Below are 515338 nucleotides of genomic sequence, written 5' to 3'. Positions count from 1 at the left end.
ATGGTTAAGAATCAGACTACCAAAGCAGGGGACACAGGTTCGATCCTGGCTGGGGAAGATACCATATGCCATGGGGCAACTAAGCCTGTGTTTGGCAAATACTGAAGCTCGCCCACCCATGCTCCACAACAAGAGAAGCCACTGCAATAAGTACCGCACCACAGCAGGAGAGTAGCCTCTGCTCATTTTCTCAACTAGAGCAAACCTCTGTGCAGCCACAAAGACCCAGCATAACCAAAAATAAATAAATTTGTAATATAGACACTGGCAGGTGATAAGGTGTAAATATGTTTTAAGTTGTTTTTTAAGATTTACCTAATAGTCTTATCATATTGTCTGGAGAGTCTTGACAATTCCACCCTAAACTTAAGTTTAAAAAAGTTTTAATAGTTCACTAATTTTTGAGCTCCATGGAGTAAACTTTTCTGAATGGGGATTAAGTTTCAATGCCTTGCTGTCGTTGTTTAGACACTAAGTCATGTCCGACCTTGATGACCCTCTGGACTGCAGACTGACAGGCTGCTCCGTCCATGGGATTTCACAGGTAACAATACGGAAGTGGGTTGCCATTTCCTTCTCCAGGGGATCTTCCCTACTGGGATATCGAACCCATGTCATCTGCATTGGCAGGCGCATTCTTTACCACTGAGCCACCTGGGAAGTCCAAGTTTTAATGCCTGGATGCTTTCAAATGTAAAGATACACATATACTTTGGAAGAACCTTAAATTATTAATACCAATCATGTTATAGATGTGTGAACATTTTGCTGACTTTGTAGACATTTCTCAGTTTCTTCATATATAAATCAGGTGAAATTGCCCTCAGTATGGCTGTATGTAATGTAATACAGTGTATAGGGAAGGATGTTCTAAAATGGAGACAGGCTTTATATCATCTAAACGTGTCCATCCCCATGTCATCAGGGTTTCCAGTGTCCTGAAAGATAGGAGTGATCGGTCTGTGTGTCAGAGCCCACGTGTATGTGACAGTTATGTGAATGTTTCAGAGAGGAGAAGGCTGCCAGTGGAGGATTCACCTCCTGAGAACTCTGGATGGCAAGCTGGAACCACTCACTGTGGACCGAGGCCAGGCCTCTGTGGTCAGCACTGATCCTGAGTGCGGCTGGCAAGAAAGAACCACCCAAACAGACTTCATCTGTTGCCCTGTGGGTCGGTTCCAAGGAACACTTTTGTCTCTGGATGATCCAAGCATGCCCTGATAGGCTGAGAGTGCAATAATTGGTATAATTAGCCAATAATTTTGCAGGGAAAAAAGTTATTAGCGACTACTAGCTAACTACTTTGCATGCTAATGCTTTGAGGGAAAGAAAAGAAAATCTTTTGAGGCTTACTTTTTTTTAATGTATGAGTTATTTCTGGCTTTGGTTGTTGCCAGAATACTGTAAAGGGGGTTGTGTTAGGTTGTGTCATCAAGGAATCTCGTGAGGAGGCTGGTAGGACATTTCTGCAGTTTCTGGCACCTCAGTTCAGGTCACGCAGGGTGACCTTCCCCTTGAGGTTCTGTGGAGGACAAAGGACCAGGAGAGTGGAGTAGCCTGGGATTCGTAGATGCTATTTTGTGCCCACAGTGAAGGAGATTCCAAACACTTGCCACTTCCCATGATTGACAAGCAACACAGCTATTTCTATAAACTCAACCAAACACAATGCATCAATGACACACTTATTGGGAAGGAAATTGAAGGAAGGCCCTGGCGTCAGCCCTTCCCAGGCCCTGAAAACAAACACTGAACATCCCCAAAATGTCAGTCAGTGCCCTTCCTGTTAACACTGGCTACCTGAGAATTCTTTCTTCTTTCATCACGAGGGAAAGAACTTGACTTCTACTTCTTCTTAAATTTGGCTGCACCAAGAGGCATGCAGGACCTTAGTACCTTAACCCAGGGTGGAACACATGCCCTTGCATTGAAGGTGCCATGTCCCAACCACTGGACCACCAGGGAAGTCCCAAGAATTCTTCTTCTTTGGTGGCCCAGAAGGAGAAGAAATTGCTTCCCAAACTGTGAGATCGTGATGGAGGCAGTTTGGGAAATGGAGATATTCCGGCACCTGGTGGCTGGTTGGAATGTCTCTCCCTTAGGGGAGCAGAGTTCTTTGGTGTAGCTCCATGGGGGCTAGTAGTTCTGCAAGGTCTGCTGGAGATCTAAACAGCATATTCAACATTAACATGTTCTTCTAAGCTCCAAGCAAATTCATAAATATCTCCCTCAGGAGTAAAACCAGCAGTTGGTGGATTGAGGACAACTGGATTTGGACGTTTCCCTAGCTCATCCTCTCCTTGGGGAATATTTTCCCAATGTTCCCTACCCCTTCTTTGTAGTTATTTCTTCTTCTTCTTTTTTTAAATGTGGACCAATTTTAAAGTCTCTATTGAATTTGTTACAATATTGCTGCTGTTTTATGTCTTGGTTTGTTTGGCCATGAGGCATGTGGGGTGTTAGCTTCCCAGCCCGGGATCGAACCCACATCCCTTGCACTGGAAGGTGAAGTCGTAGACACTGGACCACCAGGGAAGTCCCTCTAGTTATTTCTTGATCTTGTCTTTCCTGTTATGGTGTTTTAATGGTGCTCATTATTAATCTTCTAAACTCAGAGTCCTAAGTTCTCTAGAGAACGGCTTTATCAGTAATGATCTAAAAGTACACTTAGAATTTTAGTGAAAAGATGTGCTTTGATAATGACAAAAAAAAAAATAGCAAGTTGTATTGGCTTACTGCTTCTACATGTAGGGAGATAAACTATTATTAATAGCTGCACACCATTTCCTATCTTTTCAAGGCCTTTGTTAGCCTCACAATGGTGCTGCCAGGGAAATACTATTAATACAGAGCAAAAGGAGAGAGGGTGGGGGACACTTTTATAATGGAGCACACACCCCATTTGTCTTTTGTGATGAATTTGTACTTTTCCTGAAGCCATACAATGTAATACCTACAGAGGGAAGCCACTGTGTTTAGGAAAAATAAATTTTCTTCTATTATTCAATTTAGCAATCATTCAGGTTCTCTCAACCAAAAAATAAATAAGGAAAATTCCACAATGAGCATTAAATCCAAAACATCACTGTTCGTCGTTGATACCTAAGCATACTTGCTAGTTTAGAAATGAGAAGAAAGGGGCTTCCCCTGTGGTTCAGTGGTAAAGAATCCACCTGCCAACAAGGGAGATAGGGGTTCGATCCCTCATTTGGGAAGATCCCACATGCCTTGGATCAACTAAGCTCATTCGCCACATGTATGAAGCCTTTGCTCTAGAGCTGGGGAGCTGTAACTACTGAGCCCACATGTCCTAGAGCCAGTGCTCTGCAACAAGAGAAGCCACTGCAATGAGAAACTCACGCACCACAATGAGGAGGAGCCCCCTCTTGCCGCAACTAGAGAAAAGCCCGCACAGCAACTAAGACACAGCGCAGCCAAAAACAAATAAATAAATAAAATTATTTTTTAAAAAACCTAGAAGAAAGAAAAGCTCTCCTCTCTTTGCACACCATATTGACATACCCTGCCTCCCAACCCAATCATTTTCCTCCCTGGGAAGCAATCTGGACTAGGAACCTGTCCAAAATATGCCCTAGAGTGTATTGAATTTCAGGAGAGACTTTCTGAAGGCTCTGGGTAATAAAAAGTTCCACAGATTCTGACACATATATGGATGAATCAGAACTCTTCTAGTGCATTCCTTGCCAGCATCACTGAATTCTTCAAAACAACTGGCTTCAAATATCAGAAACATAGCCGGTCGCCAAGTTCTGCCATTGTTTTAATCTGTACCTTGATAAAAAAAATTTCATATAACAGGAACTCCAACTAGTTCAAGCAAAATGAGAATACAATATGTTAGTTCACAGAAGAGGTGAAGCAATTGTTAGAGAGTGTTGGAGGGACCAGGGGCTCAGGGTTTGGAATTGGACACACTGGCCCCAGCAGCCATCTGGCTGTCATCCCAAGTTGTCTCTCCTGTGCCCTGGCCTGCAAAGTCTCTACCTGAGATGAGAGAAGATGGTCAGAAGGCCCCGGGGTTACAGTCATCAGTTCAGGGTCTGAGAAGAGGGAAACCTTGACCCCTAATGTGGGAAGATCTGGTTGAAGAATCACTATGGTCTGGCTTAGGGCAAGGTATTCACACCCTGCCTCCTGGGGGTGATGGCTGCAGACAGGGAGTGGAGAAAGGCCATATATTTTAGGATGTCCACAGAAGAAGAAAACTAACCAGGAGGATGAGGACATTCAAGCTGGGAGGCAGGTGACAATGTTACCTACACAGTCCATTCTATCATTTCTATTAAGGATTTCTATCAATCAAAGGGTCAGGACGAGAAACAAGAAATGCTCGTGTCAGGTAATGTGAAGAGCGCTTAATAAAGAGACTATTTACAAAGGTGTGAGGGGGATGCAGGAGGACCCAGCAATGCACCTCCCTGGGATGGTAAGAGCGAAGGTCTTGCCCGTCTTCAGTCTGGACAAGGCATGTGGTCCAATGCTCCATGCAGTGACCACACTGAGGTGTGTTTCCAGGAATAGACACTCCACACCCTTGCTGCCCCCTCCCTCCCATTTCCTGCCAATACACCCTATTGGCTGAACTTATCGAGAGGCCAATGACTAAGGGAGTCCGAGGATGTCATCCTGACAGGCCAGCCTGATGCGCAGAGGCCAGAGTCAAAAGGAGAGATGATATGGACCCCAGAGAACACATGTTCAACACAACCTTGCATATATACATAGACAGACAGGCACACATACACACACATTTAAGTTTTTTTGATTTTATACTGGGGCTTCCCAGGGGGCACTAGTGGTAAAGAGATGCCAGTCTGCAGGAAATGTAAGAGATCCTAGTTTGATCCCTGGGTGGGGAAGATCCCCTGGAGAAGGGCATGACAACCCACCCCAGTATTCCTGCCTGGAGAACCCCACAGACAGAGGAACCTGGCTGGCTACAGTCCACAGAGTTGCAAAGAGTCGGACACAACTGAATCAATGTATTAGTTTCAGAAGAACGTCTCTGCAGCTCAAACGGTAAAGAATCTGCCTGCAATGCAGGAGACCAGGGTTCCATCCCTGGGTCGGGAAGATCCTCTGGAGAAGGGAATGGCAACCCACTCCAGTATTCTTGCTTGGAGAATTCCATGGACAGAGAAGCCTGGAGGGCTACAGTCCATGGGGTCCCAAAGAGTTGGACACGACTGAGGGACTAACACACATATATTAGTTTCAGATGTACATCAGAAAGATTTACTTATACATTTACTGAATATTTTCAGATTCTTTTCCCTTACAGGTCATTACAGAATATGGAGTAGAGTTCTCTGTGCTCCACAGCAGGTCCTTGTTGATTACATACAAACACGTTTAGTATAATAGTAACAACAATGCAAATGAATATTCAATAAATATTATTCTACACTGTGTGTGTGCATAAGTTCCTTCAGTCATGTCTGACTCTTTCCTATCCATGGATTGTAACCCACCAGACTTCTCTGTCCAAGGGATTCTCCAGGCAAGAATACTGGAGTGGGTGGCCTTTCCCTCCTCCAGGGTATCTTCCCAACCCAGGGATCGAACCTGAGTCTCTTATGTCTCCTGCATTGGCAAGCGGGTTCTTTCCCACTAGTGCCACCTGGGAAGCCCTTATTCTACATTACATATTATGTATTGGGCTAGCCAGAAAGTTCGTTCGGTTTCTTTCTGTAAGGTGGTTTGGGAAAACCTGAATGAATATAATTCCTAGAAGAAATTCAAAAGGATGATGTGTCATAATGAAAGCTTATGGAGGCAGCCTCTTGGATTTGAATCCCATGCTCTAATCTCAGGCACCTCACCTTGGCACACACCTACCATGAGTAGACCAAAGAACTTATATTTGCAGAAGTGGGGAGAGGAGGGGTCAGATGAATTGGGAGATTGGAATTGACATATATACACTACTGATACTGTGTACAAAATAGACAATGAATGAGAATCTACTGTACTGCACAGGGAACCCTATTCAGTGCTCTGTGGTGACCTAAATGGAAAGGAAATCCAAAACAGAGGGAATATATGTATACATAGCTGAATCACTGCTGCATGACAGGAACTAACACAACATTGTAAAGCTACTATACTCCAATACATTTTTTTAAAAGCAAGTATATCTGCAGACAGGATGAATCACAGACCAATGCTCTATAACTTCTACTCTATATAAAACACCAACATTAGAATGATTAGCTCCAATTAAACTAGTGATACCATGACTATCAACCAGAACATAATTTGACTCATGTTTTTGAAAGTTCATTGATATTTTGGAGTGAGTGCTTTGGGCTTTTGATTATGTTCATTCACAGACATTGGATAAAGCTAAAAATTCTGTTTAACTCTTGGTAGCAGGATAAAAGAACTCTGATGAGTGAGACTAATTTTTTTTCTGTAGTCTATCAGTTTTTGTCACTAACTAGGCCTTTAAGCCCGGAGAAGGCAATGGCACCCCACTTCAGTACTCTTGCCTGGAAAACCATGGACGGAGGAGCCTGGTAGGCTGCAGTCCATGGGGTCGCTAAGAGTCGGACACGACTGAGCGACTTCACTTTCATTTTTCATTTTCATGCATTGGAGATGGAAATGGCAACCCACTCCATTATTCTTGCCTGGAGAATCCAAGGGACGGGGGAGCCTGGTGGGCCGCCGTCTATGGGGTGGCACAGAGTTGGACACGACTGAAGTGACTTAGCAGCAGGCCTTTAAGCCAATAGTTGGCTTCTAGTTCCTTTGATGGTAGCATAGGAAGATGATGGTGATGCTAACATCTGTGAGTACTATGTACTGCGTGCTTCATACATGTTAATTAAGATTAAAACTATGACTTAGGTACTGTTATATCTATTTTACAGGTGAATAGCTTGTAGCTCAGAAAGGGTGATTAAAACAATCACATCTGCAGCCACTATGGAGAACAGTATGGAGGTTCCTCAAAAAAACTAAAAATAGAGTTGTTATATACTCATGCAATCCCATTCCTGGGAATATATCCAGAAAAAAACTCTAATTCCAAAAGATATATGTACATGTATGTATATATAAGAGAACACTACTCAACCATAAAAAAAAATGAAATAATGCCATTTGCAGCAACACAGATACAGCTAGAGATTATCTTACTAAATGAAGTAAGTCAGAAAGAGAAAGACAGATATCATATGATATCACTTATATGTGGAACCTAAAATATGAAAAAATGAGTTTATGAAACAGAAACAGACTCACAGACATAGAGAACAAACTTGTAGTTGGCAAGGGGGAGGGGGCAAGGGAGGGATGGAGTGGCAATTTGGGATTAGCAGATGCAAACTATTACATATAGGATGGATAAACGACAAGGTCATACTATATAGCACAGGGAACCATATTCAACGTCTTGTGATAAACCACAGTGGAAAAACTACGAAAAAGAATATATATATCTATGTATAACTGAATCACTTTGCTGGGCAGCAGAAATTAACAAAATATTATAAATCAACTATATTTCAATAAAATAAATAAATAAAAACAAAATTACACTTCTAATAGTGTAAAATCCACTTTCAAATTCTGGTTCCAGTTCTTGCCCTGAGGGCTGTAGAATACTGACTTCCAGTTGATTATTCTTTTGACCTATTGCTTTAATTCTGGGTGAATATGCTTATGTTATTAGTATACAGCATACAGCAACCTATAATTGATTTCACAGTTATTTCAGATTATTTTTGCAATTGTTCTTACTTCTATTAGTTGAAATACACATACAATGTCTTGTCACTAGAATATTAACAGAATAATCATTATATTAAGATAAAAGTTCCCTTTAAAAAAACTTTTTTTAATCCACAAATTGAATATACCTCAGTATTTAAAACAAAAAAGTGGGATTAAATCCAGATGTTCATTTTTTAAAAGATAATATACATATAAATGATAATAATAAACAGCTTTTCTTTTCACGAGTTTTTCTCTTAGGAATAGGTTTTGGTGGGGGAGGGTTCTTCTTTGTTTTTTAACCCAAGGTTTGAAGTTCATAAAAGTTTTTATAAATTAGTCGCATTATTTAATAAGCTGAAATGCTACTTTAACCCAGCTGTATTTGGAATTATAAATGAAGTTTTCTTTTACAGTTTTAAAATTTGTCAAAAAATAATTTCCACCATTAAAACAGACTTCAGAGGACTCAAGTTCACTGCATGAGTCACTTAGACTCTATATTCAAGCATGATGTGAAGAAATCTTTAATTACCTAGACAAAGCCTCTTAAGTAACAGAAAGGTGGTTATTAACATCTGGGAGAAAAAAATAGAAGCAGAAAAAACCCCAAAGCCCAGAGGTTCCAATTTAATGGAACAGAGCATCATCCTCTCAAATGTACTCTTTTTATTTTTTAAAATTAATTAATTTATTTATTTTACTTTACAATACTGTATTGGTTTTGCCATACATTGACATGAATCCGCCACGGGTGTACATGTGTTCCCCATCCTGAACCCCCCTCCCACCTCCCTCCCCATCACATCCCTCTGGGTCATCCCAGTGCACCAGCCCTGAGCACCCTGTCTCATGCATCGAAACTGGACTGGCGATTCATTTCACACATGATAATTTACATGTTTCATTGCCATCAAATGCACTCTTGAAACTGGGATGGGCAAAGTTCTATGTGGTAGCAAGCAAGTGGTACTTTCATCTTCTTATTCATTTTGTCAGAGGAGATGTGATCAGGAATCTTAAGACCATAGGTAAATGACAAAGCAAAAAATTCAAGATATCTCAAAATATTTTCTAAAATATGAGCTAAAGCAGAGGCTTGTGAGACAGATCTTTCCAAGTTAAGTCTAACCTTTGTTTTTAAATTTTGCTTCAAAAATTAAACACAGAGAAGAAAAAGAAAAAAAACAAGAATGAACAGTATACGAAACATTTCTGTGAAGTGAAGTTTTCAGGGTCTTATATGTTTTATTCCATGATTCCTGTGCAGGAATTGGGACCACCAGAGGATGCTCTGAAACCCAAGAACAGTGTCTGCCCTGGAATGGATCCCCAGTACATATTCTTTAGACAGATGAAGTCCTTAGCAACCAACAGTGTCCAGAATGGAACACAACAATCTTGGACTTACATGAACTTTGTGATTTTCAGGGTGATGGGTGTGGGGAATTCCCCTGGCCCTCCAATTGCCCTGCCCCAAATGCAAATAGTGTCCCAGAGGAGAAACTTAGGGGGTTCAGGGCTCTTTTCTTGCTAAATGCAAATACCTGAGGTCATGAGTCATGTTTAGTTGCTCAGTCGTGTCCGACTCTTTGCAACCCCATGGACTGTAGCCTGCCAGGCTCCTTTGTCTGTAGAATTTTCCAGGCAAGAATACTGGAGTGGGTTGTCATTTTCTACTCCAAGGGATCTTCTCGACCCAGGGATCGAACCCACGTCTCCTACATCTCCTGCATTGGCAGGTGGATTCTTTACCACTGAGCCACCTGGGAAACCCATTGCTAAATGCAAATACCTGTAGTGAAGGTATTTATTTAAGCATTTCGGCACTTCCCTGGTGGTCCAGTGGCTAAGACTCCGTGCTCCTAGTGTAAGTGTTTCCATCTCTGGTCAGGGAACTAGTTGCCACATGCTGCAACTAAAGATGGAATACCCTGAGTGCTGCAACTAAGAACCTACACAGCTAAATGAACAAATATGCTGATCATCACTTCATCTTCAGCTGAGTGAATTTTTGAGAACGCTTCCCAAGCCTGGCAGTTTTTAGCTGAGAATGGATGGGAGCAAAGAGGTGAAGGAAGCTTGAGGAATGCATGGGTAGGACGGTAAAAAGACAAACTTCTCACTTCCCCAGCAGAGACAGAGATAGTCATAACACAACAAGACCTGGTCACTAGATCAATATCTCAAGTTGATAAAATTTTTCATCTAAAAACCAACTGAATGCATTGAAACAGGTTGATTTTCAGTCCAGGAGACCTGGGATTTTTGTTGTTGCTGTCTGGTTGGTATACTGGTTGATTTTACCAGCAAGGGCTCTATCCTGCCTTTAAAGCACAATTTTTGGAATGCTAAATTTCATTTTCATCTTTGCTTTAAATTGATGTTCTGTATAAGTAAGCATGGGCTTCCCAGGTGGCACTAGTGGTAAAGACCCTGCCTGCCAATGCAGGAGACATAAGAGATGTGTGTTTGATTCCTGGGTTGGAAGGATCCCCTGGAGGAGAGCGTGGCAACCCACTCCAATATTCTTGCCTGGAGAATCCCATGGACGGTCCATAGGGTGGCACAGATTTGGACATGACTGAAGTGACTCAGCACACACATATACATAAGTAAGCATATGAAAATTTCCCCTACTTCTGTTTCTTTGTCTTATTTATCCCTTTAAAATTTTTGCAGTTCATTGTAAATTTAGGTTTGGAGCCTACTTTTTGATTCTTACTAAATAAAATGTAAGCATATACTCATGTTAGGAAATAATATTGAAGATATGATTTTAATAGCTGCATGTGTGTGCATTTGTGTATGCTAAGTTGCTCAGTCCTGTCCAACTCTTCGCAACCTCATGGACTATAACCCGCCAGGCTCCTCTATCCATGGGATTCTCCAGGCAAGAACCCTGGAGTGGGTTGCCATGCCCTCCTCCGGGGGGGGTCTTCCCGACCCAGAGATCAAAACTGTGTCTCTTTTGTGCCCTATGTTGGCAGGTGGGTTCTTTACCACTAGTGCTATCTGGGAAGTGCTAATAGTTGCATAGCATTCTATTACAGTGCTTTGGCATAATTTATTTAATAAACCCTTTACTACTGAATACTTAGATTGCTATCATTTTTTTTTTTTTTTGCCACACTGTGCAGCTTGTGGAATCCTGGTTCCCAGACGAGGGATTGAACCTGGTTCCCTCCTCCTGCTCCCCCACCCCATACCCCACACTGAGGGCCTGAGTCCTAACCACTGAACTGCCAGAGAATTCCTTGTTATCACTTTTTTTATTACTATTGTAAACAGCACTGCAAATAACTCGATTATCTTCTTCTAGTCAATTTCTGGACATGAAATGATGAGACAAGAGGAGCCTAGGATTCTAAATGTATAAAGTGTTATAATCTTGGGACTTCCCTGGTGGTCCACTGAGTAAGACTCCATGCTTCCAACTCAGGGGACCCAGGTTTGATCCTAGGTTGGGGAACTAGATCCTGATGCTACAACTAAGACCCTGTGTAGCCAAATAAATAAATGAATATTTAAAAAAGAATGTTAGAATCTTTATTTTTCTATCTCCTCCCATCCCTCCTTGTTGAGACACAACACAGGCATGTAGTACAGCTGGCTTACGCGTGTATGCTTTAAAAATTGTGCAGAGAAAATAATCCTAAAGGAAAAAATCAAGCAGAATGTAAGTCTCACCATTCACCTTTCCTCTGTGTGTGTGTTCTGCTTCATTTTGCATTGGGACCTGACTGTGGGTGAGGGGCGGTGGACCAAAAATGAGCCTGGAAAGTATAAAGGGTCTCAAGACTAGGAGTGGGAAGTTAAGAACAGTATTTGAAAAAAAAAAATAGTGTCAAGGAGGATGTGCATTGGTTATACCAAAATACACCGTTTTGCATAAGGAACTTGAGCATGATCAGATTCTGTGATCTGCAGTGAGGCAGGGAAAATTTGAAGGGGCAAATTTTATATGCTTTAGATGAAATTTTTTACAATTATTTTTAAACTGTATGTGTTTTCTACTCTTTGGATTATCTGTTCAATTACTTTTCAATTTATTTTATTTAATGATACATTAATATAATTAATATATATTAATAAATAAAACAACAGAATGGTATTTTGAGGTGCTGAAGTATTACTTCAAATATGTCACATACAAATTTAAGTAAAAAAAAGTTGTCAACTACATTTTCATAATGAAATGAATCTGTTCATAATCAGAACCCTAGGTTTCAGGAGCCATTGTGGCTCTGAATTGGCAGATAAATAATTGATTCATCTTCACAGTTTAAGCACTTACTAGGTACTCTTGCCTGGAAAATTCCATGGACGGAGGAGCCTGGTGGGCTACAGTCCATGGGGTCGCAAAGAGTCGGACACGACTGAGCGACTTCACTTCATTTCACATCACTTCTTCAGGTATGAAATGAAACTTTCAAATCTCCCTAACCCCACCCCCTTCCGTTTGTTTAGTACCTGACAGCCTAAACTGAGATTAAATTCTTGGTTCCTGGTATTTTAACTTGTATTCATATTTCTATCTCAGTGTAGTTTTTGATGGTTTTTAATCATCTGGGAGATAGATTCGAAACAGTACAATTTTCTCCTTTAAATCGCGTGCTTAACTCTTGTCAATGTTGATACATATTATCTGTGCACATCAAAGGAAAGCTATGAATAGGCCATGCCTTGGGAGATAAAATGTTACAGATTTCACAGACACTGTCAGAAACTGCTGTCTTTCTTTCATATTTCGTTAATTCAGCAGAGTTCTCATGTATCCTAAGCATAAATGATGGTGTAAATTTTTGAGGTAAAAATGCTATTCTCCAAGAAATCATCTTTTCTGAAGATTCATTAGACTTTGTTTAAAACCATAGCTTTGAGGAGCAGTCATAGTTTGAAAACCTGTCAGCTTGCCATAGTCATCATCCTTTTCAATTCTGGGAAAACGATGAAAGCTAGGACAAGTTGACTTTAATTAACATTCTCATCAATCTCTCCAGAGTGCATCGTAATTTCCATTACTTTTAAAGCTCTTCTGGAACCACAGGGGATGACATTCCCTAGTCTAACTGCATAGTTACATACAAGTAAGTGCAGTAAATGTTATTTGGTATTTTGACTTAAAAAAAAAAAATTGGTCATAGCACCCGACATGCGGGATCTTAGTTACCTGACCAGGGATTGAACCCGTGAGCCCTGCAGGGGAAGCTCGAAGTATTAAGCACTAGACCACTAGGGAAGTCTGGTATTTTGATTTAAGAAACTCACTGAAGCTACTCAAAGCTGCTTGGTCAAAAAACTAAGGATTAGATCCTATCTATATGTTATGTTTTATGAACAAGTTAGCTATCTACACATTTAAGAATACAAATGAAGACAGATTATCTTTTGTGTGAAATAAAGAGGTATGCTTAAAGGAGAGGTTCAATTATAAAAGTTCATGCACTATTCTATAGAGCATGGAGCAATCATATAGTTTGGATATGTGTAGGGCAAAGACATCGAATGGTTTTTGTGATACAAAGCCTCCTCAAAGAAACCAGAACATTGCTTGACACCTGAGGGTAAACAGGGCTGAAATCTCTCTGCACCTACCTGGAAACAATCTATCATTCATCCTGTTATATAAGAAATTATTACTTTTTTTAAAGTATACATTTGAACTTGGACACTCTTTTGGCTGATATCACTCTCCCATTGTGGTCCTTGAAGAAGCAAAGCTGACTCACACCAGAGTATCACAGTTCCCAGTTAGGTCAGGGGCCCCCAGATCACGCTGGGCTGTCTTTTCATAGTCCCTGGTCACAGATCCTTAGAAATCATAAACACTAGGAATGGATAAAAGAGATGTGGTACATATACACAACGGAATACTACTCAGCCAGAAAAAATGAACTAATGCCATTTGCAGCAATGTGGATGGAGCTACAGATTATCATACTAAGTGAAGCAGCACAGAAAAAGACGAATATCATGTGATATAATCTATATGTGGAATCTAAAAAGATAATACCAATGAGCTTATTTGCAAAACAGAAACAGACTCACAGGCTTCAAATACAGACTTATGGTTACCAAAAATGAAAGGCAGAGAGAAGAGGGATAAATTAGGATTGGGGATTAACAGATATGCACTACTGTATATGAAATAAATAACCAACAGGGACCTACTGCAGAGCATAGGGAACTCCACTCAACATTTCATAATAACTTATATGGGAATACGAACCTGAGAAATAGATGTATGTATACTATATGCTTATGTACACTTGAATTGGACTTCCCAGGTGATGATAGTGGTTAAGAACCTGCCTGCCAATGCAGGAGGTATAAGAGACCCAGGTTCAATCCCTGGGTTGGGAAGATCCCCTGGAGGAGGGCATGGAAACCCACTAAAGTATTCTTGCCTGGAGAATCCCATGAACAGAGGAGCCTGGCGGGCTACAGTCCGTGGGGTCACATAGAGTCAGACACAAGTGAAGCAGTTTAGCACACGTACACATAACTGAATCAGTTTGCTCTACACCTGAAACAACTCAACACTGTAACTCAACAATACTCTAACATAAAATAAAAAGTAAAAGACAAAGAAATCCTAAACATCGAAAAAACCCACAGTACCTCATCTCCACTTGTGATTCTAAACAAAAACAACACCCATTTATAAGGTAGTGTCTAAAAGTGTCTAAAAAGTACTCTGGTGTGAGTAAGCTTTGCTTCTTCAAGGACCACAGAGAGTGATATCAGCCAAAAGAGTGTCCAAGTTCAAATGTATACTTTAAATAAAGTAATAATTTCTTATGTAACAGGATGAATGATAGATTGTTTCCAGGAAGATGCAGAGAGATTTCAGCCCTGTTTACCCTCAGGTGTCAAGCAATGTTCTGGTTTCTCTGAGGAGGCTTTGTATCACAAAAACCATTCGATGTCTTTGCCCTACACATATCCAAACTATACGATCGTTCCAGGCTCTACAGAAATAGTGCATGAACTTTTTGACACTACCTTATAAAACCCACAATACCTCATCTGCACTTGTGATTCTAAACAAAAAACAACACCCATTTATAAGGTAGTGTCTAAAAAGCTTTTCCTTTTGACACTTTTTCTTTTTTCTTTCTTCTCTCCTTTCTCTCTCCCTCCCTTTGGTTTATGTTTTCCTTTCTTTCTATCGAATTCTCTCAAAATATACTTTAAAAAATTCCCCTGCTATGCTAGTGCCCTAAATATGTACTTGTTTAGTCAGTCTATTTGGTTATTCAACACTCCATACAAAGGAACACACCTCAAAATGTCCCTGCTGGAGCCCCTACAAGCCATCTCTAGTATAGATCTCAATAATATGTTAAATGTCTCTGCTCATTCAATTCATGAAATGAGTCCATTGATGCTCTTTTCTTCTTCCTTCAAAAGGGAAAAGAAACCAAATAAAATGCATAAACCTGGTTGGAATCATTGGCAACAATAAAAAGGTATTTTGGGGGTAACTGAGTGACTGATTATAGACCAAAATTTAGATATTGGATTAAATTTCTTAGAAATTATACTGGTATTGTGATCATATAGGAAATGTTCTCATCAGTAGGAAGTGTAGGCTGAAATATTTAGGGGTTTATTGTCACTGTCATGCTATTTGTAACTTGCAAGTTGTTCAGCAAAAAAAGAAAAAGTGTGTGTTATATTTATATATATATGGAAAGAGAGAGAGAGACAGAGAGAGAGAGGAAGGGAAAGACAAAGAGATCGAGAATGCCAAAGTGTGACCAAAATGTGGTAAAATATTTACTTTTCTTTCAACTTTTCTATAGGGGCTGCTGCTGCTGCTAAGTCGCTTGGTCGTGTCCAACTCATAGTGACCCCATGGACGGCAGCCTACCAGGCTCCTCCATCAATGGGATTTTCCAGGCAAGAGTACTGGAGTGGGGGTGCCATTGCCTTCTCCGTTTCTATAGGGGAGAAATCACATAATCACTCAATAGAATGCCAAGTATCAGAAAAGACACAGTTGATATCATGTGGATCTAATATTTTGAGGTTTTCCATAGTCTGTAAGATAGCTGGAGGACTATAGTTCTGATTCATTAGATTCATCAAAGAAATCTGAGACTTACATATCATTTCAGTCATTTTAAGTCATTTAGATAAATGGATTTAAGCACACATGTGTGTATGCTCAGTCATAACAGACTCTTTGCCACCCCTTGGACTGTAGCCCACCAGTCTCCTCTCTCCATGGGATTTCCCAGGCAAGAATACTGGAGGGGAGTGCCATTTCCTACCCCAGAGGAACTTTTGGACCCAAGGATCCAACCCATGTCTCCTGAATTGGCAGGCAGATTTTTTTACCACTGTGACACCTGGAAAACCCACTTAAGCACACACACGAGCACACAATGACTTGAGTTCAAAGCCCTAGAAGTCACTATCCAAATGTCCATTGCTTTCTGAGGAAGTCCAGCTCTTTAAAAGCTAGCTAAATGTTTTTTTTTTTTTTTTTTTTTTTTTTTTTATGAATCTCTTCTACAGCATCAGCTTTCTAGGAGCTCAGAAACTGCTAGGAATCAATAAAGCAATATTTCTTTCACTCTCCCACTCAATAAAATATTGTTGCTTCCTTTATTCATCCAATTATTAAAAATTTAGTGACTGCCTGCTCTGAGCCAAGGCCAGCGTTAGGCTCAGAACACACAAAAAATTCATGAACTCTGCCCTCAAGGGGTTCAGGGTCACCTGGAGAGGCAGCCATATGACACATGATCAGAGAATAATGTAAAAAACACTGTAATTATGGTACATATAAGCTGCTTTCGGACCACAGGGTAAGAAGCCGTCTATTGCCTGGTGGATGGGTAATGGTAGTGAGGAATCAGAGGATAAACATTCAACAATAAACAATAACCGTAACAACTTGTGGTCCTAGACCAGGAAAGTCTATAATAACTGTACTTAAGAAGAGGTAGAGGGGGGCTTCCTTGGTGGCTCAGTGGTAAAGAGTCTGCTTGCCAAAGGAAGAGACATGGGCTCTATCCCTGGTCTGGGAAGACCCAACATTCCTTGGATGAACTCAGCCCATCCATCAGAGCTACTGAGCCTATGCTCTCAGGCCTGTGAGCTGCAAATACTGAAGCCTGTGTGCCTGGAACTTGTGCTATGCAACAAGAGAAGCCACTGCAATGAGAAGCCCGCACACCACAAGTAGAGAGTAGCCCCTATTCTCCACAAAAATACCTGTGCAGCAACATAAATCCATTATAGCCAAAAATAAACAAAATTTTTAAAAAAGGATTGACATTTGTTTAGGAAAAAAGAAGAAAGACAGAGATAGAGAGGCTTCCCTCATGTTCCAGTGGTTAAGAATCTGCCTGCTAAGGCAATGGACACAGGTTCAATCCCTGGTCCAGGAAGATTCGACATGCCTCAGGGAAACTAAGCCCTCAAGCTCTAGAGCCTGTGCCCCACAGAAAAAGAAGCCACTGCAATGAGAGGCTCTTGGACTGCAACAAAGAGTAGCCTCTGCTCATTGCAACTAGAGAAAACTGATGCAACAAAGACCCAGTGCAGACAAAATTAATAAATAAAGGAGTAGAGAAGGGTGGAGTTGGCAGAAGTCAACCCAAATTACCAGTAGGGAAGGTGCCCGGACATATCAATACAAATCCTGGGAAAATTTTTAATAGGTCTGCCAGGCTAAATTATTTTGCTGTGACCATAAACTCCCTTCCCAGGTGCTCCTTCTGTGTTATCTAGATGATACTGTTTCTTTTTCCATTTAAACAGGCCCCAAGGCTGATGAAAGGCATGTGAGTGGCCTCTGGACAAGCAGCTGGTATGTAGCAAGACAGAATCTAGGTTAGGACTCATGTGTCCATCTTGTTATGTAACATCACGTACCCACAGATTTTTGCTCAGGAAGATCTTGAAGGAGGCGTAGGAATTTCATAGGCGAACCTTGTAAGGAAGGAGCTCTAGGCAAGAGGTGAACACACAAGACATTAAGGAGTTAAGAGAGTTTGGCAAATCCTTGTAGACCTGGTTGTTAGGAATGAATGGAATAGAAGTTATCCTCGGGGAGGAGAGAAAACGTGACAGGGCTTTTGAGTAAGATACAAGGGACCTGGGACTTCCCTGGTGGTCTGGTGGTTAAGAACCCTGCCTTGCAATGCAGGGGACATGAGTTCTATCCTTGGCTGGAGAACTAACGGCCCACCAGCTACAGAGCAACTAAGCCCAAGTGCTGCAACTACTGAGGTCACGCGCCACCACCAGAGAGGCCACACACTGCAACGAAAGACCCCCACGTGCCTCAACTTAGACCCAATGAAGCAAAAAAAAAGATACAAGGGGTTTGTATCTCATGGAGGAAATGTTGAAAGATGCTGGTGGGATTCAGCTTTCAACTTTGTGATTACATGATCAATTTGTCTTTTTCAAAGATCCTTCTGTGCAAAGGCCTGGGCAGTTTCTAACAAGAGGGGAGCCCCCTGAGGGGCAGGAGCCAGGCACTGGTCAGGTGCCCACTGGAAGGTGGAGCCTGCACTTTGACGGGAGACAACTGGATAAGGAGGTAAAGAGGATAAAGGGGTCTTATCCTTGCCTGCTGTTTTCTACCCTGTCCTGCTTTCAACATGACTAAGCACAGTATCTTTTCATCATAATCATAAAAAGCATCATGGAAACATTCTTTTAAAAAATGATAACTAGGTATCACTTTTGCAAATGGTGTTTGGGAATCAATAGTTTCCTCTGCTACTTCCATGGGAATATTCTCAAATTCCCATGTTGCTCCTTTGGAGGCATTTTGTGTGAGGGGTGAGAGAAGGAACTAGAGGTTAAGAGATAAGTTTCATGGGGAAGTAGAGGTGTAGGGAGGATTGGATTGCAATTCAACATAACTTAATAAATGATTCAGCATTTTTTTTTTTTTTTTTTTTGCCATACCATGCCTCTTGTGGGATCTTAGTCCCCTGACCAGAGATTAAACCCAAGCCCTCAGCAGTAAAAGCACAGAGTCCTAACCACTGGATCACCAGGGAATTCTCTGATTCAACATAATTTTAAGGATAGAACTCGGGGGCTGCAAGCGAGTCAAAGATGGTTCTTGGTTTTGCCTGAGCAACTGGATGGATAGTAATGTCATTCTCCAAAATACAGGCATGTTTGGAGAGAGATTTTGAAATAAAGATTTTGAGTTCAAATTTGAATGTGTTAATTTGGCCTAAATGGGAAACATGAACATGTTAATATTGTCTTACAATTTATGAACATGGTATTCTTCCCCATTTTCCTTAGACATTTTTTCTTTTTTTTTTAAGTTTTTTTTTTTTTAATTGAAGGATAATTACTTTACAGAATTTTGTTGTTTTCATGATCAAGTTGGGTTTTGTATTCCAGGGGTACAAGGATTCTTCAATACATACAAATCAACCAATATGACACACCATCTTAACAAAATGAAAGATAAAAACCATATGATAATCTCAATAGATGCAGAAAAAGCCTTTGATCTCTTGCAGTAGAGCTTTTATAGTTTTCTGCATCTTGTAGTTTTTCTGCAAGTAATTCATCTGTTTCTCTTGGCTGTGTCTATTTTGAGGAGCCTGTGTACATCTCTGTGGAGATGTCCTGTGGGCAGGCCTGGGGGTCTGGAGTATTACCTGGGCTGGAATTTGGGTTTAATATAATCACATTTGTTGTGACTGTCATATTTCTCAGGGGCAGAAGAAAATAAGATTGAGGATTAAAATTCACCATGATCGCTATCAAATGGTTAATTCTGGTGCTTGTGTTAAGTTTAGGAAATAAGTCGAAGAAGACTTGAGAACACCACAGTGATGACTGAACACATAGGTTTTGGCACCAGAGAGCACATGTTTAGCTCCTGGCGTTGGGACTTTAAGTGTGTTTGGTGACAGTGCCCACCTCACAGGGTCACTGGAAGATTGATCAGGGCAGTGCCCCTAAGGCCTGAGGACACACAACAGTGGTTGTCATAGTGAGTCCTCAATACCTATCAGTAACTGTTATTACTCATATAACTGAATTGCTAGGATCCCATTTGGGGGATGCCTTGGAAAAACCTTAATGGTCTTTGAGAGTACTGGCATTGCTAGGTAGTGACTATTGATCTTCACAAGAAAAGATGACATTCATTGCCTGTGATAATTTTTCTTGCATAAAATATGCCCAGAACTTGGAGACCTCTTTCCAAAGATGAACTGCGTGTAAGAAAGAATATATAACATCTGAAATTTCCTGCTAAAAGCTCTTTGTTTAGAAACCGCACCTGCCTGTGAATTTTGACGTGTGTTTCCAACATTTCCCAAATGAAGTGTGAGAGTTGTGACTGGATAGCACCACGGACTCACAACTCCTTTCTAAAGGAAAACAAGGAAAGTGCTTGGAACTCATATCCTGATTTCTATGCCTCCTCACCACCGGTGGTTGCCTAGCCTTGTTCACAGGGGTAACTTCCCTGGTTTAGTCTATTTCAGGCTTTGCATGAGTTGGCCCAAACTTGGACCCAGAGTTCTTCAAAAGAATCCTACTTCAGGGCAGGACAGAAATTGTGTAGTGACAACTGTATGGTCTGGACATTGCTTTGCACTTTGTTTGACGTGGGGTGGTGGCGGGGGGTGGGAGAGATGATAGAATTGAAACTCTTTCAGAAAGTCTTTATTTTTTTCCAATTCCCATTTCATTGTGTTTAAAAGAAAGGTCAAAGGAATGTCTTAGACAGGGAAAGGAGTATACTCTAGTATTGACAGGCCCCAGCAAAGAGACCCACAGCTAACTCTGCAACTGACATAGTGGCATCGACTGCAACTGCTTTAATCACACAGAGGAACTGAACAGGTGCTCCTCTGAAATCCCTTGTGGTCTTATTGTCAGGAGAAAGCCGATGGGTCTGCAGCAGGTACTTGTGCGTGTGTGTGCTCACTAGCTCAGTTGTGTTCAACTCTGTGTGACCCAGTGGACTACAGCTCTCAGGTTCCTCTGTCCATGGGATTTTAGAATACTGGAGTGGGTAGCCATTTCCTCCTCCAGGGATCTTCCCGACCCAGGGACCGAACCCATGTCTCCTGCAATGCCAGCAGATTCCAGGGAAGCCCCAAAGTCTATGGTGCTTTTGTGTTCACAGACTGCCATAGTTCTTGATGGAAGTTGTCTTAGGTTGCAGAAAACGTGTGTTGAAAGTGTTGTGTTTTTTTTTTTAATTATCATAAAGATAAATGGGGGGGGGGCATGCAGAAATGTTTAAAATTAGTTTGCTCAGATCCTACTCAATTACACAGCCTGTAACCCTGCTATTAACCTTGGGCAGAGACTGTGGAGAGCTCCAGGGTATTGTTCTTTGGCCAGTGATGGGCCAGGTAAGGCACAGATTGTTTTGATTTGAAAATCTATTAAAAACATGGGAGTTGCAACTGTCACAAGCATATCACTGTGGGAATGTAAATTGGTGGAGCCTCTATGGAAACAGTATGGAGATTTCTCAAAAAAATAAAAATATAACTACCATATGATCCTATAATCCCACTCCTGGGCATATATCCAGAGAAAACCATAATTCAAAATGTCACATGTACCCATGTTCATTGCAGCACTAATTACAATAGCCAAGACATGGAAGCAACCAAATGTCCATTGACAGATGAGTGGATGAAGAAGATGTGTTACATTTATACAATGGAATACTACTCAGCCATAAAAAGAATGAAATCATGCTATTGGCCCAACATGATCACAACTAGAGATTAACTAGTAAGTCAGACAGAGAAAAACAAATATCACATGATATCACTTATACATGTAATCTAAAATATGACACAAATGAACTTATCTATGAAATAAAAACAGACTCAGACATAGAGAACAGACTTGTGACTGCCAAGGGGGAGTGGGAGGGTAGAAGTAGGAGTTTGGGATTAGCAGATGCAAGCTATCATATATAGAATGGATAAACAACAAGGTCCTACTGTAGGGCACAGGGAACTATATTCAATATCCTGTTATAAACAATGAAGGAAAAGAATCTGAAAAAGAATGTATATATGTATATAACTGAATCACTTTGTTATACAGCAGAAATTAACACAACACAGTAAATCAACTGTACTTGAATAAAATAAATTAAATAAAACAGAAACATTACTGTAAATATTACCTTAGTCTATAATTAAATTGGATCTCTGGTTCATTTGATCTTACTATACATACTTTTTAGTCTTTTGAATGTGAGGTGCAGATTTATACATATTAATATTTGGAATCAGTAATTGTGACATTTAAAAATGGTATAATAAAAAAGGGATAATAACACACAGACTGTTTGCGTGCTCAATCATACCCAACTCTGCAACTCTATGGACTATAGCCCGCCAGGCTCCTCTGTCCATGGGATTGCCCAGGCAAGACTACCGGAGTGAGCTGCCATTTCCTCCTACAGGGGATCTTTGTGACCCAGGGATCGAACCCATGTCTCCTGCTGCTTCTGCATTGGCAGGCAGATTCTTTACCACTGAGCCACCTGGGAAAACAGTATGCAGGCTAGTAGATGGTAACTATCCCTTGCTTTTTGAAATGGAGATAATCCTGGTAATAGACTCAATACTTGTAAGAGTCAATTGTGGTTTTTCATTTATTTGATAAGAGCAGAGATCCCTCAGACACGAGTTTTGGTGCATCTGACAAGCAGCTCCTATTCTCCCCTGTGGAGCACAGGAGGCTTTCTTTCTAGAGCTGGCATCCCTGCCTAGCTCTGCCAGCATTCTCAGCCTTGTGAAGCTGCTGATCATCCCCAGTTGGAACCTCTGCCCCAGATAGAACATTATTTACATTTGAGGCTCTGGGCTCCTTGCAACAAGTAATTAAAGCTTATTTACTAAAATAGCCTAAATAAAAGAACTACATATAAGTTCAAAATTCTGTATATAAAGTCAACTAGGTCAGTGTATTTTTAACCTTAAATCTTTCTTTCTTGTAATTTAAAGGGCCATATAAAAATTCTTTGACTAAAGCTATTTACTTTCAGGGGAAGGGAGAGATGAGACAGACTATTTACTTTTATAAATCCTGTTTTGAGTCATTGTCATAGTAATCTAGCAAGGAAGAAATTTTTAAACTATCTTATAAAGATAGAAACTAAGACTCAGAGAGGTTAAGCTCTTTCCTCAAGGTCACAGAGTTCCTATCTATCAGAAAAGGCTTTCAAATTTGAGACTGTCTGACATTAGATTCTATTTCCCTTGTAAAGCTGTATTTTATTGACTCCACTGGGGAGTAAATGACATTTTCTTTCTCTGCAGCAACTAAAGTTCTTCTAGTCCAATCACTTCTGTGTTATCTCCTGTGTCAACAATCCTGTCTCTGACGCACCCAGCCAGGTTGGGGTGGAGTGCTGAGGGTTTTCGCCAGTCTTTAACCTGATTTAATCACCTCTAGATTCCTACAGACAGCTATGATGCCACAGGCTCATTCCTGTTAGGTGAGATAAGTGTGAGGCGAAACCAAACTCGGTTTTACATGTCTTACCAGCACTTATCACTGGTCGTACTTATGTGATAAGTACAATGTTCATATAAGAACGTGAAGGATGGCCGGGACCATCATGGTGTGCCCAAGAGCTTGAAGTTTCTCTTCATCTGAGCTGCATGTCTTCTACCATCTCGGCTGCTTCCTCTATCAGATCCCAGACAATGTTCAGAGGCTTTTTTCTTGTTTGTTTGTTTTTGCCATTTACTTGTGCATTCCTCTTTTAAATCTCTAACTTGATATATCCTCATACTGAAGGTTCCTCCTAACTCCCTATAAAGGCAGTGTACCCCACTTCCTTTAAATTTTTGTGTTGCAAAATAATGCACCCTTTGATGTTAGGGGAAACACTAGCTGGAACTACCCACCCTGGCCAGGCACAACAGTAACCTTTGTGTGAGTTATTTTATGACAGGAGGTTTTGGTAAGGAACACGGAACAAACAAGCCACCAGCAACATGAAGAATTTGCGAAAGGTCAAAAGAAGATGTCACATGTCCTACAACCTCCTAGAATCCTCCTTGCTGGAATCCATCTTGTCTGAGCAGTGGATGGGCCACCAGGAAGCACACTGAGTCAGAATAATCGGTCAGAGACAACCAGGAAACGAATCCCATCACCATAAAACTCTAGACTGTGAGCCACATGGCAGAGCAATCCTCCTGGGTTCCCTTATCCTCTGGCTCTCCACCCTTGCACCCTTCCCAGTAAAGTCTCTTGCTTTGTCAGCCAGTAGTTGTGGCTCAGGTGGTAAGACTCTGCCTGCAATGAGGGAGACCTGGGTTCAATCCCTGGGTTGGGAAGATCCCTTAGGGGGAAAAAAAAATGGCAACCCACTCCAGTATTCTTGCCTGGAGAATTCCATGGACCAAGGAGCCTGGTGGGTTACAGTCCATGGGGTCACCAAGAGTCTGACATAACTGAACGACTAACTCTAAAGTGTCTCCTTGGACAGTTTATTTCCAAGTGTTAGACAACAGCCCACTCTCAGGCCCTTGAAGGGGTCCCCCATCCTGCAACACTGGTAGTTAGGACTAAAATCCAGTGCAATGAAATAGCCTCCTTTTCCAAACCAGCCCTAAGTGCATGTTTCCCATGCCCTTGTTTGCCCTTCACTTCCTTTGCCTAATTTAGATTTGTAAGCTCAATGCACAGACTCCCTCCTTTGTTTATGTACATATGGTGCCTAGCACTAGTCTTGGGTTTAGCAAATACTAAATAATCATGACTTCAGAATGATTATTATTAGTATTGGCATTTTAAAAAATCACAGCTGGTTAAGAATATTGAATTTCTTTTTTCTCACATGACCTTGACTGGTTTGGATGCTCCTAAAGCAGACAGCTATATTATAACTCGCTTGCTTGCCCCCTTGCATACTACTTAGAGACCAGGGTTGGGGATAATTGTAGCTGCTTTTCTTTGTTGGAACACATTTACAAATTCTGCACTGCATACCAGTGTTCTGGTGGATGTAATTTTAGTGTATGTAACCACCTTAACATAACTGGAGAAACCCAGATTCAATAAATGACAATGTTCCATTATGACAGAATTATCTTGCGGGATTCATTTTGCATGTTTGAAATGGAAAGGTTTTGGTTTTGTTCCTCTTTGCATTATTAATTTAAGCATTCCTGATAATCAACATGGGCTTTTAAAATCTATGCATTAAACACTCATTGACTGTGTGATGACATTTACATTGTTAGGTTTTAAAATGAAGTCCTTAATTTTACTGATTTTCAGGCTTTAAAACAACTGTTAATCTGCATACTTTACCTAAACGCTCTTAGAGCTCTCCTTGAAATTGGCAGACTGATTTTCGGACTACAATTTCACAGGGCGATTCATAAAAATAAATGCCAAACCCTAGGCAACAATAGAAGGAATTGACAGTGGATCAGAAGTTTAACAACGCATTTCCTTTTAGAAATGTCAGCATCAGCTTTCTCACAATCAGGAAATACAGAAGTCTGTGCTTTCCCACCGGCCCAATAGTTCAAATGCAAACACATCAGCGGAAGAAAGTGGTTTTGTCAGTGTGGGGGATGCAATCATGATAGAACAGTTTTATTTGTTGACCAGACTGTTCTCTGATTTATATTTTTATAAAAAAAATTTGTGGTCAAAGCAGAACCAAGGTCATTATAAATACATTTGGGAAAATGGTTTCTTTCTTTTAGAATCAGTTCTAAAATATCCACACATTAACATGACACCTACGTGAGCCTCTTTCTTAGTCATAAGACAGCATCATTAACTCTGAATTTATTAGGATTTCTAAAAAATCAAACCTAAGAGTCTGAGTCTAATTGTGCTTTTGATACACTTCATCTGACTGGTTCCCTGAGCTCTCTGCTATGTACTCACTGTTTCTCCTTGAGCTTGTAATTGTATTCTCCACCTGGGACCCTCTGGAATGCTATTTGCAGGTAGATACAATACTACCTAGTGGAGTATGCTCATTGAAAGCAATCCAGTGTCTAAACTACAGCCTTCCACTCTTCTGAGATTCAAGGAACTGCAAAACAATGTAAATAAAAATTGTTTGGGAGAAGGGGGATGTATGTGAGGAAGCTCTTTAATAGACTTCAACCTCCTTCAGCTCTCAGCCTTGCTTCCAGAGGGTTGTAATCACTAGACACAATGGTAGCCAGAGGGATCTCTTGTCTTAGAACAGGGAAGCTTCCTGGATCCTAGCATCCTGGTCATTCTCCTAGGTAAGGGGAAGAAATAGGCAAATGTCTAACACAAGGAGCCAGCCCCCAAGAGGTCAGGGAACACACCATGTTTGTCTTACCCACCATGAGCACTCTAAGCACAGACATCAGTGAGTCCTGGAACATCACACACAATGAATACTTATTGACTGATTGAATAGTAAACATTTAATGTGTTATTTTGGAACAAAATGACTCTCCCTAGATAGATTGATACAGATGTATCAATTCTATTCTTATGTCATACCTGGACCAATATGAACTTTAGAAAGTTATTTTACTCACTTTAAACACCTAACTTACATAATGTATTTAGAGATGTATTAGAATTTACTGTTGCAATCATTGAGGCTTTTTGAAGTTATAGGTTGAATGGTATTAAGGCCAGAACTCAAAATGTAATTCTAGAGTTAAAACTCAGTGTTTGTCCATTTATCCCTTAATGGCTTCCTAGATAATGTGACAGAACACGCCTTAAACATGCCTTAAACATGCCTTTAACATGCCTTTATGAGGCGGCCTAATAGATGGCTTACTTGGATTATGGTGACTGACAGTTTGGTTTCGGCTAACTGGCAAACTGGCAAGTTTGTGTCTGATTTTGTCACTTATGGTATACACTGCATACTGTTGGAGCTCAAACGTTAATAAAAAAAGCAGTTCATGCTAAGCATTAGGTGTCCTAGATGCTGAAGGGCAATAAGCATTATTGACATACTTAGATAAGTAGATTCTAAATAGTGGGGAATTAACTTTAATTGAAATTAAATGATAGCTTAGAGGTTGACAGTGGGTTAGTAATTTTGTTGGTGGATAAGACACACTATTAGGCCTCACTTGAGGTCATCGGGGTGATTCTGTATTACAGTAGATCACTCAGAAAAAAACAAAGCAAAACTGGGTTTGCAACTGTAGCTCACAACTTTCTGGGTGTGCAGTCTGGGTGAGTAGGTTCCTGCCCACTGCCTGAGCTTTGGGGCTCTGCTCCGGCTTCACCCTCCCCGTGGGACAAGGAATTCCATGCTCTCGGAACACCCTGAGCCCTGGAACTTACTGCCCTGCCACTTTCAGGCCTGATCATCCAACTCTGGACCACAGCTGGAGAAATCACCAACTGAGGGGTTTGTGAGGGGTATGATGTTGTTTGGATGTATAGGCTGGGATGTTTTTGAGTGCATGAGTCTTTGGGTAGAAGGTAATGGAGCCGAGGTGGGAAGAAAATCAGGTGTGAGTTTCAAGCCAGAAGCCAGGAGTCCATGACATACTGTGTTCCATTTAATTTATAGCTTTAAGAATTTATGATGAGGTCTATATTAGCTTGCCCCTGACCCCTCCAAACTTCAAGGCAGGCCTGGAACTAGGGCAAGTCACTTAGCCTATTTTAGTCTTAGTTTCCTCATCTGTAAACAGGATGATAGTAACTGTTCCACTAACCTCAAAGGGTTGGGAGGATAAGCATGATCTTAAAAATATTATTAACTACTGTGCTGAGCACACAGCATGGTTCAAGCACTCTGCAAGGCACTTTGAATGGATTCTATTGGATCCTTGCAAATCTTCAGGGCATGCAATTTTTATCCCATTTTTAAAGAGCAGAAAACAGGCTCAGAAAGGTTGCTTCTCTCTTAGCCTCTCCTCCTCCATCAGGGGCACAAGTGAGATAATGTATGTAACAGTCTCCTACACATACAAGGTGATACTATAGTTTTTTATTAATTTACCTCATGTTAGGTGAACAAAAGGAACAAATATCATTGATCTTCAGAAGCTTACATCATTATGGAGGGAAACAAACAAGAAATAAATCAAATATATAACATGTCAGATGGTGGTAAGGAAAGCAAGGGAGAGAAAGAGGAGCAGGTGGAGATAGAGGGAAAGTCACATTCGAATAAAGATAGGAAGGAAGAGTGGGGGGAACATCAAAAACAAAAAACAAAGTGGAGGGCTTTGTTTTGTTTTTTGGTGGCCTAGGGAAGCTGGTCACCAATTCAGGTGGCAGAGGAACTGCAAAGGGAAAGGCCATGAGACTGCGAGTTCCAGAAGTGGCATGTAGGCCAGCGTAGTTGGAAAATGAGTAGGGGGTTGAACAGTAGGGGATGAGTCAGAGAGACAAGTAGGGGAGGACCAGTCTGTAGGTCATTTAGGTCATAATAAATATGGATCTTGGCTTTTACTGTAAATGTGATGGATAACTAATGAACTTTTCGTTCTTTTTTAGCAGAAGAGTAGGGCTTCCCTGGTGGGTCAGATCATAAGGAATGTACCTACAATGCAGGAGTTCTGGGTTCAGTCCCTGGGTCCAGAAGATCCCCTGGAGAAGGGAATGGCTACCCACTCCAGTATTCTTGCCTGGAGAATTCCAGGGGCAGAGGAGCATGGCAGAAGAGTAAGTTGAACTGGAATGAACAGATTCACTCTACATGTTGGAGGCAAGGGGCGAAAAGAGAGAGGCCAAGTAGGTGGTTATTGCAAAGTTTAGGCCAAACATGATGCTGGCGTGGACCAAGGTCACGGCAGTCAAGACAGTGGGTACAGTTAGATTCCAGATACAGTGCTTTGAAGGTTGAGCTGACAGGTTTATTGAAATCTGTAGGGTGTAAGAGAAAAAGTAAAGAAAGATGCCAAGGTTTCTCACCTGGGCACTGGGTGATTGGCGTAGATGACCGTTGGCTGGAATGGGGAAGGCTGTGGGTGGGGCATGTTTGGGGCCAAAGATCTGGAGCCTGGTTTGCACATGTTAATTCTTAGACATCTACTGGGCACCAGATGGAGATGTCAGGTAAGTTTTCTCACTTCATTGGACTTGATTTTTCTTCTTTTCTCTCTTCACAGAGTGGTAATGGCACTTATTCAAGGTGGTGGTCTATGTCATAAAGAATCTGATGCTGGCCCTCAAGTGAGGAGTTTGAGAGAAATATGGGGAAGCAGTTGGGGCAGGGGTAATATCTAGAGATACAAAGGTCTAGAGATACAATTTGTAACTCAGATTCAATTTCAGAAGGTTGGCCCAGGATGGTTTCTTCTCTTGGAAGCCACACAATCTGTTTAATGCCACACAGATGACTTCAGAAACGTAAAATGTTTGTTCATAACTTATTCCAACTGTTTAAAATAAACTAGATGTTGAAACAGTATCTTTGAAAATTGGAGGAAAGTCCAGCGTAGTAGGTCGTGCAAATAACAATCCTCCTCTGAATATGGCCTCCATACAGACAGCAAAACATGAACTTATTGAGGGTGAGGGAAAGGGAAGCAGGTAAAAATAAAACCCTAGGACCAGAACTCCAGAGCTGTGGCCGCTGGTTGGCTGACCTTACACTTCTTACACTTGGCCTTGGTGGGGTATGCGGCAGGGCCCGGGGGCGGGGTGGCACGGTGACAATAGGCATGGTGACATCTTAAAGGGCTCTCTGTCCTAGTGCTTCTGCACCAAGTAAGTCCGACTTGGGTCTGGGGTCTGGAGGTTTACTCCTGCCTCATGCCAAGCACACCTGCAAGGTTTCTGCTTATGTCATAGGATTTGCTGTCTCGCGCAAAAGGCTGATCACCTTTAAATCTGGAGCGTTTGCCTGTCTTAGGGCGGTGTTTAGTCCAGTATTGAACTCGCACTTTTCCATCTCTTTAGTTTCGCGGTCACTTAAGTGTCAGGCGCCTGCTGAGCACGGAGGCAGGAGGGAACGCTTTCCCTGAAGCAAGTCACAAATAAACCTAATAACCCCCTAGAGGACTGATTGCCTCTGCAGCGACTCGGAGCCAACCCCTGGGTTCAAAACGACTGCCCAGGGCGGCCCAAGCTGCGGCCGGACTTCTGTTCCAGGTCAACTTTCAGCCCCGGCGGCCGAGACCTGGCGGCAGGGGGAGTATGGACTGGCGAGGGGACGCGGCAGATCCCCTGGGATCCTGAGTGGGATGTGGGCAGGGGGCGCGGCGTAAGCCGAGGAAGGGGTGGGGAGCGGGGAGAGGGGAGTCTGCGCCTTCCGCCCCGGCGCTGAGACTCGTCGCCTCCCCGAGGCCAGGTGGAGCGGGGCCGCCGCCAGCCCCGCCAGGGCGCTGCCACCCCGGGCCGCCGGGACGCTCGGCTCACCTGGGCCGCCGAAGGTGCCGCTCATCAGCGAGGGCGCGGCCGGCGGGCCTACAGGCTGGGGGCCCGGGGGCGGGCCCGGGCGCAGGACGCCCGGCCCCCGCCGACGCGGCGCGAGCCCACTGGCCGCAGACCCGTCACTCACTCTTCACCATGGTTGCAGCACAAAGCGACCGGCCCCGGAGGCCGTTTCCTCCCTAAGGAACCGCGGGGCGGCGCGGAGGCGCAGGAGGAGGAAGAGGCGGGGAAGAGGAGGGGAGTCGCCGCTTCCCAAACACTCTCCGGGGGGCCAGTGCGCGACGCCCGCCGCCGGGAGTCCGGACCCGGCTGCCCGCGGCCCCTTCCCTCCGCGCCCTCAGACCGGGAACAAAGTTGCCGAGAGTCAGGCGACCGAGGGCGCAGCCGGGGGCGCTCTGGCCGCTCCGCGCGCGCCGATGGGGGGAGGCGGCGGCGGCGGAGCGCACGGTGGCGGCCGGGGCGGCGACGGCGGCGGCGGGGCGGCCCGAGGGGATGCAGCAGCAGTCGGGGGGCTCGGCGGAGCGCAGTAGACAGAGCTCCGGCGCGGCGGAGACGGAGACCGAGGCGATTCAGCTCCGGAGAGCCCAGACCTGACTCAGTCCTCAGACGGCGGCCGCGGTGCCGGAGTGCTTTCCGGAGACCCCGAGAGGAGGGGGCGGCCCTGCGCCCGGAGGAGCAGGAGGCCCGCGCGCCCCAGCCTCCTCCCTCACCGCGGCTCGAACTCCCTAAAAATAACTCAGGCCCAAGAGGGCCGGGAGGAGCCGCCGCCGTCCCCGAGAGGAGCCGGGGAGGCGTGTCGAGCCAGGGCCCGGAGGGAGCCTTCCCGACCGCGCGGCGCGGAGGAAGCGAGGAGGCGGAGGAAGCGGGAGCTCCCGGCTGCCGGGCGCCTCGGGGACCCTCGGGCCTCACGCCCCCCGCCCCGCCGCGCGCCCCGGGCCCCGCCGCCCGGGCGCCGCCGCGGTTTGGCTGGTTGGCCCGAGGCGGAGCGCTCAGGGCGGAGGCGGCGGCCGCGGCGGCGCTGGGCCGGGAAGAGGCGGCCGAGGGCGCGGAGCGGCCCCGGCCCGGGCCACGGGGGGAGATGGCGTCCTACGTGGATAACAGCTTCCGCCAGGCGGTGATGAAGAACCCCGCCGAAAGGACCCCCCAGGTGAGACCCGCGTCCGCTGAGCCCTCCCAGCCCCCACCCCTCCCGACGCCGTTTGCCCCGCGCACCCGCGCCTCCCATCAGGTCCCCAACTTCCAGTGGCTTCCCATCTCCAAGCCTTCCCCGGCTCGTCCTGGCATTATTTTCCCCTCTCTTGGGTTTTCTTCTTTTCGCTGCCTTCTCGGTACTGTCCTGCCCTCACGATTGTCCGGCGGGGCTGAGAGGTCTTTCCCGAGCGTCCCGGCTTCCCAGCCGCGCGCTGGGCCTGCGAGTCTGCGGGGGTGACCTCCCCTCGGCCGTCCCTCTTGCCCCACCGGCCGCAGGGCTCCCTTCCTCCCCGAGCCTGTGGTCCCTTTCTGCCTTCACAGTTCAGGGTGTTCGCAGAGGTGTTGAGGAAACTTACAGGGCTCTGCGAAAGACGAATCCGCCGTGGTCTTCTAAAGTGAAACGTTGAGATGTTTGTATATTTACTGTTTTGCTTTTTGGGGGGAAAAAAGGATGCCGCTTTCCAAAGAAGGGAGGAAGAAAGTTGGATAGCTAGGTTACTGCTTGTAGTTTCAATTGCAGACAGAACTGCAGAGCAGGCATGTTCAAATACCAACCGCCCCCGCCCCCGGGAAGGGCACCCTGCGGATTCTTCTGGTGTTGCACAACCTTGTCAAAATTAGGTAAGTTTGTTAACCTTTATACATTTCGTTTACCTTCAGGCTTATTTTTCTCTGGCTTTAAGTGGAGAAATTGCTGATGGTGTTGGATCTGGTCGTCTCTAGTTGGACTGGAAAGGGGGAAATTTATAAAAATGTGGTGGTTTGATTTTTTTTTTTTGGTTGTAGTTGCTGACTGGATAATGACGCATACGTTGGGATGGTGACTCCAGGGGTCCTGCTGCCAACCTTCTTAAGACAAATAAGCCCTCCTGATCCTTGGGGCCATCAGACGTTTAGGATCTAGTGCTTGAAAGAGTGGCTTCACTTGTTAGGTGTTGGATGCCATCTGTTCACATCCAAATGCTCTCCTTCTCTGCCGTTGACGGTTGTTATTTAATGCGGGGAGAAGAGGATAAAATACTCTTCCACCGGCTGCCTTTGGGCAAGGCCCAGGAATGGCACCTGGTACCGTTTTTCATTTTTTTTTCTGATGCAGCCGTCACATCTGGGGAGTGTAGCTAGAGTGCGCATATTTACCAAACATGTGGAAGATGGGTGATAAATTTTACAAGGAAAATTCAGTTCACACGGTCACTGGAAAGTTCCCGTTCTAAAGGTTACTTTACCAAAAACAAGGACTGTCCTGCTCAGGTCTTGCTGCCCTGCTTCTCCTGTGCCTTCTCCTGTTGGTTTTGCGGTTGGCAATCACTCAGTCCTCTGCATCTGAAACTGTAGGTTCTCAGCCACAGTGTGATGGAAAAGCTAATTTCAGTGAAGTGTTTCAATGCCTTTCAGTGTTTGAGGTGCCAAGTGAAATCACACATGCAGAGAATATTAGAACTCAGTAAGGTGGTCAGAAAATGATGTCAGAGGCCTTGGTTGGAAATTAGAGAGGGGGAAGTGGTGTGATTGGCTGATTAGAATAGCAATGACTGAATACCTACTATCAGGTGGGAGGGGGTAGTCGATCACCAAACAAGACTGAAAGAGGCAGAATGTCCACTGTGACAGTGCGTGGATTGTGCCAAAGAAATGAACTGTTAAACTTTCCTGTTTCCGAGCCAGCTGTGGAGAACAGAGTGAAAACCGAGCAACGTACAACTTGGCCTGAGTCAGAAGTGGGCCAGTTGCTACTGACACCAACAATGTGCAAACTTCACTGACAGCCTGAAAGCAGCGTTTTTATCTCCCTCCACCTCCCCCCACCAACACCTTCACAGAACAAGTCACCCTAAAGAAACTTACCAAACATTTTGAACTTGCATAAGTGTCCACCCTATTAACTTTAATGCCCAATGCAAATCTCCATCTGTATCATTTTAAAGAGAAAGTAGTTGGTAAGGTGAATGCTTCCCATCTTTACCTGGCTTGTTAAAAAGAATTACTCTTCTTCTAAGTTCGAAATTTACTCAGAAGTAAAAAACAAAACTTTGGTATCAGGTGCCTTTTCTGTTGAGTGTGTGTGAATGCAAGGACTGGAAGCTTTCCTGCACTCTCTTCTCATGACTACTTGAGAGTTAGAATTTTGTAATATAAAGGCAGAGTTATTAAACCTATGAACAGACACACGTGAATCAGGAAAGTTATGCTGTTGTGCTTCCTTCTGTTTCTCAAGATAGATTTATGAGGAGTTTGTATGATTCTTATGACAAGCAAAAGAAAGGCACTTTAAGAAAAAAGAGGAAAAAAAATATATACATTAAATTCATTTCCTTTTTTTTTAAAAAATCCCACCAACCCAGTCTCCTAAACCCTGAGAGAACATACTTTTGTACCAGGTCAGTCAGTTGCCTAGAAGTAATCATGCTGTCACTTGTATAACCTAAAAAGTTAGCTAAGAAGTTAAAGAGGTTTTGGGGGCAGGGAGAACCTCAGTGCAGACACAGGGACTTTGAAAATTATTATGAAATTGGGAAGCTTTTCATAGCCACCTGGGAAATGGAATTCATTTTTCCCATTTATTTAGGCACTTCACTAGAGGGGAGATGGTAAGGAGAAGCACGCAAAATTGTCACCTGAATTTTTAGCCAGATGTTGCACATTCGGATTTAAGGGGCTGTCACTATTTCACCTGATATTCTGGGAGGAGGAAAAAAAGCTATCTTTAATCCAGTATGTGTCCAGTATTGTGTATCTGGAAAATGGCTAAGTTGTAGTCAATGGGGCACTGTATTCTCACTAACAAACCTCCTTGAAAATAAGGAACACTACACATTCTATTGATATTTTTCAGTGCATCTCTTGTTGAAAAACAGAACTCTTAAGTAATTGCTTTATTAAACTATTTGGGTTTATGTCTTTAATCACTTAAGTGGGAAGCTTGGTCACCTAAGCAATTTAGTGAAGTAAAAGATGTAAATAAATTACAAACAGCTTTGCCCCCAAGGCTTTAAACAATAAAATGAGTTTTCCAAACCATTTTATTAACTTATTGAGTTCAGACCCTTTCAGATTGCTTAGGTAGGGTGTTTAAATGCCTGTTTTTAGTCTTTCAGATGAAACATCTATTGCAGAGTTGTTTATTCTGCTTTAAAGATTTAATATGTGTTTTTAGCTAGTTGTAAAAGTTACTTTTTAAAATGATTTGTGTTTTAAAATGGTTTGTATTTTAAAAAACAGCTCCTGCCTCACCTTTTCCTAGTTAATAATATTACTTTGTTCTTCACTGATTTTTTGGGGTGTGTGTGTGGCTATAAACCTTTTGATTTAGTTGCTAATTCATGAATTTGTCATCAGAGGTCATAACTGTGCAAGATAATTCTTTGCAAAAGTCACTTGGTAGAATACCTCTTGGTCTTAATGAGAGGGTTGAAAAAGTGCCTTTAGCACAGGGAACTTTAAATTGTGAGAATCTGCACAAAAGTTTCTCTGGTGGATGTTTAACTTTCAAATCTAGTGGAAGAATTGTCTATTGACACATAGAAATTTCCATTTCTTTTTATCATTGTTTACTGGCAGTCTTATATTTTCATCTGACAACTTATACTTTGATTATATTTTGGCTCATTTGGGGGCTCTAGTAATAAATAATTTGTCTCAAGTTGTGTTCATAAAACACAACTAAATGATCCGGGTGCAATTTTGAAAAGCATGTCTCACAAAGTAATGCCTGTTTGGCTACAAGCATTTAGCTCTCATAGCAATGATATTTGAATTTGGAGGTTAAAAAAATGCACATTTATTACAAAAAGCTAATATGGCTCTGAACAAGTGAGGACTTAAGTTTGTGGTAAAAATTATTAACATTCTTTTGCATTATTGGTGGAAACTTAGTTGCCTTCAAATAACCTTTTAAGCATTTAGTAATTAACAGTTCCATAATTAGCTTTGCATATCTTGGCTGAGATTCAAAATGAATCTAACTGCAGTGCTGTGTGGAGGCTGGTTTAATATAGTCCTTCCCAGACCCTGGGATTTTCATAGACACTCAGCTCCACCCCCAACCCCCCAAATTAAAAAAAAAATGAAGAGGACTTCCGGGTTGCCCACTTGGTGCAGTTTTCTTCCTCTCAAGAAAGGATGTAAAATAAAATAGCAAACCCAGCTATAACCTCTTAACACTATAATTTTACGTTATGAAAACTCACCAAGGTTTTTGTTTTTGTTTTTAATAGTTGAAGTATAGTTGACTTACAGTGGTCGTTTCTGCTGTACGACGAAGTGATTCAGTTCAGTATGTGTATCATTTTTCTGGCAGCCCTGGGTCTTTGTTGCCGAGGCTTCCTCTAGTTGCGGTGCGTGGGCTTCTCGTGGTGGCGGCTTCTGCTGTGGAGCGCGGGCTCTCGGTGTTGCAGCATTCAGATTTAGCAGTCGTGGTGCACAGGTTTAGTTGCTCCTTGGCATGTGGGCTCTCCCCGGACCAGGGATGGAACCCGTGTCCTTGGCAGGAGGATTCTTAACCACTGGACCACCAAGGAAGTCCCTATAAGATCTTTAAAACCTTTTTTTCCATTTTGGTTTATCACAGGATATTGAATATAGTTCCCTGTGCTTGACAGGACCTTGTTTATCCATTCTATATATATAATGGTTTGCATCTGCTAACCCCGAATGCCCAATCCATTCCCCCAGTCCCCTCCTGTCTGAAACCATAAGTCTGTTCTTTTTTTTTTTCTCTTAATTTTCTGTTGGCCTGAGAAAACTTCATCCAGGTAGATTTGGGGAGGGGGGGTAGTTAAATAAACACAGTAAGTCTGCCTCTGATGTTTGAAATTCAAGTCATATAAAGTTGTATTACGTAAAGTAATAGCAGCATTTGCTTCCGACATAAATGAATTATTTGAAATAAAGATACAGTAACCTTTTCAAAAAACAGAAAGACTGCCTTCTTGACTCTTTTGAAAAAATTGGTGGTTGTTTTTTTAGCTTTGTTACTTTGTAAGTTTGAAAAGGAATTATAGTTCCCTCAAAGAACTTTGGTCTAGACTTGTGTAAAGAGATATGGAAGTGTGAACCCTAGTGATAGTTCCATGATATTGGTATCATATGAGCTGTTCCCTCTCCTCACCCTGGTTTTGGTAACAGTTTTCTAGAGGTTTAGAATTTCTCCAATATTTAATAAGAGCTAGATAAACTGCAATCAGAACTTACATTTCGATCCTGGTAACTGCTGGAAGTTCAGTTGACCAGCCAATACTTTCTGACCCTTGGCAGCTTTCTCTTCTCCAGCTTGTGGTGTGTGTTCACGTAAAAGCTAATCAGAAGAGACGAGACCCTGAAAAAGAATTAACTGTTGGTGGTTTATTCTGGGGAGGGCTGATAGTAACTTTCTTAGAAGCCAGCTAGCAAGCAGTGGAAATGAAGGGATGGACAACGGTGATTCTGATCTCTCCTGAGTATTCATGCTAGAGTTGAAACTCATTCTTTTTAAAAAACAATTTTTGTTTTTAGTTTGAGATAATTGTAGATTCACATGCAGTTGTAAGAAATAATGCAGAGATCTCTGTACCTTTTACCCAGTTTTCCCCATTACAGATATCTTACAAAACTGTAGTGGAATATCACAAGGATACTGACACTGATAAAGCAGAGGGATTCTATTACCACAAGAACTCCTCTCATTGCCTTTTTATAGGCATGATCACGCCAGCCTTACCTCTGGCAAGGACTAATCTCTTCTCCATTGCTATAATTTTGTCATTTCAAGACTGTCATGTAAATGGAATCATACACAGATTGACTTTTTGGATTGGCTTTTTTTCAGTTAGCATAATTAAGGCTTGCTACCTTTTGGCCAAAATGAGTTTAGTTACTATTGTCTCTGAGTGGTTTGGGCTGTGTTCTTGAGATACCAGAAGTATTTGGGGATGGGGGCAGCACAAGGTAAGGTGGATTTAAAACAGTAACAATGAGAAATTGTTAATAATCATATGTATAAAATAAAGACCGAAGATCATTAGATCTTGGATGAGCAAGAGTTGTGAGAGTGCAACACATTTGGGATATTTCAATATATATAGTTTTTTTTTTTCCATAAAAGCATTTTTTTCTGTGTATATTAAAGTGTAAAGGTAGTCTTACCATCCAGCATATGTAACTAAAGTGGTGTTTTACAATTCAGAAGGAAGTCTGATGGATGTATTTATACAAAGGAGTTCCAGAGGGACAATTTGAACAACAAAATATGGAATTATACCTCTAGGGGAAAAAATATTCATGAGCTCATGCCAACATAAGTAAATTATTAAATAAATAAATAGGGGAGAAGAGGCAGCTCTTTGTTACAGTAGGATTCCCCCCTCCACCCCCCAAAAAAGTAGAAGGTATGATGGAAGTGGAAAATCACTAGTAGGCAAACCTTACAGTAATAATGGTTGCAAGCAAAAATCAGTAGATGCCAGAACTAGTGGGTGAGAGTATGATGACAAATATATATATACTTCAGATATCAGAATGTTTGCTTAGTCTCACAGTGTCTTCCCCACAGGATCAATTAGTTAATTACAAAGGGCAAATCAGTACTTTTAAAGGGAAGAAAATTAGCAGATACCAAGTTGATTAGGTGATCAAAGTCATATCACAAGATGTGTTGACATGATGCACCAAGAGCGCATCTGAAGTGGTGTTCTTACTAAAAAGCCCTTCAATTTGAGTGTCAGAGAACACTAGGCAAATTCAAATTTTAGGATGCTCTACAAGACAGCCTGGAGGAGGAAATGGCAACCCAATCTAGTATTCTTGCTTGGAGAATCCAGTGGACAGGGGAGCCTGGCAGGCTATACAGTCCATGGGGTTGCAGAGAGTCTGACACGACTTAGCAACTACACACACAACACCAGAAGTGTTCAGGTTACAAAAGGATGAAGTGCTGAAGAAGAGCCACAGATCGAAGGAGACCAAGGAAGCATTATAACCAAATGAGCTGTGGGATTCTGGGTGAGGTCTTGGACCAGAAAGTAAACACTGGGACAACCGGTGACATTTGAATTGATAGTTTTACTGTGGCAGGCTGGATGAAGAGTGTATAGGATCTCTGAACTATCTTTTATATGAAAAAAAAAGCTTCTTTTAGTGTAAAGCTATGTCAAAATTAAAAGTGAAAGAAAACCAACAACCAGCTTTTGGGGTTGTTGTGACTCTGACAAGAGGCCACCAAATTAAGATATTAAAAAAAATTATCTTTTTTCCTGAGTTAATCTTAATGAAGAGCTCAGTACCTTTTAGCTAAATATTTTGCGTACATTAGGCCATTAGTAACATGGCTGAATCAATATATTAGAGGAAATTAAACACACACACACACACACACACACACACACATCCAAGCTTGCAATAAATGGACAAGAAGAGCTAAAATTGATTCACCTTTTCCCCTAAATTTTGTAGATAATTCCATAAAAATGCAGTGTATTTTACCAGTTGTGAAGGTTTCATGATCCCAAATGTAAGTGAATTAGAATATTTGGTGTATGAAGAAAATGTGCAGGAGATAAAATATTCCATGCACATGAAGCAAGTAGAAAAGACACTGTGGTAGTAGTTTAAGGAAGTCAGTGGAGGTGAAATCAAGTTTGTAGCATCCCCCTCTCTTTCCTTTCCTGTGAACTTAAAGTCTTTAAATTGTTACTTTTGGTAGGAGTGAGGAGGTGGAAGGGAGGGGAAGGGTGGCAGTGGGTGTTGACGATTCAGGTCAGAGGCCTTATTACAGTTGGAGCTGATGAGACCTCTGAGTTGCGTGTGCAGCGTTTCATTAAAATCAGTTCAAGACAGAAATATCTCTACAGATCTTTTTTTCATATATATGTATTTTATGTATATATACTGGAAAATTGAAATGCAAAGGCATTATATATAATAATGCCTTTGCATTTCTGTTACAACCTCCCCTCCTCTGCCAGCCACCCACCTTTCTTTTTTGTGTGTGGTAAATATTGGAGAATACATGCTGTTTTAGTATACTATGGTTTTTTTTTTTTTCCTTTCTATAACTGAAACTAGTGCTGGAAGATTAGATGAAAAAATGTATGTGCTAACATTTGAGATAACTACTAATAAACTATAAGCTGGGAGGTATTTACTATTTTCAATTATAAAGATAAAGCCATTTGTTTTCTATATTTCAATAGGATTTTTTTTCTGTGATGTTTTCAGTAACTGCATTTGAGAGCACAAGTGAAAAAGAAGAGCTGGCCAGCCTTTGAAGTAACTAAAATCTTACATTAATAAAGTAAAAAAAGTGAAAATATATAGATGTTAACTAGCCCTATTTAACACTTGTCCAGTTGTTCTGTATATAAGTTAAGTATTTGAAGTCTTCATTAAAGTTTCTGATTTCTTCTGTAAGTGACATTATGTAGTCTTGCAAACTCCACACTCAAATTAGAATATTTTTGGTCAAATTGTTAGAAATGTTCAGCTAAGTTAAATTAGTTACTGTATTAAGAAAGTGCTTGATCAAATTTATACATTTCCAAACAACTAGAGCTGAGTTTTAAAAACTCACCAGTTAAAAAAAAGATTGAAATGCCAAGAATAGAGGTGAAGAAGAATTTGTTTGCATTTCAGTTTTTTCTCGTCTTCATTTGTGTCAGATTCCCTTACTTTTGTGGGACTGAAATAAACTGAGGGGCGAGCTTTAGGGGCTGGCATTATCAAGCACTGCTCTGCTCCTTCAGTTGGGAAACCACAGACTTCTTTCAGAGGCAGACAGTGTATGCCGAGACCCACAAGTTCTTTAATCCCAGATGTGAATCTCCAAACCTAAAGTCATCTGAGACTTAAGTTGGAATGGGTGAGAATTCCTATCTTGATTCCATTTTCTCTGGTATGGTTTGAATCTACATCAGTTAGAGGAAGCTCTGTGGGGGTCAGCATGGTAAAATCATTTCACTTTAAAAGTCCTTGTTCCCACTTGACATTTGGTGGGATGGCTGCTTTCCTTTGTAGTTGCACATTTGTATCTTTAAGTGCATTCACTGTAGAGTTATTCTGAGTTTATTGAGTATATTCCCTTCATCTAACCTGGAGGCTATGACCCTGAACTTTGGTGTCCAGACCACAACTCATGGGGTCTCAGGCTTTTGGATTTCAAGGACTTTTTAAAAATCATAAAACTCTGGGCTTCTGATATTGATTTGTCACCTGTTTATTTTGACAAGTAAGCTTGTTAAAGTGAATTTAAACTTGCTCTCCACAATTTTCATTTCATAAAAGAAAAGTGAAGTCGATCAAACCCTGGTCTCCCGCATTGTAGGCAGATGCTTTACTGTCTGAGCCACCAGGGAAATCGCGTCATAAAAGAAAGGACATTCTACTATCATAAAGACAGAAAGGTTATAATCTCAGAATAAAGTTAGCTCTGTTTCACCATATTCTGTCTTTGTCAAGGATTGTTAAAATTTTGCCACTGAGGAGTATGGGGCTTCCCAGGTGGTGCTAGTGGTAAGTAGCCTGCCAAAGCAGGAGACACAAGCTATGTGGGTTTGACCCTTGGGTTGGGAAGATCCCCTGGAATAGAAAATGGCAACCCATTCCAATATTCTTGCCTGGAAAATTCCATGGGCAGAGGAGCCTGCTGGTCTACAGTCCATGGGTTCGCAAAGAGTCAGACACGATTGAGCAACTTACATTACCAGCCTTACATGATTTTATAGATTAAATATGCTCACGTGTTTTTTTTTTAAAACAGTCTCTGACTTGAGTGCTTAATATTTGTTATTTTAAAACTTTTTATTTTATTTTGGAGTATAGCTTATTAACAATGTTGTGATTATTTAAGGTGGACAGCGAACTCAGTCATTCACACATATCTATTCTCCCTCAAACTCCCCTCCCATATTACTGTTTTTCAGTTGTTGGTGTTTATTTCTCCCTTAGATAATTTTTCATCATTCATGTATCTTACAGTTAACTCACTGAAGTGATTATAACATAAATCTCATTGGTAGAGTTGATTCATTGCTAGATTGTGTTGGTATTGCATTAGTCTGCAGGTTATCAGAAACCACACACGTGGAAGCTTAGCGATGGGCTTATCTTTCTCAAAAAATAAGAAATCTCAAGTTAGGCCGTTCAGGCCTGATGGAGAAGCTCAAAGATTTCATTAAGGAAACTAGCTCATGCTACTTAGCAAGTGATTTTAGGTTTCAAAGTCCCAAGATGATGTCTGCATCCCAAGCAGGAGAGATGGGAGGAGGTTGAAACTCTTACCTTTTTTGTTGGTAAGAGTTTGTTATTTTGAAGGGAAGTCCTCTCCAGGCATTTGTCATTGACCAGAGGCTGGGTCACATGGCTACTCCTAGTTGCAAAGGAGGCTGGAAATGTGAGCATTTTGCACTTAAGCCTGTATATTGCAGAAAGGCAGGAAAGAAGGAGGTTAAGATGAATGGGTGCTATGAGCTGATAGTATTTGTCCAACTTACTTTGTGTAGGAAACGGATGATTGTAAGAAGTTTACAGAGTGATTCTCAGGAGACCTCGTTGAAAGTCTTATTTCCAGAGGTCTTACAGTAACATATAGAGCTAATGTTACTGTCATTGCAGTTTTGGAGTCACATAGATATATTTAGCTTTTTAGTTCAGTTATTCAATATATGACTATTAATTTTCTGAAGCACAGTCTCTTATTTGAAAATAGAGGTAAAAATACCAGTGTGTGAACATTATATATAAATTTAACATTCTATATAAATATAAATAAAATACTAAATGTGACTTTTAAGTATGTTTTTAAGTGGGAACTACTGATTTATTTACATATTGATTTAAAATAGAACATAGATTTATATTTTCTACATTGTTTTTGCCTCAGTTGCACTGTTTTAAAATTTTATTTCATTCCTGTGTGTTCAGTTTTGTGTTCTGATATTTCTGTGTGTAGCAGTGCTTTGTTATTTTTCTGGGACTTTTAAGTTTTCAATTTGTCATTCCTCATACAAGCTGAATCATCATCATTTGACAAATATGAAATCATATATAAAATACTTGTAAAAGATAGCAGTTTAAATAGTTTTTGATAATTTGTTGAATTCATACTTATATCGTAAACTTATGTCTTTGAGAAAGTGACTTCAGATTGATGTTATATGAGACTAGTGAAAGTGTGTGAAAGTGTTAGTCGCTCACTTGCATCTGACTTTGTGACCCCATGGACTGTAACAAGCAAGGCTCCTCTGTCCATGGACTTCTCCAGGCCAGAATACTGGAGTGGGTTGCCATTCCTTTCTCCAGGGGATCTTCCTGACCCAGCTATTGAACCTGGGTCTCCCATGTTGCAGGCAGATTCTTTTACTGTCTGAGAAGACTGACTTTGATATTAAAATTTTAAGTATGCAGTATGTCTTGCTTTAGAGTAGATGTGTTTAGTTATGGGCTTTTAATGATAACATTCAAGATTTATGTAGATAAACTGCTCTTATGTGTAGTGGGGTCAGTTAAACCATTTGCTATCAGAAGCTGACGGCTAGAAATGTTACTTGAAAGAGTCTGGGGTATTTGTTATTTTAAAACATTCTGTTTTTTTTTTTTTTGTAAATTATTTGTTTTGGGGAGGGGGTCTAAGGTCTAAAATATGCCTGAATCTGGAGTATAAGTTAAGACTTTGATTTCAGTTAAAATGGATTAATGTGTAAGGTGTCTGTTGGCCTCACTGGAGAGATTGCTTGGCTGGAATTTGCTATGCGTCTTTAAAACTCAGATCTTGGCATACCCCATAGCACAGAACTGGAGCTAATAAATGCTGTTTAATGACTTGATTTTTTTTTTTTCCCTGAGAATTTGAGATACAGCGGAAAATGTAATTATATACTTCTACATTAATAGTGAATTGGATAGAAGCTGAATAGGAGCAGTAGTTCAGTTTCTGTAATACAGAAGCCCTCCTTTATAGAAACAATGTAACTTGGTAGAACAAAGTTTTTTTTCTTGAGTATCAGGCAGTTGCCTCTCCATAAGTTTAATCACTTTGGTACTGATATATTGAACTGTCATTTACACTATATTTGATTGTTATTTAATATAGTGTATAAATTCTTCCTCTGAGCTCCTGTGACACCTTTGTTCTACTTTGCAGCACCTTTTTTTTTTTTTTTTTTAAATTACTTTGAGATTTTTGACTATGGTCAGGGACAGTAGTGTAATGACAGACCTAATTTAAAAAATTCAATTCAGGTCTAGTATTGAGAACCAGTTTGCTGATAAACTAAGTGGAAATCTTAGCTTTGATCCATTTTAATAGATATGACTGTATAGATTAACTCCTTGGGCTTCCTAGATTGTTGCATTGGTAAAGAATCCACCTGCCAATGCAGGAGGTGCCGGTTCAATTCCTGGGTCTGAAAGATAGGGAGTAGAGGAAATAACAACCCACTCCAGTATTCTTGCCTGGAAAATCCCATGGTCAGAAGATCCTGGTAGGCTACACTTGCATGAGGTTGCAAAGAGTGACTGAGCACACACATATTAACTTCTTAAGGGGCAGTTTCAGAAATAGATTAAATGCTCTCTGCTTAGATCTTTACTTACTGATTACATATAAAACTTTAGAAAAAAGTAAACTGTACTAAGACTTACTCTGGGTAAAATATTTACACATTTGTAGTAAGAGACATCTTAATTAAACATATGTATTAGTAGAAATTAACTTCATTGATTTCTACTTTTTACCTGTACACTGTAATTTTTAATTTTGTCATGTAATGACCTTTTTTTTTTTTTTTTGGTCACACCGCCTGACTGGTGGGATCTTAGTTCCCCGACTGGGGATCGGACCTGGGTCCTCGGCAGTTGAAAGTGCACACAGTCCTAACCCCTCGACTGCCAGAGAATTCCCACAATGCTCTTCTTAATGGGAAGGGATGGTGTGATTCTGGAGCATGGGAAAGGCATGTAGTCCATAGACTGTTTCCCTTACCTGATGATGCCTGAAGGGACCTTGAGGAAAACAGACTTGTCAATACTGGTTCTTGACCCTGAGTGGAACCTTAGAATCAGCTATCATCGTCCCACACACTTGGAGTCTTCCAGGGGCCTATAGAGAGTCCTGGAAATCTGGCCTAGTCTCCACCTTTAATTTCTATTAGAAAATGGAGACTTACCGCTAAAAAAAAAATGCTGCAAATCCCTGATCTAGTTTGGGACTCTTGAGAAAATAAATACCAAGAGTAGTTGGTGAATTTCCCCATGCCACAGGGACAGAGCCAGCACACTGTTGAAAACTTAATCTCCTAGATCAGGACTGAGTATACTATAGCCCTTGGGCCAAATTCAGCCCATAGCCTGGTTTTGTGTATAAAGTTTTATTGGGACCCAGCCAGGCTCATTCTTCATGTGTTGTCTGTGGCTGCTTTTGTGCTTCAGAGGCTAAGTATGGCCTGCAGAGGCTAAAATACTTAACTGTCTGGCTCTACAGAAATTTGTCCTTTGCCTTACAGACTCTTATTTCTGAGAACTTCCAACTGATTTCAGGGCTCAAGGATTTAATATGTCTTTATAATTGCAGGTCTGTAATCAAAGAAGTATGTTTACTCAAGGGGCTTTCCAAGTGGCCCAGGGTAAAGAATCTCCCTGCCAATGCAGGAGTCATGGGTTCGATCCCTGAATTGGGACAATCCCCTGGAGGAGGGCATGGCAACCCACTCCAGTAATTTTACCTGGGAAATCCCATGGACAGGAGCCTGGCAGGTTGCAGTCCATGAGGTCACAGGGGCTGATGGTGATTGAGCATGCACACTTCTTTATAGAAAGGGGAACGAAGTAGAGTTATCTCAACCCAGCCTAGATGCACTGTTGTTTAAATGCAGCAAAAACAAAACTATGTTGTCAATTTCAGTTATTTTTTTCTTTCGAGATGTAGCCAAAAGAGTATTGGGACTTTTAGTTATTCTAATAAAGTGTCTCCTGGTGTTCTTTACCAATACAGTCTGAAAGGAGAAAAGAAATTTTATTATATAGTAGCATTATTAACATAACTGTTCATAAAATGTCTTAAAGGCACTGGGTGTAATATATGTTATTTATTATTGTTCATCTGCTAATAGTGTTTCCCCAATATTTCCCCCCCCCCCCCGAGTCATACAGTTTTGCTCCCAGGAAGGGCATATTTTTGTATAGGTTAATTCATCAGTTTTCCAGCCTGACTTTATTGAAACTGTGTCTGTTGTCTTTTTCTCAGTTTTCAAGAAGTCTAGAGTTACCTGAGAAGTTTTAAGAAAAATCCTCTTCCTGAATTAGGCTTTCATGAATGAAACAAAACTGAATTATATAAGCCCATCAGATATACCAGCCCCTGTTCTTGGCACCTACTGGGTGCTCTGCTTAATGACTTTGTGTTGTACTCAAAGATGCTTTTATTTCCATTTTGTTTGCAATCGAGAATGATTTTACTACTACCTTTAGCTTTTGAAAAATGATTGTAGGCATATTATCTAAACCTTTAAATTGGATTCAGAGATAAAACTTTTTGCTTTTTATTCTATTGTTTACTATAGAACATTGTTTATTCTATTGTTTCTCTGTCTTGCACCCAAACAGAAACTTGGCTTGAGTTGATCTTTCCTTTTCAAAGTGGCTGCGGAATTGTCCTCAGTAGCTGTTACTTCTTGGCAATCACAAAAATAACTTAATTAGTTAACAGATGATAACTTGTACAGCTATGGTAACTAACTATATTGATGTGAGTAAAGAAAAGAGGCTATTTCAATGAGGCTTCTGGGGTTAGAAATGAAATTACTTTTCTTGAGAAGATGCGCTTTCATCATGGTTTAGAAGAGAGACACCAAGGTCTCTAAAATTGCAACAATCTTGCCAGTGTTCAGTGAAACTTTGTAGAAAATGTTAATGGAAATCTTATTACAATGTATACAGTTTCAGACCTCCTCTCTCCTAGTAGAAACATTGGTAGTATTTAAGCTGCTTCCTTACTTAATCCTTAGAGGATAATCAGTTTTCATACTGTCAGTTGCCTCCTCAGTTGTCTAGGAAAAGTCTTCCAGAAGACTGAAATTAATACAGTCTTCTGGAAAGGATTAAAAACCATTCAGTTTAAAACTTCAGGTATACTGTACGGAATTTTGAACATTTCTGCTGGTAATTTTTTTTTTTAATGAAGGGAGTAAATGTTAAACATTTTGCACCAATTTTTAGGAAGATAGCATTTACCTTCAAATTGGTTGAAGGAAAATACAGACTAGCACAGGGAAAAGAAGAAAGAAACTTGCATCTCCTGGAAATCTTTGGAAGTCTGGTGAAAAGAAAACCATACTTCTCATCAAACTGGATGAAATTTTTTAGAATTAAGAAAGATCTCACCCATAACTTAAAAGTCTAGCCTTTTGTATTTGTTGTTCAGTCACTCAGTCATGCCTGACTCTTTGCCACCCCATGTTGCAGAACACGCCAGGCTTCCCTGTCCTTCACTATCTCCTGGAGTTTGTGCACTCCTGTTTTCTGAGTGGGTGATGCTGTTCAACCATCTCATCCTCTGTCTTCCTCTTTTGTATATCTTACAGTTTTCTTTATATTTGAAATAGGTTCAATGACTTTTTTTTGGGTAAAATATCATTTACTCTCTCTTGTCCAAGGTTTAGACAAGAAAAAAAAAGTGGCCAATCTCTATTATCTCTTTCAGAAGGTTATAAGGATTTCTCAGAATTTTCTTAATTTATTAGGCAAATATTCCCCTCTGCTGATTGTGAAAACGAGCAAGTTAAATATGTTTATGGGAACCCATGCTGGTCCTCCCCCCTCTGCTTTTAGGCTAGGTCGTAATTTACACTTTGCTTCATTTTTGCTCTTCTCAGTTGATTATGAGATCAGTAGTACAAGAAAAGAAACATTGCTGTGGACCTGTTTATTTAGGGTGGTATTTCAGAGAGAAAAATGCTAAGGCCTCATTTCTTGACAAGTAGAAGAAGCCATTCCTGTGGATGGTAATTTCCATGAATGATACTTGTAACCACAAAGAAGAATACTTTTGCATTATCTTCTGGGTAAACTGCTCCTATGTTCAAATTGACTTTGTAAAAAGCTAACCATGGAGTTTGGGAAAGAAAACATCCATTTATTTTCCTTCCTGATTCTTCCTTTCAGTCTCACTGCTGTCGTCCTCAGGTCTTTGTCCGCGTTCCAGAAGCAAAGGGACCCTTTTCCTCCAGGGTCCCTTCATTCCTTGCTGTTCTTCCCCCAGGCCTGTCCTGGGCATCTTAAAAGGACTAACTTAAAGTGTTTCCCCTCTATGAAGCTTTTTCTGGTCACTTGAGCTAGATGTTGAATTTTTTGTTGTGAACATTTTTATTGTTTTTAACTTGCACCTCTCTGTAAGGCATTTATCGTCTGGGAATATTCTGAAGATATTCTATAGTGTATATAATGTGTGCACACACACACTTTATCTGTTCATCCGTTGGAAACACTTAGGTTGTTTGCACATCTTGGCTATTGTAAATAAGGCTAACTGAACATAGGGGTGCACGTTTCTTTTCAGATTACTGTTTTCATATTCTCCGGATAAATGCCCCGTGGAATAGCTGGAACGTATGATAGCTCTGTTCTTAATGTTTCCATGAATCTCTGTACTGTTCTCTACAGTGGCTGCAGCAATCTGCATTCCCGTCCACGGTGCTCAGGGCTCCCTTTTCTCCACACCCTTGTTAATACCTGTTAATTTGTTGTCTTCTTGATAATAGCCATTTTGACCTGTGGGAGGTGATATCTCATTGTGGTTTTGATTTACATTTCTCTAATAATTGGTCATGTTGAGCATCTTTTTACTTACCTGTTGGCCATCTCTGTCTTTTTCGGAAAAATGTCTGTTCAGTCCTTTGCTTATTTTTTAATTGGACCTTGTTTTTTGAAATGTTGAGTTGTATGAGTACTTGATATATTTTGAGTTGTGTATTTTGGATTTTACCAAAATATCTGGATTTTACCAAAATATTTGGATCTGGCCCCTTGTTAGATTTATGATTTCTAAATATTTTTCCCCTTTCAGTAGGTGTTCTTTTCACTTTGTTGATGATTTCCTTCACGGTAGAAGTTATTAGTTTGATGTAGTCCCATTTTAATTTTTAAATTGTGTAGCATGTGGAACTTCCCTGACCTGGGGGGACAAGGGATCAAATCTGGACCCTCTGCAGTGGAAACATGGAGTCTTAAACACTGGCCCACCAGGAAAATCTAAGTCTCATTTTTAATTTTTTGCTTTTGTTTTCCTTGCCTTAGGAGTCAAATCCAAAAACATAGCTAAGACCAGTGTCAGGAAGGTTGTCGCCTATGTTTCCTTCTAGGAATTTATGTTTTTTAGGTCTTAGGTTCCGGTCTTTAATCTATTTTTAGCTAATTTGTGTTCTTGGCTCCTTTGTTGTAAGTTAATTGTCCATGTATATATGGTTTTATTTTTGTGCTCTTACTCTGTTTCATTGATCTGTGTGTCTGTTTCTATTCCAGGGCCATATTATTTTGGTAACTGTAGCTTTGTAATACAGTTTGAAATCAGAGAATGTGATACCTACACATTTGTTTTTCTTTCTGAATATAGCTTTGGCTAGTTGGGCTCTATTGTGGCTCCATATAAATATTTGTTCTAGTTCTATGAAAGATGTCACTGGAATTTTGATAGTGATTGCACTGAGTTCATGGATTGCTTTGGATAGTATGGTTGTTTTAACAATATTTATTCTTTCAATCCATGAGTGTGGAATATGTTTTCATTTTATTTGTGCATTCACTTTCTTTCATCTTACAGTTTTTAGTGTACCTTATCTCTTATTTTAAACTGTAAAAAATTCCTTGAAAGTGAATCTATCTTATAGACATTTGTGTTTCCATGGTGTTTTATAATACCTGAGCGTTTCATAAATACTTAAATGTATGAAGTGTGAGTCAGACATTTCCATGTGATTCAATAAGCAGTACTGACAGGACACAACCCAATTTGGTATAATTTTAAAATTTAACTCCTGGGAGATTACTGAGTATAACATAATTCAGGCTTGTTATTATTTTAAGACAGCCACAATTAACTCTTAGAATTGCTTGGATAGGTGATATGATTCACATTTTACTTAGCCACCATGACTTTGGTCGGTCACATAAGTAAGTCAAAAATAAAAGCCTGAAACTCTAGGCATGATCTTATGAGTTTCTAAGCCCTGGAGTTCAGTTTGTGGCCTTGGATTTTATTCGAGGGGTGTGTACATTTGCTTCTGCTGGATTCTGAACTTTTTGTTTTATACGTCTACTTTGTGAGCTTTTGTAAGTCAGATCGACAGTATTCTAAATTGTGTAACTAATCTCTTGTAAGATCCAAGAGAAACAGAACTTGTAATGCCTTAACTTCTTTTGTATTGATGTTGCTCTAATGCTGTCACTCATTTTGGGGTCTGTAATCTAATGAGGGAAAGTAGGTGAGAGAGAGGGGTGGTGTGGTACTCCCTATTCTCTGAGTGACCTTGGCAGCTGTCCTTGGACCTCAGCTTTCTGGTCTATGAAACAGTACACTGTTTTCCAGGGTATCTGTTAAGGGTTAAATGAACATAACATATGAGAAAGTACTTCTCAAAGGGAAAAGTCTGCAGTAATGTAAGACATTACAGTCACTGACACAATGAAAGTATTAGTGCCAGTAGAAATTGTGAGTCATTTTAAAAGATAAGAGACTATTTGGCTATACAAATAATACCATTTGGCTAGTAGTATTTATGGAAGTATGCCTCTTTTCAGTGTGAGTAAGGCAGTAAGACCGTGTTTTCAAATTATTTCTTTATTTGGTTGTCCAGATTAATACTTATCTGGATCATTTTAGAAGCATAGGCTTCATGTTGAGCTTTCTAAAGAGCTTTCTTTGTTAAAGCATTTTCAGACTTCAAAGAACCATTGTGTAAGAACTCATCTACACCAATATATCTTGAGTAGTTTTGATTATTTTATGTTGAGTAGAAAAGCTGAACTGAAAATTTTTTCACTTTCAAAAGTACTCAAGTGGCAAAGTCTTTCCATATGTGTAACATGTATATGTATTCTCTTATAAGAGTGTTTATTGGAATACATGTTTTTGAAATAGAAGCTTTATAATTGTGTGCTGTGAATAGATACGATTTTCTGTTCTTTTCTGATTATTGAAATCTGTCATCATTCTGTACTTAAATTTGAATGCTCTGTGAACTTAGAGAGATAGCCAAAAACTTGCAGAAGAGTGTTAATAAGTATAAGAATGTGGAATAGAAATTTCATGACTATTTTTGAAGAATTTGAAAAGAAATTGGAATTACTTTCATAATATAAGCATTCACTGTTAAAAGGTACAATAGTAAATGAATATTTATATTATGCTTCTAATTATCTTTTATTGAGTTACTTTTGTAGTGCTTCCCCTTTGAAAATTCAAGTCTCCTTTAGTATAATAATACATAATGCTTAGAGTTGTGTTGTTTGCTCTTCCTTTATACTTAGGGAGAACGCAACTTAGAATAACTGAGGGCGATACGGAAATGCAATCGACATTTATCAAGTCTTCATTATGTGTCAGAAAGTCAGATAGGTTCCCCCCCCCCCAATTTTTTTAGTTTTTACATCAACCCAATTAAGCAGGATATGCTGCTCTTAACTTACCAGTGAAGAAGCAACTGAGATAGAGAGGTTAACTCCTTTGCTTATGGACACGTAAAACTGTCTGATCTCAAAGTCCACACTTTTGCACTCTACCAGGCTCTTTCTGAAGTAAAATTGAGCGTCAGTATCTGGACTGTTGTAGTAAGGACTGTTACAAAGTGAAGTTCTGGTTTGCTTAAGGTCTTTCTCTTTATTTGCCCATTTCTCTTTATATAAAAGGCTTCACCAGGTTACTTGTACTTCAGAGATGAGCTTCAGGTCTAAAATCTCATTTTATTGAAATTTTGGGACTTCCCTGGTGGCCCAGTGGTTAAGACTGTGTGCTTCCACTGCAGGAGGCCTGGGTTTGATCCATGGGTGGAGAACTAAGATTCTGCAAGCCATACAGTGTGGTCAAATAAGTAATTTTATTAAAATTTTCATTTTTAAAATAATTGGAGTTAGTAGAGTACGACTGTAAGGTCTATTTTTAACTTAGGTCAAGGTACTTAGCAAATAGATAAGTCTCGGTAAGTGTTAGATATTGTTATATTAACTCTGTCTTTTAAGTAGCTTGTCTTAGTCATTAGGTTTATCTGAAAAAAATACAGAGCTTTACATGATGGTTTTAGTAGCATCTAATATTTGTTGACAGTTTTGTCACTGGATACTGCTTTAAGGATGTGAAGTGTTAGTTGCTCAGTCACGTCTAACTCTTTGCGACCCCATGGACTGAAACCCGCTGGGCTCCTCTGTCCATGGGATTCTCCAGGCAAGAATACTGCCTCAGGGTTGTCATTTACTTCTCCAGGGGATCTTCCTGACCCAGGGATCAAACCCAGGTCTCCTGCATTGCAGGCAGATTCTTTACCATTTGATCCACCAGGGAAGCCCTAAGGATGTAAATGTATTATTCTTTTTCCTCCTTGTTTTATCCAGTTTATATAACGTGTGGCATAGTAACATGATAAATATATTATCTTGGTATCTTCTTCTGATTAGTTGTTATTGGTTTTTGCTTCCTTTTTTATTTTTAATAGTCAATTACATTATTAAGGGTTTTTGTCAGTTGAAGAGGATGGAAGTGATGATTACAATTAGAATTCTCTGATCTTTGGTGTGGGCTAGCTTGCTGCCTTTCAAGTAGTTCTCTACTGGGGCGGGGGTTCAGGGGAAACGAACCAGTTTTTCTCAGCAGTAGTATACCCAGGCATCTGCTCGTTTGTCAGAAAACACAGATTTGACATACCTCCTATTTCTGTTGTTTATGAAATTTCCACATAGAACTATATTAATAATTCCTTTCTGTCTGGAAACATAGTTGGAAGGCTGGTTTTCTGTGCTGACTGAGAAAGGTGGGGGAAAGGCTCAGGAGCTTGCTCCCAGGGACCAGATTTGAATAGGTTGTAGTGTTCAGAACTAGCAGGTTGGAGAGTAAAACATTCCTGGTGCTTCTGCTTCTCTGATTATTGCCATGAAGATGTCTTAACTCATCAGTGAGTTTTGTTATCTGGCTACAGTACTTAGAAAGGGGTTAATCGAACTGGAATTTGACCAGAATTGAGAAACGTATAGAAATTATTCAGATATGATAAGAATTAATTCATAAGCCTGTATCTTGCAGAGAGATACTGTTTATGTTATCTGACATTATCTGACACTATTTTATGATTGTACTTCTTGATCTCAACTATTTAATGAAAGACAGATGCTAGATTCTGGAATGTGAGATCTTAAGGAGTCTTAAGTGCTTCTGAAATTCTGAATCCAGATGTTCTGGTGGTGCTGGGGATGCGTCTGTGTTTCAGTGATGTGCTCGAGTCGTTTCAGTTGAGGAGACCTGTGTCACAGTGTCTGTGGTAGCAAGTCCAGTTTGTTCCCCTTTGTCCTTACAAGACATAGAAAATGCCCTTACTTAGGGATGGAAGATCACAGTATTCTAGGGCAGAAAGATAAGAGGTTTCCAAAGGGGTAACAAGGTCTTTTTTCTTTTCTTTTAATTCTGACTTTTCTCATTTGTGGCTCCTTTAAAAAACAAAACTATATCATTTCCTTCCAGAACATTCTGTGTTGACCATTCCTCAGGCTCCTGTTTTTGAGGGGCACTGAGATCAGAAGGAAAGGTTGAGTGCAACCTCCTAGGGGGTTGCTTGAAATTCACCCTGCATTGTAAGTGTACATGATAATGTGTTGCTGTCTCTGGAATGTTTGCAGTGTTCCACAGATGTTCATCATTTGTACTTAGACTATATATTTAAAAACTAGTGTTTTAAGTAATTTTAGGTTTTGTTGGGGGGTGTGTGTGTGTGCGCGCGTGCATGCATAGTTCACACATCAAAATTATAAAAAGGTGTACAAGAAGAGATATTCCTTCCTCTTCTGCTCCATATGTGCCTGCTCTCCAGCCCTGAAAGAGAGGGAGTGGTCTTAGTTGCTTGTTTATTCTTCCAAAGATTTTTTTTTTTGAAGATCCATGCATAGACCCATACATAGAATACAAAATGTTTTCCCCAACCCCCAGATTATATCTACTTACCTATCTGTTCCTTGCTCATTTACTTACTGTAAAATATAATTTGGGAATCTTTCTGGAACAGTGAACAAAGAGCTCTCTTGTGGGGTGTGTCTATGAGAGTGTGTTTAGCCAGTATAGCGTATTCCCAGTGCTACAAGGAATATCCCTTACATATGTGATCTGATAAATTTCTGTTGGGCCAAAGGATTCTTTGCATTTCTAATTTCAATAATTATTGTAGTAGCATACTACTGTCAACATTATATTAGGAATTAAAAAAACAAATTGTAATTGGTTGCAACTTTTACAAAAGTTAGATATAATTTTTTAAAAAAGATTATTTATGTGGCTGAGCTGGGTCTTAGTTGTGGCATGCATTATCTTTAGTTGCAACATTCAGACTCTTAGTGGTGGCAAATGGGATCTTGTTCCCTGACCAGGAATAGAACCTGGGTCCCCTGATTGGGAGCATGAAGTCTGAGCAGAAGTCTGCAGATATAATTTATCTATAGTAAGATTTATCCTTTCCCAGTATAAAACTCTGTGAGTACAGGCACACCACCACCAGTCACCACAGTCAAAGATGTTTTCATCATCTGGGAACTCCCTGCCCCTGTCTGCAGTCAAGTCTCCTCTGACCAGCCCTGACTGGCAGCCGTTGGTCTGATGTCTCTTAGTACAGGCTTGCCTTTCTCAGAATGTCCTATATTAATACATGGACTCATATAATGGGCCATCTTCTTGCATCACTTCTTCATCAAACATCAGGCTTTTGAGATTGAGCCATGCTGTGGCATGTATCAGTAGTTTTTTTTGGTTTGTTTTTTTCCTGTTCATTGCTGAGTAGTATTTCATCATATAGATGTACCAAAATTTGTTTATCCCCAATCCATATTTGAGTTGCTTCTAGTTTTTGGCGATTATGAATAAAGCTGCTATAAACCGTATATGTAAGAATTTATGTGAACATGTATTTTTGTTTTTATTGGCAAATACCTAAGTGTGGGATTCCTGGGGCTACATGCTGTTTAACTTCATGAGAAACTGACAAAGTCTTGTTTCCAAAGCAGCTGTGTCACTTGGTATTTCCTTCTGCAGTACATGAAAATTCCAGTTGTCCTGCATCCTAATCAGCACTTGGATGTCAGGTTATATTTTAAGGCATTTTATTAATAAGCCTGTAGTGATATCTTAGTGTTTTTTAAAAAGCAGCTTTAGGAAGTATAATTTGTATACTGTACTATTTACTCATTTAAAGTATATGATCAGTGATTTTTAGTGTATTTACAGGAATGTGAAGCTACCATCACAGTCAATTTTAGAATATTTTTGTCACCTCAGAAAGAAAATCCTTGCACTCTTTAGCTATTACCCATTGTGCACTATGCTTCCTGTCCTAACTAACCAGGAGTTTGCTTTCTGTCTCTATAGAAGTTCCTATTCTGGACATTTTGTATGAATGGAGTAATGTAATATGCAGTTTTTGTGTGTGCCTGGCTTGTTTGATTTAGCATTATGTTTTCAGGGTTAATCCATGTTGTAGTATGTATAAAGCATTCCATTCCTTTTTGGGGCCAAATACTATTTCATCAATGAAATATTATGAGTTACAAGCTGGAATCAAGATAGGTGGGAGAAACATCAACAACCTCAGATATGCAGATGTTACCCCTCTAAAGGCAGAAAGCAAAGAGGAAATAAATAGCCTGTTGATGAGGGTGAAAGAAGAGAGTGAAAGAGCCAGCTTAAAACTAAATATTAAAAAAACAAAGATCATGGCATCATGCCCCATTACTTCATGGCAAATAGAAGGGGAAAAGGTGGAACTAGTGACAGATTTCCTTTTTATGGGCTCTAAAATCACTGCAGATGGTGACTGCAGCCATGAAATCAAAAGACGATTGCTTCTTGGCAGGAAAGCGATGACAAACCAAGACTGTGTTGAAAAGCAGAGACATTACTATGCTGACAATGGTCTGTATAGTCAAGGCTATGGTCTTCCCAGTGGTCACGTACAGTTGTGAGAGCTGGACTGTAAAGAAGACAGAGCGCCGAAGAACTGATGCCTTCAAACTATGGTGCTGGGAAAGATTCTTGAAAGTCCCTTGGAGCAAGGAGATCAATCCAGTCAGTCTTAAGGGAAATCAACCCTGAATACTCATTGGAGTATTCAGCTGAAGCGCCAGTATTTTGGTCACCTAATGTGAACAGCCGACTCATTAGAAAGGTCCCTGATGCTGGAGAAGATTGAGGGCAGTAGGAGAAGAGGGTTGTCGGGATGAGATGGCTGGATGGCATTACTGACTCAATGGACATGAACTTGGGCAAACTTTGGGAGATGGTGAGGGACAGGGAGGCCTGGCATGCGCCGTCCACGGGGTCGCAGAGGGTCAGACAACCCTGGATGACTGAACAACAACAGTATTTCATCATCCCATGATTTGCTAATCTGTTTGTAAGTTGTTGGACATTTGGGGTGTCTGCCTTGAATATTGCTGCTGTAAACATTCATGTACAAGCTTGCAGTTCCTTAACGGTTAATGATGAGGATCTTTTCATTTACTTATTTGCTTTCCACATCTCTTTGGTAAAAAGTCTTTGCAAATATTTTGTCCACCTCCTTTTAACTTTTTGTTTTGAAATAATTTTAGATTTACATAAAAGGTGCCAAAATTGTAGAGAATTTCTGTATACCTGTCACTCATATTCTACTGTTTACACCTTTCAGAACCATGGTATATTTCACAAAACTAAGAAATTAATGTTGGAAAAACATTGGCCACTAAACTATGGACTTTATTTTGCATTTTACCAGTTTTTCCACTAATGTCTTTTTTCTGTTCAGGAGCCAACCTAGATACCATATTGCATTTATCATGTTGAAAAGTTACGTTTTTCCTGAAGTTGTGAGACTTCTATATTCTGGATACAATTCTTTATCAGATTAAATGCCACTTTGTACCTTTGCAAATAATTTTTACTTGTAGCGAAATCATGACTCATTTTACTGTTTTGGCTAAGTGAAAATCTGTATATTTTTAAATGCTGATTTAATTTATGTGATATTAGTGGTCTGTAGTTTCCCCATTTATATTACAAATGGATATGTTGTAGAAATGGTAAGAAACTATTCTTTCCTCCAGATTGCACTGTAGATAGTTGTGTAGATATGTTCTAGGGAGACCATTTTCATGGTGCTGAAATGCTCGCTGTGTAAGGAGAATAATTTTTCTGACAAACGTGGGGAAAGGCCATTTGCAGCACCAGGGTGTGGCAACATGGAAATGTCAGGGGGGTCTGGCCCAGGGACTTTGTACTTTGCAGCAGACTTTTTTTTTTTTAAGTGTAGTTTTTTCCTTTTATAGTGAACCTCACTGCAGAAGTAATTTTAAGTTATTGGTAAAACAGATATTGGTAAACACTCACTACTCCTATGAGTCCTTATAAGTTAATTAATTCAATACATGTTTATCAGGAGTCTGCTGCGTACCACTCACTATCTGAGGCTCTGAGGATGCGGCTGTGAGCAGCTGAGCCCTGCCTGTTAGGGTCACACAGCTCCAGTGCTCGTGAAGGGAATCATGCAAATCATTCAGTGAGCCAAGCGTCACAGGAAAAGCTTACGATGATTAAGGCCACATTTGGAAGGCTTCACTGATAATGAAGCGGTATTTGAAGAGGGCCTGCCTTGTGGGGAAGGGAGGAGAAATCAGAGACTGCCTCAGATGAGGCAAAAGTGGCTCTGTCGTGTCCAGCTTTTTGGGCTTCCCTTTCATGGACTGTGGCCCACCAGGCTCCTCTGTCCATGGGGTTCTCCAGGCAAGAACACTGAAGTGGGTTGCCATGCCCTCCTCCAGGGGAGAGACTGCCTAGAGGGGGTCTTGGCTGGTGAGGGTGGAGGCTTCAGGGCAAGAGCAGTGAGGTAGTGACTTGTGGAAGGTGTTGATATCAGAGGTTGGTGGAGAGCCCTGATTGCATAGACAGTTTGGAATCATTCTGTGTGTGTTGTGGATTGTTCCAAGGCTTTGGGTTGAGGTGTGGTGAGGTCATCATGAATGCTAGGTGCAGGATGGTCAGTGGTGGGGAGAGCATGGAATTACGGAGGCCAGTCTGGAGCTCATGCTGTCCACTTGTGGAAGCAGGTGGTGGGAGAGAGCAATTATCTCTTGTCTTTTATATACAATGAAAGAGAGCGGATGAGGTGTTCCATTTGAGTGGAAACAAAGGGGACTCATGCATGACTTTAGAGTTTATGGAAGGATGGAGGTGATAGTTATTGAAGAAAAGGACTTTGGGAAGATCAAGTTTGATGAAAAAGATAGTGATCAGGAGCTCAGTTTTAGAATGAGGGGACTTTGGAATGCCCTATGTGATCCAAAGAATTGTCATGTACACACTTGCTGTGTTTAAAATGGATAACCAACAAGGATCTATTGTATAGCACAGGGAACGCTGCTCAATGTTATATAACAAACTACTTGGGAAAAGAATTTGAAAAAGAATAGGTATATGTATGTGTATAACTGAGTCACTCTGCAGTCCCCCTGAAACTAACACAAGATTGTTAATCTACTACACTCCAATATAAAATAAAAAGTTGAAAAAAAAAGTTATTTATCATCATTAAGTAGTTTGGAGTTCACTGGGCTGGAGATTTGAAGCTCTGGTGCTCTTGAACTCACATCTGACACCTCTTTATCATCAGAAATTCGTATCTTAGTGACTGACATGAGTGCCCCCCCTGCTGGGGGTAGGGTGGGGGTTGGGGGAGGAAGTGTGCTTATTAAATATTTGTTGAGTAGATTGGAAGTGCAAATTTCCATACTGCTTTCTCTAGTGATATATTTTACTGTAATAGTTTCTGGAGTTTGAAGTATGTATTATTTTCTTTCAAATGAACATGAGTATAACACAGTGTAATTCTGTCACGTTGTGAGGAAGCTTGATGGCTCTTCCTGTGCAGTGATTTCAGGGACTGAGTAGCATTAATTAGAAAGGAGAGCGCGCAACTGAGCTGAGGGCGTCCACACTGCCCCTCACAACCTCGGTTCCTGACCAGCGTCCGTGGTGCCATCCTCAGCTTCAGCTTCTGGTCCCTGATGGCCATTGGGTTTCTAATCTCAGACTATGGAAGAAGCTAAATGTATATGCATCCTAGGTCATTTGCAATTGGAAAAGGTGAGGGTTTTGGTAGTATCTGTGTTTTGGTTCTGTTCTATTTGAATATTTTATTTCATGTGCTTTTGAAACTTACTTTGGTTTAACTTTGCTGGATTTAAGAAACTTACTATGTTAGTCAGCCCAGGCTGCCATACCAAGATAGCATAGACTGGGTGGCTTAGACAACGGCAGTTCATTTTCTCATAGTTCTGCAGGCTAACAGTTTAAGATCAAGGGCCTGGCTGACTTGCTTTCTGATGAGGGCTGTCTTCTTTTCCTCACGTGGACTTTTCTGTGTGAATGTAGGAGTGGGGGGAAGAGGGGGAGAAAGAGAAAGCTGTGGTGTGGCTCCCTTACTGATAAGGACACCTGGGCCATTGGACCACGGTTCCACCCTCAAGACCTGATCTCACCCTGATTACCTCCTGAAGACCCATCTCCAGATAGCATCACACCGGGGGTCAGGGCAAATCACTTCAGTTCGTAACACTCACTGTGGCTACATCTCAATACTGGAGTTAGGAGTTACTTTGCATTTCCTTTGTGTGTGGGGGGGAAACAACAACAGCAACAACAAAACCCACACACTGTAAAGGTGTTTATACCTGAGGCATCGTTCTAGGAAAGGAGAATGAGTTTGTGAAAAGCAAATGCAAAAATAATTCAAAGATCTAAGTTTACTGGGAAGGATATTTTAAATTTCTGAAATGCTCAGATCCTAGAGTATTTAAATACATGCAACTCATTATCTGTAAGCACAAAGAGCAACAAAAATACTTTAAAAAATGTTTTCTATCCTTTTGGAATTGATTTAGTGAATTAAGAAATTGTTCATTTGTAACTTATGTTCAACTAATGTGCTTGGGCTCTTAAATTCTTAAGTAGGGTAAATGTGCCTGCACACAGATTTAATTGCATTATTAACTTGCTTAGCATTTTCATGGTATAATCGACTTTAGCCCAGACTGAAATACTAATTAATGGAACCTGAGTGAATATGGTTTAATTTTACCATATAATGTGGCCCAATACATCAACCAAAAACATCAACCACAAACTTTCCAAGGGAGGTGCTGGAAGGAGAAGTTTCTCCATGGAGATTCTACCTGGGTACCTGTTTCATCCCAGCCTGGCACTGCTGAAAGGACCAGTGACCAGGGATGGATGGAGATCTACCCACATACATATATAGAATGGGTCTGTACCACAGAACACCTAAAAGCTATAGAGTATTCCTTTGTTTTTGATAAAAAAATAGGAAGTGTTAAGTTCATAGTTTCGTGTTTCCATGTTTTCCCGCGTAAGTGACAAAGACAGTGATATGTGTAGTCTGGATACAGTTTTTACTGCTACATTGAATAAAGTTTTATATCTTATCAGCTTTTGAAATATAGATACCTTAGGATGTGGCCAACCTTTGTTGTTAAAATTCCACTCTGTTCAAGTCTTGAGTTTTGAAGGAGTTTTGAAAATTCAACTGAATTAACTTTCAAACTTCCAATCTGCAACGTTCAATCTTAGGATGCCAGTGAGAGTAAAGTGACTCACTCCCCTTGTGGTGGTTTGTTAACTTAATAAGTGACAAACAGATGCATATGAAGAAATAGAATTTTCTTTTGGCTAGAATTTTTCCTCCCAGCTTTGTTGTTGTTGGTTTAATGATGAAGATAAGGGAATTTAGAATTTATATTTTGAGTTTGGTTGATTGGAAGGGTTAGGGAAAAGCAGTGTAATAATCTTTCTTTTCTTAAAAAAACTATCTGGCGTTGTCAGGTCTTGGTTGTGGAGTGTGGGGTCTCGTCCTGTCTTGCAATATCTTTCATTGCGGCACACGGATTCCTGCGTGGCGGCGCACAGATGCCCTCATAGTGGCGCACGGACTCTCGTGGCGGTGCACGGACGCCCTCGTGGCTCATGAACTTATGAGCTGCAGTGCGTGGGCTTAGTTGTTTCGAGTTATGCGGGATCTTAGTTCCTTGACCGGGGATCAAACCTGTGTCCCATGCATTGCAAGGCAGATTCTTAACTGCTGAACCAACAGGGAAGTCCCCCAGTGTCATAGTCATAAGCTGTATTTTTCTCTCTTTGTTCCTGTTCTCTGAGACCATCTGAATCAAAAATAACTGGACTAGGATACCAGTCACCTAATCCTAGATTAGAGTTAGTCCATATATGTTGAACGGACACCATCTTTATTACTACTCAAAGGGGATTTCCAGACAGGCATGAACTGAAATAGGTGCAGCAGGGAAACACTGTCGGTTTCCAGGGAACAGAGTCTCACGTGGTTCTGGTGCATCTGGGTGGGCCACATTTTTGGTGAATGTATTAGAAGTCGTAACTGTAAAATCTTGGGAGTCACACACTTGTGCGTTTCAGGCACTCTGCACATGCCAGGTGCATAGAACACATCTGTGTGCAGGCATTGTTCTGCTGGATGCGCTGGGATGCACAGATGAGCAGGACGTGGTACAGGCGCTCAGGGCCCAAGGAGGGCATGCCCACAGGGGAGAGTGTGTGTGACCGTGTGCAGGTGCCGTGATGAGGGGCCTGGGAAAAAAGAGAAGGAACTTCAATTAGCAGGTGTCCCATCGCAGACTCAGGGGTGTTTCTATCAAAAGGATTGTATTGACGATGTCCTCTTCTGCATATTTACTTCAAGGTCATTTCAGAGTATAATTCGGTAGTACCTAGGGCTTTGAGAAGAGGACCTTGCCAAATGTAGAGCACACATTTAGGACATAGAAACACAAAAGATTCTAAGGTGTTTTGAGCAGTGTTTCCTGTACTATCAGTTATACACACCTAAAATAATACAGAGCACTTGTCATTTTTTCCTTACAGGCTATTTAGTTAATTTAAAATCCACAATTATAATTGGAGGGATATTAAGCTCAAATGGGCTTCCTGGGTGGTGCAGCGGTAAAGAATCCACCTGCCAATGCAGGGAAATGAGGGTTTGATCCCTGGATTGGGAAGATATCCTGGAGGAGGCAAATGGCAACCAACTCCAGTATTCTTGCCTGAAGAATTCCACGGACAGAGGAGCCTGGCAGGCTGCAGTCCATGGGGGTCACAAAGAATCAGACATGAGTAAGCATACACTCACATTAAGCTCAAAATTATTTTCAAGTTATCTTCTGTTAATTGAGATTTGTTGAAAGATTTTCCCTTTTTCAGTATTAGCAAGTGGACAGTGAACAAAACAGGCAGATTTTGGTCAGGCATAAACAACTTTGTATCCTGTTGATTACATAGAAAATACCTAAGTGAATATCTGTGCTAAAAATAGATTCCTTCAGGTTTTTGAGTTTGTCACACCAGGGGTGGAGGAGTCATTAAACAGGAAGAATGAAATCCAGTAAACAGGAATTGCGTGCAGAGAGGCAGGTTTTTGAAAGGGAAATGGATACCCATGCTCTGAGAATTTCAACGGAATGTTTCATGATTATGAGGATATCTTTGAGAATGTTAGATTTAACAGTGTCTGATGGGGCCTTTTCTTTCCTCACAACTATGATGATAAATGATCTTTGCTAGGATTGCATGTTTCAGATTGGAAGTTTGAAAGTTAATTCAGTTGGATTTTCACGGATGAATCTGTGGTGGTGTTTAGCCATGTTTTCAACACTATACTGCAAGGAGATGTTTCTTTATTTTAGATGGAGGTAGTTTTGGTATCATTTAGAATGATTAGTGTACTTTCGTAGAGTTAGGCATACAGTATCTTTTTACACACACACACACATTATACATATATATATATGTATTATATGTGTGTGTGTGTATATATGTATATATAAGAAAGTTGGGAAAATGCCAGCTAGTATTTAAGATTCACTCCCCTTCTCCTGGAAATCCTAGCAGGTAAATAGCACACAAACCTGGGTTTACCTTTCTCTTTTAAAACACTTGTTATTTGGAAGCTGTATGTGAACTTCAGTGACACTACTAGTTCTCAAAATACTTGGGGAGTATTTCTTTTGTAATTGCCAAATGTTATGTTGTGTGGTCAGCAGTGTCAGGGGATTCAGGATTGGCTGTGAGCTGGGTCAGAACTGGATGGCTGGGGGCGGGGCGGTGGGGGTTGTTGTGGGGTATGCTTCTCATTGCAGGGAGTGGGGGTGATCATGTGAGGACCTTCTCTGTGCTGATTCTCTAGCAGATGAAGAGAAAATGAAATCAAGGCCAGCCTGGTACTTAGCAGATGGGGGCTGGGAGGAAAAAATATAACGTGGATGATGCCAATATAACATCTAATGGGGACTTCCTTGGTGGTCCAGTGGGTAAGACTCTGCTCACAATGCAGGGGGCCTGGGTTTGATCTCTGATCGGGGAGCTAGATCCCACATGCTGTAACTAAGATTTAACACAGCCAAAATAAATAAATGAACAGTAAATAGAAAAAAGAAGATAATTCTTTTTTTTTTTAAGTCTAATGGAAGATCTTATAAGCAATATTATTGCTGGATTGATTTTGTACCTCATTTTTTTTTTTTTTTAATTAAGAAGATGCAAATATCCTGATCTAAAACAATATAGGTAAAATTAAATCTCTCTCCTAGGTATCACCTTAGAAAAAAGTTATATGATCCCACAGAACATTTTGATTAAAAAAATTAAGCAAGTGAAGGCATCTTGTACACACAGTTCTTGCCTGTTTTAAATAACATTTCTGTGGATGACCCCAAGGCCAGGCTCATCCTGATTAGGGGACATGCTGGTGTCCTGTGCATCCTCAGTTATATCCGTAGTCCCACCAGGATGGATGTTCATGGTGTTGCCAGTTTCCACATCCCTATATAAATAAGGCTGTGGCGGGCATCACTATGTCTGTGTGTGTATGTGTGTGTGGATGCTTTTTTGAGAAGATACATTAGATTGGATTCCTGGTAGTGCTTTACTGAGTCCAAGTATATGTTAGTTAACATTTTGATAGATGTTGCCAAATGGCTCCTTGAAAAAGTTGCATCAATTTGTATTTCCACTACAATGTATAAAAATCCATGCCAGCAAGGGATTTCCATTAAACTTTTCCAATTTTGCCAGTCTGAGAAGTGAAAAATTGTATTGCAGGGTTCAGATAACATTTCTTTAATTCTATGAAGTTGAACTGTTTTTTTTTTCATATGTTTACTGGCTAGTACTGAAGGTAATTTTAACCAGTTTTACCCATCTGTCAATAATAAATGCTTCCTTTTAAGTGAAGCAGGCTCAGCAAACAGTGGGATTCTGAAATCCCAGAGCCACATGGGAAAAATGTTAGCATAAAATAACAATATGACATAATGTATTAATAACATAACAATATGACAAGTGCATGTACCAGTGTTGTTTGGGGACATCATGTGCAGAATGGAAGACAGAAGAAATTTCCTATAAACTTCTGAATATGTGTGACCAAACATTTTCTACATTGTATATCCATCTAAGATTATAGGACTAGCAATTGTATTCTTTATAGCAAAAAATGTTGTCTAGAACAATTGAAATATATGACTTAATTTGAATAATTTTCTTTTTCAAAAGCAAAAAGAGATGCCTTAATGCCTTTCAGGACATTGAAATTTAGGATAATATCTTTTGTTCTTTCCTTTTTATTATAATCAGAAGCTAATGGATTTATAGCTTTTACAAAATGAGGAACATTTTTCTCATATGTAATGAATGATTTCTAACAAAACCCACCAGCAATTTATTTGCAATATTTGAAAATAAATTGTAGCATTGAAAAATCCTGTTGGTACACTGGCAAATGGATGGACCCAGATTATCAAATACTTCATTTCTGTGTCTACATTTCATGAGTCAGTTCCACACAGCAGCTGTTGTGGAGGACGGGTTGATTTACCAGAATACTTCATGGTGTATACAAAAAAAAAAAAGAAAAAGAAAAATAGCATGAAACTCATTTGGCAATAAAAGGGTAAACCAAGCAAGTTTGTTGCTAATATTAATAAATAAGAAGATCACTTTGGAAAACATAAGAGTTCTTAAAAAGAGCCCCCCTCCCTCCCTCTTGTTGGTTTTTAGTGTCTCAGCATTTTAAATTACAGAAAACAATGGTTAAATTTCTTAAAAGTCTTCTAGCTTATGATAGCAAACATTTATTGAATTCTTCCCAAGCAAAATGTGTCACCTACATTGTATAAAGGACGCTTTATGGGAAGAGGGTTTGGAAGAGCAGTGACGTGTCAGGGCTGGTGTAGACCGTAGGTGGTGGGGCTGGTGTAGGAATTCAGGGTCTCTGGTTCTAGAACTTTCACTCTCAAGCGCTGTGTTAGGCTGTATCCAAGTTAGTTATCATGAGGAGTATATGTAATTTGTGAAATTAGAATGAAAACCTGTTTATTTTAAAACATTAAAATTTCCTAGAGTGCTTTGAAGGGTTAAGAAGAAACTTGTTCTTTCTGCAATAAATACCCATTTCTTCTAATGTTGTTAGTCAGAAGTATTGGTGTTTGTGCTACTCTTGGTTCAGATCTTAATTTTCCCTTGTTTGGGCCCAAAGATTATGTGAAAAGTAAAAATATTAGTCGCTCAATTGTGTCTTACTCCTTGCGACTCCATGGACTGTATCCCGCCAAACTCCTCTGTCCATAGGATTCTCCAGACAAGAATATTGGATTGGGTAGCCATTTCCTTCTCCAGAGGATCTTCCCAACCCACAGATTGAACTCTGGGGTCTCCTACATACTCCCACATTAAATGGAAACCCATAAAGTGAGAGAGACATAAAAATAAATGTTTTGGAATGTCTTGTTTTTCCATCTTATGGTGTATTCATGCAGGATATACTTTCTGGCCCAGAATATTCCATTGAGCCCATGACTAGTTGATTAATAAAAGGAGGATTTGCAAGAACCATATAATAATAGTGGTTTATCTTGACTGAGGGCTTGGATCAAAGTTTTTAAATTGTTTACAGTTGCAGGGATATAATGCATAAGAGCATCAAATTTTACATGATTATTTTGAAGTTGATATTTTATAGTGAGTGAGTTATATGGAGATGGCATTTCTGACTTTTTTGGGGGGATGGGTAGGGTGCTCTTGGGGAGAAGTATTTTCTCTGATTCTGACGCCTCTCTTTTTGACAGACCATGTTGTTGCCATGGAGAACTTTAGACACTGTAAACTCAGCCTCCAGATCTAGATGAGAATGTGCCCTTGGGTTGTGTGTGGGAGCTCTGAGACCAGATGCAGTCCCGATGTGTAGAATCTGTTGAACGAAGTTATTCTTCAGTAGCCAGAAGCCCATTGGTCTCTTTTGCAGCCCCCTTTCCTTAGATTTCTTTTTTGCATTTGCATACTGTGTGACATAGAAACAGGAGAAAAGCATAGGGGAGACCTTTTCCTCTTCTTGTCTCACCTTCCTTCCGCTCAGAAGAGGCCCAACACTCTTGAGAGCTTGGGACATGTCCTTGAGCCCACATTTTTCTTCTTTTACCCCACTCGTATCTCCACAAGCGATAATTCCCCCTCCCCCCACATATCTTTCTGCAACTTGCCTTTTTCTCGGCCATGTATTTTGTGGTCTCTTCATGTTGATGAGTATCTGGTTCTTTTATTTTAGCTGGTGTCTAGAATGTCTTTGTAGCATAATTAAACCAGTTCCTTAGCGATGGATGCCTAGTGTATTCTCCTGTTGTATTTCTGTGTAACTCTTTGCTTTCCATGCTGTGGAGTTGTTCACTTTGCGACCTCATGGACTGCAGCATCCCAGGCTTCTGTGTCCTCCACTGTTTCTCAGAGTTTGCTCAAATTCATGTTCTTTGAATCAGTGGTGCTATCTAACCATCTTAGCCTCTGCTGCGCCCTTCTCCTTTTGCCTTCAGTCTTTCCCCAATCAGGGTCTTTTCCAGTGAGTTGACTCTTCACATCAGGTGGCCAAAGTATTGCAACTTCAGCTTCAGCATCAGTCCTTCCAAATAATATTCAGGACTGATTTCCTTTAGGATTGATAGGTTTGATCTTCTTGCACTCCAAGGGAGTGCACTCCAAGATTTCTTGCACTCCCAAGTCTCAAGAGTCTTCTTCAGCACCACAGTTCAAAAGCAGAGCCCAGCCTTCTTTATGATCCAGTTCTCATATCCCTACATGACTATTGGAAAAACCAGAGTTTTGATTATATGGACCTTTGTCAGCAAAGTGATGTCTCTGCTTTTTAATATGCTTTCTAGGTTTGTCACAACTTTACTTCCAAGGAGCAAACAACTTTAAATTTCATGGCTGCAGTCACTGTCTGCAGTGATTCTGGAGCCCGGGAAAATAAGAAAGTCCCTCCCTGCAGGCAGATTCTTGACCACTGAGCCATCTGGAAAGCCCCCAGAAGAGGGTGTTGCGATCAAATTATTTTTTTGGATTTGAATTAAACTTGGGTTAAACAAGTGTATTCCTTGCAGCATTTTTGAAGCCCCTGGTTTTCAAGTCTGTATTTTGCCTCTCTGCTGTGGGAGTGGGTGTTCCCTAAACTTCTGTGCCTAGCTGCCTCTTTGCACAGCATCGTGGAACACACTCTGGGAAGTAGTGTTTTCAATACAAATATGGACAGCAGCAGAAGGGAAAAAGAGCTGGAATGCCTGCCTGTTGAGGAAGAAGCAAAGTTGGCTCTTAAAGCTATACTGTGGACATTTAAAAAAATGACAAATTTAGTCAAAATTTCAGCTGCAGTTTTTCTTCTTCCTTCTCCCTGCATCTATCCCTCTTTTTTTTTTTTTTTTAATGAGACTGTTTTATGTAAATGATGGAAAAGAACTAGATCATTTCTATGTGTATTGGTAATATGAGTGCTTAAAAATTGCTTTAAGTATTAAGTGTTAGACTGTCCAGTTTGTGGAAACACTTTTTAGAACAGAATTGTTAGGGTCAGGTAGGTTTTCTCCTTGTTTGTTTGAGAGCTAAAATAATCAGAAGTTCATAGGAGGCTGTTATCACACAGAGATGTGCCTTAGAACACAATTTTAAAAGTCTGTAAAATGTTGTGGCATTAATGTTATTCTGAAAGCAGTTGGGACAGGTGTTTGCTGGGTCTAGAAAATTCTAGAAAATTTTACTTAGAATATTTTATTTGTTTTCGTCTTGAATTTTGCACATCCCAGGAGCAGGTTCATCAAGTAGTACTAATTTTTTACTGTCATTAATTGTCATTAGTTATATTGTTACTGTTGGTAGTAGCATTAAAGTGTCCTGTGTTCATGGGAGTTATACTCTGTATAGGTACAGAGAGCGCTGACGTAGCCAATACTAAACTGTTGCTCCTGGCAAATACTCAGCTAGGTTTCTGCAAGCCTCTGGGCACATTTCATCAGCTGATCAGTGTATAATTTTGTTTTGTCTGTGTTTCTGTTTAAAGACACATTACTTAATATAAATTGGTGGCTTCTATCACCTATACCTGAGCAAAACTCACCTAACATGTATTTTCTCCCTGAGGCCTGTCACAGCTTTCTGGCACTTGGGATCACTAGATAGCACTTCAGCATCGTGCTTGGGGGCCTGTAAGCCCTGAAATCACCAACGGGAGGGGCACAAAAAAATTGAAAACCATAAACACAAAATATATGCCGTCAAGACCTTTGTGTACAGCGTGGGAGCTGCAGCAAGAAGGTGGGTGAGCACTGCCCGCTTCCCGCCCAGCTGGGACCCTGCACAGAGGGCGACTCATCTTTACTGCTCTGCACACATCCCTGAATGACTGTGAGGGACCTGGAGTGTCCAGTTTGGGGTTACATTTTAAGGTGCTTTTGGCTACACTGTGTGGCGTCTGGGGTCTTAGTTCCCTATGCAAGGATCCTGCAGTGGAAGCATGGAGTCTTTTTTTTTTTTTTGCCCAGTGAGGTCTTTTGTTTCAGGCTTGCTTAAAAAAAAAAATTGTTTGCTTATTTTTGGCAGCGCTGGATCTTACTTGCTTTGTGTAGGCTTTCTCTAGCTGCAGGAAGCTGGGGCTGTTCTTGATCGCAGTGAGAGGGCTTCTCACTGCAGCGGCCCCTCTTGTGGAGCACAGGCTCAGTAGTTGTGCACAGGCTTAGTTGCTCCGTGGCATGTGGGGTCTTTCCAGATGAGCGAGAGAACTGGTGTGCCTTGCCTTGGCAGGTGGAATTCTTAACCATTGCGCCATCAGGGAAATCCAAAAGTGTGGTATCTTAACCACTGGACCACCAGGGATGTCCCTAATTTGGGGTTACAGATAAAGTTAGTGAGTAGGCACCTTTACATATGTGGACTCCCCTGGAATGAGGGTCGTGTATGCGTGGGTTGGTTTGGGATCCTTTGTTGACCTGGGCACTCAGGGTCAGGCCCGCCGGGCTGCTGTCCAGCTGACTGCCCGTCCCTTGGCTTCCCACCTTTCAAGCTATCATCCCGGCCCCTGTGTGATGAGGTTTGTGCTGATCGCTGCTGCTCTGGTAAGCAAGAAAAACAGGGTGTGACGGAGCTAGGAAACCTGAGCAGTGCCTAGAACCAGGGCTTGGCTTTGCTCCTCATTTGGCCGACACTTGGAGGATAAATCAGAGGTCTATACTGTGCTTTCTGTTCCCTGTACTTTGGGTATGAGTGTACTTTATGAGGGGGTCGTAAATGCTGCTTCCAAAGGTCGACCACACCGTGGAAGCTTTAAAGCACTCTCAGTTCTATTATTTGGCTGTGGCCCTACGGTTGTTTGGCTTCCCCGGTGGCTCAGATAGTAAAGAATCTGCTGGCAATGCAGGAGACCTGGGTTCAATCCCTGGGTCAGGAAGATCCTCTGGAGAAGGGCATGGCTCCCCCTCCAGTATTCTTGCCTGGAGAGAGTCAGGAAGATCCCCTAGAGAAGGGAATGGCTCCCCACTCCAGTATTCTTGCCTGGAGAGTTCCATGGACAGAGGAGCCTGGCTGCAGTCCAAGGGGTTGCAAAGAGTCGGAAATGACTGAGTGACTAACTCTGCACTTGTTCACATGCGTGCCTGTGTGCTCAGTCACTTCAATTGTGTCTGACTCTTTGTGACCCTGTGGACTATCGCCTGCCAGGCTGCTCTGTCCATGAGATTCTCCAGGCAAGAATACTAGAGTGTGTTGCCATGTACTCCTCCAGGGGATCTTTCCAACCCAGGTATCAAACCTGAGTCTCCTGCATTGCAAGCGGATTCTTACCCGCTGAGCCATCTAGATAGCCCCAGCAGTTGCTCACAGCTGCAGTCAAAGATACTGTCTTATCTATAGTAACTTGTTCAGTTCAATGCTGGTCATTTGACTTGATGTGAAATGGAAAAGATGATTCGAAGGCGGTCAAATGATCGTTTTGAACAGAGAACATGTTAACTGATGATTGATAATTTTTTTTTCTTTTTTGTTTGAGATTTTCATATTTATTTAATGTGGAAATATTTTCAAGAAAATTAAAGGACATTTCAGGTACCTGTTATGCATAAAGTTTAGTGCTAGATGGTAGAGGATGAATCTGAATAAATAAGAATGGCTATTTCCTGGTTTTTAGGGGTTCACAATCCAATACAGGATGAAAAGTATTGGGAAAAACAAAAAAGAAAACAAGCCCCAGGGACTTCCCTGTGGTTAAGAATCTTCCCGTCAATGAAGAGGACATGGTCCTGTGTCCTGCAACGAGAGAAGCCACCTCAGTCAGCCGGCTCACTGCAGCTGGAGGGTAGCCCCCACTCGCTGCAACTAGGGAAAGCTTGTGCCCAGCAGCAAAGGCCTAGCACAGCTGAAAATAAGTAAGTAAATACAATTTAAAAAGTGTAAAAAAGTGCAGGTTAAGAAGCTATTAAAAAAATAAGAGAGAATTCACCTTGCAAATGAGTGGGATGCAGGTTGGATCCCTGGTTGCAGAACTAAGATCCCACTTGAGCAGCTAAGCCTGTGCGTCACGTCTGCTTAGCCCATGTGCTCCGGAGCCTGAATGCCACAACTAGAGAACCTGATGCCACAACCACTCAGTGTGTGCCCCACAACGAGGGAGTCTGTGTACTGCAGTGAAAGATCCTGCACGACGAGATGAAGATCACTTGTGTTACAGCTAAGACCCAACACAGACAAATACATAAATAAGAAAAACCAAAAAACCCCACAAAACCCCATAACAGAAAAAAAAAAAAAGCCCCAAAGTGCTGTGGGCTTTGGGAAAGAAAGTGTTTTCACTAGAGAGTGAGCTGCTTGGGAAAGGAGTAGTGAGAGGTAGGTGAAGATCAGTTAATACTCTGTACTGTGACTTTTAGTAAGAGGGTCTGTGTGTGTATGTGTGTGTGTGTGGTTTCTGTGTTTAAGCTAGGGTGTCATCAAAGGTCTGCAGGTTTTGTGTTTCAGAGATTTAACAGTTGTGTGAAATTGACTAGGAGGAAAAGACTTATCGTGGGAAACAAATTTCTAACCCCTCAGGGACGGAAGAGGTGGTGTTGAGGGTGAGGAATCACCAGGTCTTGATCCCTGGATGTGGTTAAGATGAAAGGAGAGAGTAAGTGGTTTAAGCTCTTAGGTCTTTGAAATGATGAATGTTTCTACTCTGCAAATCACTCCCCCAGAATCCAAAATCAAAGAATCAGACGTTGGGTGTCCACAGCCTGAACCTATGAAGTTCTTTTGCATCGTTGTAGTTTTTTTAGCTGTGACGTGAAGTAATTTTTCGATAGATCTGTCCACATGAATATGGTTTTTTCAAAAGTTAACTTTCATCCTGGAATATTTTTAGTTTATAGAAGAATTGCAAAGATAGTATAGCAAGTCCTTGAGTGTGCCTCACTGGGTTTCTCCTGTTGCCACGTCTTTTATTACTGTGATTCATCCATGAGAACTAAGGCACCAACTCGGGTGCATCGCTGTTAACCCTCCACCTAATTTCTCACAAATGAGCCTTCTATTCCAGGAGCAACCAGGACGTCAGACTTTGTCTGTTTCTCATTCTTTCCTTGCACCCCCTGACTTTGATTGCTTCAGGCCTGTTGGTCAATTGTTTTGTAGAATGTCCCTCAGTTGGATTTGTCTGGTGTTTTTCTCGTGACTAGAGTGTGGATGTGAAGTTATGGGAGGAAGACCATACTGTTTGATCATATGATATCGAGGATACATCCTGTCCACGTGACCTATCACAGTTGGTGCTGACTTGATTACCTGGCTGGGCTGGTGCCTCCCAGGTTTCTTTGCTGTTAACCACCCCACCCCAATGGAGGAGACATCTTTATAAATAATTTGGAATTCTTCTCTAACGAACATTACCTCTTCTCCCTTATTTATATTTCTTTTTCTTTTTTTTACAGGTTTCTATCTTGCCTTTGTTCACTTGACATTAGGATATGAATATTTTTTCATCTTTATGCATTTTATTTTCCTCATTTATATTCAATCAGTTATTTATGCCAGTATGGATTCAGGGATATTTGTTTTATTCTTGGGTTATAATTTAATAGCACATTATTTTATTGCTCGACATTGAGGTGTTCGTGCCCATTTGCCATGTCCCTGTCTTTTTTTCCTCTCTAGCACTTTCTTACATTCTGGTACTTCTGAATGCTCCAGGTTCATCTTGTGTTTCCCGACCTGTCTTAGAATCACCTGTTTCTTTGAGGATCCTTGGTTCCTTTTATTGGATTAACTAAGATCTGGGTACTGGAGTTGCTTCTTGCTCCTGGCTATTTCCTCTTCTGGGCTTCCTAGGTGGCTCAGTGGGTAAAGAATCCACCTGCAATGAACGAAACACAGATGAGGTGGGTTCGATCGCTTAGTTGGTAAGATCCCCTGGAGGAGGGCATGGCAGCCCACTCCAGTATTCTTACTCTGAGAATCCTCATGGACAGAGGAGCCTGGTAGGCTGCCGTCCGTGGGATCACGAAGTGTCGGACACGACTGAGGCTACTGAGCACATTTCCTCTTGCAGGACGGAGCTTAGGAAGTAAACACATAGGTGTGCATCCTGACACACATAGGTATAATTTTGTGTTGTGTCAAGAGATTTTTGTTTATGTTTTTGTTTATGAAGCTTAAAATTTTGAAATTAAAGTTATGTCTCTCATGCAAAATGGTGTCTCTCTGGGTGCATTTTTGAGTGTCTGTAAATCATGGTGCATTTAAAGTGAAATAAACTGTAGTCACTCAGTTGTGTCCAACTCTTTGCAACCCCATGGATTGTAGCCCGCAGTCTCCTCTGTCCCTGGGATTCTCCAGGCAAGAATACTGGAGTGGATTGCCATTCCCTTCTTAGGGGATCTTCCCAGCCCAGGGTTTGGACCGTAGTCTTCTGCATTGCAGGCAGATTCTTTACCATCTGGGCCACCAGGGAAGCATTTAGCATCAGTCTTAAAGTAGACATCCACATGGTGGCTCTAATTACCTAGAAGCTGATTAAAGGTAGTGAGTTGCATTTCTTCTTTCAGCTGAACTCGCTGTGTTTTCTAAAGTGAGAACATTGAATATGACTGTGGGAGTGCCTAGATTTTCTCTGGCACGCGTAACATTTCCTTCCCTGCCCTTGCATTTAAAAAAAAAAACTCGTTGATGTTGGATCTTTGCCCTTTTTTTTTTAAAAAATGTCCATTCTTTGAAACTTATTTATGTAATTCTTGTAAGCTGTTCAGGGAAGAGTACTGTGCAAATTTGTAGTGGATGTTTTAAATGAGACTTCAAATTAGTTAACTTTTCATCAGAAGGAAGCACACAGGTCTCAGTGGTTGGCATGGTGTACAGTAGGTGCTCAGTATGTGCGTGTGTTTTAACTTTTAAACATGTCTCTGCCTCTCAGTCCGTAATAATATAGCCAGTAAGGATCTTTGTCTTGGTTGGCTGGCTAGGTAATGAGTCTGTGTTCAGTAAGTTGATTCACTTCCTTAGGCTTTAGTTTCCGTATAGAGCAAGGAGTTGTATAGATTCTAGTATTTTATTTTTAATAATTCTTTTGTTTTAAAAATATTATTATTTTGGTTGCACCAGGTCTTGGTTGCAGCACACAAGCTCTTCAGTCTTCATTGTAGCATTTCCGTATCTTCAGTTGCATGTGGGATCTGGTTCTCTGATCGGATTTCAGACTTGGGTCTGCTCCACTGGGAGCGCAGAGTCGTAGCCACTTGACCATCAGGAAAGTCCCAGATTCTAGTAATTTATGTCTCTGTAGCCATAAACACATGATGGTATGATTGTTAGCAAATGATAGTTCATCTGGAGGCCCAGAGGAGAGTTTGTCCCTGAAGAGTTAGAATTCTGAGAGAAGCCAGTGGGATTAGTCCCCTGGTGCAAGGGAAACAGTGGGATTTGGAAAGCATAGCAGTAGACGTCCATTCTCTCTCTGCATCATTCTCAGTGCTCCTTACAGCTGTATTGCCTGACTGATACCCTCTTATCTGCACTCCCATCTTTTGAAATCCTGTCATTCACAGAGTTGTCTTTGTGCTTTGGAGAATGCACACCCTAGTATCCTTGAACTCAGATTACAATCATGTTCTTATGTAATCGCTCATTCTACTTACATTACCTTTGTTTCTTTGTTTCTTTCTTTTTTTGTTTCTAATTCAAATTGCCTCGGAAATTGGTGATAGTATGTAGCATTTAAGAAAGATCTAGTGATTGATGTTTGGCCACGTTAATGTAAACTTTCTGGAGATGAATAGGGGGCTGAGATAGTGACTAGAGATTTTAGAATTTAGATATTCTGGTTTAATCATTTGAAAAAGAAATGCTTTTGGAATCAGAGACCCAGAGGGAATTGAAGACTTGCTCATGATCTCAGATTTGATTCCAGATTCAGTCCGATTCCTTTCTCTGTCACCACACTGATTTATGAGAATCCTGCGTTAGACCGAGAGGATGGAGACAGATGTTTTGTTTTGATAGTAGTATATGAGGATAACCCATGTGCCGTAGTTACAATTCTCTTTGCCTAGGGAGCCAACCACTTGTATAATCTATTATAAAAACAGGACTTTTCAGTAGCCTACATATTAATTTGAAGCAATAATTTTTAGGAATAAAACACTCAGCAGTACTAAAGGAACTGATATTTGTAATTCAGATGTCCTGTAATTTTCGTAACACAACCACAGAAATTAACACAGGAAAACATTTAGCTGGTGTGGTTACAGTGATTTTTAATTTGGAAATAGAGGGCAATCTTAAACTATAGTGGAGACAGTGAGATTTTTAAGTTTTCCAAAAGTGTAGATGAGTAGGAAAAAGTTGAGAAACTTGGCAATTAAAGCCAGTATGGAATTCAAGCTGAGCAGTTTTAATTTTCCATTTTGATTGACAGTCAGCCTCTTGCCCATTTTTTATTTCCGCTTCCTTGTTTTGACAAGCTCTAAGAGGATTAGAAAATTAAATGTTGAGGTGTTTTTTCTCCCCTTTGGCTTTTTTCTTCCCTTTCCCTTTGGCAAAGATAGGAATGTAATTCTATCTTGAGAAGAAAAATATTTAATGGAAAAAAGATAATGGACTTCTCTATGAGATATTTCCAGGTAGCGGAACACAGGTGATGTTATCTGTTTCTCTAGTAGGGCTGTAACTGGGCACTATTTTATTGTTCCCCAGCTAAGTTGACCTTCTCTTTAGAACAAGTGAAACTCCTGGAATTAGTGTGAGCAATATTGCCGAAGATGTTGCAGTTCTCCAGCGTGTCTTTTGATTCGTTCTCAAGGAGTAAAAGCGTATCTTCTGTGTCTTGGCATGCCTGTGCCATTCTATTGGTAAAGGCATCCTTATGCTTCAAGGTGGATTCATTTTTAAAAGTAAGAGCAAGATGATTAATTCATCTTGAAAAACAATAGATATTTGTCACGTATCTTATTATAAAGTGTAGATGAGCTAAATAGTTACTTTGGAAATAGTCACTTTCTAACTTCCTTGCTCTGAAACCGTTGAAAAAGATTGACTGAATTAAAACAGACATTCACATTTTCCAGGCAATCAAAAATTTATATTATAAAGTTGACTTCTTTTTTATTTATAATTTCCCCTTTGCAGTTCTACTCAACTCTTTGCGAGATTCTAGCCTAAAATGAAGTTGACACTCAAATTCAGTTACTGGGTTCAGTGGTGTCACACTTAACCTGCTGAGAATTTCTGTCTTCTAAAGAATCTGCCTGCAATGAGAGAGACGTGGGTTTGAAAGATCCCCTGGAGGAGGGAAAGGCCACCCACTCCAGTATTCTGGCCTGGAGAATCCCATGGACTGGATAGTCCATGGGGTTGCAAAGAGCTGGACACGACTGAGCGACTTTCACTCACTTCACAAAGCACTGTATAAATGCATAAGTAGGCAGAGTAATTGTGCTTGCTCTTATCAAAGCAGGTTATCACTGCTTTGTATGAAGTTAGTGTAGTCCAGCTGAAATGCTGTGTTAGTTGTAAATACAAATTATAATTATTAATAGTAAATAAAGGGCAGGTAGACACAAGCAGGGCTTCCCTGGTTGCTCAGTGGTAAAGAATCCACCTGTGGGTTTGATCTCTGGGTTGGGAAGATTGCCTGGAGGAGGGCATGGCAACCCACTCCAATGTTCTTGCCTGGAGAATCCCACAGACAGAGGAGCCTGGTGGGCTCCAGTCCATGGGGTCTCAGAGTCGGACATGAGTGAAACGACTGAGCACGCATGCACAAACACAGGCAGAAGACATCCTGAGCGTGGAATTTAGGCTTGTATAGACTTAAAAAGGAAACAGGGAATCCTTGCGCAACCAGATGGGGTGGGTAGATGGCTTCAGGAGGCAATTCCATTTAATGTTCTGGGGAAGGAATATTTGTAAACCTAATTAGAAGCATGAGATCTGTCTTTACCACCCAAGATTCTGAATTAGTGGAGCTTGGGAGAAAGGACTAAAATCTATTCTGCATGTTTTGAGCTGGAGACATTTAGCACAATGGTTAAGGATGCTAGATTGTCTCATTTACAAGCTGTGCGGTCTTGAGCAAATTATCTAATCTGCCTGAACTTTCTTATTTATATAATAGGGGAGAATGAAGGAACCTGCCTTCTAACACTCTTTTGAAGACTGAACTGTTTCTTTTCAAACAGGTGGCTTTTGATACTATTGAATGTAATGATTGAGTTTGGGTGATTGTTACATTTTAGCTTGGGAGGAGTTGGGTAGAGTAGAGGAGAGATTATAAACAGATAATTAAAATTAATGGAATACATCTTTGATTGATTAAAAGAGCATAGTTAGAATAGCTTAGAATAGTGTCTAGTACAAAATAAAATTTCCCAGGTCGTGCAATGGTGAAGAATTTGCCTACCAGTGCAGGAGACTCAAGAAACACAGGTTCGATCCCCTGGGCTAGAAAGATCCCTTGGAGTAGCAAATGGCAACCTGCTCCAGTTATCTTGCCTGGAAAATTCCATGGACAGAGTAGCCTGGTGGGCTACAGTCCATGGGGGTTGCAAAGAGTCAGACATGACTGAGCACACACACACACACACACACACACACACACACACAGTGCTCAAATATGTTGTTTTAATTAACAATACACCTATTTAAAAAAAAATTATTATTTGGCTGTATCAGGTCTTAGTTGCGCCAAGTGGAATTTTGCTGCTTCCTACGGGAGCTTTCCTTAGGGTACACAGATTCTCTAGCTGTGTCACAGAGGCTCCAGAGAAGAGCGCAGACTTGAGTAGTTGTACACATGGGTTTAGTTGCTCCAAGGCATGTGAGATCTTAGTTCCCTAAACAGGGATTGAACCCACATCCCCTGCATTGTAAGGTGGATTCTTAACCACCAGACCACCAGGCAAATCCTGGTATACCTATTTCTTACTTAATTATAATGGTAAAATCATTATTATCCCTTTTCATAAAGGAGAAGTTTGATAACTTGCTTCTTTGTAGGAAAGCCAAGATTAAAATCCAGGCTTTCAAATTCCCAAGGCAGGCTACTGTTCCATGCTTTCCTGTGCTGTGTATCTGTTTTCCTAAAGGACTAACAAATTCTTATATACATTTATTCCAAAAATTTAATGGGAGCTCACTGTAACCATTAAGATAAGATGTCTTATGCTAACTTTTTCTGTTTAACTTTTATGGCATCTTTGGTCATTTATGTTGGTATATTATAGCTATAAAATTGGCTCACCATAAACAAAAACCATGGTTTTTATACGCTATCTGGAAAAAAATGAAAATTCTGTCCTCCAAATGCGATCCAGCAGCATAAGATTCTCGAGGACAGGAGTGATTAGGTGCTTTTGACAAGGAAGAAGTCGCACGTAAGAAGCCAGTGATCCGTTAAGTGTTTCCTCTTTTCTGTTTTCCCCAAACTCATGTGATTACCAGAATTCCTTGACTTGGGGAACAGATTCTGCTTGTAAAATATATAGATTCCTAGGCCTCCATGGTCAGTGATTGAGTCCAGCTGGAGAGGGGCTCAGGCATGTGTGTTATTTAAGAAGCTTTCCCACTTGGTACATAGCTTGGTTCACTGGCTGTCCACTGTGTCTCGCCCTTCAGAATTCTTGTGTTGTCCATTCAAGGTGAGGGAAAGACATCATCACAAGGGACTGGATGGTCTGTAAATGCCTCAAGCTCTGCAGACTCCACTGAGGTTAGGGCAGCAGCTCTGCCTTTGTTGTCAGCCCCCCCCCCTCCCCCCCCCCCCCAACATGATGACAGTTGTTGTTGAGCCTGAAGGATGTCAGGATGTTACAGCAAGAAGAAGGCTAGCCTGGAGGGTGTTCCAGTGCAGGGTGGTGCCCGAGCACCTGGGAGAGAGAGGGCATTCATGTTTCCATCTATGACTGCTGATACTCTATTGCTGAATTATGTATTCATTGTATTCTTCACTTTCCAGTTTGGGAATCGTAAGCCCGTGACCCTTTAAAGTGGTTTCTAGGGTTTCAGAGTCATGCTTTTGACTTGACTGTACCTGTTAGCCAAGATGAATGAATGGCTTTTTGGAAGAACAGGTTTTACAAGGTTACCAGTTTTGTGGCATTGGTATGTATAATCTACTTGTGAAAAGCAATTCTTCACTAAGGCCGTTTTTAGGATGCAGGGGAAACTTAAGAAATCACTTTAATTTCTGTATTGCGATGGCTTTCCCCGCCTGTTAAAATGTCGACTTTCCCATTTTGAATTTTAAAAAGAACCCCACATATATCTACTTGTAGACTTGCATTCTAAGAAAGGAATCTTCTTTCTTGTGAGAATCCCTTAAGCGACTGAAACCATTCCACCCCCTTTTTCCTTTCTTCTAGTGTCAGTGGGAGCGGCGGGAAGGTGAGGTTTGGGGGAGCTGGGGTGTGGAACGAGCCAGAGGCAGTGACAGCGAAACATGATGAAATCCTGTAGTGAAAGTAGCATATGGTCCGTGTGGTCATTTCATTTAAAAAGTTGATTCTCCCCAGTAATTGTTCACCAAGTTGGTTTATCCAGCATTTCAGAATTATACTGAAAGTGAATAATGTTTTCTTCTTACAGAGATATGTGTCAACTAGAAAGTCTTCATGATTTTTAGCCTCAGGAGTGTCTGTGTTGCGTTTTTGCCAAAAGTGGGCAGAGGGAAGGTTCCTGTTTATTCCTGGCTCTCTTCACTCTTCACTCCCCACAGTACTTTGTAGGAGCTGCAATTCAGGGCTCTTTTCTCTCTCATTGTCCTTCTCTGGGAAAACACTGTTACTTAGATGTAAATATAGACACAGATACAGGCACTATATTTGGACAAAGAGCAAAGGAAGGCATATAACTGTCCCTTAGCTCTCTTTCTTATGCTTCGAGTCTGGAAGGCTTTAAGACCACAGCAGGTCCCCTGCATAATGAATGAGCTCTGTTCCTAGAATGAGTTTGTATGTCCAACAAAGTTAGCCTAGGTACCCAACTACCACAATCAGCTATATAGTACTGTACTGTAATAGGTTTATAATACTTTTCACACAAATAATGCGCAAAAGACAAACAGAAAATACAGAAAACATTTTTAATCTTACAGTACAGTACCTTGATTAGTACAGTAGTACAGTACAATATTGCTGGAATACAGGGGCTGGCATTGTGTGAGCAGATGAGTTACTGGCTGGAGGAGGGAGCGGAGGTAGGAGATGGTAGAGCTGAAGGGTCATCAGCAACAGGAGACGGAGGGCAAGCTGCAGTGTCACTCATGCCTGACGTTGATGGCACAGGTTCTGGTTCCTTGCTGGATCCAGTGATGTAGTAACTTTTTTTTCTCATCATAGATGACGCCGTAGCACTGGGTTGCATTCTGAACAGCTGCTGCAACCTTCACGCACCATTGTCCGTTCAGATCCTGTGTCTCAAAATTTCATAGTGCCTCCTCAAATAAAGAAACTCCCCTTGCCCTTTCCTGCTTCATGAATCTCTTCAGTTCTTCACTGATTGCTTCTTCCTCTTGCCCCCTCGGTCCTGTCTCGGGGCCTCCGATTCCATTAGGTCTCTAGTAGTGAGCTGCTTGTGTTGTATAGCAAGGAGTTCAGTGAAGTTGTCCTTGTTCACATCCAGCTTGAAATAAAGACACTGCGCTATTGTGCTTTGTACAGTGGTGTACAGCGCAGTACACCAAAGCACAGCCACTTGGAGAGGATGCATGCACGTGACAATGTACACCAGACCTGGGAACTAACTTACGTGATTGGACGTGCGAACTCGTGTTCACGTCTTGGAAAGCTTGAAACTTGAAGGTTCCTGTGTAGGGACTTACTCACGTCTAGTGAATCTCCACTCTTCCATTGCCACCTAAACCGTCTTTATGGAAAGCACTTTAAAAGGTTATCAGAGGTGTCCAACCATCTCCTATCTAAGTATCTCTAGTTTTAAGTACAGGACCCCTGTCATTTACAGAGTTCCATATTGGACGTTTTGTGCTAATGTTCTCTTCTTTGTGGACAGGGAAATGTAAGTAAGTACCAATGGCAACCCTTGGTGTTTGCAAAAAAAAAAAAAAAACCAACCAAAAAACCCAGAGATTACTAGTCATTCAGGTGAGCATCCAGAGTATCTTGAAAAGCACACAAATTTAGTCTGTTTGCTCATTTTGTATAATTTTAATTTCATTAAAAAGGATGAAATCTTACTAGCAGTATTTGCTAAATTGGACCTGGATTCTTGAAGGAACCAGAGTTTGTCATTGGCTACCTTACTGAAAGGGTTCAGTCTTACCGGGGCATTGTAGTTAATGCCCATTGTGGTTAATCCTTTTTTCCCCTTAAATTTGACACAGTGGCAATAGCCATATGATAGGCAATGTGGCGGAGAAGGCAATGGCACCCCACTCCAGTACTCTTGCCTGGAAAATCCCATGGACGGAGGAGCCTGGTAGGCTGCAGTCCATGGGGTCGCGAAGAGTCGGACACAGCTGAGCGACTTCCCTTTCACTTTTCACTTTCATGCGTTGGGGAAGGCAATGGCAACCCACTCCAATGTTCTTGCCTGGAGAATCCCAGGGATGGGGGAGCCTGGTGGGCTGCCATCTATGGGGTCGCACAGAGTTGGACACGACTGAAGCGACTTAGCAGCAGCAGCAGGCAACGTGGAAGTGCTTTCTGTAACTTATTTGATCTTCATGGCAACACTATATAGTAGGTATTTTCAATTCACATATGGTGAAGCTTCCGCTGAGTTGTTAAGGAAGCCTCCCAGCATCTCTCAGAAATAAATAGCAAAGTCGAGACTGAACCTGGGTTCTGATGCCAAGGTGCTTCCTCTTAATTGTCACCCTCTGCCGCCCCGTCATTTGCAGTGTCTCCCTCAGTCTTTTTCCTTATGGATCATGCAGCTGTTTACATTCTGCACCATCTTCTTCCGTTTTACAAACAAGAATTCGTAAATTCAGATTCCACTATATATGGCGAAGTGGCAGGACATCATATTATTCTCTTGGGGAAAATGTGTTGCCTGAATCTGTTTGGAGAATATTCTTTTGATTTTAGGACTTGTAATGGAGTCAGCCTTACAGAAAATTCCAAGAAAAACATGCATGGTTGTCCTTTTCTGAATGAATTCATTAATGGCTGTGCTGGGTCTCCATTGCTGTGTGGAGGCTACTCTTTGTTGCAGTGCATGGGCTCTAGGAGCACAGGCTGCTTGCTCCGTGGCATGTGAGATCTTCCCAGACCAGGCATCAAACCCGTGTCCCCTGCACTGGTGGGCTTCCCTGGTGGCTCAGAGGGTAAAGAACCTGCCCGCAATGCAGAAGACCCAGGTTCAGTCCCTGGGTTGACATGATTGCCTGGAGAAGGGAATGGCTACCCACTCCAGTGTTCTTGCCTGGAGAATTCCATGGACAGAAGAGTCTGGTGGGCTACAGTCCAGGGGGTCGCTAAGAGTTGGATACGACTGAGCAACTAACACACCTTTGCATTGGCTGGTGGGTTATTTAACCACTGAACTGCCAGGGAAGTCCACACGGTGTCCAAGTGTCTATTAAAAATGTTGTTTCAGAATCAGGTTTGACCACTGCAAGATTCTTCATGGATGTGTTTTCACAAATTAGATTTTCCAGTCTTAGAATTTTTAATGATCTGCTATTTGAAAAGGATCTGTACGTTGGGTGGGCCAGGGTGGAAACACCCATGTGTTTATCAACCCATTCATTGCTTTCTGTGGTTTATTTTGCTCTTTTGTTAGGTGCTTTCTCATAGTTCTAACAGTTTTGCTCCTTTTGAAAAACTTAACAGAAGATAACAATTCTGCAACTGGAACTCTTCATTAGTAGTGTGGGGGTAATTTTAGTTGACGGCGTGAACAATGGTGGTCTGATTTTGTAGCAGCGTCCTAGCCCAGATGGAAGCAGCTGCATCCTTTTTCTTAATTTAGGAGGAATGAATCCCATTGTTCTCAGATCTCCAGGTGGACGTTCATGGGAAAATGTGAGACAAGGATAACACAGGTAGTATTGATCTCCCTCTAGTCCAACTTATTATTGTAAATCTGCAAGGAAGGAGCATCCCTTTTAACTCTAGAACCTAAGTGTTTGAAATGTGGCTTTGAACTCATAATAATTATACACTTACATTATTTTTAGTTTAACAAGATTTTTTCATGAAAAAGCTGTCAACATTATGTTAATATTCTAGTTGGGCTGACTTTGAAGAGTCTTTTTTTGTGTATCAAGTAAACCGTATGTAAATAACATGTCTGTCTATCATTTTAAAATATTATATATTTTATGACATGTACCTTTTACTGACTGATTCTTCCTTGTTATTCCCCATCAATTACTGATGGTCATGTATCTATGTGAAATGTTTACAGTGGCTCATATTTAGGCAGGTTTAATCCTGTTTCAAACTGAATGAAGAACATACCTTTTATCCTTATTTTACAGATGAGGAAAGTTGAGGAATTTACTAAGGTCACATGGCTAGTAATGGTAGAACCAAGCTTCAAACCCATCTCTTCCTGATTTTTGAAAGCCCTGCTCAAAACAGAGGGATATCCCTGTAGTGCTGGGGCTGTGGCTGGAAGGCATTTGTTGCATTTATTCCAACAGCACACACATGAAGAAAGTCCGCTTCAGTTGAATGCAATGCAGGCCATAGAGCTTAGACCAGTGTGACTGAGTGACGTGAGAGTCACTCAGTCGTGTCCGACTCTTTGTGATCCATAGACTGTATGGTCCATGGAACTCTCCAGGCCAGAATACTGGAGTGGGTAGCCTTCCCATTCACCAGGGGATCTTCCCAACCCAGGGATCGCAGAGGCAGGTGCATATCCTTAATATGTATGCAGTTTACCTGTTTCTATATGTTAGAAGCTGTGTGGGTGAACATCTGCTATTTTGTGCTTTAAAGCAGTGCCTTCAGAAGGAAGCCGACTTGGTTTAGTGGGAACATAGGCTCTCTCTATATAATCCTGTAAATCATCTTTTTCTCTTTCACAGTGAAACTTTTTAAGTACAAGACAGGAATTCATATTCAAGTTGGTTTTACTTATCCATGTTGACCTTTAAAAGGTGAAAATAGTGCAACAGTTTCTTCTGTAGTTTGTCCTATGTTATATTTTTGGAGTTACTTAGTTTCTGAGTCATGTCTGACTCTTTTGCAACCACATGGTCTGTACCCAGCCAGCCTCCTCTGTCCATGGAATTTCCCAGGTCAGAATACTGGAGTGGGTTGCCATTTCCTTCTCCAAAGGATCTTCTCGACCCAGGGATCGAACCCAGGTCTCCTGCATTGGCAGGCAGATCCCTTACCACTGAGCCACCAGGGGAGCCCATGCTGTGTTTTCCATCTTCTGCTAATTCCTTGTGATCACATATTTAGGGCTAGTTGGGAAGTAAAGTTCTTCAAAGCTATAGGTTTTGAATACACAAATGCTTTTTTCTTTTCTCGAAGATAATATGTAAATTATATGGGGTGGAGGAAGGACAGGAAAAAAGGATAATCACTTGAGGACATTCTTTTATGTATATGGTTTAAAAAATCTTGGGTGTAAACTTAAAAATGTATTGTTGTGTAGCACTTTAAACATTTTGAGAGAGATTTTTTTCAATTATTTTCAGGAATTGACTACTTACTACAAATTAAAGATTCCATTAGTAAAACAGAATTTTGCAATGAATTTCTTCTGTGATTTTGGATTCAGAAAACAAGTGGTTAGAAGAGATCTTCACTGTTTTTGAAGGTAGTTGTCTTTTAAAGTTGTTAAATTGTGTTTTCAGAAGTTTGCATCAGACATAATTTGTAGTGTCCTGAGGTTTTTCTTTCTGTGAAAGTATTCTTTGATTGAAAGAAATAGTTTAGGTTGTGATGGCAGTTGTGGTAGTTTGTTAATCATAGCCCTAGTTTGTTAAATCATAGCCCTACATTTTGATCTCTGGTGTGTGATTAGGTTTGATGAATGAATAAGGGAATGTGATCCTTTTCAGGAATCTAATGGTTGCATAATAGAGGCAGTTAAGACTTGTTTTTTGAGAGCTTTAGTAGTTTAGATGACTTCCCAGATATGTTCTAAATGTTCATTATCTTTTAAAGCAAGTATTGAAAATTCTGGAGAGGAACACCCTCAGAACAGAGCCTGCAGGCATCTGTAAACCTTTCGTTCTGCTCATTTTTTATACAGTCTCAAGTGTTTATTAAAAAATCTGGTCTATGTATGTTGGAAAAAGTCCTCTATGATAACCATCATAATTGCTATTAGAAAATAATTTTCATCCTCCAGGGGAACATACTCTTAAATCTTTACACTTAAAATTTGGGGTGTTTGTGTAATGAACTGGACCAAAGCCTGCATAAACCCTGCCCACATCTTCATCTTGGGTTTCCAGCCATCAACTCAGTACCTTTGGGTTTTGCTGACATCATCTCATTTAATCCTCACAAAAACCCTATGGGTCGTGTGTTAATTAACTTTAGCACCACTTTTTCAAATGGAACTGATACTCTGGTTGAGTAACTTGTCCACAGTTTAAAAGCATGAGAGGGGAAAAGCCTTGAACACAGCCTGACACCAGGGCCATCTCTCAGTCGTTGTGCCAGCCTGCTGGGACACATTCCTGCAGATGCTTCTGTTGCTCCTTGTGATAGATTTGTCTCATCACGAGACTCAGGGAGGGCGAGCCTGGGGAAGTGTCGGTGTGTAGCCAGTGGACTGGACTCCTGATCTTTCTGTTTCCTGCTATCTCTTACTCCACACGACCTCTCAAACAGGAAATATTTCTGATGACTTGTGCACCACTTGCTGAGCTGTGTAATTTCTTTTTAATTTAAAAATTTTGTACCATATTATTCCAGAAAAAATGGTTAATTACTAGATACTTACGCCTATTAGAAGATGAGTGCCTGAAGTAAATGGCTCACTAATTTTTTATTTATAGCAATACTGTTTCTTCTACCCAAATACTTTTGTGAATTAAGCTATCATTGTACCTATTTTACAGACTTATAAAACTGTAGTAAAATCCATGCTGCTCCCTGGGTTGCACCCGCCAACCCTGATAACACCCTGCTGGTCCTTCATATAATGAGAGGTAATCTTGGAGATGTTGTCTTATTGTGAAATGTAAACACTGACTGTTTAATAAACACTTTATCTTGATGGTGGATTCGTTGTAGTTACTGATGGATGCTCACTTTATTTTTTGAGGGTAAAATTGGTTGTTTATATTGATAGAATAATGCAAAAAAGAAAAATTGCAGAAGTTCAGTAAAAATGCAAAAGAGCATTCAAAATACATCCTTATTTTTTTACAATTCATTTTTTATCTTTAAAATTTTTTCAACTTTATTGAGCTATAATTGACATATGAAATTGTAAGATATTTAATGAACACTGGTGATTTAATATACATACACATTGTGAAAGGAGTCCCCCCATGAAGTCAGTTGTCACATCTGTCATCTACTAGATTCATTTTTTATTGGTTTTTAGAATATTTAAGTTCTACTCTCAACATTTCAGTTATGCAGTACAGCTGGCCCTCTATGTCTGTGGGTTCCAAGAATGAGGATAGAAAATATTCAGAAAAAAGATTGCAAAAAGTTCTAAAGAGCACAACTTGAGTTTGCCTAGTAGTGGCAACTATTTACATAGCATTTATCTTGTGTAAGGTATTAAAATAATCTTGAGATGACTTATTCTTAGACTATATGCAAATACAGTTGCCTCTTGAAAGTTGAGGAGTTTAGGGGTGCCTACCCTCCACGAGTTTAAAATCCACGGTGACTTTACAGCTGGTGTTTCCCAAGTGGCGCTAGTGGTAAAGAACCCGCCAGCCAATGCAGGTTAGACGTAAGAGACACTGGTTTGATCCCTGGGTCGGGAATCCCTGGAGAAGGGAGTGGCAGTCCACTCCAGTCTTCTCGCCTGGAGAATCCCATGGACAGAGGAGCCTGGAGGGCTGCAGTCCACGGGGTCGCACAGAGTCAGACACGACTGAAGCGACTTAGCACACAGTACCCGTATCTGTGGCTCCACTTCTTTGGGTTTAACCAGCCCCAGAGCCTGTGGTCCTGCAGGATGAGCTTAGTGAAAGAAGTCCAGGTATGAGTGAACCCGCACGGCTGAAACCCATGTTGCTCCGGGTCAGCTGTGCCTCCTGTTGCCTGTGAGGAAGGACTTGAGCATCTGTGGATTTGGTGCCTGCAGGGGTTCCGGACACCCTCTCACCCCGACGGGATACTGGGCACAGCTATGTTGTCAACATAGTCACCACGTGTATGCTGGATATCATACCTCACTTATCATACAACTGAAAGCTTGGACCTTTGCTCTCCTCTCCCTGTTTCCCCCGTAGTTGTTGGCAGCCACTTTTCTCTTTCTACGTGTCAGTGGTACCGCACCGTGCAGTATTTATCTTTCTTTGTCGGGTTCATTTCACTTAGCATAATGCCCTCCAGGGTCATCCATCTTGTTGCAATGAGAGGATTTCCTTTTTTTTTTAAAGGCTGAATAATATTCCATTATACATATACATATATTTTATAAGTAAAATACCTCACAATTATATATATGTGTGTATGTAGTATATGCCTGCAATGCAGGAGAGCTGGGTTTAACCCCTGGGTCGGGTAGATCCCCTAGAGAAGTAAATGGCAACCCACTCCAGTATTCTTGCCTGGAGAACTCCATGGACAGAGGAGCCTGGTGGGCTACAGTCAGTGGGGTCGCAAAGAGCTGGACATGACTGAGCGACTAACACACTGTGTGTGTATATATATATATATATATATATATATATGTACACATATGAGATATATACAATGTGAGGTATATAATGTGACATATACATATATACATATATGTGTGTGTATATATATATGTATATATATATACATATATATATATATATAACATTTTCTTGATCTGTTCATTCAACCACAGACACTTAAATTGTTACTTTGGCTATTATGAATAATGCTGCATTGAGTCCATATTTTTTACATTCTCTGATTGTGGCCAGCTCTGCGACCCCATGGACATAGTGCATGGAATTCTCCAGTCCAGAATACTGGAACAGGTAGCCTTTTCCCTTCTCCAGGGGATCTTCCCAACCCAGGGATCGAACCTAGGTCTCCCACATTGCAGGTGGATTCTTTATCAGCTGAGCCACAAGGGAAGCCCAAGAATATTGGAGTGCGTAGTCTATTCCTTCCCCAGCGGATCTTCCAAACCCAGGAATCGAGTCGGGTCTACTGCATTGCAGGCAGATTCTTTACCAGCTGAGCTGGTATTTTTCACTTTGAAAAATAAAAATCTGATTAAAAAATGGTGTTCGCCCTTCTTAGAGTTCATGAGATAAATCAATCCAGTGGGACTAAGGTAATTCAAGGAAATTTGGTGTTAAAATCAATTTATGTATCTATTTTTCTTTTAAAATTGTATTGATTTATTCATTTTTGGCTACACTGGGTCTTTATGGCATGGAGTTTCTCTAGTTGGGGTGAGTGGGGGCTACTTTCTAGGTGTGGTCTGCAGGTTTCTCATGGTGACTTGACTTGTGGAGCAGCACGCTCTAGACCGTGGGCTTTCGTAGTTACGGTGCAGGGGCTTAGTTACCCCACAGCATGTGGGATCTTCCTGGACCAGAGATCAAACCCATGTCCCCTGCATTGGCAGGTGGATTTTTACTACTGGACCACCAGGGAAGTCTGAAATCAGTTTCTTTAAATACTGATTTGGTGGGCATGGAAATGAGAGCTACCTTTTTCAGTGCCTTTGAAGAAACATCCTATTCATTGACTCAGCGCATTTTAATCGAGGGCTTATTATAGGCCTATGTGTGTTTTAGTCTGCTCAGTCATGCTGTCTTGTATGAAACGATGTAGAGATAGATGTGCTGAACTAACAAAGAGGATCTAGAAGGGGTGGACATGGAACCGTGGGAGCCATGGCGGGCGTCCGGGGAGTGTGAGGCTGCAGTGGGACATATAAGATGACCAAAGCTTGAATCTCAGGCTCTGGAAGTGGCCACTTGCTTTGAGTATAATTAAAATTACTTTGGTTTATGTCAAGATACATAGTAATTTAAAAAAAGACAAACTTTTTTTTTGAAGTTATATATTATGATTGGACTCGTATTTCTAAATACAGAATGCTACAGGCATGCACTTAATCTTAGCTTTCTGGAGAGGTGATTGTCAGAAGGTTGTATCATGGTTGAAACAACACCAGGACTAATTATAAGGCCTCACAAAGTGCATACTCCTTTAGTTTTAGGTTTGTTGGTTAGCTTCCCATGCCATGTGTCACTGCTGGTAGTTTTCTTTCTGCTTTTTCTTTCTTAAAGGGGCGAGAAAAGAAGAAGGAGCGGGGAGAGACTGTGAATGAATCTGGGAATATGATAATAAATTAGAATGAGAAGAGTGAATATGAGAATATCTATTTGGGATTTGAAAACTGCTGTAGCAGATACATAGTAATCTCGTTTATTGTGCAGTCTGATGTTTGCCTGTGTATGTGTGGGGTGGGGTCAGCAGTTTAAAAACTCTTTGATTTCTTTCCCTTTGTTAATTGTTAGATATAAACTATCTGCATAGGGGATTGTTATAGAAATTACAGATAATAGATGTAGATCACCCAGTACAATGCCTGGCATATAATAGGTAGTTGTTATTGTTTATAAATAAAACATTATCCTTCATATAACATGGGGGGCGTACAGGAAAATGATTTGATGCCTTGAAACAATAGATTTGAAACGAATATTTTTCATAATTAGTGTTACTAAGCTGTGGAGACATGGCATTGCTACAAAAATAATAAAGTCCAATATCAAAACAGTAAACTGGATGCCACATCATAAAAATACAAATGTCCATTGTGTTTTGTGACTTAATCCGGTTTGCTATTTTTGTATTAGTCTTAAGGAAATCAAGGCTCCAAGGTTCCAAAATACTGCACATAAAATGTTAAAAAACAGAGTGTTCCATGCTGAAAATCTTCAATTTATGTACTCCTGCTGAAAATCTTTAATACTAGAATATATTCTGTAAACTTAAAAAAAAGCCAAAAAACCTAACACAAAGAGCCTTCTGTGTTTCTTGAAGGAATTTGTTTCCCTTTGGGATAAGGGAGAAGGTCTGTGGGATAAGTTTATTTACTATGACATCAGTTGAATAAAGCCAGCTGTGAGTAATTATATCTGATATTTGATTTCCAGCTGTTTGTTGAACTATTATTGGCTCTCAAGGTATTTGGATATTAACTAAATGAATACTTACTGTAAAGGAGTGTTGTTTAAAGTAATGTTGCCCCAAGTAGAACATAGAAAATGAGCCACCTGCTGCAAAGTTCAATTTTAATTCTTTCTGGTATAACTGTTACACTAAAGTTAGTATATTTTTAGCTTGGAGGAGAACATACAGCTCAGATATGTTTCAACAATCATTTTCTCTATGTTGTATATGTATTGTTGTTCAGTCACTTAGTTGTATCCGATTCTGCGTAGCATACCAGGCTTCCCTGTCCTTCACTATATCCAAGAACTTGCTCAGAGTTGGTGATGCCATCTAACCATCTTGTCCTCTGTAGTCTCCATCTCCTCTGCCTTCTGTCTTTCCTAGCATCAGGGTCTTTTCCAATGAGTTGGCTCTTCACCTCAGGTAGCCAGAGTACTGAAGCTTCAGCATCAGTCCTTCCAGTGAATATTCAAGGTTGATTTCGTTTGGGTTTAACTGGTTTGATCTCCTTGCAGTCCAAGGGACTCTCAAGAGTCTTCTCCAACATCACAGTTCGAAAACATCAATTCTGTGGTGCTCAGCCTTCTTTATGGTCCAACTCTCACATCCATACATGACTACTGGAAAAACCATAGCTTTGACTAAATGAACGTTTGTTGGCAAAGTAATGTCTCTGCTTTTTAATGTGCTGTCTAGGTTGGTCATAGCTTTCCTTCCAAAGAGCAAACGTCTTTTAATTTTATGACTGCAGTCACCATCTGCAGTGATTTTGGAGCCTAAGAAAATAAAGTCTTGTCACTGTTTCCATTGTTTCCCCATCTATTTGTTGTGAAGTGATGGGACTGGATGTCATGATCTTAGTTTTTTGAATGTTGAGTTTTAAGCCAGCTTTTTCACTCTCCTCTTTCACCTTTATCAAAAGGTTTTTTAATTCCTCTTTGCTTTCTCCCATAAGGGTGGTGTCATCTGCATATCTGAGGTTATTGATATTTCTCCCAGCAGTCTTGGTTTCAGCTTATGCTTTATCCAGCCCACTATTTCACATGATGTGCTCTGCTTAGAAGTTAAATAATCAAGGTGACAATATACAGCCTTGTCGTATTCCTTTCCCGATTTGGAACCATTCTGTTGTTCCATGTCCAGTTCTGTTGCCGCTTGATCTGCATCCTGGTTTCTCAGGAGGCAGAGAAGGTGGTCTGGTATTCCCATCTATTTAATGATTTTCCAGTTTGTTGTGATCCGTGCAATCAAAGGCTTTAGTGTAGTCAATGAAGCAGAAGTAGATGTTTTTCTGGAACTCTCTTGCTTTTTCTATGATCCAGCGAATGTTGGCAATTTGATCTCTAGTTCCTCTGCCTTTTCTAAATCTAGCTTGAACATCTGGAAGTTCTCGGTTCATGTACTGTTGAAGCCTAGCTTGGAGGATTTTGAGCATTACCTTGCTAGCATGTGAAATGAGTGCAGTTGTGCACTTTGGCATTGCCTTTCTTTGGGATTGGAATGAAAACTGACCTTTTCCAGCCCTGTGACCACTGCCGAGTTTTCCAAATCTGCTGGCATATTGAGTGCAGCACTTTAACAATATCATCATTTAGGATTTGAAATAGCTCAGCTGGAATGTATATATGTATACATGAATAGAATTAAATGTATCAACTCTTTGTCTAAAAATTTTCAGACTCAGATTATCATTAGTGAAGAATTCATGTCAGATTGAGTGTAGAAGAAGCAGGTTTTTTTGTGTGTGTTCTTTTTTTTTAGCATGTTGGACTTTGTACCATCAAACTCTGTAGGCAGTTGATATTGTGGAAGATTTGAAAGAAAAAATTGCAGAGGTTAAGAGAAATCAGTTAAAACCCAAAAGAACTGAAGGAAGATAAATAAGAAATTGGGCATCAGAACTGGCCAGTTGTGTTAGTCCACCAGGGAGGTAAGGAAAGAGCAGAGGCTTAAACTGGACCCCTTAGCAGCTCTGGCAGGAGACATGCGGGGGGTGCGGTGGGGGGTGGCAGGTGAAGCGTGCACGTCCTGGGAGGAAAGCTGCTCATGTTCTGCATATGATAGTGACCAGGCTGGTGTGTGCATCTTTCTTCTGCATCAGGATCTCAGTGCATCACTTGGTGAAGTGATTCGAGCCTGAGGACCAGCCAGATTACAGAAGCTGGTGTGGCTGCCAGCCACAGAGCTTTCATCTGCTCAGTTTCCAGATTCCAGCATTTCTAGACATTTCTGAGTGTTGATGGCAAGTAGAAAGAGACACAAGATAGAGTCCCTCCTGGTAGCATATGGTCTTACCTAGTATTGCCCATGTTGCCTTGTTCCCACAGATATTTCATAGGTATGTTGACAAATACCAATGGTACAAACAAACAGTCAGTTGCTTATGACCGATGCTTAAAAGACGAGGGAGGTCAGAGCACAGCAGAGTGGTGTGAATAGGCATCTCGGAGGATATGAATTGAGGTGCCCATCAGGTTGGGTTGGGTAGGAGGCCGGGAGGCAGAAGAGCCTCCAGTGGAGGCTGGGGTGGGGCCTCGGGTGCACCAACTGCTTCTGTGATGAGATGGAGATCAGTGATGGACTGAAGTGTTCTCCTAATGGAAGTGACAACAGCCTGTAAAGCTATCAAGGCCCTGTATTTTGTTTGTGTGATGCATAGTAGGGGAGAAAGCCCTGAAACTGCCCATGCCACTGGAAATAGAATGGAAAAAGAATGACGGGAAACTTAACAGGCTTGCAAAAACTAAATGTGTGAAAAAAGAGAAGAGCTGCTATAAGTAGCGGCTACATTTGAAAGATGACTTACCTAGTTTTCGTTGGAAGGGCTGGGCCACTTGAACTTTGGCAGAGAAGAGAAATCAGAAGACGTAGCCAGTCCTGGTGATGAGGGAGGATTTAGTGTGAATTTCAGCTGCCACTTGAAGTGATGCTCCAGTAACTGATTGGGGGTGACTGGTCCTTTGTAAGGACAGTCAGGCTCGAGAAGTTACTTGTAAAGGTGGGCTGAGAGTGGACACAGTTTCTAAGTGAAAGGAGCCTTATAAAGAGGAGCCCAGCCCAGTACTGACCTTAGGGAGATTGGTGCAGCCTTCACGCCCCCTTGAGGGGCCCGGAGACCCGGGGGAAGGATGGGCAGTGCCGCCCCTTCCCTGCCTTCCGTACTCCCCTCCCTTTGCTGTCTTGCCTTCTTGCTGCACTTTCTGTAGCTTGCTTAGCCAGTCTCTTTCCTCCCACTGGACTGGCCTATCAACAGGTCAGGGGTTTTGTGTGGTTTGTACGTGAACGTACCCCTAGCATCTAGAACAGTGCTTGGCACGGGGGAATAGGCAATGCTGATTTTTTGAAAAGTGATCCTTGGTGATCTCAGAGAAGGGAATTTCTGCAAACTTAAGGGCAAAGATCAGATTCCAAAAGGTTGTTTAATAAGCAGATGGTAGGAAATGGCAACCCACTCCAGTACTCTTGCCTGGAAAATCCCACGGATGGAGGAGCCTGGTAGGCTGCAGTCCCTGGGGTCGCGAAGAGTCGGCATGACCGAGCAACTTCACTTTCAGTTTTCAATGTCATGCATTGGTGAAGGAAATGGCAACTCACTCAGTGTTCTTGCCTGGAGAATCCCAGGGCCGGAGGAGCCTGGGGGGCTGCTGTCTATGGGGTCGCACAGAGTCGGACACGACTGAAGCGACGTAGCAGCAGCAGCAGCAGCAGCAGAGAAAAGGGATATACCTGTCATTCCAGAACCCTGGCAGAGAGACAGAGCTTTGCTGTGAGGATGTTGAAGGTCAAGTGAAGGATGGGCAGCCGGAAGCTCCTGTGTTTCTAAGAAGAGAATTGGAAGTGATGGGGAGAGCGCAGTGTTGAGAGTTAAAAACCCTGGGGGTGTGGTTGTGTGTGTGATTCTGTGTGTGTGCTTGGATGCCTTATTCTTCTCAGAAAAGACTAACAGAAGGTGATGCAGAGTAAATAGTACTCATCCCCCTCCCCCCTTTTTTTTCGTGTTCTTTTAAAATTTGTAAACATTTAATTTTCACTCAGGTCACTCGTACTGGAGGAAGGATCAACATGAATGTTTGGGGGTGTGAGCAGGACTTTACTGCTATACCAGACTGTTTTCTGCATTTTAGATTTTTGCACCGAATATTCTACTCAGAAGGTAATTGGCCCCCTTGGGTGAGACCTGTATATGTAGCTAGTAGAAAATCACCTGCGTGGTGAAGCAAGGGATTTCAAAGACTACACTTGGGCCACTTCGATAACCTCTAATAATTACCTTCAGGAATAAAACTGTGCTTTGGGTCCAGAAGAATAAGAAATGTAATAGATAGTCTTTAGCCACCATATATTTTAGAGTTCAGGAGGCTTAAATGACACATTGGACAAGTAGTGTAATGTAGTAGCTTGAATTCCATAATTATCTCATGTTTGATTTTGATTTATTAACATTTTCTACTAAAAAGGAGGCTTGGCTATCATGAAGTGAAATTTAAGGTAAGGCAGGGATTTAATGCACTTAAATGTCATCCTTAGAGTTTGTCATTTCCAAGTGATACAGTTTGTATGAAAACCTGGTGCTATTGGTCAGAATATTTTTAGACTGTTTCTTGTGAATGTCTTAGGTTACCTCTTTAGTTCATATCATTGTATTTTATTTTTGTTCCTACTGGAGCAAAGAACCAACTTGTTTCACTAGGCTTAGTTCTGGGTGTTGGGTATTCCCAAAAACTGCTAGTGATAATATGCAAAAAGAATGAGTTTTCAGATAGTCTTTTTTAAAAATAAGATTATTGAGGTATGGTTGGTTTACAATGCTGAGTTGATTTCTACTGTATAGCAAAATGATTCAGTTACACACATGTATACATTCTTTGTCATATTCTTTTCCTTTATGGTTTATTATAAGATATTGAACATAGTTCCCTGTGCTATTCATTAGGACCTTTGTTTATCCATTCTATTTATAATAGTTTGCATCTGCTAATCCCAAACTTCTGCTTCACCCACCCCCACACCCCCTCCCCCTTGGCACACAGGTCTGTTCTCTCTCTGAGAATCTGTTTCCGTTTTGTTGGTAAGTTCATTTGTGTCATGTCTTAGATTCCACATGTAAGTGATATCATATGGTATTGTTTGTGTCTGTCTGACTGACTTCACGTAGTGCGACAGTCTCCAGGTATATCCGTGTTGCTGCAGATAGCATTATCTCATTCTTTTACATGGCTGAGTAATGTTCTGTTGCATGTATGTGCCACGTCTTTATCCATTCCTCTGTGGATGGATGGGTTACCCAGTTGGCCCTCGTGGTAAAGAACCTGCCTGCCAGTGTAGGAAACATAAGAGACGCGGGTTTGATCCCCGAGTCAGGAAGGTCCCCTGGAGGAGGGCATGGCAGCCCACTCCAGTATGCTTGCCTGGAGAATCCCCACGGATGGAGGAGCCTGGTGGGCTACAGTCCATGGGGTCACATAGAGTCACACATGACTGAAGCGATTTAGCACGCATGCGTGCTGTGGATGGACATTTAGGTTGCTTCTGTGTCCTGGCGGTTGTCATAGTGAAGCGGTGAACATTGTTGTGCATGTGTCTTTTCCAGTTACGTTTTTTTCTGGATATCTGCCCAGGAATAGGGTTGCTGGATCATATGGTGGCTCTGTTTTTAGTTTTCTAGGAAACCTCCGTACTGTTTTCCACAGGAGCATCACCAATTTATATTCCCACCAACAGTGTAGGAGGGTTCCCTTCTCTCCACACCCTCTCCAGCATTTGTTATTTGTAGCCTTTTTAGTGGCAGCCATTCTGACTGGTGTGAGGTGGTACCTCATTGCAGTTTTGAATTGCATCTCCGAGGTAAATAGTTTAAAAGAAATCAGTGAAAAAGACAAATTACTCACAAAGGAATGATGGTTGGAATGACACAAGACTATTTAATAATGGAAGTCAAAGACAGGAATAATTTCAAAGTATTAAGAGACCATCTATCAGAATTCTGTATCCTGGAGACAACCATTTTAGGCTGAGAAAAAATAATTACTGTTATTTAAACACTTTTTGATGATGACTCTTCTACTGGTGTGAGTCGATACTCTGTTGTGGTTTTGATTTGCATTTCTCTAATAATTAGCAACGTTGGGAATCTTTTCATGTGCCTGTTGGACATACAGACACTCTTCAAGCACTTGCAGCTTCTGTGGATGGTCAGCTGCTGGAAGTGACCATGGATGGTGGTGTGTGAGGCCCGTGACCAGAGAGGGAGCGGTTATGCCCCCATCTCCCCATCTCCTCTGTCTGACTCTGACCCTAGTTCATTGTCTCGTTGGCGCTCAGCTCTGACAGCAGGCGGGATGCAGGGCAGTGAGAGGCCAGGCCCCAGAGTTCAGCATGGCCAGTGGTTCTGCTCTGTTGGGGTTCATCCCCAGAGGCATGCAAATTTATTTGACTTTTTGTCACAGGGCATTGCTGTATATTTTACTTAATGGAGTAAATTCCCAAAGTACATTTTTATTGAGTTGTTATTTAAATAATAACTCAATAAAAATGTACTTTGGGAATGAACTGCTTTTTTTTTTTAGTAGTAAAAGGACTTGAAGCTAAATATAGAGTCTAATCACATTTTCCTGTGCGTGGTGGGTACTTGATGGCAAGTTGTGAAGAGTGAGGTTACAGATACTTAGGATTTCTGGTATCATTAGCTCACATCGTATGTGTGTGAGGGTTCCGGGCTCCTAGGAGCATGTGTGTGATGTGATTCAGATAAACTTTATTATTAGTACTTTTTAAAAGTTATTCATTTTTTGCTGAGCTGGATCCTCATTGCTGAAGGTGGGCTTTCTCTAGTTGGAGAGAGTGGGGGCTACTCTCTAGTTACATGTAGGATCTTCCCAGACCAGGGATGGAACCCCAACCACTGGACCACCAGGCAAATCCTCAGATAAACCTTCTGATGGACAGCTGGCGGTGATGGTGTGTTGGCAGAGAGCATTTGTTGAATTTGGGAGTTAGAAAGCTCATTTTCTGATGCTCGTGACTTTTCAGTGAATTTCTGTCTTACATTGTAGTTGTCTGTGAGGGAGTTTTATCTGCTCTTATAGATGGAGTGACTTTTTTATTTTTTTATTTCTAATTGTTTGTTGGAGAAGGAGAAGAGAGTGGCAAAGGATGAGTTGGTCGGATGGCATTATCAACTCAATGGACGTAAATTTGAGCAAACTCTGGGAGATAGTGGAGGACAGAGGAGCCTGGCACGCTACAGTCTGTGGAATCATAAGGAGTCTGACACAATTTAGCGATTTAACAACAACGACAGTTCTTTGTTGATGATCCTTTTTTCCCCCCTATTTATTGGAGTATAGTTGATTTGCAATGTTGTGTGAGTTTCAGGTACACGGCACAGTGATTCATTTATGCATATGCATGTATCCATTCCTTTTCCTATTCTCTTCTGTGATGGTTTATCACAGGAAGTTGAGTAGAGTTGCGTGTGCTGCGCAGTAGGTCCTCGTTAGTCATCTGTCCCGGTGGACGAGCATGTCTTTGAGGACCAGGGCTGTATGCTACCGTCTCCACGTCTCCAGGTCGGCACAGGTCGGGGTGGTGCAGAGCGGGTCTTCCATGCCTTGGCTTGCCTGCGAGCCGGGGAGGGGTAACATCTAAACAAACCAGATTTTAGGGTCTTCTCTCCCTGCAGTCTCTGTTGAAACTTGGAACTAAATAGATACCATCATTGGTGTCAGGAAAAATAAAAGTTGTGTTTAGGATTCTTTATTTTCAAGTCCAGTCATTTGCTGCTTCGTAAGCTCTGTATCGTTGAACTTGCAGCATCGTATTTTACTCTGAAACAAGAAATTCCCGGAGGAAACAGAAAGGAAAAACTCCAGTGCTGTTCCAAGCACATCCCTTAGAGGTCTCTGCAGCTTGTCTCCTCCACCCTGAACTGTCTTAAGATTTCCATCATTGTCCTTCAAAGTAGAGTAATAAAAACAGTAGCCGGTGCTCAGAAAAGTGCCTTTTCTGTGCAGGGTGCTGCCCTCAGAGCTCTGCGAAAATCTTTGTTCAGATCCTGTCACCATCTCCACCTCACAGGTGAGCCAACAGCCAGAGAGGCTGAGTAGATGCTGAGGGCGCAGAGCCAGGCCGGGGCTGGGCAGCAGGCTCCGACCAGTCCCTCAGCCCAGCCAGGGGAGAGGTGCCCGCAAGCTCGCCACAACCCCCTGCCCTGCCCAGAGCATCTGGCCATGTTTTCTGCAAATGTTCCATTCTGTTTGAAGGCCCAGGATTCCACCAGAAGATTATGATGTTAGAGGTTTCTTTAATAAAAAGGTATTGGAGGGAGGGTCTCTTTGGGGGAGGGTCAAAATGCCTAGAGTGTTTTTTCTCTGGAAAGTTTTGATAATGAGAGCTGGAAGAAGTGAATAATTGGGGATTTTGTAGTCACTTCTCATCCCCATTATTAGCAGGCTCTTAGGTGGGTGCCCCAGGTTCTTGGATTTCATGAGTCAGACCCTTGATCTTCCTGACCACCACTCAGAAATTGAGGTGCCAACATAATGTGGGCAATTACAGAAAGTTTCTTCTGCTAGTGATACTAGACAGAGCGACAAGTTATATCATCTCATATCAATATGATTTCAAAGGATGACATTATAAAAACAAAGCAAAAAAAAAAAAAGAAAAAGGTATGATCTTCCCCCAAAGTCAAGCTCTTTACTTTTGTAAAATTATGTTGTATTTATTTATTTGGCTGTGTTGGTTGGGCCTGTCACACAGGCTGCCCGTGGCGTCTTGCAGGCTCTTTTCCTTGTGGCGCATGGACTGTCTGGTTGTGGCCTGTGGGCTTCGTTGCTCCGTGGCATGTGGGATCTTAGTTCCCAGCTAGGGATCAAATCTGCATCCCCTGCATTGCAGGGTGGGTTTTTAACTGCTGGACCACTGAGCTCTGTAAGTTAATACCTTCAGCTCCTGAAGCATCTCACGCAGCATCTTTGTTCTTTCACTGTGCCATATGCTGGTGAAAACTTTCCTATGGACTTATGTTTGGAGCGCCTTCACTGGGCCTCTTTGAAATTTGTCCTTTACCTGGAAAAGCAAATTTCACAGCCTCCATTTCCTTCTTTCTACGGGGATGTTCTAGTTCTGCAATGAAGTAGCTGGTCAGCAAACCCCTCTCCCCTTTGTTGCTTTGATCTCTGTGCCAGGCATTCTGGGTTATGAACGTAGGTTAACGAATGTGGGGGTGAGGGCCGCCTGTTGCCTTCCTTCTCATTCCCCAGCTGGCTGTAATGGCTCCTCTGTGGTAACTGAATTCACCAAGGGCTCTTTGCCTCCTTCTGGTTTCTGGAGCGTCTTGATAATGATGCCCAAAGGGCTCCGTGTATGTGTGTGTGTGTGGGTCTGGAGCGTTTTGATAATGATGCTTCAAGGGCTTTGTGTGTGTGTGTGTAAGAGAGAGAGAGCGCGCATTGCTGTTGTGACGGCCAAAGGTCTCTTGATTTTTGCTACTTAATTATGAATATGATGGAGTCCATCATACAGATCAGGTGGACACATCGCAGATTTGAGCTGTCAGGCATGGGTGGTATACCCTGTACAATTGTGGGAGGTGGGACAGATGTAAGATAAAGATGTTAGACGTTAGTGTCCAAGGAGAGTTTGAAACATGATCGAGAGGCAGGATGCTTCAGAAATTACAACTGTGGTTCTTTCTAAATGAGCACTCCATTATCAATATTTTATATATATGTTTACTAGTCCTTATGTCTTCTCTGCAATCTAGTAATGCACTTCCTTTTTTGTAACTGCGCCCCCCACCCCTAGTGTTTATCTGATGGGATCGTTAAACTTCCCCTCGCCCATATGGACAGATCTGAAAGATATCAATTTTGCACGGTACCTAAAATGTCTTTAGCACTTAGTTCATTTCTGACGAACAGAGTTGGAAAGCTTTAACCATGTCCGCAGAATATTTTTGTGTGCTTCTCCTGTCCTCTTGAGAAACAGAGAAGTTTGAGAATAAGTAATACTCTTGGTGGTTGACTCCTCGGTAAAACATTCAAGATGGGAAAAACAGATGTCCAATTATTTTTGTCTTTTGTCCTAGAAAAATGGCAGCAATGAGGTTTTCTATATTTAAAACCTGCTTTCATTCGGAAGCGCTTCCTTTCTGCGGAGAGCCTGTGTGTCCTCGGTGACCTGTTCCGGTGGCTTTTGTTTTCCCAGGACTGTGTGAACCCACCGCTGCGAGGATGCTGACGTTGGCCTGGTCGTTGCAGTTAGGTTGTCTTTGGAACTGGAGGCGTCCTGCGGGTGGTTCTGCAGCTCTGGGCCCCTGTTGCCAGGTTTTCAGTGGGCCGTGGGCCCCCCCCCCCGCCCCCCACACCAGCTTGGCTTCTGCAAGGCTTAATCAGAGCCAGACCATCCCTGGGAAAGAGTGCTACCCCGGGCCCAAGGCTTTAACTGTGTCCACAGAGGAGAACTGGGCACAGGGGGCATGTATAGCTCCTTTGAAAAAAAAAAAAAAGAAATGGAAGATGGTCCAGGAATCATTTTATCTGAGTTGGGGGCATTGTGTGCATGTTTGTGTACAGCTGATTTACCTTTTCAGTTGTACTTAGTCAGAATTTTAAATGTTGATTTAAAATGTGCTCATTCAGTACCTGCTCACTTACTCACGGAGAACAAAAGCCAGGCTGGCATTTGGTTCATGGCAAATCATTTTCTAGTGTGTTAATCTGTACATAGGCAGTTAACATTTGACGATGTATTTTGTAGTCTGAGAGATTAAAATAAGAGGGTTACTTCAAAAGATCTGTTTTGATGTTTGCTCTCGCAGCCTGAGAGATGTGATTTCCGGGGAGCTGTCAGCTTGGTCATGGGCATTGTTCTGAAGGGGAACTATCAACTCTGAAGCTCATACTGACGATGTGATTTAGACACTTGATGTTTTTCTTCTTTGTCTCCAGGATGAGTTTTTAGTTAACAGTTGTTGATATTTCTATTTGGGGCTTTCCTGGTGGCTCAGATGGTAGAGAATCCACCTGCAATTCAGGAGACCTCGGTTTGGAAGATTCCTTGGAGAAGGGAATGGCAACCCACTCTGGTATTCTTGCCTGGAGAATCCCATGGCCAGAGGAGCCTGGTGAGCTACAGTCTGTGTAATCACAAAGAATCGGACACGACTGAGTGACAAACACACTCAGTGAGAATGTTAATCCTCAAAAACAATGCTTGCTTCCATGGCTGTTTTCCCCTGGGACAGGGCAATGGACACAGCATGTGATGCGAGTCTAAGTCGCTAAACATAACACTGCTCATTTAGGAGCATAAAAACTACCGTGGGATGGCGGTTGTTGCTGAATCATTTAACTCTTACGTTTTCTTCAATAAGAGATAAACTTTGAGGATGATGTGGTACTTCCACTGCTCCTTAGAATTTAGGAAGTACTTTTCTGCCTTCTTCAGCTCATCTCCCCTGAAATGTGATACTCTGGGCTCCCTGCCACCACCTGGAAGCAGAGGAAGCATGGGGCAAGGGTGTGCTCTGCTTAACTGAGGTCTGTTTTGTAATTTTCGTGGTTAATTCAAAAGGTATATTAACTTAGAATGACTTCTGTCTCAAGTTTAGGAACTATTCAAAAACTCTATTTTTTTTTAAGGCTCTAAAGAACCTTGAGGTAGTTTTGGGCAAACGCAATAACTTAAATCAGTATCTTTTACTTCTGGAATTCCTTATCCACCTGTCTTTAAAACATGCAGTTTCTCAAGAGTTCAGGGCTGAAGAAATGCCTCCAGACTGAGTTGTAGATGACTGGAATATAATCACAGGTTTTCCTGTGTTTTGACTTGTGAATTTGAATGAAGTCACAGCTCTGGGGCATGGTCTTCCTTTTGGATATAAGTTATAGTAAACGCAGAAACAGCCTTCATAAAATTTAGGTTGAAATTGCTGTTTAAGAACAAAGTTAAGAGTTTTACTGAACCACTTTGCCATATAGCAGAAACTAACACAACCTTATAAATCAACTATACTCCAATAAAGATTAATTAAAGGAACTTTATTTTTAGAACGGTTTTAGGTTTACAGAAAAGTTGAGAAGCTGGTACAAAGAGTTCTCATATATCCTCCTCACAGTTTCTCCTATTGATATTTTACATGTATGGTACACTTGTCACAATTAATAAACTAATCATAACAGTCAAAAAAAAAGTTTTACTCAAAATCATGACAGTCCACCATGGATTTTTCCTTACATTTCCCTGAAGTATGTGATGACAGCAGTTATCACAGTATGGAATATTTTTGTTTTAAAGGCTCTGGTACTTTACCAAATTGTGAGGGGTGGGGGTGGAGGACAGGTTTAAAATATGACTTTTCCCTCCTGGGGATGATAGAAATGAAATGATTTTAGCAAGAGTGCTGGTGGGCCTGTCTCCCATCTCCCATGCCCCTTCATTAGGGACAGAGGAGAAAGGATGGTCATGGCCTGTGCACAACCCTAAGGGATGATGCAAAGATCTATCTCCTACTTAGGTGTGTAAGCCCTTGAGGGACTGCTAGTCCTCTCTGCCCCCTGGTGGCCACATGCAGAATTGCACCAGCCTGTCTGGGTACCCGTGCTGAGAAGAGCTTTCCCCCTTGCCTTTGTCCTGGTTTCGCCCAGGGGTCGAGCTCACCTTACTTGCAGGACGTGGATGCCATCGGCCCTGCAAGAGTGCGGCCCTGTTCCTTCTTCGCAACTCAGCCTGTTGCTCGATGCAGAGATTAGAACAGCGTGTAAAACAGTGACTTTGAGGTGTTTCTTCTCTGACGGAGGAGATGAAATGTAAAGTGGCTGCACAGAGCTCACATGGGGGCCCGTGTGGGTGGCTCAGGAAGCAGTCCCTGCCGCCGGTGGGTCGAGCTGTAGGACACTTTCTCAGGGGTGAGGGAGAACCAGTGTGGTCGAGGGACTCTGTGTTAGGCTGGGCCCCACACTGCCAGCCACCTGTATGGGAGGGGTGCAGAGACTGTTGGTGGGGGCTTTATTGGGAAGCCAACCTGGCGGCTTTGGGAGCAGGTAGTGACAGGCTCAAAAAGTGTAGGCAGGTCTGTGCTCTGGGGCTGGTTGGTTGCCTTTATACCATCCGTGGTATAAAAGCTGGATTGATACAGATGGTCATCCAGGGGCCCTGTGCATGTTTTACAAATAATTCATTTGACTTATTTTTTTGGCCAGATAAATACATGAAAAGGATGCATTGATATATACACACAAATTCTAATGTGTGTAAATTTTGGCAGTATTTAAAAGTTTGTAATTCTTGATGTTACTGTGTGCCTGCCTTTCTACAAATCTCACAGGTCATGAAATCAGCTGCCCTGCTTCTCAAGGGTCTGTATATGCCCTGTGTCATTATGAAGCTATGTATCTTTTAGTCACATGACCCAGTCAAGAAGAAGAGTCATGTATGCATGTGTGCCGTCACTTCAGCCCTGTCCAGCTCTTTGCAACCCCATGGACTGGAGCTCGCTAGGCTTTTCTGTCCATGGGATTCTCTAGGCAGGGATACTGGAGTGGGTTGTCATATCTTCCTCCAGACGATCTTTATGCTGGTATGCAAATAGTGTCTCAGTAACACATCCAGGGTTGCAGGCCTTTGCAGCAGTGGGGAGGAGGACACCAGAGCTCATGTTCTTTCCATTAACCTTCCAAGGGTGGTTTTTAAATGTTTTAGTTAGAGAACCATGGCCTCTCCTAGGTAAAACTTTTTAACCTTACTCTAGTGTGGGTAGACACAGCAAAGCCAGCAGATGTCCCCCCAACTTCAGTCCTCGATCTCCTGGCTGTGGCCGGGAGTTTGAGCCTTGGATAGTTTGGCTTTTAACCTCATTGTCATTATTGTGCAGGACAGAACTGTAATTCCTTGCTAGTGGTCTTTGGCTGGAAGGATGCAGCACCTTGTTGTCTGGGCAACAGAGAGTGGTGGGTCACTGCAGTCTCCGGTCCTGAGAGGCTGGCGGGGCGGTTCACCGTGTGGACCTTGAGCTCTAGCGTGGTCTTGGCCTTAGTTTCTGTGATGATTGATATACAGTCTTTTTAAAGGGATCAACCTTACCTCTTAAATTGATCTTATAACTAACTGGAAGGTTGTACCTTACTTGTGATTCTGGTTCAAATATGTAGCTTCATATATGAAATAATTCACTTTAAAGGAGAAGGATATATTGTTTCTCATAGTAGAGTGTAGCAACCCCCCGCCCCCCACTTCATTTGCAGAGCATCTTTGGAGGAGGGGGACCAGGAAGGTGAGGGACGGTCTCCTCTCTCAGCTCTTCAAAGGTCATATTAAAATACACCCTCAGTGCTTAGCCAGTCCTCATGCTGGTAAACAAGGGGAGTTAAAACCTAGTTCCTGGTGAGTCTTGAGTTTGCTCTGAGGCTGATTCCCTCCTGAGCGAGTCTCTTAGAAGGTACCAGAGAAGGCGCCCACGGTGTGGAAAGCTTTCCTGACTTGTTCCCGTTGGCCCTGGGTTCTGTTTACAGACTCTGAGCAAGAGGATTCCTTAGGTTGTGAGCAGTCATTCTCCTCAGTGACCTACAGCAGGGGTCCCCAACCCCGGGGTCAGATTTTAGGGACCAGGCTGCACCGCAGGAGGTGAATTGTGGGCAAAGTGAGTGAGGCTTCATCTGATGCTGCCCATCACTCTCATTACTACCTGAACCTTACCCCCTGAACCATCCCTCGCCCCCACCCCAGTCTGTGGAAAAATTGTCTTCCATGAAACTGGTCCCTACTGACCGAAAGGTTGAGTACCTCTGACTTAGAGAATACTTTTGGGTTTGATACCTGGTTTATATTTGGGGTCAAAAAAAGTCTTTTTCATGGAATACCGCATTCCTGTCAGTCCATCAGTGTTCTTGTCTACAGGGCTATAGCAGTTTTATGACTTTTCTCTGCTTTCAAATAACATCTATTTTTGAAAAAAGGATGTCCTTCCTCGAGAAGATCTATTGTTTTGAAAAATGCTGCTTCCTGGTTAAAGCAAGATTTTCCTGTTTGTGTCTAAGACTAAAGAATTTGGGGGGGGTCGGTTATATTTTTGAGGGACTTTTAAAAATAACAGTGGTTATGTGGATATTATTTGTCATGGGAGGTGCAGTGGGAGGTTAGAAGGTTGTTTGCAAATCATGGTTTCTTGACAAATGACAATTGGAGCATTTAAGGTGATGTAATTCTCCAGCATTTTTTCCCTATAGTCAAGTTTGTGGAAAACTTCACTCTGAATGTTTCTTTGTGTAGAAAGGGGAAAAAAAAGCATCCAAGAATGTAAGTCCTGGAAGGGCACAAGTTTCCTTGTTCCTCTTACGAGGGAGTTTGCTCTGAGATGCCATCCATGTGGCAGGTCTCTGATTGGTTTGAGCCGCAAGTCTCTTCAGCACCTGCCCTTATGCCTGTTTGTTTCCTTGCTGGGTAAAGGCAGTTCCGTGTACCAGTTCATAGGTTATTTTGGAAAAGGCCAACCCTGAAGGGGCGATGAGGGTTGAAACCTCTGTGTGGAAAGTGGAGGAAGTGTGGGGGCAGGTGCTGAGAGGTGAGGCAGCTCCTGGCAGAGCCTGGATCCCCGGGTCTTGTCCCTCACGCACTAGTGTGTTTCATTTCTGAAACCTCCGGCCACCTGGAGGTCTATTTGGACTGTGGAAATGTAGACGCTGACCGATAGTTCCCCTGGGAAGATGCAAGACCCCTCTGATCACTCACATTTGCTTCAGGTCGTCTCTTTAGCTTTTAGACCAGAGTGGGGCACCTGGACTGAGGGTGGGGGTGATTGAGGCCACTGGACACCTGGGGAAAGGGTAGAAGAAATTGATAAGAAAGAGAAGACCGCATCTGCCTATTTCAAAATACCACCCAGCCCACCTTGCCCCTAGGAGAGGAGAGGAAAACCTGTCCTCCTTTTTGCCTTTCCGTGTCTTTAAGTTCCCTGCAGTCCCTCTGCTCTAGCACAGCCAGTCTTTGGCTCTCGGGCTCTGTGTTGCTGGAAGCCTGGCTACCAGCAGCTTTCTTAGTCTGAATCTCTGTGGCTCCTCTCTGCTTGTTGTCTTTCATCCCTGGGAGTCTGAGACCAGAGATTTCCTGATGCCTTTTCCTAAGCTTTCCGGACTCAGCCAAACCTGTGCTGGTCACAAGCGAAACATTACATCAACTTACTTGTTGCCTGCAGACATCAGTGTGTTACATTGACCCTGTTAGTTACAGAGAAGAGATCTCAGGTTGAGGTGTGGACGCTGTGTAAAGTCATCTAATTCCAGCTAGATGAAACTGCCTTCCCTGTGACAGCTTCATGTGGAAACGTGGTGTCTGTCCTGGAGTTTCCAAGCTGCTTGTGACACAGACCACGTGATACGTTTCTTTTAGACTTGCTCTAAGAGTAATAGAGGAACCTCTTATCATCTGACCCTCTGTGACTCCATGATCTGTAGCCAGACTCCTCTGTCCATGGAATTCTTCAGGCAAGAATACTGGAGTGGGTAGCCATTCCTTTCTCCAGGGGATCTTTCTGACCCAGAGATCTGCACTTTTGAAAATTCCTATTTCTTTCTAAATTCCTATTTCCTTTGCTAAATACACTTTTTTCTGTGTAAATGTATGTGCCTGATTAGGGTTAATGAATGTAAATAGTCTTGCCTGTTAGAAGTACTATGGGCCTTGGCAGCTTATAACAGGTTGATCAATATTTCAGTGAAAAAAATGTCAGACTTTCGTGTTAGAATGTAAACTCTTCAGAAATGGGAGGGTGGTTTCTCTGTTACTGTTTAAGGACTGCAGCAGCACACACATTTATAATACATAAAATAGAATGGGAATCTTAGCATTATTCAGAAGGACTTTCTATTTATTATGAGTATTAAAGAAAACCCATTATTTGAGACATTTTTATTGGCTTTTCCTACCTGCACATAGAATATTATGATTGGGGTAGGATTGCTTCTAAAGAAGGGGTTTAGGAATGCACACTGTTAACTGGATAGTGGGAATGGTTTTGTTTTAGCTTTCTTATTTGTATTGAATTTTTAGATCTGCATGTAGATTTCAATCTGAAAATAGCTTTTACAAGATTTGTGGGAAATAACAAACCTACAGATGAATAAAATGAAAGTCCATCACTTTAACTGAAAGTTTACCATCAGAAGGTGCTACTTTAAATTTCTGTATTGATAAGTTTTAAATTGGGGCAATTGAGAATCATAAATGAGATCTTCCCTCCACCCCTACCCCCCCAACATATCATAATATTGTTCTAAAATCTTCTTGGAATCCTCTTATAAAGGTTTTCATTTCCTTGCCTAATTTATTCTGTGAATCATTGTCCATTATCTGTGCCCTTAATGTATGAAATCTAATTGCACGTATAGTTTGAATTGTTCTCAAAGGTACCCTTAAGGTTACAAAAATTTTTTCTTACCCGAGACAGAGGATTAAATTTAACTGAAGTAGTACAAGATTTGTGCAATGAAAAGTACAGAACATTGTTGAAAGAAATTAAGGAAGACCTAAGTAAAGGGAAAAACATCCCATGTCATGGATTAGGAGACTTAATTTTGTTACAGGAGCAACACTACCTGAATTGATCTTTAGTTTCATTGCAATCCTTTTTAAAGCTGGCTTTTCTGCAGAGATTTGCAAGCTGATTCTAAAATTCACATGTACCCAAGAAAATAGAATAAGGTTGAAACATTCACAATTTCTGATTTCACACTTGCTCCAAAGCTGCATAAATGAGACCTTATGTGGTTCTGGCATGAGGACGGACTTGTAGACCAATGGAATAGCTCTCAGAGTACAGAAATAAATACTGACATTTGTGATCCATTGATCTTCAGCAAGGGTAACGATACAGTTCACTGGGGAAACAATAGTGTGTTCCAACAAAGGATGATAAAATAACTGGATATCTACATGTAAAAGAATGAAGTTGAGTGCTTACCTTACTGTATATGTAATAAAAACAGAGTATAGACTTAAACATAAAAGCTACGACTGTAGAAGAAGAAACTCTATGTAGAAGCAAATATATTAATAAATCTTTGTGACCTTGGATCAGATAACCGTTTCTTAAATCTGACTATAAAAGCATACATAACAGAAGAGTAGAAAAGTTGAACTTCATCAGAATTAAAAACCCTGGAAAAAAGAAAAACCAAAAAAAAAAAAAAAACCCCCGTGCTTCAAAGGGCACTGTCCCAGAAAGTGAAATGACAGCCCACTGAAAGGGAGACAATGTTACCCAATAATGTGTCTGGAGAGGGCCTTCTGTTTAGAATACATAAACAATCCTTAATATGCGATGATGAAGACAAATAGCCAATTAAAAAGTGAACAAAGAATTGAATGTTTACCCAAAGACGTGTAAACGGCCAGTAAGCACATGAAAAATTGTCATTAGGGAAATACAAATCAACACTTTCAAACGCACCTAGGAAGGCTAAAATAGAAAAGACAGACATCAGTGTTGACAAGGATGAGTGTGGAGAAATTAGAGTCCTCAGACCCTGCCGATAGAATTGTAAGTGACCTAGCCACTTAGGTAAACAAGCTAAAGACAAGAGTTATCTCATGAATGAGCAGTTCTCCTCCAGGTATGTACGTTCCCATGAGAACTAAAGACAGGTGTGCAAGCAGAAATGTATGCACGAGAGCTGATAACAGCATTATTCATGCCAGTCGTAAAGCAGGAAAAGCCCAAATGTCCATCAGCTGATGAATGGATAAACAAAACGTGGCATCTGCCTACCATGGAATATTATTTTGCGATACAAAGAAAAGTATCATTATCTGCTGCAGGGGAGATGAACCTTGAAGGTATTAGGCCAAGAGAAAGAAGCCAGTCACAAAAGAGCGTGTATTCCACTGTGAGATTCCATTTACATGAAATGTCCAAAATAGGCAGTTCCATAGGCACAAAATAGATTAATGCTTGCCAGGAGCTAGGGGAAGGGAGGATGGGGAGAGAGTGCTAATGGTTATGGGGTTGTTTTTTGGGTGGTAAAATGCCAGGAATTATGATGGTGTTTGACAAAGACAAACCGTGGAATTATTCACAAGTGATAAATCTTGAGTTCTAGCATATCTGAGAACCCTTGGGCCTGCTTACATCGACTCTCTAGAAGGAGGTGTCGCCTCAGTGTGGGGTGGGGGTGGAGGTTTTTGCACCCTCTACCTGGTCCTCCGGTCTCCCACCAGAGAAAATGTGTGAATATTTCAATAGGGCTTTTGTTTAAAAAAGGAAGAGGATAATTTTACAGATATTTAAAAACATGTTTGTTTTAGATTTTGGTCAAGATTTGGAGGAGGAGTAAATATCTTTTCATATTCTTGAGATCAGAAGCTGCTATTTATTGGAGTCTTAAAATACTAACTCATGTACACCTAAGACTTACATAATATTATATATCTACTGTACTGCAATTAAAAAAAAAATGCTGGTTCCTTGCTTGTAAAGGAACCTTGCTTGTAAATCAGTAAAGGTTCCTTGCTTGTAAATCAATATAAACAGGATTTTGAATCTTTACTTGTTCTAACTTTCAATGATTACTGGGGCTCTTTTTTTCTACATATTGTAACATGATCTGGGAAAACAAGGCATGTGTCTCTTTTTAAAAAAAAGAATATTTAAATTTAAATATTTCTGCATGTAAGTAATGTCACTTGGTAAGAATTGAAAAGAAAAATTGGATTCATGCTCATCTTTAAGTGTAGGCATGAAGTAACATGCATTAATTAAGAAAATAATGACTGAATTGGCAAATATTTATACTTTACAATTAAAATCTTTTGATATTTTACTGTTAAAGCCAGAAAATAATTGGTAATAACTTATGAGGAATTTATTTTCATAACTTTGAGCCAGTGTCATTTATATTTTTATGGCCATTGTATGTGTCCCAAAAGCAGTTGTGATGGATGACATTGTGTAGGCCCAGGATTTCTCTTGATATAAATGTGATTTTTGATGTCTAAAAAACTTGTATTTGGAAAAAAGCTATCTTTAATTTGGCCTGTAAATATAATGACTTATCTTAGAAGCCTCTTTTTCTGACAAGTCTAATAATTCCTGTCCTTTTTTTTTCAAACAGGATTTGGAAATAGTGTATTCCTACTTACACGGGATGGAAGCCTTGTCCAACCTGAGAGAGCATCAGCTTAGGTGAGTCAATTTAATATGAATGACAGTGGGATGTGAGAGTTTGGTGTGATCATTTATTATCCTGTAGAAGCAGAATTAAAGATAACTTACTTCTGAACACTCTGCCTCATCTGGCCTCTGTGCTTGGCCTTGTAAGTTTTACATCCATGTGGTAGTTTTTGACATTTCTGCCAGAGTGATCACCTCTCTCCTTCCTGTCCATCATCTCACCTAAAGTAATAAATACCACTTGGTGAATCCACCAAAGGAGCACTGTTTGCCATCCTGGGAAATAAAAATCAATTTCTTAGCACTCATACATATGAAACCAGAATGTTTTTAACTGTTCAGAGAATGACTCGGCTCACTGTTTTAGGTCTTTGTATGGAATATATTTATTGCATTAAGTTGTCTGCCCTTTTCTGGGAAACTCACTTTATACCATAGTTGGTTTTATGCGAATCAGCTCGTAAAAATCTTATCACTTCTCTTCTTCAGCAACACAGCAGCCTTATTTATGGTTTTCTGGGCTTATTCTAAAAGATCAAAACATCTTGTATAATCTAGTGGAACAGAAAAGAAAGGACCTTGGGAAGATGGATTGCATATAAACACCAACCAGGAAGTTATGGGAAAATTGTTTCCTCCATCTCCAGATACTTTTGATACCAGCAGTTTTTAATTATGAAAGGAATACTTTTTCTATGTATTTCCCTTTTACTCTTTAAACACTAATTAATTTTTGAGCATGTCAATTTCATATTTAGTTGTTAATTGAAAAACATATCAAGAGGATTGAATACTTCTAAAATTAAATTTTTAATGAAAATCATTTAAAATAGATTGTAGGTTAAGTGTTTAAAAATTCAGTCAAGTTTTATTAGAAAGGGCCAAACCATTGGGAATTTAGAAGATGGCTCAAATTAAAGCGAGGATAATTTCTAAAGTGTGAAATTTTAATTTTATGAGTTTTGATGGCAGCTATCCTAGGAAAAGCCTGTAGTGCCAGTTATCTGTTTTACTGAGTGCAGTTAACCTGAAAATGCAAATTGATTAATATACAAATGCAAATGTCACTTTGCCATATACATATAAAAATTCACATGGGTAATATTTCGATAATTAGATTATATTGATTATATAATGTGTGTCTGTAGTATATGTGGTCATAAAATTATTTAAGGTAATAGTAATTCTATGCAATAAAAAGGAAAATTTTAATACATCTTATGAAGATTTTCAATATTAAAAAAGTAGAGGTAATATAATAAAGCCCCATACACCCCTTAACCTGCCTCAGAACCATCAGTTTCCTACTGTTTCAAAAGTAAATTTTGGCTGGAAATAACTGATTACTTCAAGAGTATAGTTTAGTGTATTTGTACCTTAAAAAGTCCATTTTGGAGATCATTCAACTTTGTTGGCATGAACTTAAAAGGAGACACCTTTAGGATGTGTATCTTGTTCTGCTTATGTTGAAAAGTCATTTGTTTCTCATATTTGTGGAAAACATTAGCTGAAACTAAGTCCTTATTTAGAACAAGATTGGAACACCAAAATGAACAGTAGCGAGAAAAGAGGTACAGATAAACTCAATGACTTGGATAAACTGCTTTGTAGTAACCACCATTTCTGGGAAAAGTACATCTTATTTAGATGTTACTTCCTTTGAATTTTATAAATAAAAGTTTTCCCTGTGGGATTGATAGAGAGCAGTTAAGACTTACATGTAATGCAGTTTTCCAAATTTAGGGGAAAAAAAAAAAAGCCGCTCGTAAGATTTTCCAAGTCTGTTTCCTCAGTACTGGGCAGCAGGACACTGGTACCTGGGGGTGCAGGAGGGGAGGCGTTCCTCCTCGGGAGCCCCGCTTGGTGCGCGGTGGGGCATCCAGGGCATGGATCCTGAGCGCTTGGTCACGTGCAGTCAGTTGGCTGTGTTGCTATCAGGTCGCGCACTCTACACAATCTGAGGTTTCCGAGCTGCACTGAAAACCTGGATGTCTTTCCCATGCGGCGTCATTTTTCTAATGTTCACTCCCTTAATCCATATGGATTAGAAGCGGTATATTTGCCAAAGGGGAGGAGGAAACTCCAGTTGGGAGTTGAGGCCAAAATATCTTTAAAAAGCAGAGTAACTTCGGCCATTCAGTGTTGGAAACAAGAGCTTGCTGGGGGGGAAAAAATACACACACACACACACACACACACATATACAAAACTGTATATATATAGTTGTATATAGTCTATGTGTGTGTGTCCATGTATACATTCTTCAGCATTATGGATGAGCATAATTATTATTACACAGGCAATTTTAGACATTAAGGGACAACTGAAATGTGGCTAGTATATTCTTTAGGAATTCGGGGAAGATCAAACATTCCATTTAACAGCATTTAAAAAAAAATTATTTTTGTACTTTTCCCATGATTTACAGCATTGTCATATAGATGATTTTGTCCTGATCTTCTGTTGGTGTTGGTTAGGCTGATTTATGCAGTCAGCAATTGTCGCCTAATTGTCGCCTGCATGCCCGCTCTGTGCTGGAAATCAGGTCGGCTCTGGGGATGCCGCAGTGAAGTCAACCGGACCCCTGCCGCCACGGAGCTTATGTTGCTCGTGGAGCAGACAGGACTTAGTTGTGTGGACCGTTGTTGTTTCAGTCAGATGTTAGCATGTTGGGCTGCTCTGACTTTGTGGTCAAAAAGAGGGAGCAGTTGTGTTGGCTCACCTGCTTAGGGATCCCCACGGTGCTGATGGGTCCTGATGCTCTGGGTAGGAGCAGGCAGGAGCCATGGGAAGGTGAGTGTAGGTCGGGATGCTCGGTGCGGTTAACAGCTCAGGGCTGTGTATTCAAGGACAGGGGCTTGGATTTTCTCCTGAAGACAGTGGAGATTAAGAGCAGGTGTGAGGTGCTGTGACTGTGTGTCGGGAGAACACCTAAAGGCAACAGGTGTGCAGAAGAGAAGCAGAGACTACCTCTGTCATCCTTGTAGGCGATCATAGAGGGATGATAGCTTAGACGGGTTTCCCAGATGGGTCAGCAGTGAAGAATCCGCCTGCCAGTGCTGGAGCTGCAGGAAGCTTGTGTCCTGTCCCTGGGTTGGGAAGATCCCTTGGAGGAGTAAATGGCAACCCACTCCAGTATTCTTGCCTTGATAATCCCATAGACACAGGAGCCTCGCAGGCAACAGCCCATGGGGCCACAGAGTCGGACAAGACTGAGTGACTGAGCATGTGAGCATGATGACTGATACCAGGTTTTCACAGGTGGGTGGTGAACGTGGTCAGCTTGGGAAGATGTCTTTTGGAAACAGGAGCTGGTGGAAAGACGGGATGTGAAGAAAAGAGGAGTCAAGGATGATGACTCCAGAGTTTTTGGCCTAAACAGTTGGGCTCTGACTGGGGGAAAGCAGATTTGTGGGGTAGAAATTTAAAATCTTTTTGGATGTTTTGAAGATGAAATGGCTATTATATGAAGTAGGCATTTAGAAGAGTGCGTATCACAGTGAGGGGTTAGAGGTGGGGCGTGGCTTTGGAAGCCATCAGTTTATGGGAAGTTAAAAATCACAGACTGGATGAGGTTACGGGTGCAGAGAAGAGGACTGACAGCCCCTGGAGGTGGTCCATTTAGAAGTCAAGTTAGGGACGTCCGTGGTGGTCAAGTGGTTAGGACTCTGCAGTGTTACTGCGGGGGGTCTGGGCTCAATCCCTGGTCAGGAAACTAAGATCCCACAAACCCCTTGACATGGCCGAGAAAAGTAAGTCAGGTTGAGGAATGGGCAGGGGCAGGGACTCCAAAGGAGACAGAAAAATGGTTAGTAAGGAACAGAGGAGAACGACAGAGTGGGACAGACTGGAGATGTCTTCAGGAAAATTTGAGATACCTGGAGACCGTTTCATGCAAAGGTGGGCACAATAAAGAACAGAAATGGTATGGGCCTAAAAGAAGCAGAAAACATTAAGAAGAGGTGGCAAGAATACACAGAAGCACTGTACAAAAAAGATCTTCACGACCCAGATAATCACGATGGTATGATCACTCACCCAGAGCCAGACATCCTGGAATGTGAAGTCAAGTGGGCCTTAGGAAGCATCACTATGAACAAAGCTAGTGGAGGTGATGGAATTCCAGTTGGGTTGTTTCAAATCCTAAAAGATGATGCTGTGAAAGCGCTGCACTCAATATGCCAACAAATTTGGAAAACTCAGCAGTGGCCACAGGACTGGAAAATGTCAGTTTTCATTCCAATCCCAAAGAAAGGCAATGCCAAAGAACATTCAAACTACCACACAGTTGCATTAATCTCACTTACTAGTAATGCTCAAAATTCCCCAAGCAAGGCTTCAGCAGTCCATGAACCATGAAATTCCAGATGTTCAAGCTGGATTTAGAAAAGGCAGAGGAACCAGAGATCAAATTGCCAACATCCATTGGATCATCGACAAAGCAAGAAAGTTTCAGAAAAACATCTACTTCTGCTTTATTGACTATGCCAAAGCCTTTAAGTGTGTGGATCACAACATACTGGAAAATTCTTAAAGGTAGAAATACCAGACCACCTGACCTGCCTCTTGAGAAACCTTTTTTTGCAGGTTAGGAGGCAACAGTTAGAACTGGACATGGAACAACAGACTGGTCCCAAATCGGGAAAGGAGTATGTCAAGGCTGTATATTGTCACCCTGCTTATTTAACTTATTTGCAGAGTATATCATGAGAAATGTTGGGCTGGATGAAGCACAAGCTGGAATCAAAATTGCTAGGAGAAATATCAATAACCACAGATATGGAGATGACACCACCCTTATGGCAGAAAGCGAAGAAGAACTAAGAGCCTCTTGTTGAAAGTGAAAGAGGAGAGTGAAAAAGTTGGCTTAAAGCTCAACATTCAGAAAACTAAGATCATGGCATCTGGTCCCATCACTTGATGGCAAGTGGATAGGGAAACAGTGGAAACAGTGACAGACTTTATTTTTTTGGACTCCAAAATCACTGCGGATGGTAACTGCAGCCATGAAATTAAAAGACACTTACTCCCTGGAAGAAAAATTATGACCAACCTAGACAGCATGTTAAAAAGCAGAGACATTACTTTGCCAACAGAGGTCCATCTGGTCAAAGCTATGGCTTTCCCAGTGGTCATGTAGGGATGTGAGAGTTGGACTATAAAGAGAGCTGAGCACCGAAGGATTGATGCTTTTGAACTGTGGTGTTGGAGAAGACTCTTGAGAGTCCCTTGGACTGCAAGGAGATCCAACCAGTCCATCCTAAAGGAAATCAGTCTTGAATATTCCCTGGAAGGACTGATGCTGAAGCTGAAGCTCCAGTACTTTGGCCAGCTGATGTGAAGAGCTGACTCATTTCATAAGACCCGGATGCTGGGAAGGATTGAGGGCGGGAGGAGAAGAGGATGACAGAGGATGAGATTGTTGGATGGCATCACTGACTCAGTGGACATGAGTTTGAGTAAACTCTGGGAGTTGGTGATAGACTGGGAGGCCTGGTGTGCTGCAGTCCATGGGGTCGCCAAGAGTTGGACACGACTGAGCGCCTGAACTGAATTGAGTAAGAGGAAAACCAGGAGACGTAGACAAGATAATGCTGTAAGGAAAAGGGAGTCATCACATGCTACTGAGAAGTGGAATTGATACAAGGTCAGAAAAGACTTAGGCAACAGAGAGGATGCTGTAATTCTTGGAGTTTTTTTTGTTGTTGTTGTTGAGTTTCAGGGACCTGGTGATGGAGGAGTGGGAGGAGGATGAGAGAATGGAGACAGTTTATTTATGTAGACAAGTCTAAAAGAGAATTTCCATCATGGGGAAAGCTGAGTGTGGATAGTAGCTGGAGGGGCTGTGGGGTCAAGAGTGTCCCCTCCCTCTGTATGGGCGATGGACATGAGGTGTATTTATGTATCAAAGGAAGCCGTCCAGGAAAGAGGGAGAAGCGGGTGATGGTGAGGGAGGAGATGAGCGTGCAGGAGCCAGGAGCTGTGGAAGGACTGAGATCTTGGAGAAGTTGTGACAGGAAACAGGGCAGAGCCTGTTATATAATTTAAGACCTGGTATTTTTAGACCCATTACTTAAGTCTCTCATCCCTTCCTGGGAAGAATTCGTGTGATTCAGTCACTTAAAACTGTGTTTAATGTGTGTTCAAGGATCCATGCTGCCTCCTGGAGTTCAGTGAATGTTTCGGGATAGGGGTTGAGAGGCAGAGGGACTCTGAAGTAGGGTGGTGGTCGCAGGAAGAGCAAGGCAAAAGAGAACTCAGGAGAGTTGTTTTCAAGTGAAAGAAAATATCAAGAGTGGCATTGTTTGGAGTTTGCAGACAGGGAAGGTATCTGTGTGTGTTGATCCCAGTGTTTCACAGATTGGAGGTTGGTAGCCCCACTGACCAAACTGCAGATGCGGTTGAAAGAATCGCTTTTGTAGCCAGTCCTTTTTATTCCTTCTTAGTCTCTCCTTAGGAAGACATAGTCATTTTCTCTTTTGCATATCTGTACTTTTGGGACATTTTACTCGGGCTTAATATAATAAGATGCTTTTTGAAAATGCTGTTCTTGAGGTAATTTTGAATATTTAAACATTCATGTTTTCCATAATTTTCATACTTTTCCCCCCATAGATGAATCAGCTGAAATAACAAATCTTTAAGTTATAAAGCATCTGTTTAGTCATTTTAGTCATAAAAATAATGACTTTAATGAAAGCCTACTTTTGTCTGAAATTCCATACCGTTAAGTAACATCAGTGTTAAACTGTGGATGACGTTATCACTTTTTAAATTAATAGGTTTTCCTTTTTGGTTTTCAGCTTCCTTTTCATTTTCTATTTACCTTGGAGAACATTAATTTGCCCACATGTCCTTTACAAAAAATACATACAATTTTGTTCTCTATGAAATAAACCTGGTGAAGCTGACATCTAACAAAATGTTTCTTTTCAAGCATTTCTTTACCAGATTTCATTTTATTTTGTTAACCTAAGTACCATAAATGTTTACCTTGAGGCCAATAAATGGTCGTGACAATTCATAGAAATAATCTTAATTTTCTACATAATGTCTCATTTACAATTTAAAACTATCAGTGTGTTTTTCAGTGACAAATGGTGAACTCAAGTCTTCATTTTTTGTTTTACAGGTTGATGTGTGAAACTGTGAGATACGAAAGACATGAAGCCAATGAAGTTTTGTACTAGTAGGTGCTTCCTTTTTCTTTGAACCGTGCATAACATGGCAGCTAAATGATGCACTGAGAGTGTCAGTGAATTACTAGGGACACCTTGTTAAGTCAGCGTTACTTAATTTTGCATTAACTTTTATTGCATGCTGTAGCAATGGGAAGCATTTCAGCTGTTTCCGGTCATAAAGTAAAGGTTTGCAGCCCTTTACTGATAAGTCTGCATATGCATTTATGTGTCTATCATGTAGTTCAGAGATGGTATTTGACATTATGGAGTATTTTGACTTTTATTGTTCAGAAGTGAGAAATAGTCTGGACTGGAGTCTTTCCAAAGGAACAAAATGCATATATTCCCACCATCACACCACATGAGATGTAATGATAGCATAGATGCCATATTTTGACTTGTCTTTTTTTTTTTTTAACTGCACCTTGTGGTATGTGGGATCTTAGTTTCCCAACCAGCTATTGAACCTGGGCCCTAGTGGTGAAACCGCGGAATCCTAACCACTGGACCCCCAACAGGAAAATAAGCTGCCCATGCCTCCCCAGGCTTAGTTTCCTCCTTAAATCATATTGGTATTCTTTTTAGGTTTCCCTGGCGGCTCAGACGGTAAATCATATTGGTATTCTTTTTAAGGTGTGTCACACTCTCTTTGAAACAATGGCAACTAGTTTCTTAAGAATGTGATAAGCATGCAGTAGATAAATATTGGTGTATTAAGGATGTGGAAGTTCTGATCTAATAGACATAATTCTGCTGATAATGTTTGCCATGAGTGATGGTTGTTCTGTTGACTTCTCTTCCTGTTTTTCAAGGCACTTACTAAATAATTACTGCTTTTCATGCATATTGTAAGGAGTCTTTATGGAAATAAATAAGATATAGCATCTGCCCTTAAGGAGATTTTATAATCTTTTGGTAGAAGTACAAACAGAAAAAATGGAAAACAGCAACAACAAAAACTAAGCAACCAGAAAGACGGAGACTATAGGTTTGCACAGCAGGGGCGCAGGGGAGGGTCTGGGGGAAGTGGCCCTTTGTACTACGTCTCCTGGTGTGTCTGGGGCCTTGAGAGACTTTCTTGGCAGAAAACAATTATTTATACAGGGGCACAGAGAGGGGAGGGGGCTGGCCACACATTTGAACAGTGTGGCAAGTTTAGTGCTAGTGGCCTGGCATGTTGTGGGGTCAAGAGAAGAGGTAGGTCATAGTCACATTTGCTTGTGAACCTGTGTTAAAAAAGTCATTCTTGCTTCCTTATGCAACTGGAAATGAGTGCTTTTCCTTTTCAATTACATTTTATTATGGAAAATCACAAATGTTCACAGTATTAGTGACATGGTAATAAAACAGACCCTCATGGATTCATCATGCCACACTATCCACTGATCACCAACAGTGTTTTATCTCTTACTCCATCTCCAGTAGATTATTTTGAAGGAAATCCAGACATATCAATTCACCCATAATTGTTTTGATATGTATTTTTATCTTTAAAAGATAGACTCAAAAAAAAAAGCTTAGCCATAGTATTATCATCAGACCTCAAAACATAATTCTTTCATATCATGAAAATTAAAGTTTTTGGGTACAGTTTGTTTATTGGTTGGTATCTTTCTTAAGTGTCTTTTATTTTTTTTTCCATTTTTATTAGTTGGAGGCTAATTACTTTACAATATTGTAGTGTTTTTGTCATACATTGACATGAATCAGCCATGGATTTACATGTATTCCCCATCCTGATCGCCCCTCCCACCTCCCTTCTTAAGTGTCTTTTAATCTTCAGGTAAGTGGCTAGTTTTCAAGCAGCAAAATGATGTGACCAGAGGCCTTCCAGCACCACTTATTCCCTCAAAGATAGGATCTGTATCTGTCTGAAAGCACAGAGTTGGATTGAGTGGACTGGCAGGGAGATCTGTCAGGACGCTACTGTCAGAATCTGAGATGATGATACTTGAACTGGGGCAAAGACAGAAGAAATGGGACAGTCAGGGGTGAATTTTTTTCTTTTTAATTTTAGCTGCACTGGGTCTCCATTGTGGTGCTCAGGCTCAGAGGTTGTGATGCACAGGCTTAGTCGCCTGAGGCATGTGGAATCTTAGCTCAAACCTAAGTCCCCCGCATTGGAAGGCGGATTCTTAACCACTGGACCCCACCAAAGAAGTCCCACGGATGGATTTTAGAAGAAGACATGGGTGGATCTGATGCAGGATGGTTCTTGGCTGTCTGTATCCATCTTGGGCTTCGGAAGTTGTACGTACATCCAATAGAGCAGAGTAGAAAATAACCAGGATGTAATTGGTAATGAGAAAACTCACACTGGGGGCAAATGCCCTTAATATATTTATCCTAGAAGGAATCAAGATATAAATAATTTAGACTATTAGTTCTCTTTTAGGGGCAATTTAAAAAGTTACCTGTGGAATGGGTGTACGTATGTTAGGGTTGATGAGCTCTGATGAGTATTATTAATTTGTTTCAGCAGCCCAGTGGCAGGCAGTGTCAGCTTTCTATCGGTTTGTCCTTTCCTCCTGAAACATGATCTGGGCCGTGCTGATGAGATAACAGCAAATGTGTAACAAGCCCTCTGTTCATCCCACATACGTGAATCCAAGCTTTGTGTGTATTAGTTTTCTTCCTCCTTACAGCCGTCCTAGTGGATCTTTTCATCTCCACTGTTTTACGTGGGAGGGCCCTGAGGCTTCACAGAAACCTGCCCCGAGAGCACGGCTCAACATGGGGTCTGGACTCGCCCCCCCAGACATGGTGACTGCAGCCTCGGCTGTCCCCCTCCGCAGCAGCATCCCCACCCCCTTCATGCCTCCATAGAAGATGATGTGATGTGCATGTGGGTGAGGACCACATCTCTCCATGGGCTGGAGGGTGCCTCCCCAAGGGGCAAGGGCGGCCCCTGCAACTCACCAGCCCTTCTGCCCGTGTTGTCCTGGCTTCCTAACAGTTATTATTTGTTATCCATTTAAATGGAAGTTAGATTGTAGTGTTTTAAATTCATTTTTTTTTTCAATAGAGTCAGTTTAGGCCACGAATATAAGCTCTGCTTATCACGCACAGCCATGACTTGGAATATCCTACGTTGACTGCATTTGGGCTGGAATTTGTAGCCCAAGTTGATTGTGTTAATTGTTTCGGCAAATTAGAATCAGGTGGCAGTGTAAGCAGTGAAGAGTCTTTGTGTCATGATTTCATAAGACCAAAAGTTCAGGGACTGAGTGTGGATTCACCCAGTCACATTCCCAGGCTTTGGCTGACTTTGTGTGAAGGATGATGGATTCCTCTCTGATCCATGAACAGACTTGTCTTTGCTCTGAGCAGTTGGTATAGGTGCAGTTTTAAAAATGAAAGAACTTCTGTATTTGGGGTGTGTAAAACTCCTGTGATGATTTAGTAATACCACCACTTTTCTAGGGCCCTCTTGTTTTTACCTCATGGGGGGAATGACTTGTCTGCTTGAGCTTGGAGAACACAGTATAGTCAAATATCAGAGACTTTCAGAATTTGGTTTTATAACTAAGAGATGAGTATTTGTTTTCCTTATTCTGTTTGTGTGTGTGCTGGTGACTTTGAAGACTATAATTTTCATAATTTCACCAGGTAAATCTAGTATTCTTTTAATCCACCTCTGTGCCTCGCTTTTCTCATCTGTCAAATGGGAACAGTGATCACAGCGTCCCCGCTTTGGTGCCAGTGCGAGGCTGATAGGCAGGGCCCCATGTGGAGAATACAGAGCAGGCACACGCAGTCAGGAATGCCAGCGGTGGGCAGTGTTCTCACTGCATCCACTGTTCTCATCATTTGGATTTTGTTCTCCCATTGTTTTAGCTGCCTTAAGCTTTGCTTAGGAAGGAATTATGACAACAGTGTTCTATCAGTAACTCCCCTGGTGTTATTTTAACATGAGCAGTATGGCAGAATGCCATTTGAAGTTGTTTTGTGATTCAGGGGAGAGTTGTGATTCTGATGAAGTAGAATTTTTAAAGTGTAGACTCTCCCATTTAGGATCTAGTATTTGTTATCCTAGAAAGTTAGGTATCGTTAGTTGAGCTTTACACAGTGGACAAAAGCATCAGGTAAATTCTCCCTTCCTTTCATTTGTTATCGACTGTATATGGTTGTTTTGCTGGCTTAAAAGTGCTGAGTGGGACAGTATACATTTCATATCTGAGGGACTTTAGAGAATTTAAGAAAGGAGCTAAACAAATGTGTCCATTCTCTTTTTCTTTAATGGCCAGCCATCCTCACCATTTTGGTTTAGTATCTAGTGAAGTGCTAAAAACCTTTGGATAAGAAATTAAACCATCAAAAATGTGTTTTGTTTTTTAAATTTAAAGCACACACAGACAGTCTGTAAACTCAGGTAACTGTACTGCACCCCCTTTGTCCACACACGTGTTGGAAGGGGTGCTTTGGTTTCCGGAAGAGTTTTCATAGCACTTAGATATGGGGTTTATCTCCCCTTATTGCAGAAGAGGAAATGGTTTCCCTTACTAGATAAAGTGAGATTGAGCTCAGTGGCTTCTTTTAAGGCAGTTTCATCTAAATCTCCATCTTGCAGAACTTTGGCCCAGCTGCCCCTCTTCAGGACCTAGCAGTCCTTTCAGTCTGTGATGTGGTTTCTGGTTTCCACAGTAGCCTGTGTCCAGATCTCACCTCTTCCTGTCCCCTCCACATCCCCTTCCTACTCCAGTGGCCATTCTGTGCTCAGATCTGCCTGAACCTCTGTCCCCTCCTCCCCCTGGAGGAGGAGCTGCCCCTTCCCCGTGGTGTTGGTCCTCCTCTCCCCTGATCCCTCCTCCCCCTGGAGGAGGAGCTATTGCTTTGCGATGTTGCTTCCCCCACCGCCCCCACCCCTGGGTCCTTGCCCAGACTTATAGGATAAAGATGCTCAACTGTGAGCTTGGTATATCGTGATGTACACATGTGCTGTGTGTAAGTATGAAAATTCAAATACTTGTGGATACATGCCTACCCACAAATAGACTTACTTAAGATTGTTTTATGTCCATATGGTGATAGTTTAAGGTTTCTTAGCAATACTTTAAAAAATACAATATTTTTATATTTACTTTTGATCTTTGAAAATGTTTTATTTTTGTGATGAATCAAAGAGCAGTAAAATAAAAACCTGTAAAAATGTATTTAGTTTGTGAACTCCATCAGGGCAGAAACTACATTGGTTTAGATTTACGCTTGTCTGTGTGGCTCAGCACAGACATTTGCATCTTGTCTGTTCTCAGTTGTTATTTTTTTGCATTTACTTGAAAGGAGTTATTCCTTTGCTAGATCAGCAGAGAAAGACCTTCTTTATGGTCTTTCAGGTAAAACAGCCTGCATGTTAGGGTTAGGTGTTAGGTTCTTTGTGTTGATTTTCTGTGGAACTACTCAGTGAGTAAAAACCTGCACTCTTCTTAAATTCAGGTGTTGAAAGTTACACGTAGTCAGCAAATGAGGTTCCTCGCTGTGCTGTCTGATCAGCGTGGCCGCAGTGCTGTGAGCTGGCAGTGCGTGTCAACCCTGACCTTGGCAGTGGGCTGAGCAGGTTTGGGGTGGGTTTGTTTCTGGACGGCTACAAGTTCTTTTTAGCATTTCTGGTGCCAGTTTTCTCTAGGTGAGGAGCAGGTTTGCCCTGAAAATGAAACTGTAGTGTGTAACTGAAAGATGCAGATGTGTGAATTTCATGACCCACTGGTAGTTTTCAGAAGAGTTTTTGGCTGCTCTGTTAAATTTGAGAAATTGTCCCTGAAGTCCTTGGGTTTAGCCATCTGCCCTCAATATAGCTGAATCACTGATGAATGGATTGTCATAAATTTAATCTGCATCGATGTTTTTTCTTTCATTCAAAAAAGTTTCTTGAGTAACTTAATGACGCTTAAGACCTCACTCCTTCATTTTGTTTTTAAAATGAATTTTATAAAGTTAAGAATGACTGTATGTTGAGTCTATAGAATCTTTAGCTTTACTAGTTCTTCAGTTGTTATCATTCCCTTTGCTGGTTTAGTGAATTACCCTGGTTAAAAAAAAAATTATGTCCACGTATTCCCCCCCATTTTCAAAGTACTGATGTTTTAAAAATAAAAATATTTTCAAAATATTTTAATATATTCAAAATAAAATATTTTCAAAGTATTTAGCTGAAATAGCCTCAATATTTCCATCCATTGTCAGAGTTCTTACTGATTTTACTGATTTATCCTATTTGTTGGATTTAAGCCACTATAGTTTGTTGAGAGGAAATTAAGGATTTCCTGAAAAATTTAATGTTATAATGATGCTGTTTTTCTTTCAGAGTTTTTAGTGATAAAAGTGAAGTAGCTTCTTATGATTTAGAACTTTTAGGAAATGGAACAGAAAGTCAGCCTCTGCTTGTAATATGTGTTTTCATAAGTGTGGAAATTTGTGGTTGTGTGCTTGTATATAATTAAATATTATGAGGTATATAATTTTATAGAACAATATTGCTGTTCTTTACGTCAGGAATGTGCATGTCAGCCCTTGGTAGAGGACTGTTTCTGTCACGTGTCCTACACTTGATGCCTGAGAACAGGTGATGTGTGCGCTTTGGCTTTCTTTGGATGATGATCTGGTTTTGTCAGGGTCGCACACTGCCGAGCTACTTTAACTTTTCACATGAGCTTACTTTCTGCCATTGGCTGCACAAAAATGTATCATATATATTTTGTCTTGGAGCATAAGGCTTCGAGTCCCATCAGGGAGCAACAAAAATTTTTATTAAACTTTTTGGTAAATCCAGTAGCAGAAGTGGTGGTAATACACTTGTGAAAAAGAGCACAACTCTTAGATATCTATTCCATCTGCATGTTGGAAGGTGGCGATTGTCAGGGCTACAGTTTTAAGCCCTGGAACAGTTTGTTCATGGGAAATCCTCCTCTATTCCTCGTGGTGGCTGTTAGTGGTGGAAGAACTGGACGCGGTTCTGTCCCCTGGGGCTGGCCATGTCCCTACCGAGAACCTCTGGTCTGAACTAGCTGCTGGGCTCCCGTGAGAGGGTACAGGGTCATCTGGTGTCAGAAGGCAGAGTTAGTCCTGCTCTGGTTTTTGGTATAATTGTATATTTGAGAGTACACGTCTGCACCGGTCAGAAGAGACTAGTGACCGATTGTGTGTGTGTGTGGGGGGTGGTGATGAATAGAATAAGATGTCAAACTTCAGCAGGGGCTTTGGAGGGGACCCCACAGGATGTGGTGGTGGGCTGTGCAGAGGAAGAAATTTAGGGAGACTTTCTCTTTTTCTGTTTTATCCTTAGGCTGGGTGATGTTATCGGGACAGCAGCTGTAGGAAAAGAAGCAAGTGTTTTGTAGTCGTGGCCTCTGGTGGCCGGCCCTCTGCGGTTCCTGCTCGTGGGCTCCACTTACTTGGTGGAATTTGGATGGTCTTCACTTTAGTTCCCACTGACGGAAGCCAGTAGGCCTGGGAGGTAACGCTGTTCCCAGATGCCGGCGGCTGTTGTGTGAAGGTGGTGTTGCATCTGGGTAGTGTGCATAATACAGTGCAGCCTCCCTTTCTAAACCGACCCAAACCCTGATGCTTGTGGGTCCACACGACTGCGTGTCCCCACCCCTCCCTGGATGGGCGCCCTCCCCACTGGCCCTGAATGTTTCCAGCCATATCACCCACTGTGTTCCCAGACGGTGGCTGCCTCTGTGCGTCTGTGTGTCCTGATGCCCCTGTGGCTGTCGCCCCGTACGGCCCCGTAGGGCATCCTCCGCTCCAGTCCCTTCTGCCTGTGCCGCACTGCCCTTGACCTGCTGCCGGGGGAACCCTTCCTGCAGACCCGATGCCCTCCTTGGGCACTAAATTCTGGTCCTGATTGTGTGTGTTTTGCACGGGGACCATTCCTCTAGTTTCTGTTGGTTGACATCCCCCCTCTTCAAATACACATGCACACACAGACCAGATGTCAGTTTGTGGCCGGCAGGGGTGAGTGTGAGGCTTTGTGTCCACGAGGACAGGAGTGCCCTTACCTGAAGCCTCTTCCTTACCCCATCCCTCCTACTCTTTAAGCCTTTTGGCCAGTTGGGCTTCACATAAATTTTCATATGGTAACAAATGAATTAAGTGGCATCTCCCCAGTTACTTTTTGCCCTCTGATGATCATCTTTCTGACTTAATCCGTTTTCTTGTGAGTTATTAGCTTATTATCCCGCATCCCCCATCAACTTGGACTGGGTCCCTGTATTCATTCTCCTAAAGGGGAACTGGGGACCATGCAGCTGCTCACATATCCCTTTCATGGGGAGACACCGCCACCCTGTGGACATCTAGGTTATTGTCAACGACATTCTTTAACCCTCACTTCGTTTTTCTAGTTCCTGGTAAACTGAAACTCACAGCTTTGGCTTTCAGATACTTTAACACCTCCACCTGAGCTAATGTCTATTCAACTATTAATTAAGTTATTACTAAAATATCTGAGAGCCAGTGGAGCATCGTCTAGTGTGTCCGTGGAGGTACTGACGAGCAGAGGAAAAGACTTCTGAGATAACGATGCTCTGCTTCTTGTGAACAAGTCCAGAGTGGCTGGGAACCCAGCAGAGAGTGACTCACTTTATTTGGAAGGTACTAAAATGTTTCTCAGAGGAAGTGGTCGTTAACCTGGAATTCAAAGGATGAGTAAGGAGTTTACTGGGCTGAAGATACCCTTTAGAAGCTGGAAGAGCAGGTTTGTTAAGGCCCTGAGGCATAGGCGGAGGAAACTGTGTAGGCTGGTGAGTGGCATGCAGTCTGAAGCCCAGGACTTGTTGGGGTTGAGAGCAGAGAGGAAAGGTGTAGGTGACCCTTTCAGAGCTGGTGGTGAGGGAGAGAAGGAGAGGAAGAGACCAGTGTTCTGTGTCCCTGCGATGCAGGGTGCTCGGTATGTATTGTGTCATTAGATCAGAGTGACGTTGTGAAGAAGGGCTAATATCCCCATTTCGAGGTTGAGGGATCAGAGCCCCAGGGGCTGACGTCACCAGGATCACATGGCTGGTGGAACAGAATGTTGTGTTCCAAACCTTTACTCTTTGCAGGGCATCAGACTGCTGCTTTTAGGTGCTGGTCGTCAGCACCGGGCTTCCTCCTGTTCAGGTTATAAGCAGAAGCGTGTCTTGATCTCGGTTCCCTGAGCAGATACTGCCAAGATCCTGCCCTGTTCCTACAAGCGGCAGCCCCCGGCCCTGTCTGCAGGGGGCCTCCATCCAGGTGGAGGGAGACACCTAGGTTGCTCAGGGGTGAGAAATGGATAGAGAAAAGCACAAAACAGAATCAGTTAGATGGGATAAGTATTTTGGAGTGCGGGAATCAGTGAGAAGACCTTATTGAAGAAGTGGTGTGAGAGCCATTCCTTTAGGGCGCAGGGTGACTTAGAAGGTGGGGAGATACCATCTAGGAAGGGGGTTTGTGCTGAGGAGCAGAGGGAAGTGAGGTGGGAAGAGTTGGGACTAGGTTACAGTGGCCTCTTCCCATCATTCCAAGGCTGTACCTGCCCTTCTGATTTAGCCCAGGAGGTGTGGGCACCTAGACTGGTCAGTCGTGATGGCTATTTAGAGTCATTCTGTCTGATCACACGGCATGGCCAATCGGTCATTTTATGATGTCCTGTTTATATCTTGCTTGCTTGTTTTGTTTGGCTTGATTCATTTTCTCTCTGTTGACTGAATCAAAACAGAAGGTCTGCTGAGGGCCTTGTCATACCCTGGGCTCTGTGGCTTTCATCTTGTCAGATGTAGGATGGGAAGTGTTGGAATCAAATCGTTTGTCCGTTGGAGTTCTTAGCTCCATCTAAGACTTGTAGGTCTTCTCTAAGTGTCCATTTTGGTGATCAGAGGGGCCTCTGTGATCTCTATGTGTCTCTTTTCTACCTGTTACTGGTGATATAACACTAGAGTTATTTGGAAATGGTCAGTTACTCTGAGATTCAACTTTTATCATTTCAGCAACCCTTCATGGGACTCCTGAGCTCATAATTTTAAAACATTAAACAACTGGGGAAAATGTGAATGACATTGGTGAATAAAATCAGTTGTATCCATAGTGACTGACTTGTAGTATTTTTTTTTCCCCTGCCATTTGTTCCTGTTAGGCTTGTAATTATCATTCTACTAGTCAGTCTGTTAGCCAGCTGCATTGCCAAATATGTCTGCAAGCGAGATCTCAGATTCATTTTGCTTCCTCTCTAAGTGTAGGCAAGTTTGATGCTGTTACTGCTAGGTAATTTCTTTTTAAAAAATAGTCATTACTTGGCACATGGAGAGTCCCGTGGTGACAGGTGCCCTGTGGGAAGGGGCGTGGTTGCAGATGTTGAAGGAAAGTGGGTTATGTCTCACACTGAAACACTGCCTGCCTGACACGTAATAATTATAAATGCAGGAGAGGGCAGGGTAGCACGGTGGTTTCTAACGAACTCAGGAGACTTTTCTGGCCAGTTGAGTAAAACAGATTTTATTGGTGGCATCTCACTATGAGAAACTTATGAGACTCATTGTTTTTGTATTCTTGGTTCTAATTAGCTTACTTTTATAAGAAAGCCTTCCTCAGTGATCAGTGCAGAGAAATAGAAGAAAACAATACAATGGGAAAGACTAGAGATCTCTTCAAGAAAATAGAGATACCAAGGGAACATTTCATGCAAAAATGAACTTGGTAAAGGACAGAAATGGTATGGACCTAACAGAAGCAGAAGATATTAAGAAGAGATGGCAAGAATACATAGAAGAACTATACAAAAAAGATCTTCACGACCCACCCAGATAACCACAATGGTGTGATCACTAACCTAGAATCAGACATCCTGGAATGTAAAGTCAAGTGGGCCTTAGGAAGCATCACTATGAACAAAGCTAGTGGAGGTGATGGAATTCCAGTTGAGCTGTTTCAAATCCTAAAAGACGATGCTGTGAAAGTGCTGCACTCAATATGCCAGCAAATTTGGAAAACTCAGCAGTGGCCCCAGGACTGGAAAAGGTCAGTTTTCATTCCAATCCCAAAGAATGCTCAAACTACCACACAATTGCACTCATCTGACATGCTAGTAAAGTAATGCTCAAAATTCTCCAAGCCAGGCTTCAGCAATACGTGAACCGAGAACTTCCAGATGTTCAAGCTGATTTTGGAAAAGGCAGAGGAACCAGAGATCAAATTGCCAACATCTGCTGGATCATTGAAAAAGCAAGAGAGTTTCAGAAAAACGTCTATTTCTGGTTTATTGACTATGCCAAAGCCTTTAACTGTGTGGATCACAGCAAACTGTGGAAAATTCTTAAAGAGATGGGAATACCAGAGCACCTGACCTGCCTCCTGAGAAATCTGTATGCAGGTCAGGAAGCAACAGTAAGAACTGGACATAGAACAATATACTGTTCCAAATAGGAAAAGGAGTACATTAAGGCTATATATTGTCACCCTGCTTATTTAACTTATATGCAGAGTACATCATGAGAAACACTGGGCTGGATGAAGCACAAGCTGGAATCAGGATTGCTGGGGAAATATCAATAACCTCAGACATACAAATGACACCACCCTTACAGCAGAAAGTGAAGAAGAACTAAAGAGCCTCTTGATGAAAGTGAAAGAGGAGAGTGAAAAAGTTGACTTAAAGCTTAACATTCAGAAAACTAAGATCATGGCATCTGGTCCGATCATTTCATGGCAAATAGATGGGGAAACAGTGGAAACAGTGGCTGACTTTATTTTTGGGGGGCTCCAAAGTCACTGCAGATGGTGACTGCAGCCATGAAATTAAAAGACTCTTACTCCTTGGAAGAAACATTACGACCAACCTAGACAGCATATAAAAAAGCAGAGAAATTACTTTGCCAACAAAGGTTGATCTAGTCAAAGCTTTGGTTTTTCCAGTAGTCATGTATGGATGTGAGAGTTGGACTATAAAGAAAGCTGAGCACCAAAGAATTGATGCTTTTCAACTGTGGTATTGGAAAAGACTCTTGAGAGTCCCTTGAACTGCAGGAAGATCCAACCAGTCCATCCTAAAGGAAATCAGTCCTGAATATTCATTGGAAGGACTGATGCTGAAGCTGCACCTCCAATACTTTGGCCACCTGATGCGAAGAACTGACTCATTTGAAAAGACCCTGACACTGGCAGGAGGCCAAGGGGACATCAGAGGATGAGATGGTTGGATGGCATCACCGACTCAATGAACATGAGTTTGAGTAAACTTTGGGAGTTGGTGATGGACAGGGAAGCCTGGCGTGCTGCAGTCCATGGGGTCGTACAGAGTTGGACACGACTGAGCAACTGAACTGACTGACTGATAAGATATGAATCTTTAAAAGAAACTGCTCAATAATAAAGACGTTATCAGCAACATGACTGGACCTAGAGATTGTCATATCGCGTCAACTAAGAGAAGGACAAATATATGGTATCAGTTAAATGTAGAATCTGAAAAAGGAGACAGCACTGCTGTATTTAAAATGGATAACCAATGAGGACCTGCTGTATAGCACGTGGAACCCTGCTCACTGTTACGTTGCAGCCTGGATGGGAGGGGAGTTTGGGGGAGGATGGATATACATGTGTGTGTGTATACGGGGCTGAGTCTCTTTGCTGTCCACCTGAGGCTATTGCAACACTGTTAGTCTGCTGTGTGTGTGCTCAGTCACTCAGTCATGTCCGACTCTTTGCAACCATGGACTGTAGCCCGCCAGGCTCCTCTGTCCATGGGATGTTCCAGGCAAGAATACTGGAGTGGGTTGCCATTTCCTTCTCTGGGGGATCCCTGACCCAGGGATCGAACCTGTGTCTCCTACATTGGCAGGCAGATCCTTTACCACTGAGCCAAGCTAATGCCATCAGCCAACTCCAACACAAAATAAGTTTTTTTTTAAAGAGTAAGGACTTCAAAATAGAAGTTTTTGCCACTGGTACCCACACATACAAAAAAAAAAAAAAATGGTACAAATGAATTTATCTTCAAAACAGAAATAAAGTTACAGATGTAATGTAGAAAAATAAGCTATGGTTACCAGAGGGTAATGGAAGGGAGGGATAAATTGAGAGCTTGGTATTGACATATACACACTACTATGTATAAAACAGATAACTGTTTAAGTTTTAAACACACACACACACACATATGTAACTTAGTTGGTAAAGAATCCGCCTGCAATGGAAGAGATCCTGGTTCGATTCCTGGGTTGGGAAGATCCTCTGGAGAAGGGGAAGGCTACCCACTCCAGGACTGTATAATTCATGGGGTCGCAGTGAGTCGGACACGACCGAACAACTTTCACTTTCACAAATGTGTATATAAAACAGATTCACTTTGCTTTACATCTGAAACCAACAAACTATTGTAAATCAATATACTCTGATAAAAGTTTCTTAAAGATCAAGGCATTTTGACTGTCATATTTGGTGTGGCAGGTAGTACGTGCCCACCAAATCCAGTCAAGTGTTGCAATGGTCATTCTCTGCAAATGCCTCCTGCAACAAACACAGCTCTTGTGAGTTAAGATTTGAAGTTTTTGGAAAAGGGAGACAAACAGCTCATCCATCAGGCAAATGACACTATAGTAAGTGGCAGAGGTCTAGAGGACCAGTTTCTTATCTTCACTTTTTAAATCTTTGCCGCCGCTTTCCTGGTATGAAGCGTCAGCCCTTTTTGTAGGATAAGTGGCGGATGTTCAGGGGACCAGAGTGTTTACTGTCACAGTATTTTGTCCATTTTGGATGTGGGTTGCTTCTTCGTGTGTGTTTTCTGATCAGCACCAGGAAAGCTGAGTTTACAAACCTTGTGTTCGTTTTGTCCAGAGTAATTTTACTTCCAAATGGACCTATATGGAATAACTAAGAAGTCAGGAAATGTTTGTTATATTCTCTGTGTCATGGTTCATCTGGACCATGGTGACATTTATTGTGCTTCTTACCTTCATAACAGTTCATTATTTGTGTTTACTGGGTCACGTGCCTACTTAGTCAGTGGTGATCAGCCTCAATTTCCTACTTTTCTAGATCTCATTTCTGTCGACCAGTCTTTTGGTGATAACGGGAGCTTTGTAAGTGCGAGAGCAGATAAGTTTACAAGATAATTCTTTTTCTTCTTTTTGTTTAAGTGATTTATTACTTGTTGTTAAAAAATTTGAACCATTCTTGCATCTGGCAGAACAGAGCTTTACTCGACAGAAATCGGAATTAATAATATATATTGTCACCATATAGGAAGAGAAGTACATTTGCCCTCCCATCCCCCCAAATTAGGTGAATCAGTGTTAACTGCAAAAGCTCATGACTAAAGACTGGAGAGAAAAGGGTATAAATTATTTTTTGAAGTACTTTACATTTTCATTTGTGAAATCATTTTACTTTGATGGTTTCTTTGGAACTAAACTTGATAGTAATTTTCCTTCTTGATTTCTTGAGGCTTTGCTGTTGAGGACTGAGCAGTTGTAAAACAGAGGATGGACTTGGGGGGAAACAGTGACTTGTTGATTTGAGTTAGAAGCAGATAGCAATGAAAATGATTAGGTGATGTTAATTAGTGTTTTAAATAGCTTATTCAGAATCATAAATAGCACCTATGTGTGTGCCTGTATGCTAAGTTGCTTCATTCATGTTTGATTCTATTGTGACCCCATGGACTGTAGCCGTCTAGGCTCCTTTGTCCATGGGATTCCCCAGACAAGAATACTGGAGTGGGTTGCCATTCCCTTCTCCAGGGGATCTTCCTGACCCAGGGATCAAACCTGCCTCTCTTATGTCTCCTGCGTTGGCAGGTGGGTTCTTTACCACTAGCGCCACCTGGGAAGCATTGGTGTCCTTTAAAAACTTTCAAATGGTTGCCAAAATAATAAGATTTGGCAGAGGTTGCTGCAGACTGTTTCAAGTGTGGTTTGCCAGGATGCAGGTTCCATGCCGTCCTCTCAGGAAAGATGGGTGGGTGCGTACCTCCTTCCAGTGGTTAGAATGTGTGCATGGTGGGGAGGTTTGGAGCAGCCCCTTAGAGTCTGAGATGGGGGCCACGGGCTGGGGTGACCGAGCCACACAGCAGGAAGGGCCTGGTTCCCAACACTGCTCACTACTGTCCATGTGAAAGAGATGAACTTTGTCCGTGCTTCAGCCACTGCTGTGTTTGGCTTTCTGTTTTCCTAGCAAGCTGAGCTCTACCCTGACAAATAACTGTGATAAACTTGGCTCTTTAAAAGAAAAAGAACTCAGCACATGGCAAAAAGCACATTAAACAAAGTCAAAGCTGAAGCAGCAACCTGGGGAGAAGGTTGTCACAGTCACAGCTCATGTCTTCAAAATAATAATTTTTATAAAGTGCTTCCAGATAAGAAAAAGTCCCATGGCTTGTAGAGCACTGGCTAAAAGTTATGATTTCACAGAAAAAGGAATGCGTAGGGCTCGTGAACATAAGAAGAAAGGTGCTTTTACAGTAATAAGAGGAAAAGTAAAAGGAAACAGATAGTTTTTGTTGAGCAGATTGGCAAAACCCCCAAAGTGTGATAAACAACCAGGTTCAGGGATGGAATGCCCTCACCCCTCGCCTTGCCGTACCCCCTCCGCCCTGCCTGGCTGCCCGGCCCGAGGGCCCTACACAACCTCTGTGCCCTTGGCTGAGAAGCCTCACCCCTCATCCCTTTGCTCAGATGTGCTCTTTTCAGTGAGACCATTGTGCTCTGCTCAGGGAGCATTTAAAATGACCACAACCCACTCCCATTTTCCTTGCCCTACACTAACGTATTCCCCAGAGCATGGATTTATAATTTACAAATTTATTATATTTATTGTTTATTTCTTCTTTTATTTATTTTTTAGCTTTTTGGCCATGCCACGTGGTATATGGGTTCTCATTAATAGTTCCCTGACCAGGGATCAAACTCACGCCCCCTGCCTTGGAAGCACGGAGTCTTAAGCACTGAATAGCCAGGGAAGTTAAGTGTATTTATTTTTGTGTGTGTATTGCCCAACCAGAATATAAGCCCCAGGAGGACAGGGATCTTTGTTGCTGTTGTTTCCCGAAGTCCCCTAGGCACCTAGAATAGCCCTCATTGAAAATTTGTTTAATATTTATTACATAAATAGACTCTACTAGCGCGGCCTTGGGGAGATGGTGGGCTCCTGAGTTATTCAGTGATGCTGCTGCTAAGTCGCTTCAGTCGTGTCTGACTCTGTGCAACCCCATAGACGGCAGCCCACCAGGCTCCCCCGTCTCTGGGATTCTCCAGGCAAGACCACTGGAGTGGGTTGCCATTTCCTTCTCCAGTGCATGAAAGTGAAAAGTGAAAGTGAAGTCACTCTGACTCTTAGTGACCCCATGGACTGCAGCCTACCAGGCTCTTCCGTTCACGGGATTTTCCAGGCAAGAGTACTGGAGTGGGGTGCCATTGCCTTCTCCGGAGTTACTCAATAACTACCCAGTATTTATCAGAGTTACACTGTCTGTGCCCTTTGACTCAGCAGCTGCACATCTAGTTACTAATCACAGTTAACTCCTGTAGGTACAAGATCATTCATTACAGCTTTCATTTTATGTTTAAATGATTGCATACATTAGAAACCGCTGAAATGAGGGGCAGGAGGGGCTTGCTTGGCTCCCCGGTGCCTCAGTAGTAAGGAACCCCCTGTAAGGCAGGAGATACAGGAGACGTGGGTTTGATCCCTGGGTCAGGAAGATCACCTGGAGGAGGGCATGGGCAACCCACTCCGGTATTCTTGCCTGGAGAATCCCATGGACAGAGGAGCTTGGCGGGCTACAGTCCATGGGATCACAGAGTAAGACATGAATGAAGCAACTTAGCTCACACACGCACATGCAGGGGCTTGCTTAAGTCAGATAAACCACATCTTAACAAGAGAGCTGTCTCCTGATGAAAAGACCTCTGCGTCAGCACATAGGAAGGAACGCCGTAGCACATGCCCTCTTTTCTGTATAAAGAAGGAAAGAGGGTGGAGGGAATGAGTGTTTGTCCATCCTTGTGTGCATGAGGAAGTTCTAAATGATGCCCACAGCTGTGGCAGGGAAATGTGGGGGCTTGGTAGACAGGGGAGATGGGTGGGAAAACTCAGTTCTACTGTTTACCTCTTTGTATTTTTCTTTTTTATGAAACAAAATATTTTCAGCTCAAAAAATTAAACTAAAAAATAAAACTTGGAATGAAAATAGCACATGCTGTAGGTTTAAATATACTGATAGATATCGTTAGGTTATTTGGCTGTGAAAAATCATTTTTAAACATGATTCTAGTGGTTGAAGAATGGTAATTTTGGTACGTGTTTTATGATATTTCATTGTTCTTCACGATTCTGAGATTAACGTGGGTACAATGTGCTTTGTGTGTTTTTATTTTTATTTCTATTTGTTGGAGATAATCATCTGATGTTACTGTCTTTTCTTTTCAGTCCTGATGATATTGGGACCTGCTGGTACATCCTTCTCTCTGGTTCCGTGTTCATCAAGGAATCCATGTTTCTTCCACGAAGCAGGTATTGTATAGATGTTCTGGGGTAGATGATCCATAGAGCTTGAAATCCTTTTGCAGAATGAGTCCTTTTGCAGAATCCCTCTCTGCTTTAATTTCCTATTCTCTGACACAAAGTAGGGCAGTACCCTGTGGGTGTTGGTATGAATCTTAAGAAAGGACTCTCCCGTGTTGTACACACTATTCCAACCCTGTAATGAAGGGCAAGGGTGAAGAATACATCTGTGACCCTTCCCTTCTCCCGGGCTCTCGCTGTGACTTTGGCTTTGGTGCTGACTGTTGATTTGTGACCTGTGTCACTGACATCTGTACCATTTGATGGCCGTGTCTGTGTCTTTTCTTCTGACCTTCAGGCCACAATCTGGGGGGTGGGCTGGGGACAGCTGTTACCCGGTTCCAGTCATCTGTAGTCAGAGAGGGTCAGGGCTCCCCAGCCACAAATGCAACTGCCTGTGGGTGGGTTCCTGAGGCCTCCTGGGACCACTGAGTTTCAGGAGTTATTTTCTTCCCCCTGATTGTATATTTTTTTACAATTAAATATTTTGATTTTGTCTAAAGATTTTAAAATCTTAACTGAGTATCTTTATTTAAAATGACTGAACACATACTTTATTTAAATTGACTAAATTTATTAAAGGGTAGCAATCGGCTCCCCTCCGAGCCTCACCTTCTGTAACCTAACTCTCCTATAAACTTATTATGATAAATTCTTGATAAATCATTCTGAATGGATGAGGGACATGTGAAGAATGTATTTTACACATTTTTCTAAGAAAGAGTGCGTGAGATAAGGAGAGTACGTTTTTATCGCCCGGGGCAGGTACAGAGGTGTGGGGGTGTGCCGGGGTGGCAGAAAGGAGGGCCAGAGGCACCGCCTCCCATGGGAGCACCCCCCCAGCCCACAGCCTCCCCGCCCTCCTGCTGGCATTACTGTCCTGGGAGGATGGCCCATGAGGGAAGGAGGCACCGTTGCCTGTTTGTTTGTTGTTCCTACAGTGTAACTGGGACGTTGAGGGTGCTGATGGGGGCTGTGATCATAACAGAAGTCATAGTTGTAGTGATATTGCAGTGATGAGAGAACGAGGCTTTGTTGCTAGTGCTTTTTTTGCCAGGCATCATTTGGAAAGCTTTATATATAAATCATTTAACTTCATAACTGTCCCTTGAGGTAAGTATGGTTGTTTCCTGCGTTTCATAACTGATTTAAATGGCAGTGCAGGCTGGTGGGTGGTCGCCCATCCTGGAATTCTGCCCGGGAGGCCTGGTGTGACCCTGTGAGAGAGCCCTGTCATCCCTGGGATTCTGTTTCCCAAAGAGATAGAGAATTGACTAGAATACTCTTCTCTTTCCTTCAAACATATGACCTACTATCTGCTCCCTTTCTGGGGGATCTGACTCTATTTCTGAACTTTGAAGTGAGTAGAGGCAAGAAATATTTAAGCATTGTTATATGTTAAAAGTTAAATATAATTTTAATGTAAAAAATAATGGTAATTACCATATAAATGATCAAAGAGAAGGAAAATATTACCTGAAGTCTCATCCAAGATAATGATCCTTTAATATTCTAATTTTATATTCTAATTTTCTAATTTTCCCATTTAACCTTACATGTATGTGTTCTACATACTTAAGAACATACTTAATAAACAATTTAATGTCTTGCTAATTTCAGTTAAAGAGTATGTATGTGCTTGGCTCATAATGTCAGAAACTCTTTATAGAGACTTACTCTTTATGCATTTTGATGTCTGTTTAATGTTCAGTTATTTGAACTTTCCACAATCTGGTTAATAATTGTAAAGGGTAAGTTTTTGATACCTTTTATTATAAATAATGCTATAATGAATGTGCCTTGAAGTTTATGCATCTTAGAGAGAACCGAGGTCAGCAACTTCATCATTGTGATACCATACAACAGGTCTATTGTATGGCTGAAATCTACAGACTGAGTTCCCAGCATGGCAGAGGAACCCTATGGCTGTCTTTCTTGATTGCCAGCCATGTCAGCTCCAAGTGATAGCTTGTTATAACTTGTTGGAAAGGGAACCCGATGTTCTGAAAACTGCTGTTCGACACGAAAGAGGACTTGCAGTTCAGACCTATTCCATGAACACACTGGCTCCCATCTCTTAATTATTTTCAAAGGTGACACAAGTTACTCTTTGGCTGTCAGATGCTGGCGAGTCACGGCTGTAATGGGATGTAATGGGATGAGGAGGGACGGTGTTTCCGACTGAGTGACAAGCCCGCGCTATTTATAGGTTATTTCTTCATGTTGCACCTGGTGACCTTTGCTGCATCCAAGTTGTTTGTTTCCTCTGGGGATGTTGCCTTAGGAACAGTCCTGAAGGGCCCTCTGCTGGTCCTGCCTTAAAGGTTGACAGTGAGTCAGAGATGCTTCCCTGTCCAGCAAACACTGAGGTTTGGCCAAAGCATCCTGTGGACTAGGTGTTAGGAGCAGCCTGGTTTTATAAAACATCCAGTTCATGGGTGACTCTCTCTGTTTACTATGTTTTTCTCACATTAGCCTGGAAATTGGCTATCAGTAACCTGACCATTCTCTTGAAAATTTCAACTAATTTTGAAGATAATTTACCCTAAACAGCTAGTTCTGGATTAAAACACTTTAAACAACATTGTCATATTTTTAACTAATTCTCCTGAAATTGCCTTGATACCACCCTGTGGGAAGGGTGGTGTCCATGCAGAAAATCTGCCATTTGGCTTCCAGATTTCATGAGCTTTATTGGATTCCTCAGTTGACATTTAGGCCAGCATTTTGTGTTTATTTTTTATTTTTGTTTTCTTTTTAGACAGATGAGGATTGTTCTTTATTTTGGTTGTTCAAGCATGAGTATTGTTCCTTGATGAGATTTTTAACATTTGTGGAGCTCATGAATTCCTTTGTGACTGTCAGTGACAGCATGCCCACTCTGCCGCACTGCAAGCCGTGTCAGTAATAAGATGTTGTTTTATGAGTTTCGTTGTAAACCTATTAGGTATTTACCAAGTTTTGAAACATGGATATTTGCACAGTGGCTGTCATGTCACTTATAATGTTACATATAAAGCTAAACTCTTATTTGGAGTACAGTTTGGGTTCTCGAAGCAATCTACAACATATCGTTATGTTTTTCTTTTATTTAAAGTAAATTTAGTGTCTTTGTATGATCAGAAGGAGGGTGAGCAAAGTAAGGCAGGAGTACGGCAGGGATTGCTCTCACTCCCATTTAGGGAAAGGCCAGAGCGGACACTTGGCATAGACGAACACGGAAATCGTATAGACTGTCTGTATTTTTCCAAGCCTGTAAGCAGAGCAGCTGTGGTCACTCAGTGGTCCAGGCATTGCCCTGCTGTTTACGTCTGCTGTCGTGGTAGGTGGGTTGGTATGTTTAGACAGTGACAGGCAAAGGGTAGTGAAGTGTCTTGAGGAAGGCGTGTTTTCCCCCTAAGGTTTTCAAAGGCATCATTAGCAGCTGCATTGGGGCTGGTAAGCAGTGGATGAAAGTTATCTCAGCTGAAGGTGCAGTTGTAGAAATAGTTTTTAAAGGAACGTTTGTTTTTTTGTACATAGTGGGCAGGACAACATTAATGTTTATTGCCCTAATGTGCTCCAAATCCATGTATTTAATGAACTGTAATAGGAATTGCTATATTCTTAAATTTTCTTACTTCTAAAAGTGCCCCACTCTACAAATAGCAATGCCTATTTATAGTAAAGTCATAGAAAAGTAACCTGGGTTAATATTATTTTTCAGTTGCTGACTTCTTTGAAAGGCTGATAATTTTAGGTATTAAAGATAGGCCCAGACTGTTTCAATGTGATTTGGATTGTTTATAGAGAAGGACATAATTTACTTAGGTTTTTGTTGTTTGACCACACTACACAACTTGTGGGGTCTTAGGATCTTAGCTCCCTGACCAGGAATTGAATGCTGGCACTTGGCATTGAGAGCTTGAAGTCCCAACTGTTGAACAACCAGGACATTCCCTTACCTAGGTTGTGTATTAACTCATAGGATTGGGCTCTTCTACTACTAATATAAAGATCATTTTTACACCTATTTGTAAAAAAAAGTAAAAAAGAGTACACTAGATGTTTTAGACATGAAACTTTACTGTTACACAGATTCTTCTTGAATTTATGTTGGTCATAATCTTGGGGCAAAAAGAAAATAAAAAACACTCCTACTAAAATATTGAATCTAGGGGACTTCTCTGGTGGTACTGTGGTTAAGACTACATGCTCCCAAGGCAGGGGGCCTGGGTTCAGTTCCTGGTCAGGGAACTGGATCCCACATGCTTCAACTAACAGTTTGCATGCTGCAGTTAAAACCTGACGCAGCCAAATAAAATACTGAATCTGATTTTTTTGAGTAAATTTAATCATAAAGGCCTCCAAGGAAGGGCCTTTCCATAGAAATGATCATGCATACCATATTTAATCATAAACAGATAATATTTTTATTGCTTTGACAGTTAAAAACTTTCTCTATTTTTAATATTTAGAGCAGTCAGTCAGCAGTCTCTACCCCTTTGTATCAATGAGGAACGAAACGTCAGACTGAAGGAAAATATAAGCCCAGGTTAGCTGTGAGCCTTGGAACTTGGATGATGACAAGGGAAAGTTCATAATGAAAGCTCGGAGCCAAAAAGGTTGGGGACAAAGGCCACACAGAAGGGTGAAGGCTTCTGACGCATGAGTCTTAGGGTCTGGGGATCAAATTTTGTTTAGCGGCAGACATGGTAGGTGAAGCAGCCTGTGCTCTACATGTGGCGTAGAAATCAGATCAGTAACTGGCAAAGTGCTGTCCGTGGAACGGCTAAACATTGAAATGCCATCAAAATTTAGGATTGGTTTACTGACGCTTTTCATATTTGTGGGTTTTTCTCTCTCTTCCTGAAGAGGGTTTGGTAGAGTTCCAATTTTGAGGCCTATTTCTGTATTATTTCCAATATTAGTTGAAATTTGCATTAAGCCCTATCATTTGGTTTCTACGTTCTGGCATCTACACGGAAGCACGGTGGTCTCCACCCTGCGGGCAGGCAGTTTAATACCTGGTTGGGGACATGAGGCAGTCCTATGTGCACCATGAAAAAACTGCATAGGGATCATTAAATGGTATAGTGTAAATCAGTATAGCTAAGGCCACACCAAAGGCAAAATCCTTTCAGACACTGGAGTATTTTAATGTATGTAGATGGTAGTTAAGTGTGGCTCTTGAGGAAGTGAATTTTATCTTTAAAAAAAAAGTTATTTATTTGGTTGTGCCCTAGTCTTATTTCTAGCATGTGGGATCTGGTTCCCTAACCAGGGATCGACCCTGGGCCCTCTGCATTGGGAGCTAGGAGTCTTAGCCACTGGACCAGCAGGGAAGTCCGGAGGGAGGGAGTTTGGAATTGGGTTAATGGTTTAGACTGTTGGGCAGTGGTTGGAAGGGGATCTGGATGCAGCAAAGAGCATGAGTGACAGCTCAGGAATACGCGTGAAGGAGGAGAGTCCAAGCCTGGGCAGTAGGTCCAACAGGGCCGGGAGAACAGGATCATTTTTCTGGACTAGAAGTGCACCCTCAGGCATGGAGTAGTGAGTTGCCAGGCACTGGTGACCGTGGCGGCGGTGGGAGCCCGGTTCACAGACCTGCCTCCCTGGCTGGCAGGCCGGGGCCGCTGGTTGGTTAGGTCTCAGGTGACACCGGCAGCGGCTGAGGAGGAAGCACGGTGTGGACTTGCTCCTCGGTGTCTGTGTCCACGTACCGTTAGCACTTCCCTCCATTGACACCAGATACACCCACGATGTAAAAATTAAAGTATGCTAGGGTGCTTTCAATAATCACATTTTAAATTAGATCTGGCAGCTCTAATGAGGAAAAGTGGGGAAACAAGACATTTAACTAATCAGTTCTGAGAGGCTGAAATAACTATTCTCATTTTGATTCCTATGACAAACAATGACTTCTGGAGATTAAAAATTGCGGGCCTCCCTTCTGCTTGCCAGTGTATGTGATAAGTTAATTGATCACTTTGAGAACTCACTGGTTGTTTTCAGTAGTGAAAGGGGGTGAAACAGTGGAAGAATGATTCTGTGTGCAGTAGGGACTGAAGGTACAGTTAAATACTCCTTATTCCACCTAAAGGGCTGCATAGGATTAGAACATCCTATTCCAGAAAGGGCACAGATTTGTTTTGTCATGTGATGCCATATTGGAGATGGAGGCTGGCATTTTAAAAATAACTCCCTGGTGAATTATGTCATGGAAGGGCATCTTTACTGGGCATGAACTGTATCTGAAAGGTGAGAAGGGCAGTGAAAGGCAGCGTGCTGGAAATTGTCCATCACAGGTGAGGTTTACCCCTAGCATTGGCAGCATCCCAGCAGCGGCAGCACAGATGAAGCCCGGAAGGGAGAGAGTGGTTCTGAAAGGAGGGATGGGAAGATGGAAAAACAAAAGAAAACCATGAATCATCTTAAACTGCCACGTTGAATTTTTAAAATAATGTACTAATCTTACACACCTTCTCACTGGGGAGGTACCAGTGATGTATAACAGGATTAAATCAGATGATACATAAGCTTCTCAAAAGTCTTCTTTATAGCCAGTGCTATTAGAAGTTTCTTGGATTTCTTTAAAAGAAAACGTCATTCCTTCCTTCTTTCTCCCTCCCTTCCAAGAGAAACCATAAGACTTTGACATTTGGGGTGACCTAAAGTGAGTAGGCGACAGCAGAGTTAGAAGGGCTAAGTTATGTTGTTGCTGTTGTGTAGTCTAACTAACACTCCACTGTCTCCCAGTGGATGCTCAAACTCATGTCCACTGAATCAGTGAAACCATCTACCCATCTCATCCTCTGCTGCCCTCTTCTTCTTTTGCCCTCAACCTTTCCCAGCATCAGGGTCTTTTCCAGTGAGTTGGCTCTTCACATCAGGTGGCTAAAGTATTATAGCTTTAGCATCAGCATCATTCACCTTGCCATGAATATTCAGGGTTGATTTCCTGTAGGATTGTAATGATTTGATCTCCCTGCTGTCCAAGGAACTCATCAAGAGTCTTCTACAGCACCGCAATTCGAAAGCCCGAATTCCTTGGCACTCAGCTTTCTTTATGGTCCAACTCTCACATCTGTACATGACTACTGGAAAATCCATAGCTTTGACTCTGTGGACATTTGTTGGCAAAGTGATGACTCTGCCTTTTAATGTGCTGTCTAGGTTTGTCATAGCTTTCCTTTCAAGGAGCAAGCATCTTTTAATTAAGTTATAAGAACTGCCTATCTCAAGCATTGTTTTCTATACTCCATTATCACGCTCTTTTATCACCTTCAGGAGCAGATGATTTGGACCTGTATTTGGCCAGTTAATGAAATAGTTAGTTAGGCAGGGAGTCATAGAAATGTACTTCTGTTTGCTTTAATGTGATCTGCACATATAAACATATGTGTAACTGGATATAGTTGGATTAAAATACACACCTATAGGCATAAAGGTGTGTGTGTGTACACAAGTGTGTACCCAAGTGTGTGTATGAATGTCAGCCAATCCTCTGGGACTTGACTGTTTTCTCTCCTTCTTCTACACTTATTTTCCCCACATCCAGCCCAGCAGCCATGAAGAAACTGACATACCTGTTGACCAAAATGGTGCTCAAACATGATGAGCCTGGTGACTGGAGCTAACTTCCAGAATCAGCCATCACCCTAGGCTGCTAGTTATGTCTCTCTGAGGGAACTTGATGCTTAACGAGTATGCACGGGCCCTTCTGTGCTGACCTCTGTCCTGAGTGGCTCCCTGCAGTTGTTCATATGCGTCGTCTTCTGTCTTAGCCACCCTGCACGTGTAACTGAACCTCTGAGTGCCTGCCTGGACCATGGAGCTGACACACACACGGAGATCTGGCTGTGTGTCGCCAAGGCCAAGGGATAACGGCATTGTGAGAAGGGAGGTGGTCTGTTAGCCTGCTTTTTCATGGAACATCACTAGGGTGAGACTGGAAAATGACCTTGGATTTAACAACATGATGGTCACAAGTGAGCTGGCTCACCGAGTGAGCCCATCTCAGTGAAGCGGTGGGGCTGCTTGTGGAGATAGGCACTGGTGAAAGAGGAATTTTATCATTTCCAGGAATTTCACTGTGGGGAGGAGGGAGGAAGTGGAGTTCTGGCTGGAGTTGAGGGGTCGGGGGGATGCATCTCTTCGGCAGATGCCAGAGTGTGTCTGTGTGTTGATGTGCCTTAACCCAGTGAAGACGGCTTATACAGGAGGGTGGGGGGTTGTGGCAGAAGTGGGTGAAGCCCACGACGGGGCACGTGTTGGCTTTGGAAAGAGTGAAAGTGCTTTACCCTGTTATAGGTCCACGGTCAGAGCCAAGGTCCAGGTGTGGTTGTGAAGCACAGTGGTGGGTGCTGAGGAGTTTGGGCAAGAGAGAGGTTGTGAAACAGAACCTGACTGTGGTCATTTATGTCCCTCCCCAGCCCAGCAAGTGTTTGGGGGCAGGCATGGGGCAGGTGGGAGTGGGGGCTACTGGGCGTTGTTACTCTTGCACATGGCGAGGGGGCAAGGGGAGCAGGGTCCAGGCCCTGGGATTGGAGATACCATGTCTGGAATGCTGCTTCTGTCATTAATGGCTTTATAAACAGCTTATCAACTAGTCGAGCAATTTCTTTGAGTCTCAGCTCTAACCTTTCTTTTCTCCTCTGACAGTTTTTTTTTCTTTCAGCTAATAACACCTTAGGGTTAGCAGTGAGTACATTTGCCAGGTCCCCTGCCTTCATCACCATCAGCAGCACCTTTATTGTCACCTGCTCTGTTAGAGCAGCTGCCTGCTTGCCCTCAAGACTCTTCCATAGTGAAACCATATCATCATTTAAAAGCCCAGACTCTTCTTGTTGATCCCTTGCACAATGAGTTTAAATGGCACTCAGCTGCCAAACAGGCAACACCCAGCCTCCTTAGTGAGATGGTCTTGGGTTGCTGCTCTCTGCTGGGATGGCCACCTCACTGTTGCCGCCTCAGCTCCAGCCCCTCACGCCTCCTCACCCACTGTGAAAACCACATGCTTTCTCAACTGTGAAAGTCTTTAAAGGCCTCAGCTGGGTATTCATCTTTGCTTCTGCAGGGCCTAGCCCAGAGCAGGCATTTAATAAATATTCATTGAATCGTATTGGTTCAGGATTCTATTTTTATTGTGCCCTTTTAAAAATCACTTAAAAAAAGAGCTTAACAATAGTATGAGAACATAATCCCTCTGAGAAATCACTTGTAACAAGCTATAATTTATTGAAAGTCAGGTTAGTATAGAAAAGTCAGGAGGGAATGGGGCTTCAGCATGTTGGAAGAAGGCATCTGGGGAGCCTGGGCTGAGGGCAGTACTCTATCCATTTGGGACGTGGAAGAGGGGAAAGGGCAGGTGGCATCTTACTGTATATTGTTTGCTCTCTGTATTAATTACAGTGAAGTTATTAATTTAGATTGCATAAAGCAATCACATAAATGCAGTAGGAGTTACTTTATTCTCTCCTGCGCGAGAACCCTGAAGGTCGCCAGCCAGAATGGCCCCAGGTCCCATCTTTCTTGCTGGCTCAGAGCTTTCCTGTACTCAGCATCCATTCAGGGCACAGACTGGCTGCCGAGCTCCAGCCATTACATCTGCAGTGGGAGCCAGAAGCAGGGGAAAGATAGATGAGCAAAAAGTTAACTTCTGTCCTTGAAACAAAGTTTCCTTTCACATCACATTGTCCAGATGGAGTCATATGGCAGCTTCTAGTCACCCAGGAACCTAAGATCTGTCTTATTCTGAGGTGCACTGTGTCCCTGAAAATAATCATATACAGATATCCTTCTGAGGGACTTCCCTGGTGGCTCAGAGGGTAAAGAATCTGTCTGCAGGGGGGAGACCCAGGTTTGATCCCTGGCATGGGAAGATCCCATGGAGAAGGGAATGGCAACCCACTCTGGTATTCTTGCCTGGAGAATCCCATGGACAGAGAAGTGAGAAATCCAAGGGGTCACAAAGAGTCCGACACAACTGAGCTACTTTCACTTTCACTTTTCATCCTTCTATGGAGAAAGATTAGAGCAGGAAGCCAGCAGCCCCTTTTAGTTTCCCTCAGTGTCTCTCTGTTACCTTTCTCTATCAGATCCTTCCGTTCCTCAGCCCTGTGCCTCCCTCCCCAGCCCTTCCATCATCTATAACTCCTAACTCCTAGTTGTGCTGCTTGAGCGTGACTCAGGTTCAAGTGTTCCCAGGACACACAGAAGGTAAACATATGTTAAAGAGTTTTAGGAAGCTGGGAAAGAATTCCAAATAAAGCAAATATATCTTGAAACAAATGTGAATTGGGTTTGACCAGAGTTAATGCTATTGAAGGCAGAGTTTAGTTGTGCTTGGTGTACATATATCCTGTGTTAAATTTGAAATAAGGTAGATGTCTAAGTTAAAGGTAGAGTGAAATATATTAAAAGCTACAATGGGATATACTAAAACATTCCCCCTTAGGGTATTGGCTGTACTCTCTGCCGTAGGACACAGCGTCTTCATCCTAGAAAGCTAGCATTGATTTAGCATTGTTTCACCCCTATTCCAGTGTGATACCCAATGCACAGAGCAGTGTGGTTCTCTGGAGAGGGAGCTCGTGGCTGGGTCAAGTTGGGAATTCGGTTGCTATAACTACAGCTGCACAGGTGAGCTGTGCATAAAAGTCAGGCTTCCGTGGTCCTTGGAATACCAGTGTTGGTGGTGTCCTAAAAGAGTAAGTAGTCTTCAAGGGAAGCATTCTGACATATATGTATGTAGAGTTAATGTTCTGTCGCCTCTGATGCGTAAAGTCTTCAGTCAGGGGGCTTGTCATCTAGGACCTTTGCATAAGTAAGTATATGATGTCACCCTGAAAGTCTGTGTTGGCAGTGATGTTTGGATTTCTCTTGCAAAAGTAGATATTATACTTCATAAAGGTTTCAGAGTCTGATATGTGTCAATGAAATACAACAATGAAATGCAACACTGCTATAAGGGCCCCTTGTGTGTGCACAGTTGTTGGGGAAGGGTTGATCTGGAGGGGTGTGTGAATTACTGCTCCACCTGTATGAATTCATGGTGTCTTAAAATACAGAGCAACTCAGTTTGGTTTTGTGTAAAGAAATACCCTTTCAGTGTTGGGAACCCTGAGAGAAAATGGTAAGAGTAAGGCTATCGCTAAGAGAGAAGTTGATAGATGAAGCAAATTATACTTCGTAAAATAGAAATGTCGTTATTAAAATTCAGTTTCTAATTAATCACAGTCCAGGGACCCTCTGTTTTATTTTACTATGACTATAAAATTACTATGACTGTAAACTTGCGTGTATGAAATATAGGTATCTATTATATTTATATGTAATAGACAGCAAAGCTGTATATTTCAGTGTTAAAGAAAATGACTACGCTATACTATGTACCACATTTTATTTTTCAGATGTGCTAAAAATTGTTTAAAAGTACTTCAAGAATTAAGAAATAGTTAAAATAAATTTAAATATAAATTAGACATGTGTATCACTGCCTTTTTATGTTAAAATTTAATTAAGTATAATGTGGGTTTAAAAACTATATGCTTAATATTTATTACTGATTAGAATATTGAAATGTAAGTTTAAAATAAAAAAGATTTGTTTTCTTAGATATTTCTTTTTTTGTCACACATTTATGGCTTTATAGGTGTTGGATATTTTTGCAATTAAATATAAAATATAATTTCTGGTATTGAATGTTCATGTGTTATAGGTCCACACAAACATTAAATAACTGGATGTTCTTAGTTTACCCTTCATCTAAAATTTTTTGAGTGAGTCTGATATTTAAGGATAATTTTTACATTGTAATGACTTATCTTACATTGTATAGCTATAAGCTGCTTAATGTGTCAGTTTTATTAAGAAAAGTTTGCTATTTCTTGGACATTTTCAGGTAATTTAAAAAACTCAGGCATTGGGCAAAATCTGTCCAACATTTTCCTATATTTTTTTACTATATTTTTAGTTCAAAAGGGTGCATTTAGAAAACTGCCATTAAGTATTCATACTTAATTCAGTTTTGCAAGTAGGAAAACTATTAATATTTTATTTCACCAGTCTAAATCATATACGGAATATATGTGTGCATATGTGTGTATGTATATATATATCAGAAGTTTTTTACTGCCGTGGTTCTTTATATACTGTAAAATAATAATTATTATTCAGAATCTTGAGACCATTTCAGTTTACCACCTAGTCATCTGATCTTGATTTAACTTATTATATAATTTTGGAAACACAGAATGAAGAGTTATCTGTGATTAGGGTCTTCTGGGTTTTTAAATCATTATCCTATTTAAGTGAACTTTAAGAAAAATTGAGGTAATGTCAATACACATTAAGTAAAATTTTATATGTTAGTTTCATATATAGTTGATGTGTGTCTATTATACACATACGTATAGTTAATGTTGTGTATGGAAGCATCATTGTAACTAAAGCAGTGGTTTTATTATCTACGTCAGAGTATAGAGTAGTTGCAGGAAAACTGGGTTTGATCCCTGGGTCAGGAAGATCCCCTGGAGAAGGAAATTGCAACCCATTCAAGTATTCTTGCCTGGAAAATCCCATGGACGAGGAGCCTGGTAGGCTACACCCCGTGGGGTCGCAGAGTCGGAGATACTGAGCGACTGATGCACACTGTCCTTCAGATACGTGGGGAAGAGCTACCTGATAGTGATCCAAGCCTAAGCAGTATGTTTTAACTTTTCTTAGAAAGTGCTTGGGAGACAAAAAGTAGAAAAGATCCTGGATTAGAGTCCTTGTATTTGGCAATCAGGGGCTTCCCAGGTGGCTCAGTGGTAAAGAATCTGCCTGCCAATGCAGGAGATGTAGGTTTGATCCCTGGTTTAGGAAGATCCCCTGGAGGAGGAAATGTCAACCCACTCCAGTATTCTTCCCTGGGAAATACCATGGACAGAAGAGCCTGGTGGGCTACAGACCATGGGGCCGCATAGTCAGACATGGCTGAGTATGCATTTGGCAGTAAAGATGGTTAGGAGGTAATATGAACGATAACTGACCAAGCTGAGTCAGTTATTAGATTCACTTGGCTTAGGATGGGTTCTACACTAAGGCCCTGACCCTGGAGACTTTCAGTCACCACAATCTGGGCTGGACCTTACCCTCTCTTTTCAAAGCTCAAAAGCAGATGGTCAGTCAGATCTTAACTGAGCAATTGGGCTAATGACTGTGGAATCAGTAAACACTGCAGTTCTTTATGATCAGTGAACGAAGAGATCCTGGAAGATGCTGTAAAGCTAGGACCAGAGACAGGAACTGTATCTCTATGGACCTGACTAGTGTTTTCATAGAAATAGAATTTGATAGGAGGTGCATGTGAGAGTAGTTTAGGAAGACTAATCATGTAGTTTAGTGACTTGAATTACAGAGAAGGGAGAGGATGGAATAAAAGAGGCTTTGACTTGCTTGTCGGGTAGTGTGATGCCTTTGATAGCTAAAACATAATTTAGAGGGGTTGAGGTGGGTAGTTTAGATCATGGCATCTGGTACCATTACTTCATGGCAAATAGATGGGGAAACAATGGAAACAGTGAGAGACTTTATTTTTGGTGGCTCCAAAATCATTGCAGATGGTGACTGCAGCCATGAAATTAAAAGACGCTTGCTCCTTGGAAAAAGAGTTATGACCAACCTAGACAGCATATTAAAAAGCAGAGACGTTACTTTGCCAACAAAGGTCGAACTAGTCAAAGCTATGGTTTTTCCAGTAGTCATGTATGGATGTGAGAGTTGGACTATAAAGAAAGTTGAGCACCAAAGAATTGATGCTTTTGAACTGTGTGTTGGAGAAGACTCTTGAGAGTCCCTTGAACTACAAGGAGATCCAACCAGTTCATCCTAAAGGAAATCAGTCCTGAATAGTCATTGGAAGGACTGATGCTAGAGCCGCAACTCCAATACTTTGGCCATCTGATGCGAAGAACTGACTCATTTGAAAAGACCCTGATGCTGGGAAAGATTTGAAGGCAGGAGGAGAAGGGGACAACAGGGGATGAGATGGTTGGATGGCATCACTGACTCAATGGACATGAGTTTGAGTAAACTTTGGGAATTGGTGATGGACAGGGAGGCCTGGCGTGCTACAGTCCATGGGGGTTGCAAAAAGTCGGACACAACTAAGCAACTGAATTGAATTGAACTGAACTGAGGCGGGTAGATATCAGAGGTGAAATGAATATGGTGGAGGGGCAGGTAAATAAGGAGAATACAGAGGCAAAAAAAGAGACGCTTATCAGGTGGGAAGGCTGTAGGGACAGGCTTTGAAAACTAAACTTTGCTTTACTGTTCATTCCAATGTAAAATTATCTCATGTACTTTTGTAAGCAAGCATTGCAGTATATTGCCAATTCTTACATAAAGGGGATGCCAGATTTCATAAATCCTATTGAATTTTATGAGCAAGATATTATTCATATTTTACAAAATACAGTTTGAAAATGATGATTTGGGTTGCTTCCACTTTTTGGCTTCTGTCAACATTCATGAACATCTGTTTGTGTGGACATGTTTTCATGACTTCTTGAATAAATACCTGAGAGTGGAATGGATGGGTTATGTAGTAAATGTATGTTTAACTTTATAAGAAGCTGTCACACTGTTTTCCATACTGGCTGTAACATTTAGCCCTCCACAAGCAGTTTGAGAGTTCTGGTTACTATATATCTTCTGCAACACTTGGTATTATCTGTCTTTCCAATTTTAGCCACTTTAGCATGTATGTGATGGTAATTACACTATGGTTTTATTAAGTGTTTCTCTGAAGACTGGTGTTGAGATTTTTCAATGTGTTAATTGGCCATTCATGCATCTTCTTTGAAGTGTTAGTTCACCCATTTCAAACCATATTTTTAAATTGGATTTTGCACACTAAAAAATTGAATTGATTGTCTTACTTTGGAGTATGTTCTTTATATATTCTGGATACAATTCCTTTGGATGCATTTTGCAAAAATTTTCTTCTAGTCCATGGCTTGGCTTTTTCTTAACTATATGTTTTAGAAGCAAAAACTTCTTCACCTTCATGAAGTTCATTTATATCAGCATTTTCTTTTTTAGTTTCTACTTTTGGTGTCCTGTTTAAGAACTCTTTTCTTAACTTGATGTCATAAAGGTTTTCTCATTTTTTTTTTTTTAAGAAATTTAAAAGTTTCAGCTCTTCCATTTAGGCCTGAGATCCATTTTGATTTAATTTTTATGTATGATGTAAGATAAGGGTTGAGGTTTTATTTATGTTTTTTGATACAAATATTTGCCTGTTCCATAATCATTTATTGATAAGAATATTTTTTATCCATTAAGTTACCTTAGCATGTTTATTAAAAATCAGTAGACTCTATTTGGGCTTCTTTCATAGCTCAGTTGGTAAAGAATCTGCCTGCAATGCAGGAGACCAAGGTTTGATTCCTGGGTCAGGAAGATCCACTGCAGAAGGGATAGGCTACTCACTCCAGTATTCTTGGGCTTTGCTTGTGGCTCAGCTGGTAAAGAATCCACATGCAATGCTGGGGACCTGGGTTCGATCCCTGGGTTGGGAAGGGAAAGGCTACCTGGAAAAGGGAAAGGCTACCTACTACAGTATTCTGGCCTGGAGAGTTTCATGGACTATAGTCCATGGGGTCTCAAAGAGTCGGACACTACTGAGGGACTCTTCACACTTCACTTAGACTGTATTTGTTTCAGGTCTATTTTTGAACTCTCTTTTGTTCTGTTGATCTACATTATCAGTTCTTATACCAATACCCTGTGGTTTTATAGTAAAAACCATGTAGTGTAAATCCCTCACCTTTTTCTGCATTAAAATTTTTTAACTCTTCTATGTCTTTTCTTTTCCATATAAATTCTAAAATCAGCTTGTTGGTGTTAGGGTTTGATTGGATTTGTGTTGGATCTGTGGATCAGTTTGCGAGAGTTTGCTATCTTAATATTGAGCCTTCCTAACCATGAACATGGTATAGCTCAGAACTGATTTAGGTCTTTTACTATTTTTCTTTGTAGGGTTAAGTATCCTTTTGTGTTTTCAGTGTACAGGTCATGCATAGCCTTCATTAAATATATTCCAAAGTATTGTATTTTTTGATGATACGTGGCAAGTTTTTAACTACTTCATTCTATAAGAGCAGATTTGAAATATGTTAAACAGTATTGCGAGGGTTACTGTTGGTAGAATTAGAAGGAACAATTATTTATAAAACAAGGAAAAACAGGATAAGTATGGTTTGTGAGAAATGTTCACATTTCATTCATATGAATTTAAAATATTGACATTTTGTTACTTGATATTTTTGTGAGAAACTACTCATATGTGTCAATATATATGCTTTTCCTTTCTTGGAAAAGTATTCTTTTAACTTCCAAGAATTTCATGAATGCACTACTATTCAAGTGACCCGAATTGTTTTTGAGGTCCTATCTTACAAAGATGTGTGCTATTTCAGCGTATTTTATGATATGTGCCAGATTTGGGGGAGGCTGAGGTTGGGTTTTGGTGACATTTATATGAGCCTTAAAAGAATATCAGATGTTTTGTTGCAATTACTTGAGATGTTTGATTCTTGAGATCAGTTCAGGTTCTTAGTGGTTAGGATCAATCCGAACCATTCATTTGAATTCATCTACCATTTTTCTCATTAGCAAGTTACAGAGGTCTATTAAGCTATTTCTTTTTAAAATTTTTTATATAATAGGCCACGCAGTGTGGCAAGTGGGGTTCTAGTTCCTGACTATGGATTTAACCTGTGCCTCCTGCAGTGAAAGCACAGAGTTTTAACCCTTGGACTGCCAAGGAAGTCCTCAGTTTTTTCTTAACTTAATTTTTTATTTTACTGAATTTTGTTTGACTGAAATTTTGTAGTGAATTTTATAAAAGTCAAATCAATGTAAAATAAGACTTGAGAGCTGAGAGCTTCCTGGCCTCTTCAACTTCTCCCCGGCGAGCTTTGCGCAGTGAAACAGGGAGTGCACTGTAGCAGAGGCATTTTGGATACGGCGTGCATCCAGGAGCTGGAGGGAGGGCTGTATGGACCGTAACTTCTATACAAACTGATGAGCTGCCATCTGCGCGCAAAGCCCTGTGATCAGCAGAGACCCGCTCGTGCCACCGGTAGCACTGCGTGGACTGGTGGCAGCACGTCAGTTCAGCTGAGCTGCCCTCCAGCAGCTGGCCACGGGGACACAGACCCCACAGAGTGTAGTCCTCATCACTCTTCAGTCCTTTGCTGGGTAGCTTGTGGCAGGAGACAAAAGCTGCTCGCTCTCTTCACCCCCACACAGTGAGGTAAGAGCCACCTTTTTTCTCTAGAAGGGAAAGATAAGGGCAACAGCAGCCTCTTTCAACTTTTCCCATGTTGTTTGGCTATAGATTTATGCTCATCTTTTCCAGGATAATTGTTCCAGCCAGGTGTACAATTCAGCATCCCTTTGGTGGTTGAGAGTAGTGTGTGTAGTACAGGTTGGGTAAATGTCACTAACAAAACCGCCCTGCTCGGCACATCTAAGCATTTGACCTTGAAGACTCAGAGAACAGACACTGCAGATTTCCCTACTTGCCCTTGACTTACAAGAGTGGATAATGAATTAATAGAAATTGATAAGGAGTGACTGTCAGGCAGCTGCTGTGGTCATGAGGCTGGTATGCGGAAACAGTGCCCGCTTGCACAGCATGCATAACTCTGAACCGCAGCCAGAGGGGTGGGTGGGTCACTGAAGCAGGAAATTGGCCGCCGAGAGGAATGCCGGCTCCCCACACAGGCTGCAGCCCGATGCGCCCAGGGAGAGAAAACACAGGGGCGATGGGGCGAGCTGGTGGCCGCAGAGACCCGGCTCCTCTGGGAGGAGGCAGCGCTGGTGCTTCAGAGACACTGAAGACAGTGCAGGTTAGATTTTGTTTTAAGGGATCAAGATGTTCCTAGCGTAAGTAGCAGATGTTTAGTTCTTCTATAGTTAAATAGACCACGGGCTACAGAGCGGGGGAAAACATAAAACATAGCTCTGAGGCCTTCCCCTAACAGTTTTTTTTTTTTATTGTGCTCTGTTTTTATAAGCGAAGGTTAAATGTGGAGATTCTCTGCAGAGGAGCAAACCTCTGTTCATCTGTGCAGGGTGATGATTATTAGAATACTTCTAAATGAGCCTCCAAAGAAACTGCCTGTTTCATTTTCCCAAACAGTTACTTCTGAAATAGCCTATTCCAGGCCACACACTTTAAGAACTGCTTGTAATTTAGACACACAGAACTTCAGTAGGTACTTGGTGTGTGTATGTTTTTGGTATAAATAGCTGTTACTTGGTTTTTTTTTTTTTTGGCTTGTTTGTTAAGCTAATGAGTGAGGACAAAATATTTTTTAAAAGATTAAGTGATGCGTTTCAAACCATTTTGCTCTTCTGTTAAAATGTATTCCTGTAGAGTCTACTGCTTTTTGAGAATGGAATTGATTGCATTAGCAGTTACTTGTTAGATTTTTCTTTTTCTTAAATGTTTATTGCTGTTCTGCTATCTAAAGACAGTTTCATGTGAGTATTTTTGGTAAGTCCTACATAGATATTATTGATTTTGGTTTAGGAGCATCAGGCCAGTCATTTACTTAGATTTCTAAGGAGGAAGTACGTTTTAGCAACTGTCTTCATTTTTTAGAAATGAAGATATGAAGAGTTGGTATCAAAGAATCACTTTTTCAAACATTCTGTAAATTAGGACTGCCCACCAGTGTAGGCGCAGTTTGATGGCTGTGTGGATGTAGCCCGACATGAAAAAGTTTACATTCCAGTACTGAGGAGTTGCATTCCCCTGGGCAGTTCTGACGCATAGCAGGAATGCGGGGGCCCTTGTGTGCAAAGGGCAAGTTTAGGGACACTGACAGAAGAGGCTTCTGTGCTCAGCCACTCACTGCCTTCCGTAGACACACACACAGTGGTAGAAGCGCTCGCGACTCAACTTGGATGGGAAAATGTGGTCACAGAAGTGCAGGGCAAGGTGGCCTGACCTCAGAAAGAGCCTGCGGAACCCTGTCCGGTGAATCACGGCTTGTGGGTATCTATGACAACCAGGTAAGATTTGATACCTGCAGACAACTGGTGCTTTCTTGTCGTGAACCTTGGATTTGAAAGTTTATCATACTATTAACATTTTTTTTTTCTATTTTACATTATATAGGAGACTAATTGCATTTAGTAAATTTTTTGTCTGCATATATTTTAATTTTTAGTTTGTTCTGTAAGGGAAGAAAAGCTTAATGGGAATGAAAATCTTTATTGTTAAACTGTTTTTGGAACAACCATTCCTCAATTTGTTTTACTGAGGACTGTGAGCATTTAGGTATCTTGTATTTGTTATGTTGCAGGTAGTCTTTTCATTAATCATTTTTTTATCTTAAAAAAAAATATCACAGAGAACCAATAGGTTGACCTAAAGTGAGTCTGCATCACTTTTAGTTGTCATCTTTGATGGTTTAGTCCAAGATTATCAGGACGTTATGAAATTACATTGAGATTAATAGTTGAAAGCCAGGCTATATGCTGCCCTTTGACAGAACAATTTAGAAGGATTTAGAGACTATAGTAATTAAATGTTCACACTGTGTAGAGTCAGAAGCCTAATGGTATTCTTAAAACACAAATGCCCTATTCTCTGTTTCTCCTTCTCTCTTTCTAACTTTCTGGACTTTTGTGAAAGGCTGGCATCAAGTGTAGAAAGAGCTAACAGGTTTTTAACTATTCAGACCAAGTCTTATTTATAACTGTTACCTACATCTTTTTTTGAAAGACAGTTATATAAATATTTGTGTCTCATACACAAATAGATGTGTATGTAGAAAGGCTGAAGTTGCCAGAAAACAGTTTTTTAAAGAATTTAAATTCAGAGTTTAAAAAAAGCTATGTCACTTTAAAAATTAAGGAGCTTAAATTTTAAAAATATCTTTGTTTATCTTGGAACGTCATATTATGAGTGCCATTTCAAAGAAGCAGATGTGCTAGTAGTTGAATTTCTGGCAGCAGCTGCCTGAGGAGGCTTGGTTTTTATAGATTTGACTTTCAAACCTTTGACTCTCTGAGGGTAACTCTCAAACTCTTGATGGTCATTTGTAATTTTGCTGAACTCAAATTGCTTTCTGAATTGCAAAAGCTGATTTGTCTTTTTCACTCAACTAGCCAGTGGTGAGCCAACCTCTGAGAATCCACCTTTTCACAGAGCTCTGTTCCCCGCTTGTTGCATTTATGCTTTACAGGTAAATGTGATGCCCTGTAGCAGTATTCCTGAGGATGTCTGGGAATTATTACTCATACATGTCAAGCTTAGCAAGGACCAGAGATTTTGTATTATTGAGTGTGGAAAAGGGCTGTTGAAGAAAGTGAGAGAAAGGGTGAGGTCAGTATGGGATCACAGAACCATGCCATGAAGCCTGATGGTGATGTGGGGCATCTCTTTTAACCTACTCTGAGGTAGCTTGGCTTTGTTTTCCCACTTATGGAATGAAAATGGAACATTTCTCATGAGGAGAGTAGGATGGTGGGTCATACATGTTGAAACTCTTCAGGGGCCTTTTTCTAAATCGAAATGTTTAAGGGCCTGTGATGTAGCACATTGGATTCTGGCATACCTTCATGTGTGAAGCTGAAGGGGAAAAAAAGGCCAGGAGACCCTGTACTATATGATTTTCTAAGTTTTTTTTTCAACTCTGACATTCAAGAAATCCATTTTGTTTTTAAGATGCATTGTAGTCAGCAAATATGACATTCTTTTTATTAAACTCATAGTTTGCTATTCTGCCTGTTATCACCAACTGTTTGTGTACTCATCTTCCGTAGAACATAAACTAAGAATAGGGGTGACATTTAGTGAATTTCTTGTAAGCTCTGTGTTGATTGCATGGTTTATGAGTTTGAGCAAACTCTGGAAGATAGTGAAAGACAGGAAAGCCTGGCTTGCTGCAGTCTATGGGACTGCCAAGAGGCTAACATGACTTAGCAACTGAACAATATTGATTATGTAGTTTGTGTCCAGTAAGTTTTTGGAACACAAATAGGAAGCAGAATTGTACATGAGTGAGCATCTTTCTCTTTCTCCCACTTTCTCCATATATTTATGAAGATTAGGCTGGCATGATGGGGAGACCCTCTAATTTATGACCAGGAATAAAATAAAAATGGAATAATGCTGGGTGAGAAGAAAATGTTGGTATAATGGGCTCTTCAGAACTGACTTTGGGTTACCAGGGATGAAGGATGGAAGATAAATTGGAAATTTGGGGGTGAATATATATACACTATTACATGTAAAATTGGACTTCTCAGGTGGTGCGGGTGGTAAAGAATCTGCCTGCAATGCAGGAGACACAGAGACGAGAGTTTGATCCCTGAGCTGGAAAGATCCCCTGGAGGAGGAAGTGGCAACCACTCCAGTACTCTTGCCTGGAAAATTCCATGGACAGAGGAGCCTGGTGAGCTACAGTCCCTTGGGTCACAAAGAGACACACCTGAGTGACTGAGCACATATATTAAATGGGTAAAAACAAGAACCTACTGTATAGCACAGGGAACTCTGCTCAGTATTTTGTAATTACCTAAATGGGAAAAGAATTTGAGAAAGAATAGATAAATGTGTACGTATAACTGAGACGTTTGGCTGCACACCTGAAACTAACACAATATTGTTGAACAACTACACTCCAGTATAAAATGAAAACTATAAGCAAGGAAGCTATAAGCAAGGGGAAATGATAGCCTTCAGAATGGGAGAAAATAATAGCAAATGAAGCAACTGACAAAGAATTAATCTCAAAAATATACCAGCAACTCCTGCAGCTTAATTCCAGAAAAATAAACGGCCCAATCAAAAAATGGGCCAAAGAACTAAACAGACATTTCTCCAAAGAAGACATACAGATGGCTAACAAACACATGAAAAGATGCTCAACATCACCCATTATCAGAGAAATGCAAATCAAAATCGCAATGAGGTACCATTACACGCCAGTCAGGATGGCTGCTATCCAAAAGTCTACAAGCAATAAATGCAGGAGAGGGTGTGGAGAAAAGGGAACCCTTTTACACTGTTGGTGGGAATGCAAACTAGTACAGCCACTATGGAAAACAGTGTGGAGATTCCTTTAAAAACTGGAAATAGAACTGCCATATGACCCAGCAATTCCACTCCTGGGCATACACACCGAGGAAACCAGATCTGAAAGAGACACATGCACCCCAATGTTCATCGCAGCACTATTTATAATAACCAGGACGTGGAAGCAACCTAGATGCCCATCAGCAGACGAATGGATGAGGAAGCTGTGGTACATATACACCATGGAATATTACTCAGCCATTAAAAAGAATACATGTGAATCAGTTCTAATGAGGTGGATGAAACTGGAGCCTATTATACAGAGTGAAGTAAGCCAGAAAGGAAAACACACAGTACTAACACATATATATGGAATTTAGAAAGATGGTGACGATAACCCTATATGCAGGACAGGAAAAGAGACACAGATGTACAGAACAGTCTTTTGGACTCTGTGGGAGAGGGTGAGGGTGGGATGATTTGGGAGAATGGCATTGAAACATGTATATTATCATATATGAAATGGATCACCAGTCCAGATTCAACGCATGAGACAGGGTGCTCAGGGCTGGTGCACTGGGATGACCCAGAGGAATGGGATGGGGAGGGAGGTGGGAGGGGGGAAAGACTTGAAATAAAATAAAAAATTTAAAAAATGATTTCAAATATTTTATTAACCTTTGTTTACCATGTCTTCATATCTTCCTAGTTCTTTCACCCATACTGCTATTACTTCATTGCAGACTTAGTATAGAAAAGAGATTGATTCCAGGTTAATCAGTGGTGTAGTTCAGTCATCAAACTTAACTTCCTTTGTCCCTAACATGGGTTCTTTTTGGGGCAAAGTGGAGTTACTGCTTTTTTTTATTGAAGTCCTGAATTTTGCCAAAAAACTCAAAACCCCTAAAACAAATAGAAGTCTTGATAAGTTTCTCTGATAATACATTTTTTAAGATGTGGATATGCTCATGTGTATCACATAAAATATGTCATTTTAATCATTTAAATAGTGTTGCTTACAATCACACTATTGTGCAATTAATTACCACTACTTGTCTCCAAAACTTGTGTTCCAAAGCTCCAAACAGAAACTTTGTAACTGTTAGGCATTCCCCTAATGCCTGGGAACCTCAAGTTTACTTTCTGTCTTTATGAATTTGCCTATTCTAGATATCTCATGTAGGTGAAATCTTATACAATATTTGTCATTTTGTGACTGGCTGTGGCACTTAGCATAATGCTTTCAAGGCTTATCCATGTTGTAACACTTATGAGCTCTTTAGTCCTTTTTATAGCTGAATAATATTCCATTGTCTGTATATATCACATTTTGTTTATCCACTCATCTGTTGATGGACACTTGTGGTTTTCACCTTTTGTTATTGCAAAGAGTGCTGCAGTGAAAACTGGTGTACAAATGTCTGGGTCCGTATTTTTAATATTTTTGTATGTTTATCCAGGAATGGAATTGCTTGGTCTTCTGTTAATTCTATATATAACTTTTGGAGGAACTACCAAACTCTTTTTCACAGTTATGTCTCCATTTTACATTTCCACAAAGGTTCCAGTTTCTCTTCAACGCTTGTTATTATTTATTTATTTTTTATTTTAGTCATTCTAGTATCTCATTCACATGCAGTATCAGATGTGAAATGGTATCTCATTGTGAGTTTTTGTTTTGTGTGTGGGGAGTGTGTGTGTGTGTGTGTTTAAGATTTATTTTTGGCTGCCTGGGTCTTTGTTGCTGCGCTCGGGCTTTGTCTAGTTGCTGCAAGTGGGAGCTACTCTTTGTTTTGGTGTTCCGGCTTCTCATTGCAGTGATTTCCCTTGTTGCAGAGTATGGGCTCTAGGCACATGGGCTTCAGTAGCTTTGTTGCTTGAGGCATGTTGAATCTTCTCAGATCAGGGATCGGACCTGTGTCTGCTAGACCAGCAGGGAAGCCCGTTTTGTGTTTTTATTTATTTTTCTGTAGAAAGCATAGCTAGGATTTATTAAGCTGTAGTACACTATAGTCTGGGGGGAGAGTGGGCAACTTGTTGAGTAGCTCCTTGTGTTTTTGAGTTACTTTTTTCTAATAACTAAGGATGTTGAGCAACTTTTCATGTGCTTGTCAGCCATTTGGAGAAAAGCCTATTCAAGTCCTTTGCCTAATTTTTAATTGGGTTGTCTTTTTGTTGTTGAGTTGTAGGAATTATGTACTCTGGATCTTAAACCCTTCTCAGATATATGCTTTACAAATATTTTCTCCTATTTTGTAGATTATCTTATCCATTTCTTGATCATGTCCTTTGCATCAAAGTTTTTAATTTTGACGAAGTTCAATTTATTTAATTTTCCTTTTGCTGTTGATGCTTTTGATGTCATATCTGAGTCCATTGTCAAGTTCACGGTAATGAAGACTCATCCCTGTTTTTTTTTTCCCCCTTAGAGTTTTATGATTTGGGGCATTCTTACTTAGTCAGTGTTCCATTTTCAGTTTAATTTTATATGTCACGAGATGTAGGGGTCCAGCTTCATCGTTTTGGTGTACTACTTAAGCCAGTAGTTTGATTGCAGCTTTGTAGTAAGTTTTGAAATCAAAAGCGTACTTTCTCTGACTTTGTTGCTTTTCAAGACTGTTTTGGCTAATTAGGGCCTCTTGCAATTTTATATGAATGTAAAGATTGCTTTTTCCATTTCTGCAGAAAAATATTTCTAGGAGGATTTTGATGGGGATTTCATTGAATTTGTAGGCCACTTTGTGTAGTCTCTTTGTTGTTCAGTTCATATGTCAAGTCCAACTTTTTGCAACCCCATAGACTGCAGCATGCCAGGCTCCTCTGTCCTCCACTATCTCTCAGAGTTTTCTCAAAGTCATGTGCATTGAATTGGTGAAGATATCTAACCATCTCATCCTCTTGCCTCCTCCTTTTGCCTTCAATTTTTCCCAGCATCAAGGTCTTTTCTAATGAGTTGGCTCATTGCATCAGGTGGCCAGAGTACTGGAGCTTCCCCATCAATCCTTCCAATGAATATTCAGGGTTGATTTCCTTTAGGATTGACTGGTTTGATCTTGCAGTCAAAGGGACCCTCAAGAGTCTTCTCCAGCACCACAGTTTGAAAGCATCAGTTCTTTAATGCTCAGGCTTCTTTATGGTCCAACTCTCACACTTGTACAACTGGAAAATCCATAGCTTTAACTATACCGACTTTTGTCAGCAAAGTGATGTCTCTGCTTTTTAATGTACTGTCTAGGTTTGTCATAGCTTTCCTTCTAAGGAGCAAGTGTCTTTTAATTTCATGGCTGTAGTCACTGTGCAGTGGATTTGGAGCCCAAGAAAATAAAATCTGTCACTGTTTCCACTTTTCCCCCTTCTGTTTGCCAGGAGGTGATGGTACCAGATGCCATGATTTTAGTGTTTTGAATGTTGAGTTTCAAGGCAGCTTTTTCACTCTTCATTATTATTTAATATACTTATCCAAGGCCCAGAGAGATGAAGTGCCTTGCCAAGATCACACAGCTAACTGGTAGTTGGGTGTATTGAGAAACAATATTCTCAACTACAATAGCTGCTCTCTTTCCATTATATATCATCCCCTGGACTTTAAATTCCAAGTCAGTAAGGACTTACTATGTCTTAGTTCCTCTTCACTTTCTGTCATTAGGGTGGTATCATCTGCATATCTGAGGTAGTTGATATTTCTCCTGGCAATCTTGATTCTAGCTTGTGAGTCATCCAGCCTGGCATTTCACATGATGGACTCTGCATGTGAGTTAAATAAGCCGGGTGACATTATACAGCCTTGTGGTATTCCTTTCTCAATTTTGAATCAGTCCATTGTTCCATGTCTGGTTTTGGCTGTTGCTTCTTGACCTGCATACAGGTTTCTCAGGATACAGGTAAGGTGGTCTGGTACTCCTGTCTCTCTAAGAATTTTCCACACCATCAAAGGCTTTTGTGTAGTCAATGAAGCAGACATACATGTTTTTCTGGAATTCCCTTGCTTTCTCCATTATCCAGCGAATGTTGGCAATTTGATCTTTAGTTCCTCTGCCTTTTCTAAACCCAGTTTGTACATCTGGAAGTTGTTGGTTCACGTACTATTGAAGTAGAACTTGAAGGATTTTGAGCCTAACCATGCTAACGTGAGATGAGTGCGATTGTACGGTAGTTTGAACATTCTTTGGCATTGCCCTTCTTTGGAATTAGAATGAAAACTGACCTTATTCAGGCCTGTGGCCACTGCTGTTTTCCAAATTTGCTGGCCTGTTGAGTGCAGCACTATCTTTTAGGATTTGAAACAGCTCAGTTGGAAGTTCATCACCTCCACTAGCTGTGTTCATAGTAATGCTTCCTAAGGCCCACTTGACTTCACACTCCAGGATGTCCGACTTTAGTTGAGTGACCACATTATTGTGGTTATCTGGCTCATTTAAGACCTTTTTAGTATAGCTCTTTTGTGTATTTGTGCCACCTCTTTTTAATCTCTTCTTTTTCTGTCAGGTCCTTACCATTTTTGCCCTTTATGGAGCCCATCCTTGCATGAAATGTTACCTTGATATCTCCAATTTTTTTGAAGCTATCACTAGTCTCTCTCATTCTATTGTTTTCCTCTATTTCTTTGCATTGTTCATTTAAGAAAGCCTTAATTATAAGACTTAAAAACAAAAAAGATTGTGTTTGATAGGAGTAACTTTTCATTTCTGACAGTGGCACCAAGGAACATTTGGAGGAGAATTTAGTTAAATGACTCTGGAACAGTCTTTATCCATTTCTGACTTTGGGTAAAGCCCTCAGGGATTGTGAAGTGAAGTGAAATCGCTCACTTGTGTCCGACTCTTTGTGACCCCGTGGACCGCAGCCCACCAGGCTCCTCTGTCCGTGGGATTCTCCAGGCAAGAGTACTGGAGTTGGTAGCCATTCCCTTCTCCAGGGGATCTTCCCAACCCAGGGACTGAACCCAGCTCTCCCTCATTGCAGGAAGGTTCTTTATCATCTGAGCCACCAGGGAAGCCAAGGATTGTAGCTGTACTTTTAAAATTAACCAAGTTCTTATTTAATCTGTATCATTTCTAAATTTCCTTAAGTCATGATTTTAGCAATCTAAATAACACCAACTTTTAACTGCTGTTAATAAGACTGAATGAAATATTCTTTGAACTTATGCCTCTGGTTTTACAGGAATCCCTTTGGTTATCCTTAAATTTTTCGTTGGAAACTTTTCAGCTCTGTGGTTTTCCCCTTAGAAACTTTTCTAGCCCAGTGCTGTATTGTAAATTTATGTGGTTTTCTATGATGGTATGTATGGTAATTTTCAGTTTTTATTTTTCCTAGTGTGTCTTTCCTTTTGAGGTGTATCTTTGTTTATTATTTGTTATTTATTATGTATGCAGTTTGCTGTGCTAATGCCTTGAAAGACTTCTAGTTTTCATTTGACTTCTGACTGAAACACGAGAACCCTTTGTTGTTTGGTCTTATCTTACATACTGTGTATATTTGACCACTTCTCACTTACAGTATTTCCTTGTGCAGATTGGGTCCTTACTGCTGTTTCACATGAACATAAAACTTTATAAAAATGTCTTGTGCTTTATTCTTACTAGCTTTGTTTTGTGCTGTACTATCTAAATGTCTGTGTCATTTGCAAACCTGAAGATTTCTGTCCATTTCTTTCTACTAAATCATCTAAATTTTTAAAAGAATTGATCTTAGTATTATCTGTGGGTGTTTTTGTCTCCTATATGTCTCTTTCTGGTTTTCTTTCTTTTTTTTGGCTGTGCCATGCAGCTTGCGGGATTTTAGTTCCTCGACAGGGATCAATCCAGGGCCCAGAAAACACAAGTCCCAACCACTGGACCACCAGGGAATTCCCCTGGTTTTCTTTTTTATCTCTATACTTAAGTTTTCCAGTATCGTATTTTTAAAAGTTTATTTATATTGAACTTGATCAAAACTTAGTAAATAATGGTGTTTACTTACTTTTGTTCATGTATTTTTTGATTCAAAGAATCAGATAGTAGAGCAAAAGTATTTTGTGGGCTTAATGGATTTGTAGCTGACATATTTCATTCCTACCTTATAGCTTCTGGATTGTAAGCTAAGAGTAACTCCTCTCTGCAGTGGAGCCAAAAGGCCTTGCATTAGCCCAGTGAGTGCATTCAGGAACTATACCTGTCTCTCTCTCTCTCCCTCTTTTTCTTTTCCCCACATCACTCAGCTTGTGGGATTGTAGCTCTCCAACCAGGGACCTAACCTGCACCCTCAGTAATAAAAGCCCCGAGTCTTAACCACTGGACCACCAGGGAATTCTCTATGCTTTGTCTTTTCTGAGGCCACTCTTTCCTTTTGGAAACAATAGATTTTTGAATAAGTGATGTAATTTATTCTCCCTTGGTAGAGCGTGTTCTCTGTGCATTTGCCTTTTCCCCCTCAATTTAGTCAAAGAATTAATCTGATAGGAGTCTATTATTTCTCCTATGGTTTACATCTTTGTGACGGTCAATAGAATTGGAGTCTTTTTGTGGCTCCGAAAGAGTTTTGTTAGATTTTAGCACAGCTCACTTTGTAAAAGGTGTAGAAATGTTTTTTTGTAGCACATTTTAGGGGATGTGGATGTTCCATCCCTAAAGTAATAGTGTTAGTGCAACTAAATATGTGAATGTCACCTCCACCATGAAGTTCTGTTGAACTAGCAGCTAATTGCTAAGAGGATTAACAGCCTTAATTCTGAAGCAGGGAGTTGGTGGTGTAAGAATTAGGCATAAAGTAAATACCATGTAGTTTATTCATATGGATGTTACTACTTTTGTTGCTAAAATTTATAAGCAACTCAGTTCTAGCAGTTTTTTAAAAAAAATAATTAATTTATAATTTTGGCTGCCCTGGGTCTTTGTTGCTGCACAGACTTTCTCTAGTTACGGAGAGTGGGGGCACCCTGTAGGTGCAGTGTGCGGGCTTCTCATTGCGGTGGCTTCTCTTGTTGCAGAGCGTGGGCTCCAGGGCATGCGGGCTTCAGTAGCTGCAGCACACGGGCTCAGGAGTTGTGGCTCCCAAGCTCTCGAGCACAGGCTCCATAGTGGTGGCGCACAGGCTTACTGAGATACTCCACGGCACGTGGGATCTTCCCTGATCAGGGATCAGATCCATGTCTCCTGCTTTGGCAGGCAGATTAAAGAATCTAAGCCTCTAGGGAAGCCCAGTTCTAACAGTTTTTATTTTTTATTTAGTCATATGAACATTGTATGCATTACATACATTTGATTTTTTTTTTTACTACATGAAAAATTTTAAAAAGAAAGCAAATCTATCATTACATTTGTGAAGCTTAACTGGTTCTATAATTTAATAAAATAGGAAAAAACTTAGAGTCATATGGTTTTCTTTGGATTTTAATGTTGTTTTATTTAGTAATAACCTTTAAGCATGCAACATATGTTTTTACTCAGTCCTATAACAATGATGGCTTGAAACCTACTACATATTTTACTAACACACTGACGTATTTACTAACACATTATTTCTTAGTTTGTAGTGTATCATTAAATTATAAGCATCATTGTAAAAAAATAAATTGCAAATAAGTAGTTTCAGAAGCTAGAAGCAAATTTTTATGTGTGTTGAGGATTTTCTGTGATTTTAGTGGTATTTAATTGTTAAACTAAGAGAAGAATATTTACAATTTTAGGTCATTTTAATTACACGTGAAATAACGTGACAAAGAAGATAAGATGATTATAGTTTCCCTATTTTTTTCAGCTTTAAAAAAAGCACTTTAATATGTGTATGCTTATAAGTATGTGTATGTGTGAATATTTTTAAAGGATTTTTCAGATATGGTAAGTATGACTCTTTGATTTCCATAGAAACGAATTTTGGAGCAGGAAATGACTTAAATGATGGCCTAGTCTCACTGATAACCTTAGAAATGAGTATAGTTTAGACTGTGAGGATAGTCAAGCTGGTTGCTGGAGGTCACAAGCTGATAGAGTGAGAATGTTGACTTACCTGTTTTCTTCGAGTGAGCAAGCAAGCTCAGTCACTTTAGTTGTCTCCGACTCTGTGCAGCCCTGTGGACTGTAGCCTGCCATGTTCCTCTGTCCATGGGATTCTCCAGGCAGGAATACTGAAGCGGGTAGCCATGCCCTCCTCTAGGGGGTCCTCCCTACACAGGGATCTAACCCGTGTCTCTTATGTCTCCTGCATTGGCAGTCCGGTTCTTTACCACTAGCGCTACCTGGGAAGCCCAAACATAACTTTTTTTCCCAACCCAAGTTGTGTTCTAATATGTGAAACATTCTGTACTACCATGACACCAAGAAAGTTATGAATTTCCTATGGAAATTTTCATAGGAAAATACCTAATTTACTTGGGGGGGAAATGCTCGATAAAATAATTTTTTGGTAGAGTTATTTTCTCTTATTTTTCTCAAAGGTAGATTATTAAACATGGTTACAGTGACTTCCCTGGCAGTTCAGTGGTTAAAATTCTGTGCTTCCACTGCAGGGGGCACAGGTTTGATCCCTCATCATTGGGAGCTAAGATCCCACATGCCTCGCTGCACATTCTTCCCCTACGCCCCCCAAAATTAAAGTTACTAAAAGGTTGACTGGAAGGAAGAGAGAATTTTTGGAGTGGTGAATGGGCAGGGGTAGGTGGTGTGTTAGCAGAATAAGTCATGACTACTTAGAACTCCTCGTGACTCTAGTTGGCATATATCTGTGTCAGAGAGAATGAATCTGCTCTAGTGTTAGGTGGATATTTCCATAGATAAGGCAAGGTACCCTGTCTGAGGTCACCAGTACGGTTTTCAGGAGAAAAGGGGCTTTTAAGAGTGCATGTCCACTCAAGTCACTTTGTAATTGAAAGTCCTGAGTTGAATAACCTGTTCCTTAAGCTGATTTAGAATAAGTAGACATGTAACTTTAGAAAAATACATTTTTAAGTGAAAGAAATGTTTAACCTAAGCAAGTTAAGTTATAGAAGAGAATTATATGCATTTTATACTTTGTATGTTGGTATGGTTTGCCATTGATCCAGTTCCTACCCCTGTTGTTTACTTGCTAAGTTGTGTCCAACTCTTTCATGACCCCATGGACTGTAGCCCACTAGACTCCTAGTAGAGTACATGAGATTTCCCAAGCCAGAATCCTGGAGTGGGTTGCCAATTCCTTCTCTATTTAATTGTGTTACTGCTACTTGTTTCATAGACTGTGTAAATATATACATAATTGTGGTTTTCCTTAGGATCCCATTTTTGGAATTAAACCAGGTTTATTCCCCATGCCCCTTTTGCTTATTTCCGTATGCCAGCTTTTTATCTGAGATTCACTTTGTAAGGTTCTTTTATAAGTTCTTAGTAACTCTAGCATATAAAATTGAAATGTGTTCTAACTACTTTTGATAGAAATCATACTAGTGTAGGCTGCAATGACTTATGTCTCCTGTTTATCTGTATTTGCTATTGTTACACTTTTTATTAGAAAAACTTACTTTTATAGAGTTGATAAGTGGTCTCAACTCCAATTATTTAGGAAGTCTTGCCTTCCTACATTGTTTCATCTGTGAAATGATAAACAGCTAAAAACTGTGTATAAAGAATTAAAGGCCACGATCCTTAAATTTATAAAATTCCCTTGTCATCCAGTCTTTTCCCTTGGTTATTACACGGCTAGATAGTTAGCAACTCCTCAGTGGTCCCACAGCTGTTAGGATAGTCTAAATCTTCACTTAACTGGGAGTGAGCTAAAACAACTAACATAAAACACATTCACAGCGATTCTTCAGTACTTACATTATGAATTCAAAAAGATTGTTTTGGAATTTCCCAGAAAAATATGTTTGAGATTTAAAATTTGAATGGTTCCTTGTCATTCTGGGTAAATAATGGTTTGAGATAGTTTCTCTGTCTTCAATGTGTATTTTTTTGTAGTTGTTTTGTTTCTTATTTTTATTCATCTGAAGGGTTAGCCTAAATTCACAATTTGTATTTCTTAAATCTCTTTTTCTTTCTAGTTTTGGCAAGCGTTCTGCAGGAAGCTTTAGGCGTGGCTGTGAATGCATTGTGTTAGAGCCTTCTGAAATGATTGTGGTAAGAAAACTTCTCTGAAGACTTTTTCCCCCTGAAAAAAGTTATGAAATAAAAGCATTTTCACAAATTGCATATAATAGTGTATTATATATCTTATAACTTTAGATATATTTATTTCATAACTTTTGAGTTTGAGTTCATAATCATTATAATTATTCATGGGATTCAGTTAAGTGAAAAGGAAAATTTAAAGGAGTGTAAGCACCTAAGTATTTAGTGCTTGAACTTTATAAATCTATGAAAATGCCATTTAATTGAAACTTGGGGAGAAAGTGTAGGGTTTTAGAGCTCCAAATATTGATTGGAATGAGATACTTCAAATGAGTCACAGTGATATGTATTCAGGCAACAATTAACATAAGGAAATCACTTCATTTCCTTTAACTAATTGAAAGAAATTTGGGGGACTTTTATGCTGATTGAACTTTCTGTTGAGATTTTTAATCTCTCTTTTTAACTGTGTGATTCAAAAAAAAATATGCTGAGATAAGATACATGCAAAAAAGATAATGTTAAAAGAGATATTATCAACATAATTATTTTTATTGATGCTTTTTTTAAAAAAGCTTGTCACATTCTTAATATATAAACATGATTTAAAGATAGCACAATATGTACCCCTTTTAAAAATCAGCCACAAAAAATAAAATTGGAGAGAGCACTCACTAGAGACTTCAGTTGATTTGAAGTGCATTGTTTCCCATCCAGCACCCATCTGGGAGGGGAAACTTTGTCAATAAATGATGTCCTAAAATAGATGATGGTAGGAGTTTTTTATTCACATTTAATAAAGTATTTGGTAAATACATCTGTTTTCAGATGAGAGATCAGTTTTTCCCCCCATAATGGAGGAGAGGAATTCCTCAGAGATGGGAACTTCCTCACAAAGCCAGTGGAAACTTTCGGTGAAGTTTCACAAAATTTACTGTTAAGTAAAAATGTGGCATGGTGGTGAGAAAATCTTTAGGATTGGAAGAGTGTAGGCAGATACATTAGACTCTCCAGCCATGGGTCTTAAAAAGTGTTTTAGGTATTTCCTAAAGAATCTGGTCTCTGTTACTGCTATTTTGTGTTTATCTGAAGGATTTTTGATCTGCAGAATTCCTTGAGGATTGTGTACTTGTCCATATACCAACTGCTCAGTTTGCCAGTGTGAGAACCATATGAGAATCTAAATATACTTCTTTCTGTGAGCAGTCCCATTTTCCTTATGTAAGCATGATGAGGATTAGCCAAATGTAACATTTCTTCTCTGTTAAGTCCATTCATCACTTTCTAAATGTTTAAAATGAGGAAATTGTTTTTTGAAAGTAACGCTATTTATAAAAAGAAGAAACTGAATCCATAGAATGAAAGTAGGAAGAAAAACCCTTAAGTAATCTACCAAAGTCATTTTGCTAGTAGTTGTGTCTGAGTCATTAGGGTTTTTTTTTTTTTTTTTTTTTTTTAAAGGCAAAAACCAGATTTACTCCATCAGAGTTTTTGTGCTTTAGTGAAGACAATGGAGCTGTTGCTTTCATAGTACGTGGTGATGTATCCTGTGAGATCTTTCACTAATAAATCAGGACAAAGACTACTGAAAATATCCTTCCCTTTGAAACTACAGGAAATTCAGGAGTTACCCATATTGTCCTAAGTGGAACTGAAAATGCCTCTCTTATAGAGAAAAGTTACTCAAAAGCAACTAGTTACAGAGAGGCTGAAAAGCAGTTGAAGTCTGTCGAGGTAGTTTGTCTACAAGTGTCTTTGCACAATGAATGAATGTGGCATACCCGTAAGTTTTATTCTGCATCTGATCTTAATATGGAATGTGGTGTTTGAGGAAATGAAATTTTGGGGGATTTTATTTCAGGTAGACTATATGGATGAAAATGAAGAATATTTTCAGCGTCAAGCTTCTCATCGGCAGTCTCGAAGGAGATTTAGAAAAATCAACCAGAAAGGGGAAAGACAAACTATTATTGACACTGTGGATCCTTATCCTGTGGGCAAACCACCTTTGCCTAGAGGCTATCATACGGTAAGTTATATAAGTATAATAATTGTATTTATAATTTTTCGTCGGGAGTTTTGTGAAGAGATGTGAATTTTCTATTTTTGATGAGTAATTTCTTTCTGTGGTATTACTTGTCCAAAGTGCATATTTTTCTGGAAACACACATAATATGACTAGTTAAAGGAACCTTGAAATAAGTTGTCAAAAGATATCGTTTAGCCTTTTAATCTCTTAAAATGCTCTCAGGATCAGCTTTGTGATCAGCACGCACAATTGTAACTGGGATACTTTTTCCTACCTTAATGTAAAATTTTGTCATCTCCCTCCCCATTCCCAATGATTAGTATCATACGCATTTTTTTAATTCAAAAGTTAGATAGCTAAAATTTGCTTATTCTCATAGCTTTTCATACCATTATGTGAATATTATCTGAGAATTTTTATGTTTAATTTGTTTAGTTAAATTGTTTAATTTGTTTAATATGATGACATGAAAGCTTAATTTGAAAGGTTGCTTCTTTAAATTCCAGGGCAAAGATGATCTGAAGCATTTCTAATAGGTTCAGAGGTTCTCTTCAGTGGTTTCACCACTGAGGTGCCATTTATTTTATACACATTAGATTAATAAGCTACTTTTTATGTTTGAGAAAACCGAGGCAAAGATAATGAACGATTTATACAAGACCCCAGCAAAGTCAACGTGGGAGACTATGTTTCTGACTCCTTTCTCTCTGCTCGGGTGCACTGTGTCCATGTCCTCTGGGGGCCCATAGAAAATTGTGGCAAATATATTTGAGGATTTCTATTTTCAAGGAAAAAAGTAACTTGAGTTCTTACACATCATAATTAGGTCAAAGATGGCTTATCTATACTTATAATACCATTAAATGAGTACTCATTTTTGAAATTAATTTTAAAATGAAAATATGAAAAACTGGAAGTAGTTAATTCACAGCCATTTTATAATTGCTCATTTGTTTTTTTACCTATCCTTTTTCTTTTTGCAAATAAGTATAAATGTAAAACACATGGGAAAATGTATATAGATGTAAAATTATGTACTTAATTTTCTGATAACTTGAAGTGATGTATTTTATACCCACACTTCATGTGTTCTATTTCTGAGAGCTCTTTGTATTTGAATATTTAAGCAGTTTTGACCACCAGCTATCTGCCTACTCCTCTTGCTGCCCATGCACGATTTTAATTTAACATGAATTTCATAGTTGAATCATTTCATTGAGCTCCTTTGGAAAGGGTTGCTTTTGCTCATCATAAAGCCAGCTTTGTTTGCCTGTTGGAGAGACTTAGTATTTTCTTTTTTTTAAACCTATGAAAGGTTTTTTGTTACTATTGTCTATAAAAGAAGGTAGTATTTTTAGTGTTGATGTAGTATCATGGAGTAAGGAAATATGGATTAAAAATAGTTATACACATTAATAGTACAGACTGCTCATACTCTTAATACTCTTTCTGCTTTGGAATTATTTTTCCAAATCATATTCTATGCTAAGATAGTTAGCAGCAATGTGAGTTACTAAAAATTTTGCATTAAGGCTTATTGGTATGATTTTATAGTTATATATTCCTCTCACTTAACATGGGAGGGTCATTTTATAATTATTTCTCCTATTCCCACATTTTCCCCCTTTATGGAATTCTTTACTCACTTCCTGTACATGACTTCTCTTTTCTTAATCTGATTTTTAGAAAAAATGTGTACTTTTTAACAAAATTATTATTATTTTTTTTAGTGGTTTAAAAAAATGTTTTATCTGGTCAACAGGCACTTTTATGAGGGAAAATTTAGTAGTACGGTGAAAAATTTAACTTGCTTAATGATGGATCAGGCACCAGTTTACTAATATATATGATATGTGTTAATTTTCCTAAATGAGTTCAGATGGGCAGCAACAGAGTCATAATTGAAAATATTAAATCCCATCTTTTCATGCAAATTGTGTTTTATTCATATATTATTATTTTATCTAAGTACAGGATTTTAACATATGAACAACAATAACATTTTGAGTTTTTGGTACCTCAGGGTATAAAGAATTAAGTGAAGAAGATCATTATTCTTCATTAGCCCTAAGTCACCTTTACTTATTCTGAGCAGAAATACTCCTTTGGAAAGAACTAGGGTAGGAACCAGGGTGAAAATTTTTTTGAAGAGGTGCATGGTCCTACATCACCGATGATCTCAGTGGTTGCAGGTGCATTTCAGGTGCATGGCTAAGGAACATAAGGACATCATACATGTAGCCAATGCTGTATGGTCATTCTTAACCTGATTTAACATGATCTTCATTTTGGCAGATGTACTGTAGCATGTCTGATAATGTCATCTTTTCCTTTCCTCCTCTATGGCACTCATTTCATTTTGGCTCAAAGGAATGCACTAAATCTCAGGTATTGTAATTTGTGTGGTCTCCTAATACTAACCTCAGTTCATTTGTGAGTTTGCATTGTAACTAACAAGTTTATAATATTGACGTGTTTTGCTTGGTCTTGTTCTTTTATATTTTGCCCTAATTTAGTAAAATCTCTTACAACTTTGAAACTATCTGTGGTTTAGGTGATGTCACAGGCTGCTTTGTTTGTGCAGACATAGGGATAAATAGCCCACTTTGTTTGAAGAAAGAATAAAACTGCAGCCTACATAGTTTTAAGAATGAGTGGGGTGTTATTCTTAACTAACCTGCTTTGTGCTTAAAGAAATGAAGAAAGACAGGCCGATAGACATCATGGATGTTTCATTACTTTTTGTGTGAAAGTTTTACGGCAAATCCATTAGACATTTACATATTAAAGACTATAGGTGAAAGCTTTAAATTTCAGGAATCCCAATGTAAGAGCATTTTGGGAGACCACTGGTTAAATTTTAGTCAGAATAAAGGCTTAGTCAAAAAGGAAATAAGAATTTAAAATCCACCTGTATTTTCTTACTTGTGCTTGATTTTTAACTAGCTTTTATTAGTAATAAAAACTTTTCATGCTTTTATTTCATTCTGTGTTTTAATGGAGTCTTGTAGTAATTTGTTTGCTCATTTCTTTCATGCCAGTACATAACTAATTTACATTTTCAGTATTAATCATTTGAAATTTTGGGTCAAATTTAGGGTTATCAGGGAATTTGGAGTCAGGGAAGAAAAACTGAAATCCATGGCTAGTTCATTTCAATGTATGACAAAAACCACTGCAATGATGTAAAGTAATTAGCCTCCAACTAATAAAAATAAATGGAAAAAAAAAAAAACTTTTTATGGTTGTGTTTTCTTATTGCCCAGGAAAAAGATCATGGATAATTTAATTCACATTAGAGGAGGGCTACTGTCAGTATAAAATCTTTGGCTATTATAGTAACCTCACCTAAAAGCATAAAATATTTGTATAACTTTTCAAATTAAAATGAGGCTGTTACTTTACATTCTGTGTAAGAAGATGCATTTTAAAATGGCACAGGTGACATGATTGCTCTACTGTGTTTTAGAAGCACTGCTAATTTTTCAGTGATGTGGTAAATCTTAAAAAATGATAGTTTTTATTTTTGATAAAATTTTGATAAAGTTATATACTTTTTTTCCATTGCGCCTGTGTTTTAAGTTTTTGTCTGGTATATACTTAAAAGTATATAACTTTGCTGTTTTAAAAGATACTATTTTAAAATGTTATTAATCCTCTTCTTTTTCATTGATAATATGAGAAATTACCGGTTAGTCTAATTCCCATTTAGAATTAGGAATTGAATTGAAAATGTGCACTAAATTACAATGTATACCTTATGTACACTTTTTAAACTTAGATGTGTCACAACAGTTTGACAGATTATAATAATTTTCTTCAGTAACACGAATACTCATATAGTCCATGTAGAGTGTTTTCAGGTCACTTTTTCAAGGCAAGTGTATGAGATTTGCAGAGAATAAGCATTTTAAAATGCAGCGAGAAGGCAAGATTGGAGATGGCTTTCATTAGCATTTTCTTACATTTTGATGAGTTGAGTTGAAGCTGTATTTAAGAATGCCAGAAAATAGGATGTGACATGAATTTTCAGTCTTCTGGTGGGTAAAGGTGGTAGAGCGGCAGGTCGTGGATAAAATTCTTGGCAGAGGCTGGAAAACTGGGGGTCATTCCTGGACTGATTTGGAACTTTGGGCAAGTTTACGTTGTCAACAGGTTCAGAATAAGATGGGAAAACATGTTTATTTTACCCCTAATTGCAGATTCTTTCTGTAGTCATGGATAATTTATTTTAGAAGCTGGGTGGATAAGAAAATCTGAGTTCCATAATAAAAATGGAGAGGAGAAGTGGAAAGAAGGACTTAAAAGGCAGATATGCGTGCATGCTCAGCCATGTCCTACTCTTTGCGACCCTATGGACTGTAGCTCACCAGACTCCTCTTTCTGTGAAATTCTCCAGGCAAGAATACTGGAGTGGGTTGCCATTTCCTGGGAAGCCCCTGAAAGGCGGCTTTTATCTTACTTTTACCTGGCTGCAGGGATTGGGAAGCTGGCACATGCCTGTTTTGTCATCTTTTATTCCTCTTATTTTTTTTAAAGCAGAAAAAAGGAAAAAGAACAGCTCTGTCCTCTTCCTAGTTTGGAAAGAGCAGAACTTATATAGAGATATTATACTGCTAATGGGGACTGTTGATCTGTCTGTTTGATCATGGGGTTCAGGGTTCTTCTCATGTGTGTGTTCTACCCTTAGTACAGGCTGTCTCTCTGAATGCAGTGTATATTTTTGACAATGGATGCACCCACATTGTCATATCATTGTCACACAAGTCCATAGTTTTTATTATTGGTGTATGAAAATGTTAAAACATAATGATCTTTGAATTAGATAGATGGATAGATAGATATTACGGATTCATTTTATTTTTTAGGATTCATTTATTTATGGCTGCTCTTGGTCTTTGTTGTGTATGGGCTTTCTCTAGTTGCAGGGAACAGGGCTACTCTTTGTTGTGGTGCTTGGACTCTTGGCCACACAGGCTTCAGTAGTTGTGGCTCACGGGCATAGTTGCAGGTCATGGGCTTACTTGCCCCACAGCATGAAGGGTCTTTCTGGACCAGGGATCGAACCCATGTCCCCTACATTGGCAGGCAGATTCTTAACCACTGGACCACTAGAGAAGCCCGCAGGTTCTTAAATGCATTCTTATGTTTTATTTTATTAAAACAAATACATATTATACAGAGATATTAGACTGAAGACTAAAGAAAGCTTGTCCTGTCTACAGTGTGGAGTTATGTGTAGCAACTGATGGTTCCTTCCTTTGCAGCCTTCCTGGGCTGGTTGCATAATGAGATGCTCTCCACACTTAGAGGCTCTTATTGACTTCCCACCCCTACTCCTACTTAACTCCCAAAATGTGGCTTTACTTCATACTAATTTGAATTAGTATTCAAACACAGTATAACATGAAACTTACAAAGTCTTGATCAATGAAAAATTTTTGAAATAACGAGAACTCATTGGTCATAGTTTCCAGGCTTCCTTGGTACCTCAGCTGGTAAAGAATCTGCCTGCAATGCAGGAGACCCCGGTTTGGTTCCTGGGTCAAAAAGATCTGCTAGAAAAGCGATAGGCAGCCCACTCCAGTATTCTTGGGCTTCCACAGTGGCTCAGCTGGTTAAAGAATCCACCTGCACTGCGGAAGTTTGATCCCTGGGTTGGGAAGATCCTCTGGAGAAGGGAGCAGCTACCCACTCCAGTATTCTGACCTGGAGAGTTCCATAGGCTATACAAAGTCTCAAAGAGTAGGACACGACTGAGCGACTTTCACTCATCGGTCATAGAAAGAAGTATCTCCCACAAATTCTGTTAGTAATCCTTTTCTACAGTGGGAATATATTCTTCAGGGTACTGTTTAATAATTACATATTGAATTTTTCAGTGGATTAGGCTTATTTTAAAGTTCTTAGTGCAAGTATACAAAAGTAATAACAATTGTTCATAAAATTAATATAATGTAAGTTGAATACAATGTAGTATTATAAAACATTATGGGATTAATTTTTTAGTCAGTGATAATACAATATTTTTAACATGTAGCACCAATGTAATAAGCTTTATAAAAATGAGTCCTATTTTTAATAAGGTTATTCATCATAATAATATAAGATAAGTCCTATTTCTTCTAATGGTTATAGAATCATTCCTAGGTTATATTTATTTTATATATCTCTGAAGTAGATTTTTTTTAAGTGATAAGATTTAAGTTGGTTTCATCTTCAGTTAAGGACTTCTTGGTAGATTAATTATAAAAAAGCAGATATTGAAACATGAAAAAATTACAGTGTTTGTGTGATTGTGCACATTTATTTAACTCGAGACTTTTTGACTGGAGCTGTTGTTCTTGTGTTAGAAATAGACAATATTTTCCCTCATATCATGGCTTTGCTTTATCACTTATTCTTTAATTTCTTACTGAGGTCTTCCTACTTTAAGCCAATATATGCTACTTATAAGTAAGAACATGTGTTGTGTACCAGTGACTTGTGTATCTACTAAATTTCATGGAATATCTAGGCCTTAGGATTTTAGCTTCTAACAATCAGTTCATATCTCTCTTGACACATTTGTTCATATGATGATATTCACCATTTGTTTATATCCATATAAAGAAATTATTCAAGTATAGGAAAACTTTTTAATTATTTGAGTAGTTTTATTCTGTATCTTTCATCAATTGTTTGTTTGCTTAATTGAATCTAAAGACTGTTTTCAATTTAGTCATCAGTACCTCTCTGAATTACAGTAGGATGGAGTTTCAGAAAATTTGTGTGTTCTATTTCTGTATCATACAGAGGAGAGCTCAGTTAGTATTTTCATTTATATGTTTTTATTCATTCAATGAATATTTAATGAATATTCACCTTACTTCAAGGTTGTGCCAGACTCCATGGCCTTAAAGGTGTACAGGACAGAGTCTGCCCTCATTGACTTTACGGTCTCACATAGAATACAGATAAATCAATGGGCAGCTAAAATTGAGGGGAATTCAGTTACTGTGCAGGCTCAAAAACCAGGCTTCTTGAGGAATCAGGTATGGCTTCTTGAATGGCCTTACTATCTTGGCTCAAAGGAAACTTCTTTCATCCCCAAAAGCCCAATAAAAGTAAATGTGAAAACAGAATTAGGGAGTGAAGAAGGAAAAAAGGGGATGTGCATAGACTGTTAGAGAGGAGTGATAGATACACTCCCACACACACAAAAAACCCCCTATATATTCTGGTAGATACTATTTGCTGTGTGCATGCCTTATATTTTACATTTACTTCAAAGACTCTTTTAAAGAGACGTGTCCAGAGTACCCTTTGTTTTTCATGCTTATTTTCAGCCGGTTTACTCACCCCTCCTCACCTGGATCATGTTGCATTTTAAAACCCTGCAGAAAGCTCCCTGTGGAAAGGTCTCTGAACAATAGTGGACATAACAACACTGTGCCATATGCACTGCATTCCTGGCAAAATGCAGCCTGTGAAAGCTGCTGCGGTGGTCTCAGTCTCCTTGCTTTGGGGGGACCGTTTCTCTTTCTTGCAGTTATAATCAGGTATTTATGTTGATTTAATTTATACAGATTGAGAAATTACCCTATCGAGTCTGTTTAGAAATCAAAATGTAAATCAGGAAATGGTGTAAAACATGAAATGATTTATCTCGCGCTATTAACAGCAGGCATTGCAAATTGATGCAAGGTGGTTGAGAATAGTGTGCAGCATGCTGTTTACACAAGTTTCAGCTTCTGTTAGAGGATGTCTATTTTTATATATGACATCATCGCTGCTGCAGAACTCCCGTGGCCACTGGGATTTACTGTTCTTTCATTCCATTCTGAAAGAAAGCTTGTATTGATGTCATAATTGGACCCATCTTTTGGTTGCACTTGGAAATTGAAAGTAATAAGGGTGCTGTGTAGCAAGTCATGCAATATTTCAAGCAATTTATTTGTCAGAAAGATCACTGCCACTTTGTCCTGCCTCAGATTGTGAACACTGGTGACTCTCTGTGCCTGTTCATGTTTTAAATATACTTGGCTAAAATTTAACTTTTAGTTTCAACAGCAAAGGTCCTTTCATCTTCAGCCATTTCATCTCATATGTGATTTTTTTCTTTTCTTTGCTTTTTTTATTTATTTAATTTTTTGTCATGAGATTTTGCAATGTTACATGCTGATTTGAAAAATCATTTTTCTTTGGAAAAATCTACTGTGATATTCAGACCTATTTCCTACCAGTGCTGAATTAACCTTTCCTACCAGTACTGAATGGATTAAGTTATCCATTCTAAGTTGTCTGTTTTCACTATTTGCAATATTGCGGTACTAGAAATGTTCTCTTTTGATTTTGAATCCTGTGTTAAAACACCATTGACGTGAAGTACCTTTGTGTTAGTTAGAAGGTATTGTTGACTGACCTCTGGGAGAAACTCTAGCATGTGATTCAATGATGTATAGGTATTAGGTTGACATTACTTGTGAAAGGAAAATATTAATGATTCATATTAAAATAGTTTTTGAATACCTACTAGATTTTGTACATTTTTATGTATATAAATTTTCCTCCTTATCCTCTCAAAAAATTTGTCATTATTCATATCTCAGTAGGAAACTTTTTTCCCTTTCTTTTAAGAAAACTAGGAACAAAGTTACTGTTTAAAAAACAATTACAGCTTTATTGAGTTACAATTCATATGCCACAGTTCAGTTCAGTTCAGTCGCTCATTCATGTCCGACTCTTTGCGACCCCATGAATCGCAGCATGCCAGGTCTCCTTGTCCATCACCAACTCCCAGAGTCCACCCAAACCCATGTCCATCAAGTTGGTGATGCCATCCAGCCATCTCATCCTCTGTCGTCCCCTTCTCCTCCTGTCCTCAATCCTTCCCAGCATTAGGGTCTTTCCCAGTGAGTCAACTCTTTGCATGAGGTGGCCAAAGTTCACCTATTTAACTTTTTTTTCTTGTTTTATAAAACATATATAACACTAAATGTACCATCTTAACCGTTTTTAAGTGTACAATTCAGTGGTGTTGAGTTTCAGTAGTGACGACTGACATGAGCATACCCAGTTAACAGATACACCTTTCAGCCTTGGTGATTGTTTAAATTACATGTAGGCTGAGAAACAACTTTAAGATATTTTGGAAAAAAATAATTATAGAATCTATTGGAAAAAAAGCCTTACTGAACAATTGTTTGTATCAGAGCAATTTCTTATGGACTTAGTATGGAGTCAGTAGCCTTGATATTTCCTGTGTCTTCCTTTATCTCTCTCAAGTGTAATATTGGTGGTGGTTGGATGTGAGATGGGGTTTAGAACTGCTAGTCTAGAGGAGAAATGATGTGACCTCAGAGTAGGCTGGATCTGAAAAGTGAATTGCTAATTGCAGTAAACAATGGGGTAATTCTGAAGGGAAAAATTTGAAGACGAGAAAGAATTTGGGCTGTCTTGACTCTTACTCAGATATTTGTGAAGATGGTAGTGTTAATTGGTCACCTGTGGTTTTGGTACAGTCCAGAAGGCATTTAGGAGTGTCAGAAGATAGGTTAAAATCTTAAAATAAGTTCATTTGTGTATTACTACTTTCTATCTATTTCTTATACAAAATTTTAAACTGAATCTTCAAAAACATGTTTGAATTATCAGGAGTTTCAGAATACTCAGAAATGTTATTAGGAAAAAGATCATGTTGCCATTTGTTAATTCTGGAATAAGCACATCCCAATTCTCTAATGCAGAGAATACTTGGGCCTCAGTGATATTCTTGGTGATTGATATTGATGCCCTTGACAATAATGGGCATTCTTTTTTTTTCCCCCCAAGGATGAATTTTTTCTTTATTGATGTATAGTTGATGTACAATATTACATATTACAGGTATACCATGTAGTGATTCACAGGTTTTAAAGGTTATACTCCATTTATACTTACTATAAAATATTGTTTTTCAAATGTTAACCCATTTCTGAGTTCCTAGGGTAAAAGCCACTTGATTATGACACATTATCCTTTCAGCGTGAGTTTAACTTTCTCAAATTTTGTTTAAATTTTTTACATCTATGTTCATAGTTTTTTTTTTTTAATTAAACATTTTGTGTTGGAGTATAGCTAATTAACATTGTTGTGATAGTTTCAGGTGAACAACTCAGCCAAAAATATATGTGTCTAGACTCTATTCTTCCCCAATCTCCCCTCCCATCCAGGCTGAATAGTGGACATTCTTAACAAGTACTTCAGTCTTTATATTGTTCCTTGGTGCAATAGTTTGCCTAACTTCGGGGACTTACTTTAGTTCCGTGGGGAGAGTATGGGCAGCTAGTGTTCCTGCAAGTGGGTTGAGTGTTTAGAAAGTTCAGCTGAGGTAGGATCTTACTGGGTTTTGTCTTCAAGGAATGTAAGGACAGCTGACAACTGGATTAAAAAAAAAAAAAGAACCAAGAGGCTGATTATTTTCTGGATCATCTCTCAGAGCAGCAGTTGTCAAACTTTTCCATCTGAGGACTCCTTTTCACTCTTAAAACTTTCTGAGGGCTCCATCAGCTTTTGTTTATATGAATTATCTATATCATTTCTTGGCATGTTAGAAATTGAAACTGAGAAACTTAAAAATATGTATTTGTTGGCTAATTAAACACAATAAACCCATTTTAAGGTTTTTTTAAGTGAAAGATAACTGTATTTTACAAAACAAAACAAAACAAATGTAAGGAGAGTGGTGGTGTTTCATAGTTTTGTGAATCTGTTTAATGTCTGGCCCAACGGAAGACATCTGGATTCTCATACCTGCTTCTGTTTTCAGCATCTTGTGATGTGTTCTTTGGGTTAAAGTGTATAAAGTATGGACAGGGAGGAAGGTTTTAATAGCTTCTTCAAATAATTTTACTGCTACACTCCATCAAAACTTGACAAGTGATATAGTTCCTCAAAGGTTCCATTGCCATGAGGACTATAACACCCTGTCAGTAAACTTTTAAAACTTGTTGTCCTTACTGACACATGGAATAGGTCTTTCTACTCATGTGTGATTTTATAATATCACGCATTGGTCGTTAAATTTAGGTCTTCTGAATTTTGGAATGTTATACAGTATTTAAAAAAAAACATGTTTGTTAATATTATTACCAGTCTCATTTTAAAAGGCTTTAATTATTGGGAAGCTGTAAAGCTTATGGTATTGGATATGTTTTCCCAACATCTAATTTTTACTTGAAAGCTAAAATTCTATCCTTGGCAAAGTGCTATAAGCCATTTTCTTCAAGGTGACAAGCTCAGTTTGTGCACTTACAAGAAAATACGGGCCAAATACCCAATTTTGAGTAACCGCAGCTTGCCCATTTTGTCTTCTTTCACATAAAATTAGTTTTCACGGAAAACCAAGTGCAGGGCCCTTCTGAGAGCAGTGACCTTAGACTGTACACCTACGAGGCTGCCTGTCCTCATTTCCTGTGAAATTTTCCCCCTTACCTCTTTTTCCTTCTTCCTTAATTACCTTATAGATTCTAGGAGAAAATGGAAAGGTCCCAAGCTAAGGTGGGGTGGAATTAGAAGAATTTTAAAATATTTCACATTAAATAATTGTTTTAAATATATTAATTGTAGTGGGTGGTTGCCAGCAATCCATTTCGTAGTTACTGTGTGAAAGTGAAAGTGTTAATCACTCAATCGCATCTGACTCTTGTGACCCTATGGACTGCAGCCCGCCAGGCTTCTCCGTCTTGCCTGGATTCTCCAGGCAAGAATACTAGAGTGGGTTGCCATGCCCTCCTCCAGGGGATCTTCCCGACCCAGGGATTGAACCCGGATCTCCCGCATTGCAGGCAGATTCTTTACCAGCTGAGCCACCAGGGAAACCCAAAAGTAATCTTTAAAGGTAGATATTTTTTACTTTATTTAATTAGCATTTTTCATTTAGAGCATTTTTCTCCTTAGGAATTTTATTTTGGGGTCTCCCCAGAAAGTCCTGTGACTCCTCTTCCCTATTAAGATAATTATGAGCCATTATGTGGAATTATAAAATATTTAAAATTTTAATGCAAACATTTTTGTGGTATGAAAGTATATCATAATGGTAGTGTCATTAGATCACCTTTAAAACTTGAATTTTTGGTCTTACAGTAATGTCAGTAAGACTAGTGTTTGGTGTCCCTAACCACCCCCATACCCTCAGAGAAAGATCATCACCAGGAGTAGTTTCAACACCCTCCTTTGGGTGATTAATACTTAATGTTCAGGATAATCTGTTACAGATTGTTTCAGTTTGGTAGTGCAAAATAAACAACAGTACCTAGCAGTGTATTTAAAACTTCTCAAACTTTCTTACTGGTTTGCCAAAATTCTGTTTTTATCCTCTAGTTTGAGTATTTCTTCTTTTTTTCTTTTCTTACTGGCTTCCTTTTTCTTTTTTTGATCTAAATCGGTATGCTATCGTCACTCTTTCTACTTGTCCGTCTTATGTTAAGACACCTGCGGCTAGTTCCTCTGTCTTCACAATGTGAGGTTTGCTTCTCGTGGTTGTGCTCTAATTCAACGCAATTCAGTAATCATCTGCTCCGGCAGGATGTCTGAAAGGGTAGCCCTGTCTTTGGGAAGGGGCTGGAAGTTTTCCCTGCTCCTGACTTTGAGATGGTGGGTTTGCCCTGGTAAGAGCTGGAGTGTCTGTCTACATGTGCATTCCCTATAGGGTCCATTGGTCACTGTAGATTCCTGCATCACTTCTCGCTTAGAGAAATGTCCCCTTTAGCTGACTGTCCCACTTTCTACCTTATTGCATTTTTTTCCTTTATTGTAAATACCATGCTTTCTAGTAGTTTGTATTGTATTTTTTAAGTTTATTTTTTATTTAAGTATAGTTGAATTTACAATTTTGTGTTAATTTCTGTTGTACAGCAAAGTGACTCAGTTATACATACATATATATATACACACACACATTCTTTTTCATGTTCTTTTCCATTATGGTTTACCATGGGATACTGAATATTGTTCCCTATGCTATACAGTAAGACCTTTTTGTTTATCTGTCCCGTGTATCGGGGTCCCCAACCCCCCAGACCACAGATCCTCCCGGTGGCCTGTTAGGAGCCCAGCTGCACAGCGGGAGGTGACAGCAGTTGAGCCAGTGACGCTTCACCTGTGTTTACAGCCGCTCCCCATTGCTCACATTACCATCTGGGCTCCGCCTTCTGTCAGATCAGCGGCAGCATTAGATTCTCATAGGATATGAACCCTAATGTGAGCTGTGCATGCGAGGGATCTAGGCTGTGTGCTCCTTATGAAAATCTAATGTCTGAGGACCTGAGGTGGAGCTGAGGTGGTGATGCTAGCGCTGGGGAGTGGCTGCAAATACAGATGATCATTAGCAGAGAGATTGGACTACACAGAGACAGTTATAAATCAGTTGCTTGCAGGCTCACATCAAAACCCTATCAGTGAGTGGCAAGTGACAACTGTATAATTATTTCATTATATATTACAATCTAATAATAGTAGAAATAAAGTATAAGAAATGTAATGTGCTTGAATCATTCCAAAACCGCCTCACTCATCACCCCCTGATACCATCCCCCCGCCTCTGCCCCGTCCCCATCAGTCCGTGGAAAAATTGTCTTTCATAAAGCCACTGTCTGGTGCCAGAGAGATTGAGGACTCCCACTGTGTGCACTCGTTTGCAGCTGCTGATCTCAAACTCCCGACCCTTCCCTCCCTCCCCCTTGGCGACCACAAGTCTGTTCTCTGTGTTTTGATTGTGTTTCTGTTTCATAGATGGGTTCATTGGTGTCATATTTTAGATTCCACATAAAAGTGATACCACTTCATTTAGTATGACAATCTCTAGTTGCGTCCATGCTGCTGCAAATGGCATTATTTCATTCTTTTTTTTTGTTTATAGCTGAATGTATAGTATTAATATTTTATTCATTTTGGGTTTTCTCTTTAAGAAATCCACTGGATTGAATTGTGTGTTTTAAAATTTTGGCCCAACAGATTTTTTTGTTTTTTTTTTGCTTCACCTCCTTGAAAAAACATTGGCTATAAAATAACATGCCATCAGGAATAATAGGTTGTCTTATACATTGGCTCCAAGGCAGTCTTTTTAGTAAGCATTTCGTATGACCCACTGTACAGTTTGCTTGTGTCCACCACCCTGTTTACTAATCAGGATGATTTCTGAGGGTCATTTCTTCTTTCTGATTTCTTTTTGCCTGTCCTATCCCAGTTTGTTTTGGGGGTCAAGTGTAGAATGAATGAGTGAATGCTACTTATTTTGTCTAGTGTTTCATGATAAGATTTATGTTTATGTGTTAATACCATGAACTGCTACTGTATGGTACAATAAGGAGATATAATTGTCCATGAATGTGATTCATCTGGCCAATTGTGAGTAGTTCTAACAATTGTAGTTACCTGATATGTACAATTAAATATTATAATATTTTTCTTTAAAAATATCTGCATGGTAGTAATTGAAAATTTCAAAGTACAACTAAAATATGAACAGGTAAAGTACTCTGTGTTTTTAGTTTTTAAGGAGAGGAAGAAAGTAGATGTGTGGTTTGGGCTTTCTTTGTTTATTCATTTATTTATGGAAAGGAAAATTGAATATTGTCATCTTAAGCTCCCCTGGTCTTATTGGGAGGCTGGCTTCTTTTTCAAAGGGACATTTAAAGAATTTCTGTGGCACCTAAAATATTTTCTATATTGAGACTATCTCTTCTATATTTAATTATTTTCCAGGCAAATTAACTTGGAAGCATTTCCTGTCTGGAATATATTTAATTATATCAGACAGGCAGTCACAGTTCTATTCCTGGTCATGAAGTCCATTGATGAATGCTTCCTTCTAGAAATACTGTTATTTTCTTGTAGAGTGAAGATTATTGAACCATTATGAAAACTTATACATATTGCTATTTATTTGAAAACAGATTTTAAAAAATGAAAATATGTTTGTTAAAAATTAAATTTCCTGAAGAGTCAGCAGAGGCTTCAAAAGCAGATACTATCTTGTATGCTATTGTATACCTTTTGCACCACATAGATGCTGTTTAGTAGGTCCTCAGCAGTATTGCGGTTCTGTACTGAGGTCTTTGGGTCAAATTCCCAGAATTAGCATGAGTTAACATTACTAGGAAAGCCATCATAGATCCACCTGCATTGACAGTTCTATACAAGAATATATGCCATCTGTATAACATTAATTAATGGGTTGCCCAAACCTTGAGTGCCAGTGAATTTTTTGAATTTCTTGGAAGGAATAAAGTTGACTCTTGTTGAATACTTATGACATACACCAGTCGGCTGGGTGGCTTTTTCCTGATTACTTATTTAATTTTTGGTTGCACTGGGTCTTCATTGCTGTGTGCAGGCTTTCTCTAGTTGTGTAGAGTGGAGCTACTCTCTAGTTGCAGTGAGCATGCTTCTCACGTAGTGGCTTCTCCTGTTGGGCAGCACAGGCTCCAGGTACACGGGCTTTCATAAGTTGCAGCACGAAAGCTCAGCTGTTGTGGTGTGCAGCTGTGAGGCATGAGGGCTTCAGTAGTTGTGACTTGAATGCTCAGCACAGGCTCAGCAGTCGTGGTGCACAGGCTTAGCTGCTCCAAGGCATGTGGGATCTTCCTGGACCAGGAATTGAACCCATGCCCCCTGCATTGCCTGCCAATGATAGGAGTCTATCATCTCTACCACCAGGGCAGTCCATCGACTGGCTGTTTTTTCACATATTTTCTCAATCTTTCTGCAGTTTTGAAAGCTTGGTGATGGTGTCTCGACTGTTAGGAGATAACCATCCTAAGGCCAGAGGTGTCAGGTAATGTGTTCTATGTTCATGGTCACACAGATAGAGTCGAACAAAGACATAGGTCTTTTCTGTCCCCGGTACATGAAATTCCTTATTTTTTAAAATGAATTTAACATATATTGCTTTTATGTTCCTTAAATTTTAAATTTGATCTAAAAGAAATATATCTCAAATAATTCAACCACCTTAGATGCCTACAGTTTAAGTACCTTTAAAAGAAATAGACTGGAACATAGAATGTCCACTGTTGCTGAGGCTAAAGCTCCAATAGTTTGGCCACCTGATGCGAAGAGCCAACTCATTGGAAAAGATCTTGATGCTGGAAAAGATGGAAGGCAAAAGGAGAAGGGGGCAATGGAGGATGAGATGGTTAAATGGTATCAGCGACTCCATGGACATTACTTTGAGCAAACTCAAGGAGTTAGTGAAAGACAGAGGACCTTGGCATGCTGCAGTCCATGGGGTTGCAAAGAGTCGGACATGATTGAACAGCAGCAACAAGAATATCCACTGTTAAAGGTGCTGGCTGATTCATCAGTCTTTTTTTGTTGCAATTAGGTGTTTTCCCTTTTTGAACCATGCATCTCTCATTAGTAAAGCATAACATTTCCAGCCTCCCCTCCCCACCCACCCCCACCCCCCTGCCATTTAGCCTTTCTGCTGCTGCTGCTTAGTCACTTCAGTTGTGTCCGACTCTGTGCGACCCCACAGACAGCAGCCCACCAGGCTCCCCCGTCCCTGGGATTCTCCAGTTTAGAACACTGGAGTGGGTTGCCATTTCCTTCCCCAATGCATGGAAGTGAAAAGTGAAAGTGAAGTCTCTCAGTCGTGTCTGACTCTTAGCGACCCCATGGACTGCAGCCTACCAGGCTCCTCCGTCCATGGGATTCTCCAGGCGAGAGTACTGAAGTGGGTTGACATTGCCTTCTCCATTTAGCCTTTCTAGCTTCATTATAATACAGAAATGTGTTTTCACTAGCAACTACCATTTCATAACAAAGGATGACTGAGTGATTAATTAGTGTATTTTAAAAGTTAGATCCCCTTAAGCCAAATCTTTCTTAAAAATCTTTTGTAAAAACTATGACTTTCTAATGAACCAAAACAGTTTTAAAACTGTTTAAAAATAGTGATTCTTTTTAGAGATTAAAACACTGCCACAAAATCACTTGTGTATGAGAAAATATTGTCAGTGTTTTGGTAGTATTTAGGAATATTGTGCCGTCTCTAAAACATTGTCTAGTTATATACAACTTTTAATAATTCAAATTATTGCTACCATTAAGAGAAACACCTTTTACTTACATTTTTCTAGGTTTGACAGCATTAATTTGCAAATTAAGGGATGTTAACAAGAAAACTTTTAAACTATTGTCCAATTATCATTATAATTTTTTTTTTTAAGGTAAGAACATTTTAGTATTTCCTTCACAGCTGCCAAAGTAGGAGGACAAAGATCTCAGAATAAAGGAAAGTTGCCACCAGGAAATCTTATCCTATGATAGATTCATTTTCATTCAGATGGTCTTCTCTTTCTTATTACCCATCTCTATCTTATCACCCCCATCTTGCTACTAGCTAATGTTTGTGAACAGCCATGTTAGGTAAGATAACTTTAAGAACTTAAAAGGATTTTAGGAATCTGCCAGCAAACCACTTAATACAATTATTTTTTTCCTATGTAATTACTGATATTCATCCTCTGCTTTTATTATATTTTTATTAATAATTACACTTAGCATTGATATTGTGAGATTCCATACATAACATCTGTCAAAATTGCACACTACTGCTTGGTACAAAGAAAGAGTTTTGTAAATCATACCAGTTATTGTTTATTGTAGGAAAAGCCTTATTATTCAGAAATTTTCCTCATGCTTAGCTGAAATCTGCCTCTCTATAATCTTAGTGTAGGCTTCTTGAAGCTTCTAGATATCTCTTAAAGCAGAACAAATAAATATTCCTATTCTGTTTTCCTGTAACTGTGTTTTATATATTTAAGGACACCCTGCTTTGTCCAGCCTCTCATTCCTAACTTCTTGTAACTTCTCCAGCACCTTGGCATCTGGATTTTCTGCTGTTTGAATGTGATAAGTTATTCATCTCTCCGAAGTCCTGATGTCTAGAATGGGTTGCTGTCAGTTACATGAAGTTGTGCAGCTTCATCTTCTCCTGTGCTAGCTACAGCAGACCTTCCTGTGTCCCCACCCTGCGCCTTGTATGTCTGATAATGTGACCTGAGATTATATTAGGGTTTCCAGACATTGTGGAGCTCACTTTTGCAGATAACCCTTGCCACCTCCTACCCCGCCATGGATTGTTCCTCTAGCCTGATCTTCCCTATCTTATTTAATACTTGTATGAATGACATTTGGATGGTATACATTGTAAGCTGTTGAATTTAGACTTGCGGTTTTCATCTACTCTTTTCACCTGTCAAGTTAATTAAAACACCTAATTTTGTCATTTAGCAAGTTGGACGTATTTTTTAATTATACAACTGTCCTGTGTCTATGTCCTCATTTTATAACTGGTTTAATACTGGGTTGCCCCTAAAGTTCATTCGTTTGAGGAATACATTGTTCAATACAGTTTGTGGTAAAAATGAAAAACGTGTCTTTTATTTTTTACTTAAAACTGAACAAACTTTTTGTTGTTTTTTAGTCACTAAGTTGTGTCCAACTCTTTGTGACCCCATGAACAGCATGAATGAACTTCTCGGTCAATCCAATAACATTTCACAGATTACTTTTGAAAAAGTTTAAGTGGAATCATGCATTCATTCTTCGTTTAAACAATTACTATGTGTTAAGTAGTAGAAATAAAACATAGTTTATCATTAACATATCAGACAAATAAAATGCTGTATGGTCCTGCCTTCAACTAATTTACATTCCAGTTTGTGGTCAATATTTCTCCTTTTGTAGAATAAAAATAGATAATTAGCAATGTACTGTGCTCATGCAAACATACTAATCATAATGGAATAGGTTACATGTCAAATTACTAATAAAGATAATAGTTGCCATTTATATTTGGAGTAGTGTTGCTCTATGAAATACTGCAGTCAGGAGCCCACTTTGAGGCCTTGTCCTTAGAAAAAGCAGTGAAGTGATTACAGTTACAGGGATTCTGCCTTTGAACTTGAGCGATTTGAGATGAAGTCTGGTCTTTTCCTAAAACAAGTTCTAGAGAATGAGGTAAGCTTTATGAAATCAGCTGCTGAAGTCTGTTCATTTTTCAAATAAGTGCATTTTGAAAAGCCCCATTCCGTGTGTTGGAATTTCTAACTCGCTTACAGACTTCTTTTTTTTTTTTGCTTTTCTGCATGTATCCATTTCATGCCAATTTTTTTTTTAGGCCGTGCTGTGCAGCTTGCAGCATCTTGGTTCCCTGACCAGGGATTGAACCCCTGCCGTGGCAGTGAAGGCACTGAGTCCTAAACATTTGACTGGCAGGGAACTCTCCATTTCATGCCATCTTTTAATCTTTCTCTTCTATCATGATCCATGTACAGGTCAGTTAATTAGTTATTACAGGTTGGTTAATTAGTTTTTCAATTGTGAGTCAGATTCAGCATATGTAGTTTGTTGTCAGACCCCCTTTTGTGCAAGAAAGACATTGCCTAAAGATTTCTTTGAGTATATCTTGTAAGTATATCTGGCTTGAGATTATATCTTTTTTGGACTCACAATTAGATATTTCTGATAATAAGTGCTAAGTCAAGTAATGGTTCCAAGTATTTCTAAAGCCTGCATTAAACTAAACTCAGATATTTACTCAACAGTTACTATGTCAGGCATAGTGTCGATATCTCTTATTTTATTTCATAAATTGTTTTAAACAAAGAACCTGAGGTTCCTTTTTATTGGTCAAAGTAGAAAAAATAAAAAAAACTATAGCCCAGATTTCCTCTGTGAGGAGGATGTGTGTGTGGGACCTGTCTGAAGTTTACCCAGAGGTGAACTAGATTATGTGAAATGTAGAATTGAGTTAATGGTGTGAAGAATTTGTCAGATTATCAACATTCCTTTCTTTCTTTTTTTTTTCAAAAAAGAAATCATAATACTAATGGGATATATTGGGTTTAGGAAAAGAGAAGTGAAGCTTTGACCATACCTAGCACAGTTTTGCATTGGCTTGGTGCTTATGGATTTGATGTGGTCATATAGAAAATAGCATTTTAAAATGTCATTTCTTTGATGAACAATAAAGCATTAGGATTTATGTTTCCAGTATCGAAGAATAAATTCTTCCTTCCTTTCCAACAGATTTTCTCCAACCTCTATAGTTTTTCCTCTGAGGAATGGAGAAGAGAGAAAAAAATGAATGTAGTATAGTGGATAAGTAAAATAAAGGATATTAGAAAAGTAGTTTCTATTTTATGTTCTTCCAAACTACTAACTGTGTAATCTTATACACAATGATATTAGAAACGTAGTTTCTATTTTGTTTTTTTCCAAACTACTAAATGTGTAATCTTATACACTTTATTTTTCTGTGAAAGATGAATACATTATTTTATTGCTTCCCTTGGGTTTTGACCAAGCTTAATTAAATGTTTGTAAAGCACTTGGAGATCTATGGATAAGCACTGTAGGTATTATAAATAAATAAACGCATATTAATCCTAAATGTGATTAATAATTACTGAGAAGAGCAGACCATTTTTCTCAACTTCATAGTAATTAAAAGGGAATACTTTAGGTAGAAAAATGTATAAGTGAATATGATGGTTTTAAATTTAGCATGGAGATTTACAGTAAGTGATTTCTTGATGTGTATGTAATGTCTGTCTTTTGGGTCATTGTTACTGATGTGGCTCAGTGGTGAAGAATCTGCCTGCCAGTACAAGAGACACAGGAGACATGGGTTCAATCCTGGGTCAGGAAGAGCCCCTGGAGAAGGAAATGGCAACCCACTCCACTATTCTTGCCTGGAAAATTCTATGGACAGAGGAGCTTGGCAGGCTACAGTTCATGGAGTCACAAAGAGTCCGACATGACTAAGCATGCATGCACACAGACGTTCTCAACACAGGCAGAAAGTTGTTAACGTGATACTTTTTCAGTAGCTGAATCTATTGAGTACTATTTGCTAAACCTTGATGGTTAAGAAATAGGATAAGCATAACTAAATTCAGCCTAAGTGTGATTTTTTTTCTTATTTGGGTAAAATCTGTACTATTGGGTTCTCTTAAATCTTCGTATTTTATGTTTGGCATATCATAACCTGGTGTAATTAAACTTCTGTGTACAAGGCAGTATGGATAGTAGGATTTCAGTGCTGCCCTCATGTGTTTTTTAAAATGTGGAGGTTGTAGGCGTGGAGCCAGCTTGGGAGAGAAATCACAGCAGTCTTAGCACAAAAAAGCATCCAGTGCCTGAGGATGTGTGATTCTGACTTCACCTGCCAGGGTCCCTGATGAGTTTAATTTCCTCCTTAAGAGAAGTGACAGGTTTTCCGCCAAGATGAGCAATGTGAAACCTTCTTCCTAAGGTTGGCTGCCATCAGCATGGCAGTTATTTGACTTAATCTTGGAGAGGGGCTTCTGTCATCTGGACCTGTGGGACATGGGCTCGATGGTGAACGTCGTGTGACTTGATCATTTAGTTCTTGAGTTGCCATTGACTTTCTGTGTGTGTGTGTAGTAATAGTGGTAGTAAAATACATATAACATTTAAATGGATCATTTTAACCATTTTTAAGTGTACAAGTTAAGTAGCATTAAGTACATTCACCTTGTTGTGCAACCATAATCATCCATTTCTAGCACGTTTTCCTCTTGCCAAACTGAAATGCTGTACCCATTAAACATGACTCCTCATTTCTCCCTTCTCCCAGCCCCTCACAACAGCCATTCTCCTTTCTGTCTATGATGTTGATTATTCTGGGTGCTTCGTATAAGTGGAGTCATACAGTGTTTGTCTTTATGTGACTAAATTATTTGCTTAGCATAGTATCTTCAAGGTTTATCCTTGCTGTAGCTTGTGAAGAATCTTGGTCTTTTTAAGACTGAATATCCCATCATATGTGTAAATTATGCCATACTTTATATATGCATTCATTCATTCATAGGTGGACACTTGGTTTGCTTCTAGCTTTTTACTTTTTTTCTTTCAAGGTTTTATTTTTTTAGAGCAGTTTTAGGTTTACAGAAAAATTGAGAAAAAGGTACAGAGATTTCACAGATATCTCTGCCTCCATGGATCATAGTCTTACTCACCGGAATGGTACATCCTTTTTTAAAGCCAAGGATGAGCCTACCATATTCATGCAAAGTTCTTAGCTTACCTTAGGGTTTAATCCTGATGTTTTGTGCAGATGGGTTAGGACAAATGTATAATAAGACATGTATCCATCAGTTTAATAATCATACAGAGTATTCTCTCTGTCCTAAAAGTCTCCTCTCTATCCTAAAAGTCTTCTGTGCAGCACCTCTTCATTCTGCCTGCACCTCATCACTCCCACCTGCAACCCCTAATCTTTTACTGTCTCTGTAGTTTTGCCTTTTCCAGAATGTCATATAGTTGGAATCATACAGTACATACTCTTTTGAGATTGGTGACTTTCTTTTTTTTTTTTTCCCATTTATTTTTATTAGTTGGAGGCTAATTACTTTACATCATTACAGTAGTTTCTGTCATACATTGAAATGAATCAGCCATGGATTTACATGTATTCCCCATCCCAGTCCCCCCTCCCACCTCCCTCTCCACCCGATCCCTCCGGGTCTTCCCAGTGCACCAGGCCCGAGCACTTGTCTCATGCACCCAACCTGGGCTGGTGATCTGTTTCACCCTAGATAATATACATGTTTCAATGCTGTTCTCTTGAAACATCCCACCCTCGCCTTCTCCCAGAGTCCACAAGTCTGTTCTATACATCTGAGTCTCTTTTTCTGTTTTGCATATAGGGTTATCGTTACCATCTTTCTAAAGTCCATATATATGTGTTAGTATACTGTAATGGTCTTTATCTTTCTGGCTTACTTCGCTCTGTATAATGGGCTCCAGTTTCATCCATCTCATTAGAACTGATCCAAATGAATTCTTTTTAATGGCTGAGTAATATTCCATGGTGTATATGTACCACAGCTTCCTCATCCATTCATCTGCTGATGGGCATCTGGGTTGCTTCCATGTCCTGGCTATTATAAACAGTGCTGCGATGAACATTGGGGTGCACGTGTCTCTTTCAGATCTGGTTTCCTTGGTGTGTATGCCCAGAAGTGGGATTGCTGGGTCATATGGCAGTTCTATTTCCAGCTTTTTAAGAAATCTCCACACTGTTTTCCATAGTGGCTGTACTAATTTGCATTCCCACCAACAGTGTAAGAGGGTTCCCTTTTCTCCATACCCTCTCCAGCATTTATTGCTTGTAGACTTTTGGATAGCAGCCATCCTGACTGGCGTATAATGGTACCTCATTGTGGTTTTGATTTGCATTTCTCTGATAATGAGTGATGTTGAGCATCTTTTCATGTGTTTGTTAGCCATCTGTATGTCTTCCTTGGAGAAATGTCTGTTGAGTTCTTTGGCCCATTTTTTGATTGGGTGGCGACTTTCACTTAGTAATATGCACTTAATGTTTCTTTATGTCATTTCATGGCTTCATAGCTAGTTATTTTTTCTTGTTGAATAATATTTCATTATCTTGACATACTACAGTTTATACATTCATCTACTAAAGGACATCTTGATGTGGTTTCCAAGTTTTGGCACTTACGAATAAAATAGCTTAAATATCTGTGTGCAGGTTTCCATGTGGACATATGTTTTCCACTGCTTTGGGTATATATCAAGGAGTGGGTTGCTGGATCATCAGATAGAAGCACGTTTAGTTTTGTTAGAAACCGCACTGCCTTCCAAGGTGGCGTACCATTTTGCCTTCCTATCGACAGTGATTGAGAGTTCCTGCTGCCCCATCTCCTCACCAGCAGAGGTGCTGGTATCAGTGCTCTGGATTTTGCTCATCCTAATAGGTGTGTCATAGTATCTCATGGTTGTTTTGATTTGCATTTCCCTGATGATATAAGATGTGGATCATCTTTTCATGTCCCTAGTGCCATATGTACATCTTCTTGATGAGGTTTCTATTAAGGTCTTTGGCCCATCTTTAAATCAAGTTTTATGTTACTGTTGAGTTTTAAGAGTCCTTTGTACATTTTGGACAAGTCCTTTATCAGATGTCTTTTGCAAATATTTTTTTCCCAGCCTGTGGCTTGCCTTCTAGTTCTCTTAATATTGTGTTTTAAAGAGCCAGAGTTTTTAATTTTAGTGAAGTCCAGCTTATCTGTTATTTCTTTCATGGATCATGTCTTTGGTGTTATGTCTAAAAAGGCAGTAGTGTACTCAGGGTCATTTATTCCTGTCTTGTAGGAGTTTTATAGTTTTGCGTTTTACATTTAGGTCTGTGTTCCATTTTGAGTTAATTTTTGTAGATAGTGTAAGGCCTGTTTCTAGATTATTATTATTATTATTATTATTATTATTATTATTATTTTACGTGTGGATGTCCATTTGTTCCAGCACCATTTGTTGAAGAGACTATCTTTGGTCTATTGCATTGCCTTTTCTCCTTTGTCAGATATCAGCACTGACTACTTTTAAGTAGTTTATTTGCCTGTTATAGAAAGATATTTGGCATTTTGATAGAGACTGGTTTACAGGATCAAATATGCTCTTGTCAGTGTCCATTCCTAGTCGCTGAGGATTTCATTCATTCAGAAACCATGTAGTGTGCTATACACTGCAATACCAGGGGCCCCCAGGCGAGCATGATGCCAGTCCTCATAGACAGGGGCGTGTAGCAGGGTAAGCACATAGTGACTGCTCAAATAGTTAAGTGTGGAGCCACAGCATGGCAGGGACGTGGTCCACAATATGATGGTAAACTTGAGGGTGTTTCACCAGGGTGTTGTGAGGGGTGCAGTAGGAGTCGGTCTGGGGAGAGAGGGTTAAGGTGAGTTGAAAGCAGAGGAAATCGGGGGCAAAAAGGTCCCCTTCCTCTTCAAGGAAGCAGTGGGAAGCAATGGCTTTTCTTGATGTGGAAAAGGGGGCTCAGTGGATTCAGGTGAAATGACCAGATATTTTAAAAATATCTCAGGTGCCATTTATTAAACGGGTGGAGCAGATGAAGTTAGATCTGCACCCAGAGAGTTTCCTAAGACTTCTGCAGTTTTCCAGGCAAAAAAAATCATGACTGGAGTGTGATGATAGTGACGGAGAGGAAGAGAAATCTGTTTTAGAGAGAACATCATTACTGGGATGTCGTGATGATTGGATGTGGAGAGGGTGTTAAGGGTGACTTGCTGATGTCTCAGTCGTATCTCAGGACCATGGTGGTCCTTCGTCGAGAGGGCAGTGGGATGAGGGATGATGGAACCAAAGCAGGTGATTCTCGAGAGGTCAGGTGGTGAAGTGGGGAAGCCATCAGACAGCAGTAGCCTGGTAACCTCAGGAGAATGCAGGATGTTGGCAGGGTTTCTAGGCTTGGTTTTGCTTTTGAGATGGGAGAGACCTGACTGGTTCAAAAGTCAGTGTGGAGAACCTCTAGTGGTGAGAGAGAGGTTGAGTATATGTGGGAGAAAAGGGGTAATGGGTAATATCAGAAGTCTGTGAACAGGGCGTGTCTAGGGGAGAGGGATCCAAAATAGAGATGTGGGGGGCCTGGCTGCCTTCACGTGTGAGGGGAGGAAAGAAGATAAGCGCTGTGGGTGTGGCTTGGTAGGGAGAGAGGGAAATAGGAGTCAGCAGGCACGAGCAGCTCCAAAGTCAACTGTTTCAGTGGCTAGATGTTCCGTATTTATTTTCTATTATGTACTCCATTTGTGGATAGAGATGACTGTGAGAAACGGACCAGGGCTTCCAGATTAAAATGTCCACTCTAATGCTCTCTTTGCACATAACCTACTTACCTGGGTAGAGTTCAGAGTCTGTGGCAGAATAATACAACCTTATTAAATCTCAAGTTTCTGCCTCTAAGTTTTGTTATTTAATCCTGAGCAGGTTTATTTTGATATTATTTGCAAGGTGCTATGTGTGTGTGTGTGCGCGCGCGCGCATGTGTATGGGTGTTTGTGAAAAATCACATCTTCTAAATTTATACAGAGCTTGCATTTTGTGAATTTTTGGTGGTTTCCTATAGCACAGCGATATTTGAGGGTGGGGAAAGTGGTCACGTCCACTCTTGTTTCTTCACCTTGGTGAAAAAAATCATATTTTAGTTCAAAGCTGTTCAAGTAAGTCCTTGTTCTGCCTTCCCACCCTGTCTTCAGTGATATTATTTGGAGTCAGCAATCAATGGATTCCACCCCTCTGAGACTTGCTTAACCTACAGCTGCTGATACAACACAGGCAAGAGCACGTTACTTTATCTGAATTGTCCATCGCTACCTTAATGAGTGAAATGGTTAAGGAGAGGAGGGGGCGAGCCTTAAGGAACGTGTGTACCGTTTGAGCTGAATATTTCAGTGTATATAGGGGAGGGAGGGCGAGAGAGAAATCCACTTACATCACTAGAACTGCATTGACTGTGAGCCTTGCAGGTTAAGAGACAGACTCCAGTGTCTTGCTTTCTGCAGGAAGCAGCAATGCCGCCTGTTTCCTAAGAGGAATTTTTTATTTAGAAAAGGAAGCTTTCTCTCTACCCAGGAAATGGCTTTCCTTGTGCGTTGCTATGCCAACTGCCTGCAGCCATGGTCCTCCAAAGTAAGCACAATAATGTAATTATATTGGTGTATTGCATTCAGACTCCTGCTTCTCGAGACTGTGTGTGTGTTGCATGTGCCGTGTTTCTGTTAGTGACTCTCTTGCTGGCAGTCGTGGTTGTGTTGAGTGTGAGGGACAGACATCATTAGATCAAATGTCCATCAGTGTCATGCCGCTGAGATTAATTGTGCAAACTTGGTTAGTGGAGTGGGACAGAGATCACTGGCCACTGCTCTGTCAGCATCACTGGCAGCCAGGGAGGAGGTCCCGATTCACACGCTCTGCCCTGGTTCTTTCTTTCTTCCTCTTCTTTTTTCCATGGTCGGAGGGGTCCGTACGTGTGATTGCAAATGAGACAAGAGTATTAACAATGCTTGGCTGAATGCTGGAGACTGGTTCCTCCACCACCCTAATATCATTCTGTAGGAAGCCTTTTGGAGGAGAGTCCGTGTGCAGTCAGCCATTTTAGCTTTTTTTTTTTTCCTTTCCTCCTTTTCTTTTGCCTCTTGTTCTTCAGTCTCAGAAATGATCTTGCTCTCGGGGAAGACTGAAAGCTGGATAAGGTTTCCCGGGTCTCGCCATAGCTTGAGATGGTTAGAGTTTCTGTGTTGTAAAAATGGAGACCGGCAGGGTCGGGCAGATCCCTTTTCTGGTCCGCAAGTGTGAGGGTTTTCAGCTCACCGGTAGTGAGACTTGAGGCTGCAGCTGACTCTCCTCCTCCTCCTTTTTTTTTTTCTTGCTTTCTGTTTCTTTTTTCTTTTAATTCATTGCTGTCAAAGGTGACTTGCCGTCCATGAGAGACTGTTACATGATGTGTAAATTCAGCCCAGCATATGTTTCTTCATTATGAAACCACTAGCAATCCCAGCTAACCATGGAGTTATGGGCCAGCAGGAGAAACATTCAGTAAGTACCTCAAATGCTGCTTGTGCTTCCATCGCACGTCATAGAGAACGGCTTTAAAATGGGGATGCTCGCTGCTTCTCTTCAGGGGAGGCAGGGTTTTTAGAGGGCATGACATTCTGCTTGGAGGAGGGAGGGTAAGTTACAGCTGGCTTGTTCTTCCAATTTTATTGTGATTAAAAAAAATTTTTTTTAAAGGCAAGACCAGTAGTCCACTTAAAGCAAGATCACAAACATTGGTAAATATTGGACGGCTGCTTTTTTATAATCAGAAATTAAAGCTTGACAATTCAGCTTTAACCTAATACTTGAATAGTTTCTTAAAAATATTTGTATAGTTGAATTTCATGAGAGATCACAAAAAGGTTATTGGGAACAGGCGTCTGTAGTACGGAATTCACATGTAGGCTTGGGGGAGGGAGGAGCGCTTTGGCTATTGATTTGGTAATAAAACGATCAGTGAGACTCATCTGACTTCTTAATGTGTATTAACAGGTGATGAGAACACAGGGGTTTTTTTTTTAATGCCACGAGTGTTGCTTCTTTATAATTGATCCCATGAGTCAGCCCTGCATTTGTCATGCTGAAATCCCACAGGCAGCTACTGCTGTTTGTGAGAAACACTTTTCTCTGGTTAATCCCAGGTCCCAGCCTCCTGCTCCAGGAATGCAAGTTCTCACTTTGCTGCCTTCATATCACCATGTTGGAAGTTTGCTGCCATCACACTGATTCATATGTGTGTAAATATATGTGTATTTAACTGTCCCGGATGAAAATGCATATATTTAGGCAGCTTATATAGTCGTTAGTCTAAATATTTTTAAAACATCTATTCTTATATCCTGGCATCTGGCGAGTATTCTACTAGGGTATAGGAATTATCTTTTATGTATACTAAAATGGTTGAGATGTTAAACTTCGAAAATGGAGATAAATTGCTGAGGCTTTGAAAATGTATAGACAGAAGACCATGAATTAGAATATTTAGATGCCTGGATTTGTGGGTCTAATTTGGTTTTGTTCACCATCATGAACAACATTATTAACTAAATCTGAGAGGCTTTCTGGGATGCAGCGAGTGCAGTCCCAGGGTGGGAGCCACGGATGTTCCCGGGCTGCGGCCGTGTTGGAGGAGTGTTATGATGCAGGGCTCAGAGCCCAGCCCCTTCGTAATGAGATCCTTGTGGTACCTCGCTAATTAAATCTCTTCGGATCAGATCCAAAAAAAGACCAGCCTTATACTTAATTTCACTAATAAGAAATGTTGTTATAGAGAAGTTCCACTCTGGTTAGATTTTATTAACAGGGCCTCTGACGTGAAGCTCCTCTGCACTCGGGAGTTTTCCAGGGACCAGAAAGCACGTTCCTTAAACAGCAGTTGAGGAACCTTTGAAGCAAAGTTCAAATCACAGGCTCCTTGTTTACCTTTTTCATTGGTTCTTTCTCAGAATGGAGAGACGGGGTTACTGAAATTTGTAATAATATAATTATTTTTTATTTTACTTTATTTTATTTTGTCTGTGCTGGGTCTTCACGGAGGTGTGTGGTCTTCTGTAGCGGAGGCGCCCGGGCTTTATAGTTGGCCTGTGGGCTTATTTGCTGTGCAGCATATGGCATCTTAGTTCCCTGACCAGGGATCGAACTCGCCTTCCCTGCAATGGAAGGCAGATTCTTTACCACTGAACCATCAGGGAAGTCCCAATAATAATATGATTTTAGTGAGCAGAGAAAATTGCTAAACTATTTACTGGTGGGGAAGGAAAAAGTTATGACTACATTTGTGAACATGGTATTACCTGTTCAACCACTCAAACAGTGCATAGAGGCCTGGTCCCAAAAGCATATTTATTTCCTAACAAGTGCTTTATGTTTTACTAAATTCCAGGGTAATGCTTTTATAAAAGTAACCCTAGCCATAAGATTTCTGTGAGTTAAGTGCTGTCTAGAAAACATGTGAGGGGTGTCTCCCATGACACTTTTGTGACAGATTGAAGTCCTGGAGTTCTCCGTCCAGAGCAGCCTCCAGGGCGGGTTGTCAGGATCTTGCTACCTGGTCCTTGTCGGCCTCTGGTTATCTAGACTCTGCTGGTTAATGAGCAGACTTTTAAGATTTGAATGTTTGCAGGAGTTGAAACAGAAGAATCTTTTAAGATTTTAATTTTGTGCAGGAGTTGAACGGGGGAATAACTTTCCGGCTCTCACATAGTAGGTGACTCAGTAAATAGCTGTTGAGCAAACGTGAGTGGGACGCCCCTCTTTGCCCTGGGAAGTTTTATGAGGTTTCACAAGGATAATGTCAGAGCTAATTTTAAATGAGTAAAACTTAGTAATGTCACAAGTAACTTCCATTTTTGCCTCTTCAAAAAGTTTGTGGCTTTTAAGTGGCTTTGTTTCTTTGACTTCAGAAGGGAGTGAGATGTTGAAAGGCACCACCATTAAACTGGGGGCTTTTTTGCTACAGCTGTGGCTGAGCCCAAGGAGTAACCTCAGTTTTTCAACCTTGTGAGAATCTTTAGGATCTTTAGGCGCTTTTTCTTCTTGCCCTGTCCTGCTGTGTCGTCTCGGCTGCTGGCACTAACAGGCACGCAGCAAACACTGTTGAATTTCTCATGTAAATGAGTTTGGGGGCCTCATGTGACCCTTTACACCAGTGCGTTGTATCCGTGCTGTCGCCTCGCGTCACTGGTCCTCTCCACCTGGCCAGGCGTGCGTGCTGAGGTGAGCACCTGGGCGTCACCCAGGCCTCGCCTAGTTCTGGGCTTTCTTCTCACCACCTCGTGCTCAGTCTCCAGGGGAGCCTTGTGATCCAAGGAATTTTGACAATAAGAGATTATTAGCTTTTTAAAATGTATGATAAAACTGCATTTCCAATAGACTACTATGGAACACTAGGGGTACAGACTGATAATAGGTGTTACATGAGAAAAGCTTCACAGGCTTAGTAAGTTGGGGGAGACCTGGGGGTGACACGCGAGGGGTTATTACTGTTTTTACGAGTCCTTCTGCCTTCCACCCTCCTTTTCACCCACTTCGGATGAACTAGCAGGTGGAGGGTTCCTTAAGTGTGCTTTTGAAAGCTGTGCACTATAGAGTGACTTAGAAACTTTGTACATTTTTTAAATGAATCCGTTAAAATAAGTCAACTTGATACTATCGAACTGATCATCTGTTTTCCAGTTGCACTTTCTTGTAGAATTATTGATATATATAGTGCTCTCTACTTACAATAAGTGAGACTTCAGTTGTGACTGAATGATACTTTTAAAAAAGTGGCTTATATAAGAAAGTGCCTACTTAAATGCAGGGAATAAACAGTGATAGCTATCATTTATTGAGCACTTATTATATGACAGGCACAATACCATGTGTCCTGACTTATTTTTATAAAAACCCTCTAAAGAAAGATTTATTATCACCTTTTTCAGTTCAGTCAGTTTAGTCGCTCAGTCGTGTCCAACTCTTTGTGATCCCATGAACTGTAGCACACCAGGCCTCCCTGTCCATCACCAACTCCCGGAGTCCACACAAACCCATGTCCATTGAGTCGGTGATGCCATCCAACCATCTCATCCTCTGTCGCCCCCTTCTCCTCCTGCCCCCAATCCCTCCCAGCATCAGGGTCTTTTCAAATGAGTCAGGTCTTCCCATCAGGTGGCCAAAGTACTGGAGTTTCAGCTTCAACATTAGTCCTTCCAGTGAACACCCAGGACTGATCTTTAGGATGGATTGGTTGGATCTCCTTGCAGTCCAAGGGACTCTCAAGAGTCTTCTCCAACACCACAGTTCAAAAGCATCAATTCTTTGGTGCTCAGCTTTCTTCACAGTCCAACTGTCACATCCATACATGACTACTGGAAAAACCATAGCCTTGACTAGATGGACCTTTGTTGGCAAAGTAATGTCTCTGCTTTTTAATACGCTATCTAGGTTGGTCATAACTTTCTTTCCAAGGAGTAAGCGTCTCACCTTTTTAGATATGCTGAAAATGAGCCTTAGAAAGATTTAAAAAAATAGTTTGCCTCAAGACTAGTAAGTGGTGGAGCATCATTGGAGCCCAGATATGTCTGATTTCCTAGCCCTGTTTTACCCAGCACCGTGTCTTGCTTCTCTTTCTATGGCCAGGTGTGATCTAGATCAGATGTGTGGGTTGTGTAGTTGTCAGAGCTGATGTGAGCTGCTGGAACACACAGCTTGAAAAAAGGCTTGCTCTTCTCCTGCTACTCTTGTTTCTCCTGGTATATGTGACATTCCAAGTTCGTATATTACGATCAAAATTATCTTACAAACTTTTAAAAACATAGTTTTGTAAAACTGATAATATTTCTGTCAACCAGTCACAGAAGGACAAACACTGTATGCTTCCACTTATAGGAGGTCTCTAGACCAGTCAGATTCATAGAGACAGAAAGTAGAATGGTGATTTTACAGGTTGGAGGAGGGGGAAGTGGAGACTGCTTCTTCAGTGGGTATGGAATTTCACTTTGGGAAAATGAGAGAGTCCTAGAGGTGTATGGTGGTGACAGTTGTCCAGCATTGTGAGTGTATTTAATGCCTCAGAACTGTACATTTACAGGTGGTTAAAATGGTTAATTTTATGCTTTCTATATTTCACCATAATAAAAATTAAAATGTTAAAAAAAAATAGTGCTTTGGTCTCTTCGGATGTTGTCTTGAGACTTGAGTTGGGATGATTAGGAACAGTTATCATTTGGCCCGATTCCTTTTCCTCCTGCTCTTCTCTGTTTGGTCCTGTTGGGACCAAACAGTTTTAATTGCTGTTTAACTCTTTCAGCATAAACTTGATCCTTCAACTTCTGCTTCCTTTGTAAGTTCTGACGGCCTGCCCGTGGCCACCTGTGCTCCACGGGCAGCCCTGACCTGGCTTTTCCGTGGTCCCGTTCCTGCTCACGACCACCTCTCTGAAGTCCACACCCACACTGGCCATGACTTGTCTGTAGCCACAAGTCATCATTTTATGAGCCTAAGTTCCTACTGGTCACCAAGGCCCTCTGTAATCTACCTTCTCTAACTAAGGAGCACACCCCCCCCCCCCCCACCTGTGCTTTTTTCATTTAGGACAAAATGCTCTGATTACAGACACTAAAGGCTCATTTTCTTTTCTCGCTTCTCAGCCCGCAGTGCCATGTGCTTGACTTTCATTTGTTCCTTGCTTCTATTCATCTCTGCTTCCTCTGAATGATAATTCAGTGGCAATTAATATGTAATTCTTAATTTTATTAATTTTTGTAATTGGCTTGGTCTTTACAGTTAGATGAGACATTGTATCTTGAGTGAATTATCCACCTTCCTGGTACCAGGTGTGACGGATACAGTTGGAATGAAAAACAGTTTATCAACTGTTGAGAGTACAGAATAGAGAGGCTTTTCTAGGAAGAATCACGATTGAGGCTTCCAAGGATATGAGGAATTAGGAGGTTATGAGAAAAACAATGAGATCATCACTGTTAGAATGGATTATATCGGGAGAATAGGGCAATACAGGTGGCAGAGGAAGGTGTTAACCTGACAAATTAATGTCCATAATATGAAGGTCCAGCAAAGGAGTAAACCAACCATCTCTTCTCCGCCTCCCAGCTCTCTGTCTTTAACTAGAAAAGATCAAAGAAAACTTAATTTTTAAAAAATTGCTTTTATCTTACCATGACGGTCTGACCTTGTCTATAAACACTGGGTAGAGTGTCTTCTTAATATAATTTTACTGATACATTTTCCTTAGCAGTGTGGAAGATAGCACTGAGATTAATCTTAGCTGTTAGACTATGCCTCTTTTGGGTTAAGATTCCACCTCTTCTTTATCTGATCTTTATTTTGTCTATTATGACAGATATATTTCCTGAGATGAAATAAACCTATCTCTTGGGGGAGGTTTTCCACTGTGCTAGCTCACAGAGGCCTGAGAGGAAGCAATATCCTATTGTTTTATTCAAGGACAAGGTCATCTTGTCTTGGATTTGGGCCAAGAAACCCTGGCAACAAATAATAGATCTTTTTACCCTGTTAGAAGTAAAGAAATATATTGTAGGAACTTGCCAGTGCATTGTATACACTGCTTATATGTGTAAGATTGAAGAAAGCTCTGTCCCATTGTAGGACATATTAAAGAAAAATCCTTACATTTGGTCAAAAGAAGAAGCATACTTTCCACCCTTGCTTTTAAATATTGTTTAAATTTAAATACAGATTACATAAACATAAAACCAATTAAGATTAGTAGAAAAGAGAGTTCTCAGAATGCATCTTTTTAGAATATCAATTACTTCTTTAATCATTGTAAAATAAAAATTACAGTTTTAATTTCTCACTTAAAATATCATATTTTATATGTTTGAAATATTGCTTTTTAAGCCAAAGTAAATACTTTGTAAACTTGGGTCATATAGATATAATTGGAGAAGGAAATGACAACCCACTCCAGTATTCTTGCCTAGAGAATCCCAGGGATGGGGGAGCCTGGTGGGCTGCTGTCCATGGGGTCGCACAGAGTTGGACATGACTGAAGCGACTTAGCTGCAGCAGCAGATATCCCTGAACTATGACCTGAAATTTCTTCAGTCCTTGATTTTACGCCTGACCATACTCTTAAATATTTCATTCAGGTAATCTGTTTAAGAATCCTTCTAAGAGTGAGGACTCAAGTTTTCTTTTTCCTGTGCTTAATAGTCATTTAAAAATTATTTTTATTTAATTTAAATCCTTGACGAAGTACCTTTTAGTGCTTACTTTATGTTGTTGTTTAGTCACTAAGTTGTTTCCGACTCTTTTGTGACCTCACAGACTGTAGCCCACCAGGCTCCTCTGTCCATGGGATTTTCCCTGGCAAGAATGCTGGAGTGGGTTATCATTTCCTTCTCCAGGGGACCTTCCCAACCCAGGGATTGAACCCGTGTCCTCTGCAGGTGGGATCTTTACCTCTGAGCCACTAGGGGAGCCCTTACTTTATGTACCTAGTGAAAAAAGTGACTTATGTATGTAGCAGTCTTTTCAAAACTTTTCCTACTAAAAGCAAATGACCACTTTATCATTATCCATGTATTTTGTTTGGATTATGATTTAGTTATGAGCTTTAAAAAAATAAGACTTTAAAAACAAAGGAAAAGGAGTGTCTGGATGGGAGAAATACCTGTGAGAGAAAGTGGGTGCAAGTGTGTATGTGTGTGTGTGTGTGTGGTTTAAATGAAAGGCAGTCAGTGTCCTCCAGGTCTCTGTTAATTTCTTTGCCCTAAGATCTTTGCTTTCTCTGACCTCCTTATTTTTCTTCACCATTAAGAAATGGCCTTTATTTTTGGAGACCTGACACATGCTTATGATTGTTTCCATGTACAGTATTAAAATGCCAGGACTATTAGTACTATCTTAGGTGTTACACAGAGCAAGTTAAATAAAAGAGTCTATTTTGGGGAACATAGATAGGAAGCTTGTTCAGAAACACACAAGAGACCATAAACGCACATTTGCAGGCTAAAGCACATAGAGAAATGATATAAGAGCGCTTCCCCCATAAAGTATCCTGTCCTGCTGCAGACCGTAGCACACACTGGCCTCTCAGACCCGTGGTCCCTGGCCCTGGTCTGGAAACACCCTGGCCACACAGACCAGGCCAGTTGTCAGCCTCTGCCATTTCTGCTTGTTGACCAAACCTCTGGAATGGGTCTTTTAAAAAAAAATCTTTATTTACTTTTGGCTGTATCGGGTTTTCGTTGCGGCGCGCAGTCCTCTTTCTAGTTGTGGAACGTGGGGGTCTTAGTTCCCTGACCAGGGATCAAGGCCATGTCCCCTGCATTGGAAGGCAGACTCTTTTTTTTTTTTTTTAACTTTTTATTTTGTGTTGGGTTATAACTGATAAGCAGTGTTGTGGCAGTTTGAGGTAAACATTGAAGGGACTCAGCCATACGTATACATGTGTCCGTTCTCTCCCAGACTCCCCTCCTATCCAGGCTGTCACATAACATTAAGCAGAGTTCTCTGTGCTCCACAGGAGGTCTTTGATGGTAATCCATTTTAAATATAGCAGTGTGTACATGTCCATCTCACACTCCCTTACTACCTTTCTTCTTATCCTGGAAGGCAGATTCTTAACCACTGGACCACCAGGAAAGTCCGTAGTGTGGATCTTTTATGTTAATTATTCTGTGTTCTCTCTCTCTCATATCTGTATCTATCTATCTATACTATATATAGAGTGTACATGAAATATAATGATGTGCGTTTGTATGTGCTCAGTTACGCAGTTGTGTGTGACTCTGTGTGATCCCATGGACTGTAGCCCACCAGCCTCCTCTGTCCATGGGATTTTTCAAGCAAGAATTCTGGAGTGGGTTACCATTTCCTCCTCTAAGGGATCTTCCCGATTTAGGGATCGAACTAGTGTTTCCTGTGTCTGCTATATTGCAGGCAGATCCTTAACTACCGAGCCATCAGGGAAGCCATATATAACAATGGCTCTTATTTATTTCTAGTTTGTGATATGTCATATTTGCAGTTTGTCCACCAACCTCCAGTGTTTCTTCTGTACTTTAGGTCATTGTGCAAATATCCCCACATGCTACACATCTCTTCACTTTGTATCAGTGTACCCTGTCCTCTTCATCACCTATACTACATATTCATTATAAAGGCTGTTCTCAGAATCATCGTGGACATGGACTCACTTTACAATATTTGATCAATAAAGTGCCAATCTGAAAAACACTTTTGAACTACTAAGGTACATATTCTTAGTGAACTATGGAGAAGTACATTACAGGTTTATAATATTGACTTGGTTTGATTGTAAAATAAAGCATACCCATATGTATACATGTTATTTCATGCATGTGTGTGTGTTTGTGTAAATATGATTGATCCAAAATTTATTTCTAGTTTACATATGTAGAAAAAGCTTAGAATTCTGTAAGTTTATTGGCAGAGGCTAATTTTCAGGGGATGGCAGAGGATGAGATGGTTAGATAGCATCACTGACTCAATGACATGAATTTGAGCAAACTCGAGGAGACAGAAGAGGACAGGGAAGCCTGGCGTGCTATGATCTTCTGTATAACCATTTTATTTTCCTATAGCTCTATTTTGAAGTGAAGGTTGCTCAGTCATGTGTGACTCTTTGTGATCCTGTGGACTTTACAGTCCATGGAATTCTCCAGGCCAGAATACCAGAGTGGGTAGCCTTTCCCTTCTCTAGGCGATCCTCCCAACCCAGGGATCAAACCCAGGTCTCCAACATTACAGGGGCTTTCCTCATAGCTCAGTTGGTAAAGAATGTGCCTGCAATGCAGGAGACCCTGGTTCAATTCCTGGGTCGGGAGAAAGGATAGGCTGCCCACTCCAGTATTCTTGGGCTTCCCTTGTGGCTCAGCTGGGAAAGCTCTATTTTAGAGATCTGAAAAATACAGATTAAGATGGGAGCCCCTTATTATGTGTTATCTCCAATAGGTCAACATTTCACTAATTTTAAGTTCCAGTGTACACCATCATGCCTTTGATAATAAGAGTGCAATATGACTATAGAAAAGGTGTATAATTATAATCTTTTGATTGTCTCTCTTAAGAATGGGTTCAACTGAACAATTTTACTCTTTTAAGTATTTTTGATAGTGAAGTCACTCTGTTTTTCATTTTTCTCAGTAATTAAGAAAACTTTGGAGTTAAATGGGAGTGTCATGCCATGTAGTTTTTGAGTTTTCTGGAACTGAGTCGTTCATAGTACCTTTAATATTAGTGCAAAAGATTGCTTACGGTTGTTAGTAAGAATTCGAAGGATTCTGTAGTTACTGGACTACAGTGGCTGGGTTAGTAGGGCAGGGTGCAAGGTTCACAGAAATTGAGGGATGGGTACAATTTACATGTCAGGATTCCAGTAATTGAGAATGTCAGGGATTAAATTAATTTTTTCTTTGTGGCTAATTAAAATTAGACTTATTTGTTTTCTTTATTTTCTTCATTTTTAAATGATAATTTAAAAATATGAGTTTTTTAATAATACCTACATACTAACATATAAGGCCTCCTATATCTTATTGAGCACTTCCTGGTGGCTCAGACGGTAAAGAATCTGCCTGCTCTGTGGAAGACCTGGGTTCAATCCCTGGGTGGGGAAGATCCTCTGAAAAAGTGGGTGGCAACCTGCTCCAGTAATCTTTCCTGGAGAATTCCATGGACAGAGGAGCCTGGCGAGCTACCATGATTTTGGTTTCTGAAGTCCGGGCCTTATGTTAGGTCTTCCTTCAGGGTAGCTGGTGGGCACCCTGTCTCTGTTGATCTGCTCCTAGTTGGCCAATCTAAGACACAGTGGTTTGGTTCACCTGACTGTCAGTGACCCAGTATTTTCTTCTCAGACTTTTCTGACTGTGAGGTGGATCCCGGTTTCAAAGATGTTAAAATAAGAAAGAAGCTGTGCATCTTATTTATTTATTTATTTTTGGTGTATAGAAACTAATTTTATTTTTTGAAAAAACTTTACTGGATGTTAGTTTCTACCATGGGCTTCCCAGGTGGCGCTAGTGGTAAAGAACCCACTTGCCAATGCAGGAGACGTAAGAGATACAGGTTTGATCCCTGGGTTGGGAAGATCCCCTGGAGGAGGGCATGGCGACCCAGTCTGGTGTTCTTGTCTGGAGAATCCCACGGACAGAGGAGTCTGGCAGGCTGTAGTCCCTGAGGTCGCAAAGAGTTGGACACGACTGAAGCTCTTAGAAGCAGGAGCAGTTTCTGCCATAGAACAGAGTGAGCCAGCTCTATGTAGTGTGTATGTGTGTGTATATATATAGAGAGAGGAGATTATATATATATGTAATCTCTAATTTTTGGATTTCCTTCCCATTCAAGTTACCACAGAGCACTGAAAAGTTCCCTGTGCTATATAGTAGGTTTTCACCAGTTGTCTGTTTTATACATAGTATCAATAGTGTGTATATGATTGGGATTGACATAAAAGCTATGCATCTTAGAATCTGTGAAATGTACTCTTAGCCACATTAGTATACCAATGTGCTTAATGTAGCGGTATTTGTGTATTACAATAATAGTAGTGAGCAGTAAGTCGTAGAGCTAAATGTACAACACTTGTTTCAGGGAAATGTGTCCTGTGTTTGATCCTGCATATTTGTGAGCAGTTCTTAGCCCCTGTCTTAGACTTACTCATAGACGAGTAGCAGGAAAGAGACCTGCTGACACTTACACTGAGTCTCATGGATGGGAGGCAGGGAATGTGCCAGGCATCTGGAGCCTGCCAGGTGGGTGAGGGTGGACCTGGGAATTAAGGGTGTTTCAGACAGACAGATTTTGGAGATTTCAAGTAGTGTATCGGAGTTGTCCTGATAGGAGAGTGAGAAGCCCAAGGTGAAACATGGTTGGTTGCTCCCACATTGATTTCAATACCATACTCTCATCATTTATAAGATGCTATTGTTCCTACCTTGGAGGAACTTGAATCCTGAAATACATTGAAATAACTATCCAGGGATCCACTGGAGCTCCCAAAACTTAGCAGAGGATGGGGGAGGGAAATCTTCCAGAGAAAGTGATGGTATTCCTAGTAACCAATGTAGAAGATGAAAACTGTAGTCTGACCAGCTGTAACCTTTGTGAAGAAAGTTATATGAAGATAAGGGTTAGTAAAAACTGTAGCCTTGTGGTCAGAGCAAGGCTCCAGAGGCCAGGAACCTGGATCTATTGAGGTGGCCAAAAAGTTTGTTCAGTTAGGGAATACGTTCAATAAAGTTCTTGGTTAAAAAAACGTGTTTTTAATTTTTAACTTAAAACTGAATGAACTTTTTGGCCAACCCAGTATATTCTGGCTTCACTACAAGTTGTATGACCCTAAGTTCTTTAGCTTTTCTGTTACATGGAATCTTCATTTGTAAACTGGAGATAAAGGGTGATGTGAAGATTAGAGATAAAGTCTATAACATGTTTAGAGTAAAGCGTGGCCCATAAGCACAATTCTATGTTTTTTAAAGGTATTGTTTATCTAGGAAGTGGGCTTTCCTGGGGGCTCAGAGGGTCAGGAATCTGCCTGCATTGTGGGAGACCTGGGTTGGAAGGATCCCCTGGGGAAAAAAAATGGCAACCAACTCCGTTATTCTTGGCCTGGAGAATCCCCATGGACAGAGGAGCCTGGCGGGCTACAGTCCCTGGGGGTCGCACAGAGTCAGACACGACTGAACGACCAAGCACAGCACAGCATCCAGGAAGTAAGGAGAACTGAATCTGTCGTGCAGGTGAATTCGTTTTTCCCTTTGCTTAAGATGACCTGTCTGTAAGTTGGTTTGCTTTATTTTCGCCACAGTTCCATACTCAGAAAGCTACCTTCTGTTTATCAATTCATTATTAGAGTAAAAAAATAATAGCAATAATGTCATTAGCTAAGGTTGAAGGCTTCCTATGTTCTTAGGTAATATTCTAAATACTTTTCATATATTATCATTTAATCCTCACAACAACATAATCCTCTTTTTATATGTAAAGAAATGAAGGCATAGACAGCTAAAGTGACTTTCCCAAAGAGGCGCAGCTGATTCATGGTGGAGGCAGTGGCAGTCTTGTCTTGTATGTGCTGACACACACGTTCACACATGTGCACACATGCAGATCTAGTTTTGGAAACTCTGTGAAGTACCTAAATTTGCTCCTGTCACATTATTGCAAGGTTGGACCAATCCTTTGTTTTCTATGTGCCCTGCAGATTATAGTCCTCATCAGAAAGTTTGAGATCAGGTTATTCCTCCCCCTGCATTGAGTTGATTTCCTTTAGTGTAAATTTCAAAAGGATTTCATATGTGTGATATAGTAAGTACCATTCTTACCATAAAATCTAGAGTACTTTGATCTTGAAGGAAATAAAAGAAATGTATTTTATCCTCTTTCAAGGTTGACTAGAATCACAAGGATACAATTTTGTATTGAAGAAATTACTCTAATTCTTTACATGGAAGTTTTCTTAATGCAACTTTTTACAGGAAGGTTACCATGCGTATCTGAGATTTCCCATCTGTATAGTTCTCCAGAGGTCTCTTACATGACTCTGTTTTTAGACTTGAAAATAGAAAAGAATCTGCTTTTTGACTTACTGTTTGGATGATATGATTGCTTTCTTGTTTCCAGTTAGGTAAGTAATTTATAAGGAGCTCATTTAGCATATGGCCAGACGAAAGAGTTTTCTTATCCATACAGATGTAGCAACATTGTCTTAGCCATCTTAAAATACAGATAAGTGAATAATAATTAGGTCCATCTTTATTACAATTTTGTCATTTTCTTTAGGCTCCATCACTGTTAACATATACTCTTGGGATCGTGGAATATAATTATAACTTGTAGAAAGCTGTACTTTCAACTGAACATCACAAAGTGATCTAAAATCCAATGATAGTCTTCCTTGTGTTAAAAACAGTCTTGTATCTTTTTTTTTTAATTTTACTTAGTATAGTATCATATGATATTTATCTTTGATTTACTTGTTTGGGACTGACATGTATACAGGGTTTTAAAATGTATTTAAAATGGATGTCCAACAAGGCCCTACTGTATGGCACAGGGAACAATGCTCAATAGTCTATGATAATCTAAATGGGAAAACAGTCTGAGAAAGAATATATATATGTGCATGTATAACTGAGTCACTCTGCTGTACACCGGAGACTAACACAACATGTAAATCAATTATACTCCAATATAAAATAAAAATTAAAAAAAAAAAATTCTTGTCTTGGCTCTGCTCCTGGGCCTGGCCTCAGTGTACATCCTCATTAAAGAGGAGGGTGGGTGGGGCCTCGTCCTTGGCCAGACTACAGAACATCCTTCAAGGCATGTGTATGAAGCGCTGGCGCTGTTAGTCATGGGTATATTCATTACTATATATTATTTCTTCTCTCTCTTTTGTTCGCTCCTTCAAGTGTTATCCAAAGATGCTGTGGGAAAAAAGATACTGCCTTTAATTGCTTTATAATAAAATTAATGAGTGGCTTTGCAGCATTAGCCTGAATCACAGCAAAAGGGATGCACAGTGAAGTGTCATGTGCTTCAAAACTCACTTATTACCGCTGCCCCAGTGCCTGGCATTGTCAAGCATGCTGATAAGGGCATTTAAAGCAAAATCGTCTTCATTTCAGCTGTGAGCTTTTCTCCATAGTAATAGAAAGGAAGGAACTATTCCGCCAAAGGTTTTTGTTTAGTAGGACAATAAAATACATACTGAGATCTTGCTTTGAGCCCTAATTCTAAGGTTGGCTAGCTGTGCAACTGTTAGGCAAGTCATGAAAGTTTCTGTTTTCTCAATTCACAACAGAGATCATGCTTACAATACCTAGTTTCCCCCACAACATTATTGGAAGATTATGGATGACTATGGTAATACATTATTTTACTTAGTGCTTTACATAATAGTATTTTCTTCAGTCATCAAAGTGATATTAGGGGTGAAATGAGATTCTCTGAGTCTTACAGGTGATAAACTTGAGGTTTAAATAAGAACAATATAAAAAGAGTTAATGTTTTCAGAATCGTTTTGCAAGCTGTAAAGCCTATGTGAGTGTCAGTTATCAGTGAGAGATGATAGTACTCCAGGGTCAGTCCTGTGTGGGTTGGAGTCCTGCCTCTTCTTTGTGGCTGTGTGGCGTTAAGCAGATGAATTAAGTGTTCTGAACTATTTTTCCTAGTCTATAAAGCTCTTTTCATGGTGCTCACTTCATAGGCTGCTTGTGAGGATTCCATGTCTGGCACAGGGTCTGGCTCATAGTGGCGTCCATGCACTGGACTCTCCCTTTTCCAGCCAGAAAATTTCCCTTCTTTCGTTTTTAAACAGAATGTTGACAGTGATTCAGACATGTATTTTCCCTTATCTAATTTTAAGTTCATGGAACAGGATTCTCTGTTGGACATCACAGAGCTGTGATGATTTGCTTTCAGGTTCATCATTAACTACTTTTTGCAGATTGGTACTGGTTTTCAAAATAGCTCATAAAAGATTTTAGTTGCTAAGAAAAATTCCTATTTCATTTTTTCACAAGTACTTTAAAAAATTTCCCCACTTATTAAGTGATTCTGTGCAAGCAGAGCTGCTTAGTAAGACCTGTCTTTGTAGTCATTTCGTGTCTGTGTGTGTGTGTGTTTGCAAGGAGGTATTTTTAGATAGTTTAGCTGAACAGCAATCTGACGTCTTTAGAGGAGACATCAGTTCATTATGTGGATACAAATTCTATGCTTTCAGCTTTTATACACCAAGTCTTAATTTAAATCTGTTCTTCTTGCCGTTTCTAACGAAAGAGACTCTATCATGGTATGTATTCTGTTTCTTCCTGAGACTGGCCTTTCTAGTTAACCTTTGCTTAGAGAAATGATCAAGGTAGAAATGGCTTTATTTGCTCACAACTTAATATAGATTATGGAAGCAGGGAATTTGGGGTCGTATTTAAATATGCCGTTATATATTATGCTACACAGTGTTTCTCTATTGCAGTGTGGTTCAGGGGATTTAAAATAGTCATTACGGGCTCATAAATGCTGCTTTCTTAGAAGAAGAACATTTTAAAGGCCAGGATGTGGGAGTTCTATACCTCTTAACTGTACATATTGCTTTATCAGTTCAAAAAATGCCTTTTGCTTGGTGAAAGATAATTTCTTGCTGAGCATGTAAGAGAACATGGTTATTTGCTTTCGTGTTGTCCTAAACACAGTGTTATATATTAAGTTGTGATAATATGTTTTCTCTCTTTTTTTTCCTTTTTCATATCGTTTAAAATTCTGGGAAAAGAAGCTCTTGCAGCTTAGGCAAATTATGTTAGTTGTTTGTGACACTTGTTCTCACAAAAAGATGCCTTTGGTGAATGACAAGCATAGGACTTATATATTTGTTTTTCTGATTTTACTATTGTTCATTTGGGAAAGCTATTCATACATAAGTTCAAAGGGTTTTTTAAATTAATTTTCAAAAATATTCTTTATTCATTTTCCAAAATTTAAAATTTATATCTAATTCATGCTAAAATGTCAAAGCTAGAGTGAAAACTTTTGTTATTCATTCAAATGTGTTATCTGTGTGGGGTAAAGCTTCCAGAATTTGAGGCACTGATTTATCATTTTTAATTCATGTTTGATGATGTGTGAGCCAACTTGGATTTAGTGATATTTTAGTTTTTGCAATGGAGTTCTTTGTACTTTGCCTGATTTTATAGAAATAAAGTATTATCATGGAGAAATGAGTTACTTAACCTAAGTAACTAAAGAAAGACTTAACCTAAAGAAAGACATGCTCTTGGAGAGTCAGGCAATAATGGACATGGATCTTAAGATGCAGTAAGCAATATCTACATATCTGGAGGGGTCAAACAGGACATTTTTATAGTATGAAAAACAGGAAATCCTAAAGCTTTGACATTTTTAAAAAATGCATTCTTGTTCTTAAAAATTAGTGGCGTTATGTAACCATTTAAGAATTTAGCTGAAGCCTGATATTAAGTGACTCAGATTCCTAGCTTCTTAATGATGCTTCTTTACAGTGAAATTCAAGCAGTTGCCAGATTCTTGAGCCATGAGTTCATTCTCCCTCCCCCCAAAATTTGCATGCCATCAAAACTGAGACTGCTGCCAGAAGAGGTGTGAGTGCTGAAATTCTTATATGCTAAGTGTAACATACTCCATGTCAGGCTGTTTCTCAGTGAAACCATTGATATTTTCATTTAAGAGAAGTGACCAACTTTGGGCTAAAGTTTCTTTACTGGAAGGTGGCATAAAAGCTCCTGACTCTGGCTTTATTGGTCTCCTTTCTTACTTCCTAGAGCACCTCCAGGAAAATAACCATTGCTCTTTCAGGACTGTTTCCCCAAAATCAACCAAGAAAGGCCCCTGCCTTCTTCTGACATAGGCAAAATAAGATGTTGAAGTTAACTTTATATTAAAATAATTGAATTCCTGTTTTACTTCTGCTTTTTGCTAGTTTGTATCTAACATGTTTGAGGCTTCCCTGATGGCTCAGTGGTAAAGAATCTGCCTGCTAATGCAGGAGACACTGGTTCGATTCCTGGGTCAGGAAGATCCCCTGGAGGAGGAAATGGCAACACACTCCAGTATTCTTACCTGGAAAATCCCATGGACAGGGGAGCCTGGCGGGCTACAGTCCATGGTTGCAAAGAGTCGGACACAACTGAGTGATTGAACAATAACAACAACATCTAATATATTTACATTAATGACTTCGTTCAATAGGGACAGAAAACTTGAGACCTACTGGCCTCTTATTCCCCCATCTGTTTGTTGACTTCCAGAATCATTACCTCATTACAGTATAAGATCAATGTATCCTCTTCCTCATTGTCATAATTGTCTGGATCATCGTTTATTATTATTTGTGTGTATGTTAACCTGGAAACACTTAACGAGCAGGTGAAAACTTTTGCAAAGTTCCCCCCCACACACACAGACATACAACCAGACATCCACTGGTTGGTTATAATAAAATTCAAGACTGTATATTTCATTGCCCAAGAGATGTGATGTGGATGGTGTCACCTTGAATTTGATACAACCAAAATGTAACCTCTGGGTGTTTTCTCAGTCACCAACCCAAGAAACAAACCCAGCTAAGCAAGCAAGGCTGCAAAGGCTTACAGTTCAGTTTTCCTCCCCTCCCATCATTGGCATTACCATTTACTGAGAGATTAAAGTCCCAAATCTACGAGTTACCTTTGGTCTTTTGGGTTACTCCAGACTCCATGTTCTTCTGCAAGTCTTGTTTTATCCACCCTCCTGACCTTGGTTCCTTCTCCAATGTCATCACCCTGGTCCAGGCCACCAGCATCTTTTTGCTTGGATGGTTCCCACTGACTCCTGCATTTCCCTGATTTCTATGCTCACCCTACTCCATGCCATTCTTCTCAGAGCAACCACCTTATCTTAAAAAAGATGAATGAGACCATGTCATTTCTTTTAAAACTTTCTAGTAGTTGGAATGAAATCTATATTCCCTGCAGAGCTGGGACACAAACTGATCTCATCTTGGTCTCCTCATCCACTCACCCAGCTCCTTGACCTTCCTTTTGTGCATTGAACAGACCAAACCGTGGAGTCTTTCCACTAGTTGTTCTTCTTTGCCCAGATTCAGTCTCTTGTGACCTTCTGGTTCCTAGACTCTCTGATCCCAGGTGCAGGAGGTTCTGCCAGGTGAGTCCAGGGTTCAGTTCAGTTCAGCCGCTCAGTCGTGTCCGACTCTTTGCGACCCCATGAATCGCAGCATGCCAGGCCTCCCTGTCCATCATAAACTCCCAGAGTTTACTCAAACTCATGCCCATCGAGTCGGTGATGCCATCCAGCCATCTCATCCTCTCTCATCCCCTTCTCCTCCTGCCCCCAATCCCTCCCAGCATCATGGTCTTTTCCAGTGAGTCAACTCTTCGCATGAGGTGGCCAAAGTATTGGAATTTCAGCTTCAGCATCAGTCCTTCCAATGAACACCCAGGACTGATCTCCTTTAGGATGGACTGGTTGGATCTCCTTGCAGTCCCAAGGGACTCTCAAGAGTCTTCTCCAACACCACAGTTCAAAAGCATCAATTTTTTGGCACTCAGCTTTCCTCACAGTCCGACTCTCACATCCATACATGACCACTGGAGAAACCATAGCCTTGACCAGATGGACCTTTGTTGGCAAAGTAATGTCTCTGCTTTTAAATATGCTATCTAGGTTGGTCATAACTTTCCTTCCAGGGAGTAAGCGTCTTTTAATTTTCATGGCTGCAATCACCATCTGCAGTGATTTTGGAGCCCAGAAAAATAAAGTCAGCCACTGTTTCCACTATTTCCCCATCTATTTCCCATGAAGTGATGGGACTGGATGCCATGATATTAGTTTTCTGAATGTTGGGCTTTAAGCCAACTTTTTCACTCTCCTCTTTCACTTTCGTCCAGAGGCTCTTTAGTTCTTCTTCTCTTTCTGCCATAAAGGTGGTATCATCTGCATATCTGAGGTTATTGATATTTCTTCTGGCAATCTTGATTCCAGCTTGTGCTTCTTCTAGTCCAGTGTTTTTCATGATGTACTCTGCATAGAAGTTAAATAATCAGAGTGACAATATACAGCCTTGACGTACTCCTTTTCCTATTTGGAACCAGTCTGTCATTCCGTGTCCAGTTCTAACTGTTGCTTCCTGACCTGCATACAGGTTTCTCAAGAGGCATGTCAGGTGGTCTGGTATTCCCATCTCCTTCAGAATTTTCCACAGTTTATTGTGATCCACATAGTTGAAGGCTTTGGCATAGTCAATAAAGCAGAAATAGATGTTTTTCTGAAACTCTTTTGCTTTTTTGATGATCCAGCGGATGTTGGCAATTTGATCTCTGGTTCCTCTGCCTTTTCTAAAACCAGCTTGAACATCTGGAAGTTCATGGTTCACGTATTGCTGAAGCCTGGCTTGGAGAATTTTGAGCATTACTTTACTAGCGTGTGAGATGAATGCAACTGTGCGGTAGTTTGAACATTCTTTGGCATTGCCTTTCTTTGGGATTGGAATGAAAACTGACCTTTTCCAGTCCTGTGGCCACTGCTGAGTTTTCCAAATTTGCTGGCGTATTGAGTGCACCACTTTCACAGCATCATCTTTCAGGATTTGAAACAGCTCAACTGGAATTCCATCACATCCACTAGCTTTGGAGTCCGGGGTGGCCATGCAGATATTTCTGTTACCACACAGGGTAAACATGATCTGTCAGGCGTGTATTATGACTGTGTTGTTCTTGCTGTTATGGTTTGGCTGCTCATTTATTATGTGCCTGTTGAGATGGAAAGCCTCACCCCAGTAGGGACTTCATCTGTGAGATACAGCACTTTATCTAGAGTGTCCAGGATATGTTTACCATGAAAAAGCCCTTTAATAAGTATTTGTTGTATGTGACCAATGAAGTAATAAAAAGTACAACAGTGCAGATATAGGCAAGCATCAGGATTAACAGATCATTGTTTCAATTTGAGAAGATTCTTTCCCCCTTGGTTAGATGAACTTACGTGAAACTGAGTAAGCTCTAAAGGCCAAAGGCAGTAAGGACCCAGCAGACATCAACCCTTGAATCTAACACTGTTACCTATAAGAATTTTGTTATAGTAAGTCATGCAATTCTTTAATATTATATAAAATATGGAGATTTTGTAATTAGTTAAAATTAATTAATAAAATATGGAAATAAATAGTCACCTTAGCAGCAAAAATTTTCTGGATAAGCTGTTTAGGAATTTTAGATGACATGAAGTATAGAGATCCAGTCTATTTGGAAAGAATATTAATATGGATCATATGGAAGATCAATTTCTGAAGGCCTTAAAATAATTCAGTGCCAGAAACAGGTTAAGGTACTTGCTTGTGTTTTTATGTGGTGGGAATGTGACTGTCTAAGATTATGAAAGTTAAGTGCGTGTCTAAGAGCATTTGTCTTCATATACATAAATTATGAAGTTGAGGTTAAAGCTAATCCTACCTTAATTTTGGTCTATACAACGTAATAGCTCATAATGGGATCTCTGTGTCGCCCTGTCCTAATGCAACTTCCATGGGCCATATCAGTAGTGCCCATTTTTTTATGATCCCTGATTCATTCTGAATCTGAGGGGAAGAGTCTTTTAATTTAAGCATCCCCAAGAGGGCTTTCTTGTGCCTCAGAATTTGAAAGCACCCTGAAATTTGTTCTTTTTAAAATTCTCTGACTTTGTTTTGTGTGCATGCTGTAACATTTTTACATGTATTATTCTGTGATTAAATCTTCAGATTACTATAAATGATACCTGAACTCTATAAAGAGTCAAATCTAATTATCTCAATATGACCTTAAGAAAAGTAAAGGAATAAACTTTTTATTTGTCTGCTATTTTGTTGGACTGAAGTATTTAAAAGAGTAAGGTAGAAAATTTTGGAGCCCCCCAAAATGAGATCTGCCACTGTTTCCACTGTTTAAAAAAAAAAAAAAAGAGTAAGGTAGAAAGAAGAGAGAAAATCCTAAACCTTTCAAAATGGAAAATTAATTTTAAAAAGTGTGTTCCTTCCTATGCTGATACTGTCTTTGCATAAATTAATAAATAGAAATAATCTTTTTTCAAAGAAAAGTTTCTTTTCTCTTTTACTAGTTTTTTCAGAATACTTGTTTAAGAATATTAATGCTACAATTTACATTGTAGAAAATTTGGAAATAATTCAAATTAATTTTATTATATGAAAGTAAGATCTGGATTGTAGTATCAAGCATGCCACAGCTAGTTCCTTTTCTTGACATCAGTTGCCACAACTTTGAAATGAGAAGATTATGCTAAATAAATCCCTGAAAACCCTTCCAGGTTTGTAGTGGTTCTTTTCTACAAAAAGTTGCATTTGCATAATGCTTTATATTACTAGAGTTCATTCACGTTGGTCCTACATTCTCAAAACTGCCTTGTGGGGTGGGCAGGACAAACTTTGTTATGTCTCCTCCACATGGGTGAGGAAGTTGAGCTGCAAGGAATTAAAATGATTTCTTGAGTCATATAAACCGCTTGGAACCAGCCATGTATTGTTTGTACAATTTCATGATATAATTTATGACCTCCCAATGCTAATTGCTGGTTAGGAACTTGGTCAAAATAATTACTCATTTTGTTAGGATATTTAATAAATTACCACTCTGTAGTTAGGAACTTGAGTATTTTTATAATCTGACCCCTTGTTCCTGGAAAACTTGGTCAGGCACCCCTATCTCTTACAGGAGGCCACAACTAATTACAAAATTGGTGTAGCAGTCAGTGACACATAGGTAATCACCTCAATAGCAGTTCACATAGTTGAAATTTTATCTTTTGTGAAAGTTAACCAATTGGTTTCAGAAGCACCTGTAAGCATTAGGTTAGGTTTTGAAAGTCCATTGTTAAGTTTGTTTGCTGTGGTCCTGAAGGCAGACCCCACTCCATCCTGACAGTCCTCCTATTTCCATTCTCCCTTCTCCACCACCCCAACAGAATGATTTTTTTTTTTTTTTAAATGTGTTTTATTGAAGTATAGTTGATTTCCACTCTTGGATTCATTTCTGCTTTACAGCAAAGTGAGTTATACATGTATATATTCTTTTCCATTGTGGTTTATCACAGGATATTGAATGTAGTTCTGCATCCTATACAGTAGGGCCTTGTTTATCCATTCTGCATCTAACAGTTCACCTCTGCTAATCCCAAACTCCCAATCCATCTCTCCCCCAGCTCCCTCCCAGTTGGAAATCACAGATCTCTTCTCTGTCTGTGAGTCTGTTTCATATATAAATTCATTTGTGTCATATTTTAGATTCTATATATAAGTGATATCATATGGTATTTGTCTTTCTCTGTCTGAGTTACTTCACTTAGTATGATCATCTCTAGGTCTATCCGTGTTGCTTTAAATGGCATTGTTTCATTCTTTTTATGACTGAGCAGTCCATTGGTATTCCATTGTATCTGTGTACACATGTTCTTTATGCATTCACCGAGACACAGTGATGTAGAAACCTTACTGGATCCTGTCAGTTGCCTGTTTAAAACCCCAGTGACTCCCATTGCCCTTAAAATAAGCCTCCTTTGTAGCAGGACTGGTTCCCACTACTCCAAACCTCTTTACACCTCTCTGCTCTTCAGTCACCTTGAGCATGGTTGTTTCCTGAGCATCCCCAAGTTCTTCCTGCCTTGGGGCCTCTGCCCTCCGTGTTCCTTCCATCTGTCATCTGTCCATCTGTCTTCCCTGGTTCCCTGTCTGGCTGGATCCTTTGTATTTATTCACCTCTTGTCTCAAATATCACTTTCTCAGAGCATCCTCCCCAGGGGCCCCATCTAGAATAGTCTCCCCAGTCCTAGGTATCATGGTCCATCGCATCACCTGCCCTTTAGTGTTCTCTTTATAGTACCAGTGATACCTGTAATTCTTTTATTTGTTTATGATACTTAATCCTTCTTCACCTTCCACCCCAAAGCCCTCCCACCTCCAGAAGTGTCAATTCCAGGGACCAGGGCCAGTCATTGCCAAATGACAAGCTCCTAAAACTGTGCCTGGCTCATCGCAGTCAGTGAATCCCTGTTAAATAATCAAGTAGATGGATGAATCTCAGCAGTTCTTGAGTTCAGACTCTCTTCATCTGCCAGGTTCCTCTGTTGGAATTTATACAGACAGGAACTCAGAAAGTTTTGAGTCCATAAGTTTTGTCCTGACTTGCAGGAAATCCAGACTAAATACATTGTTTTACTATGCTTACTGTTAGCCTGGGTTTAGCATAATCTCGTCTATCTCCTTCTATTCCTTGTCTTCTGACTTTTTGCTGGCAGTCTTACCTGTAATTGCTGAAACACAGGAGTGATTGTTGAACTGGGCAGGGAGAGGCATCCTGATTCATTTTGTCTTGGCTTTCAGAGTCTTCAGCTCTAGACTAGGATTAATAGTTCAATGATTTATGTGTTTATTCAGCAGTGACTGCATTTCAGGCTCTTTGAGGCACGGGAAAGAGTGATGGAAAGGCACGTGTGAGCCCTCTTGGACTCACCTAGGGAAGGCTGGGGCTGGTGGAGCCGTGGCTTCTGTGAAGGGTGGTTGAGCTCTGGGTGACACGGGAGCGTCTGACAAGAACCCGCCTTCAGGAGAAGGCTTCAGGAATTCGGCTGCCCTGGCTGAGCGTGTCCTGCTAGGAGAAAGGAACAGCAGAGGCTGAGGAGAGAGAAACTCGGCATGATATTTATTACTAAATAACCGTAAAGAGCTTCCACGCCTAGGGCAGAGGATGAGGGGCTGAGAGGAGTGTGCAAAGATCACCAGGAGAAGAGGTGGGTGTGGAGGTCGGGGTGTGACCCTCTCCCTGCGGTAAAGAGGGTCCCTCACTGGCTGCCAGCCGGGGATTGGCATGATCAGGTGTGTGTTTTTCTGTCCTTTTTTAGATGTTTACTTGGTTGCAACTTGGAGAGGAGATAAAAGGGACATAAGAGATTGATGCAGGAGGTGGTGTACAATGGCGTTAGATGAAGTGGGAGAATCTCTGCAAATCCCCATCAGAGGGTCTGGTGTACAGTGGGCGCTTGGCCAGTTGTCTAAGGTTTTGGTTCTGCTGAGGGTGAATTGAGGCTTTGTAACTTCTAGGCTGCGGAAGGTAAGCTGGGCGTATCTGAGGATGTTTCCAGGTTGTTTGTGCTGTGTGTGTGTGGGTGTGCATGCACATGCAAGCACTAATGACACCAGAGATTATATGAAGCTTGTAATAAAATTCCCTAAGTGTATCTTCTTGATTATACTATTCTGTTTCCCCAATTTAAACTTGGAATTAATAAATGAATATGCATACATATACACACTTAAAAGTTCAGAGAAAGTAGTTGAAGTTTAAGGCAAGTAAAAGCTTTGTAGAGTACTCGATGTTGGTGTTTGTTTAGGAAGAGTGTGCTTTCTAAGACAGTTGCTCCATTGATGTTGTAAATAGATCCTTGGCTCAGATTGTAAAGAATCCACGGGCAAGGTGGGAGACCTGGGTTCGATCTCTGGGTTGGCAAGATCCCCTAGAGGAGGCCGTGGCAACCCACTCCAGTATTCTTCCCTGGAGGATTGCCATGGACAGAGGAGCCTGGTAGGCTACATCCCCTGGGGTTGCAAAGAGTCGGACATGACTGAACGACTCAGTATAGTACAGTAACTGAGAAAGGCTGGAGCATTGGCGGAAGTGAGGGTGTTAGGAAGGAGTCTTGTGAGATCACATGTGTCCCAAACTGTTTCCTGGTCACTCATGCTATTTGCCTGGTGATAGGCTCTCTGAGGTTCACCAGTCTAAGCAAACAAACAAATGAAAAAGGAAGAATGGAGGAAAGGAAAAATCTGTTAGCCTTTGTGCGATTTTGGTGTCATGTGTCTTTGCTGGCCCCAGGCAATGAGTAATGCACTGCAAATGTTCAGTTAATTCTCCCCCAATGCCCTCCAGACAGAGCTAAAGCAATGACATTATCTGGTGTGCCACGGTTGACACATAAAGCCCTTGAAAATAGATGTTAAATTAAATGTCTTATCACTGAAGTCCTTGGAAATAAATGCTAAAATGAGTATCTTTATCGTTGAAGGAAAGGGAAAAACTGATAATACTAGACACATAAAATTAATACCTCCTATTTTTTGTGAGTAACTTAAGAGGGATAACTTAATTTGGTTTAATTATTTTTTTGGTTTAAAGATTATTGTCTGGCTAGGTTGTAATATGCCTCACTGGAAAAGCCGCAGTTGTGTTTGTGTTTGAGTGAAATCTAGAAATGAACCACGGAGCAGTAGAATCTGAGATATCATTTGAAGTCTAGGTAGTTTCCTCTCGTGTGTGTGTGTGTGTGTGTGTGTGTGTGTGTGTGTGTGTGACATAGACATAAGAGGAACAGGGTGGGATTTTTCAGTAAATAGAGGTCTATAGCCAAGGTACCCAGAAAACGTGACTTAGAATAGATAGAGCTTCACAGCTGAGTCGTTGCCATCATCCTGTAAGATGAGCTGTGAGGCCCTTGTTTGTTGATGGTCTCTTGGTACAAGTTGTAATAAACATCTTCTTTGTATTTAAGTTATGTGGAATTTACTGTTGAATGTTTCTCCAAATGGCAATAATGTATGTCTACATTAACCATTTAAGGAAAGTATTGAAATTCATGATGCTGCATGGTGAGTGCTCAGAACCTTCCGATCTTTCCGTCTCACTCAGGAGGAAAGGCAACATCATTCCTGCAGCTTCCCCAAATGATGTCCCATGGCATCTCTCTCTGCCCTAATTCCCTCTGGTCTTCTTGGGGCTGGTGCTGACTTCCTAGCTGTTCCTAAACACACCAAGGTCGCCATGCCTGTGGCTTGTGCCCTTGATGAAATGCTGGTTTTCACATGTGTGTCTGCAGGGCGCAGGAGTTCACTCCACTTTGGTCTTTACTCTAATGACATCTTAGCAGTAAGGCCTCTCACCCTTTACATCCCATATCCTACTTTATTAATTTTCAATTTCAATGTACTTACCTCTGTGTGATGCATTCTTACCTGTTCGATGGTCTTCCCTCCCCACCCCCACCATCCTATACCCACACACAAATGCTAGGAAATAAAGGTTTCTATGGAACCAAGGGTTTTGAATACATCCAAGTTTCTTCCTAGGGAAATTAAATTTCATGAATTCCTATTTTTCCAAAGAATGTAGCTTATATTTCAATAGAAGTATCCCCCCCCCCCCCCGCCCCGAGCAATCAGTCCGTTGAATGAATTTTTGAATGCTCAAAATCAGTTGACTGTGAGTAGGTGGCTTCTAGACTTAATTTTCCATTAAAGCTGTTAAGTGGTACTTTTGGAGGACAGATAATTATTTTGGAAGCCTTATATTCCCATCATGTAATATTTGCATATTGAAATTTGACCAGATATTAGTGCTCTCTGAGCCCTAGGGTGCTGAACAAACCCGAATCTATTTTATATTGTTTTGGGGTCATAAGGTACCATCATACTTGGTTGGTTTTGTTTTGCAGTTGCACAGAGAGCTCATTAATTTTTCATAAGATATTTAGTAATTGTGTTCCTTTGGCTTAAGGATATGTTAGATTTCTCTCATTTTACACAGACACAAATATATACTTTATAAATATATGAAATGTAATATATGTGTTACATGTGTAAAGTATGTGTGTGTATCTGTGTGGCTTCCCTGGTGGCTCAGATGTATGTCTATATATGTGTATGTATATTTATATAAGATGTGTATTAGATGTATATGCGTAAGATATAAAAGGTATGTTTTATGTGTGTATATATACATGTATTTGTCTAGTAAAATGGCATATATATCTAATAAAGCAGTATGATTAGAACGGCCCCTTTAGGAAGTAACTGAAAATATAAAAACCAGTTTTCTCCTGTCATTGTCATATCTTTGATCTTTCCTGGCTATCCAGTCACCCTTCTGTCGTATCAGTCTCTCTTAATCTTTGCTGAATGCAGTACTTAGCACTGTTTGACACTTTTCTTCATTAGCCTTTTATTATTTGTCTCCATACACTATCTGTGGGAGCCATGAGAGCAGGGAGTTTATCTCACTTGCTGCTGTGTTAGAAAGCCAGGAACAGTGCCCGGCATAAAGTAGGTTTTCAGTAAATGTGTTTGACTGAGTAACTAAAGGAACTCCAGTGTAGATTTTATCCAAATGACACATGACACTATGAGGTCGGGGTGTTATTAGAGCCCTACCTACTTCTTAGAGTTTGGAATTTCACTATGGAAGATTTTCATAAATAAATCACAAAAAAAGTGTCATCATGTTTGTATTTGTATGAATTCAGATAATGTGAGTCATTGTACCAAACCAAACATAACACAAGGGTTCAAGCACAATGGAAGTTTATTCTCTGTTGCATAGAGTCTGAAGCAGGTACTCTGGATCACTTAGTGGGCGGTTACCCTCTAAGCAGGGGTCTGGGGTCCGGAGTCCAGGCCCCGCCACATGATGGCTCAGTAGTCCCACCTTCCCGCAAAGTTCTGCTGTCTTCTGACAGAGCCTCTCATGATGCGAGGAGAAGGTCATGGCAGATCTCTGGAAACCATAAATAAGTAGGGTGTGGACACAACATCCATTGCTTCTGTCTAGTCATCCTCCAGAGGCATGAACTCAGTTGTGAGTTGAAGAATACTTGTGGGGTAACGTCTTTAATTTTGAGTGAGGCTTTCTTGCCAATCCAACTATTAATATTTATTTTTGTTTGAAAAGAAGGCAGCTTAAGATCATCCATGGATCCCATAGGAATCTTTTTTTTTTCCTTAACTTTAAATGCTTATTTCCCTAATTCCACATTCCCGTGAGCATTTTCACAGCTGGGTTAACTGCCCACACTCCCTCGGGAGCTCATCAGGGTTGGTGTCTAATTGGTCCTAGAATCTGTCTTCTGTGGCTCCACTTCATCTCCAGGGATCACTCCTTACAGAGCATTGATCCCACTTGGTCCTGGAAAACACGAGAACTCAAGTTTTAGTAACTGTTGATGAGTATTATCATATGGATAATCACAAATTTTGCTTAAAAATACTCCTATTAGGTTGGTTCTTGTAATAGAAAATGAAGCTATGGTTATATTAGTGTAATGTTTTTCTGGATGTTTTCTGTTTAAATAAGTAAGGGAGAAAGAAGATGGATGTCAAGATTGAATTAGAATTTGGCCCCAAATGACAAATTTCTGGAGTCAAGATACAAAGTGAAAAGTGTATACTTTTTGGAGCCTTATACTTGGAAGCTTTGGACATGTCCCTTGAGCTATTTGAGCTTCTGTTTCTTCCAACAATAAAGTGTCGTATCTGGGCTTTTTTTATATATTAGAACAAGCAGTCTTTAGATATTCACCACATTGCTCACTATGTAATACATGAACCCCAAATAATAGTGGTGATTATTTGTAACATGAGGAAAATATGCACAATGGAGTTGGATTTCTGTAGGTGAAATGCTACCCAGAAAGTGTTTTTTCAGTTACCTGACTCAGTGCTGACAGTTGCCCTGTATTTTATTGAAAGTGTCTTAGACTAAATGATCTAGAAATTTTTTTTTTTAATCTCTCAGAGAAAGGTGTGCTTTTCAGAAAAGGGGTTATATGCTCTGTGTGTGTGTTTCAAGTGAGAATAGGGTGGCTGTAACTTGAAACCATCCTGAAGCTATGTTTCTTAACAGATAACAGGATACACAGGTTAATTAACCAGCTACCTCAGTATTTCTGTGAAAGATTATATAGTTTCTTTTAGGTCCCACATAAACCTTTTCATTTTGAAAAAAAATACACTTGTCTTTCAGATGACAAACTTTCAGTGATTCTGATTTATTACAGAACTGTTCCCACTATGCCAGGTGCCTTTCTTTAAGGTGATGAAATTAGTAGACTAGCTTATAAGTGACTCTGCATGTGAGTGTGTGTATGTAGGCACACACTTTTTCTCTGATTGTCAGATGTTAGGGTTATTGTATATTAGGCAAGATTTTGTTCTGCCAGAGTTAACTACCAAAGAAGAAGTTGCTTTTCTCTCTTAAAGGCAACCTCCGGGCTGTGGACCAGTACTTCTGTCAGATCAGCAGTGGCATTAGATTAGAAATAAAGTGCACAAAAAATGTAGTGTGCTTGAATCATCCTGCTCCCCCATCTGTGAAAAAATTGTCTTCCATGAAACCCGTCCCTAGTGCCAAAAAAGTTGGGGACTGCTATCTTACATATGAGGTTCTCTCTCAGTTCATTTTACTTTTATTTTTTAAACAATGAAGTACTCTTCAATAAGGAACATAAGCAGTAATGACCTCAAGCAGTGCCAGCTTGGGGAGTGATGTAAGGGTCTGCGGTGGAACCAGAACAGAGGAGTTACAGAATTTTCCTGTTTCACACAGATTTAATACTGATTCTTGGATATGTGATCTCAAAATTGCATACCATTTTAAAGATTAGCTTATAAATAGTAAATGACATTGTAAAGGACTTGCAGGACAAATGAAAAATCAATCTCACTTATGTTTTAAGATATATCACATACATATTCAAAAAAATGGTGTATCTCAAAAACAATTTAGAAGGAATGAAAACTCAATTGGATGGCTCAAAGTGGCGTGATGTTGTTGGTATTGGAGATAAAGATGTAAAGTTTTAATTTGTTTCATGAAAATAAGAGTGAACAATTGTTTCAGATTACCATTTTTCTATTTGATTTTGAAATTTGCACAAGAAATGACATTCATAAATTGATATAAGCAGCCATTTGAGCATTTCATCAATATCCATGAGAGTTTTCAAGTCAACCAATAAATTAATAAATACATTAAAGTTTAATGTTTAAGTGTATTCATTGCAGGGCCAGGCATCCAGGAATCTGTCTCTGCCATCTTTTCACTGTACAGTCTTGATGGAAATGACTTAGTTTTTCTGTATCTTGTTGTTCTTTTATTTAAAATAGTCATAATAATACCTAGTTCGTGAGATCCTTGTAAGGACAGGGCCTGGCACACAGAAACTGGTGTATAGGTGATCTCACTGTTGGCTACTCCTAGAGAAAATGGGCCACAGCCTTACATTTTGGAAATATGGTACTTAGATCATACACTTTCTCCTCCTAATCAAGGAGTCCACTTTTCTGTTTTGAAGTGAAGTTCACACAGGTTTTCTGTTCAGTGCTTTCTATCAACATCCAATAGAAAAGGCTTCTTAAAGGTATTTGCTGGAAAATATCAATCATATGACTAACAACCTTCCAATCAGCTTGCTAGTTTTAATTATTTATTTTCCTCAACAGGGATCCTAGATGTTCTGTTTGTGCTGATGGTGCTTATTTCATGAATGTAGGAATTAAGTTTTAGATTGTAATACCTACCACTTTAGCCAGTGAAGTGTATGATTCATGTGTTACCAACCCTTAAAAACATGAGTGTGGCCTTTCTGCCCCAGAGAGAGGGCTGGGTGGCCACTGCAATTCAGGTACTAATTCTCACATATAGAAGTACAGGTTTGGACAAAAAAAGTGAAGTTTTAATGTATATGAACTTTAATTATTAAGTCCTATCTGTGATGCCTCGCTCCAAAACATTGTTTTAATGTAGGGAGATTGCAAGGAACTTTGGGAATAAGGCATGACCACTCTTGCACCAGTCCCTCCCCTCCCACCAAGAGATGTTTGTTCGAAGTGTCCTCGAGTGGTGGTGTGGTAGGATGGCGAGAACCACGCAGCTTGTGTCCCGGCAAGACACACAACTGGTGTGGAGACTTCTACAGTCAAATGTAAGGGGCTTGTTTACACAAAAGCACAAGCTCTCCAAGGTGTTATCACTGCAAGAGAATTATGAGCTATGAATGTTTGAACTTTTATACACAAGAGTGAGTGGACTGTAAGCATTATCATGACAACGAGGTTATTTACTTTGCAAAATTTAGTATGGTAGTCTAACAGTGAGCTCTTCCATATAGATATGTGATTTGTTTTAAATGTGACATGTAAACTTTGGGGGAATATAATAAGTAAATTACTGTATAGGTGATGTTAGGTAGGACAGTGTCAAAAATAAGCTCCCCCTCCCCCCCATTGAACTTGAAAACTGTCTGATTTAAGATGGTGGGGAGATGGCAGAGGGACTAGAAAGGGAGAGGGGCAGCTGCGGGTGGAATCTGCTGCCGCTGTTTGTCACTCAGTCACGTCTGACTCTTCGCGGCCCTGTGGGCTGTAACCCGCTAGGCTCCTCTCTCTCTGGAATTCTCCAGGCAAGAATACTGGAGTGGGTAACCATTTCCTTCTCCAGGGAATCTTCCTGACCCAGGGATTGAACCCACGCCTCTTACGTCTCCTGCATTGGCAGGTGGATTCTTTACCACCGTTGCCACCTGGGAAGCCCCTAGGTGGGGGTCTACAGGTTATTTTATTTAGCCACTGGACTATGGTATTGACTATATTCATTTTACAGAAGAAAGTAAGGTGCACATAGGTTCATTAACTTGCTCATAGTTGCTTGACTTAGGAGGAAGTTGAACAGGAGAGAACTCATTATATAAAATGAGGCTTATGTCTTCTGAGCCTGACAGGAAGCTGGGAGAATATTAAGTTCTTACAAATTGCTAATCTTTTGGCAGGTTTCTCCACTAGATAAAAGCAGCTTTTGTAGAACTATTCCTGTAAAGCATAGTCATACCAATGTTTTAAAATGTTTACCTATATTTTAATGAGAAATATTATTAGATTTATTGCATTATTATCTCATGACCCTTTGGGGAAAGCTCTGTTTCTTGCCTTAATTTATGAACAAAAGAAATTGTGTACTCTGCAGGAGTCTTTCTCTTTGGTTTTTGCAATACTGGTGATAGAGGACATATTATTCAAGGATGAGTCCTGGGTCTAGAGCATGTCTTAATGGGATATGAGAGGTAAAAGTGATTTCTGATGAATAATATTCAGCGTCCAAATGCTCACTTTTTCTGGTGTTCTTAAGTACTATGAATTATAGAAGTAAAAGTTGACCATAGTATAAAGTGGTCTTAAAACTGAGCTACCACATATTATTCCTACCTATCAAGCTGTATGTAGAAACAGATCAGAGTGTGTCAGAACTCAGTGTTAGATCAGTTTTGGTAAAAGAAAAACTATATGTAAGTGTGTGTGTCTGTATATATATACACACAAAGAAAATATAACTTGCTTTTTAAATTTTATTATTATTATTATCATCATCATTTTTGGCTGCACTGTGCAGTATGCTGTATCTTTGTTCCCCAACCAGGGATCGAACCCATGCTCCCTGCTGTGGAAGCATGGAGTCTTAACCACTAAATTGCCAGGGAAGTCCCAATATGACTTGATTTGAAAGCACAGCTTGAGTCCTCCTGTGGGTGAGGTGCAGTGTTTGGAGCTGGGTGATGACTGGCCGCTGCGGCCCTTTCTTGGAGCAGCTCAGTACCTGCTGGCATCTGGACTGGATTCCAGCCACAGGAATCTGGAGCTGGGGGAGACCCCGTGACTCCCCGAGTCTGCATGGGGTAGTTTATGGCTGACTTACCACTCTGCTAGTTTCTGAGTGCCAGGCCATCCTCTCTGCTTTATACCCGGTCATTCACTTAATCCTCACAACACAGGTTTTCCATAAATTAATGAATGAATGGAAAATATAGGCGACTGTATTTTCACTAACTCCCCAGGGAAAAGAAAGGGAAATGTGTTCAGGGATATACCATCTCCTCCCCACACAGCTTGAAAATGTGAGCATGAACAGCGCTCACAGAACTCCAGTGATGATCTGGGGAGACAACATTCATTTGGGAAAATTCTTAAGGATACAGCTTACATGAAGCTGCCCTGTAGTTCAGTGGTAAAGAATCCACCTGCAATGCTGGGGATGTGGCAGGAGCCGTGAGTTCGATGCTGGGTGGGGAAGATCCTCTGGAGAAGGAAGTTGTAACCCACTCCAGTATTCTTGCCTGGATAATCCCATGAATAGAGGAGCCTGGCGGGCTACAGTCCATGGGGTCAAAAGAGAGTTGGACACAACTGAGCGACTAGACAACAAGGAGAAGTTTGTAGTCAATGAGGCTAATACTTATTAGGTGGTGTCCTTACTCCAGATGAACTGCCATGGAGGATTGGATAGATTCTGACAATCACTCCAAACCTTGTGTGTTGTGTTGTAACTACTTTTTGAAATAAAGTGATTCTGGGATTAGTTGGGGACATTTTTAGTTAGGTAAGTTTCAACTGATGGTGACAATGTATTTTTTGTTTTGCTTTGAACTATTGGATTTCTTGGCAGCCGGTAAAACTCTATTGTGTTTCTGTTACGTATCCAGGGATACACTGACTCTTTCTTGTAGAGCTGGAAAACATGAACATAAGAATTTTTTTCTGGGAAAGAAGGAGGGGGAAGAAGGGTAAAACCCTAGTCTCTACTATGTTAGCACAACTTTGGGTAGTTTTACCAATTCAGCAAAGTATTTATTCAGTGATGTCAGAGATTTCAGTTCTTACTCTCTCATTTCATTTATGTTCAAAACAGAGTTCATTCAGTAGCTTGTGATTTTATAAATGCCAATCATTACATTAATAAATAAATCAAAGACTATCAAACGCCTGTTCATATATGAGCCTGAAGTCTTCTGTAACACTTCTTACTTAAAGCTAATTGTTAGAGCCTCCCTGTTTCTCCAGAAAAAAGACAACAAATTCTTAAATAATTGATATGTGTATTTTGCAAAACTGATTCATATTAAGTTTATGCTTACTTTATGCATTTAAGAATCTGGTTTAAATACATATTACCATTCCTATTTCTTATGTAATTAATAGTGTTTATGGTTAAACTATGATTCAATCATTTGCCTGACACTACAATTGTGATTCACAAGTGCCATTTTTTTAGGAATATAGATTACTTGGTCCAGGAAAAATTTGAGTGGTAATGTATTCATATAATCAAATATTAAAAATATATATAAATAGGAGATTCCTTTGAACTGCATTCTTAATGAATTGCTATTAAATATATTGATATAAAGATCAAAATGTGTAAAACCCATTTACTTTTTATTTAATTTTATTCAGGTAACTACTGTGTGTAGTTCTGGCTTCAAAAACTTTTCTTATTTTTTAAACAATTTCTGTGATAAGTGGTGACTAAAGTCATAATTCACAACCTCATTTTAATCCGAAATTTGACTGAATAGCATAGTGACAGTAATTTAAGTAGGCCCTGGATCAAGCCTAGAAAAGCTAGGAATAAATGAATCTTTTATTTTTGGCGTGTTTTACTTCTTTTTTTTTTTTTTTGGGGTGTAATTTACTCAAACAGGGAGTTCCTGTCTCCCAAAGTTCAGGTGTCACTCTTTTGCCCTGAGGTTGAAACATGGGTGTTTGTACCCATGTTTGCCCCCGCCTCCTACTTCCCATCTGGTTTGTTTCCCTCTGAAAAACCCATTTTCTCTATGCCTGGACTCGGGCATCTAGTCTGTTGGTTGTGTGGCTGGGCCCCATCTGTGTATTTCAGACTCTTCCCTTATGGGAACAGCCTCCACACTCCTCCCATTCCATAACCTTGGCTGATGTGTCCTGTCAGTAACATTTAATCGTGAGACTGTTATCCCTGTCTATGGGAAAACATTTAAAGCCTTCTCAAACATGACTTCCCTGGTAGCTTACTTGGTAAAGAATCCACCTGCAATGTGGGAGACCCCGGTCGATTCCTGGGTTGGGAAGATCCACTGGATAAGGGATAGGCTACCCACTCCAGTATTCTTGGGCTTCCCTGGTGGGTCAGCAGGTAAAGAATCCACCTGCAATGTGAGAGACCTGGGCTGGAAATATCTCCTGGAGAAGGGAATGGCTATCCACTCCAGTATTCTGGCCTGGAGAATTCCATGAACTATTCCATGGGGTCACAAAGAGTCAGACACAACTGAGCAACTTTCACTTTTTCAAACATAACATCTATTGTAATATAAAGAAATAGTTAATGCTGTAGTTTGTATTCATTTATATTCATTAATGAGTTTAATATAATTTCATTGTCTGCATAGAACAGAAGTGGTGGTGGGGAGAGGAAAAGCCATGTTTAGAAAACTGTGATTTATTTTTCTGTTGTGCATGACACCTACTGCAGTGACTTTTGGGATAGCAGAAGTTACCTTTGGAATTGGGGGTGTCTTATTTACCTTGGTATTTCCTGTCCCCAACAGAGTGTCTGACATAGCAGGTGCTCAGTAAGTCTTTACAAAGTAGAATCGAGTTAAGCATGGAAGTATTTCTTCTTTCCTCTTTACATAGTCTTTTTGGTTCTTAGCCTGACAAAGCCACATAATTCTGCTCCTTGTGGCTGTAAGTGAACGGAGATGAATAGATTGCAGAGTGTCTCTGCTGTTAGCTTCAGAACTCAAGCCCCCTGGTGCTCGCCTCATGACGCATTTAGTCAGGAGACACGACCAGCTGGTGGACACTGAAGAGAAGCGTGTCCGATGAGACTTGAATAAATAACTGTCTAGTGAGTAAAAGTTCGTTAGATGGATACATCTTTATTTGACATATTCAAGTTAATTTTTAAAAAGTCACACTGTGTGGCACGTGTCAACCTGAGTCATCTCTGTAAAAGACAATAAAAATCAGTTTATTGTTCTGTAATTGCATGTGTTGAGTAATGCCTTTTAAAGTCACTGAGCCACTTAGTCACATTTCTTCAGGTGCGTTTTGTGGCGAGTGACTGCATTAAATGAAGTGTTGCCAGGGTGATGAAGGGGATTTATCTTGCAGATATCCTGCATCATGGATAAAATATATAACTTCTCGATTTAGGAATTTTTGCTTATCTATTCTTTGCTGGAAAACTGTTATTTTCCAAATTTTATCTATTTCACATTTTCAATTATTGGGTAAAAAAGCATTCATAGTGAAACATACATCATTTTTGCAACGATTTCACACATTTGTATAAACATCCCACCTCTCTGAGCTTCTACAGCATATATCTTTTTATCTGTTTATTTGGCATCTGTTTATATGCCCCTTAATAAATTTATGTTTAAATTTCTTTGTATATTTTGTCTCCCATGATGTTAAAAAATACAATTTCTATGCAGACTATTAATGTTTTTTTTTCTGAAGAGATAGAATTTTTTTTTAATTTTTAAACTTTTTATACGATTTAAAGGTTACTTTCCATGTACAGTTATTACACAATATAGGCTATATTCCCCATGTTGTACAATACATCCTTGACCCTGTCTTACACCCAGTAGTTTGTACCTCCCTCTCTTACACTCCTCTGGTTCCCTGCCCCTCCGCCCCGCCACCGGTAACCACTGGTTTCTTCTCTGTATCTGTGAGTCTGCTGCTTTTTTTGTTGTATTCACTAGTTAGTTGTGCTTTTTAGAGTCCACATGTAGGTGATACTATACTACTTTTGTCCTTCTCTGTCTGACTTATTTCACTGAGCGTAACGCCATCCAAGTCCATCCATGTATTGTGTACTATTATATACCATAATCTGCTTATTAAGTCAGGTCTGAATGGTGGTGAGTATAGATACACTGTACCTCTCTGTTTGGAACCCCAGGTATGAACCTCGTTGATCCTTGCCATGAACCTGCATCACCTCCCCTGTGAAGAAATAGCATCTTGGTTTTGGAAGGAGAGAAGGGCAGAGGATCCCAAAAGAGAAGGGAGTGTTGCCAAGGCAAACTCTTACTTGAGTTTTATTTTAACAGTTAGTCTTTATTATTCAGTGGCCAAATAGGATCGATTTGCCAGCAGGAAAGAGAGATATCAGCATGCATGGTGTCAGCTAACGTATATTTTGAAATATCAGATTTATTATTGGTCAGTAGTTTGTGTCATAGATAAACAGCACCCGTTTTGAATTCAAAAGAATTAATAATAACTTACAGGAGTCTTAAGATTTTACAGGGAGCATTTTCTTAGCATTTCATTCACTGACTAGCACATAGTAAGAGGAACGGGGCTCTGTAAATATTTGTTGAATGGGTAAATGTGTGAATGTTTCCTTTTTAATGCATTTTCTCTGCTATATGGGGAGTGGTAGAAATGTTTGAGGAATGCTTAGTAAATCTGTTCAATAGATGCAGTTTGTATTTGAAGTTTAATCATGAACAAGTAGAATCTTGATTTTTATGTGTATGTGTAGAGATAGATAAATGTTGTCCATAACCTTCTCGATTCTGCATTCTCTGAGTTGATTCTGCGTTCTCTGAGAACATTCTTTTCTGTTTTCTCCATAGTGCTTGCATAGTTACTTGTGTAACCATACACTCCCTCAGTTCTAAGATCCTCATATTTTTAACCTTTAAATGTCATTGGGGCATACATGAACCTCAAATCTGTTTTCTTATTTAGGCTATCTCTTGCCACAAAGTTGCATTTGTGCTGGCTGACAAATAGTAGTAGACTAATTTGCTCATTGATGTATAATTTGAAAATTGTAGCCCATTGGATTCAGTACTTACCAAGTTAATCTTAAACACTAAACCCACCTATTTAAGCATTGAATTGAGTACGATTTAAGGCTCATTGAATGCCCTTAAACTTAATTTTGTGATTTTTGGTAAATAGGTCAGTGTTTAGTAATTGTGAACTTGAAAAATGAAGGAACGTCATAGTACTTTTGGCTAAATGGTGTGAAATAGAGTATAATATGATTTTTAAATGTCTTCTTAGAGTTCTTGATTCCAGTTGTAACTTGGTGTCTCCTGCTCCTTCCCCAGCTTCCTGCAGATTTCACAAAGCTACACCTCACTGACAGTCTCCACCCACAGGTGACCCACGTCTCCTCCAGCCACTCAGGATGTAGCATCACTAGTGATTCTGGAAGCAGCAGTCTTTCTGATATCTACCAGGTAGGAAGGTATTTCCTTATCATTTGCTTCATTTTCATGTATTCTAAGGAGTTCTGTGATTCTTCATTGATAGAATCTATAAGGTAAAGTTATGTGTTTATATTATATGTGTACAAGTGGACATAAATGTTAATGTTCATGCTTCACACAGACATACAGTATGTTGTACGTTTGTTTTAAGAAGTCAGATTACAATCTGATTGTATTTGCCTCTACTAGGACCTATTACCAAAATTTTAAATAGAGTCGTCTCAATGGAAATGTTTCCCTTGACTAAAATATTAGGAAATATTTTACTAATTTGACTATAGGCATACTAGGTTTATGCTTCCTTCTTGACTAAAATTGTAGGGGGATACATCATTATTATGCTTCCATACTAAGTTTTTCTTAATAAAGCCTTGGGTATAACAAAAGGAAGAGATTATTAAGATTGGATCACTGAATTATTTTTCTTATGTTATTTTTATTAAATGTAGATTTGGTTTTTTGTTTAAAATGAATTCTTATGATACTGATGGATAGGAAAGAAACTAGAACTATGGAATTTCAAAAACATTTTCTAAGCAAAACAATTTTAATTTTCAAGGAAGAATTCATTTGCTTAGAAAATGCAAATTTAGGGAAAGTGACTAAAGTAGGGAAAAAAAAAAGGTCCTTTTTTTGGTAGTCTCTCAGTACATACAGCTAATATGAAATTTTGGATGGTTTCAGACAAAAGAACATAATACGTACTTACCTTAAAAGTATAATTTTTGTCTCCTTAGGAATTGTGATGTGAGATGGTCATAAAAGAACTTTTCTTGGAAACGTTATAGTTGATGTATTCAAACAGTGCTCAGTTTCTATTTAAAAAAAAAATAAAAGTAACTAAACAGAATACTGTCAGGGCAAAACATTTCTTTTTAAGTCTTAAGTTTAGTAGATCTTAGAAAATTAATTTTCAGGACACACTAGGTACCCACTTTTCTATAATTCAGAAGTGTTGTGGAGAGCTCATGGACTAGTGAGTGAAAGCCACAAATGCAGTTATTTGCAGATTCTTGGCTGATTATGAACTTTTAAAAAAAATTTTACATTAAGAAATGTAATTATCTGACTCCTTAACTTTTCAAACTTCTACTTTGATGCATTATATGTTAACTTGTAATTAAATCTTTCAGAAGGAATTTCATTTTCATTCCCCACTTCCCCCCATAATACCTATTTTTAGAAGTTGATTTTTTTTTAATTTTTATTCAAGAGTATCCCTTACAATAGAACAATGACCAGTGTAAGTAAAAGTCTTGCTTTGGCTTGTGTTAATTAAAACATCATGATAGAGCCTTCGCCTTCTACACTTTGAGATGATCGTACACTTTGAAGATCTGTAGTAAGAACACAGGTTGAGATCATAGAAGTTGCTCCTCTTTTCTTTAGGTATAGTATCAGCCTGAACAGAGTGCCTAGAAGGTTAATTTATAATTAAGAATGAAGTGAGTTGTCTATATACTTTATGCAGGCATGTTCTGAGGGGAACTTCAGCTTTATGTGTTATTACCTTGGGTAGATTGGGAAAAGGTGTGAAGAGATTCTTGATGGTACTTCTGCTGCCTCCCCCACCCCCCATCCCCCCATTCAGGATGTCTGAAGATCCAGACCACGGTGAGAACTCCACCTTACTCTGAGGGGGTTGGTGTTTACAGCCTGCAGTTTGACTTTATTTGGGGATATAGCTGGAAAAGAAGACTCCTGTGTATTTTTATTTATTTTTGTTGAGTTTCAAGGCCATTCATTTCAAACTTGATGACAGGCATATAGCCTACATAAGGAGAAATCCATGGATGTATCCAAGGATTTGGTTGCTGATTATGTAAGACTAACGTTAACTGAAGATCCCCAGGAGACCATTTCTGTTGTCTTTAAGTCAGAAATTCTTAAGGTGAGAAGAAACGTGGCAGATGCACCTGGTTCAGTGACCAGTCTTGTGTTTGAATCCCCTACTCCCTTCCTGTCGATCAAGCTTCCGTTTGATTCTTGAACAGTTCCAGTGGTGGACAACCAGCTCCCATTGCAACCCCTTTCACCTTTGTACAGTTCTGACTTGGGAGAAAGCTGTCATGGTGGAATGGTCTAAATGCTCATGAGGTGGATACAAAGAGGTTGGAATGAAATGCTGTGTGCAGGAGAGAAAAGGGTAGAATAATTTTTCCAAGAGGGTTGGAGGGGAGGAATTCCAGAGCAAGGTGGAGTCACTAGCTTTAAGAAAAGAAATGTTCTCTGTTTTAACAGGGGCTTATGAAGGTGGATTTGGAGTGGGGAGTTTGTGTCTGCTATACCTGGATTCCCCTTGTTCAGAGTGAGAGGGTTGGCAGATAGAGAGTTTCACGGAAAGAAACATTTTGAAGTGATAGTTTCAGAGAACAGGGGAGCAAATTGACCAGAGTATTGGAAGCTCAATTGAGTTGGTGAACTCAAATACAGAGTGATTTCCCTCTGCCCTGATAAGTAATTTTCTTCACAGCAAGCATGGAGAAAGCAAAGATTTGGCTTCCCCTGGGATTGACGCCTTATTAAATAAGTGTAGCAGAAAGACGGATGGAGCTGCACTTCCAGCTCTTTCTATTGCAGGGTTTTGATTTTGTAGTCCTTCTGTCCAGGATGTTTTCTCCTAGCTTGATCCTTTTCAGCCTTCATTTTTGAGGACCATTTTCTTAGAGAATTCTTTCCTTATTACCCTCTGAAAAGTAGATCCTACATTTTGATTCCTTTCCTGGCTGGTCTTTTTTTTTTTTTTAAAGCTTTAATGGAAACAGTTATTACTTTCTAACTTCTTATGTCTCTCCCCCCAGAAGAAGGCAGGAACATCTCTATCTTTTCTCCACCTTCTCTCTAGAGCCTGGAATAGCACCAGGAAACCATAGGTGTTCAGGAAAGATGTGTTGGATGAATGGGATTATAGAATTAGACTAGGGAATAAAAGCTGGAGGATGAGAGCATGAAGGAGGTAGAGTCTGGAAGACTGAGGACCATACGTGTTTGGACAGATAGCTGCCTCGGAAGGGAACGGAAGCAGTTGGAAGAGTAGGAGGTTATGGGTGATAGAAAGCAGAATGCCGAAATTGCTAACACGAGACAGTACAATTTCCAGCCATGGTAAGGTCCTGGTTAAATGGTGTGATTATCAGAACAGTGACTTAAGTGGATTGGAAATAAGTGTATGAAAATAGATCAATGGAACAGAGAGTTCAAGCAAAGTGAAATTCATGTGTAAGGAAGTGATATGTAATGGAGGAAACCTCACAAATAATGAAGTGATGGGTTATTCAAAAGTGCTCTTGGGGGGGCCCACATTATAGCCTTACTTTATATCACAATTAAGATTAAATTCCAGATAAACTAAAAAATTAGCAAACTCTTAATGGTATAGTGAATGATCAAAATTTTTAATAATTAAAAGATCAATTGAGACAAAGATATAAAGTCAGGCTATTAACTCACTTATGCAAATTAATAAGAAAAATACTTTATAACAGTATTCAAAGGCAGGAGTAGTAATTTGCACAAGAACATGCAAATGTCCATACCTTAAATAAATATTTAAGACATAAGTAATTGAGTATATAAAGATTTAAACATGAAGCTATTTTTTCCTATCAAATTAGCACAGACTTTCTTACTTATAACAAATAGGCATTTTTACACTTGTTAGGATTGTAGGTCTTGAAAAGAAACTTAACAATTTCCATTAAGAAATTTAAAGAATTGCTCTTTTAGGTACGTCCTATAGAAAAGGATTCCTAGTATAAAATTAGGAACAGCATAAATTATGATGAACAAACTGGACTTAATGCAAATATTATACTTATTTCCAAATACATTTTCATATTTTCTATATATATATATGGTTTTGTCTGCAGTGCCTACTTACTTTGTTATCTCAATTAAATTTAGCATCAATATAACTTTCTAGCCTAACTTTATATCAGGATCTGACTTTGGGTTAAATATGTATGTTTGAAATTCTCACAAAATTTATTTCCATCAAAATTACTTACTAAGCAGCCCTCATAAACAAGGATATGTGTGAATGCTGGATATTTAATAAGCAAAGACTTGTTTTGTAAATGATTTTTAAGTACTTAATGATAGCAGTATAGTAGTTATATTGTTTTGGTTTTAAATTAACTCTTCACTAGATCTTTATGATATTTAATATTTCCTCAGTTTTTTCATTTACTTGATATCCTTAAAAATGCTAAAGAAACTAGTTTTAAGAACTGAATTCATAATAACAAGTATATGTTTGATTTGATAAATCAAAGCTTTCAACATTGATCTGAGAATATTACTGTTTTTTGAGACTGTTACTATTTAACTGTAATGAAAGTCGCTCAGTTGTGTCCGACTCTTTGCAACCCCATGGACTATACAGTCCATGGAATTCTCCAGGCCAGAATACTGGAGTGGGTAGCCATTCCCTTCTCCAGGGGACCTTCCCAGTCCAGGGACTGAACCCAGGTCTCCTTCATTGCAGGCGGATTCTTTACCAGCTGAGCCACAAGGGAAGCCCCTGTAATGTGCACCTAAATCTGTGTTTTACATTTGGAAGATAAATTAATTTAGGACAGGAATTATTTGACTAAGTGACTTTATTCTTGCTCCTGAGACCAATATAATCAGATACATTTTATTTCTTTCTTATTTAAATATGCATGTGTGCTAATTACTTCAGTCACGTCCAACTCTGCAACCCATGGACTGCGGCCTTCCAGACTCCTCTGTCCGTGGGGTTCTCCAGGCAAGAATACTGGAGTGTGTTGCCATGCGCTCCTCCAGGGGAATCTTCCCGACTCAGTGATTGATCCCACATCTCTATGTCTCCTGCATTGGCAGGAGGGTTCTTTATCACTAGTGCCACCTGGGAAATCTGTTACAAGTGTATATAGCAGAGCAGTTCACCTATATATGTATAATCGTTTACAATTTTCCACTGTAGGTTATTACAAAATACTGAATATAGTTCTCTGTGCTATACAGTAGGTCTTTGCTGTTTATCTACCTTATATATAGTAGTGTGTATATGTTAATCCTAAATTATTCAGATATCCTTTAAATATAAAGTGTATACATATCTTTATTTAGAATGAACGGGTTTAAAGACTAGCATAAATCTCAGTAGTACTGTAGTTTGGAGGAAGATAGAAAGTAGCAGTTGTTTTGTTTATGTTTACATACAAGTATTTGTATGTAAAATTTTTTTAAACATTTTCTGTTTTATGACCAAGCAAAGCAGAACACATTTTATTGCTTTGTTATATTTTAACTCTTTTCTTTATGAAGACAGTCTATTTAGGAAACTGGGCAAGGTATTAAAGTTCAAAGTATTTAGTAGTTTGTGTTGGTTGAACCTGATTTTGATTACTGGCACAATTACCAGGTTCTGCTTTGAACAGTTTATTTAGTTTCCCTTCATGTTTTCTCATCTGAAAAACAGAGGCAATAATCCTGACTTGCTGAATTGTTACGAGGATTAATTATTATGTACTAAAAGCATCAGATGTAGTGCTACATTCATGGTAGTCGTTCAGTATGGGACCACTGGTTTTATAATCACTGTGTGAATCATTTAGCCAGAACCTAAGGGGTGCCATTAGCCTGAGAGAGATTTTTACAGTATGTAAGGGGCTGGAATATTTAACAAAGTTTTTTTTCTTTCTTTGGACAAATTCTGCCAGTGTAAATTTTATTCAAGGCGCATTGCTAGGGTGGGGCCAGGTAGAGGGATGCCGGCACAGAGGTGGAAACTTGTCCCCTTGACGTAGGGCCTTTTGATGTGGGCTGTAACTGGCTCTCTTTTCTGTTGTTGGATCCAAGAACAGTCCTGTGAGGGGCAAGACGCAGCTCCAGCTTACTGATGACAAAACTGGGTCTGGAGATGGTCAGGGGCTGTTTTGCAGTCACGTGATGAATGCTGGAGCTGAGATTTGAACTGATGACCTCTGGTTTGTCTGCTCATTCAGCCAAAATAAATCCAGTGACTCCTCAGTTCCGGGCCCTCAAGTTTAGCCCTCTCATCCTCTTGGCCAGTCAGCATTCACTAAACGTATAACAGCTCAGTCTCCAAGTGACTCATTGTTCAGGAAGCTAATAGATTCCTAAAAATTTGTTTGAGTTCTATTTAAGATGTATCGCTAAAAGGAATTTTGTAGTATTTTAATATAAAAGGGATATATATTTTAGTTTGAAAGGGATATTTATTTTAAATAATCTAAGTACTGGTTTCATGAATGTTATTTTATGAATAGTTTCTTAAAGAATGGAATACACATAGCGGAACTAGAAAACAACTAATGATTGTTTACACAGATGGGGTGGGGGTTCAGTTTTGCAGAGATTAATCCAACTCACATTGGAAAATCTGTTTTATTTAAGACTTAAATAGAATTCATTTAAATGATAGTAATGACTTCTTTGGGGTGGTATAAAATATACCTTTCATCCCCTACCATATGTTAAATATTCAAAAATTTTAAAAAGCCTTCAGTTGTATAATTATATTGCTTAAAAATGTTTTGTTCTTATTTCTATCTTCAGTGCTACCTCTTCACTCCAGGCTGATATTAAAGAATGTGGGTATAGAGGACTGTATATTTGAAAATATGAGGTGATGACTAATAATCACCAATGTTAAGATGAAGCTAGGATGAAATGTGATCATAGCAAGCATTAGCAAATTGTCACATTTCTAGGCTTTAGGAATAAGGTGATGATAACAACAATATTGGCCTAGTTTCTTTGCTCACAGCCTTGGCATGCCATATCACACTTGGTTCTGCTTCTGTTTCATTCTAGAATCTAGAGACAATTTAAATCAGAAATATGAGCAGATACAAATTACTATACATAAAATAGATAAACAACAAGGTCCTATTCTGCAGCACTAGGAACTGTATTTCAATATCCTGTGATAAACCATCATTCAAAGAATATGAGAAAGAATATGTATATGTGTATGTGTGTGTATGTGTGTATATATATGAATAAATTATATGACATATATATAAATGATTTATATATGTTATATATTGTTAAATATATAACATACATATAATTGAACCCCTTTGCTGAACACCTGAAACTAACTCAACAACTAAGTCAACTAGAATTCCATTTTTTAAAAAATCATAAATTAGAGGTGTACTGCTGAGCACTCCACAATTAATTCTCTGGCCTTGGTGGCAAGGCCTTCTGGCTCTTCCACCCGGAGGAGCATCTCTGCTCACGTGCTCCAGCACGAGCAGCAGGATTCACTGCTCTTTCAGAGACCACTGCTCAGAGCTTTTGTAGGGGTTGGGTTTTCCGCTTTCATTTATTCTGTCTTCATTAGGTATTCTGTCTTCAATTATTTTCCCCCTATGTTTTTCTTATAATGTATGTATTTTAGTTCAGGAAACTGTTTCTTCATTAGTTCAGGAAATTGTACCTAAAGACTGAAATTATTTTTGTTAAAGCTTAGAAAATATTAACACATGCTTGTGTTGCTTCAAAATACAGAATTAAGTAGTATGCTCTATAATATAAACTAAGACTTTAGAAAGGGGAAACTTTGGTGATAAGAAAATAATACAATTTATTCTTTAAATATTGACTTAAGCTAAATGATAGAAAAAAATATATATAAATCCTTCTATAAGCTGCATTCACGTATTAAGTATCTCTTATAAAGAAACAGATTAGGTTGTAGTTGTAACTCAGGAGCCAGAGTTCTTGGTTCTGTTCTTGATTCCACAGTTACCACAACACAGTCTTGGAAAAATAATTTCTTTTTACCTGAATGTTTGGAGAATAATAAATGTTGATGACGGTATTTACTTCATAGGATTGTTTGACGCATTAAATGAGTTAATACATGTGAAGCACATGGAGCAGTTCCTGGCATATTGTATTTGGTGTTGGCTTTTTATTTGTTGGGTTCAACATTTTATATTTTCTTCTTTTGTTTATATATTTTAATCTGTATTTGCTTATTCTTAAAAATAAAATGTCTTATTGTCTTTGAAAGTCATATGGGCTATGAGTTATCTGAAGCTGGTAGACTTTATATTTTCTACAAAGTTAATAGTTTTATAATAAAGTGTTTCTAAGAGCTTATTATATTTTCTGGAAAGCCATGTTATGATGCTCAAGATTGATAGAGTTAATATTTAATTGTACTCATTCTTACTATTCTTAAGCAATTAGTGAAATCTGGGTACATAATGTCAAATAAGGCCAGTATGACACATATGTACTATTGTTGAGATGATCATCACAAAAAAGTATAGAACAGCCTTCAAAGGATGATGCTTGTAGACTTGAAATAGCCCAACAGAAGAGACTGTTTGGAAACTTGCGAGCCTTGATTCAGGCTAAATATTTGTTTTTAATCACAGAACCATGTTAGGCCTGATAGGAGTCTGTCTCTAGAATTAAAAAAGATAGTTCTAAAACATTTAAGAGATTGGATCATTCCTTTTTTTTAACAACACTTTTTTAGCTGCAGAGAGTAGCTACCAATTTGCAGCTATGACTAAAGATATCAGTATACTTAGACGTTCTTCCTTCTTTTCATTCCTGTTATACCTGGCTCCTGAACAAATAATTTTACTTTTGCTTCATTCTTTCTTGATCTTGATTACTTGAAATTTGGTTGGTGCTGCCATCAGCAGTGCTGAGGAATGGGAAGAAAGACTGTGTCACCTGTAGACATGTAGGGTCTTTCACACCTTTGGTGTTTTATAGTTGGAGAGTGGACACTGGCATAATCAGCTAATTATTAATGTTTTATTTGCATATTTATCAAATTACCTTTGATTTGGGATTCACTTTTTCATAAAGACTCTTAAGAAGAGAGAAGTGGTTCAGTCTTTCTTGGCATTAATAAACCTACACCTTTTCTTTGAGGGAAGGAATTGTTCAGAATTGTCACCCTTATACTCTTAGTTTAAGCCATCCTCTTTGAAAAATAGAGTGAAAACTGTGGTACCGTCTTTTTCTTATTCTACTGTGTTTCAAATGACAGGTGACAGCTCAGGTAAGAAATCAAAATTATTGTGACAAAACCATTAATTCTAACTAAAAATTCCATGAGATAAAAATCACTCATATTTTGTTGATGTCATGATTTTACATAGTGCCCAGTGCATGAATATTTGTTAATGTTGAATACATGTAACTTAATTATGGAAAGATTCATATCATAAATTTAATATTTCAAACAAGACATTTCTTTTGGATACAAAAGATTTACTTAAAAACAGCTTGTCTATCCATCCGTTCATCTATTTATTTTTGGTCTGTTTTAAGGCCACAGAGAGTGAGGCTGGTGATATGGACCTTAGTGGGTTGCCGGAAACAGCAGTGGACTCTGAGGACGACGACGATGAAGAGGACATCGAGAGGGCCTCAGACCCTCTAATGAGCAGAGACATCGTGAGAGACTGCCTGGAGAAGGACCCCATTGATAGGACAGATGATGACATTGGTGAGTCGGGGTGAGACAAGAAATCTCAGAGCAGTTTAAAGAGTTTAGAATAAGACTATCTGAGACAGCAGAGCCCAAGAATATTAGGCTTTAAAAGGTCATTTCTCTCAGCATTGTTGAAAACATCTTTGAAAAAATTAATTTTACTCAGTCCATAGCTTCAAGAGGCCACAACTGATAAAACTTCCAAATAAAACCTTTCCAACATGAGCTGTTTCTTAGCTTACTCTCGGACCAAAAAAAATTAAAAAGTCAAAGTCCTCTTCCAAACATTATCACATTTGTTAATATTGTGAGCACTGTTCTGATAAGCTCGAGCCCCTCTCTGTGTGAACATCAGTCAGGTGGCAGTTGGTAGAGCTGTTGTTTAAGTGACTGTGCTCCTCCTGTGGTTCTGCAGTGAGGAAAGGCTAGGGGAAGAAGGGAGCAGAATGTCAAGTGAGCCCCACATGAGCCTAGAGGTCGGGGCTTTGAGTGCGCCTTAAGATTATGGGTCTAAGTGGCTTTGCATTGCTTTCCCCTTCCTCCAGGTTCCCTTGACCCAGCTTGGCCATCAGAATAAGAGTTGATTGTGTAATGATTGTTTAGTGTTTGACTCTGCCTTCCAGACCCTGTTTCTTCCTTAGATGCTGGGAGTGAGACCACCTTCCTCTGAGAGCATCTCTGCCTGCAGGTCGGGAGTCTATAACACCCTTGCCTGAGCCCCAGTTATCTGCTCTTCCACGCCCCCAGCTCTTTTGGGGCCAATATGTATTTGAAAGAAATTCAAGGAACTGAGTCTAGTGGGATTAGATACAGGACAGTACAGCCATCGTTATATGTGAGTGGCTTGTTTCTTGTGTTTTGAAGGGAGCCAAACATTATGTATGAGGAGAGTCTTGTACCTTTTAAAATCTGCACATATGCTAGGGAATTAAAGTTGGTAAACCAGGCATTCTAAAATACCACTGAAACCACTGATAGAAATTGCCAGCCATTTAGAGATGACTGTTGTGTGGGGTGAGCACTCAGTCACTGGCTAATGTGACTGCACCTTGTGTGGACTGAGAGCTTCCTAGGTCCTGGCAGCCCAGTGGAAATGAAGCATGGAGGCGCTGATCTGGCTGGCTCTGAGGAATAGAGTGGGCTTTGGGGTCATAATCCCGGGGTGTGCACTGAACAGGAGGCTGTTGGAGGAATGAAGGACTGTCAGCGCCCTTTTGGAAGCTCAGACCTGGAAGAGAGGAAGGAGCCAGCTCTGTCCCTCCAGCGCAGAAGTGCCTCTGCACTAACCCTTTCTGGGTTACTGGGTTTCTGTTGGAGGATGTAGCTGCTTCTCCCATGCCCATCCCTGTTCCTCCATACTTTATCCCACTTCCTCCTCCACCTGCTCCACTCTTTGGTCTAAAGGTGCTTGTAGTGACAGGTCTTCTGAGGCTTCTGCAGCATGAAGTCAAGTGGTCTTGTGTCATCCTTGAAGACTCAGGGTTTAGCTTCCTTGCATCTGATACCTCACATTCATCTGATTTCCACTGTCCAAAGTGTGTTTCACTCTCTTGTTTGTCTTTGTGATTTCTCTCTTTTAAAAAAAAAAAATTTATTAGCGTGTAGTCAACTTGCAGTGTTGTGTTACTTTCACGTGTGTGGAAAGTGAATCACTTATGCATGCATCAGTAGTGTGTATGTCAGTCCCAAACTCCTCATTTATCGCTTCCTCCCACATTTCCCGTTTGGTAACCACAAGTTTGAGTCTGAGATCCGACTTTGTTTTCAGTGTCTCTTTATTGTAGCTTTAAAGAGAGAATGAAGTTGGAAGTAATGTGTTTGGTTTGCCATCTTAAAAATTCTTGCTCATAGAGTTTATAAAAAATAGATTAAACATTGCTTATGAACAGATTGACATGAAGGTTATCCTTGTTTGAATATGCTCATTTTAGTATAGTTATGGAAGAAAGTTATGATTAGTAAAATATATGAAGCATGTCATTCCTGGAAATTTAAGGCATTCACTTCATATCTGAGAAGTTTTCTCTTCTAGAATTTCTAGGAAGCAAGACCTATGCAGATTCCTACAAATGAATACCAAGCTAATTATTTTAAGGTGCTTGTTGATATAATCTCTGGATGAATTACTTGTAGTTGAATACCAATACACATGTAAGCAGTGATGACTCAGATGCTTACTCCTATCAAATATATTTTTATTTAAAGTAGTAAATCTTGATAATTAAAGATAAGGCATAATGGCATTGTTTGATCTACACAAGGTCTTGGAGGATCTTATATTCCGTCTCCTCCAAATACAGCCACGTGTGAGAACACTTTGGCTTGTTCCCCATTACTCTTGGTAAATCTAACTCATTTTCCAGTGTTTAGTTAAGGCAGACACCTTTCTTATGAACTACAGACATCTGTGTAACTGATGCTTTGTCTAAATGTCTCTCTGCCTAACCACCTTCCTCAACCCAAGGGATGGGGTGTGTTTGTGTTTTAAGTTTAGTCAAATCAAGCTGCTTATATTTAAATATGTTTTTTAAATTTCAGGAATGAAAAAATTTCCCCTTGGGGTCCCCTAGATTCTTTAGATGTGCCTTTGTTTCAGTACTTTGAAGAAAGGCACATTATTCATGTTTGCTCTCCAGCTTGTAACTCTATAGGTACTCAATTATTGAATACTTTTTTTTTTTTAAGATTTTGAGGACTTGACAGATAAAGGTAGAAAACTACTTTGATCCCTTTCAAGGAACTCCTCTTTTTTTCCCCTCACTTGGTGTACCGCACACACAAATCCACAAGTTTTTTTTTTTTAAATCTTCATTATTTCTTATGTAAAATTAAACCAAAGCAATAAGATAAGGATTCTTCTGAGTTGACTAAAGTTTCTGGTGTCTATACGTTGATTTTTGGCTTTTCTTTGTGTTACATTAAGTAGAAAAAAGTTTTATTGAACGTCTAATATTTCTTACAAACAGGATTATTTCTTTCCTGATGAAGTAGGGTAGGTCACACTAATGTATTATTCAGACAGAGTCTTGCAAGCCATTTAGAATAAAGTGATTCTGTTTCTCCAGCCACAGAACTTCTCCCCATACCCTAGGAGCTATCTCATTACCTGTCCCATGCTCTCAATCCTCAGCTACCATAACCCCTGTAACTCTATATGTTTCCTGTGGCATCAGGGTTTATATTGAGCTCCTGAATCAAATGCTTCTGTTTTACATTATTATGTTTTCTAAAGATTAGTGATATAAATTCTTCATTTTTAAAATTCTTATAATCCTCTGGTGTAATAAATAAATTATCACACAACTGGTGATATCATTATTGAATCCTTGAGAGTTTTAAAAGCCCTTGCATATTGTCTGGTTAAGTATTTAATTTTTCAAATGAACTTGGAGAAAAATGTGTATTTACTATTATTGTATCTTCTTTGTATTCTTTGTTATTTATCCTTATTATATGTGATACACAGATATTTTCTATCCCATTGTATTTTATTAATGTTAGTCCGCTTACTCATATATCACGGACTGATTTCATGACCCATTAGTGGAGTAGGACACTGCTAAAAAATAAGACAAATGTCCATGCAAGCACTTCAAATCATTATTGCAAGTATTAGTGAGTATGCTTTATATGTTCATATGCCTCATATTCGCCTACCATATGTGGTGGTATTTTAACTTTTATTATTATCTAAACATGTTAAATTTAAAATATTTCTGACAATTAATTTCTGGTCTCATGTTTTTCTTAAAATCATACATCTTTGTCCAAGGAAGTTTAAGTCCTACCAGGAGAGGGAAAAAAATAAAATGTATGTTATAGCTAGTATTTTAATAGCTGTATTTTAGCTCTGATTTTAACAGCTAGTATTAGCTAGTATTTTATACCTTATGGTGAGGAGTAGGGGATGCTAGCTAAAGAAAACAGAGAATGGTAACAGCAATACTAACTGTAATGTGTCAGCCAGAGGACCACGATTGGTTCATCTGCCTTTATGTTTCATATCAAAAACATACGCATTTGTAAAACAGGGAGTCCTGCCTCCTGTAGAGAGTAGATAGGGGTCATCTCTTACAGGGATATTCAGAATTGCCTCATAACTGCCCCCAGGTGTATTTTATGACACAGCACAAACACATCTGCTCATTCCAGGAGTAAAAGTTTCACTGAACGAAACTTACTGTTTCTGTAACTGATGCACTGTGATACTCTCGTTCCTTCTTTTTAAAAAAGGCTGGTTGCAGCAGCCAGTTGATGTCCTGATACATCAGTCTGGGTCAGGTTGAGGAGCACTGTCTTGTTGGGCAGAGTCCCTGGCTACCACCAACCACTGTTATTCTTCTGATTACCAAAGCCACCGCCGTAATGAAAAGTCTTACACAGCAGGGATGACGTAGGGTCTCCACTGAACAGACATTACCAAGCTAGACCAGAAAGCACCACCTCGTCTGACCTTGTAGGAATGTAATGTTTTCATAAAATATATCTTTGTATTATTATACATTGCTTTTGCAATTAGCAAACTATATCCAGCAACATAAAGCTCGTCATCAAATCCTAACAGATGGAATGTGCATAGAGACAATGTCATTATGTGAGGACAAGGAAAATAGAGGGAAATTTTCATTTAGCCAAAAGTTTGAATAATGCCGTGAATATAATATTGAATAATCATATATAATAATATATAATAATGACAGTAATCGTGGTTCTCATTTGTTGAGTATTTACTCTGTGCTGAGGACTTTATCATCTGGATTGCATTTGATCCTCAGAACTGTCCAGTGAAGGTGGGTATTATATTACTCTTTTCCAAGTGAGAGAAACATGTCTAAAGGGAACAAAATCAACTTTCCCAAAGTAATTCAGCCAGCAAGTGTCCACACGCTGGCACGTGCCCTGTGCTTTTCATCATCACCTGTGAGGTCCAGCTGAGCATGGAGGTAGACAGTCCTGAATCCTCTCACTGCCACCTTCTCCTTATGTGCCTTTGAGCCTCGATTTCCTCCTTGTGAAATGAAAAAGAAAGCACGCATCTCATAGAACCATGGTGAGGAGGAAGGAACTTAGAAAGGAGTTCTTATTAAAAAGAATCTGCTTGTCCACAGCATTGCCACTGGGAAGAGTGAGCAGACTGTCAGTCTATGAGATCCGAATTAGCACGTCCATTTCATTTGCATTCATCACATAATGTGAGCATGTTAATTGATTCTGGGTTTTTCTGATTCACAGAAAATATTCCCTGCTTTCTAAATCCTGGAGTATCTTTAGAGTGAGGGTGGTTGTTTCTGCCATCTGTTTTTGGGCACCCAGTTGCCCAGAGGCACCAGAATGGACCTACTGACTTTGTGGAGAATTCCCAATGCTCTGTTTCATTTCAGCTTATCACATCATCCTGTAATAAACCTTAACAAGATCACAGCTCATTTTCAGTAGCTATCCCCCATTGAAGTTTATTGATCTCTTCATTACCATTGGAATTTGAATCACACTGAGTCCTGTTGCTCCTGAATCAACAAGGAAATGTTACCCTTTCCACAGTGACAGAATTCTTTGTATACCTGCAAGAAATTCAGTGTGCTAAAGATACTTAAAGTAATTGTATTGTTCAACAGGCAGAATTGTAGGGCATTTAAAAAGAAAGGACCTCAGAGCCTTCTTTCTGAATGCTTGTTTTTGAAATTAGTGTCATTTTCTTCACACACCTTCTACTTTTCAGAACAACTTCTGGAATTCATGCACCAGTTGCCTGCTTTTGCCAACATGACGATGTCGGTGAGGCGGGAGCTGTGTGCTGTGATGGTGTTCGCTGTGGTGGAAAGAGCTGGGACCATCGTCTTAAACGACGGTGAAGAGGTTAGGAAATATTTCTACCAATTAAAATGTCTCTGTGTGAGGCTCGCTCAATGCAGCAACGAACAAAAACTCTTTCTTCTTTAAAAACAATGGGCAACAATAAGTTTGCATTACTCGGAATTATGATACACTCATTGTGTCAAAGTCTTTTCCAAATCCATTATTTTATTTTCTATTATTTGCAGTATTTAGATGATACTGATATTAGAAACCTTTTGAGGTTTTAGCTTTTCAGATTTTGCAGTTTAAAGATTTATAATGCCTCTTGTCAGAACAAAATGATGTTCTTATCAAGGCAATGGTGGTCATTTTCTCTTGTTTACATGTGTTTGGGGAACAGAGGAAATTTTTCCCTCGTGGCATTTTAGAGAGGAATACTCAGTCAGTAGGAGAGTGGAATGCCGTGCACCCCATGCAGGCATCTGGAAACCCGTGGGTCGATAGCTGAGCTTTAGTTCTTGTTCTCCGAACCTGGCGAATGGTCAGCTGTGCTTGGGGTATTTTTCCCGCTTTAAAATAAAAGATCTAAATCATTTGTAGGGACCATTCCAGCATTTACAGCTTCATGATCATGATGTTATTTTCTGCTCTTTGTTTCCTGGGACTAGCTGGACTCGTGGTCAGTGATCCTGAACGGTTCTGTGGAAGTGACTTATCCAGATGGAAAAGCAGAAATACTGTGTATGGGAAATAGTTTCGGTGTCTCTCCCACCATGGACAAGGAGTACATGAAAGGAGTGATGAGGACAAAGGTGGATGACTGCCAGGTATAAATTGTCATTAAAAATGTATGTCTTATGCTTAACAAAGAACACTTACATATGCAGTTGTGGTAAGATTTTTTTCGACCTGTATAAATAGGTCATCTTTTAGAATTATAAAGCTTTTAAAGTACAACTATGACTTTTAGTGTTATCATACTCCAGGAAATTAAAAATAAATCTCCCTTAAAGTTATTTGAACTCCACAAAACTAAGCATTCCATAAATGTGTTCTATTAAAAGACAGGTGTTCTATAAATATGATATCTTAAAATTGCCATCAATAATAGATAATCTAGTCAACAGAAAATATGGAAGTGAAATGTCCATCATGAACTGAAATTATATAGAGATTATAGCAAAGTTGCTGTGACACAGTTACATGGTGTTTTTATTTAAATACATGTGAGATAAGGAATTGATTTTAGAAGTCATGAAAATTAATCATAGTTGAATCAGTAAAAATACTTGCTAGTAAAGAAATGACTGCCAATGAAAAATACAGTGTCACTATTGATATTATGTTAATATTCATTATTTAAAAGCATTTAATAAAAGACTAGAGAGTATATTGAGACCAAATGTGAAATATAATTTGATCAATTTAACAGGTAACCTCTATATTAGTGCAAAATAAATTTAAGATGCTTTTATTATTTCATATTTATAATTCCATGTCTTAAAAACCAACCTTGAAAAATAAAATATTTTAATATAATAAACCAAAAAAGTTGACTTAAACTAATTGTTACATGCTCACGTATTTATTAGTCTACAGTCTGAAATGCATCTGAAAATAGCTTATGCTAAAAGAATATCATTGAATTTTTATAGTGTCTGATAAATGTAAAGCAGTGTTCATTTAAATTTTCAATTTTAAGTGGTTTACTTACTAAAAAGAAAAATGACCATGGCTATAAATAAAATTGTCTTACCTAGAGAATAATTTTGCTAAATAATTCCTCCAGTGAGCACTATAGAGAACAAAAAAATGGCTATAAATTCAGTGTGTTGAATATGTAATGCCAGAGGAGCATTCTAAATATAGCCAGCTTTCAATTATTTGGCGTATTAGAGGAAAACAAAATGGTAGATAAATCTCAAAGTATTTGGCCTCAAAATCTCAAATTATTTCTTTTAAGAGGGGTCATATATGACATTTCAGCTTTAGAATTATATTCCCCCCCCAAAAAAACAAAGCCAAACTGTGAGTCAAAATGAACAGAAAAATTGTTCAGGGTTTCTCTATCCTTCTCAGTCCTGCCCCCCACACCCCACCCCAGCCCTTCTACAAGTCACTACACACCTGAGTCAGTCTGTCCTTAAAGTGCCAGTGAAAGTTATTCCTGAGAATCCAGCTACTATGCTATCACCTTGTAATTGGCCAAGCCCTTTTACTAGAAATTTTGCAATCGTGGAACTGAAATGATACAGGAGGCATAGAAATGTTTCAGAATAATTGATTAAAAAATATTATATGAATTAATATTACAGAGTATTTAACTAATATCAGATGTACTAGGTAACATTGAATATTTGGGAGTTTGGGGAAAAGAAAAGAGGAGGTGGATATTAGGAGGAGAGTTCATCTATTTGCTGGATAAGGAATCAACAGGAAACCCAGAGTGATAGTCCGTAAAGTAGATGCCAGGAGAAAACTCTGAATGAGAATGAAAACTCTGATTAAGATAATATTAGGCTTCTGTAGCTCCTGATATGAGACTCCAGATGTGCAGAGAGGGTCACAGGTGCAGTGTCTACTAGAGAAAGCCTTTTCTTACTCAGTAGGCCACTCTGCATGCTGTAAAAGGAACATGAAATAAATCGGGTTCAAGAGTCATCCTTGTGCTTCCACCCATCCCTCTCAGACCCTAAGTTCCCCCCCTCCTTATTAGAATGGGCTTGGAGAAAAATTTTAGATATTTTAATGCTTATTTGGGATAGCATTTTTACTACATTTCTGTTAAAATGTCATGTATTTTTCAGAAAGTGTCCATGTCACATCCTCCTCTTGTTGGGGAAAGTCAACAGTGAGCATCACATTTTTATCCATAAAATGACCTCCACAAGAGTGTCACTCTACTGAACACACTGTAGATAATCAATACTGATTGAATGAAATGAACAAAGCTGGTGTTCATTCCAAGAAGAAGCAACCTTAGCAGGTTGACCCTCATTTGCTGGCCTCTCAGTGGGTTCCAAAAATACATGTTGGGTAGTGTGGTTAAAGTGGAGCCCACGATCAGCCTGAGGACGTGGTGTGAGTGGATTCAATTGGACATTTCTTTCTTTTTATTATTATTATTGGAGAGTAATTGCTTTACAGTGTTGTTTCTGCTGTTAAACAGCATGACTCAGCTATAATATATATATTCCCTGTCTCTTGAGGCTCCCCTCACGCCAATCCAACCCCTAGGTCATCATAGAGCGCTAAAACCATCTCTGCCTGTTTGGGTCCTGTGATGCCCCCAGCACTGAACACTGTGCCCTATCCTGCTCCCTTCTCTGTGTTTCTTTTCCTGGTCTTGTCCGCTTTTGGGTTTGTAGGACAAAGGCAGGACCGGGCATAGATGTCTTTAGGTACCAGGTGACGGCTCTGGTTTTCCGTTCCCCATCCAAGTTGTTTCTTCCACCCTCTGCCTGTCCCTCTCTTCCTTTCCTGCTCTTCCACTTTCTGTCTCCCCGTCCCCTCTCCCCCACCTGAGTCTTGGGCCTGCCAGAGACACCCAGGCATGCCTTAACCCTGCACTGCACCCTTCAGCAGATAGCGAACACTTGAATGTCTATGTGGACAGTTAGGCACAGGGTACCAGTTTAAATAGAACTCACCTCTTAAGGGAAATCTGTGAGACTCAGCTCTTCCTGAGACTGTGAGAGCTGTTGGTTGACGTTTAACTTTACTTCGTTTTGTCATTTTCAATATGTTTACTAAATGAAAGCTGTGAGGTCATGTGCCCAAAAGAAACTTACCCTGTGACATAAACCGTTTTTGCCATTTTATAAGAGAAAGCTTAGTTGAGTTTTTATTTCATATCAGAGTGGCAAGATCATACAGGGTGAACAGCTGTCTTAAAGTATAAAACCTGTCTAAAACAATTATGTGTTCAGTTCAGTTCAGTCGCTCAGTCATGTCTGACTCTTTGCAACCCCATGGACTGCAGCATGCCAGGCCTCCCTGTCCATCACCAACTACCAGAGTTTACTCAAACTCATGTCCATTGAGTTGGTGATGCCATCCAACCATCTCATCCTCTGTCGTCCCCTCCTGCTTTCAATCTTTCCCAGCATCAGGGTCTTTTCCAATGAATCAGTTCTTTGCATCAGTTGGCCAAAATATTGGAGTTTCAGCTTCAGCATTAGCCTTCCAATGAATATTCAGGACTGATTTCCTTTAGGATGGACTGGTTGGATCTCCTTGCAGTCCAAGGGACTCTCAAGAGTCTTCTCCAACACCATAGTTGAAAAGCATCAATTCTTTAGTGCTCAGCTTTCTTTATACTCCAACTCTCACATCCATACATGACTACTGGAAAAACCATAGCTTTGACTAGATGCACCTTGGTTCAGTTCAGTCACTTAGTCTTGTCCAACTCCTTGTGACCCCATGGACTGCAGCACACCAGTCCTCCCTGTCCATCACCAACTCCTGGAGTTTACTCAAACTCATGTCCGTTGAGTTGGTGATCTTTGTTGGCAACTCACAAATTTTCAACTGGCTTTATCATACCTATTTTTTCTTTTAATTTAATGTTATATCTAAAAATTTCTTAGAGCAAAAATAAATTTGCTAATTAAATAATTAATGGTTTCATCTAAAGTGTATTTCTTTTGCAGTGTCAGTGCTGTGTGGCCATATTGGAAATTCAATTTGGGATTCCTTTTTTTTTTTTTTTTTTTTTTTGCATTTTTGGATGGTATTTCAGTTTGCTGCAGAAGAAATGCCAAAAATGTCTGTCTAGACACTAAGAATTTCAAATCAAATTTATTCTAATTTCTTTAAGTCCTTAGTCAAGAGGATTAATTTTAGTACATTTCAAAATGCATTTTCTTTTTATCTCTCTACTTGTTTTAACTCAAGGATATATTTCTTTTTTAGGAGATAAACAATATAATTATGTTCTCTAAAAATGAGTATGAGAAAGAACACCTAAAATTATTTGGAGACTCTGGGAACAACTTGCTGCCCTGTAAAAAGAAAAAAAATTAAAAATATTTTTGAGCCAAGAACCACATATTTCAAACATACGCAAACCTGCGGTCAGTGTTAAAGATATGAGTTTGCGGTCAGTGTTAAAGATATGAGTTTGGAGGTAGTTTCTAGCATTAAAAAAAATTTACTTAGCTATCCATAATTACTTGCCATAAGAGCCTGTGCTTTTTGAATTTTAACTTTATTCTAAACTAATAAAAAATTAGTGATATTATATCAACCAACTCAGTGGAAGAAGCAGTGTTGTAATATGCTATTTCTTCCATGTGAACTGCTGCTGCTACTTCTGTAAAAAAGCTTTAATATGCAGAAAGTATGCAAAATATAGAAAAGTATATTAAACAATGAAAATTGCTTGTTATTTGCATTGCTCAGAAATAATAATCATTCTCCTTTGTGATTGGTACCCTTTATCATCTTTTTTCATTTAAAAATAATAATTCTTAAAAAGTAATCATTGATTTTGTTATATTCCACAATTTTTATATGCATGTATATAATTTTAAATTAGCAAGCACATACTTATGTGACATTGGGAGACTAGCATGACGTGGTATAGCTGTCTCCTCATCTGTGCAGTGGGGATAATAGCACCTTCGTGGTATCCCATAAATGCCATGGGAGGTTGAGGATAAAGTAAGAAAGTTCCTGCCAGGCAGCCACAATGTAATAATGATGATGTCATCATCACCATTAAAATCATTGTTAAAATATTTGGTTTAAAAATTTTTTTAAAATGATATAATATCAAGAATATTGAGTTAAAAGTTCAGATGTTGTTTAAAAACATGATTTTAGATGTCTGTAGCATCTTTTATCTGCCATACGCTATAATTTAGCCATTCCCTCTCTTTTAATCTTTTCATGTTAAAGGAGAAAAGAAATGTTCATTCTTCCTTCATTCCTAAATGGTTTTTTTGCAATTTTAAATATATATATTTTATTGAAGTATATTTGACTTACCCTAAAAATGATTTCTAAAATAAGAATAAATTATTCAAAATTCAGAGAAGACAAAAGTTTTAATTTAAAAATATATTCTTGCCTCCTCAGTGGCTCCTGGTTACTTTGTGTAATAAGTGACTTCTGGAATTCATTCTTCTCTTTCTTTAAAACTACTAAGAAAAAGAAAAACTACTAAGAAATATAATTAAATGGATTGCCCTGAGTCCTGATTTTTTTATCTTTGAGGTCATGGAGGAGTAATTGCTTGATGTGCACATTTTTGTTAACTTCTTTAAGAACAAGGATTAACCTTAATATCAGTTATGAGAAATAATGATTTGAGCTTAAAAAGTATGTGGCTTCCTTTGTAGATCTTTTTGAACAGACTTTTTAAGCTGATTTCTTTTATAATATAATCACACATTTATAATATCTGCTGCATGGATATCTTTGAATTTTGATATCATTTATTAACATTATCTTTTTAAAAATTATTGCTCTCAAAATCTTTTCAAATTTTTAAAACCCACTAAGTGCTAATTATGTTTTTACATCTATTTTTAAATAATAAATAAAATTTATCAAGCACATATTATGTATCTAGCACAGTGGAGGAGCTTTACCTGGATTATTTCATTAAACCTCCAGAACAACCCTTTGAGGGTGGTGCTATTAGGATTATTTCCCCTTTTCAGATGCAAAATACGACCCACAGGTTCTTTTCTCAGGATTCCACAGTGAGAGGTAGTAAAGCTCCTGTGTGAACCAGTTAACCTGGCTCTAGAAGCGCAGTGAGACAGGATGGGGGCAGTTAAGAGAATTTCCTCTTAAAAGCAATTCTGTGATGATTTGATTAGCAAGCTAGGATTTCTTTCTTTCTTTCTTTTTTTTTTTGAAAAGACAACCTCTTTATTTATTTTTTAAAGGAATGATTTTGGGTGGGGGGCTTCAAGAATTGGTATTTTTATTTTTTCCATTTATTTTTACTCGTTGGAGGCTAATTACTTTACAGTATTGTAGTGGTTTTTGCCATACATTGACATGAATCAGCCATGGATTTACATGTGTTCCCCATCCTGATCCCCCCTCCTGCCTCCCTCTCCATCCCATCCCTCTGGGTCTTCCCAGTGCACCAGCCCTGAACACCCATCTCATGCATCCATCTTGGGCTGGTGATCTGTATCACCCTTGATAGTATACTTGTTTCAACGCTGTTCTCACTGAACATCCCACCCTCGCCTTCTCCCACAGAGTCTTAAAAGTCTGCTCTGTACATCTGTGTCTCTTTTTCTGTTTTGCATATAGGGTTATCATTACCATCTTTTAAAATTCCATATATATGCATTAGTATACTGTATTGGTCTTTATCTTTCTAGCTTACTTTCCTCTGTATAATGGGCTCTAATGAGTTTCATCCATCTCATTAGAACTGATTCAAATGACAAAGGATTAATCTCAAAAATATACAAGCAACTCCTGCAGCTCAATTCCAGAAATATAAATGACCCAATCAAAAAATGGGCCAAAGATCTAAACAGACATTTCTCCAAAGAAGACATACAGATGGCTAACAAACACACGAAAATATGCTCAACATCACTCAGTATCAGAGAAATGCAAATCAAAACCTCAATGAGGTACCATTACATGCCAGTCAGAATGGCTGCTATCCAAAAGTCTACAAGCAATAAATGCTGGAGAGGGTGTGGAGAAAAGGGAACCCTCTCACACTGTTGGTGGGAATGCAAACTAGTACAGCCACTATGGAGAACAGTGTGGAGATTCCTTAAAAAACTGGAAATAGAACTGCCATATGACCCAGCAATCCCACTCCTGGGCATACACACTGAGGAAACAAGATCTGAAAGAGACACGTGCACCCCAGTGTTCATCGCAGCACTGTTTATAATAGCCAGGACATGGAAGCAACCTAGATGCCCATCAGCATCTGAATGGATAAGGAATCTGTGGTACATATACACTATGGAATATTACGCAGGCTAGGATTTCTTAAGCACCCGAGAGTCCATTTTTTACCTGCCCACTGATAGTAAAACAAAAAGTCACAACCTAAAAAGAGTGGTGGTTCCTTAGCTTAGTCCTCTGGATTCAGGTGGCACATTAACGATTCTTAAACCAGGAACACCCATCAGCTGCCCTGATGGACTGGATTAAAATCCATTATTGCATGCTTCTATTCTGAATTCTTTTCATATTCTTCTGTTCTGTTAGGACCATGAGCCTAACAGATAATTAAGCAACCACCTATAGACTCTCTCCAAAAGTTTTTTGCTGCTCTGCCCACCAACCTAGATGGCATATTAAAAAGCAGAAACATTACTTTGCCAACAAAGGTCTGTCTAGTTAAGGCTATGGTTTTTCCAGTAGTCATGTATGGGTGTGAGAGTTGGACTATAAGGAAAGCTGAGTGCTGAAGAATTGATGCTTTTGAACCGTGGTGTTGGAGAAGACTCTTGAGAGTCCCTTGGACTGCATGGAGATCCAACCAGTCCATCCTAAAGGAAATCAGTCCTGAATATTCATTGGAAGGACTGATGCTGAAGCTGAGGCGCCAGTACTTTGGCCACCTGATGCAAAGAGCTGACTCATTTGAAAAGACCCTGATGCTGCGAAAGATTGAAGGCAGGAGGAGAAGGGGGCGACAGAGGATGAGATGGTTGGATGGCATCACTGACTCAACGGACATAAATTTGAGTAAACTCCGGGAGTTGGTGATGGACAGGGAGGCCTGGCGTGCTGCACTTCATGGGGTCGCAAAGAGTCAGATGCAACTGAGCTGACTGACTGACCACAGTTGTAAAGATAAGCACTTTCTTTTCTAATTTTTATTGGTGTATAGTTAATTTACAATGCTGTGTTTTCAGGTGTATAGCAAAGTAAATCATATAATATATCTAGAGATACACACACACACAGACACACACACACATATACACATATCCTGTTTTTTCTTTTCTTTTTTTTTTTTAGGTATCTATCCTAAGAGCCCACTCTCCTCCCCCAGTGTTTTCTAATCATCACAAAAGGGGCATGAAGAATGAATATTCTAATTTTATCTTCTGATTTTTTTTAATTGTTAGGATTTTTAATATAAATTACATATAATTATTCTAAAATGAAATTTTCTTGACCAAGGAAGAGATATATTAAAAAGCAGAGAAGTCTGATGAAGGTTCATTACCGAGCTCATTTAGAAAGTATGGGAAAGACATGGAAAAATGTCAGTCTTAAATATTTAAAACACTGAAGCATTAGCGCTGCTAGGTCTCTTGCAAGCACTTTATCATTAACATGTGACTTACATTTTATTCTAGTTTGTCTGCATAGCCCAGCAAGATTACTGCCGTATCCTCAACCAAGTAGAAAAGAACATGCAAAAAGTTGAAGAGGAAGGAGAGATCGTCATGGTGAAGGAACACCGAGAGCTCGATCGGACTGGAACAAGAAAGGGCCACATTGTCATCAAGGTGAGACAAACACGCCACATCCCAAGGGAGGAGGGTTTGGTAGTATTGCTTATGATGATTTAGGATGCCCCCTCCTCATTTTTCAGTCTGACTTCTCTTAAATGTATCTGTTGTAAAGAATCTTTGAATTTCTGTGATGAACAGTAGTCTTATTCATTATTGTGTATCTTACTACCCAGTTCGTCTTATGTTGAAGATTTGAAATCTAGGTACATGTAGATGCCACGCATGCAGGATGCTGATGACACGTGTGATTTGTTACAGGGCACCTCAGAAAGATTAACGATGCATTTGGTGGAAGAACATTCAGTGGTGGATCCAACGTTCATAGAAGACTTCCTGTTGACCTATAGGACTTTTCTCTGTAGCCCGATGGAAGTGGGCAAAAAGTTGTTGGAGTGGTTCAATGACCCGAGCCTCAGGGATAAGGTTGGAAGATATGTTCTAGTTTCCTTTCAAATGTGAAACATTCAGATATAATGTTAAAGAACTTTAATATATATAATTATTACACCAATTATGTTCAGATTATGTTGGTGGGTTAAGAGAATGTACTTTTTAAGCAAAAGAAAAGGGATACTACAAATACTAGTTCTTGTTATAGATTCTAAGTTCAGCCCTAGAATTTTCTTTTTTAACACAAAGACCAATACATTGGACAACAAATGTTTCAGTAGATTTTCCGTGAGAATCATTCCATATGTAGATGTATTTTTTATGTATTTTTGGGAGGAGGTAAGCTCCATGTCCTCCTCCTCTGACATCTCAATTCCTTTCCCCTCAACAAATATTTAGACTCTAGTTCTATCAAAAATTCTATTAAAACACAACCCCGAAATACCTGGGTTCCTTAGGAATGTGCATCCTCTAGTTCAGTAGCTGGCCAGTGTACATACACCACATAGAAGTCATAGGCTTTCAGTTGCCCCAAAACAGCATCTCCTCTCAACCATTGTGGGTGGGTAGGGCCCTATTGTGTAATTCCGAACTGATCCTCTTCACCAGCTCTTGAGTCAGGCTCTTTTTCAAGGCCAAAGACGGTGAGAAGTTTCTAGTCTTGTGAGGTTTGAGAATTAACTAGCCTGTACTCATTTCTCCTTCCATATGACGACCTTGTTTCTATGAGGCCCAACGTGGGAGAGGCAGGGTGGAAAACCCAGAACTGGGGACAGACAGCAAAAGGCTTCCAGCTCCAGCACTGGTCCTGCTGCTGACTGCCCCTTGGCCTTAGAGCAGTCTTCGGACAGTGATGCTCTTCATGTCATCATCTGAGAGTCACAGGCCTAGAAGACCTCAGCTAAGGCCCTCTGCCGTAAAACTTGCTTCGAGTGTTTCCTCTGCCATTTTCTTCCTGCCACTCACCTCTTTATTTGTAAAATAGCAATCTGTGTCCTTTTGGGGTTGTTGTGAAGATGAATAACTTGGTACTGTCTGGCTCACAGCGATCTCTTACTGCATCTTAAAGGTATTGGCGGTAGTTGGAGTATTCAATTCATGATTTGCAAATCTCGTTTTTCTAACCTGGAATACAGCTAGTAGACTTTTAAGGTGGCTTCTCAGCTACAAAATTTTAATTTTATGAAAAAGTCAGATATTAAGGATATAGTTTCAGGGGAGACAATAATCTTGTTTTCTTCAACTTGAAAAATGGTCAGTAGTGATAATAAATGACCAAAAACTAATATAAACATCAACTTGACTCCCGAGTGTTTACTGAGATTACATACTATGATTTGTCCCACTGTATTTAACAGTAAGCAGCATTTTAACTGTAGTTTAAAGATTAAGTGCATACTGTCACATCTGTTTCTTTCCTGCTAGAATAGCATACTTCATTTTCTCGCTTTAAGAGGTTAGTTAATGCTTGAAAACAATGCTATGGAAAATTTCTTTGATCTTATTATTCAAGATTGAGAAAGTTAAACTTAAATAAAACAAGTGCTTTTTAATTTAAAGTTGCAGTTATACTCCTTTCATTTGGTAAAATTTTATTGAGAGTTTACTCTGAGCCAGGTGGTGTTATAAATATTAAGGATGCCCTTAGAACATAACGGATAAGGTTGTCTTCATGGAACTTAGAGTCTAATGAAGGTTGCACAGTTCTTGCTGATATAAAGCAAATATTCCTTAGCTGAGTGTGTGTATTGTGATGTGTAAAGGTATAGGGCTCAGTGAAAACATGTGAACGGAGTAAGAAAAAGTAACTCATTTTTCCTGCAGAATTGTAGATGGTAAAGTTTCTGTCTTCTTGTGTATTAATTTATTTTGATTCTTTTTTTTCCTTTAGTTTTTGTTGTGGCCTGTTTCAAATATATTTTGAGAGTAAGCAAGATATATGTTAATTACCATCCTTCAACATAAAGTCCACATTTAAAGTGTTAATATATATTTTCAGAAAGTTACCTCATCAATAAAATCTAAAGGTTTTGTTATTGTTTTTCTTGTTCCTTGTTAGGTAAATTGTTTGTTGGATATCTTTTTTTGCAGTGACCTTAAACACAAATCTTTAGCACTAGAAAGAAGAAAACCTATTAAAAATTAATTGATTTTTCAGGTTACACGGGTAGTATTATTGTGGGTGAATAATCACTTCAATGACTTTGAAGGAGATCCTGCAATGACTCGATTTCTAGAAGAATTTGAAAATAATCTGGAAAGAGAGGTAATATTTGTGATTTTTTTTTCTTTAAATCACAGCTTTAAGTTCGTTTTATTCAGCCCATCCTTGAAACCACTCTTTTTGAACTCTTGTAGAAAATGGGTGGACATCTAAGGCTGTTAAATATTGCATGTGCAGCCAAAGCAAAAAGAAGATTGATGACGCTAACGAAACCATCCCGAGAAGCTCCTTTGCCTTTTATCTTACTTGGAGGCTCAGAGAAAGGATTTGGAATCTTTGTTGACAGTGTAGATTCAGCTAGCAAAGCAACAGAAGCGGGCTTGAAACGAGGGGACCAGGTATGGTATTTCTAGTTGCAAACGTAATGGTAAACGCTGGTGTCTTCTTTTCCTTCAGTCAATTGGGAAACTGAAATTAATTTTATAACTTCGTTTTTAGATACTAGAAGTAAATGGTCAAAACTTTGAAAATATTCAGCTGTCAAAAGCCATGGAAATTCTTAGAAATAACACACATTTATCTATCACTGTGAAAACCAATTTATTTGGTAAGTATTTTGCATTTTTTGCATAGTCTCGTTTTTCTCCTTTTGCTCTTTTTTTTTAAACATTTATATCTTAATCATGAAAAGTCATTGCTTATAATTCAAGCATCATAAGAATTGAAAATTTATAGTAAAGTGCATAGATACAGAATAAAAGCCCACTTACTTGAGGACCATAGCATTTAATTTTATTGATGTTTTTATTGGTAAATATTTTAAATATCTGTAAAGAATAAAAATCTGTCAATAAATACCTGTAACTTATTCTGAGTAGAAGTGGCAGAAAACATACAAAACAGATTCTTGGTGTCATTCATTCCTTGTAGGAGTGTTTTTCTATAGGATTGCAGTTTTGATCACTGCAGTCTCTACTTAGTGTCTGTTTCCAAGTTCTACAGTTGTCTTTGAATTATTCAGATTTCCAATATTGGATGTTTTTTTGTGTTTGTTTCCTTTTTAGTATTTAAAGAACTTCTAACAAGATTATCAGAAGAGAAGAGAAATGGTGCCCCTCACCTCCCTAAAATTGGAGACATCAAAAAGGCCAGTCGCTACTCCATTCCAGATCTTGCTGTAGATGTAGAACAAGTGATAGGACTTGAAAAAGTAAATAAGAAAAGCAAAGCCAACACTGTTGGGGGAAGGAACAAGCTCAAAAAGATACTTGACAAGACTCGGATCAGTATCTTGCCACAGAAACCGTATAAGTAAGTGTCTGTATAAATTTCCTCTGCATTGTATTAAAATAATAAGCAAAGGTAATAATGTAATGTTTACTCAGGAGTGTAAAAATTGTCTTAGCTCTTATGGCAGAGCTATCTTAGAAGCAACTGGACAATTGTTTTTATCCCATTTTTGCCACTTGCTAGCCTACTCCAATCTTCTTAGAGATAGTTAGCATTTCTTTGTTTGGACTATTTTATTTCTCATCTGGACTTTTAAAAAGCAAGAATGTGACTTTACTCCTGTCTCCCCTGTGGCATGATGGGGTTGTTTCTGCTCTTGTTTCTTTGTTTCTAGGTGTCTGTTCCACCATCAGCATCCGCTTTTGCCAGCTGAGTCTTTGCGGCTCCCAGCTGCTACTATCTACCCTTGCCTTTCTCTTTTTCCTTCCGTCTCCTGTTTTCAGTTACTTAACTGTTGACGCGACGTCACCAACCAAGCGCAGAACTCCTTTTTTTCCTTCTGGTGGGCTCTGCGGTCAGCGTGTCAGGTGTATTCTTGAATCTCTCCTTGGCTACTCGTTTATGCCAACAGCTCATACCAGACCAAGTTGCAAGTGTCGCACTTCTAAAACTTTGCTTGTTTGCTCACTTTTTTCTTCACTTTAGCTTCTTCTAGGTCTGTGGATGTTTTATAAACCTCAGTTGGCAGTGGTGGTTTAATTACTAAGTTGTGTCCAGTTCTTTCAGCCCACCAGGCTCCTCTGTCTGTGAGATTTCCCAGGCAAGAAGACTGGAATGGGTTGCCATTTCCTTCAGGGGAATCTTCCCAACCCAAGCATCCAACCCACATCTCCTGCTTGGCAGGTGGATTCTTTACCACTGAGCCACCTGGGAAGCCCCATAAATCCCAATTACCATCAGTCAAAATTTTTTAAAATGCTAAATTACACAGGTGCCCAAAATTTATTTATTTATTATATATTCCTCTAACTACAGTAATATGAGATAGCTTGAAAACATAAGGGTTATTTTTTTTCTTTCTTTCATGATCTAATAGGTCTTACAAAGTAGCAATACATATAACCATTCAGATTTTATCAAGTCTTTTTTCTAATTCCACTTCTGATAAAAATTTCATACAAAGATTAGAGAGCTGTGTTCTAGAATATGCTGTTAGTGGATGAAATGTCAAACTTGTGCCCCTATTAAACTATAATGATTGATGCTTTCATATTAGCTAGAAATGACTGCTACAGCAGAGTCCTGAGGATAAGCAGTGTGTACATGGCAGTATTTATAGACTTGAGAGTGTGTTTGTACCAAGTAAGTTTCTAAGAGACAGCAGATTAGGCCTGCTGGCATTACAGAAAATAGAAATTGATTTTTTAAGTCACCCTTCATAATGAAAAACCCATTTTTAAGTGGATAAGAAAATTACTTAAATGTAGAATTACTAGCAGCACAATAACTAATAAAAAACTGAGAGTTATATCTGACCATGAGTTAAATATGAACCTTTAAAACAATCTTAGCACAAGTCAGCATGACCCTGGGGAGTATTAATAGAAATGTGACCTGTAAGAGCTGAGATGAAATCCATCCCTAGTACAGGGTGTTGGCGAAGGACACAGGATGAGAATACTGTGTATAACATTATTATGTGTATTTGGAAAGATACTAAAAATCCAGAAAAGGGAAAAGAAGAAAGGATGATAAATAGATTGTTGATTTGGAAGCACTGAGGAGACATCTTCAATAATTTGCATTGAAGAATATATATGACTCATTTAAGCATTTCATTTTGACCACATCTTTACCCATTCATCTGTCAGTGGACATGTCCTGGCTATTGTAAATACTGCTACAGTGAGCATTGAGGCTACACATGTGTCTTTTTGAATTACGGTTTTCTCAGGGTATATGCTCAGTAGTGGGATTGCTGGGTCGTTTGGTAGCTCTGTTTTTAGTTTTTTAAGGAACCTCCATAAGTGGCTTTATCAGTTTACATTCCTACCAATGGTGCAAGAGGATCCCTTATCTCCACATCCTCCCCAACATTTATTGTGTAGGTTTTTTGATAATGGCCATTCTGACTGGTGTGAGTTTACAGTAACTCATTGTAGTTTAAATTTGGATCTCTCTGCTCTTTGATGAACTAGATGGGTGGGATGGGAGAGGGCGGGGTGGCAGGTGGTGGGAGGGAAGTCCTAGAGGGAGGGGATATATGTAAACATATGGCTGATTCACTTTGTTGTACACCAGAAACTAGCACAACATTGTAAAGCAATTGCAACTCAATAAAAATAGACATCTTATTACAAAAATTATTTGAAATCATCTATATATGTAATATAATTGAAAAGAATACTTATATTTAAAAGACGGCTCAGTAACCTATAGGATCTTTTATGTTGGTATATAGACTTGATTTAATAGTAGTCATTACTTGGGGCTTCCCAGGTGGTGCTAGTTGTAAAGACTCTGACTGCCAGTGCTGGAGATGCAAGATATGCAGGTTCCATCCCTGGGTCGGGAAGATCCCCTGGAGTAGAAAATGGCACCCCACTCCAGTATTCTTGCCTGGAAATTACAAATCTTTCCTAATAATCAGCATATGTTTACAAAGATTTTTTTTTTCTAACAAAGCTTATCAAAGTAGTCAAGCAGATAAATATTCTAGATATACTGGGTTTTTTTTTCTCTCTCTCTCTCTTTCTCAAACATTATCAGTATCACAGAAGCTAAGGTGCCAGACGGTGGCCACCTGGCAAGGACAGGCCTGGTAGAGGGGTGTGAGAAGAGGAGGGAGGATAGAAGGGGACGGTAGAGCTCAGGTCCAGTTGTTGAGTAAGTGGAGAAAGACTACTGAACCCCGAGGAAAGAGAATAAGCCAACAGACTACATAGAAAGATAACCAAGGTCAAAAAATCTCAGTAACAATGAGAGAGTTTGAGAGGTCCATGTCAGAGGTGGACCTTTCTGAGCCTGATCTTTACACAGTTTCAGTCCAGGAGTACGCTTGTGTCTGTGGATGGCAGAGACACAGGTCAGAGTAGACTGTTAGATCACCGTGTTGGGTGTGACCTGTTGCTGGGAATGGGTCTGAAGAAGGCCACCCTTCGGGAGCAGCCAGAGTGTCCGGCCAGTACTGACAGCATCTGCGCCAGCAGGAGCCCAGCTGACTGTCTTTGGCCTGAGTCCACAGCAGTCGTCTCGAGTCCTGTATGGCATCTCATATTTTGGGCAGTTAAGGCTGCTTTATAAGGTTGAAAGATAAAATTCCACTAATAATGTGAATGTTTTAATGTTTCACAGGACATTAATCCTTTTTGTCTGCATATACATGCCTCTATGCACTTACATAGAAATATAGTTTTGAGGTGGGAGGGGGGACTGGGATGGGGAATACATGTAAATCCATGGCTAATTCATTTCGATGTATAACAAAAACTACTGTAATGATGTAAAGTAATTAGCCTCCAACTAATAAAAAAAAAAAAAGAAAGAAATATAGTTTTGTTATGAATATAACTAAGAATTTTTAAAATTTTTATTGAAATATAGTTGATTTATAATATTTCTCAGTTTCAGGTGTACTGCAAAGTGATTCTGTTTTATATGTATATATGTTTGTGTATTCATTCTTTTTTAGGTCCTTTTCCATTATTGGTTATTATAAAAGATTGAGTATAGTTTCTTGTGCTATAAACAGAGGGTCCTTGTTATCTGTATAATAGTGTGTATATGTTAATTCCAAAGATCTAATTTATCCCTCCCCCTCCCCTTTCTCCTTTGGTAACCATATGTTTTCTATATCTATGAGTCTATTTCTGATTTGTAAATAAGTTCATTTGTATCATTTTTTTTTATATTCCACACATAAGCAATATAATAGATTTGTCATTCTCTGTCAGACTTCCTTTCCTTAGTATGTTCATCTCTAGGTCCACCTATATTGCTACAGATGGCATTATTTCATCCTTTTTTATAGCTAAGAAAGGTGCCATTGTGTTTATATACCACATCTTCTTTAGCCATTCTTCTCTTTATGGGCACTTAGGTTGTTCCCATGTCCTGGCCATTCTAAATAGTGCTGCAATATAAATGTAAATGGAGTGCATGTGTCTTTTCAGATTGGTGTTTTCTCCAGATATATGGCCAGGAGTGAGATCTCTGGACCATGTTTACATATGTTTTTAAGAATTTATACTAACATCATCCCAAGTCTTGTCCTTACTGATTTGCCTTTGTGATTTCCATTTCTCTCCCAAATAAAAAGGAAGAATGCTGCTAGATTATTATTATTATTTTTTGCAAAGCCATTAAAAATGATATGTAGTAGGTGTTACGATCAAGCTGTCATGTCTAAAAATTTAATGATGCTGCATCTTAATTTTATGACACCTTGATTTATGTCTCAATATAAATGATCTTCTTTCTCTTCATTTCAAGGTACTTATAGAAATTGGTTAGAACTATAACCATTTGCTTGTGTTCTAGTTAATTTTGTGTTTGTGCTTACTGCTTTATTCTGATGTTTTGTTTTGGAAATAGTTGGCCCTTCAAATCTAGAAATAGTTTTTATGTATTATTAAATCATGTTTCAAGAGTTATACCCAGGCTTTTATAAATGGAAGTGAGTTTGTAGCTATCAATAGTAAGCAGTACTTCTCTTGGAGCTTAAATGTAGAACTAGAAATTTTAAGTAGAGAGTTAAAAGTAAAAGTGAGTCATTGGATTTCCACTGCCTCTTCTTTGGTGCCAAGAAATGTCACCTTGCACCACTACTTTTTTATGCTCCATATAATTAAGAAATAATGTCTGTGTCAGGCGTTCTTTACATTTGACTCTATCGTGATCTCATTTATCTCTCTGAAACATTGGAGGATGAAATTGGGACAGTTTGGACTTTTTTTCCTCCATTCATTTTACTCAATTTCTTCAGTTCTTAAAGATAAGATTATAAAACAACTTATCATTCTGAGGCAGAAGTCATCATTTGAGTGACTAAATGCCTTTCTTAAAATGTGCTTTTTCTTAACTCTATTTCCATGACTAACTTGGGCTTATCTTTTCTTAAATATATGTCTGTAACTCAGAAACTACTAATACTCGTTATGATTCATCTAGTTAAAAAGACAGGTTTTAGAGAAACGTGCACTTGAGTTGGATACACAAGCAGTAGTTGCTTTTGTAATTTACAATCAAATTTATTAATGATATTTGCACATTAACTGCTAGTATTCTGAAATATGGTTTATTTCTTATCTGTGTGCACTGTCTGTTGGTGAGCCATAACTTTTTAACTTGCTGATCATTTATTTTGTATCTTTCTTCTTGGTCCAGTGATATCGGGATTGGTCAGTCTCAAGATGACAGCATAGTAGGATTAAGGCAGACCAAGCACATCCCAACTGCACTGCCTGTCAGTGGAACCTTATCCTCCAGTAATCCTGACTTACTGCAGTCACATCATCGCATTTTAGACTTCAGTGCTACTCCTGGTGAGCACCACTCATATGGTTTTGTTTTTTTATGTTTTTTCCCCCTAATGTAATGGCAATGCTATGTATATCTCTCTTGCTTTGGCAGGGACTCTGTCAGATGCTAAAAGTCATGATAAATGTAAATTTCAAACAGTTGGAACCGTTTTTTTTTTTTTATTATTATTACTCAGACTATTTTAGTTTGCCCACAAGCAAATGGATCTCTCAGATGTTCCCTTTCATAAAATGAAGTTAACATGGTACCATGCAGCTATTACTAGGTCATATTAAATAAAAAGTAAAAGGCATACTTTAGATCAGCTTCTTGGATTTTTCAATATAATAAAGATGAACTTTAGATTTAAATTTTTTCCTTTCTGCAGACAACTTTAACTGCTGCTATTGTGATCGGATCTGTTTGTCTGTGGATCATTTGGTTATCCTAGGGCAAATGTGTTCATTCACTGTGCCTGTATGTTGACTGAATCTATCTTTGAAGAATTGTTGATGTAAGGGAGAGATGGAAGTTTAGCATTATCTTAGAGTTTTTTTCACATTGCTTTGTTTAATTTTATTACCATGTACTGAAATCCTTTCTACTGACATATGACTCTTCTTTCCACCAGACTTGCCAGATCAAGTGCTAAGGGTTTTCAAGGCTGACCAGCAAAGCCGCTACATCATGATCAGTAAGGACACTACGGCGAAGGAAGTGGTTGTTCAGGCCATCCGGGAGTTTGCCGTGACCGCCACCCCGGATCAGTACTCACTCTGTGAGGTCTCTGTCACACCAGAGGGAGTGATCAAGCAGAGGAGGCTTCCAGATCAGCTTTCCAAACTTGCTGACAGAATACAGCTGAGCGGAAGGTAGACATTATTCATCCTGTTGGATTTCTCTACCCCCTCTCCTCAAACCCAAGTATCCCTGAAGATTAAAAAGATTTCCCTCATTCACTGAGCATTGCCACATCAAAGGGAATGCGCACTGTAGATGGTTGACCCTCACAAGGATCTCTTAGGAACTTGTGCAAAGCAAGGCCGCTGTGACCTGACCGTTCCTTGCTGCTCAGCAGTGCTCATGATCCCATCAGGACAGAAAGGCACACCCTTCTCCTGGGAGTTGCACATTCACAATACACCTTCCACCTTCCTGTGTCATTTGCTTCTGCCTACCTGACTTTTCTAGGAGCTTCATTTGTTTAGGTAGAGATATCTGTGACAGTGTGGTTGGCTAAAGCTGCCTATTATTGTTCATGACACTAATGAAATATCCTTCTTAACCCTGGAACCAAAGCTGAGTTGCCTCAGGGCTTGGTCTTCTGCTGCCTTGTATTTGTAGGGAAACATTGCATGGGATTTTGTCAGCCTCTCAAATGGTGTTTCCATTCAAATCACACATTAGTGAAAGTTGGAAAAGTCATTATGCCTTGACTTTTTTGTATAATGACTAGATTTTGCACTTTCTGAAAATTGAGTGTTTTCATAAATCATATTTTTTCTTTTTTTCTCATCATATGGAGTGTTTCATTGTGTTCTTGCCTTTTGTGTTAAACATCTAAACCTGATTTAATTCATTCAGAACTTCTTTTTTCTTGCTGTCAGCTATAACTTTCTTGCTCTTCTTCACTTTCACTTTATTACCAGCCCCAACTCTGGTAGGTAGTGTCCATTTTTCTCGTTATGATTTAAATATCATTGATCTGTCTGTGATCATGATGGAGTTCTCCAAATCTCCACTGAGGTGCAGAGTCCTGATTCACAGTCATTGCTCAACAAAATTATAAATGGATTCACATCATGGGCTTCGTGAGTAATCAAAGTTGAGAACATCTATTACTGTCAAGCCCTGAGGTCTGTGTCTTCTGTCACGTCAGCTTTGGTGAAATATGCAGAAGGCCAGTTTGACAGGATCACAATTCTCTTTCTGTTTCTTCCTTTATGGAGTCTGGCTTAAGAAAACATCTTTCTATAAAATCAGTTAAAAAAAAAAAATCACAGAGTAAACATCTTCACTCTCTTTGGACAAGTTGCTGACAGAGAAAAAGGCTCATGGACCTTGAGTTCTCTCTCTGCAGCTGGTGTTCATCTTTCTGAGCCCCTGTTTCTTCATCTGACAAGCAGGAAACACACGCACCCCACTTATGTGTAGGGTTTTTGTGAAAATCAGATATTCCAAAGTCAAAATCCATCTTGAGATCATTCTCCTCGTAGCATCAAATAGAGGGAAATGGCTTACAGGTTTCTTTGGTATTTGAATAAATAGGTGAACTTGGGTGGACCAGAAGTCACAGAGAATCCCCAGGGAAACAGAGTGGTCACTGTGTGTCGGATCTCTTCCTCTTCCTTCCTTGGATCCCATTTCTTTATTTAAACCCATTATCTAAGTTCAGCTATTTTCTGTCCTTATTAGCCAAAAAAAAAGAGAGAAAATAATCTAGAAGGAAGGGAAGAGTAGTAGGAAACAGATTGCAGGCGGTGCAGATGCAGTTCCGTGTGACGTGTTTGCTTCTGTCAGTGGCTTCTGGGTGGCGTTCTGTGGTCTGTTGTCTGAGGAGCCGCTGCCTCCTCCGTCTGCCAAGCAGAGTCCCCACATCATTCAGCGGCACGTCCTCACTGCTGTTCTGTAGACAGCGCCGTTCTTCCAGGAATGCCTTGAGATTGCTGCTCAGGCTCTGGACTCTGTGTCCCTCACAGGTACTACTTGAAAAACAACATGGAGACGGAAACGCTTTGCTCGGACGAGGACGCGCAGGAGCTGCTGCGGGAGGGCCAGATCTCCCTGCTGCAGCTCAGCACCGTGGAGGTGGCCACGCAGCTCTCCATGCGCAACTTCGAGCTTTTCCGGAACATCGAGCCCACTGAGTACATTGATGACTTGTTCAAGCTCAGATCAAAAACCAGCTGTGCCAACCTGAAGACGTTCGAGGAAGTCATTAACCAGGAGACGTTTTGGGTAGCATCCGAGATTCTGCGGGAGATGAACCAGCTGAAGAGGATGAAGATCATTAAGCATTTCATCAAGATAGCTCTGCACTGTAGGGAGTGCAAGAATTTTAACTCCATGTTTGCAATCATCAGGTGGGAGCATGTTCATCATAAAGAGTCGATTCGGTTTGCAGGTTAAAAAATACATATCAATCCAGGAAAGCCATACAAATTGTAGGAGTATAGTAGTTTTTTAATTACATCACATGGAATAATTCTTTTTATCTGAATCCTAATTGTAACCCTTTATTTAAAGTCTCTTATAATGGATGGACCTAGAGATTATCATACTAAGTAAAATCAGACAGAGTAAGATAAATATCGTATGGTATCATTTATATGTGCAATCTAAATATATATATGTGTGTGTGTGTGTGTAAATGAACTTATTTACAAAACAGAAATAGACCCATAGACGTACGAAATAAACTTATGGTTAGCAAATGGGAGAGAGGTGAGGAAAGGATAATTTAGGAGTTTGGTTTAAAATATATACACTATTATATATAAAATGGGCTTCCCTGATGCATCATTCAAATGGTAAAGAATCTGCCTGCAATGCAGGAGACCTGGGTTTGATCCCTGGGTTGGGAATATCCTCTGGAGTAGGAAATGGCAAGCCATTCCACTGTTCTTGCCTGGAGAATCCTATGGACAGAGGAGCCTGGCAGGGTACATACAGTCCATGGGGTCACAGAGAGTTGGACTCAACTGAGCAATTAACATATTTAAAGTAGATAAACAACAAGGCCCTACTGTATAGCATAGGGAACTATACTCAGTATTTTGTAATAGCCTGTAACAGAAAAGATCTGAAAAAAGAACAGATATATATGTATGTGTGTGAGTGTATTAATAAAAAATATATATGACAAATCACTGTGCTATGCTCCTGAAACTAACACAGCATTGTAAATCAGCGGTACTTCAATTAAAAAAAAAACAAACCTTGTATGCTGATTTAAAGCCCAGGAAATATGTATTGGCCATTTTTTTTTTTTTTTAGCTCTGTGACTTGGGGCAAATTATTTGAATTTCTCTGAATGTCAATTTATTTCTGTATAAAATAACAATGACCCAAAAGAGTTATCAAGTAACCTAAATGGTATAATGTGTATAGAGTCCCATCAGTTGCACAAGGCAGATGGATGCCTAGTAAATGTTAATTTTCTTCTCCTCTAAGTGCTTAGAGGCTGGAAGAAAATACAGATTGAAACAATGAACAAAATTGATGCCGATGGTTAAATTAGTCATTTTTTCTAAGAATTTGATTATACTATTATTGTTCTTATAGCTTTTAAATTATTACCATGGGAGATATATATATATACACACACACACATATTTTTATTGGGGTACAATTGCTTTACAACATTGTGTTAGTTACTTTTGTACAACAAAGTGAGTCAGTCATAAGTATACATATATCCTCTCCCTCTTGAACCTCCCTCCCCTCTTTCCCCATCCCACCCCTCTAGGTCATCACAGAGCACAGAGGTGAGCTTCCTGTGTTATATAGCAGCTTCCCACTAGCTCTCTATTTTACACATGGTAGTGTTTATTAATATATGTCAATCTTAATCTCCCAATTCATCCCCCTCCCTCTTGTATCCATACATTTGTTCTCTACAATCGGCATCTCTATTCCTGCCCTAGAACTAGGCTTACCTGTACCATTTTTCTAGATTCCACATATAAGCAATATTATTTGATACTTGTTTTTCTCTTTCTGGCCTCCTTGACTCTGTACGACAGACTCTAGGTCCATCCACATCTCTACAAATGACCCAGTGTCACAGGATATTTGTTAATCTGCTTTATCAAATGCCTACTTGGTGCCAAGTACTTTATGTACGGAGATCAAGCAGTGAAACACAGCCCTGCCCTCGTGACACTTGACACTATAGTAGTTCTGCCTACAGTAAATAGACCAGAGGCTATAAAGGGGAAAAGAAGAGAACTCCAAGGGCCCGCCCCTGCGTGCATCTTCAGTCCTCATTACCCAGAATTATTAATAGCCCTTCGAATCCTGTACATTCCTGTGTATACACAGCATGCACGCAGAAGTGTTCTGTTTTAATAAATAAGCAATACATTCTTACCGTCCTTCGACAGGACAAGTCACTTAATTTTATACCACTCTTCTTTTTTCCCTCTCAGTGGCCTAAACCTGGCGCCAGTGGCAAGACTGCGAACTACCTGGGAGAAACTTCCCAATAAATACGAAAAGCTGTTTCAAGATCTCCAAGACCTGTTTGATCCTTCCAGAAACATGGCGAAATACCGCAATGTCCTCAACAGTCAGAACCTGCAGCCTCCTATCATCCCCCTGTTCCCAGTGATCAAGAAGGATCTTACGTTCCTTCACGAAGGTAAATATATAAGCTGGAAGGTTTCTGTCTCCACCGGTGGAAGTGTAGGATGAATGTCATGTGATTCCCTTTTCCTTCTTTACCAATTACAGGGAATGACTCCAAGGTTGACGGGCTGGTCAATTTTGAGAAGCTAAGAATGATTGCAAAAGAAATCCGTCACGTTGGCCGAATGGCCTCTGTGAACATGGACCCTGCCCTCATGTTCAGGACTCGGTGAGTGTCTCCCTCAGTAGTGTTCCTGGGGCTAGAGAAGGTTGAGCTTAGAGCTTCCTAATCAATGAGAGAAGGTTTTGAATACATCCGTCTGTGGTGAGATTTATCAGGGTGTGTACAGAATCTCCACTGAGCTGTAATTCAAAATGATTGTCTGATTCCACATCTGGTGTACTTTGGGCTATCAGTGAAAACAGTTTGTCCCTCAGACACTGTTCATTGACCATGAGACACAACTATTCTTATTTTTCAGAATGCTGATTTGCAGAGCTAAAAGGCATAATTGATAGTATGAACTAAAATATATAAATGATCCAAGTGGTATTGTCTCACTATCCACACAATGTATTGAGCTGTCAGTGTAGCCAAAAATGATGAATCCAGCAAAGGAGAGAACAAAAAGTCTTTACAACAGAATATTCACTTTTATTTGTCTTTTGAGCCAGAAAGCTATTGCTGGTCCAGTTGTGTGTGTGCGTGAGGCAATTATGCAGTTTATGGTTTGTGGGCTTCTAGTACTGCTTATCCAGAAGTCTGGTCCTTTCTTTCTGAGCTTGTGATCTCTCTGTCTCTCTCTACACCCATGCTTCAACCTCCACGGCTCTCACTTACAGGAAGAAGAAGTGGAGGAGTCTGGGGTAAGTGGTGGCGGCACGGCAAACCCACACAGTTCTCATCCTGCTCATGGCATTGTGTTTTTCTTACCCGCTGTGTTTCCTGATGCTTTGCATTTTTGCATTTTTTTTTTTCTTAACCCTCTTGCTCTAGCAGAATTTCAGTTGGCAAACTGACTTCAAGTTTAATCTACTGGGGCTTTTGCTTTTGAGGTCATGACCCATGAGAGCTGTGAAATGATTGATGACTGTTATGGGGAACCATAGGCCACACCTTACTCCTGAGCTTTCAAAAAGATTTAATTTTAATACAGTTTGTGTGTTTTGAAATGAGAAAAGTCTAACCTGGGGTGAGGGGAGAGAGGATGTTAGAAGGGAAAATTGTGCAATTTAAATACTGTTGCACAGATTTTTGTGAAGTGAATCTATGTAATACAGAAGGTGCCCCTACATGTTAAAACTAAATTTTTTACAGCTCAACTAACTACTGTTTTCATTCTATAAACCAGTCCTTTTCAAAAATAATTCTTAACAACTCATATGCTAGTTCCTGTACATGTGTGTTTACATTTGCATGACCATTTTATTAACAAATTGACCATATTACTCGAAAAACTCACTACACTTAACCCAAGCAATAAGAAAACAATTGTGAACATTGTGGGTAAATTTCTTTAAATCTATATAAGACATCCCCTTTAGGAGAAATAAATTTAATGTCACTGTTAATTATTGTAACTGTGTATTCTTGCATGAGCTTTTATATATAATAATTATTAATTGCTGGCTTCTGCAAGAGAACTGCCTTGGATGCTTTTAGAGGCAAAAAAGTAGAATTTTTAGTTCGAACAGAACAAGTACCAAACTTGTATGTATACCTATAGTGTATGTAGAATTCTTTTTAATTTGAAAAGAATCATTTTAACCTATATATTATGTGTTAATCTATATGAACATGATATGATTCTATATCCCTTTTTGACAGTTTACTTACCAGAATGAGGCATATGGCCTCTTGAACTAGACTGTTAGAGAAGTCTTGGCACGTCTCCTGTGGGTATAGTGACCCTGTGCTGGAGCAAGCTGTATCTCTGCCTTTTCATCTTCCAGGTCGCTCAGCCAGGGTAGTACAAATGCAACCGTGCTAGATGTTGCTCAGACAGGTGGGCATAAAAAGCGGGTGCGTCGTAGCTCCTTTCTCAATGCCAAAAAGCTATATGAAGATGCCCAGATGGCTCGCAAAGTGAAGCAGTACCTGTCCAATCTGGAGCTCGAGATGGATGAGGAAAGTCTTCAGACGCTATCCCTGCAGTGTGAGCCAGCCACCAACACACGTGAGTTTCTCCTTAAAGTGGCTGCAGGTCTGGCTGGAATGCAGATAGGTTTCCTGTGGAGCACGGCAGGGCAGGGTTCAGGGGCACATAGCATCCTGAGACATGCTAGCCTTTCCTGTAATTACAGCATACAATGCAGTCCTGGGCTTGGGCTCGTGTCCACTGGGGTTAGCATAGAGACCACAACACCATAGACTACTTCAGGGTGACTGACTTATTTGGTTTCATCCCAGTGCCATCAGGGTGCAGGCAAGGGACGCATGGGCAGATGCAGCTCCCATTCCCATCCCTTGTCTTCTCACAAAGATACCTGCAAAGTGATGGGCAGCGTGGGAGGGGCACAGACCAAGGTGTGCTAGCTGCCTCTTACCCCTTAGCCCAGAAAGCACCCAGCAGACAGTTCAGCTGCCACGTAAGGCAGGAATTCTGCTCCACAGGGAATCATACCTCAGCCTAGTGCATAGATCTGGCCTGGTCAGAAATGGGGGCTGCTTTCTTTCTCTTGGCATTTGTATTTGTAAGATGGAGGCATTTTCTATTTAGGACACTTTGGGATCTTTTAGGGTTGCCCTGGTAGCTCAGTGATAAAGAATCCACCTGTCAGTGCAGGAGACACAGGTTCGATCTGTAGTTTGGGAAGATCCCCTGGTGGAGGAAATGGTTACCCACTCCACTAATCTTGCCTGGAGAATCCCATGGACAGAGGAGCCTGGTGGACTGCAGTCCACGAGGTCACAAAGAGTCAGACACAACTTAGCAACTACATAACAACAGTGGGCAAGTTTGAAGATACCTTCTACAGAGTTTAAATGTTAGATAATTGAGAAGATTCAGGTTATTATATTAGTGAATTTACCCAAGTACTATAAAAGCACCATGTATCATGGTGAAGAGCTTGTCCTCATCAGTCAGATTGGTCTGAATTAAAATCCTGTTTGTTCCTTGTCCTAACAATGTCACCTTAGGCAGGTTATTTAAGCTCCTTTATGTGTAAAATGGAGGAAGTCAAATATGTCATTGAGTTGTCTTAAATATTAATACACTTTAAATATAGCATTTGATTGCCCTGTTAAATTGGCTTGCCTTCTATCTGCCGTGGAATCATACACTCAGTATAATACTCAAGCAGTACTGAGTGCTGTTAGCAACATAGATCATTCTAACCCATAGGAGAGAGAATTTGGTAGTAAAAAGATTGTAGCTAATATTTTCTGTTAACTGAAAACATATTATGAAATTTGGGGTACCATTTTAGGAAAATAATTTCTAACAATTTTCCTTTTACGGTTTTATATTTGGGTTTTTTATAGACATACTTATAGCATATTAAATGATCCACACTTTTTTTTTAATGTGGTACTTAATAGTATAAGTATTTTGAGATGGCTAGCTTCATAAAGTGAATCTTGTCCTGTTGTGCTTTTTTTCCTGTAACAAACGTTCTCCCCCTGCCCTTGTTTCTATCCTTTTTATGGGGAACCGGAAAGATACACATTTCTGTATTCTAACTGCAGAAAGCGCTCATGCAGTTCTATAATTATCTCACATGTGGCCACTAACCTCTTCAACTTCATGTTCTATTTTCAAACCAAACAATTACCAGTGCCTAAGAATCCCAGTGACAAAAAGCCTGTCAAGTCGGAGACCTCCCCAGTGGCCCCGAGAGCGGGGCTGCAGCCGAAAGCGCAGCCGCAGCCGCCGCCGCCGCAGCCGCCGCACAAACTCAACCAGGGACTGCAGGTTCCCGCCGTGTCCCTCTACCCTTCACGAAAGAAAGTTCCCGTAAAGGACCTCCCACCTTTCGGTAGGTGACTCCATTCACACCTCCCCCTCCCCCATTTATTTATTTTGTTAAAAGTATTGTTGAATTACAAAGTTGGGTTAATTACTGCGGTCAGTTAATCTTCAACAAAGGAGTCAAGAATATGCATTCGGAAACAGACAGTCTCTTCAAGTGGTGCTAGGAAAGCTGGACAGCCCCATGTAAATCAGTGAGATTGGAACATGCCCTCTCACCATACACAAAAATAAACTCAAAATGGCTTTTGAGTTTAACTCAAAACATAAGACCTTTATGTTTAACTTTAACATAAGGCCTATCGTCGTAAAACTCCTAGAAGAGATCATAAGCGAAAACATTCTCTGACACAGATCATAGCAACGTCTTCTTAGGTCAGTGTCCCAAGGCAGTAGAAACAAAACCAAAAATAAACAAATGGGGCCTAATCAAACTTACAAGCTTTCGGACGGCAAAGGAAACCATAAACAAAATGAAAAGACAACTGACAGAATGGGAGAAGATATTTGCAAACAATGTGACCGACAAGGGCTTAATTTCCAAACAACTCAAACTCTATACAAACAACTGAAACAACTCGACCACAAAAAGGCAAACAACCCATACACCCTTTTGGCACTGTTCATTCCCCACCTGTTTCTCAAGACTAGGGAAAAGTGCTTATTTTGGGTATCTTCATCTGACACACCTGAGTTTTCCGATTGGCCCCTCTCTTAATAAGACATTAATGTTCATGAAGTTAAAGTTTACTTTTGCCACTGGGAAGGACTGTTCTTATAGAGCATCTCATTCAGTCATGCTCATTTGTCATAGCGATGGGGGCAGTGACAGGACATGAGACTTTTACTCATTTAACTTTTAACAGGTACAGAAGCTGCTTTGCCCATATACCATATTTAAACTAGTTTAACCTTATGATCAGTGAATTGCTGGAATTTAGGCAAAATATTTCTAAGTGAAATGATTTGTCTGGAGGCGTAACTCTCATTTGTTGAATCATCGATTCTGTAACTTGGGAGGAAAACAGCTCCAGTTAAAGGAGCTTCATCTTTCCTATTAAAAGTAAAGTATGGACTAGTTTAGTCCTTTTATGTAAATGGAACAAAATTATTCTTCGTAAAATGTTCTAGTTCTTTTTTCTATCTATATAAATATATGTATGTGTGTGTCTGTGTGACAGGAAACAATAAAAGGAAAGAAATTTTAAACAACAACTGGCAGCAAAGAGTTGACTCTTGATAGAGTAGGGTACTGGTAACTGGGATAGTTCCCGGCCAGCTGCAGGCTGTCCATGCATCGAGCGGGAGTCCTCGATGCTCTATGTGCCCTGTCATGAGTACTGTCACTGTCTCCTTCCTCCTGATCAGCAGGTGTCCCATTTGTTGAACTGGGGAAAAGTGAAATATCTCCCCTTTATGGGACGTTTTCCTCTTCGAAATCTTTGTGTTGCTACCTCTATCACAAACAAACTGAATTAATGTTCCTTTGTCCACTGTGTTGTTTTTTTAATATAATTTTATTTATTTTTTGGCTGCACTGTGTGGCATGTGGGATCTAGTTCCCCCACCAGGGATGGAATCCAAGCCCCCTGCGGTAGATGTGCAGCATCTTAACCACTGGACCTCTAGGGAAGTCCCTCCACTTCCCTGTTCTGAATATTCGTGTACTCCTAAGTCCCCTGCAAGCCAACCTCTATTGCCTCTTTTCTGCTTCTTATATGGATGTAGCCTGTTACTCCACATGGAGGCACATCTAATGGAGAGTCATCCCCCTCTTTCCCAAGGAGACTTTCTCCAATATTTTTAGGCCTATTTGAATTTATGAGCTTTAGGAATATGGATGAAATAGTCATGTCTCTTCTTAAAAGAGTTTAACAAACATTTAAAGTCACATGATATAAAATATTGACTTAGAGTTGCTGAGCTCACCCAGCACCCCCATTCATGAACTAAGTTTTATTCTGAATACTTCCTACAATTTAAAAAAAAATTTTTTTTTTTTTTTTTTGGATATGGACCATTTTTTAAAGTCTTTAGTGAATTTGTTGCAATATTGCTTCTGTTTTATGTTTTGGTGTTTTGGCCATGAGGCAGGTAGGATATTAGCTCCATGACCAGAGACCAACCTTGCAACCCTTGCATTGGAAGGCTATGTCTTAACCACTGGACTACCAGGGAAGTCCCCCTTCCTGCATTTTTTATTTTAATGTCTTTGTCATCAAAGTACTTTCAAAGTGGAACAGAGTTTTATAAGGAATAGCATCTTCACATCCATTCATTGTTCAAAGGCAGCACTTTTTCATTCTGTGTGTGATGCTGTCTGGGAATTTTTCTTTTCCAAATTAAAGCTGTTCATTCATGTAGCTTTAGTGTAACTAGTGTTTTCATGTATCCTGTATATATTATTATTTGTATGTGTAATTAAAAGATTGCTTGAAAAATGATTTTTAAAAGATTGTATTGAAAAGTAGTATCAGACACATGAGGTGAAATGAAGGATTAAATCTTGGTTAAATTTCATTGCCTCCTTTTTTAATGGATTCTTTTAAGTCTGAGAACATCAAAACTAACATAAGGACTTCCCTGGTGGTCCAGTGGTAAAGAATCTGCCTTCCAATGTAAGGGCTGAGGATTTGATTCCTGGTCAAGGAACTAAGATCCCATATACTGCAGGGCAACTCAGCCTGCATGCCACAACTGAGACCCAAGCTGACAAAAATAAATATTTAAGGACTTCCCTGGTCGTCCAGTGGTTAAGAATCCTCCTGCCAATGTAGGGGACACAGGTTTGATCCCTTACCTGGGAAGATTCCACATGCCTTGGAGCAGTTAAGCCTGGATGCCCCAACTGTTGAGCCTGTGCTCTAGAACCTGGGAGCTGCAACTGCTGAAGCCCACGCGTCCTAGAGCTCATGCTCTACGATAAGAGAGGCCACCACACCACAACTAGAGAGTGCTCCCTGCTCCCCTCAGCTCGAGAAAGCCCATGCACAGCAATGAAGACCCAGCACAGCCAAAAAATAAAAATAAAAGCTAATATTAATTGAGGTAGTTTCAGTCTCTCTAATGCCTCCTCTTAGGTCTTTTTGTTGTTCAAAATATGGTAATTGGGAGTGCCTCATAATAATGCCACAGACTTGGTAAAAATCTCTTCATGTGACTTCCTCATATCTAAAGTAGTTTTTAGGGGGGAAATCACCTGAAAGCAGCACCTGGAATCCCTTTTCTTCTGCCTTACATCCTCCTGCTGGATCCCGCAGCGGGTGCTCGAGGGCTCCCCCCGGACACCTCCTCCCTCAGCTGCTGGTTCCTGGCACTTGCAGGGTCCCCTCCTGCTGCTGCTCCTTCATCTGCTATTGGTCAGATACTAGTGTGGAATTCCTTAATGCTCTTTCAGTCTCTTTCCTGCTACTTCCTTTTGCCTCTTGGCTCAATCCTTTCCTGCTATCACTCCCACTTGCGAAGCGCTAGCTTTTCCAACACCAAAATACCTCTTTCCAACCCAAACTTGAGTTCTGATAAATATTCTGAGCTGCACCGCTTTCATCCTAACTTAAAGTATTTCTGGATTGTCTTTTTTTTCTTCTTCGTCGCTGCCCAACACATTGTTGAATAATGTGGTGGCCAAGGTTCAGAACCTGGCGTGGAATTCCGGAAGCAGCCTCTCTCGTCCCCGCAGGTGTCACAAGCTGCACTGTGGCCCCTGGTGGCTCCTGTGCGGTGCCTCTGTTTACCTGGGGAGAGCACACAGCCCTCTGAGACCGCAGACAGCCGGCAACAGAACAGAATATTAAGTCTTAGCACAGAAAGGTGTTTGGGTTCTTCCGGTTATTCTGCACATTGAAGTTCTTTCTTTTACAGGCATCAACTCTCCACAAGCTTTAAAGAAAATTCTTTCTTTGTCTGAAGAAGGAAGTCTGGAGCGCCACAGGAGGCCCGCAGAAGACACAATATCCAACACGTCTTCCCAGCTCTCCTCTCCGCCCACCTCCCCACAGAGCTCCCCACGGAAAGGTGACTGGGTGACTTATGTTCTCCTTCCTGGTGACCTGTTCTTTGAGCCGTGATAAATTCCAGTTAGAGATTCCATCATTTCTGACCAATACAGTCACTTAAAATGACCTTGGGAATTCCCTCACCGTCCGGTAATCAGGACGCTACTGCTGAGGCGAGGTTCCATCCCTGTTTTTAGGGAACTAAGGTTCCTCAAGCCCACAAGGTGCAATCAGGAAAACAAAAGCGACCTGATGTGTAGCACGCAATGGATTTTTTTCTCCTCAGTTTATAAATTTTGAAGAATTTCAGTATTCTTTAATATTATAACTATAAATAGCATTAAGCTTATATAACTATATAAAATTCATTTTTAGTAATGTTATACTTTTTGTTACTCATTTTTTACGGATTGTAAGTGTGGGAATAATTGTTTTTATACTAACAGTTCTAACTAAATATGATTATATAGCATTAATTATGAAGTACGGCTATAAAAATATAGAAAACTAATATATTCCTGATTTATTTTTTCATTGTATTAACACGGGTCTTGATTATCCTTTTTGTTGCTATCTTATCTTATTTTTAAAGAGATGACGTTTTAGGCACTCAGGCTCTCCTTCCAATATTAATGCTTTCTTATCTTAAAATACTAGGTAATTCTCTGCTGCCTAACCTCAGAATTACTTCCACCGCCTACCCTTTCACTGAATGGGCGTAAGTCCATAAGAAACGGCCAGACTGTTCTCGCTAGCCAAGGCCAGAGAGATCAGTCCACTGTGAGATTTTACTCGTACCACAAATATGCTCCTGCTTCACTTCCTAGCTTTTTTGGATATCTGTGCATTTTTTGTGGTATCGGTCTGTAGTCTGTGTTCAGTGGGTGTGTCTGAACTCTTCTCTCATCCATTGTTAGGTGGCAGTGGCAGTCAGCGGAGATCTTTTGGCTCCGGGCAGTTGGATTTAATCAGCTCTTCCTCTTCTCTTGGAAGTGAGAACAGTAACAAGAATAACAATGCACCACGGACCTATGGGATAGGTGGGGTTTACAGAACCCAGGACCAGGGGGAAGGACAGGAGTCGTCTCATTAGCTGAGGAAAATGGAACAGTCCCTCCCTCCACGTGTGCAGGGCACCGCCTGAGTGATGGTTTTCTCGGGTGTTTTTTGGGGCAGACTGTTCAGGAAATCTTGTCTGTCAGAACCCATAGTGTGGTTTATAAAAGACATTTCATAGATGGGCACATTAAACATATCAAGACCTGTGCAACCTTTAAAAAATAAATCAGGAATTCATAACTTACTGAAACAATGAGAAAATACTCTTTAGAGAGTAATTAGCAACATTTAGGTGTTCTAGATTTCATTTTTTTTAATTAGGTGGCATTGAAAATTTTGCATTGTACACGTATAATCATATAAAATCAGTATTTTGGTGGGAGGGGGGACCGGGATGGGGAATACATGTAAATCCATGGCTAATTCATTTCAATGTATGACAAAAACCACTGCAATGTTGTAAAGTAATTAGCCTCCAACTAATAAATGGAAAAAATAAAAAATTTAAAAAAATAAAAGAAAAATAAAATTAAAAAAAAAAGAGGATTTTGAAATAAAGTATTTATGAAGGCTCAATACATTGTAAATAATTTTTAAATAAAATAAAAATCCTTTTCCTGGAAAAAAAAATAAAATAAAATCAATATTTTAAGTAGCATTAGCTTCTTAGTAATGTTAAAATAGAAACGAGTACTGAGAAGGAAGATTTGGATTTTTTGTTGTTGTTAAAATTGTCAAGACAAGCCTCTCTTTCGTTGTGACTTTCAGAATTGTTTTTAGCAACACAGGAGAGTGTCCTTCATACCAGAAAATGGACATTTGTTTAGACATAGTGATGGTCCAGGGAGAAAGTGGAGATTTTGTACATTGTATCCTTCAAAACAGTTGGCTTTTGTGTGATTTATCCAGTATATTATTAATGTTGAAAAATCAAACAGTAGAAACCCAAAGATAGCTTCTTCAGTTCCTATATGTCCACTTTTAATGTGGATATTCCCAATGGAGTTATTCTCTGCCATAAAGTTCTAAAAAATAATAAGGCAAAATTGCTCAATTTTCAGGTTGAGAAAAAGAAACATACTTTTAAATATGATCCTAGTCATTCTTCATGGTTTCATTTGTATAGAGAGGTGTAGTATAATTTATATTTAAGAGAGCTCAGATGAGTTGGGTCATGCCACCATCTCTGCATTAGTTCCTGGCTCATATAATGGCGTTTTCTTTTTTCCTCTCTAAACTTTCATTAAACATGCTAAAATTCATTTTGAGTAAACATTTGTGATATCTCAGGTCACAGGTAGAGTGTTTAGTCCCCATTTCTGTGGTGGCTTCTATAGCCAGCATTGTGGACGCTATGAACCCGCAGTGTCTAAGGACTGGTGTGTCCCCGCGCAGGCTACACTTTGGCTCCGAGTGGCACCGTGGATAACTTCTCAGATTCCGGCCACAGCGAAATCTCCTCGAGATCCAGTATCGTCAGCAACTCCTCCTTCGATTCATTGCCCGTCTCGCTGCCTGACGAGCGGCGCCAGAGGCCGTCGGTCAGCATCGTGGAGACCGGCCTGGCCTCGGGCCGGCTGGAGAGGCGGCCGGCGGTGGAGCCTGACCAGTACAGCCTGGGGTAGGGGCTCCTCTCCTCCACACGTGCACTGCTGTTTACTGTGCGTGATGCCTAGGCAGTGGGTGCTCTCCCATCCCAGTTCTGACGCTCAGCATTTCCTGAAAGCACTGTGCTGTCTGCCGCCTAAGCAGAATGCCTTCAAGTTAGGGCTGATCTTCACTGGGACCTGTTTCTCTGTGCTGAGGGCAGGGCCAACTCTGGGATGTGTCTCAGTCCTTTTGTATGAGCTGCCCTCCCAAAATAATCAGACTCCGGTGAGCCCTGTAAGGAGAAGCTTCCTTTATTGTAAGCAACTGGTTGCTCTTTTCCCCCTGGGCCGATGTTGTGCTGACATCGCAGGGGCCAGGGGGAGGATGAACAGGGCAGAGTGGCTGCTGCCGTTGGAGCCTTCATACTCTTCCTGGGAGGAGAGGAAGCCACGTTTTGAGGGAAAAGGGGGTTTTATTGTAGATTGATTAGTTAATCTTGCTCTTTTTTCCCCTCCCCTTCTCTTCTTTTCTCCTTTTTCTTTCCTGTTGGCCGCCTAGGTCCTGTGCGCCGCTGTCTGAGAGCCGGGGCCTGTACGCTGCGGCCACCGTGATCTCCTCCCCCAGCACGGAGGAGCTTTCCCAGGACCAGGGGGACCGAGCCTCCCTGGACGCTGCTGACAGCGGCCGGGGGAGCTGGACGTCCTGCTCGAGCGGCTCCCATGATAACATCCAGACCATCCAGCACCAGAGGAGCTGGGAGACGCTGCCCTTTGGGCACACTCACTTTGATTACCCAGGGGACGCCGCAGGGCTGTGGGCCTCGAGCAGCCATATGGACCAAATCATGTTTCCCGACCACAGTGCAAAGTACAGCAGGCAGAGTCAGAGCCGAGAGAGTCTCGATCAGGCCCAGTCCCGGGCCAGCTGGGCCTCGTCCACGGGGTACTGGGGAGAGGACTCAGAAGGGGACACGGGCACGATCAAGAGAAGGGGGGGTAAGGACGTTTCCCTTGACGCGGACAGCAGCAGCATGACGGCCGTGACCGCAGAGGAAGCCAAACCCGCCGCCATGGCTGCCCACATAGCCGTGACACCCAGTGCCGCCAAGGGCCTCATCGGTAAGCTGACCGCCGGGCTCTGTCGTGTGTGGGTCATGGCTGCACCCTGACTTATTTCAAGTAAAAGTGCGTGTTTGTGGGTCTTCTCGTTCTGTCCCACCCATTGCCCCCTTAGGGCTTCCGAGTTAGCAGTGCACTCAGGATTTTGAGATAAATGGTGGTTAAGAGCCCAGGTTCTGCGCTCTAGTGCTTATAAACACCCTGCAGCACAGGAAACCTTTCATGTGTTGTAGCTGTCAGGATCAGTAAGTTGTCATTATGGGTATTCCCTGCTGTAGGATTGATCTAGGCTGAAAGTTACCAGGAAGGATGGCCATTCTGTCTAGAGGAGGAAGTTTTTTTGTTTAATTGGAACTAGTTTTAAATGTTTTTATTATTCTATTTTGTTCCCTTGAATTGTATTTAGAACTTTACATGTTGCATATTTTAAAATCTCCTATTGATGTTTCTTTTTTTTTAAATTTTTTAAATTTTTATTAGTTGGTAAAATCTCCTATTGATGTTTCTTATGTAGGTAAGCTGTTTCTGTGCTAAACAAATTCCCTCTGCACAGGATAAAACAAGGTGGGATAGAACAAGGTGGGGAGGGTGCTCAGAGGTGATGTCATCAGTAAGAGCCTGGGAGTCAGGCTGGCTGGGGTTGTGCTGAATCCATGCTCTACCACTGTCTTAGTTTTGTGACATGGTGAGTCACTAAATGGTCTTTGTTTCCTCATCTGTAAAATGAGTTTAATAATTTCTATCCATGCAGTTGGTGTGAGTTTTAAAGGAATTCTCTGCAAAACACTTTGAACACTAGTGCCCAGATAATAATTCATAAGTACACAAAAGTCACTATCAGTTTGCTGATGCTGTTTTTGTTGTCAAGTCTCTTATTTTCCCTTAACCCTGTCAGAATATATTCTTTATGGCATGTTCAACATCTGCATGATTAAAGTATAGGGATGCATTATAGGATACAGAGTGAGAGATCTTGAATATAATCTTTACAGACATCAATTTTACTAGTCAGGATGTTATAGTTATTTTATCATGTAAATAGTCATGGGTGGATGCCAAATTTAATATCTTTTCAAGATGAATAAGGAAGAAACAATACTTATTCTTAGGTTGCAGTTTTTAGAAACTAAAGTATAGTTGATTTATAATACTGTGTTTTAAGTGTACAGCAAAGTGATTCAGTTACATATATATGTATATATATCATATTATTTTCCATTATAGGCTATTACAAGACATTGAGTATAGTTCCCTGTGCTATACACATGTATATAATCCCAAATTCCTAATTTATCCCTCCTCTCCCTTTTCCCCTTTGGTAATCATGAATTTGTTTTCTATGTCTGTGAGTCTGTTTCTATTTCATATATAGATTCACTTGTATTATTTTTTAGATTCCACATATAAATGATATCATATTCATCTTTATCTAGCTTACTTCAGTTAGTATGATAATCTCTGGGTCTATCCATGTAGCTGCAAATGGCACTATTTCATTCTTTTTATTGACTAATATGCCAGTGTGTGTATATATGTGTGCGTGTATGTAACATCTTTATCCATTCATCTGTTGATGGACACTTGGAATTCTTCCATATCATGACAATTACAAATAAAAAAGCACTTTCTTTTGACAAACTAATACACAGAATTTTCATTGCAAAAGAAAGAATGATCTAAGCTCCTAACAGTTGACTCTAGAAAGTTCAAGATAAGAAAACTTGGCCTTTACCTACCTTTACAGATTCATGTTTTAAGTCATGAAGTTATTATAAAAGGATTTTAAGAAAAAAATGCATACCTTACATACATACAGTCTTAAGTTTTGAAATTTGCATTATTTTTGGTATACTTTTCCAAATTTATTTTGATTCCCTGTTTTCCAAAGTGAGACCCGAGGCTTAAAAGTAACATGAATTGATCCTCTGCCAGGTGAGGGTGGATGCCCAGCACAGGGTGACAGCCCGCCTGGCCAGGCCCCTCTCCCGGGTTGCTGGCCTGTGCCTGGGAGCCTTTCTGTTTCCTTTGCCTGGTGTTTCCAGTAAACCCCAGGGTTGGGCATTGGCCTGGTTACTTCGTGACCAGCAGAGACGCTCTGCAGTCACCTGGTTAGAGTTACAGATACTTAGATTGCTTAGTCACTGTGTCACCAGAGATGACCCACCCGGTGAATAGCCAGTTAGCTAGACGTCCTGCCTCCCACCCCATCGCCCTCGCATCCCGCTCCGCAGGCCTACATGCTATTACACCGCATGCGCACTGTTGATCGTGTGCGTGTGGCCCAAGATGCGCTTCCCTAGATGCTGACTGCAGCGCCTTTTCTCTCCCACAGCAGCCAGGAAGGAGGGCCGCTACCGGGAGCCGCCGCCCACCCCACCAGGCTACGTGGGCATCCCTATCACCGACTTCCCCGAGGCCCACCCACACCCGGCCCGGAAGCCGCCGGACTACACCGTGGCGCTGCAGCGGTCCAGGATGCTGGCCCGGCCGGCCGAAGCCCCCGCCCCAGTTAGCGCCAGGCCTGCCCCCCGGCCGCAGTGGCACCGGCCCGGCGATGGTGACCCACGTGCCGGCCCCAGTGCACCCCCGGGCCTCGCCGCCGAGGAGGACGGTACATGCACTTTCCCCCGTCCCTGCCTCTGCGCCCCAGCTCTAGCATCCCCGGTCCTGGCTGGTCTCTCTCCCGCAGGACCCTGCCCACTCAGGGCTCCACACCCCGTACCCCTAACCTAGTGTGAGCAGCTGTGCCGCGTTTGCTTCTTCCTAAGCGACTTGAGGAATAACTGAAGATTACAGCAGGGTCCTCTGTAATAACATGTGTGCATGGCTCCTTTTCCTTCCCTAATCCTCAGTTTTCTAGGAAAATGTTTGAACTCGGAACGAGTTCCAAATGAAAGTCTAGTGAAGAAAAACCCACTTCTCTAGAGCTTTTTTTGCCTTCTCTGTATGAACCCAGCTGGCCGTTTTGGGGTGAGAACGCAAAGGAGAAGACCATGCCACCCCTTCCCCCTTCTACTTTTAAGTTTTGAGTTTAACACGTTTTATTCTGCAAAAAGTCGTTATAGAGGAAAGCAAAACAATTAATGAAAGTTACTTATAATCCTGCCATTTACAGACAGCATTTTGTTATACATCCTTGTAGACTTTATGTGTGAGTGTATACTACAAAAGGTCACATGCTGCTTATATAACTTTTCAGTAAATTTACCATCAATGAATTTCCAATCAGTAAATATACAATATACTTTATTTTAAACTTTTTATTATTGTAAATCATTAGGGAGGAAACAAGATGAGGATTGTAAGTGACTAGACTTACAAAATAGCTACGGTATAGTGACCTAGACTCAGAAAATAGCTATGGTGTTTTTATTTAGCATATCGGTGAATGTGTTCTCTCTAAGCACAAGAATGACTTGCTTACTCATTCCTTTCTTTCTTTCATGGTGGTTTTCGCAGAAGATGAACAAGTGTCTGCTGTTTGAGGCGCGGGCTTCTCTGGACCCGAGTCAACCGCCCAAAGGAGAGCACAAGAAGACGCCCCCTAGCGTCGGAGCCTTGGAACTCACACTCTGAGGATGGTGGACCAGTTTGCCTCCTTTCCTGCCTTAAAAGCAGCATGGGGCTCCTGACCCCTCTTCCTGTCCCCTTTGCATGTGAAATACTGTGAAGAAACCGCCCTGGCACTTTTCCGACTTCGTTGCTTGAATGCACAGCGCAGCCGTCTCCGAGCTCCCCGTCGCTGCCTGCCACGTAACACAGCATCATTCCAGATTCCAAGGTCATCGCCACCGATGATTCACCCTGGTTGCACTTACCCACGCCGGGAAGGATTTTTTTTAAAATCTCCCTTTTAGATTTCAATCCAGTCCTAGCACTTGGTTTCATTGGAATCGTGAGAAAAGCCAGCCACGGAACTACTTGGGGCCTTTAACCCACCAAGGAAAACAAAAACGAAATCCTTTGAGTACAGTGCTCGTCCGCTTGTTTACAATGTCCTCTTTTTTTTTTTTTTTTTTCCTTTTTAATGAGTTTAAAGATTGTGTTCAGAGAGTAAATTTTATATCCATTTAATGATTACAGTATTATTTTGAACCTTTAAGTAGGGTTGCCAGCCTGGGTTTCTCAAAAACCAAATATGCCGGACAGGGTGTGGCCACAGCAGGAAGAGAGGAGGCGGGGTACGGGCCCTCTTCCCGCGTCCTGGCCGCCCCCAGAAGTGCCCTATCCTGGAAGCATGAGATGTTAGCCAATTACCTAGATCCCAGGGCTCCCGCCCCTCCTTCCCCAGGGGCTGGGGCCCTACTCTACAAACTGTTTGCACATGGCCGGGGAGGGACTGGGACTCTAGCGTCCTGTGTCTGAGCCTTATGGAGCACAGGGCGGCGCCACCCTTGGGCGTGCCCTGCTCCATCGAGACGGACGGCAGACCCCATGTTTTTTAAATTATGTTTCTTTGATTTCTGTTCACTTAGCTTTAGGGCTTCTCTTGTTTGTTTTTAAAGAGAAACGTTTATAACTGGATAGCATTGCAGTGAAAGCAGCTTGGGGTGTTGGCACTAACGCCAGCCGTTCATACTGCTCTTTCCAGACAGCCTCCCTGTATCTATCGATCGGCACGAGGGAACACACGAGCCTTTAACATGAAAAAGATCAAAAAGGTCCAAAACCCGGTGCGATCCGCCAGCCTTTGCAAGGCAGGTTGGTGGCCAAAGACTGACCCGTAAGTGGCTTTACGGACGCTGAGATGGAGAAGGCCTGAGTGTAGCAACCACCTGCTCACAGCTGCTATTAACCCCAGAAGGACTGAACCCTCCACTCTATTTTTGTGTTGTTTTTGCACAGACTCCGGAAAAGTGAAGGCTGCCAATCCGAGTAGTACTCAGATGTGAGGAACTGCTGGTCTTGGATTTTTTTTCCATTAAATTCAGCTGATCATATTGATCAGTAGATAAACGTAAATAGCTTCCAATTTTAAAAGTCGAATTGCAGTGTTTTTTCACTGTATCAAAGCAATGTCAGTGCTTTATTTAATGATTCTCTCCTGTATCATGGCATTTGTCTACTTGCTTATATATTACATTGTCAATGATGCATTTGTAATTTTACATGTAAGATGCATTATTTGCCAGTTTTCTTCTCTAGGCTATGGACCTCATGTGCATATAGAAAGACAGAACTCTCGCTCTACACAAGTTGCACAAATGTTATCTAAGCATTAAGTCACCGTAGAACATAGGACTGTAACCTCAGTTCGCTCTGTGATGTCAAGTGCAGAATGTACAATTAACTGGTGATTTCCTCATACTTTTGATACTACTTGTACCTGTATGTCTTTTAGAAAGACATTGGTGGAGTCTGTATCCCTTTTGTATTTTTAATACAATAATTGTACATATTGGTTATATTTTTGTTGAAAATGGTAGAAATGTACTATGTTTATGCTTCTACATCCAGTTTGTACAAGCTGGAAAATAAATAAATATAACATAACGCCTTGTCTATATTCTTAATGAGTTGTGCATGCTTTTTCTAACTGAAACGTGAGAAAGCCTTTGAGTCTCACTGTAGGAGCAGGTCCTCAGGGCATTGAGCAGGTGCAGATGACATCGCCTAAGAGAGAAGAAAGTAATATCATTCATGTTAATAGAAAATAAGATCATTCATGTGTCCAGAATTCATAGTGTTTAATGAAATTCAGTGAAAAATGATATCATTGTATATCTACATAGCATTTATCTCTTCCCAATTCTTTTCCAGTAAAAATCTTTGCAGGACATAATGTTTTGATTTCCAATATATATACTAAGAAATAGGACCTCAGAGAATTTAAACTGGCATTCAAGATTATGGCCAGTAAGTTTAGTACAACCTAGCGAGTAATTGGGAAGTTCTAGCCAGTACATCAGGGCTTCCTTGGTGGCTCAGTGGTAAAGAATCTGCCTGCCAATGCAGGAGACATGGTTTGATCCCTGGATCAGGGAGATAACCCTGGAGAAGGAAATGGCAACCCACTCCCAGGCAACCCATTCTTGCCTGGGAAATCCCATGGACAGAGGAGCCTGGAGAGCAGTCAGTGGGATCACAAGAGAGTTGGACACAACTCGGAAACTAAACAACAATAACAACAAAGAGTATATCAAATATCTTTGTTCTGTCTGTGAGTCCTAATGTAAGGTAGGTCTGAATAATATTTAAGTCTATGAGAAGGGTACTTATATTTAAAAAGGTGAGAGTCAGTTAAGCAGGAAGTCTTGAGCACATTTTGAAATCAAAGACTGTCTCTTATCCTCAAGTAGGTGGCAATAAAAGTCCTGCCCAGGAAGCTGCAGGAGGTTGAATGCAGGGCCATGGAAGCACATTCTGGAAACGTGAGGGTGTCTAGATTGCAGAACCTCAGTCCTGATGCTAAAGGGAAGATGGCCAGACTTAAAAGTCTGACAGGCATTTGTGCGGTCTTAGTGAGTAAAGTTTTAAAATCTGGCCACCACAACAATTTGGAGAATTAAGACCATTCCTGTAGCTTCAGCTGTACCTGTTCAGGATGCAGGTGCCCTGTGTGGACACCTGTGTTCTCGTGTGTGCGCCACCATCAGCTGTTCACTGTAAAACCCTTTGCTCAGGGACACCCTTTCACAACAGCAACCCGTGCTGTCAATTTCTGTCATTCAAAAAGCTTACTTTTCTCTAATGTGTTCAGAAAAATATTAAGGAGCTGATGTTTTGAAGAATAACCTCTTAATCACTTCTTGTATTCTGCTGAAAATAAAGGAAAATGATAGTCGGCCATGATGCCTGTTCTTACATGTTTATGTTTTAGATTACCTTTAAGTAGCAAAGACTCCACTCACTCTACTCCAGGGTTGTAAGAAGTATGTGATCAGTGGCTGTGACATAGCTTCCTTGGTGTTATATTAATAACAGAACTTTGCCATGTTTTAGGAATTTTGCAGAAAGCTCTCCTCTCTAATCTGTTTTCATACCCGCAGTTCAGTTCAGTTCAGTCGCTCAGTCGTGTCCGACTCTTTGCGACCCCATGAATCGCAGCACGCCAGGCCTCCCTGTCAATCACAAACTCCCGGAGTTTACTCAAACTCATGCGCATCGAGTCGGTGATGCCATCCAGCATCAAAACCCTCCAAATAGTTCCCTCAGCTTTAACCCTTTCCTTCTGGCAGGTGTAGAGTTTATGCTCATCTATACTTCAATATATTTGATCTCCAAGTCACTGACAATCCCTCAAAATGGTCTTGAAAGATGAAAGCTGCTGAACAAGCATGTATCAGCACCTCTGGTAGGTCTATGTGCTTATGGATTTTCAAGGAATCATCACACTTCCATTCTTGCCAAAGAAAAAGAGGAGCTCTCTGTCCTTGATTCCCTGGTGCTGTCTCCTTGAAAAAGAGCTTACTCAAAGGATAAAGCAAGTGCACACTGAAGGGTCAAGTTGTTGATTGGAGAGGCGAATGATCTTGCAAATATTCACAAAGAATGTCAGGCAGCGGAGGTTGAAGTGGGCAGTAATGGAATGGAAATGAGTAGGACAGACTGCAGCCAAGGGGGGCAGGACCCTTCAGAAAGATCTTCCAGTGAATGAGGGTTTGCCTAGTTGACAGACAAAAAACACTGATTGGAACAAAATAATAATTTATGAATTGCACTTTTTTCAACATTCACATTTCAGCCAAGGACAAAGCAAGCACAGTAAAATTCCTGCCTGTTTTTGAAATCATGTTTTCTGGCCAGTTAGTTTTTACAATGGCTATATAACAGGAACGTTTATAGAAACTATCAAAACATTGCATACAAGGCTAAAAAATCTTAGAAAATGCTTTGTTTTATGGGCTCTCAATAAGATCATAATACTTTTCATTATGGGAAAATTTAAGCATAGAATATAATATCTGAAGTAAATTTTTTAAAAATCTGAAGTAAATTTAGAATCAAATGGCCGATTTTTACAGGAGAGAGAAACTAGTGAAGTAATTTCCATGTGGGGTATTCAACACTTCAAAAGTCAAAGTTAGTTTCATTTTCTGTAGCTAGTTTAATACAATTTAGGAACCTTTAGTATTAACTCTGACCATAGTTGACATGTGGTGTAGTCTGATGGGAACCAATGCAGTAAAGGCATATCCCAGGATTTGAGGTTTTTTTAAATTTATATAGATTGGAAACCTTTTTTCAAGCAAAATTATAAAATTGATTTAGGGGGACTTCCCTGGTGGTCCAGTGGATTAGACTCCTTGCTCCCAATGTAGGGGGCCCCAGTTCGATCCCTGGTTGGGGAACTAAGATTCCCCTGCTGCAACTAAGCCCACGAGCTCTAGAGTTGGCACTCGCCACTAGAGAAACCCTTGAGCTGCAAAGACCCATCACAGCCAAAATGAATAATAAAAAATATTTAAAAATTGATCAAGTCAGTGTCACGTAACATGAAGGTAAAATATGCACAAGCCTATCAGATGTAGTTTAATGAGCTAATTTTACTTGTGTGCATTTCTTATGGTGCAGGCACTTTTCTCAATGCCAGATATTTACAGATATCATCAAAGTGAACCAAAGTGCCTTCCAATTCTAGTCTTCTTTTGGCTGAATGTCTCCCATTTCTCAGATCTGAGAGGGGAAAACTTCAGGATCTCAGGATCCTAAGTGAGTATCTTATCAATCAGCCTTGATCACACCTGGATTGAAGATGTGGGATACCTGACCCAAAAATTGCCTGGCTTGCCAACCATCTAGAAGAAGTTCCTAGAAGGACACTGTGACTGGTAGGGAGAATAAACTGACTTGAACTCATCACTTTCTCTTTAGGGAATTTCTATGTGAAGGCAAAAAAGAGCAAATGCTGTATCTAGTCAAGATGCAGAAGCTGTGAGATGCGAGAAGTGGTAAGAGTGCAAAAACCGTGAGTAAGAAGAGTGTTACAAGGCCAGGAAAGTGATGCATTGATGGCAGGGGTGTTCAAAGCCAAGTACAGCAGACACTTGTCTCTTGGGGAGCAGCCAAAGGCCAGCGCATCATTGTCTTTGGTTGGTGAGTGTCCAGCCCCAGAACAACTCCCCGCAGCTCGGCTCTGTGAGCTGTTCTTCCTGAGACACAGATGGAGAGTCATTCCTGCTCTTTGTGCATCTTCTCTTGGTTACCCCTCTCTTCAGCACCTAGAACAGTGCCTGGGATAGTGTAGAGGTTTTAGTAAATGAACATCTTAAAGGGCCCAAATTATATAAATAAACTGGGCCATCAAAATGAGCCATCATGCATTTATGTATTTATTATTTTAAAAACATATTTTAGAAAATATTTAGGTTCACAGCAAACTCGAGTGGAATGTTCAGAGGTCCCACACACCCCTCATTCCCCCATATGCATAGTCTCCCCTCCTCTTGACATCCTGCACCAGAGTGGTGCATTTGTCACAATGGATAACATAACCCTGACAGGTCATCATCACCCAAAGTCCACAGTATACGTTAGGTTCACTCTTGGTGATGGACATTCTACAACATGCATTTATCGAAGGGCGTCTGTAACCGTGCTGGTACTGGTGAATATTTAGAGTAAAATAAATAGCAAAAATTTCTTTATTGAAGTATATTTGGCAAATAAGTGATTCTTGACAAGGTTAGCAAGGATTTAAGATTAACAAGGGGAGCAAAGACTAAGAGGCTGTTTAGGAGCTAAGTTCTGTGTGGCTACAGATGTTCAGATGAATGAAAAATGGATAGAGGCTGAGGCATCAAGAGAAGAGTCTTCGGCTCCTCCTGAGTATCGGGGAGGATGGGGTGGACTGGGGCGATGCCTGGACATCAAGAAAACACACCTAACTAGCTGAGGCTTCAGGACTAGGAGACCCTGAGAAATCATTTGGAACGAGCAAGGGAGTGTGGGATTACGTGGGACAAAAATGTTTTAGAGACTGTATTGTTATTTGAAGGGCTCAGTCAATGCTCATAAAGAGAAAAAAGGAAGGAAGGAAATGAGCAGAAGAAAGGATCTGTGATGAGACAACCATCTGGAAAGAAGACATGTTTTGGGAAGAGAACAGGATTCAAGGGTGAGAGAGAAGTGGGGAGTCACCCGGGCTGGGAGGCTTGAGGCCAGGACAGGAGGGAAGAACAAAAACAATTCAAGGGAAAACAATCAGCAGTACTTGATGTCCGAAAGGATATGAAGAGTAAAAGAAAAAAAAAATCAAATCACCTCCCCCACTGCCACACACAGGAAAAAACTTGTAAGAAACTTAAAATTATTGGCTTGAGTGCTTAAGATGAAAGAAGCAACATTGACAAAGGTGGAGACATTGCCGAAAATGATACTGATTTTTATCTATTAATCTGTCAGTGGACATTTCAATTGCTTCTATGTGTTGGCTATTGTAGACAGCAGTGTAGTGAATTTTGGGGTGCATGTATCCTTTTGGACCATGGCTTATTACTCAGCCAAAAAGAATGAAATAATGCCATTTGCAGGAACATGAATAGACTGCCATACTAAGTGAAGTAAGTCAGACAGAGAGAGACAAATATCATATGATACCACTTACATGTGGAATCTAAAAAAAGAAAAATGATACAAATGAACTTATTTACAAAACAGACATAGAAAACAAACTTAGAGTCCCCAAAGGGGGAAGGGGGAGGGGATAAATTAGGAGTTTGGGGTTAACATACACACACTCTTTTGTATAAAGTGGGCTTCCCTGGTACCTCAGATGGTAAAGAATCTGCTTGCAATGCAGAACACCCAGGTTTGATCCTTGGGTCAGGAAGATCCCTGGAAAAGGGAATGGCAACCCACTGCAGTATTCTTGCCTGGAGAATCCCATGGACAGAGTGAGCCTGGCAGGTACAGTCCATGGGGTCACAAAGAGTCAGACATGACTGAGCAACTAACACACACATATAAAATAGATATAACCAGCAAAACCTACTGTATAGCACAGGGAAAATTCAATACCCTGGAATAACCTAAATGGGACACCACAGAGGACAAGCAGAGGCATACCTGGAACAACACTGTAAAACAACTATACTCCAAAAGAAAAAAAAAAGAGAAAATTATACTAATTTTCAAAACAAGGTCAAGAATTGTTCTATACCAGGGGTTCAAGGCCCCACATGGTCTCCATTTTACCTCCTGCATCCTTGGGTAAGCGATGTGTGTGCTGAAGGAGCTTCACACCCCCCACCCCACTCCAGAGGTACAGACCCTAGTGAGGTTACATGGCTTATTCACTGCATCTGCCAACACATGTTCAATTCATCCTTTTATGTCACTGTCTACATTTCAGATCTCTACATCCAACCGAGCTATTTCCAGCCCTGCAGACCCCAGGGTTACTCTTCAATGATAGAATTGGTATGATCTTGGATGAGCTAGGAGGCTTTTTTTATAACACTTTAAAAGACCAAGCAAAATAGCCAAATAGAATGTGAATACATAGAATAGAAAGAGTCAGACAGAGAAGGTGAGCGGGGTGGGTTAGGCCACAGCCCCACACAATTAAAATAATTTAAAAAAAGAAAAGTGTAACTCTTTCCTGGCATGCAAAATGAGGCCCAGAAAGGAACATTTGCCATGTGGAATTTCTAAGATTCACCTCAAAAGGGCATACACAGAAGGCCAGGAGGATGAAACCCTGCTAGTGGAGAGTCCGGGATCTCTGAGGGTTCCTTCACCCTTGAACTCTCCTGACGAGGAGGTGGGGGGCAGAGGGGGTATACAGCAGGGGGAAGACACTGGTGATCTGGCCCTTCACGTGCCACTGTCATGCCTGCCACCACCCAGGAAACAGGGCAGGTGTCCTTTGCTAAAATCCTTCGGCCCCACACAAGAGTTCTGGGACCTGACCAAGTCTGCAGGATGCAGGTTCCTGAAAACAAACAAACAAACAAACAAAAATTTTTCCCCAAAAGTTAGCTTTGCAATGAATAGACGCCAAGGTTTCTTTCACAATCCTGTTACCATTCTTTTTAGGTTCAAGCATTTGAATCCTGAAGTTGAACTGCTTGATTTTGATTTTTTAGCCCATGTGATCCTGGAAAGGTACCTGAATTTCTACACCTCAGTTTCATCATGTGTAAAATGAATGAAATGATAGAATCTATTTCCATGGTAAGGCAAACAGAAAGTCAGATCTCACACACTAAGCCCTACACGGTGTGTGGGACAGGTCAGCAAAAAATGTTAGCTGCTGTTAGGTTTTATATAATACAAAGAATTTTCCTAAATAGTATGTGCGCATTAATAACCTAGATATTGATTTGTAATTAAAGCATGTTGTTAAGCATAACATTTTATGCAATTCAGCAAAATGTTTGCCATTTTAGGAATGCAAATTAAAACCCCAATGAGATAGCACCTCATACCCATTAGGATGGCTACTGTCATGATATCACTTCTATGTGGAATCTAAAATATGATACAAGTCAGCATATTTACAAAACAAAAACAGACTCACAGATATAGAGAGTAGACTGTGGTTGCCAAGGGGAAGGATTGGAAGAGGGAAGGATTGGGAGTTTGGGATTAGCAGACACAAACTATTATATATAGAATGGATAAACAACGGAGTCCTACTGTATAGCACAGGGAACTATATTCAGTATCCTATAATAAACCATAATGGAAAAGAATATGAAAAAGAATGCATATATATGTATATGTAATATAACTGAGTCACTTTACTGTACAGAAGAAATTATTACAACATTGTAAATCAACTACACTTCAATAAAATTTAAGAAAAGGCTACTCTAAGTAGTAGTAGGACAGGAAGTAACTTGTGTTTGTAGGAAGATGTGGAGAAATTGTAATCCTATTACACTGTTGGTGAGAATATGAAATGGTAGAGACACTATGTAAAATAGCAATATATCGGTTCCTCAAAAATTAAAAAATGGAATTACCACATGATTGAGCAATTTCATGTTTGGATTTACACCCTAAAGAGCTAAAACAGGAACCCAAAGGGATATTTGTACACACATGTTCACAGCGCCTTTATTCATATTAACCAAAAGGGGGAAGTAAACAGTGTCTATTGACAGATGAATGGATGAACAAAATGTGTATCTATACAATGGAATATTACTCAGCTTTAAAAAGGAAGAAAATTCTGATATACACCACGAAATGGATGGCATTGGGGACATTGTGCTAAGTGATATAAGGCAGTCACAAAAGGACATACTATACCATATGATTCCGTTCATGTGAAGTGCATGGAATCATGAACCTCATAGACAGAAAGTTTAATGACAGTTGCCAGGGGCTGGAGAGGGGGAGTGATGGTATGATAGGCATGGAATTTCAGTTGTGCAAGGTGAGAACACGTCTGTGGATGGTGGGGATGCTGGCAACACAAGTGAATGTACTCACAACCACTGAAGAGCACTTCAAAGTGGTCCAATTTTATGACAAATTTTATGCTATGTGTAGGTTACAACCATAAATTTTTTTGAGTTTATCATTAGTTTTCAGTAATGTGGTATCTATTAATATATATAATTTTAACCATTCTGCCCCTCATACCCAGCTTTCAGATGTAGAAACAAAACTGTGCAAACTCTCTCTCTGAGAGTGAAAATATGAAGCCAGGAATGTTTCCCTCTGAAAAAACAAATCAGGGGAGTTCCCTGGTGGTCCAGTGGTTAAGATGATGGACTTCCACAGCAGGGGGCACGAGTTCCATCCCTGGTTGGGGGAACTAAGATCCCACATGCTGTACAGGGCAGCCAAAAAATTAAATAAAAAGTGAATCATTGGGGGGGGGGGGTTGTTTTTGCATCCATTTGAATGAAAAAGACACTGTGAATAAAAACATTTGAATCGAAAAAAATAACAAAAACATCTTGCTTATTTACATCCTGTGTCCAATACATTGTATTGATGCTTTAAGAAAGCAGAAAGATACTACATATGTGTGATGCAAGGAATTAGACAGAAAATCTACTACCTAACCAATCAAGTTGGGGTATAGCATCAATTAGGATTGAATTCAAATTCTGTTCTTTAATATCAGGAGTTCCAATTCTGGTAGTGGAAGAATAGCTTGAATTGGATTATCCCTCCTGCTGATAACAATTATAAATGCTGGAAAAATATAAAAACAACAAAACAGTTTGAATACACTGGAGAGCAACCCAAAGCAGGATTGATCAGGGAACAATCCCTGAAGGAAGGGAAGCAAATGAGGCACCTCTACACTGAGCTGGCATTTCCCTGGGGGCCCCCCCAGTCACTGTGGCCCACCTGGGACACAGTTCAAGCACAGCATCAGTCCCACGGGGCTCAGGAAGGTCAGACTTCCATCTCCAGAAGCTGAGAGGAGAGACTCACAGAGGAGAGGGTGCTGAGTCTGCACAACAGTGCCCGTCCAGTCACTGGCAGCCTCCAGAACCACGCACATCCACAGTGAGGGCCTAAGAAATCTAGCCGAAAGCAGCTGCTGGGAGGCTGAGGAGTTGAGCAGACACTCCAGCTGCTGTCTGGGCCTAGGGAGATGGAGACTGGGGATAGGATTCCATCAAGTTAGAGGGACTTCATGAGCACCTGGGGCTTCCAGGGAAAACTGCAAAGGGCCATTAGCAGGAGTGAAAAACCACGTCCCCAAACTGAGGGCTATGTCCTCTGACTAACAAAGCCCATAGCTCAGCATCCGTTTGTAATCTGTTTGAAGAAAAAAAATCCAGTGCTCTTCAGAGGAAAATAACATAATCCACACTCTCTACAATGCTATCATTGATGACAAGATGTCAAGAATACAACCAAATATTGCAAAGCATGGACAAAAACGAAAAATAATAAATAGTGGTGAAAGCAGATGGGAGGGGCAGGGAAAGAAGGAGGTAAGGGGAGAGTGGCAAGAAAAAGCAACCATATGAAAGAACCATATGGTGGAAATAAATTAATAACATCTTCAAAACAGAAGAAAACACCACAAGGGTTGATAGTCATCCGATTAATTCAATATGTACTCATATGTTAATCATAATATATGAAAATCTTACCACTTGATTGATAATATGATTATCACTGCAATAAAGAGAAAAAAAATCAATAAAAGAAACAGATTTTTCTTTCAGTTGTATTTTGTGGCATTTAATAGAAAAAATGTAAGGGACTCTGTTACACTCATTTTCTTCACTGAAAGAATAACCATAGTGATTCAGATTTGGGTTTATGGCAAACCTTCTTTTCAAAATTAAAATGCTGACATACACGGTACAAAGCAGGGCACCCCCTCATTTGAAGTTGTAGTAATGACACTGAGATTTACCCTTTAATAATAGTTAATGTGGCTTACCTATTGGATACATCTGATAATAGCAAAAAACAGTGTCTTTCAGTTCTCAGTGTATTGAATTAGTTGAGGATTGAAGTACATAATTTTGCACATGGTAGCAGAACCCAGAGTTTGCATTGAGAGTGACTTTCCTCTTTGATTTCAAGTACCTTTGAAGGTCAGTCAAGTGTGATTGTACCTAAGAGATCTGAGTAGCCACATTTCCTTTTACTCCCACCGAGCTCAAGATCCTCAGAGTTTCCCCAAATGATGGGGGTCTTTACAGGGAGGGTAAAATAGGCTACACAGGCCCACTTCACTTGACATTTCACTTGACCTGGTCAGCTCAGGTGGAAGCATGAGCTTTATCTATGGCTTTAAGAGACAAAATATTTATCAATGTTTTCACTTGTTTTCTCTATGCCCAGTAAGGAACCCAGCATTGATCAGCTTCACACACCAAAAGCCTTCAACTTGTGAGTTAATCTCTGACCAGGCTCTAACTAAGGGAGATTTTCCCTCCTGGCTCAGCTCTCCTGGAAGCTGCCTCTTTACCCTCTTCATACTGACCAAGAACTCCCTGCTGGAGATCACATTACGGTAGCAGATTCTTGGAGGAATTATTCTCATGACAATGATGCGGAATGCCACCATTTCCTGCTTTTAATGCCAGGGAGGCATTGCTGTGCCCCTAAATCATGCTTTATCCACCCAGACAGGAGGGCTCTGCCCAGGGTGACAGAGCATTGAAGGATTGGGTGAGCTCTAAGTGACTTTCAAGCCAGCATTTTAAATGTGTTTTTGGATGAAACTGGAGCCTATTATACAGAGTGAAGTAAGCCAGAAAGAAAAACACCAATACAGTATACTAACACATATATATGGAATTTAGAAAGATGGTAACGATAACCCTGTATGTGAGACAGCAAAAGAGACACAGATGTATTGAACAGTCTTTTGGACTCTGTGGGAGAGGGCGAGGGTGGGATGATATGGGAGAATGGTATTGAAACATGTAAATTATCATATGTGAAACGAATCACCAGTCCAGGTTTGATGCATGATACAGGATGATTGGGGCTGGCGCACTGGGATGACCCAGAGGGATGGGATGGGGAGGGAGGTGGGCGGGGGTTCAAGATGGGGAACACATGTACACCCATGGTTGATTCATGTCAATGTACAGCAAAACCAATACAATGTTGTAAAGTAAAAAAATAAAATAAAATAAAAATGGGGAAAAAAATAAACTCTGAATTCTTTTAAAAATAAATAAATAAATGTGTTTTTGGAATCAAGTGAGATAGAAGTGCATAATACTTATTAACCGTTGTGGTACTTTTTTTCTTTTTTGAATAGTCTATTAATTTATTTCTACCATAAAACAGTTCTTTCTCCCTTCTCTCCATTCCACCCTTCTCTCTGTGTTCTCCACCCCCTTCACCACCTCCCATCCTGCCCCAGATCCTTTTCAAGGATTCTTCTGTTCTGATCCATACCTTACTGAAGATTGTTCTCATCACAGAAGTCTATAAACACATGAATTCCTCAGGTTCAGTGTGAATCTTCTATTACCAAACAAAAGGATCTTTGAAACCAGTGTTTCCAACCCAGGTGAAGCTCTTGGATGCCCGTTCTTGCTCAAGACCTCCTCTCATCACCCCACACATAAGCCTGGAGAAAGTTCTTTCCATCCCAACAACAAAATAAGCATTTTTCCCTCCCCCTTTTAAGACATTACTCACAGGAAATGAGCATCAGCATTTTGCTAATTTATGACTTTGTTAAATATCCCTCTTCAGATAAAAACAAAGAGATAACAAAGCGAGAGGCTCACCAACCTTTTGCCCTCTAGACACGCACTTAGCTGCCCCCTCACATTTGTCTCATCCCAGCAGGTGGGGCATCAATACTGCTTGTCTAAGGTTCACCATTCTGCTTTACTATAAGCTCCACACACACACAGGGCCCACCTATGTCTCTCTTACCTTTGTATCCTTTGCATTTCCAACACGGCTTGGCACATTGCAGCTATTAACTGTTAATACATGCTGGTATTTATCTTCTAAGAAGCTCCTGGCAGTGTGGAAGACCTGGGAGTGTGTTTGATGCAATATAAGTGTGAGAGAGAAGATGAGGTGTGTTTCTGTGTGTGAGTGCAGGTGAGGAAGAATAGGTGTAAATATAGTGGGGAGGGGTGTAAAAAGATAGGTTAAGAGGGAAAAAAAAAGGAAACAGTAGACATTTACAGTGGGCACGTTTCATAGCTTCAAGAAATATTTTTTATCAAGGTACCACAATGCATTTGGAAAACATTCTAAAGTCCTTTTAAGACCATTTTTTTCCCCTGGCTTCTTTCTAAATGATGATAAACTTTTATTTTGGAAAATAAAGTACATTGCTTGTGGGCATTCTGCAAAGGGACTATTTCTCTGTCGAGGACTCTTTCAGATAGAAGATGATGAGGGACTCAAACTTTTCAGTTGTATCTACTCTTCCTGTAGTGTGTGTGTACATTAAACTGTGTATCAGTGTTATCAACCAGGGTTCTTGGCCTCCTTAATCAGTAGAAATTGCTCAGATAATAGACAAGAAATTTAAGTAAGGCTTTATTGGGGCCCGGCTGCAGCAGGAGGAATCCAAACCAAGTAACAAGTTTCCTTGCTCATTATCTGATGGAGGCAGGTTCCTTAAATGGGGTGAGGGTAGAGGTGTGTCCATGGGTCAGGCCAGAGGCATGACTTAGGTGGTCTGCCCATGTCTTTGGTGGTATTGTGTGCAGGGGGTATGTGTGGTACCCTGCTTTTGTTCCTGATACCCTTCTTTTGCCCCCAGATCTTCAGAAATGTCTGTTAGGCTTTTGAGTCTTTTTATATCTTGCCCATAATTCAAAACAAACCAGGTTTCAAAGAGGCAGAGGAACCAGAGATCAAATTGCCGATATTCTCTGGGTCATGGAGAAAGCAAGGGAGTTCCAGAAAGACATCTACTTCTGCTTTATTGGCTACGCTAAAGCCTTTGACTGTGTGGATCACAACAAACTGGAAAATTCTTAAAGAGATGGGAGTACCAGACCACTTTACCTGTCTCCTGAGAGACCTGTATGCAGGTCAAAAAGCAATAGTTAGTACTGGACATGAAACAACTGACTGCTTCAAAATTGGGAAAGGAGTACAAGACTGTGTATTGTCACTGTGCTTATTTAACTTATACACAGAGTACATCATGAGAAATGGCAGACTGGATAAGTCACAAGCTGGAATCAAGGTTGCTGGCAGAAATACCAACAACATCTCAGATATGCAGATGATTCCACTCTAATGGAAGAAAGTGAAGAGGAACTAAAGGCCTCTTGATGAGAGTGAAAGAGGAGAGTGAAAAAGCTGGCTTGAAACTCAACATTCAAAAAACTAAGATCATAGCATCTGGTCCCATCACTTCATGGCAAATAGATAGGGAAAAAGTGGAAATAGTGACAGATTTTATTTTCTTGGACTCCAAAATCACTGTGGACAGTGACTGCAGCCCTGAAGTTAGAAGACAATTGCTCCTTGGAAGGAAAGCTATTTCAAACCTAGACAACATACATTACTTTGCCAACAAAGGTCCATCTAGTGAAAGCTATGGTTTTTCCAGAAGTCATGTACTGATGTGAGAGCTGGACCATAAAGAAGGCTTGAGTGCCAAAGAATTGATGCTTTTGAACTGTGATGCTGGAGAAGACTCTTGTGAGTCCCTTGGACAGCATGGAGATCAAACCAATCAGTCCTAAAGGAAATCAACCTGAATATTCATTGGAAGGACTGATGCTGAAGCTGAAGCTCCAATACTTTGGCCACCTGACGCAAAGATCTGACTCACTGATCCTGGGGAAGACTGGGAAAAGCCCCTGATCCTGGGAAAGAAGAACGGCAGCAGAGAATGAGATGGTTAGATAGCATCACCAATTCAATGGGAATGAACTAGAGCAAACTCCAAGAGATACTGGAGGACAGAGAAGCTTGGCATGCTACAGTCCATGGGGTCGCAAAGAGTCAGACACAACTTAGTGAGTGAGCAACAAGTCCATAATTTGCCCCAACTGCTCATGCAGGCAGTTCTTTTTAGTCCTAAATAGTTTTTTGTATTTTGTTGCTGGAGTAACATCTGTCCAGGTGCAAGCTTTACAACCAAGGGTCCCAGGTCCCAGGTCTCAGCCTGCCTCATAAATGAGCTTCCAGACAGAATCTCTCCTCCAAGAGAGTGGACTGATTTTATGCTTGCTCTCTATCTATATATTACTATGCATTAATAGTATATTATTAATATACTTTAATATGTATATAATATAATATACATCAATATTAACATAACACATATTTTTATATATTATAGAGAGAGAGAAAGGAAGGGAGGATACACAGAGCACCCAACTCATAGGTGAGAACAAGCTTTGTCTTTACCAGGGGACTTCTTTTCACATTAATATGTATATATAATACATTATAATATTATTGTATTAAGTATATCATATATATAACAGACATTATAATTATGTATGTGTATGCATATATATATATGCATATATATATATATAGTGGCTTGGGGGCTGGCAGAGGGAGAGAGCTGCGGTTAGAAAACAAAGGTCCCTGGGTTTATCCTGTATTTCTCTCTTTCCTTTATGCTCCCTGAATTAGTGTACTAGGGCTGCCATAACAAAATACCACAGGAAAGTATTTTCTTATAGTTCTGGAGGTTGGAAGTCCAAGGTCAAGGTGCTGGCAAGTGTGGTTCTCTGAGGCCTCCTCCCGAGCTGCGGACGGCTCTTCTCACTGTGAGGGCATCCCTGGTATCTCTGCTCTTCTTCTTAAAGCCTCAAATCCTATCGTTTAGGGCTCTACTGTTATGCCCTCTTTGTATCCCCAATAACCCCTTTTGAAGGCCCCATCTCCAAATATAGTCACACTGGGGATCGGGGCTTCAACGTGTGGATTTGAGGGGATACCATTCAATCCACAGCAGAGGCCACTGAACCACCAGGTAGTAAAGAAGGAGATCTCAGGTTCATGATGGCAGGAGCCCCTGTGTGGCTCAAAGGAACATTCATGAAACATTCTTCATCAGTGATGATGCTCCAGGCACACTTTCCCTCTGCTCATGATGGGTGAGATCCTTAAAAACTGACCTGTGGTCCTTTGGGTCCCTTATAACAGCCCCCAGTACTTGAGTCTTTCTAGGAAATGCTCTGTTGAGGTTGGGGTCTCAACTTTGTGGTTGGTTTTTAGTATCACACAGCCCTTCCTAAAAAACCAAATTTTAGCATACTTTTTGAGGCATTTTTAAGAGATTGAAATAGAAGCAGAAGAGATGAAGAAGAGATAGTAAGAATACACAGAAGTACAAAAAATATCTTAATGACCCAGATAATCATGATGGCGTGGTCACTTCCCCAGAGCCGGACATTCTGGAGTGTGAAGTCAAGTGGGCTTTAGGAAGCACTCTGTCAATAAAGCTAGTGGAAATGATTTAATTCCAGCTGAGCTATTTAAAAACCTAAAAGATGATGTCATTAAAGTGTGCTCAATATGTCAGCAAATTTGGAAAACCCAGCAGTAGCCACCGGACTGGAAAAAGTCAGTCTTCATCCCAATTCTCAGGAAAGGCAGTACTAAAGAATGTTCAAACCATTGGAGAATCACACTCATCTCCCATGCTACTAAGTTATGCTCAAAACCCTTCAAGCAAGGTTGCAGCAATATGTGAACTGAGAACTTCCAGATGTACAGGTTGGGTTTAGAAAAGGCAGAGAGGCCAGAGATCAAATAAATCATCAGCATTTGCTAGATCTTAGAAAAAGCAAGAGAAATCCAGAAAAATATCTACCTCTGTTTCATTGACTGTGCTAAAAATTTTGACCATGTGGATCATAACAAACTGTGGAAACTCTTAAAGAGGTGGGAATACCAGATCCTCTTGTCTGTCTCCTGAGAAACCTCTATATGGGTCAAGAAGGAACAGTTAGAACCTTATATGGAACAACTAAGTGGTTCAAAATTGAGACAGGAGTAAGGCTGTTTATTGTCTTCATGTGAAAGGCCAGGCTGGATGAGTCACAAGCTGGAATAAAGATTGCTGGGAGAAATATTAGCAACCTCAGATATGCAGATACCACTTTAATGGCAGAGAGTGAAGAGAAACTAAAGAGCCTCTTGACATGATGAAGAGCAGAGTGAAAAAGCTGGCTTAAAACTGAATATTAAAAAAACTAAGATCAAGATCAAGGCATCTGGTCCCATCACTTCATGGCAAATCGGGGGAAAAGGTGAAAGCAGTGACAGAATTCCTCTTTTGGGGGCTCTAAAATCACCGTGGATGATGATTGCAATCATGAAATCAGAAGCTGATTGCTTCTTGGCAGGAAAGTTATAACAAAGACAGTGTATTAAAAAGCAAAGACATCACTTTGCTGACAAAAGTCTGTATAGTCAAGGCTATAGTCTTTCCAGTAGTCATGTGCAGATGTGAGAGTTAGACCATAAAGAAGGCAGAGTGCCAAAGGATTGATGCTTTTGAACTGTGATGCTGGAGAAGACTCTTGAGATTCCCTTAGACAGCAAGGAGATCAAATCAGTTAATCCTAAAGGAAATCAACACTGAATATTCATTGGAAAGGCTGATGCTGAAGCTCCATTACTTTGGATACTTGATGTGAAGAGCCAACTCATTGGAAAAGACCCTGATGCTGGGAAAGAGTGAAAGCAGAAGGAGAAGAGGGTAACAAAGGATGAGACAGTTGGATGGCACGACCGATTAAATGGACATGAACTTGGGCAAACTCCAGGAGATGGACAGGGAGGCCTGACATGCTACAGTCCACGGGGTTGCAAAATACTGGACATAACTTGATGATTGAACAACAACACCACTGTTGGTTTACAATATTGTGATTGTTTCAAGTATATAGCATAGTCATTCAGTTGTATAATATATATATATATATATATATATATATATATATATATATAGAGAGAGAGAGAGAGAGAGAGAGAGAGAGAGTCTTTTTCAGATTTTTTTCCATTATAGGGTATTACAAGATATTGAATATAGTTCCCTGTGCTATATAACAGGTCCTTATTATTGTACTTTTTGTATATATAATTCTTTTAAAATATATACATGCATCTAGTCTTTACAAATTCTTTTCCCATATTGGTTGTTACAGAATATTGAGCAGAGTTTCCTGTGCTATACAGTTGGTCCTTATTGGTTATCCATTAAAAATATGGTAGTCTGTATATGTCAATCCCAAACTCCCTAACTATCCTTCCCTTTTGTCTATGTAATCATAGGTTTGTTTTCTGTGCATTTGTTTCTGCTTTGTAAATAAGTTCATTTGTATCATATTTTAGATTCCACAGACAAGTGACGTCATATGATATCTGCATTTCTCTGTCTGACTTAATTCACTTAGTATGATAATCTCTAGGTCCACCCATGTTGCTGCAGGTGGCATTATTTCATCTTTTTTATGGCTGAGTAACAGTCTATTGTGCATATGTACCACATCTTCTTTATCCATTCCTCTGTTGATGGACATTTGATTGCTTCCATGTCTTGGCCACTGCGAGCAGTGCTGCTGTGAACACTGGGGTTATGTATTTTTTCAAATTAGAGTTTTCGCTGAATGTATGCCTCGGTGTGGGATTGCTAGATCATACGGCCACTCTATTTTTGCTTTATAAGGAGCCTCCGCACTGTTCTCCATAGTGGCCATTCCAATTTACATTCCCACCGACGAAGTAGGAGGGTTCCCTTTACTTCATACTCTCTCCAGCATTTATTATTTGCAGACTTTTTTTCTTGAAATGTGGAGGGAGGTTTACAAGTGCACAAATACACGCAACAGTGTGAATGAGCAGGTGATGACTAAGGACAATGGGTCTCCATCATCAGACAACAGATCACCTCATGGCCCCAAACCAGATGTGCAATTGGAATCCACAGCTTCTGTAATAGGACCTGAGGCCAACACAGAGCAGACCTCTTGTGAAGGTCCAGGGTGGACAAGAGTAGTAGCTGCTTCTGCCAGTTCCTTAGTGCTTGGACTGGGCATGGGGCCAGCTGGCATGGCCTGCCTGGCATGGGATGTGGTTGGGTTACCATCAGGGCAGGTGTGGGAGTGTGAGCCCAGAGCAAGAGCTCAGGCAGCAGGATTAGGAAAATGTCTCAGAAGCCCTCACAAAGTCAAGCAAAAGTTTTAAATGATCAGAGTCTAAAGATTGTCCCAATTTGAAAGCGGTTGTTCTCAAGACACTCAAATTCTGCATGGTCAAAAGTTCACAAATTTTGTTATGGAAATAACACTAATACATCTTCTGTTCTTTTCTCTTTGTTGACATTTGCACTGATGTTGCTTACATTCAAAAGCAAAGGTGGTACCTTAACAAGAATGAAAACAACAGCACCAAACTGAATTGTTTTTCACAATCATGTACTTTCAGTAAAACAAACAAGCCAACAAATAAAAACACAACAATGTTTGATGAGGCTGTAAAATGTTTAAATTTTCATGCAATTCTGTCTCTTGAGTACTTGTCTTTTTAACATTCTGGATGAAGAGATGGAAATATAAACAAAGCACTTCTGCTACAAGCCAAATTTCAATGATTGAAAAAGCACTTTTTTGTTTATGTGTCAATCATATCTCAATAAAGTGGGGCTTTCTTAAAAAAAATCAAATGCAACTTTTTGATTTAACAGAAACTTAACTGACTGCTTTTCATGGAACTTCAGGAATAAAGTTTTTTTTTTTTCCCCCAAAAGAATGATGGTTATTATTCAGACTTGGATATTTGATATTATGAACTATTGTGTCACCAAAAATTCATATGATGAAACCCTATTCCACCAAATGATGTTATTAAGAGGAGGACCCTATGAGAGGTAGTTGGGATTAAGTGAGGTCATGAGGGTGGAGCCCTCCTGAAAGGGGTTAGTGCCCTTCTAAGAACCACAACGGAGCTTGTTGCCTCTTTCTGCCTTCCACCTACTAGGATGTTAGGAGAATTTATCAGTCTGCATCCAGGTAGAGATCTCTCTCTAGAATTCATCCACGCTGTCACCCTGATCACAGACTTCCAGCCTCCAGAACTCTGAAGAATAACTTTCTGTTGTTTATGAGCACTCAATCTGTGGCAATTTGCTATAGAAGCCCAAACTAAGACATAATGAAATGTGTCAACATAAAAAAGATTGAAAACCACTTCCATAAATTAGATTGGGATCCTATTATCCAGAGAGTTTTGATCCTTCCTTACTAAAACCAACTAGACATAAGTTACACACATGAAAATTTTGAGTTTTAACTTGAGAGTGATGAGGAACTGAGCTGTGAGGGTGAAATGTGAAGGAGTGTAGATATCCAAGGTCATTTGAAAACAAGATAAAACCCATTTATGTGTAGAAAATGTAGATATGGGACTCATAAAAGTCATTATAGTCTTATAAAAGTTAGTCCATTTTTCTTGTCATTTCATTGTAAAAGAAAGACCTATAACCTTAACAATCCAGACTTTATCTTGGTTTGATTATATTGGAATAATTTCTGGAGTCACATAGATCTTGGCTTAAAACCCAAATCTTCCTGCTTCCAGTTATGTGAAATTTACATCTCTGAGCCTCCAAAATAGCCCTCCATAACCTGTTTCCTGGTTTTTATACCCTTGGGTCCCCTTTCATAATGGATGATGGTTCATCTGACTTGCAGAGTATGGCAGAAGTGAAGTTATGCACAGTAAGTCCCCTACATACAAACCTTCACGTTGTGAATTTTCAAAGATATGAACGTATGTTCACAGGTCCAATCAAGTAAGTTAGTTCACTTGTCTGGTGTACATTGTCGCCTGTGTGCAGCCTCTACAAGTGGTGGTGCTTTTGCATAGTTTATTGTACAGTATTGTATAGAGTATATAGAGTACAATAGTACAGTTTCTTTATCCCAAGCCCACCCAGGATGTCCAGTAAAAGCAGTGGTGGTATAGCTGGTGTGTGCTGTGCTAAGTTGCTTCAGTCGTGCCCAACTCTGTGACCCTATGAACTGTAGCTCGCCAGGCTCCTCTGTCCATGAAACTTTCCAGGCAGGAATACTGGAGTGCACTGCCGTATCTTCCTCCAGGGGATCTTCCTGACCCAGGGATCCAGACCGAGTCCCCTGTGCCTTCTTCATTTGCAGGTGAGTTCTTTACCACTGGGGCTTCCCTGATGGCTCAGTGGGCAAAGGATCTGCCTGTAATGCAGGAGACATAGGACACAGGGGTTCAATCCCTAGGCTGGGAAGATCCCCTGGAGAAGGAAAGAGCCAGATATAACTTAATGACAGGGATAATTTTTCACCAGTGCCACCTGGAAGCCCCATTGTAGCTGGTACTACTAAACTTTTCAACGTACAGTACTGTAAGATTGAAAATGTTTTCTTTATTTTCTGTATTTGTTTTTTCTGTATTATTTTTTGAAAAGTATACTGCTGCTGCTGCTAAGTCGCTTCAGTCATGTCCGACTCTGTGTGACCCCATAGACAGCAGCCCACCAGACTTCCCCGTCCCTGGGATTCTCCAGGCAAGAACACTGGAGTGGGTTGTCATTTCCTTCTTCAATGCATGAAAGTGAAAAATGAAAGTGAAGTCGCTCAGTCGTGTCCAACTCTTAGCGACCCCATGGACCACAGCCTACCAGGCTCCTCCGTCCATGGGATTTTCCAGGCAAGAGTACTGGAGTGGGTTGCTGTTGCCTTCTCCATTGAAAAGTATAACCTACTACAATATGGTACTATATAGACGATTGTGTTAGTTGGGTATCAGACTAAATTTGTTGTACTTACAAACAAATTGGACTTATGAATGTGCTTTCAGAACAGAACATTTGTATGTTGGGAACTTACTATAACTTCCAAGATTAGGTGATAAAAGATGATGTTTATCTTGAGTTCTTGCTTTTCTTTTGGAGCACAGCTCTTGGGGCGAGCAGCTGCCATGCCTTCATGCCACTTAGGCAGCACAGGCAGAGAGCCATGTGGTGAAGAACAGCCAACAACTAAGCCAGTGAGCTTGGAGGAATGTTTCAGCTCCTCTGAGGGCTTGAGGTGCTTGCTGCCCTGGTGGGCAACTTGCCTGCAACATTGGGAAAGCCTGAGAGGAAACAAAACACTTAAGCTGCTCCCAGTTTCTTGACCACAGAAATTATTTGTTGTTTTTTAAGTTACTATGTTTTAGGGGTAATTTATTGGGCAGCAATAGGTATTAGTTACCTACAGTTTGCTAACAGGTTACTTTCGTTATTTGAAACATATTCTGAATCTCCCAGAAATGCTTTTCCCTAGAAAGCAGTAAAAGTTGACCTAGTTGTCTGAATCTAAACTAATAATGTCAGATCCACTAAAGCAAAGGATTCTTTGCTTGAAACCAGAAGCTTGTGGTCTGGTGCAAAATTATAGAGGTTTTCCTGAAAGATATGGGCCAGGCTCACAATCTTAAGTATATTTCACCATGCTCATGATACTGTTTCTCTGGTCATTTTGGTTATCTGAAGTTAGTTGTTTAGAAGTTTCGTTAGGAAAGATTTGTAGAGGAAGACCTGGCATGTGAAATTCAGTTTGGCTGAATCTAAAATCCATAGCTCACGTTTTCTTTTCTTTTCTTTTCTTTAGCATCTTAAAAAGAGTATGCCATTGTTTTCTTGCATAATGTAGTGCTAACTCAAAATCTGGTGACAAATTGAGTTTCTTTTCCTTTTAAGTACAGTTTATCCCTTGGTGGGCTTCTCAGGTGGTGCTAATGATAAAGAACCGGCCTGACAATGCAGTGCATCAGAAACTCGGGTTTGATCCCTGTGTCGGGAAGATCTCTTGGAGGAGGGCACAGCAACCTACTGCAGTATTTTTGCCTGGAGATTCCCACGGACAGAGGAGCCTGGCAGACCACAGTCCATAGGGTCACAAAGAATCAGAAGTGGCCGAAGCAACTGAACACAAATGCACGTGTGCACGTCCCTTGGTATCAGTGGGGGAACAGGACCCCCCTTGGATACCAAAATCCACAGATGTTCAATTTCCTAATATTAAATGGTGTAGTATTTGCTTATAACCTAAACACATCTTCCTGTATACTTTAAAATCATCTGTAGATTACTTATAATACCTACTACAATGTAAATGATTTGTAAATAGTTGTAAATTCAATATAAATACTATATAAATAGTTGCCAGTTTATGGCAAATTGAAGTTTCGCTTTTTGGAACTTTCTTGAATTTTTCCCAACATCTTTCAACCAAAGTTAGTTGAATCTGCAAATATGAAACCCTTAGATTTGGAGGGCTGACTACACTGTGGTCTTTTTGCACCAATGCCTAAAGGAAAATTTTCCCCTGAAAATTTATAGTTTTGTTCAAATAAATCTTGCACTGTGAGTGGTTGGCTGCTATTTCATACAGGCAGGGGGCACATTCAGTAAATGTGTCATATCCTTCCTAAAAAAACTTCTATTGAATTTTAGATTTCAGCATTTGTTTATTCAAGTTATTTGGTTTTCCTCTGCAGTGAAAGTGGAGAGTGAAAGTGTTAGTCACTCAGCCATGTCCAACTCTTTGTGACCTCACGGACTGGAGCCTGCCAGGCTCCTCTGTCCATGGTGATTCTTCAGGCAAGACTACTAGAGTGGGAAATCATGCCCTTCTCCAGGGGATCTTCCTGACCCAGGGATTGTATACAGGCCTCCTGCATTGCAGGAAGATTCTTCACCATCTGAGCTACCAGTGAAGCCCAGAGTCCCGTATAATACAGGTCAGATCTTATATATATATATATATATATATATATATATATATATATATATATATTTATATATATATAGCTACTACTTTCGATCCATCTTTTTTTATCTCTTTCTTCATTTCCTTTTGATATTTAAAAATTTCCTTCTTTGCCATCTTCTACATCCCTTAAAGCATCCTGTGTTATGTTTCTTACTGTGTTTCATTTGGTTTATCTTTGTTTCTCAAATGATTTTTTTTCTAAATAACTTCCGAGATCTTTCACTTCTTGTTTGGTATTTTCTTTTTTTCTACTCTTATTTATACAATTTTTAAAATTCTGATTTCTTATGTTTTATCTAAGTTTATATTAGTTTGAATATGCAGTAGTTTTCCTTATGTTATTTAATATATTTTGAAATATTAAGTTTACAGTTCTCATTTACTCTCTGAGCTTGAATTTCTGGCATTATTTCATAGCATGTAATGATTTAGTAAACTCTTAGTTCTCTTTTTTCTAATAGTAGCATCTTGGTTTGAGTTTTTTCAAGTTTTAAATTTATTTACTTATTTTTATAGTTTACTCATTTCTGGTTGTGCTGGGTCTTTGGTGCTATGCTCCAGCTTTCTTCTAGCTGCTCTGGGTGGGGCCTCTCTCCATTGCTGTGTGTGAGCTTCTCATTATTGTGGCTTCTCTTGCTGTTGACCATGGACTCTAGGCACATGAACTTCAGTCTCAGGCTCAATAGTCCTGGTGTGTGGGCTTTAGTTGCTCCTCGACATGTGGAATCTTCTCGGACCAGGGAGCATATCCATGACCCCTGCATCGGCAAGCAGATTCCTATCTGCTGTACCACCAGAGAATTCGGGTTTGAGATTTAGCAAGTCCTTTTCTGCAGCTCATTTTTAAGTGAGATGAGTATTTCTGTCTTTTTAAGAGGGATGGATGAGGCAGAGCAGCACTTCTAACTTCATGAATCTAGGCTTTTTGGTTTGATTGTTTTTAGAAAGTGAACGTCCTGGGAATTTTTTTTTTTTCTCTTCTGCTCCTCTCCCCTGATTGGATCTGGACCTTCCCTTGTTTCACCACTACTATTCCTGTCCTACTTATTGAGGACTCTGCTCTCAGCACAGGGCTTTGCCAGGGAGAGTGTGTCTGGTTTGTTACCATCAGCAATTCACAGGCACCAGCTCCTGGATGGATCCAGTGTCCACAGTCTTCCTGCAGCCCTGCTGGAACCTTCCCCACCTTGAGCCCTGCAAAGTGCCCTCCCATTTCTGCCATGGTTCTCAGAATAGTCTACCATGCTTTTCAGTCAATGATAGTAATTTAGTAGGTCTGTCATTGGTTTTGCTTTCTTGGTTGCTCTGTTTTTATAGGGAAATTCAGAGAGATTAAAAAGTTGAACTGCCATTACTACCTAACCCCCAGAATGGTATTTTCTTTGTCAACTACAAATTGGCACTTGCCATCTACCTCCACAAAGATTAAATCATGTGCTGCTGCAGCTACTGACCTTTTATACCCCTGAAAGGAGTTCAGGGTGGAGAGAAGAAATGAGGCACTCTGTGCTCGGGGGAAAATTGCCTTCAGATAGATATTTTCAAGAGGAGCTGATTTTGAGTCCAATTCTTGTATCTTCTCATATCTAGAAAAGCACTAAAATTATTCATGGTGATGACTGTTCTTCAGGGCTAGCAGAAAGCTTCGTGAGATTAGCAGAAATCTGGAAAAATATGTGCTTGATTGCATGTATTCTCCCTTCACCAAAATCACATCTATATTGACCTTCCCCCTCCCCCGCCTCTTTGGAGCAGTTTCTCAGAGCTATCTGAGATACTGTTTCCCAGGCTGCGGTCATCATTTTCCCCCAAATGACACTAACTCGCAATTCTCAAGTTGTGCGTTTTTTTTAAAGTTGACATCTTGCTTTATTTTTGCAACAAAATTTCCCTAGATTTTTTAGGAAATTTGTGCATCTATCTAAATTGTTTTTAATTAAAAAATAAGTATTCTTTTATGTTAGGAAGATCCCCTGGAAGAGGGCATGGCAACCCACTCCAGTATTCTTGCCTGGAGAAGCCCCATGGACAGAAGAGCCTGGAGGGCTACAGTCCATGGGGCCGCAAAGAGTAGGACATGACTGAGCGACGCAGCACACAATTCATTATGTAAATTTTAAAACATACACAGAAGTCAAGAGGATAATATACTGCTGCTCCTCCATGCACTCATTTTCATCAAGTATTCACAGATGGCCAACATTATTTCATATTTAGGCCTATTATACTCCTGCTCTCTCGATAGATTATTTTGAAAAAAAGTTAAGACATCATGTCTTTTCAACATAAAATGCTCTCATTTTTCAATTATTTTTGAATGCTGTTTTATTTATCTTATAGATAACATCAGGGTGAGATGATTTACAACTTTACACAAGTACAAATGCATAGCAGAGCCTTGGTTTCACACATTGTAGGAAAACTGTGAGATCAAAATTAGGGAGAAATCTATTCTTAGAGATTTATGAGAGGTCAAGACTAAACAACAATATTTCAAACCATCCATCCAGCTTCTAAGTCAGAAAGTCTGGGAGGCATCCTCATTTCCCTCTTCTCTCCCCCAACAGAAGCAGCATCTAAAGTTCTCTCTACTCAACATCTGAATCCAGTATCTCTGTTCCCACCTTCACTGTCTTAGCTCAGGACTCCACCATTTCCTTCCTGGACTCTGGCAACAGGCCTCCAATGCATCTTGGGACCTCCAGTCTCACCCGTCAGCTGCTCCTCCAAGAACATCAAGATCTTCCTTAAATGTAAATCAATTCATTTGCCTCTTCTGCTTAGAAGCACTTCATGGCTTCTTGTCATTGAAGCATAAGGGAAACACTCCTTTAGAAATAAACTAGGCTTCTTGAGACTTGGATCTTGTTTCTTTCTTCAATCTCCCCTCTTCCTCTGTCTGTACAAATACCACCTGTGTTTCCTTCAGTGTTTTAAGTAAGAAGACTGTGCTTTCTTATATGTTGTTCTATTTTTACAAGATTCTTCCCCCTACACTGCTATCCAACTGTAAATTCCAGCAATGGCTTTTCCAACTTTGGAAAAAAGTTATCTTATAGGGTAAAATGACTGAAGATTGTTCACAGAAAAAAGGTAAATATTTTTTGGACTTTTTGACATCCTGCTTGCATTCCTTACCTCATTTGTTCCTCCACAGCCTCCATGAAGCAGGTAAGGCAGGCGTTGGTTTCTGTGGATTAGTAAGAAGCAGCAGTAAGCAGGTGGTTGTAGAAAGTACTCGAAAACGCCAGCAGGTAAGCTCTAGTGCACCCTGAATACCAAGCAAATCTGCCTTTGTTTCACATGGATCACTTTCAGTTCACTGCAGGGATGTCTTTCAACATGCAGAGTTTTTTTTTTTTTTTTTCCCCCTAAGCTGTCAAGACTGACCACTAATTCTGAGTAACGGGCAACTGAAAAGTTTTCTATTGGAAGAAAGTCAGCTTTTCCCTCACTGTCTTCACTCACAAAAGCACACAGGTCAAAAGTTTAGGGAAGCTTTGTTTAAAATGGCATCCTGGTTTTGTTATGGTAATTGTTGATTTCTAAATACGGAAGAGATTTAACAGTAAAATCTTGCTGGTCCAGTTAGAGGTCATGGGAATGCCTCTGTCTTAAGGAAAAGAATTGGTTTAAAATTTGGGGATGGCTGAAAGCTGATAGAAAGCAGGGTTAGAGAAGTTTATGACCTTTACCTACACTTGAACTCAAATGATAATCTATATTTCCAAAGGCACTAAGAGTTCCCATTTGAATTTCTGTGGTGACACTTGAAAAGATTGATCTCTATATTCTGAAAGAAAATGAAAGAATGTGGATGAGAGGTTACAACAGCAACACTGCCAGTGGGAGCTGACAATCAATTGGAATAGCCCCAAGAATTCCCAGGTTTTCTAGATGCAATATTTAACTCATGTTCTGGGTTGTGTTTGGGAAACAAAAATTTAGAAATTCAAGTATTGTCATATCTTTTGCCTCATTCCAGCTGGCAAGATATTTGCTAAAATGGAAAAGGTTTGTGTGTGTGAATTGCCTTTCTTTCAGATTATGGGAATAATTTAGGTTTTTAATGAATTTTTTTATGAAAGATACATAAAATAATAAAGTCAATTTCAAAATCCTGAAACATTATTTTAAGTTTTACTTTGTACTTTCAGATTGTAAAGTTTCTACAGGCAGCGATGTGTTTCCTTCAAAGACTTTGCGTGCATTTGTGTTAAGTTGCTTCAGTCATGTCCCATTCTTTGCAACCTTATGATCTGTATATAGCCTGCCAGGCTCCTCTGTCCAAGGGATTTTCCAGGCGAGAATACTGGAGTTGTTCCAGTTGCTGTTCAGTGGCTCAGTCGTGTCCAACTCTTTGGGAGCCCATGGACTGCAGCACCCCAGTCTTCCCTGTCCTTCCCATCTCCCAGAGCTTGTTCAAACTCATGTCCATTGAGTTGGTGATGCCATCCAACCACCTCATCCTCTGTCATCCCCTTCTCCTCCTGCCGTCACTCTTTCCCAGCATCAAGGTCTTTTCCAATTAATCCGTCTTTACATCAGGTGGTCAAAGTATTGGAGCTTCAGCCTCAGCATCAGTTCCCTCCAATGAATATTCAGGATTGATTTCCTTTATGATTAACTGGGTGGATCTCCTTGCAGTCCAAGGGACTCTCAAGAGTCTTCTCCAACACCACAGTTCGAAGGCATCAATTCTTCAGCACTCAGCTTTCTTTATGGCCCAACTCTCACATCCATACATGACTACTGTAAAAACCATAGCTTTGACTAGACAGATGTTTGTCAGCAAAGTAATGTCTCTGCTTTTTAATATGCTGTTTAGGATTGTCATAGCTTTTCTTCCAAGGAGGAAGTGTCTTTTAATTTCATGGCTGAAGTCACCATCTGCAGTGATTTTTGTGTCCAAGAAAATAAAGTCTGTCACTGTTTCCACTGTTTCCCCATCTATTTGCCATGAAGTGATGGGACCAGATGCCATGATCTTAGTTTTTTGAATGTTGACTTTTAAGCCAACTTTTTCACTCTCCTCTTTCATTTTCATCAAGGGGCTCTTTAGTTCCTCTTCGTTTTCTGCCATAAGGGTAGTGTCGACTGCATATCTGAGGTTATTGATATTTCTCCTGGCAATCATGATTCCAACTTGTGCTTCATCTGGCCCAGCATTTCACATGATTTACTCTGCATATAAGTCTAAAAATCAGGGTGATAATATATAGCCTTGACATACTCCTTTCCCAGTTTGGAACCAGCCCATTATTCCATGTTCGGTTCTAACTATTGCTTCTTGACCTGTATACAGGCTTCTCTAGAAGCAGGTAAGGTGGTATGGTATTCCCATCTCCTTAAGAATTTTTCCACAGTGCTGTGATCCACACAGTCAACGGCTTTAGCGTAGTCAATGAAGCAAATGTAGATGCTTTTCTGGAATTTCTTTGCTTTTTCTATGATCCAAATAACGCTGGCAATTTGATCTCTGGTTCCTCTGTCTTTCTAAATCCAGTTTGAACATATGGAATTTCTCAGTTCATGTACTGTTGAAGCCTAACTCAGAGAATGTTGAGCATTACTTTGCTAGCATGTGAAGTGAGTACAATTGTGTGATAGTTTGAATGTTCTTTGGCATTGTGCTTATTTGGGATTGGAATGGAAACTGACCTTTTCCAGTTCTGTGGCCATGGCTGAGTTTTCCAAATTTGCTGGCATATTGAGAGCAGCACTTTCACAGCAACATCTTTTAGGATTTGAAATAGCTCAGCCGGAATTCCGTCATCTGCACTAGCTTTGTTCATAGTGATGCTTCCTAAGGCCCACTTCACTTCACATTCCAGGATGTCTGGTTCTAGGTGAGAGATTACACCATCGTGCTTATCTGGGTCATGAAGATCTTTTTTGTATAGTCCTTCTGTGTATTCTTGCCACCTCTTCTTAATATCTTCTGCTTCTGTTAGGTCCATACTGTTTCTGTTCTTTATCATGCCCATCTTTGCATGAAATGTTTCCTTGGTATCTCTTAATTTTCTTGAAGAGATCTCTAGTCTTTCCCATTCTGTTGTTTTCCTCTATTTCTTTGCATTGTTCACTTAAGAAGGCTTTCTTATCTCTCCTTCCTAGCCTTTGGAACTCTGCACTCAAATGGGTATATCTTCCCTTTTCTCCTTTACCTTTCACTTCTTTTCTCAGCCATTTGTAAGGCCTCCTCGGACAGCCATTTTGCCTTTTTGCCTTTCTTTTTCTTGGGGATGGTCTTGATCACTGCCTCCTATACAATGTCAAAAACCTTCGTCCATAGTTCTTCAGGCACTCTATCTGATCTAATCCCTTGATTCTATTTTTCACTTCCACTGTATAACCATAAGGGATTTGATTTAGGTCATATCCGAACATCCTATTGGTTTTGCCTACTTTTTTCAATTTAAGTCTGAATTTGGCATAAGGAGTTCAGGATCTGAACTACAGTTTGCTGCTGGTCTTGTGTTTTGCTGACTGTGTAGAGCTTCTATATCTTTGGCTACAAAGAGTATAATCAGTCTAAGTTTGTTATTGACCATCTGGTGATGTCCATGTGTAGAGTCATCTCTTGTGTTGTTGGAAGAGGGTGTGTGCTATGACCAGTGTGTTCTCTTGGCAAAACTGTTAGTTTTGCCCTGCTCATTTTGTACTCCAAGGTGAAACTTGCCTGTTAATCCGGGTATCTCTTGACTACCCACTTTTGCATTCCAGTTCCCTGTGATGAAAAGGACATCTTTTTTTGGTGTTAGTTCTTGAAGGTGTTATAAGACTTCCAAGAGATGTTCAACTTCAGCTTCTTTGGCATTAGTGGTTGGGGCATAGACTTGGATTACTGTGATATTGAATGGTTTGCCTTGGAAGAGAACAAAGATTATTCTGTCATTTTTGAGATTTCACCCAAGTACTACATTTTGGACTCTTTTGTTCACTCTGAGGTCTATTCCCTTTCCTCAGGGAGGAAGCCAATTCTGACTCCATGTTGTAAACTGTCTCTTTGATTTGCTTTTTGTTGCTTTTGTTATTATAATCATACTCAATGGCTTGCCTGGGGACTCTGCCCCTCTTCTTGACTGTAAACTAAAGTGCCTTTGTTCAGCTTATGGAAAGATAGTTTGTCCTTGGCCATCTGTGAATAGAAGAGATTAACACACCCCTTCCAAAGGCTGGCCATTTCCTTGGAGATGCTCTGCAAGACTGAAGACCCTTTCACTTTACTTCCCCACCTCCTCTCCCTCTCTATTCTGTGTTTTGACTTTAGTTTCTCATTGCTTCTCTCGCTGATCTATAAAAGAACCTGAAATCCAGACCCCAATAAGATGGTTATTTTGAGGCACTAGTTGCCATCTGAGTAGGAAATGGCAGCCCACTCCAGTGTTCTTGCCTGGAGAATCCCAGGGATGGGGGAGCCTGGTGGGCTTTCGTCTATGGGGTCGCACAGAGTCGGACACGACTGAAGCGACTTAGCAGCAGCAGGAGCAGCCTGCCATCTTCTCGGTCTGCTGGCTCCCAGAGTAAAGTCTCTGCCTTGCCTCAATACCTTATCTCTCGGATTCATTGGCTTGTCATGTGGTGAGTAGCGCAAGCTTGGACTTGGTAACTGAGTGTGTTGCCAGCCCTCCTCCAGGGATCTTCCAGATCCAGGAATTGAACCCATCTCCTGTGGTTCCTGCACTGAAGGTGGATATTTTACCACTGAGCCACGGGGGAAGCCCCTCAAAAACTTTAACAACTATAACATTTCAAAAATAAACTGATTAATGTGAATGAATAATAATGCATGTGTGCTAAGTCACTTCAGTTATGTCTGACTCTTTGTGGCCCTGTGGACTATAGCCTGTCAGGCTCCTCTGTCCATGGGATTCTCCAGGCAAGAATACTAGAGTGGGTAACCATTCCTTCCTCTAGGGGATTTTCCTGACCCAAGAATTGAACCTGTGTCTCTCATGTGTCCTGCATTGGCAGGCAGGTTCTTTACCACTAGTGCCATCTGGGAATAAATATAATATCATGATTTCCTTGGGCCTATAATCTTTCCAACTGACTAATGTTATCTTGAGAAAATAATTAGATAAAGCTGTTTTTTTTTTTTTAAGATGAAATTTAAGAAAAGTTGGATATTTAAAAATTGAAAAATGATACACTGATTTAGTCCTTCAGAATTATGTCTGAGAATGCTGAAAATTAGCTTTTGTTCAATTAAAATTTGTTTTAAAAAGTATGTTAGAAGAGACCTCTGGTGTTTATAGTAGCTTACTGCAGTTTCATTTTTAACAAAGCCTTCCTCTGGGAGGATGGAATAAATGTATTTTCCCTACTCTTCCCAGGCTTCCCTGATAGCTCAGTGGTAAAGGATCTGCCTGCAATGCAGGAGCCTCAGAGACACGGGTTCAACCCCTGGGTCAGAAAGATCCCCTGGAGAAGGGAATGGCAACCCACTCCAGTATGCTTGCCTGGAGAATCCGGTGGACAGAGGAGGCTGGCAGGCTATAGTCCATAGGGTCCCAAAGAGTCGGACACGACTGAAATGATGTAGCATGCATCCATACTTTTCCCACTAAGTAGAACTAAAAACTCTTACATTATATATAAAGCTAACATAAGATGACTTTGGTAGAAGAAGACAAGCTGGCTTGAGATCTCAGGGTCAGAGGTAACATGCTCTCTGTGTTTTCTTTCTGCTTCATATATCCCTGACTTGGAGCTAAAGGAGCTGGCAACCCAGAACTGCCAGTGAATTCAGACCAAACAAAGCAAGCCTGCTCTGTAGCCAAAGAACCAAGGAATGGGCAGCTAGCAAGATGGAAAACTGTTAGGCAGTAATTGCATTGCTCTAGTGAAACATTGCAGAAAAAACTGGAGGCCCACTTTACCCAATCCAGCAAAGGCAGAGTTGGGAGCCTGGCTTCCACTGTCCTCAGGCTGTAATGGCAGTGCCATCAACCTCCCTAAACCCTTACTGGTCAAGTGTTAGAGAAAGCCGAGGAGGAGCTGGGGCTTTCCTCCCTCCCAGAAGTGTCAGTGGGACCACACAGATTTCCAGACCTGCCCAGCAGTAAGAGCAGTAACGATATGCCCTGTTCTTCTTTGCTGGGGTGGTTTCAGAGGAGGCTGACTTGAGAGTTGGGACTTTTAGCTCCACTCAGTAGTAATGAGGTGAGTCTCCCCCGTGATGTCAGTGGAGGCCACAGGGGAGCAGTAGCAAGGCCCCTTGACTTCTCTCTCAGGGAGGAAGCAAGGAAGGCTGAGTGTGGGAAAGAGGCTTCAACAGTAATGAGCAGCCCTTCCCCTCAGGTGTCAGTGAAGGTCAAGTGGGAACCCTGACCACCCCATCTGGAAGAATTCCACCCCATTTGGAAGAATGAGGCAGTGCACCCTGCACTTCAGTTTGCCCTTCTGGAAGAAATTACCTAAAATAGAAGAATAAAAATAAAATCCAAAATCCCATTACATAATGTCCAGATTTCAATAAAAAAAAAAAAATCACTTATACTACAAACCAAGAAGGTCTCAAACTAAATGAAATAAGGCAATGAATAGATGCCAACACTGAAATGACAAAAATGTTCAAACTATCCAATAAGCATCTTAGAGAATTCATCACAAAAATACTTCAGTATTGCAGATGTGACTGAACCAAACAAATGTAGACAATATCACCAAAGAAATAGAAGATGTAAAAAGAGAAATGGCACATTTAGAACTGAAAAATATAGTAACCAAAATTAAAAACTCAGTAAATGAGCTCAACAACAGAATAGAAGGCATAGAGGAAAGAACCAGTGAACTTGAAGACAGGGCAAGAGAAATTACCCAATTAAAACAACAGAGAAAAATAGATTTTAAAATGTAGACAAGCTTTCAGGAACCTGTGGGACTATAATGAAGCATTTAACATTTTTGTCATCAGAGTCCTTAGAAGAAGCAAAGAAAGAAGACAGAAGTGAAAAGCACTTAAAAAATTAAGGTTGAAAAATAATGGCTGAACAGTGAGAGAGAAAAGACATCCTAACTCTACAGGAAAAACAATTTGAATAACAGATTCATCATGAGAAACCATGGAAGCCAGAAAAAAGTGATGCAACATTTTTGAAGTGATAAAAGAAGAGAACTGTAAACACAAAATGCTATACTCAGCTAGATATCTTGCATGAAAGGAGATGAAATCAAGACATTCTCAGCTGAAAAAAAAGGATGATTTCACACCAATGATCAATTCTAAAAGAATGGCTAAAAGATGTTCTTAGAAAAGAAAAGATGATAGAAGGGAATTTCCAACATTTGAATGGAAGAAAAAACATTGGAAAGTATAAATATGTCATAAATACAAAGCATTTTTTCCCTCCTTTTAGATTTCCCAAATTATATTTGAGAATTGAAACAAAAGTCATAACACTTCCAGATATTGTCCTTAATGAGTATAAGAAAAAAATTTAAGCAAAATTATACTATTAACAGGGAAAAGTAAAGTGACATAAAGATAATGTTTCAACACTTTCCTTAGACTAGTGAAATAATGACACCAGGGGATGAAGCTATGAAAATATAATGTAATACCTAGCAATCACTAAAAAGCTACTCAGAAAGATGCATTAAAAAACACTAGATAGGGACTTCCTTGGTGGTCCAGGGGTTGAGAGTCTACTTTGCAATGCAGGGGACTTAGGTTCAATCCTTAGTTGGGGAACTAAGATCCCACATGCCCTGAAGCAATTAAGTCCATGAGGAGTCCATGATGAGTCCATGCACCACAAGAAAAGATCCCACATGGCACAAAGAAGATCCTCTGTGCTGCAACTAAAGCCAGATGGAGCCAAATAAATCAGCATTTAAAACAAATAAATAAACAAACAAAAATACTAGATGAACCAAACTGGAATACTAAAATACATTCAAGTAACACACAAGCAGGCAGGAAAGAGAAAACCAAGAAATGAAAAACAAAGCAAGCAGAAAACAAATGGCAAGGTATAACACATCAATAATTACACTAAATGTAAATTGCCTAAATACATCAAATAAAAAATAAAGATTGGCTGAGTGCATTAAAAAACCTGAAGCACTTGTATGCTGTCCACCAAAAAAACTCATTTGAAACATAACAATATAGGCAGGTTTAGAGAAAAAGCATAGGAGGAGTTATGTTATGCAAATATTAATCAAAAGGAAGAAGGAATAGCTATATTAGTAATAGATAATCAGACTTCAGAACAAGGAAAATTGCCAGAGACAGAGAAGATATTATATAATGGTAAAGGAATCAACCTACCAAGAAGATAAAGCAGCCCTGAATGGGTATTTGCCAGGCAACAGACTTTCAAAATACATGAAGCAAAAACTGATAAAACTGAAAGGAAAAATAGATATATCTGCAATTATAGTTGGAGACTTCAACACCCCTGTTTTTTGTTTGTTTTGGCGACACTAAATGGCTTTGAGGGATCTTAGTACCCAATCAGGGATTGAAGCTGGGCCACAGCAATGAAAATTCAGAATCCTATCCATTAGGCCACTAGGGAACTACCAACATCCTTCTTTAAATAACTGATAGAACAAACAAGCTGAAATTTAGCAAGGATGTAAAAGAACACCCTCAACCAGCAGAATCTAATTGGCATTTATAGAGCAGTCCATCTAACAACAACGGATGCATACTCGCTTCGAGTATCCATGGAACATATACTAAAATGACCATATCTTTAGTTATAAAGCAAACTTTGCCATAATAGCAGACAAAACCAAAAGTCACATGATGATATCAATTGATGCAGAAAAAGCATGTGATAAAATTCAACACACTTTCATGATAAAAACTCTCAGAAAAAAAGAAACCAACAGGTACACCTGCACCTTGCTAAAGGCATGTTTTCAGTTCTGGATAAAATCTTAGATAAGAACACCATGATTTTAAAATGTGGACTGACCTACCCATAATCAGTGATAGAGTGGGACTCATACAGAACTCTTATATTTACCATTTCTTGTTGAAATTAAAAATGCCAAATCATCATATTATCTGTTGCTTTCTACTGGAGATAAGAGATAAGTATAATATGGGATGGCAATTTTGGAGCAGAGGATAAAAAGTAAGTCCAAATTTGGAGCAGGAAGCAAGAGAAGAAACTAAAGATACTTCCAAGAGCAATAAAAGCATTAAAGTCCCAAAACACAGCCACCTTCAGAATCAGCAAATTGAAGTTAACCAAATGAATCTGAATCTGTGGCACCACTGAATGAAGCTCTATGCCAAGTAATATCAAGTAGTCTAAAGAGGAAAACTGGGTCAACAGGACTATAACAAGATGATCTTGAAGCCTAATCTTGAGCCCAAAGCAGCTCTGGGGTCAAGACTGAAATTTCAGATTGGAATGTAAGCACCAAATCCATGTTCCCAGAACCTGGAGTTGCAACAGCTTCAGATTTGGAAAGAGCAGAACACTTGCCAACTATATATATGTCAAATGGTAAATTCAATCAAAGTTTCACTCTGATTTATTTATGGAAACAACATCCATGTATACCAGCTTTTCTCTTGTTGTTGTTCAGTTGCTAAGTCATGTCCAACTCTTTGTGATCCCATGGACTATAGCATGCCAGGCTCCTCTGTCCTCCACTGTCTCCCCAAATTTGCTCAAATTCATGTCCATTGAGTTGGTAATGCTATCTAACCAGCTTATCCTCTGCTGTTCCCTTCTCCTTTTGCCTTCAATCTTTACCAGCACCAGGGTTTTTTCCCAATGATTTGGCTCTTCCCACCAGGTGGCCAAAGTGTTGGAGTTTCAGATTCAGCATCCGTCTTTCTTTCTTTCTTTTTTTTTTTTTATTTTTATTTTTTATTTTTTTCCATTTATTTTTATTAGTTGGAGGCTAATTACTTTACAATATTGTAGTGGTTTTTGTCATACATTGACATGAATTAGCCATGGATTTACATGTATTCCCCATCCCGATCCCCCCTCCCACCTCCCTCTCCACCCGATCCCTCTGGGTCTTCCCAGTGCACCAGGTCCGAGCACTTGTCTCATGCATCCAACCTGGGCTGGTGATCTGTTTCACCCTAGATAATATACATGTTTCGATGCTGTTCTCTTGAAACATCCCACCCTCGCCTTCTCCCACAGAGTCCAAAAGTCTGTTCTATACATCTGTGTCTCTTTGTCTGTTTTGCATATAGGGTTATTGTTACCATCTTTCTAAATTCCATATATATGTGTTAGTATACTGTAATGGTCTTTATCTTTCTGGCTTACTTCACTCTGTATAATGGGCTCCAGTTTCATCCATCTCATTAGAACTGATTCAAATGAATTCTTTTTAATGGCTAAGTAATATTCCATGGTGTATATGTACCACAGCTTCCTCATCCATTTGTCTGCTAATGGGCATCTAGGTTGCTTCCATGTCCTGGCTATTATAAACAGTGCTGCAATGAACATTGGGGTGCACGTGTCTCTTTCAGATCTGGTTTCCTCAGTGTGTATGCCCAGAAGTGGGATTGCTGGGTCATATGGCAGTTCTATTTCCAGTTTTTTAAGAAATCTCCACACTGTTTTCCATAGCAGCTGTACTAGTTTGCATTCCCACCAACAGTGTAAGAGGGTTCCCTTTTCTCCACACCCTCTCCAGCATTTATTGCTTGTAGACTTTTGGATAGCAGCCATCCTGACTGGCGTATAATGGTACCTCATTGAGGTTTTGATTTGCATTTCTCTGATAATGAGTGATGTTGAGCATCTTTTCATGTGTTTTTTTAGCTATCTGTATGTCTTCCTTGGAGAAATGTCTGTTTAGTTCTTTGGCCCATTTTACCTATCTTACTCAAACTCTTCCAGAAAATTGCAGAAGAAGGTAAACTTCCAAACTCATTCTATGAGGCCACCATCACCCTAATTCCAAAACCAGACAAAGATGCCACAAAAAAAGAAAACTACAGGCCAATATCACTGATGAACATAGATGCAAAAATCCTTAACAAAATTCTAGCAAACAGAATCCAACGACATATTAAAAAAATCATACACCATGACCAAGTGGGCTTTATCCCAGGAATGCAAGGATTCTTTAATATCCAAAAATCAATCAATGTAGTACACCACATTAACAAATTGAAAGATAAAAACCATATGATTATCTCAATAGATGCAGAAAAAGCCTTTGACAAAATTCAACATCCATTTATGATAAAAACTCTCCAGAAAGCAGGAATAGAAGGAACATACCAACAAAATAAAAGCTATATATGACAAACCCACAGCAAGCATTACCCTCAATGGTGAAAAACTGAAAGCATTTCCCCTGAAATCAGGAACAAGACAAGGGTGCCCACTCTCACCACTACTATTCAACATAGTTTTGGAAGTGTTGGCCACAGCAATCAGGGAAGAAAAAGAAGTAAAAGGAATCCAGATAGGAAAAGAAGAAGTGAAACTCTCTCTGTTTGCAGATGACATGATCCTCTACATAGAAAACCCTAAAGACTCTACCAGAAAATTACTAGAGCTAATCAACGAATATAGCAAAGTTGCAGGATATAAAATTAACACACAGAAATCTCTTGCATTCCTATACACTAACAATGAGAAAACAGAAAGAGAAATTAAGTAAACAATACCATTCACCATTGCAACAAAAAGAATAAAATACTTAGGAGTATATCTACCTAAAGAAACAAAAGACTTATACATAGAAAACTATAAATCACTGATGAAAGAAATCAAAGAGGACACAAACGGAGAAATATACCGTGTTCATGGATTGGAAGAATCAATATTGTCAAAATGGCTACACTACCCAAAGCAATCTATAGATTCAATGCAATCCCTATCAAGCTACCAATGGTATTTTTCACAGAACTAGAACAAATAATTTCACAATTTGTCTGGAAATACAAAAAACCTCGAATAGCCAAAGTAATCTTGAGAAAGAAGAATGGAACTGGAGGAATCAACCTGCCTGACTTCAGGCTCTACTACAAAGCCACAGTCATCAAGACAGTATGGTACTGGCACAAAGACAGAAATATAGATCAATGGAAGAGAATAGAAAGCCCAGAGATAAATCCACAAACCTATGGTCACCTTATCTTCGACAAAGGAGGCAAGGATATACAATGGAAAAAAGACAACCTCTTTAACAAGTGGTGCTGGGAAAACTGGTCAACCACCTGTAAAAGAATGAAACTAGAACACTTTCTAACACCATACACAAAAATAAACTCAAAATGGATTAAAGATCTAAACGTAAGACCAGAAACTATAAAACTCCTAGAAGAGAACATAGGCAAAACACTCTCCGACATAAATCACAGCAGGATCCTCTATGACCCACATCCCAGAATATTAGAAACAAAAGCAAAAATAAACAAATGGGACCTAATGAAACTTAAAAGCTTTTGTACAACAAAGGAAACTATAAGCAAGGTGAAAAGACAGTCCTCAGATTGGGAGAAAATAATTGCAAACGAAGCAACAGACAAAGCATCAGTCTTTCTAATCAATATTCAAGGTTGGTTTCCTTCAGGATTGACTGGTTTGATCTCCTTGCTGTCCAAGGGACTCTAAAGAGTCTTCTCCAACACCACAATTAGAAAATATCTTTGACACTCAGTCATTTCATGGTCCAACTCTTATATCCATACATGACTACTGGAAAAACCATAGCTTTGACTATACAGACCTTTGTTGGCAAAGTGATGTCTCTACTTTTTAATATGCTGTCTTGGTTTGTCATAGTGTTCTTCCAAGGAGCAAGTGTCTTTTAATATCATGTCTGCAGTCACTGTCCACAATGATTTTGGATCCCAAGAAAAGAAAATCTGTCACTGCTTCCATTTTTTCCCCTTCTATTTGCCAGGAAGTGATGGGAACTGATGCGATGATCCTAGTTTTTTATTGTCGAATTTCAAGCCAGCTTTCTCACTCTTCTCTTTCACCCTCATCAAGAGGCTCTTTAGTTCCTCTTTACTTTCTGCCATTAGAATAGTATCATCTGCATATCTGAGGTGGTTGATATTTCTCCTGGAAATCTTGATTCTAGCTTGTGATTCACAGCCCAATATTTCACATAATGTACTTTGCATATAGGTTAAATAAGCAGAGTGACAATATGCACCTTGTTATATTCCTTTCCCAATTTAGCTATTCCATGTCCATTTCTAACTGTTGCTTCTTGACACACATACAGGTCTCTTAGGAGAAAGATGGCCTGATATTTCCATCTCTTTAAGAACTTTCCAGTTTGTTGTGATCCACACCATCAAAGGTTTTAGAGTAGTCAATGAAGCAAAAATTTTTCTGAAATTCCCTTTCTTTATGATCCAATGAATGTTGCTAATTTGATCTCTGGTTCCTCTGCCTCTTCTAAATCCAGATTGTTCTGAATTCATGTACTGCTAAAGCCTGGCTTGAAGGATTTTGAGTAATTGTTAGCATGTGAAATGAGTGCAATTGTACAGTAGTTTGAATATTCTTTGGCATCGCACTTCTTTGGAATCGGAATGAAAACTGACCTCTTTCAGTACTGTGGCCAGTGCTGAGTTTTCCAATTTTGCGGGCTTATTGAGTTCAGCACTTTAACAGTATCATCTTTTAGGATTTAAAATAGATCAGCTGGAATTCCATCACCTAGCTTTGTTCCAAAAACTAGCTTTGTTCTTGGTAATGCTTCCTAAGGCCTACTTGACTTCACACTCCAGGGTGTCTGGCTCTAGGTGGGTGACCACATCATTGTGGTTATCTGTGTCATTAAGACTTTTTTGTACAGTTCATTTGTGTTTTCTTGCTACTTCTTAATCTCTTCTGCTTTTGTTAGGTCCTTACTGTTTCTGTCCTTTAAGGTATAATGGACATCTATGTACATTAGCTTTTCTCTTAGGCGAGGTAATCTTGCTTGCAGGAGACTCAGTATTACTATGATTTTCTAGTCTAGGTAAATACTTTATATGAACCCAGATGTGCACAGCATATGTGTTTTAGAGCCTATAGAAGTCTTTTTACACTGTGAACAGTAGACAATATGTTAATGTCCTACAGCACTGTGTCTACATAGCCTCCACGTGAGTGGATGTGAATGGTAATAGCCAAGGTTCACGGAGCCTTTCCTGTGTGCTTGGCACTGGTATAATCAGGTCACATTTAGGGACAGGTTGATCTGTCATAACCCTGAAAGACAGAAGGTCTTATTCTAATCACTTATCAGATAAAGAGGGTGAGGCACAGAAAGGTAGGCATCTTATTGAAGCTGCAGTTAGGATACTTAGAACCAGAATGTGAACACAGCCAGCTTAACTCCAGATTCTATGTTCTGAATCATTGCTCTGTGAATGGTTAGACAATAGACATTTGAATTGCTAATTCCAAAAATGTTGCACAAACTGTTTTCCTTGAAATTTCCTTGGCACCCATGATTTTTGGGCAACAGGGAGGACTTTTCAGTTCAGATTCAGTTTGGAGTTTTTCTTTACAAAAAGCAGATGGCTGTAGAACCCCTTCTAACCCTGTTCTTGGTTGATGTCTCACAGGCTTGAACAAGAAGCAGCAGCAGAAAATGCTGAAACATCAGTGTTGAAAGCTATGGAAACTTGATGGACAAGCCTCAGGGCTGTGTAATATTCCTTGTTCACTTCTCCCATTTACCTCTCTCTGGCTTCAGGAAATTTTATTTTCTGTGTAAAGAATCTACTATTCCTTGCCTTTTGGGGATGATTTTAACTTGGTTTATGGGTTTCCCAGTGTTAGTCTCTTTCAATATTATTCAATATGTGCAAGAAAATATTGGATTCCCTTTGAAAATATTTTTGCTTTCTGGTTGGGTGTTTATGAATGCAACTGTGAGCAGAAATCTGCTACAACAAGGGGCCCCTTGTTTTACTAGGGTTTCCCATAGTTTGAGAGAGAAAGACAACTCCAGTGACAGACAGGTCATTGCAAGGATTTTACAGAATGTTTTGAAGGGATAAAACTTAACATATATACATTATAATGTATAAAATAAAAAATCAACAATGACTTACTATATAGCACGGAACTCTACTCAGTATTCTATAGTAACTTGTAAAAGAACCTGAAAAAGTATGTGTGTGTGTATATATATATATATATATATATATATACTGACTCTTTTGCGATCCCATGGACTGTAGCCCACCAGGCTCCTCTGTCCATGGGATTTCCCAGGCAAGAATACTGGAGTAGGTTGCCATTTCCTTCTCCAGGGGATCTTCCTGATCCAGGGATCAAACCAGTGTCTCTTGCATTGGCAGGCAATTCTTTACCACTGAGCCACCAGATAGAGAATAGATACCTTGTATTTAAGATTGCAAGTTGGTGCAACTGTAAGTTAAAATTTATAGACTTCATTTAAAATTAGAAATAGAAGAATCCCAAATCAAGGAAAAGATAGCTAATCAGAAAAGAGTAAGATACTTTTAACTGTACATGGGTTGAAGTAGCTTCTGAGAAGAACTGAAATGTCAAAATCTCAAGATTTCTTACTTATTGTGTATCCTTTGTGCACTAGTTAAGTACAACATATATTTATGAGAATTTGTGATTCAGATTTATTTTTGTTAACTTTTCAGTTGTTTATATGACATCCTCATTACAACTCCCCCTTTGTTATTTTCATAGTTAATCCCACTGGGTAAATTGGCTCCCCCCTAAAAACTGCAGTAAAATTGTGTCACTCAAAATGGAAAAATCATGGAAGTAACTAACTCCCACTTCAGGCTGATTCCATAATTCAGCAGACACGTGTCTGATTATACTATGTTACAATCATTTAACAAAGAAACTGAGAAACCAAGGCTATAATTTCATAATAGAAATAGCAAATTTATCAATATGACCTTGCAGATTCCTTTATCCATGTAATAATTTTTCCTATTTCTCTATGTCATCTCTTCCATATAAAAGAAAAATTTAAGTCAAACTACAAATATATACCTATACTTGGATAAAGAGAGAATAGCCTATTTAGAAATAGATTTTTGACTTCAAGAATCTAAGGATTAGTTTATGAAAATCTAAAAGTCTTTGAAGACCATGGCCTGGAAAGCTTTATTGGTTTTTTTCCCTTCATTTAGTCAGGAGAGTTTTGAAAATCAAGAAACTTCGGTTCAATTACTCTTAATCATTCTCTGTCTTACTGGAGATGAGAGTATTGTGCTCTCTATATAACGTTTTCATTGTTGTTAGTTAATCTGTTGGACAACTGAATTACTTACTTTTGCTTAAATTTGCCCAGGCTTTATAGATCTGACTATGGGCTCAGATTTTTGCAATGTGGTTTTGCAATCCTAAAGTATTTGGTCATTTTAGTAAAAAAAATAGTCCTATCGTGATTCAGCCTGGGAAAAGACCATGTCTCCCCTGACACCAGTATTATCTGAGACTCCACAAACAACCAACTGGAACTGTAGCTCAAAGATGGAGGTAAGGGTCTGGATTTCAGAAACAATGGTTATTTTTGCCTTCAGAGACAGTCTAGATTTATCATTAAATGTTCTGCATTGAATCTGACAGAGGTGTAGTGGACATGTTAATTTTGTTTGGTCATTATCCATGAATCTTTCTTCTATTAACTGCATCTTTATTTGGGTGAGTGAGCCCATTCCTCTCTATTATGTTTCCTGGACCATGTATAACTACTCCAGGCTTTAAGGAGAGCACATGACTCAGCCTGGCCAATCAAAGCACCCTGTCCCATTGGTGATGAATTGGGTCAGGGATGCGCTCCTGACCTCAGCTGCATTTAGGAGAGTTCTTACTGGAACTTTTAGGAATGAGGCAGTGTCTTTTTCGGTTAGAGTGCCCAACCTGATACCTGGCACTTCTGGTAGCCATTTTTTTCTTTTGCAAATACTTGTAAGCATTAGCCTTTTGCTGAGGAAAAACCAACCCAGAAGGATGCAAATCAAAAAGATGGGGCAAGTAAGAAATTCCTGAAAATGAGATTAAGTACTTGTTTCACTCTGGGCCCAATCCCATCCATATCCCTGCATTGCTTTGTGAGCCAATACTTATTTTTATGTTTTTAATTTAAGCCAGTTTAAACTGAGTTACATTGGCCACCAAAAGAGTTTTGATTAACACAACTTCTTTTCTGTGAATTGGAATAATTGGTCAAGGTGAGGAATGAATATTTTTATGAGATTTTACTGTCCTAGAGAAAAATAATGGAGGAAAATCAGAGTAAAGGACAGAATTTCAAATTAGCTATTATAATAGTGAGGCTGCCTGCCAGAGAGCAAAAACTTGGTTTTATCAATTGATCCATATTGTAATGTGTGAAACAAGACATTGTTTAAAAAAATATTGCAGGCTCGTCCACATTGTTCAAAAAGAATAAAAGTTATATGTGGAAGGTTGAATAATAGCCTCCCAATGAGATCTGCTTCCTAATTCCCAGGACCTGAGAATGTTCCTTTTCTTGGCAAAAGGGACTTTACAGAGTAAATGAGGTAAGGATTTGGAAGTGGGGAAATTATACCACATCACCTGGATGAGCCCTAAATGTGACCAGAAGGCACTGATCAGAGTCACACAAGAAGACAGGGGAGAATAAAGGTGAAGAGAAGACAGATGCAGAGTTTGGAGTGAATAAGACTCTGAGCCAAAGGATTCCAGTGCAGCTTCTGGCAAAGGCAAGGAACAAATTCTCCCCTGGGCCCTCCAGAAGGAAATCAGCTTTCCCTGTAAGATGAATTTCAGATTTCCGATCTCCAGAATCATAATAGATTAAACTCAAGTTGCTCAAGCCACTGCATTTGTGGCAATTTGTTACAGCAACACTAGGAAACTCATACATGTTAAGGTAAGTGGATCTTTTTGAAGTGGGCCAAATATCTTGCCACTTGAACTACTAGCCTATTAGCAGGAAAATGATCTCCAGATATACCTGCGCCTTATTCTCTGAGCTAATTAAAGCAATATTTCTAATTAGGGGGAAAGTTGGGGATTTCCCAAAGGTTGGATGACTTAAAAGAATTATCGGGTTCAGATTATATCATGGTGTTCGTGATCTGAACACCTAATTACCCAAGACAAACACGTTAGGAGGCCTTCCAAGGACACTGGGCTGATTCTCCAGCTAACTTGAAACAGGGAGAGACAAGAAGTTAAACTTCCCCTCAGGAGACAGTGTGTAAGTCAGGAAACTATTTCCTGTCCGTTGACATATCTTTTTATAGCTGGGGAATACTTGGGAAAATCGGCTCGTGAGCCACGGAGAAAGGTTTCTTTTGTTTATTGACTTTGGCTTTTGGAAATGCTCTTGGGTATGAGTAGACATTGGACTCTGGAGAGAACAGGCCTGAGGACAGTCACGGATGTGGCTCTCCGCGGGCTGGCGTTGCCCATCGCTGCCCGTGAGAGGAGAGAGCAGTGATGGCCTCGGGCCTGGCCCCACAAATGCAGGCCGTATTCCTGCTGACCTTTGCGCAGTAGGAGCGGGTCTCAACTGAAAACGTCCCCTTCCGCCTCAACTGTTAACAGATGCCTTGTTCTAACTTAGGGAAATGCTGTTCTGTTTAAACGAACCATCCTGAGCATAGACATCTGAGATCCGGAAGAAACCCACCCAGAGCACAGAAGCCTGTCAGCCGCCTCCATGCCAGTTCCTCTCTGCCGTAAGTTCTTCTGGAGACAAGGCGCGGCTGAGTTGATCCTTAGAGTGGCCTCAACACAGTAACTCTTGGGCAAATCTAGGGATAAGAGTCTCTCCTAAACCCTCCTACACTGCTGATGGGAATGTAAACTGATGCAACTCCTATGGAGAACAGTATGGAGATTCCTCAAAAAACTAAAAACAGAGCTGTCATATGATCCAGGAATTCCAGTCCTGGGATATATCAGGAAAAAACTCTAAATTAAAAAGATACATACACCTCTAATGTTTAGAGCCGCACTATTCACAAGAGCTAAGACATGGAAGCAATCCAAGTGTCCATAGACAGAGGAATGGATAAAGAAAAGGTGGTTCATATATGCAATGGAATATTACTCAGCAATAAAAAAAATGAAATAATGCCATTTGCAGAACACAGATGGACCTGGAGGTGATCATGCTAAGTAAACTAAGACAGAGAAAGATAAATGTCATATGATATCACTTATATGTGGAATCCAAGAAAAAAAAAAAGGGTACAAATGAAGTTATTTGCAAAACAGCAACAGACTCACATACAACACAAACTTACGGTTACCGAAGGGGAGGGGGAGGAGAAGGATTAACTAAACTTGTTGGTAAAATAGATTACCGACAAGGACCTACTATATAGCACAGGGAACTCTACTCAATATTTCATAATAAGCTATAATGGAAAAGAATGTGAAAAAGAATCATTATACGCATATGTGTAACTGAATCACGTTACTATACACCTGAAACTAACAACATTGTCAATCAACTACACTTCAGTTAAAAAATAAGAGTCTCTCCTTAAACTCCCAAGCTGTGGACAAGCAGTGGCAGATATTGGGCTGGCCAAAATGTTCATTCTTTTTTTGAGTGAAATTTTTGGCCAACCCATTGCTTACCCTGAGATGGGGAGTCCAAGTAAACCAGCCTTGTCCATGGATTCAGTATTGGAGGGGATGGATGATGGTTTCAGATATTTAACTTTCTGGTGCCACTGGAGGATTCTTCTCCTTTCTGACTTAGAGTCTTCAAAGGTTGGTGGTGGTGGTATGTGTAGGCGTGAGGAGTGTGTATGAAGCAAAACTCTTCAAGTTCTATATGCTCATTAAACTGAAAGATGAACTTAGATTCAAGACAAGCAGCTGCAAAGAAGAGACCCGGAGTAGACAAAGGCTTCCAGTTGGCAAGTAAAGATTTCCCCATAAACACAGCTGATCTTTCCTGGGTGCTTGCTCTCAAGGGGAGGCAGTCTTTTACAAGCTTTAACCCACCTGGCATCTTTGTGTTGAAAATCCTATCATTTTTTCACTTAACAGATGGAATGCTGGAGGCACCCAGGCCAACTAGGTCTAGAGTCACAGGAGGAAAACCAAAGGGAGTTAATGGGGTCAATCAAGAATAGATCCTGAGGGAACGTCCCTGGTGGTCTGGTGGTTAAGACTCTGCCTTCCAATGCAGGGTGCAATCCCTGGAGGGTTAACTAAGGTCCCACATGTTAGCTGCCATTAAGCCCACAAACCATAACTTGAGCTGCCTGAGTACCATAAGAAAGAGCCCAAGTGCCACAATGGAGACCCAGCACAGCCAAAAAAGAAAGAAAGAAAGAAAAAGAAAGAGTAGATAATGATGCTTCCAAGTCAAAGGGAATCTGTGGCTGAGGCCATTCACGTCCATGGGCGTGTGCTCCCTTGATTGGAGGGTGGAGGCGCCTGGTGACTCAGCCCACACCCTATTGCTTGAGGGGGCCAGTCCTGCTAGCTGGAGGGCTGGGGGTAGATGGTGGCATGGACATGGGACTGACGCTCAGGACAGATGCTAAGAGCCCTCTCTGCCTGAGGTGGCCTCGTCTGGCTTCCCCGGAGAATGTGATTCTCTTTGCAATCAAACCAACTTGAATCAACTTAGCTAGTGTTAATTGTTTCCCTCTGAACTGTCAAATGCTCTTCTAAAATTAGACTAACTCGTGAAACCCTTCCACAGGCTTTTTTTTTTTTTTTTCCTTTAACAAAATCTAGACCCAGCTTCAGGCAAAGATGCCTGTGTCTGATGACAAAGACGAGGTAGTCCTTTTTAATCACAGTGAAATATCCCCCAAGGATTCTGATGTCTTTCCCACCGTGTGGAGACTTGCCTGGGGGATGTGTGCCCTGGGTGAGGGGGTTTCCTGTGAGACCAGCCATCCCCCTGCTCACCCTCTCAGCCTCTCCCTTTTCAGAAGGGGTGATGGACCCTGGTTTCACCTTCCCTTTGAGAATACCTGCTGGATACCCTCCCACGTCTAAATATTGAGAAATAACTGGGAATGAAATGAGAACTTTGGAGATGTCACCGTTTATGTGGAGCCTTGGATGTGAATGGAGGAGGCAGGCGAGTCATCACATAGATGGTGACTTAGAGGGAATGGGCTGAGAGGGCGTGGGAGCAGCCCTGCTCCTTTGAAAGAAAGAAGCTTATTTACAAAAAACCTTTCTTGACTTTACCGCATTGCCTTCTAATTACTTCTTGAAGTTTCTGTGCTGCTGAAAACCCATCTCCTGGGAAGCGGTGCCCACACTCTCTGCCTCTCCTCTGCTGCTGCTGTGTCTGAACCAGCAGACATCCAAGCACCTGGGGCAGAGCTGGCATCGCCATCAGCATCAACGTCACATGGCGTCTTCTGTGTTCACGTCTCTGGCATCCTGCCAGAATGGTTAGCACCTTTGATCTGGTGGCTCTTTCCCTCTGGGGCTGTGTTTCCTGCTTTTCTGTTTCCCTCCCAGCCTCCTTTACTGACCCCTGCTCCTTTGTCCTCTCCTCTGAATATCGGAGCATCCACAGGCTCCGTCCTTGGACCCTTACTTCTTTCCCACACTTATTTTTTCCAGGTCAACCACATACAGTTCTGTGGTTTAAAAGACCTCTACATATGCTCTGAACATCCAAGGGTAGCTTCCCAGCCTGGGAATATTTCTGAATCTCTAAACTCCTAAATCAAACTGCCCATTCCACATCTCTACTGGATTTCTAGTAGGAATCTTGATTATTACATATCCAAATCCAAACTCTATTTTCCTTCCCAAATCTCCCCACCCTCTCCCAGCAGTGGTCCATACATTAGTAAATGCTTCCTTATTCAGCAGTTAATTACACAATTCCCCAAACTTGGAATGTATTCCCTTCTTTTTCTCAGGACTCACATAGACCTCATCATCACATCTGATGGACTCAAAATACATCCTCTCCATCTCCCCACCACGATGTAGTCCAAACCCCAGTTCTTTCCTGCAATAACCTCCTTGGTCCTATTCTTCCTCCCCCACTAGTCTATTCTCTGCACAGCAGTCAGATGGATCCTTCTGAAATGTAACCAGATCATGTCATGATCTGCTGAGAACTCTGTGATCACCTAGCTTATGGTGTTGCTTAATTTTATCCTATCATCAACTTGACTCGGCCACGAGATGCCCAGGCATTTGGGCTAGCTGCACTTCACACAACACTGCTTCTGGTCAAAGAGCTCGCTATGCAGCAAATGCAGCCCAGCACTGGGTCTGTGCTCATGCTTGCCATGCTCCCCATGGTCTTGAAGCAGCTGGCTTGGTATAATGGTGGAGTGGCCTTTTGAAGCCTCAGTGACAATGCTAGATGGGCGGCAGCACCTGCATAGCTGGGGCAATGCTCTCAAATATGCTCTGAATCAGTGTCCACGATATGGTGGTGTTTCTCCCATGGCCAGGATTCATGGGGCTAGGGATCAAAGGTGAAAAGGAGAGCAGCGCAGCCCGCTCTTATCCCTGGTGACTCACTAGCAAATTTTTGCTTCTTGTTCCCATGACCCTATATTCTTCTGGCCTAGAGGTCTTAATTCCAAAGGGAAGAATGCTTCCACCAGGAGATTCAACAATGATTCCATTGAGCTGGATGTTAGAACTACAGCCCAGCCAGTTTGGGCTCCTCATGCCTCTGAATCAATGGGCAACAGAGAGTTACTGTGCTAGCTGGGGTGATTAATCACCAGGGGGAAATTGGACAACTACCCCATGATAGAGTATGCAAGGCAGGCTATGTCTGGAATACAGGAGTTCCCTTAAGGCATCTCTTAGTATTAATTACCATGCTCTATGATTAAGGCCAGTGGAAAACTACAACTGTGCAATCCAGGTGGGACTATTAATGGCCCAAGACTCTCTAGGAATGGAGGTTCGGGTCACCCCCACCAGATAAGGAACCAGCTGATGTGCTTGCTGAACCAAAGGGGACACAGAATGGTTTGTGGAAGAAGGTAGTTATAAATACCAGCTACAGCCATGTGGCTGGTTATAGAAATGAGGACTGTAATCATCATGAGGATTTCCTTCTTATTTTATTATAAAGTAAGTGTGTGTGCATATAATCTCAAATATCTTTTTTTCCTTCCTGCTCTCTTATTTTCTTATCATGTAACATAAGAAGTATTGACTTTACATCATGGAATTTAAGTTACAGGCGCTCAAGGAGAAGAGAAAACATCACTCAATGACTTTACCTCCTCTTTTGCATTTTTGTTTTTACACAGGACATTTTTATCATGTGAGGAAGAAACAAGGTCTTGTTAGTGCCTTTATTTTGAGATTAAGTATGGTTTAAGAAGATAAGTATGGGTGCCACATGACAAGGGTTGGACTTGTGAAAAGTTCATTTTATGGATCAACCATAAATTTGCCACAGGGTACCCAAACATCTAGTCAAGCATTCTGGATGCACCTGTGAGGGTGTTTCTGCAGGAGATTAATGTATGAATCAGTAGACTGATCAAAGCAGATTGCCCTCCCTGATTTGGCGGGCCACATCTAATCAGATGAAGGTCTGAAGAGAACACGGAGGCTGAACTTCTTCCAAGTAGGAGGAAATTCCTCCTGCCTGCCTGCCTTCAAGCTAGGATGTGGGGTTTAATCCTGGATCTGAAACATCAGCTCTTCCTGGATCTCAAGCTTTCAGGCCTTCACACTGGAGCCATACCACCCACTCTGTGGTCCTCAGATTTGTACAGACGCATTAGCATCAGCTCTCCTGGGGCTGCAGCTCAACAACTGCAGATTTGGGGACTTGTCGGCCCCATAATCACACTAGCCTTTTCCTTATAATCTCTCTCTATGGATAAGTAGATACATGGATTTATGTATATAATCTCCTACTGCTTCTGTTTTTCTGGAGAACCATGACTAGAACACTTGTTGTGTTTAGTTGCTAAGTCATGTCTGACTCTCTGTGGTCCCAAGGACTGTAGTCAGCCAGTCCCCTCTGTCCATGGGATTTTCCAGGCAAGAACACTGGAGTGGGGTGCCATTTCCTTCTCCAAGTTCACTTACAATGAAATGGAATTCCACCCTGTGGCTTGTGTGGCTCTCATGATGGCATCTGCACACTTCCTCACTGTACCACCACCACACTGGCCTTCCTATTTCTCTCCACTCCGGGGTCTTTGGACACGCTCATCTCTTACATCTCTTCAGTGCTCTGTGCTTTCTTCTTGTTGTGTTTACTGAACAGCCCCCTCTATAGAGGTAGCCCCTAACCACCCCATCCACAATAGGGCCCTGCATCATTCTGTCTCCTCCCGCTGCTTTTTTTCTTCTTCTTAGCACTTATCACTCCTTACATGATATTTTTAAACTATATTTGCTTCTTTGTTTATTTCCTGTTAGCATATAATTCCCACTGAGGAAAAACTTCACCTCTTTTCCTTGACCAGAATGTTCCTTTTCAGGGGAGCTCTGAGCTACTCCCCTACAACTTATTTCTTAGCAGCAGATGCTGTCCATGAAAGTTCCAGGAGGAATTAATCAGTTTTCCTTATTTCAAATAACTTTTACAGGAAAGCTAATTCAAGCATTTTAAAGACAATCCTTGCTTCCTAGCAACACATTTTTTAAAAGCTAATTAAACATTGTTAGATGTTTCGTAATTTCCTAGTTACCTAGTTTCATAATTGCCACCCCCACCCTATCTCGCTTTTAATTTACTAAACAGACTATAGTCAGTTTTGAACAACTTCTCTAATATGCAACTTAATTGATTCCCTGAAAGCAAATTCCTTATAATTACCAGGCCAACTGCCAAAGAAGTATGTAAGAGAGGGTAGTGTGGCTGGAACATAATTGTGCTCAAAGAAGACTTCTTAGTGTTTTCCTTCTGACAATTTCTTCATTTATTCTCACTTTGAGCCTTGGATTATGCACTTCATATCATGGAAAAGCCCAGGGCTTGCTGTTAGTGTCTATTTCCTATCTGCTTTTCAAATGCCATGTGACCTTGTGCAGATACTAAACATCTCTGATAGCCAATGCCCTCACCTCTAAAAATGTAGCAATATCAATACTCTACCTCACAAGGATGTTAGGATGATTGCTTGACACTATGTGTAGGGAAGGTTGAGAAGAAAGCTTGTTGTTGCTAATGTGTCTGGGACACAGTGGGTGCTCAGGGTATATTCTGAATGATGAATGACTGGAGTCATATTGGCTTTGTTCCCCTTGAAGACATGGAGGTGATGGCTGTACTGATTTAAGGCGGGATGAGCCAGAGACAGATACTGTGATATTTTATTGAAGGGCTTTTATCCTGTCTGTCTTCCACTGCTGTGCAATCCTCTAGTGAGATTTTAAATTTCTGAGGTGAGGGGAAATACTGATTTTGCAGAAGACCTGTAAATTATCTGGTAACAAAGAAAGAACAAGGTGAGATTTTGTATATATTTTCTGTATCATATTATATGTGTATCTAGATACACACATAGAAATATATACTTGTTTGCATATTACTCAATTTTTATCTGTTTTCATTGATTTAAAATGTAAATTCATTTAATCTACCAATCATCACTTTAAGCTGTGGATGGTTTAATGGAGACAGTAATTGAAAACCAAGGTAGAAAAAAGAACAAAAAGTTAAGCTGATCAGAAATGGATAGTTCCTAATGTTTTTGTACTGGAATTTCAATATCATTTCAAGGGCTAAAGAAATGAACTTTATCGTTGTGTTCAACTTGCTGTTTTGTTTGCTTTCTTCTTGGCCATGCTGCTGGCTTGTAGGATTTTAGTTCCCTGACCGGGGATCGAAGCCGGGTCCCTGGCAGTACAGTGCTGAGTCCTAACCATTGGACCACTAGGGAATTCCCTCCACTTGCTTCCACTGTCAGTAGAGGTCCTGTTTCTCCTCCACCCTCATTGTTTTACAGCTTTCTCCTGTTTCTCCTCCACCCTCATTGTTTTACAGCTTTCTCCTTTGACTTGTTCTGTAAGCTTGCCGCTGTCTGTGACCGTGACGGAGAGCCTCAGTCACCATTTCTTAAACATCCTTTCAAGTTATTTTGACATCAGCTTCTTCCCCTTGAACTTCCTTAAACACACACGCTTCCCCCAAAACACCTCAAATACATATTTGGTTTAAAGCAGTTGGGACCCCCCAATCACTAAGTCATCATACTTCGTGACTCACTCTGAAGCAGCTGTAGAACTGCTTTTAAATTTTATCTGTGAGCACAGCCCTCTCCAGCATCACTGAAAAGCAAACTAGGAGCTGAAGGTGAATGAGAGACACGAACCATCTGAGAACCTGCGGGGTCTACACAGCCTCGGCGCCAGCAACACCCAAAGGCCAGACGGGGCCCATCTGGGGGTGCAAACCAACAATCAGTTCTTTGCAGCGCACAAACTTCTCAGTGTATGGACTTCTCTTGTGGTGCAGAGCTCTGGGGTGTGTGCAGGCTTCAGTAGTTGTGGCTCACAGTCTCTAGAGCACAGGCTCAGTAGTTGTGGCATGTGGGTTAAGTTGCTCCGCAGCATGTGTGATCTTCTGGATCAGGGACTGTACCTGTGTCTCCTGCTTGGCAGGTGGATTCTTTACCATTGAACCATGAGGGAAGCCCCTAGAGATGGATCTTTAACTATGTATCAGCCCTGAAGCTTTCTGGGAATATCCACTGGGAAGCTTGGGGGATTTTCTCTGCTTCAAAAGCCTCCAGATTATGCAAATGTTCATCTTCTGAGTCATACTTATAGTGTGCATGCTCTGAAAAATATCAACTGAATGGAAAACCTTCATTGCAGAATTACGAAGGACTCCTGCCAAATGCTGCCAGGCCCACACTGTCCTGCTGTTCTCCTTGGGAGGCAAGTTTACAGAGAAGGGAGTCATCTGGTCCCTGTGATCATCACCGATCTGAGTAGTGGGCAAACAGAGAAGTTGTGTTGATAAACCACAAAGGAAAAGAACTTGGGTTTTCTGCTGCTTGATTAGAAAGATCTGGTCTTGCTTTGAAGTGATGGTAGAAGCTCTGAATGTTCAAGGACTGATGTCTTCAGTTCAGTTCAGTTCAGTCGCTCAGTCCTGTCCGACTCTTTGCAACCCCATGAATCGCAGCATGCCAGGCATCCCTGTCCATCACCAACTCCCAGAGTTTATTCAAACTCATGTCCATCGAGTCAGTGATGCCATCCAGCCATCTCATCCTCTGTTGTCCCCTTCTCCTCCTGCCTCCAATCTCTCCCAGCATCAGGGTCTTTTCCAATGAGTCAACTCTTCGCATGAGGTGGCCAAAGTATTGGAGTTTCAGCTTCAGCATCAGTCCTTCCAATGAACACCCAGGACTGATCTCCTTCAGGATGGACTGATTGGATTTCCTTGCAGTATGTCTTAAGGTAGGTTTATTCATCAGATACTCACTGGGTATCTGCCTAGTGCTAGGGTACTAGGCTCAGGGGACAAGCTAAATTTCCTGCTCTCAAGTAGCTTACAGAATATTACTTCAAATCAGAGATACCAAGGTGATAGATATTCTTGCTTTCTTACTGTTACTAGCCTTTCAAGCATAGTACACATTTAGCAATCATGATGATGGATTGTAGCTTAGTTATATTTTTCAATCTTGACATCTAGTTGGTTATTCAACTTGGATATAAAATGCTTATTTGAAAGCAGCTGCTAACCATTTCTTGAAATTTTTAATGGAGTGGAAGTCTATGATTGTTGATGATTTTTAAAAAGCGTAACTTTAGTGAATCATTGTTTCAGGGAGTATAGCTATTAATATAATTTATAAAAACATGTAACTTTGTGGAACAAAGTTATTTTTCTTAAGTATCAGGCAGTTATCTCCCCATAAGTTAATCACTTTGGTGTTGCTTTGTTGAACTGTCATTTACATGATATTTCACTATTATTTAACAGAGTAAGCAAATTCTTCCTCTGAGCTCCCATGACACCTTTTTTCTACTATGAAGTATCTATGTTTTTTAAATTACTTTGAGATTTTTGACTATGGTCAAGGACAGTAGTTTAATGACAGCCCTAAATTATAAAATTCAATTCTAGTATTTAAAACTAATTTGCTGATTAGCTGTTACTAAGTAGAGATGTTAGCCTTGATCCATTTTAGTAGATATAACTATTTGTGTAGATTGTAGAATGATTTATGTGCAAATAGATGTGAAAAATAGTTTTTATTAATTGTAGAATGGTTTACCTACAAATATGTTAACTTGGAGTTTCAGTGTCACAGTGTCACAGTGGTAAAAAATCTGCCTGTTAAGGCAGAAGATACAAGAACATGAGTTCCACCCCTGGGTCAAAAAGATCCCCTGGAGGAGAAAATGGCAATCTACTCCAGTATTCTTGCCTGGAAAACTCCATGGACAGAGAAGCCTCGTGGGCTATGATCCATGGAGTTACAAACAGTCAGACCCAATTGGGCACATACATACATTAACTGTCGTCAGGTAAACTGAAGCTTATAATGTTTAATTTTTTTGCAGAGAATTCACTTAAGATTTAAAATCTTTAAAAAATTATATAGGTGAGAAGGACCTATGGCATAGCACAGGGAACTATACTCAATATCTTATAATAATGTACAACAAAAAAGAATCTGAAAAAAGAATATATATATACATACATATATAAACATATAAAACTGAGTCACTTTGCTGTACACCCAAACCTAACACAACATTGTAAATCAAAGACACTTCAATGAAATTTTTTAAAATAAAAAAATAAAATAATTTAAAATGACAAACGGTGCAAATTAGCAACCAAAAATAGCATGAATGCATTTGCCCCATTTGTTCCACTTGCCCTACTTTCTAGTCTGCTGATTCTCTGGATTTCTAAGGTGATTTTTTTTCATTCATTCTTTACAACAAAATTTTGTAATTGCTGTACCAACTATATATTCATATCCCATCCTCTGAGCTACGCTAGTCTTCTTTCATTTACTCAATCTCCAGAGCTGGGTTTGTGGAGATGGTTGGGAAAAAGTAGTCCAGGGGGTTCACAGAATTTGATGCTAAGGAGATTGTGGGGTCTAATGTCTCCATGGCCAGAATGACTTTCAAAGTGACATAATTAGCAATCACTAGTTTAGCAGAAATGAAGAACATGGATTCAGAATTTAAAATGAGACTTTGTCATTTACTAAGCACTGTGTTGCAGGGAAGAAAGAAAGGATGACTCAGTAGTCAGTAACTGGGCAAATGGCACATCCCAGTTCCTTCACACATCAAAATGAGAGGCTTTCCTAAGGAGATAGAGCCAAAAAAATAAAAAGTTTCCAAGGCCTATGTCACCAACAGAGACAAACAACTGAGTATCAAAAACCCAAACAACCTGTATGACACATGGGCAGAGGACCAGAACAGGCATTTTTCCAAAGAAGACATACACGTGGCCAACAGGCAAAAAGATGCACAGCATTGCTGGTCATCAGCGAAATGCAAGTCAAAACCACAAGGAGACATCACCTTACACCTGTCAGAGTGGCCACCGTAGAAAAGACAGCAAATATAAATGTGATCTAGTATCACTCACATGTGGAATCTAAAAATACAACAAACTGCGAACATAAGAAAGAACAGAGAAATTCACAGTTAAAGAGAACAAACTAGTGGTTACCAATGGGGAGAGGGAAGGGGGGACAATATAGGGGTAGGGAGGTAAGAAGTACAAAAAACTAGGTATAAAATAAAAAGACACAAGGATGTACTGTGCAACACAGGGAATATAGGCGATATTTTACAACTTTATATGGAGTTCAGTTCAGTTCAGTTCAGTTGCTCAGTCGTGTCCGACTCTTTGCAACCCCATGAACCGCAGCACACCAGGCCTCCCTGTCCTTCACCAAATCCCGGAGTCCACCCAAACCCTTGTCTATTGAGTCTGTGATGCCATCCAACCATCTCATCCTCTGTCATCCCCTTCTCCTCCTGCCCTGTATCTTTCCTGGCATCAGGGTCTTTTCCAATGACTCAGCTCTTCGCATCAGGTGGTCTAAGTATTGGAGTTTCAGCTTCAACATCAGTCCTTCCAATGAAAACTCAGGACTGATCTCCTTTAGGATGGACTGGTTGGATCTCCTTGCAGTCCAAGGGACTCTCAAGAGTCTTCTCCAACACCACAGTTCAAAAGCATCAATTCTTCAGCGCTCAGCTTTCTTTATAGTCCAACTCTCACATCCATACATGACTACTGGAAAAACCATAGCCTTGACTAGACGGACATTTGTTGGCAAAGTAATGTCTCTGCTTTTCAATATGCTGTCTAGGTTGGTCATAATTTTCCTCCCAAGGAAATTAATTTCATCGCTGCAATCACCATCAGCAGTGATTTTGGAGCCCAGAAAAATAAAATCATCCAGTTTCCACTGTTTCCCCATCTATTTGCTATGAAGTGATGGGACCAGATGCCATGATCTTTAGTTTTCTGAATGTCGAGCTTTAAGCCAACTTTTTCACTCTCTTCTTTCACCTTCATCAAGAGGCTCTTTAGTTCTTCCTCACTTTCTGTCATAAAGGTGGTGTCATCCACATATCTGAGGTTATTGATATTTCTCCCAGCAATCTTGATTACAGCTTATGCTTCCTCCAGCCCAGCATTCTCATTATATGGAGTATAATCTATAAAAATATCAAATCACTATGCTGTACACCTGAAACTCTAGTATTTTGGTCACCTAATGTGAGCAGCTGGCTCACTGGAAAAGTCCCTGATGCTGGAAAAGATTGAGGGCAGAAGGAGAAGAGAGTGTCAGAGGATGAGATGGCTGGATGGCATCACTGATGCAGTGGACATGAACTTGGGCAAACTTCAGGAGATGGTGAGGCCAGAGAAGCCTGGCGTGCTGCAGTCCATGGAGAAGACACAACTGGGTGACTGAACAACAATAACACCTGAAACTAACATTAAAGAGAAAGGTGAAGTTGCTCAGTCGTGTCCGATTCTTTTCGACCCCATGGACTGTAGCCCACCAGGCTCCTCCATCCATGGGATTTCCCAGGCAAGAATACTGGAGTGGGTTGCCATTTCCTTCTCCAGGGGATCTTCCCGACCCAGGGATCGAACCTGGGTCTCCAATATTGCAAGCAGACACTTTAACCTCTGAGCCACCAGGGAAGCCTGAAACTAACATGGTATTATATAAATCAACTATATGTCAGTTTAGAAATGAGAGACTTTCCTTTAGGTACAGATACAATCTAAGACCCATTCTAACAATTGCCTTATCACCAACAGAAGGAAAAGGGCCTTGTCATGTCCAGGTAGACTAGGAAAAACACTATGATACTCACACAGCAAGGGAAAGTGGACTATAAGCCTGTTAAGCAGATTTCAAAAAGCCTATTTGGGGAATTATCTGGCAGTCCAGTGGTTAGCACTACATGTTTCCAATGCTGGGTTCAATCCCTGGTCGGGAAACTAAAATCCTGAAAGCTGTGGGGCCATATTAAAAAAAAAAAAAAAAAAAAGCCTATTTGTGAAGGATATTGATAATGCATATTTGAAGGAGATTGCTGCTTTTATTTTTTTAATAGTAAGACTGTAATGACATATCACCTTGTTTAGACTTCAACTTTCTCTAACTGCTCCATGTTGTGTCTTGTTATGAAGGGTTCCTTTCTTTATCATAAGACCTGGGGGCGGGGGGGAAATCATCCGATGGTGCTTGATATTTGTTAGAACCCTAATATCAGTTACCCATATGTTTCCTATCCTCCACGCCTCTGTGAATGATCTTTTCCTGCAGTACTTCAATAGAAAGATTTTGAGGTTTCCTTTAGACACAAAGGCCACATCTGAGTTTGTTAGAGGACAAACAGTCAGGAAGCATACCCACTTCAGCCAGCAGCAGAGCAGCATGGCCAGATTTGGGGACTCGAGTCAGTAGTCGAAGTGCATACCCATCATTGTCCATCATATACTAGCCCGGTGCAAAGAGTTCCAGCACCACGGGATGAGAAACAGACCTCAACATCTGGACTCAGTCTTGTTAAAAGGCATGACCAGGGAAGTACCAGCCTGTCGTTCATGTGACCAGGTCAGCCCCATCATGAGAGTTCAGCATTTAGGACTGGGAAAATACTGGCCTTTGCCCTGGTATGGTCAGGGCCTGGTGTTCAGGACATGTAATTACAGCTGAACATCAACATTTTAGAAATCAGTGAACTAAAATTGACTGGAACGGGTAAATTTAATTCAGATGACCATTGTATCTACTACTGTGGGCAAGAATCCCTTAGAAGAAATGGAGTAGCCTTCATAGTCAACAAAAGAGTCCGAAATGCAGTACTTGGCTGCAATCTCAAAAGCGACAGAGTGGTCTCTGTTCATTTCCAAGGCAAACCATTCCATATCACAGTAATCCAAGTCTATGCCCCAACCTGTAATGCTGAAGAAGCTGAAATTGAATGGTTCTATGAAGACCTACAAGACCTTCTAGAACTAACACCGAAAAAAGATGTCCTTTTCATTATAGGGGACTGAAATGCAAAAGTAGGAAGTCAAGTGATACCTGGAGTAACAGGCAAATTTGGCCTTGGAGTACAAAATGAAGCAGGGCAAAGGCTAACAGAGTTTCTCCAAGAGAACACACTGGTCATACCAAACACCCTCTTCCAACAACACAAGAGAAGACTCTACACATGGACATCACCAGATGGTCAATACTGAAATTAAATTAATTATATTATTCTTTGCAGCCAAAGATGGGGAAGCTTTATACAGTCAGCAAAAACAAGACTAAGAGTTGACTGGAGCTCAGAACATGAACTCCTTATTGCCAAATTCAGGCTTAAATTGAAGAAAGTAGGGAAAACAAACTAGACCATTCAGGTATGACCTAAATCAAATCCCTTATGATTATACAGTGAAAGTGACAAATAGATTCAAGGGAATAGATCTGATAGATAGAGTGCCTGAAGAACTATGGATGGAGGTTTATGACACTGTACAGGAGGCAGGGATCAAGACCATCCCCAAGAAAAAGAAATGCAAAAACACAAAATGGTTGTCTAAGGAGACCTTAAAAATAGCTGAGAAAAGAAGAAAAGTGAAAGGCAAAGAAGAAAAGGAAAGATATACCTATTTGAATGCAGAGTTCCAAAGAATAGCAAGGAGAGATAAGAAAGCCTTCCAAAGTGACAATGCAAAGAAATAGAGGGGAAAAATAGAATGGGAAAAACTAGAGATCTCTTCAAGAAAATTAGAGATACCAAGGGAATGTTTACATGAGAAGATGGGCACAATAAAGGCCAGAAATGGTAGGGGCCTAGCAGAAGCAGTAGATATTAAAAAGAGGTGGTGAGAATACACAGAAGAACTGTACAAAAAAGATCTTCATGACCCATGTAATCATGATGGTGTGATCACTCACCTAGAGCCAGACATCCTGGAATGTGAAGTCAAGTGGGCCTTAGGAAGCATCACTAAGAACAAAACTAGTGGAGGTGACAGAATTGAGCTATTTCAAATCCTGAAAGATGATGCTGTGAATGTTCTGCACTCAATATGCCAACAAATTTGGAAAACTCAGCAGTGGCCAAGGACTGTAAAAGGTCAGCTTTTATTACAATCCCAAAGAAGGGTAATGCCAAAGAATATTCAAACTAGCACACAATTGTATTCATCTCACATGCTAACAAAGTAATGCTTAAAATTCTACAAGCCAGTCTTCAATAGTAGGTGAACCGAGAACTTCCAGATGTTCAAGGCAGAGGAACCAGAGATCAAATTGCCAACATCCGTTGGATCACAGAAAAAGCAAAAGAGTTCCAGAAAAATATCTACTTCTGCTTTGTTGACTATGCCAAAGCCTTTGACAGTGTGGATCACAGCAAACTGTGGAAAATTCTTCAAGAGATGGGAATACCAGACCATCTGACCTGCCTCCTGAGAAATCTGCATGCAGGTAAAAAAGCACCAGTTAGAATGGGACACAGTCAACAGACTGATTCCAAATTGGGAAAGGAGTATGTCAAGGCTATATACTGTCACCCTGCTTATTCAACTTATATGCAGAGTACATCATGCAAAATGCCAGGCTGGATGAACAAGCTGGAATCCAGACTGTTGGGAGAAATATCAATAACCTCAGATAAGAAGATGACACCATTATGGCAGAAAGTGAAGAGGAACTAAAAAGTCTCTTGATGAAAATGAAAGAGAAGAGTGAAAAAGCTGCCTTAACATTCACAAAATGAAGATCATGGCATCTGGGCCCATCACTCCATGGCAAATAGGTGGAGAAACAATGGAAACAGTGACAGACTTTATTTTCTTGGGCTCCAGAATCACTGCAGATGGTGACTGCAGCCACAAAGTTAAAAGATGCTTGCTCCTAAGAAGAAAACTATGACCAACGTAGACAGCATACTAAAAAGCAGAGACATTATTTTGCTGACAAAGGTCCATCTAGTCAAAGCTATTGTTTTTCCAGTAGTCATGTATGGATATGAGAGTTGGACTATAATGAAAGCTGAACACCAAAGAATTGATGCTTTTGATCTGTGGTGTTGGAGAAGACTCTTGAGAGTCCCTTGGACTGCAAGGAGATTCAACCAGTCAGTCCCAAAGGGAGTCAATCCTCAATATTCTTTGGAAGGACTTATGCTGAAGCTGAATCTCCAATACACTGGCCACCTGATGCTAACTGACTCGTTGGAAAAGACCTTGATGCTGGCAAAGATTGAAGGCAGGAGGAGAAGGGGATGACAGAGGATGAGATGGTTGGATGGCATCACTGACTTGATGGACATGAGTTTGAGCAAGCTCTGGGAGTTGGTGACGGACAGGGAAGACAGGTGCTGTATTCCATGGGGTCGCACATATCCGTTCCTGACTGAATGACTGAACTGAACTGAACTGAATTACAGCTAAACTGAATTGAACTGAACTAAATTACAGAAAGCAGCAGGTTTGACATTCTGGCTTCTGCGGTTGGAGAGACCCCTGCTCTCTGCCCACGTGGTTGAGCAGTACGGGTCCCAGAGTGCCATTGATGAGAACTGATTTCTACACAAGGCCATGGCTGGAGTCCATGGAATGTTGTGTATGGTCAGCTTCCTCTCCGAGAAGTCAGCTGCAGAGGTCAGTTTGGAAAACCTTATGTTAGGAGAAGAAAAGTTTTGGTCTGTGACTTAGGGAAAAGCAAAGTGCATTTAATGGGCATTTCCCCTTTGTTCAATATCTCTTGTTCCATCCACATATGACAGAAAGTTCTTGGAATAAGACTAAGGGTTTGCCAATGGTTTACGAGGGGAAGTGGTATTTGACCCTTTCTAGGATAGGGTTTAGGCACTGGGTTGTTCCTTCCCACTCACACCAGGTTATGGAACCAGATTATGGCTTTGACACAGCTTTGATCAGGCATGTGATGACAAAGTCCTGGCCCCATGAATAGCCATTTAGAGAAGGGCCCCTGCTTAATGGGAGCTATTACCTGACAGGGAAATAAAATTCATCATTTTTCGACCCACTGTAGTTTTGGGTCTCTGCCAGAGCAACTCAGCCTTCATTAAGGCTAAGGCTAAGCTTAAGGCTAAGGCTATAATTAATTATAAAATGCTTGACAACAGCGAGACACCACATAGGAGAAGGCAATGGCAACCCACTCCAGTACTCTTGCCTGGAGAATCCCATGGACAGAGGAGCCTGGTGGGCTACAGTCCATGCGATTACAGAGTTGGACACAACTGAGCAACTAAACAACAGACACCACATAGTGCAGGCTGGAAAAGTATATTTGTTTACATTATGGCAAAATATTTGCTATAACTTTTACCTGAAAGCACATTGCCTTTTCTAAGGGAAATGAGTGGAAAGAACAGAGCATGGATATGCATTGGGTTCTCTTGGAAACTTTTAGCAAAGATTTCAACAAAGAGCTAAGGCAAGAATTAGCCAGTTTGGGGAATTTCCCTGGTGATGCCAGTAGTTAAGAATCCACCTTCCAACGCAGGGGACACAGGGTTGATCTCTGGTTAGGGAACTAAGATCCCACATACCACGGGATAACTAAGTCTGCATGCCACAGCTCCTGAGTCCACAGACCACAATGAAAGATCCTGCATGCTGCAACTATCCTGCTCAAATAAATGCAGCCAAATAAATAAATATAATTTTTTTTAAAAAAGAGTTGGCCAGTTTGAAATTATAAAGGTTAAGGGAAATAGTCCTTATATTTGGAGGCTCATGAGGTTAGAAGGGTTACCTACAATTGAACTCCTCAAAGTTTTCCTCAAAGACCCATTCATGTTTTTCTGCAAAACAAAGGGAGACAGGCCTGTGGCAAAATTTGGTTTGGGTGTGGCTTTCCTACCCAAGCCACATGGCCACATGGATTATTTCACATGGCCTCCAGGTAACCTTCATTAAGACAAAGAAGAGAAGCCAAGGTTGATCTCAGAGGATAAGACATAAAGCATTTTCTAGAAATACAGCTGGAAAGGAATGTTGGGTGTGGGCATGGCATATGGAAGTCTATAAAAAAATATTCCCAGAAGCCTATAAAGATTTTGAAGGAACTGTACTGCCAAAGAAATGACAAGCCTCGCTTGTGAAATCTTGCTATCATTCAACTCCAAACCAGTTCTGACATAGGACATAAATTCCAACACCCACTTTAGATCTGGCTCTGGTGGTAAAGGACAGGACAGAACCTCCTATAATGCAAAACTGAGTCCATGGAAGACATGAGAGTTATTTCTAGAGGGCAGGTTGGGCTAACAAGACAACGTCTTTCCCTGACTGGCAAAGTTCTATGATTTTGTGCTTGAGATTCGATCACTCCCATGCACTGTGACCTCTGTGTGTTTCCTATTCTTCCTTTTCTCATGCGGGAGTTTTATCATGGTTATCTTGTTTCTGCTCTATCTTTACATGTTGGGTTCATGAATGAGTGGAGTAGGGAAATTGGGCAGGTGAACACAAAATCTTTTCATTTATAGGTCCAAGACATTAGCACTCATATTCAGTGCTTCTTCATAGTATCTTACTCTCCTAGGTACCCTTTGCTTCCTGGAATTTTTCACTTCTTCTGTTATGTGCTTGTGACAAAAGTACTTGGCAGTCTCCTTGCTGGCCTTTCTCTTCAACTCTTCAATGAAAGTGTTTCTCAAGAGTGAGTTCTTGATTCTCTTTTCATTTCACACTGTCCCTGGGGAATCACAGTCATCTTTCCTTCCTCAGATCTCAGTTTCATGAGGATGATCCCCAGACCTACATCTCTGGCTCTGACTTTTCTCTTGGGCCCCATCTTACATTTTGGACTGCTCAATATTATGGCATAAAGGTGTTTTTACCAAATCAAACACATGTATTTATAGATTTGACAGATATACTTTAGGCATCTATTTAATATTGTGCCAGGCATTGGGAGTACAATGTCAAGTAAAATGGATAAGGTTCTTGTCTATTGAAGCTTGTATTCTATTGAGTAAGGATGAACTGAGTGGTCTGGATTTGGAAAGCATTCTGGGCAGAAAATAGAGATAAATCTGAATATAGACTCTGTAGTAGAAGGGAAAGATCAAGGGTGGTTCTGGCAGAAAGGAGAGGGTAATTTAAGTTCCAGACACATAGGAAGGACCATACAGAGCTTGAAAACCATGTCAAAGTTTGCTTTTTATATTGAGAGGTATTAAAAGCTGTTTGAGATGTTTTATACAGACTTGATCATGTTTTCACAGGAAGGTTGTTCTGGCTCTGGGGAATGGATCAGGTGTTTGAAGAGAAACATGGTAGATTAAAAAAATAAAGGCTACAAGGGATATTTCATGTGTAAGATAGGTAGGTTTTGATAAGAAACTGAATATGTGGTATGGGGAGAAAAGGAGATGTTATAGATAATTTCTAGGTTTCTGGACTTGGATAATTGAACAGATGGTGGTACATTCACATAGACATGAATGGAAGAGGACCAGGCTGAAGAGGGAAGATAGGTGCTAAATAGGCAGTTTGATACATGAGTTTATGCCTTACAGTAGAGATCTGGACTGGAGATGTGAATTTGTGATTTTATATGGTAGTTAGATGGAGGATGTGGATGAAATTTCTGAGGAAAAGAGTATATTGTAAGAAAGAGAGAGGACTTCAAAATTTAATGGCTCAGGGGAGGAGACTGAACCAGAAATATGACTGAGAAGGGGTGACCAGACCAGCAGGTGTGAAATCAGGAGTGGAAAACAATGTTTTAAGAAACAGGGTGTTATGAGACTTCCCTGGTGGCCCTGTGTTTGAGAGTCTGTCTGCTGGTGTGTGGAACACTGGTTCAACCCCTGGCCTGGGAAGATCCACATGCCAAGGGGAAACTAAGCCCGTGTGCCACAGCTACTGAGCCTGAGCTCTAGAGCTGGGAAGCTGCAACTACTGAAACCCACATGTCCTAGAACCTGTGCTTTACAAGAAGAGAAGCCAGCACAATGAGAAGCCTTGACACCCCAACTGTGGAGTGGCCCTTGTTCTCCATAACTAGAGAAAGCCCAAGTGCAGCAATGAAGACCCAGCATAGCCAAAAATAAATAAACAGAATAGAAAGACACAGGATGTATGGACACTGGATGTTTTCCCCTTCCCCAACTCATATATTAAGATCTTAACCCCCAACGTGGATAGGCGTAGGAGGTGGGGACTTTTAGAAGTGATGAAGTCATGAGGGTGGAACCCTTGTGAATAAGATTAGTGTCCTTATAAGAGATCCTCCAGGGAGCTCTCTCGGCCTTCAAACCAGGAAGCAGGCCGACACCAGTCAATGGCTCTGTATGTGTCTTGGCCTTGGACTTCCAGACCCCAGAACTGTGAGAAATAGATGTGTGTGGTTTAATCCACTCCTTCTACAGGACTTTATTGTAGCAGCCTGTATGGACTAAGAAAGATTGGTCAACATTGTCACTTGCAGGTCAACATTGTCACAGGTAGGAGTTTCAGAATATCTGCTGGATTTCACGGAGTGGCGGTCTCCTGTGACATTAGTAAGAATCTTTCAAAAAGATTAATGGAATGAAGTCAGATCAGAGATGCTGGGAAAGTGAGTGAGAGGATAAAAAGGAGATGGTTCATCTATTTAGGTTATTGAGGTCTAGGAAGAAGAAGAAGCAGGGCAGAGTCTAGAAGAGAGATGTGGGGTCTGGAGAGGTCTGCTTATTAGTTTTAATGAGAACTAGTTGGACTTGATTAAATATGAATGGGAAGGATTCATATCTGAATCCAAGATAATTCAAGAATTCATATCTGAATTCAAGATAAAGTAAGTTTGAATTCCCATCCTCCACTCTACACCCATTGGCAACTCAAATTACCTTAGAAAAGTGCTTTCCTGCTGTGATAGAAGGAGAACTACAGCTGTAGGTGATGTGGTATGTTTGGTGGAAGTAGACAGAGGGTTCTAATTTGATGCTTTTATTTTTATGGAAAGTAGGAAATAAGGCAATTTCCTGAGAGTGAGAAAAGTAGTTCTATGACTTTCTGTGTGTGAAAAGGGAGTGGGTATTACTAGGAGGATTCAGAGGACTAGAGAAATACAAAGTTTTCCAGTTTTCTACCACCTATAACAAAGCACCTCTCAATGCAGGGTTTCAATGCACAATAATTGTTGTGCTCATGGACTCCATGACTTAGAAATCTGTATAGAGCACATAGGGATAGTTTGTCTCTACTTCCTGATGTCCAGGCTTCCGTCAGAGACATGTGAAACTGAGGGTAACCTGATGGCTGGGGGCTGTTATCATCTAGAAGATTCTTCCTTTGCACTTCTGGTAGTTGATCCTGCCTCTTTGCTGAGACTGTAGCTGGGCCTGCAAACTGGCCATACATGTGTGCCCATACCATGGGTCTGGCCTTCCTCACAGTATAGTGACTGGGTTCTAACAGTGAATGTCCCAAGAGATTGGGACTGGAAGCTGCCAGTTTCTAAGCCTTGGCCCCAGAAATATCCCTCCTCCTGAAACCGTGTACTCTCTGACTGGGACTTGAACCCAAAGTTGAGGACTCAAACCCAGCCAAAACCCAGACTGGGGACTTGAACCCATGGTCTTTTAAGTGAGATCACGTCTGGTCTCAGGACTTAATGAAGCTCAGGTTCTTCATGTCTCAGTTCAGAAAAATTCAGTGAGAGACAAAGTGATAGGTAAAAGGTTGATTTATTTAGAGAGAAACACACTCCACAGAGTGTGGGCCATCTCAATAGATGAGAGTGGCACTAGGGTATGGGGTTGTCAGTTTGTATTGGGGTGGGTAATTTTGTTGCAAAATGGTGTCTAGTCTAACTCAGAAATGAGTTGTCTGAGGAGACACATGTGCTGACAAAGCAAGAGATTTTATTGCAAAGGGGTGCCAGGGTGGAGAGCCCTAGGGTAGGGGAACCCAGGAGAACTGCTTGGCCACGTGGCTCACAGTCTTGGGGTTCATGGTGATGGGGTTAGCTTCCGGATTGAACCACTCATTCAGGGTCTTTCCTGGTGGTGCACGCATTGCTCAGCCAAGATGGATGCCAACGAGAAGGATTCTGGGAAGTGGTTGGAGACTGGTGTCTCCTTTTGACCTTTCCTGAACTCTTCCGGTTGGTGGTGGCTTATTAGTTTCATGATCCTTACCAGGAACTCCTGTTGTAAAACAACTCATGCAAATGGTTACTATGGTGTCTGGCCAGGGTGGGTGGTTTCAGTCAGTGTGCGTCACCTAACAATTTCATAGCCTAACGAGTGGAAAAAATATTCCAGTGATTTTGGGGAAGAGGTGAGGATTTCCAGAAATTGGGTCACTGACCACTTTTTGAACTTTATGACCAGTCTTGTAACTGTCTGCCTGTGGGTGTGTCATTTAGCTTGCCGATGTGTGATAATGACTGTATACTGAGGCTCGTGGTCTAGTGGAAGTTGATTTGTCTTCCATCTTGGACCTGTTTGGTTCTAGTCAGTTTACGCTATGTCCTCATGGGATTAGTTTCCAAGTTGTCTCTGATTGGGTTTATGACACTTTTTGCTGCCATTTCTCCAAATGGTGTGTCCTTCCCCCTTCCCTCCTGTTTTGCTCATTTTCTATCTGTCAGTGAGTTCATATTCAAGGAAGAGAAGCACAGATCTCATCTTTCCTTGGAAGAAGTATCAGAGAACTGGGGTGGTGAGGGACTTAAAAATGCAAAAGGAAGGTTTGGAACAGGTATTTTTAGAAACTACAACATTGTGTACAGTGTAGAAATGCAGAAGGATTCTGAAGAACATGGTTCTTCATAGCCTTACTTTTTTCCAACATTCTGTTGAACTCCTTGGTGTTCCTTGAACTTATGTGCCCTTCTAGGTGGCTGCTTTTGTGATACTGTTTATATGATGGTAAGTCGCATAAAGTCAGATTTACATGCTCATTCACAAAAATCGTATTGAATACTTAGGCTGGCATACTTGCTTTTCTTCTAACTCCATTCCTCTCTTTTTATTTTATCACATTTTAGCTTTTGTTGTATGGCATTGGCAATTGGTTTTAAGGGACAGAAGTACAAACAAATATAGAATGTACAATTTCCTTTCATTCTAGAATTGCCTTCTCCCCACACGGTCTGTTAAAAAGCTTTCTTTTTCTTTTTTTTTATAATTTCCATTTTCTTGTACTTGTGATAAATATACAAGTATAGAGGTCTCATGCATACATTATGCCAGGTAAGACTCCACATTTAAGGCTTTTAAATCAGTCTTGTCCATAGAAATGCAACATGAGCCATATATATAATTTAAACTTTTCTAGTAGCCATATTAAAAAAGAAATAGATAAAATTAATTTTAATAGTATTTTGAATTAACCCACAATATTAAAAGTATCATTTCAAGATATGATCAGTATGAAAATTGTTAATGAGATATTTTATCTTTTTTGGCATTAAATCTTCCAAAAGATTTTGTGTCTGTTCCACTTACAACACCCTGCAATTTATTTTTTTTCCCATTTATTTTTACTAGTTGGAGGCTAGTTACTTTATAATATTGTAATATTTTTTTGCCATACATAAAAAGCTTTCAAATCTCAGTTCAAATGTCATCACTTCTGTGAAGTTTTAAGTGATTTCATTCCTTGTTGGTGCTTGCCAAGCACTTGGTTTGTGTTTTTAAGTACCTGGCCAGTTGTCTCCAAGTTTGTTTGTGCAGTATAATCTGGCACAAATCATTTTTAAAATGCAGATTTCAGGGGGACACTCCCAAACCTACTGAATTGCATCTTTTGGACATGCAGTGACCAACAATTATTTAAGCATTAATTGATTTACTGGCACTTGAGTCCATGTCTTTAAACCCACTACACTCTTAGGCCCTCAAAGTCAGAGACTATTTTCTTTGATATCTTCTGTGGTGATGGGCATAGTGCTTGGCACATGGATGCTCTTTAGATGTTTTTGTAGTTTGTCTCTATTTTCTCTTAGAATTATTGCTGTCCATCTAGTCAAGGCTATGGTTTTTCCAATGGTCATGTATGGATGTGAAAGTTGGACTGTGAAGAAAGCTGAGTGCAGAAAAATTGACGCTTTTGACCTGTGGTGTTGCAGAAGACTCTTGAGAGTCCCTTGGACTGCAAGGAGATCCAACCAGTCCATCCTAAAAGAGATCAGTCCTGGGTGTTCATTGGAAGGACTGATGCTAAAGCTGAAACGCCAATACTTTGGCCATCTCATGTGAAGAGTTGACTCATTTGAAAAGACCCTGATGCTGGGAGGGATTGGGGGCAGGAGGAGAAGGGGATGACAGAGGATGAGATGGCTGGAAGGCATCACCAACTCGATGGACATGAGTTTGAGTAAACTCCAGGAGTTGGTGATGGACAGTGAGGCCTGGCGTGCTGAGATTCATGGGGTTGCAAAGAGTCAGACACGACTGAGCGACTGAACCGACCGACTGAGAGACTTCCTCTGTACTATTCTTTTCCTCCTGGGTGTCCAGCAGGTGCCACCAAATAGTATATATATACACACATATATATATGTGTATATGTATATATTTGTACCTAGCCATTTGGGGCCTGATAATCACAAACAACAATAACAACAAATTATCGGGGTATGTAAAATTTGTAATTCAAGTTAGTAAACTTATATTTGGGATTTTTGCTTGTATTTAAGGGAACTCTTTTATATATGTCAAGAGTCAAAGAAGTTTCATATTTTGAAAATGTAAAAGGCAATATATTTCATGTCATCAAAGTGAGATTGGTGTCTATCATGGAGATAAATGAATTTTCCAGTGACTCTGTTGATAGGTGCTGTTTTGTTTTCTCTTAGTTTTATGATAGGGTTGTACTATCTGGAAGACAGCCTGAACATCTAGTTCCCTGAGCTCTGCTCACCCTGCTTGGCAGGGTAGTTGGAAACTGGCTCTACCAGCAAGTGTTACTGAACAAAAAGTCATGTGTCTGACACATAGTGAGGTCAAACAAACCAAAATGCTAAATTTCGGAGCAGAGGAAGCAGGGCCAAACAGGGAGAATGGGTGGCTCATGCTCAAAAACTCTGATCTCCTCAAAGGTCTGAGGGGAGAAGGTTTTATTGGAAAAATTTGAGGTGAGGGCTGCAAGGTGTGTGAATTTTTTCTGATTGGTGGGTGGTAAGGTAACAGGATGGTGCTCCAGGAATCTGGTGCTCAGCCTGAATTTGCATCCTCCACCTGGGTGGGGACCTTAGTCCCTGCAGAAGAACTCAAAGGTATTGATATATTTATTCCCTGAGGAGGGACCAGGAATCTGACCCAAGCCTACACTATTGTTTCATTTCTTGTCTGCTTCCTTGTTTCTCAGTTCAGTTCAGTCTCTTAGTCCTGTTCGACTCTTTGCGACCCCGTGGAATGCATCACCCCATTCTTCCCTGTCCACTGCCAACTCCCAGAACTTGCTCAAACTCATGCTTATCAAGTCAGTGATGCCATCCAACCATCTCATCCTCTGTTGTCCCCTTCTCCTCCTGCCTTCAATCTTTCCCAGCATCAGGGTCTTTTCAAATGACTCAGTTCTTCACTGATGCCCAAAGTACTGGAGTTTCAGCTTTAGCATGAGTCCTTACAGTGGATATTCAGGACTGATTTTGTTGAAGGAAAAGGGACCCCTTCCAGGGCTCGAAACTGGGCTCTTGTCTAACACTTGGAAGTTACCTGTCTGAGGAGATACACGTGCTGACAAAGCAAGAGATTCTATTGGGAAAGGGCACCGGGTGGAGAGCAGTAGGGTTAGGGAACCCGGGAGACAGCTCTGTCACATGGCTCGCAGTCTAGTGTTTTATGGTGATGGGGTTAGTTTCCAGGTTGTCTTTAGCCAGTCATTCTGACTCAGAGTCCTTCCTGGTGGAGCACGCCTTGTTCAGCCAAGATGGATGCCAGAGAGAAGGATTCTGGGAGGTGGCTGGACACATGGTGTCTCCTTTTGACCTTTCCTGAACTCTTCCATTTGATGGAGTCTTATTAGTTCCATGTTCCTTACCAGGACCTCCTGTGGTAAAACAACTCATGCAAATGGTTACTATGGTGACTGGCCAGGGTGGGGAGTTTCAATCAGTGTGCTTCCCTTAACAATTTTCTTTAGGATGGACTGGTTGGATCTCCTTCCTTGTTTCTACATTCCTTGATTAGCAACTGTTGAAACCTGCCCTTTGGAACACAGTTAACATGGTGGCTCAGACAGGAAAAAATCTGCCTGCAATGCAGGAAACCGGGTTTAATCCCTGGGTCAGGAAGATCCCCTGGAGAAAAGAATGACAACCCACTCTGGTTTGCCTGGAGAATTCCATGACGAGAAGCCTGGTGGGTTACAGTCCATGGGGTGGAAAAGAAACATGACTGAGTAGCTAATACTTTCACTTCATTTTGGAGAAGGAAATGGCAACCCACTCCAGTACTCTTGCCTGGAAAATCCCATGGACGGAGGAGCCTGGTAGGCTACAGTCCATGTGGTCGCAAAGAGTCGGACACGACTGAGCGAATTTACTTTTCCTTTGGAACCCAGGGTAGGTCAAGGAGGCTGAAGAAGGCCTATTTCCTACAAATAAGAAACCGGGGACATGGAAAGGATTTGTATCCACAGGGTTCTGCTCTATTTCACAAGGACTGACAAATTTTTTTTTTTTCCAGTCTGACTGACAAATGGAATTGGACATTTTTTTTCAGTTGCAATCCTAGCTAATAACTAAACAGTTGGATAATGATCTCCATGTAGCGGTTAAAAATTGTTGGCTCACTGAGGCAATGGCTGACAATCCTGCTAAATCTCTGTGACATATGTGGAAAGCAGCTACTTTCTCCTGTAACCCCACGTTACACTCTGACAGTTGTAGCCACCGTCCTTTTCTTTTTTCCACCGGCAAGCCTTTGTTTGCAGCTCCTTTATAATGCCAGGCACTTGTGCTAAAAATAGCTGCTCCATTTTCCCGTGACTCCACCCAGGTTAGTCTGCCTGCTTCCCTTCCTCCCAGGAGGCCATATCCTCAGTAAGGATTTGTTAGCAAGCCTTTGTATTATTTCTCTCCCCCTCCAACGACAGACAGCCCACCCCGCCCTTCCTCCGTAGGGCTGCGGGCAGCTTTCCTAAATAGCGCCTTAGAGTGGATGTAGCGGCAGCAACGGCGCCATGCCAGGGACTCGCAGAGGGAGTGGGCACCAGAGGAAACATTCAAGTTGCAGAAGGTCCCTGCCGAGGGAAGCAGTCTCTTTTAATCTTTGTAAAATGTTGGGAGACCTTGTTAGAGAGAGCAGGGGCAACACCATGTGAAAGGAAACCCAAACAATGGAGCGGGGGTGGGGGGTGTCGCCAGACAAACAGGAAGGCACTTGGGAGGATTCCGTGGTCTTGATTCTCAGGTGGACATTTTTTTCCTATTTCTGTATTGCAGAAGTTGAAACATAGCTTATACTTGCTGGGCAAGCTTCATATCATGGTAGTGCTCCCTTTCTTCCCTGCTACCCTTCCAGCCTCACTACTCTCCCAAAATAAAAGCATTATTTAAGAGAAGGCATGCCTCTTGGAATGTTTGGTGTCCAGATTTGAAGAAACAATAACTTCACCAAATTCACCACCGTCCAGGGTTTACTTCTAGCTTTGTGAACCAAGAATTCTAATTTGTAAGCACACAAAACGGCATTTTCTGAGCAAAAAAAAATCTACTGTTTCTTTGGTTTACAAAGGCCGAAGTATAAATTTACCTTGTGCATTGAACAAACATAACAGACACACTGGGAGGGGTGGAGGAGTGCTCATGTCAGACCAACCAGTTTTCCCTCCTACAGCTGGGAGTCAGACATCTTGATGTGCCAAGTCAAGTGGGTCTTAGGAAGCATCACTCCAAACAAAGCAAGTGGAGGTGATGGAATTCCAGCTGAGCTATTTCAAATCCTAAAATATGATGCTATGAAAGTGCTGCATTCAACATGCTAGCAAATTTGGAAAACTCAGCAGTGGTCACAGGACTGGAAAATGTCAGTTTTTATTCCAGTCCTAAAGAAGGGCAATGCCAAAGAATGTTCAGACTACTGCACAATTGCGCTCTGTACACATGCTAGCAAAGTAATGCTCAAAATTCTCCAAGCTAGGCTTCAACAGTACGTGAACTGAGAACTCCCAGGTGTTGAAGCTGGATTTAGAAAAGGCAGAGGAACCAGAGATTGAATTGCTGACATCCGCTGGATCATAGAAAAGGCAAGACAATTTCAGAAAAACATCTGCTTCTCTGTCTACGCTAAATCCTTTGACTGTGTGGATCACTATAAACTGTGGAAAAATCTTAAGAGGGGAATACCAGACCACCTTACCTGCTTCCTCTGAAGCCTGGATGCAGGTGAAAAAGCAACAGTTAGAACCGGACATGGAACAATGGACTGGTTCAAGATTGGGAAAGGAGTATGTCAAGGCTATGTATTATCACTCTGCTTATTTAACTTATATGCCAAGTACATCACGAGAAATGCTGGACTGGATGATGGACAAGCTGGAATCCAGAGTGCCAGGAGAAATATCAATAACCTCAGGTATACAGATGATACCACCCTTATCGCAGAAAGCAAAGGGGAACTAGAGAGCCTCTTGATGAGGGTGAAAGAGGAAAGTGAAAAAGCTGGCTTAATACTCAACATTCAGAAAACGAAGATCACGGCAGCCAGTCCCATCACTTCATAGCAAATAGATAGGGAAACAATGGAAACAGTGACAGACTTTATTTTCTTGGGCTCCAAAATCACTGTAGGTGGTGACTGCAGCCATGAAATTAAAAGACACTTTCTCCTTGGAAGAAAAACTATGACAAAACTAGACAGTGTATTTATTAAAAAGCAAAGACATTATTTTGCTGACAAAGGTCCATCTAGTCAAAGCTATGGTTTTTCCAGTAGTCATGTGTAGATGTAAGAGTTGAACCATAAAGAAGCCTGAGCACTGAAGAATTGATGCTTTTGAACTGTGGTGCTGGAGAAGACTCTCGAGAGTCCCTCGGACTGCAAGGAGATCAAATCAGTCAATCCTAAAATAAATCAGTCCTGAATATTCATTGGAAGAACTGATGCTGAAGCTGAAGCTCCAATATTTTGGCCACCTGATGTGAGGAGCAGACGCATTAGAAAATACCCTGATGCTGGGAAAGATTGAAGGCAAGAGGAGAAGGGCACAACAGCAGATAGATGGTTGGGTGGCATCAATGAATCAGTGGACATGAGTTTGAGCAAGCTTTGGGAGATGGTGATGGACAGGGAAGCTTGACATGCTGCAGTCCCTGGGATTGTAGAGTTGGACATGATTGAGTGACTGAACAATAACATTGAAGCCCTGGCGATCTTACTCCAGAACCCAACTGAACACCAGGTAGCATCACTTCATGGCAAATAGATGGGGAAAAAATGGAAACAGTGACAGACTTTATTTTCTTGGGTTCCAAAATCACTAAGGACAGTGACTGCAGCCATTAAAAGATGCTTGCTTCTTGGAAGAAAAGTTATGACAAAACTAGACCATGAATTAAAAAGCAGAGACATTACTTTGCTGACAAAGATCTATCTAGTCAAAGCTATGGCTTTTCTGGTAGTCATGTATGGATATGAGAGTTGGACCACAAAGAAGGCTGAGTGCTGAAAAATTGATGCTTTGGAATTGTGGTGTTGGAGAAGACTCTCGAGAATCCCTTGGACAGCAAGGAGATCCAACCAGTCAATCCTAAAGGAAATCAATCCTGAATATTCATTGGAAGGACTGATGCTGAAGCTCTAATACTTTGGCTACCTGATGTGAGGCACCAACTCATTAGAAAAGACCCTGATGCTGGGAAAGACTGAAGGCTGGAGGAGAAGGAGACGACAGGGGATGAGGTGGTTGGACGGCATCACCGACTCAATGGACATGAGTTTGAGCATGCTCCGGGAGTTGGTGATGGACAGGGAAGTCTGGCATGCTGCAGTTCATGGGTTGCAAAGAGTTGGACATGACTGAGAGACTGAACAACAATGGCTGGGCTGGTACAGAGATGCCTCCCTCTCATCAGAAGACAGCTGGTTTGATCTCTAGGTAGCCTGAAAAGTCCATCTCCACAGGACAGAGAGCCTTGCCAACAGGCCTGTAATACTCATCGGCCTCTGGTATTGTTCTCTCTGAATCCTGAGTTGCAGGCACCTCTGAAACAGGAGGCAAGGGGGCAGGGCACAGCACTTTAAGGAAAGATACAGTGGACAAGATGGGGCTTCCCAGGTGGTGCTGGTGGTAAAGAACTCACCTCCCAATGGAGGAGACATAAGAGACACGGGTTTGATCCCTGTGTTGGGAAGACCTCCCTGGAGGAGGGCATGGCTACCCACTCCAGTATTCTTGCCTGGAGAATCCCATGGACAGAGGAGCCTGTTGGGCTATAGCCAACAGGTTCATGAAGAGTCAGAATGACTGAAGCGACTTAACACACATGCACACACATAGTGATAGGACATGATGAAAACTGGTTAGAACCAACTAGGTCCATCATGGCACAATATTTGACTTCCAGGGGATCTTAAGCCTCATCATATGCTCGCTATAATACCATAAACTAAGTCACACACCTACTAGCACCATGATAGTTCCCAGATTGACCAGCAAGACTGAAAATTAGGCAGTGGCCCAATTTCTGAAAATCTCCACCCCCTGCTCCAAATAGTCGGAATAATCCTCCCACTTATTGGCCTATGAAATTACCCAGCCCATAAAAATGAAACATGCCGTATTTTAAGGCCCTTCTCACTTCCTGGGATGGTCCACACTCTGTCTGTGGTGTGTGTTTCTCTCTAAATAAATCCACTTCTTACCCATCACTTTGTCTCTCACTGAATTCTTTCTGAGATGAGACAACAACAACAAAACAACAACAACAATAAAAAACAAGAACAAAAGCTTTTTTTTAAAAAATGAGTTTTAAAATCTGTAGGTAGAAATATTAACCCTTAGATGTTAATCATTTGAAAGCACATGCTCCTTTTTTTTTTTTAAATCACACTCTCTTAAAAAGCAATATAGGACTTATATTCACGTATAATCTCCCCCCTCTCTATATATCCATACAGAAAAATATTTTGCTCTAGCTATACTCAGTATCAGGGCTTCTCTGGTGGCTCAGAAGGTAAGGAATCTGCCTGTAATGCAGGAGACCCAGGTTTGATCCCTGAGTTGGGAAGATCCCCTGAAAGAGGGCATGATAACCTACTCCAGTATTCTTGCCTGAGAATCCCACAAACAGAGGAGTCTGGTGGGCTACAGTCCATGGGGTCACAAAGAGTCAGACACAACTGAGTGACTAACACACTTTGTACTCAAGTTTACTACCTTGAGAGATTCTCTGTTTCTTTATGGTATTCATTATATTACCCTACTGATGTTCAACCTTGGCTTCAAATGGTCTCTCCACCAAACCCCTCCAGTCTTTTTTGCAGGTGAAGAGTTATTTTTGTACATTGTCATTTAGTTGCTCAGTTGTGTCTGACTCTTTGGCGACCCCATGGACTGTAGCCACCAGACTCCTCTGTCTATGGGATTCTCCAGGCAAGAATATGGAAGTGGGTTGCCATTTCCTCCTCCAATTTTTGTACATTGTATGACAGTATATGGTATTGCTCTTTCCTGCCTGGTTTCTTTGATGCAATGTAATATATGCAAGAACATCAGTGTTGTTGCTTGTGATTGTAGGTTGTCAAATCTTGCAAGTGTGTAGGATTTCATTATATGAATACTCTATACTTTATGTATCTGCTCTACCATTGGTGGACATTTGGGTAATTTCCAGCTTTTGTCCATTTTGAATGCTATGAATGTTCTAGTCCATGCCTTTTGGAGATAATATGTACATATTTCTGTTAGGTACATACCTAGGAGTGAAACAGATGAATTGTAAGATTTGCCTATATTCTGGCTAAGTGTATATATAGAATATATTTTTAAATTAACACCAGAGCACGTGACTCACCTTTTGAAACCCTCACTGACTTGCTTTTATAGTGTTTTTTTTTTAAGTGAAAACAAATAACATGCTTTTCCAAACCTAGCATTAAAATCAATACTTAATTTTTAACACGGTCTTAAATTCTAAATGCATACTTCTGAATATCTAAACTGTGTGTTAAGCAGATGAATACATTCTACTGACAACAACAACAACAATCCATCTGTTTCACTCCTAGGTATGATCAAATTCTGCATCCTTTTTTTTTTTACATCCTTTTTAAAAACATTAGTTAATTAATTAATTTTTGACTGGGCTGGGTCTTCCTTTCTGCCCATGGGTTTCCTCCAGCTGCAGTGAGCAGGGACTCCTCTTCCTTGCAGTGCTCCAGCTTCTCATTCTGGTGCCTTCTCTTGTTTCAGAGCACAGGTTCCAGGTGCATGGGCTTCAGTAGTTGTGGCTCACAGGCTTAGCTGCCCCTCAGCAGGTGGAATCTTAGTTTCCCGACCGGGGATCAAACCCATGTCCCCTGCATTGGCAGGTGGATTCTTAACCACTGGACTGCCAGGGAAGTCCCCACTGCATACACCTTACTCAGGTTTTACATCTAACACACTCAGCCATGCAGTGCCTGACTGTAGGATCCTGTGTAATTTGTTCTCTGCACTCAGTCTTTTTCTCCCATTTACATATTTGTCTGAATGCTTTTCCCTCTCTTTTGAATATTTTTTTTTTGTCCAATTCCCTGCCTGGCATACCTATAGCCAGACAACTCAGCTCCTAGTAGATAGCCCATTCTCATTCTGCAAATGTCACTTTTGGGGGGAAGCTTCTTTAGATCGCAATTACTTATGTTTAGTACTTCCATTTTATTTTTGTTTCTTCTACCAATTTTTTTCATAGCACTCACGGCAAATTTGAAACTTTACACTTATTTTTCTTTTTTGCTCATCTGTGTCTTCTTCTAGCCTTGGGGTACTTAAAAAAATACGTATGTGTGTACTCTGCTCCCAGATATCACAGTATAATTAGTTTGGTGGGGAATCCTGGCCTTAAAAAAAAAAAAAAACAACAAAAAACCTCTCAAGTTAATTAATGTGTCACATGCACAGCATTAAAAATACTGAAGGTATGATATAAACAATTTTTAGTGATTGATGTATGCAATTCAAGGGGCTTCCCAGGTGGTGCAGTGGTAAAGAATCTGCCAGCTAATTCAGGAGATGCAAGACTTGAGTTAGATCTCTGGGTTGGGAAGATCCCCTGGAGTAGGAAATGGCAACCCACTCCAGTATTCTTGCTTGGAAGATTCCATGGACAAAGGGCCCATGCATCCATGGAGTTGCAAAGAGTTGGACATGACTGAGTGAACAGTGTACCAGCAGTCCAAAATACTTGGACCCCACTGGGATGGCCCAACCAATACCTCATTTTATGTAGGTATTATAGGGACCAGTGTTACACAGAATCTCTGAATAAAGTTCACCGTTACACAACTGGTTACTCCTATAGCTAAGATGATTCCAATTTTCAATCCTATTGCTTTTCCACTGTGTTGCAAACTCTGAGTGTTTCATATTCTAGTTATCTGTGCATGTCTCCCTGAATTGTAAGAGCTTGGACTGTGTCTGCTTCATAATTTCACTCTTCTTAGAACCTGTTGCATGTAATCCTCTGCTTAGCAGACTGTCAATAAATGTGTTGAGAGCAAATAATATGACAATGAAAATCACTTACGTGACACCTATATAATGTACTTCTCTGAGCTGGTTTTGACACTGTACACCTTGGGCATTGATATTTCATTATTTCAGAATCTTTTTCTTTGTACAATAAAGTGTTAAATTAGTTTTAAGAGTCTTGAAGTCAAAGAGGCTTGAGGATGTTTGAAACTACGGTACCGTGTCTGGAGTATTAAATGTCAGTAGCAAGAGGGATTATCTTGGTCCATGGTTGAACTATTTTTAGCCACATTATTGGGCAGTGTCAGAGTATAAAGAATCTCCTTAATCAGACTTGTCATTTCAATAACTACACATACCATGAATTTAGGGACATCATTTGACTCACTGTATTTTGACTTAAATTAAAATGAAAAAAATCATTGTATAGTTAAGTAGTTTCTGATGATTTGCATTTTGTAAAAAAGGCAAAATGAAACAATAGTTAAACACTGAAGATACTATTTTAAATTAATGAGGTAGTTCTGGCTTTAAGAATTTTGGTCTGGGTTCTTTCCAAACAGAATGAAAATAAAATTCAAGGAATTTTGTGGTTGGAAATATATGGTAAACACCTTCTCTTAGCTGGTCTGGAGGTCAGGTTTCTAAGAAATAAAGTACTTGGTAATTTTTTCTCTGGCAAGATTAAATTCCATTAGAAAATAGAAGGTTAGGGGAAAACAACTAAAATAGCATTATAAGTTTTTCTTTAATGTCAATTACATCACAATAAAATTATTTTAAAGGAAAACACAATTAATGAAAAAAAATACAAAAGGAACCCATTTCATTGATATAACAGTCTGCTCCAGAATCATCCTCTTTAATTGATCAGGAAATACTACTCTTGGCTTGATGATCTGCTGTAGCCATAGGTTTTGTTTCATATGAAATATGCTTCATTGAAAATTTTCCAAGCTTGTCTTTGCTGGCTTGAAAGGTAAAGTCATATGCTCTTGCATTCTTGTTCTTGCAAGTCTTAGCAAAATGTTAAGCTCCTCACAAATTATTGTGGTACCCAAGGGTGTGCTTTCCAGGCTTGATCTGGCCATTTTTCTGGAGAGTTAAGTAGAGACAAATCTTTCTGCACTTCTACTGAGCCTTGGCCTCTTGAGAAGCAAGGATTGGGGGCAGGGGTAAGCATGTGCCAGGAAGAACTTCAAACCCATGGAATAATAATAGAAACCTGACTGTCCCAAAACCACTGCTGAAAAGAGTTATAGGATCTTGACATGTCACCCTTTCCACTCTTAAGGTCCTTGAGAGCTGTGGTTTTTCCTCTTTACACTCCTAGCTCTTGTTAGAATGTTAAGTGACTATCAGTGCTTATTATGCAATTGTTGAATGAATTATGCATGTGACATTGGAAGAGTATTAAAAAGGAATAGCCCCTTACTTGTCTCTTGCACCTTTGCAAATTACCTTTTCTCTGTAATTTTTGCAATCCTCCTCAAGAAGCAGATCAAGTCAGAAAGCAAATTAATTTTTGCTTCTCATTGTCAGTGAGAATTTACTCTGAAAGTAGTTTATCCACTGAATGAAATTTAGGGCACGTCCCTTAACTTCTCTCGTCACACTCAGGGAATAAAATCGGTCAGTAATTAAAATGCCCAGTTGCATTAACAGTTAAACTTCAATTCTAACTCCACTAGAAGGGAAGTGGCAGGAGACGGGGAGAGAGGAAGAGTCTGGATTCTGATCCGGTGCTAGTTTTGGCCTGAGTTCAAAGCTTGTTCTTTTTCTTATGTTCCTTCCTCAGCTCCATCTCTTAGGATTTCTCACCAGCAGCTCCTAAGGCTCCTGGCTAATGCCTCTTTGCTCCCACCAGGCGCTTCATGGTAAATAAATTCACGTTCTCTGCCCAAGTGTCTTTCGGTAGGGCATGCAAAGCAGCCACTCCTTATTTGATTAATCCTTACTCTGTATTTTCCAGGGCGTGTACTGAATCACAAAGGACCCTACATGAGATGAATCTTCTTGTACATCCCTCTTGGCATGTGATGAAAGGAGGAGTTTGCTTGGGATTGTCTTGGTAACAAGGAACACTCCCAATCCTTGGAGCCCCTCCCTGGGAAGCAAAAGTCCTAGTTTTCGGCAGAGGGCATGGCAGACTGGGAGAAAAACACAAAAATAATGTGAGTTTGGGGGCACAACCCCCCACCCCCAAATAAGGACTGAAAACAACATAATTTCAGTGTTGAACAGATATGGACGCAGATTATCCTTCTCTTATAATTGCTGTCACATGATTCGTGGGGCAAAACAATGCATTAATCATTATAGCATCACTCCAGGTGCTGACAAAGACTCTCTCCTTGACCAAATTTTAATCAGCCTCCTCTGAGCCCTCTTAACTAGTACTCAACTTTGGCTCATGAGAACTGCAGTCTCAGCACCAGTGACTTCATCTACTCCCACATTAAGAGATTTGAACAAACACAAGTCTAGTTGCTAATAGCTCAAGGTCACATCCCTAAGAGGACTCGCGCTACGTTAAGAACCTTCTTGTGAAAGCCCAGCCCTACCAGAAGGATATACTGTCTGCTCCAGCCAATATTTCCCTGTAGGAGCTTGACTTTCCTTTTCTTAGAAGTGTTTCCTTAAAAAAAGAAAAATACAAAAAGCTTGCAATTATAAATCCTTTCAATATATATTTCCAATGTGTCTTTTACAACTCGAGTGTCTTTCTGAAGAACCTGGGTGGGGTGGGGGGGCGGGTGTCATCCCTTTGAAATGTAATCAAGATAGGACCCCTGCCTCCCCGTGTTTGTTGGGGTAGGAGCCTAAGCTTGATAAGCTAATCACGTGGACTTTCTCCTTTCAAGCCTTCAGAGTTTTTCCTTTAGCTCATCCTAGCATTTCAGAAGCCTCCTGCCTTTTGTACTGGCAAGATTGTTTTTTCACAATTCATATTTTATCTTAAAAAATTTTTCAGTTTTACTGAGGCGTAATTGACATATAAAACTGTAAGTTATTTAGTGAACACTGTGGTGATTCTGTTCACTGATTAGTGAACACATACACATTGTGAAAGGAGTCCCCCAATGAAGTTAGTTGTCACATTCATCATGTAATAGATTTATTTTTCTATTGGTTTTTAGAATATTTAAGTTTTACTCTTAACATTTCAGTTATACAATACAACTGGCCTTTTATATCTGTGGGTTCCACAAATGAGAATAGACAATATTCAGAAAAAAGATTACAGAAAAGTTCTAAAGAGCAAAACTTGAGTTTGCATCATGGTGGTGACTATTTGCATAGCATTTATCTTGTATAAATTATCACAGTAATCTTGAGATGACTTAGTCTTAGATTATATGCAAATACAGTTGCCCCTTGACAGTTGAGGGCTTTAGGGGTGTCTACCCTCCATGAGTTTAAAATCCACGGTGACTTTACAGCAGGTGGCGCTAGTGGTAAAGAACCCTCTTGCCAAGGCAAGGTAGACAGAAGAGACGCTGATTTGATCCCTGGGTTGGGAAGATCCCCTGGAGAAAGGAATGGCAATCCACTCCAGTATTGTCTCCTGAAGAATCCCGTGGACAGAGCAGCCTGGAGGGCGAGGTCCATGAGGTTGCACAGAGTCGGCACGACTGAAGCGACATAGCACACACTATTCTCTATTGTAGGATTACTGAACAAAATCTCTCCTACTCTTAACTGGCATCTGACCGTTTCTCTTTGACAGTGTGTAACTTAAGTGTGTTATAGTTGTATCAACAGTCCATCTTTGATTTTGGATTGACTGTGCTTTGTACTGAGATGGAGCCAGTTTAATGTTTTAAATTGGGAATATTGTGTCTGTGTTTTCCAGGGATTCAGTTCATGAAAACGGGAACTATGGCAAAGACCAATGCCACATAGCCAGACATCACTGGGAGGGGGAGGAAGGAAAGAGTGCGAGGTATGGAGAGAGTAACATGGAAACATACATCACCATAGGTAAAATAGACGGCCGATGGGAATTTGGTGTGTGACTCAGGGAGCTCAAACCAGGGCTTGGTAACAACCTAGAGGGGTGGGATGAGGAGGGAGGTGGGAGAGGTGTTCAGGTGGGAGGGGGACACAGGAAAACCTATGGCTGGTGCATGTTGATGTGTGGTAGAAATCAACACAATACTGTAAAGGAATTATCCTTCAATTAAAAATGAATAAACTTTGAAAAAGAGTAACTATGCCATTTTGATGACAGAAAGATACGTAAAAGCAAATGAAGGACTTGAGCATGCTGCACAAACAGCATACTATACAATATTTGGAAAAGAATTTAGATCTGGGCATGGTGAGGAAGGAGATGTGAAAGCTGTTAATGAAAATTCAATAAACTATCAAGTTAAGAAGAAAAAACTTTATTTGAACCAAACTGAGGACTATAACCCTGGAGACAGACTCTCAGAAGCTCTGAGAACTTTTAGAAGCTGAAAGCACAGTAATATACATTTTTGAGACTAAGAATCTTACATCAAAATGACATACTGATATTCTACATAAAGTTTACCAAGGATACGTAGCCCAGGTAAGTAGCTGCAAAGTGAGCAACAAGGTCCAATACCCCTTACACAGCTGGGAAAGAAGGTTATTCTTTTAATAGGTTACATTGCTATCATCAAAGAAAAGGGAAAAATTATCTTTAAGATGGAGGCGGCACTCCCATCTTTGAGGAGCTCTGGGTAATGTTCAATTCAGAGACATCCTACACATTAGGGAAGGAGGGAAGAGACCCAAACAAACACACGGAGAGAATTTTATGTTTAATTATTCCTTTTCCTGCCTTAAAATAGAAATTCTATTTCATCAAACCACATATGGAGCTCAATTCTCACAAGTCTGGGATAACTCTGAACATACTTTGAAATCAATAAAAAGTTTTATTAATTCCCCCGAGGCACCAAAAGTAGGTGCCTTCGGCATTCTACAGGAATGAACAGTTAACAGCCATCCTTGATCGTTCTATGAAAACTAGTGGAGCCACATTTCCAAAGTGGAGGTTGCAACTGAAATGTCCAATGGATGAACAAAAGGGAACTTTTTATCACAGACATTTTGGCCCCTCACAGAGTACACTTGATTCTGTCAGATTTTACTGTAGAAATCATGGTTTCCACAGTGTATCAAGGGATGTGTTGAATCATGACTACAAACAATGTTCTTGCTAGCTCTTAGATACTTTGATTCAAGAAAAGGAGTTTCAAATCTTCTTAATCTCTTTTAAGATACCAATGAAATCACAGAAAATATAGAATAAAAGAGGTCCTTTCCTGGTGGTCCAGTGGTTAAGAATTTGCCTTGCAATGAAGGGGACTCAGGTTTGATCCCCGGTTGGTGAGCCAAGAGCCCACGTGCAATGGAGCAACTAAGCCTGAATGCCACAAGTACTGAAGCCCCAGTGCTCCGGAGCCCACGTCCCGCAACTAGAGAGAGTTCATGGCCTCACTTAAAGACCCCACTGCTGCTAAGTAGCTTCAGTCGTGTCCGACTCTGTGCGACCTCATAGACGGCAGCCCACCAGGCTCCCCTGTCCATGGGATTCTCCAGGCAAGAACACTGGAGTGGGTTGCTATTTCCTTCTCCAATGCATGAAAGTGAAAAGTGAAAGTGAAGTTGCTCAGTCGTGTCCGACTCTTAGTGACCCCATGGACTGCAGCCTACCAGGCTCCTCCGTCCATGGGATTTTCCAGGCAAGAGTACTGGAGTGGGGTGCCATTGCCTTCTTAAAGACTCCACATGACACAGCAAAAATCCTGCATGTCACAACAAGACCTGACACAGCCAGATAAATAAATAAATATGTTAAAACGTCTATAATATTGAATACCAAAAATGACAGAATGAGTTGGTTCATTTCCAAGGCAAATCATTCAACATCACAGTAATCCAAGTCTATGCCCCAACCACTAAAGCTGAAGAAGGTGAAGGTGAACAGTTCAATGAAGACCTACAAGACCTTCTAGAACTAACACCCCCAAAAAGATGTCCTTTTCATTATAGGGGACTGGAATGCAAAAGTAGGAAGTCAAGAGATACCTGGATTAACAGGCAAATTTGGCCTTGGAGTACAAAATGAAGCAGGGCAAAGGCTAACAGAGTTTTGCCAAGAGAATGCACTGGTCATAGTAACACCCTCTTCCAACAACACAAGAGATGACTCTACACATGGACATCAGCAGATGGTCAATACCAAAATCAGATTGATTATATTCTTCGCAGTTGAAGGTGGAGAAGTTCTATATACTCAGCAAAACCAAGACCTGGAGCTGATTGTGGCTCAGATACTGAGCTCCTTATTGCAATATTCAGGCTTAAATGGAAGAAAGTAGGGGAAACCACTAGACCATTCATGTCTGATGTAAATAAATCCTTTATTATACAGTGGAGGTGATGAGCAGACTCAAGGGATTAAATCTGTTAGACAGAGTGACTGAAGAGCTATAGATGGAAGTTTCTAACATTGTATAGGAGGCAGTGACCAAAACCATCCCCAAGAAAAAGAAATGCAAGAAGACAAAGTGGTTGTCTGAGGAGGGCTTGCACACAGCTGAGAGAAGAAGAGAAATGGAAGCAAAGGAGAAAGGGACAGATACACCCAGCTGGATGCAGAGTTCCAGAGAACAGCAAGGAGAAATAAGACAGCCTTCTTAAGTGAACAATAAAAAGAAATAGAGGAAAACAGTAGCATGGGAAAGACTAGAGATCACTTCAAGAGAATTGGAGATATCAAGTGGAAATATCATGCTAAGATGGGCACAATAAAGGACAGAAACAGCAAAGACCTAACAGAAGCAGAACAGGTTAAGAAGAGGTGGCAAGGAATACAAAGAAGAACTATACAAAGAAGGTCTTAATGATGGAGATAACCAACAGAGTGTGGTCACTCACCTAGAGCCAGACATCCCAGAGTGTGAAGTCAAGTAAGGCCTTCGGAAGCCTTACTACAAACAGAGCTAGTGGAGGTGATGGAATCCAGCTGAGTTACTTAAAATGCTAAAAGATGATGCTGTTAAAGTGCTGCACTCAATATGCCAGCAAATTTGGAAAATTCAGCAGTGACCATACGACTGGAAAAGGTCAGTTTTCATTCCAATCCCTAAGAAAGGCAATGCCAAAGAATATTCAAACCACCATAAAATTGCCCCTATTTCACATGCTAGCAAGGCAATGCTCAAAATCCTTCAAGTAGGCTTCAACAGTACATGAACTGAGATTGTTCAGATGTACAAGCTGGATTTAGAAAAGGCAGAGGAACTAGAGATCAAATTGTCAACATCTGTTGGATCATAAAAAAATCAAGTGAATTCCAAAACACATTTACTTCTGCTTCGTTGACTACTCTAAAGTCTTTGACTGTGTGGATCACAACAAACTGTGGAAAATTCTTAAAGAGATGGGAATACCAGACCACCTCACCTGGCTCCTGAGGAACCTGTATGCAGGACAAGAAGCAACAGAACGGGATAAAGAACAATGAACTGGTTCGAAATTGGGAAAGCAGTACAACAAGGCTGTATATTGTCACTCTGCTTATTTAACTTATATGCAGAGTACATCATATGAAATGCTGGGCTGGATGGAGCACAAGCTGGAGTCCAGATTGTTGGGAGAAATATCAATAACCTCAGATATGCAGATGATACCATTCTAATGGCAGAAAGTGAAGAGGAACTAAAGAACCTCTTGATGAGGGTAGAAGAGGAGAATTAAAAAACTGGTTTAAAAATCAACATTCAAAAAACTAAAATGATGGCATCAGTTCCATCACTTCATTGCAAATAAATGGGAAAAAAGTGGAAACAGTGACAGCTGTTATTTTCTTGAGCTCCAAAATCACTGTGAATGGTGACTGCAGTCATGAAATTAAAAGACACTTCCTCCTTGGTAGAAAAGCTATGATAAACCTAGACAGCATATTAAAAAGCATAGACATCAGCATACTGACAAACGTCCATATGGTCAAAACTATGGTTTTTCCAGTAGTCATGTATGGATGTGAGACTTGGACCATAATGAAGGCAGAGTGCGGAAGAATTGATGCTTTCAAATTGTAGCGCTGGAGAAGACTCTTGAGAGTTCCTTGGATAGTAAGGAGATCAAATTGGCCAATCCAATTAGAAAAGACTTTTCAATTCCATTAGAAAAGACCCTGATGCTAAGAAAGATTGAGGGCAGGAGAAGAAGAGGCGACAGAGGATGAGATGGCTAGATGGCATCACTGACTCAATGGAGATAAGTTTGAGCAAACATCTGGGAGATGATGAAAGACAGGAAAGTCTGGTGTGTTGCAGTTCATGAGGATGCAAAGAGTCGGACATGACTTAGTGACTGAACAACACATAATATTGAGACAAACAAAACATTATTGATATTTCATTTATGCAAACTAATAATAGACTTCCCTCATTTTTCTGCATATTCCACAGTGCAAATGTGAATGTTGGCAAATTCTGTTTTATCTATAAATTTCTTACAAAATGAAAAAACCCCACCTGTTCGATGTCTAACATACCTTGTATATAACACTGATAAGGTGGGTGTGCTTTGCCTTCCTGTGACATTGAGGCTTTGTAATGACAGTTTTGGTCACTCTTCAGTTTCCCAAAATGCACAGAGGCAATTCATGAGATTTTGGACTGTGAAAAAATGGAAAACTAGTTCCTTAGACATGTGCCCCCAAGCAGGTGTCAGTGCTGTCAACCGAAGGAAAGATATAAAAATATTGGTCTGCTGTCAAATCAGCAGATTTTCCACTTTACTTTTTAGAATATGGGTCAAAAGTGTGTCTTCCTATAATTTGGAAATACATTGAGGATAAAAACCAAAAAGGGTTACAAACCAAAATGTATTTGCTGTTTTTCTAAAACTGCTTGATGATCTTTGAAGGGACACAAGAGTCTTTAATAAACATGAGTTGATTGTACCCCGCTGTTCAGTGCTGTGTGGGCTGCAACCAAAATTCATACAGGGAAAAAAACCCCCAAAAACGAAAAAAGGCTGATTTCTTTGGAAACAATATTGCTTCAAAAATCAAAGTGAAGTCACCAGGAGAAGACAATCAAGTTAAACAGGGATTTCTTGGGAGTTTCCCAGTGGTCCATTGGTAAAGAATCCGCCTTCCAGTGCAGGGGATATGGGTTCAATCGTTGGTCACGAACTAAGATCCCACACTGTTGTTGTTGTTCAACCACTAAGTCCTGTCTGACTCTTTCTGAGTCCATGGACTGCAGCATGCCAGATTCTTCTGTTCTTCACTGTTCCCTGGAGTTTGCTCAAATTCATGTTCATTGAGTCTGTGATGCTATTTAGTCATCTTATCCTCTCCCACCCTCTTCTCCTCCTGCTTTCAACTTTTCCCAGCATCAGGGTCTTTTCCAATGAGTCAGCTTTTCACATCAGGTGGCAAGAGTATTGGAGCTTCAGCTTCGACATCAGTCCTTCCAATGACATTTCAGCATTGATTTCCTTCAGGATTGACTGGTTTGATCTCCTTGTTGTCCAAGGGACTCTCAAGAGTCTTCTCTAACACCACAATTCAAAAGCATCAATTTTTCAGTGCTCAGCCTTTTTTATGGTCCAACTCTCACATCTCTGACATGACTACTGGAGAAACCATAGCTTTGACTATATGGACCTTTGTCAGCCAAGTGATGTCTCTGTTTTTTAATATGCTGTCTAGGTTTGTCATAACTTTCTTTCCAAGGAACAAGTGTCCTTTAATTTCCTGGTTGTGCTCATCATCCACCGTGATTTTGTAGGCCAAGAAAATAGAATCTGTTACATGTTTTCCCTTTCTGTTTGCCTTGAAATGATGGGACCTGATACCATGATCTTAGCTTTTTGAATGTTGAGTTTTAAGCCAGATTTTCCACTCTGCTCTTCCACCCTCATCAAGAGGTTCTTTAGTTTCTCTTCACTTTCTGCCATTAGAGTGGTATCATCTGCATATCTGATGCTATTTCCTATTGTTTTCTTTCAATTATCTATATCTAGCATTTATGTAACAGCAAAGTAAATACTACAGAATCAAAAGTGTTTCAAAAACATCTGTTTTCACTTTTTTATGTTAAAGTAATAACATTTGTATATAAGTACTTATTATCTGATATGTTGTTATGTGGGATTTTGGGTCTTATATGGCTCTGTCATGATTGTGGCCTTAAAGAGTTGATCATCCTAACCCCTTTCTGTTGGTGTAGAATTATAGTTGGCAACATCTGTCTTTCTAAAAATATCTCTCTTACCACCATGCACACACACACACAGAACAAGCCCCCCGAGTGTCATATCATGCCCTTGATTTGGGTGGGTACCGCCACAGAAAATGCTGCTTTGAAATCTTGACCTACACCTTGGTGCCTCAGGCAGTGTTTCTGAGAAGCATCTTTTGAGCTCTTTTCTAAATTTCTAATAACTTTCTCTTACTCTTGGCTGCCCCGTGGATTGTCCTTTCCTTGAACACCAATTTGGCGAAGCTTTGTGAATTCCCTGGCTTTGCACTGTCAGGAATAAGCTCTACGAGGATTGTGGTTCATGCGGTTCATCAGGGAAATGTTGGGGAGACTTGTGCCTCCAATGATGCACCAGTCAGCCCTGGGATGAGCTCACCTGCTTTAACAGATCCAAGAAAACTTTATTTATTTATTTTTATAATATTTGTTTATTTTTGGCTGTGCTGGGTCTTCATTGCTTCACCAGGGCGTTTCTCTAGGTGTGGCAAATGGGGGCCACTCTCTAGTTGCAGAGCTCGGGCTTCTCATCGCAGGGGCTTCTCTTGTTGCAGAGCATAGGTTCCAAGGCACACGGGCTTCAGTATTTGCAACACTTGGGCTCAATAGTTACAGATCCAGAGCTCTACAGGGCTGGCTCAATAGTTACAGATCATGAGCTCTACAGGGCTGGCTCAATAGTTACAGATCCTGAGCTCTACAGGGCTGGCTCAATAGTTGTGGCACACGGGCTGAGTTGCTCCTCGGCACGTGGGATCTTCCTGGATCAGAGATGAACCCATGCCTTCTGTATTGGCGGGCAGATTCTTTACTGCTGGCCCACCAGGGTAACCCATGTCTGTGTGCTAAGTCACTTCAGTTGTGTCTGACTCATTGTGGCCCTATGGACTGTGGCCTGCCAGGCTCCTCTGTCTATGGGATTCTCCAGGGGAGAATACTGCAGGGTTGCTGTGCCCTCCCCCAGGGGATCTTCCCAGTCCAGGGGTCAAACCCGCATCTCTTTTGTCTCCTGCACTGGCAGATGGGTACTTTACCACTAGCACCACCTGGGAAGCCAAAAGAGAACTTTATTTACTGTGATGGATGTTTGAAAATCTGAGCATGTCTATTTCACTGCATACTTTGCTTACGGTTTTTCAGTATTTAATGTTTAAAAGAAAAACACACTGGATTCATTAACAGAGGCTTTGTATGGTTAACTTTTTTGTGGACTGTGTTCTCTTGAGTCTGGCCTCTCCGGGTGTCTGGTTTTTCTTCTCCAGGGAACCAGTCAACAAAAGCATATTGCTTTCCAAATTTGTTTATATTTTCATGGGTAATACATTCATACAGTTCAGAATCTAGAGTGTATAAAAAAGTGTAGAATAAAAACTCTTCATTTCCTGTCCTGCTGCCATGACATCCTTTAGCTGTCTGCTTCCTTGGAGACAACCAATGATAATCAGTTTCTTGCAAGCCTTCCAAATATATTTCATGTATATGCAAGCAAATATATTCTCTCCTTTTTCTTCCCATGAAAGGGATAGCTTATTATTATATATCCTGTACTAAACATGACTTTTCTTCTCTTTCAAAATACATCTTGAAGATCTTCAAGAACCATACTTAAATTTCTCATTCTTTCTAATGGTTTCAGAGTATCCATTTTATGGATGTACCCAAAATTACCTAACCAGGTGTTTGTTGAGGAATACATAAGTAATCTAATCTCTCGTAGTTACAAACGGTGCTGCAGAAAAGAAGCTTGTGTCTCAAACTTTACCCAAATTTGTGGATATATTTTGTGATAAGTTACAAACAGACTTGATGGATAAGAGGGATGTGTTTTTAAATCTTGCTAGATATTTTAAATCTTGCTAGATATTTTAAAATCACTGTCCACAGAAAGTACATTTACAAATTTAACTGCCTATAGAAATTTATGGGAATACTTATTTCCTATCCTCTTGCTCACGTAGCATATTTTAAATTTTTTCTCTTTGCCAAGCTGACAAGTGAATAACTAACATCTTGATAGAGTTCTAATATACACTTCTTATGAGTGAGGTTGAACATTTATTAGGCTCCACTGCACTTGTACAACAAATTCCCATGGATTTGTGGTTTTAACAACACAAAAATCTATGATCTCAGTTTCCGTGGATCAGGAGACCAGGCACAGGTTAGCTGGGTCCTCTGCTCAGGGTCTCTCCAGGCTGAACTGAAGTGATTACTGTCTGCGTTCTCATCTGGAGTTTCGGCTGGGAAGGGCTGACCTCTCGGCTCTCATAGGTTGAAAACTCAGTTCCTTGCAGTTGTAGGACTGAAGTCACCATTCTCTTGTCGCCTTTCAGCAGGAAGATCCTCTCAGGCCATAGAAAGTGCCACCACTCAGAGCCATGTGTCCCAAAACACAGCAGCTTACTGACTCAAGGTTGGCAGGAGAAAGGCTCGCCTTGGTCTGCTTGGATAGAGTCCTACAGGACATGTTGCCACTAAATGAGGGACCATCTGCCATCTTGCCTTGTAAAGTAACTTATGTACGGGAGTGGCTGTCCCATGAAATTCACAGCTCCGTGCACACTCCAGGGGGTGGGATTACTGAGGCGGTGCACCCCACAGGGCAGGCGTTCAGGGTCATTTTAGAATTCTATCACAAGAATTTTTGCTTAAGTTTATTTTTATTAAAAATAATTATTACTTTAGAATATTTATTTCTTTATTTTTATCGTTTGTCTCTTGCATCATGTGGGATCTAGTTCCCTGACCAGGGATCAAACCCAAGCCCCCTGCATTGGGAGATCAGAGTCTTGGTCACTGGACCACCAGGTAAGTCCTCCTTAAGTTTAGAGGCCCTTTGTAGTTCCATTCTGTAAGCTTTCTTGTGTTATTCCTTGTCTAGTTTTTTGCATATTCTGAAAATAGCAAGACTGCAGAAATGAGTACAGGACAAGTACAGAGGAGAATCCAGTGGACAAGCTTTTCTCATCCTTCAGAGAAAGGCAAGTGGGTGAAGAGATACCTTTCTCTGAGAATCCACTTTGGAGGACCAATATTTTGTCAAATAGGCCAATCCTCTGTCTCTGAATCCCTTCTCTAACTGAGGATGCACTCTTTGACTCCTGTTACTCCCCATCAATATCTTAATGGGGAGTGGGCTGTGAGAAGCAGATTCTATTTCAACACTAATATCAGAACTCTTCTATCTGTATATTTTATTGAAGAATAGTTGATTTTGTGCTCGCTTCAGCAGCACATATACTGAAGAATTGTTGATTTATAATGTGTTAATTTGTTCTACACTGAAGGTCGTCAAGAAACCAGCAGGTCTGTCTGATCCCCCGGGAGATGCTGGCAGCAAATGCCTCAGCCGCCTGACTCAGCAATGCGAGGCTCACTCCTGGCCCAGGGGCCTGTGCAGGTAAGACAGTGGGAGGGAAAGCAGAACCTCCAAACACAGACTCCAAGGGAAACCAAATGTTATCCTCCTGTTTTTTCCTAGAAGCAATAACCTATCCCTGCCTCCAACCCAGAGAAATGAGAGTGATCTCAATTTGAACGAGACCTCTCCTAGTAGAGTCTCATGCATCAGGCACGGTTAGCTTCCACACTCCAACCTCACTGTCTTCCATGGGACCCCTTGACGCTGCTGCTTCTGAAAATGGAAACGCCCGTGTCTCACAGGCTGCAGAGAGGCAGATGAAGCCACGGATAGGAAAGCACAGTGCTTGTGAGATGTGGGTCAGCACAGCTACTACAGCCAAGGGCTGACTTGGGAATCTCCACAGATATCTCAGTTCAGCAGATAATGAGATTTTATAAGGAAAGCATCCAACTAGGGATGGGCCCCCTCTGACTATGCTACTTTACTTTTCAAAATATCCCTGGGGCTCTCCAGTGCTTATAGAGTCAAGCCCCAAATCCATGAGCCCGCTGAAATCAAACTCTAACCATGCTTGTCAGCCACTGGAGTCTCCTAGAGATGCATGTGCAACTGGCAAGTGGAATTCACATGCTGGGGGTGAACCTTTGATCAGAATCCCCTTTCCACTTTCACATGAGGTAAGATTCCAACCTCAAATGCATTTTGTCCCCCTAGATGCAGCCATGGGCTGCACTCAGCAGTGGTCAGCTTGGCCACATCCTCATCCTGGCCCCCCTCCCTTCCCTGCCCCCTCCTGCCCTCACTTCTGCTCCCCAATACAGCAGTAACAGTGCATGAGGGGTTTCCTGCCTTAGGCTCTGCTTTCTGGAGAACCCAACTAAGACATCCTGATTTCCACCCATCAGAACACTCGCCACTAATTTAATCATCATATTTTGAGGCCATTGTTTGTTTGAGGCAATAGAAGATTCTTCAGAAAGAAAAGGGCTCATAATCCACAATGGATTTGAATGCTGGTCCCAACACTTACTGGCTGTGTAACCTTGAGCAAGTTGCTGTGGTGGATACTGTGAATCAGTTTGTCCAAACATCATTCTACACAACCTCTAGCAGGGCACTGGAGGTTGAAATGTGTATTTTCTTTTATTCTGTTGTTTTTAAAAATTATTTTATTATACTTATTGTCACTTTATTTATTAATACTTTTGTGTGTGGCATGCAGTTTCTTAGTTCCCCGACCAGGGATTGAACCCAAGCCCCCTGCATTGGAAGAATGGATTCTCAATCACTGGACCTCCAGGGAAGTCCCTGAAATGTGTATTTTCTCCATAGTGATGCAGCTAGCATTCTGGATGTGAGTCAGATGCGTGAGACTTGAAAGGCAGAATTGAATTGGAGAAAGGCAGAATTGAATTGGAGAAAGGCAGAATTGAATTGGAGAAAGGCAGAAGTGAATTGGAGATCATCTTCCTCCTCCGTAGCTTCTCCTGGTGAGCAAGCCTGCCATGACTTCCCTGTGACGACGCTTTGTTATCCTGGGTGTCGAGAGGCAGCCACAGTGACATAGTGGTCTGCATGCTTGCTCTCCATACCCCTGGTCAGAACGAAATGAACAGGCTGCTATTTTCAGTTGGTAAAAGACTATCGGCTGAATAACCAGTGAATCTGAAGGTAGAACTTTCAAAACAACAGCTTTCAAGGAACAACACCTGAACTGGCCCTAAGATTGGAGTAACTGCAAAAGTCAGCATGAATAGCAATTCCTCTTTTGGAAATAATGCTTCTCCTTCCTGGAGGACATCCTTAGAGCATACTTTCAACTCTACTGTCTGTCACGATGTGACCAGGGAAAGCAATTGGACTCTCTCAAATGTCCCTGTCTACAACATGCCAGTGATGATCCTGACCCCGGGTGAGGTCGTGGGTGCAAGAGTATCTTTGGCAGACTGTCGGCCAGAAAGTCCTTGGCTGTAAGCATGTCTGTCCACTTCTGTGTCCATGTGTAGATGGATCCACGTGGGTCTATATGTATGTATCTGGATGGATCTTTCATGTCTGTAAATAGTTAGCTGGTGTATCCATGTGTTTCTAGGAACACGTGACTGTGTTCATGACCAAATTTGTGTGCACATTGCTGGTGGGTCTATCCATCTATGTTGTGGGTGTGTGTGTTGTGTATGTGATGGTGCATGCAGTATTTGGCAATGTATGTGCATGGATATGTCTTTGCCTACACGTTCTCTACCTGAATGATTTCAGATGAATACACTTAACTTTGTCGTCAGGTCGACCAGCTGTCCTCCTATACTTGTGTGTGGAGTGTGTGTATGTGTGTTTACACAGTACACCCCTACCCCTGACACACACACACACACACACTGCCCTCTAGTGCTCACCAGAAGAAAGCGCCTTGCCCACTACATCTCAGCAGGACCTGGACTGCCTGCAATAAAGCTGGTTTGTGGCTTGGTCCTCACTTCCACATGACCAAGTTTCCATGACTGTCCTTGAGCGGCAGAGGAGTATTGTGCTTTCTGGAGTTGGGAACCCAAGCATTAGAGAGCATTGTGCAGGCTCCAACCCCCAGGAAGTTCTTAATAGTGGGGGGTGAAATATACACCCCCTGGAGGCGGGAACACCATCACCAGGGAGTGGGCGGGATGCTGAAGTGGAGGCTCCTTACACCACATTTGTTTGGTGTCAGTGCGCAGTTGATGGAGACGGAAGAAACCTTCCTTCTGGCCTCCACGTGTGAGGGCGTCTGCCCCTGAGAAGCTGGCCCCAGAGTAGGCTATCTTCCCATGTAGCTCTGCATAGGAAATGCTGGGGCTGCCAGGACCCCACTACCCAGGGGCTGTCTGCGGAGATGTACCTCGCGCCAGGCGCTGAACTAAACCCTTTACACACTATCTCATTTGATTCTCCAAGCAACTCTATGAGATGGATACTATTGCTGGTTCCATTTTAAAAATGAGAAAACTGAGGCCTAGTAAAGCTAAATAACCTGCCCAAGGCCACACAGTTGAGAGGTAGTAAAGTCAGCTTTTGAATTAATTCATGCAGTCTAAATTCAAAGCACTATTCATAATAATTACAGGGCATTTCATGGCCTCCTGCCTCCATTTTGCAGAAGACATGAAAGTAGGTGGCAGGGTGCTTGCTAACAATTTGAAGTAGGATAAATGTAAGGAAGATGTTGGTGCCCTAAAAAAAATCTTAAATTTTTAGCAAGGGTGCAAAGTCTATACAGTCTTGCCAATAAATAATGTTGGGACAATTGGAAAATGATTTTGGACCTAGGAGTCCTTGTACTGGCAAACTATTCATTGAGTGTGAGGGTGGAGCCCAGGCATTTTCAGACGTGCAAACATTTTACTTCCTGTATATACTTTCTCAGGAAACCACTGGAGAATGTGTTCCCATCAAAACTGTGGGAAAAAAAAATAAGAAAAAGGACCACACAACACCCAGGAAATGGGGTTTTGCTATAGGAAAGCAACAAATGAAACATTGTGGCTGACAGCTGAACAGGAGGTCTGGAAACACTAATTCATACAAAAATAAAAACACTGAAAATTTTAGGAGGAGGTATTCAGGGCAAACACACACACACAAGACTTTGATGATTTGGACCATGGAATAAATAGGTCTGAGAGAAAATATTTTTAGAAAATGAAGTAAATGAAAAAAATTGAGGAAATAATTGACTCCAGAAAAAACAAATGTCGTACACAAAGTGAACACAACTGGAGTATACTACTTAATTCAAGAGTGAGTGTATTTAAAGTTACAATAAGGTGGATAAACATTGATTTAATAAAAAATTATCATATAGCTATATGGGTCGATGCAGAATAAAAACCTTAGCTACTACTGTAAGCAGTCAATATGTAAGGTGCAAAATGAATGAGTCAAGGGATATTGATAAAAACAATATTTATAAAAAAGAAGTAAAATAATACAAGCAGTAGTTTAACTTTTTTTTTTTTTTAAGGATTTTAAAATGGTTGCTCTGGGACCCAGGAGGTTAGGTCATAGAAAGTAGACAAGTGCGTTTTTCCTATATGACTTTTAGTTCTGTGTGCACACCTCACTTGGCTCAAAAAACTAATGTAAAAATCAGCCAAGAAAAAACCCATGTGTGTTTGGCAGAGGGTTCTTTGTAAAATTCGCAAGTAACCCTGATACAGAACATAAATTAAAAGTAAACTCTTGACATTTCTATGTCCAGCACTTTATCGAGAATGGACATTCTGAAATGCACGGTCCATGTGAAAACACAGATATTAGACAAAGGAGAGCAGTTTTATTTATTTTTATTAAAAACATTTTTTTTTGCAAACATACTTTTAAAGACATTGCCGAACTTACGAGTTAAGGGGAGTCCTCAATGAACAAAGAATCAGACGTTTAAGAACAAAAATCAACGTGGTTCAAAAGTAGAATGAAACATCCAGCCGAAACCAGCGTGACAGTCAGCAGACTGGCCCAGGTTAATCTGAGCCAGGTCTCTGGTCAGAGACTAGAGCTTTGCTAGTTCAAACTTCCCCTTCTCCACAAGCAGAATTTCACCCTGACAAAGGGGGTGAACCTGAGAGCCCTCACATGAAACCAGGTCTTCAGTTACAAAGATAAATTTAGAAAAATCTGCCTGCTGGCTATGTAAACCAAGAAAGTCAGTCTGTCTTCACTGATACTGGCTTTTAAAAAATTCAATAGTATTTCCTAATGTTTTGCAACACAGTGTTACTCTCACATAAAGCTGGGATGAGAATTTCTGCACATTCCCAGGCCGGGAAAGCCCAAGGCAAGAAATTCAGCTGAAATGGCACTCTTGGGAATACCCTCTAGCAATTGGCAGAAACCAAAAGCAATTCAGGTAATTCAGGATTCCCTAATTTAAAGTTCAGCCAAATTTGAGCTCAGCATAAAATCTAGTGAGTCTTAAGATGTGTGCAAAACAAGTCAGCAGGAGCGAGGGTCAAAAGGAAGTACAGGAGTGACGAAGACACATGCAGAGACTGGACAGTGAAATTGTTAAGCAAGTATATAAAGCAAGTATGTTTAAAGTATTTGAAAAGGATGTTGAAGATGAAAGAAAGAAAGAAGGGGCATTTATCCCAACCAGAAATTTCAAGATAGGTTTCCTAAGGGGGATGATGACTGAGGGAGATCTGGACAATTAAGAATGACCCATGAGGAAAAAAAAAAAAAAAGGAATGACCCATGAACACTATCAAGGGTGAAACAGATCTCCAGCCCAGGTTGGATGCATGAGACAAGTGCTCGGGGCTGGTGCAGTGGGAAGACCCAGAGGGATGGGACGGGGAGGGAGGCAGGAGGGGGGATCAGGATGGGGAACACGTGTAAATCCATGGCTGATTCATGTCAATGTATGGCAAAAACCACTACAATATTGTAAAGTAATCAGCCTCCAACTAATAAAAATAAATCGGAAAAAAAAAAAAAAAAGAATGACCCAGGTGAATGGGGTACGGCAGAGGCATTTGCGTGATCCTGGCTGTCCCCAACCCCCTTCCCTCCAAAGCAGCGGGGCCCACTGACTCCGCGGACGTCTGAGATAAAGGGAAAAGCCCGCCGTCCCTGTGCAGCGGGCGACCATTGTGATGCCAGGGACGCTGGGAACAGCAAGGCACCAACAGATCTAGAGGCACAAAAAGCAATAGCACAGGCACAGGGAAACATTATCGACAGAGGCAGCGAAGGGAGGAAAGTGCCCGCTGCTAAAAAAAACCCAGAGGCAGCGCAGGTAAGACGACCCCAAAACTTGTGCTAGAGCGCCACCTAATGGAAAGCAGAAGAAAGGACTCCAATTTCTAAACTCTTGAATCCTTGTTCAGTCGCTAAGTGCCTGACTCTTGTGACACCATGGACATAGCATGCCAGGCTCCTCTGTCCATGGGATTTCCCAGGCAAGAATACTGGAGTGGGTTGCCATTTCCTTCTCCAGGAAATCTACCCTAACCCACAGGTCAAACCTGTGGCTCCTGTTTTGTCTCCTGCATTGCAGGCAGATTCTTTACCACTGAGCCACCAGGGAAGCAGGCTGAATCTTTAGCATCAAGCAGAAGGATGCTCCCTACTTCAAATGGCAGACAAATCATCAGACATCATGAAGAGCCACAGTAAAACTGTACCACAAAAATAAAATGACAGTCCTCCATACACCAAACCTCAAGGTGTGGGATATTGCATTCTAACCGATGAAGAATGAATCAGTTCTTGATGAAACTTGTCATGATGAAACTTCGCAAACTACAAGAAAACTCAGAAAGGCAGTCCAGTGAGTTTAGGAATAAAATGAGTGAACAGAAGGCTTTACCAAAGAGAAAAGAATCCAACGAATTTTGTAGTGAATAACTCAATAAATGATATGAAGAATGCGTTAGAAAGCGCTGGAAATAGAGCAGACCACATAGAAGAAGAAATCTAGAAATAATACATGGAGAGGAGTAAAGAGAAATAAGTCATAAAATATAAGGAAATTCCGCAAGAACTATATGACTCTTTTAGGAAGGACAACATTAGAAAATAAGATGGGGAGAAGGGAGCAGTCAATGTAAGATATAAATAAATAAATAGGGAAATAAAATTATAGCTGAGAACTTCCCAAGCATGGGGAAGGAACCAGATATACAATTCCACAAAGCCAGTGAAAAATAAGCAGATGTAGCCATACTTAGAACAGACAAAACAGACCTCTAGAAAAAATGGAAAGTATATAATGTTAAAGGGGACAATTCATTAAGAAGAAATAGCGCTTATTGATGTATATGAAGACAGGAGCACTAACATTTATAAAACAATTATTAACAGACCTAAAAGGAGAAGTTGGCAAAAACATAGTATTAATAGTAGTAGGGGACTTTAATATCCTATTTACATCAATGGATAGATCACCCAGAAAGAAGTTCAACAAGGAAACAGTGGCTTTAAATGAAACATTAGATCAGTTGAATTTGATAGATTTGTATGAACATTCTACCTGGATGTAGCAGAACATATTGGGTGGCAAAAAAATTCTCTCAGAACATCTTAAGAAAAGCCCGAGTGAACTTTTTGGCCAACCCGATACATTCTTTTCAAGTACGCATGGAACTCTCTCAAGAATAGACCATATATTGGAACACAAATCAAGTCAGTAAGGTTTGTTGTTGTTGTTCAATCACTAAGTCATATCTGGTTCTTTGCAGCCCCATGAACTGCAGCACTTCAGGCTTCCCTGTCCTCACTATCTCCCAGAGTTTGCTCAAACTCATGTACATCTCATCCTCTGTTGCCCCCTTCTCCTCTTGCCTTTAATCTTTCCCAGCAGCAGAGTCTTTTCTAATGAGTCAGCTCTTTGCATCAGGTGGCCAAAGTATTGGAGCTTCAGTATCAGTCCTTCCAATGAAATTCAGGGTTGATTTCCTTTAGGATTGACTGGTTTGATCTCCTTGCTGTCCAAGAGATGCTCAAGAGTATTCTCTAGCACCATAGTTTGAAAGCATCAATTCTTCAGTGCTCAACCTTTTTTATGGTCCAACTCTCACATCTGTACATGACTACTGGAAAAAACATAGCTTTGACTGTATGGACCTTTGTTGGCAAAGTGGTGTCTCTGCTTTTTCATAAGCTGTCTAGGTCTGTCAAGTCAATAACTTTAAGAAGATTGAAATCATATCAAGCATCTTTTCTAAACAAAATAGTATGAAACTAGAAATCAACTACAAGCAAAATGCTGGAAAATCATAAATATGTGAAAACTGAACAATATACCAATGAACACCTATTGGGTAAATGAGGAAATTAAAGGAGAAATAAAAATACTTGAAGATAAATGAAAATACAATATCCCCAAATCTATGGAATGCAACAAAGGTGGTACTGAGAGAAGAGTTTATAGAAATATAGGGTTGTCTCAAGAAATAAGAAAAATTTCAAGTAAATGATCTAACCTTACATCTAAAGGAACTAGAAAAAGAAGAATAAATGAAGCTCAATGTCAGTGGAATAAAGGAAATAATAAAGAGTATAAATAAATGAAATTGAGACTAATATAATAGGAACAAACAATGAAATTAAGAGCCAGTTCCTTAAAAAGATACACAAAATGGCAAACTTTTAGTTAGAATCACTAAGAAAAAAACTTTGATAAATAAAATCAGAAACAAAAGAAGAGAAATAACTCAGATACCACAGAAACACAAAGGATTATGAGAGAACATTATGCACATCTATCTACAAACAAATTGGGCAACCTAGAAGAAATGAGCAAATTCTTAGAATCATACAGCCTTCCAAGACTGGACCATGAGTAAACAGAAAAATCTGAATAGATTGATCACTAGTACAGAGATTGAAAAAGTAATCAAAAAGCTCCCTCAAATAAAAGTCTAAGACCAGATGGCTTCACAGGTGCATTCTACAAACATTCAGATAAGAGTTAATAACCATAAATCTCTACAATAGAATATTGTATGACTTTCCTTAGTAGGCAATAAAGTCACTGAAGGACTTGGGGAATGTTGTGGACATTTGTGTTCTAGGTAGATCGCTCCGAGAGTCATGAGAGGAAAGAATGGATGAGGGGAAAAGCTGGAGGGATGGAGACCAGCCTGCACAGTTTAGAGGAGTCACAAGGGCCTGAATTACCAGAAGAGAAACACATCTGAGAAGTATTCAGCACATAAGACTGACAAAACTTGGTTAGTTATGTGGATATTGAAAGGGGAAGAGCATAGGATGACTCTGATACTTCTTGGGTGGCTGAGGTTGGGAGTTGATATAGGTCATACAAGAAGGGTATGTTGGTGGTATAGAAAAATAATGGGCTAAGTTTTGAAGATATTACAGTACTAGTTGGGGCTTTAAAAAAAATTTTTTTTCAACCCTTCTTTACTTTGAGCAGAAAAGAACAAAATAGTATTAATACACAAAACAAAACATAAATACATTCAGCATAAGTGATGTTTTACTAAAGTTGTCTCCTACATTTCTTATTAATTGCTCACGATTGCATTTCCTAACAGTAATATGGTAATTCCCATTATATTTTAGACTGCCCATGTTTAAAAGTTAAAGGTGATATATTCAAAGAAAAGATCTAACAAGATTATTTTACAAAAATGTTGGAATAAAACTTTTCATGGTAGAAATGCCTACAACATGATAGTGAGAATTATTATGAAAACACCCTCTATTTTTGAAAGTTTATCTTGTAACAACTGTTGAAATGAGACATTCAATAAACACTCAGTCCAAGTATAGAGAGACTTCATCTCTATTATATGATTTTTACTCTAAGGCACACATTTAATTATGCTGGGAAATAAGTCATTAAAATAATTACTTATAGATTTTTAATTAAAATGTATAGGTTTTCATGCATTTTTTGCTTGTTTATATTAGAAAGCCATTTGGCATATGATAAAAATAATTCTCACTCAATAGTTAGCTGGGTTTTGAAGATGTTGGTTTGCTAGTGGGAAATTGATATTAGAATGCTTAACAAGCAATTGGGTTAATAAGTATGATGCTCAGAGGAGTAGTCAGAGCTGAAGTAACCAACTACCTATATAATTAGCTAAGGAATCTAGAGACAGAGGAACAAGGAAATAACATTATACTTTTTGGAGTAAGACAGTTTATAAGCAAAAACAACCATGCACAAGATGTAAAGCAAGTTCTTATCAAAAAATTAAAAATCCCAGGACTTCCCTGGTGGTCCAGTGGATAAGAATCTGCCTTGCAATGCAGGGGACATGGGTTCAACCCTTGGTTGGGGAACATCCAACTGTCCTTGGAGCAAAAAAGCCCGTGAGCCGCAACTAGTGAACATGCATGCTCTGGAGCCAGTGTGGGACAACCAGAGTCTGTGCATCGTAACAAGAGATCCCAATGATGCGAGTTAAATCCTGCATGATGCAACTGCGACTCAACACAGCCAAAATAAATTAAAATAATCATAAATCACTAATACATGCATCCAAGTACCTGATTTTTAGTGCTTCTGATAGTCTATCAGATGGATAGACCAGAAACTTGAAAATCCAGTCTATTTATGATGCTGCTTCACGGACTACCTGGACATTAGATGGAGGGAAGGGAGGCTCCCAGCTTCTGAAATGGACCAGGACCCTGTGGTCCATTCCCTTCCCCCAACCACTACCCTATGTCCTCTGCTTGCCTTTTGTCTGTGGAGAATTTTAATCAAAGAATAAGTTAAATCAGAGAAATGAGAAATGCAGAAACAAAGGCAAACAGTCAAAGGAGACCAAATAGTAGTAATGTCATCATTAAGCACAGTCAAGGACCTTTAGTTCTCTCTCAAGGGCTACAGATAACATTCTGAGCCACATCCTACGAGCTGTCTTATAGATACTAAGACACCAGAGTGAAGACGTTAACTATGTGATGACCAGACTCTACCCATGACATGAGGTTCCACAGTTCCAAGAACTGGCCCCAAAGAAATGGGAACAAACTGACCCTGGAACTGAAGATTAACTGTACCTAAGACAACCAAAATGATGTTGGTCAGACCACCAGTGACCAATTTGAAGATGACTGTCAGAGCTGACTGTGCTGTTTCTGCATGGAGCCCCCTCCTTCTGTCTACAGAAGCTCTTACCCCACTGGTTGCTGTTGGTCGGGGAGAGCTGGCCTTTGGACACATATCCACCACCCGAGTCCCCAGTTGCTGGCATCTAAAATAAAGCAAACTTTTCTGTCCACCAACCTGGCCTGTTTATTGACTTTTGAGAGATGAGCAGCTGGTCCCCCCCACACACTCTTTTGGTAACAGATTTTGGAGCCCAACGTGGGGCTGGCTACTGGTGGCTGCCGCTGGCTACAGCTGGGTGCTATGCTTTCATGGCACCTGGCTATCCTGGGTTTTCCAGGGGAGAGTCGTGGCCATGATGGTGGGTCAGCCTGCAGCTTGTGGCTAGCCTGACCCAAGTAGGGGATTTGGGGGACATTCCTAGCAGCTGCCAAGACTACTTGTTTTGAGGATCCTCCCTTTTTCTCCCCTCTTAGCACTGGCTGCCAACTTACATTTCTCCTCGGTGGGATGGAAACTTGTATTGGGATGAGCTGACGAGCTCCAAGACCAAGTAAGTCTGCTGATGTGCACACAGGCAATATTCCCATTTGTGAGTGCTGGTGCTATTTGGGCATTCTTGCAACTGGTTCTGGTATGTGTTTGATGTTGAGAACTGTTTGTGGACTTGAAGTGCTATTGAAGTGCTGTTTGGGCATTATGCCGATTGGTTCTGATGTGTGTCTGATGTTGAGGACCATTTGTGAACCCTGATTGGTATTTGGGCATTTTTGCCAATTGATTCTGACATCTGACTACTATTAACAAACATTTGTTTGGGACACTGTACCGGTCACCCTCAGAGAGGGTTTATGACAGATCTGTCCTTTGGTGTGTGAGTGTGTATTCCATTTGTGTGAAATGAAAACTGACCTTTTCCAGTCCTGTGGCCATTGCTGATTTTTCCAAATTTCCTGGCATATTGAGAACCCCACAAACAAAATGAAAAGGTACATATATACAATGGAATATTACTCAGCTGGAAAAAGGAATACATTTGACTTAGTTCTAAGAAGGTGGATGAAATCAGAGGCTATTATACAGAGTGAAGTAAGTCAGAAAGAGAAAAACAAATATCATATATTGACACATGTATATGGAGTCTAGAAAGATGGTACTGATGAATGTATCTGCAGGGCAGCAATGGAGATACAGACCCAGAGAATAGACTTGTGGACACAGTGAAGGAAGGAACGGTGGGACGAATTGAGACAGTGGCATTGAAACTTATACATTACCACATGCAAAATTAGATAGTCAGTGGAAATTTGCTGTATGATGCAGGAAGCTCAAACCCAGAGCTCTGTAACAACCTAGAGGGGTGGGATGTGGTGGGAGGTGGGAGGGAAAATCAAGAGGGAGGGGACAGAGGTATGCTTAACTTTGGCAGATTCATGTTGATATATGCCAGAAACCCACACAACATTGTAAAGCAATTATCCTCCAATTAAAAGTAGATATATTTAAATTTTTAAAAACAGTCCATCTTGGATACAGGCAAAGGACATAGATATTGTAGTGTATCAACACAAAGGAATGTAATAAATGCATTTTAAAGGAATCAACTAACATTACATCTACAAAGATGAATAAATCTCACAAATATATTAAATAAACATGCTGAAAATATATTCAGTATGATACCACATCAAGCTTAAAAACATGTAAAACAATAACATATTTTGTAGAGATTCATATGTTGGTATTAAAAGTATAAAAAGATTCATCCCACTGATGTGAGCTCCAAAAAAGAGAAGAGAGTTAATAAATATAATAAGCAAATCAATACAAAACAAAACAACAACAAAAAAGAATATCCAGGGGCTTTGTGCCAGACTACCGATTATGTCTCTATCTGCTCTTTTAACAACTAAGGGGTTTCGCCGGCTCTGCCCCTTTTTTATGGCTCACATTCTCCCTCTGGTGGTAGCTTTATGCAATTGCAGATCATTTCCTCATGATGCAGAGGAAAACTTGACTCAAAGCCCTAATGTAAACCTTGTAAACTCCAAGACTTGCTGTTCTCACAGTAAAACGATAAATATATCCCCCAAATATTTAAGAAGTTCCATCTTCCTGAGAACTGAACAATTAAAGTGGCTTTGCTTGGTTACAAATGGGATGTGGATTTGGGGTGTGGTGTAGTTTAGTTTGATTTTGGACATTGAGAATTAAAGAGGAGAGGAATCTGGAGAAATATTTGAAAGAGCAGGTGGAACACTGTGCACTTGCATGGTTATCAGCATTGAAGCTTGCTTGACAATTTACTTTGCTTGTTAGCCTAATTTTTTCCTTATGATAACTGAGCCCGCGTTTCTCTCATTTTTCTTCCCTCATAACAAGACAACAAAAGTCTGCCATTATATGTATATTGTTCGTTCACAAACTGATATTTCTTATTAAATTTTTCTGCTTCTTACATCTTGGAACTAAACAGTTCTTATTGAGTATATTGGGCATAAGATTGGTTTCCAGTGCTTTTATTTCATTCATTCACTGTACTTGACTTAATTCTTTCCACGTATGTTAACATTTTTTTATGAAGCAAAGGCTATAAACTCAACCATTTATTACACTAAAATATATTTAATTTCCCTTTCTTTTCCAAACAAATTATCACAATAACTTCTTGCATTTCACATCTTAAACTCGACTCTTCTGAATACAATTTGGGGTGTTAATATTATGAAAGTCAAAGTGTTAGTCACTAAGTCCTGTCCGACTCTTTGCGACCCCATGGACCATAGCCTGCCAGGCTCCACTGTCCATGGAATTCTCCAGGCAAGAATACTGGAGTGGGTAGCCATTCCCTTCTCCAGTGGATCTTCCCGACCCAGGGATCGAACCTGTGTCTCCTGCATTACAGGCAGATTCTTTGCTGTCTGAGTTATATGTCTGTATTAAGGACAGATTATGACAGAGGAAATTGATTGACTCCAGATGTCTGGTTGTTGGTCTCCCTTGCCGATTGCTGGTAATCTTGCTGTCAGAGGATGAGATGGCTGGATGGCATCACTGACTCAATGGACATGGGTTTGGGTGGACTCCGCGAGCTGGTGATGGACAGGAAGACCTGGCGTGCTGCGATTTATGGGGTTGCAAAGAGTCGGACTGAAGTGAAACTGAATTGCTTTACAATATTGTGTTTTTTTTTGTGCAACAACATGAATCAGCCTAAGTGTATATGTATCTCCTCCCTTTTGAACCCCTCTCCACCCCCCATCCCACCCCTCTAGGTTGTCACAGAGCACCAGGTTGAGCTCCCTGTGTTATTCAGCAGCTTCCCTCTAGCTATCTGCTTTATATTTGGTAATGTGTATGTCTCAATGCTACTTTCTCAATTCATCCCACCCTCTCCTTCCCCTGCGGTGTCCACAAGTCTGTTCTCTACATCGGCATCTCTATTTCTGCCATGCAAATAGGTTCATCAGTACCATTTTCCTAGATTCCATATACATGTTTTTAATATTTGAGATTTTTTTTTTTCTGACTTACTTCACTCTGAATGTATTATTGACAGTTTACACAATCCAGATCTCAGCGTCATCATGGTGAGTCATGTGACCCTTTACAAGATCAAGAAGAAATGTCTCTTAATGACTTGCGTTGTTGATGCTGTGAGAATATTGCCCTTCTTGGTTGAGCATGTATTTCTGCCAATGGGTGAAGTCTGGTTGCTGCGTAAATGTAGATCCACAATGCAGAGTGAGAGGAGCATGCCCAGTCACTTCAGTCATGTCCGACTTTCAGTGATCCTGTGAACCATAGCCCACCAGGCTCCTCTGTCCATGGGATTCTCCAGGCAAGAATACTGGAGTGCGTTGCCATGCCCTCCTCCAGGGGATCTTCCTGACCCAGGGATTGAAACTGTGTCTCCCATATCTCCTGCATTGCAGGTGGATTCTTTACCCACTGAGCCACCAGGGGGTAGAGAGGATACCAAAAGGTAGAGAGGAATTTTTTATGTTTATATTTTTCTTGTTTTGCCATAGAAGACGAATTTTATTTCACAAACCCTTATGAGGAAAACACTGGGCTGGTAGCAGAACTGTTTTTCCCCTTGAATTGTGGTAGCTGGTCTCCCTTTCTGAAAATAAGTAATATTATATTTACATCTTGGGAATATGCACAATGACAAGTTTTTACATTTGAAATGTGATGTGAAATATCACTTGCAAAATAAAATCAAGTCTGAGTAAACAGAATAAAATTGAGAAGGAAATGTCCAATGTGTCAACAGGAAAGAGAGTCGCAGCAACAGGATTGAATGTCAGAGAGAGGGGTGGAAAAGGGAGCCCTACACTGTATAATATTTAACTTAAATGTTACTTATTAAATATTAAACTTTGTGTAACATTTAAACAGTCTACAAATACTTTGGGTAGTTCTTATTACTTTTGGAGTTTTTTACTTTTTAATTATTTTCAAAATAAAGGATATTTAAGAAAAGGAATGAATGAAAACAATATTGCAAGATCCAGGTCACTTTCATGTTAGCCTTGGAGGGAAGAGGTAAGGAGTTCTGTGGGGATCATCAGATCTAGAAGGAGTTGAGGGTGCAGCCTCGCATGTTGGTGGGCTGGGGATGGCATTCCCTCTGCTGGCCTTCCTGCAGGGGTCGAGGGTGGTTTCAGGGGTGGCTGGACTGTGCATCACTTCCGCATGCATCCTGGCTGGAAGCAAACTCCTACAGGACACGTCTTGCATCAGCCCTCAGCAGACAGACAGCAAGTGAGGGGAGATGTACCTCCCCTCCCAGCTCTTCTCCCTAATTTGGTCCAGCTGATTCCTCATCCTTCAAGTCTCAGCCTAAACACCTCTTTCTCATGGAAGACCTGTCAATTTCTACCTCCCCACCTAAATTGGATTCCTGCACTGCTATGATCGTGGTGTTTTTTCATGGTACGAATGGCAGTTTGTGTATGTCTGTTTATTTGCCTCTCCCAGATTGTAAACTCCACAATGGAAGAGTCCCCACCCATCAGATTTAACACTGGATTCTTCACATCACTACATCTGACCTACAGCTGTGCTCAGTAATAGATTAAATAAATGAAGAGCAGCCGTATCTGTGAGACTGTTGAATGGTTCATAAATCTAGCTACAATCCACTGCCTGAAGTGACACTTTTGAAATTCTCATGTGAATCTATTTTGCAATTAAATCATTACCCTTTCTACGAGAGAAACATCCCACCTGTCTTCAGCACTGATAGATGTCTCATTATTATTGTTTAGTCGCTCAGTCATGTCCGGCTCTTTGTGACCCCATGGGTTGAAACACACCAGGCTTCCTTGGTCTTCACCATCTCCCGGAGCTTGCTCAAACTCATGTTCGTTGAGTCAGTGATGCCATCCAACCATCTCATCCTCTGTTGTCCCCTTCCTCTCCTACCTTCAATCTTTCCAAGCATCAGGGTCTTTTTCAATGAGTCCACTCTTCCCATCAAGTGGCCAAAGTATTGGAACTTCAGCATCAGTCCTTCCAACCCAATATTCAGAGTTGATTTTCTTTAGGATTGACTGGTTTGATCTCCTTGCTATCCAAGGGACTCTCAAAGCCTTCTCCAGCACCACAGTTTGGAAGCATCAATTCTTCGGTGCTCAGCCTTCCTTATGGTCCAACTCTCACATCTGTACATGACTACTGGAAAGACCATAGCTTTGACTAGATGGACCTTTGTTGGCAAAAGAGGCTTCATGGTTGACATATATCAAAGGCTTCTCTAAGGACCAAAAAAATGACATGAAGGCATTGTGCTGAGAGTGTTATCAATACAGTAATTCCTAAGATAGATATTTGCTGATGGGCTCATCTTTTCAAACCATCCCTCTCATCTTATTGTTTCCCTGCTCAAGAACATACAATGGCTTGCTCTTGGGCAATCATATTAAATCAGAAGATTGCAAAGTAGGAGACCAGTTGAGCTTCTCAGTTGTCTCACTTCCCTTTTTCAATAAATGAGGAACGCCAGATCTGGGGAGGTCCTGTGGTGCATCTAAAGCCAGAGCTGGGGGAACTTGCCTGGTGGTCCAGTGGCTAAGGCTTTGCCTTCCAATACAGGGGGTGCAGGTTCCATCCCAGCTTGAGGAGCTAAGATTCCACATGCCTCAGGGCCAAAAAACAGAAACATAAAGCACAAGCAATATTGTAACAAATTCGATAAAGACTTTAAAAATGGTCTATGTTGGAAAAAATTCTTTAAAGAAGTAATGCCAGAGCTGGACAGTCGAGGAGCCAGGAAACCAAGCTTTTCTGTTTGCCTTCTCAGGCTGCCCCTACTCTAGTCCTTCTCTTCTGTCTGATATTCTTTGCCTACATCCGCGCTCCCCCACGCCCCCATGTCCTGGGTTAGCTGTTCTTTGACTGAAATAATTGCTCCCTTGCACAGGTCCTGAGCCTGGGTTAGGTCTTTGTTATTTCTACAGTGACCTCCTGTTTGGGCTCCCTTTTCTGTCTTTCCCTGTTCCCATTATAACTTCTTCTAGAAGCAGAGGCTGGCACATGCTTCCCATGCTGGAAAATGTAGACATTGTCTAACGTCCAGACTCTTTGGCCTCACCATCTGGTCTTACAACTTTTCTCGTTTAGTTTTCTCTTATTCCCCTTTAAACATTCTGCTCTTAGCCTAGCCAAGTGAAAATGATCCTGTGTTTGTCATGCACACTCCATGTTGTGTTATTCTAAAATACGATTCCCTTCCTCATGAATTCTCTGTGTCAGGAATTTTTAGTCCCTCCTACTCCATCTAGCCTTTTATGTGTCCTTTGCATGTCCAAATCCTACCATTTTTTTAGTCAAATTATTTACCTTTTTGTAGGAGTCCATGTATAATGGAGATTAACTCCTTATCAGATCTATGGTTTGCAAATATATCCTCTCATTCTGTAGGGTGCCTTTTCATTTAGTCACTAAGACAGAAAGTTTTCAGTTTTTTACCACTGAGTGTGATGTGATGTTAGCTCTGTGCATTCATATTTATTTAGCCTTCTAATGTTGACATAAATTCCTTCTGTTCTTAGTTTGAGAATTTTTACAAGAAATGGTGTTGCATTTCATCAAATACTTTTCCTGTATTGTTTGAGATGATTATGTGCTCTTTACCCTTCATTTTGTTAATATGGTAAATCACATTAATTATGTATGCTGAACCATCCTTCCATCCCAGAGATGAATCCCACTTGGTTGTGGTGTGTGATCCTTCTAGTGTGCATCTGCGTTTGGTTTGTAGTATTTTGTTGAGGGTTTTTGCATCTACATCCATCAGGGATATTGGCCTGTGGTTCTTTTATTCCTGTAGTGTCTTTATCTGGCTTTGATATCAGGGTAATACTGGCCTCATATAATGAGTCTGGCAGTGTTCCCTCCTCTTCTATGTTTTGGAAAAGTTTGAGAGAAGGATTAAAGTTACTCTTCAGATGTGTAGTAGAATTTGCCAGTGATGCCATCTGTTCCTTGGCTTTTCTTTGTTGGGAGGTTTTGATTCTTGAGTCAATCTCATTATTTGTTATTGGTGTGTTCAGGTTTTCTGTTCCTTCATGACTCAGGAAGGTTGGCAGGTTGTATGTTTCTAATAATTTATGCATTTCTTCTAAGTGATCCACTTTTTTGGTGTATAACTGTGGTCTCTTTGTATTTCTGTGGTATGAACTGTAGTATGTTCTAGACTGGGTGAAATGTTTCCTATGTAATTTACCTAAAGATCTTATCCCTTTGGTATTATAATATGTGAATATTTTCCTTAAGTTGGGAGGTAACATGACACAGCAGAACACTGGTCATCAGAAATTCTCAGATCAAGTGAGGGCTCACTCAGATAAGCCAGGGGTCACCTGGGGCCACCTGGGGCAATCCAATGTAGCCTTAAATTGTTTATAAGGTTTCACGTTCAAATTCTTGAGCCACTAATTCATAAGCCAGTTGGGTGACAAGTTACAGGGAAGCATAATAACTAGTTAAGGGCCCAAGGCTGAGAGTCCCCCTGGCTGGGTTAGAATTCTGGCTCCACCGACCACTGGTTTCCAATGTTTAATCAGTTACTGTTGGAAAAGGTTTTCCAGGAGCAGATGCTGAGAAGTTTGGGGTGCAGAGTGTTTAGGGATGGCCCTAGGTGAAAGGAAGTGCAAGTGAGCAAGACTGGTAGAGAGAGAAGTCAGACTGTGACGCAGGCTTGAGAAAGGCTCGGCTGACCCCATGGGGAGCTCTAGATGGAACACACATGCTGTCACAGTTGTCCCATGGTGGGGTCAGGCCTTTAAACCTTTTCATGATTCATTACTTGACATGGGATTTCTTGGAGAGGATGTCTTCTTGGGAAGGATGGCTTCTGCTGCTGGAGGCCCAAGAAATATCTTGGTGGTATATTTCATTGCAGTTACCTGACCCTCTCTGAGCACATTTTCCAAGTAGTGAGGTTAATAGAATTTACCTGCCAAGATATTTTGCTAATTAAATGGATTATTCTACATAAAGTGCTTTGTACAGGGGTAGGGTCACAGGGAAAACTCTTGATGTACACTACTTGAGGATGACCATACTGATGACAAGGCTTAGAATTTTTGAACTGACAGGAAAGTTGAAGTTCATCAAGATCAGTAGTTTGCAGTGCTCTGCATGTATCAGAATCGCTTGGAAGTCTTGTGAAAACTCAGGTTTAGCCTCCAGAGTTTCTGACTCAGTAAGTCTAGGGTGAATTTGCATTTCTGATGAGTTCCCAAGTGATATTGATGTTGCTGGGTTTGTTATCACACCTTGAGGACTTCTGGTCTAAATGTTTCTTTCTCAGGGGAGATTGCAGGTTATGACTGGCCAATGTCCTGTAGTTGGGTTGAGGCAGAGGTGGGATTATATCCAGAATCAATATTCCCAGTCTGCTGGTCTTCCCACTGTTTGTAGCATCTATAGTTATCATGTCAGCATGGAAATGACTTCTTCTTCAGAGCTGATACTGTCTGCTCTGGAGGATGAAAGTGTTTGCATTAAGATTTAAGAATTTTTTCAATGTGACTAATAGCATGTGCAACATTGGAATCAGTACATCTGTTTCATGAATTCCTGTAGCTAATTGCTTTTATGGGATAATTCCTGGTGGTACATTTTTCTTTTCCAGTACTCCCGAGGTCATCTGAAGTAAAAATCAAGCAGTTTTACTGTAAAGTTTAATTAAGAAGTTTAATTAAGAGGAACTACTAAGTGGCGTATATCAAACTCTCATGTACCCTGCAGATGGGAGTCCTGAGGGTTGCTGGGTCGCCTGAGACCGTGGAACTTGTTCACGACACCTGCAGCTACGTCAGTGCCACTCTTTCCCAGACTATCGTCTGAGACATTGAAGCCTGCTTGCTCTTCTTCCTTTTTAACTTTTCATTTTGTACTGGGGCATAGCCAATTAACAACGCTGTGATAGTTTCAGGTGAAGAGCGAAGGAACTCAGCCACACATGCACATGTATCCATTCTCCCCCAAACTCCCTTCCCATCCAAGCTGCCACATAGCATAGAGCAGAGTTCCCTGTGCTAGACAGTAGGTCCTTGTTGGCTATCCATTTTAAATATAGCTGTATGTCATGTCCATTCCAAACTCCCTAACTATCCCTTCCCCACATCCTTCATTCGAGCAATCATAAGTTCATTCTCTAAATCTGTTTCCATGTTTTAAATAAGCGCATTTGTATCATTGTAGATTCCACATGCAAGGGATGTCATATGATATTTCCCCTTCTCTGTCTGACTTACATCACTCAGTATGACAATCTCTGGGTCCACACATGTTGCTGCAAATGCCATTATTTCATTCTTTTTAACGGTGGCACCCCCTTGCTTCCATACTTATCCTCCCTGCTTTCTTGATCCTCCTGGCTGATGTGACTTCCATTTTCCTGCCTTCCCCCCATCACATATCCAACACCCACTCTGAATAATCCTCCTGCTGACCAATCACTCTCCCCTTCTATTTTTTTTTCTTCTACTTGCATGTGGCACATGTGAGCCTTGGGAAAAGTCAGTTACATTTGCTAAATTGCTATCTCCTCTCCCTTCTGACCCAAGACAAAACTCTTATTTGTTCAGGCTGAAATATGGCCTATCTTCTCAGAAAGCTGGTACGAGGGCCTGACCATCTTATACTCCTTGGTCATGATTCTGCATCATGGAACGGAGCTGATTCTGCCAGCAGGAGGGGAACTGGGTCACTTTCTGGGGATGTCATCCACTTTGTGCATTTACACCTTCCTAAGTGTTGAAGATCTCTTTTCATTGTTTTCTGGAAAGCCACCTGCACTTCTTTTAGAGTCTCTCCTTCCTGGCCTCCTTCCAAGGACCTCACGCTACAGCCCATTTCTACTCTGCAGTTCCCTTACATAAAATGGAACTTTCTCATGAGTGTGAAAAAAAAAACGTGAATTTATATTTTACATATTGTTCAGTTTCTTATTTGAAATCAGAGCAGATCGCAATTGAGGAGTCTATGGGCACAATTTTAAAATGTGCTGAATGGCTCGGGCTGGGGAAGGGGGCTGGGGAAAGAGAGGAGAATCTTAGGGTCCCCACAGCCTTAATGGATCATCGACTGTTTTAACTTCACCTGATTATTCCTTTTCTATTATTGCCTCATGACACAGAAGAAGAACTGACAAAAGAGCTGGCTAAATAATTTCCAGGGTTCCATGCAAAATGAAAATGCAGAGCCCTTATTCAAAAATATCTAAGGATTTAAGGTGGCGACAGCAGAGCGTGACCCAGCTCCAGACACTTCTGATGGGACCTCGTGTGACTGCGCAGGTTGTATGCCCTTAAGGAAGCCTTGGTGACAATCAAAGCCTGTGACCATGTGTGACACAGGCTCCTGGGTCAAAGACTTCAGGCATATTTGCCTTCCCTAATCTGCGCATAACATCCATCCAGAAATTTCTGCTGCTCCACCTCACTTTCCTGGCTTGGTCAACTAGGGGGATTAGGAGCTGCTTTGACCACTGTCCTTAAAGTGCAGCTTCAAGGGCCTCTAGGGCAGAATATTCATCTATACCCCTCCATGGATCACAGCCTTGTCATGGGGAAGGGGCTTGCATAACTCAGTGAAGCCGCGTGCCATGCTGTGCACGACCACCCAAGACCAACGGGTCATAGTGAAGAGTTCTAACAGAACGTGGGCCACTGGGGGAGGGAATGGAAAACCACGCCAGCATTCTAGCTGTGAGGACCCCAAGAGTCATACACAACTTAGCAACTGAACAGCAGCAATTCATCTGTAATATCATAACGATTGACCACACTTAACACCATCAGCTGGAAACTGTTCCTCAGGAAGCAACAGTGAAAAGAGACAATAATCTTTAAAAGAAATATTTATTGGAGAGTAGTTGCTTTATAATGTGTTTGCTTCTGCTAGACAGCAGAGATTCAGCTGTATGTATACATACATCTCCTGTTACTTTTAGATTTCCTCCTCATTTAGGTCGCCGCAGAGCGCTGAGTAGAGGTCCCTGTGCTATAGAGCAGGTTCTCATTCGTTATTTCTTTTATATATAGTAGCAATCGTGTATATGTGTCAGTCACAATCTTCCAAGTCATCCCACCTCCTCTTTCCATTTGGTATCTATTAATTTGTTTTCTAGATAGCATATTAAAAAGCAGAGATATTACTCTGCCAACAAAGTTCTGTCTGGTCAAGGCTATGGTTTTTACAGTAGTCATGTATGGATGTGAGAGTTGGACTGTGAAGAAAGCTGAGCGCCGAAAAATTGATGGTTTTGAACTATAATGTTGGAGAAGACTCTTGAGAGTCCCTTGGACTGCAAGGAGATCCAACCAGTCCATCCTAAAGGAGATCAGTCGTGGGTGTTTATTGGAAGGACTGATGCTGAAGCTGAAACTCCAATACTTTGGGCACCTCATGCGAAGAGTTGACTCATTGGAAAAGACCCTGATGCTGGGAGGGATTTGGGGGGCAGGAGGAGAAGGGAACAACAGAGGATGAGATGGCTGGATGGCATCACCAACTCAATGGACATGAGTTTGGGTGAACTCCGGGAGTTGGTGATGGACAGGGAGGCCTGGCGTGCTGCGATTCATGGGGTTGCAAAGAGTCGGACACGACTGAGTGACTGAACTGAACTGAATTGACTGAATTTGTTTTCTACATCTGTGTCTGTGTTTCTGCTTTGAATATGAGTTTATCTGTACCATTTTTCTAGATTCCACATATAAGTGATATTACATGACAATTGTTTTTATCTTTCTGACTGACTTGATTCTGTATGACAGGCTCAAGGCCTAGCCAGGATGAGATAATGATCTGAAGACAAAGATCTGCTCAGACTTTTACCTGCTGAAAGCATGGAAAGGGGTTTTGAAGTTCACTTTGAACAGCGTTCACTAGGATGAACGACCAGGATTGGAGAACTGATCATGGCCTGGATGTGCGTTTGAGCTGTGGTCCAGGCAGTACATCAGGTGCTCTGTGAGTCAGCAGAGATTGAGGAGAATTCTGGTCTCAAAATGTTACAGCATTGAATGCACAGGCTTTTTGTCCCTTCTAACAAAACACCTTAGGAATGTCCAAAATCAAGGGAGGAAGGAGAGCTCATCAAGTGATACAAAGGACAGTGGTAACATCTGATTTTTCTTACAGTGTTCAAGAGAGAGGCTGGACCCTGGACTTTATCAGACAGGTTCCTGAAGTTCAGCAGAGAAAAAGCAAATACAAAACCTGCTGGTACAGGCTGACTCAGTGAGTAAGTGAGGCAGTTGCAGAGAAATTTCAGGAGGTGCAGGTGAGAAGTCATCTCTTACAGGGTTTAAGAAGGTGATAAAGTTAATTCCAAAGGGCTCCTGAGGTCATTTATCTTGATTCTGTTGTCCTGTCCATCGTTCATGATTTTTGTAACTTATATTTTTTTCTGAAGTAAGAAGCGGTCCATATAAGGTATGGATGTTTCTAATCCCTTAATTTAGAAATAACTTCTAAAACAGTTTTCCAGAAAGAAAACAAGATGTTTAGAGCTGCAGCCACTGTTTTGGGAGCCACTGACAATCAGAACTTTGATTTAATTGTGTTTATAATGACATGAATTGGAAGAAATGAAAGGGTGGAGGAATATTTAGTTTGGTCACAAATGGTCAAGGGCCCTCTGAATATTATTCTGACCCCACTGAATTATTTCCAGGATGAGGAATGTGGAGAGGAAGACCCAAGACATCCTGGAGAAGATAGGTGGGAAGTCTCAGGATGGAAGGTTCTTAGCAATCAAGGCAGCTCATAGAAACTGAGCATCTTCAGAGCAAAAATGCTTCCACTCCTGTTTCTATCTCTTTTGCTTCTTTTCTCAGAGGGGTCTCAGTGCCACTGGGTGAATGAATTTCAGGGTACTTAAGTGAGTTACAGCGCTCTGAGGTGAGGGCAGTGAGGAGCACTCCATAAGCAGCGATGTAGTTAACCTTGGCAGTTTATCTGCTGTTTCCATTCACAGGTCAGGGGTTCACCTCTGAAGTTCAGCTACTGTCCCCACCAACTCAGTGAAGTCCGCCGTAACCTATAAAAATAGCCGGGATGGCAGAGTGAGTGTACAGGAAGAAGGGGTCTGTAAAGTGCTGGAGTTTTCTTAAAAATGTTGTGTGGCATTCTCGTGACATGTTTCAGTCTTAAAAAAATTGGCAATGGGCTGTACCATATCGTAGTAATTATTTTATTCTCATACTTCTATAGTTTACACTGTATGTTTTTGAATCTAGATCTAAATGACATTTTCCTTTAAAGAATGAAATGGAGGACTTCCCTGGTGGTCCAGTGGTTAAGAATTTGCCTACCAATGCAGGAGACAAGGGTTTGATTCCTGGACTGGGAAGATCCCACCTGCCTCGGGGCAACAAAGCCCGTACTGAGCTGGCATGCTGTAGAGCTCATGCTCTGCAAGAAGAGAAGCCTGTGCACTGCAACTAAAGAAAGCCTGTAAGCAACAACAGAGACACACTGCAGCCAAAAATAAATAAATCAATGTAAAAAATAATGAAATGGGGATCCAGCATTATTTTACAGCATTTGCTTTGTTGCGTTTGCATCACTTTGCTTTGTTTGGTTTACAGGGTTTAATGGTTTTGACCTTCAAACCATGTGTAATTAACACCTGGGTCCCCTGGATCTCCTGGTTCAGCTGTTTAGATGGCATTAATTGTCATTTAATAAAGTTAGGTACTTCTTAGTTCCCTGAACCCACTACTCTGAAGGATTTTTATTTCCTCCTCAATCTTACCCTCTTCCTTTCAGTCTCAGGAGATAAGATGCCACTTCTAACGTTTAAGGTCATCATGTCCTTTGACACCATGCTCTCTCTCCTCCAGGAACCCGCTACGCTAAGCATCCTGTCTTCTGTCTATAGCTTCAGCTTTATTCCCTCAAATGATTCTTTCCTTTCAAGACTGTGACCTTAGTAATGGAGGTGTGTTTTACTACTTTATTTGCCAGAAGTCTGGAGTTTATTCTTTACACTTTGACTTGAATCCAGAAGTAGAGTGGATTTCTCTTCCTAACAGCCAAAGCCTCTTCAGGGCACCAAGGGGAACTGTTTAGGGGTTGAGATTTAAAGTTATGGTTTTTTCAGTAGTCATGTATGGATATGAGAGTTGGACTATAAAGAAAGTTGAGCGCCGAAGAATTGATGCTTTTGAACTGTGGTGTTTGAGAAGAGTCTTGAGAGTCCCTTGGACTGCAAGGAGATCCAACCAGTCCATTAAAGGAAATCAGTCCTGAATATTCATTGGAAGGACTGATGCTAAAGCTGAAGCTCCAGTACTTTGGCCAACTGATGTGAAGAATTGACTCATTGGAAAAGACCCTGATGCTGGGAAAGATTGAAGGCAGGAGGAGAAGGGAATGACAGAGGATGAGATGGTTGGATGGCATCACCGACTCAATGAGTTTGAGCAAGCTCTGGGAGTTGGTGATGGACAGGTAAGCCTAGCGTGCTGCAGTCCATGGGGTGGCAAAGAGTTGGACATGACTGAGTGACTGAACTGGACTGAACTGACTGGGACAGCTGAAGAAGGAAGCCACCATACAATTAGACTGGATGTGCTTTGGCCTTACAAATCAAAGGTTTTCCCCAACTATATTCTAGTAAATGGATTTCAAAACCTTATCCTGAATTTATTGGGATTCTAGACAGAGAAAAATTAACCAGCAAAGCTAATCTATGGTGGGAAAACCCCAGGATGCTGATTTCCTCCTGGGAGGGAGCGTTGACACAGAAAGGGAAGGATGGAACTTTTTGGATAATGATATTATTTGACATCTTGATAAGGTTATACAGGTATATACAAGTATACTCAACCAGACATTTTTATATCTACTCAGACAGTCATCATTGCTAATGATCTAATGCCCCTTCTGAAGATCAAAGTTTTGGTCTATATAATTTCTTTCAGTTTGAATAAAACTTTAAGGCTTTTTTTATAGAGGAGCTTTACTGGTAATGAATTCTCTTAATATTTTTTTAAAAATATGAAAATGTCCCTTCATCTTCACATTTAAAGAATATTTCCACTGCATATAAAATTTTAGTTGTAAGTGTTTTTATTTCGGCAATTAAAAGATAATGAGGCACAACCTCTGTTTGCCATAGTTTTTGGCGATAACTTTTGAATCATTGATGATCTGAATGTAATATAGGTCTTTGTCCTGAGGCTGCTTTGAAGACTTTAACTCTAGTATCAGTACTTTGCTTATGATATGCCTGGGGGTATTTGTTTGTTTTTCAGTTTTGTTTGTTTATGTCTTGCTTGGGTTTCACTGAGCTTTTTCAATATGAAAATGTCTTTTATCAAATTTGAGAAATTTTGGGACATTGTCTTTTTTTCTTTTTGTTTTTAAAGAAATAGATCTTTGTTTCTGCAAACTTTTTATATCTTTTTTTTTTTTTACTTTTTTTTTTTTTTTAAATTTTTATTAGTTGGAGGCTAATTACTTTACATCATTACAGTAGTTTTTGTTATACATTGATATGAATTAGCCATGGATTTACATGTATTCCCCATCCCAGTCCCCCCTCCCACCTCCCTCTCCACCCGATCCCTCTGGGTCTTCCCAGTGCACCAGGCCCGAGCACTTGTCTCATGTCCCCAACCTGAGCTGGTTATCCATTTCACCCTAGATAATATACATGTTTCAATGCTGTTCTCCTGAAACATCCCACCCTCGCCTTCTCCCAGAGTCCACAAGTCTGTTCCATACATCTGAGTCTCTTTTTCTGTTTTGCATATAGGGTTATCGTTACCATCTTTCTAAAGTCCATATATATGTGTTAGTATACTGTAATGGTCTTTATCTTTCTGGCTTACTTCGCTGGTCTTTATCTTTCTGGCTTACTTCGCTCTGTATAATGGGCTCCAGTTTCATCCATCTCATTAGAACTGATTCAAATGAATTCTTTTTAACGGCTGAGTAATATTCCATGGTGTATATGTACCACAGCTTCCTCATCCATTCGTCTGCTGATGGGCATCTGGGTTGCTTCCATGTCCTGGCTATTATAAACAGTGCTGCGATGAACATTGGGGTGCATGTGGCTCTTTCAGATCTGGTTTCCTTGGTGTGTATGCCCAGAAGTGGGATTGCTGGGTCATATGGCAGTTCTATTTCCAGCTTTTTGGGTTGGTAGATGCATGTATGCTTTCTGGGTGGCTCAGTGGTAAAGAATCCGCCTGCCAATGCAGCAGACATGGGTTTGATTCCTGGGTCAGGAAGGGCCCCTGTAGGAGGAAATGGTTACCCACTCCAGTATTCTTGCCTGGGAAGTCCCATAGACAGAGGAACCTAGTGCGCTACAGTCTATGGGCTTACAAAAGAGTCAAACGTGACTGAGCATGCACATAGATGCATTCATGCATTATATATCTTACCAAAATATCTTATAATGTATAATTATCTTACATATTTTACAATGCTTCTCTTATATAGTCAACCAGTAAAATACTAGACCAATGGTTCTTTTTAAAATGTGTCATCTGTTCCTGTTTGTATGTTGAGTAATTTTGGATTTTATCTCAGGCTTCATGAAAATTATTTTATGGAAACTGTCAATTCTGCTAGATTACTGCTATAAGAGTTTTATCAATTTGCTTTTTTTTTGTTTTAAGTGGAACAAGGTTAAAAAAATTTATATATTTATATAGTAATTAATTTTGGCTGCACTGGGTCTTCATTGCGGTGCACAGTCTTCTCTAGTTGTGACACGCAGGCTCTAGAGTGCTCAGGATCAGTAGCTGCAGCTCACATGTTTAGTTGTGGTTTATGGGATCTTAGTTCTGCCACCAGGGATTAAACCCAGGTCTCCTACATTGGGAGTACGATGTCTTATCCACTGGCCCACCAGAGAAGTACCCAATTTACTTTCTTGGACTCAAACTTAAAATTCTTTGTTTGATGGAGGTTCAAATCAGTTTTCAATTCTTTTAATTTAGCTACACTATTTTAATGTGGGGCAGCCAGAGACTTTGGCAGAAATTATGCACATAACATGGTGCTGATGCACTCTGCTTCTCTATTCCCTTATTTTCTAGGATCTAAGGCTGTTGTGAACTGTTTTCATTTTCTTCCAGCCAGAAACACCTGAGTTTTTATATCAAAGTTTCAGTTACTTGTTGCCATCTTCATCCTGCTTGCTAGTTAAAATCCATAAAAAATGCAAGCATGATCAAGTTGTCTTTACTCCAGAATTTCCCTGCTTTTATCATTTTTTTAACTCTCCAGTACCTTCAGATCATTACTGTATTTTATTTTACTCACACTTCATAGCTAATACCTGAAGAAAGATTAGGTCCAGTAAGGATTGACTTAGCTGTACTGAAAATGGGTACTAGTTTTATTTTGAAAGAAGTATCATAATCATAACCCTTCCAGAATTGAGGGTATTTACAGCCATTCCAACTATAGGTACACTACAAATACACAACAAATGTTTGCTGAGTGAGTAAATGAGTTAAACATCTGGCCTGATTACTTTTTCACTGAAATAGAAGGTTGTCTGATTTAATTAGATACACCGACTCTTTGACTTTTGTTATTCTGTTAACCCAATCAATTATGGACTTGGAGACAGGGAGGTGGTGATTTCTATTTATCTCCATGCTGTTTTTTTTGGTGGATTCTTACTTTACTTAAATTAACATTTCTGAGAATACCTGCCATTGTTTCTCAGCAGTGAAAATCAATCAGCCTGAAGGGAAGAAGATCTTTAGTTTTGGAACAATAAGATAAACTTTCTTTGTCACTGTTCTTAAGAAACAAGATTTCAATTAAGAAGCAAGTCATTTGGGTAAGTAAAATTGCTTTCAATTCAGTTTGTTCACTCAGTCGTGTCTGACTCTTTGCAACACTATGGACTGCAGCATGCCAGGCCTCCATGTCCATCACCAACTCCCAGAACTTACTCAAACTGATGTCCATTGAGTCAGTGATGCCATCCAACCATCTCATCCTCTGTTGTCCCCTTCTCCTCCTGCCTTCAATCTTTCTGAGCATCAGGGTCTTTCCAAATGAGTCAGCTGTTTGCATCAGGTGGCCAAAGTTTTGGAGTTTCAGCTTCAGCATCAGTCCTTCCAATGAATATTCAGGACTGATTTCCTTTGAATCTATTTGTCACATCCACTGTATAATTGTAAGGGAGTTGATTTAGGTCATACCTAAATGGTCTAGTGTTTCCCCCTACTTTCTTCAATTTAAGTCTGAATTTGGCAATAAGGAGTTCATGATCTAAGCCACAGTCAGTTCCTGGTCTTGTTTTTGCTGAGTGTATAGAGCTTCTCCATCTTTGGCTGCAAAGAATATAATCGATCTGATTTCAGTTTGACCATCTGGTGATATTCATGTGTATAGTCTTCTCTTGTGTTGTTGGAAGATGGTGTTTGCTAAGACCAGTGCGTTCTCTTGGCAAACCTCTATTAGCCTTTGCCCTGCTTCATTCTCTACTCCAAGGCCAAACTTGCCTGTTACTCCAGGTATTTCTTGACTTCCTACTTTTGCATTCCAGTCCCCTATAATGAAAAGGACATCTTTTTTGTGTATTAGTTCTAAAAGGTCTTGTAGGTCTTCATAGAACCATTCAAGTTCAGTTTCTTCAGCATTACTGGTTGGGGCATAGCCTTGGATTACCATGATATTGAATGGTTTGCCTTGGAAATGAACAGAGATCATTCTATCATTTTTGAGATTGCATCCAAGTACTGCATTTTGGAGTCTTTTGTTGAGTACGATGGCTACTCCATTTCTTGTAAGGGATTCTTGCCCACAGTAATAGATATAATGGTAACCTGAGTTAAATTCACCCATTCCTGCACATTTTAGTTGGCTGATTCCTAAAATGTCAATGTTCACTCTTGTCATCTTCTGTTTGACCACTTCCAATTTGCCTTGATTCATGGACCTAACATTCCGGGTTCCTATGCAATATTGCTCTTTACAGCATCAGACTTTACTTCCATCACCAGTCACATCCACAACTGGGTGTTGTTTTTGTTTTGTCTGCATCCCTTCATTCTTTCTGGAGTTATTTCTCCACTGATCTCCAGTAGCATATTGGGCACCCACCGACCTGGGGAGTTCATCTTTCAGTGTCCTATCTTTTTGCCTTTTCATACTGTTCATGGGGTTCTCAAGGTGAGAATGCTGAAGTGGTTTGCCATTCCCTTCTCCAGTGGACCACATTCTGTCAGAACTTTCCACCATGACCCATCCTTCCTGAGTGGTCCTACATGGCATGGTTCATAGTTTCATTGAGTTAGTCAAGGTTGTGGTCCATGTGATCAGATTGGTTAGTTTTCTGAGATTGTGGTTTTCAGTCTGTCTGCCCTCTGATGGAGAAGGATAAGAGGTTTATGCAAACTTCCTGATGGGAGAGACTAAGGGGAGAACTGGATCTTGTTCTGATGGGCAGGGCCATGCTCAGTAAGTCTTTAATCCAATTTTCTGTTGATGGGTGGGGCTGTGTTCCCTCCCTGTTACTTACCTGGGGCCAAACTATGGCAGAGACTTACCTGGTGGCTCAGATGGTAAAGTATCTGCCTACAATGCGGGAGACCCGGGTTTGAATCCTGGGTTGGGAAGATCTCCTGGAGAAGGAAACGGCAACCCACTCCAATACTTTTGCCTGGAAAATCCCATCGACACAGTCCACAGGGTCGCAAAGAGTTGGACACGATGGAGTGACTTCATTAAACTATGGTGGAGGTAATGAAGATAATAGAGACCTCCTTCTAAAGGTCGTATGCACGACCTGCTACACTCAGCACCCCCAACCCTGCAGCCGGCCACCACCGACCCATGCCTCCACTGGGGGCTCCTGGACACTCAGAGGCAATTCTGGATCAGTCTCTTGTGGGGTCACTGCTCCTTTCTCCTGGGTCCTGGTGCACATAAGATTTGTTTGACCCCTCTGAGCATCTCTGGCGGGTATGAGGTTTGACTCTAAACATGATTTTGCCCTTGTGACCATCTTGCTGGGGTTTCTCTGTCCTTGGACTTGGGTGTATCTCCTCACAGTCACTCCGGCACAAGCAGCTGCTGCTACTAAAACAATGGAACAAATGATTTGTATAAAAAACAACCTGCTCACTTAAGTGTTGTAAGGGACATGAAATATGAACAAATCAGCAGTCTATGAGAAACTAATTTGATTGCTTTTCCAAAAGTAATTCAATTGCTGAAGTAATAGTCAAAAGAAATGGAACAGATGTTTGATCCAGTACCTCATAAAATACTTTACTTAGCCACATATGAATGAATTAAAATTGATTTTTATGGATGTCAGTTCAGGAGCTGCTATACTTTATAATTGAACCCCAAATTACTCAGAAGATTTATTTTTCAACAACACTATGTAACTTGGAGTGGAGACAGTTTATGGAAAATTGGAGAAAGGAATTATTAGCCTTAGCCAAGATTTGAAAACCATATATTGCTTATGGGGATCTTTAAAATCTAGGAACTTAGTGTTTTAAAAGTCTTTACTGAATCTTTGCTCAAGAGAGCATATTACTAAATAGACAGGTTTAGTCCTCTTCACTATCCACACTCCTATTCTGAATGTGAATGACAGTGACTTTCTTCTCAACAAGAAAACATAGCAGGAATTGTGGTGAGTGGCTTTCAAGGCTAAGTTATCAGAAATACTTCTGCCTTGCTTACACTGGAGTCACTCACACAAGGGGAATCCAGCCATGGTGACATAAGGACACCTGACAGACTCTACTGAGAAGTCCTTGCGTGATGAACTGGAGCCTCCCGCCAACAGCTAGCAGACTTACCGGCCATATAAATGAGCCTCAGTCAGATCTAATTTTAGACAAGCTCTTTGAGAACTTCAGATGGCTGCAGCTCCAGGGGACAACTTGAATAAAACCCCACTAGAAGCCCTGAGCCATAATAACACAGATAAGTTACTCTTGAGATGCTGACCCACTTGGATACTGTGAGACAAATGTTTACTGTTGTTTAAATGATTGGATTTTGAAGTAATTTGTTACATAGCAATCAGTTCAGTTTAGTTCAGTCGCTCAGTCGTGTCCGACTCTTTGCGACCCCATGAATCGCAGCACGCCAGGCCTCCCTGTCCATCACCAACTCCCGGAGTTCACCCAAACTCATGTCCATCGAGTTGGTGATGCCATCCAGCCATCTCATCCTCTGTTGTCCCCTTCTCCTCCTACCCCCCAATCCCTCCCAGCATCAGGGTCTTTTCCAATGAGTCAACTCTTCGCATGAGGTGCCCAAAGTATTGGAGTTTCAGCTTCAGCATCAGTCCTTCCAATAAACACCCACGACTGATCTCCTTTAGGATGGACTGGTTGGATCTCCTTGCAGTCCAAGGGACTCTCGCAAGAGTTATGTAGCAATGTGAAAGTGAAAGTGAAGTCAGTCAGTGGTGTCTGACTCTTTGTGACCCCACGGATTGTAGCCTACCAGGCACCTCTGTCCATGGGATTTTCCAGGCAAGAGTACTGGAGTGGTTGCCATTTTAGGAGGTCACAAAAGTCTAGTTTTCCATGAATTTCCATTTATGCTTGGAAATGACCTGAGAGCTTACCTTACATTATGTTATGCTTAACTAGACTTTTTCCCGTCTCTTTTTAGGTTTTGAGGCCAGTTTCTCCAAATGAGAGTGGAGATTCTGTATCTCTCTGAGTGAGATTGCATGTAGGGTGGAGGGGTGGGGTGATGGGGTGTGTGTGTATGTAGGTATGTGTGAGAGAGAGGGAGACAGAGAGAATATATTACAGATAAACAGGAGCTAAATGGAAGAAAAATGATGCCTTTGAGTGGAATGTGGTGAAAGATGAAATGTAGATGGAGTAGAGATGTTGGCAGAGCAGTCAGAACAGAAACTCGAGGCTGCTTCAGTGAATGGCTACATCACTGATTAATTTCACACTGTGCTCAGCTGGATGCTTTGCTTTGAGGGAGCTGACATGGGGACTAGATTTAAAATAATAAAGCTCATTTTAAGGATCTACATGTACCAGAGCGAAGATCAGGAAAGCCAGGGACCAAGGCCATTCCAAACGTCTGTGCTCTCTCCTTTGGCTTGCTTTTCCTTCTCTCTGACCCACTGGCCAGACACACGGGTTCTCTAGTCTTCAACCTGAAAGGAGGCAGCTCCGCAGGCTTTGCTGATCACCACCCTCTGCTGGGCAGAGAGCCCGTGGGCTGGGATAAATGAGTCATCCATTCTGTACCTGTCCTGCTTCTAAGAGCCTGCGTAGCTTCCTTGAGTGGGTGTGGTTTCCATGCTGGGGGGAGTTGGCACTGTGATGAAAATGTCCAATTTCACTATAAATGATTATCTGAAAGGAAAAGAAAATAAAACCCTGAATCATGTTTACAGGCGACCCACGGCACAACACAAAGAACCAAACGTGTCTGAAAAAGACAATTACTCCTGCTGCTTCTCCCTGACTCCCCTACACTGTTTCATAAACTCCTTTTAACTCGTTTCAGATTTTCTCCAGCACTCTAAACCCTGCACCGCTGGTTCAGAGGTGCCCTCTTCACGTGGAGAACAATGGAAGTATCTGTAGCTCTACGAAGATGAATCACAGGCAAGCTCTTCTGACTCTGGGTGGGCGTGCAGAGACAAATAACTCCACACCTGACGTCTGCTTCCTTTACTAGCCTTCAGGGCCTCTGCCCTGTATTTCTCGAAACCCCTTCAAAATCACTCCGAACCACAGCAGACTGTTCGGGACCAGTAAACACTCCTGTGGCATAAATAGTTGTTCCTGTCAAACTGTCGACTGTATCTTAGGGAAAGAATATGAATGCCTCTCCCCTCATACCTTACAAGCAAGAATTCATTAAGGCAACAGGTAAGTCACAGAAACATATTTCTCTCGTGTACTTTTGTTGTGTTAACGCTGTGGGAAGTAAATGTTCCTGATGCTGTAATTGCTGGTGGAATAAAAACCTGAGTGAGGACGGTCTCGACATCCCAGGTGCTAAGGACTTTTTACTCGCCCTCTCCAGGCACCATGGACTCATTGAGTGTTAGAGTGCTCTTGTGTTTTCACCAGCCGATCATAAGGTCCTTCTTCTTGGAATCCCAGTGGGCGTGGAGCACGCATTGTGCAAAGCCAGTGTGTGACAGACTCCAGAAGACCCAGAGGAGGGCCGGCGCGGGTTGACAGAGAACCACAGTTCGCATCTGCTGTGGGCCTTGCCTCAGGTGGCTGGAGTGATGTCTAAATCCCAGAGGATCTTGAAAAGCCAAAGGCAGCCCCAGGCAGACAGGGGAAACAGGATAAATCTGTTCAATGGAAAGGTGTTTACTCTGCATCTCAGCCTTAGAAATGCTCTGATTCCACTAGGATAGAAGGGAGCTTTTAGAAACATATTGCGAGTGGAGCAGGCAGAGGGGAGTGATTTTCAAAAGTCTGCCCTAACCTTCTGGTTCAGCGTCTGTTTCCCCGAGGGTGAGGTGGTGAGATTTTGTATTTTTTGTCTTTGTAGGAGTTAAAAAAATATACCTTGGTTCTAGATAAAGCATACCTTGGTTCCTTGGGTAAATATTTGAAGAGATTGTTTATGTTTCCAGGGTGAGGGTAATTTTGGAAACCAAGGTATGTTGATTGATGACACAGAGCTTAATGGTATTGAAGTAAGTTTTGCATCAGCTGGAACAGGCTGACAGCATGATGACATGTAAGTGACTTGAACATTTGCAAAAGAGAGTGATTAAGAGAGCAGGCTTGGGAGCCAGACTGCCTGGGTTTCAACCCCTCCTCTACCACCTACCAGATACATGACTATTTCGCAATCCAAACTCGTACTGTTCACCACCCGACAGGCCAATACGTTGAGAGATGACTTGTTGGAAAAAGGAATAGTGACTTTATGCAGAAAGTTAGATGACAGAGTAAGTGGTGGACTCATGCACAGAAGAACCACCTTGCCTGAGTTAGAATTCAGGTTTCTCTTATACGAAAAGGGGAGGGAGCAAAGTCAGACATTTCCTGGTTCCAGCCAGACTGGAGGGGAGGTGTTAATTCCTTCCTGCAATCATTCACAGGCGGGCCTGGTCAGGATGTTTCCTCTGAGCTTAACAAAGGTATTTTAGCTTAATGCTCATTACCTGGGAGGCAGGTATTTCAGTAAAGGGTCTAAGCTCCACCCTAGCTGTGCCAGTCTGTGACCCTCTCAGTATCTGGAACTGGTAGTTAAGGCATGAAGAACACGATGGAAATAAATAATCATCTGCTGAAATAAGTGGAGGTGATTCAAATGCCTCTCCATTCTCCTGGTATCTGAAAGCGCGGAGTGGTCTGTAGGTGATCTCAGGTTTAGGAGCTGGTCTACATAAGCAGCTGCCAGATAAAAGGAAGAGACAAGTGGCATTAACCACGAGATTCTTTTCCATCAAAAGCGGAAACTTGATGATCCAGACGGTGTAAAGGCTCCCTAAAGTTAAGATGAGGAAATATCTACATCCTAGAAGAAAAAAATCCGAAGATTTAAAACAGCAGGAGTGCTTAGCCACCATCTGGGCTGAGTCACGTGTGCAGGTGACAGATTGTCCAGCAGACTTCCACTGATGCCCTCAGGTGATGCCCTCAAGGAGGACACTGAAATGAAGCAATGGAGACAGTTGCTTTTTATGGCAATAAATTCCACACTATTTAGAAAATTCATATCTTGTGAAACTGAACAAAGTTTAAAGCCTCAAGTTGGGTAGAAAAAGAGAGACAGCCAGAGACCACACCATGTCACTTGAAAAAAGAACGGCGTATTTTATAATGTATACCTCATTAAGTCAGAGTATCTTTAGGATTGTTAAAATATTTTTCAATTTTCATTCCTCCTTTATTCTTTGGTTGAAATCAGAGGTGTGTTTTGAGTGTGACCTCAGCTCTTACTGGTGAATTTGAGCTCCTTGCCAAGAAAAGAACATTGCTGAAAGAGCCATAAATAAACAAGAAGTCAGTGTATATTTGCAAATATTTCCTCAAAAGTCTAACGGTCACTGAAGTAATGGAAAATGGAACAAAGGAAGAGTTGCAAGAAAGAACATCAACAAAAAATGAAAACTTCATGAGGAAACACACAGAGAAACAGAGATACGTAGTTAAATTAACATCTACTGAAGGGGCAAGATGTTACAGGAACCACATAAAGCAGAGAGATCTTTGAGAGAGGAAAAGACAAACCAATAAATAAAAAGCACTGTTGTGGTACAACTTTAGATGGTTAAGGCTGTGAGTGAATTTACTGTTTTCTAAACAGGCTGATTTTCAAAACCTAGGCAAGGGCTTTACTATTAGAAAGTCATGAAGGCTTAAGAAAGCCTGGGATGTTGTATTTGGTTTGAGGCATTTCACTGCCAGGAAGATGAAGGCAAACAGAGATGAGAATTCAGAGAAAAAAAGCACACAACAGAAGCATTTCAGGGTCTATGGAGGACAGACTTTTCAAGAGAAAGTAAGAATAAATAGAATAAATAATAGCTTAGTTTGCAAAGTCTAAAGAGAGGGAGGTGATATGCTGTATGTGCCTAAAATTTAACAGATGAAAATGGCAAGGTAACAGACAGTGTCTCAATCAAGTCCCATAAACTTAGTTATCAGTGTGATTCTCCCCTTCATGTTAGGATTTGGACATTTACTTATCAGTGTTTGTGTATGTGGAACATTTGTACACACACACACACACACACACACATCCATATACTCACTTTTCTTTTCCTTTTTCCTGCATTTTATTCTTGAGTTGACCTCTAAGACTAATGAAAATGATGCTTTTTACATTTCCTCTAAAAGGATGTAGGAAACCCACATCCTTGGTTGACCTGAAGCTTGCAGGCCTGGCCAAAGTGAGCTGCTATTGTTTTCTGAGATCATACAATGCGAATTTTTAAAAGGTCTAGCTTTGTTTACTGTGGATTATTAAAGGAATTTGCTCGTTATTATAATATTAAGGGAATTAAGTATATGTTATTTTTTTACTCTCACAATAGAGAGTAAAACAGAATCTCAATAGAGGACAGTGAGATCCACCAAAATAAATGATTGAACATATATGAACAGATAAGAGGCTCAACATATATAGACCTGATGCTGTTGCACATACACTACCATTATGTTCTATTTTCTATTACTCAGTCATTCTCTTCCCTGCCCTATTTCAAGCCTTTTACATAGTAGGTGTACTAAAAGAAAATAAATAAATAATAAATAAATAAATAAATAAAATTTCAGTAGACAAATGCCAATGGTTTTACAGAGAGGGAGGTTTAGGGAGGCTACGCTGTTGATTTCTGAAGCGCTGGGATGTTTCAGCCTTATTTAAAATCCTTTCTGCTGTGTAAGTCATAGATTACCTTGCGCTATGGTTGGGTAGCTATGGATGTTCCATCAGTGGGAGCATCCGGCCGAGGCTTAAGCAAATGTTGTTTCGTGCCACCAGCTGCGCTTCAAAACGTGTCAGTCCCCGTGTTGGTTGCCGACTCGTATTTTTTAAGAAAATATAAAAATTGTCATCTCCTCTGTCAGCACGAGATCACGGAATCATTAAGACTCAACAGCACAGAGATATTTTCCTTTGCTGTGGATTTCAGCAAAGGAACTCCTTTCTACGGGGAGCAGTTTTGAAAACTCTGAGTTTAATGCGATGAAAATGACATTTAACGCACGACAGGTATTCATAGAAGCTATCACAACTAAGTAAAGGAGAATTGAATCTCTCAGAAAGCGGCGGTTACAGTCTAATGACAGAATTAAACCCGGAACTAAATGAGCAAAGGCAGCAACATCTCCTAGTGACCAGCAGGGGTCGCCCGACAACCAGAAAACGAACAGGAAGCGCGTGCATTCGGCCATCTGAATCGGTGAACCGAAGATGTTCGGATGCGATACTGCAGGATGCCCTCCCGGGACACACGAAACCCACTCAGTGTTCTAACTCAAAACTGAAAAACAGAAATGCACTTCTCAGAAACGACGTTTTCCGCTATGTAAAAGGGGGAAACCTTGGGGCCAACTCTGGGGCTCTGTGTGAAGTCGGAGGGGCTGGAGTCCATGGAAAAGACCCGAGGGGAGAAATTCTCTGCTGGGTTGGATGCTATTGATCCGACTTCAGAGACGCAGAACAGAGAGCCCAGCCCCCAGGCAGGCTGCCTTTGCCATGTTCTAGAGCAAAGGATTAAAAACGGCTCCTGACCCCTTGTGTTTCAAAGGTTTTTGTAAAACGCATTTTTAAAACATTTTTCAAAAGTTCAGATGGCTATTTTTTTTCCTTTTTTTAAACAATGACTCTTATTTTTCTTGCAGCTGCTCTGTACTCTCTTTCTTTTCAATATCTGCCGTAAAAAAAGGTGTGTCCTCACTGATGCTTTGTCTTTGGATTTCTGAATCATTGTCTGAAAGGATCTTCCAAGAGAATAGGTGAGTTGTGAAGTGGGCAGTAATGTTCCTGAGAATGGGCTGTGTTTGGTTCTGCCCTGAGCGCTCACTGTGTGCAGCTGATAACCTCAAGTGGACCCTGTGATGTGGACACGGCTTCAAGGCTGATGGGAAAAACAGCTCCCCTGAGAGCTTACGCAGGGCCCAGGTTTGCCGGATGTATGTTCTCAACCCTCATGCTGTTTGATGCTAGATCTCAGGCCAGAGGAGATAATGGAACTTAAAATTCAACTGTTCCAACCACCTGTCTGATGATCACTTTCCTTCTGTGACACCTGTCAGCTGGTGGCCTGGCTGTGGTTATAATCACTGTGATGGGGACCCACGGGTCTTTGTACATCTCTGGCTGTAAGAGATGCCTTATAGCTGGCTGGGAAAAACCTTAGCACCTAGAAGGTCAATAAAAGAAGATTGGTTTCTCTTCCCCTGACACACATTTGAAAGGTGTTATTCTGAATTTCCCCTGTGTTAGTCAGCATTCTCCAGAGAAACAGAACCGATAGGACACACACACATGTGTGGAGAAGTGGGCAGGAAGGGCGATTCATTCTGAGTTGTCCATCCTCTGCCCTTGGACATCAGCCTTCAAACTCCAGGACCTACACCATCAGCCCCTGATTCTTGGGTCTTTGGATGTGGACTGGAACTCACAGCAGCCCCCCAATCCCCCTCCTCCCCCCGGCTCCACAGGATCCCAGGACTTCACTCAGTCTGAGCCACACCACCAGCTTTCCTGGTTCTAAACTTGCAGACGGCAGATCATAGACCTTCTTGGCCCCCACTGTCACATGAGCCAATTCTTATAAGCTTTGTTTTCCATTCAGACCCTCAACAGATTAGATGCTGTCTACCTGCCTTGGTGAGGATGGAATTCTTTCCTCGGTCTACTGATTCCAAAGCTGAATCCACGTCTGTACCCTGATATTGAACTGAATCTTGGAGACAGAATTTTGAGGCAAGGAGAAAAGAATAGCCTTATTGCTTTCTTAGGCAAAGGGGACCACAGCAGGCCCCTCATGCCCTCAAAACTGTGTGTCCCCACCTGGAGGGGTTAGTAAGGAGGTATATAGGAATGGTTTAAAGAGGAGAGCTTGATCAGCTCATGGACAGTCTTCTGATTGGCTGGTGGTGAGGTAATCAGGAGTCAACATCCTCAAGTTCTGGTTCCAACCGGTCTAGAGTCTACATGCTTGTGGGTAGCAGATGGTTAACTTCTCCCAGCTGGTGGGGATTTCTGAATCTGCAAAACAGCTCAAAGACATTTTTATGTGTATCCCGGGATGGCATCACTGACTCAATGGATGTGAGTTTGAGCAAACTCCCGGTGGTAATGAAGGACAGGGAAGCCTGGCATGCTGCAGTCCATGGGGCTGCAGAGAGTCGGACACGACTGAACGGCTGAACTGGTTTGAGCTAGAGCAGGAACCAGGACCCTGCCCCAAAGAGTTATTGTTTCTTGGCTGCTCCTTCTTGGTCTCCTCATCCCCTCTCTTCTCTGATTAGCAACTGTTTGAATCTTCCCGTTGAAACTCAGGGAAGGTCATGGAGGCTGAATGGGACCTATTTCCTATAATCAAGATATGGGAGATAGAGAAAGGATTTTGTGCCCAGTATCCCCACAGGGTTCTGCTTGGTATCGATTCCAATGCCAACTTCTTCTGGAAACACAGTCACAGACATACCAGAAACAATATTTTACCAACTATTTGGGTATCTGTCAGCCCAGAAAAACTAACCATTACACCCTGAGTCTTCTCTGTCAAATGTGTTATGATCTCTCAAAGGTCTTTATTTTTTAAAACATGATATCATAAGTCCCCAGGTGGCACAGTGTTAAAAGAATCTGCCTGACAATGCAGGAGGTGCAAGAGGTGTGGGTTCTATCCCTGGGTTGGGAAGATCCCCTGGAAAAGGAAATGGCAACCTACTCCAGGACTCTTGCCTGGAAAATACCATGGACAGAGGAACATGGTGGGCTACAGTCCATGGGATCGCAAAGAACTGGACATGACTGAGCACACACACACATTATTTTCAATCCTTCCTCCATCTGAATGACCCTAATGTTGCACGTTCTTCCTACGTGTGGTCCCCAGAGTGGATCTGAGGTCAGCATATGGCAGGTCTATCATCTCTGTTTTTAGATATATGTTTCTATTGATGCCTCTTTTCTAAGAAACCCTCAAATTGCTATTATTTTTCTCATGTACTTCTTGTATATTTTCACTTTACTTCCAAGAAATGTTTTTTCTTTTTTCTTTTGTTGAGCCCTTATAATCAGATAAAAAAGCCCACACAACAAAATGATGAAAGATAACTTAGCGATGGCATATAACAAAAGGCAAAAGTGTCTTCATAATATTAGGCTCAGTGCTGTTCAATGACAGGATTCAACCTCCAAAACATTCCTTGACTTTTATAGCATCTGCACTAAATGTGCTTTACAAATTATGGTGAACATGCTAGGCTTGTTTGAAGTAATAAAGTTTAGGAAATTAACACTAAATTCTTGGCCAGCTATCTCTATGCTTTTGTAAAAACTCATATTTAAATAACCTTAGTTGTATAGATTATAAGATAACAAGCTAAAGTCATTGCCTTCTTAGGAACAGTTCGCAAGTATAGTTTAGAAAAACTACTCAGCTTTCCCAAGAGAGTATTTTGAACAAGTTGGAAAACAGAATTGAACAGCATGTCATGCAAAGTGGTGACTGAGTAAATGTTTCTTTTTTCTTTCTAAGGGACTCTTAGAGTGTTATATGCAAACAATCTGAACTAAGGTTGCCCAAGATGTCAATTCAAAGTTATTAGAGTCATTTTATAGGCATTAAAAAACGCCTGGTGTTGTCTTTTCATTCTCAAATTTCATAAGTGGACAAAATCTATTTGCACTTGGTTGTGCCCAGATGACATTAATTTTTAATGCAGTTAAACTCCATTTGAATGTATACCAAGATAGAAGCCATGAATAGCTTATTTTGCAAATGACCACTTCATTCTTCCTCATTATCAGATAATCTCTGGTGGAGAGAGAGCTTTCTTGACGTCTTGTATGACCTCTTGAATGGTCATAAAATCAAAAGTCTGAGCTTGACCTTTAGACCTCATGGTGACCCAAGGTGAATTAGACCTTCAGGACTTGAAAGATACTGAGCCAGTGCTTGGAGGAGTCATTATAGACTTAAGTCACACAGCAGAAGAAGATAGAGAGTATGATTTAGGAACATTTTCCTGCTGGTAAAGAAAAGGACCTTCTTGACATGAGAAGGTCAAAACAGAAGGATATAAGGGATGGAACCCAGTGGGACCTGAATATCTCAAAAGAATCCAATGCTGTAGCTCTTAGGGTCTCAAACAAGACTGTCAATGAGATGCTGAAAACCTAAGATAAGTAGAGGGGCTACAGAGATCTGTGTCTACCTGAAATTCAGAGAAGAGGCACCCTGGCCAACTGCCTCATACCACATGGGCAGCTTTAGAAGGAAAGAAGATGTGTGTTCCGAAGTGGTGATGATCTCATTAAATTGCACAATTCTTGAGGTGGTGCAGAGAGCCCATCCATACTGTTAGCACTCAGGGAGGAAGGGCAGGTGTGTGGGGTAGACAGGGGACAGGTTTGATGGGATGTTATCAGACATGGCATAATCAGAGACCAAGAAAGAACATGGGGTGGCTCAGAAAGCTGCAAATACAGATACTAACAAGGGCTGGTCTGCAACCTGGGTGAGCCAGTTGGCTTGACCTCTGTTCCTCCTTCTGCAGCCTTTCATCTGCTCTGGGGAGGAGCCTGGGCGAGCCCCCTGGAGGATAAGGTTCCTGGAGCAGAGGCTGCCCTCCAGCTGAGGCCCCTTAGACCAACAGTCTGTGCCCACACGAGGTGTGAGAGTGAGGCCATCCGGGACCATCCCGCCTCAGCTGCCAGCTGACCACAGAGAGTAGCCCCACTGGCCCAGATTAGGGGAACTGCTGAGCTCATCCAGAGGAGAGAAGTAACAAATGACAACGAGTGTATTTAAGTGCTGGGATGATCACTCACTCTTTCAAAGAACAGAGTCAGATTCACCTGTGTTCACTAGCCTCTTAAAGCAAGGACTGAAGATACACTGACAAAGTGAAAGTCGCTCAGTTGTGTCTGACTCTTTGCGACCCTGTGGACTATACAGTCCATGGAATTCTCCAGGCCAGAATACTGGAGTGGGTAGCCTTTCTGTTCTCCAGGGGTTCTTCCCAACCCAGGGGTCGAACCCAGGTCTCCCACATTGCACGTGGATTCTTTACCAGCTGAGCCACAAAGGAAGCCCAAGAATACTGAAGTGGGTACCTATCCCTTCTCCAGTGGATCTTTCTGACCCAGGAATCGAACCGGGGTCTTCTGCATTGCAGGCAGATTCTTTACCAACTGAGCTATCAGGGAAGCCCATACACTGACAATGTCCACTTTATCTTTTTTGATCTGAACTGGGCCAACTTAATTAAAATTCTCCATGTAAATTACTGCCTTTTACTCAATGAGAGGCATGTTAGTATGGTTTATGTATAGCATCAAATAAGGAATATTTAGCATTTGTAAATGAAAGCTGCTCAGTTGTATCCGACTCTTTGCGATCCTGTGGACTATACAGTCCATGGAATTCTCCAGGCCAGACTACAGGAGTGGGTAGCCTTTCCCTTCTCCAGGGGATCTTCCCAACCAAGGGATTGAACCCAGGTCTCCTGCATTGCAGGTGGATTCTTTACCAGCTGAGCCACATGGGAAGCCTCACATATTATAGATGATCTTTAAGATCAGATGCTTTTAAAATTCACTGTGATAAGATATGTTAGCAAACTTTGCCAAAACAAAACAATAAATAACACATAACATGATGAATGACAAATACTTGATAATTTCAAGAAGATCTTTTGTTATTATCCTCAAGTTTCATAATCAGAAAAGATTTCTTTGCACAGTTTTTAATATAATGTTACCCTGATGATATTGATTTTATTTATTTATCTGTATATTTTCTATTGAAGTATAGTTGAATAATTAATACAATGTTGTGTTAGCCTCAGGTGTACAACAAAGTGATTCACTTATACATATATATATGTATATATATCTGTACAATGATATTAAGTTTAACGTAGCTAAACTCTATTTAAATTTGCTGCTGCTTCTGCTAAGTCGCTTCAGTCATGTCCGACTCTGTGCAACCCCATAGACGGCAGCCCACCAGGCTCCCCCGTCCCTGGGATTCTCCAGGCAAGAACACTGGAGTGGGTTGCCATTTCCTTCTCCAGTGCATGAAAGTGAAAAGTGAAAGTGAAGTCGCTCAGTCGTGTCCAACTCTTTGACCCCATGGACTGCAGCCTACCAGGCTCCTCCGTCCATGGGATTTTCCAGGCAAGAGTACTGGAGTGGGTTGCCATTGCCTTCTCCTATTTAAATTTGGGTCATGATGAAAGCAATACTTTATTCTTAGAAATGACCACTTTCAGGTTTCACACATCGGAGAGCTTCAAGTCTTACAAAGATGAGGTTAATCATATAGATTGATGTAATATTTATTTGCTGAAATTTGAAAGACTCTCAAAGCAATCTGATGGTGCAAACTAACACTTACCTCTGAGCTGCCCTTTGGTCTGGAACTCCATAACTTATAGCAATTATGTCCTGAAGATGAAGGCATTTTAGATTTCCCTCACAGTTTAAGAGCCAAAGAAAAGCCTTGGAGATTATTGAGTCCAGAGGGTACCAACCAATCCTTCACAGGCTAAATCTGCCTGGCAGATGTGTTTTGTTTGGCCTACACGGTGCTGGCTCACAAAAAAAAAAAAAAAAAAAAAATGTATCAGTTGCATTGCCAAATTTTGGGAAATTGGATAATTATGTACAAAATCTGCATTTCCAAATTCTCTTGAAAAAATGTGGATGATCTGGCAACACTGAGCATGCAGGACAGAAGTTTACTGAAGCTGGATATAGGTGGGGGCTGGCGAGGTCACCAAGGAAACCATCCTGCCTCTGCTACCCAACACCCAGCGGGCATCACTCACCCACAGGACAAACTCAGCCTTCCTAGGTATGTGAGCATACGACCTCTAATCTGCTCCAATGAGTTTACTTTTCAGATAAGCTAACATAGGTTCAGATACAAGTGGCTTCAACATCAGCCAGTGAGGGACTGATGTTAGAAAGGTAAAGCTCTGTAAGCTGTGGAAGTGGCATTAGCTCTCCTTCCCACCTGGCATCTGGCTGAGGGCAGTGTTGACTTGGAATGCATGTAAGCAGAAGAGAAGAGTCTGGGGTTGTCCAATCTCTCAAGTTTCTCTTGCATCTGTCAGCTTTCTCCAGCTTCATTCCTACTGTTGCTGCCTGAATTGAGGGCACCCTCATTTCACCAGCCTCTGACTGGTCTCCACATTTGTGGTGGCTTTCCTCACACATCCCGGAGAAGGAAATGGTAACCCACTCCAGTATCCTTGCCTGGAAAATCTCGTGGACAGAGGAGCTTGGTGAGCTGCAGTCCATGGGTTGCAAAGAGTCAGGCACGACTGAGCGACTGACTTCCTCACGCATACCCTGCTGAGACCCACCTGTGCATCGTAAAACAGAGGACAAGTTACAGTCCAGGGCCCCCGCGTACTTCAGCAGTGTGATCACACCTGTGTGTCGCCTGATTGGGATGAGGTGATTTGTGGGCAGTTTTTCAGGATGTTCAAGTGGCTCTTTGAGGAATAATACTTGGAATGCAGATGTGCAATCCAGGTAACAGACTTTGCTAATGGTTTTTGGCAGCCATAAAATTAATTCTGCTAGAGTGTAAGGTACTTGTGGGCTTCCCAGGTGGCTAAGTGGTAAAGAATCTGCCTGCCACTCCAGGAGACGTGGGCTTGACCCCTGGGAAGGGAAGATTCCCCTGGAGAAGGAAATGGCAACCCGCTCCCATATTCTTGCCTGGGGAATCCCTGGGACAGAGGAGCCTGGTGGGCTACAGTCCATGGGGTCACAAAGAGTTGGACACAACTGAGTGACTAAGCAACAACAATAGCAATAAGATACTTATGGTTTTGGTAAACCCCTGCTTCATCCACAGGCCTGGCAGGACCTTTCTAAGGATGGATAGCTGCCAACAGCTGCCAACTGTGTGCCAACAGCTACCAACTGTGTCCCAGTGAGGGAAACAGAATGAAGAGATGGGAGACTCACTGAGTCTGTTGTCCTCGATGTCTTTAGTTGGAAGTGTGTTCTTTGAGCTCATGAGAGCAAAAAGCCATGTGTGTACATCAGAGTCCTCAGTCTCCCCAGCTCTCAACCCTTGTGGGTTACTGCTCTCAAGACGCTAGCACCCAGCTCCTCCTCCACGTAGCTAACAGAATACTGTTATAACCCCCAAGTATAATTACGGCTTTCCTCCACTTTAAGGAGGCAGACCTTTGGGGACTTCCCTGGTGGTCCAGTGTTTAAGAATCTGCCTTCTTGTGCCGAGGACAAGGGCTCAACCCCTAATGTGTGTGTGCTGAGTCGTTTCAGTCACGTCTGACTCTCTGCGACCCGATGGACTGTAGCCAACCAGGCTCCGGTTCTGAGGTGATGGTGTTTGGAGGTGGGGTTTGGGCGAGGTCACTGGGGTTAGATTGTTATGGGAGTAGGATCTTTGGGAAGGAACTCATGCACTTACTTAAAAAAGAAAAAAAAAAGATGAGACATGAGAACTTCTCCCTCTGTGTATCCACCAAAGAAGGCTGAGGGAGGAGGACATGGGCAGGAGGGGGACCTCGCTGCACCAGGCTGGTTCACTGACCTTGGACTTCCGGTCTCCAGAGCTTCGGGACATGATTCTTATCTGAGTCATCCATTCTATGGCACTCATGATAGCCGGACAGACAGACACCAGGCCTGTCTGCTCCCCTTCTCTCCATCCCTCAGGTTTTATCTGATAGGTTGTCTCCCTGAGATGTTTATGTGACTTCCCGAGTCTGGGTTGGTTACTTTTCCTAACAGCCTCCATAACACCTTGCATTCACTTTCATATGGTTACCTTACTATATATCTGTATCTATAGCTGTATCTGTCTATCTATATATATCTTACTATTCTTTATCTTCTACTTGACCTTGAGCTCTGTCAGGGCAGAGGTTATGTCTGGCAGGTCACAGTTTATCCTTAGCTTTTAGCAGGTGGTAACAAATATGAAAAAATTTCTAAGTATTGGCTGGATCAATGAAGCAATTAGGCAAGAAGCAGCAGAGATATTAAAGACCGAAGAAACCCTTTTACTTCTGATATTCTTTATCTTAGCTATTCTTACACCTTTAAAGATAACTTTTACTTGGTCATAGTCAGATAAAGTAACTGGCTGGTAGATTTGTTATGACCAGTCTAATTCCTTTGAATTTCCTGCATTTATTTTCTACAACTTTTAAAAATTACACACTTTAAAAACTCAGCAAGAGGAGGCCTTCACAGACTGTGTCTTCCAACAACTATATTTCTATATACATTAGGCACTTACCCTTTGCAAGCTTGGGGATTCTTAGGGCCTACAAGGGATTATATTAATCTAAACTCTAATTATTTCCTTTGGCATAAAAATTCCAGCAGTTAGGAAGAGGCCAAAGGCCCTAGTAGCCATCTTAGCACAATTTGGACGGATGCAGATGAAATTACAGAGTCACATTTTACTTGCTGGATGCAGTCCAAGTTGTGAGCTTGGTCACATCCCAGAGTTCAGAGGGCTCAGAGACAGGGCTGGGCGAGGTACCCAGCTCCCAGTAATTAGTCCGTGATAAAATGGGCTTTCCTCTGCTCTGACCAACACGGACATGAGCTCTGGAACTCTGACTGTCTGATCCTGTGTGGTTTAAAAAAACATTCTCCAATCTTCCCAAAACATTCATTATCTTTCCTTTGTGAGGTTTCCTGCTTAGGCAGCTGGTGGGAGGAGGGGGTTGGGGTAGGATTGGGGGAATGGCTGTTTCAGATGCTGCAATTATTTCAGGACTGGAAACAGAATTGAAATGACCCAGATGGCTGGCCTAATGAAGCTGAACCAAAATCTATGCCAAGAGGAGCCAGAGCTGTGTTTCATCTCTCTGTGTGTATGTGTATGTGTGTATGTGAGAGAGAGAGAGAGAGAGAGAGAGGAACCAGTGTGCACGCATGGTTGATTTTTGGCTGAAAAGGGCTTGGGGGTTGTTGGAACGAACGTGTAGCAGGCTGAGATGAATGCGCTTAAGCAGAGAAAAGAAATCACAACCAAACCCAGAGCCTTTTCCCGCCCTGGTCTGGCCTCCTGCAGGCCTACTCCATCTCAGTTGCACCCATGTGGAAAATCCACTTTCCTTTGGCTTCTAAAATAAACCATGTTTCCTGGGAGTGTGTGGTGCCGTTTGGAGAAAGGTGCTCGAAGTGATTAAGCAGAGTGGGGAGTGGGGGGGAATCATGCTGCTGACTTGTGTGGGGGCATTGGCCCCAAACCCCGTGGCTAGCAGAACACACACGCTGTGCTCCATGCTGGATCAATGCCATGGTCACCTTGCCAGTGGACTCTGACGTGCTGACACCAATCTCCCCCCAACCCCCAAATAACACCGTGGGCAAGAGAGGGGACAGGGCTCAGGACCAACTCCACATCTCCTTGGGTTTTGGAACCATGAGAGGATCTTTTATTTTAACTCCAGTAGTTAATATAAGTGAATCCTTAGAACACTGCCTGGTATATAATATACACTAATTACATTTTGGCTATTATTATTATTATAGTAAGTACCTCTTACTTGCCCTTAGCAGGAAGTTCCTTTCCTTGTCACTTTAGCAAAGCTACATTGCAACTAACTTTTCCTTTATTTACAATTTGCTTATTTGACTGGCAGGTCTTAGTTGTGGCACGTGGGCCCTCCCTTGTGGCAGGTGGAATCTTTCTTGTGGCTCCACGTGAGCTCCCGAGCACACAGGTTCAGGGATCGCAGTGCATGGGCTTAGCTGCTTTGCAGCATGTGGGATCTTATTCCCTGACCAGGGATCGAAGCCACGCCCCCTGATTGCAACAGTGGATTCTTAACCAATCAACCACCAGGAAGTCTCGGTAACTAACTTTTAAGCCAGGCCCCATGCTGTACTCGCGTCTGGCCCTAGCACAGCTTTCACATCTTTTGATCACACGATACTTGGCCTAACCTGCTGGTTCTTTCTGTAGATCAAAGAGGTAGAAATGAAGAATGAGTAATTAACAGCTGATTGGATCTCTTCCCTAGCTTCCCCTTTAGTAATCTCTTGAACAAACTGTGTGAACCAGACAATATCTGAAGAAGATCATGAGGAGTGACAATCCTACACACAATTGGGGGATGGTGACGAATCTCACCCCTCCCATCTCAGTGATTAGCTGAGATTACTTCCCTTTCTCCCTTTAAAAACTTTCATGGCCCAGCCATTGAAGATGGTTTTGGGGGTACATTGAGTCCACCTTCTCCCCAGATTGCTGACTTTTCTGATTAAAAGCAACTTTTCTTTCTACCAACATTTGCCTCTCACTCACTGATTTTCCACCAATGAGCAGCTGGACCTGAGTTTGGCACCATTATTATTATTTATTGTCTATTTAACATCTCAGCCTTGGGCCTTAGAGTGCTTTTCAATGGAAGGCAACTTCTTTAAGAAACATAAAGCACCGTGAACTGCCAGTTGGACCAGAGAGGAAATTGACTTCAGAAGTGATATGGCAGCTCTGGACCTGAGATAACCAAGGATAAGCCTTAGTTTCCTTAGCTGTAAAATAAAATTATGAAGGCACAGAGGAGCCCATCCACCCCTCATTGGCAGAAAAATAACATTATTACCCACCTATCTACTGTGTGTTATGATCATGTGGGATGCTTTACATATATTACCTCATTTAATCCTCATCACTTGCTTGAATTTGGTTTTATTAAGAGAATGAAATTCTTAGAACCCAAGAAAGATTAAAATAGCAATTATTTTCATTTGTTGAGTGCCTAATATGTGTCAAGTTTTCTGCCTACCATATTTTATTATTTCTTCATGGTCACCCTGCAAGTTATTATTATTGTCCAGATCTGTGAGTGAAGTCTGAGGCTCAGAGTGGGTCAGTGATTCATCCTGGTCACGCAGCCAGTACATACCGATGCAGGGATGTGAACTCACATCTCTTCAGTTCTTGAGCACACATTCTCATGATTAAAACCGGGCTGCCTTTTGAGGTTGTCTTCTTATTAAATCATATTGGTTCTAAATCTACTTGAATGGATCCAAGATGCACTTGCTTGGTAATAAATTCTACTGATGCCATGCAAGAGTTAAGGAGGAAAGTGTCCTAGGGAGAAGCATGGTTCAAACAGCACATTATGCCATGTGCAGAGGAGAAGGGGTAAGTGGGAAGAAAGCAAAGGGTTGAGGGTTTCCAAAGATAGACATAATTTCTAAACTGGATATGTGCTGGGCTCTGGGCCACAGTGAGGCTGTGCCCTTGTGTGTTGAGGGGAGGTGTGCATGTCTGGGGCTTTGTCTCTGATGTGTGCGCCCTGGGGATGAGGGTGAAGGCAGGCCGTGAGGAGGAGCATGACCACCCAGACACCTGCTCTGGCTCGGCAGACACCGCCACGTGGATTCCCTCTCCAGCTTCCAAGGTGGGAAGGATCTCTTTAGGAGATCTATTGAGGGGAGACGGTCAGATTTTCAGTTCTGTTGGAGTCTGGATTCCTGGCCTCTGCTGATGAATGGCTCATGGTGACAGTGTGTGTCTCTGCGCTACACAGCCTGCCGGAGCCCCAGTTCAACAATCCCAAGGGTGTCGGTTCACCTCACTGGACGCTGAGGATAGCAATGAGGTTATCAGAGGTGCTTGCTGACTCCCAGGGATCCTGTAAGGAAGGGACAATAAACATGAATATCAGTGTTACAAAAAGGCCAAGTATGGCAATCGATCCTCTGGTGAATGGTGGGGTGCCCATCCAGTCTGCTCAGTATCTCTGGAGTGCCATGAACGCAGGGGCTCAGGAGAGCACGTTCTTGCAGACACACAGCTAAATCCACAAAGCAGGTCGTGTTGGGGGTCTGGCTCTAAGCAAGGAGATGAGGCTGTAGAAACATCACCAGGGTTGTGTCCAGGCTCCAGAGTCTGTCACACACCTTCCCCCGTGCTTCAGTGCCTTTCTGTTTGTGAAGTCACTTCCTCAGAGTGCAGATCTTTGCTTGCTTTCATCATTCTAAACAAAGCTTATATTCTCAAGTTGAGTTGTGCATGTCTGTAGGAAAAATCGCACTGGGTGTGCAGAATAAAGGCGGAGACCTGTCTGCCCGATCTTCCTGTGTGCTCAGTTCAGACTGAACTGCTCAGCTGTTGGCAGTGCTATTGGAAGCTGCTGGCTACCCTGGGATCCTAAGTGGTTCTGAAGCTGCTGGAGACTGTAGGAATGCACAGTGGAAGGCAGACAGCCTTGCTTGCTGCAAGGGAACCTGGGCTCCGAGCTGCTGGCTCTTCTTCACGCCACCCTCACAGGGGCTCTGTGCTGATGGTGAAAAACGCCTCCTTCCAGTGGGGTTCTGGTACATTCATCAATCTTCAACACACACGTGGTGAGCCTGTCTCAGCCAAAATGGTTATTGCTTCAATTTGCAACATGTATACTTAACCTTTAACTTAACTATACATGGACAGAGGAGGCTGGCAGGCTATGTAGTCCCTGGAGTGGCAGAGTCGGGCACGACTGAGTGACTAAGATGCACACACACTTAGTTAACTTTTAAGATGTAAGATGTAGTTGACTGTTTTCTCTTAAGTGTATGATGTATAATTAACTTTTAAAATTAGGATGAGGGAGACTTCCCTGGTGGTCCAGTGGCTAAAACTCTGCACTCCCAATGCAAAAGGCCAGGATTCTCTCCCTGGTCAGGGAACCAGATCTCACATGCTGCAACCAAGACCCAGAGCAGTCAATTAAATAAATAAATAAATATTTAAAAAATATCATGAAATTAGGATGGAGACAGATATTCTTTTGTCTTCAAATGGGACTCTTTGGTCTGATGTCAAAGCTGGATTGTTGCTGCTTCTGGAAACTGTCTTCCCTGGGTTCTGTGGCATCACACTGTCCTGGTTATTAGTCATCAATTTCTTTTCGCTGGCTCCTACTGGATCTCTAAATGTTGGGCTGATTCAGTCAGTGCTTAGTCTTTGACCCTTTTCTATTTTTGGACCCTCTTTAATTAAATATTGGGAGGGCATTAAATATTAATAACTCTTAAGTTTATATCGTGACCCTTAACTTCTGCCTTGATTGTTGTTTTCATACATCCAACTCTCTGCCTGAGTCTCCACTAGGATATTGAATTAGAACTTTCTTTCTTTTTTAAACTATTTTTTAACTGAAGTACAGTTGATGTACAATGTTGCATTAATTTCTGCTGCATAGCAAACTGATTCAGTCATACATATATTAACCTTCTTTTTTAAAATATTCTTTCCCATTCTGGCTTATCATAGGATATTGGATTTCCTATACAGTAAGACCTTCTTGTTTATCCATCCTATATATAATAGTTTGCATCTGTTAACCCTAACCACCCACTCCATCCTTCCCCCAACCCCCTCCCCCTTGGGGAATCTATTCTCTGTGTCCCTGTAAATTGGAACTTTCAAATGAGCATGTCCAGAATTGAACTTTTGATTTCTCTTTCCCCAAAGCTGCATCTCTCCTCCTGTCTTTATTAAAAGTAACACCTTCCTTTGGGTTGCTCAGGCCAGACACTGGAGGAGTACCTTGCTCTCTTTTCCTTCTGTTCTTGTTCAACCCACCTCCAAATTTGAATTCCAACACGTCCCACCATCTAAACTACCAGTGTGGTTCAAATTATGTCCATCTCTCCTTTGGGTCATCTTCAGATAGGCTCCTAAATCATACACCCCTCTACCAGTTTTATCTCTTAGATTATCCTCCATATAGCACAGGTGGACCTTACCATTCATGTTTATTATTTATGTCTATAGAAGAGACTTCAAGTCACATAGACATAAGTATGAAGTAAGAACTTGAATCCAGTTCTCCATAGTCCTGAAAAAGTAAACCTTTGAATAGTTTTTATTTCATCACTTAATTGTTTATATAAAGTTTACGTCTAAGGTTTTACTAATAATGGCTAATAATCCTATGGCATTTAGTATGTACTCGGCAGAGTTCCAAGAGCTTTACATAATTTAGACTAATTAATATTATAATAGTCAAACAGACCATGTACTATTTTACTGCTATTTAGTATTAGGAAGAGGCTCAGAGCTGTTAAGTGACTTGTCCAAGTTTATACAGCCCGTAAGCAGCAGAGGCAAAATTCAGACCCCAGACACCTGGGGCTCCAGAATTGTGCCTTACTGGCTGGGTTATACCAACCCTCAGTTGAAGCCATGAGTTTGATCCAGCATGAGTTGAAGCCATGAGTTTGATCCAGCATGAGTCATTAGTCTATTTTGGGGCATTTATTTTTCTTTGTGGACGGTGGTTATTTTATTGGTTAGTTGAATTGACTGTAATAACAAAATCTATCATCTATTTTACCAATTTTGTTTTTTAGGTACAGCTAAGAGAACTGTAGGAACTTTCTGATTTTTTTTCTATGTTCATGTGATCTTGGGCCCATGTTTTTGAGCTTTAGGTGATATTTACCCCAGGGGCAGGCTCCAAATGAACTCCCAAATCGCTTCAAATATTTTTCTATTTGGTAACATTTTCCCCAAAGGCCCTGTCCTGAAAGCTGCTCCATGAAACAGCAAATTCTATTACATCCCGGTTTAAAAAATAGTTGGTTTCTCTCTCTTGCACCTGTGCTGTGTTCTTAGTAGATTTATTTAGCCAGGAAAAAGTTCAAAAAGGATTGGTGATTTGAACTGAGCCTTGATAAACTGAAAGGATTTTGAATATCGAAGAAAGTTTCACCCATGCCAGCTCCACACTGTGGGATGTATAGAAACTGTGCACCTGTTTGCTATTTAATTTAACTATTTTCATCCTAATCTCTTTGTGTCCCAAAGGCAACGCACTGCTAGTTCACCTGGCTCATCTGTAATGTCGCAGCACCCAGAAACAGAATTTCACTTCCTTCCAATCCCTGCCTGCCTTGCCAGCCACTCCATCCTTATGAAAAATTCTTTGTTAATAAGGGACTATTATCATTATTGATTGGGCTTCCCAGGTGGTGCTAGTGTTAAAGAACCTGCCTGCCAATGCAGGAGACACAAGAGACACAGGTTCTATCCCTGGGTTGGGAAGATCCCCTGGAGGAGGGTGTGGCAACCCGCTCAGGTATTCTTGCCTGGAGAATCCCATAGACAGAGGAGTCTGGTAGGCTACTGTTCAGAGGGTTGAGAAGAGCTGGACATGACTGAAGCGTCTTAGCAGCAGATCATTATTGACTAAGTTTTGCCATCCCTGTTGTGTGTGGGTTAGTCCTTTGCTCATTTTACTCTGTCTCTAGACCGTATTTTAATTTGTTCCTAGATTGGTTGGCCTAGTGCTGATATAAAGGTCAAGGACCATCTCAGTGGTTTGTTTGGAAATATTTCATGGTCTTGGAGGGAAAGCTTGGAGTTTCATAAACAAAACTTCTCCCTGCGCCTGCTGCTGTGAAACTAGACTCATAAAATCAAGCAGGGAATACATTCCTGTAATAAAGTCTTTAATCTGCTTCCATCTTTAACTCAGGGGTGATTTTTTTGTTTTTTAACCTCTGTCCTGATCACTTTTCTCTCTCTGGGGCTCTCTGTGGTTCTAAGTAGTAATGAAAATCGCTCAGTCATGTCTGACTCTTTGCAACCCCATGGACTATAGCCCACCAGGCTCCTCTGTATATGGAATTCACCAGACAACAATACTGGAATGGGTAGGTGTTCCCTTCTCCAGGGGATCTCTCCAACCCAGGGATCAAACCCAAGTCTTCTGCATTGCAGACAGATTCTTTACTGTCTTAGCCACCAGGGAAGTCCCTAGGTACTTCTAATGACCTCTGCAAACATCACCTCAGATTACGATGAGTCCAAAATTTTCTCATAGGCTTGGAAGATGGTGCTATTTTGGGGTAACATTTTATTTTGAAATAATTTCACACGTAGAGAAAGGTTGTAAGAATAGAAGAACAAACTTCTGTGTATTTATCACCCAGATTCCCCAGTTGCAGATTTTTACCACACTTGCTTTCCACAATCCTGTTTGAAATGATCATCTCTTAATTCTCCGAATTCTAGCTGGCTCACTCCCTGTAGAGCATAGAAGTCTAAATGTGAAGGGTCTCTGGATGCTAATAAAAGGAGGATTAGGGGTTGAGAGTAGTGCTATTGGGGGAGATGATGAAAGGTGGATCATTATTAGAAGAAACAGCAACAGAGCAGGAGCTCTGTTCCCGGCGTGCACAGCCCCCCAACAGGCATTCCAGAAACAGGGCACCAGGAACACTGTTTCTTCTTACCTACTCGGATGCCTTCCTTTCTAAACAAGCTCGAGTGTCCATTTTCCCGTATAAATTGGTGACAACTGCGGACCTACTGGCTAAAGAACCCTCCTGCCAATGTAGGAGACGTATAAGAGATGCTGATTCAATCCTTGAGTCAGGAGGATCCCCAGAGAAGGAAATGGAAACCCACTCCAGTATTCTTGCCTGGAGAATCCCGTGGACAGGAAGCCTGGAGAATCCCGTGGACAGGAAGCCTGGAGGGCTACAGTCCATGGGATCACAAAGAGTCAGACATGACTGAAAAGACTTAGCATGCATTTCTGTTTAGATAGTTAAGAGTGATGCAGAAAACAAAGTCCAGTGCAAAAGTCACAGAGATACATAGGATTTTGCTTGCTGCTGTCTATTGAAGACCCCTCTGAGGAGCATTCTGGGGTCTCCCCATGGACCCACAGGTCATGCAGCAGAGACCGTCAGGGAAGCTTTGGCTTGCCAGACCTGTTAGCGGTGTGCAAGCATCCCAGTGGGTGCAGCCTCTGGCTTTGCCGCTCAGCCTGGGAGGGGAATGAGTAATGCGATTTGAATTGGCAAAAACCATGATTTTCACTTTAAAAGGGATCTTTTATTCTTGAACCAAAGCCAATTGAAATGCCCCGAGCCTGGGCCTTTTTATTCAGACAAGAACAATGAGATCAATTTCCAAGAGAAAATGAGGAAAGGGGAGAGAGAGAGATGGCAGCTGAGGTAATAGGCTGTAAAGGACAAAGTCTGAAATTAAATATTATGGCTTAAATAGTCCTGCAATTCAAACCACCCCGTCTCTCTCCCACCTCCACACCCCCACAATCTTGCATTAAAGAAATAAAGCAAAAAACTCGTCACAGCAAAAGGGAAGACAATCTTTTTTTCTAATAGCAGAAAATTCTCTCTGCGACATGAATTTGAGCTATGGCGATTTGATTTCTATGGAGATAAAGAGGCAGAGAAAGTTAGTGCTGTTTGGAACAGAATGGAAATCTGGGGTTGAGGAGGAAATGAGGGGGGCAGGAAAGCTCACGTGTGCTGGCTTATTAGGATGGGCCATATTTTATCCTGTTTTCACTGAGCCACAGAAGGGACATAGGGAGCTTTTTATTTAATTTGGGGGCAATTAGGAAATGGAAACTCAGTCTGAGTGACTTAAGACTGCTCATTACCTTCTGGCGGACAGAAGGAGAGTACATATTTTAAATGTTAATATCTGATTATTTGTAAGTTTCACTCTGAAATTCAAGGGCATGGGAGGACCTGTGACTTGATTAACAGAGGAAACAGCCTTGTGCACACAGCTGGTTTCATCTCTGTAATAGGTCAGAGTCTGAACAGCAGCCTTTCTTAGTGTCTTCCCGGAAATGACAGATGCTGGGGAGCCAAGGAAATTTACAAAAAGATAGCAACTTTTGGAAACCCCCACCCTCCCCAAATAATCTAAGTAATGTTATGATGCAGGTCGATGTTCCTAGAAGATCTTGCTTGGCCATCCTAGAATCACAGTTTCAATTCTGCACTTCACCTGCGATGAATTACTGACACCTCTAGAAGTAACTGGAAGCCTCTTACTCAGTAATTTCGATATCATGTGTAACAAGATGTTTTGAATTGCTCCATAAAATGAATGCATCTCGATTGGATTTGAGAGAATTCATGGTCATTTCATTTTCTGGCAATATGTGGCTGACTCCCTCCTTGACCAGAGGACACAGGCTGACCTGAATTTTCTTAAAAAAAAAAAAGTGTTGATTTTTCTGTCCTGAGAATTTGTGTGTGTGTGGGTTATCTGAGGCTTTGTTCATCAGAGGTTTTTTTTTAGGAAAAAGTAATCAAAATTAACACTGCCTGGTTTAAGCAGCAAACTTTGGGGTATCCACTGGATACAAAAAAGAGCAGACCACCTTGGAGAAGGAAAAGGCAACCCACTTCAGTATTCTTGCCTGGAAAATCCCATGAACAGAGGAGCCTGGTGAGCTACAGTCCATAGGGATGCAAGGAGTCAGACATGACTTAGCAACTGAACATGCACAAATGTAGGTGACGATGGTTCTTGTACATGTGTGCTAAGGGGCTGCAGTCGTGTCCGACTCTGTGACCCTATGGATAGTAGCCCGCCAGGCTCCCCTGTTTATGGATTCTCCAGGCAAGAATGCTGGAGTGGGTTGCCATGCCTTCCTCTAGGGGATCTTCCTGATACAGGGATCAAACCAGCATCTCTTATGTCTCCTGCATTGATAGGCAGGTTCTTAACCAGTAGGACCACTTGGGAAGCCCCGACAATGGTTCTTAACTGAGATTAATTTCGTCCCCTGGGGACAACTTTGAAGCCAGTATTAGGACAACAAAGTGAAATGGCTTGAGAGTTATCTTGTGTATGATTTGGCCTAAGAACAATCTCATAAGACGTTATTTTAAGGGCATGATATTTTAAAAGACTTTGCCAGAGTACAACATGGTTTTAACTTTCTGCTCCCACCTAAAATTTTTACCTTATTTTTATAAACTGTTTATTTCTCAATGCTTTAAAAAATACCTGTAGTTTAAGAAAATCAATAATGTGTCTTTAGCTAAGTTTAGTTCTGTAGTGTGATGCCACATATCAATTCCTTTTTTTTTTTGGCATTTAAAAAAAATCTGATTCTTGTGTGACTTTTAATCTCTCTGTGTATATTTTCAATTATTAGATTACATTGTATATAAAAAAACAAAAGAGCAGACCAGCCTCACCACAGGCTTTCACAAGGCTCTCTCTGACTTCAGGCCCCGTGTTTAATTCCTGGTCCCAAGCCCTCCAGTTTCCATCAGGGGTCCCCTGAAGACATGGCTGAGAGTGGGGAAGAGTTACAGAGGATAGGCGCAGGCCCACCCACCATTCCCACATATATGGGGATTCTTACAGAGGATCGGAGCCTCTTGAGATGGGAAACCCCCTTAAGAATTGTCTATCATACCAGACTAGTCTGTGTGTGAAGGAAAAGCAATTTGTTATTTAAACTCCTAGCAGACTGTACCTCTTCTAAATCCTACAGAAGTGGCAGTATTTCTCTTTGGAGCAGATGAGCTGTTTAGCTGTGAAAAAAAGATAAGCTTCAGGGAATGGCTTGGAAATCATAAGAATGAGAAAAAGAACTAAAGTGCTTTTACCAACAAAAGGAATTTGAAGGTTTCGAGGGACTAGACAAGAGAAGGAGAGTCCATCTATAATGAGGAAGCTAAGAACTTACAAGTAGTTTTTATGGTTGGTGGCCATAGTTGAAGGGGATTTGTAATATGAATGCCTTACATGCATTAAAAAAAGATTATTTTTACTGAAGTATAGTTGATTTACAATATTGTGCCAATTTCTACTGTACAACAAAGTAACTCAGTTATACATATATATGCATCTTTTAAAAATTTTCCTTTCCTTTATGGTTTATCATAGGCTTTCCTGGTGGCTCAGATGGTAAAGAATCTGCCTGCAATGCTGGAGACACAGGTTCAATCCCTGGGTGGGGAAGATCCCCTGCAGAAAGGAATGGCCGCCCACTCCAGTACTCTTGCCTGGAGAATTCCATGGACAGAGGAGCCTAGTGGACTACACTCCATGGGGTCACAAAGAGTTGGATATGGACTGAGTGACTAACACTATTGGATATAATTCCCTGTGCTATACAGTAGGACCTTGTTGTTCATCCATCCTTTGTGTAATAATTTGCATCTGCTAATCCCAAACTCTCAATCCACCCTACCTCCTCCCCCACTTCCCCCTGGGCACCACATGTGTGTTCTCTATATCTGTGAGTCTGTTTCTCTTTCACAGATAAGTGAATTTTTGTTATAGGGCTGCTTTTTTTTTAGAACACTGTCACTGTCTTTGCAGGTGTGATTCCCTCAAGCCCTCAGGCTGCCATCCTTGTGTTGGATGTAAACTCAGAGAGGAGAAGTAAAATAGGTTTGTAGAAAATTCAGGTTAGTAAGTTGTTCTGAAAAGATGTTTTGCTTCATCAGTTTTCAATTTCTCATTCTCTGGACGACATTGAGTTTCTAGGTGTCATTTTTAAAGGTGACAAGAAAACCAGGATAGTTCCACCAGGGTAATGAGTTCCTGCTACTGACGTCTTCATTTATTCAGTCAGTCCTTTATCAAGCATATATTTAATGCATATGGTGCTTTAGAAAGATGCTGGGTACAGAATGCATAAAATGCCAGACAAATAAGGTATTAAAATAATGAGATAAGTGACAATAGAAGGCCACAGAAAATGCTAAAGTAAACACTGAGTGCAGTCAAATAAAATAGTTATGCCTGTAATGATCAGGACAGGATAAGACAGAGAAGAGAGAGATGCTTCATTCTACCTTTCTTTCTTACCACTTATCAGAAAGAGTATCTTTTTTTTTTTTTTGCTGCTTCTAGGCCACTATGTCACTTCTTTTAAGACACTGCATTTGTTATAGAAATCTCATTTCATATGTTTATTTTTTGTACTTTTTTTTTTTTTTCTATATTAGGCTTTTGTGGACCAGCCTTAGGGCTGTGACCACCAGGCATAGCACTGCCTCAATTGGAGGCTGGTTTTTGGGTTTCAAATTAAAATGGAGCAAGACCCTATGGTCCTTGTTTCCTGTGCTCTCTGCCTGCTTTTTGTCTGTGGAAAAATTTTAGCCAAAGAATAAGTTTAATCAGAGAAGTGAGGAGTGCAGAAACAAAGGAAGACAGTCAAAGGAGACCAAACAACAAAAGTTTAGCCATTAAGCAAAGTCAAGTATCTCCAGTTTTTCCTCAAGGGCTATGGATAATATTCTGAGCCATATCCTGTGAGCTACTTTGCAGATATTGAAACCCCCCACTGGGTGGAAGAAGTTAACTGCATGATCACCAGGCTGCAGCCATGACATAAGTTGCCACAATTCAGAGAATGGGCCTCAAAGAAATGGAAACAAACCAATCCTGGAACTGCAGATCAACTGTACTTAAAACAATCAAGACCATGCTGGTCAGACCACTGTTGACCAATTTTAAGATGACTGTCTGAGCTGACTGTGCTGTTTCTGCATGCAACCTTCTTTCTCAGCCTTCAAAAGCTCTGGTGGTAGTTGGGAGGGAATGGGCTTTTGGACCAAAGTTCTCCCTCCTCCAGCCCCCCTCCCTGAAACCAGGGTTGGGGACATCCAAAATAAAGCAAACTTTCCTTTCTACCAACCTGGCCTCTTTTGAGCAGCAAGCAGTTGGACCCCACTTTTGGTTACAAAATGAATCTTTGAAATAGAATTTAAGTTGTAACTGTCTTTAGTGGCGATAACATCTTAAATATGAATTCATGGTCATTTTGTTGTTATTGTTCAATTGCTAAGTCCTGTTTGACTCTGTGACTCCATAGATTACAGCACACCAGGCTCCCCCTGTCCTTCACTATCTCCCAGAGTTTGTTCAGAGTCATGTCCATGGAGTTAGTGATGCTATCTAACCATCTCATTCTCTGCTGCCTCCTTCTCATTTTGCCTTTAATATTTCCAAGCATCGGGATCTTTTCTAATGAGTCTGCTGTTTGCATAAGGTGGTCAAAGTATTGGAGCTTCAGCTTCAGCAACAGTCCTTCCAATGAATATTCAGGGTTGATTTTCTTTAGGATTAACTGGTTTGATCTCCTTGCTGTCTAAGGGATTCTCAAGAATCTTCTCTGCTACCACAATTTGAAAGCATGAGTTTTTTGGTGCTTAGCCTTCTTTATGGTCTTTATTGTTCAACTCACATCTGTAGATGACTACTAGAAAAACCATAACTTTGACTATAGAGACCTTTGTCAGCAAAATGATGCCTCTGCTTGACTGCAGTAACTGTTTGAAGTGATTTTGGAGCCCAAGAAAATAAAATTTTTCACTGCCTCCACTTTCTGCCCTTCTATTTGCCATGAAGTGATGGGACCAGATGCCATGATCTTCGTTTTTTGAATGTTGAGTGTTAAGCCAAATTTTTCATTCTCATCTTTCAACCTCATCAAGAGGCTCTTTGGTTTCTTTTCACTTTCTGCCATTAGAGTGGTCTTATCTGCATATCTAAGATTGTCAATATTTCTCTTGAAAATGTTGATTCCAGCTTGTGATTCATCAAGCCCAGCATTTCATATAGAAATGTAACTGTAGTTAACAATAAAAAAATATTTCTACCCTAACCCCAAAAGCCTGCAGTATCACATTTGGATTACTGTATTTTCATTACTTTAATTCTTTGTATATTCTTTAGGCTGGAGAAATTAAAACTTTTTGAATTCAATGTTGAATATTGATTTTAAAAGTCTACCCATTTTCAACAACAAATATCAGACAGCCTGGTTCAGAGTGGGCAAGGGACTTGAACAGATATTTTTCCAAAGAACATGTCCAATTGGCCAAGAAGCACGTGAAAAGATGCTCAGCATCACTATCGTAAGAGAAATGCACAACAAAAGCACAAGATAACACTTGACACCCATTAGAATGGCTAGCATTGTAAAAACAGGAAATGACAATCATTGACAATTATATAGAGAAATTCAAACCATTGGATACTGTTGGTGAGGATGTAAATATTGCAACCACTATAGAAAACAATATGGCAGTTCCTCAAAAAGTTAAAAATAGGATTACAATATGATCCAGCAATTCCACATCTGGGAATATACCCAAAATAATTGAAAGCAGGGTTTTGAAGAGATTTTTACTCTCATGTTCATAGCAGCATTATTCATAATAGCTGAAACATGGAAGCAACACAAGAGTCTATTGATGGATGAATGGATAAGCAAAATGTGGTCTAAACATATAGTGGAATAACATTCAGCCTTAAAGAGGAAGGGAATTCTGATACATGCTATAATATAGATGAACCTTGAGGACGTTTTGCTAAGTGTAATAAGCCAGTCATGAAAAGACTAATAGTATATGATTCCACTATTATGAGGTGTCAACAGTAGTCAAAATCACAGAGACAGAAAGTCAAATACTGATTTCCAGGGACTGGGTGGAGGAGGGAAAATGGGAAGTTAGTTATGTATTATGGGCAGTTATGTGTATAGAATTCTGGTTTTGCAAGATAAAAAGATTTTTGGAGATTGATTTTGGTGAGAGTTGCACAATATGAATGTATTTAATACCATTGAACTGCACATTTAAAAATGGTTGAGATGGTAAATTTTGTGTTACATATACTTTACCATGATAAAAAAAAAACAAGTAGAAAAAGAGGAAAAATATTTTACCCACTTTCTTTCCAAAATTGTGAACTCGTGTTCGAGAATAACCAGTACTGTTGTTTTTTGATTCAGATCTCATATGTAACATTTATGGTTTTAGCTAGGCTATTTTAGAGCAAGAAAATAGTCTTAAGCTATTTGTAGAGGATACTGTGGTATGCTGCAAAGCTGCCTCCTGTAAGACAAGAGTCAAGCTGCTGCAGATACCCATGGCTCACAGCTGAGTCCCTCCCCAGGAGCTGCTCCCAGCAGAAGGGAGTTACATCATTTAGAATGCATCCCTCATCTAGAAAAATGCTACTGATGAACCTATTTGCAGGGCAGGAATATAGACACAGACTCACAGAACAGACTTGTAGGCACAGCAGGGGAAGGAGGGGATGGGATGCATTGAGAGTAGCATTTAAATATGTGCATTACCATATGTAAAATTGATAGCTAGTGGGAAGTTGCTATACAACACAGAAATCCCAGCCTGGGGTGCTCTGTGATGACCCAGAGGGGTGGGATGGTGGAGTAGGAGGGAGGCTCAAGAGGGAGAGAATGTATGTATACTTATGGCTGGTTCACAATGTTGTATGGCAGATACCAACACAACATTGGTAAGTAATTATCTTCCAATTAAAAAAATTAAAAACCCAATAAAATACATTCGTGCCTGTATTTATTAACTGGTTGATGTTGAAGTCAGAATGCCTATCTACTTTGCTTCAATTTGGGACCATTCTGAAGAGCCACCTGTAATGGGGAACAAAATATCATGCCTTGCTAGAGATTGTGTGTCTGAGCCTGGTGTTAGAGTTAGTTGTCCACCGTGAGCTAGGTTTTGTCAGACCCATCAAGTCCTTGATGGACAGGATCAGCAACAATTTACCAACAGATGGAAATGATGCATTTATGATCAGTCATGAGCAGGGCCAGAAGGCACAGGAAGTGTAGAAACCCCTGCCAACTACCAATCCTGAACTGGCATAAATCCCTTTGCTCACTCCTATGGCCTCATGGAGGATGTTTTATAACCAGCTATCAGCGAGTTCAGTCACTCGGTTGTGTCTGACTCTTTGTGACCCCACTGACTGCAGCACACCAGGCCTCCCTGTCCATCACCATCTCCTGGAGTTTACTCAAACTGATGTCCATTGAGTCGGTGATGCCATCCAACCATCTCATCCTCTGTCGTCTCCTTCTCCTCCTGCCTTCAGACTTTCCCAGCATCAGGGTCTTTTCAAATGAGTCAGTTCTTCACATCAGGTGGCCAAAGTATTGGAGTTTCAGCTTCAGCATCAGTCCTTCCAGTGAATATTCAGGAGTGATTTCCTTTAGGATGGACTGGTTGGATCTCCTTGCAGTCCAAGGGACTCTCAAGAGTCTTCTCCAGCACCACAGTTCAAAAGCATCATTTTTTTGGTGCTCAGCTTTCTTTGAAGCCCAACTCTCACATCCATATATGACTGCTGGAAAAACCATAGCTTTGACTAGATGGACCTTTGTTGGCAAAGTAATGTCTCTGCTTTTTAATATGCTGTCTAGTTTGGTCATAACTTTTCTTCCAAGGAACAAGCATCTTTTAATTTCCTGGCTGCAGTCACCATCTGCAGTGATTTTGGAGCCCCCCAAAATAAAGTCTTGTTACTATTTCCACTGTTTCCCCATCTATTTGCCATGAAATAATGAGACAGATGCCATGATCTTCAGTTTCTAAATGTTGAGTTTTAAGCCAACTTTTTCACTCTCCTCTTTCACTTTCATGAAGAGGCTCTTTAGTTCTCCTCTTTCACTTTCATGAAGAGGCTCTTTAGTTCTTCACTTTCTGCCATAAGGGTGGTGTCATCTGCATATCTGAGGTTATTGATATTTCTCCAGGCAATCTTGATTCCAGCTTGTGCTTCATCCAGCCCAGAGTTCCTCATGATGTACTCTGTGTATAAGTTAAATAAGCAGGGTGACAATATACAGCCTTGACATACTCCTTTCCCTGTTTGGAACCAGTCAGTTGTTCCATTTCCAATTCTTACTGTTGCTTATATCCAGCTAATTAAGGCAGAAAAGTTCTAGCTTGGTTTATGGGTAAATCAGCTTAGTACATGGATGCAAGCTGAAAGCAGACTGTTGCTTCATGACAGATGGGGCCACTGATAGACAGCAATGGAGGGGAATTACTGCCACTGTGAGTGTTTTGTAACAAGAAAGATGAGCTCTGTGTAACAACTGGCTGCTGATTAGTGGCAAACGTGCTGCGCTTGTACTCAGTCGCTCAGTCGTGTCCAACTCTTTGTGACCCCATGGACTGTAGACCACAAATGCCCCTCTATCCATGGGGATTCTCCAGGCAAGAACACTGGAGTCAGTTGACACACATTCCTCCTATGGATCCTCACAATCCAGGGATTGAACCCAGATCTCCCACATTGCAGGCAGATTCTTTCTCTACCATTTGAGCCACCAGAAAAGCCTGAAAATACTGGAGTAGGTAGCCTATTTCTTCTCCGGGGGATCTTCCTTACCCAGAAATCAAACCAAGGTCTCCTGCATTGCACGTGGGTTCTTTACCAGCTGACTTACCAGGGAAGCCCTAGTGGAAAATGGCTTACTATTAAAGCAGAGACTGAAGAAGCAGGATTTGAAAATCAAGGACAAGGAGATCTGACCATGTAGAAATGGGCATAAAGTATAAAGATTCTTATAACTCTTTAGCTCTTGTAGCTCTTACTTCCCACTGGAGAATATCTACTACACAGGGGATGCTACCCACCAAGGAGACCCTCAGTGTCAGCCAGGCCCCATTATCTATTGCTATTGCTGGGACAATGTAGGAGTCACTGTGTGTGGGGGGTGGGGTGGGGTAAAGGGCAAGCGTGGCCCCCAATGCATGACTTGTCACTCACAAAAGTTGATCTAGTGACTATTGCTATTGAAAGTCCAATGTGCCAGCTACGGAGATCAGCATTGAGTCCCACAGCAGAGCATGATTCTCTGAGGAGGTCAATAAGCCAGTTGGTGGTGGGTTGATTGCGACTGAATTCTTTCTGCTGTGAAAGGGACAGCTATTTTTTTTCAAATGGAGATGATACATATTCTAAGGATGGATTTGCTTTCCTTACTTGCAGGGCTTCTCTGTCTGAAGGCTTTCCACCAACATGGTAACCCAAGTCACATCACCTCAGACCAAAGGGCACACATCTAGGAAGGAGATGGACAATGGGCTCATGACCCAAGGATTGCATCGACCATGAAGATACCGCACCATTCAGAATATCCTGGCATGGTGGAGGTGAGGGAATGAAACTTAGAAGGCTCAACTCAGGTGCCCATTTGTAGCTAAAACTGAGAGTAAGGCACTGTTGTCCAGTCTGTGGTATGTACAGCAAATCAATCACTAATCTCAGAGGCAGAAATGACCCTGATCACTACAAGACTTAATGATCCACTGGGAAATCCATGCTTCTTTTTCTTGTAATTTTAGGTACTGACCACTTCCATCAGAGGACATACAAAGAGCTCCTTTAAATGTTCAGCTGTGAGTGTCACATGGTCACTTTGGATGTCTTGAGTTAAAAGACTAATAGGCAAGGAATGGAGCCATCATACTGGCAGGGAAGTTGACATTGGTCATCAAGAGCCAGGAGGGAGCCTCTTACAAGATGGTAGCAGGAAGAATGCACATAACACTCAGATGATCTCTGGGGCATCTCTGGAGGCTCAATTTTGGTTTTGTTTATTTATTTTTGGCTCTGCTGGGTCTTTGTTGTTGCACAGGCTTTTCTCTAGTTGTGGAGAGTGAGGGTGCCCATCTAGTTGCAGTGCACGCCCTTCTCATTGGGGTGACTTCTCTTTGTTGTGGAATACAGGCTGTAGGTGGGCTCAGTAGTCGTGGCTTCCAGGCCCGAGGGCTCAGGTTCAGTAGTTGCGGTGTATGGGCTTAGTTGCTCCACAGCATGTGGAATTTTCCCAAATCAGGGACAGAACCTGTGTTCCCTGCAGTGACAGGCAGAGTCTTTACTACTGAGCCACCGGGGAAGCCCCTGGATATACAGTTTTAATGACAAATAGACAAGTGCAGCAATCGTAAACTGAAAAGGGCCTAATGTCTAGGGCATCAGATCCCTCAGGGATGAGGGTTTGGGTTGCATTGAGATACATTATTCAGACCACTATCTCACAGAGTCGTGAGACAGTGGATGAGGAAGAAGATGGATTCAGTTACGGTCCTGAGACTGGCTTCAGTGCTATAATGTGTTTTTTTTGCAAGCTTCCTTGGAAAAAATGCCAATTAAAACTCTGAAGGAGTTCTTCCCAGGAGAGTGTGATTACTATATGATGCAAACAGATCTAAGTGGTGCAAAGGGTGGGTTTTAATTGACAAGGTGGTGAGTCTGGCAGCTGTCCCCTCCAAGCTGAAGACACTCATTCTCTACCTGGTTGGAGTATTGGCTGTGATGGTTTCCAGCTGAGCTGTCTCGGAATTGTCCTTGCCAGTGGGAATTGTCTCACCCAGGCACTTCCTATCTTTGGGGAGGCCTTCCCCTAATGACTGGCCCATGTAGAGAATAGGAAGACCCAGGCCTCTTTGCTTCAAGTCAGGTCAATTCTGACCTCCTTCTAGGATTGGCAACTGTACACATGAATTTTTGGTGCATGGTGTGTTTCCTAAGAACCTGACTCAGGCCCAAGGGGATCTCAAGGGCGCACAAAGCCCAAACTCAGGAAAAGCTGAACTCCCCAGCTTTAGGAACCAGAAGAATCACAGTCGAGCTGGACCATGTAGAGTCATAGTTCCAGAAGTAGAGGTTTTGATCTTCATTTCAGGGATTTGCCACAAATGTGAATTAATGGTGCTATTTGAATCTGCTTTTCTCTGTCTCTGTTTGCTCCCACCACTCAAATTCTTTGCATACTCCTCGATCAAATGGTATGGAGAGAGAATCCGTGTCTCTCCCTCAAATAGTAATCACATATAAAGGGGGAAATCACAGATTTACCCTGGAGAAATCTGGCATATACAAGCTGGGTCACGCAATCAATGTGCACCTCACTTTGGGACAGGTCAACACTAAGGAGATCATTCCAGAACAAAGGACACTCAAAAGATGTGATGAGCAAAAGCAATATGTGTTTGCAGGTGGAATCCCAATTCACAGACACCATTCAATTGGTGCCATCTATGGGCGTCAAATTAGCCATCCTTCTAGACAGTGGCTCTTTCACTTTTCTAGTCTAGGATCCCACCTGCAAACACATATTGCTTTGACTTATCATGTCTTTTGAGTGTCCTTTGTTCTGGAATGGTTTTTTAGGTTTTTCCTGTCCCTGATCCTTGACAGCCTAAGAGCACAGATCTTCCTTTCTACAAGTTGACTGCATTCACTGTTTCTTGATCAGGACCAAGCCACACATCCACAGCAGGAATGCCAGCTAGGTGATGATGATCTCCTGATTGTTGACCTGTCCAAGGTGAGGTGCACCTTGCTCACATGTGCCAGCTGGTATATACCAGATTTCTCCAGTGTAAACCTGTGAATTGAATTGGATGGTAGGATTGTGTCAACTGGGCTTCCTTGATGGCTCAGCTGGCAAAGAATCTGCCCGCAATATAGGAGACCTGGGTTTGATCTCCGGGTTGGGAAGATACCCTGGAGAAGGGAATGCCTACCTACTCCAGGATTCCTGCCTGGAGAATCCCCATGGATAGAGGTGACTTGTGGACTGGAGAATTCCATGGCCTATATAGTTCACGGGGTTACAAAGAGTTGGACACAACTGAGTGGCTTTTATTTCACTTCATTTCACTTCACTGTATCAGTGCTTATTTCCTGACTGGGAGGAGTGTATGGTAATAGTAATATAATCCCTTGTTTTGAAGGAAAGAAGCATAGACTGCAGTATTTAAGGGTAATGAGTCAACATACCTTTCTTTCTCTCTCTAAAGGAAAAGAGAGATAGATGGGCCAAATGAGGTCAAATTTAACAATTAGGGAATCTGCACGAAGGGCTTGCAAGTACTGTTCTTACAACTTTTCTGTATGTTCAAATCTACTTGACAATTAAAAAATTGAAAGACTTGAGAGAATTTCAATTCAGTTGGCAATTGAAAGGAAAGAGAATCTGATTGATGCAGCTAATAACCACCTTTGCTGTTTACACTGGTCCTTTCACTTTCCCCATTGAACAATGCCAGCCAGCGGATGGTTGGTTTCAAGATGCTTGGCTGGTCTTGGTTCTGCTGTTTGGCTTGGATGGCATGGCAGCTTCAGACATGAAATGTTTGCCTAAGTTCCCCCAGTGGAGCCTAGGATGGGGGCCACTGCCAAGGGTGTTTTGTGTGTTTCTTCATAAGGAATTTGAAATCTTTCTCTTTGTTGTAACAACAAGCATTTTTTCAGGGCATTCATATTCCCAGTGTTCTGTTTCTTGCCTACCAGATTTGTGTGTATGTGCTTTAATTTTTTTGATTGAAGTATAGTTGATTTGTAATGTCTAAGGTATTGAGCAAAGTGATTCATTTATACATATACACATTCTTCTTTTTCAGATTCTTCTCCATTATAGGTTATTAAAAGATATTGAATATAATTCCCTATGCTATAGAGTGGGTCCTTGTTTATCTATTTTATGTATGGTAGTGTATCTGTTTGGAGAAGGCAATGGCAACCCACTCCAGTATTCTTGCCTGGAAAGTCCCATGGACGGAGGAGCCTGGTAGGCTGCTGTCTATGGGGTCGCACAGAGTCGGACACGACTGAAGTGACTTCACTTTCACTTTTCACTTTCATGCATTGGAGAAGGAAATGGCAACCACTCCAGTGTTCTTGATTGGAGAATCCTAGGGACAGCGGAGCCTGGTGGGCTTCTGTCTATGGGGTCGCACAGAGTCAGACACGACTGAAGTGACTTAGCAGCAGCAGCAGGAGCAGCAGCAGCATATCTGTTAATCCCAAGCTCCTAATTTTTCCCTCCATGTCCTTTCCTTTTTGGTAACCATAGGTGTGTTTTCTACGTCTGTGAGTCTGTTTCTATTTTGTAAATACGTTCATTTGCATCATTTTTTTAGATTCCACGCATAAACCTACCAGATTTTACATTCAAGTGGATCCTTATTTGGATATCAGCTCAACTGCTTACTGTGTGACCTTTAATTATTAAGTTCTTCTTTTTATAAGATAGGTATAAATATACCTAACTAGTGGGTGTGTTTTGATGAGTAAATAATGGAAGTACAGTGCTGACACAATGCCTGGCATATAGTAAGCTCTCAATAAATCACTAAGGTGGTGGGTTATTGTAGTTTTTATTTTTATTACTTGCTGTGCTTCTGTCTGGGAGACTTTTTTTTTTTTTCATTTTAATTATATTTGAGTGGTAAACCTTTGACACTTCTTTCAAGGGGAGAGATTTGCTTTGGAAATTGTCAGCCATTTTTTTCCATCTCTATGCTTTTAGGTCTGTAGTCAATGTTTTTCCACTATGAAAGATTAAATAAGGACACCAAAATATTGCTAGTGTAGTTCCAAGCCTTTTGGTTCTATTTTCTTATGTGCTTTATGATCCATTTTATTTGTTAGCTCTAACACAGCCTTATGAGGTGCATAATTATTTTCACTTTTACTACATAGAAGGTTTTTTAATTAGCTTGAGTTTGTGCAACCTCAGGAAGGGCAGGTGTGATGCTTAAATCCAATTCCTTCAAATCCTAGCACTTTACCTGGTCCTTTGGGCCTTGCCATTTCTCTTGATTTCTGTGTTTTTGACATGGTTATACATGTGAGCTATTGTTCAAATGGAAAAGGTAAAAGTGAAGAAAGCCATATGACTTTAATGAAAGAAGTTAAATCAAGCAAGACCCATTAAATGACATTGATTTCTTTGTTTTAGTTTATGAGTGCTTTTCTTGAGTTTTTCTCACATGTCTATTTTTTTTCCTTTGAAGATTCATTGTGTCAGACCACTCAAATAGTTTCAGTATTTAATATTTGACTTTTTGTGAATTTACTGCTCACCAAAGAGTTGCAGAGTGTTTTTCTTGGCAGGTGCTTTTCTTCTGCTTTCAGGACAATGTAAAAATTGGCTCTGTTCTCACCTTCTATTGAAGAGAATGAGAGAATTACAGAAGTAATGCATTTGAAATGCTGCTAATACTATACAATGCTATGCAATTTTGAGATCTTAAAATGAAGGCTGGGCTGTTCAGAAAACCTGGAGAAGGGAATTTTTCTGGAAGAGGTTTTTAGAAATGTGAGGCAAACTTTTGAAAGTCAAAGATTTTAATGAAAAAAGTAGAGGTTCTCGCCCCACTCCTTTCTATTCCCTAGTCCTGAGATACAGAGGCAAGCACTTTCAACATTTTTACCTGTGCTGTGTGCACAATCTCTTAGTCGTGTCCAGCTCTTTACAACCCTAGCCCTCCAGGCTCCTCTGCCATGGAATTTTCCAAGCAAGAATACTGGAATGGGTTGCCATTTCCTTCTCCAGGGCATCTTCCCAGCTCAGGGATCAAACCCAAGTATCTTGCATCTCCTGCATGGTAGGTGGATTCTTTACCACTATGTCACTTGGGAACCCCTTATGTTTTTAAAAAATAAGAAAATAATGTTATTTCTTGATTATTTTCAATTTTTAACATTATCTAATGAAATAATTAGATGAATTAGATTAGACTTTTGAAAGCAGCATATTTATTACATTGTACTGTGTAGCAAATTACCTCCAATTTGGAAGCAACAGTCAATTATTTTCTCACAGTTTCTCTGAGTTAGGACTGCAATGCAACTCAGCTGAGTAGGGCTAGGTCAAATTCTCCTATGAAATTCCCATCAAGTCACTGGCTGAGGTTGTGGTTTCATCGGAAGGCTCATCTGAGAGAGGAAAAAAATTCCAAATTTATTCAGGTGGTTCTTGGGAAAATCCAGTCTTGCAGACTGTTGGACTGACGAGTCATTTCATTGCTGGATGTTGGCTGGAGACCTCTCTATGTTCTTTACCATATGAATATATCCACAAGGCAGTTCACAACATGGTAGCCAATTTACTTCAGAATGAGCAAAAGAGAAGGCAAGAGAGAGAGCGTAAAAGTTGGGAGTCCCAGCTCTCTGTGTTTTTACAGAGTCAGTAAATCCAGCCAACACTTAACTGGAGCATATCGAACTGGGCTTGAATACCAGAAGAACTATTGGGAGGCATCTTAGAAACTCCTTTCTATAGTTCATCCTCTAGATCCCAATAATTCATGTCCTTTTCACATGCAAATACATTCACTCCAACCAGTAACTCCCCAAATTTTATCTCATTATGTAGCATTAGCTTAAAATCCAGAACCTCACCAAATTAGATCCAGGTGTGGATTGGATTCACCATCAAGGACTATTCCTCAAATACAGTTCCTTAAGTATATACCATTCAATCTGTAGACCTGTGAAACTAAAGAGGTAGATTATCTGCTCCTCCCTTTCCCGCCCTTCTGGTCTCCACAGCCAATGAACAAAGGTGGGATAGACATAGTCTATTTACTAATAAAATTTCTGTTAATAAAGGGAGTGGGGAAATGGAATGCACTAGGAAGTCATTGCTTGGGGAAATTCTGGAATCCAGCTAGGCAAATGTTTGAAGATTAATTCATTCTCAAGGTATGGAATAATTCTTTATGGCTTTTGGCTATGCTCCCTGGGTTTTTAGTTCTACCTCATGGTCATCTTTTCTTCATGGAAAGTATCATGTGTTTACATAGTCTTCTTTTTCTGTCCAGGATTTTGACCTTGTTCCAACTGCTTTCAACATCATGGCTTCTTACTTTATCTCATAATTCATTGTGTCATCAGTTCCCTGTTCAAAGTCTAAGACATTGAGTCTCTTTGGCAAATTGTATTGACCTATTTCCAAGAGAGATAAAAAACTTAAAAATCTTAAGTTTTTGGAATGGAATGCCGAGTCTCCCCTGAGAATTCTCCCACACAAGGGAAGGGTTTAAATGCTAGTTAATCAAAAGATTGGCAAATGTTCCTTACCAAAGTCTTTTGTGCTTTAAGAAATGCATTTACTTACATATTTATCTTTGAGGTATACTGATCTTTACAATGATACTTCACAATTGTTGTTTTTATTTTATTTTAAATCTGTAGTGGTGGAATTCAGAACAAAGCACCATAGCTTCTGCTGGTCTACCAGAATTCAGCTGAAACCTTACCTCCTTTGTAGAAACTTCTGTGTGCATCCTTATTAAGAGACACCTTCCTCCACACTTCCTTCAGCATCCTCTAAAGCAATGGTCACATGACACAGTACCTTTGAAGGATACAGTATCTCTGAAGAGTGAAATGCTCCACACACAGTGTTCTTCAGCATGAAAATGAAATAACACCTTCATTAAAACTGTCATTTGTTATCACAAGAATGTTAAAGCTAAAAACAGAAATACAGCAAGGACAGCAGAACTATCATGACCAGGATTGTGTGCTATTTCTTAGGCACTGGGCTAAGAGCCCTACATGGATTAATTCTCACAATACTTTCACCAAGTTTTGCTATCTTTTTTTCCCCTCCAATTTCTTTATTGTGATAAAATACAGCTAGCAAAGTTTATGTTACAATAACCACTTTTAAATGTACATGTGAACCATTTTAAAATTTACAGTTCAGTAGTGCTAAGTACATTCATATTTTTATGCATCCTTCACCACCATCCATCTTCAGAACTCTTTCCATCTTGCAAAACTGAAGCTCATCACACATTACACAATAACTCCTTATCTTCCCTTCCCACAGCCCTTAGAAATCACCATTGTACTTTATGTTTCTGTGATTTGGACTTCTCTAGTGGACTCATGATGTGTTTATCTCTTTTGATTGGTTTATCAAGTGTTTATATTATATTGGCTTATAAGGAAATAGTGTTCTTAAGGTTCATCCATTTTGCAGCATGAGCTTCCTCCCTTTTTAAGATTGAATTATATTCCGTTGTGTATATGTGCCACAGTTTACTTATTCATTCATCTGTTGATGGACACTTGAGTTGTTTCCATATTCTACCTATTGTGAATAACACTACTGTGAACAGAGTGTACAAGCATCTCTTTAAGAGACGAGTCACTTTGCTTTACACTTTAGGATGATTGTCTGGCAGCGGCTTCCACTGAAGTGACATATAATTTACACAGCAACCAAGTAAGCTGACTGTATCAGCTAGCACCCAGTGGAAAACAAAATTTAACTCAAGTGATGCCAGATATTTTGATGGAGAGAGTACTTACAGAGATGTGTGTGTTTGGATGTATGGGCTTAATAAAATTTATTAAGAAGGAGTGTTGAGATATTAAGACATTAGTAACAGCAGGAAGCTATTAGCATTTTTAGTCCTGAATGGGCAAGGAGAGGAAATAATATCAACAGAGCACAGTGAGAGATGAAACTAAAGAAAATGAATCACAGTTAGCAGCTGAGCCCATGAAAGAATGCAGCCGTCACTATAAGAGTGGCCCAGAGTGGGTAGACAGGAGGACAAAATACCTCAGCCTCTTTTTCCTCCTGCTAGTAAAGCCCATTGGTTAAGTCCAATCAGAACTCAGGTAGCCTCTATGGAGAGCAGTATGGAGTCTCCTTAAAAGACTAAAAATAGATATGATCCTGCAATCCCACTCCTCAGCACATACCTGGAGAAAACCATAATTCAAAAATGTACATGCACTCCCATATTCATAGCAGCATTATTTATAATAGCCAAGATATGGAAGCAAACTAAGTGTCCTCTAAAAGATGAATGGGTAAAGAAGAGGTGGTCTATACATGGAATGGAATATTACTCAGCCATAAAAATAATGAAATAATGTTGTTGTAACAATATGGATGAACCTAGAGATTATCATACTAAGTGAAGTAAGTCAGACAAAGACAAATATCATGATGCCACTTACACATAGAGCCAGAAAAAGTGATACAAATGAACTTATATACCAAACAGAAAGAGACCTACAGACATAGAAAACAAACTCATGGTTACCAGAGGGGAGAGGGAGTGGAAAGGGATAAATTAGGAGGTTGGGATTAACATATATATATACTAAAATATATAAACAACAAGGACCTACTGTACATAGCACAGGGATCTATACTCAATATTTTGTAATAACCTATGAAGGAAAAAAGTCTGAAAAAGAATCAGTTCAGTTCAGTTCAGTCGCTCAGTTGTGTCCGACTCTTTGCGACCCCATGGACTGCAGCACGCTAGCCTTCCCTGTCCATCACCAACTCCTTGAGCATAATCAAACTCATGACCATTGAGTTGGTGATGCCATCCAACCATCTCATCCTCTGTCATCCCCTTCTTCTTCTGCTTTCAGTCTTTCCCAGCATCAGGGGTTTTTCAAGTGGGTAAGTTCTTCACATCAGGTGTCCAAAGTATTGGAGTTTCAGCTTCAATATCAGTCCTTCCAATGAATAGTCAGGACTGATTTCCTTTAGGATGAACTGGTTGGATCTCCTTGGAGTCCAAGGGACTATCAAGAGTCTTTTGAACAACAGTTCAAAAGCATCAATTCTTCAGTGCTCAACATTTTTTATAGTCCAACTCTCACATCCAAACATGACTACTGGAAAAACCATAACTTTGACTAGATGGACCTTTGTTGGCAAAGTAATGTCTCTGCTTTTTAATATGGTGTCTAGGTTGGTCATAACTTTTCTTCCAAGGGGTAAGCATTTTTTAATTTCCTGGTTGAAGTCACCATCTACAGTGATTTTGGAGCCCTCCAAAAAATAAAGTCTGCCACTGTTTCCACTGTTTCCCCATCTATTTGCCATGAAGTGATGGGACCAGATTAGTTTTCTGAATGTAGAGTTTTAAGCCAATTTTTTCACTCTCTTCTTTTACTTCATCAAGAGGCTCTTTAGTTCTTCTTCACTTTCTGCCATAAGGGTGGTGTCATCTGCATATCTGAGGTTATTGATATTTCTCCTGGCAATCTCAATTCCAGCTTGTGCTTCATGCAGCCCAGTGTTTCTCATGATGTACTCTGCATACAAGTTAAATAAGCAGGGTGACAATACACAGCCTTGACGTATCCCTTTTCCTATTTGGAACCAGTCTGTTCCATGTTTTCATGTTCTATTCTGAAAAAGAAAAGATGTGAATATGTATATGGTATTTCTACAATTATATGTATATTTATCTGAGTCACTTTGCTGTACACTAGAATTAATACCACATTGTGCTCGGCCCTGGTGCACTAGGAAGACCCAGAGGGATCGGGTGGAGAGGGAGGTGGGAGGGGGGACCGGGATGGGGACTACATGTAAATCCATGGCTAATTCATTTCAATGTATGACAAAAACCACTGCAATGATGTAAAGTAATTAGCCTCCAACTAATAAAAATAAATGGAAAAAAAAAACTTAGATAAAACTAAGCAAATGTGAATAAAGTTTGAAAAAAAAATTTGTTCTAAGGTCTTGCTATTGAATATCAATAGAGTATATATGTGTATATGCATATTTATACATGTATATATAGATGTATATGTGTATTTATCTATCTAGCATAAATACTTGTCTATATACAAAAAAAAAAAACAAAAAAAAAAACACACCACATTGTAGATCAACTATAGTTCAATTTAAAAAATAATAGATAAAGAGATAAGAAGTAACTGTCTAGCTGATGTGAACTCTCATCAGCCAGTCTCCTGAGGAAGAAGCAGGGCAGAGAAGGGCAAAGAGTTATGAGAAAATATCTCAGAAGAGGGAGAACTCTTCACTGAACAATTTCAGATGTTAGAATTTAAAGACACGGATTCATGACTTACTCTTCTCTTAGAATTGAAGAAGTTTCATTCAATCATTTCTTATCTCCACTGAGATGCAAGGAAATCAAGCACATTATTTATAAACTTTCTTTGTTTGTTTTTTCTTTTTCTCACAGCAATGTGCCTTTAGGAACTGGATTAGAAAGTAGAATGACCAGAAATGGATCATTTAGCCTTACACGCTAAAAGACCTGAACATTTTAAAATTTACTTATATCAAACCCACTCCCCAGAAATAACTGAAGGCTGCTCTGTACAGGCTGCGGTCACAACTTCTGTTCCTGGGCAGCTCATGCATGGGTGAGGAGAAATGCTGACTGAGGAGAAAAAAGCTGAAATTGAAGCGAATCTGTCAGCGTGATGAAAAATGAATTGTATGGGCTTTTAGACACACTGCATGACCAGATGGGTAAAATTAGAGATTGTTTGAAGAAGCTTCTAAAAAGAAAATGTGATTGAATGAAAAATTTTGTGGTGTGCAAAATGCAAAAAGTGATGTATGAATGTGCATGTTTCTGAAGAGGTGTGTAAGGGGAAGGAAGATTAATAATACTGAAGGCAACATACAGAGAAAGTATAACAATACCTAACTTTTCATTAGCAAGGAAGGTGGTACTCTCAAGAAACCCGCGGTGAAAGAATTTCTACATTCTTAGGAACTTTCATGATATTTTTGACTCTTTTTTTTTTTTTCATCTTGCAGAACCACCGTCAATATCCTATCAATTGTCCAATTTTCCAGAAAGGCAATAGCAGGGAATAGGCAATTACAGGCTGGATTTGCACACAAGAGAGAGAGAGAGATAGATTCAGATTCTGACTCAAGTTGAGATTTCAACAAAACTTTCTGCCTGTTCAGTGCTGAAAAAGTAGATCCTGTGAATTTCATTGCCCTTAAATGACATTTGCCCTATTGATGTAAACATGCGTGTCTATCATATCTTCCCAATGCATTTTTCTGTGGGTGATCCCATTTCAAAGCAATGTTTGTTTAGAAAAAGTAGTTTGCCCTGGCTAAGTTTTCTAAATAGCTCATAGATGATTTCTAGCAACTGAGAAAGAAATATTGATCTCCATATATGAAAAAATAAGTAGTGAATGTTCATTGTTAATTAGACAGAGTGCCTTATCAAAGGGAATAATATGTAACTAAAATTTAGAAATAATTAGTGCAATTTTCATAATGCTATTACCTGTCATATAAAGTGACAAATAATTGTCAAAGCCTGTAGAATAATGGGAACTGTTCTACAGCTTGGAACTCTTAAGTTTCTTGGTATGGAGGTGTTGGAGTATTGAGCTCATTTGTATTGAATATTTATACCATCAGAGAATAGCTTAACGGTTTGTGACTCCATCCTTAAAACAATATGCTACCAAATTATTCCCACTTATCTACAAATTTGTAGTAAATGAAAAGTGGAATGAGAAAGAAGCAAAAAATACTGGGACTCAGTATTGCAAATTTACCTTCTGCTACTACAGGCTTGTGTGACTGCTTAGAATAGAATTCATTCAAAAATTTTGTTGTTACTTGTAACAACACTGAAACTGAATTAAACCCCCAACACTAGACTTAATGAAATTAAGGATGCTTTAACATCCTTAAGTATAGAAACTAATAAGTAATTTAGAACTCTTCATTTACCATGACTTTAAAACTGAACTGTAGAAAAAAGTCAACCCTTAAACAAGTCAAAATTTACAAGAATGACTGTGCCCTTTATGGCTTTATCTTAATGTGAATATCTTTAGTCCTCTCAACTTCTTGCAGTTCTTAATAGCTTCATGCTTTTTTGCTTTTGGATGTTTTATGCTTTTTTTTTTCTCCCTGTGTCCTGTCTTCACTGGGTAAATGATGCATCCTAAGTCCCTTCTGCAAGCTGGATTAATTGATTCTGAATGAACTTCATAATTGTATAGGCAGTATGTCTGTGTCAGGGTGGTAGTAATAAATAGTTCCAAAACCTCAATAGGCTTAACATAATAAGTCTTTAATTCTCATCTGTGTGACACATACAGTGCTGGTTCACAGGAGTTTTCTGCTCATTATAACTGCTCAGGAACCCTGGCTTTACTTGGTCAATACACCCATGATCACCTGTCCCCACAGTCGATGATGGAAATGACACATCACTGCTCATTTATCATTGACCAAAACAAGCCCATACCCACCCCTCTCCAAGTTCAATACTTGTTCAGGAGCACCAGTGAGCACCAGCTATCACAGTGGTGAAGGTTAAGACTGGCATCCAATCGCTTAACTCAAATTCTATCTTTGATCCTTGCTGACTGATTTTTGTAGAGTTATGTAATCTTTCACTTCAGGTTCTCATCTGTAAAATGATGCTTATAATAGTACCTTCTTGTTGGGTTTTGAAAATTAAATGAATTAATACATGTAAAATACTTACAGTACTGTTTGACATTAAGTTAAATCAATACTAGCCAGATTTAAATTTACCCTATTTGCAGCTTTTACTGCATCACAAAATAACTTTTATTTATAGGATCATCACCCCATACTGGAGTATTCTTGTTGGTGAGCACCTCCTTGTTGATGTTGTAACTTTAGAGCTTGTAGAGTATGAACACAAGTTTTTAGGTATCTGCACTAGCTTTTTCAGATCATTAGAACTCTGTGCAGCAAATTGCACTTGAAGATACACAGAAATTAACTTTCTTATAAATTCAACCTACATCAGAATGCCTTTTCCACTGAGATATTTTCATTTAGATAGGAGACTCACAGAAGCAAACAACTACTTTCTTATCTGTTTATCTCTTATTTCTGAGAGGTTAGAAGAATTTGTGAAATAGGAAGAACACTTCTAAAATTCATGGTTTCATTAAAAATAAAATAGTTCTGAAGTCTTAAAATTAAAAAAGAGTTTCTTCTTCCAGATGTTTTCACTAAAGTTTCATGAACAATATATGAATTACATAGAGTTTAAATGACATGTGAGTAATGAGAACATCAAACCTCAATACAATTTCACTCAAGATTTGATTTGGCAAGGTGAGAAAAATAGGTTACTTAAAAGCTGTCAGAATTGCAGTACAGTGTTGTTGACAGCTGTGAAAAAAAGTTGAACAACGCTGTGCTGAAAAGGTCAATGTTTCCTGTTGATACTGGTTGGTGGGATGGGAAGGGACTTTGGGATCATCAGTACTCCCTCCGGGGACATGCGTTGTGTTGGAAAATTATAGGTCAGACTCTCTGAGATAAGGGGCAGGATTTGTTTTCTCACAATAGTTCTGAACTCAGAATGTCATTCATGAACTCTTTTGAATCACTTTTCCCCCAAAGGCTTAAGCAAAGAATGTGGTTTAATAAAACTGGGTAATAGTAAGGTTTGCAGGAGACATGGGAATCATTACTCTGTGCCTTTTAACTGAGTTTAATATCCTGTTTGGAGAGAAAGTAAAAATACAAAAAAAAACACCAATCTATCTTTCTATATACACATATAAAAAAATAAATGTATCTAGTTCAAATCTTTTTTTTCCATTACAAACGTCATCATTGTGGATCAGTTTCCTTGAAATACCTTCCTCCGGTTCAGGATTCATGGTTTTTGAGGGCAGATCTATATTCCAAACAAAATGATTGGCTATTGCCAAATAATTTCAGAGTTTAAAGTAAAACTTAAATGTTTTTAATATCAAGAAGCTATTTAACTTATATGCAGAGCACATCATGCAAAATGTGGGGCTGGATGAAGCACAAGCTGGAATCAAGATTGCCAGGAGAAATATCAATAACCTCAGATATGCAGATGACACCACCCTTATGGCAGATAGTGAAGAACTAAAAGGTCTCTTGATGAAAGTTAAAGAGGAGAGTGAAAAAAACTGGCTTAAAACTCAACATTCAAAAAACAAAGGTGATGGCATCCAGTCCCATCACTTCATGGCAAATAGATGGGGAAACAATAGAAACAGTGACAGACTTTATTTTGGGGGTCTCCAAAATCACTGCAGATGGTGACTGCAGCCATGAAATTAAAAGATGCTTGCTCCTTGGAAGAAAAGCTATGACCAAGCTAGACAACATATTAAAGCAGAGATATTACTTTGCCAACAAAGATCTGTCTAGTCAAAGCTATGGTTTTTCCAGTAGTCATGTATGGATGTGAGAGTTGGACTATAAAGAAAGCTGAGTGCCAAAGAATTGATGCTTTTGAACTATGGTGTTGGAGAAGACTCTTGACAGTCCCTTGGACTGCAAGGAGATCCAACCGGTCCATCCTAAAGGAAATGAGTCCTGAATATTCATTAGCAGGACTGATGCTGAAGTTGAAACACCAATATTTTGGCCACTTGATGAGAAGAACTGACTCCTTGGCAAAGACCCTGATGCTGGGAAAGACGGAAGGCAGGAGGAGAAGGAGATGACAGAGAATGAGGTGGTTGGATGGCATCACCAACTTGATGGACATGAGTTTGAGCAAGCTCCGGGAGTTGATGTTGGACAGGGAAACCTGGCGTGCTACAGTCAATGGGGTCACAAAGAGTCAGACACAACTGAACGACTTAACTGAACCGAGCTGAATATCAAGATGAGTGCCAGCTAATAAAGAAATATGTCTTTTGTCCAATAATTCTTTCTGATCCATTCCTTGCCTAAGTAGTTTGTGTTTAGGGGCCTAGAATGTTCTGTGAGATATATCAGTATAGTTTTCCATTCATTTAATAAATATGGATATTGATACTATAAAACTGAAACAGGAGGAAGGCAGCAGGGCACAACCTTTAAAAGAATGACTTATCTGGACTTCCCTGGTAGTCCAATAGTTATGATTCTGACCTTCCATCACAGAGGGCATGGGTTTAGTCCCTGGTTGGGGAAGTTCCTCATTCAGCCAAAGAGGAAACAAAACAACACACACAAAAAAAGAATAATTGTTTTTTTAAAAGAATGACAGAGCCATGACAAAAACTGGTTAGAACCGACTAGGTCCAAGATGGCAGAAGATTCAACTTCCAGTAAACCTTGAGCTTCGTTATATGCTCTTTTAAATTCATTATTATCTATATGACACACCCACAGTCACCATGACAATTCCCAGGCCAACCCAAAAAGTGACTGATGGCCCAGTTCCTGGAAATCTTGGCTCCTTTTCCAAGATAATTGGAATAATCCTCCTACTTATTAGCCTATGAAATTACCCAGTCCGTAAAAACTAGCCATGCCACATTTCAGGGCCCCTCGCCTTCTGTGATGGCCCACACTCTGTCTGGGGAGAGTGTTTCTCTCTAAATGAATCCATTCCTTACCTATCACTTTGTCTTGCATTTAATTCTTTCTGTATTGAGACATCAAGAACCTGAGCTTCATGAAGTCTTGAGATCAGGTGTGTGATCTCAACTATAAGACAATGAGTTCAAGTCCTAACTTGAGTTGTGTGGTCTCAAAATCACATGACAGTAAACACTGGGATGAATTGAAAAAATAATTGATATTTTCCACTTAAAAAATACACTTGGAGGTTTTAAGATTGATGGTATAACATTTTTTAACACCTTTAATCCAGGTGTTCATATTGTATAGGCTTGGGCCAAGGCAAACTCAGGATACCCTTCTTGCTGTTCTAAAGCCTAGCTCAATACCATAGCAGCAGGAAGATTCACCAGTCAGTTGAGTCATCAGCTCTCCTGCAGGTCATACATACACGTTTCCTGACATTTTCAGAACCATAGAAATTGGCCACAGGCTGCAGGAATGTAATAAAGCTTTAATATGCAAGAATGAACATCTGTTTCACAGAGCATGGAGTGGTGGTTGCCAGGGACTGGGGGTTGGGGGAAATGGGGAGATGTAGGTCAAAGGACAGAAACTTTCAGTTAGAGAAAGAATTAAGTTCTGAGGGTCTTATGTACAGCATGGTGACGTAGCTAATAATATGGTGCTGTATATTCGAGTGTAACTGGGACTAGGTCTTGTAAGTTCACCACACACAACAAAGAGTTAACTTTGTAGGGGTGATGGATGGGTTAAGTAACTTGAACTTGGTCATTGTTCCATGAAGTCTATGTGCATCAAGTCATCACCTTGTGCATTTTATATGCAACCATATTTATCAATTACTCCTCAATTAACTTGGATAAATGAAAATCTGCTATTTTAGTCTACTGTCCTCCCATCTCATTCAAGGTTATTCCCTGTAAAAATGTTTTGATAGGTTAAATGTTTTTCTTTGATGTTTGGTTGGAGGTTTGCAGAAGTCAATATTAAAATTCTGTAACTCCTAGCATTTAAATAATAACAAAGTTGAACTTCAATTATATCTATCCACATCAGGTAATTAATTCGCTGCTCCAGTGGTTTCTTCTCAGAGACCAGACCAGATAGGAATATTCTATCAATTGGTTTTGAAGTACTTTTTAATAATTATTTATTTATTTTTGGCTGTGTTTCATTGCTGCTTGGGATTTTATACAGTTGCGGTGAGCCGGGCTACTCTGGAGATGCAGGGCATGAGCTGCTCAGTGTGGTGGCTTCCCTTGTGGACTGTGGGCTTGAGGGTACATGTGTTTCAGCAGTTGCACTCCATCCTCTGTCACATGAATCGTGGGCTTTAGAGCACAGGCTCAGTAGTTGTCATGCCTAAGCTTAGTTGCTCTGAGGCATATTCCTGGACCAGGGATCGAACTTGTGTCTCCTGCACTGGCAGACAGATTCTTGATCACTGAGCCACCAGGAAGCCCTATTCTTTTTTAAAGAAAGTTTACTTGAGTATAGTTGACTTACACTATTGTGTTAGTTTCAGGTATAGAGCACAGAGATTTAGTTATAGGTGTATCTATTCTTTTTCAGATTGTTTACCCATATAGGTTATTACAGAGTGTTCAGTAGAGTTTCTATGCTATACAGTAGGTCCTTGTTGGTTACCTATTTTATGAAGTGAGGATGGGGATGGAGGGCATGAGTGAGAAAGCATGATTTAAGTTTCTCTCAATACCAGTGGCCTTCTATCACAATTAGAATATGGAAAGTCTAAAATGACATGGTAATCTCTTTTGTTATCAAATAAAACATTCAGCAATAGTTAAAGCAAAGCCTAGATATACACATTAACTGAAACACATTTGCCTAATATATTTTGCTATTTATGAGTTCATAGAACATGAGATTTCTGAGGCTCTGTATTTCTGAAGTGAAGGAGGATTATTATAGAGCTGAGCAAAAAGGATGAGAATCTGGCTAGAGAGGCTAACCAATTATTTTTATCAAAATAAAAATTAAAAAAAAAATCCAGAAGGCAAAAATGTGCATTAATCCTGCTCACTTTGTGCAGTCAAATACCTAATTGCATCTCTCAGTCTTTCCATTTGTAATGTTCCAGGCAGGTGTCATGCTGGCTGATGTTTGTCATAATTATCCTGCATCTTACCACTTGAGTAGAAAACTGCTGAAATGTTGCATATAAATCTTTCAGTGTAATAAAATTGTGTATCAGGGCATACATCTAAAGGTAGAGAAGCTGCAAGCAGAGCACTATATATATTTTACTAGCAGTGACTATATAATCCCTTGAAAGATTCACAGTCTTGTTGGCTTTCTCTTACCCCTGTTCTCTGGACAAGAGTCAGACAGACGTTCAAGGTCACTGCCGTTCACTGTCCATAGTCCCAGAGAACTTTGAATGATTCAGCATAACCAAGTGGCCGTACAGTTGTAAAAGACATTAGCATCCCTATTAAGCTCTTGAGAATTCTGACCTTTCTTAAATGTCAGAAAAGGGATATTCTGCAGATAAATTGTGATCGACTGGATGCATAATATACCAAGTGTTTGGGCTCCTCTGTCTACCTCAGACCCCATGAGGGTGATATGTTGAATGAAATGCTGTTTTCTATTATGTGGGAGTACTTGATAATTTTCTTAGGGGCTCTCTTGGCAGAGAAAATGATACAAGATCTGACACTAGTGATCATAGAATTATATTCATCTAAACCAGGCCTCACGTTTTACAGTGGGAAAACTGAGACTCAGAGAAATGAAATTATTTACCCCAAATCAGTCAGTCAGTTAGCAGCAGAGCTGAGCATAGAATCCAGATCTCCTGATTCCTAGCCTGATGTTCTTTCTACTTTATCATGCTGAACAACACTTTTTCTCCCCTGTACTTTTTTGTCCTTTTAGGCAATTCATTATATGCTGAAGTTCCAAGCAGAAGAATAGAATTTTTCATTACAATTTTAATAAGGTGCCACAAACATGAAATTCACATTTGAATCCCAATTTTCATTCCTAGACTATAAAGAACTCTGAATAGTAAAGACAAATGTAACCACATAAATTACTGTTGTATCTGGACTCCCCAATTTTGATGGCTATATACAGGTTACTATAAATCCAAACACATCTCTTACAGTACATTTTAAAGGTTTACAAGTCTATATGCAGCTAATTATCAGCCCTGCTAGCTCTTTGACTAACTTTGCTTTCTTCTGGTTCAAATATCCAGGCTTAGGTCCTAGAAATCTCTGGATTTCTTGAAGAATAGCAAAATATCTTTCAGGAAGAAGGAGAATGTGGTGTGTGCATGCTTGTATATGTATTTTTTCCCTCCACGAAACCCAAGAAATTTACTTTTTCCTCCTTAAAACAGCCAAAGTATTACCACTTTCTAAGTGTTGATTCTCCTGTATTTTAATTGCCGGTTTCCCACACATACAAGCCTGGGTAGAGTTGTTTTTGGCAGTTGCCGACATGGTTGGCATTCACTGGGATTAAGTGAAAAATCCATTGCCTAAAAGATGACATTTTAAAAAAAGGATGTTCTAAACCAAATAGGAAACTATATGAAATCAGGTTTATTCTCTCTTAAAATTAACTGGAATCCCTGTAAACTGCACTTTAATCTCAAAGAATATACTTGTAATGTTATCTCTGAGCTAATTTTAATATATGCATGGTATTTGAGAGTTCTGAGAAAGTGTCTTTATCTGATTTAAATTGATTATACAGAGCAAAATACCGTTGTTTGGACAGTGTGCCAGTTTCCACATTATCAAGATAAATTTTGCATTGAAATGGCATTCCTTGGCCTTCCTGTTGGCTGGCAGCATCCCCCACTCTTACTCTCAGCTCTAAAAACCACTTTGCCTTTTTCGCAAATCCCCTGCTGGGTACAATCATCTTACTAACTGAGGAACAGCTTTATTTTTGTCTTTTATTTATGACCAGTTCCTTTTCCCAGTTCTCAAAGAAAACCATGTATTATTACCAAAATAAACTCTTAGAACTAAAAAGGCCCTTGACAATCACCCAGTCCAGGCTTATTATGTGATAAATGAGGACCAGGGAAGGCAAGAGCCTTGTCCAAGTTCAGAACTTGGTGGCATCAGTGGGAACAGAATCTTTATGTGTCCAACTTTAACTTCCCACTAGTTTTGCTTTTCCTATTCTTTTCTCTTGGATAGGCTATAAAAATTCAGATAGATTTGGTATAATAAACTCCTGATAGGTTGGATGGGTCATTTTAAAGCAACAAGGCTAAAATCCACAGAAAGCCCCAAAGTACCCATTGGCAGCAATCTTCAAATATTTCTTTGAATTTGACAAATTGCACCCTTCAGTTTTAGCGGATTCTGTGGCTCATGTGAATTCTCCATCATATTTCACTGAGGGCTCCCCCTTGAATCTGACCTTTGTATTGCACTCTGCGAGGTTGAGGGTGTTAGGTCTGGTGGGTGGAACTGCCAGGAGGATATTCAAGTAAGATATTAAGGAGCATTTTGGAAATGAAAGGAATCTCCGCTACTGGATGAAGAGGGGGTAAAATATAGAAGCTGTCTTGGTAGACAGTCTCAGTGAGAAATGAATGGGGATTAAAATAGGGGTGAGCCATGCTGAGAACAGCCAGGGTTCCCTCAGTAATAGTTGTCCTCTGGCCATGCCACAGGAACTAATCCAAAGGAGAGAGGGGTTAAATAAAAGCAAAAAAGAAATTACATTGGAAAAAAGCTATTTTAACGAAAATCTCTCTAAGACATTTTGGTGTATAAATCAGCATCTTTTTGGAACGTGTGTTCAGATAGAAATGCACAGAAAAGCACAAGAAATTCAGTCCTTTAGCTTCCATGTGGAATTCAGCCTTGTTTAAATCTCTGGTGGCCTTTTGGTAACTCACAGCTCTGATGTCAGTGGGATCTGTTCCTTACGTTTCCCCTGGAACAGCCCCCAAACATTTAACAAAGCTCTTGTGTGAGAAAGATGACAGATGGTTTGAAGAGCACGGGCATTGTTTGGGTGAGAGGCTGGACAACTTTTGGAAGAGGGACTTTTCTGGAAGGTCTGGGCAAAAGCAATTGTGCTTTGATGTCTCTCTTATAGGAAGAGCCACGAAAGGAAGGAGAAGACATCTCTCCTCTTTGCCACCCACTGCCACTCAAGTTTTGCACTGGGAAGGGCCCACGCTGCTACTGGGGCTTCCCCGGGGGCTCAGCAGTAAAGAATCCGCTGCAATGCAAGAGACTCAAGTTCTGTCCCTGGGTTGGGAAGATCCCCTGGAAGAGGGCATGGCAACCCACTCCAGTATTCTTACCTGGAAAATGCCGTGGACAGAGGAACCTAGGGGCAAACATGACTGAGCACAGCACAGAAAACAGAAATGCTGTCACTGGTGGGGATGCCCAGCCTTGCTTTCTGGAAAATGATAGTCATGCCTGATGGACGGCATGGGAATTGCAGGGCAGACTAGCTAAGCAAGAGGTGACTTTGGGACCTATTCACAGTTGAGGTAGGTAGCATCTTGCCCAGAGGAGATGCCTAAGAAGATGTGGTCTTGGTACCTGGGGATGCTCATCAGAGTCTCTGCAAAAACTTGGGGCACATTTCATGGGACACTTGGGAAGAAAAGCTCAGAAGTCGCTAAGAGTCTCTGTGAGTAGGTAAAAGGAAGATGGAAACTTGAGTTATGTGTGCTCTCTGCTTCTCAGATCTTCCGATCCTACTTGTTCTGAGATTAGAAGCACATATACTTACTTGCAATTTCAAAATTATAAATTAAAGAACATTTCCATGAAATAGATTTGTGGTTGTCAAGATGGAAGGGATTGGGGGATAGAAGGATTGTGAGTCTGGGATGAGCAGATGCAAATTATTATATGCAGAGTGGATAAATAACAAGGTCCTACTGTATAGCACAGGGAATTATATTCAATATTCTGTGATAAATCATAATAGAAACATATTTAAAAAATATATGTATATGTACAACTGAATCACTTTGCTGTACAGTAGAAATTAACACAACATTATAAATCAACTACCATAATGAAAAAAGAACACTGCTATGAATACTAGCATTATCATGAATGATTGCAATATATTATTATTATTTTCTTAATTCTCCTAAAATAATATCCTCTGAATGAATAAATCACATATTAAATGCTCTGTACCTCACACTAGAATCTTACAGAGTTTATTTATCTTGTCTTTTATAGCTTCGCACATCTAGGTTTTAAAGGAAAATTGCAGTTTTTGAATTTTCAGTTGCCTCTTTGCTGCAATGACAAACAGCAAAAGAACCCTGAGAGAAACAGAAAGACTTCATCAGCATACTTTTCACTGTCTGTGTCAAACTTTCTTTAAGATCTCATGTCCTTGGTCAAACCGGGTCTCCAGATGGCACTGTTGTCAGAAAGATCTAAGTAAATAGATGACCCAAATATATTTTTACATTTGTGCTTCAGTTTATAAATCACTTGTTTCACTTTTGAAATGTTTTTCAGGTCAAAGCCATTTTAAGATCCCTCTTCAGCAGTTACTTGCCATTCCTGCCCTATTCTTCCCATTTTCTGTGTATTAGATACTTTTTCAGTCTGGAATTTATAGTTCCCAGTGCAATACAAAGACTTTGTTGAGAATCCACTTTTCCTTCCCTGGTTAAGTTGTTTTTGGTGACAATGAAAGCACTTAACTATTTTGTTTTACAGAATTTTTAGTCAACAAAATTGCTGTAATTTACAAAATCACATATCTCTGTGGACCCACAATAGTGTGTCTTTTTTTAAGAAAAATTCTTTGAGAACATTTAATGTTAGATATACCCTCTTTACAGATTTTTATTTTTAAAATTTTAACTAATGAGGTTTTTAAAATTTTATTTTGGTGTGCAGTTTATTTTCAGTGTTGTGTTGGTTTCAGGTGTATAGCAAAGAGATCCAGTTATACATATACAAATCTATTCTTTTTCAGATTATTTTCCTTTATAGATTATTACAGAATATTGAGCATAGTTCCCTGTGCTATATAGTAGGTCCTTGTTGGTTATCTATTTTATACATATGTGTGTATATGTTAATCCTTAACTCTTAATTTATCCTCTTCCTGTTCCCCTTTGGTAACCATAAATTTGTTTTCTATGCCTGTGGGTCTATTTTTGATTTGTAGATAAGTTCATGTATATCTTTTTTTTTTGCCACTCAGCTCACATTTTGGGATCTTAGTTCCCTGGCCAGGGATCAAACCTGGGTTCCCTCAGTGAAAGTGCTGATTCCTAACCACTGGACCACCAGGGAATTCCCCATTATTTATTTTAGATTCTGAACATAAGCAACATTATATGATGTTTGCCTTTCTCTGTCTGACCTATTTCACTTAGTATGATAGTCTCCAGGTCCTGCATGTTGCTGCAAATGGCATTATTTCATTCTCTTTAAGGACTGAGTAATATTCCATTGCTTATATGTACCAAATCTTCTTTAACCATTCCTCTGTTGATGAACAGTTAGGTTGCTTCCATGTCCTGGCTATTGTAAATAGTGGTGCAGTAAACACTGAAGTGCATATATCTTTTCAAATTACAGTTTTCTCCAGATTTATGGGGGCTTCCTTTGTAGTTCAGCTGGTAAAGAATCCGCCTGCAATGCAGGAGACCTGGGTTTGATCCCTGGGTTGGGAAGATCCGCTGGAGAAGGGAACGGCTACCCACTCCAGTATTCTGGCCTGGGGAATTCCATGGACTATACAGTTGCAAAGAGTAGGACAACAACCAATCGACTTTCACTTTCACTTTCACTAGATATATGGCCAGGAGTGGGATTGCTGGATCATATTGTAGCTCTGCTTTTAGTTTTTTAAGGAACTTCCATACTGTTCTCCACAGTAGCTGTACCCATTTACATTCCCACCAGCACTCAAACTGGTTACAGATTTTTAAATAAACAATACAAGTGTGCTACCTATAGGCATAATCTTGAACAGCAAGTCTGTAAATAGTGTGTGTCTGTATTTCAGAGTATTTCTGAATTCTTCTCCAGGAGTCTCTTTTATATAGCATATAAAAAAGTTATATTTTGCAATAGCCTTTGCAAATATCAAATGTCCAGATGATAAGCAGAAACAGGCACTTCTGAGAAAGTTGGCCAAACATTGTGTGCTTTCTTTCCATGCAAATGATCATACACCTCTGTCTAGGACTTACTTCTTTGGGTCAGAGTAAGCATTGTGAGGCAAGAGGGCAAATGTTTTCTGGTGTACACTAATTTGCAGAATTTATTCATTCCTGTTTCTTACAAGTAGCATCTCATTAGCATGACAAATACAAAGCCTAATGGCATATTCCTAGTTGGATAAGTGATTCAGACAGTTGCATTAATAAACGACCTCAGAGTATGGCTAGGTCTTGCCTCCAAATCACCTGCCCTGGGTCTAAACCCACTCACTGGATCTCAGCCTCTTCAACAGTAAATTTGTGTTAAGGCTTTGATGCAAGGTCTCCTGGAGGCCCCTATGAAATGCCCACTCTGCCTGGGAGGAATAGGAGACCTGTTTCATTACCAGAGACTGGCAAGCTGCCACCTTCAGTCACTTTACACCTTCTCACTGAGTTCCTTTTTTGTGCAAGGCTGTGTAGGCAAATGAGAGAGGTGGCTCCCCGAGGACATGCTGCTGCTGCTGCTAAGTCGCTTCAGTCGTGTCCCACTCTGTGCGACCCCATAGACGGCAGCCCACCAGGCTCCCCCATCCCTGGGATTCTCCAGGCAAGAATACTGGAGTGGGCATGGTGGGTTGTTAATATTTGATGGTCACAAAGGAAAAGAAAATATGAAGCATGGGAAGATGCTCCAGGGCCCAGAGATACCTTGACAGATTGCTGCAGTGGGGCTCACTCATAGAGCAGTGGGTATGAGTGGGGAGCAGAGCGTGACTGTAAATAATACTGAAATGGAGGCAATGGCATTTTTCTTTTCCCTTTTTTCAGGATTTTAATTTTGAATTAGAGTTCAGAAGGCATAAAGCACATAGGATACAGTACATTGACTTACACATTTACCTGTTTGTACATTTGCAGACTGTCCACAAGCCTGAAAGTTCCGATAACTATTTGTTGAATGAATAGAAAGACTCTAGAAAAATGCCATCTTGGCCTGGTGCTCTGTGATGACATTTGTGTAGTCTTTTTATTCATTCAACAAATAGTTATCAGAACTTTCAGGCTTGTGGACAGTCTGTAAACATAAGAACAGGTAAATGAATAAGGGCAGATAAAAGGAACAGAGAAAAAGACAGTGAGGTGGGAAGATGGGCAGTAGTGGGTGACAGGGCTGTGGGTGCTGGGGGAGGTGGTGGTTGCTATTTTCTTTAAGGAGGGCAGGTGAGGCTTGATGGAAGTAAGGGGCCAAGCTTGCAGCTGTGGGAGCGAGCAGATGGGGCATTCAGAATCGGAACCACAAGTTCAGTGATCAGCGGCAAGAAAGCACTTGGTGTGTCCAAGGAAGAGGAAGGAGGCCAGTGTGGGGAGCTAGGAGGAGAATTTAGGAGAGGGAGTTAAAGAGGAAGGAGGTGGGGAACACATACAAAGAGCCTGAAGACCTAGTATAGACTTAGGATTTTACTCTGAATGAGCTGTCAAGAAGCAACATTAGAACTAGATATGGGACAACAGACTGGTTCCAAATAGGAAAAGGAGTACATCAAGGTTGTATACTGCCACCTTGCTCGTTTAACTTATACGCAGAGTAAGTGCGTGTGCATGCTAAGTTATTTCATTTGCGTCCGACTCTTTGGGTCCTCGTGGGCTACAGCCTGCTAGGCTTCTCTGTCTATGGGATTCTCCAGGCAAGAATACTAAAGTGATTGCATGCCCTCCTCCAGGGGATCTTCCCAACCTAGGGATTGAACTCGAGTCTCTTACATCTCCTGCATTGGTAGGCAGGTTCTTTACCACCTGTGCCACCTGGGAAGCCCCCTATATGCAGAGTACATCATGTAAAATGCTGGGCTGGATGAAACACAAGCTGGAATCAAGATTGCCAGGAGTAATATCAATAACCTCAGATATGCAGATGATGCCACCCTTATGGCAGAAAGTGAAGAAGAACTAAAGAGCCTCATGATGAAAGTGAAGAGGAGAGTGAAAAAGTTGGCTTAAAATTCAATATTCAAAAAATTAAGATTATGGCATCTGGTCCCATCACTTTATGGCAAATAGATGGGGAAACAGTGGGAACAGTGTCAGACTTTATTTTTGGGGGCTCCAAAATCACTGCAGATGGTAATTGCAGCCATGAAATTAAAAGACACTTGCTACTTGGAAGAAAAGCTATGACAGCATATTAAAAAGCAGAGACTACTTTGCCAACAAAGGTCCATCTTGTCAAAGCTATGGTTTTTCCAGTAGCCATGTATGGATGTGAGAGCTGAACTATAAAGAAAGCTGAGTGCCAAAGAATTGATGCTTTTGAACTGTGGTGTTGGAGAAGACTCTTGAGAGTCCCTTGGACTGCAAGGACATCCAACCAGTACATCCTAAAGGAAATAAGTTCTGAATATTCATTGGAAGGACTGATGCTGAAGTTAAAACTCCAAGACTTTTGCCACCTGATGTGAAGAACTCATTCATTGGAAAAGACCCTGATGCTGGGAAAGATTGAAGGTGGGAGGAGAAGGGGATGACAGAGAATGAGATGGTTGGATGGCATCACTGACGGGATGGACATGAGTTTGAGTAGGCTCCAGGAGTTGGTGATGGACAGGGAAACCTGGCGTGCTGCAGTCCATGGGGTCACAGAGAGTCGAACACGACTGAGTGACTGACCTGAACGCAACTGAGCTGGTCATTGATTGGAGGATATTCAGTTGGTGAATGACAGCATTGGACTTATTTTAAAAGAATACACTGGCTGCTGTGTTGAGATTAGACTAGATTATGTTCAAGGACAGAAGTAGGAAGATGGAAAGTATTACAAAAATCCAAGAGAGGAATGATTGCAGCTTTGATTCAAATTGTATTGTTGGAGGAAGTGATTTGAGGTCAGCTTTGGGATTTTTGTTTGAAGGTAGAATTGGCAGGATTTGCTGTTCTTTACCTCGGACATTACATGTCAGTACTTTTTTTCTTTGAAGGTGAAGGTGTGTGGGGTGGGCTCTGAGCAGAGAGAACAGCCCCGGGCTTCCTTTAGCCAGAAATTAGGAATCTAAACACAACACTCACAGCTATGTCATCCAGGAGTCGTGTGTAAAATATCCAGGAACTGAAATTCCCTCCTCCATGATGCAATCTGTTCTGGGTAGTCCACTCTGACAGGATATCTTTAGGAGCCATGAGCTGTTCTGAAGAGCCCCTTGTTAACAAAAGCAAGATCCAGGTAGGGTTAATGTGTCCATGTTGGATATTGTGCATGCTACGTTTTCCTCTAGCTCCAGTACAGTTTAAGAATTCAATGTCTTCTCTAATCTTTTGGGAGTTATGGTGGTTAATTTCATCAGTCAACTTGGCTGGGCCATGGGGTGGCCGGATGAAACATTATTTCTGGGGTGACTATGAGGATGTTTCTGGCAAGATTAGCATTTGAATTGGTGGCTCAGTAAAGTAAATTACCCTCCTCAGTGTGGGTGGACATCATCCAATCTCTGGAGGGCCTGCATATAACAGAGAGTGGTAGGAGGGAGGGCTTGGTGCCTTCCTGCTTATCTGCTTGAGCTGGGACATCAATCTTCCCCTGCCTTGGCCCGGGGTTTATTCCACTGGCTCCTGTTCTCAGACCTTGAGACTCAAGACTAGAGTTACACCTTGGACTTTCCTGGGTCTCTAGCTTGCAGATGGCAGATCAAGGGGCTTCCACACGGCTTCCATAGCCATGTGCTCCAAGTCCTCAGAATAAATCTCTCTCTATCCCTGAGAAGCAATATGCTATTGGTTCTATTTCCCTGGAGAACTCTGGCTAATATAAGAATCCTTTAAGCTGGAGGAGATTTCTAGTTGAAGACAGAGTCATTTGAAAGTCAAGAGGATTCTTAAATAAATTTTAAAGGCAGTCAGAGCTGCCTTTGATCCAACTTCAGATTCAGGGGTTTCATCTCTCTGTAGGTATCTTTGTCAAGTATGTGTTCTATCACATTCACATTTATCTTAGCCCTACCTAGCTGCAATTCCTGGCTAAAATATTTACTCATTATTTATTCTATTTAACAGAGTACCTCAGACATCAAAATCTTATTTGATCTGCAGAAAATTTCCAGAAGTGGAGCTTTGAGACTGATGGTAACACAGTAATTTTTATTTTGGGTGTGTGGCAGACACCTCTGCCATGTGCCCACAAATCATACATTTTTTGCAATCATTTATTGCAAGTGAGATGCACGGTTCTGCTGAGCACAGATGCTAAATCCAAAGGGCCATTTCTTTATCAACAAATGTCTACTGAGAGCTGCTGTGCTTCAGGCCTGGTGCTCAGTCTGGGGTCACAGTTATAGTGAGACACTCAAGATAAGGATTCATGTATCATGGTTTATTAGGGAGTATTCCTGGAAAGACACTTCTAAGGGAGTGGAAAGGTCACTTCCATGGTGAGAAAGGAGGTCTAGTCAAATCTTCAAAGAACATTTCTTGAATCTTGTTTAAAATCTTTAAAATAAGATAAAAACAACAACAACAAAAAAACTCTTTGAGGACCAATGGAGCAATTTTCCTGTATGGCATGTGGGATCCTACTTATCTGGCCAGAGATCGAACCAGTTCCCCCGCACTGGGAGTGCAGAGTCTTAACCACTGGACTGCCAGGGAAGTGCCCTTTCTTTTGGTTTTGTTTGAAGGAGGCAATCTGTACGGCTAGTACAGCTCATCCTACTATTAGACTCAAATTCACATGATCAGCTGAAGTGCACAAAAAGGAAAACTTAAAGAATCATGCTAAGAACAAGACCACAGAGGGTTAGCAACGTTGCAAAGCTTGAGAGATAATGGGGCCCTGGGAAAATGTAGCTTTCTCCAAAGGGCTGCCCCACTATAGTATTAGCCAAAGTCATTTAGGGGGTAACTTTGGGTAATTCTGTAAAAAGCGCCTGGAGACATTGGTCAATTCAGCATTGTCCTGAACTTGGAGCAAGGAAGATGCTCCAAGAAGAAGGTAAATTCCAAGATACTTCCTGTTCTCTCATTCAAGCAGGCCAAGTGAGCTCCAGAAAGCTCGAAAAGGTGCAGGAGTTTGATGTTAGGAATAAAAGCTCACCTAAATACCCCTTGGCATGAACGAGGTGAAGGGATCAGAGGGCAGTTAGTGGAGTGCCAACAGCACCCTCTTCAGACCACCCAATGCACCACATGTTGAACTGACTCCACACACAGAAGCACTCTGGGCCAGAGAGGCAGACTGGTGCCTACAACAGTGGAGTGGGTCTAACTCAATAAGCTTGCCACCAAGCGGCTGTTTGATCTCTATGAGGAAGGGCACCATACTGAAGGTTCAGTATCTGTCTCTGGGGCTGACTGGTTGGGTCTTCAACAGCCTCCATCATTGGACCAGCTTTGAGTGAGTGGCAGCACAGGCGGTTGGGTCCATGGATAGCCTCATATCAGCTGTGACCGGGTCCACCATGCTGGTATTGGGATGGCCAAGGACAGAGGCTACCTGACATTTACATGAGACATCGCACCCACAGGTTATTTATCCCATCCTCTGCAGTGGATGCTATCCTGCGGACATCGACATGCAGAGCAAAAGTTCACAGATATGGCGTAATTTGCACCACATTGTCATCTGACCCCCATCTACCCCTGCTCTTATAAGTGTTCTGGGGTGATGTTTGGAAACTCCTGGTACCAAATGTTAGTGTAGACTCAGGATTTAAAGTCCAAGGCACATGTAGGTACCCCCTGTTTCCTAGCGTGCTGTTATTTGTGTAAATGTTCATAGCTCTCTTTGGGGAAGAATGAGAGAATCAGTATTGTATTTCCTTGCTGTGGATTGCAGGATCCTCCTTCAGGTGGACTTGGTCTTCCCGCTAAACAATGGGTTCTACGTCTGACCGACTCAAGTCTACACTCGGGAGGGGGCAGTGATTTGTTCATTAGTACAGATGACACCAGCCTTCTGTTCATCTCCTCTTCATCTTCTTGAAGAATATTTTTAACTTAAAACACCTTTTATTATATATTATCAGGCAATGCCCTTGTTGTCTGCTCATCTATCTTGTTCTAGAAATACCATGGCTTACTAGAGCTCCCCATAGGGACTTGCAGCTTTGATGTCTATTGTGGTAACTGTTCTCCTTGCCTGGTGATTAAGTGCTGCCATCTGACCTCTGCTCTTCCAAATTCCACCTTTCCTACCAACACAAGGCCATCAGTTCTATAACAGCATCCTACCTTCACTCCCAGCCTACTGAGAACGATCACCAATAAGCTTCTCAAGGATGCCTCCTCACTGGAGGACACTTTATAGTTGCACTCCCTGACTCATAGTGGAGGGGTGTCCTCCAGAACTTCCCAGGGTAGATAGCCTCCCTATGGAGTCTTAAATTTTGCATAACTACCTTGGTTCCCTGTTTTGAGCCTATTGATTACTTTCTCAAGTTCCATCAAAGGAGTTCTGGTATTTCTACCTCAGTTAATGGAATTTGCTTTTTTTTTTTTCAAAGTTCCTGGGAACAAAGCAAGCAAAATACATCAGGACTGGCTGAAGCTTGGGTGTTAAGGTCAAGAGCATATCCCCAAGCAGCAAACTCTCCCTATGTACCCTTCTGTTCTACCTTCCCCAGACCGAACTTCAGTGACCACTTTCAGGCACACCATTCGGTTCCTCCCATGCCTCTTAGTCAGGCTCTGTATTTCTTTGAGTAAATAATTCCTTTCATCCCTTATCAGAGGCAAACTTTGTCAATAAGCTCGTGCTGGTTCAATAGTCAGGAAGGGAGCCCATCTTGACAGGGAAGTATAATTTTGCAAAGCATGGGTTCCAGTTGAGGCTTCTGCCGTCTGCAGCCAGAGAAAGCTGTGGTTCTCCAGTTAGAAGAATGGAAACACTTTTTCAGGCTCAGGGTTTTAAGGGTGTCATGGGGTTCAGGGATTCTGGGTGCATCCAGGTATCTCTGTCCCAGGTCCCAGGATCCTATCCCTTCTCCATCAGAATCCGCCTTCGGTGTAAATAACTTGCCAAGCTGCTCTCCACCCTCTCTGCAGCTCTGCTGCTCTTGCTCTTCAATCTTGGTCTTGGTCCTCAGCATGTCTTCCCTGCAGCTACAGACAATGATGTTCTCCTCAAAGGCCATCATGGAGAGCTAGTGGCTTTCACACTATGTTCTGAACTAGTAATTGGCTGATCTAAATGTGTAATTTTCTTTCTACGGCCCATTAATGGGACTTTATAATAACCGTGAACCCTACAGTGCTTGTAATTACCCTCCCTACCATATGTCCCAAATGCTAGAGATATTGTACAATCCAGTGAACCACTTCCTCTCATATCTCATTTTAATTTGCCACACCCAGAAGTTTTAGCAGTAGCCCCTGTTTTGTCACTTTATCTGTCACTAATAGTGGGGTTCCTATTGCCATCTAGTCAATGAGTCAACCAACTCCAGAATCTTATTTTGAGTTTCAGTCAGATCATTTTTGATCCAACTGTCTCAGGTTGGCATTTCTAGGAGAAAATCCTAAGATAAGGATTTTTGTGAAAGTGACTTATGAGGAAGTGTCCCAGGGAAGACTGGCAGAAAAGTGGGAAGGTGAGACCAGGAAAGGAAAGATAGTCAAGGGTGAGGTTCCAGACAAAGTACCACAAGGAGAAAGTTGGACTGCTTCCTGCAGGGAAGATCCAGAGATGTCTCAGGGCAGTAAGGACCAGGAGGCAGGAGAACCAAAGTGTTTGTTCCTCTGTAACTCTGGACCAATGGTGAAGGTGGTTGCCACTGCTGGAAAATCAATTTCCAGGCAGGTCCAGTTCTTTGTGGGCACAGGAAAAGGGTTCTGGTCTTCTGAGGTCCATCTTTCTGTAAAGAGATGTGGTTCCTGGTGGTTAGGAGTGAAACTGCACTGCTGGACATTCCAATATGCACAAAAATGTAAAGAATTCTGAGGGTTTGGGGGAGGCACTGAGGCTATCTGTCAGACGATAGACAAACAGATAATTAATTGTCAGAGGGAATGATATCTGTTGATAATATTGTTCAGCAGAAATAATACTCCTTCCTACTACCTCTGGACATTAACCTCCAGAGTAGATTTTTAGCCTCCAAATTTCCAGATAGTCTCTCACTGTTGAACTCTGTTACTTAACTCACTCCTCTTTACCTCCTTTTCATTTTTTGTTCTTTACTGTACCCATTAAAAAAATTTATGCAATGATGAATTATTGACCATTCTGTGGATATTTTTGGTGTTTAATCTTTTTTCTGAGCATCAATTTTAATAATTTTATTATTTAAACTATTTTTAAATGGTTGTCTTTGTTCAAAAGAAACTTGACTAATATGAGGCAATCATTCAATAAAAATGTATTTAGTACTTTATATGTGCATGATAATGTTCTAGCCACTGATGTGACTAAAATAAACAAAATTGGCAAAAATACTTTTTCTCTAGTATGGATTCAAAGATAATGAACTAATATATACTATGTTCGATGGAGAGAAGATAGATCTGAATGGGAGTGGGGGGGATTTTGTGCATATGTGTGTGTGTGCGTGTGTGTGTGTGTATGTGTGTGTGTCTTTGATCAAAGTGAGCTCCTGGATTTGGAGGGTGTGAGAAGGGGTCTAAAAGAAATGTACCAGATAGAGGCTATAATGAGCACAGATGCCTTGAGACAGGAGTATGCTGGCTGGGGTCAGGGAACACACAGGAATTTGGTGTTAGAGTTGGAAATGGCTTCAGTGGAACTGACCAGGAGAAAAGTTGGGCGGCTGAATATACAGGATTTTAGGGACCATTTTAAGGACTCATTTTATTTTTTACACTAAGATGGGAGGTCACAGGAAAAATTTGAAAGAGAGTGTCATGATCTGACTCATATTTTAAAAGACTCACTTTTAATGCTTTGTGAAAAGACTCTAGGGACAGAAGCTGGTTAGAATGTTGTTGCAGTTATGATAATAAGATGAGGGGGATAGCATTGGATGGGTGAAAACGGGTCAGATTGTGGGGAAAATGGTAATAGGATTTGCTGATAAATTGTATGAATTAGATACAGAGTTTATAACTTGACTGGTAGGAACATTTCATATTTTTAAATATTCAACTCCAATTCCTATTTCCTCTAATGTTGTACCATAGTTTCTAGCTTTAGGGAAGACAAATTCACTTACAGAGAGAAATACTAAAACTAAAAGCATTTCTGTGGGTTACTAATAACTCGGAGTAGCAATTAAGCAAGCAAGCATAGTTTTAAGTCATAGAGGGAGCTACACAGAAAGCAAGACTTATCCCTTGCTTTTATGAACTATTGGATTCCTGATAATAATGAAGATATAAGGCTAAGATAGATAGTGCATGTCATAATACATCTGGAGAGATTTTCATATATGAAACACCTGTGAAAAATACACATGCACACACATAAATTCTATACGTGACTTCTTCAGACTCTAAGTATGCTAAGAAGAAATAAGGTGAAATCAATCTGGGTGAAAATCTGTCACTGAAGTTTTACCAAGGAGGTACTTTAGAACTGCTTTTCAGAGAAGGGCAACCCAATGCAACAGGGAGACAGGCCACCGAAATTAGTCAGAAGTGGAAATGGGCAAGGTGTAAGACGACAAAGGTTGGCCTACTGAGAGTGGATGAGCAATACCAAAATAAGTATGAATGACTTTTCTTGAGATAAACAGTTGTGTAAGAAGCATTAGTTTTAGTTTCTTTTCCTTGTATGATTGAAAGACTCAAGGATGGTTAATCTGATTTGGTTTGCAGATACTTTGAAAATCTAATAAGTGTTAGGAAATGAACATTAGCACAAAATTTTACATTTGATCTCAGGAGTTTGTAGATATTCTGATGCAGGAAGGTCCATGGAAACCAGCTGGCAAATGCTCAGAGTGTTTTGCTATTAAGCTGCAACTAGGCTTTAATATCTCTTTCCTCCTGAAATATTTCAACTAACTTTGCCAGAAACCTCATCAAAATTAGAACATCATAGATCCAACTGAAAGTTACAAAATAGATTGACCGTGTGACTAGAGAATAATGAGTAGATCTCTAAATTCCTCCATTTTTTGAGCATAAAGAAGGGAAAAGATGCTTTGATATCTTTAAACATTTGATTATGTCTCCTGTATAGAAGGGTTGCTGAATGTATTGTTATTTATGCGTAGATGAAATTTTTTAGTGAAACATATTTAATTTCAGGGTGGAGATGAGCAAGGACATTTAAGGAAAGCTTAGGAAAGATCCATCAACTAGCAATTTAAGGAATAAGCTAAAAAATGAAATCCAGCTTTTCTGCACCATAGAATTCAGCAAGTAATCACTGGAGGCATCAGGCTGTGGACCACTAGGGCAGCGAGTCATGGTTGCTTTTTTGCTAGTAAATTACATATTACCTATGAGCTGTTTATTTATTTACCTATTCTAGGCTCTTTAAAATGCACCCTTGGTAGAGCTCTCTGGGCACAGGTACAAAATAATAATGGCTTGGTAAGCTGTGTGCTCTGGAAACGCTGCAAGCAAGTAGATTCAGGTGGAATTGACACAGCTGAACTGGTGGCTGTCAGTGAGATGCGGGCTGACCTCCAAGGATGTTAAGTGTCAGCACAGCGAGGCACTCTGTGAACGGAGTGAGACGAACAGCAATTATCTCTTTCGGAATAGCCATCTTGGGGACAGTCATTTTCTCTCTCCGATTTCTGGGTTGAAAACTGTACAACTGTACTGCATGCTTCAGGGAGACGCCTTGAGTTTTATGTAGTACCTTATTCTTTTGCATGGCACCCTGCCGTGGATATCCATATGGCAACCAGGTGAAATCTGTCTGAGCCAAGACAAAGGAACAGGCTGCACTATTTGACTAAGACCTGAAAAATAAGTGAAAAAGGTACAAAGGCAGTGTCCACATTATTTACTCTGACATATAAAATGGCTAAAATATATGGTTTTGGGGATCACGCAGGTCTGAGTTCTGGTCTTGGCTTTGCCATGTACTAGGTACTTACTGGCATTAACTTCTTGAGTGTTGGTATTTTCATCTAAAAAATGGAGATAATAGTATTTTATTCTTAAGGTTATTTTGAGGATAAAACAAGTAATTTCTATGTGAAGCAGATTGCCTAGTATATAGCAAGCTCTCTATATATGTGTCTTTTCTGGTCAGTGTGACCTTGGGCTCACCTCAATACTGTGAATACCTGGATGTGGTCCCCTCGGGTTTCCCCCTTTCTAGAAACTACTAAGGATGTGTGAGACTCTTTACTCTTCTTGACTGCTCTTGCAGTGGTAATATTCCTGCTGCTCAGGGTCCAATAGAGAGGAGAAAAACCCTGTGCTCATTGTCAGGGCTCCATGGAAAGAGATGTGGTTCTAGCCTTGTCTCTCAGTTTGCAGCTTAGATCAACTTTCCCCATGAACATGGCACTATGAACATTTTTGTTCAAAAATTTCATGTTTAGCTTCTATGTATCAATAAATTTAGAAGACCACAATTTTGCTGTCTATACTGGTTAAGAAACAGATTCAGTTGAAAACTGATCATGGGCATTTCCCTATGTGATGAAACATTCCTTCAATATGATTTAAATAAAATTTAAAATGAGTTGTCTTGTATATTTTCTGAAAATAAAGACTCTTTATTTTAAAGTAATATATGATAAACAATCTGTCATCACACTCCTCTAAAGTAATTGCTGTTAAAAATTTCACTTTATATCTTTTAAGGTGCATCTGCAAGTATAAACTGTAATGTATGTATTTTATATAAATGTAGTTACATTACACAGTCTAATACATAACCTGTTTTTTTACCTCAACAAAATATTGTGGATGTCTTTCCATGTAAATATAAAAGTCTATCTTGAAAAAAATTGTTAAATAGTAATCTATTATATGGATGTATCATTTATTCACTCAATCTCTTATCATTGGACATTTTGACTATTTTATCTGTTTACTATACAGCATTCAATGAACATCTTTGTATAACATATTTTTACACTCACACGTTTTATTTCTTAAATAATAAGAAATGGAATTTCAGTATCAAATGGTATGCACATTTTTAATGTTGGTAGAAATAGCCCTCCAGAAATGTTGAATATTTTATATTTCTTTTCAAAATGCATGAGATGTCCCATTTCCCCACACTTTTGCCAACACTAGGCTAATTTTTTTAAAAAGGTTTTAATTCTTTGTTAAATTTGATGTGTCCTTGTAAGCTGTGCTACATCTGTATTGGAAGTCAACAGTGTGTACATGAGAGCCAAACATTTCGCAAAATAATGTGGTCGATTAGTCCTTCTGTACAGACTTTCCTCTTCCTACAGCAGCCTACATGTTATTTCATGAGAAAATATTTTCTATTTTCCAGACCACTGGAAAAAATATCAGGCTTGTAAACTTTTTGGATACAATGGCTGAATTTCTCAATAAATATTTATTCCATGTATGACTGAGCGACTGAACTGAACTGATCTGTGATTTCATACCAGTTCATTAATCTGGCTTCCATTAAAGGTATTGTGATCCATTTTTAACATTTTAGGAGAAGTGAGAAGTTATCTCAGTAGGTTAACTTTCAAAGACTTTACTAAAAAACTTCAGGAAAACTTGAGGGCTCAGTTATTCCTTTTAGACAGGCTACATACAATGCATTTATTTTGTCTGAGGCTGTACTTATCTCGAGACCTCATTATCTGGGAAAGTGCCATGGCTCTGTGGCTTGAACTCCTGAGGGAGATATTTTCACCCACCATAATATCAGCCTCTCAGTTTTGAAAGTGGAATATGAATCACAAATTTATACTCTTGTCTCCAATTTGAAAAGATAGCACATAGAGAAAACGAAAGCAGTGAGTGGATGAAAAAGCTCTTGCCCTTGTATCCAGCCCGTAAAGACTCTGTGCCAGGCAATCACCACATGCTCATGTTCAGGAAAACTCTGTTCATTAGAAAGAGTATTTGAATAATTCTGGCCATCAGATGAGTAAAGAGAGGATATAAAAATGCTCCAGAAGTCTCTGCAGAAGATATCATTTGACAACAGGAAAGTTTCAGCCTTCAGTTAAAGGGCTACTCTAATCCTTACAGAATATGAAACAACTGTGACCCTTGGCCGGTCCCTGAGTATGTATTGTTTAAGTGCTTCTCTTCCTCATTCCCTCTCCCCCCTCACTTCCTTTTTTCCCTTTGGAGTAAATTCATGCATATCAGTTATGGCATGATACTGAAATGTTGTTTCTATCTTTTCACACTTTGGAAGAGCTATAGTAAAAAGTTTTCTTTTCCTGGCTGATATTTAGAAAGTCTTTAATATAATGGTAAAGAAATTTAGAAAAGAGTAAAGGAGAAAAAAAGAATCTTTTCTGACATCATGCAGCTATTTTAGTATAATTATGTTCATGCTGCTGAACTGTACTTATTATATTGTGCCTTCCACCAAGTTATTTTCTTTGCACAGAACTACTGTCTTATTCCTCTCTTTATTCCCCAAGAACATCTTGCACAGAATGAGGCATAAATAATTTTAAGAAATGTGTTTAATAGCATCTAAAAGAATAAACCACTTCAGTACAGTTCAATTCATTTCAGTTGCTCAGGCGTGTCTGACTTTGCGACCCCATGGACTGCAGCATGCCAGGATTCCCTGTTCTTCACCAACTTGCTCAAACTCATGTCCATAGAATCAGTGATGCCATCCAACCATCTCATTCTCTGTTGTCCCCATCTCCTCCCACCTTCAAACTTTCCCAGCATCAGGGTCTTTCCAAATGAGTCCGTTCTTCACATCAGATAGCCAAAGTATTGGAGCTTCAGCTTCAGCATCTGTCCTTCCAATGAATATGAAGGACAGATTTCCTTTAGAATTGACTGGTTTGATCTTAATGCTGTCCAAGAGACTCTCAAGAGTCTTCTCCAGCATCACAACTCTAAAACATCAATTCTTCAGTGATCTACCTTCTTTATGGTCCAACTCTCACATCCATACATGACTACTGGAAAAACCATAGCTTTGACTAGATAGACCTTTGCCAGTAAAGTAATGTCTCTGCTTTTTAATATGTTGTTTAGGTTGGTCGTAGCTTTTCTCCCAAGGAGCAAGCATCTTTTAATTTCATAGCTGCAGTCACCATCTGTAGCGACTTTGGGGCCCAAGAAAACAGCCTGTTTCCATTGTTTCCTGATCTATGAAGTGATGGGACCGGATGCCAAGATCTTCATGTTTTGAATGTTGAGTTTTAAGCTAGCTTTTTCACTCTCATCTTTCATTTTCATCAAGAAGCTCTTTAGTTCCTCTTTGATTTCTGCCATAAGGGTGGTGTCATCTGTATATCTGAGGTTATTGATATTTCTCCCAGCAATCTTGATTTCAGCTTGTGCTTCATCCAATGCAGCATTTTGCATGATGTACACTGCATAAAAGTTAAATAAGCAAGGTGACAATGTATAGCCCTTATGCATTTCTTTCTTAATTTGGAACAAGTTTGTTGTTCCATGTCTGGTTCTAGTTGTTGCTTCTTGACCTGCATACAGATTTCTCGGGAGGCAGGTAAGGTGGTCTGGTATTCCCTTCTCTTTAAGAGTTTTCCACAGTTTGTTGTGATCCAAACAGTCAAAGGTTTTAGCATAGTCAATGAAGCAGAAATAGATGTTTTTTTTAATTCTCTTGCTTTTTCTATTATCCAATGGATGTTGGCAATTTGATCTCTGGTTCCTCTGCCTTTTCTAAGTCCAGCTTGAACAACTGGAAGTTCTCAGTTCACATACTGTTCACGTACTGTTGATGCCTAGTTTGGAGAATTTTGAGCATTGCTTTACAAGAGTTTGAGAAATAAATTTAACCGAGGAATTAAAAAAAACTATACTCCGAAAATGATAAGAAAATGAAAAAAATTGAGGATAACACAAATAAATGGAAAGAAATGCCATGCTCAGGACTTAGAAGAATTACTATTGTTAAGATGTTTATACCACCTAAGGAAATCTACAGATACAATACAATCCTTATCAAAACACCAATGGCATTTTTCACAGAATTAGAACAAATAATCTTAAAATTTGTATGGAACCACAAAAGACCTCAAGTAACCAAAACAATTTTGAGAAAGAACAACAAAGCTGGAGGTGTTGCTACCAAGTTCAAGCTGATTCTGCTTGTCACATGACAGTCCAGTAAGTCAGGAGACAAGTGTTGGTGTTGGGGCAAGGAATAGTGACTTAATCAGGAAAACCAGCAGACCAAGGAGATGGCAGACTAATGTCCAAAAGAACCATCTTTATTGAGGGTAGAATTCAGACTTCTTTTATGTTAAGGAAAAAGGTCAAGTCAGAAGATTTACTATTAAAGGGTAAAGGCAAATTTTAGGATTCTTAGAGCCACTTGGCCTTCAAGGAAAGCATAACATTTCTTTGTTCTTTTGCTTTCTCAAGTAAGCTGGATCACAAGGTTCCTGCAAAGCATGAAAGTTGCTAGCTTTACTTTTATTTTACCAGACTCATATCTGCTTATTTGCAAGGTTTCTAGGCTGAAAGTAACCTTATTGACAACAAGTAGTAACTATAACTAACCCAAGACTGGGGGATGGGAACTTTCTTAAGGAAACTTAATGAGCTATTTGGGCATCAACAACATTTCCCTAATGTTTAACTCTTGATGGGCAGGGCTAAAGTAATGGAATATGGCCAAAGAATGAGGTAGGCAGTTTCAGTGTGGTGTGAGTTCTGTTTTTCCTCTCTACAGTATCAGGCTTCTTGTTCTCAAACTACACCACAAAACAACAGAAGTCAAAACAGTATGGTACTAGCATAAAAACAGACATAAAGATCAATGGAACAGAATAGAGTCCAGAAATGAACCTACACCTACATGGGTGATTAATCTACAGCAAAAGAAGCAAGAATATACAATGGACCAAAAACTTCCTCTTCAGTAAATGGTGTTGGCAAAACTGGAAAGCTCCATGCAAGAGAATCAGAATGGACTCTTCTCTGCTAGTCTAGTGGCTAAGACTCTGCACTCCCAATGCATGGGCCTGGGTTCCATCCCTAATCATGGAACTAGATCCCACATGTCACAAGTAAGAATTCAGATGCCACAACTAATGATCCTGAAAGCCACAGTGAAGATCAAATATCCTATGTGCTGCAACTAAGACTCAGTGCAGCCAAATAAATAAATAAAATCAACCTGGACCACTTTTTCACACCATATACAAAAATAAACTCAAAATGGATTAAAGACATAAATGTAAGATTTGTAACCATAAAACTCCTAGAAGAAAACATAGGCAGTACACTCTTGGACATGGATCTTAACAATAATTTTTTCATATTTGTCTTCTGAGGCAAGGGAAACAAATGCAAAAGTAAACAAATGCAAAAGTAAACAAATGAGACTATACCAGATGAAAAAAAAAACTTCAGTACAGCAAAGGAAACCATCAACAAAATGAAAAGCGACATATTGAATGGGAGAAGATATTTGCAAATAATATGTCTAATAAAAGATTGATATCTGAAATATAAAAAGAATTCATACAACTTAATATAAAAAAGAAATCCAAAACAATCTATTTAAAAATAGGCAGAGGACCTGAATAGATATTTTTTCAAAGAAGACAAACAAACAGTTAATAGATACATGAAAAGATGATCAACATTGCCACTCATCAGGGAAATGTAAAGTAAAACCATGATGAGACATTACCTCACACATGTCAGGATAGTTATTTTCAAAATCACAGCAAGAACAAGTGCTGGTAAGGATGTGGAGAAAAGGGAACCCTCATGTACTGTTAGTGGGAATGTAAATTGATACTTACACTAGGAAAAACAGTATGAAGTTTCCTCAAAAAGTTAAAAATAGAACTACCATATAATCTAGCTATTTCACTTTTTTGGATATTTACCCAAAGAAAACAAAAACACTAACTAAAAAAGATATGTGGAGCTCTATGTTCATTGTAGTATTATTTATGATAGCTCAAGATATAGAAACAATGTGTTTTCATTGGTAAATGAATATATATATTAGACATGGTACATATATATAATGGAATATTGCATGCATGTGTGTGTCCTAAGTTGCTTCAGTTGCGTCCAACTCTGTGAGACCCTATGGCCTGTAGCTCACCAGACTCCTTTGTCCATGGGATTCTCCAGGCAAGGATACTGGAGTGGGTTGTCATGACCTCCTCCAGGAGATCTTCCTGACCCAGGTATCAAACCTGCATCTCGTGTTTCCTGTATTGGCAGGTGGGATCTATACTACTAGTGGCACTTGGGAAGCCCACGGTAGAATATTACTCAGCCATAAAAAAAAAAATGAAATCTTGCCATTTGCAACAACAAATGGAGTGATCCAGAGGTATTATGATAAGTGAAATGTCAGAGAGCATAAGACAAATACTCTATGATCTCACTTATTTGTGGAATCTAAAAAAACAAAACAGAATGAACAAACAAAAGAAAAAGAAGGTAGACTCATAGCTACAGAGAACAAACTGGTGGTTGCCTGATGGGTGAGTTGGGGTAAAATAGGTGAAGTAGTTTAAGATGCACCAACTTTAAGTTATAAAATAAATCACAGGAATGTAATACACAGCATAAGGGATATGGTCAATAATATTGTAATAAATTTGTATAGGGTCAGATGGTTACTGGACTTATCATGGTGATCATTTCATAATGTATTTAAATATTGAATCACTATGCTGTATTCCTGAAACTAATATAATATTGTACATAAACTATACTTCAATTAAAAATAATATGTTCAATGGTTGAGTAATTTCTGGTTTACAAATATAGAAGCTACTAGCAGCCTTTCCTTTTGACAAAAAAGAGGGGAGATTTGTAATGAGAAGGGCCCATATAGAGAAAAAGAAAGTTGATAGATGAAAGGAAAATATATAGGGAAATTAAAAAAAAAATAGTTGAGTTGGAAAATGAATTGAAAAATGTTGGAAAAAACAGTTTAAAAAGTAGTTTATTAGGAGAATGAATTGAAAGAAGTGGGAAAAAATGGAACTTGATGGTTCTTAGAAAGGAGCTTTGGTGAGGATAAGACTCATTTCAATGATAACATACTCCCCAGAAGACTAGTTTCTTCTGTAATGTGAGAATAGTGATGATTGATCTCTACTTGAGATACATTACAATATTCATAGGTCTGTTGGTATGGAAATCTTCATCTTGTTGAAAATAATGAGCAACATACCATAAGGCTATTCATATAAAGGTGTTCACTAATTCAACACTTTTTTTCCTTCAAAATAAACCTTCACTAATCAATTAAACAAACAAACAAATCTACCTTGTGTAACCCAAGAACAACCACAGAATCTGGGAAATAAGCACTAAGTAGTTTATACATGAGCTGTTTTCTGACCTACATCACCCAAACTCTCTGCTCCTCTTAGGAAGTGACAACTAATTCAATTCTGCCTGGCAGAGCACTGTAAGCTGTGGAGCTTTTGAACAGCTGTGGAAAATGGCTAAGACTGTGATTCTTAAAATCTGTTTGGAAGATTAAACAGAGATTTTGTGCAGTATTTCAAGTATTTGTAAGCAATTTCTATTTGGATGCTTTTCAACCTTTTTTTCTACCTTATGATAATTCAGCTATAGAAGATCTCTACAGAAAAAAATTAAGTTTCTGGGACAGAATCTCAATTCTGAGCTAAAAATGTGTTTCAAAACTGCTTCTTAACTCATAGAATACAACCCATACCTGCATCTTTTCCCTTTCCACCTCATTTAATGCAGAGAGATCTTGCCTGAAGAAATATTTAGTCACTTCTCTCCTTTGGAATCCTAGTGCTGGGAATGTTTGCAGAGAGGATGTGCAGAGTGGGAATAATGGCTGATAATGTCTTCCATGAGAAGGGTAAAATAAAGACTTCTTACCTAAAATTATACAATCATGGTTTTTCTTTCTTATTCATATTGACTCTGAAGATAGCTGCTGCTGCTGCTAAGTCACGTTGTCGTGTCCGACTCTGTGCGACCCCATGGACAGCAGCCCACCAGGCTCCCGTCCTTGGGATTCTCCAGGCAGGAACACTGGAGTGGGTTGCCATTTCCTTCTCCAATGCATGAAAGTGAAAAGTGAAAGTGAAGTCGCTCAGTCGTGTCCGACTCTTAGCGACCACATGGACTGCAGCCTAGCAGGTTCCTCCATCCATGGGATTTGCCAGGCAAGAGCACTGGAGTGGGGTGCCATTGCCTTCTCTCTGAAGATAGCTAAGGCAGGCTAAAGGTAGGCAGGCAATTTCCCCACCTTGTTTCAGAATGAATTTTTATTCAAAATTCCACAGCTTTCCTGAAAATGATTGAGCAAAATTAGCCATGCAGACATTTTAATGTTTCTCCTCCTCCTTCTCCTTCTTCTTTGATATCTATGGTTATGGCGATGTAGGTCAAATGTAACTATCATAATTTACTTATTCCTGGCTTACAGAAATATTTGTTGAATGTTCTTTGAATTACAGAGGTTCTATTTAATAGTGATATTGAGTTTTCTTCTACATGCCAGGCCTCTTTCCCAGGCCACTCTCGAATACACATATTGAAGGGAGGCTACATTATTTTAATCATTTTAAGAGAAAAATTGAAGCTAGGAAGGTTGCAAATTGCCAGAGGCCACAGACCTGTGAGTACCTTTATTAAGATTTACACTCAGGTTTTATTGCATTTAAATTTCTTAGTTTATTACTTTGATCACAGTTTTGACCGTAACATCTTAATGTCCATAAAAAACCAAATTGTTTATCATGGCAATCAAAATTCAGTAAAATTTGGCTGGAATATATCACTTTAACTTTCTTAGCATGTGTGCATGCTAAATTGCTTCAGTTGTGTCCAACTCTTTGCAACCCGTATGGACTGTAATCCACCAGGCTCCTCTGTCTATGGTGTTCTCCTTCTACTGGAGTAGGTTTCCATCCCTCCTCCAGGGGATCTTCCTGACCCAAGGATTGAACCTGAGTCTTCTGCATCTCCTGCTTTGCAGGCAGATTCTTTGCTGCTGGGTCATCAGGGAAGCTTCAACTCTGCCAGAGAAACCCTGAATTCCAGCCTTACAATTTTAAGTCAGAGCAGAAAGCAGTGCAGCAAAAAAGATGATTGGATACAGGCAAATGCCTTAGCATTTGGTTGAAAGGAAGTCAGTAAACACGTATATGTGGGGAACGTGAGTATTTCTAGGCACTGGTTTTTCTAGTACTGATAGACACTCTATAGAGTGATTTTTCAGTTATTATTTTTCATACATAGTCAAGTAGGTTTGTTCATTTTCTATACTTATCTCCTTGGTCACACTACTGTACACATCATCTTTTGCACATACTGTAAACATCCTTGACTGTTGCTTTCATAAAAGCCACTTTCCTCATATTTATATGTTTTCCATTGATTTCCTAAAAAATTTCCAAAACTCACAGCTCCTCTTGTATTCTATATTCTATACTCTATATAATGCTCACCCTACTCTCCTCAGTTCAAAAGGAATCTCTGTTCCACTAACTTGGTATATACATTATGCTGTTTTCCATACACACATCTTTTTAATTTAGAAATGACTTTAAGCATTCAGAAAAATAATAATACTATGTATGAACTTATATATTCTCCACTTAGAATCACCAAATGTGAATACTTTACCATATTTATTTCCTTCCCTCCACATAAATGGGCTTCCCTGGTGGCTCAGTTGGTAAAGAATTCAGTTGCAATGCAGGAGACCCAGGTTCAGTCCCTGGGTGGAGAAGATCTCCTGGAGAAGGAAATGGCAACCCACTCCAGTATTCTTGCCTGGGAAATCCCGTGGACAGAGGAGCCTGGTGGGCTACAGTCCATGGGTTGGCAAAGAGTTGGACACTATTGAGTGACTGAACCACCACCCTGAGTACATACACATGCATTATTATAATTATAGTTGAACAACAAGGGATTGAACTGTGTGGGTCCACTTACATACACATATTTTCCAATAAATACATAACACACAGTCCATAGTTGGTTGAATTTGTGCATATGGAATCACAGATACATAGGGACAATCATAAAGTTATACACAGCTTTTCTACTGTGCAGGGGTTGGCACTGGTAAGCTCTGCATTGTTCAGGGGTCAATTGTACTTTCTGAACCATTTGAGATTAAGTTGCAAACAGTAGCTGCTCTACTCCTGGATGTTTAGCAATTATTTTCTAAGAAAAAGCTATATACTTATGTCATCATAATTCAGTTAACATACTGGGAAATTTTCACCTTGGCATGAAATTCTTCTTTCTGTAACAGTGGTTTTGATTTCTTGCACTTTTTTGGGATACTTTCTTAGGATTTTTTTTTCTTGGCTTACATCACCCATTTGTTCTTGCATGTTGTCCACTTTTCCCACTAGAAACTTTAGAATATTAATCAAAATTATTTAAAATTCCTTGTCTGATAATTCCAAAATCTCTGTCATATCCAAGTCTTGTTCCGATGCTTAGTTTGTGCCTTAAGATTCTTTCTGACTTTTAGTATGTCTTGTAACTGAATGAGATGCACTGGGAGGTTGTTGTTATTTTTTTTAGCTGGGAGGTTTTGATTACTGATTCAATTTTCTTATCAGTAACAGTTTTGTCCAGACTTTGTGTTTCTTCAGGACTCAGACTTGGTATGTTTTATGATTCTAGGAGCTTATCCATTGCTTCTAAGTTGTCCATCTGTTGGTGTATAATTGTTCAAAGTAGTTTCTCATGATATTTTGTGTGGTATCAGTTTCTTATTTTTATTTATAATTTTATTTATTTGAGTCTTCATTCTTTTTTTTTTCTTTAGTCTAGTTAAATATTTGTAAATCCAGAAAATCCACTAATTTTACTGATTATTTCTTTTGTCTTCCATTCTCTAGTTCATTATTTCTTCTATAATCTTTATTATTTCCTTCCTTCTTTCAACTTTGATCTTTTCTTCTTCTAGCTATGTGAGGTATAAAATAAGGTTTAGGTTATTTATTTGAGATTTTTTTTCATTATTAATGTAGGCATTTATCACTAAAGAAAAATCTCTGCTAGTACTGCTTCTGCTAATTCTTATATGTTTTGATATATTGTATTTTCATTTGTCTCAAGATATTTTCAAACTTCTGCTTTGGTTTCTTTTTTGATCCATTGGTTGATCAGAAGTGTGTTGTTTAATTTCTACATATTTGTAAATACTCTAGTTTTCCTTCTGCCTTTGGTATATAGTTTTCATTCTATTTTGGTCCTAAAAGATACTTGGTATAATTTTGATCTTTTAAAGCTTGATAAGTCTTGCTTTGTGACCATTAGCCATCATGTGATCTATCCTGGAGAGTTTTTTCTGTGTTTAAGAAGAATGTGTATTCTACTTCTGTTGCATAGAATTGTCGGTATAAATCAACTAGGTGAATATCAACTATAGAGCTATTCAAGTGTTCTTGATTTTCTGTCTGATTGTTCTATCTATTATTAAAAGTGAAACATTCAAGTTCTCTAATATTACTATATTGTTCTCTATTTTTCACATCATGTCTGTCAATGTTTGATTTATACATTTAGTATTAAGATATTACATATCTCATCTTTAGTATTGTGATATCACATATTCTTGTGTTTTAAGTTTTCTTTTCCTTCTCTTAGCCCTTTTAAATTTAATATCCTACTTCCTTCTGGCCTTCCTTCATGGTTTCTACTGAAAACACTGCTCATTTTCTTACAGGTCCACATGTATGTGACAGATCTCTTTTCTCTTGCTGCTTTCAAGATTCTTTCTTTGTCTTTGATCTTTGACAATTTGATTATATTATGTCTCAGTGTTTATGTCTTCATGTTCATCTTATTTGTTATATTTCAGGCTTTCTGGATTTGGTTGTTCATTTTCTTCAATAAGTTTCAGAAGTTTTCAGCCATTATTTCTTTGATTAAGCTTTCTGTTTTTCTCTCTCTTTTTTCCTCTCTCTTCTTGAGATTCTCATAATGTCCATTGAATGATGTCTCATAAGTCTCCGTCTATTGTATGATGTATCATAAGTTGCTTAAACTTTCTTTACTCTTTTTCATTCTTTTTTTCCTTTGCTTTTGTAACTGAGTAGCTTATAATGATTTGTCTTTGCATTAATTAAGTCTTTATTATGCAGGGCAGCATAATAATAATAATAATATAATATTAATATAATATAATAATAAGAATAATAATAATAAGAAGGTTAGGCAGCATCACGGACTCAATGCACATGAATTTGAGAAAACTGTGGGAGATAGTGGAGGACATGGAAGCCTCACTTGCTTCAGTCCAGGGGTCACAAAAAGTTGGACACAGCTTAATGACTGAACAACAACAAAATGCTGGCTCTAACTTCTTGCTGAACTCCTCTAGTGAATTTTTGTTGTTATTGTTCAGTTACTTTATTATTTAAATCATTCTATGATTTGTTTGGTATTTGTAAAATATTTTCTATCTTTTTGTTTAAATTCTCACTTTGTACTAGCATTGTTCTCTTGACCTTGGTGAGTGCCTTTATGATGGTTATCTTGAATTCTCTCTGAGGTAAGTTATATAACTCCATTAAAGTCAGTTTCTGGAAGTTTATCTTTTAGAAGGATAAGAGTATGTAGCACATTTTCCTGTTTCTTTATTTTCCTTGGCTCTCTGTTTGGTGTCCACACATTCAACAAAACATCTACTTCTCCCAGTCTCCACAGACTGAGTTCATAGAAAAGAAGACCCTCAAAGGTCACCCAGCCAGAGATTCTGGGGAGTTCTCAAACCTTCAGGCTAGCCCAAACTCCTTGTTTCTGGTAGCCCCCAATTGTCTTGCGTATGCCAGGTCTCACCAATACTCTGAGACAAATGAGAATGAAGATATTTCCTTGGGCACTTCCCTGAAAAGCTGAATCATTGGATTCCCTGTTCAACTCTTTCCCTCTGCACAGAGGATTGGAATATGTCATGTTCCAACCACTTGCTCTGTGTTGAGTTTAGGTGAAGTACTATGGTGACTGTAAGCCCAAACCTTTGTCTCTGTTCTTACTAGCTTCCTAGGTGGCTAGACTCTCCTGAGTCTTGTCAGCACCCTGAGATAGGCAAGACAGAAGCCAGTCCTATGTGAAGCCCCCAGGAAGTTTTGGGTATTTGATAAGTAGACCAATTCTTTTCCTTCCCAGGAAGATGCTGGGAGCTTGGAGGTTTCCTCCCAGCTGTATAGTGCTGAGGTGGAGGTAGGGATTACATTGAGAAGATGTCTTAAATTTGCCTACTGTTTCAGTGTATTTGATTTCATGCTTGCCTGGTGTGCATGAGACTTTCAACTAGTTTCTGGATTCCATGAAGGGAATTTATCTGTGAATTGTTGTTGAATTGGTGTGATCCCGGAGGAAAGAAGGGCCCAGAGCTTCCTTCTGCCATCTTGCTGATGTCCTATATCTAGGTCTTGATCTTTTAGTAAACCTGTGCCCTAGGGATGGGACCTTCACAAGTGCTTCTTAGAATTTTTCCCCCTTAAGTAAGATAGGAAGGCTATAGAGTGCTGGAGATGAGTATTTTCTTTTCCTAGAGTTAGTTTAGTTCAGTTCAGTCACTCAGTCGTGTCCGACTCTTTGCCACCCCTTGAATCGCAGCACGCCAGGCCTCCCTGTTTATCACCAACTTCCAGAGTTTACTCAAACTCATGCCCATTGAGTCGGTGATGCCATCCAGCCATCTCATCCTCTGTCGTCCCCTTCTCCTCCTGCCCCCAACCCCCTCCCAGCATCAGGGTCTTTTCCAATGAGTCAATTCTTCGCATGAGGTGGCCAAAGTATTGGACTTTCAGCTTTAGCATCAGTCCTTCCAATGAACACCCAGGACTGATCTCCTTTAGGATAGACTGGTTGGATCTCCTTGCAGTCCAAGGGACTCTCAAGAGTATTCTCCAACACCACTGTTCAAAAGCATCAATTCTTTGGTGCTCAGCTTTCTTCACAGTCCAACTCTCACGTACATACATGACCACTGGAAAGACCATAGCCTTGACTAGACAGACCTTTGTTGGCAAAGTAATGTCTCTGCTTTTTAATACGCCATCTAGATTGGTCATAACTTTCCTTCCAAGGAGTAAGCATCTTTTAATTTGTTAGTTAGGCTCTGGTAAAAACCCAAGTGGGTTCGGCTCTTGCAAAATAATTTTCCTTGGGGAGGGCTATTGTTAAGCAAAACAGAATGCTCTGAGTTCATTCCATGTTGGCTACTTTCCCTGCTCCCTGTCAGAAGCATAGGAGATTTTTCTGTGATCTTCTCTCTGAGAACCCAGTGGCATTCCTTGATGTAACTAATTCTAATTGTAGGAGCTCCAGATGGCCAGTAGACACATGAAATGAAGTACAACATTACTAATTATTAGAGAAATGCAAATCAAAACTACAATGAGTTACCACTTTGCAACAGTCAGAATGTGGAATGTTTATTAATATGAGTTTGCCTGTTATTTCTTCAGGATAAAATTTGGGGTATGGTTTTTGGGCGGAAACATTACTTAAGTGAGTTGTGTACTTCTTTGTGCATCATTTACAGGAGACACATGATGCCAATTTGTCCAGTAATTAGTTATAATAACTTTGATTAATTAATCAAATTAGCAGTTTTCTCCACTACAGAGATTTTCTTAGTCTATCATTCATTCTATACTTACTATTAATATCTGACATTCTACTGTATGGAAGAGTTCTATTTCTTTATTTTTAGTGTGAATTCAAAGATTCTTGTAATCCATAAATGTTCATTTTGATGTCCAAATTTCACCAAATTTGTCTAGTGGGAGCAATTTCAAACTGACTACTATGTCCTTTTGACATTTCTCCATAAGTTTTTTTTTTTTTTTTGTATTTCTTTAGCAACTTACCATAATGCTCCAGATTCATCTTGATCTTCCCTGCCAAATCCCTTGAATCAGCCTTTTTTCCCTCCAAGAAATTGTGCTCTCTTTGGTGTGGAAAAGTGTTTAGAAACCAAGATCAAGGCATGCTTTATGTTTTTAATTGCTTCTATGTTTGTCCTTATCTTACAAGATCCGTGGGTCAGGAGGATCCCTTGGAGAAGGAATAGGATATCCACTCCAGTATGCCTGGAAACCCCATGGACGGAGGAGCCACGGGGTTACAAAGAGTTGGACAACACTGAGCATCTAAGCACACAGGTTTGTTACAGCTTCCCTTTCAAGGAGCAAGTATCTTTCAATTTCATGGTGTTAGGGAAGTTAAATAGTCTTTTTTAGGCTTCAGAGACAAAGCAGAGCCAGCCTCTGACCTTGCTTCTAACCTGTCTGGACACTGCCTTGACTGGGAGTGACTGTGAGTTACTGCCTGTTGTGAGAGCAAGACTTGCAGCACCATAGGTAAGATGGGGGAGAAATCTTGACATTGTTGAGTCCCTGGAGGGGGCCTGGCCAACCAAGCCCCAGGGCTAACTACTTTCCAAGTTTTATACAACAAAACAAACACCATTAACATGAAACCAGAGCTACAATTTGGCCACAGATTGATGATGATATCTTTTACATCCTGGGCTGTGATCTTTGAAGTCTTACTCATGGAGCAGACTCACTGCCTGGAACATTTTCCCCAATTGGGACTCCAGATGTGCTGCGACACAGGACTTCCCAGTGCTGTTTAAGTTTGGATGTTGGTCAAAACCCAATTTGGTGAGGTATCCTCTGCTCTTTCTACTTCTCTTTTCTTTTAATGTTAGTATATTGAAAGTAAGCTAGATAATTCTCTAACAAATATTTATATTATTTATTTGTATGTAATGAGTGGCTTTTTTGCAAACGAATCCTTTGAACCTGAGATGAAAGTGAAAACTTTCAGCAAAACACATGGCTGCAGTCACCATCCACAGGATTTTTGGATTCCAAGGAAAGAAAAACTGTCACTGCTTCCAATTTTCCTCTCTATTAGCAACAAAGTGATGGGACCAGATGTCATGATTTTACTGTTTTTAATGTTGAGTTTTAAGCCAGCTTTTTCACTCTCCTCTTTTACCCTCATCAAGAGGTTTTTTTAGTTCCTCTTCACTTTCTGCCACTAAGGTGGTGTCATCTGCATATCTGAGATTGTTGATATTTCTCCTGGCAATATTGATCCCAGTTTGAGCTTCATCCAGCTTGGCGTTTTATATGATGTACTCTGCATATAAGTTAAATAAGCAAGGTGTCAATATACAACCTTGATGTACTCCTTTCCCGATTTAGAATCAGTTCACTATTCTGTGTCTGGTTCTAAACTGCTGCTTCTTGGCCCGCATGCAGGTTTTGCAGGAGGCAGGTAAGGTGGCCTGGTATTACCATATCTTTAAGAACTTTCCAGAGTTTGTTATGACCCACAAATCAAACCTAAGATGGAGGAGTAGAAGGATGTATACTCATTTTCTCCTGTGAGAACACCAAGATTGCAATTAGCTGCTGAAGAACCATCGGTAGAAGAATGCTGGATCCCACCAAAAAAAGATAATCCATGTTTAAGGGAAACATTTAAGGAAAGCCTTAATTACCCAGGTAACCACGATGGTGTGATCAGTCACCTGGATCCAGGAATCTTGGCGTATGAAGTTAAGTGGGCCTTAGGAAGCATCACTATAACAAAACTTGTGGAGGTGATGGAATTCCAGCTGAGCTATTTCAACAAGACAGTAGGAGGGGGAAAATCTCATTCAGAATCAAACCTCAGACCTGCCAGAGACACTCAGAGGGTGCAAATCAAACCTTGTGTGCACCAGGACCCAGGGACCCCACAAGACTTAGCCAAACCTGCCTTTGAGTGTTTGAGTGTCTCCTGTGGAGGCACTTGTCAGCAGTGACCTGCCACGGGGACAGGGGATCTGGCTGCAGCAGACCCGGGAGGAGGAGCATGAGGCATAAGTCCTCTTGGAGGAGGTCGCCATTAGCTCCACCAGAGAGTCAGCAAGCAGACGACTCTCAAGCTGGAGAACAATTATAACAAAGAAGTCCTCACAATGTTGCAAAAGTTCCAGGGCCCACAACAGATTTCCCAACTTGGGGATCCAGTAAACAGACTGAGAATCCCCAGGGAAACAGACTCTTAGAGGAGACAACAAAATCTTGGGCGCACCAGGGCCCAGGAGAAAGGAGCAGTGACACTATAAGACACTGAGCCAGACATGCTTGTGAGTGTCCAGAAGGCTCTGGCGGACAAGTGGGTTAGCAGTGACCTGCTGTGGGGTCTGGGCCACTGACTACAACAGTCTAGGGAGCCGCGGCACGCTGGCCTAAGTTCTTTTGAAGGAGGTAGCCATTATTGACATTATCCTTATCATGCCCAAGAAAAAGAAATGCAAAAAAGCAGAATGGTTGTCTGAGGAGGCTTTACAATGAGCTGAGGAAAGAAGAGAAGAAGAGAAGAAAAGGCAAAGAAGAAAAGGAAAGATATACCCATCTGAATGAAGAGTTCCAAAGACTAGCAAGGAGAGATAAGAAAGGCTTCCTAGGTGAACAATGCAAAGAAGCAGAGAAAAACAACAGAATGGGAAAGACTGGCAATCTCTTCAAGAAAATCAGAGGTACAAAGGGAGCATTTCATACAAAGATGGGCTCAATAAAGGACAAAAATGGCATGGACCTAACAGAAGCAGAAGATATTAAGAAGAGGTGGCAAGAATACACAGAAAAACTATACAAAAAAGCCCCTTAATTACCCAGGTAACCACAATGGTATGTTCAGTCACCTGGTTCCAGACTTGGAGTGTGAAATTAAGTGGGCCTTAGGAAGCATCACTACGAACAAAATTTGTGGAGGTGATGGAATTCCAGTTGAGCTATTTCAAATCCTAAAAGATGATGCTGTGAAAGTGCTGCATTCAATATGGCAGCAAATTTGGAAAACTCAGCAGTGGCTTCAGGACTGGAAAATGTCAGTTTTCATTCCAATCCCAAAGAAAGGCAATGCCAAAGAATGTTCAAACTACTGCACAATTGCACTCACTTCACGTTAGCAAAATAATGCTCAAAATTCTTCAAGCTAGTTCTATGTGAACTGAGAACTTCCAGATGTTCAAGTTGGATTTAGAAAAGGCAGAGGAATGAGGGATCAAATTGCCAACATGCATTGGATCATAGAAAAAGCAAGAGAATTCCAGGAAAACATCTACTTCTGCTTCATTGATTATGCTAAAGTCTTCGACTGTGGGGGTCACAACAAACTGTGGTAAATCCTTAAAGACATGGGAATACCAGACCACCTTACCTGCCTCCTGAGAAACCTGTATGCAGGTCAAGAAGCAACAGTTAGAACCAGAAATGGAAAAATGGACTGGTTCTTAATTGGGAAAGAGTATGTCAAGGCTGTATATTGTCATGTTGCTTATTCAACTTCTATTCATACTACATCATGCAGAATGCTGGGCTGAATGAAGCACAAGCTGGAATCAAAATTTCAGGGAGAAATATCAATAACCTCAGACATGCAGATGACATGACCCTAATGCAGAAATCAAAGAAGAATTAAAGAGCCTCTTGATAAAGGTGAAAGAGGAGAGTGAAAAAGCTAGTTTGAAGCTAAGCATTCAGAAAATGAAGATCATGGCATCTGGTCCCATCACTTCATGGTAAACAGATGGGGAAACAATGGAAACAGTGACAGATTTTATTTCCTTGGGCTCCAAAATCACTGTGGATGATGATTTCAACCATTAAATTAACAGACACTTGCTTCTTGGAAGAAGAGCTATGGCATACCTAGACAGCATATTAAAAAGCAGAGACATTATTTTGCTGACTAAGGTCCATACAGTCAAAGCTATGGCTTCAGGAGTCATGTATGGATGTGAGAGTTAGACCGTAAAGAAGACTGAATGCTGAAGAATTGATGCTTTTGAACTGTGGTGTTGGAGAATTCTCTTGAGAGTCCCTTGGAGTGCAAGGAGATCAAACCAGTCCATCCTAAAGGAAATCAGTCCTGGATATTCATTAGAAGGACTGATGTCGAAGCTGAAGCTCCAATACTTTGGCCACCTGATGCGAAGAGCTGACTCAATAGAAAAGACCCTGTTGCTGGGAAAGATTGAAAGCAGGAGGAGAAGGGAATGACAGAGGACAAGATGGTTGGATGGTATCACTTACTCAAAGGACATGAGTTTCAGCAAGCTCTGGGAGATAGTGAAGGACAGGGAAGCCTGGCATGCTGCAGTCCATGGCGTCACAAAGAATCAGACAGGACTGAGCAATTGAACAACGACAGCAACTGTGCTAGAATTGGAGTCCAAATTCAGATGTGTTGTGAGTTACTGAAACTGAGCAGAACCATGTGGGGCTCCCAGGTACAAATCCTTTTTGTGTCTCATTTTTTGTTCCTAGGAAATAGGCTTCATTCATCCTCCTTGTCCTTCTCTGATTTCCAAAGGGTAGGTACAAACAGTGGCTAATCAGGGATGTGAAGGGATACATAAACTAAGGAGGAGTAATTAAGAAACAATCCTGCAGTGATAAGCAGGGTCCTAGTTCCTTCTTCAAGGGATATACTGAATGACATCTTTGAGCTCTTCTGTAGGAACTAAGGCCCCCACCTAGGTGGAGGGTAGTAACTTCACACTGAGCCTAAGATTCCTAGAGCACCACCTTGTTACCTCACCACCAATCAATCAAAAGAAAATCACACAATCTGCAGCCCTCTCCCATATTATTGCTTATGAAAACTTTTCTCTGAAAACCATTGGGGAGCTCAGTGTTTTTGAGCATAAGCCACTGGTTCTCCTTGCTTGGCTCTGTACTAAATTTTTCTCTGCTCTGAACTTCAGTGTTTCTGTTTGGCCTCACCGTGTATCAGGCACTAAGCTTGCATTCACCAACATCACTGTGGCTTAACACTCATTTGTAATTTTGTTTGATCTTTTGTACATTCTTACAATACAGTTAGTAGAGAAAATCTTATTTCTGCCTAACAGATGTACAAACAATAGAAAGAGACTAAATGACAAAAGTTCATCCTCTAGCAAATATAGATGAAGATTAACATCCAGGTACATGATACTTGTAAGTACACTGGTCTTTTAACTATTTCATGTGCTTTAGCTATGCATGATTAAAGTGTACTTTTATCTATAACTGTGAGTTAATATTTTGAGAAATTCAACTTCATAGCAAACTAGAAAAGCAAAGTAAAATAAGCTACCATAGCTTATCAAATTATCAGTGATTTTTGAATAATAATGAAACTGTAACTCAGATTGGGACATGAACCCACACAGTTGGAACTTGAACCTAGCTAGGCCCATGGTCTTTCAACTGAGATCATATACCTACTTTTAGTACTTAATGAAGCTCAGGTTTTTGATGCCTCATTGCAGAAAGAATTCAGTGAGAGACAAAATGATATGTAAGAAGTGGATTTATTCCATTCAGAGAGAATCACAGATAGAGTGTGGACCCTCTCAGAGGGCAAATGCAGCCTCAAAATGTGATGTGGTTAGTTTTTATGGGCTGGGTAATTTCATATGCTAATGAGTGGGAGGATTATTCCAACTGCTTTTGGGAAGTGGTGGAGATTTCCAGGAACTGGGCCTTTAATAATTTCTATTCACTTGCTACCATGAGTGTTTGCATGTTTGTGGATTCAATTCTTTAGCTCTGCTAACAAGAACTCAGATTTCTGTTTCAGTTTGATCTTGCTGTACAAGGGACTCTCAAGAGTCTTCTCCAGCATAACTCTACAGCATCAATTCTTGGTGATCTACATTCTTTATGGTCCAGCTCTTACATCCATACATGACTACTGGAAAAACCATAGCTTTGATTGTACAGACTTTTGTTCACAAGTGATGTCTGCTTTTTAATATGCTGTCTAGGTTTGTTAAAGCTTTTCTTCCAAGGAGCAAGTGTATTTTAATTTCATGGCTGCAGTCATCATCCACAGTCATTTTGGAGCCCAAGAAAATAAACTCTGTCACTATTTCAATTTATCCCCCATTTATTTGCCATGAAGTGATGGGAGCAGATGTCATGATCTTAGTGTTTTTATTTTTTAATTTATTTTTTTTTATTAGTTGGAGGCTAATTGATCTTTGTGTTTTTAATGTTGAGTTTTAAGCCAGATGTTTCACTCTCCTCTTTCACCTTCATCAAGAGTCTCTTTAGTTCCTCTTTGCTTTCTGCCATTTGGATGATATCTTCTGCATAACTGAGGTTATTGATATTTCTCCTGGCAATATTGATTCCAATTTGGGCTTCATCTAGCCTGGGATTCACATGATGTACTCCGCATAGAAGTTAAATAAGCAGGGTTACAATATACATCCTTGACACACTCATTCCCCAGTTTTGAACCAGTCTGTTGTTCCATGTTCACTTCTAACTGTTGCTCCTTGGCCTGCATACAGATTTCTCAGGAGGCAGATCATGTGGTCTGGTATTCCCATCTCTTTCAGAATTTTCCACAGTTTGTTGTGATCCATGCAGTCAAAGGCTTTAGCACAGTCAATGAAGCAGAAGTAGATGTTTTTCTGGAATTCTCTTACTTTTTCTATAATCCAATGGATGTTGGGAATTTGATCCCTGGTTCCTCTACCTTTTCTAAATCCAGTTTATGCATCTGAAAGTTTATAATATAGTATTAGCTTTAAAACATTGACACTCTAAACAGTATATCCATTTCCAGCAATCTTTCCTTATAAAATAATCTGAGATGTAGATGAAGATTTATTTATGAAGTCATTCATATCAGCATAGTTTTAAAACAGCAAATGTCTGACATATATTAAATATTAAACATTGCAAAATAGCTATTATGAACTATTTATACCATGGAATATTATGCAACCAATAAAAATAATTTTAAAAATCACTCATTAATGTTTACATTAAAAGCTACATTAAATAGTGTCAAAATAGAGCAGAACTCTACGATCCTTGCCCATGATGTCCACAGCCTGCCTTTTGGTTGTGGAAAAACTTTAACCAAAGAATAAGTTTAATCAGAGAACAAAGAAAATGCAGAAACAAAGAAAAACAGTCAAACAAAACCAAATAATTAGTTTTGTCATTAAGCAAAGTCAAGTACCTTTAGCTCCTTCTCCAGGGCTATGGATAATATTCAGAGCCATATCCTATGAACTATTTTACAGATGCTGAAACATGATGACCAGACTGTTGCCTTGACATAAGGTGCTGCAATTCTGAGAACTGGCCTTAAGCAAATGGGAACAAACCAACCCTGGAACTGAGGATTAATTGTGCTTAAAACAGTCAAGATGGTGCTGGTCAGACCACCACATGACCAATTCAGGATGACTGTCAAAGCTGACTGTTCTATTTTTGCAGGTAATCCCCTGCCTCTACCTATAAAAGCTCTTGTCCATGGATTGTCCAGAGGGAGGAGGAGTCAGCCTTTGGACAGGAGTTCACCTTCCTCCTCAGTTGCTAGCATCCAAAATAGAGCAAACTTTCCTTTCCACCAATCTGGCCCTTTTATTGGCTTTTGAGCAATGAGTAACCAGACCCCACTTTCAGTTACAATATGATTTCAATTTTGTAATATGCAAAATATGTTTATCTCTGTATATATATATTATAAATGTAAATATGCACACACACACACAAACCCAAAAGGCAATATATCTTCATTGTAACAAGGTTTCTCAATAGGCTTACAATTACTTTTCCAAAATACTTTACTCTGTATTCCAAATATGTTTGGAATTAAGCTAATGTAGTCTCCTGTGAATAATATTAAAGATAAAAAAATAATTTCAATCAGCTTTTCAAATTGCGGTCTATCCACATTTACATATAATTATATTGTTCATAAGTCAGCATTTCTAAAGTAGTTAAAGGAGTTCATATCTTTCCCCCAGAAGATAAAGGTTTCCTTTGCAGTTTTACTTATGGTAAGCAGTTTATTTCCCTCCCCATCCTGCTTCCCTCATAATAAAAAAGTAAACTTCAGACTAGATTTAGTTCTAATCATAAATCTAAACTGATAAAATCAAAGTAATTATCTAATAATGAGTTTAATATATTGTTAATAATCCTTAAAACTTTCTTTTAGAGAAGTAATATCGTTTCTCCCTATTCAAAATAAATTTAATTTAAATAATGTGTTTTCAAGATGGCTATTTAGAAATAATTGGTAAGTTTGCAGTCAAAAGTTAAGGTTTTTCTATAATTCTATTTAAAATTTTTATGTCCTTGAAAGATATGTAATGCCATCATAGTATCAAGATTAACTTGAATTTTCTTCAAAACTTTTTCCCTTTTCCACTTTAAAAAGACATGATAAGTTTCAAATACTATTAGCAGATGTTATCATCATAGCTTTTTCTCATATGTGAAATAACTGCAATTGAGCAATCAATAGAAATCCTCAGCACCAAATCATCTACTTTACTTATTCATATAGTGAAGGCAAATATATGACTAGAGTTGGGTCGTGTATTTTGAAGGTTCAGAGGTGTTCTTTATGTCAACTATTATATACAAACATATTCCAAATATGTGTATGAGCGGCAGAAAATACTGTCAATTATTAGAATGTCAATAATTCTAAATTACTGAGAAAAGTATAGATGTTGTCTTCAAACACATTTCAATCTCAAAATATTTTATAGAAGCAAGTTTGAGTTAAACATGCTGTAGTTTTTTATGTTTAATTAATAGTTGTTTAGTGAAGTGTTACATGAGCTCTTTAGAAAGAAGATAGTAAGAGAGACTTTGAACAAGGTTACACAGTTTATTTCTTCCATGAATTTTCTGCTACCCTCTGGGCCTTAAAAGGTAGAAGTTGGACGTTGATAGTAATTATTTTGGATTGCACTGCATGAAGGTAGCTGCATGTAATTCTATACTTCAAAGAAGTGCGGCCATGTGCCACTTTGAGCAACCATCATGAATATAACTTGAGGTGTTCAGGGATGCCTGTAGAGAAATATCTGTGTAGATAAATGATTTTCCCTAGGTGTTAGATGTAACCACATGCATGTACATATGAAAAATTTTTAAAGATTAGAAAAGTTGTGACTGTGAACCAAATAATTTGTGAAAATATTGAGTCAAAGTGAGATTCTAAGTATGCTATTAGAAGGAGTTAAAAACCATATGTAGTACTAAAATAGATGTTGAAATTTTTAAAAATGATATTGGTAAAATGGCTTTCTTTTGACTCCTCATAAAGGCAACCCTGCTCAAGCTCAGCTCTGAGTAATTTGGAAAGAATTTTACTTTCATTTTCATACACCAGCGAAATATGAGTATATAACCAACTTCTTTCTAGTGGGAACAGACTGAAAGCAGCAGGTTGAATTCTCTTAAACTCATTCACACGTGTGCATTTTACACACATACACCTGCATGCACACACACACAAAACACATGCAAAAGTTTCCATATTATTTTACGAAAGCAAAACCATTCAAAGGCTTGACATTTTTTCATAAAACATTTTTAAGCAATTTTTGGAGCAGGCACTGTAATAGAGAGTGTGGATTTAAGGATGAATAGGATATGAAAATGGAGAAGGCAATGACACCCCACTCCAGTACTCTTGCCTGGCAAATCCCATGGACGGAGGAGCCTGGTAGGCCGTAGTCAATGGGGTCGCTAAGAGTTGGAACGACTGAGCGACTTCACTTGCACTTTTCGCTTTCATGCGAAATGGCAAGGAAATGGCAACCCACTCCAGTGTTCTTGCCTGGAAAATCCCAGGGACGGGGGAGCCTGGTGGGCTGCGGTCTACGGCGTCGCACAGAGTCAGACATGATTGAAGCGACTTAGCAGCAGCAGCAGCAGCAGGATATGAAAAAAAAAAAAAAAAAAAAAAAAAAAATCCTGCCTTAGAGAAACATGATCTAGTGATTGAGACAGATATGTGATCAGTTTAATTCCTAACAGTTTGGAGTTTGCATTCCTGAAAAACATGGATATTGGCAATATTCCTGGAAAGATCAGTATCTTATGGAAAATAGAAGGAAAGCAACAAATATGAATGCTTTTTCAAACCAATACGAATATGAGTAATAGAAGCCACCCTCTTTGAAAACAGAAGAAACACTTGACTGAGATAGTAACATTTTCCCAGGCCACATTTCTCCTCTATTCAGGAAGTAATAAGCTGTCATCAGAATTGCAAAGAAAAATTCGTTTGTAAGTTTTGTAGTTTTTGTTTTGTTTTTTTTCTTTTAGTATTGATATCAGGCTTTAATTTGTGTCTTTCATAACCGTTGTTGTTGTTCAGTCACTAAGTCATGTCCAACTCTTTGTGACCCAGTGAACTGCAGCATATCAGGCTTCCCTGTCCTTCACCATCTCCTGGAGCTTGCTCAAACTCACATCCATTGTGTCAATGATGCCATCCAACCGCCTCATCCTCTGTTTCCACTTCTCCTCCTGCAGTCAGATTTTCCCAGCATCATGTTCTTTCCCAGTGAGTTGGCTCTTCACATCAGGGAGTCAAAGTATTGGAGCTTCAGCTTCAGCATCAGTCCTCCTAACGAATATTCAGGGTGGATTTCCTTTAGGATTGATTGATTGATCTCCTTGCTGTCCAAGGGATTCTCAAGAGTCTTCTCCAGCACCACAGTTTGAAAGCATCAGTTCTTTGGTACTCAGCCATCTTTATGGTCCAACTCTCACATCTGTACATGACTACTGGAAAAACTAGCTTTGACTATACAGACCTTTGCTGGCAAAATTATGCCTCTACTTTTTAATACACTGTCTAGATTTGTCGTAGTTTTTCTTCCAAGGAGCAATTGTGACTATGGAATGGGTTAAAGTTTTGAGATATTAACTGAGACCACTTTCCTTTGGGCTTGCTTGTCTCTTTATTCTTTTCATGGAGGAGAGATGGTTGAGCCAAGGAAAGTCAAATTTTTAGTTTTAAGTCCTAAAATATGCCTTTGAATCCCATAGAGGAGAGTAGGAAAGACAACATTCTTCAAGGCTAAGACTTTCATTGACAAAAGTCAGGTTTTCTGAGAAATAAATCACCTCTATGTGGGAAAAGCAGCAAAGAATTATGGCCATCTTTATTCTATTAAAACTAAATGTAGTAATTTGCTTTTGCCAACTAATGTACCTTCAGCAGTGGCAACAGGACTGGAAAAGGTCAGTTTTTATTCCAATCCCAAAGAATGGCAATGCCAAAGAATGTTCAAACTACCATACAAGTGTTCTCTTTTCATATGCTAATAAAGTTATGTTCAAAATCCTTCATGCTAAGCTTCAGCAGTATGTGATCTGAGAACTTGCAGCTGTAAACCCTAGATTTAGAAAAGGCAGAGGAACCAGGGATCAAATTGCCAACATTTGTTGGATCATAGAGAAAGCAAGGGGATTACAGAAAAACATTTACTCTGCTTCACTGACTATGCCCAAGCCTTTGATTGTGTTGTTCAGTTCCTCAGTCACATCCAACTCTTTGTGAACCCATGGACTGCAACACACCAGGCTTCTTTGGTCTTCACCATCACCCAGAGCTTGCTCAAACTAATGTTCATTGAGTCAGTGGTACTATCCAACTATCTCATCCTCTGCCATCCCCCTTTGCTCCTGCCTTCAATTTTTCTCAGCATCAGGGTCTTTTCTAATGAGTCAGCTCTTTGCATCCAGTGACCAAAGTATTGGAGCTTCAGCTTCAGCATCAGTTCTTCTAATGAATATTCAGGATTGATTTCCTTTAGGATTGACTGGTTTGATCTCCTTGCAATCCAGGAGACTCTCAAGAGTCTTCTCCAACACCATAGCTCAAAAGCATCAATTCTTTGACATTCAGCCTTCTACAGGGTCCAACTCTCGCATCCATACATGACTACTGGAAAAAACATAGCTCTGACTAGATAGATGTATGTCAGCAAAGTAATGTCTCTGCTTTTTAATACATTGTCTAGGTATGTCATAGTTTTTCTTCCAAGAAGCAACCCATCTTTTAATCTTATGGCTACAGTCACCATCTTCAGTGATTTTGGAACCCAAGAAAATAAAGTCTTTCACTGTTTTCATTGTTTCTCCATCTATTTGCCATTAAGTGATGGAACTGGATGCCAGGATCTTTGTTTTTGAATGCTGAGTTTTAAGCTAGTGTTTTCACTCTCCTCTCTCACTTTTATCAAGAGGCTCCTTACTTCCTCTTTGTTTTCTGCCATAAGGGTGTTGTCATCTGCATATCTGAGATTAATGATATTTCTCCTGGCAATTTTGATTTCATCTTGTGCTTCATTCAGCCCAGTTTTTCCCATGATGTACTCTGCATAGAAGTTAAATAAGCAGGATGACAATATACAACTTGACGTACTCCGTTCCCAATTTAGAATCAGCCTGCTGTTCCATTTCTGGCTCTAACTGTTGCTTCTTGACCTGCATACAGTTTTCTCAGGAAGCAGTTAAGGTAGTCTGGCATTCCCATTGAGAGAGTCAGTTCCTAGGCAGGTTGATAGGAAGTTCCATGTCCCCAGGGAGGAGAGGTGGGGTCTGGGGCTTTCCAAGAGGAGATAGGGGCCTGGAATTCTCAAAGAGGAAACAACAAGCTTTTCTTCTACATTCTTTAGTAAGGATTATATAACAATAATGTATCCTGCTTGAGGACATATTTCTCCTTCTTGAAAACCTGACTAATCCTATTATCTTAAAATGTATGGGAGTGGGTCTAGTAAGATCTTTCCAATCTTGACGCATCTTTTGATTTATTTTAATAACCAATTAAAAAGTATATAATTGCCTGCTAAGACTAGGAATTGGGGCACTCTCCATGCCCCTCTGATGTCTATATCAGAAGCATTCTCTACCCTTTTTCATACTTTAATAAAACTCTGCTACACAAAAGCTCTTGAGTGATCAAGCCTGGTCCCTGGTCCCAAAGCTAAATCTTCTTTGGAGATCAGTAATCCGACAACATTTACCATAAGCTATCATCTTGGGGGCTCATCTGGGATCTTCAGGACAAGGTAAGAACACTCAAGAGCTCTAACCTCTCTGCTTTCTCAGTATACATGTTTTCTGCTCTACTTTAATAACTCTATGGTGTGTTTGTGTGAATGAATGACATGCCCTGCACAAAGCAAGTGATGAACCCTGCTCTGAAGTTTCATGGTGCCTCTTAATAATTGAAGGCAGTCCTCAAAAGGGAAGGCTTGTCAGGGCTTTATACTGACCTGCCAGTGACAAGAGGCAGACAACATCCCTGTGAGGGGAGCAGTCAGAGATGGGCAAAGCATATGGACCTAACTTTCCTTTCTCAGTCATCTTTTCCTGGTCTCTTTGACCATTTCATAATTGCATGGGGAATTAGAACTACTAACCTAATCTGTTGGATCATAGAGCTTCAGGGGAATTGTGATCCATGCTGTTACTATGTACTTTTACTTAGATCCCAAGTATGGAAGTGCCTAGCCTCGCTAGTATATTAAAAGATGATTTCTCCTTGGAAGAAAAGCTATGATCAGCTTAGAAAGCATATTAAAAAGCAGAGACATTACTTTGCCAACCATGTAGTCAAAACTATGTTTTTTCCAGTAGTCATGTATGGATGTGAGAGTTGAACTATAAAGAAAGCTGAGTGCTGAAGAATTGATTCTTTTGAACTGTGGTGTTGGAGAGTCCCTTGGACTTCAAGGAGGTCCAACCAGTCCATCTTAAAGGAAATCAGTCCTGAATATTCGTTGGAAGGACTGATGTTGAAGCTGATACTCCAATACTTTGGCCACCTGATGTGAAGAACTGACTCATTTGAAAAGACTCTGAAGCAGGCAAACATTGAAGGCAGGAGGAGAAGGGGACGACAGAGGATAAAATGGTTGGATAGCATCACCGACTCAATGGACATGAGTTTGAGCATGCTCCAGGAGTTGGTGATAGAACAGGGAAGCCTGGCATGCTGCAGTCTATGGGGTCGCAGAATCAGACACAACTGAGCAACTGAACTAAACTGACACTTGCTAGGAGCCGAAAGTTACAAGAGCACATTTGGGAACAAGGCGGAGCTCTAGCTCCAGGAATGTCTCTCAGGCTAGAGGTCCCTCTCTTGGATGCCTGCCTCAGGGGTCAGTGACCTGAAAGTGAGTCTTTGTCATGGCTGTGCCTCCAAATTGTGTGGATGGAAGTGCTGCTGGTGACCATGAGGTTTCTAAGCACATAGGTTCAAAATCCCAGATTGGAAGTACAGAGGGCTTCTTCCTTTGGTAGTGCTAGCTCTTAGTGGAACAGCAGAGGCTCTCTGGTAGCTTTTGTCTCGACTCCTTAGATATTTCTTTCTGTGGAATCTGTGGAAATGAACTGGAAAGATTGGTCCTAGTAGCTTGAGGACAAAAATCACTTTTTCCTCGCTGCCCAACCCTCCACAACTTCTTTTGCTATCACATGTACTGGCGTGGTGACACTCAGAAGGGACATCTTGGTTGTTGTTCATTCCTTTATGACTCACCACTTCTACTGTGGTCAGGATTATACTCGGGAATGTGCATAGGCACACATAAGCTGGATGCTTCCCGTAGTAGTCATAGCTTGGGAAACGTTCGAAAAAAGCTACTCTGCTTCACCCCAAGTGGCATTAGAGAAAAGCACAAGACAAACAAAGGTCTTGGTGTTATGGAATTAATCAATCTGGGATGCCATCAGGTCTACCCCTGGTGCATCTCCATTCTGCCTCATTGGTAGAATCAGGAGGGATGAATATGGTGCCTGCATAAGTAAGGGACAGACTAAGTCTGACCAGGGAAGGAAAGCTTCAGTGGAAATTCTGTCTATGCTCCCATCTAGAGCAGGGAGGGAGGCCTCTGGTGGAAAGAAGCCATGGCTGTGGATGCTGTTTTTTTCCTCTTTGACAGATGGGAGCTAGCAATTCCAAAACCACTCCTTTAAAACATATTTTAAAAACCTGGGACAAGTTTGATCCTCAGAGTGTAAAAAAGATATGCCTAATTTTCTTCTGTGATACTGAACGGCACAGTATCCTTTGGAAGATGGGGAACAATGGCCAGTTGTTTTACAATTAGACCTGTTCTATAGAAAACAAGAGAAACTGGTAGAAGTGACATAAATGTCGCTCTTTATCTTTCTGCGAGACATGCCAGACTTGTTTCCTAAGGGTACAGATTTGGGTGTGAAACCTACAGCTGCCTCCTGTTCTCTTACTTTGCCCCTGTATCTGGGGCTCCCAACTGAACAGGCTGAGAATCAGGGCACCCTTCTAGGAGGGGTTGTTTCAGTCTCAGTAGAGTATTTAGAGGACCAAAAAGTACACAGGAGCTTTACAGGACTAACTTTACTTTATGATCTTACTTGGAGAGATGTAATACGTTTCTTGGGACAGACAATGATTCCTGACTTGAGAGCTTTAGTCTTGGGGGAAGCTACTACTTTTAGAGATGAATGGCTTAACATGAGATAAGAGGAAGGAGGGAACACGAAATAGCCCTCTTCTCTACTGGGATCCAAGCAGTTCCCATGACAGAGCCAGACTGGGACTGTATAAAGAGGGTGGGATCAGAACCACTTTGTCAAATGCATTATTGTAGGGCTCAAGTGAGCACCTGCTAAGACTTTATGCTAAGTTGGCTGACATAGAACAAGGAAAGAAGGAAACTCCTGATAAACTCCTGGGAAATTCCTAGATAGACTATGGGAAACTCCTTGCAGGTTCACTGAGATTGATCCTGAAAGTGAAGAGAGAGCAATGATCTTAAAAGATAGGTTTATCACTCAGTTGGCTCCAGATAGCTGCTGAAAGTTACAAAAACAGGCATATGGACCAAATCAGTCTTTAGACAATCTGTTGCAACTGGCTCAGACAGTCTATTATGGCAGGGAATATGAGGAAAAGAAAGAAAGCCATAAAAATACAAAGCAACAGGTGGAAGCCCTTGTAATGGCTGTCAGAACTGTTCTTAAACAGGTTGAGAAAAATTCCCAGAGGGACCCAGGTGGAAAGGATGGGCTTGCTATTACTGTGGAAAGGAGGGGCACCTCAAGCAGGATTGCCCTCAGGCATCTAAGTAGCCCCTGGCTCCATGTTTGGTCTGCAAAGGACCACACTGGAGGAGAGACTACCCCCAGGGGCATAGGTTTCAGGTGTCAGACTCTCAAGACAATCAGGACTGAAATGTGTCTGTGAGTCCCCCCACAAGCTTCCATCCTAATTACACCTGAGGGACCCTGGGTATTAGTAGCTGTGGAGGGCCAATCCATCAATTTTCATTTGGACACTGGGACAACTTACTCTGTGCTTATTGAATCCCCAGACCCACTTTCTCCCTGATCCGCTTCCATAATGGGACTGTATGGATGAGTCAAACGTTATTATTTCAGTAACACTCTAAGCTGCAACTGGGACTCTGTGCGTTTACAAGAGTTTCTGATCATGTCAGAGTCTCCCTCACCCCTTCTGGGGAGGGATACACTGAGCAAGGTCTAGGCCTCTGCTTTCATGAATATGGAGCCTGCTCTTTCTCTCCCATTAATTGAACAAAATGTAAATTCCAGAGTGTGTGCTGATGGAAAAACTGTGGGTCTAACCCAAAATGCTGTTCCTGTTGTTATAAAGCTCAAAGAATTCACCTATTTCCACATCAAAAGTAGTATCCACTTAAAACCCGAGGTTAAGAAATGGGTTAAATCTTACTGTACTGACTTCTCATATTGTAAGCGGGATCTTAAACTCTAGAGTTCAGAGCAACAAGGCTCCATCTTTAAAGCTGCTATAACTCAAGGGGTATCAAAAGATCTAGGAACAGAATATCACTTACACTGTTCCTGGAGACCCCAATCTTTGGAAAAGGTAGAAAAAGGCTAATGACATTATTAAGAGGCATCTGCATAAGCTAACTCAGGAAACACAAGACAGTTGGTTTAAAGTTTTATGCATACCTCTAGTGAGGGCTTGAACTGCCCTCTAAATATGGGATTATCTCAATGACAGACCGTGTTTGTGCACAGATATTGTCATACATGCTGAAGCTTTAGAATTAACTATGTGACTCAGCTTTCAGCTTTTCAACCTCCCCGTCAATTGAAGGCTTCCCATGGTGGGTTTCTCCACTTCAAGGAAAAGACTTTCTTCAACTCTGCAAATACCCTCACCAACAAAAGTCGTATATGATGCTTCTTCTTGATCTGATGACATCTAACAATCCTAAGATGGACTGATATAATATGTTGTACCTGAACTGTGGACATAATGTAACTTTTAATTTTGATTATGTTTTAACTTGGTTTAATGGCTATTCTGCCTTACACCTGTAATTGTAAAACAGGGTTTGTTTCTAACTGCCTGAAAGCTTTTAAGTTACAAATGATTGTCCAGGCTACTATGAGTGCCACAACCTCCTCCAACTCTTACTTGGGGCCCCTAGATCAGAGACTCTCAATATGAGGGTTAGGAGAATATGTAGCCTCAACAATTTAGGGATGATGTCTCTCAACAGCAGGAAGTAGTTATGGAATGAAAACATTGCCCCTTTCCCTTGGCAATGTAATTCTCCTAAAAGAAAGGGTGGGAATGAGAGAGTCAATTCCTAGGCAGGTTGATAGGAAGTCCCGGGTCCTTGAGGAGGAGAGGTGGGGTCTGGGGCTCTCCAAGAGGAGATAGGGGTCTGGAATTCTCAAGGAGGAGGAAACAACAAGCTTTTTTCCCTACATTCCTTAGTAAGGATTATATAACAATAGTGTAACCTGCTTGAGGACATATTTCTCCTTCCTGAAAACCTTCTGACTAATCCTGCTATTTTAAAATGTATATTATGGGAGTGGGTCTAGTAAGATCTTTCCAATGTTGAGACATTCTTTTGATTTATTGTAATAACCAATTAAAAAGTATATAATTGCCTGCTAAGACTAGGAATTGGGGCACTCTCCATGACCCTTCTGATGTCTATGTCAGAAACTTTCTCTATCCCTTTTCATACTTTAATAAAACTATGCTGCACAAAAGCTCTTGAGTGATCAAGCCTGGCCCCTGGTCCTGAAGCTAAATCTACTTTGGAGATCAAGAATCTGACACCGTTCACCGTAACCTATCACCATCTCTTTAAGAATTTTCCACAGTTTGTTGTGATCCCCACAGTAAAAGGCAGAGAAGCCTTTTACAGTAAATGAAGCAGAGTAGATGTTTTTCCTTTTTCTATGATCCAATGGATGTTGCCATTTGGTCTCTGATTCCATTGACTT

The 515338-nt window shown here is 40.4% G+C and overlaps 1 protein-coding gene and 1 long non-coding RNA gene across 11 annotated transcripts; one reads left to right on the top strand and one right to left on the bottom strand.

Annotated features, from left to right (window-relative positions):
* The first annotated feature begins 30293 nt into the window (after window positions 1-30293).
* RAPGEF2 (Rap guanine nucleotide exchange factor 2) lies at window positions 30294-290543 on the top strand. Of its 10 annotated transcripts, XM_070474909.1 has the most exons (31): window positions 30295-31246; window positions 109737-109807; window positions 116928-116984; window positions 134356-134439; window positions 166557-166632; window positions 168485-168652; window positions 171023-171040; window positions 233774-233905; window positions 243233-243410; window positions 249115-249251; window positions 249860-250018; window positions 258503-258655; window positions 258920-259084; window positions 261210-261317; window positions 261410-261613; window positions 261714-261822; window positions 262280-262526; window positions 267831-267988; window positions 268597-268837; window positions 270665-271048; window positions 273116-273327; window positions 273420-273543; window positions 274158-274181; window positions 275268-275491; window positions 277095-277295; window positions 281150-281302; window positions 282201-282275; window positions 283738-283963; window positions 284491-285050; window positions 287383-287661; window positions 288510-290543. In XM_070474909.1, the coding sequence occupies exons 1-31, from the start codon at window positions 31178-31180 to the stop codon at window positions 288533-288535; spliced, it is 5022 nt and encodes a 1673-aa protein (XP_070331010.1). In that variant the 5' UTR covers window positions 30295-31177; the 3' UTR covers window positions 288536-290543. The 10 variants fall into 10 exon arrangements, with proteins under 10 accessions (XP_070331011.1, XP_070331012.1, XP_070331010.1 ...); XM_070474910.1 differs by lacking the exon at window positions 171023-171040 and having other exon boundaries at window positions 30294-31246; XM_070474911.1 differs by lacking the exon at window positions 274158-274181 and having other exon boundaries at window positions 30294-31246.
* Window positions 273949-275273, bottom strand: LOC110152860 (uncharacterized). The gene is made up of 2 exons (XR_002318503.2): window positions 275152-275273; window positions 273949-274150 (listed from the first exon to the last, which is right to left on the bottom strand). It is a non-coding gene; the product is annotated as an uncharacterized lncRNA (long non-coding RNA).
* Window positions 290544-515338: the final 224795 nt, after the last annotated feature.

Source organism: Odocoileus virginianus, chromosome 12 (genome assembly GCF_023699985.2).
Source record: "Odocoileus virginianus isolate 20LAN1187 ecotype Illinois chromosome 12, Ovbor_1.2, whole genome shotgun sequence".
NCBI classification, from domain to species: domain Eukaryota; kingdom Metazoa; phylum Chordata; class Mammalia; order Artiodactyla; family Cervidae; genus Odocoileus; species Odocoileus virginianus.
This window is presented reverse-complemented; position numbering and strand designations above follow the sequence as displayed.

Bases quoted from the DNA above. Each gene is read 5' to 3' on its own strand.
- RAPGEF2 (XM_070474909.1), top strand. From the start codon at position 31,178: ATGGCGTCCTACGTGGATAACAGCTTCCGCCAGGCGGTGATGAAGAAC. The intron at 282,276-283,737 runs GTGAGAACAGTA...GTCCCCGCGCAG, and splicing joins CTCTTCCTCTTCTCTTGGAA to GCTACACTTTGGCTCCGAGT. The intron at 283,964-284,490 runs GTAGGGGCTCCT...TTGGCCGCCTAG, and splicing joins CCTGACCAGTACAGCCTGGG to GTCCTGTGCGCCGCTGTCTG.